Source organism: Seriola aureovittata, chromosome 12 (assembly GCF_021018895.1).
Source record: "Seriola aureovittata isolate HTS-2021-v1 ecotype China chromosome 12, ASM2101889v1, whole genome shotgun sequence".
Taxonomy (NCBI): Eukaryota; Metazoa; Chordata; class Actinopteri; order Carangiformes; family Carangidae; genus Seriola; species Seriola aureovittata.
This window is the reverse complement of record NC_079375.1, coordinates 3248232-3777544: the sequence shown is the minus strand read 5'-3', so window position 1 is coordinate 3777544 and position 529313 is coordinate 3248232. Positions and strand designations below refer to the sequence as shown.

General features: G+C 40.0%; 19 protein-coding genes and 17 non-coding genes across 55 annotated transcripts; 25 read left to right on the top strand and 11 right to left on the bottom strand.

Annotated features, from left to right (window-relative positions):
• Positions 1–2752: 2752 nt before the first annotated feature.
• Positions 2753–5370, top strand: LOC130178248 (tripartite motif-containing protein 16-like). Its single transcript, XM_056390316.1, has 2 exons — positions 2753–4833; positions 5124–5370. The coding sequence occupies exon 1, from the start codon at positions 2766–2768 to the stop codon at positions 4446–4448; it is 1683 nt and encodes a 560-aa protein (XP_056246291.1). The 5' UTR covers positions 2753–2765; the 3' UTR covers positions 4449–4833; positions 5124–5370.
• Positions 5371–5614: 244 nt separating this feature from the next.
• On the top strand, positions 5615–39365 carry zmynd11 (zinc finger, MYND-type containing 11). Of its 3 annotated transcripts, XM_056390313.1 has the most exons (16): positions 5616–5826; positions 10289–10424; positions 13888–14047; positions 15780–15803; positions 22730–22891; positions 24252–24329; positions 25630–25722; positions 26885–26972; positions 27252–27307; positions 27452–27529; positions 28141–28259; positions 28560–28908; positions 30007–30081; positions 32273–32551; positions 32633–32818; positions 34458–39365. In XM_056390313.1, exons 2-16 carry the CDS (start codon positions 10294–10296, stop codon positions 34578–34580), a joined length of 2001 nt encoding a protein of 666 aa, XP_056246288.1. In that variant the 5' UTR covers positions 5616–5826; positions 10289–10293; the 3' UTR covers positions 34581–39365. The 3 variants fall into 3 exon arrangements, with proteins under 3 accessions (XP_056246289.1, XP_056246288.1, XP_056246290.1); XM_056390314.1 differs by lacking the exon at positions 15780–15803 and having other exon boundaries at positions 5615–5826; XM_056390315.1 differs by lacking the exon at positions 10289–10424 and having other exon boundaries at positions 5621–5826.
• Positions 39366–56258: 16893 nt separating this feature from the next.
• Positions 56259–260525, bottom strand: LOC130178837 (disco-interacting protein 2 homolog C). 11 transcript variants are annotated; one of them, XM_056391367.1, is made up of 39 exons: positions 260300–260525; positions 153268–153339; positions 143486–143596; positions 140067–140192; positions 133030–133371; positions 118275–118415; positions 114635–114754; positions 111890–112087; positions 103313–103404; positions 98442–98552; positions 95271–95394; positions 92907–93016; positions 91138–91240; positions 90882–90946; positions 90567–90660; positions 90127–90246; positions 88826–88940; positions 88046–88096; positions 87171–87310; positions 86513–86649; positions 86216–86424; positions 85939–86053; positions 84649–84850; positions 84224–84333; positions 76880–76960; positions 76344–76467; positions 74768–74889; positions 73105–73216; positions 71921–72030; positions 68089–68219; positions 67267–67435; positions 66999–67169; positions 64832–64861; positions 62777–62838; positions 60627–60684; positions 60452–60526; positions 59753–59927; positions 58884–59007; positions 56259–58476 (listed from the first exon to the last, which is right to left on the bottom strand). In XM_056391367.1, the coding sequence occupies exons 1-39, from the start codon at positions 260376–260378 to the stop codon at positions 58224–58226; spliced, it is 4884 nt and encodes a 1627-aa protein (XP_056247342.1). In that variant the 5' UTR covers positions 260379–260525; the 3' UTR covers positions 56259–58223. The 11 variants fall into 11 exon arrangements, with proteins under 11 accessions (XP_056247342.1, XP_056247347.1, XP_056247340.1 ...); XM_056391365.1 differs by having other exon boundaries at positions 56260–58476; positions 118275–118436; XM_056391366.1 differs by having other exon boundaries at positions 56260–58476; positions 84233–84333; positions 118275–118436.
• On the bottom strand, positions 148084–149766 carry LOC130178838 (tripartite motif-containing protein 16-like). Its single transcript, XM_056391377.1, has one exon. It carries the CDS (start codon positions 149764–149766, stop codon positions 148099–148101), a length of 1668 nt encoding a protein of 555 aa, XP_056247352.1. The 3' UTR covers positions 148084–148098.
• A 3079-nt stretch (positions 260526–263604) lies between the features above and the next one.
• On the top strand, positions 263605–266855 carry LOC130178336 (tripartite motif-containing protein 16-like). Its single transcript, XM_056390451.1, has one exon. It carries the CDS (start codon positions 263756–263758, stop codon positions 265340–265342), a length of 1587 nt encoding a protein of 528 aa, XP_056246426.1. The 5' UTR covers positions 263605–263755; the 3' UTR covers positions 265343–266855.
• A 9661-nt stretch (positions 266856–276516) lies between these two features.
• LOC130178454 (la-related protein 4B-like) lies at positions 276517–315239 on the bottom strand. Of its 3 annotated transcripts, none has more exons than XM_056390696.1 (17): positions 314677–315239; positions 309935–310068; positions 298965–299118; positions 295322–295495; positions 294007–294085; positions 291871–292007; positions 291246–291349; positions 289395–289505; positions 288586–288639; positions 287241–287447; positions 286818–286924; positions 286352–286615; positions 284966–285011; positions 284478–284648; positions 283587–283777; positions 280718–280829; positions 276517–279211 (listed from the first exon to the last, which is right to left on the bottom strand). In XM_056390696.1, the coding sequence occupies exons 2-17, from the start codon at positions 310013–310015 to the stop codon at positions 278876–278878; spliced, it is 2328 nt and encodes a 775-aa protein (XP_056246671.1). In that variant the 5' UTR covers positions 310016–310068; positions 314677–315239; the 3' UTR covers positions 276517–278875. The 3 variants fall into 3 exon arrangements, with proteins under 3 accessions (XP_056246671.1, XP_056246672.1, XP_056246673.1); XM_056390697.1 differs by having other exon boundaries at positions 284966–284990; positions 314677–315238; XM_056390698.1 differs by lacking the exon at positions 295322–295495 and having other exon boundaries at positions 314677–315238.
• Positions 315240–318399: 3160 nt separating this feature from the next.
• gtpbp4 (GTP binding protein 4) lies at positions 318400–328709 on the top strand. Its single transcript, XM_056392247.1, has 17 exons — positions 318400–318500; positions 319522–319692; positions 319829–319932; positions 320163–320299; positions 320548–320648; positions 320865–320957; positions 321495–321686; positions 322687–322752; positions 322850–322939; positions 323047–323157; positions 324072–324149; positions 324665–324716; positions 324820–324920; positions 325745–325942; positions 326904–326969; positions 327538–327681; positions 327984–328709. Exons 1-17 carry the CDS (start codon positions 318453–318455, stop codon positions 328134–328136), a joined length of 1905 nt encoding a protein of 634 aa, XP_056248222.1. The 5' UTR covers positions 318400–318452; the 3' UTR covers positions 328137–328709.
• A 542-nt stretch (positions 328710–329251) lies between these two features.
• Positions 329252–353342, top strand: LOC130178510 (WD repeat-containing protein 37). 2 transcript variants are annotated; one of them, XM_056390825.1, is made up of 14 exons: positions 329252–329415; positions 331087–331254; positions 338016–338112; positions 338779–338874; positions 338991–339055; positions 342543–342678; positions 343113–343184; positions 343435–343479; positions 344112–344188; positions 344312–344552; positions 345301–345442; positions 345778–345912; positions 346245–346359; positions 347357–353342. In XM_056390825.1, exons 2-14 carry the CDS (start codon positions 331117–331119, stop codon positions 347486–347488), a joined length of 1491 nt encoding a protein of 496 aa, XP_056246800.1. In that variant the 5' UTR covers positions 329252–329415; positions 331087–331116; the 3' UTR covers positions 347489–353342. The 2 variants fall into 2 exon arrangements, with proteins under 2 accessions (XP_056246800.1, XP_056246801.1); XM_056390826.1 differs by having other exon boundaries at positions 329253–329415; positions 344315–344552.
• Positions 351411–396823, bottom strand: LOC130178511 (double-stranded RNA-specific editase B2-like). Its single transcript, XM_056390827.1, has 10 exons — positions 396750–396823; positions 372097–372183; positions 370567–371516; positions 364643–364760; positions 363045–363213; positions 361519–361667; positions 359537–359690; positions 358741–358922; positions 358053–358234; positions 351411–355464 (listed from the first exon to the last, which is right to left on the bottom strand). The coding sequence occupies exons 1-10, from the start codon at positions 396817–396819 to the stop codon at positions 355288–355290; spliced, it is 2238 nt and encodes a 745-aa protein (XP_056246802.1). The 5' UTR covers positions 396820–396823; the 3' UTR covers positions 351411–355287.
• trnas-uga (transfer RNA serine (anticodon UGA)) lies at positions 376705–376786 on the bottom strand. The gene has a single exon. It is a non-coding gene; the product is annotated as a tRNA-Ser (tRNA).
• Positions 378990–379071, top strand: trnas-uga (transfer RNA serine (anticodon UGA)). The gene has a single exon. It is a non-coding gene; the product is annotated as a tRNA-Ser (tRNA).
• On the top strand, positions 379768–379849 carry trnas-uga (transfer RNA serine (anticodon UGA)). Its single transcript has one exon. It is a non-coding gene; the product is annotated as a tRNA-Ser (tRNA).
• trnas-cga (transfer RNA serine (anticodon CGA)) lies at positions 380424–380505 on the top strand. Its single transcript has one exon. It is a non-coding gene; the product is annotated as a tRNA-Ser (tRNA).
• trnas-uga (transfer RNA serine (anticodon UGA)) lies at positions 380811–380892 on the top strand. Its single transcript has one exon. It is a non-coding gene; the product is annotated as a tRNA-Ser (tRNA).
• Positions 381648–381729, top strand: trnas-cga (transfer RNA serine (anticodon CGA)). Its single transcript has one exon. It is a non-coding gene; the product is annotated as a tRNA-Ser (tRNA).
• trnas-uga (transfer RNA serine (anticodon UGA)) lies at positions 382436–382517 on the top strand. The gene has a single exon. It is a non-coding gene; the product is annotated as a tRNA-Ser (tRNA).
• trnas-uga (transfer RNA serine (anticodon UGA)) lies at positions 382826–382907 on the top strand. The gene has a single exon. It is a non-coding gene; the product is annotated as a tRNA-Ser (tRNA).
• Positions 383668–383749, top strand: trnas-uga (transfer RNA serine (anticodon UGA)). Its single transcript has one exon. It is a non-coding gene; the product is annotated as a tRNA-Ser (tRNA).
• On the top strand, positions 384059–384140 carry trnas-uga (transfer RNA serine (anticodon UGA)). The gene has a single exon. It is a non-coding gene; the product is annotated as a tRNA-Ser (tRNA).
• trnas-uga (transfer RNA serine (anticodon UGA)) lies at positions 384556–384637 on the top strand. The gene has a single exon. It is a non-coding gene; the product is annotated as a tRNA-Ser (tRNA).
• trnas-uga (transfer RNA serine (anticodon UGA)) lies at positions 384947–385029 on the top strand. The gene has a single exon. It is a non-coding gene; the product is annotated as a tRNA-Ser (tRNA).
• On the top strand, positions 385434–385515 carry trnas-uga (transfer RNA serine (anticodon UGA)). The gene has a single exon. It is a non-coding gene; the product is annotated as a tRNA-Ser (tRNA).
• trnas-uga (transfer RNA serine (anticodon UGA)) lies at positions 385824–385905 on the top strand. Its single transcript has one exon. It is a non-coding gene; the product is annotated as a tRNA-Ser (tRNA).
• Positions 386577–386658, top strand: trnas-uga (transfer RNA serine (anticodon UGA)). The gene has a single exon. It is a non-coding gene; the product is annotated as a tRNA-Ser (tRNA).
• trnas-uga (transfer RNA serine (anticodon UGA)) lies at positions 387060–387141 on the top strand. The gene has a single exon. It is a non-coding gene; the product is annotated as a tRNA-Ser (tRNA).
• On the bottom strand, positions 387669–387750 carry trnas-uga (transfer RNA serine (anticodon UGA)). The gene has a single exon. It is a non-coding gene; the product is annotated as a tRNA-Ser (tRNA).
• An 11149-nt stretch (positions 396824–407972) lies between the features above and the next one.
• LOC130179511 (tripartite motif-containing protein 16-like) lies at positions 407973–410830 on the top strand. The gene has a single exon (XM_056392542.1). It carries the CDS (start codon positions 408011–408013, stop codon positions 409670–409672), a length of 1662 nt encoding a protein of 553 aa, XP_056248517.1. The 5' UTR covers positions 407973–408010; the 3' UTR covers positions 409673–410830.
• A 616-nt stretch (positions 410831–411446) lies between these two features.
• Positions 411447–414183, top strand: LOC130178518 (tripartite motif-containing protein 16-like). Its single transcript, XM_056390840.1, has one exon. It carries the CDS (start codon positions 411455–411457, stop codon positions 413129–413131), a length of 1677 nt encoding a protein of 558 aa, XP_056246815.1. The 5' UTR covers positions 411447–411454; the 3' UTR covers positions 413132–414183.
• A 984-nt stretch (positions 414184–415167) lies between these two features.
• LOC130178517 (solute carrier organic anion transporter family member 5A1-like) lies at positions 415168–450819 on the top strand. 3 transcript variants are annotated; one of them, XM_056390839.1, is made up of 11 exons: positions 415168–416087; positions 416263–416364; positions 416461–417246; positions 429867–429999; positions 431416–431633; positions 432858–433022; positions 437976–438174; positions 441688–441847; positions 442058–442302; positions 443198–443262; positions 444094–450819. In XM_056390839.1, exons 2-11 carry the CDS (start codon positions 416286–416288, stop codon positions 444612–444614), a joined length of 2571 nt encoding a protein of 856 aa, XP_056246814.1. In that variant the 5' UTR covers positions 415168–416087; positions 416263–416285; the 3' UTR covers positions 444615–450819. The 3 variants fall into 3 exon arrangements, with proteins under 3 accessions (XP_056246814.1, XP_056246812.1, XP_056246813.1); XM_056390837.1 differs by having other exon boundaries at positions 416263–417246; XM_056390838.1 differs by having other exon boundaries at positions 415168–416364.
• A 695-nt stretch (positions 450820–451514) lies between these two features.
• Positions 451515–466162, bottom strand: stard3nl (STARD3 N-terminal like). 2 transcript variants are annotated; one of them, XM_056392397.1, is made up of 9 exons: positions 466026–466162; positions 461088–461396; positions 457687–457764; positions 457338–457415; positions 456641–456694; positions 455572–455689; positions 454109–454207; positions 452444–452518; positions 451515–452355 (listed from the first exon to the last, which is right to left on the bottom strand). In XM_056392397.1, the coding sequence occupies exons 2-8, from the start codon at positions 461289–461291 to the stop codon at positions 452454–452456; spliced, it is 696 nt and encodes a 231-aa protein (XP_056248372.1). In that variant the 5' UTR covers positions 461292–461396; positions 466026–466162; the 3' UTR covers positions 451515–452355; positions 452444–452453. The 2 variants fall into 2 exon arrangements, with proteins under 2 accessions (XP_056248372.1, XP_056248373.1); XM_056392398.1 differs by having other exon boundaries at positions 452451–452518.
• Positions 466163–467146: 984 nt separating this feature from the next.
• Positions 467147–469475, bottom strand: LOC130179422 (tripartite motif-containing protein 16-like). Its single transcript, XM_056392382.1, has one exon. The coding sequence runs from the start codon at positions 469465–469467 to the stop codon at positions 467791–467793; it is 1677 nt and encodes a 558-aa protein (XP_056248357.1). The 5' UTR covers positions 469468–469475; the 3' UTR covers positions 467147–467790.
• Positions 469476–470194: 719 nt separating this feature from the next.
• Positions 470195–476061, bottom strand: LOC130178499 (tripartite motif-containing protein 16-like). The gene has a single exon (XM_056390808.1). The coding sequence runs from the start codon at positions 473308–473310 to the stop codon at positions 471649–471651; it is 1662 nt and encodes a 553-aa protein (XP_056246783.1). The 5' UTR covers positions 473311–476061; the 3' UTR covers positions 470195–471648.
• A 702-nt stretch (positions 476062–476763) lies between these two features.
• On the bottom strand, positions 476764–480657 carry epdr1 (ependymin related 1). The gene is made up of 3 exons (XM_056390811.1): positions 480341–480657; positions 479101–479309; positions 476764–477936 (listed from the first exon to the last, which is right to left on the bottom strand). Exons 1-3 carry the CDS (start codon positions 480568–480570, stop codon positions 477743–477745), a joined length of 633 nt encoding a protein of 210 aa, XP_056246786.1. The 5' UTR covers positions 480571–480657; the 3' UTR covers positions 476764–477742.
• A 429-nt stretch (positions 480658–481086) lies between these two features.
• Positions 481087–487040, top strand: nol7 (nucleolar protein 7). The gene is made up of 8 exons (XM_056390810.1): positions 481087–481298; positions 481800–481860; positions 482547–482602; positions 482704–482729; positions 482837–482921; positions 483930–484054; positions 484976–485053; positions 486423–487040. Exons 1-8 carry the CDS (start codon positions 481114–481116, stop codon positions 486494–486496), a joined length of 690 nt encoding a protein of 229 aa, XP_056246785.1. The 5' UTR covers positions 481087–481113; the 3' UTR covers positions 486497–487040.
• Positions 487041–487368: 328 nt separating this feature from the next.
• On the top strand, positions 487369–498043 carry LOC130178500 (tolloid-like protein 2). The gene is made up of 10 exons (XM_056390809.1): positions 487369–487519; positions 487609–487747; positions 488870–489044; positions 490637–490818; positions 492294–492527; positions 494061–494213; positions 495105–495279; positions 496010–496191; positions 497064–497297; positions 497553–498043. Exons 2-10 carry the CDS (start codon positions 487681–487683, stop codon positions 497729–497731), a joined length of 1581 nt encoding a protein of 526 aa, XP_056246784.1. The 5' UTR covers positions 487369–487519; positions 487609–487680; the 3' UTR covers positions 497732–498043.
• An 852-nt stretch (positions 498044–498895) lies between these two features.
• ranbp9 (RAN binding protein 9) lies at positions 498896–528270 on the bottom strand. 2 transcript variants are annotated; one of them, XM_056391798.1, is made up of 14 exons: positions 527515–528270; positions 523684–523795; positions 521524–521576; positions 518512–518679; positions 517246–517268; positions 513683–513867; positions 510025–510137; positions 508791–508899; positions 507975–508129; positions 507286–507439; positions 506086–506207; positions 505680–505834; positions 504202–504313; positions 498896–503187 (listed from the first exon to the last, which is right to left on the bottom strand). In XM_056391798.1, the coding sequence occupies exons 1-14, from the start codon at positions 527729–527731 to the stop codon at positions 503057–503059; spliced, it is 1809 nt and encodes a 602-aa protein (XP_056247773.1). In that variant the 5' UTR covers positions 527732–528270; the 3' UTR covers positions 498896–503056. The 2 variants fall into 2 exon arrangements, with proteins under 2 accessions (XP_056247773.1, XP_056247774.1); XM_056391799.1 differs by having other exon boundaries at positions 505680–505831; positions 527515–528268.
• Between the last annotated feature and the right edge of the window lie 1043 nt (positions 528271–529313).

Here is a 529313-nt window from a genome sequence, read left to right as displayed (position 1 = left end):
CAGGGTGTGACTCCTGTGAACAAACTGACACAGTGTGATATTACATATATTTACATGTAATGTCTTTACTGATGTCGTTTAAAGCTGCCAAAGGCTGAGTGAAGTTTTTACTCGTCTTCCTGCAGTGAACATCACAGCAGGTGAACAACTGAAATCTGAAACTGATGCACAACACAAGAGGGCGCCTTCATCCACCTGACCAGGGATGTAGTGAAGGTTAAAGCTCCTCAGCTCACTTTGTCTAAAGTTTTTAGTGATCATGATTTTAGGTTGAGAAGTTTTATGATAAAAATGTCTGATGTAATACATCATGGTTAGTGCTGTGAAACCTTTATTTAGCCTGGCAAGACATTAAGAACAAATTCTTATTTACAATGACAGCCTAGCAAAAGGCAAGAGCCTTCAGGTATTCATCTTTTAAATCAAATAAAATCCAAAAATTGTTGCTTTTCTTTTATTTACTAAAAAATGTTACGAGGAAACTGATACATTTTTTGTACGTATTTGTTTAATGAGAATATAGTCTGCCCTTATAATAAAGCCAATAATCAACCGTATGAAATTTTGAATAGTATTCTGGTTTATTCTTCAATAGCATTTGATTGTTCTTCCAGTTACATGAGTTGGGTTCACTGCAGAGTGTTTGTGTAGTTTGAAACAGTTGTTTCACTCTCTATGCTTTTCTATTAAAAATGTATTGACATTAATAAGTAAAACTTAAACTTTACAAATATGATGATATTGTAACCTCTCAAGTGTGATGTGTGGGAGAAAAATGTATTGGTTGTAGATATAAATGGTATCTGTTTTTAAAAATTTTACATGTAATATTGTGTTCATTGTATTGTGTATTGATGCTAACTTTAACCATATAACCTCATACCCAATGTGTCATATCATGTATGTTTTTAGATGCCTCAACTAGCCCGGCTGAGAAAAGGGTCTGTGAGTGTGTAAATAGAAAAACCTTTAGGGACACAGGAAACTAAGTAGAAGTCGAACAACACTGGGGGGATACTAAATCTGATTTCTTAAATCATGGCTAGACATTGACAGGCAAATGTTCATCCAATCACACTCACACACTTTGATATCCTTAGTTGGTAGGTACGAGATAGGAATATGTTATCACCTATAATAATATAATCAAAATGAAAAATCATGAGTATATTACGAGTATTATGAGACTGTGATTTTCATGGACAGGATCTCAAGGCGCAGCCGAGGTGAGGAGTGTGTCTGCTTTGGGAACCTCAGAATTACATATTTGCTTTTTGCAGATGATGTGATTCTGTTGGCCTCATCAGAGCGTGACCTCCAGCATTCACTGGGACGGTTTGCAGCTGAGTGCGACGCGGCAGGGATGAGCGTCAATACCTCCAAGTCTGAGGCCATGGTTCTCAGCCGGAAAAAGGTGGACTGCTCCCTCTAGGTTGGTGGTGAGTTACTGCCCAAAGTGAAGGAGCTCAAGTATCTAGGGGTCTTGTTCATGAGTGTGGGTAAGATGGAGCGGGAGATTGACAGGTGGGTTGGTGTCAACAGCAATGCGGGCGTTGTACCGGACCGTTGTGGTGAAGAGGGATGCTGTGCCAGAAGCCAAAGTTCTCGATTTACCAGTTGGTCTTCGTTCCAACCCTCACCTATGGTCATGAGCTCTGGATAGTGACCGAAAGATCGCGGATACAAGCAGACGAAATGGGTTTCCTGCGTAGGGGTGGCTTTGCTCAGCTTTAGAGATAGGGTAAGGAGCTTGGACATCATGGTTCAGGCATCTGATAAGGATGCCTCCTGAGCGCCTCCCTTTGGAGGGCGTGTGTGACTGGGAGAAGACCCCGGAGTAGAACTCGCTGGATGGATTATATATCCCATCTGGCCTGGGTATAACTCGGGATCCCCCAAGAGTAACTGGAAAGCGTTGCCGGAGAGAGGGATGTTTGGGGCCTCCTGCTTAGCCTGTTGCCACCGCGACGCGACCCCAGATAAGCGGAAGACAATAGATGAATACTCATAATACACAGTGTGTATAGAAAAGAAGAAAATCATTTGTGCATGTATAAATTCCAAAATTACAGCTATGTGACAGTTGATGACTAAGCATAGGCTATGTGACATATGGGGGTTTCATCTATGGCAACAGGTGATCTCGGTGTTGGTGTAAGCTGAGGCCTAAAGCCTCAGATGCCAGAGGGCATCAAGGTCTTCTGTTGATGGCTAAACAATGGCCCCATGAACAGCAAAGTTTGGTTAAGTTTGTTTGAATTAGTTAAAACTAAGTTATGCAATGTAGTGGCTCTCTTGAGATATTTTAAGTGCACCAGGATGAGCGAAGTTGTGAAAACATAATAGCCTGCTATGACGCCTTATTATTAATAACATGTATAAAACTGTTAATTTTCTAGGATCCATTCAGTCATTTCTGTCTCCAAACTGAATTACATAGTCTAACGATCTGGTGTATTCATGTCCCATGGGATTCACAGTTGCAACAAGTATCAAATCGCTCCTCTTCCTGGACTGAATGTAAGCCTGATAACCCTCCCTCTTCTTCCTGCCCTCAAACACAGTGAGCTCCACTCTGTCCATATTTCCTTGTTCCCTCCCCTTCAGATCTACAGTTTGAAGATGGGTGGAACCAACATGTGGTGAAGTGCAAGAGCTGACAGGCCCCGTTCACTGCAGAGGCACATGTTGTTCAGATCAGAGCTCAAACTAGATTCATTTCTACAGAATTGAAACTCAGACAGTCGTTGACAGTGAGAGGTGAAATGGCGCAGAAAGGAGTTCAGCTGGACCAGGAATCCATCTCTTGTTCGATCTGTCTGGATCTACTGAAGGATCCGGTGACTATTCCCTGTGGACACAGCTACTGCATCAGCTGTATTAGAAGCTTCTGGAATGAAGAGGATCAGAAGAAAATCCACAGCTGCCCTCAGTGTAGGCAGACCTTCACACTGAGACCTGTCCTGATGAAAAGCACCATGTTAGCAGATTTAGTGGAGAAGCTGAAGAAGACTGGACTCCAAGCTGCTCCTGCTGATCACTGCTATGCTGGACCTGAAGATGTGGCCTGTGATTTCTGCACTGGGAGAAAACTGAAAGCCTTCAAGTCTTGTCTGATTTGTTTGGTCTCCTACTGTGAGAAACATCTGCAGCCTCATTATGATATAACCCAATTAAAGAAACACAAGCTGGTGGAGCCCTCCAAGAAGCTCCAGGAGAACATCTGCTCTCGTCATGAGGAGGTGATGACAATGTTCTGTCGCACTGATCAGCAGTGTATCTGTTATGTCTGCTCTGTGGATGAACATAAAGGCCACGACACAGTCTCAGCTGCAGCAGAAAGGACTGAGAGGCAGAGAGAGCTCCAGCTGAGTCGATGCAAAGTACTGCACAGAATCAAAGTCAGAGAGAACAATGTGAAGGTGCTTCAACTGGAGGTGAAAGCTATCAATGGCTCTGCTGATGAAGCAGTGGAGGACAGTGAGAAGATCTTCACTGAGCTGATCCGTCTCATGGAGAAAAGAAGCTCTGATGTGAAGCAGCAGATCAGATCCCAGCAGAACACTCAACTGAGTCGCATCAAAGAGCTTCAGGAGAAGCTGGAGCAGGAGATCACTGAGCTGAAGAGGAAAGACGCTGAGCTGAAGCAGCTCTCACACACAGAGGATCACACCCAGTTTCTACACAACTACCCCTCACAGTCACTCAGTGAATCTACAGACTCAACCAGCATCAATATCCGTCCTTTTAGGTACTTTGAGGGTGTGACAGCAGCTGTGTCACAGCTCAGAGATAAACTACAGGACATTCTGAGAGACACATGGACAAACATCTCACTGACAGTGACTGAAGCGGGGCTTTTATTGTCACAACCAGAGCCCACAACCAGATATGAATTCTCAAATTATTCACAGGAAATCACACTGGATCCAAACACAGCACGCACATATCTGTTATTATCTGAGGGAAACAGAAAAGCAACATTAGTGAGTCAACAACAGTCTTATTCTAGTCACCCAGACAGATTCACTTCATGGTCTCAGGTCCTGAGTAGAGAGAGTCTGACTGGATGTTGTTACTGGGAGGTGGAGTGGAGAGGAGGAGTTTTTGTAGCAGTCTCATACAAGAATATCAGCAGAGCAGGGAGCTCGGATGAATGTAGATTTGGACGCAATGATAAATCTTGGGTGTTAAGTTGTTACGAAGACAGTTATACATTTTTGTACAACAATATCAGCACTCCAGTCTCAGGTCCTCAGTCCTCCAGAGTAGGAGTGTACCTGGATCACAGTGCAGGTGTTCTGTCCTTCTACAGCGTCTCTGAAACCATGACTCTCCTCCACAGAGTCCAGACCACATTCACTCAGCCTCTCTATGCTGGACTTTGGTTTAATTATTGTGGTGACACAGCTGAGATCTGTAACCCCAAACAGACAAAGGTCATTTAAGGTGCATTTGGTTAAAATCTGTCTGTATTTTAATTCACCAATTCATTTTGACTCCATCATTGTTGCTAAAAGCTCATTGCTGTCGTGTTTCTGCACTGCACAGAGATCACCTGTCAATCAAACATTATGGGTGGTACTTTGACCTCTTCTCATCTATTGTTGTGTTGATGTTTGAGTTTCTTTAGGTGGAGCTGGAGCCATGGAGGATATCACTGCTCAGGATGATTTTTCTTTCCCTAAACTGACATTTCTCCAGATGAAAATATAAACTTCTCTGTGCTCTGAATGTTTGTTGAATATTTGTGTTGATGTATTTGTATGTTGTTGTTTCTCTTCCACTGCATGGGCCTTAACAGAGAAATCACCAGACCTTCCTTTATCACAGGTATTTTGTTGTCTCTGTTTAAATAAGGAAAACTATAATTTTACATTTATGCTCTTGTCAGTCTAAATATTGTTGTTGTTCAAACTATCTTACAAATAAGGTTCTATGAGGTGTTATAAAATGTAATTATCATAAGTATCAACAAGGAGATCATTCATTATTTTCTTTTCCATATCTGAGATTCGGCTTAAACTAACTGTGTGGAGGACTTGAATTTGTTCATGAAATCACTGAATAAAGCTATTTTTCCTCAAAAATAAATCAGATATTTTCTTCTGTCTTCATTCCAGGATCTGATTCAAAGCTGATGGGGAAGATATGAAACGAATATGAGAGTACAACTGAGGCAGTTTTCCTCCTGAAACAACGCAAAGTACAGTGTTCATGTTCAGAGCAGAAGGACATCTGTTAGTCAGTCTCTGTCCTTTCTTCACTAAAACAGTTTTTATCACGGAGAAATTACGGTTTTCTTTGACGTTTTGCTTTAAAGATGGAAAAATGTTTGTATCACTGAATGAACAATGAAAAAAAGTTTAGTATCACAGAAAACGGATTGCTGAACTGGTTTCTTTCTGGGTGTTAGGGGAAATAATGAAAATGGCATTGTGGAGGTTTTCCTCAGGGGTCCCCTTGGTGGCTATGGTGGCTGTGCACAGTGGTACTCCCTACATGAGCAACAAATAGACTTTGACGTGTAAAATCGACGGACTGCCCCTTTAATATCCCGGTTGATGAGTCCCCGGTGTAGGGTGCAGTAAGTTGAATTCCACCACTAGAGTTCTCCCTGTGGCTCAGCAGCCCCGCTCGTCTCCGCTCTGTTGGCGCTGTCTGTGTTTACCTCCCAGCGCAGCGCTGCTGTACTGTGGCCAGCTGCTGCACACAAGCCACCATCCGCAGCCTCAACTAGCCCGAAAAATACTAATGTAAGCTGCCTCGCGTTCAATCCTTCGCGGATTTTCTGCAGCGCTGTGGGTTTGTGGCACTATAGCAGAGGTAAGTTTGATTTATTCTGGTGAAAATCGCACAGGCTCAATGACAACCCCTAGTGCGGCTAGTTAGCCAGCAACTACAGGCGCTAGCACCGTTAGCTTAGCCTCTCCTATCCCGTGATGGAGGACTGTGAACATGGCGCCCTCCAAAACAAACGAGCAGGTAGGCTAGTTAGCTGAGAGCGTTTCGGTATTTTGTGGCGGCGGATAACGCTTCCCATGTACTATAGATACAACTATGTTGTCGTTGTGACTGTGAATCTTGTCCATGTTCGGTGACAAGTTGGCTAGGTTTACCAGTCAGTCAGCTAATGTTAGCTACGTAACAGTTTACTAGTAGCATCGCTAACAAAAATTAACCCACCACGATAGCCTGCTTCCTAGCCAACCATTAATTTTACGTGCTTATTCTGGGTTTTATGTTATCATTGAGACTATATACAATATGAATTGGCTAATTTAACGTATGTAGAAAAAGTTAAATGGCCCCTTTGTCTTGACAAGCTTTGGTTTGGACGTTAGTTAGCCTGCTAGCAGCTAAATCGAGCTTCTTGAATGGCAGTGCCCGTGGCCTTCCACGACTGTCTCTTTGTTGCCACAAGACACAAGTTATGTTTAGCATGTTATTTAAATAAAAGATTTGTTGTGAAGGTTTTTGTCGCAGTGTGACATCGCGGTATCTTTTTCTAGAACATCATATCTCATCATATCCGTGTTAACCTGGTTGCTGTTAGCGGGCTAACGGTGAATGGCTGAGTGTAATGCTGATATCCTCTAACCTGTCTGACTGTCAGAGTTGGTTTAATGGGCATTATAACCAGTGGGTATGAATATCGATATGGAGTAATATTAGGAGGAGCTTACAGGTTTTCTAAAGAGGCAACAACAGCGCCGTGTAGTCTCTTTGTTTATCCTGGGAGCCATCAAGCCCACTCAGCCTGTCTTCTAATTGGCCTCCCGTGTCGCACACCTTGCCTAATTGATTGGGGAGCACGTCGGCGTGCAGAAACGGTCGCCCTGTCATCATGTAGGGTGAGCTCTCCGGGGACAGAGGTGCAGATTGGAAGCAGAGAGTCAGGCAGAGGTGACTGTGTTGTGTACATGCCAGCTCAGCAGACACATGGATGTAGGAGAGAGAGCCTGGTTGGCCGAGCTGGCTTGGCATGGTGGCACAGGTGGCCCTCGTTCACACCTTCTACACTTGATACACAGTAGTGGAGCTCACATTACTCACTGTCACATTACTGCTCTATTCTCCTTTTTGTTCTACTTGCTGCAAAGTCTGCGAAACTACCTGTTATTCATTTCCAAGTTGGGTTTCCACTCTCTGAACCAAGAGTCCTGTGATGTTTAGAGGCAAGATGAGTGAAAAATGTTTTTTCACCTAAACTCCGAGTTCATAATCTGCACCCAAATGTAAAAATAATATTTACATGCTGCTTGAAAGAAAACAGCAAATATTTTTAGTGTTTTCTTGTTAAGTGATCCTCCTATTAACAGCAATGCTACAATTTATTCTTTTTGAACACTGTAAAACCTTTAATTTCCGATTATCAATTGTTTGTTGTGTCTGAAAATTATTTTCAGACACAACAAAGTAAAAAAAAAAAAAAAAATTCTTAATTGTTGTAATTACTACCATTTATGTTTCTGTATTGTTTCTCTCTGATTTGTGTCCATTTCCAGCACTTTATTTCAGCTGGTAAAATTATGACAGTAAGACATCTTTGTTAGTATAGCAATTAAAAAGAAAAAAAAAATCTAAAACATTGATTAACCACAATGAGATGAATCCAGATCCAGAGCTTTATGTGAGCTTGACTTGTAAAGCTAATATCATACACATCTGGCTGATATATGTGTACTGCCCAAGCTCAGATCTCTCTATGCCAGTCTGAAACAAAAGAAAAATAACAACATCAACATCTGAACTTAAAAAAACCTCCACTCTGACCATGACCACTACTTCTCTAGACAACATGTTTTGCTTGTTTGTTGTGACTGACCACATGATTTCTGTTGTTTTTAGCTTCATCTGTATTTATTCTGAGGTAATTGGGGTTCATCCTAAACCACCGTTCATACTCTCATGAGAAACGTGTGAAGATGAACATCCTCTCTCGACATCTGTCACAGCCTCCTCTACCACAAAGTGCACTAAAGCCAAGCATATTCCTTCGTATAAAAATGCTTTGAGCATTACTATGGTTAGTGTTTGGCTGCAATTTATGAAAGTGACATCTTAAGTTTCACGGATGGTTAAGAGGAGAACCGCATAAAATTGGATTTTGGGATATTCAGGGAAGGCCAGGCATGTGCACCAGAGTGAAGAGGCAGACCAGTATTATTCAGAACCTTTGAAGGTCTTTTAAGAGTTTTCCTTGTCAATTTTTCTCTGGCATTTTCTGAGCTTCCTTCACCAGCACAGAGTTTGTTGTCCACATGGCAAGAAGGGAAATTGTCCTCCAAATGACAACGAGGCATTTTCATTGACATCTAATCAATGCTTTGGAGGAATATGGTTTACATATATTGATTTTAAATAAATGGCGTATGGGCATGAGAGACTTTCAGCAGAATTGTAGATTCATTTTGTGTGCAGGAAAAAGGTGTTTGTAGCTTTAGTTGGATATCATAGGACGTGAGGACTGATAGTCAAGGACACAAAAAAAACATTTCCTGGACTTGTTACTGAATCAAAGCCACTTCCCAAGAACTTATTCAAAGCATGTAAAGATATTGTGACTGAACAATTCACATTGGCACAAATCTCTCAAACATGCTTTTACTGAGCAGTCTGCTTATGTTCCTGGGAAAAACATAGGAACAGCAATAAAAACAAAATACACTAAGGAGGGAAAAATGGCGGGAAAAAGGAAGTACAGAGCTTAGATTTATCCCCTGTATATCTTTCACTTTTCTCACATTTGTATTATACTGTACAATATTTAAAAAGTGGAAAATGTAGATTAGTTGCTAAAGGGGCTGCCAAATTCTGTCAAATTGAGAGAGCTTGTGTTTTTAAAGCATAAACACCTTTCTCCAAATGTAAGGTAGTAAGTTGTCCAGTGACATTTTAATGGTTGGGACAGTAGTTTTCTTCCAGTATGTGTTATTTTTTCTGTAATGAGGGAATATGAAAACAAGTTTTCCTGTTGATTCAGATGAGTTGAAGATTTAGTTAAGGCCACAAATTACGTGGGTGTTTTCTCTCTGAAGTTCTTTGTAGTAACCCATTCTTGGCAAGTCTGGACCAATACTCTTAATTGTATTGACTAACATTTAAACAACAGAGCAGCATCAGATAGTTCTAAAGACACCTGGTTTGTTACTCACAGCATTTCCTTATTACTTGTTTTCATGGCTAAATGTAGCTGTTATATAACATGGCGGATATACTGCATGCAGTATGATTATAGGGTGTTTTTAACTTATGATGATCACTCATCCATTGTCAGGTGACTTAATCACCCACCTGACCATGCATAATGGTCAGTAACGTCTTTAGAGATGGTCACATGTGATTCTCCTGGTCATTGTTATACCTCTCGGTCTAACAGTTTCCTGTGAAGCTGCTCTGCACTACCTAAATGCATTGTTTCCCTGCTGACCTGATGATTAGTTTGTCTAATATCAGCTGAGCGTGAATTAAAAATGTAACTTCAGCAGATGTTTGCTAGAGGGATGTACTGATACAACATGCTCTGTTTTGAGTGACTACACCTCTGTGGCTAAACCTGTACAGGAAATGAGACAATTCTGTGGGAGTTTATATAGGCATATGATATTATTATATTATTATAAGGCAGTGAATTTGTTTGTAAAAAATTTAAGGCCATTCAATTTTATTTTATTATGGATTTAACCAGCTTTTGGCAGATTAACCAAAAAGTTAACTTGAAATACTGAGCGTATTTGATTCTCTCTTGCTGTCTATTAACTTACTTCAAGCCCAACATGAGAGTATAACAAAGACATGGGTCTACTTTCATTTTGTGATATATTGGGGTATTTCTTCTTTCTAAATAAATAACAAGCACATTTTCTGTAAATTCTGACAATAAACTTTATATTTATATATTATATACTTTTTTATAAGATACAATATCCAAGTCTTCAAGGAGTATTTGATGGGGAAAAAAAATCTTTTTTATTTCATGTGACATTATTATGACCAGTTACTGTGGCATGAGGAACATAGGTTTGATTATTTAGTGTGATTGTAGCATATGTAAGACTTATTTTATAATCTTATACTAAAGCTATTACTACAGCTGTCATTATCACTATAAATGCTATCACTGGCATTCATTTATTAACAGTTCTGCTACTATTAAGAGGGTGGCTCCTTATGAGGCTGTTTCTTTGTATTGATATAACAACTCAAGTATAGTGAAACCTACTTCTCATTCACATAGAAAAACAAATAGAGCTGCTGATTTATATATTCCCTTTGTTTCCCACAGTTGTGATGAATAAGGAAATCATGTCACGTGTGGTGAAGAAGAGGCAGGCAGACCCCAAGGTGGTCCAGTATGTGTGGGCGGCCATTGAGGTCATCCGCAACCAGAAACAAATCGCAAATATGGACAGGATCTCCAAGTAAGTTCAGCCGAAAATAAGACGGAGATGAGAATATACATATTTAATGATATATCTTAAAGGATACTTTAAAGGGTTAGTTCACCTTATTTCAACTGCTGTAATTATTTTTAAATAGCTCTCCCCAGAGTCTTATTTAACCAGCCCAGTACATTTGAGGTGAATAGGGTTTTGTTTATGGTGCTCAGCAGTGAAAAAGTTGAAACTTGAAAAAGTCAACGGTCATGTGTCCTAGTAACAACATCCATGTTACTTTGTGTAATGCATAGATGTCACTGTGAACACTTTTCATAGGGACTGCTTTCTTCATTTTTGTTGTACAGCATCAAGCGACAGGAAGGGTGGATAATAGCTGTGGAGTTGAAGTTGGGGAGGGGAGTGGGGTCTTTATCCTTGTAACAAAGTTTACACAAAGCCTGTTTCTGAGCCTCTGTGTTGGCCAGTTTCTGGTTTGGTATGTTTATGTGTCCTTAAGCAGCTGCCTCTTCACCGGGTTTCAGGTGATTCAAATAGCATGGTGATGACCTGAGGGGGAGAGAATGGCTTCACACATAAACATGCCATTACTTGAACTGACTGTATATAGACATAGTGGGTTACTTTAATCATTCCCCTGGTTTATTATGTTTTTATGGAGATCTTTGAAGAACAACTTTATAAAATGACAGAAAGTAGTTAGTTCAGTTATCAAAATGGTTGCAGATGTGATTCATTCTCTAACTCTAACTAACTCTTAGTGTGTTTGCTCTGGGTGAAAATGGGTTGCTGATGGGTGTCATCATGACAGAGGCCCGTGTTCAATCATCAGTAATGTTGCTTTGGGCTTATTGAACTGTGTACATATGGGTTGTTCATCTTTGTTTTTAATTTGATTGCATTTTCATTCTCTCTGCCTAAAAAGCTTGATCAGTTGCCTGTGGTGACTTTGATCTAAGGCTCCGAGTTTCAGTAAATTAATTTCTCTTCCAGACGTCAGGGACCAATGCAAACTATCCCTCTCAGAGTTCGAGGTGACTTTTTTTTGAATTGCTATTTTATGTCCAAAACCCAAATATACTTAACTTTCAGTGACAGAAAACAGTGACAAACAGCAAAATCCTCACATTTTAAAGGGTGGAACAACTATTTACTTGGAGGTTTTGCTTGTTGAACAACTCAAGTGATTAATGGATTGTGAGAATCATTGCTTATTTATTTACTGATGATTAATTACCAATTAATTCCACTTGGCATTGTTGTGAGGTGATTTTGATTTTGGTGTCATGTGAATCCAGTGTTTATTGGCTCAGGCTGTGAAGGCACGGCTTGGATGTTCTGTTGAGTCCTATCTGCACTCAAGGCCACACCAGACATCGATCAATAGCTAGACTGACAGCTGTTGGAGTTCTGACATTCTCCAACCGATATTCACTCATTGCCATTCTTGTGGTGAAGCCAGCCGTCATATATTAGACCCCCTCTTTACAAACAACGTTGAGATGTAGAATCTGCAGCTGGGTTGGGCTCATGATGGCTTTAACCATCAGGATTTTATCTGTGGAGAAGATCTTTCATTGTTCACTACACACACCTACAAAAATTGTTGACAGCTCGTCAGCAGCAGACCTCACCGTTCAGTTGCTGCTTTCAGTCGGTGGATGGAGCAGAGACTAAATGAAACACTTACCACATCTCATACAGCAAGTTGGCGAGCACCTTGGGAGCTGGCCGCTCGCCAAATGAAAACTGACGGCAAGAGGCTGTTGTCATGGCAACAGCAAGCAGCGGCATGCATTCGGATAGCCCTCCCGTCCACAACACCTCCATCCTATCCAGTCCCACTGTAGCTGAATTTCACCAAATGGGCTTTGCGGCTAAGAGGGAGGATGAGTTAGGCTCTTTGGAAACAGAGGAGACTGAAGTCAGTGAGGCAGAGGCAAATAATTAACCACCTCCTCTCTCTGAGGGAAACGTGATCTTCTCGTTCGGCGTTGTGACAGCAACAGCAGTCACACTGCTTAAAACTAGTTAGTTAATTGTTAAAGAAGCTAATTGCTATAAGATCTATTGTTGTAAGATAAACAGGCGACCTGTGCAGATGGAGACAAGAAACACAACAAACCTTTTCCACTATGTGAAAAGGTATTTTCCCACCGAGAACTCTGGGAAATCATGATTGACTTTTTATATTATCTTTTGACATTTACTGACAAAACAATTATTAATTATTCAAGAGGAAAATAATTGATTCAGTTCCAGTCCTGCTTAATTGCAATAAAATGCTGGTAAATGCTTATTTTTATATATATATATATATTGAATAGTATAACTTATTTTATTTTCGAGCTTGTAAACTAAGAGGAAACCAGACTGAAGCTAGGTGTTCTTAAATTCTGTCACCTTATCAGAATTGGATACTAATAAGTAAAGTTGAGTTTTTTTCCTCTCGGAAAAAAATGTGTTTAACTGTATAGCTTGAACAAATTGGTGGTGTTACCTTTGGTTGCTGAAATTGTTTTTCTGCAGTGTTTGCATTTGACTTCTTTGTGTTCGGTGTCGTCTTCACTGAAGCTCAAATGACGGACACAGTGTTCTTTTTAGGTAGAAGCTGCTCAGGTTGAGGCTCAGTGTTTTTGCTTTTGTCGTCCATATCACCAGCGTTTTTGAACATGGACTAGCGTTAGTTGGACGGGGCCGAGGCACTTGACTGAACAAGAAGTTTTCTTAAACGCGACATCTCATGAAGGCACACATTGGGGAAAGTATTAACCAAATTAACGGTCAAGATTAAGTTGGTGAGAGGTTCCAAATGTTGGCTCTTGGGTTAATTCCCCAGCCCAACCTCATGGACATGCTGTCGGCCTCTCCTTTGTAGCTCAGGAGTAAATACCGACTGTCACCTGACTCCCCACTGACACGGTCTGTTCACTGGCTGTCTGCCACAGTAGAGGGTACATGACCTTGCTTCGTGAAGGTCACTGCCAGTCAGCAGGCAGCTGCAGGAATCAACTGAGCCATTATTTGAATCACATTTGCTCCTACACTGGATGATGTAGGTGCATGAGAGGAGATTAAAAAAAAAACTTAAACACACGGTCTCTCATTGTAATTTCAAACACCACATGTATCTGTAGTCTGTTTTCTGGGGAGCATGAATATAATTTATGGAGCAGTGGGGTGTTGTTGATGCAATATTACAAATCTGAGAAGCAAGTAATTTTTAGATCATCGAAAATATGCATGCTGTTTGACTGATCGTGATTTCTACAGTTGAAGCTGGTTTCAAGGATCTAAAGGGCTTTAGTGTCACCTTACTTGCAAACAACCATTCAAACCTTCAGTTTTATGATAGCCACACTAATACAAGCGGTGGGTCCCCGCCAAGGTCTGCCTCGACTGTAGATTGGGATTTGAAATGTCAGCGTTTGGCTAGCATAGAAAAAATGGCACATTGCTCAGAGACTTTCCTCTCTCACCTGCCCAGGTACCTGAGTCGTGTGTTTGGCATGCACCCTAAGGAGACTGCCAGACAGCTGAGCCTGGCCGTAAAGGACGGCCTGGTGGTGGAGACCCTGACGGTTGGCTGCAAGGGCTCTAAAGCCGGCATAGAACAGGAAGGATACTGGCTGCCCGGGGATGAGATGGTAAGTCCAGTGACAATTTATTAGGTTATCAACACAGGCAGCAGTCAACACTGAATCCCTGTGTGTGTTTGTCCAAGTATAACAGTAGAATTCTGTTGGTGCCCATGTTCACATTGCAAGCAAAATCTTTTAAGAAATTACTGGAAGTCCTGCGTTGACCTAAAGAGCTGAATGTTTATGGCAACCATTACATGACAAAACTCTTTGCCATCAACACCACTATTGGCCAATAGGGTGAATAGTTCTCAGCTGATGGGACTCTATTTTATGATATAGTTCTAGCTGTCAATTGCAAAATGAACAACACTTATAATTCTAGTTTGACAGTTCTCCCAAACATTTATTAGAAAGATTGGAAATTGAATCAATGGATTCAATTTCTGTTTGGTTTAGTTTCCTGATTTCTGAGTTTCCAGATTACTACTTCAATTTAGAAGTGAGATACATGTCAGAAATAAATGTACAAATACTGTAAGTGTTGTCTATAAAAGGGTATGTTATACACATAGTCATTCTTAGAATAAAACATCCCAAAAAACAAATGATTTATGTCAAAATAAATAAATAATTGAATAGATAGATAAAAGGAATCCAACTTTCTGTGGCTGAAAGTAGTCGTAACATATGCACTGATGAAGTTACGATAGGTTTCTTAATGGAAACTACAACATGGATTCTGTCAGGATGTAGCCACCCATCTGTCAAGTTGCTTGCAGTGTGAACACAGTGTTAACAGAGTCACAGCACACAGACTTTACATGGAGCAAACATTACTGTTGTACCATCTACAAAGATGATGAAAATCCTCACCTAATAAATAAGAGCCAAACAGCAGAGATAGAAAAGTTTAAGAAAACAATATCAAGGCATTTTGTTCAAATTGTGGACTTTGTTTACAATTGTTTAATAATTGTTTAATCTGTGCATATAAAAATGTGTCCCCAATTTGTCTATTATCTTTTAGCCCTCTGTTGTGCAGCATTGTGTTAGTAATGCTTTTCTCTTTTCATGTTTACTTCTTGTTTTTATTTCCATCTTATTTCCCTTAGTTGTAAGGAACAGTTCACAGTGTAGAGATGCTTTGACTTGTCTCTTCCAGAGTAGCACTGCACTGAGCTTGTCATTTCACAGTATATTAGCACTACCTGGGGAGAATCCTCCTGTCTTTTGCCATCTGTAATGCAAAGAGCACCTTATGGATTACTCTGCAAGTGCGAGTGGCATTAATATGTATTTGGTGGGTGCCTTAATCCCAGTGCTTTTTACACCAGGGCACCAACACCCCAGCTGTATTAGTGTTATGCTTTACCCATTAAACTACAGGAGATAAAATGCAGTAAGAACAGAAATGACTGATGTCAATTGTTTGAGAAGAATAATGTGGTGAGAGATTAAGCCTCTTTTTGTTAGGTCTAAGGTGAACTACTCAGGTGCTTAAAACAACAGTTTTGACTTGCACATACTCATGCACAAAACATGTACCAGTTCATACTAATTCTAGGTATATTTGCAAATAAAATCCTTGCATTAAAAGATATTATGATTTGAAGGCCAGAAAAGGAGTCAAAGAAGCTTGCTAGATAGCTTGTAGCTGGTCCCTATGTACTGTGTGGTGTCATCGCACAAAAAGGTGTTGGTCTCTCAGGACAAAACACCTGTTAACCAGCGGAGCTCAGGTCATTTTGGCAGCAGGACTTTTAAACACTACTCTCTGAATCACTTGCAATCACAGGAGCCGAAAGCCGAGGGGAGCAAGGTAAGGGCTGCATTGTTATTTTCAAATTCAGGGTTTGTTCCTCATTTGATCCCTTCACACAAACACACCCCCCCCCCCTCCTCTCAACTAACATCATTCTGTGAGAAATCGGTTCTGCCACATGCAGTGCAGTCAGACTGAATCTGAATCTTTTTATGCAGGCTGCAGAAAAAACTAAACAGCATACAGTATGTTCTGGTTAGTGTAAAAAGTTGTGGGCTGTATAAGATGAAACGGTAAGGCTTCTCTGCCAGTGGTGAGAGACTGTCTTCTTTGCACTATGTAATGCCTCTCACTGCACTTAAATAAAATTACACACAAGGCTAAAAATGTATCAGGTTTCCATTTGCAGATGACTCTGCATGCCGGCCTACAGTCTAGTAGTAACCACACTGCCAGAAGCTACTTGCTGTCACTCAGTTATGCTGTAAAAAGCTTCATGAAAGTCCTTTGCAGCGCTGTGTCTACGTGGCCAAATTTCTTGCGGAAGTGATCAGTGATCTTGATGAAAGTATGTGCTTGCTACTTATCTACAGATGTGCTGTTGCTTGATTTAAACAAAAAAAAACAAAAAACCCCAAAAGTCTTCACCTGGTACAGCTCAAAGCCGTATCCAGTCCTTGGCATTTAAACAACCAACCAGAGTCAAATAGCAACTGTAAATCATAGCTGTAACAGTAATCAGTGTGCTTAACTGAATCACATTTTACTGTGAGATAACAAGCAATACTAGCATAGTTGCAGGTTGGTAGCAAGCATCTGTGCCTTCGTAGTATTTTGGTCTTGGTAGTTGTAGTTCTCCTCAGAAGGGGTGTGTTCTACTGTGGTCTTAACTTCTGTCTGGCATGCTTATTTTCTTTTTTTCTTCATTTATGATTAATGAAAGAGGGTGGAGGCGGGTGGGAGGATAGTCGTAGTTTGTGTGGTCGTGCTCTTTAGTTTTCTCCATGCCTGCTGCTAGTAACACAGTCGACTTTTTTTTTTATTATTTTCTCTCCAGGTCACTCAGTCACTCAGTGGACAGACTTAGAGGTTGAATGTGAGAAGCAGTTGCTAGATGGAGGCCTGTCCTTCCTCCACAGGTGCCTGGATTCAATCCAGCTGGCATGTGCTGTGTCCTTGACCTAGGGAATATTTAATCCTCAAACAGATAACTGTGGCATTTGCCCACCAATTGTAACATTTTAAAATAGCACTGCCAAATTCTTGAAAACAAGTTTTAAATGCACTGCCTCAAGTCAGATTGGATTAATTCCAGGCTTGCCCAAACTGATTCTTATCTGTGAAATTATACCCTAAATTTCCTGCGGTATTTATGGGGTATTTTTTATTTTTTATTTATTTATTTATTTTTATAAAACAATTGGATTCTTGTCAATAACTTGAAAGTTTGGTGGTTAAACTAATTTAAATCTGCACACTTGTGATGCATGATAATGAACATGATATGTATTGACGCACTTTGCCCAGAGAGCAAAAACACACATTATTTCATTTACTAACCTATTAATTTGACAATGTTCAGTGAACTTCCTTGTGTAAACGTTGTATTCATATTTTACACCTTCCTCAGTAATTTTATTTTGTTTTTAAAACTTTGTTGATTCCTCTACAAGCTTTGAAATGGAATATCACCTTGCAGGAGTTTGTCTTAAATGTGTGAAAGTACTGTAAGCAACACTGTTCAGCGCAGGGTTTCCCATAGAGTTTCATAGTGGAGCTGGGCTGCTTCACCACCTCCACTAACATCGTAAACAATTTATACACTTAAAATATAAAATATTAACCTTTTGGGGAAGAAAAAGAGAGGCTTTAAGAGACCCTTTAAATGGCGGTGGACAATATGACGATATGAGACAGTATAAATTTACGTACTCAGGTATTTTGCCATTCACTTTTTAAAAAGAGGTGCCTACTCATTTAACATCGTAGGCAATGTTAACTTCTTTATGACATATAAATTGACATTTAATATTTAATTTGCTGAATAAGCCAAAAGAAACATTAAGGTATTCAGTTAATTTTTCAAGAAAGTTTATCATAGAATCTTTTGATTTACAATTACTTAGATTAAAATAAAAGATTTTATCTTTATTGCCCACCGCTACAAGTGATATGTAGCTCTTAACAGTGCTCACACAAGCATGTAATACAGCAGAAAAGATCTGTGTATATATAGGAAATAATCACATAATTACCAACACCCTTTTAATTCTGCTTATTGTGGCAGCATTTCTCTCAGTGCTTCAGTAATGTCTTTCTAAGCCACAAAGTGATATGGCTTACTTTGTGTGACATCAACCAACCAAAAAGTAATGTCCAAAAAGATAGCAGTTTTAGGAAGTGGATGAAATCTGTATAAACTTTGGTAAAACTTGCAAAATAACATACTTATTTACAATGCAGTGTCCAGCTTATTTGAATTTTGAGAAGATGTCAGGCTACAAGTGAAGCAGTTTATTTCTAAAAGAGGCGGGAGGTGGAGATCAACCCCAGGGTTGTTTTGTGTATGTCATTAGAAGGCGCGGCTCTCTGACGTGTCCCAGCTTGACACTGTCGGTGCAGAGTTGTTAACCAGAGTTGGAAAGCAGTGGGAGACGGCAGAAGGAAGCCAACTCCTCCTCCATCACCATCCAGGTCCTTGCTTTTGTTGGAAGCTTTTAGTCAGGGCACATTTCTACCTTCAGGAAGGCGCAGAGATATTTCACGGATGTTTAGGGATAGTCTTTAATATAAAACCCCAAGGTAGATTTTCCTGCTTCTGTAATATTTAAAATAAATTTATATTTAAAACCAAAGCAAGAAAAAAAAAAAATTGTTGCTTTGGTTTTTGCAGATGAATTTGAAAGCTTCAGTCTTTCTGACTAATCTGGTGATAGTATCTGTTGTGCTTGGGTCTTATTCTATCCATGTGCTTGTTGAAACCACAGACACAGTGTCCTTGGCTCAGAGAGCTCTAGCCTTTTGAAGTCAGGCACTTGTTTTTCAGACAGTCCAACAATAGTGGAGTGGCTCTTGACACTCGACAGAACACAAGTACCATCTCTGTATTGTCAAGTGTTTGTGTGGGTGAAGAGTCTATACGCTCTAAAAAGTAGAAGTCCTTGGAGGAATCTCTGGACAGGCTTTAATGTAGAGCCATGGAAAATGTTCCTCCCTCACTTCTGTTCATTTGGGTATATGTGAACACAACTGTTACACTTAACTCAAACTCTTTGTTCCCTAATGGGATTGGGGATGTGAACCGACCATGATCACTCCTACATACCTAGTGGTACTTTGCATTGCAGGCATGTAATGCAAACACAGGATGTGAATTATGGGTTAAGGCCGAGTTTTGTTAGCACATTAGCTAGCAACTCTCCAGCTACTAATTGGAGTATGGTCAGTGCTTTTCTGATGACCTGGCAGAAGACCATTGCATTTAAATTCAGGGCTGTTCTTACAAATTTATGTATAAACCAAGGAATGAAAGCCTAATTTTTGGTTACCTGGGGAAAAAAATGTGTTCTGCTGATGAAGCACCGTTTGTCTGAAATAAAATACTAACAAATGGCATTATGAAAATATGTAAGATATGTTTGAGAAGATTTATTGAGTTTATTTTCAACTGCAAAATGTCCCATTAACTCTATATCCTGGCTACACATTATTAGTATTGATTTAAATAAAACAAAACAAAAAACACACATCTGTCAGGTTATACTTTGAACACAAAGTTTGAAAGAATTTTTGACATTGTTGGACTGCCTGACTGTTTCGAAGATAGAGAGCCAACATATTTTTCAGGTTTCAGTTTTATTTTGCCCTTGAATGCATCTGGATTATTTTTTACAACAGGTGTTCTTGACAGCGACCGCACTGACTAAAAGACAAGAGTCTTATCTAGTGCTACATGAGGCTTTAAACTGATAAAATAAATATTTTTTAAAGACTTTTCTGCATTTTTATGCCTTTATTGTAGAATTGACAGTAGAGAGATGACAAGCAATGAGGAGGACTGAGAAACTGACTTGACCCAAGAACATTACAGAGGACACCGTGTTGCTGGCATTATTGATTAATCTGTAGATAATTTTTTTGGTTAATCTTTCAATCATTAAGTCTATAAAATGCCAGAAAATTGTTTAAAGAAATGCACATCACAGCTTGACTGAGAGACACATGAAATCTTCAAATTGCTTGTGTAGATATTCAATAACTCATAAATTTGAGAAGCTGAAGGCAGAGCATATGTTGGCATTTTTTGCTTGATAAATAACTTAAACAATTATTGAAAATTGTTGCTTAAATTTCTGTCCATTTGACAAATCAATTAATTGATTATATTTGTCCGTGCTACTGTCACGAGGGTGTTAAAATGTAGCGTAGTATTTGATTTTGGTGATGGATCTGACAGTTGTAGATTATCTGTTAAAAGGTCCTCCAGTAAACCCCTGCATTTCAGAGTGTAGAGTGCTTCCTGGCAGGCCCTGCTTCAGATCAGGTTCTTTGTTGTTGCAGCGACACTGGCAGCGTGAATGTCAGAGCTATCCTTACTCCTTTTGTTCTTATGACTATTTATGGTTGTGTTGGGGCTCGTTTCACCCCTACACTTCCGACGGAACCACTCTGGTCCAAGTCTGTTTAAAACTGCATGTGTTTTTTTTGACAGAGGAAGGCCTCTCTGCTGTAGTGCACATTCTTGTTGTAGTCTTCTGTTTAAAGACTTATCAGGGTTATTTAGGAAAATACATTGCTGGTAAGATTATCTTCTATGATTCCTCAGGCTCAAACCCAAACTACAGCACATAAACATATGGAGAAAAGATCAAGAAAGAGACTGAAGTGCTGCTCTTTTCTTGCTTTTATTGAACGGCACTCGGTCATGATTCTCCTGCTGTTCCCTACTGAGTCAGTCCAGACTGTGAGTGGGAGGAGTTGGACTCTTGACAGGTTGATGAGGAGTTGAATTTTTAGTGGTTCATACTCGCCATCTCTGTGCCCTTCACTTGAACCCTTTAATGAAAATGAGTGTAAGACAGGACGACTGCAACCTTTATGTGTGTTAGGATAAAAAAAAAAAAAAGGCAATGACCTTTCAGCCACAAACACAAATGCTTGATATGGACATTTAATTATCACAACATGAGGGCAGGTTATTTTTAAAATTAACATTGTTAAAGGCCAGCCAGGGCTGAGTATTGCTTGAAATTTTTTACAATAATACAAAATACAATACCTGAGTTTTGGTAGCTTAGGGAAACTTTTGACAGTTCTTTTTGAAATATAAAAATATTTATTTTAAAGTTACTTAAAGGTCCCATATAGTATAAAGGTAGATGTCCACGTGTATATAAAAAAGATTATAAAGCAGGTCTAGGTTCTATATTAATACTGTGAAAGTATCAAAGCCTCAGTCCACAGAGAAATGCACACAGCCTGTATTCAGAAACTGAGCCTTAAAATCAGTTGTTAGGACTTTCTGTAATTTTGTGATGTCACAAGAAAGCAGTCACCGCTCTCAGCCATGCCCCAAGACCCGCCCACCTGGACCCACCATCCAACCTTGCGGGATTTGGTTTTTCTGAGTGTTCACCTGAAATCTGCCTTATTTTTATTGAATCACTCAGGAAACAGAAACTCACTGACCTGTTGTTACTAGAGCTCCAGAGAGAAGCCTGAGAGAGGAGATGTAAAACTACACTGAGATGGTTCTTGGTTCTTAAAACCACAAATATATCTTCTTTTGGATCAACACTCCAAATAAAACACAGGAGAAGTGTCAATTCTCAATTGTTAAATGTTGTGCATTTGTACAAACTCTTTGCCTCCATATAATCGTCTGAAATTCTACAATTTTTGATTTAAAATCAGGAACAATCTGATTAACGAAAAAGAAAGCAAGATCATGAATCTGACCAGGTATTCACTGCCAGTGTTTTTGACAGATTTCAACACTTGGTGCTTCAGATACATTTGTAGTCTGTACTAAAAAGTATTGAGGTTTGATACCGTGGGGCTTTTTGTTTTTGCTCTTGGTGCCCAGCAGCTAGACAGGAAAAAAGAGACTCCACAAGAACCGAAAAGCTGCTCAACATTATCATTTGATTTTTTTTTTCTTCACATCCACTTTCCACTCAGATCTTTTTAGCTGCTTCATGATTGGAATTAGTGACCTTTTGGCACAATGCTCTGAACTCCATGCTGTCACCACCTGCTGTCACTGAGGCCAGTGCATCTAAATTAGCTTCACTGACTGCTGTTACACTTGGTATATTTCCACTTTCACAAATGGATATTTTCATTTTTTGAGGTGTGTGTGTGTGTGTGTGTGTGTGTGTGTGTGTGTGTGTGTGTGTGTGTGTGTGTGGGTGTGGAATCACAATGAAATAGTAAGTTGAAGTAGAATGAGAGTATCCCTAGATATAATAATCATGCTGTCAGATTCAGTCATCTGAGCTGGAATTTATTCTTTTGAAACTTGGTAATTAAAAGGAAGGAAGTTTATCATTTTTTTTTATTTCCATTGGAATCTAACAAGGGAGTTCCTGTCTCCTTTGTAGCTCATCTATAAGTCATCAAGCATCACAATCACAACAGCCACACACAAATTGAAAACAAATTCATACTCAGAAAAATTAAGCCCAGATCAGTCAGGAGGAACCTCATTTACAAGCTGGATACGACTCATGATGTAAATGTTAAGAATTTCAATGTTCCTTCATTCACCGGAGTTGATGGTTTGCAGTGTGGGATCAAACCCGACACCTTCAGTGGTGAAATGGTCTCTGGAACATCCTCTGACACACTCATCACATATCTGTAAATCATGAGTGCTAGGTTTCATCAAGAATGGAGAAAAATCATTTCCTCCCCTGCTGTAGTTGGCGGGTTGGAGGGGGGGGTCACCCAAACTTGTGCTCTGCTATGTCTTCCCCCTGCAGGACTGGGAGGCGGAGAGTCACGACTGGTATTGTTTCGAGTGTCACCTACCGGGGGACGTCCTCACGTGCGACAACTGCTTCCGGGTCTACCATCTCAAGTGTCTGTCGGAGGAGTGCAAGCCCAGAGACGGAGGGTCGCACTGGCAGTGTGTTGTCTGCAGGGTAGGTGGTGTATACACTCTTAAATGGCTATTATGTCTATTTTTTAATGACTAATGAACATTGTTTTGAAAAGGAAAGACTTCTTTGTTAATTAAAGCAAAGGGCCATTCGAGGATTCAAAAGGTTTTAGGGTTTAGGTTTCTGAGAGTATGGGTGGAGGTTAGGCAATTTAAACCCAAGCTGGTATCTTGAAGTGTATCATAAGTTGATGTTATTTTTTTTACACGATATATCAGTAAACTCTTCAGTGGAAGTTCTTCAAATTTGGCACAAACATTCACCTGGACTGAAGAACAAACTGATTTTGGGGGTGAAAGGTCAAAGGTCTAGGTCACAGTGACGAACACGATTTTGGCCATGTGAGCACAATATTTCGAGAACTCCTCAAGGGAATTTCTTTGGCACAAATGTTCACTTGGACACATTGACTGGATTTTGGTGGTCAAAGATCTACTGTAGGTCAGTGTGACCTCACAATACACTTAGCAATAACTCAAGACTTCACACAGTAATTATGACAACATTTCACACAAATGATTAATATTTTATATGACTCTGGATTGACAGGGATGTAACCCGAAAATAGTCTGAGTGGCGGAGGCAGAGTACTGTAAGGTGACTTACACAGACTACTGTAAAAAAAAATATTTGGTGCGGAAATGAGATAATAAGGTTTTTGCACAACTTGACAGGCAATTGCTGCGATTTCAGTTAGTTAGTGTCATAGGGGAGGCTTCAGTACTATTGTGCATATGAGTGTATTGAGTGGATTTAAGAGGTTGTTTCTTTTTTATATAAGTTGATGTTATAAAATATAAACATCTTTTGTGATATTTGAAACTTCAGCCTAACAGTCTTTTCTTTGTCAGACTTTGGATTTAGTCACTTTGGATAGAAAATGTGCCTCTGCAAATCATAATCCTCCCTTTCATCCTTCCACGCTGCCTCTACAGTAATACTTTATCCGTCTGACGTCTTCGTTATGCTCATATGTAATAACGCTCCTGTAATAATCCAGTCCAAAAAAAAAAGTGGTTTCTCCAGCTGAAATGTTTCTGTTTCTTGTATTTATTTATCCAAATAAAGGCTCCTGTCACTTTCATGAGGTTTTAGAAATCATTTCTCTGCAGAAACAGGCTAACTATCTGTTGGTTTTACTGTAATACCAGCAGATGCCTAATTATTTTTCTGTCCTCAACCAGCCCTGTCTCCACTTCTGTGTTCTCGCCGTTATGAATTAATATTAAATATAAGTGTGTGTTGGAGAATTTGGGTTACACAAATCAAAAAAACAGAAGTTGCTGCTGTTCTAAACTCCCTCTCTCCTCTCTCCACATCATCCTTCCCTTCCTTCCTGCAGGGCAGTAAAAAGAAGAACCTGAACAAACAGGAGATGTGTAAATACCTGCGTTTCATCGTCCAACGTATGAAGGAGAGGGTGAGAACAACTGTATATTTATTTCTACCTGTTATTGCTGCTGTTGTCCACCTTCAACTCATCAAACCTCCTCCCTGTGAGAACACAGCAGACTGTTGTTGTCCAATATAACAAGCCAAAGTAGTCTAGAGAAACAACTTACTCTAGTCTGACTGTTAACATTTTCATTAGGGTTTGGATGTCATTTAGATTCCATCAGTTATGATTTTAATTCTTTTTGTCAGTTCCTCCTCTTGTCATATTACATGAAAAAAGAATTTAAAGATTCACAAGGTGAATGTTCACTTTTTTTGAGTTTTTGTTTTATTGATATCACAACTATCAGCAAAAAGTTCTTCATTATTCTTACACTGCATGAAGTTGTTAGAGAGTCAGTGATTCCATGAAGTGATTACAAATTGCTGCATCACTTAGCCGTGCTTTTGAGAAGTAATGTGTGATGTGACGCTTAACTAAACACTGTCTTCACACGGCTTAAAAGCTACAGTTACCACCACAAGTTTGTTTACCTTGTGTCATGTTCACCCCATCGGCTTAGCTGTCAAACATGGCAGCCCGCCCACTCTCAGAGGCTGCAGGAGCCATTCTGAAGTAACTCGACAAACATGTTTTTACTCCTGTAAAATCATTTCTAAAAATATAGAAAAATACATTTGAAACCCAGTGTGACATGACCACAGTCTGTGGTCTGTGGTTGACGCCTCTGCTGTCCCACTTGTACAATTACCCACACTAACCCTCACTCCTCTCTCAAGAAGAAATATCCCCTTCATTCTCCTACGTCACCACCCTTACCCTCCTGTCTCACTCTCTCTTCCTTTGCTCCCTTACCTCAAGTGATAAATAATGACATGACTCTTCCACCTTTCTTGTTCTCTCATCCCTCATCTGTTCATCCCACTGTTCCCTATGAAATTAGTATCAAATCTCATCATTTACCCTCCATCTCTGCTTCATTAACCCTCTCACACATCTGTCCTCCATTCTATGAAGTGGTGTTAAATCAGTATCCCTCCTCTGTACGGCTGCAACTAAAGATTATTTTCATTATCAGTTAGTCTGGAGATTTTTTTCTTAATTAATGGATCTCTGTGTATCAAATGTCAAAAAAAATATCACCATCACAACTTTGTGACGTCTTCAGATGACTTCATTTGTTGACCAACAGTCCAAAACCCCAAAATATTTCATTTGCTGTCGTATATGACAAATCCTCACATGTTAAAGGTTGAGCCTGCTTTAATTTTCCTTTGATCGATTAATCAGCCAATAATTGCAGCTGTACTCCTCTACATTGCAGGCAGTGGATCTGAACAAGAAAGGCAAAGACATTAAACACCCTATGTACAAACGGCTGATCCACACTGCGCTGGACGTCTCCAACATCCAAGAGGTAACAGTCAAGCCCAGTGTCACGCTGTGTAACTCCTGTTCTTATTTAAAATCCTAACATTTTTCTGTTTTTATATATATATATATTTTTTTTTTTTTTTTTTTTTTTTTTTTTTGTCAGTTTTTTACATTTTCTCACCCATACAGAAGATTGAAACATCCCCTCACACCCACAAGCAAAAATGAAAAAGTACAAGAGGGGCAGATTTAAACAAAACAACAAATAAGAGAGATGGACTGAAAACAGACACTGACCCTGAGCTCTGTTTGTGTTTGCTGAAGAGATACTATCTGTGATTAGAAGATTTGAGGTAGTGAAAGTCGAGTGAACAGTGTGGGGCTTCTACTCTATTCAATCCTTCCCTCCTGCAGAGCTAACACTTGCTAACAGCTGTCTGCAGATGTTAGCCTGATGTCCGGTCAACACAACCAGATGAGTTAGTGAGCAGACTTGCAGACCTGTCTGTGCTCAAAGTGATCATTAAAGTGGATCTCTGCATTTTATGTGTGTGTGTTCTTCATGTGTAGCTGCATGAGACGTATTTATTACGCTGATGCCTTTGTTAGCAGTGCAGGTCTTTTTATTATTATTGCTAAACTGCTTTTGCAAATGTTTCACCTTTTTAAGTCGTCAAGTCAGTCAAAAGCAAGGTCAAAGAATTATGATGAATTATTCTGTCCTGGAAGATAAGGCAACGTTTCATTTGCATTCCTCATTTGTACATCAGTAATTCAAGTAAATGCTAAACCACACTTACTGTCATACTGTCTGTTCTTGATGATACGTCAGTTTCAATATAACATCGTCCACCTTGGCTCATTGTATAATTAATTACCACAATTGCAACACTTGATTTAAAAAAAAAAAAAAAAAAAAAAGGTGTGTGTCTGTGTATTAGACAGTGTGTTAGTTTAGGCAGGATGCTGCTGTTTTGGCCACTGTTGCATCACCCAGCCTCTGCTAGACACACTGGATCTCTGCCCAGATGTGTGTATGTGTTAGTGTTAATACACACACACCCCTCTCCTGGACCTCTCGCATTTCGGCCTGTGAATAGACCTCTTTGTACCTTCTCTCGCTCTCTCTCTCTCCCTCTCTCTCTCTCCCTCTCTCTCTCTCTCTCTCTGACCAACATTCTTGCTCTCCATCGATCTCTTCTCAGAACCTGTCTGAAGGAAAGTATAAGACCTTTGAGGAGTTTAAAGCAGACGCTCAGCTGATCGTTCACAACACTGCCATCTTGTACGGAGGTGAGTCAAATTTTTACAGGTTTTACTGTGTTGTGCTGAGTTGTTTCCTCTTTCATTTCACCTAGAAAACAAGATGAAAATGCGTCACCACCAGAGCATTACTCATCTAAACATGTAGTGAATACTAAAAATATTCATTCAAATGCTGTTTGTAAACTGCAGCACCTGCTGAATATGATTCCACAAGTAGCCCAGGAGCAAAGCATATGAATATTGTCACTTTCAAATAAAGAGTTTGTTTCTTTCTTGCTGAGCAATGTTTGTTCTTGTGTGTTGCAGTTCACAGTGACCAGGCAGAGATCGCACGGTTGCTCTTCAGCGACACATGCCATGAGGTACCGTCGTTTTATTCTTTCTCTCACACACTGTAGTTTGTAGGTTCAGAGCTTATTGTTTCAGAAGTTCTCAACGGTTCTTGTAACTTTTTTCTTTCCTCCCTCCCTCTTCTCTCCCTCATTCCTCCTCTCCTCTTCTTCCAGTTGAACGAGTTGTTGTTGTGTAAGAACTGTTTCTACCTGTCGAACGCCCGGCCTGACAATTGGTTCTGTTACCCCTGTGTGAGTACAACCAAACCCAGTGTACCAGGCCCAACCAAACTTTATTTCTCAATAGAGGCGGCAACATGCTGTTGTTTTTGTTGTTCTTGTTGTTTTTCTTTATCAGTAGAATCATTACATTATCGGCGGCAGTTGTAAGATGCAATTCTAGTGTTGTTTTTGTTGATTGGAGTTCCACTCCCGCTTAAATCCATTTGATTTAGTGAAACAAGTAGTTGTTTACCACACCAGTGGAGTTTTACTTCACTTTTGTCTCGAGTCAGATGTCAGGTCTTACAACCCAATATCCCAGTTAGTTTGACATAAACAAACAAGCTGTGGGAAACTGCTACAGACATTTAAAAACTTTTTTATGCCAATTTTTAGACTAAAATCATTGATGAAACAAGACAAAATAATGTACAGACCATCAAACAGTATACACACAAATTCTTGCAAATTCATGCAGACTACTGAAAAAAACTAGGCAGGTTGTCCTGTGATATAAACTGTAACTTTAGAATAAAAGGCATCCCACCACAAAAGAAACTCTGATTGTGCTTGTTAGAAATATTCCAATAGGTTGTATCTTCAGTCTAATATGTTTCTTTTTGCGTCTGTTAACTTGGCAGAGCCCGAGCCATGACCTGGTGTGGGCAAAGATGAAAGGTTTTGGTTACTGGCCTGCCAAAGTCCTTCAGAGGGAGGACAACCAGGTGGACGTGCGCTTCTTTGGACACCAGCATCAGAGGTTAGAGCAGCTGGACGACATCACAAAAACAGCACGCAGTATCGCTTTTCTGATTGAGTGGTTCAACAGCAGGAGTCTGTTTTTTTTTTATCTATGTGAACTCTTTTTTTTTTTTTTTTTATAATTTAGTGCACATTAATTTAAAGCACCTAAAGTAGGACTGTTACTGTCCTCACATCTCTATCAGCCATTTTAAATTCATCAGGTCTTATTTGGAAACAGCTAATATGCTCAGATGTATAAATATAACATTAAAATGGTAAATCTCGAGCACTGTTTTTTTCTCCTCGTCTCCTCCAGAGCGTGGATCCCCGCAGACAACATCCAGGACATCAAGGTGAGTGTCCAGCAGCTGCAGGTGAAGCGCAGCAACGGCTGGAAGAAGGCGTGCGAGGAGCTCGAGGTCTACCAGCGTTTCCTGAGGGAGGGACGCTTCTGGAAAACAAAGATGGAGGAAAGCAGCCAGCCGCACCAGCACCACCAACAGAGCCAGAGCCAGAGCCAGACCCAGAGCCAGAGCCAGCGGCAGCAGCAGCAGCAGCAGCAGCAGCAGGAGCAGGAGGAGGGCAGCGTTAGGACGGACAGACTGGAGAGGACAGACGAGGCCGAGTCCAGCATCTCCTCTACCAGCAATGAGCAGGTCCGACATGTAAGTAGAGTCTTAACAGGTCTTCACATGTGGTGGAAACGCAAACACAAGTTTACACAAGTTGTAGCAGCCTTGAGGTTTGTATATGTGCTGACTGTTAGTTAGTGAATCATGGCAAAAGAACTAAATTGAGTTCCTGAGATCCTAAAATGGGTCCTGAGCCCCAGCTGAAGTTCCTGCAGCGGAAATGGTTTATACCCAAGTGAACACAATAAGCGTTTGATGGACCTGTTAAAAAGCTACTGGCCACCCCATCCTCTCAGGTCATCTGGTATTAATCAAAGATTTCTTGCTCCTGGCTGCTGGATCAGCCTTCAAATTATTGCTGACAAACTTAGTCGTGTTGTCATCTGTCGTCTTGTTTTTGTTGCTGCGCCTTCACTGTGCCTGTCACAGTAAATTTCTGCAGAGGAGACAAACAGCGTTATTTTTTGAGTCTGGTTAACACCAGTCTTAACTTCCTCTGAGGTTTCCACGGCGATTGTTCGTCTCTATCGGATCTCTAATATAAACGTGGTGCTGCTGCAAACTCACACTAAAAACACTAACACCAAAGCAGCAGGTAGTTTTCTGTGAAACAAAGTTAGGGCTGTTTTTAAAAAAACATTTCTGTAATGCACTAACAAAAAAAAAACGTTAAAGTTAAACTTTACACTGGTAGAGCATAAACTCAGATAGTGTAGATATAAATAGATCAAACAGTGCCACCTGGTGACTGAACCGCCACATTGTTCATTCAGTATTCACTGGTAACATTATACGCAGCAATGCAGATTAATAGAGGGAAGAAAACTAGACTAGTTTTTGTGGTTGTGACCTTAACACTCAAATTATAAAACTAGGTGTGATTAAGGATCTTTGATTAACATTGATAAGAGCAATGTGACACATTTTTATCTGAGCAGCAATTTATTTATTCTTTCGTTTTTAGCATTTAAGAGAAATTGCTTTTTATAAATGTCTCTACAACACTTGACTTCACTTCTCTGTCTGTGTTTTGATAGAACCAGAGAGCCGGCTGGAACACTATGATGTTCAACATTTTACATAAATACCATTTTACCATTTCATATGAACTTGTTTTTTTTCCCCCTCCAGCTCAAAGGCAGCCAGGAGCCCAAGGCAAAGAAAAGCCGTCGGACTCAGATGGTTGAGCCCAAAGAGGAAGTCAGTGTAAGTTTGTTTGTCAGCAGTCAGACTGTAGCTACACAGAAAGTAGTTGTTCGTAGTAGGATGAATTTCTAGTGGAGCCACACATGTCTATATTATTACATTTACTATGAATCTGCAATATGCAAACTGAGCAAATTACAGCATTTTGTTGATTTTTGCTCAACAGCTAGCAAGCTGCAAGGTCAAACAGACTTTTTGAAATTTCATTTCATTTCATTTATTTATTTATTTGAAAAGGACAGTGCACATTAATTAACCTCTCTGTAAATATGCCAGTGTTAGCCAACAGGCTAATTTTCAACTGCAGTCCTCTGGCAGGATGTCTAAAAACCACATATTGACCAGATGTTCATCAGTCAGATTAATAAATAACACATATTAAAAAGATACATAAAATAGATATAAAAACAACATATATCAAACAACAACAAGTTAGCATAATACCATTTAAGAGTGTTCACATGTCTGACTGCTTAAGAGCCAGTCCTTAACATCGTGGCTAAATTTAAAATAGGAAGTGCAATTTCTTAGCTCTGCTGGTGTGTTCCATAACTTAGAGGCTCTCACAGAGAAACATAACTGACCAAAAGTAGTCGACCTATGAGGGACTACACCGTCACCTCTTAAAGCCGATCTTGTGGTTCTATTATTAGATGTTTTCTTTTGTATGAATGTACAGAGTGGTGGGGAGCCTTGCCATTCAAAATCGTAAAGAGCAGACAAGCATAAGCATATTTTAGCATATTATCCCAGCTAAGTAAGCTATACTTTTCAAGGATGTTACAATGATGGTATAATTTGTGTTTTCTGTCTAAGACTTTAAGGGCTTGTTTGTAAATAGAATGAATTGGTTTCAGTATTGAGTTATTCACTTGGCTCCAGCTTGTCATACAGGTGGGGGATGATCATAGCATTTAAATAGATTTTAGCAACATATGTTGTTAGACAGTTTCTCATATATTCAAAATTAGCTAAATTATATTTAGTTACTTGCATTACTTTTCTCACTTGATGTTTAAAAGATAGTGTTGATGTTTAAGTTCATGAAATACAAAATAACAGTGCATAACAAAATAGTGCTGCCCAAACTTTACATACAACCGTGTATGGTATAAGTAAGAAGAAGGATTTTTACTGATGTTACAGATACGTATCAAAAAAAAAAAAATTGTATTTTATGTTAAATATGTTTTAAGTAGGGCTGCACATTTAATCAAAATATTATCGAAATCACAATATGGCCAAGCACAATATCCAAATTGCAGAAGCTGCAATTTTTTTTTTTTGATGAAGGTAAAGTGTGTCACAATAACAGACCATAAACGAAGCGTTGTGGTGCTACAGAGATGCAGGGAACATCTTTGTTGCAACAAAAATCACATCATTTTTAGGTTGGTTTTTTTTAAAGGGAAAATGAAATGTAAAAATGACCATACCAACTAATATCATGACTCATATCACAATATCTGCCTAAATAATTGTGTAGCAGGACTGGCTGCCACTGAGAGTTCCCTCAGCACACACACACTGACCAGACAATTGACATTAACAATTATGTTTTTATTGTGAGGACTGAACACACACACTTTCATCTTAGACTTCTCTTAAACTTGTCTTTGTTTGCCGAGCCCTTTTGGCGCACGCACTCCGTCTCTCTTATGTTGTTTCTCATGGCTCGCTGTGGCTGCCGTTGGCCCTGTGTGTCTCGTGTGCCAGTCCTCTTTGGTCCAGCACGCTACTGCATTAAAAAAGAATAGACCCATTACCTCACCTGGCACTGCTCTCATCAGCCCTCTCCACACCCCTCTCTCTCCTGCAGCTGTGTGCCGACCATGCCCATCTCCACAAATCGCAATATGATTTATTTTTTTCATATTGTTCAGCCCTAGTTTTACATTCATTTGATTGTAATCTGATTAAAAAAAAAAAAAAAAATAGACCGTGTAAGATATTGAACTTCAAGATCCAGTGTCAGTTGGACTAGTCTGGACAAGTCTCGGTTTCTTCAGAGCATTTGTGATGATTACTATTTAATATAACTTTAAAGCCTTTGCAACAGAATTAGTTGTAGATTGTTACATAAGGTACAAAAGTGTTTTATTTCCTCACCTTTCTCAGACACATGAAAGTTTTTTCTTGTGTGGCTTCATAAAAACGTCCATGTTCCCTCCTCTCCTCTCCTGTCCATCAGGACCCGGAGCCGGAGATGGAGGCGGTGAGCTCCAGCCAGGAGATTCCTGTGTCCTCGGCACCGCAGCAGCCTGAGAAGCTGTCGGTGTCTACGCAGACCAAGAAGGCCAATGGAGGGTCGCCGCGCACGCTGCACCGCGGCACCCAGACCAACAGTGACGGTGCCTGCCAGAACATGTGCCACGAGAAGTACACCAAGGTCTTCAACGACGTCAAGGAGATGATGAAGGCCGACAACAAGAGGGAGACGGAGAGGGTCGTCAGAGAAGCTCTGGAGAAGGTTTGTGTTTGTCTTAAAGAAAATATCTTACTTCACTGTCTGGATCTTTGATAAGGAACCCTCCTGTCTCTGTGCCTGCAGCTCCGTGCTGAGATGGAGGAGGAGAAGCGTCAGGCAGTGAGTAAGGCGGTGGCCGGAGCTCAGGCCGAGATGGAGAGGAAGTGTAAGCAGGTGAAGGAGAAGTGTAAAGAGGAGCTGGTGGAGGAGGTGAAGAAGCTCGTGGCCCAAAACAAACAGCTCATCTCCCAGACCAAGAAGAAGCAGTGGGTGAGTTCTGCATCAGTCTCTTTTTCCTCTATAACAGCTGAGGAATATTTCACTAAAGACCCAAGTACATTTTACATGTTTCCTTTATAAAAACTGATCTTTGCAGAGAAGGTGAAACATTTCTACAGCTCTTCCCCTGAATATTGAATATTAGTTGATAAAATCCTGAACAGGTTTTTTTTTTTAAACCTTAATATTGAAATCAACATCGGCCTTTGAAATCTGTCTCTTAAGGATTATAACTTAAAATTGGACATTAAACATTTAGTGTATTTAGTTTTAACTCAGTTTAAAACTCAGTCATAAAGGTACCACTAGCTTGAATAAACTTGATATTAATAGTCTTGGATCCACCGAAAAAAATGTTTATCAAGTGTTTTGTTCCTCTAGATGTTTAGATTTCCTTGCGTAATACAGCTGCATAGGAAACACTTTGCCTAAACTACTTGCCAACAAAGCCCAAAACATTCTGTCAAAATGCCTCAGGTGGCTTTCAGTTTGTCAGTCCGTCCCATTCTCATTAACATGAAATCTCACAGACACCTTGCGGAAATTTCTTCTAATTTGCAACAAACATTCACTTGGGCTCAAAGATGAACTGACTAGAATCTGGTGGTCAAAGGTCAAAGTCACTTTGACCCCATAAAACATGTTTTTGGCTGTAACTCACAAATTCATGCACTAATTATGAAACAATTAGACACAAATGTCTATAAAGATTAAATTAAGTGATGACATTTTATATTCAAAAGGTCAAAGGTCAACCAAACTGACATCACAACAAAAACACCTCTGGCTATTATTCAATACTTTGACTCAGTAAGAGGAGATTGTGACCATATTTTCTGCAACTTGGCTGGTTGGAGAAGGATACAACCATGAGGGGGTAATTCTAGTATTTGGTAGTTTTGCTTACATCACTAGTACTAATTATCATTAAGTCAAATGGCTGGCTGATGTTAGTTTGTGCAAGTCTGCAGTTGAAACAGATCAAGTATTTTAAATTAGTTCATCAGGATATTTTCAATTTTTGAAACAGCTTAGAAATATAACAGGCAGATTTATATAGACTATTTCAGTGCAAAAATGTTCTTTGATCTCATGTTGTTCTCTCTTTGTAATATCAGTCTATGTGGTGTTAATTTTCTCTGCCCAAATTTCAGTTTGTCTGATTTTATTTCTGCTGCTGTAACTTAAAAAAAAAAAAAAAAAAAAAAAAAGAATTATATCCTCGTGGTTGTCTGCCTCTGCCAATCAAACTACTCCCAGGTGACATCTAGGGCTGCCATTAACAACTATGTGTGTGTGTGTGTGTGTGTGTGTGTGTGTGTGTGTGTGTGATATAAAATATGAACCATTTGTGCCAAATTATGTCATAATTGCTGTGTGAAGTCTTAATTAATGGTTAAAAAGTGTTTTGTGAGGTCACCTTGACCTTAAGTCCTCAAAATCTATCAAATCATCCTTGAGTCCAAGTGAATATTTGTGCAAAATTTTAAAAGGACGGACAACCCAAAAACAATATGGCTCCGGTTCTAGCTGTCGCCCGCGCAGAGGCCGGAAACCTCTTTGTTTTAGTGTTTTGTGTTTTCCCAGCTGCAGTCTTGTAACAGAAGTCTTGGCCTTGTGCTGTTTTCAGTGTTATAACTGTGAGGAGGAGGCCATGTACCACTGCTGCTGGAACACCTCGTACTGCTCCATCAAGTGTCAGCAGGAGCACTGGCACGCCGACCACAAACGAACCTGCCGCAGGAAGAGATGAACAAGCCCTGCCCTCTCTGACCCCTACACAGCACGCCATTGGCTCTTGCCCTCTCCTACGCCTGTCAGTCAGTGTCTACAACACACACACACATAAACACAAACACATACATGCCCCTCTCTCCTACTTCTCTACTTGCCTTCCTGAAAACTTTGTGGACCCGACGTTTTTCTGCGTGAAAAGAGCGAATTGTTCTTTTTTTAATTTAATGTACCCATTGTATTGATTTTTCTTTCTATATTTTGTTTATTTTGTCTCTGAATCATGAACAGATTGCGTGAGAGCATTTGCTCGAATGCAAAATTAAGGTATGATTTTGTGTGTGTGTTTCTTTCGCCTTTTTTTTTTCTTTACTGAAGTGCTAATTTTGAACTTGTCAGAGAATGTTATTTAAGTGTGTAGTAACAGATGAGCATTAACTGAATACATTTTATTACCTGAATTTTTTAAAGACTCACTTTTCTTACTGTAAATGCAACAAATACACACAGTCGATCTTATGAGGAAAAAAAAGAAAAAAAAAAAAGTGAAAACATGCCGTAAGTACTATCGCTGCGTTGAACTCGCTCTGCTTTCATAGAGAAAACTTATTTAAAAAAAACCACAAAAAACTGCAGAAGATATTGGATTGTGGTGATGTGGCTCACAGATGTTGATGTATTTTGTTTTTTTTCTTGAATCTATTGAGGTGCATAGCACCTTTTTATCATTTCTACCTAAAATCTTATCATCCTCAAGTCACTTATTGGGAACAGGGTCACGAACTCGGCCTTAAAAGACGCCGACAAAATAAATCTTCCATGTATTATTATTATTGTTGTTATGATTAATATTATTATGCACATTTTTTAAATAGACAAATTTTTATGAATCCGATATTAAAAAAAAAAAAAAAGTTTTTGGTTCTAAATTGGGGAAATGTAAGCAATCTTTCCTGAGCTGGATCTTAGAGAGGTTCCATGATTTGACAGTTTTTTTTTTTGTTTGTTTGTTTGTTTTTTTTTAACATTTCATTTTCTTAACCACCCAAATGCTTGTAATATTGCCAAAAAAGACATTTTGTTGAACCTACCTAGATCTGGTGAGTCCTCCCTTCCCCTGCTTTCCTACAACCTTAAAAAAAAAAAACGATGAATATTTTTCAGAGCGTCGTCAGTGTCATTTTTCTAGTGATGTACACTTGAAATTCGTCCTCTTTTCTTTCCTTTCTTTTCTTTTTTTTTTTTTTTTTTTTTAAACCTAAAGTGACTAGCTATGAGACTCTTTCACTGCTTATGCTATAGTTGGTGGTCAGTGCCTGTTTTTCTTTTTCCTTTCTCATCCTCTTAACTCCCAGTGAGGCTACATGCATGTTGATAGTTTCATAGTTTGTCTTTTTTCACTCATTACGGTAAAATAAAAAAAATAAAAAAGAGAAGACCAGAAGCTCCTGGTGTCTAATAAGCAGTGACAACGGATGGACCAATATAAAACATTATGCAAATGTGAATGATCAAATGAATCTTTTCTAGAGTTTTCCCTGCGCTGGATGTCGCGTGTCGATTGTGTAAACATATGGTGCTTGGAATTTTTTTTCTTTTTCCAATCTGGCAATAAAATTGCCAGTTTTTGATTTTCTTTGAGAATTGTGACACTTTTAAAGTTTGTTGACTGTTTCCTCAGTTATGAAGACTGACTGAACGGAGGAAAATGATTCAGTTACTCTGTACAGACGCGCTGTTGTTGTTTTTTTTGGTTGTTTTTTTTTTTATCATCGGTTTGTGCTTCTGTTAACATGGGGAAAAAAATACCGTAAATTTTCACATAGTGGGCAGGACCTTTATTCACCTCAGCTGAAGAGAGAACCAGACTTTTTATTTCTTATACTCCAGATTTGATCGTGTTTTAACTGTAAATGAAACCTCAGTTCTCAGTTAAGGTGGTATCCTTACGCCGTGTGCCGACTCCTCACCACATGCCACATCATGAGCTAGATATTGATGTTTGTGGTAGATGTTTTCCGCAGTTGAAGTGACTCTTTCATTGTGTACCAACAGGAAATGCAACACATGAGCACAAAGACTTCAAAATGCCAAATGAAAACTTCACAAATTTTAATACTTTTTTGTTTTTTATGTTATCTTTATGTAGCTAGCATGGTCCCAGTTACACACAACATACTAACTGAACACAGTGTGTAGAATATGATAATGTTAGCATACTGTTTCTGCAGTTATCGGCACACTTGCAGCTTCCACTTAAAAAGAAACGGATTCAGGAAAATGAGTTTTCTATCTTGTTCTTTCTCACTCTTCCATTTTCTTTGCATTGCATTGTGGGAGAATAGTGTCCATCAACTGCACATTGAAATGTTTTGTTTTATTTTGTTTTTTTTACTTAATTTGGTCACTTTTCCCAAAACCTGCTTGGAGCTTGTGTGCAGTGTGAAACTGGGAGAAACTTTGCTGCTGTGATTGACTGAACATTGATTGTACTTTGCATGTCGGGACAGTAATCAGATTAGGTCTGAAAGGAAAGTTCCCAGATACCGGTGTTAAATTTTCAGATTGCTTGTTTCCCCAAAGGTGTATCCAGTTTGCAATGAGATTAAACGGTGAAAATGATTCGATTAATTAATTTGTGTGATTCTGCTAACTGAAGTACTAATTATATAAAATTAATTCAACTTATTTCACATTAGTTGCAGGTTGTTAAGCTAAACAAATTAAATGAAGATTGTTCACCTGTTAACGTTTTAATAAAGGACATTAAATCTAACCTCTTCATTTCTTCACTTTTCCAGTGTGAAAACACTAAAAACTCAAAACCTGCTTTGAATTAGTTAGTGTGAGAAACTTGGATTCAGCCATAATCTATTCCCTTTACCTGGAAGGCTTTTATTGTGAAATATGTGCGGTAATGTTGAGTTTCATTGACAGCAGCTTTAAGGATGAGGATGGTGTTATTCTATATTTTGTTTTTTTGTAAAAAAAAATCCCTTTAAAAAAGACCCAAACCAGCAGTGTGTTACTCAGCTCCAAGCACAATCATATAGTGAATGTCGGGGACTATTTTTAGCAGCGCATTAATTCACATTTGGTGCTCTAGTGAGTCTTTCTGGAAGGAGGACAGTGTATGTGGGGTTGAGTTTAAATAAACTACATCGTGGTGATGAAGGGACATGTCACCTGTTGTAACACGGTGTCTCACTGGTGGGTTTTAATAGTGTTTGGAAACACTGGAGCTCTGTGGCCCAGAGGAATCAGATTCATCAGGCTGTAGATACTCACGATACTTGTTGGTTTTGGTCTTCTCATGGGATTTGATGACGATAAGAAAAGTGTAGAATATAACAAATAAGTGTAGAAGATGACAAACAATGTGATTGTTATTATCTGAGAACATGTCCACTATTGGGGAATTTACGGTAACTGTTGTTCCGGACTTCATCTCTCTGTTTTGAAACCTGTTTTAAGTGTATCACTTTAAAATGTAACATGTTACTGTACAGTTGAGCCGCTGTGTGACGTCTCTACTCTCACTCAGTGCGCTGCAGGTTATGATTTTATGTTTCTTCATGTTGTCTCTCAGTTTTCCTCTGCAGGCTTTAAGGTCAAACATGGTGTCTTTTTTTTTTTTTTTATTATTTTCATCATCATCATCATTATCATTGCACTACATGTAAATAAAATGTCCTGTCAATATCTCCTCCATATTATATGTACATTGTAAATGAATTCACAAATATTTGATTTCAGCTGTTTTCACTCTATGTTCACAGCGACCTGGATGACTGTTAGTTCTAGTTTTGTACAATGTACAACCGTTATCATATGAACCCCCGGCTTCTGTTGTTGCCACAATGATCTGAGCAGTGTGTCATTTTAAGCATGTGTGTGTTTCAGGTTTGATTATTTTTCATTTTTTACTTTGAACTCCCTGAACCACACTGCACCTTAAATGTATCCCAGTATTTCAGCGTGTTGTTTTTTTAACATACTGTTGAAAACCAACCAATAAATGCATGTTCTTCCAAACCGAGACACGTGTTGAAGGTGACACGTTTTTTGTTACGTACATGTGACCTGTGAGGCCTCTGCTTTTCTCTTTCTCTCTTTCTCTCTCTGACGGTTTTTATATTCGTCCATCCAGCCGTAAAAGGTTTCAGTGTGAAAACTTCTTCTTTCTTTTCCCCCTGTGGACAAAAAAAAAAATTGATGTCATTCCAGTTTGTATCTCTGGTTTTTAACTGCATGAGTAAAGGTGTGTGTATCTACGGCTCCCTTTCTTCTTTTTTTTCCTTTCTTTTTTTTTTTAACTCCCCCTTGTGTAAAGAAGACATATTTGCACTCCTTCAGAGAAATGCAATATGACAATGATGTTTTTTTTTGTTTTTTTTTATTTCCTGGAAGTTCAGTCGAGCTAAATCACGTCTCTGAAGAGGTCAGCTTGAAAAACTGAGTGAATTGATTTTTGTGTTGTCATCCAGAACTAGACTTTCCACTGTTCTTATTCCTGAGTATTACAAGTACATGATACTGTGCGGGATACTAGTTGAAAACTAGTTGGGTTTTAATGTACTTTTAACTGGAATAAATCCAGTTTAAAGTTTCCTTTGTCCTCACTTCCTGTTGGTCATTTTCTTCTGTTCTGTCCATATGTAAACTATTAATCGTGGCTTAACATTTTCTATGCTCTCAACTTTTTTGTTTTCTGTTTTTTTTTGTTTTTTTATGCTTTAGCTAGCAATATGTATATAAATATATTCTATGTGCTAACATGGAGGAAATAAATGTATCAACAATTTCCTGTGTTTCCATTTTTTGTTGTTTTTGTTGTAAAACTGAATAAGAAAATAATTCATTTGGTCTTCCTGAAAAAGCTGAAATGTTTTCTGTTCATATTCTGATTTAACCGATACTGTGCTATAGTCACCTTTTTAAACGGTTTCTTCAGCCAAATATACAACACATTTTCTTAACTTGTTTGATATCTATACATGCAGATAGTTTTGGTTTTATTTGTGGAGGTGTTGTGGTTTCTGTCTTTGGGATGTTTGGATGAATGTAATTGTGTTGATTTCCTTTATTTTAACAGGAAGTCCCACTGAGTTTAAAGGAACTATTTGTAAGTTTTGCTATCGCTACATAGTCAACGTTAGCATTAGCAGCTGTTTACTTACTAGTCTAGAAGAAACGTTACGAGCTATCTCCAGAGGTGGAAAGCGACACCACTGTTGATTCTCAAGTTAGCGTGCTAACCAGCTAGCCACAGCCAGTCTGCCTGTCTTTACACTTTCTGATACCGAGTCATTGAAGAAGTAGTGCTGTTCGGAGGGCGTATTATAACCTTTTGTCTTGTAAACACAACGATGGCCTAAGACTTGTAAGTCAACAGCTGTTGATGCTAACGTTGGTTTTGTAGCAATAGCAAAACTTGCAAATGGCTCAGACACACCACACATTAAAATATAGCAAAAAACAAAAATACCACGTAGACGACATAACAGCAATTTGAAGTCGATGGCCTCTCAAGAAAAACTGTCATGGTGCTAAAGTGCATTGTCTCTTTCCAGAATTGATGCTTCAGTTACTCTGGATGATGAATAAGTGGAACTGTTTTCTGTCGAAGAAATACAGTAGTTGAAAACTGTTAACGTTAAAACTGTTCACAGCTGTAACCAGGAGACTGTTTCTTTTCTGGAAAGACTATTGAAGTTTTTAAATCTCAGAGACAGAAATATCAAAAACTTTGACGAAGAAAAAGCAAAACCAGTGTTCAGCAGCTACATATCCCATCATCACTTCTTAGCTATTATGGGTGCTGCCAAAGCCTCATGGGAGTTGTAGTTGTTAAATGCTTATAATCTTTTTTTTTTTTAGTGATGAGTATATTAATGAATACTGAAAAAATAGTTTGCAATTCTCTTAAATGCGATTTTGATCCTATTGAAGAAGATAACATTAACATAAGTCCGACATTATTCTGTATTTTTCTTATTGTCAACAAATCCTGTGAAACCGACAGTGAATGGATCCGACCATCAGGTACTGTGTGGCAGAGAGGAATAAGCTTTGGATACACACAGTTTTTATATGCCAGACCTCCTCTGCCACTGGTCTTTGAATATGAAATCAAAAAGTATTTACAGTTCAAAAAAGGGTTTCTTAGGCAGTTTAATAATTTATTAAACGATGCTAACTGACTATTAATGTCAAAATATTTCATTTACCATCATATGAAAAAGAAAAGCAGCAAACTGTTTGCCTGATAATTGATTGACAGATTTATTTTTTCTCGATCAACCAATCAATTGATAATTTATTTCATTGGTTTTTAGTACGTATAGTGCGTTTTTAAATTTCTTTTTCACTGTACAGACATTATAGACTCTAAATCAGTTACTGAAATAGTTTCACAGACAAAGACATGAGGTAATCATTTCATCTCTGAATTAAAAAATGTCATCTAAATTTTAACACGTAACACTGCATTTCTAAGCACTTCATAAGCATTGAACAAATGGTTTATATATGTAGGTAGGTATGTATGTAGGTATGTGTATAAAGGTATGTGTGTATGTATGCTATGTAGGTATGTATGTATTCAAGTATGTACAGTGCCTATAAAAAGTATTCACCCCCTTGGATGTTTCCCCCTTTTATTGATTTTATAAATGGAATCATGGTCAATACAATTTGGCTTTTTTGACAAGAATTTACAAAAAAAACTATTTAATGTCAAAGTGTAAACAGATTTCTACAAAGTAATGTCAATTAATTAAAAATATATAATGTAAAATAAGTGATTGCATAAATACTCACCCCCTTTAAAGTGACTGACCTAATTCAACAGAGGTCCAGCCAATTGGTTCTAATAGTCTCACAATTAGTGAAATGGAGATCACCTGAGTGCAGTGAATGTGTCTCAAGTGGTTGTAGTATAAAGACACCTGTGTCTGGAAGGTCCAGTCACTGGTTAATCAGCGTTCCTGGCTACAATTACACCATGAACAAAACAACACTCCAAGAAACTGCGAGAAAAGGTAACTAGAAAATTCCAGGGAAATTTTGAGTGCCACGGGGGCTACTGCCGGGACGAGTACATGATTTATTTCGTTTTTATGAACTTCTATGCCTTTATATACTATGATGTTTTTATGAGATTTTATGCCATACTGTAGTATGACATTTTTTGACATTTTTGTGCCTTACTATACTGTGACTTTTTTTTTTTAATTAAATGCCACTCTTCTCGCCATACTATATGTTGATGTTTTTTGGTATTTTTATGCCTTATTATACTATGATGTTTTGTGCCTTACAATATTATAACGTCTTTTGGCATTTTTATGCCTTGCTATACTGTGACGAAGAAAAAGCAAAACCAGTGTTCAGCAGCTACATATCCCATCATCACTTCTTAGCTATTATGGGTGCTGTCAAAGCCTCATGGGAGTTGTAGTTGTTAAATGCTTATAATCTTTTTTTTTTTTTAGTGATGAGTATATTAATGAATACGGAAAAAATAGTTTGCAATTCTCTTAAATGCGATTTTGATCCCATTGAAGAAGATAACATTAACATAAGTCCGACATTATTCTGTATTTTTCTTATTGTCAACAAATCCTGTGAAACCGACAGTGAATGGATCCGACCATCAGGTACTGTGTGGCAGAGAGGAATAAGCTTTGGATACACACAGTTTTTATATGCCAGACCTCCTCTGCCACTGGTCTTTGAATATGAAATCAAAAAGCATTTACAGTTCAAAAAAGGGTTTCTTAGGCAGTTTAATCATTTATTAAACGGTGCTAACTGACTATTAATGTCAAAAATATTTCATTTACCATCATATGAATAAGAAAAGCAGCAAACTGTTTGCCTGATAATTGATTGACAGATTTATTTTTTCTCGATCAACCAATCAATTGATAATTTATTTCATTGGTTTTTAGTACATATAGTGCGTTTTTAAATTTCTTTTTCCCTGTACAGACATTATAGACTCTAAATCAGTTACTGAAATAGTTTCACAGACAAAGACATGAGGTAATCATTTCATCTCTGAATTAAAAAATGTCATCTAAATTTTAACACGTAACACTGCATTTCTAAGCACTTCATAAGCATTGAACAAATGGTGTATATATGTAGGTGGGTATGTATGTAGGTATGTGTATAAAGGTATGTGTGTATGTATGCTATGTAGGTATGTATGTATTCAAGTATGTACAGTGCCTATAAAAAGTATTCACCCCCTTGGATGTTTCCCCCTTTTATTGATTTTATAAATGGAATCATGGTCAATAAAATGTGGCTTTTTTGACAAGAATTTACAAAAAAAAACTATTTAATGTCAAAGTGTAAACAGACTTCTACAAAGTAATGTCAATTAATTAAAAATATATAATGTAAAATAAGTGATTGCATAAATACTCACCCCCTTTAAAGTGACTGACCTAATTCAACAGAGGTCCAGCCAATTGGTGCTAATAGTCTCACAATTAGTGAAATGGAGATCACCTGAGTGCAGTGAATGTGTCTCAAGTGGTTGTAGTATAAAGACACCTGTGTCTGGAAGGTCCAGTCACTGGTTAATCAGCGTTCCTGGCTACAATTACACCATGAACAAAACAACACTCCAAGAAACTGCGAGAAAAGGTAACTAGAAAATTCCAGGGAAATTTTGAGTGCCACGAGGGCTACTGCCGGGACGAGTACATGATTTATTTTGTTTTTATGAACTTCTATGCCTTTATATACTATGATGTTTTTATGAGATTTTATGCCATACTGTAGTATGACATTTTTTGACATTTTTATGCCTTACTATACTGTGACTTTTTTTAAAATTAAATGCCACTCTTCTCACCATACTATATGTTGATGTTTTTTGGTATTTTTATGCCTTAGTATACTATGATGTTTTGTGCCTTACAATATTATGACGTCTTTTGACATTTTTATGCCTTGCTATACTGTGACGTTTTTTGAAATTTTATGCCATACTATACTGTGATGTTTTTTTACATTTTCACACAATACAGTATGATGACGTTAGTACGCGATTAAGTTTTTTGGCATTTTTATATGCCTTACTATACTTTGACGTTTTATGCCTTACTATACTATGATGTTTTCATGACGTTCTATGCCTAATGGACAATAACCTTTTATGATATATCATGGATTAGTATGCTAAGATATTCTTAATATGTTGCTATACCATGAGCTTGTCATGCAGCAACATCGTGGTACAATGGTTAGGATTGTTGCTTCACAATGAGAAGGTCATGGGTTCAAACCCTAGTTTGGGGCTTTACTGTCTTATGACGTTTTTTGACATTTTCACGCAATAGTACACAATGAAGTTTTTTGGCAATTTTATGCCTTATTATACTATGATGTTTTTTTGAAATTTTATGCCATACAATACTGTGACGTTTTTTGACATTTTTATGCTCTACTATAATATGACTTTTTTTGGCATTTGTTTGCCTTACAATACTGTGACGTTTTGTGCCTGACTATACTATGACGTTTTTTGCCATTTTTATGCCTTATTATACTATGATGTTTTTTGAAATTTTATGCCATACTATACTATGACGTTTTTTGCCATTTTTATGCTCTACTAGAATATGTATTTTTTTGTCATTTTTATACCTTACTATACTGTGACGTTTTGTGCCTGACTATACTATGACGTTTTTTGCCATTTTTATGCCTTATTATATTATGACGTCTTTTGAAATTTTATGCCATACTATACTATGACGTTTTTTGAAATTTTATGCCATACTATACTATGACGTTTTTTTAAAATTTTATGCCATACTATACTATGATGTTTTTTGACATTTTCACGCAATAGTACAAAATGAAGTTTTTTGGCATTTTTATGCCTTACTATACTGTGACGTTTTATACCATACTATACTATGACGTTTTTTGCCATTTTTATGACTTAATATACTATGACATTTTTTGAAATTTTATGCCATACTATACTATGTCGTTTTTTGAAATTTTATGCCATACTATGATGTTTTTTGCCATTTTTATGACTCAATATACTATGACATTTTTTGAAATTTTATGCCATACTATACTATGACGTTTTTTGACATTTTTATGCCCTACTATAACATGACTTTTTTTGGCATTTGTTTGCCTTACTATACTGTGACGTTTTGTGCCTGACTATACTATGACGTTTTTTGCCATTTTTATGCCTTATTATACTATGATGTTTTTTTGAAATTTTATGTCATACTATACTATGACGTTTTTTGAAATTTTATGCCATACTATACTATGACGTTTTTTGCCATTTATATGTCTTACCATACAATTATGTTTTCATGACATTTTATGCCTAATGGACAATCTTTTGTGATATATCATGGAGTAGTATGCTAAAATATCCTTGATATCATGCTATACCATGAGCTTGTGATGTAGAAGTATTGTGGTACAATGGTCAGGACTACAGCCTAACACTGACAAGGTCATGGGTTCAATCCCTGTTTTGGGGCTTTACTGTCCTATGATGCTTTTTGGCATTTTTATGCCTTACTATACTATGACGTTTTTTGAAATTTTATGCCATACTATACTATGACGTTTTTTGACATTTTCACGCAATAGTACACAATGAAGTTTTTTGGCAATTTTATGCCTTATTATACTATGATGTTTTTTTGAAATTTTATGCCATACAATACTGTGACGTTTTTTGACATTTTTATGCTCTACTATAATATGACTTTTTTTGGCATTTGTTTGCCTTACTATACTGTGACGTTTTGTGCCTGACTATACTATGACTTTTTTTGCTATTTTTATGCCTTATTATACTATGACGTTTTTTGCCATTTTTATGCCTTATTATACTATGACGTTTTTTGCCATTTATATGTCTTACCATACAATTATGTTTTCATGACATTTTATGCCTAATGGACAATCTTTTGTGATATATCATGGATTAGTATGCTAAAATATCCTTGATATCATGCTATACCATGAGCTTGTGATGTAGAAGTATTGTGGTACAATGGTCGGGACTACTGCCTAACACTGACAAGGTCATGGGTTCAATCCCTGTTTTGGGGCGTTACTGTCCTATGATGCTTTTTGGCATTTTTATGCCTTACTATACTATGACGTTTTTTGAAATTTTATGCCATACTATACTATGACGTTTTTTGCCATTTTTATGCTCTACTATAATATGACTTTTTTTGGCATTTGTTTGCCTTACTATACTGTGACGTTTTGTGCCTGACTATACTATGACGTTTTTTGCCATTTTTATGCCTTATTATAGTATGACGTTTTTTGCCATTTTTATGCCTTACTATACTATGACGTTTTTTTGACATTTTCACGCAATAGTAGAAAATGATGTTTTTTGGCATTTTGATGCCTTACTATACTGTGACGTTTTATGCCATACTTATACTATGATGTTTTTGGCATTTTTATGCCTTAATATACTATGACATTTTTTGAAATTTTATGCCATACTATACTATGACGTTTTTTGACATTTTCACGCAATAGTACACAATGAAGTTTTTTGGCATTTTTATGCCTTACTATACTGTGACGTTTTATACCATACTATACTATGACGTTTTTTGCCATTTTTATGACTTAATATACTATGACATTTTTTGAAATTTTATGCCATACTATACTATGACGTTTTTTGAAATTTTATGCCATACTATGATGTTTTTTGCCATTTTTATGACTTAATATACTATGACATTTTTTGAAATTTTATGCCATACTATACTATGACGTTTTTTGACATTTTTATGCCTTATTATACTATGATGTTTTTTGAAATTTGATGCCATACTATACTATGACGTTTTTTGCCATTTTTATACTCTACTAGAATATGACTTTTTTTGGGCATTTTTATGCCTCACTATACTGTGACGTTTTGTGCCTGACTTTACTATGACGTTTTTTGCCATTTTTATGCCTTATTATACTAAGACGTTTTTTGAAATTTTATGCCATACTATACTATGACGTTTTTTGCCATTTATATGTCTTACCATACAATTATGTTTTCATGACATTTTATGCCTAATGGACAATCTTTTGTGATATATCATGGATTAGTATGCTAAAATATCCTTGATATCATGCTATACCATGAGCTTGTGATGTAGAAGTATTGTGGTACAATGGTCAGGACTACAGCCTAACACTGACAAGGTCATGGGTTCAATCCCTGTTTGGGGGCTTTACTGTCCTATGATGCTTTTTGGCATTTTTATGCCTTACTATACTATGACGTTTTTTGAAATTTTATGCCATACTATACTATGACGTTTTTTGCCATTTTTATGCTCTACTATAATATGTATTTTTTTCGGCATTTGTTTGCCTTACTATACTGTGACGTTTTGTGCCTGAATATACTATGACGTTTTTTGCCATTTTTATGCCTTATTATATTGTGACGTCTTTTTAAATTTTATGCCATACTATACTATGACGTTTTTTGACATTTTCACGCAATAGTACACAATGAAGTTTTTTGGCATTTTTATGCCTTACTATATTATGACGTCTTTTTAAATTTTATGCCATACTATACTATGACGTTTTTTGAAATTTTATGCCATACTATACTATGACGTTTTTTGAAATTTTATGCCATACTATACTATGACGTTTTTTGACATTTTCACGCAATAGTACACAATGAAGTTTTTTGGCATTTTTATGCCTTACTATTCTGTGACGTTTTATACCATACTATACTATGACGTTTTTTGCCATTTTTATGACTTAATATACTATGACATTTTTTGAAATTTTATGCCATACTATACTATGACGTTTTTTGCCATTTATATGTCTTACCATACAATTATGTTTTCATGACATTTTATGCCTAATGGACAATCTTTTGTGATATATCATGGATTAGTATGCTAAAATATCCTTGATATCATGCTATACCATGAGCTTGTGATGTAGAAGTATTGTGGTACAATGGTCAGGACTACAGCCTAACACTGACAAGGTCATGGGTTCAATCCCTGTTTTGGGGCTTTACTGTCCTATGATGCTTTTTGGCATTTTTATGCCTTACTATACTATGACGTTTTTTGAAATTTTATGCCATACTATACTATGACGTTTTTTGCCATTTTTATGCTCTACTATAATATGTATTTTTTTCGGCATTTGTTTGCCTTACTATACTGTGACGTTTTGTGCCTGAATATACTATGACGTTTTTTGCCATTTTTATGCCTTATTATATTATGACGTCTTTTTAAATTTTATGCCATACTATACTATGACGTTTTTTGAAATTTTATGCCATACTATACTATGACGTTTTTTAGAAATTTTATGCCATACTATACTATGATGTTTTTTGACATTTTCACGCAATAGTACAAAATGAAGTTTTTTGGCATTTTTATGCCTTACTGTACTGTGACGTTTTATGCCATACTATACTATGATGTTTTTTGCCATTTTTATGACTTAATATACTATGACATTTTTTGAAATTTTATGCCATACTATACTATGACGTTTTTTGACATTTTATGCTCTACTATAACATGACTTTTTTTGGCATTTGTTTGCCTTACTATACTGTGACGTTTTGTGCCTGACTATACTATGACGTTTTTTGCCATTTTTATGCCTTATTATACTATGATGTTTTTTGAAATTTTATGCCATACTATACTATGACGTTTTTTGCCATTTTTATGCTCTACTAGAATATGTATTTTTTTGGCATTTTTATACCTTACTATACTGTGACGTTTTGTGCCTGACTATACTATGACGTTTTTTGCCATTTTTATGCCTTATTATATTATGACGTCTTTTGAAATTTTATGCCATACTATACTATGACGTTTTTTGAAATTCTATGCCATACTATACTATGACGTTTTTTTTAAATTTTATGCCATACTATACTATGACGTTTTTTGACATTTTCACACAATAGTACACAATGAAGTTTTTTGGCATTTTTATGCCTTACTATTCTGTGACGTTTTATACCATACTATACTATGACGTTTTTTGCCATTTTTATGACTTAATATACTATGACATTTTTTGAAATTTTATGCCATACTATACTATGACCTTTTTTGCCATTTTTATGACTTAATATACTATGACGTTTTTTGAAATTTTATGCCATACTATGATGTTTTTTGCCATTTTTATGACTTAATATACTATGACATTTTTTGAAATTTTATGCCATACTATACTATGACGTTTTTTGACATTTATATGTCTTACCATACAATTATGTTTTCATGACATTTTATGCCTAATGGACAATCTTTTGTGATATATCATGGATTAGTATGCTAAAATATCCTTGATATCATGCTATACCATGAGCTTGTGATGTAGAAGTATTGTGGTACAATGGTCAGGACTACAGCCTAACACTGACAAGGTCATGGGTTCAATCCCTGTTTTGGGGCTTTACTGTCCTATGATGCTTTTTGGCATTTTTATGCCTTACTATACTATGACGTTTTTTGAAATTTTATGCCATACTATACTATGACGTTTTTTGCCATTTTTATGCTCTACTATAATATGTATTTTTTTCGGCATTTGTTTGCCTTACTATACTGTGACGTTTTGTGCCTGAATATACTATGACGTTTTTTGCCATTTTTATGCCTTATTATATTATGACGTCTTTTTAAATTTTATGCCATACTATACTATGACGTTTTTTGAAATTTTATGCCATACTATACTATGACGTTTTTTAGAAATTTTATGCCATACTATACTATGATGTTTTTTGACATTTTCACGCAATAGTACAAAATGAAGTTTTTTGGCATTTTTATGCCTTACTGTACTGTGACGTTTTATGCCATACTATACTATGATGTTTTTTGCCATTTTTATGACTTAATATACTATGACGTTTTTTGAAATTTTATGCCATACTATACTATGACGTTTTTTGACATTTTATGCTCTACTATAACATGACTTTTTTTGGCATTTGTTTGCCTTACTATACTGTGACGTTTTGTGCCTGACTATACTATGACGTTTTTTGCCATTTTTATGCCTTATTATACTATGATGTTTTTTGAAATTTTATGCCATACTATACTATGACGTTTTTTGCCATTTTTATGCTCTACTAGAATATGTATTTTTTTGGCATTTTTATACCTTACTATACTGTGACGTTTTGTGCCTGACTATACTATGACGTTTTTTGCCATTTTTATGCCTTATTATATTATGACGTCTTTTGAAATTTTATGCCATACTATACTATGACGTTTTTTGAAATTCTATGCCATACTATACTATGACGTTTTTTGCCATTTTTATGACTTAATATACTATGACATTTTTTGAAATTTTATGCCATACTATACTATGACGTTTTTTGCCATTTATATGTCTTACCATACAATTATGTTTTCATGACATTTTATGCCTAATGGACAATCTTTTGTGATATATCATGGATTAGTATGCTAAAATATCCTTGATATCATGCTATACCATGAGCTTGTGATGTAGAAGTATTGTGGTACAATGGTCAGGACTACAGCCTAACACTGACAAGGTCATGGGTTCAATCCCTGTTTTGGGGCTTTACTGTCCTATGATGCTTTTTGGCATTTTTATGCCTTACTATACTATGACGTTTTTTGAAATTTTATGCCATACTATACTATGACGTTTTTTGCCATTTTTATGCTCTACTATAATATGTATTTTTTTCGGCATTTGTTTGCCTTACTATACTGTGACGTTTTGTGCCTGAATATACTATGACGTTTTTTGCCATTTTTATGCCTTATTATATTATGACGTCTTTTTAAATTTTATGCCATACTATACTATGACGTTTTTTGAAATTTTATGCCATACTATACTATGACGTTTTTTAGAAATTTTTATGCCATACTATACTATGATGTTTTTTGACATTTTCACGCAATAGTACAAAATGAAGTTTTTTGGCATTTTTATGCCTTACTGTACTGTGACGTTTTATGCCATACTATACTATGATGTTTTTTTGCCATTTTTATGACTTAATATACTATGACATTTTTTGAAATTTTATGCCATACTATACTATGACGTTTTTTGACATTTTTATGCTCTACTATAACATGACTTTTTTTGGCATTTGTTTGCCTTACTATACTGTGACGTTTTGTGCCTGACTATACTATGACGTTTTTTGCCATTTTTATGCCTTATTATACTATGATGTTTTTTTGAAATTTTATGCCATACTATACTATGACGTTTTTTGCCATTTTTATGCTCTACTAGAATATGTATTTTTTTGGCATTTTTATACCTTACTATACTGTGACGTTTTGTGCCTGACTATACTATGACGTTTTTTGCCATTTTTATGCCTTATTATATTATGACGTCTTTTGAAATTTTATGCCATACTATACTATGACGTTTTTTGAAATTCTATGCCATACTATACTATGACGTTTTTTGCCATTTTTATGACTTAATATACTATGACATTTTTTGAAATTTTATGCCATACTATACTATGACGTTTTTTGCCATTTATATGTCTTACCATACAATTATGTTTTCATGACATTTTATGCCTAATGGACAATCTTTTGTGATATATCATGGATTAGTATGCTAAAATATCCTTGATATCATGCTATACCATGAGCTTGTGATGTAGAAGTATTGTGGTACAATGGTCAGGACTACAGCCTAACACTGACAAGGTCATGGGTTCAATCCCTGTTTTGGGGCTTTACTGTCCTATGATGCTTTTTGGCATTTTTATGCCTTACTATACTATGACGTTTTTTGAAATTTTATGCCATACTATACTATGACGTTTTTTGCCATTTTTATGCTCTACTATAATATGTATTTTTTTCGGCATTTGTTTGCCTTACTATACTGTGACGTTTTGTGCCTGAATATACTATGACGTTTTTTGCCATTTTTATGCCTTATTATATTATGACGTCTTTTTAAATTTTATGCCATACTATACTATGACGTTTTTTGAAATTTTATGCCATACTATACTATGACGTTTTTTAGAAATTTTATGCCATACTATACTATGATGTTTTTTGACATTTTCACGCAATAGTACAAAATGAAGTTTTTTGGCATTTTTATGCCTTACTGTACTGTGACGTTTTATGCCATACTATACTATGATGTTTTTTTGCCATTTTTATGACTTAATATACTATGACATTTTTTGAAATTTTATGCCATACTATACTATGACGTTTTTTGACATTTTTATGCTCTACTATAACATGACTTTTTTTGGCATTTGTTTGCCTTACTATACTGTGACGTTTTGTGCCTGACTATACTATGACGTTTTTTGCCATTTTTATGCCTTATTATACTATGATGTTTTTTGAAATTTTATGCCATACTATACTATGACGTTTTTTGCCATTTTTATGCTCTACTAGAATATGTATTTTTTTGGCATTTTTATACCTTACTATACTGTGACGTTTTGTGCCTGACTATACTATGACGTTTTTTGCCATTTTTATGCCTTATTATATTATGACGTCTTTTGAAATTTTATGCCATACTATACTATGACGTTTTTTGAAATTCTATGCCATACTATACTATGACGTTTTTTGCCATTTTTATGCTCTACTATAATATGTATTTTTTTCGGCATTTGTTTGCCTTACTATACTGTGACGTTTTGTGCCTGACTATACTATGACGTTTTTTGCCATTTTTATGCCTTATTATACTATGACGTTTTTTTAAATTTTATGCCATACTATACTATGACTTTTTTTGAAATTTTATGCCATACTATACTATGACGTTTTATGCCTTATTATACTATGATGTTTTTTTGAAATTTTATGCCATACAATACTGTGACGTTTTTTGACATTTTTATGCTCTACTATAATATGACTTTTTTTGCCATTTTTATGCCTTACTATACTGTGACGTTTTGTGCCTGACTATACTATGACGTTTTTTGCCATTTTTATGCCATACTATACTATGACGTTTTTTGAAATTTTATGCCATACTATACTATGACGTTTTTGCCATTTTTATGCCTTATTATACTATGATGTTTTTTTGAAATTTTATGCCATACTATACTATGACGTTTTTTGACATTTTTATGCTTTACTATAATATGACTTTTTTTGGCATTTGTTTGCCTTACTATACTGTGACGTTTTGTGCCTGACTATACTATGACGTTTTTTGGTAATTTTTATGCCTTAGTATACTATGACATTTTTTGAAATTTTATGCCATACTATACTATGACTTTTTTTGCCATTTTTATGCCTTATTATACTATGACGTTTTTTGAAATTTTATACTATACTATGATGTTTTTCCATCCATACCTTCAGCTGTAACACAGCCAAAATGATCAGCAAATCAAAAAAGAAAAGTAAAGAAAATGTCCAAAAAATGAAAGAGGGACCCCTGAGGGTTAATAAATCCCATAAACGACTATTTAAATTACCACTATTATGTTTTTTTATGTGCTAAATTTAACATTACTGGGCAAGAGAGCAACGCGACTAGAAGTTACAGCGAGAGAGGGCTAGTAGCTTCTCCTCAGTCTCAGCGGAGACCGTCACAACTTCATTCACTATTTTAACAAAACAAAACAAAAAGCAACGAAGGAAGCAGTAAATGGACTTACATATTTAAGACCTAACTAAATGTAATTTAAGACCTAACATGCGGCTAATGTAAAGCTAGCAGAGCTTGGAGAGTTGGTTATCTGGTTGCTAGGCGCACGCAGGCACGCACACAGGTCAGAAGCTGCCGTTGCCATGGCAATGTGAAAATCTGCCCAGAATTTGGCTTCTACATGGCTTCAAACAACTGCAAATTATGAGAAAACCGTTACTTCTTTTCATAAACCGAAAAGACCGTGCCATACACTGAAGTCAATAGTTTCTACAGTCTCTATTTTATTCAGAAATTCCTTAAAATGAGTGCGTAAGCTCAGTGTGAAGACAGAGAGAGATTCTTTTGAAAAAAAAAGACGATTACATTAGGTGTCAATGAGAGTGAGACCGGTATTGCTGCCGGACTCTGCACCCCCGTTTAAATTTTGTGCAGACCCTGTCTGTCAAAGTTTTATGAATCCCAACAACTATGTCTACATTTTCAGAAAGAATTATTTGTCTCCTTTTTACGGTTTGGCCGCGAGCTCGAGTTAAAAATAAAAATAAAGGTTATTTTTTACTGCTTTACGCACTCTAGCCAACTGACGCTTTCACTCTAACTTTGAAGAAAAAGTGATTTGCACTCCTCCTTTGAGTGCTCACAGTGTGAAAAGTTTACATGTTATGTAAAAACAGTTCTGTCTTTTTGAGAGAGCAGAAGTTTTCCTCCGTTTTATAGTTTGAATCACATTTCTACGTGCAGGTATGAGAGAGCTGGGTGACTCAGAAAAAAGGTGCAATTTTGTAGAAAAAAGGTGGGTTTCTAAAGAAAATTCCAATGCATTTCTAATGCATTATTTATTCCCAGTTTTTTGGGAATAACTTTGGGAAAAGTTGGAATTTTAACACCAAAAGTCATAGCACCCCTTTCGGGATCAAGACGCACGTTTTGATGTATATATTACCGGGGTTTTCTCAAAGCTGCGGGACGGGTTACGTGCCGAAATTTGGCGGAAGAATAATAAACCCGAAACAGAATATTAATAGATGCTTCGGGGCTCTGCCCTCCTCTCAGCTATTCTAGCTGTAGAGGAGTGCCTCGGAGCTGAGCACCCGTGGCACTAATTAAAAAGTCACGGGATGGATACAAAACCATTTCAAAGTCGCTGAACATCCCCTGGAGTTCAGGTAAATCCATCATTAAGAAAGACGTGTAAATCTGCCTAGAGCAGGCCGTTCCTCACAAACTGAGTGACCGTGCAAGAAGGAAACTAGTGAGGGAGGCCACCAAGACACCTATGACTACTCTGAAGGAGTTAAAGGCTTCAGCAGCTGACATGGGAGAGACTGCATATAACAACTGTTGCCCAGCTTTCACTAGTCAAAGCTTTATGGGAGAGTGGCAAAGAGAAAGACACTTTTGAAGAAAGCTCATATTAAATCTCGACTAGAGTTCGGCTAAACTAAAGGCTTGTAAAGGTAGCGGGTAAAATGAATGCAGCAAAATATAGGGAAATCCTGGAGGACAATCTGATTCAGTCTGCAAGGGAACTACGACTTGGGAGAAGATTTATTTTCCAGCAAGACAATGACCTGAAGCATACAGCAAAAGCTACAGAGAGGTGGTTTAAAGACAAGGTGAATGTTCTGGAGTGGCACAGTCAAAGCCCAGACCTCAGTCCAGTAGAGAATATGTAGGAATGTGTGTGTGTAGGTAGGTATGTATTCATGTATGTATATGTGTATGTTATGTATGTTTGTACAGTACAATAGCAGCAGGTAGGACTCACCAAAATGAAACGGTGTAATGTTTGTCAAACCTGTTTTAGTAATAAAATTTCCCCAAACTTGCAAAATATAAACAAACAGCAAACAAGACAGTCTTTTTTTTTATTGTCAAAATTGTTGAAATATTTATTTAATTGAAAGACAAGTATGTCAACTCAAATAAGACATTTTTAAAACCTTAAAAAAAAAAAACATACAAGGGGACGTAACATTTTGCTGATAAGAGAAACAAACGGTGAAGAAAGTGCTTTTTCTTAAAAAAAAAAAAAAAAATCCTCATGTTGAAACTAGAACATTCTCAGAAGCATCAACCTCGAATCACGTCTTACAGACTGAAGGTTGTGTTCCTCCTCTGACCTTCAACCTCTCCGCTGCTCTGTAATGAGGTTAAAGGGTCTCAGGTTAAAATGCCTTCAGCCTTCTGCTTCCTGTTTCAGTCTTTATTCCTGTCGTGACATCACTGTAATGAGCCCTGATTGATCTGTCCATGTAAAAAATATGAGGGACCTCTGACTCTTTGATATTTACAATAGTGGCGGCCGCTCGCCTACCTGCCATGTCGGGGGCACTCGAAGGTCTTGATGAGGATTCACCTTTTCCCAGCCGGAGGTGGTTCAAAACAAAAACATAGTCCAGTGCTGCCGTCGGTCTGTGTGAACTGAGGACTCTCATCCCAGAGAAACTAGAAGTGGCTGTTTTGGCTATTTACCACGTTATTTATGACATTTTTAAAGACCAGTTTATTCTTTAATAAACACGACATATGAGGAGTTCTGATCCTCACAGATTTAGAGAGAAACACCAACTACAGTTTCAACAAACTTGACATGTACAGTATAGTGTATTTGTTGTTACAGGGCAATGTTGTAAGTCCCCCTGGTCTCCACTGGAGGTCAGCAAATGTCCTCAGCCAGTTAATGTGTTTTTGTAAGGTTACAGAGCTTTGGTTAATGATCCCTTTCAATAGTCATGTGCCTTTAGTTTTCCAAATGCAGTAAGTCATATGTTTGAAAAATGCGATCTGTTCCTCAAAATTAATGTCTGCCCTCAAATATATATATATATATCTATATATATATATCTATATATATATATATATATATCTATATATATATAGATATATATATATATATATATATATATATCTATATATATATATATATATATATATATATCTATATATATATATATATATAGATATATATATATATCTATATATATATATATAGATTGTGGCTGTTAAACAACATGGTGTCATTGAATTTGAAATAAGAGTTTAAAATGTTTAAACCTGGAATTTGTGACTTGAATCTGCAAATCATGTCTCATCTGAGCCTGTGTTATAATTATAATTACTTAGTTATACTGCAGCGCAGAGTTAAGGCTGAGGTGGAAAAGTTGGTGCTTTAATTAACAGAAATATAATAACGGCTGATGAAAACAGATATTTCAAACATTAATATTCTCGCTAACGTCCTGTACAACCCTTAAACTTATAAGGTGCCCATTGTGTGTATCCTTCCTCATAAAACATTTGCAAAGTATTTTAAATCGTGCATTTACCAACTAGCAGTCGTCTTCACTGTGGGTCTCTGCGCAAAATGTGGACCCACTCAAAAACATTGCTCCGTAAAAGCAGGTTCTTTATAAACAAAAGCTCTGATATTACGGATGTTGTCACTTTTATAAAACTCAAATCATCAAAAATCTATAATTTAAAAAAAATAATTAATTTCTAGCTGGGTGAGACAAAGTCTTACCACAATAAAGAGCAGAGGGAGCAAATAATGTAATTTTATGTTTATTAATATGTAAATAAAAATCAACTGAGGGAATTGAATAAAAATATTGAGGGAATAATTTATAAATTAAAGGCACAAATGACATTTTTTTTAGGGATGATTTATCAAAACGTCTTTGCTAATGTTTATGGAGGATGAGCTTCAAAACTTTTACAGATTTAATCTGATAAAAGTTGATGTTTTGGTTCAGAACTCTTCATGTTTCAGTAGGAATGAAACTCTTCAGTTCATCTAACAAATTTCTTTTTGACTGACGTCAACGTCTCAGACCGACACGCAGATAAAAAGCATCACGTGTGAAACTGCTTCTGTCCGGGATGAATCCTTTAACTCATCTTTTCATATAATTTTTAATCATATATTTCTATTTTCCTTAATATGCTTGTTGTGACTCTGTTTCACTCATGATAATACAATGCGTTTTTGTTTTTTTTATATTAGCAAATATTCAAGAGCAAAACATTCTTGAACGTCTCGTCATATACTTCTAAAAGAGAAACAAAATAAATTAAATCAGTTTCTTTTTGTACATACTTACATGATATGAATTTATGTATTGTTCCGCTTCTGTCGAAGCGTTTGTACGGAAAAATAAACGGAGTTAAAGGCTGCAGCTGTTAGTTTGTGAAAGTTAGCACACTGCTTTCCCGCTGAAATGGGACGGACACTTCAGGAAATAATGTTGAATTAAAAAAAAAAACACTTACGCTTACAAAACAAAAGAAAAAACAATAAACAAGCTGACATGAAACAAATGGTTAGTACCTCATCGTAAAATCTAAGGGCAGCTGCGATCCGCCCCCCTCAGACCCCGCCCTCGTATCAAAACATATCTCACACTTTGTAATGGTTGATATCGTAAAAACATAAAATATCATTTTTGCCATAGTTTGTTTTGTTTATGTGTAAATATCCTTTTCAAAAAAATAGCCTAAACTTTTCAGAGGACATGTTAAAAACAAACAAACAAAAAAAACTTAATGGGAAAATATAGAATGAGCCAAATGTAGTTTTAAAAGCCAGAATCTTTGCTACGGTAACGATTGTCCTTTTCTGCCTCACGATTGCCTCTTGTCAGTAAACAGTCGGCACAGATGGGGGGGACTACTTTCTTGCCCTGGAAGGAGGTGGCCGCACTTCCTCTCAGGCTGAGTACAAACTGAAACCACGGCCTGAATGCTAATGTTAACCTAAATATAACCACTTGAGTTTTGCCTGAGAGACAAATTTCAGGGCAAAAAAGTCATGAATTCCTCCCGCTATGCCAGGAACTCCGCCTCAGACTCCGGGTGTTCTTTTTCAGGCCTCAGGAGCAGACAGCCTCAATAATCCTTCATCCACCGGGGGGAGGGGGGCTGGCTACATGTTGTAAGCCACATAGATGGGGTCCAGCTGGTCGGCCAGGAAGCCGTCACGCAGGTGCATGCGCTGCTTCTCGCCGCGGGAGTTGATGGGGATGACGCCGATGTCGACCACCACCACTACGCCCACGATCAGGTAGTGCTCCTCCAGCACCACGTTGGTGACCAGGGGGACCAGGTCCAGGGCCTCCTGCTCCGAGCCGTCCAGCTCCACCACCACCACCAGCAGGTTGGTCCACGTGAACACGGCGCTGGAGGCACAGAAGAAGAAACCACGGACATGGGAATGTCTTTTTTTGAATACATTTTTTTACAGCAGCTTCTTTTGATGCACCAAACGCACATACAATCAATCATGTAATAGGTATGGTTATGGTAATTGCTGGAATCTGCAATTAACAATTATTTTCGTTATCAATTAATCTGAACGTCACAACTTTTCAAAACCAAAGGTGACGTCTTCAGATGTTTTGTTTTGTTCGAACAAATGTCTAAAAAGTTGATCTTATAATGAAAGATTATGAAGAAGAGAGAAGCTGGCATCAAAAAATGTTTGATAAAAAATGAAAAATGTTTAATCAATTATGAAAATAGCTGCACACATTAATGATTAATCAACTAATTAACTTGTGTTGCCGATGTCCGTCGTGTTCCTCACCACTCTGTGATGCTCTTGTGCGTCCTGATGACGGACGTCTCGATGTCAATGGGGTGGTAACGCATCCCTCTCAGCTCCATGGCCTCTTCCAGAGCACCGACCACGTACAGGGCGTCATGACGCTCTACACACACACACACACACACACACACACACACACACACACACACACACACACACACACACACACACACACACACACACACACACACACACACATACAAACACACACACACACACAAAATTCCACTTTGAATTGAGAATAAAAGAAACTCATAAATCATTTAAAATGACAGAATACTTGTATCTGTATTGTGTGTAGGTTTTTGCCAGCATATATCTGTCTGTCCTCTGATCTCCGGCTTCTTTAGACCTTCACAGGCGACTGACCCACAGTTTAAGTTTGTATGTTCTACAACCTCAGACGTGTTAATTCATTAATTTGGTTGGAAAATTCTCACTGTCAGTAAATGATGTAGTGACCAAAGGGCTTATCCCTCCACAGGTTCAAGTTATTTTCTCAGTGATCATAAAATACAGTCATGAGATACATTTCCTTGTATTTGCTGCAGCCAAAAATATGATTTCAGATTCCAGTTACTCATTTTATACCAATATCCCACGACAGTTTGAATTCCAAAATTGAAACAACATTACACTGAGTCAGATCTGTTTGTCAAATAGGAACATCTTCACCAGCAGTGTTTAGAGCATCATGGGTAATGCTGTAATGGATCCCTTCAAGCATTTCAAACCAGCCCTGAAGCTGTTTAACCCTCCTCTCTGCCATATGAAACCATTAGAGGTCAGCTTCAGCCCCGTCAGTCACACACTGACAGTATTCGAGCAGCCGGCCGCCACGCCCTCACCTCCGCTGGCGTCTGTGAGTTCGGTCCTGCGAAGGAAGCCCAGGTATCCGGTCCGAGCCCAGATGGTCTGTGTGTCCCCGAAGCTGAGTCTGGAGTTGAAGTGGTCCGACTGCAACGCCTCGTCTCCGTAGACGGTGAAGTAGCCGCTGGCGTTGTGGCCGCTGTGCACCCAGATCTACAAACACAGACCACGTGGAGCCACAGTTAGATAGCCACTGTGTGAAAATGGGAATCTGACTCTTATAAAAAGAACAAGGTCTAAGGAGACAGTGAAACTACTGCTGCAACAGCTGATTACATTTTCAATGAATCAATGAGTTGTTTATGTCTATAAAGAAAAAGTCAAATTGTTTTCCTGTTGCTTGTTTCGTTTAGTTTCTAATGAGTCACAGGAACATTGGAGAAGCAGAACAGCAGCTTAAAGTGATTAATGAATAATTAAATGATTTAAAATGTAAAATTCTGTCAAGTAACTAATCCAGCAAATAATATGAATTATTGTCTCAATTTGCCTACTGTAAGAAATTTGCTTATAAATGTATGTTTTTATTTTCTAAATATTGGAAACAAACTAGTGTTGATAACTCTGTGGTCCAACCAGTATTTAAATGAATCTGAATTTCCCACTTCACTGTTACAGTTTTCTGTCTTTATCTTGACTTGGGTAAAAAGTGATTTGTGCTTCAAGCTCAGACAAACCTCTCCCAGATGTGACTCTCCCATTGGTCCCTTGGTCTCTGGGTTGGCGATGATGATTCGGACCCCGGGTAAAATCTGTTCAAAAAGAAAAGAGCACAGTGAAAACATCTGCATCAGCATTTCAAATATTTCAACACTTCACCCAAACACACACACGAAAAAAAAAAAGCCTCACCTTCCCAGACTCCATCAGTGGAAGGCTGTGTGGTGACCCCCTCTCTACTAGTCGGACCCTGTGGAGCAAAAAAAAAGTTCGAGCATTAGAGAAAAAGAAGAAAATATTCAATAAAAATGTAGAAAATATAAAACACAAAATATATAAATACATATTTTATTTATAAATAATATATGTAAAATATAAATATAATATCAACAAGTCATTTTATGTTTTTATTTCTTTTCTTTTTTTACTTTTCAGAAATGTATTTATCTAAATGAAATATATTTATATTTGATTATTTTATTATTGTTATTTTATTTATTTTTCCTCTGGTTAAAAAAGGACAAATAACTGTCCTTCCTCCTCTGAATAAAGTATTTAACATATCACAGTCTGTAGTTTTGGAGGATTTGATTTCTACATTAAAGACTGTCGACCCGCTGCAGGGAACAAACCTGAGGCATTTCAGAGTGGAGTCTCTGTTGTACATTCGATTTGCAAATACATAATTTGAGATGAAATAACAAAGGCCACTGGGGAATAACAGTAATTATACTTTTTGTTTTGACCACTACAGTTAAAATAAAATTATTGATCCCCGAAGGAGAAAGCGACAGAAGTGGTTCGTCAGATTAGAAACAAGAAAGTCTGAGCGTCTCTGGCATGAGAGCAGATGTGCTTAAATCAGCAGTGATTACATGTAATCATGAGCGCTGACAGTTATATTTATACACAGCAGGACTGAGCAGCCTCGCCGCTTCATGCACTCCGACTTCTCTGGAGGGAAATGACAGCGGAGCGGTCGCAGACACCAGCTGAGCTACGTAATGATCAGCTGGAACAGAGAGCTGAAGTTTCCCTCGACACTCTGGGAAACTTTCGGGGCTGGTTTCAGCTCCTGACATGGTTAAATTTACATTTTACAGTTTGGGCTGTGAGCTGGCGTCTGGCTGAGCTGAGGTAGGCCTCAACATTGTTCCTTTAATCCCACCGGACCACCCTGTCAGGAGATATTTGAATACATTTTAGTTCAGCTTGTTATCCAGGAGATGCTGACCATCTCTCCCGCCTGCAAACCGACATGAATACTGACGCTGAGCTCCGGTTGGTTCATGGAGTCAGACTTCTCAAAAATAAATTCTGGAGAATCCTGAATTGCTTTTTGTGGTGTCACCCAGCATGAAATGTGACTCATACTGGGTTTGATGGGCTTTTAAAGTGCATCTTCCTCAGACTGGAGGTGTTTTAGAGGAGGAGAGGGTGACAGCCGCGGCGTCAAGCTGACATGACTGAAATCGTCACATTGTATTGGAGAAACTTTCAGCGTCTCATTATATTCTAACCTTTTACTATCAGGGCAGAGTGACGGTTCTCAGCTGCAGATCAAGTTTCGCATTACAATAAGAATCTTGAGCATTTATTTATTCTCCACAAACACAACTCCCCACTGACGCTGCCCGGCAGACGACAGGAACAGAATATACTTAAAGTCTGGGTGTGAGAAACAACCGACTCCTTGTGGGATGAAAATTCACATGAGAACAAATGGAGATCTTTTTACTGAGCCAAAAACAATCATTTCATAAATGTCAGCTGATGATGCAAAAACACAAAAGGAATCTCACAACTAAAGCAATATGGAGAAATGTTCCAATAACAATGAAGTAAACTGAGTATGTGGTTTGGTTTAAACTGAACTTTTCTTTCTTTCTCTGGAAATCAGCAGCTGCTAATAAACACAACTCAGATGACCAAACCCAAACAGCTGCCTGTGTTTTTCTCTACACTTAAAACTAAATTACATAACCCAACTGTGGATGTTCCCTTGAGATTATTAGGAAATGATGGAGTTTTAAAAATCCATTTTCGCTGCTTCACTTGAACTACAACCACTTTATTTTTTGATTTTTACATTGCACATGTACAGAACAGCAGAACAACTACATTGCATTGTATATTGTTATATACAGTATTTCTATTTTATCTCATTTATTTTAGATTCTGTTTCTATTCTTACTTTAGTTCTTATTACATTTTTCCCCTTGCGTTGCTATTCTTTTGTGCTATTGTGTCAAATTTGAATTTCCTCTTCAGGGGATCAATAAAGGTGCACCTTACCTTATCAATACGGTACCTTTAAGACAGTCCTGCTTTGTTCAACTCACCTGTCGTGCCGCAGCGCTCTCATATCAACGTACACGGTCGTGGGGTCGGGTCCTGAGGTTCCCTGAGAAACGCCAACAACAACAGAGTTATACACTGCAGGGGTCACGCAGCAACGTGTTTCTATGCATCTACTACCATTACACAACTGCGTGACAAGACACGTCTACCGCTACAACCACTACAGCTACGTCTACTCCTACCAGGCTGCAGAGGATGCTGCTGCTCGTGCATTAGTGCTCACAGAGACAAGCTTTCCCTTCACAGCAGACGGAAAAGCTTTGGGGTTTGAGAGTGAAGACGGGAGCCCAAAACTCCTCCACAACATTCATCACAAAACGGTGGAGAGGACAGTGTGGGAGCGACAACAGTGGTGGATGATTTATGGAGGAAATCAGCAAAAAGAAAAAAACGGATTCAAAATTTGTTAAAAAGAAGATACCGCAACAGTGACAGAAGCAAACCAACACACTTTCTGAAACTGACGTGCAAATGATAAAAACTGTTGTTTAGAGGAAAGAAAAGAGGGAAGAGTGAAACTAAACCAGGGGAAAGAAAGATGGAAGAGCGGGGTGATGATGACGTAGTTTACATCCTGGTACATAAAAGCTCTTTAGTGGCAAAGCTCGACACATCTGCCCTGGAAAAATACACACACACGTGACAGATATCGTCTAAATCTCTTCATTAGTTATAAGCTGAACGTTTGATTGTGAGTGAGAGTGAAAATTTTGAAGAAAAATGAAGAGAGAGAAAAGGGAAGAGATGAAGACCCCCCCCCCCAGTTTCCGACCTCTCTCTTCCTCCACCATCCCCCCCTCCTCTTCTCTCTCAGAGGTGATTCGGGATAAAAACAACAAGAGCCCACCACCCACCGGACACACAGCAGCAGCATGCTGGGAGTCAGAAGCCCACACACCCAGAGCACAGAACGGCAGGTGTAGCGCTACACGTGCTACAGCAGACCCTGGATCAGTAAGTGTCCGAAATGGATTTAATGACTTTTCTTGGAAAATCTGGTCTGGTCTGGTAAGATGGAGGAGAAGCTTTGTCCCAACTCAGAGGCTGGATCCTCCAAAGTTCGCATTTCTGGACATAATCTTTTGTAGCATGATGATAAAAGAGGCTAATGATTATTTTCATTATCAATTTCTCTGTCATAGTTTTTGACATCTTGAAATCGATCTGTCTGAGTAACAGGCCAAAGACTAAAGTGTGGAACCAAGAGTTTGGCTCTTTTGCTTTTATTTCTGTCGATCAACTCAATCAGTTGACGAATCCAGACAGAGATGAAATGATGAAAGACTGAGCTGCTGCAGAGAGTGAAACCCTGAGTTGAAGGTGAAATCCAAGATGTGAAACACAAGGAATCATCAGATGAAGCCTTAGTTTAAAAAAAATAAAAATAAAAAATAAAAAATACTGCGTTTACAGTTCAATATTCTCCTGTTTTCTGAAACTATCTAAACCAGTGGTTCCCAACCTTTTCCAGCTCATGGCCCATTTGACACTTGAAAATCTCAAAAGATGTTGGTGGCTCACATCCGACCCTGTAACAATATGGAGGCCAAATAATGGCACAGAGCACATAGTCACCATCTGTCTCCATTTTGATTATTTGGTTTTTAATTTCTCCTGTTTTTGCCATGGATGTAATCTTATAGCACATTATCAGACTGAGATAAAGACAAGTATAAGATGTGCTTTGGTGACAACAACATAAAATCATTTTGTTTTCACAGTGATAGGAACTTTTATGTTGTTGTCTAAATATGAATGATAAATATGTAGTTTTTAAATATCATTGTATTTTAAAACATTTAAAAACATTATATATTATCACATCTTTTCAACAACACTGTAGCCATGTGTTTGGCAAATGATTCGTCGGCCCACTCGCAATGCCTTTGCGGCCCACCAGTGGGTCCCGGCCCACAGGTTGGGAACCACTGCTCTAAACCTCAAGCTAAAGCCAGCTGATGAGTGATGTGCTGACAAGAAGAGGGTGTGGTGGTGGTGGTGGTGGTTGGGCGCGGGGGTTGATGGTGGTTCCCTACCTGGTCGGCAAGCTTTCCCAGCCTGTGAGGCTACAGCAGCAAAGAGGAATGGAGGAGGAGGAGGAGGAGGAAAGTAAAGGGGGAAGAGGAGGGAGGAAGGGGGGAGGGACGGAGGGAGGGAGGGAGGAAGGAAGGAAGGAAGGAGGGAGGGTGGAGACAAAACCAAGTATGAGACATGTGGGCGGGGTTATGCATAAAACAAGGAAGGGAGAGGGAGGAAAGAACATCAAGATGGGAAACTCAAAGAAACAAAACAAGCATCAAGAACGTAAAGATGTTTCAGCCAAATGTTAGTTTGGTCATTAACAGCAGCTGGAGGGTGATTGGTTAATTCAGAATACTGCCTGTATTAGTGTCTTTACAGCATCAAGGTATACTGACTGACTTATTTCAAGTTATGAGTCATGCGGTTCAAACTGCTGCTCAACAAACTGATGGATAAATGATTGTTTATGTTAAAAGTGTAATAATAACTGTAATAATATTTCAACATTTCTTCATAGTGACTTTCATTTTCACCGTATCTCATCATTCCTGTCTACAAAATAGTCAGCAATATGTAAATTTAATAGAAAGTCAGACAATAACTTTAATTGGATCCTCTGGAGCGAATGAAAAATAATCCTTTTATTCCTATTCAAACTTTTCTTTGGGTTTAGCAGAAAGAAGAAAAGTCTGTAACTTGGGGAATAACCTCATTTGATCCAGTGATGGCTGAAAATCAAAGCTGAAATGTAAAAGCAATGATCAGCTTGAAATGGACGGATGAAACTGAACCTGAGAGACATACAGAGAGAAGGCTGGATGTCTCAGAAACCTGTTTGTCTGGATGAGAGACAGTTAGACAACAAAAACGATGGTGGCTTTTTCTAACTGTTGAGGCTGTTATTTCTCTGCGTGACTGAAAACCACACATCTGCAAAAGGCTTATCTGTAAATTCTTGCATCAACATCAGTTTTTTTTTTTTTCTACTTCAGAGACAGTAATCAACAAGTTTCAGGTGCTCAGCTGTTGTTAGAATCATTCAGCTGATTAACAAGGCAAGAACAACCAGAACTTCAGCAGTGATGGGCGAACCGGCAGACTCCAAACTGTAGAGTGTGAATACCAACTTCAAAGTTGTATCTGTGAATCTTAGAAAAAAGGGAGAGACGAGGCCACTGTCCCCGAACGCACCAACTTATCAGTGAACTCACCATTCTCTACATGTTCTCTAAGTGTTTACCTTGTTTCTGTCAGATGAGAAACAGAAATGCAACCAGCCCCAGAACAACACAAACACCGAAACTGAGCGGCTTAAAAAGATACAACAACTTCTTTTGTGGAAAAATCTTGATGGATGTCATACCCACAGTCAGATGAAGATTAAAAAATATGTAAAAAAATAAAATAAAATCTAAATCACTTTCATCTCTGTGTGTCCAATACAGAGATAGGCCCAGGATGTGTTCAGAGTAGCTTAGCACAAAGACTGGAAGAGGGAGGAAACTGTTAGCTTCCATCAAAATGAAACAATCACACATTCATGGGTTTTTAGAATTACTGATTTTACGAAAATACAAAACAAATTATAAATAATACAAACAAATTATTAACTAATATAACTAATTATAGTACAACGAGCAACACTGTGCTGTGTGCCGACGAAAAGCTAGTGGTTTCCTCCACTTCGTATTTGTACAAAGTAAAACTCAACACATCATGGACATAGAGAGTCTGTCATGTGTTCATCTGACTCTGGATAGGAGAGGAACACCTGCTTGTGCCTTGGAGACAAAGAGGATGCACAGGTGTAAACACAATCACTGACTCAGCTTGTTGTCATTTATAAGCTCATCTCCAGTTAAGTGGAGTTTCTGTTCTCTTTACCCGAGTATAACAGAGCTAATAGGCTTTTACTGGAATTTACCTTCGAGATCATTAGACACTTATTAAAATAAAAATCCCTGCTAACAAAAAGCTCATCCTCAGCTAATCTATAAACAAACAACAAAAAAAACAGATCAGCCCTGAACAATCAGCTGATTTATCGCTCATCATAAAGAATAAAAGCAGCTGGTTTGTCAAAGGTGAACGCACAGTTTCGACATCAAACCTCCAGCCAAGACATGTCCTCAGTCTCTGCGGGAAAGTGAAATGGAAGCAGAGAAAACCAGGAGCACTGACCTGCAGGCAGATCGCCAGGTTGACCCTGCAGCCGAAGGAAGTGCTGACAGCTCGAGGGTGGAGCCCCAGGTCCTTGAAGAGTTTGGAGAAGGACTGCGTCAGGGCTATCCTGGGACGCTCCTCTGCTACAACCACACAGGTCCTCACCCGAGACAAGTCCAAGCCTCGAGCCTAAAGGAGGGCGGAGAATGAGAAGCTGTCAGATAACATTTTCAGAGAGTTTACTGTTAGGTAAAACCATTATATGTACAGCAACCACCACCTTTACCTTGAGTGAGTCGGTCTGCAGGCCCAGGCCTTTGGTGCAGAGCTCCATGACGCTGTAGGAGCAGAAAGTGTCGCGGACTTTGTACTGACTGACAGCGGACAGCCACAGAGCCGGGTTCACCTCCAGCTCGGACGGAGGGATCAGGATGGACTGGTGACCTGAGTACACACTGCAGAGAGAAACCACACGAGCAGACTGAGTGTGGGAACCCAACACTTACACCCCAGATGTCGGGATTCCATCAAGCACCTGAATGCACCAACAAGAGACGGCGTTTTTAAAACTGCATCATCAAGTGACGACAACTGAACTTAAGAGTTTGAAAGATGGAAATCAACTAATATATTGCAGATGCTGTTCCCAAGGTGAAGAATCGATGTCTGTTTGTGAAGTACGAGCTAAACCAACACTACAGCTTTGATCCTTTTTAGAGACTAATTATATCATTACATTAGATGTTGTATTGACACCTTGTGGACAAGGTCTGTGTGACTTTCAGTGTAACTAACTGATGTTAATCTACAATATGTGGTATTTCTGTTATTCTAGAAGCCACAAACACACCTATTGTAAACCTGTACAGCCTTCTATCAAAGTACAAGAAGCATCTTCTCAACATCAACATCATTTCAACAGGTGTCAAACACCATCACAGGATGAACATGTGAAGGGGCTCATTCAAGCTCAAAGAAGTTCTTTAAGATGTTGGATTCTGACACTGTTGCTTTGCATTAATTCTGTGTGTTTGTGCGTGTGTGTGTTTATGGGTGTGTGTGTGTATGTGTGTGTGTGTGTGTTTGTGTGTGTGTGTGTGTGTCTGACCTGCAAAGGCACCAGAGGACGAAGCCCAGGCCACAGTACGGGTCCAGACAGATGGCGACCTCTCTGGACGGGTAAAGCTCACACTGCAGCTTGATGGAGCGGCAGAAGGCACTGGTGGCTGTGTGAGACATCTGCAGCACATGTGCACACACACACACACACACACACACACACACACACACACACACAGAAAAAGGTAAAGTCATAATTTGCTCCTTTTTCCACTGCAACTTCTACGAACAAATGGTTATGTGTCAAGAAACTGGTCATTGGAAACGTGGGAATCTTCTCATTGGTCAGTTCACTTTTTTGATGTTTCTGTTTCTTTTCGAGCACAAATGAGAAACAGACCGTGCATTTTCTTCAGACTCACACACACAAAGAAAACATGAAGGATGAACTCCAACCCTCCTGCCCTGGTGGAGCTCAAAATGATTAATTAACCAGAAATATTAAACACAGAGCTGGGATTAGCATAACAAAACTTCTGACGTGACGGGCCGTCCGGTCACAGTATAGTGACCGGATGAATCGACCGCCTTGTTTCTCCTCTTTGTGTTTCGGCAGCGGCGCCGCCCGTTGTAGCGTTAATATTCCAGCACTGACTGATCTGCTCATTAAGCTCAGTGATTAAACATAATGGACAGGTAATTTAGCAGCACATGAGAAAATACACTGGCATTGTTTCCTCCTCCCCTGCTTTTCCCGTGCTGCTGATTAGTGGGTATTTCTTTCTTTGGTGTTCATTAATGAGACTTTTGTGGTGTTTGTGATGCTAGATGACGTGATCAACAGTCGATGATGGTGTGAATATTGTCAAAAGAAATATTTTGTGACATATACAGACTTCAATATAATGACCAGTGATGGAGCACTTGCTTAACAAACATATCTCAGATCAGTCACCTGTTAGCATGTTCAAATAATAAATAGTCAGACTTCAACTAGATGTGTAAATTCATCTGTTGCGCAAATCAGTTTAGTCCTTGACTATCTTAATCCTAACTGTGGCACAATGAATTCTGGGCAAATTAAGATTTCTTTCAAAATAAACAAAATTGCCAACCGAGGAACTGCATTCAGCCGCTCAGCTCTGTTTACCTCAGCAGAAAATGTTTGTCTTTTTGAAGAATTCTTTACTTCAGTCAAGAGTGAAACATTGAAAAGAAAAATGTGATTTGGAGAAAAAATTCCTGGATGTCGCTAAAAACGCTTTCCCTTCTCTTTGCTCTCTCCATTACAATGTAACCAAACCACAAATTATAAGACAAGTTTTCCTGTTTTTTGTTGTTGGGTGATACTGGTCAGTGCAGGTGTCATTGAATGTTACCATGGTAACATTGGTTTTAGGCCTGAGTTAGCTTGAGGGTAAAGTATCTAATGTTTCTGGCTTAAAATTAGTCAGTCTTTAACAGTCTTACTTGCATCAGACAAATCTAAGAGCAAAATTAAGACTGGACCAAAACTACAGACCAGTCTGAAATATCTTTGTGAAACAGGCTCCACAACTTAGGTAGTTGGTACAAATACAACTGAAACTCAACAATTCCTGGTTCCCTGGATCCCACAGCAGAAAAACAGAAAACAACAAACGCTGTTGCCCACTGGGTGCTAACACACATGCACCTGCACCACGCACAAGCACGCACATCCATAAAATCATTGTACAGCACTAGTTTACACTTACTAACAAGGTGACAGACCCATGGTGAGTAAACATTAATTTAAAAAGACATTGTTATATTTTGACAGACTTAACGGTGATGACTGTAGCCTGCTAATGCTAATGTTGTGAACTCCCAGCTAACTTTATGAGCTGTTGCTACGGTAGCCAAAACAAGCTAGCGTTCGCCTAAACAACCTACTAATAGCTTTAGCCACTGTAAACATTTTGTGTGGACCGTTGTTACAACAGTCGCAGATCACAAACAATAACAGTATCATTTCAGGACAGGAACATATTGAGGACATGTTGTTGTTAATATAATGTTAACAACTGAAACAAACTCAGCCTGAACTCGGTGTGCAGATGATGAAGTCTGTCTTTAAGCAGCTTAGATACGTTCAAGGTGTTTCCTCCTGTTGCAACGTTACTAGCTCTGGTCGTCTCTAACGATCCGTGTCAAATACTCAACAGTCGTGGTGAGTGTTCTCTTTCCACCGCCGACTTTTTGCTGCACCTGCACTGTTGCTTCCAGTGTTGTTATTTTACTGAGCCTGTCTTTGTTTGACTTCAGACTAGATGCTTGTCAGTAGGTTCTGACCGATTGGATGAGAGGCAATCAGCACTGGGGCTTTTAACTACATGTATCACTCTGCTTTCTATTAACCATTCATTTGTGTTACATTAACGGTCGTTATCTATCTTAGATTGTGACAAACTTTGCATGGCAAAGATGAATATATTTCGAGAAATAACATTTGAATTAAATTTTCTATTTTCAGTTTTATTATCTGGGAGCAGATGAATCTTCTCTATCTGCTCTCTGTGAGCGTCTATTAGCAGATTGCTGAGAAACAAAAGAAGCTTCAAAATGAATGGATCTGAGAGCAGGAGCAAGTTAAAGAGAAGCTTCAGTGGATTCAACACACACACACACACACACACACACACACACACACACACGCTCTTGCACTAAATGAATAGTGGCAGAGAAACAATGAGCCGAGTACAGGATCCAGGTTTGTTTTACTGCAGGAGGAATCAATAGCTGCTTTAATCTTTGAAAATGTCACCACCATCTATTTCCACACCTTCAGCACTCAGACTCTCAGCCTCCACCGCTCAGCTTACACTGTTGAATAAAGCGTTTGACCGGATAAACGCAGAAACACGTCGGTGCTTGTGATGATGAAGATGCAATTACAGTGATGCAGTGTTGAGATGTTGACCTTTAATCAGTGTTTATGGTCAAAATCAGACCAATGCAGAACCAATAACTATCCAATCAGTGTCAATTTACAACGTCATTGTTCAGCAACTGCTTCTGCGGCCAAAAAAAATTAAGTTTTGTATGAGGATCAACCTAAAAAGAGAGTTTATCCTCTGTCCACTAATCCAAGACATTTTGATAACTAAATGAGCTACTTTTGTTGTGTAATTTGTAGTTTGTTACCAAGTGAAACCAAATGCAAACAAACTTGAAACTAGTAATGGATTGTGTTAGTGTTAATACTGGATACAGGTGCCTAAAGAAAAACTGAGACTTTTGCTTGCTGTAATCCTTCCGACGCTTCCTACTGGCCATTAAAAGAGTGATGAAAGACAAAATTCATTATATTCCAAAATATATCTCACGCTATTATGAGACTTCTGCGTTACAAAAAATCAAGTGAACATCTTCCAAAGTTGCAGCATTTTTAGCACACAGTCCCTCCACTCAGCTCAACAAGTGTATGGAAACACAAAGACAGAATTTTCCACTAACTAGTAACAGTAACTCTGGAAGATATCTGCTTGATTTGACTTATTCAGGCTGCTTAAGCCTCATGTCAGATAAATTTAGGGATAAACACGAAACCGACGACTGCTGATTTTGTGGTTTGTGAATGCAGTTCTCACACAGACTTGAAAAGCTGTAAATCTATCCTTTAAGTGTCAGAAAAAGGATATTTTGACCTGATGAAAAGTCAAAGGATCAGCAAAGTCTTTAAGATTATTCCTCCTGGGACCATGGACTCACTCACCGACCGACACCTGCATTTTTTTCAAAGCTGCGCAGCTGATGTGGCTAAAAATGTGCTGAGAAAAACTGAGATGTCATGTGTAAGGGCCAGCGTTTGTGTGTGTGTGTGTGTGTGTGTGTGTGTGTGTGTGTGTGTGTGTGTGCACCTTGACTCCAGCGAGCATGCCGGTGGTGGAGACACTGAAGTCCAGGTAGGCCAGGGTGTCGGGGTTGGACGGTTTATACAACAGAGGAGGTTTCTTCTTTGGCAAATCATCTAAAAGAGAAAATCAACAGCATCACATCACTGCTGCTTCAATATACAGAACAGAACACGGTCATGATATCAGCACAGTGTTGTTTCCATTCATTCAGCATAGTACTTAAAAAAAACTTAATTAATTTAATTTATTTAATTCATTTTTTCTGAATATTTTCAATGTTTGTCTCAATTTTGTGTTCTCACTGGGACATTTCTGCACTGATCACCTGTCAATTAACCAACGTGAGCTTCATTAGTTTCATCAGTTTGATCAGTTTCTGTAAGTGTCACAAACGAACGAGATATAAACGATGCTATTTGCCTTCATTTTGACAAAACTTTGTAGAAACAGTACAGCAACATGACAAAGTTTTTGTAGAGTTCATGTATATGCCTAGCTTTGTGAGAAACTGTGTATGTAATCATCGAGGGGGATCCAAGTTTAAGTGACCACAACAAAATCTGCGTTTTGGCACCTCAGAAACATACCTAGTGTATGGGTCTAGGGTCGGAGACCTTGTGTCTAAAACTAAGAACAGAGAGCATGTTACTCCAGTTCTCAGGTCGTCGCTCTAGCTTCCAGTCAGATACAGAGCTCAATTCAAAGTTTTTACTTTTTGTCTACAAGTCACTAAATGGTCTGGGCCCTGAATATATTCCTGAAAAGTTTGATGTGTTTGAGGCCAATAGGTCTCTGAAATCTGCAGGAGCTGGTCGGTAAGTGGAGCCGAGAGTAAAAACTAAACAGGCTGGAACCAGCTCCCAATGGATCAAATCTGCCTGAACCAAAACTGGCTTTAAACAGAAGCTAAAACCTGCTCTGCTCTCTTCTGCCTTCATTTAATCTTTAAACTTGCACTTTAACGAGATATTATTTATTTTATACTCTGTGTTTTTACACTGTTTTCTTATTACACTTTTTACTTCTATTCTTATGTTTCTTTTATTTCTCTTAAGCACATTGAAAGACCTCTGTACATGATAATGTGCTATACAAATAAATGTGCATTGCTTTGCCTTGCCTATGTGTTTCTGTGTGTGTGTGTGTGTGTGTGTGTGTGGTGTGTGTGTGTGTGTGTGTGTGTGTACCTGTGTCCATGACGGGGGGCCAGGTCCGGACGTCCACAGCGGCCGACGCCTCCTTCGACCTCAGCAGCTTAGAGATGAGCTGCGTGGTCATCACACACACTGAGCGGCTCACCTGCAGCACACAACAACACAAGACAAATTGATCAAATGCATCAGCGGTGACCATCGACTGAAACACCACATTAAATCACATCATATGACGTGTTATCCAACAGTGTGGAAAAGCGAGCATCATTTTAAACTCCCGGTGAGATTTACAGCAGCGCTGACCTCACACATCGACTCCTGCCAGCTCCTGCACAAAGACCAACGAGGCTCGTCGTGATTCACAACTCGCGTTCATTCATTCTGCTCATTTTTCCAGACTGCTGGCTTTTTCCCCCCGGTTTCTGGGAGCTGTCGACTCCTGTGCCCCCTTCACTCTGTCTTCCTTAGGTGTTCTAAGCTGAACACAGCGGTCTCCTGCGTGCAGTGATTTCACAGCCCTGTGGCTGGTTTTGCAAAAACCACTGTTTGGCAAAGAGCGTTGGATAGGAGGGACTCAGCCCCGCATGTTGGTCTGGAGTCTCTGGGACATACAGGCTGTGAAAGGTAGACTGATGAGGATAAACTGAAGTGGAGAGCCAGTATACTTTACTCAAAACTGACTTTCCACTCATTTGAATATTTGAATGATCAAGCGCATATTTCTATCCTCAGGTTGCACAAACTTTCCAGAGTCAGTGAAAGAAAATGTTAATAGATTTCAATCATCTGTTAAGAAATTCTTGTTCTCTCTTTGCACACATAATTTCTTTCTCTTAATCAATTTCTCAATGGAGATTTTTTCCACATTTCCTGATGGAAACTGTTGATGCAGTGGAGTCAGATTCTTTAACATGCAATTCATATTTGCAATAACTTTTCTTTTTTTTTTGCATTGAAAGACAAGTGAAAGCTTCCAGTTTATTACGCTGCTGAAAATAATCAGGAAACTTCTTCTAATAATTTTGTCCTTTAATTCTAAAAAACAGTTGTAATGCAACATCATAGTTTACAATCTCAGTGTGAGGAAGATGGTGACTAATTATGGGTAAAATCATAATAGGACAACCTGAAGTTTCGTTTTTAAAGGTCCCATATAGTCTAAAGGCAGATATCCATGTGTTGTTTGATTATAGATCAGGTCTAGGTTCTATATTAATACTGTGAAAGTATCAAAGCCTCAGTCCACAGAGAAATGCACACAGCCTGTATTCAGAAACTGAGCCTTGAAACCAGCCGTCAGGACTTCTGTAACTTTGTGATTTTTTGACTTTGTGCCTCTCCCGCCTGAACCCACCATCCAACCTTGCAGGATGGATTACCTGAAATCTGCTCTATTTTTATTAAATCACTCAGAAAACAGTCAGCAGTCAGAAGAGAGGCTCAGAGCCTCCTCTCTTCTGATTGGCTTACCGACCTGTTGTTACTAGAGCTCCAGAGAGAATCCTGAGAGAGGAGATGTAAAACTACACCGAGATGGTTTTTGGTTCTTAAAACCACAGATATATCTTCTTATGGATCAACACTTCAAATAAAATAATTGTAAAATATTGACCTTTAATGGTAACTCTGATTGTTACTGATGTTACTGCTGTCAGAACAACAGGATTAATAGGGCAGATACATGACAGTGTTTTACCTCTACGATCATCTTGACAGTGGGCAGCGTGGTGGCGATGTTCTGCAGGTGAGGCGGTCGCACTGTGATCGGCACGCAGCCAGCGTAAAGGCAGCCGTAAAACGCCACGATGAGGTCGATACCTGAAGGGAGGTACAAGAAGGGAAGAAGATTTAAAGATGGGGGAGAGGGAGAGGAGGAGAAATAAAGGTAACAAGATCAAAGAAAGAAGGAGGGGAGAGAAGAAAGAAGAGAAAGAGAGAAACACAGGAAAGGGAGATTGGAGGGGAGATGAGGGATGAGGATGAGGAGAAATGGGAGGAAGAGAAATGAGGACAAGGGAGGAGGTGGAGGAATGGTGAAGAGAAAAAGGAAAAAGAGGGAGGAAAGAAAGAGAAGGAAAGATAAAAGGAGAAAAGAGAGGATTTGGAGAAAAAAAAAGGTCACACACAGACACACTGAAAGAGGCGAGCAGGTTATATTGAGCGGTGGACTCTGGAGGCGATTAATTGAATGCTGCTTTAAGACAATCTCCCCGTGTCAGAGAATTTGTCCTGCATGGCTGCGTCTGTCCCGCTGTGATGGACGCACAGCTCTGTGTCTCTGACAGAAATTACAATTCTTTCCATTCTCCTTAATTTTCTCCCCGGCACTATCCCTCCCTCTCTCTCTACCTTCGATCTGACAGAACTCTCTGAACTTCTTTGTCGTGTCCTTCCTCATTTGAAAACATCCAGAGTTTGTCCGTGTTTACACGTCAGCACATCATTACAAAGTTCTGCCATATTTAGTATAAACTAAAACTAAACCTGTTAATACTGACCATATACTACAGTACAAAAGCATCATGAGGTCCAACACTGATGTGGGTGATAAGGTCTGGACTGCAGCAGGCGTTCAATGGGTTTCAAGTCAGCGATCTGTGCAGGCCAGTCAAGTCAGTCAATTTTTATTTGTATAGCGCCAATTCACAACATATGTTATCTCAAGGCACCTTTCAAATAGAGCAGGTGTAGACCTTCTCTTTATAGTATTATTTACAGAGACCCAACAATTCCCACCAAGAGCAGCACTAGGCCACAGTGGCAAGGAAAGACTTCCTCTTAAGAGGCAGAAACCTTGAGCAGAACTGGACTCAGGGTGGGCGGGGCCATCTGCCTCCACCGGTTGGGTTGGGAGGGAGAGAGACAGTCAAGTCCTTCCACACCAAACTGGGAAGACCATTTCTTTATGGTGCTGGCTTTTGTGCACGAAGGCAATGTCATGTTGAAACAAAAAAGGGGTTCTCCAAACTGTTTAGTTACAAAGCTGGAAGAACACTACAGTTGTAACGCCCAGATTCTCTTTAAAAGGATCTAAGGGACAAAAATCAGACCGTATGTACCATTGAGTTCAAAACCAGTTTCCAAAGCCAGTTTACTGCTTTGTGAAAATTTCCCTAGAAGCTTTTATTTTGAAACATTAATGAATTTCATCAGGGAGTTTTTTTTTCTCTCCATTCTGATTCTTAAGTCATTTCTTCCACCGTCACTGCAAACACAAACTGTAAATCACAGTTTAACTTCCCGCTTCACCCTGATCTGCAGTCAGTGTTTACCTGGGGGGTAGACCAGTGCGACGTGGTCTCCGTCCTGCAGGTGGCCCCGTTCAGCCAGCATGGCGGCGATTTTCTCTGCTCTCTTATGCAGCTGGACACAAGTCAGAGAGCTGGCTATCGTACCCTGGACGAGGTCACACACACGCACACACACACACACACACACACACACACACACACACAAATGACTGACACGTTCAATCAGCAGATGTCATGTCATATTTTCCGTTGCAGCATCTCGGTGCTGAGCAGCTGTAAACAAACCAGTGGATCATATTGACATTATGCAAACTAACGTACCCGTCATGCAGAGCCAGCTCACACACAATCTCACACACAAACTGCATCATGACAGTGATTTCTATTCTTCTTCGTACCTGTTGTACTAAACAACATTCCTCCACACAAACAAACAATTTAATAAATATCCCATAAATCACTTTTATCTCTTTCGTTCTGTCATTTTCTTTCACAAGCGTTCAGTCATCTCACACGTCCTGTTTAAGGTGTGTGTGCGTCTGTCGTGGGGGTCTTACTCTGGAGTTGAGCAGTGTGTACAGGACATGGTCTGGGGTGGTCTGGGCTCTCCACTGCAACACCTCAGACAGGAAGAGGAACTGGAAGACACAAGCAACAATACAGAAACAGTCAGACTGGGTGACGACACACAAAACACACACATTAACAAATAAATACACACACACACACACACACACACACACACACACACACACACACACACACACACAGCAGCAACTATTACATATAGGTATATTATGTTATTTATCTTATGTCAAGTTAAGTTTAGATGTATTTATCTAAAATTATTATCTTCAGACCCACATCATGAATCTTCTTGACATGATGAGTGGAATAAATGTCCTGCTGAGCTTTCAATAAACTCCTCTAATTAAGTTTGTAAGGAAACTTTGTATGTGGGTTAAAACTCCTCAAAAAAGCCCCTTTTCCTCTAGTTTAGGGAAAAATAACGTCTTTTTATACATATTAAGATAATTCAGGGTAGTTTCAGGATTTATTGGCTAATTAGCAAATGTTAGCATGCTAAAATGCTAATCTATAGTGAGCATAAACATACCTGCTTAACATCGGCTTGTTAGCATTGTGATTGTGAGCATGTAAGCATGCTAACACCAGGAATATTAAGAGTGAACATTGATGAAGCATGCTGATATGATGATATTTAATGAAATATAATACAATTATAATGACATTTCTTGCACTTGATGGGGACGAGAGAGAGAGAGAGAAAGCGAGAGAGAGAGAGAGAGAGAGAGAGAGAGAGAGAGAGAGAGAGAGAGAGAGATGAATTAATGAATGGAAGCAGGAGAGACAGGTAAGGTAACGTACACGTTTCATACTTTACAACAGCAGCAGAGACAAGAAGAGGGAAATGGAAATTTGAGATGGGAGGGGAGAACAAATCAAGAGAGAGAGAGTTTGTTTCTGGCCTCATGAATTTTTCAAGACTTGCCGCTGAGCAGTGAATTGCAGGGAGTGTAATTCATGCTTCTTACGTTTTGTTCTGCCAGAGAAAGTCAGTTTTATTTGTGTGTGCGTGTGTGTATGTGTCTGTTCATGCTGCCAGCGTTCACGTTGCCATCTATGACAGATGAGATTTCAGCTTTCAGAGTCTTAACCCACCGACCGCAAAGCAAATGGACCTCTGCTCAGTGCCGTCACGTCTGGGAGGACTCGGGGTGCGCCTGATTTGTACTGCAAATCTCACAGGCTGACAGGAGATTGGGGTTTGACTACAGCAACCGTTTGGACTTGTGCAAAAATAATTAAATTGAAGTATCCGTGTTCAGATTTCAACCACAGGACTTCCTGTGCCTTTCTGCTTTCGAGTCAAAAAACATCTGAATTACAGGCGAATTACAGCAGAAAATTAATGAAAGCTTAAACAAAATGATAAATATGAATGAAAAATGCCATCAGTCCATCCCTTGTCGAAAATCTTAATAGAAAAGATAGAAAACAATGCATTTTTCATTAACTCTAGAAATTTCACAGATAAAAAAATATGTATATATTTTTTCTTTTAGCTCCGGTTTGATCTCCCCCTCAGCTTCTGAGGGAAATATCGGGCTTGTTGAATACTTAGGCTACGTCCACACTACTACTTTTCATTTGAAAATGGTGTTTTCAAACGAAAACGATCTCCGTCCAGACTATCACACCCGAAAACATACGCATACCTGAGCGATCACAAACACCGGGCATGTGCGATCTGGTGTAAACAGGAAGCAGATTGTCTACTCTGCAGTTGATTAGTTGCAAAAATCGTATGAGCGAAGAACAGCAAAGACAGTTGTAGCGTTAAAATGCAGAGTTTAACTGAACAACAGCTGCTAGCAAAGACAACAAGGTCAGTAACACTTGTAATAAATTATATATGTTGTGGTCAACACTGGTTGTCGAGGCTGATGAGACCCAATCAGGAGAGAGTAGATAGTGTAGGTGGAATATTTGAAAGGTCAAAACAAAAATACATTAAAGACTAAAAGGTTTCATGGATCTGAAATTTATCTTGTCATTTGATCAATTGTTAATACAAAAATATTGATAAAGTGCAGCTTTAAGTGGTGGTACAATATTTCGGGTCAGTCCCCTCCACATACAGAACGAAGTCTAAAGAACACAAATGTGCATGTTATGTGTGATCGACTGTGAGGTTGTGGAAAAACTGTGTGTTTTACATGAGTTGTCACAAAGACAAACGTCTCTGATTGTCAATTCAAGTGATTCTGTTGCACAGGAACTCTTTAAATGGTGCTCGTAACCTACAGCTGGAAAAACATCACTCAACCCCTCGCCATCCAAAGTTTCCTGTTTCACCCTTTAAAATCGCGTGGTCGACCCTCGGAGTTCGGCTGACGAAACGCCCTCTCATCTACTCACCCCCGGCTTCATGCATCACAAATCTCTGAGAGGGGAGAAAAAAAGGATTCAAACGAAGGTTTTTTCGCCCTCGATGAAAACATCACTCAGCTGCTTGTCGGCTCGACTCTGAGCTTTCATAAAACTTTCATTAAAGCAAATGAAAGTCTGCTTCCTTTCCAGCTCCCTCGGTTTCCTGCCTCATATATTAACATAACTGCTTAACTAGTGTTTGGTGAAAGCTCTCTTCCTATTACAGCTCCATGACTGCACATGTACTGTATGAACCAACAATGTCAGAGCGTCCGCAGCACAACCAGTCACAGAGGATCTTCACATGATGCACAATCTTCCTGATAAATCATGACAATCACAAACAGACCATGAAACTAAAATACTGAAAAAACTTTAAACGTCACAAGTGTTAAATCAGTAACAACTTTCAACATCTTTGGTCTTTAGTCATCTCTCACTTTGAAACAAATATCATAACTGACAGGTGTTTTTTAAAGTTGTGATGCCACCTGGGACCTGGGATCTTCTAGGTTTAATTAAATCTGGTTACATAATGACATTGCCTTGTCAATCAAGGCCTATATCCTTTATCATCTTGGAAATTGAGAAGCAAATTGTTTCAAATTTAGGCCAAAAATGCATCTGATGAAGATGGAGAGAGGAGGTGGAAACACAGCAGGGTGTCCCTCCATCTAACCAACAGGTTATATTTACTTTATGTAAATATCCAATTTACTCAATTTACAAAAAACAAACACATTTCAGCTGAATTTCTGAAATACTGAAAAACTAAAATGCCATGAAGTGATTGTCCTGAAGCATGAACTACATTAAAGTACATGAAGATATTTGTTTTATATAAGATATACTTTCCTCAAGCGCTTTATTTAAGTACAAGAGGTACTTGTAATTTGAGTACTTCAGTTTTACTCTATACTTATTTTCCACCATTCCACCAACCATTAAATTTTTCAATTCAACTGTATTTGTATAGTGCCACATCATGACATACATTATCTCAAGGCACTTTACAGAGTACAGTCACGACCTGAGAACATTGTAGAGAGAAACCCGACAGTTACTTGTAACAGAGCAGCTTGGTTTCAGGTTTCAGTTTCAGATTCCAGGCATCAAAAACAATCACATTTAAGTTGGTAAAATTGTGTTTTATGTGAGAGATGCTGTGACCCTCAGTTAAACCTGCAGAGCTTGACTGAAGCCTGAGATAAAATAAACTGGAACCTGCCTGTAGATAAAACCCATGTTATCTCTATGAGAGAGGACTGGCATGCTAAACACCAGCACAAAGAGCCTCTGTTTGCAGCAAGTGTGTGTGTGTGTGTGTGTGTGTGTGTGTGTGCGTATGTGTGTGTGTGTGTGTGTGTGTGTGCGCTTTTGCTAAAGTCCAGGCAGTAGATAGAAATCTGGTCTCATATAGTAGAATCGTGTCAGTTTGCTGGTGCTAACACACTGGAGTCGTACTGGTTTGTCATTATCAGACGGGATCCCAACACATTGGCAACCTGGCAGACGCACAACTCCACGTCACTTAAACTTACATAAATCAAACAGCTAACAGCAGCATCTATTGAACCATATGGACTATATGAAGCTATAAATCTGACAGTGAACCACAGGGAGCTTATTTAATCACATGAGTCTTCACCTCTACAAGCTCCCTGAGCTCAGAAAGAACATATTTTCATTCTGCTGCTGCTGCTGCTGCATGGTAGATTTCACCTCTGCAGTTTGTTCAGAAACTGATATCAGTGGATCATTTTTGGGGAAATCTGATATTTCAAATCTGATATTTCACTCTTGGAAAACTCCTGTTTTCCAAGAGTGAAGAAGCTCAGGTAGGTGAGTGGAAATGAGGTCCGTCTCAATGACTAGTTCAGTTAGTCTGCTGACTGTAAAACACGGTTGTAATAATATAAAATATGTCTTCATAGGTGAAGTTAGAATAATGTATATCAACAAAGACTTAAAATGTCCTTACATTTGCTAACAACTCTATTATAAACCATTTTTAAATATCTATATTCTGATTACACAGAATCTACCAAGACTTGTACTTTAAAGGTCTGAATATCTATGTAAGAAGATATATTTGTGGTTTTAAGAACCAAAAACCATCTCAGTGTAGTTTTACATCTCCTCTCTCAGGATTCTCTCTGGAGCTCTAGTAACAACAGGTCAGTGAGCCAATCAGAGGAGATGAGGCTCTGATCCTCTCTTTTTGTGACATCACAAAGTCCTGACAGCTGGTTTTAAGACTCAGTTTCTGAATACAGGCTGTGTGCATTTCTCTGTGGACTGAGGCTTTGATACTTTCACAGTATTAATATAGAACCTAGACCTGCTTTATAATCAAACAACACATGGACATCTACCTTTAGACTGTATTGAGCTTTAAAGTGACTTTATCTTATGAAAAATACAATTTCAACATCACTGTCTGACCTGTTAAAAGTGTCTTGGACAGTACTTTCTTAAAGTTAGTGACCTCACATGAACCTTTGCATGCACTCACTCTCTTAGACATCATTAATCTGTCATTGTTTCCAGCTTGTGATTTCCTACACACACGTTTTCGTGGCTCCATTACGTTCTGATTTATATTAATCTGTGTGTTTGTGTGTGGAAAGCAGGACTCCAGACTGCTGAGGCTGATCTGGCCCCAGTGTAACAGAGTCAAGTCAACCTTCCACTTGGACAAATATCAGAAGAAGAATCTGAGAAGACATTTAACGTAAATCACATTTCACTCTATGAGATTACGCTGACACACCGCACACACACACAGACACACACACACACGTTTCAACAAACAAAGGAACAACTGCAGGAGCAACAGCCTGAGGAGCAGGAGGAGCTCATTCACACAGAGGGCTTGGTTTTCAGAGGGATGGAGGTGGAGGTTCCTCAGAAATGTGACGGATGGATGAAGAGACAGATGAAGGTTAACTTAATGGATATGTTGATATATATGTGTCAAACACATAGTATGCTCAGCTCCTGTTCTTCCCTTAAACCTGATTAGCATTCAGCAGACTTGGATTCAAGCTCCAGCATTTTCATACAAAATCCCCACATCACAAATTTCATTTTGAATGGCGGTTACACGTTTAACTCGCTGAAAAATCACAGTGTCAGTGAAATTAAAGCAAATTCATAAACTCGTCCTGCAGGAGAGCGGCGCCTCTTTATCGCCTGCTGAGCTAAAGTTACCAAAGTCTATTAAACCTTTACTTCAACAAAGAGGAGCGAACATGTCGCTCTGCACAAAGGAATCCAGTCTGAGCTAATTGTCACCGATATGATCATCCTGTTTGAAGCCTCAGGACTATTATTTTCTGTTCAGTGTGAATTTTGAAAACGGCAGAGCAGAGGTTGTCAAAATGTGATTAGCAGCTACTTCAATTCCAGTCTGGGTACAATCTTCAGCTTTGTGCTCTATATTTAAGAGAGCTATTTGTAAGTTTTGCTATTGCTATATAGCCAACGTTAGCATTAATAGCTCTTTACTTACCAGTCTTGATGCTAGCTTCAGCCATCTTGTTTACGAGACAAGAGGTTATCATACGTCCTCTGAGCAACTACTTCTTCAGGGCAGACTGGACGCTACAGTGACTCGGTATCGGAAAATGCTGGAGCCAGCAGGTTAGCATGCTAACTTCAGTAGAAGAAAAGAAGTGATAGAAATAGAAAAAAAAAAAGGGGGTTGTTTTCCACCACTGAAGACGGCTCTTAGTGAGTAAAGGAATGAAGTTTGATGCTGAACTCACGTTTCTTCTAGACTGGTAAGTAAACAGCTGCTATAATAGCAAAACTTACAAATATCGCCTTTAACATGTCACCAGGGCTGTAGCTACAACTGGATCAGACAAACAGACAACAGGGGGAGTCATCGTGCCCCAAAAATCTGAGGATGCTTGTGCAGTTTAAGTGGAAAGATTTTGAAAACAGCTTCTTCATTTACATCCAAACCAAAAACACGACTGGCAGCATGTTATGACTCTGGATGATGATGATGATGATGGTGGTGCAGGCTTGCTGCAGCCCCCCCAGCATGCTGTGGCAGAGGTGGTGGTTATTATTTGGGGCCTGTCTCTTGGCATTAGAGTGTACAGAGTGTGAGTGCAGCTGCCAGACAGCCGCTGTAACTGACGACGTTTTCAGCCCGAGAGATGAGAAGAAAATCAGTTCTGTCAGTAACACACTCCGCCTGTTGCTCTCCATCACTCCTGGTCTCACTCTTGGTCGTCTGCTTTCTTAAATTATTCTCTGTTGTTTTCTCTCTCTTCTGTGTTTTTCTCTTTATTTATCATTTTCTCCTCATGTCTGTTTTTTCTGCGCCTGTGACCTCTTTCTTTTCCTCCTGTTTTATTCACTTTTTAAAGACATGAACAGTGTTCAGCGTTCCTGAGATATTGCATTCACAAGGGCAAAACCACCAGGTCACCATGACCTTAACCTTTGACCTTTGACTACCAAAATCTAATCAGTTCATCATCGAGTCCAAGTGAATGTTTCCAGCTCAAGTCGTTGAGAGATGTCAAGTTCACAAGACTGGGACAGACGGACAACCCAAAAACATAATGCAACAAAAAGGCAACTTTGCATCTTGAACGCAACAGATTTCTATAAATTGTTGGAGTTTTTCACTCTGACCTTTAAATAGGGCTTCAGCTTGAACTTCCAGTTAAAAGACGATGACTTAAAGGAACAGACAGCGCTGCTAAAAAATGACACTGTGATGTGATGAATGCTATAAATAACAAATAATTAACTGCGGGTCAATTAATTGACGAGAAAAGAGCCAAAAAAATGAGTGTCACATGAAGAAATGGAGCCAAATGCGTCATTATTTGTACGTGTGTGTGTGTGTGTGTGTGTGTTGATGTTTATGATGATGATGAAAGATGATGATGAAAACCAGCAGACCCCCCTCTCACACACACCTTCCTTGCCTGGTCATTGTCTTCGATTTGACCCAGATCCCTGCCGCTGGCCTGAGCGATCCTCTTCCCCGACACCAGGTTCCCCACCATGACGGACGCAGGACCGATCTCTGAGGAAGAGGAGGGAGCAGAGGCGAGATGAAGACGAGTGATGTGAGAGCAGATGGCATCATTCATTCGTGTGTGATCACGTGACAAAGCATCTTTTGTTTTATAAAAACACAACGTTGACGGTGCAGCCACACACATCCATGTGTTTCTGATAAAATCAAACTTTCTATCACTTTTTATTTTATTAAATTCTATTAAACCTCTATCCATCGAACATCATTTTTAATTCGTCTTCAACCAAACCCTACGTAAGCCGACGCTTTGGCTCCAGAAAATGAAATTAAACTCCGCCATGTTCATACGTCTTTGCACACCTGGCTGTTTCTGCCGGGGCTTGGGCAGGTTGGTGACGCAGGTGTGCGGACACATGAGCACGTTGCAGGGGTGCAGCGCCCCCTCCAGGAAGAGCTGCTTGGTCTCGGACAGGTGGATGCCACCCAGGGGAGTCTTGGGCAGAGTGTTGGAGGGCACCAGAGCCAGGCAGTACACCCCCACCTGGTGGATACCGTCTATCGCCTGCAAGGTTTAGGAAAGGTGTTAGAAACATTTTTTTTATTCTGTACTTCCTTTCACGATTTCATGATGTAACTCCTGTTGGATAAGTGAGAGGTATTTGAGATGGCTTTTATTTTTCTGATTATTCACTGTTTCCCAGAAGCGACAGTTGTTTTTCCAGGAGTTTAAAATGTTCATTTCACAGTATCTAAACGCTGACTGTGTCTATGACCAGACGAGCTAAATGAAAAACACAGACAGGCAGAATATGTGTGATGGTAAAGGAATAAAGAGATTTGGTTTTATTGCAGCCGTAAAAATGCAGACGACTTTTATAGTTTCACCACAGTCTCCACACCGGCTTAGAGAGAGCTGCAGTTTGGACCGAGATTTTATCTGCACAGCATGAATGTACAGCTTAGTATTATATACTGGATGGGAGTGTGAGTATGTGTGAGTGTGTGTGTGTGTGTGTGTGTGTGTGTGTGTGTGTGTGTGTGTGTGTGTGTGTGTGTGAGAGAGAGTGTTGGTAAGTCTGACAGAGTGAAAGAGACAGAAATGTGGTGTGAAAGAGTGTGTGTGAGCTGTTTTCTCTGGTTTGTATGTGTCTGTCTGGTGTGTGTGTGTGCGTGTGTGTGTGTGTGTGTGTGTGGCAGTTTTCCGGAGCTGGTTGGTGCAAAAAGGAGAAGTCAATAATTTCTTATTGTCAACAAATCTCATGAAAACCTCAAAACCTCCCACGTATTCATCCGTCTCTTAATACTTTCTGACTTCTGCTGTCACAGTCTCAAATCACACTGGCTCATACTGAAGATGTAAATCTTTAAAAAACATGAAGTTTCTTTTTTGTCTTCATAAAACAACTGGTTAATGTAGTTTTTTATCAAACAAACAGGAGGAAACAGTGCGTTAGTCAGGGACTTTTTTCAGTGGTGGGTTAGTTAACGTTTGGTTTTTTGGTGAGAATTTGAGGCAGCAGGACAGTGTGTGTGCAACTGAGTCAAAATAAACTTCGGTGTGTGAAGTTTGTGTGATGGTGACGGAGGTGATGGCGATGGCGACTGCTCAGTGCAGCAGTGAGGCTCACTGATGCGTTTGTAATAGTTCACCTGCAGGACTCGGCTCATCCACTGGAAGCTGTCCTCCTCGGTGGAGTCCGGGCGCTGCTCGGCCACCACCACGATCCTCTCATCATGAAGCACCGTGATGGAGAACACTGCTATCCTGCAACACACACACACAGACACACAGACACACAGACACACACACACACACACACACACACTGTGTCAGCATAAGTCACGGCTAGACTGAATGATGAAGTAAGAATATTTCAGCCACAAGATGGACACGACACTGATGGAGTCTGAAGCAGCAAACACGTACCTGCCCCTGTAGACAAACTTCATGGGCTCCACAGCAAGCGCCGTGGCAACGATGTCGTCAGCGTTATGCCGACGCCCCCCGACCACCATCAGACCGTCCATCTTCCCCGCCACAAAGATCAGACCCGCAGGTCCGATGAAACCCAGCAGGCCGGTCCTGGTGAAGGGGAACTCGCTGACGGGAGCCCCGCTGTTGGACATGGGGAAGACCTGTGAGGAGGAGGCACAGTCCAGCTTCAGTGAGACTTCAACGACAGGAAGGTGAGAAGTTCATCAACAAAAGCATTCACATGCTCACCTCAAAGGTGTTCTTGGTCATGCCAGCCAGGCCGTAATAGGAGGTTCCCGTGGCGACAGAGCAAACACACAACTCTCCGATCTCATCGGTTTTACAGAGCAGAGGGACGCCCTCTGGCTTCACCACGCACATCACAGCTACAGACGCAGAGAGATGAAAGATGTAAACGTGGTACAATCAGTGATAGAGACAAGTCAGATGAGACGGATGAGCAGCCGTCAAAAAACTATTCTTTTAAAGTTCAAAAGTCAATAACAAAGAAAAAAACACTCACACACACAAGTTTAGGGGATTGTGTGTGAGTGTGGTACGAAAGAATTTAAAAAGAAAGGAGAAAAAAAGAAGGAACAAAACAAAGGAGAAAAGTTTGGAGCAGGTTGAGCGAATTCTTTGTGGCGGGAAGCTGAAACAAAGATGTTCTCTTCAATGATAGTCAACACTTCTGAGATTTCTTTGAGGATTTTACCCAACAGACATTAAGTTTTAATCTACAGAGTAACAAATAACTCCAGCTATCAGATAAATAATCAAAAACCATTGTCTACCTGCAAATGTAGAAAGTTTCCTGGAAGCTTAAAAGCTCTATAAACTACACTTGAGTGGTGATTTCTCTCTGTGAGAGTCTCTGGGATCAGGATCAGGATCAGGTGTGTCTCACCTCCGGGCATCACAGAGCCGACATCCTGCAGCGTGAGGACCGACAGCTTCTCCTCGGAGTCCACCCGGATCACACCGTGACTCAGACCCTGCATGGACAACACGCCGCGACCAGGAGGGGTGCTGCCCTCCTCCACCGGCCTGTGAAAAGTCAGGACAGAAATCACAATTTGTTTTGTAAAATGAGAAAATTTGGGAAAGTGATGATATTTTCTGACAGAGGGCAACTTTAGAAAGTCAATATTTTTGGAAAGTGAAGAGAAATTGTGGGTATTTTTGATGTTTTTGAAAATCAGAAACATTTCTGAAGATTTTTTGAATGAACTCAAATTAGGTCAGTATTTTTGGAAAGTGAGAACAATTTGGAAAAGTGAGAACAAATTGTGGAGGAAGACATTTTTGTAAAATAATATATTTGGATGGACATTTTTTGAAAGCAGTTTGAGTGAAGAGAAAATTGAGAGTTGAGTGTGGACAATTTCAGGACATTTTTTTGGAAGTAAGGACAGTTTTGGAAAGGGAAAACATTTTTACAAACATTTATTGTAAAGAGAGGACAAATCTGGAACCTGCGGACATTTTTGAAAGGCAAGAACATTTCTAAAAAGTCAGGAAATATTTTGGTGAAGTGACGACATCTTTAGAAAGCAAGGACAAATTGGAAAGTGAAGACATTTTTAGAAAGAGAGGACACTTTTCAAAAGAGAAGGCGACTTTAGAAAGTAGAAAAGTTTTGGAAAGCTAGGATATTTTTGGAAAGTTTTGCAAGGTGAGGGTATTTTTGACCCGTTGTCATCAGGCTGTTTGAAGGTTAATTAGGTTGAAGTCAGGATCACACTGCTGTATGTCAGTGAGGCTCCTCACAAGTGAACGTACCGTTGTGTGTGAGTGGGTGTGTCCTGTTCTGTGACTTTTGAAGCTGCTCCTCTGAAAATAAAGTGAGTTCATTACTGTCACACCCACTTAGATAAAGTGCTATTTATTTGCATGTGTGTGGCACAAACACACACACACACATACACACACACACACACGCACACGCACACACACACACACACACACTTGAAAGAGAGACACACACACATGAACTTTTACAGTGTTGTAATTAAGATCATGAGGCCGACATGTGACTGACAGCTGCCCTGGTTTATGGAGTTTACATGTTGAACTACAGTGTAGATGATGAAAGAGGATTATAGGTTGTGAGTTCTGTTGTTCAACAGCCACAAACCTGTAAAGTCGGGACTTTGAATGAGTTACAATAAGAGCGGGATGTCGTGGAAGGAGGATAATAGCCACTAAAACAGCTTCTTATTTACTGAAGAAATAAATCTGTATTATGTAAAATCACAGGGAAAAAAAACCCTGTAAGTGTTTGGAGCCATAGAATAAGTGTTTTATATTTAATGGGTTTAAAATTTGAGGATGTGACAACTTCATTATATTTTTTAAAAATTAAAAAAAAAACTGCAGAAAATCTGACACTTAGCCGACTAAACAGAAATAATTTGAGACTTTTCCTTCTATATGTTCCTGAGGACACATTTTTCTCTTTTCCAGTCTAGACCCACATGTTTTTAAAAAAGACACACACATGTGGAAAAACTACCCCTGGCACATGTGTGTATGCGTGTCTGTGTGTGTGAGTGTGTGTACCTCCTTATAGCTACAGTGAGAGCCTCAGGGGAGCTGGCGCAGGGACAGATGACCTCCGGCCTCAAACCTTTAGTCTGGAAGACGTTGAGGAAGGCGTCACAGGACGAAATCGACCCTGAGCGAGACAGTCAAAACCTCAGTGCCTTTGTCATTCAGCAAACAGCAGCTCATTACAGCTGCTCTTGTCGTTTTAATTGTAACGCTGTAGTTTCCACTGGGGATCACATCCTACAGTGTTTTTACACTTTCTGTTGCTCAGCTGCCAGAATCCAGAGAGGACTTGGTAAAAATGTTGATGTAGTCATTAGGATCGCCTCAGTTACTGCCGTGCACTCTCTGAAGTAAGCTTTACAAACATCGTGAAAGACTAATGGACTTTTTCCCCCCTGGGTTTCGCCTCTCAGGCTGTTTACAGTCTTACTGCAACAACAACATGTTTTGTGGATTTCAAAAAAGAAATGTTGCTTAACGTGAAAAAATGACAAAAACCTAAAAATACAATAAAATTCAGTAAGATAAGGAAGTGAGGGACGGTGCTGCATTTAGTGAAAATGCAAATACAAGAATAGACTGTTAGTTCCAGGGCAAAATATACGTTACTGCATTAACAGTGAAGCTGTTTATGGTATTTCTAGTTCTGTTGTTCAACTTCCATTATGATGAAAAACACAATATCCATTACAATGTACTGGTCGGTCCATATTCATGGTTCCCAGCGGAGGAACCCTTTAGCTTTAACCCTCTGAGGTCGACGGATGTTTCTATTAATATCTTTGTGATAATACAGGATAGAAATGTGGTTTGAATGTCGTTGAAATCTGTTGACTCTCCACGTTTCATATTCTTGCAAGATTGCACATGACTCAAAGCCAGAGCTAGAAGGCCTCGAAGCAGGCCTCTAAAGTTTGTTAAAGCAGAGTGACAGACAACGCTTCGACTCAATCTAATTTTTAGGCATTTATTATACATTATCTCATATTTCACTCATATATTGAACTATTTTTTATGAAGCTAAGACTTTGGTAAACCCATTTCAACTCATCCACATCAGTAAAAGTTTGTTTTCACAAGAGATTTGGAGAATTTAAAAAACTAGGCTTCAGCAGTGCAAAGGGTTGGAAAAAGGCCTCATTACAGAACGAGCTGAAATAGTTCTGAAAATTGTGACATAAACAACTTTTAAAAGATGAATTTAAGAAAAAATGTAGAAATTGAGAAAATACCCTCAGACCTCAGAGGGTTGATGACTTCATTAGCTTTACTACACAGCAAAGCTACGTCTTTAGAGAGTGTGTTCTTACAGGGGTTTGAACCGTCAGCCACAACCAGCATGCGCAGGGAGCTCAGGTTGATGTCTCGCTGGTCCCGATGGGCCACCAGAGCCCAGTGCATGTCCCGCGATTTCACACACGCCACTTTGGCTACACACACACACACACACACACACACACACACACACACACACACACACACACACACACACACACACACACACACACACACACACAAAAACCATCATATCACATACAGTGTTTACACACATTACGTTACTGTAAATCACAAAATCAGACTTTCTTAACATAACCAACCATTAAAAAATTATGCAACAGTGTGTAGGACAGAAACTCACATCTCAAAGTTAATATGGAAATGGTTCATTGATATTAACTTTATCCATGTTTCACAGGTTCTTCTGAAGCACTAACTAGTACTTTGTACCAGACCAGGGTGGATATTTTACCTTTGTACTGGCAGACTTTCTGGATCCAGGACAGAGGGTTGACCTTCATGAGGGCGTAGGGAATACTGATGACATGCATCATATTCATCACACTCTGACAGACACAGAGAGAGAGAGAGACAGAGAGAGAGAGAGAGAGAGAGAGAGAGAGAGAGAGAGAGAGAGAGAGAGAGAGAGAGGAGTTGTTTTTTTAAAGCATTAAGTTAAGAATGGAATATGAATAACTGGCGTTTGCATAAAAGTTGAATTTCCTTATTATGCATTATTTAAATTGATTAATCAACACTGTTCTGATTAAGGTGGGTTTCTCCTTACAGTCAGGACGGCGTGCCACAGTCCGACATCCTTCTTGAAGTCTAATACATTCACTATGGTCTCAGCTGGAGGGCGAGACAGAGACATTAACATTAACGCCTTATTCAGTGAGACAGGACATTATTTTAAATACAGTTGTACAGTTTAATTGACTCATTGCTATTATAAGCAGTACTCTACACCATCTGAGGTGAGAGGAACTACAAACTGAATAAAATGAGGTGTAAATGTATTTGTGTGTGTGTGTGTGTGTTACCTTCTGTGTATGAGCAGGACTGTGTGAGGGCCTGACAGTGTGTGAGCATGGATATCCTCATCACCGTCACGCCGAGAACGCTGCCGTCCTTACAGGTTTTATACTGGACAAAGACACAGACGCAGACAGAGAGAGGTGTTCTTACTGTGAGACTTTACGGATTATTACTGAAACATTGCTAAGACACCGTTGACTGCAGTTGACAAGGAGACCGCAAAATATTCTGCTAATATAGATATAGTATGAGTAATTTACACTGCTAATGAAATTTTAAAAACATCCCATAAGAAACTTTACTATTATACCCACTATAGTTTACAACAGTACACAACAGATAGATAGATAGATAGATGCACCATGGTACCTTTAAAAGAACAGTATACTATGTTATATATATATATATACACATATATATATATATAGTCATGGCAGACTGGACGCTACAGTGACTCAGTATCGGAAAGTGAGAAGATGGGCCAGCAGGACTGGAGCTAGCTGGTTAGCTTAGTTAGAAGAAAGGTGATAGAAAATAGAAGCAAAACATGAGTTAACATTGGTGTTGCATTCCATTACTGTAGACAGCTCTTGGCAACGTTTCATTTAGACTGGTAGATAAACAGCTATAAGCCAGGCAACTTTCATTATGGTGTTTTCATATGATACATTTCACAACAGAAATCTTTTGTATATCTGCAGGGTTGTTTGGCTCTTGCACATAAAGGTGAGGCACTTACAAATCTTCCTCATCATTTGACCTTTTATTAGCCAATTAGCAACAGTCCACCAAAGAACAACACATGAAATACAATGACAGCGAGTCCGTTGCCTCTGACTCCTGTTTTGTTTACCAGTGTAGGTTATAAAACAATACAGTACATCTTGAGACACTGTGATACTAATATTAATATATTTTTGAGGGCTAAATCAGCTGTAGAAGTATTGACTGCTGGATTTAAGCTTCTTTTTTACTCAGTTTCCAAAACCAGAATGATGTCTGAGTGCTGTGGAGTCGACAGTAATCAATGACATTCTTTCCAAAATAAGATCTCCTCTCTCTGAAAAGTCTGGCACCTATCTGACAAAACAACTGCTGGCATGAAAATGAAGCTATTAAAGTTATAAAAAACTGAGACATTATCTTTCAAATAAATGTTAAAGAAGCCACAGGAATAAGATGCACAGTAATTTCATCTGTCTCGACTGTCTGAGTCGCAGCTTCTGTTAAAAACTAAAGGTCGGGGCGTCATGTGCAGAGGCTACAGTCCTCGCTGCAGTCGGCCCCGGCTCGAGTCCTGCATCGGACGGGCCCTTACTGCATGTCATTCCCCCTCTCTCTGCCTCCCCATTTCCTGTCTCTCTCTACTATCCTGTCCAATAAAGGCACAAAAGCCCAAGAAAATAAAATTTAAAAAAAACTAAAGGTCGATCGTTTTTTCAATCATCCCTCTTCTTTCATCATTTTTCCTCTCGGCCTTTTTCAATCGGTGGCGCAATCAAGGAGACATTTCACCTTGCTGCCGGTGCAATTAAGGCCCCAGCTGCGCGAGGGGTCGTTAAGTGAATTCAAATCAATCAGACGGGATGATAGCATTGACCGGCAGTCGGCAGAGAAGCAGCGGTTCTAATTCAAAAGACATGTAACACCATTGATTTCCATTCATAAGACGGTAATGACCGAAACTCCACGAGTGGAAATGTTTTAGTGCCCCCGAGTAGACACGCTTCAGTGTTGGTATCAGTGTGTGTGTGTGTGTGTGTATGTGTGTTACCTCGATGTAGGCAGTGTCTTGGTTGGCGTCCTTGATATGTGGGAACCAGTCCCGGGGCGGTTTGGAGAGGTGTTTGGACTCTGCGACGAACCACAGCACCTTGGGCCAGCCTGGACACACAAGGACACAAAACAAACCTCCACTTAAGTCTCCAATGTATGAAAAGATGTCTTGGTGAGAGGATTATGGGTAAGAAAACTAATGTTTGGGAAGGCCTGTCTTCAGTTGTTTTGGGAATGTTGGCGACATTTTTATTGTAACATTTATATCTTGATTTAGCTGTTGAACCTCCTTTAGACTGGATTGGGACTGGAACCAGATTTTGGATCAGTACTAGGACTGGTTCTGGATTTTGACACCTCCAGTTTTCTTTACTTTTTAATTTTTTTTTTAATTGATTTTTACTGATCTCCCTCTTGCTGGTGACACCGCCTTTGATCTATTTGCACAACTACTAAGACACTTGTATTTCTGATTTACTGTTGCCTTATAGGACTTGCATGTTTTATTTTTGCTGTCTTGTGTAAAGCACTTTGTAATGTGGGTTTAGAAAGGTGCTCCGCCCATGTTGTGATGGTCAAGGATTCCAATGACACCATATACGACACCATAACCTGCTCAGATGAAGTGTCTCACAGTGTGATTGTATCCCAGAACCTAAGCGAGACTTTATAACGTCCTGTCTGTTGCATACAAGCTTAATCGTTTTGTTAATCAACCCTGACAACACAGTGGCTGTAGGGAGTAGAACAATATTCCATACGACCTTAAAAACTTAGCTTAAAACTTCAAAAACACAGTGATTGTTTTGTTGCTGTTGTTGAACCTGTTCTTCACTGTGCAGCCTTTCTTGCAGCCACATTTTCAGAGCTGAAGGGGGAACTTGTTTGCCTGTGGAACAGTTGACCACAGTGATCTCCAATCGCTTTGGGTCCATCCAACCCCAGTCTGTTGGAGGTGGCATATTTGACTTTTGACAGAGCCATGAAGGCCTATGCTGCCATGTCATCGGCATCCCAGGTATCCCATGTTGTATCCCTGCCCCTGGCTGCAAATGCAGATACTGTGTCACAGCCAGTTGATGGTTTGGAGACACAGGAAGGGCCTCAGAACTGTCAGGACCCAGAGACGTGTCAATCTCACTCTCATGGACCTGAAGTGGCATCCACACCCTCCTCCGTTTAATTTAATCTCAGATATTTTAAGCATATCAGTGAAAAATATATCATATATATCTGTATCTGTATTATCTGGTCAAGGAGAGCATCATGTTGAGCGTCTACATGCATAGATTTTACTCCCACTGTCACAAAGACAGAGTTTCATCATTAGGATGACGTGCTGCTCAGCGCTGAGTGTTTATATGGCAGAAGATGAGCGAATGTAAAAACCCTGAGTATGTGAGAGCTGTTATGTCTGAATTAATGCTGATGTTCCTGCCAGGCAGCGAGACAGAAGAAACAATCAGCCATGTGAATGAGATGAGTTTAAAGCCTGCTGATCAATAAGAGGAGCACTCCACCTTAATGAGCCACACACACACGCACACGCACACGCACACGCACACGCACACACACACACACACACACACACACACACACACACACCACACACACACACACACTCCTAAATCCATGCTGAGTGAGGAGCAGTAAATCTGGCGGCATCACGTTGCTATTTATACATCCATTACTGAAAAGCAAACAGTCGTTATTAATCACTAGGAGATTCTCTCTCTCTCTCTATTCACTGCTAATGTCTCTCTATCCTCGATCATGCATCTCCTTCCATCCGTTCTCTTTCTCTCCTCCGTCTTGTCAGTAGTTTCTCTATCGATTTGCATTACTGCTTCACTGACTCTCTCTCTCTCTCTCTCTATGTCTCTCTATCATCCTGTCATCCATCACCCAGCCAGCTGTCTGCTGCCATCAGTCTTTCCATTCATCCCACACGGGAGAGACACGGGAAAGCGGCACCGAAACAAGAGAAGCACGGCCATACTCTGACCTCTGACCTCTGTATGAGTGGTTGTGTGTGTTCACATCAGTGTATTGTCACATGTGTGTTGTCAGCTCATTATATATTACTGCCTTGTAACTGCACTATAACAATATTTCCAGTCCATTTATATTTAATTCAATTTTATTATAACAGATTTTTTTTCTACTTTACTGTGTTTTAAAATACACTTCCTCACGTTTCTGTAAGAAAAGCACTTCTTGTTGACAGACTTGGGTGTGTGTGTGTGTGTGTGTGTGTGTGTGTGTGTGTGTGTGTGTGTGTGTGTGTGTAGCCACAGATAAACTGCTGGTATGTGCACAGGTGTGATGACAGGATGTATGTGTGCGTTTATTTATGTGAGACCTTTGAACTGTGGGATCTCTCCGGTGGGACTCTTGGGTAACCCTTTGTGGCAGGCGTCGCTGGTCAGAGCCACCGTCACTCCACAGCTCCCCAGCAGGAATCCAATCTGCTGACTGCCGGCATCCTGGAGAGAGACAGACGGATCAAACGTGATTAAACAGCTGGGTTGGGTTTGTAGTTAATCAATACGTGTTTCTGGGTCCTGCTTAGCTCCTCTGTTCTCTACAGGTGCAAAGTGGGAGGTGTTAGATTGGGTTTCCAGGGTTCTGGGTGTAAGCTTCAACACTGAGATTGACATGAAACTCTCTTGCTTGAATCATCCACACGACGATTTCTCTGTGGACTGAGGATTTGATACTTTTACAGTATTAATATAGAACCTAGACCTGCTTTATAATCAAACAGCACATGGACATCTGCCTTTATACTATATGGAGCTTTAATACAATTGGATTTTGCTTAAATCATTGAAACCTTCCCAGTGGAATTGTTAAATTTAGTTTGTAGAAATGGATTTCTCTTCCTGTGGGACGTCATCTGTGACTGAATGATGTTCAAACTAAAGCTCCAGGAGTCGGTCAGAAATGTACAGAGACCTAAGCAGGAAGTTCTATTTCTACCAGATTCATATTGTAACTAACACAAATAAAAGTTTCACTCAGTGAGCTGTAAACACTCACCACTCAACGTAGGAGTAGGCAGCTCTGTCCATTTAGTAACTGCATCATTTGATAATAATCTGCCAGATATTTTATGTGTTCTGCTCTCTAACATTAACATGCTGCTCTTCTCCAACTCAATATGAGCTTTCCATGATTTATTGTGTTTACAATCAGATGAAAACACGTCATTTTAATCTAAAATTTCTCTTTGGTATTGGGGATGATTTAAAAGGTGATTTTATTAGTTTATTATTGGGCTAGCTGATGATGTAACAGCAGAGCTCAGTAAGAATGGTTTTGGCAAATATGTCTATTACACATAACCCTTGGTCTTACTGTATTTTACTTGTGATATTTCAACATGTACCAGGTTCTAAAGGATCTTGTAGAGATATTATTTGGCTGAAGTTGCACAGAGACAGGTAAAAGGTGAAATTATACGGACCACCACTCGACTATAAAGGCAGACTAGTTTATAGTATAACTGTTGCAGAAACCCAAATAACTGGGGTGTAAGTAAAGAGATAAAGCCTTAAATATGCCTGAACAATGATATAACAGCAGATGATACATGAGATAGAACTTTGTTCAAAATGAAGTTATTTTAAACTTCAGAATATCCAGAAAATTGTCGAAATGAATGTGCATTTCCATGTGTTGGTGCATCAAGAGGAAACAGCTGGTGGAGCTAATTATCGAGTTGGTGCCATTAAACCACTGCAGAAGAAGAGAGCGCAACGACACAACAAAATAATAAAAGAGCTAAAAATCCTCAAACAAAAGAAAACAATGTGGAAAATGTGACATTTCTGTTCATGTACTGTATGAATTTTAGGAAGGTCACAGTCTCCTCATTGCTCCACACAGATGTGATGTTTTCATCTGGAGCAACTTTTCATCTCTTCAGTGGACGTTTAAGTCACATGCTTCGTGCACGTCATGGTTTATTTCTCCCATTCATTTATTTATTTATGTACTTTTCTATTGTTTTATTTAGACATGTATCTGTTTTTGTTATTTGTTGTTTTTTGTACATTTATTTTAGAGAAAAGTAAAAAGATTGAAAAGAAAATGAATTAAAAAAACGTTTTCTTAAGGTTGAAATCCACAGCGTCAAACTCAGACCTCCACTGACCCTGAGACACACGTCAGCCGTCCTGAGGACACGACAGCGCCCGGCGACAATCCATCCAAACTGTGACTCAGACAGATCCACAGCAGCAACAACAGACATTTGGTTGTGATTACGCCTCAGCAGAGCTCAGTGTGTTCTGTGCTGCGCCGTGACTCACGTCTTTAATACAATCCCCACAAACTGAGAATTAGCTTCACTGACTGGTGTGAATTAGCGCTGCGAGACTCTGCTGCATGTCCTCCTTTCAACTCACTAACACTGTTTGACATGAAGAAGAAGAAGAAAGAGAAGAAGAAGAAACTCCTCTGACCACTTGAGGGCCGACTGTTTCTCAATCACCTGAAAACACACAAGCTCTCCATCACTGTCTGTTTCCATCAGCTGCACTCTATCAGCAGCGTGCTGCTGCTGCTTCTCAGCCAGAACTCAGGGTTTATATATATAGAAATATATTCCTTCAAACACTGAAGAAATCAACATATAATTCTCAAAACTACAAACCATCAAAAACCACTGATCAAAAATCGACCCAACAGGATAATCTGACAACACAAAGTTTCTTCTCTGAGAACTACAACTTGTTTCTTTTAGATAATCGTGGAAGTAAAAGAAGATTATATGGCTGGTTGATCATTTTTAATACCAAAATGATGAAGTAAAATCATTAGTTGCCCACTCATTCAATCAGGAGTTTCTTTTATGCTATTGATTGTATTATTAGAAATGAATGTGAAGAAGTTCACTGTTCTCCTCATCCTGTTTATACTTAAAGACGAAGAGCTGCACACGGTTCGGATCTTTACGTGACTTTCCAGGTTTCTTGTGTCTGAGGATATCTATATGAGTAGTAGACACGTGTATGTATATCTCGTGGGTGTTTGTGATCGGATGTAATCATCAGTTGATATGTATCTTGACCAATCTGTGTTCATTCCTTTGTCCTTTGTTCTTGCTCTATACAAAGTTCAGCCTGACTGGAATGATCTGATCCTCTCTTCTGACATTACATATATATGGTCATTTGTATATAAGTCAGTGTTGACTTTTTCAATATCCGACCAAGACCGTGCCCAAAGTTTAACCGAGGGCTTATGTCGTCATGGTAACAGTTTATCAGATTGACAGGTTTTGTCTCATGGGGCTTAAGAATGTTGCAAAACACCTTCTACATAAAGTCAAAATGTTCTGTTTAATGTCCATGTAATGTCACCATCCTTCTTTTTTGATAGATTTAAAACTGATAAACATCATCCAATAAACAGCTGCCATTTTCATTTACATCGAATTTACATAAGAATCACTACTGAGTCGAGTTAGTATTGAACTAAACTGATCAAGTCCTAGTTGAGGTTGTGCACCCTGAAGAACACTTACCTTCCTGGTCAGTGGGACCTCTATCGGCACAGGGACGACCTCAGCCAGCAGGCAGCCGTAGAAGGCCGTCATGAAGGCAGCGGGGTCGTTGTTCGGGAAGACCAGCGCCACCTACAGGCAGAAGGAGACGGACATATCATTGTATATTGTATATCATTTTTTATGAGGTGGATGTGCAGGTGAGGTCAGAAAGCCATCTAGGGCGATTATTAAAACCTCACCTCAATGTAAAAAATTTACAAAATGAAAAAAAAGAAGAAGAAAAAATTTATAATAATAAAATAAGAATAAAAATGAGAAAAAGAAACAAGTCAAAAGAAACAGTAATAACATAATATATGCAGTGGAAGGGATACAAATATTTAAATTAATCCATCAACCAGATATACAAAGAAAATGAAACACAAGAACAAAAACACAGAGTGCTTATTAATGCTTCTTTTAATTTTCATTTATTTATTTATTTAAAACCTGCCTACCTCAGTTTAATATGTTAGCATATCATCACCCGTAATATCCCACAGAGAAATACTGGTAATGTGTGATGAGGTGCAGGTCTGGGTGGCAGGTAGATGATTTATGTTTACATGGATGACATCAGAGCCGATCTGCTCATCACTACTGTGGAGATGATTGTTTAACTACAGAATGAGCGGGAAAGGCCAAAGAGTCAGGAAAAAGAAAAAAAAAAAAAGAATTATATGGAAAATGTGCTCGCAGCATGTTCTTTGTGTGTGTTACTCCGAAAGATGTTCGCTGATATGAACTGACGCCACAGAGCCAGAAATTCATCCATGCAGATAATGGGTCTTATCAGAAAAGAATAAAAGCTGAATCTTTCAGGGGGCATCTGGTCAGCCCCTCTCTCTCTCTCTCTCTCTCTCTCTCTCTCTCTCTAACCTAAGCCACTCCTCCTGCCTTTCCTTCCTCTGTTTTCTTTTTCTAATTCCTCGACTCTCTGCTATGCTTTCCTCTCTACCTGTCAACCTGTGAGGCATCACTCTTTTTCTCTCCTCCATTTCATTCTCTCTCTCTCTCTCTCTCAGTTCATTTCTCTCCAGTTTAAACGGTTAAAAGTCACAATAACAATACTCCTCTGGCTCCGGCTGTCGGTGCAGAGGAATAAAAACTTTCATGTAAGGGAGTACTTTCTGCAGAAGCTCAGAAGTTGCAAAACTCCATGATACCCACAGAATCAGGTGATGCTGGCAGAGCTCACTCAAGTAAAAACAGAGGCCCTAGCATTTTAATTTCTACTGATGTAAGAACTCATCCTGTACATTTATCTGTACTCTCCTTGTAGTTGACTCATCTGACGATCATATCTACACCATGAAACCACCCGGGAAACATATTATCTGCCATCTTTCACACAGCACACGAACACAACAACCAGCTCCAGTGTGCTTCTGTATCGCCACAGCAGCAGACCATTTAACTCCGGCTCCGCCATGTTGGATCCAGTTCGGCTCCAGTTGCTGCTTGTGATGATAACGGTGAATCCCAGCTTAAGTGCTGCTTAATAGCTTCCATATACTGGACGAGACTGGATGTGTGTGTGTGTGTGTGTGTGTCTATGTGTGTGTGGCATGGGGTTGAAGCTATAAGCTAAGTGCACCTGAGTGAATGAGAGTGATGTCATGACCCTTTACCAGGACTAATGTTGACATGTGCAGGTCTCATTGGAGACGTTCAGGTTTCAGCTGCAGATGATGCCAGAGAGAGCGGAGGGGAGGAGCACGACGCTCTGTGCCACCGCGCTCAGCCTGACATTATTCACATTTCTAGACAATACCATTTTGATATCATCCTGTTGACTGGATGATAATATATGAAGCTTACACTGCTGTATGGACGCCATACCCCAATGTTGTGGTGGTATATTTTATTATATGCAGAAGGAACAGACATTTTCAGTCACAGAAAAGGAAACAGAAATAAGTTGGAAAACACTGACTATGCAGTTATTGTAGAAAAGAATAAAACGTTTTGCTAAAACACATTGTAAATAGTGTTTCCACTGCAAGTATTATTTTTTAAATCAATTTTTTTATTTGTTTTTTTTTTTGAGAATACAATTTTATTAACAGATTCATACCTACAGATAAAATAACCAGAGAGAAACATTGCTATGGATTTACTGTGGGGTTATAGTTCCTGCCTCTGGAACATGTCACTTTCCCCCATTTATTTTATACCAGTGTTTCCCAACCTGTGGGCCAGAGTCCACTGGTGGGCCGGAGAGGTATTGCAAATGGGCCGGCAAATCATTTGCAAAACAGTAAGTTACAATTTTGGTGAAAGATGAATATATATATGACTATATATATATATATATATATATATACATATAAAACATAAATAATGTTTTAAATGTTTTTTAAAAAAAAATTTCCTGGAATTGAGGCTGTGATGACACAATGATAGGAACTTTTATGTTGTTGCTGCTGGACCACATCATACACTTGTTTTCTATCTCAGTCTGACTGCATGCTAAAAGTTTACATCCATGGCAAAGACTGGAGCATCAAAGTGGATAGCTGGTTAGCAACAGGAAGAGTTAAAGGGAAAGAGAGTCCAAAGACAGAGAGCGAACAACAAGTGATCTCTCCTCCGTCAAACAAAAATAGAAAAACTGAGCATTCCCTGCTTTCAGTTCAATCCTGAATGTGTGTGCTCCGAGTCATGGTTTGGCCTCTGTCTTGTTACGGGGGTCAGATGTGGGCTGTAAACATTTTCAAATGGGCCATGAGTTGGAAAAAGTTGGAAACCACCGTTTTATACACAAATAAAACAATTAAACAAACGTTCAGTCTTCTACCTTGCAAACATTTTTGGTTCTCAAAGTCAAATCACATCCACAAAACCACGTCTGACTCTTCCCCGGACTCATTTCCCGAAACTGGTGTGAGCTTGTTTTACCACGGAATTACTAACGCTCTGATGTACGTTCATAAAATAAAAACTCCTGTATCATTTCTCAGTGTAATTAACTCCCCTCAGCTTTCTAAACACTCTCAGTAAAACTCATTTCTGTAATCACCCTGGAAGACACATTTGTCTGTCGAAATACACAACCAGGCTGTAATTTCTCTGCGTGTGCAACTTATTAAAGCTCCAGTAAAACTGTGAAAAAGACCAGTTTTTAAATTCACACTGAGGGGGAAGAATAAAGGACTCGTACAGTAGTTAAAACACACACCCTTCCGGCTGAGATACATAAAACACACTCACACACACACACACATACATACACACACATACACACACACTGGCCCGTGCCAGTCTGGACTTAGCCTCCAGTCGAGCGGGAAATTGAGCTTAAAATAAAGATGAAAGAGGGACAAGACGAAGGGGAACAGAGACAGTGGGGGTGTCACACAGCAGCAGTCGCATGTGGGACCGTTACTGAACCCTTTTCCATTTCAGCATCATCATCTCTTCACGTGTGGAGTGCCGGGGTAAAGAGGCCTTGAGTCTGATGTGATGATTGTACTGACAGAGAAGGAAGGACGGACAACACACGTCCATTTTTTTAAAGCGCTGAGTGACGGCCATGTGTCGGTCGCCAAGGATTCCTGGCCGGAACCCAGAAAAACCTTGAGAGGTGACGTTGAGAAACTGCTCGTCCCAGCTGCTCTGACTGTGTCAGAGAGTTTTTGGGCTCTGCTCTGTTAAATCCAGTTAAAACACAAACACTTTTGCATTCCACCTCTAGTGGCTTCCAGCCACGCAGACAGTTTTGACAGATCTGAGATTCCTACGTCCACCCCAATATAACAAGAAGAACAACTGAAACTGGAATTCTGTCTCTGTGATGACTGTAGATGCAGTTTTTAGCACTGATGATCATCCACAGTAATAATACCGACATATATAGGTACCACTTTACAATAAGACTACCCTTATAAAGGATTTATAAATGGTTTATAATTAGGTTATTCATTCGGTTGTTAACACTCAAACAAACGATTATAAACTAGTTATAACACAGTTTTTATACATTGATGCAGGCTCACTATTTGGCAAGATCAAGTTAATGTTTACTACTCAATAATCTTACTAATGAGTTTCTTCCATTTTTAACTGGTAACGCATTAATAAATGATGATAAATTTTACACTTTACAATAAGGCGCCTTTTACCAGGTATAAATGGTAGTAACCCATTAGTAAGATTAATGAGTAGTAATCATTAACTTGATGTATATTTATGATTTATAAAGTGTTTACAATCAAATGAATGACCTAATTATAAACCATTTATAAATCCTTTATAAGGGTCGTCTTATTGTAAAGTGGCACCCATATATATAATGTAGCTACATCCGCACTGTTCTATAAACACGTGACCGTATATAAATCAACTTGGAAAATATCAACTATTTCTTTGATCACTGTGAAAAACGTCTTGCCACCATCACAACAGGTGCATGACGTCTGAAAGTGATGTCAGCAGGACAGATCCCTACACACTTCTACTGATTGGTTGGGGTACAACAGAAGCACTGCTCCTCTTTCCAAACACAAACTGGATCATTTGAACTCAATGTCAGGCAGTTCAGGCCGATTAACAGATTATAGCAAAGAATAAGGCCTCAAAATCATCCAGACAAGCTGGTCAAGATGACCCTCCTCTCTGAAACCAGGTTTCAGAGTTTTGAGTTTTTCAAGTCAAAAAGACTTGAATGGCCTTACTTCTGAGTCTAAAGTCAAGACAAATCTTTATTTCATCAGATGTCAGACCAGCCAAGTAACACGTCTGTCGAGTAAGACCCTCACACCTCATGTTATCATATCATGCCAACTCTTGACTTTTCTTTTTGACTCTTGTGAATCTGTCAGTATCAGAGTTTTTTTTTTTTTACTCACCCGGTCACCAGGCCTGACAAGTGGTTCCTGTTTGGTTCCCAGTTTGTGCAGCAGGTTGTAGGCCACCTTCACACTCCTGGACCACAGTTTGCCTGCAGGTAGATAAACAGCATTATTACACACTGTAATACATACAGGCAGGAAACCTGAGGTTTGAAATGACTACATCCCAGATGTTTTTTATGAAAAACATAATGAAAGGATCAAAGGGTGAAATGTCGAGCAATTCATTTTGTGCCCTGTAAAAACATAAAACAGCTTTTCTAACAATAATGAAACAGAACAAAGGATGACATCATGAGTCCCCATATGCAAGAAATCACTGCACTGACATGAACGTTCATATTTCACCTTACAAGTGGACTGGTATGGATATAATCATACAGATTTGATAACACTGCACAAACCAAGCCCCCTCATGACTGTAACTGGACCCACATAATCCACATCGGTATATAATTACACAGATAAAGGGTTTCACTATATTGACAAATGTATTTGGTTATTATTAGGAAATGTGAACCAAAGTTTTACCTCTTTTGAACAAGAAACAACTCAAAAACAGGAAGCAGCTGAAGAAATGTTTTCACTTTACAGAAGGTGTATAATAACCGTTGCTTTAAATGTCTCCCTGTACATAATATTATCAAATCTTTCCCATCAGTTTCATTTTCCCTGCAGGGAGAAATCAGCTCTGTTCATTAATGAAGTAACACAACAATAGAATCAATTTCCACCCTTTGCCCCCCCCCCCCCCGCCTAATTCTGACTGACAGATGCAGATATTATGCATGAGCAACCCGGTGTGACTTCTTCATTGTTTTTCACGCTAAATGAGGTTTTTCTGATGTTTGTCAAACCTAATGAATTGAAGAAAAGGAGAGCTCGTGGATCCCAGGAGGAAAATGAAATGTTAGGAGAAAAAGTAAATTGCAAACAAAGGCAGAGCGACAGTGATTCGGTGACAGTAGGTGCGACTGCAGTTCATGAAAAAAATGATTGAATGAATGAATTCAGAGGTAAGAGACACAAAAAACATATAGAGGGGATTTTGGCATGTAGACTTTATTAGGCTTGCCAGGAGAGATTAGAAACCAATAGCTGCCTAAAATCTGCCTAGCGACTGCTTACAGGCTTTGACGTGGCGTTTGGTGGAAAAGTCAGTCATAGTAACTGAAACAAGCCATAATGATCAGTCATTTGCTTACATGCTTTAACAAAACATGCATTCAAATGTGCAGAGAAAGAATATTTTGTGATATAGATAAAAAAATATAATGATTTCTGCAAATACACAGCGCGTCCAGAAAAATGATTATAAAGACATCCTTGGAAAAGTTATTTCAAAACAATCAGGTGAAAGTATTACAAGTATTACAACTAGTACAACTATTCATCTTCATGTTTAAAGTGTATGTGTCCATTTTTCCAGATGGTGGGAATAAAAACACTTTGTAAGTTGTTATGGTTCACACCAGAGTCTGTGCAGCCACGTGCTGCTGACTTCTGCCTGATTCACTAAAACCTGCTGCCAGAGTGGTGAGTAAGGCAATAACAAAATGCAGACATGTATCCGGAGCATCTGGTCCCGCCCACGGTCGGTCCTAGCAGAGCAACACATCAACTGAGTTACATGTTAAATGCTAACTTTATTTATTACATATGGGGGATATTTACTCCTTTCCTCACCACAAACACAAAGCCAGAAGGTTGAGCCATTAAAATAAGAATTAAATAGAAATGAAGAACTGAGCAGGAGATCAGAGTAAATTATATTCAGACGCAAGTTTATAGTTTCCTGGCATGACATTTCCATACATTTGTTGAGTAGTGATTGGATCATGTCACAAACAGGTGCTCTGTTGTTTCTACATTCATATGGGTCTGCTGAGGTGAAACTACAGTGGTGCATCACTTTAAATGTTGCTGCAGCAAGGAATTGTGGGACGGCATTATCTCCTTTCCTTTCATAAAGGAAGCTCCAGTGTTTCCTACGCCTATCATATAGAGGATTCGACCAGCTCTCATCATGCCTGCTGCTGCTTAGATAACTCAGTTAGGAACCTTCCTAAGCAAAAACGACTTTCTGACCACAGCCTGGGCAGAACTAAGGCCGAACTAAGGCAGAACTAAGGCCGAACTAAGGCAGAACTAAGGCCGAACTAAGGCAGAACTAAGGCAGAACTAAGGCAGAACTAACTAACTAATAACATGCGTTATCTTGGTTCCATTATTTTTTGACTTGTGGCTCTTAAAAGCAAGTCATGACTTCCTGCTGTAGGTTGTGTATGTCTATGAGTAATTGTGGCATTTGAATAGATTTTAGTGAGACATCATCATTAATCATCTTATGATCCCTCATATTTTTAGGGATATAGCTATAACTTCAGGAAACACAGACTGCCTGACGGTCAACAGACTGATATCCATGGACTTCATCTTTTATGTGTAGGAGTGAGATGTACAGCAGTGACCCTGAAGCAATTTTAGGATGAAATAAGTTTGAGACGCCTGGTTCAAGGGCTCTTCAGCAGTAATGGCGGGCACACTGCAAGTGACAAGCAGCCGTCCTCCAGCTGGAAAACATGCTCGTCATCCTTCTTCAACAATCAGAGGAAGAGGATCCCTGCTGTCGTTTCTCTCCAGCTGAACTGTGTCCAAATCACAGAGCTGCAGCTCCAGATGTAATCAGGAGTGTGTCTGTGCAGATCTGGGGTCTGTTTTTTTTTTTTTTTTTTTTGGATGACGTTACTTTACCCGTGAAAGATTCACCCAGCAGGCTTTCTGTCCTCTGAAACCACGAAGAGAGGAAAAAGAGCACTGCCTAATCGTGTAGTTTAATTTAATGAAAGCGATATTCTGTTCTGAAATGAGATATTCTCCATTTGAGAGCAGCAGCTACTCTCACAAAATGACTCCAAGGACTAAACAGAGATCAAAACAGGTTCTTTGTGAGCAACAGTCGGTCACATACTGAGCACCTGATAACACGTCTCTGTGCTGAAGTAAAATTTTTGAAACATTTCAGATTACAGATATTTAGAAATAGGTTGTTTGGAGTCAGTTTGGTTTTGGGGCATGAAGCATCTTCAACCTTTGAGTCAAACTAATAAACAATTAGATCTGATAATCACCAGTGATGTTTAGCAATTAATTGCTTGCACCTATTTTTGTAGTATTTGGTCTATCCTAATGTACACTACTATATTACAATGTATTAAATCACAATGTAGCGTATAGTATTGTATCATGTAGTGTCATGGTATTAAATATTGTTTTATATATTGTATAGTACTATATCATATCATATTGTATGTATTGTTTCAAGTGGTAAAACCGAAGACTGTAAATAAAGATGAAGCTCAGAGTGAGCTGCGCCACCGTCGCCATCTTGGCGGTGCCTGACTCTGCCCCTAACTCCCAGCTAATCCAAAAGAGGTGGAGCTGAGACTTCGGTGCATGCCGGTTAGTGGCAAGCATAAGCTCACCCACCTGTCACTCAAAGAGGCAACACCTTCAATTATGTATAACTTAAAGCCTTAATAAAATGTAAACAGTTATATAGTTATATAAACAAGTCATGAAGGAGGAAATTAGCTCTAGAGACCAAAACAGTTTTTTGTACCAGGCTGTAAACATGTTTATTTCTGCTGTAAAGTTGGACATTTTAACATGCGAGTCTGTGGGGACTGACTCACTGTTGGAGCCAGACTCTAGTGGCCATTAGAGGAACTGCAGTTTTTGGCTTCATTTTTCAGCCTTGCTGGTTGCTGCTTGGGTAAAACACATACTCACGTTGGTTTTTCTTCAGTTTTAAAGGTATAATCTCTGCCTGTGACTCTATAGTAGTAAACAGTAACGTGGAAATGATGGTGGCTGGGGACAGATGTGAACTTGTGAGCTGGCTCTTGTGAGGTGTAAACTTGCTCGACCCTGGCGGTTTTTCGTTTCTAAAACAGGATTTGTAGTTTACAGGAAACACAAAAACAAAAGCAGACACACACCCGGATAATCAAAGAAAGAGAAAACACAACACACAGAACGTTGATCACTTTGTGTGTGCTCCACATGCTGTACACAAATCCAAGCAACTTTATCGATACCGTGATTTGTTGGGAGACAACACAGGCCGTGCTGTTTACAGAAGATCAAAGATCCCAGAGAAACTCTTCACTCGCTTGATTTTTTATTTTTTTTCCCCAAAACACAAATTTATTTCTCTCCTGCCAATTATGTGGGGTTATCTGCAGTGCAGCGTGCTGAGGGATGAGTTTAAGGACAGCGGGAGAATTCGGTATCATGAATTCTCTCTGTTCTCCGAGGGGCGGAGGACGACTCGACAGGAAGAAACAAAACAAGTTTGTCCTTGTCGGCCGACATCAAAGGGACGACACCACAGGAATGAAAGATAAAGGAAGATGGAGATGAGATTCAGACTCAGCACCCCCCACACACACACACAAACACACACATACACACACATACACACACACAAACACACACAGTCTCACCGTGTCGTTGTCTCTCTGGTGGAGGACTCCTGGGTGCTAGCTGAGGACATTTCACAGTCTGCTGAGCGCTCGTATTGCCTCATCATCATCTCCACACAAATCAGATTGTTTCACACACACACACACACACACACGCACGCGCTCCCGCACGCATACACACATGCAAACACACACACACACACACACACACATTGTATGCCTATTTGGAGAAAGGCGAGGCTGCTGCTCCAAGCTGCTGTCTATTCACTATTTATCCTTTGGGTTAACGATTGTGTGTGTATGTGTGTGTGTGTGTGTGTGTGTGTGTATGTGTGTGTGTGTGTGTGTGTGTGTGTGTGTGGGGGTGTGTGTGTGGGGGGGGGGCAGAGAGGGGTAATTAGCTAAATACTTTACAAATACTGCATTTCAAAGAGACTTTCTGCTTGGTGAAGCTGCCGCTGGTTGTGATCTGCGTGTGAAAAGTGCTCGGCAACAGTTTTTGTGAAATCAGCCCGTTCACTCAGATTTTACATTCGACGAGATAAAAAAGAATCTTAGTCAACTTTCTTCACTTCTTACATTCTTTTATACCTCCTTTTCTCTCATTCTCCCTTGCTTAAGTTTTAATTTTAGCTTTCCCCTATTTTTTATTGTCCATCTTTACGCTTTTCTTGTTTCCTTTTATTTCCTTCTTCCCTTTTTTCTTTATATTCTCTATCATTCCCTTACTTCTTTATTTCCCTCTTTTTCTTTTTGTCTTTCTTTTCTAACATTCACCTCCCTAACTTCTTTTCTCAGTGCATGATTTCTCAGTCGCCTTTTCTGGCCTTTATGGTTTCCGTCTAGCTTTTTTCTTTTGTGTTTTCCTTCTTCTTTTGCAGTCTTCTTTGTTATTCTTCTTTGCTTTTTTATTTTATTCCTTTCGCCTCCACTCTTTTCCCTTTTTTCTTCCCTACTTTCTAAAATTTCTCTTCTTCTTCAGCTGATTTAATACAGTGTTTTTTCTACTCTTCTTCTGTGACCGGAGCCAGCTCCAACTGGTTGATGAAAACTGGGAAATACAGCTGAGAGGAAAATCTACTCTTCTTCACTGTGAACAAAGACTTTTCTTTGTAATGAAGTATTTTTCTCTGTCATTCTGTAGTTTAAAGTACAAGATGTGAGTGCTTCTTCCACTTTGTTTGTTTGCTCGCCTGTGGGATGTACTCTATGTGAAGGGATGGGTCTGGAGTCCTCTCGGTATCACTTCATTCTCTCCGCTGTACAGCAGGGAGGTCCGACTCTAAATTCAACCCGAGAGAGGCAGCTCTGTTCAGAGCAGCTAAATCTCTTTACGCCCTGCGGACCAGAAGCCATTTTCTTTGCTGCCGTTCGGGAGATGGATAACTGGGATCTGCAGCCTTCAGCCGCAGGACAAGGGGTCGGACGTGGATTTAAATGGTGGCACTGAACCCGGGATGAGGACGTGATGTGATTCAGCTGCAGTCAATGTGTTTAGGGAGCTGAGCTGGGATGATAGGACTGCTGCAGGCGTGGCGGTTGATGTGCGTTTTGTATGATTTCATATCACTTTTTTATCATGGTGTGTTTGTCTTCTCACTTCTCACTTATTTTCATCTGTTTACTTTCTATTCTGATTGATCTACGGCTTAAAGGGGTTTACATTTTTTTGTTAGAGAAACTAACCAAGGTGGTGCCTTAATCTACAAGTCTTTCAAGTACTTGCAAGTATTTTCATTTCACCCTTCAAACTGGATGTTACTTTCAACTCTTTTGAGGCTCCTGGATTAAAATCCATCAGCTTTAAATGACCTTGTTCAGGACAACACCTTGTGGTTCTGTATAGACCACCTGGGCCTTTACACCTCATCACCTGGCCCAGGTCCGCACTTTACTAATAGTTCTTATTGAGGAAGTGCATGAGCAGACTATGGTGGATGAAGGCTTTGTTCGACAGCTCCAAAGCCACAAGCGCGAGCCATAGTTAGCTTTTATTATGAGGCAACCTCTAGCGGCTGTAGTAATCATGACATGAGCAAAGGAGGAAGTCAGGTGACGTTGTTCTGTAGCAGTGAAGTCTGAGTACTGAGGTTGGATTGACAAAACATTGGACTTTAAGAGAGAGACTGCTCTTGTTTCCTGTTTCGATCTGATGTTGTCAACGTTGTTTCCGCATTACTGTAACCATGACAACGAATTTCCTCTTTAACCTTAACAGAATACTTATTTTAACCCAAACCATGATCGCTTTTGCTAAACCTAACCAAGTTGTTTTTGAGCCTAAACACAAGCAAACCTTTACCACAGCACATCATAAAACGGTTCATTATTTATTTTTAAACAGTGATTTTTTAACACTGCAGTGGTTAGCGCTGTCGCCTCACAGCAAGAAGGTTCCGGGTTTGAGTCCCAGCTCGGCCGTGGGATCTTTCTGTGTGGAGTTTGCATGTTCTCCCCGTGCAAGTGTGGGTTCTCTCCGGGTACTCCGGCTTCCTCCCACAGTCCAAAGACATGCAAATGGGGACTAGGCTAATTGGATACTCTAAATTGACCATAGGTGTGGCTGTGAGTGTGAATGGTTGTCTGTCTCTATGTGTTTGCCCTGCGATGGACTGGCGACCTGTACCCCGCCTCTCACTCGAAAAGATGCTGGGATAGGCTCCAGCCCCCCCCCGCGACCCTACTAGAGGATAAGCGGTAGAAAATGGATGGATGGATGGATTTTTTAACATTTTATCTGTGGTGTACCTCCTGCCACCATAAGGGGTTGTATTTGAGTGTCAGGGACAAACAGCCTATACTTGAGTGAGAGCAAACTAAGATTAAAATGAAAGCATCTAAATTCATTGCCCATGTTATTGAAGCCAAAACTTCTATCAAGTAAATGACAAAAACCTAAAGTAAGGAGCGAAATCCTCCAGTCCTGTCGCAACAAAAGTTTTCAGAGTGTCACCTGCAGAGACTGAGCTGTGAGTCGCTCAGGATATATTCTTCAAGTAAATAATTCATTTACAAACATATTCTGAGAATCTGGTCCTTTGGGATAATAAAGTTTCCTTCTCTCTCCAGCAGAGCAGCTTTTCTTGAAAGCATCTTTTTCACACTTTGCAAATGTGCTTAGCGCTCTGTCTGGCTGCCATTAGTGGAATTATGCTCACGCAGCGGGTGTTAAACATTGTTTGGTGCTTCAGTTAATCAGCTTGGGGAAGCCACCATATGTGCACAGAAATGGGATGCAATTCAGACAAAACCCCCGCTGTATTCATATTGTACAAAAGCAATTTTTACTACTGGTTGGTATGTTATGGCAATATATTGAGAAGTGGTTGACTCTGATTGATTTAAGCTTCAGAAAAGTGATGTGAGTGTGTGTGTACAGTGTGTGTGCTGGAAGCATTTATTATTGATGGTTGGTCACAGATCACAACCATCAGGCTTAGATTCACATTTCGGACCCATAATATTTTCATATTAGAGACTAATTATCAACCACAGCCCCAATTTCTCTACCAATTAGCCAGCCAAGAAAAATTTATGAAGACATGATGTAATTTTTCATCACAAACTCTTCATCTTCACACATTCACACCCTCACACACACACACATACACAAAACAACTCAAAAAATGTCAAATACAGAAAGCTGGGATTGAACATCTGGTCAGATTTCTGGTCTTGTTTGCACTCTGTGATAAGATAGTTCAGAATCTCAATCAAAATGTAGACAATGTTAATAAGGCTAAGTTCTTGTAAAGCTGATTGTGTTCAGGCATTCAACATGTGGGACATTTGGCTTCTTTCGTCAGGCAATAAAATGAGTTTTTACAGAAAAACGTGGTTATATTTGTCCAAAAAGTCTTGTTTTCCTGTTGGTATCCAAACTATGGCATCATATTGGAACTTTTCAAATATTTGGCATTAGGCAGTACTGTCACCATTAATCTGGGAGTTTACATTTAAAAAGAGAAGGAATTACAAAATTACAACTCACTTATTTCACACAAAAGCCCCAAAGCTATTGAGACAAGGCACTCCCTCCCCGTGTGGTTTCCCGACCCCATCAGCGTTAAACCGAGGCTCTGCTTACCGTAAGTCAGCACGTAGAGCGGCTTGCCGTTGGTGTCCATGGTGGTGAGACAGGGGGCCTTCGGGGAGATGGTGCCCCACCTCTGCAGGGCCGCCTCCAGAGACGGGGGCCAGTTGGTTACTACACCCAGCTGCTCGCCCCGCATGACCACCATCTGGGCCCCCTCGGCCTTGGGCTGGTTGGGGTCTGGCTGCTGGACTGGAGGCCAGGAGAAGATGGAAGAAGGGGAGTGGGTGGGAGAAAGATCAGATATTAAATTTGCTTATGATTTGAAACACAATTTTATGCATTTTTCTTATTGTCAACAAATCCAATGAAAAGACCAAAACCAAAAATAAGTGAATCCTTTGGGGACGTGTTGTCTGTGTATTCAGAGCCTGATATATCTTATTCTCCTGTGTCAGTGCGCCATTTTCTCCAAACACTATGAAAAACACATTGATGGGCCTACTGTTGCCCTCGGCGACAGATCCTTTTATATAGAATATGTAAAATATCTTGGCGTCTGGTTTGACAGTAATCTAAGTTTTGAGCAGCACACCACAAAACCTGTACAATATTGATGACAGAAACTATTTTACACACTTTTATCTGATCACGTCTGGATTACTGTAACAGTCTTTTTACTTGTCTTACCCAAAAACCTATTGATTGTCTCCAGACTGTACAGAATTCTGCTGCCAGGCTTTTTTAGGGCCCCAACATGATTTCCACAACAGGTCGGCGGAATCTGTGATCTCCTTTAAGACCCTTCTTACACCGTGCTTTTAACAGAGAGCTTTTCCTGGTTTTAACTTCCCTTCAAGTGTTTTATTTCTCTCAGTACTGTTTTTTATGCTCCTGATTGTTTTAATTGTTCTATCTGTTCTCTTTGCTTTGAAATCCATTGATTGTATTGATTCTATTTTATTTCTGCTATTGTTAAGCACTTTGTTTTTGAAAAGTGCTCTATAAATAAAGACTATTATTAAAATAGCACAGAATATAGACTTATCTTGCAATCTGTTGAGTAGTGACAGAAAATATTAAAAGTAACTTGCTTTTTTAAGTCTTCCTTTTACTTTAAATAAAGCCTTTTTATACATGCAGACTGGCTTATGATTTTTTATAGCAAAATCCTGATGTAATACATCTAACAGCCATTTAAATGAATAATTCTTCTACAAATTTAAAAAGGTACAGAGCGATGTTTCAAAGGTGATGTATAAAAGAGGAATTATTCATCTAGCAGCTCAACTGTAGGCTCCTCAGAAACCCAATATCATGATGATAATACAATGTTTTTTAAATGAAATGATCATCCTCTGATTATGAGTTAACGTTTGATTTGATTGAAGAGCATGTGCGTGAGGAATGATGCAACACGTTCATCACCGCTGTATCACAGAGAACGATCACAGGAAGGACATGAAGCCAAAACACCATGTTAATGCGTCTTAATGTCACACCGAACCAAACAGAGTCTTTCCAACATTTGCTATTCACGTTTAAATTATGAATTCACTTCTGGCTCTCGCAGCAGCTTTTGACATTGAAAAGAAAAGGAAATATTTATCAGTTAGAATTAGTTTTGTCACAACAGACATCAGGAGACGGGGGTTTTGGCGACGGTGATTTGTCCTTGTGGATAATTTTTCAGCAACATTTTAATATTTACCTGAAGTTATCAACATGAGAAGAAAGACATTAAAAAGGCTCCATTCCCACTGGGGCCTTCCTGGCCTTCCTTGTGTGTATATTTGCGGTTATTTCAACTATCAGCAAGGCCACAATTACTATTAATGTCCTTACTTGCAAATTATAATCAATTATAATTAAATTCTTTTTTGTGCTCTGTTGTATGCTATTCTTTAGTTAGAGTTATGAGTGTTGTTGTGGCCCTTTAACCACTTCCCTGCTGCCAAACAGTCACTAAACAGCTAGTAATAACCTCCTCGCGGTTGTATCCCTCCACCAACCAGCCAAGCTGCAGGAAATAAGGTCACAATCTCCTCTTCCTGAGTTACAGTCATGTCACAGTGAAGTTAACCTTTGACCATTTGGATATAAAATGTCATCACTTCATCATCTATTAGACATTTGTGTTAAATTGTGTCATAATTAGTAAATTAATTTGGGAGTTATGGCCGAAAATGTGTTTTGGTGAGGTCACATGACCTTGACCTTTGACCTTCGACCACCACATACTGAACAGTTCATCCTTGAGTCCAAGTGAATGTGCGAGATGTAATGAAATTCCCTCTGGGTGTCACATTGCATTCACAAAAATGTGAGGTCATTGTGACCTTGACCTTTGACCTTTACTCACCTGAATCTAATTAGTTAATCTTTGAGTCCAAGTGAATGTTTGTGGCAAATCTGAAGAAACTCCCTCGAGGTGGTCTTGAGATATCACATTCAAGAGGCCAAAACATGTTTTGTGAGGTCACAAGCGACCTTGACCTTTGACCACATAAATCTAATCAGTTCAACCTTGAGTCCAAGTGGACATTTGTGAGAAAATTTGAAGAAATCCCCTCAAACCATTACTGAGATATTGTGTTCACGAGGACGGACGGACAACCCGGCCCTGGCTGTCGCCGGCGCGGAGGCATAAACATATGACGTAGCATGAAACAAAATGTAAAACACAAGGAAGTAAAATAAAAATTAAATACATAAAAAAGACGGATGAGAAAACTTTAAAAAGGTTTACCAGGCCTAAGCTCAAACATGTTTTAGAAGGAAAGAGAGTGAGGTAGTTACCCTCCAGCAGCTCTTCAAAGTCGTCCACAAAAAACTCTCTTAGCGGCGGCCGTTTGGGTCTCTTCAGGGTGTTGACCAGCTGCTGGATTTTGGCTGAAACTCTGCTGCTGACGGGAACACCTGCAGAGGAGGAACACACACAAAAACACACACTTTAATATAAATCCCAAAACTAATTGTGCTTTCACAGGTGCACAAGTGAAGTAGCCGTCGCTTTCGCATTCCACCCAGCAACACGCTGAGTGCATCCCCCGAGCCTTGAATCCACATTGGAGCGGCACGCTTCAACAGAGCTGCTGCTAAACGTGACAGTCACTGATGGGGTAGAGGGGAAAAAGGCATGTGAGATGAAGGATGGGTACAGATTGCTCTTTCAATGTAACAGAGTGAGGCGCTTTAAGACGAACAGGTGGGATGAGAGTGTAGGTGCTGACATCTGGATGTAAACAGATGTTTTGGCATACAGACATGAGTGCTGACAACATTACAATGAAGAACGTAAAGTCCTGTGCAGAGGCAGGTCATGTACGCCTGGTGTGCAAACTTTCCTTGAAAATGTTTTTTTTTTTTCTGTCATCATCATTTTTCTGGTTTTGTATCTTAGAATAAAGTAAAAGAAACGAAATAATGTTTATCCTGTTTTCTCCACTACAATACCTTGATATAAACTCTGTGGCTTGTGTAAGGGAGAGCACAAATAAATACTTGCAGACACACTGCACATAGAGTACATGTCAATTTGCAATCATGAAAATACAACTCGATACAAAGCAAAAAAAAAAAGGACAGGATATAATTCCTTTAGGTGTGAAAGAAAACATCTTTTCAACAAAACCAAGAATTCAAGCCGGCCAGGAATTTCGTCATTTTAGGGGCGAGGTCATTTGGCCTTCGATGTCACAGAAACTTTTATGGCACAAATGCTTTTGAGTGATTTGATGTCTACAAATAAATAACTTGACTTTCTGATAAGAAAAAACAAGAAGATGACACAAATGAAAATTACAAATGAATCCCTTTTTGTATAAATAAAAATGACATATTTTAAGATGCAGCCCATTATCATGTGTCAATTAAGCTACATCATGTTATCATGTTTCAATTTACCAGAATCTATAAATAGCCATGTGTAATGTTAATGGATTTGCTTTCAGAAAACCTCATCACTTTCAGCAGATTAATGTAATGGCCAAGGCCAACGTGGTTGCCATGAAATTCAAGTTGACCGTGAAAATGTTTGTTTTTCAGTGCTGGACGGTTTCACGTCTGTCTGAAGGAGTTAACGCTGAAGGCAAAGTGAATTATACTCATAGTATTTGCATAAATTTGACCTCTAGTATATATTGCAGCCTGTTTTTATGCAATGTACCATTTGTATAGATGTATTTTATTGTCTGTTTATGAATCAGATTTTTTTTGGGGGGGAAAAATTTACATGACATGTCTTTGCCTCCTTCGTTGCTGCCCAGGGCTGAAACCTCATCCGCTCACATCTGCATTTACTTCACTTGCAATTGTCCACACCACAAAAAATTGGCTTTGCATTCAGACTGAACACATTTTAGCATCAAACACTGTCACATTCAGGGTCAGACAGGGCAATAAAATGTGTCGAAACAAAAAGTCTATGCTCAAACAGCACTGTCCTGCGAAACAAAAACAAACCATCAACAAGGAGGTGAGACTTTAGCTTTATAAAAAATATTCCAGTAGTTTTGGTTTAAATGATAAGAAATCTTCAGGAAGTATTTGATTATACATTGGAAATGTTTGATAATGTTTTATAGGACAGTAATAGCAGTAAAATGTCTCCAAACACCAGATAAATAGGGGGAAAAAATCCTCACAAAAAGGTTAATGTGTTAAGATGTATAATCCAGTGCAGGGAACAAACAGAGGGCAACAGACTTAAGTGAAATCTCTGCTCCCACACAATGAATCAAAAGTTAAATCCTCAAAAATCCAAAGACAAATAGTTTATGATACAACTCGGTTTGACTAAAGCTCATCTCTGAAAACAAAAAAGCGTGAGAGCCATTGTAAGCTTGACAATAAAAAGATTCAGACTCTCTGATGAAATCCTCTCAGCGCTTTGAAAGAGAGCCTCAGCTTTGTCGCGTCTCTTTCAGCCAAACATCCCGATAAGCTTCCATCTGTAAACTCTGGCGCCCGATCTGTCGAGCCACTTCGCTGTGAGCTGCGTTCAACACCTCCGTCCACGGCTGCATCAGCCAGACCGTAGCTTCGGATGAATGACTTCGGTCTCGGAAACTATGAACCAGGAGTCTGCAGAAACATCTGGATTCGTATTTTCTGATGCTAAAAAGCATTTTAAACATGTGCTGATGTTAAAAGAGCTGGCTGATGCAACTCTGAATGATGATAATTTAGTCGACAAATGGAGGTGTCAGATTCTGCTGCTATGATTTGTTGTTCTGTTCAGACCTTAATGGATCGTTCTGCAAGAGTGACAAACCAGACTGTGATGGAAAAACTGCTCCCTGCAGAGCTTCATTGATGATTGTTCTGAACTTTTTCTCTTTTCATTATGAAAAAGTAAACTCGAATAAAAACTATTTCATATTTGGAAACAATATAATGGGTTTCACAGGCAATTTCAAATAAAGATAAAATATGTACAAAACCTGGAAACATTAAAAAAGAAGAAAAAAAAGACATACAATAAATAAATAACAAATAGGATATAAAAAAATAAACTGTCAAAGACGAAGTCATTAATTGTATGTAGGAGAAGACGTTTCTTATAAAAGTTCAGGAAACCCCCCCCCCCCCAAAAAAAGACCGGACTTTTGATGACTTAAGTTTTCCAAAGAAAGGACACTAAACATGGATGTGCCAGAGTGTCCTAATCGAATTCAACCATCAGCAAAAAGCTGGTATACATTCAGTGACTCATGATCTTGTAATACAAACACAACACCATTGTCAAGCATTTTCTTGAGAAGTCCTCCAGTTGCTCATAAGGTCACACTCGCATGAAGGAAAAAAACTGTTTAGAAAATCAAGCTTCCAGAAAATAAACAATGTGGCAATTTAGTTAGAAAGTCTTTGAAGAACTGATATGCAGAATCACATTCATAGTTCCATGTGAAGATATACACGCAATACATCAGAAAGATTTTGATCTCGAATACAATATCATACAGATTTCAATAGACATTGACGCAAAATTTCAGAACATCCAAAAGGCAGGAGTCGCCTGTTGAACGCTGGAACGAGTATGGCTGTACATGAACCTGTCTATTTCAAGTGGGCAAAAGCCTTTTTTATATCAAATCTTCCCAACAGCTGATGATTACACTTAATGTTGCATGAAAATCTGCTTAAAAGAGTTCAATGTTGTGCTCTTACAAAACGTACCTGCCTCCTAGATTTTTTATGAACTGCTCATATCTGTGTTTGTCTCATAAAATCTGTAAATGAGTTTTCATGGGCAAACTCTAAATAAACTCAGCTCCGTTTTATATTGATTTTCCCTTTAATAGGTGCTTCAGTTCATAAACACAGGACTTTTTACCTTGAAAAGCTGGAACTATGCTTGCTCATCATTTACTTATTGTTGTTGTTATCATTTTTTCCTAACTCCTCTCCACAGACGGTACTCCCCGCCCTGACTCACCGTCTCCGGTCTCCATCAGCTCGGCGTTGCCGTACTTGGGCGTCTGTCTCTGGGCCGCGGTGCCGGCGCCCGGGGCTCTCTCCACCTGGATCCCATCGGTGGCGGTGGTGTTGGCGGTGTTGTTGGTGTAACCGGTGACATCTGGAGGGGCAGAGTGGTTCTCTGGGATGTGAGAAAACGGGGGGGATCGAGGAGGGAGGGAAGGTCTGGTTAGTACCCCCACACCCCCACACATTCTGCTGTTAAAACATTTTTAATGGGGATTCTTACAACCAAGACGAGATACATGACAGTGATTGGGGTTAATTATGTTGTTAGTTCAAATAGACATCCCACTGCTATAGTACAAGAGGATAATAAGGATTTTTACACACCAGTTAGCTTAGAACACAGAGAACAGGAACATTATCAGAAGAAGATTTAAGTGTTCTTGCTCACGCTGGAAACTGCAGCTGCAGGGTAATAATTACTTGCTTCTGAAATCTCGTTTGGCAGCTACAATTAAAGTTGAAGCACTGTAAGTAGCTGAAGTGTATGCGCTGAATTGTGAGGAAGTTTCAGCTGAACTGCAACTGGTGAAATTAGCTGAAGTGTCTTCTGAAGTGCAAGTAATGAAAAAAGTTGAGGTGTCTGTCGAAGCGACTCTTCTGTAGGAAATGTTGCAGGTAAATTGTAAAATGCCGTACAGGCTGAGGGTTGTGTTACACTTTGTAACTTCAGAAACAAAAGTGAGGCAACAACGGATCAAAACTTAACAGAAACAATGTCCTGCACCCAAAGCTAAAATGAAGTAAAATCCTGTAGACATTATTATTTATCCTCAGACTAAATAACAAATGTTTCTCTCCAATGGACAGGAAGTTATTCAGCTAAAGCACACTGCGAAGAGTTAGCACAAGAGAATTAAAATCCCTGATTAGTATCTGTGGTTGGACGATCTAACACGAACTTCCTGCAAAGAAATGTTCAGCGTCAATGAGAAGCAGTACCACAACTCCCTCCAGAATCCTGCCATCAGTTCCTCACTGATTAACTTGTGTCTACAAAAAAATCCCAATCATCTCAAACTACCCATCATCACATACTGTGACGCCTGCCTCTCTATGAAGAAAAAAAAAACCCTGACTCAATTTCCTTCGACACCCACACCTCAACATTCATTTTTAGGTCATTTCACCCTATTTTGTGCTACGTTTAGAATGTGTTTCAGCCTATCTGGTGCGCCTGATGTTTCAAAGCTCCCACCATGACTCAAATACTTCACATTTACCTCTTTCATGAGGCTCGGCTGCTGTTCAACATCAAACGGTATTTACTGTTCTGCCCGAGGGATTCTTTACTTTGAGTGGTCGGAGCATGAAATGATGCAGGGGGGAGGATGTGTGGTGAATCTAAATAGTGATGCGTGTAGGTTCAGCCTGTGTGTCGTTTACTGTCCCTTTGTGTTCGCTCACTCATTTTATTCAACTCAACTTTATCCTTATGAGGGCTATGTTTGCATAATGTTCGTTTTTACGACTGTTTTCAAAAATGTTCAAAAAAGGGCTTTATGTGATGGAGGCATAGAGAACAGATGCTCAATATTTTGCTACAATTAGCATTCAGTCAAGTCTTAACTGGAATAACTCACTCCCACCTTTACTCTTAAAAGTGCAAATTCTGAAAGTGGAATTATGTTGTCGTAAATGAAAGAAGGAACAACAACAAAATGAAGGAACGTAGGCAAGTATCTCTACCGAATGATAGTGGCAATGGTGGCGGACCAACTGACGTACCTCCACAATGGCTCATATCTGAGATGAAGAAATGAATAGAGAGGATTGAGTACATGACCTTTGCCCTGAAAAGTCATGTTTAAAGGCACTATTTGTAAGCTTTGCTGTTGCTTTATTGCTAATGTTAGCATTAAGAGCTGTTTACTTACCAGTCTAGAAGAAACATTGGGAGTTCAACATCAAATTTCATTCATTTACTCACCAACAGCTGTTTCCAGGTTTGGAAAGCAACCCTCTTGTTTTTCTATTTCTATCACATCTACTGAAGTTGGCATGCTAACCTGCTAGCCCTGGCCAAGTTGGACTGTCTTGTCACTTTCCGATACTGAGTCACTGTAGTGTCCAGTCTGTTTTCAGGACATATTATAACCTCTTGTGTTGTAATCGCAACGATGGCTGAAGCTCTTGGCTAGACTGGTAAGTAAACAAAGGATAATGCTAACGCTAGTTTTGTAGCAATAGCAAAATTTACAGATTGCTCCCTTATCAAGAAGTAAACAGTAGTTGACAAAAAATGGTCAAATTACTTTCTTGAGTTCTAAGGTCTCGCCATTCTGAAAAACATTTGGTTGCAAACTCAAAACTGTTTGCAACCAAAAATTTCCCAACAAAATATTGAAAGCACATCATGGGTGTGTCTAAATGATCTTTTCTATGAAACCAATTTGATTTAAAGGTACCATGAGTGTCTCACTCAGAGGCACATCAGCTGGGTGGGAGTTTGAAATCACTTATTCCAATAGGACAACAGGACAACTGCCTAATATGACATATGCATGATCCAGTAATCAACTACAGTTACCAATGGCATGATAGAGAAAGGCTAATCAAAGATAAGATGTACCTCATTACATGGCTGTGTATAAATATGTATACACTATGATATACACATCATCTTCAGGTTCTTCCAACATGAGAAGAAACTAGGGATATTCAACATAAACAAGATAAAACCAGTTAACTTATGCCAGAAAAAGTCGACATTTCACCAAAAACTTTTTCATTTGACTCCACTGAAAATCACAATTGGAGGATGTACCTCTTTTCTTTAGTTCTAAAAGACCCTCAGAAAAATGGACAGGGAGAGAGGTTGCCAATTGATTTAATCCTGAACTCTCTGCCTCCTTTATTTATTCCCTCTCAGCTTCCCACATGGAGCTCCGCAGCCTCAGTCAAGGACCAGAAGATAAAAGGGATCAAACTACTTCAGCCCACCGCCCTTCACAGCATGAAGGTTCTCTCAGTGGAAAGGCAGCAGAGGAAGTTACAGCTGAGGGGTCTTATTCAGATATGCTGCTCATGTACACAAAGAAACCACTCTGTCATCAGTCCATAATTAAATCCATTGATGATTATTCCTTTAAAACCAAGCTATTTGGTATGCTATGACTCAAAATGGTATATTGCCTGCTTTTTTAAAATGCTGACTAGAAGTTCAAGTATAAATTTCTCGTTTTGAAATAAAACTATGAATTTTCTTTAATCTGTTGGCATCTAGTTCTCCATTTTGAACACAGGTATTTTCATAATTTGAAGGCCATTCATTAAAGGATGTTGATTAAGTCTGTGGAGTTTCAGTTACTTGACCATTAACCACCAAGTCATTTTATGTCACTGGTTGTCAGCTATAACTTCTGTAATGTTTCACTTGCCAGAATTAACCTGTGAATTAAATATATTTTATTTCCTTGGGTTTTCCGTAATATGAACCTAATATTTCTTCTGTTTATTCCCAACAGAAGGGAAAAGTGAACTTCAACACCTCTTGGTCATTTTTCCAGGGAAAGAACTACAAGTCATAGCAAGTGACTTGAAATAGCAAATAGAAAAATATTAGATATTTGAAAATAAAAATGCCTGAGGAGGTTTTGGTGTATTATCTTATTTCTTTTTTCATGTTCATGTTTGTTCTTTATTGTGGTCAACTTTAGTTTTTCCAAATCAAATGTAAAAGCCTCATATCATGTTAAGTTTTGGATTTTAATAAACAGAATCTTTCAGGATTGTTATATTTTGGTTGTTATATATAATATTTAAACAGGGTATCAATAAATCTTCATATGGTATCATAAACACAATACATAACATGGTTGAAGTATGTAGAATCGTGAGTATAACATCCATATGTGGAAGTTGGGAATTAACCTGCTGCTCTATCAGCCTCCATTCTTCTGGTTTTAGTCTTTCTACCAGATGTTGAAGTAGACTTCAGGGATTTACTCCCATTTAGCTATGAGACCTTTAGTGAGGTCCAACACTGATGTTGGGGATGAGGTCTGGCTCACAGTCGCTGTTCCAGTTCATCCCAGAGGTGTTGCAGAGGGGGTTGATATCTGGACTCTCAAGTGCTCAAAGAGCTGGTTTTGTGCATGTTGAAAAAGGAAAGGGTTCTTCCCCAAACTGAGGGAACTGAGGGGCAAAACTGAAACCAGCGGTAAAACAATACAGTATTGAATGCTTTCATCTCTTGCTCGTAGTATTCATCACTGCTGCTGTTATAATACGTACTTAATTGTACTTCTCAGTCATACAAACAGAGCTTTGCTGCACACAAACTTCCAGTGACAGAACAAAGATGTATTTTCACTCTGATCTCTCAGTCTCCCTTCTTACTTAATATTTCATCATCGCTTGTTCTCTCAGGGAGAGCGTGAGCTTCTATATGGACAGTTAGATAGCTATAACATATACACCATACATACTTTATACCGTATATTTAGGCATTTATTTACTCTTTGGGGCAAAATTCGCATGATAAAAATACTAAAATTCAACTTACTAGATTTAAACTAGTTGTATTGCCTCATTGGAAAATAGAAACTTAATCTAACTTAGTGTCTCAGTTCTCTAATTTCTTCTACTTCCTGTCATCTATGCACTCCATTTTTCATCTTGACAGTTCTATGACATCTATGAGAGGCCTGCTTTCACGCCAAACGCAAAAAAATACCGACAACTTTTTGATGCACTGAGATGCTCTTGGAAAAGTTGGTTCTCTTCCATTGATTCATGCCAATAAACCTGGCAAAAATTAAACTGAGCGTGATTGGAAAGCTTGAGAAAAACGAAAGATACATAGTGAGAGAAAAACAGAGTGAGATGATTCCCTGCAAAAGCACCGAGCCAAAGCCAGCGAGACCAAACAGAATTCTTTATCCAGACATGGACTGCATATCAATACTGCAGCGCACAGCACAGGCATGTTAATTACTGTAGCACGCTGTACATTCTGTCTCTGCAACATCTGGGCTGTCTGTTTGAGCTACACTGAAATAGACATGCTCTGTCTGAAGTCCTGTGTTGTTTATCTATGTGGGGAGGTGTGTTTGTGTGCACGCCTGTTTGTCCTTCTTCTGGACTAGTTGTGTGTTTGTGAGTGAGAGAGAGAGTTCATGCACGCGCCTCCTGTGACCTCATCAAAATGCATTTATGATGATGTGTGACAGGGAGGAATATCAGCGCTGGCTGAGGAGGATGATGATGAATACCTCCTTCACTGCTGGAATACCAATCAAGGCAGGCTGAGGGAGCTGATTCATGGACGCCTCCCACTATGGGTCAAGGAGGGTTTAAAGGTGGTTTGATGGTTAAAGATACTAAGGTTCAAAGGTCATATGTTCGAACCATGTTACTTTTTCTGACAAACGACTTCTTGCACTTGCACTTGTACGAATAATCATGGCATTGGTGATTTATTGAAATAATAGTGCATTCCATAAGAAGGAAGTAGTGTGACATAGCACCATAAAAAGTTGCAAGGATAAGGTTGGGGGTGAAAATGGCCTTGAAAAGTCAGATGTCAATCACAGGACTCATGATTTGAGGATAACATTCTGCTTCGAGCTGTCTAAGGAGTTACCTGTCAATCTGCATAGCTTCATGGCTGCACCCTGTCATGGTAACCACAGACCAGACAAAATAGAGCTACAAGATAAAAACACATCATTACAGGTGTGGAAGCAGCCAATAGTTTCCATAACTTAACCAGACCCTCAACTATGACAGATCAGAAAACACTCACGAGTCATTTCTGAAACAGTCCTTAAACCTTTAAATGTTTGGGATCGACTTATTTCATTGAAAACTTCACACTTTGCATTGTGGTACTCCATTGATTGTGGATGTTACAGTTAATATAATGCATATCCACAAACACAGGCTGCTGTCTCCCTAGGGTAGAAATAAGAGCATCACAGCCTTTTGAAAATGGTCCAATGATGCTGCATCACTGACTGTGTCTCCACTTTTTTTTTTAGTCATTTCATTCATATTTTTAATGTAGGGCTTCAAACTGTGAGTCAGGAAATGTGCCCATACCCCAGTAAAATAACACTGGCTGCTGTCGCAATGTCCCAGCAGTTGTTCCATTATTCACCGTCTGTGGAGCAGCTCCAGGATTTGTCTGTAGATGACATCACCACTACAGTCTGTTCCTGAGCAGCTGAGCTTCAATAGACGATTCAACCGAAACTCAGCTGTTTCCTACCCAGGTAGCTGGTGAGCTGCCATCTTTGTTTTGATTGGGAAACAGAAGTCTAACATGGGGAATTGATAATAAAAAAAAAATAAAAAAAAGTTTTATCATTCAGCCAACCCCATGTCCGTGTATTCACAGCAGCAGGGTCAGTGGGATGTGGTTGGGTGGATGGTAGAGTTGTGCAAAATGTATTTGCGGTTGCAGTTTAGTTGTGGAGATACATAATTTTGAGGAGACAATGTTGCAGATGGAATATTTTTTCATGTAGATGGTTAGACAAGAAGGTGACCTGCTACCTCTGTGAGCCAAATGTATACTATTACATGAAAGGCACAAACAGGGGCTAGGACTCTGACATGACTTTGCCTTCCAATCTTTGGATTGTCTTGTTGTTGAGAAAGCAATACAAATAAACGTACCTCGTCTCCCCTTTAATTCAGACTTTACCCAGCAACCGAACGAGTCAAGAAGTAGTATCACAAGAAACCTGTTGAGTAACATCCAGGGACTTTTGGTTGCACCAAAACTGCTGAACTGTTATTCTACAGAGACCACTGAGTTTTCCCCCTGGAAGATATACAGCAATGACAGGAGGCTAAGCTACAGCGCAATCCTAAATGATCCCCTCCAGACGGCAGCCTTAATTACATTGAACATGGGAACGCTTCCATAGCGGTGTTAATGGATTCAGGATTTATATTTTTTTCTGGCAATGATGAATAGCTGATTAAAGGTTTGGTATTAAGCCTTTTTATTTTTTATTTTTAAAGTGAATGCTCATTGTTCCCAGCAGCATGGGTCACTGTGTTTTCTCAAGCAATCTAAAAGAAATGGGAGGGAGCCACTTCAATAAATGAGAGCATCAGCTGCTGATTTTTCACATGCCAGACATGGAGCTGTGCCAAAGCATCAAGTTGGCTAATGGAGTCTTGGGGTTGTAGCTACCTCTTAAAATATAGAACAAATATTACTTGATGAGTCCATGTTATTCAATTTTTCTTTAAGTCTGGCTGATAATAAGAACCTTTCTTCACCAGACAAAAAGCAGCAGTTAAAGTCTTTGATAGAGTATTTGTGATTGCAGGCAGCAGATTGTAAGAATGCTGCATAAAACAAAAGACTGACACAAAACTAAAAAGAGGAAGCAGGCAGACAGCCTACATTCCACTACCATCTGCTTTCTGGCTTAGATGAAAAGCCATTTTGAAAGCAGATTGACTCTGGTTGAGCAAACAACTAAAAACATGCTGCATAATTAGCCAAATCAATACACAACACCAAACAGAGTAACCTTGACTACAGGGACGACTCATTCAGACAAGCTGCTATCTAGCCTCCTTAAAAGCATTGCTGATTTTCCTCATCAACAATTTGCACTCTGAAAAAGCTGTTTTCATGCATCTACAACAACGCTCAATGCTATTCCAAGCAAGGTTAGCATTGACATTATGCTTTCTGAACTTTCACAACATGGCTAAGCACAAATTTAATTAGCAGGGAACAACCAACTTGAACAGCAAGCGTATGACGGAGAGATGATCCACTGAAAATGATGAGGGACGAATACGACATCCCTGCCTCGCGCCAAGGGATGGCAGCAGACTGACCCTGCTTCTCTGCTCTCCGCCAAGCCATGCTCCGACCTCAAACTTACCAAAGCGTCGTGGCCCAGACTTTCCATTCTCTACCATAGCAGTTGGCACTGCCCTCCTCCTCCTCCTCCTGGGGGAGAGGTGGGTTAAAAGGCCTGCATGTGAGGAACAAGAAGGGGAGTCAAGTCGTGGGTCAGTGAGGAGGACTGACGCACTTTTTTTTTCCCACAACACAGTCATCAAAGCTGAATCGTACTTTAAACATGCTTCATTTCTTTGAAATTGGGTACTATGAAAATTCACCATGATGTAGAAGAACATCTGTAAATGTGTTTTCTAAAAAGAGCAGGAAACTCTGGTGAATTTGCAACTAAACAGGTGTCCATTGTTGGTTAGCTTTTAGAAATGCCATTAATTGTTGTTGACTGATTTATTTTAGTAGGTATTTAAATAGTCTGGCCGTGTTTCATCACAAGAAAAGTCTAAACAGAGAGCTCAGCGCTCACCTTGCTGTTACCTATGATGTCTGATTTCATTGGTCCAGTTAGTGCTGAGAGTGAACGACTTCCTCAAGTTTGTGCAAGCTGAAACATGTAAACTTGACCAGAACTGGAACTGGTTTGATTGATTTCTTATTGGGTCAAAAGCTCTGCAAAATATATCTCAGACAGTCCTCTGTTGGCTTTACTCAGTGTGTTTGTTTGTGTATTGCTACATGCTGCATTAATGTCTTATTGTTTGGGTGTTTGAGGTCATCTGCATTTTTTCAGCAGTAACTTTATTTACATCGTACTGGGAGACCACAGCATCCCGGCATCGGGACTTTTGTGAGGGAAGTTGATGTTTTGTGTAACTTCAAATGCTTTGCACAGCACATCATGTGTATACCTTCATACTGATATGGAAAAAACAGCATTACTGCATCAAGTTTCCTGTGCCTCTAAACATATTAAATTAAGCACAGGTCATAAATCTGAAGATTTCAACTGTGAAGATTTATTTTACTTTATTTCACCTGAGTTGAGTTTTTACACATTCACTTGCAGGGACATAATATAATAACATGTGGTGATATGTTGTGATATGTCCCCTCCATGAAGTGCCACCTTTGTGGTGGAGGGGTTTGTGTGTCTCAGGGATCCTGGGAGCTGTGCTGTCAGGGGTATTAGCCCCTGATAGGGTCTCCCAAGGAAAATTGGTATCATGGGAAGAGGCTTGACTAAGAGCAATTCAATAACCACTGGATAAAAGGCAATCTTCAAGTCTGCGTCACCTCGACCGGAGTACGGAAACATGGGCACCCTCTTGGAACCAGATATGGGAGGAGAGCTCACCAGCGTCTGGTGACTGGGCCTGTGCCGGTAGGGCACAGTCTGAAAAACATTACATGGAGCCACCTCCCTATGGGCCCAGCACTTGCACGGACAGGCATCAGGTTGGGGTTGGGGTTGCAAGCCGGGCGGCAGGCCGGGTCGGGGGCCTGTGCGTACCGATCCCTGGCTTTGCAGACTGGCTGTAGGTATGCGGAATGTGACCTCTCTGGTGGGGAAGGAGCTGGAGTTGGTGCGGGAGATAAAGCAGTGCCAGCTTGATATAGTTGGGCTCATAGGGCCACGTAGAATCTGTATTTGTTCTCATGATGTTGAGAACTGTGTCTATTTTAGAGCTAAGAGCTTGAGAGTAACAATATTTCAACTTTCATCAAAACAGCACCACATGCCTCTAAAGGCTTTTCAATAATCACACAGCAACAGCAGCAGCAGCACAAACAAGCACTTAGTGCTGTTATCTGTTCAGAAAAAAAATACCCAGTGACACAAACACAGTGTGAAGCTAAACTCAACCAAGAGTCGACCATAACAACCAGATTGTCTACAGAGATCCTGTAAAAGGGATCTGCAACCTGGAGGAAAATGTGGAGGGATGAAAGGAGTGACAACAAATTGGAGGAGATATGGGAGGAACAAAAAGTTATCTGCACATGCAGGCAGAGCGGCTCTGATAAGAGCTGACTGAAAAACGAGGCTGGAATGAGGGTGTACGGAAAACAATCTCCCTTAAGTATTTACATGCACACACTGAAAACACTGGAGACCTGGACCGCTGTGGCCTTGAACAAGGGAATGAGAAACAGAGCTGCAACCCACACTGAGTATCACTCTGTGATGAACATGAACTCATTAAAACAAAAAAAGAAAGAGCTCATTGAACTGAAAAATGCACAAGAACATGATATCAGCTGTGAACAGCAGACCCGCACCGAGGACGGAGTGAAAGTCATCAACCAGCAGTCAGTGAACAGCTTGAGAAAGATCAAGGAGGACATTCACGTCTGATGCCACCTGTTATCACATGACCAAACTTCCACACTTATACTCAGATCAGGCTCTGCGATATCCTCGTTTTTGAGATGTCCCCGTGTCCGACTAGGTGACCATAGCATCATGAATCTTCGCAGAGCTTTGGCCAAGTGACATGGGGGAGTACACACTGGACCTGGACCAGTTTTCATCCATCTGTTGACCATTTTTAATTTAATTTGGAAATGGCAGAAATTCAAAAATGAGTCAAATATCATAAAAGGTTTGGCTAAGGTCGGAAAGTTTGATAAAAAGTGACACAGTTGAATGGAGACAGATTTAATTATGACATAAAAAATTATTTCTTAATTTACACCCTTCACACAAACACTTATTATCCTTTATCTATGACACGCTGGCTGGTGTAAGACACGCCCTTCTTGACAAAAATGCTTGGGAGCAAGATTTAAACCTTCCCCAGTCAGACGACATGTGGGATTCAATTTTGAAGCTTGTTAATTCAACATCGCTCTGACATTGCCCGGCATTGTTTGTTACAGTTTAAAGTGGTGCATAGGGCCCATGTACCAAAGCCAAACTTTCTCGTATATACCCAGATGTGAATCCCTGTTGCGATAAATGTAAAAGAGGTGAAGCCCCCCTCATTCACATGATGTGGACTTGTCCTAGTCTGGGAAAATACTGGAAGGATGTTTTCCACAGCCCATTTCTCATCCTCAATTTTGACTTTGACCCAACTCCCTGGTCGCCCTTTTTTGGCGTTATGGGAGAAAATTAAGCACGCTGGACTCCAAACAAACGCCACATGCTGTCTTTTGCCTCTCTTTCAGGTCAGAGTGCAGTATTACTTAGATTGAGGGACCCTGCCCCGCCCACCCATGCTCAATGGCTGAGGGACATTATGTCCCGTTTAAGTCTTGAAAAGGTCCGCTACTCAGTCTATAACTCAAACAAAAAGTTCCTGTAGATATGGGGACCCTTTCTAAAATACTTTCAAAATCTTCAGTCAAATTAAGGATGGATTTATATATTTATTTTCTGTCAGTTGATTTTTGTCAGTAATGCGGACTATATGGACTATAGTAGGTTATCTATTTATAAATCCCTCCTTTGTTATTGATTTATTTCCTCCATCTCAGTGTAGTTTTACATCTCCTCTCTCAGGCTTCTCTCTGGAGCTCTAGTAACAACAGGTCGTCAGAATCAGAAGAGAGGAGGCTCTGAGCCTCTCCTCTGATTGGGTGACTTTTCTGAGTGATCCAATAAAAAGAGATTTCAGGTAAACACTCAGAGAAACCAAATCCTACAAGGTTGGATGTTGGGTCCAGGTGGGCGGGGCTTGGGGCATCGCTGAGAGCAATGACTGCTTTGTTGTGACATCACAAAGTTACAGGAAGTCCTGACGGCTGGTTTTAAGGCTCAGTCTCTGAATACAGGCTGTGTGCATTTCTCTGTGGACTGAGGCTTTGATACTTTCACAGTATTAATATAGAACCTAGACCTGCTTTATAATCAAACTACACATGCATATCTACCTTTAGACTATATGGACCTATAAGATACAGAGGAATAAAAAATGCCAAATGGCAAATAAAGATACTTTTAACTTGTCGTCTATTTCCTGCTGAAAAGATTTCCCTCCTGTCATCTTCACCATCTTTCTGACTTCACTCTTTCAACCTGACTGAGTGCTGCTCTGCGGCTTTCAGCAGCTGCTCCCTCTGTAAACATCTCTCTGACTTTGCTAATTCCAGACTGCAGGGGAACGGTGACACAGGAAATCAGTGGAAATGGGGCCCAAACAAACAAACGAGCGAACCAGTCAGCGTGCAGAGAACCTTTCCCTGTCACACCCGAGCGGTGACGGAGCTCGATGCTGGCTGGGTGGAGCTGGCGGGGGCTTTCTCTCTCTCTCTCACTCTCTCTCTATCGCTCTCTCTCTCTATCTCTCTCTCTCGCTCTCTCTCTGTGCGTCTGCCCATGCGTTATCTTCAGAGCTGGAACCCAACGGTGCCAGCATGAAAACAAACCTGTCACCGCCTGAGCGTTTAGTCACGACGCTACCTGAGCAGACAGTGTGAGGAGAGGCGCAGACAGGATTGTGTGGCAGCAGTAGGCCACTGTTTCACTTTCATGTGTCTACTGTATGTTTCAAACATGGGTGGAAGCAGCCGGAGAAGAACCTCCACCCTGCTGTAGTTCTGGTGCCATGTGCCGCCCTTAGTTAGGGATTCACAATCTGTCCTTTGATTAGGACGTTTTTATGTTTCTTTTTAAATCCTCTGGGTGATATAAATCATTAAAAAAGGAAAAGATTTAAGATAAATGTCCTCTGAAAACATCATCAATAATTGTCCAGAAAACGTTGCTTCATTTACAGATTTACCGACAGAGAGCACCATCAGTAATACGTAGTAGTGCCCCTCACATGACCATGTTAGGAAGTGATGGGGAAGTGACCTGGGCAAGGTACTAAATAATGACACTTCCTCTCTGTGTGTTAGCCACAGTCTGATGCAGCTTAAGACTGTTTTAACTAGACCACTCTGCAGGCCACATACTGTATGTGTTGGTCTAGCCCTGACCTTAAATGTTTACACACATACATATCAAAGAACTTAACCAGTCCTGTGTGTGCTTTATTTGAATTTGTGCCAGAAGCCTGCTCTATTAAAATCAAGGCCTCAAATGGTTATAGCATTTACCTCCTTCCTCCCTCCCCCCCCCCCTCCCTCCCTCCCTCCCTCCACCACTCGATGGCAAAAATGAATGAAACTCCCAAAAAATCGGCTCTGTTGAGATACGTTCTTTGAAAAAGGAAAGAAAGTATAAAAACCGCAGAAGGTGTTGTTTTTAAAAACATCCAAAGATTTGAGCAGCGGCAAAACTTGAAGTTTTGTAAAACTGAAGCAGAGACAATAAACACAGACTAACGGTACGTGCACAAGGATACGACCCTCCACCTAAACACACTCTGCCAACCAACATCCCCAGTTCACACTATTAAACTTCAAAGACTGAGCAGTAAGCCCACCCACCTATTACTACACACACACACACACACACACACACACACACACACACACAAACAATTCTCACTGTGGTTCTCTCAGCCAAACTCACAGTTTTATTAGAAACCTCTCAACAGCCAACTAACTTCACCTACAGCTAAGAATAAACTCAAGGACAGTTGCTTTATTTGAAGAGCAAATCAGACGGGCTTTGAAGTTCAGCTGTAGTTTTTTGGCCTTGCTGTTCCCAGACTGGGGATCAGGGACCTAGACAGGGTCTTCTTTAATTAATTGGATTGTTTATTGTTCAGATCTTAAGAAGCCAAAAGCAGAAGAAATAAATAGAAGAAATATTGTTCTAATAGGAGATTTTCTCTGTGTCACAAAGACTTTATCAGTTGGTGGTTTCTCAGTTGAGGGGTAAAACAGTATATTATCAATACACTTATCTAAGGGTGACCTGATGGCTGAATGGTTAGGGCGCTTACCACATGGGATCAAACGCCCTGTGCAGCGAGTCCCCGGTTTGACTCCCAGCCGACCAGACTGTTTACTACGTGTCATTCTCCTACTGTCTCCCTGCGTTTCCTGTCTGTCTCTACTGTCTCTATCAAATAAAGGCATGAAACGGCCAAAAATGACTTAATATACTTATTTATGATTTACCAGTGCCTGGACTTTGCTAAAGATGTCTGGATGTGGCTAAGGACTTCTGTAGTGTGTCTACACTTGGCTTTGTTTCACTGGAATCAGCTAATGGTCCCTGGCTTTTGTTATAAAAGTTTGTGTTTTGCTAAAGGTGTTTGGATCTGTGGACTTTGCTAAGAGTGTCTTGATTTTTCTGAAGTCTGATCATGATTTAAAATGAGTCAGGAGTTTTGTTGGTCTGTGTTTTCACCTCTTTGCTTAAAGAGTCTTTAGTTTGCTGTAGATGTCTGTATTCAGATTAGTCTGAAGGTGTCAGGATTAGCTCCAGGATTAGAGACATTCAGGCTACGTCCACACTAATACATTTTCATTTTAAAACAGCGTTTTCAAACAAAAACGATCTCCGTCCAGACGAGCGTTTTAGCTCCATATCAGAAACGACTTCTGTTATCGCACCTGAAAACACGCATGAGCAATCACGTACCCTGGGCACCCGTGAGACAGGAAGCAGATCGTCTACTCTGCAGTTGATTAGTTGCAAAAAATACCACGAACGAAGAACAGCAAAGAAAACTGCAGTGTTAAAATGCAGAATTTAACTGAACAACAGCTGCTAGCAAAGACAACGGGGTCAGTAACACTAGTCATTTATTATCTATGTTGTATTCACCATTGGTAGTCGAGGCTGATGAGACCCAATCAGGAAGTGACCGTGGGTGTCTACGTCATTGTTTCCAAAGTCTCAATTTTCACCTGTCCAGACTACAACACAACGCCGGAGATCTTAAACTAAAACTAGGCCAGTATTATTTCTAAAAGTGTGGACGGGAGGTGAAAACGAAGCAAGAGAGATGCGTTTTAAAACAAAAACATGGTAGTGTGGACGTAGCCTCAGACTGTTATGTCACACACCTCAGTCCAGACCTCTTACCTGTCTTGTGATGGTGGTGGTGGTGGTGATGGTGGTGACGGAGGTGGTGGTGGGCGGAGATGTGGACATGTTGTGCCAGGACATCAGCCAGCCTGCCGCCGGCCGCCCCGCTGCCCCCGCTGCGCGTGGAGGAAGAGGAGGACGAGGCCGTGGAGGAGGTGGTGGTCGTGGTGGAGGAGGTGCCGTGGATGGCGCGGCTGATCCAGTGCTCCATGCTGATGCTCCCCTCTCGGCTGGACGAGGTGCCTCCACCGCCTCCTCCTCCGTCTTCTTCTTCGCCATCGCCTCCTCCTCCTTCATCGGCGTCGCCCTGACCCTCACCCTCCGAGCCGGAAGAGGTGTCTGGAAAAAAAAAAAGACGATGGATATGAAAGAAGAGAAGAGATAAAAACTGCAGACTTTCTGTACAAGGCTGAAAGATTTAATCAAACCATAGAATCGGACCTTTGATCCCGTCCTGATACTGCTGTACACAATATGTTATATTTAGAGACAAACAGGAAGACAGAGTCTGTGTATGTCCCAGTCTGTTGTCTGTAGCCTGGAAAGGTTTCAGCTCCCATCTGTTTAGAGTCGCCGCAGGGGAGGACTGAAGTAAAGTTTGGTGTGTGTGTGTGTGTGTGTGTGTGTGTGTGTGTGTGTGTGTGTGTGTGTGTGTGTGTGTGTGTGTGTGTGTGTGTGTGTGCGTGCGCCTGTGAGTATATGGGTTTGGATTTGTGAGTGCATATTTTGCATGCGATTTCCATAATGCCCACGGCATTATGAGAGTGATAGTGGTGATATGAATAACAACAGAAGCTGACCCAGTTCTCACACCCACACACACACACACACAAACAACCAGGTACTGTAAGTGTGTGTTCACATTGTTGTTACCTCTTTGGGACCTTGTCAGGACCAGTGGTTCTCATGGGGAACAAAGCCCCAAAGTCCTACTGAGGCAAAACGTCCTGGTTGAGGCTGGTGTTGGCCACAATGAATGGAAGTCAATGGAGGTCTTAAGAAGGATTGCTGCGAATACTGTGTGTTTGTATGTGTGTATCCCTCACAGGGAAATGGCAGACACCCAGGAAAGACCAATCATCCGAACAAAGACGACAAAAAGAAGCAGGTCCTCAAACTTAAACCACCATGTAGGTTACGTGTCCCAGTCCTCAGATACTTGTGGGTTGGGTTAAAAAAAAAAAGTGCTACTACTAAAACTCATGGTAAGTAACTTCTGCCTCTTGGGGTCTCTCAATCAAAACTATAACAAAAGACAGTGTTGGGTGACGTTGTGAAGTAGCGTGGGATCATGGGAGTTGTTGTGTTCAACACCATTGCCGTCAGCTTCTCCTGGTTTGGATTCCTCCAGTGTCGGTGGTTCAGGAGGTTTTACCAGCAGCTGAATTATCCTCAGAGGTGTTCTCCTCTCCATAACAAACAAATTAGTGTTTCACCAACGTTGTACGGCGGACACAAGACGCCAGGGAAGGACTGGGAGCTGTGATTACTGCTAACCTTTGTTTAGATTTTTCTTTGAACCAGGCGTTCAGCAGGTTTTTACCAGAAGCTGAATTATCCTCAGAGGTGTTCTCCTCTCCATAACAAACAGACCAGGGGATTAAAACCAGTAGAAACACTGAATAAAGCAGTTTCACATTAAAAATAAGTGATTCACCAATGCTCTTTGGCGGACACAGGACAGGACGTCTCCAGCAGCTGGGAGCTGAGCTGTCCAACATTTCCTCAGCTTGTTTCTCTGGTAACTCCAGATCCAGACGTCCAATGACTAAAATCCTTCATCTGGTTCAAATATAGCGTTGAAAACCACCAAGGTGTAAAAGAATAAATCTTAAAAATGTGACGTGTGAAAAGTCCATTTTGACACTTCTGGCAGCCGGACAGTTTGGGACAGAAACCAGCCGTGACCATATTAAAATCATGTATTTCTCTAGGTTTGAAAATCACTGGAAACATTTGGGATAATGTAAGTACATAAATTTTTTGACATTTTAATGTGGAAACGTTACATATTATAATTTGGTTAAGGTTAGAGGACCTCATTGTAACAATAATAAACATGCAGTTAAGGTTATACACATAAACACTTCAATCCCTGCCTACCAATGCAAAACTCTGCACTTTTTTTTCCAAACCAAATGCCAGGTGATGTAAAGTTCAACAACTTTTGCTAAAGTTAATTCTTAGAACGAAGATTGTTTCCTTGTTTGGTCACTGTTACGTTAAAAAGGTGACATTTCCACTTCGTCACGGATTACAGCTGACATTTGCGCTTTAAAATGCCACGGGACTAGCCGTGGTCTCGACATGTTAAGTCCCATGGTGCTTTGCTGACATGCTTGATTGGCAAATCTGTGTCTCGTTATCAGCGGGGACCCCCACAGGGACTTCCAGGGACAAAACACAAACATGTTGACGAAAAAAATATGACGCTGCCAGGCAACACGGGAATCACACACACAAACACACAGAGAGGAAAAGTGAGAGTGAGCCGCTGACGCACAGCAGACCTTCAAAAAGCTGAAATTTATTTACCGATGTGTTGAGAAATTGAGAAAAGCCAATGTGAGCACATCAGAGTCGGCTTGTCATCTCTGCACGATACGGCACGCTGCTCGGCAACACGCGACTCTGCTGTCCTCGAATGAACCTCACTGCCTGGCAGAAAGCCGTGTGTGTGTGTGTGTGTGTGTGTGTGTGTGTGTGTGTGTGTATGTGTATGACTACTTTTACCCCTCCCTCGGGACATGTGCTTTCTAAATTTGCATGAAGGATTGTGTGTATTTCTGTGACTCCTCGTAGCTTGTTTACCTTGCCTTGTGTGAAATTAAAAAGACTCATAGGCCATGTGAATGTTCTGCACATGAGTGTGTGGACAGACACTGACACTGTGTGTGTTCACTGTGCACAGAGAAGCTGAATATGCAGGCGTGTTTTCGTATGAGGAAAATGTGTTTGTCAATGTTTCTCAACGATTTATGTTTGTGACTGTTAATTGTTGCAACCATGTGTGTCTAAAAATGTGTGTGTGTTACATTTGTCAGCTACATTTACGCATATAGGTTGTAATCTTAGCATTGCCAAGTACTGGGTGTACAAGGGGTTGACAAAATAACAGAGACACAAAAGACTGTCCAACAAGCCTTTAGCTTTCAATTTGTTAAAATATAAAGGAGATATTCTTTATTTTTCTTATTTCAAACAAATCCCATGAAAACCTACCAGGAAGTTGTGTGTGTGTATCTGCACCCTCACACATCAGTTGTTGTGCTGAGTGACATGTTCCCTCATCACAATGAACAAACACTGTGGTTTATTTAGATTCATTCCCACACCCACACACACACACACACACACACACACACACACACACACACACACACACACACACACACACACACACACACACACACACACACACACACACACACACATCGTCCTGCCGCCCCAAATCCTCACTACAGCATGAAATATGGATTAATCCGCTGCTGAAAATAGAAACTGCTACAAACTACAGTGTCCAGGTGCTGTAGGAAATTACTGAACCTTTTTCTTTTTTAATGAAACTATGTTTTAAAGAATTTTTTTTTAAGATTTATATGTTCAGCAGTGAAACATAAATCAGAGCTGCAGGCAGGGCTGGAAAGTCATAAAGTTCTGAAAGAAGAGACTCATATGTTTTTGGTTAAGGTGTGTTTATGGGATCTGATGACAATAAGATATATATAGAAGAACATTTACAATTCATCATTTTTATTAGCAACTATAATGAATAATTATTCCAATTAAAAACAGAATAAAATGTTACCTATCTCTGTCTAGTTTTGGTGAAGAAGAAGTTTGAGTAACTGTGAATATGAAGGTGTGATCATCACGCTGTGTATGTACAGTCTGCTTTAACTGATCTAATAAAACACTCCCCACATTTATCCGTTAGCTGCTGTATGGTTCATCTTTGTGTTGTTAGTCTAACTCACGCCTCGTTCCCTGAAGCTCTGTGAAGCTCGGCCCTGCACAGAGATAATGGCCTCATTATCACCCTCATTAAATGACACCAGTTCCATGAAGACATGGATGACTGGCACGCATGTTACAGGGATGGAATCAACTGTGTGTCCAGTGACATCCATATTGTGCATTTACGTATAAGCAGTATTCATCAGAAAGGTGAAGCAGGTATCGAACCCGTGACCTCAACACTCCTAGTTTCAAAAATGCAAATACATCAATATGGAGTGAAGAAACAAGGCGTTTTTTTTTTTTTGGGTGGGTGGGTGGGGGGGGGGGGGGGGGGGGGTTGTGGACATGTGCATACATGCTAACTGACAGCAGTGATGCTAGGCCAGGAGAAAATAAAAGCCCAAGGCCAAACAGAGTCCAAAACTCAAAACTAATCCATATTTATTACGGCTCAGAAGTTTCTCTGCAGGGTTTCTGTCCTTCAACCAAACCTTCCAACTAAAACCTGCATCTACAACTCCTATAAATATATAGCAGTAATAGTTGTGCAAGTATATCATAATGCATCCTCTCACAACACATCATTATTATATTATTATTATCAATCATTTGTTTACTGAATATATTAACCTCTTGAGTTACTTTCTGCAGCTTCTGCCCTGTTTAAAGCCTTTCTGTCTTTCATGGTGAAGACACAGACAGGATTACAAAATCATATTAGCATATTGTTTGTCATGAGATTTATTAATATTATAATTATCATTGTTGTTGTTTTTTATTATTTTCATTACATTCTCCCTATGATTATATTTATATTACATCATTAATGTCCATTATAACCCCCCATCACAAAAGACAGATACATAACACAGATACATACAACTACATAACTGAAAACTACAAATCTAACCAGGTAATGATAGTGACAGTTAAACACAGCACCAAGATGTTGTAAGAATTTTTTAGAAAGTGTTTGTTTGCAGTCGTCCTACGGGGATCCCATGAAACAAGTTTAAATGTGTCTGTCCATTTGAAACTCTGCTATTCCTGATGTTAGTGTTGAGTTTAACACAGCAGGCACCATAAAGATAAATTAATTCAAACTGTTCAGTGCAAAATAGTATCCACAGTAAATAATATGATATAACGTCATCATACTGTGTGATGAAAAAAAAGTGTATAATGGTTTTAAGAGACTACATAAAATAGTTTTATTCACTTTCTGAGGATTAGAAAAATGTTTCTATACTCACGTCACTCTGAGGCAATGTACGCCATAAAAGATGTTCATTAAGTATTTAGAGATAAAACTGCAGCACACGGAATCCACTTCTCATTTTATGTCACAGTCTTCACAGCCGTATAAGCCCCTCGCAATAAAGTAAAAAAGTCTGCAGTAAAGCCGATATCCCAGCTCATCAGCACACGGAGTCAACGGAGTTTGTTATCGGTGTTAGAATGAATAATGGCTGTGGCTTTGTGTCAATGAACATTTCTGACGTCCCTGACCAAACTGATGAGACAAATCACAGGCAAAAACATAATCTGCTTATAATACCAAAGCAGTGACTGTAGCATGTGATGACCAGCTATTTGAAGTTGGCCGACAGGGCGGAGCGCTCATCAATCTCCATGGTTTCACCGAGGGGACTGTCCTTTCATTCGGTGGAGGGCCCGTCCCATTCAATCATCGACTAACGTCACTGACACAAGCAGGACGTCAATACTGCAGCTACACCATCTATGATCGACTCCATATTCACACTAACTCTTCCTTTTTTCTCTTTTATGGTTAAATGTCTTTTAAAAATTCAACAGCCATTAAAATTTAAAATGAAAATGCTCCTAAAACAACAATGCAGATGTTTCCAGCTGCCTGTCAGGCTCGCTGAATGACTTTCTTACTGACTGACTGACTGACTGACATGAATGTCAAACAGGTCAGATGTGACGGACTGACTGTCAATGTAATGTGACAGTTACAAGTCTTTCCCAGAGGATACGCTCTACACATGTCGGAGAAACTCTATAGCTGTCAAAACAAATAAGCTTCAAGAGCATGAAACACAGAATAAATATGATAAATAATGAACATTTTGTAATAATGAATCCTAACGACCAAACAGATGTTCCCTCTGCTGCCACCAACTGGTTAAAACTTGAGCTTGTCCAACACTTTAATTCCTAACAGGACCCCTCACTGTATGTTCACACCGAAAGCAGCAATTAGAGCGACAATGTGCCCAGGAGTCATTTTCATTTTCTAAGTGAGCCGCCATCTCGTGGCGGCGAGCAGCAGCATGCCCAGGAAAATAAATCTGTAACTTTAACGTTGCTAATTGAAAAGATTTCATGTGGTTAACTTACACCCTACTTGTAGTCAGCTGGCACAAAGATAGCGGTTGACATGTCTGTTTGCTTTAAATACAGAAGGACCAAACATTCCAAACGAACTCGCTGGCTGTCTATTTCATCCACATCAGAGCGCCGACGAACTTCAGCAGCATCCATGACGGGGCAGCCGCTTTTGGAGACTAGCTGTCAGCTTCAGCTAAAACTTACACTTACTTATGAACACGCTCGAATTCAAAAACATTGCATGCTTATTGTTAGCATGTTAGCTAGCCATTCATGAGATTTCAGCTTAAACATAGCCGAGCCTAACACAGTGCAGCTACACTGATAAAGTTGAGTCGGTTCTGCACCATACAGAGTGTTATCTTTAGCTAAATGAAATATTAGAAACTTTTTTAAGCACATTTATCCAGCACTCTGTTGTCGAACCATCCAAACATGTTGTTTCTGGTGAGCATTGCAGCCTCATGAGGCCGTTTCCACAGCTCCACTCTTTAGTCTTGTTGAGTATCTAGAATTAGCACTGAACAATTTTTGGCATTGTACTGAAACATCTGCTGAACACCTGCTGTGGCAGAGGTTCAGTCGCAGTGTTGTTATATGATGCAAAAATGTGATGAAGTATTTATCAGCTAATTTTAACTTAAATTAACTTAATTTGGGGTGTGTGGCACAAAATAGTAAAAACAGAGTGTGTGAGTGTGTAGTTTGGTCTTTACCTGGTGGTGTGTAGGCATCCATGGAGGTCTGGACCACCAGCGAACGCCGCTTCGAAGGCATAGGCACGGCCATCTTCCTCTCTTTGTGCTTGGCCAGGGCCGCCTGCACGGCCTCTGTGTGCACATCTGGAGACAAACATAAGTTAGGTTTTAGAATTTCAGGATAAGATTCATCTTTCAGAGCCTTTTGATTCACAGTGGCACCAAAAATGATCCAACAACCAAAACCAATTTCTACTGATAGAGGCTGAAAACTACAGTATCATGACCAACTACATCCTTTTATTTTTTTAGTTTGCTTAAATATTCATTTTTAAAGTGCTGTAGTAACTTGAATGGTAACTAGAGGGAGGGTAGGTTTACCTGAGGAAATGGTCAATATCAATATAACGTCTCCCTGATATTTAGCACATCCTTTAATGATGGTCTGATTAAATACAATGGACAGAAATGAAAATCATCTGGCTCTAAAGCACAGGACGAGTGATTAGTTCATTAAAGAAACTCCTTCTGTCTCTTCTTTCATATCACAGATGTGGATATTTCTTCAAACCATCAGTGGTGGAAAGTAACAAAGTACATTTACTCAAGTACAATACTATATATTGCTACTTTATTTCAGAGGAAATTATTGTACATGTTACCCCTGTAGTTATCCAATATTTCACAAAATAGATTTGAAATTGGTTCTAATGATCCATATAGATTCAGTAGCAGAACTTTTTTTCATCTTTTCAACTCACACAATCATCTCAGGACCTCTCAGATTCACTTGTGAGCCTTCGAAGAACCACTGGACTAAACTATCAGAACTGTAAAGTTAAAACCTGCAGCAGCTACAGGATAAAATGCTGCTTAAACATTCATATATTAGTTTTAACAAACTAATATAATAATCTTTCTAGTCACAGGGGGCGTTTTGCCTTTATGACACATTTAGCTGATAATACGTCTATATATCTACTTCTGACTGCAGGACTTCTATTTGTACTGGAATATTTTGACACTGTGTAATTCTTCCATTAAACATAGCTGAATAAATAACTAAGAAAAGAAACTGACTTTTCAGGCACTAACAATGGTGGTGGCCTCCAGTCAAAACACTGTGCAGGGGTATTAAGTAATAAAGAACTGAGACCCAGTCCGACAAGCCAGAGCACCGGCTCGGAGGGACGGAGTAGGAAAACAGCAGCAGGACTACCAGCTGGCCTCTGTGTTTGTGCTGCAGTGTTCTTGTTACAATGAGCACCGTGTTCCCATTTCTTCACATTCAGTTTACGTACACAAACATTCCCAGCTCGACAGCAGCTCCCATGAGGCCCTGTGGTTTCCGAGCAGATTAAGTCCAGGGGAGTGTCGGTGAGGACCTTTTTTTTGTAAATGAGTGTTTTGTAGGAGCGAGATAAAGCGCCGCGATACAGCCACAGCTCGGTTTGTTTGAAGGGCGTCCATTGGAAGGAAAACACGCAGCGCCCGACGATGTGGAGGCGGCCGGCTGTCGGCCCGGTAATGACACGAGTAAGACATTTGTCAGAACGAAATGGGCTCACAGATGTACGTTTGTTTGGCTTGTGCGTGCTTATGTAGGAGAAACGGAGGTAATCTAAATCTCAAGTGCACGTTTATTGTCGTGTGGCTGAGTGAGTGTTTGTGTGTGTGGTGTTTAAAGGTGCTTGCATAGCTTTTCTTTTTTTCAGTTTTAATGGGTTAAAAGGTTTTTGTGGGATTTATTTTCTGTGAAACTCAAACAAACCCAAACCCTCCAGCAGCCGGTCCACGGACTCAAACCTTCAGATTGCAGCTTGTTTCTGTTCTTATTGAACTACTGCTTTTCTTTACTGTTAACCCTAAATGTCTCCACAACAAAATCTTACAGATTAATTTTGAATGAGATGCCACTGAAAAGAAGTGGAAATCCTTAGTTAATCCTATATTAATCTTTAGTTGACAACAGATGGAGCAAAATCAAACAATGGATGTTGCGAGAGCCGCGACAGATTTAACAAAAGCTTTTTCCACTGATCTTTGCCAAACGCTGGGTTTGCTGCAGCTCACTGCACACAAGGACTGAGAATATCAACCAGGGCACCACCACATGCCACAATATCCCAAAAAACAGTGGGGGTTCAGGGTAGAGGTCTTCACAGACCTGCAGTAAAAAAAACAAAAACATCAGGTAATATTATATTTAAAACTACAATTACAGCCTCATGGTTTTATCCCTCCGCCAACCAGCCAAGTTGCAGTATGGTCACAACCTCTCCTTCCTGAGTTACTGTGTTGAATAATAGGCAGAAGTGTTTTTGCAGAACATTATGATGTAACAGTGAAGTTGACCTTTGACCTTTTGGATATAAAACATCCTCACTTCATTTTATCCTTATAGCCATTTGAGTTTAATTGTGTCATAATTAGTGAATGAATTTGTGAGTTATGGCCGAAAATGTGTTTTGTGAGGTCACAGTGACCTTTGACCTTCGATGAACAGATTCTAATCAGTTCATCTTTGAGTCCAAGTGAATGTTTGTGCCAAAATTTGAAGAATTCCCCTCAAGGCGTTACTGAGATATCACGTTCACAAGAATGGGATGGACGTCTGTCGCCGGCGCGGAGGCATAAAAAAACAGACTGAAAGTCCAGAAGAGACCAGAGGATCCTGATAGTGGTGGATCTGAACCTCCTTGTTGGCAAGGAACGCCTCCCCTGCACTTCATAGATCACAGCCTCCCTTTTTCTTGTGATGATTATGATGAACCATATGTTTTAGAGATGATAGCAAAGCCACATGGATCCACTCAGGTATTTGACATATTGACACTACACAGACTCAAAACCCACAGCAAAAGAATGGGACCCTCCAGAGGCCAAGTTCTATTTAGTTTCAGTTCATAGTACCCGAGTGAACCATTAAGACAAGATCTGCCCTTTAAGCTAATTAATACACATAAAGTATTTCTATTTCCATGCTTATCTACATATAAGACATGGGTGATATGAATATGACCGCCGTGTATTAAAGTATTAGAGAGTTATAGTGGTAATAAAAGCTGATTTCCTTATTGATATGTAAATTTATGCAGCAGACTTCCAAATTCTAATCACACCATCACCTTTACTGGAAGAATTTATGAAGTCAAATTAAAAAACTCTATCATGTGCTGCTTAAGATGTCAGACAAAACCCACTATGCAAATGAAGTGATTAATGAAGATAATTAACACAGTGATTAGCAAATATTTCGATGCCAGTAGGTGAGGTCACTTCTGCTCTATGTTGATGCAGTTCAAAATCTGTTTCATCTGGTCTGTGTGAGATGGAAGTTTAAGACGCAGATGCACCCACAAAAAGACAAAATGTTCCACAGAGGCGTTGTGACGGCGGGAGATGAAAAGCGAAGCGGTGTCAACACTGCGTCTTACCTGATCTGTAGCGTTCGTCTCTGGAGCCAGAGGACCGCCGGCGGTGGTAGCGGGAGGACGAGGACGGGGTGACGGGTGTTCTCCTCTCCTGGCCCATGGACGGATCCATTCCTGAAACAGAAAGGGTTCAGATTGTAGCCTGAATTCATTTCCAGTCTAAAAGCTAGAACCCTACAAGCTTTGTCCTTTTGTATTTTCTAACATTTCCTTGTGTATTTTGTAATTTTCTTTAATATATACATACTTGTATGTCAATCATAAATAAGATGCTCCTCATCACTCCAGAACTTGGAAATCATCACGATTTCAAGTTTTCATCAGTATCAAAGTAACACACTGATAGTTGGCCATACAGCCATGGGTGCACTACAAAGAGGAACTGCTATTAGCTAATTCAGCATATTCCTCATGGTGCCTAATTGTAAAAAAAATTGACTCAGCAAAAAATCTGGAACATGTACCAAACAGAGTCACCACAAACCAGCCAAGACACATGCAAACACACCCTGTGTAGGAAATCACACTTCCTTCAAGAAAGTTCTCTTCCTTCAGGGAAATTCTGAAAAAAACAGATTTTTCAGTTGCTGTTTGTTTGTTTATTTGTTTTACAGTTTAACAAATAATAAAGATCATACTAATCAAAATGATACCTGTTAACATAAAGTTAAATTCAAAGTACAAAATCCTTTTGAAAATTCTCAGTTCAACTTTATTTATCCCTGTAAGCACAGGGGTCACCACCCAGATCCCAGATATTCACATAGATGGAAGAAAAGGAAAGAGATAGAGCTACTGAGACACACACAGACTCACAGAGAACAACAACAACAACAAAAAACCTCCCTACACTCCAATCAATAAGTCTGATGATAATAACCACCCTGTTACTGACAGCTACGACCACTCCAGAGCTGCTGATCTATGAGCATCCATCTCAGCTTCACACATCCAGCCTCGTATGTCTTCATTAGAGCTCTCAGCGTGGCTCGGAGTATCACTGCTGCTGCTGCTCGGGAGAAAAGCTAAAAGTTGATTAGCCGACCATATAACGACTACCAGCCGGCAGAGGAATATATGAGAGGAGTGGGAAATACCTCGCCTCTGTGTTTTCCTCTCGGGAGTCTGGATGGATGGATCCCCCCCCCCCCCCGACTCTTCTCTCTCCTTTCCCTTTATTTAGTTTCAGTTCATACCAGCACACTCGATTCATACTCTTTATTGTGTGGGTGAGGTTTGTAACATAGCAACTGATGGGAATTCACAAGGTAGCATAACAGAATATAACTTATAATAAATACATATCTACACAAGGAAGTAGGTGACATTCAATAAATAAATCATCCAACATTATCTTCATTCCCCAGTTACACTCCGTCCATCTTGTATTCTCAACGACAGACACTTCAAACACGGCACAGACTCACACACAGGAACACAGTGAAGCTTTAAAGGAAATCAATGCGGGACTCTCATTCATTCCTTTTCTATCAACCACTGCCAATACAGAGACGCTAAGTCCAATAAATAACTGAGGCGGATGAAGACGACACCCATGAGACCCACCAACAGCACCTCAACTACCCTGCAAAGTGACATCCTCAGATTGTAAGATCCCAAGTGTTTTGCTGCACTGCCACCACTTGCTTGGTTTAGACTGGATGCCATGTTTAACATAAATAAGAAGCTACTGTACTGTGATGGCAAAAAAAAAAACAAATAAGAGAAAAAAATACTTTAAAAGTACAAAATGATCAACCATAGGATACGGCACTGGACTAGAACACAAAGGATATGTACAAAATGCTAAATAGAATGTATACATAAGAAAAAAGGATATTGCAAATAAGTAATCTAACATATATAAATGTAATATACAGTCCAAGATATAAAAGCATGTGCTCATATTTTCATATTACATTCATCCAAACTAAGAGGTTATTGATACATTCAATTTATAGATCAGATAGATGAAAAGAAGTAAATTAATCTAAACACTCCTGCACATTGGTACATATACTTATTTATTTATATCTATCAATTTTTCCACTGTGTACTTGTGGAGTTTCTGTGTATTTTTGTCTTTTGTATTTCATTGTATTTTATTGTATTTTAATTCAGCTGCTATGCCAGTTTAATTTCCCTCTGGGGATTAATAAAGTCATCTATGTATCTAAATGTGTATGAAGGGAAATAACAGTTGACATTTGCATGATGAGTAATGGAAGATCTTTCTTTTCTTTTTTTTTTTAAGTCTCCCAATTCTGTAAAAGTGTTCCCAACAGTGTAAATATCTTAGAAACATGAAACATTAAAGTTGATTTATTTTTTTACTTTACAGACTCTCGGCTGTTCTTGGTGTATAACTGACGGTTTGTGGTGTAGTTTCCAGATCAAAGGCAGTGAAGGAAAGCTAACAAAGGTCTGAATTAATCATAAAAAAAGAAAATCACGCTACATGACTCTCAGCCTGTTCTGAATATGAGATGAACTGTGTAGCAATGTTCTCAGAGGGAAGGTACATAAATGCCGAAGAATGTGTTAAGAGAGTGGTTGATCTCATTTGGGTTACACCAGTGGGATTCGCTTCAAACCAGGATGTAGTCCTAGCCCCTCTTACTACAAACAAACAAGAGTTGTGAATATTACAGCACTTGGACTGACGACTAACTCCTTCATTAGACAGGTGTGCCAATGGAACATCTGAACTGTGGAACCAAAACAATTCTTTTACCAATATCTTACTTTGAATAATGTGAATCATATTTTTCATTTCAAGTGTACATACAAGAACTTTGGCTGAATAAAGTATTATTTGAAATAATATGCAAATAAACAGTTGAGTTTCTCTGGTGGTCACCCAAAGATCAGGGCAGTATTAGTTTGAAACTTAACCTCGTTTGTCAGAAATGTGGAGAGTCGGCTAAAAACATAATGGAAAATTTAATGTGGAAAGGTAGCTGCCAAGTGAGAGTGTAGTCATAATTATGTTTTACTCACTCCATAAAATTTGCAGGGTCGGACAGATGAACACCTCACCTTTGTGAAACCGCCTTTTCATTGCCCAAATATTGATGAAAATGCCAACACTCCTGTTTCACCAAACATGGATGTTTTATATTTTTAGTGTTTTATGACATAAACTTGGCTTTTGTCCATTTTGCCCTTCTCATTACAAATGAACTGCGCCACAATTTGCTTCCGATATACACTCAGTTGTCAGTTTCTTGGGTACACTCAGTGCACTTGGGTACACTCAGTGCAGTCTAATACAGTAATAAATCCTCTCTTTGTGCGTTGATTGAATGAGGGTTAGGCTAAATGGCCAAAGCAACTCTCTGTTTAATGCAATACAGTTCAATAGCAGCACAAACTGCAGCCTCACAAAGCTGAATCAACACCTCTCTAAAACAGTTTTAACAAAAACTGAACCTTATAACCTCCATGAAGGAGGATTTGTTGAAAAACTAGGCCAAATAGGCATATTTGTTAAGACTACTCACAAAACATCCCTATTGGACAAAACCAAGGTCAACATCTACCAACAGTCGTTTCTATCAACACCAGATTATGTTTGTTATACATTTAAAACAGTCCCCAGACAAGTTTGTTTGTCATTACTGACAGGATACAGGCAAAAATGTGAGCAGCAACATTCTTGTAATGACATAGATGTTACACATATTTCATTTGCTTTTCCTGTTAGAGAACAGTGAAGTCATGAGTGTTTATGCCAACTCGATAAATGTTCAATCACTGTGTCAGATTCTGATGTGCGCTGCCAATGACAATCAAACCAGAAAATGCGGATATTCAACTAACAAGACAATGCTCAAAAATTCCATAAAGTTGGACTCAAAAGTCAGTGAGTTATTCAGGTTAGTCTAAGTGTGGATGACGTATGGGTCCAAACTGGGTTTCAAACTATTCCCTGGAAATGCGTCTTTCATTTGGTACTAAAACAGAAGTTCGAGTGGAACAGCGCCATTGCCAATTAATTAACTCCTATTTACTGCTTGTGCCAGCTAGTATTTTAGTCAGGGCACAGCAGGTCAGCAACAAGTGAATAAAATGAAGCTTGTAATTTCAAGGAATTTCCTATAATGAGGACCAAGTTTCATCATTCTCTTTCAGGAAACACCTTGAAAATTATTCAGAGCAGACCCACAAAATAAAGTGTTACTCATGTAGTGTCACCCCTGAAACAGCGGGGAGGTAACAAAGAAAGAGAGGTTTAAGGTTATCTGTTTGTGAAACATAATATATTTATATCTATTTCAAACTGAAGTATGTCCCTTACCCTTCACTGTTTTGAGGGGTTGTGGTGACTAGTTACCACGTGGTATAAGGTTTTACAGACCAAAGAAATACAGAAAATTCATAAAATATCATAAATATCATACTATTTACCTCCCCAGTATTAGGAGTGGTGAGACCTCTATCAATAGCTATATCATAAATTTCCAAAGCACTTTTTCTTACATGGTTTAGTTTTCATACATAGTAACGGAGGTTTCTGTCATCATAAATTTTTCACAATACTGCCTATTCTTTGACTGACAGGAGACCAAAGCAAAAAACGCTTCATACCCAAAGGGATCTTCAGTAACTCCTGTCTATTTGAGCTTACAAACCTCAGCTGAGGCTCCTTCTGAAAGCCAAAGTCCAGCATAGAGAGGCTGAGTGAATGTGGTCTGGACTCTGTGGAGGAGAGTCATGGTTTCAGAGACGCTGTAGAAGGACAGAACACCTGCTCTGTGATCCAGGTACACTCCTACTCTGGAGGACAACGTGGCTTGGATCGGAATTTTTATGTTGCTATGCCTGAATTCATAACTATTTTTGAAACAATCTAATGCCCAAGACTTGTCATTTTGTCCAAAGACACATTCACTGAATTCCCCTGCTCTGCTGATATTCTTGTATGCGACTGCTACTAAAACTCCTCTCCCACTCCTCTCCACCTCCCAGTAGCAACATCCAGTTAGACTCTCTCTACTCAGGACCTGCCAGGAATATGCAAACCTTTCTGGATGAAGAAAATATTTCTGTTCTTCTCTCACGTATGCTACCTCTCTTTTTCCCTTCGATATTGACAGATGTGTATTTGCTGTGTTTGGATCCAGTGTAATTTGACATGCATGTTTTAAGAAGTCAGCTCTGGTCCTGGGCTCTGGTTGTGACAGTGAAACATCCACTTCAGTCACTGTCAGTGAGATGTTTGTCCATGTGTCTCTCAGAATGTCCTGTAGTTTATCTCTGAGCTGTGACACAGCTGCTGTCACGTCCTCAAAGTATCTCAGAGGACGGATATTGATGCTGGATGAGTCTGTAGATTCACTGAGTCGTGACAGTGAGGGGTAGTTGTGTAGAAACTGGGTGTGATCCTCTGTGTGTGAGAGCTGCTTCAGCTCAGCGTCTTTCCTCTTCAGCTCAGTGATCTCCTGCTCCAGCTTCTCCTGAAGCTCTTTGACTCGACTCACTTCAGTTTCCTGCTGGGATCTGATCTGCTGCTTCACATCAGAGCTTCTTTTCTCCATGAGACGGATCAGCTCAGTGAAGATCTTCTCACTGTCCCCCACTGCTTCATCAGCAGAGCCATTGATGGCCTCCACCTCCTGTTGAAGCACCTTCATATCTTTGTCTCTGTCCTGGATTCTCTGCTGGATTTGTTGTCGACTCAGCTGGAGCTCTCTCTGCCTCTCAGTCCTTTCTGCTGCAGCTGAGACTGTGTCGTGGCCTTTATGTTCATCCACAGAGCAGAGATAACAGATACACTGCTGATCAGTGCGGCAGAACATCTTCATCACCTCATCATGACGAGAGCAGATGTTCTCCTGGAGCTTCTTGGAGGGCTCCACCAGCTTGTGTTTTTCAAATGTAGGTGATTGAAAATGAGGTTGGAGGTGTTGCTCACAGTAAGAGACCAGACACATCAAACAGGATTTGACAGCTTTCAGTTTTCTCCCAGTGCAGAAATCACAGGCCACATCTTCAGGTCCAGCATAGCAGTGATCAGCAGGAGCAGCTTGGAGTCCAGTCTTCTTCAGCTCCTCCACTACACATGCTATCATTGGATTTTTTACCAAGGCAGGCCTCGGTATGAAGGTCTGCCTACAGTGAGGACAGTTGAACATCCCCCTACGATTCTGTTCATCAAAGTGGTCCTTGATGCAGGTCATGCAGTAGCTGTGACCACAAGGAACAGTCACTGGATCATTGAGTAGATCCAGACAGATTAAGCAGCAGAAATTTGCTCGATCAAGTTGAATCCCTTGTGCCATGTTACTTTACTTTTGTCTGATTAAAAAGTGATAAATGACTGTGGGAGCTTGACTTTATTTGAACACATTAGAGGGGGAGGGCTTTGCAGGCTTTGCTTCATTCCAGAATGAGGAGTGGCTCTGAAGAGGAAGGTTGTACTCGGTTTGAGTAAAGTCTGATCAAACAGGTTTGCCGCATTATGGTAATAGTCAGACCAATGGTATGAGTGATTATAGAAAATGAATCATACTGAATCAGATGGTTAAATGGAGGTGTGTACCGAAAAAAGGTTAGGTTATGGGTTAGACACAATTAGTTTGTGGTTCGGTGTAGGTAATATCATAGTAAGTATCAGCAAGTCAGTGGCAAATGCCATAACCACAGGGAATGTTGTATCTATGTTCTCAGCAGTACAACTACTGCTAACTAACTGTAAGAACACGTGAATCCAACCAACATACCCTGTATGGAGAAAACTATGCCAGAGAACTCCATTAAGACACTTTTCTCCTGAGTGGTTGTGGATTGGGAAATGATGAACTTTGCTTTGCGTCATTGCTATAGGGAATGGAAATGAATTAAATGCCACTGATATTTGGGAACCACACTGCAAACTGAAGTCTCTGCTGACAGTGAGAAGCAGGATGATGGCTTTCTCAAATGGGTTGAACGTGGGTTGAACAGACCATAGGCATGTCAGCTGTCTGAAAAGGGGGTAACACTCTGTGTGTTCTGTTGGGTAAACTGTCAGAATATGAAGTCTACTGGTCCTTGTATAAATGGAACAAAAGCTCATGTCCACATTTCTTGGTAATTAGTCACCCATGGTCTCGGTGTTGGACTCCAGGGAGGTTGCACTTTTCCAACAATTCTGTTTCAGATTTGATTGTCTCATGCCAAAGTAAGGGTAAGATGAAGATGGCGCATTATCCATATGTTAGAGTGACAAAGTTTGTTTGCTTCAGGAGGTGTCTAGACCCATCCTTGGAGACAGCATCAGTATCTCAGATACCCATGGGCAGATCAGAATAGAGTTGCTCCTCCTTCAAGTTTAATGGATCAATGGGGATCAAGAAAACCCCTGGACAACTCCCTGATGAGGTATTGTGGACACATCCAACAAGTAAAGACTCTAGGGCAGAACCAAACCATGATGGAGGGATTATACCCCCTCTGGTCAAGCCAACCGTAAGGACCTACAAAGATAAGGTGGGGGAAGTGCCTGTGATGATGTGTGGATTGACTTTACATCACTAATGCCCAGGTCTAACAGGGGGAGAAATTATTTCATCTCTACTGCAATCAAATTACTAGATGCCAATAATAAAAATTGGTGGATGACGATGGTGATGTTGTTTCAGCCCTCGATGATTGGCTTAGATGATGATGGCTTGATGTACTCTACTTTCTCAAGTTATTACTGTAAGAATTTTGCTTAATGTAAGTGTCTGTGGTGAGTTTTAGCAATTGTTTTATATGCTTTGTGCATTTTATTGCATACTTTATTGGAAAAGTAAAAAGTCAAAACCCAAAGGTTTTTAAAACCTTCCTACAAAATCTATGGGTGACTTTACCATCGCTAAACCTAAGTTCTTCTTGTCTATGACTAAAAACTGTACGTTATGTAGTTTACTTATGTAAAGTATTTTCACTTCCTTTTTGGCTGATGTTGAGAGGACAGCGTGCTGGATCTCATGATATCAAATTTCTTTCTGAGTAAACTAAGCCTCATCTTTAATGTGAAACCGTGTAAATCTGAGTAACTGAGGGAAATCCACTCCACTGAACACTGTAAATGATTTAATCAAACTATATCAGCCTGACTGTGCACTGAGCAGAGCAGATTAACAGGTCTTAGAGCTAAATCATATCACAGGGAAGGGAATGTGTCGCCGGTGGGTGTGCGTGTGTGTGTTTGACAGGGAGAAAGGGAGTATTGTGTTGTAAGTGTAAGGGGGTCTGAAAATGAGAAAAAGGGGGGTATTGTGTGCATTTATATGCACAAATGTGTGTTACGGGTGCATGGGAATAAAAAATTGATTTGCAGGACTGAAAAACGAATAAGAACTGTTGGGTGAGGATGTTACAGCTCAGTGTGTGTGTGTGTGTGTGTGTGTGTGTGTGCGCATTGCGGGGTATGTGTGTCATCCGGTCCCCCATAGCGAACTGGGGACGACCCCCCACTGGGCTTAGATGTGAATACCACACATTTTCTTCATCCCACACCCCTCATTCCTTCCCATAATGCACTTCCTGACATTCCCCCACCCTAAGGGGACGCACACACATGCACGCACGCACGCACACACACACACACACACACACACACACACACACACACACACACACACACACACCAGTATGTTCCAGTAACAGCTTTGGCAGTGCCAGTGTGTCTGCTGCTCTCCAGTGACGCTCCAGTCCCATCCTCAGCAGTCAGTCAGTCAGTTGCGGTGTGTTGCCCGCTCCCCTCAACAAGTCTTACTGTAAAATGGACTTTTAGATCATTTGCGGTTGGACTGAATCACATCCATCTGTGTTGTATTACCAAAAACTACTCAGCTGGTGAGGATTTATTAAATGTGCAAGGATCAGAATGCTTTAGGAAGAAAACCAAACCCTGACAGGGCATATTGTGAGTACGGAGGAGAAAAACATCTGATTAAATAACTGGGTTTTCTTGTAACATTGCAGTTTCAAACCCTGCAGCCCTCCTAAGACCACAACAGTACCTGCTTCATATTTCTCTCTGTGTAAAACCAGCAGTTTCATTTCCAAATTGTTCATAGCTTTGGCCTTTTGGCAAAGTCAAAAAGTCTTTTCACTGTGTGTTAAATATCCTGGACAAAGTGTCCACGGGAAGAAAAGAAATAATGCTCTCCAAAGAGGAAAAAAGAAAGAGTTGGATTTCATGTACAAAAAACCACCTTAATTCCACTCTTTCACTCCTTCAAGGACAGTCAGAGTGTAAAATAGTCCCGTTCAGAAGAGGACAAACAGTTGAAACTGAGAGAATAGACTTCGACAGATTCACGGTGGAAAACTTGTTGCTGCTTTGTTGTAAGAAGGTCAGCACCTCATCCATGTCGATCACCATCACCAAACATAAGTTACTTTCCAGTACTTTTTAAGTGTGAGCAGTCGAACAACAAGAACAGTCGCCCTGGTCAATGTTACGACAGAAATAATAGTGTGTAATATGCCAAAATAGTTAAGAGTAAAAACAGTCTTTTAATTTTTTAAACCTTTAATGTGCATATAATTCTTTTCTCACTGTATCTATTCTTTGTATGTTGTTGTTTCAATTTGCAACCTTTTCACATCATCTGTTTGCCTTGATCTTATCTTGATCATATCTATCACAAGAAGTGATATTTCATATATGTAGGTAAAACCAGAAAGCTTTCTTCTCATTTATTTGCTATAATTTTGTATATTTCTAAAAGGTGCTGTGATTACACACGTCAGCTCAGTGCTTCATGAGCTGGCATTTAATGAAAGCGCAGAAAAGTCAGTTTTACCTGGTGCTTGAGGGAAATAGGCTCCAATCAGCTTGGATCGCTTCTTCTCATAGCCCTTCTGTGTGATATCACCTGCCACAGAAAGACAGAGAGAAAGCCACATTAACTTTCCACATTTTATTTTATATTTATTTATCTATTTTTTATAACTATATATTATTAACCAACATATGTAACATTAAATACAATAATATAATTATGTATCACTAAAATAAACAGCATAAAATACAACAATAATATCGATAATATTGATAATATCGTGATATACGGGCTGGACTGTATGGAGATATCACCCCGGCTTAACTAAATTGTGCGTATGCCGCTGAAAGTCCAAGACAACACAACACAGTGAGAAGGAGAAAGCTGTTTGACTTATCACATTCTGCCTCGTCATTCTTTCCACTCAACCAAGACCAGATGGTGCAGTGTGTGTGCGTAAGTGTGAAGCTAAAAGTTTTGCAGGTGCACTTAATTCACCATTCACGGCGTGACGAACCACCTCAAAACTTGCTGACCGATCTCCCCGAGGGAAGTGATAAATCAAGGCTATACATGAAGTGTCATCAGCAGATTTCCAAGCAGCACAAAGCACATCTGAATCCAATAGCTCTTTTATAAATGATTGTTGGCGTTGCGTTTTAACCCCCGGGGAACACCAGACGGGTGGAGTTCATTTCCAAAGAAAGTTTTGAGAGGAGAGAGAGAGACAGAGAGAGAGACGGGATCTGAATGTGTTTAACCCCACCCATCTCAAACTCCACGTGATAGAAAACAAAGACTACAAGTCCCTGACAGATACTTCCTGGGTGACATAATGCAGCAATTTTAGAAGCAGAAAGCAAAGGAGAGAGGCATCATGGGAATTGGAGTTTTAAATGCCTACAGAAGCACCAGAGACATTTTCCTTGACAGCGAATGAACAGAGAAAAAAATGTTAAAAAGTAATGAAGGGTTGAGTGTGAAAGCAGAGGACAGGCAGACAGCGGGGGGACGTGGGTAATGCAGTTTGTAATGTGTTGAGTGGCGGTGATGGGTTTGTCTGTGAAGATTAACAATCAATACCTGTCTGTCAAACTGGTAATGAGATTGGAGGGATTGAGCGGGGGGGTTGGGGGTTAGATAGGGGTGGGGGGCAGTCAATGGGGAACAAGCTTTAATAAACATGAGTGTATTAGATGGAAATACTCTGGAACTGTTTGTTTGTGTGTTTTCCCGTCTTACTGAGGAGGAGGAGGCAAGAAACAAAGGAGGACAAAGAAGGTGAGGAAACAACTCATTCCTACAATATTACAATGCTAGTCTCATCTCATCATACTTGTGTGTTTCATTGATTTATGTCTGTCTCGTGTTGGTGGTTAAAAATATGAGAGCCTCAGTATCTTGGTTAAGTCTGGACATTTGGAATCAGCCTGAGAGGAGGGAAGGAGGGAGGAGGAGGAGGGAGGGAGGGAGGGAGGGGACAAGAAACAGGAAGAGGAAAACTTTTTTTTTTAAAAATGACGATGATGAATAAATCGACTTTCTTCGCTCTTTGATGCCTTTTAAATGTGATAATTATTTAATAATAATAATAATAATTATTATTATTATTATTATACAATTATTTTGTCTACCTCCTACACTTGTGTCAAACACAGCCATGCTTCCTTATCATGCATAAACTTTTTGCTCACGTTACAATTTAATCACAGCATTTCATTTCATTTTATTTGAATGTCCATGTTCCACGCTGCACTTGTTATGGGGAACTGCGCTTCAGTTTGGTGTATTCGTCTATAATCGGACCACTCTGGTGCCCTAGGTGTGTATTGTTCTATGAATAGAATAAAAGCAAACCACTTAAATGCCCAAATCTTAACAGTAAATATCATGCAGCCTAAATGTGAGTTCTCACACAGTCAGTTTTTGTGAAGATGACGACTGATGAAGAATTCATGGATTTCTATGAGTCGAGGATGAAGTAAAAGATAAATTCAGAGAAAATCAGAGTGAAGAGCATCGCCTGACTCGAGCTGTGGGAGTTGCGTGAAACGGACCAGAGTGACGCTAAATCTGCAGCGGATTTGTCGAACACGGAAAAAGCTGTTTGCGCGGCTGACTTGACAAATCCTTCTTAAACACACAAACATGTGACTAACTGGCTCGGATCAAGAATCCAACTGTGGGCACAGACGTCATCGGTGACAATGTCAGCAATGTGTGTGTGTGTGTGTGTGTGTGTGTGTGTGTGTGTGTGTGTGTGTGTGTGTGTGTGTGTTTGTGTCTCCAGTAGCGTGAAGATGAGGCACATGGCAATAATTAGCATCTCTGGTAGGGGATCTAAGTTCCCTGCAGAGAGAAAGAGAAACTGGCAAAAGCTTCGGTTTGAAAAGACAAAAAAAGAGACTTCTAGGGAAGTGGAGACACATGGGACAGAGAGAGGGAGATACTGACTTGTTGCTGTGAGACACACACACACACACACACACACAGACACACACACAGACAGACACACAGACACAGACACAGACACACACACACACACACACACACACACACACACACACACACACACACACACACACACACACACACACACACACACACATACACACACACACACAGTGACCAACCATCTTGACTTAATTGGGATTATCCGGAAAGAAGAGTCAGAGAGAAATGAAAGTGTCAGTCAGAGAGCTGATTCAGTTAGGTACTGTAACAGTTCAGTGTTAGCAATCTCCATCCAATCTCCTCCACTGAGACAGGCAGTCAGTTAGCCTGCCAGTCAAACAGTCACTCAGTGAGACAGGCAGCCAATCAGCCGGTCAGGAGCCAATATATGGAGGATAAATACTGTTAAATGAGAGCTGCATTTTTTTTTTTTTTTTTAAAGTTGGCCAGCCTGACACATCTGTATCTGTATCTGTTACATGATGACTTGATGTGATGATTGAGCATCATTTCTATCGGTTATGATCGCAATGTATTCATCAAATTAATCATGGTGATACTGGAAAACATTTACCTCGTCACAACAAAGTCCAACCGTTGAAGAAACACAATCAAGTCATGTGATCAGACAAGTTGTTAACAAACCAAAAGTGTAACAGGATTATCTGAACCACCGGTTCCCAACCGGGGACTCAAACCACATAAAGGGGTCCCAAAAGAAATCTGAGGGTTCAACCGAAGACGAGAGGTACGAGAAATTTTTTTAAGTTTCTGCAGGTCTCTAGAAATCCATTAAATTAAACAATCCGGGAAGAAAACGGCTGACAGCTGGCTCAAAACTCTTGTTATAAGAAGTCACAAACCGAATTTGCTCCATTTTGAGGGACCAGAAGAATCAGTAACATAAACCACTGAAATTGGAGGTAAAGCTGAAAGTGAGGGCACCCAAAATACTGCTCAAAATCAGAGGCTTCTTAGTTAATCTAGCATTCATTTATTTCCCATTAACTGATTAATCATTTAGTCTCCAGAACATCATCAATGCGTAACAAATTCACAGAGCTCGAGGTTACATCTTCAGATTACTTGTTTTGCTCAACACCAAAAGGTTTTTCTGATGACAGCTCTACAATAAGGGAAACTGTGCGTGTACTATCTATGGTACAGACAGGTGTTAAAAGTAGAAACAGGAGGCTCATTTACAACCTGATCAACTGACTGCTCTTGTTTCTTGACCTGTCTGACTTCTTTTGAGCTAAATCAACATGTTTCCATATCTCAGAAATTGATTTGGTGAGCACAATGTGTGGACAAGTACTACGAGAATAAGGTACCATTAATTTAACCTCTTACGAGGGGGAAAAAAAAAAAAAATCCTCCTTCCTACTTAGACCAAGGGCAGGAATGAAGAGGCAGTTGATGAGGATAGAGGGATGAGGATCTTTAAATAGCGACAGAGGAAGGGAGGATGACTCAGACTCTGCTGCAAACTCTTTCCCCTCCGTCTGACTGTCTGTCTCTTTCAGTAGAAAGAACTGTGCTCTGGATGACGTTGCCACAAGCCATTAGAGGTGAGCTGGTGTGACACTGTTCCTCCAAACACACGTTTCATATCAACGTCAGAAGAAACCTTTGACTTAAAACTCCCTGAATCACCAGCACCAAGTTAAAATGCTTGTCAGTTTGACGCAGAGAGAAAGAAAGTGTATCTGAATTATTCTTGGTAAGAAATCTAAACCACCATAAAACATGAGCTACAGAGGTCGACGTTTCGGAGAATCAGGTCTGAAAAAAAATAAGATACGCTTGATTATCTCACCAGCTTAAACTGCCAACATGCGTCTCCAGTCCAGGTGTTCAGTACATGCACAAATTACATGAACTACACTGAATCACCATTTTCACTGATCCAATCTGTAGCTTTTGCAAGCAGGAGCTCCCTGCACTGGCGAGTCAGAGCTTCCTCATCAGCTCGGCTCTGACTCGTTAAAGCAGATTAAAGGCAGCGAAAAGCCACAGTAACAAAAAAAAAAAGAGATGTCTCTGTCCAAAATAACAGGCCATTATACTTATGTACAGTGTTTGTGTCGGCTAGTCCTGCCCTGGACTGAACATAACAGCTTGGACGAGCAACAGACTGAATGTACGGCGATGCGTTCACTTCACATTGTACCAGGCTGTAAACATGTTTATTTCTGCTGTAAAGTTGGACATTTTAACATGGGAGTCAATGGGGATTGACTCACTGTTGGAGCCAGACTCTAGTGGTCATTAGAGGAACTGCAGTTCTTGGTTTTTCTGTGTTGGGCAAGATACTGAACCCATAACCGGCTTCAATATGTCCTCGGTGTGTGACAGAATGTGTGAGTGAATGGGTGAATATCTCTTGTAAAAAATTATTATATATTGTAAATGCAGTCAATTTTTTTTACTTGCCCCTCACAGGTCGGTGGGGGAAAGTAAAAATCTAGGAATCAAAACTTGCCTGTATCACCTTTAAACCAAATCCAAGCAAAGTGAGAGCAAAATAAATGTCATAAAACAAAGTCAAGACAAAGTAACAGCAGTAAATTAAAATAAAAACAATGAGGACCAAACAGCTCACAATGCTCAGAGACGATGAGCACCATGTAAGGTACGTCTCCAGCTACAGTCCTGCCTTCGTCTCCGAGTGCAGTGCCTTCGGTTGTTATGAAATATGCAGCCTGATGACAGCTGTATACCCTCACTATAAGCTGCCTATGAATTATTGACTGTCTGATGTATATATATTGCAGGCTGCGCCCTCCCTGACTCCCCGCGGTGACGTCAGGTTTGCCCGCTCTTGACCTCGACCTTGAAGTCAAGCACTGCGGAGAGTCGGCATATAAATCCATCCTCGTGCTGCGGGCGCTCCACGAGTCACTGATGATATAATGACTGACAAATTATGTAATAACACACAGGGTTCAAATGTCCATCTGAATAACAAGAGCATGATAAAATCGAACACTAAGCTCAGGTTTTTGAGGAATGATTACTTCCTATTGGGAGCAAATGTTTTTATGAGAAATCAATTGCAGTATATGGCCAAAAGTAAGTGGATACCTCTATCTTTCATCTGTTTTTTTGTGGCTTTCATCTGGCCTCTTACTTCCAAGCATAAACGGATATTTGACAATGTCTCTGTGCACAAATCCAGCTCCATAAAGAAGCAGTTCCCCCAGATTCAGAGTCCTGACCTCATCTCCATCTGCCAGACCTTATCCTCCAACATCAGTAAACATAAAGCTCTTGTGTCTGTGAATGGGAGTAATTCCCTGCAGCAGGTTCAACATCTGGTGGACAGCCTGAAACCAGAGGAGCTTCTGCTATTGTATAGGTGGCCACACAACGCACAGGTCAAACTGACTCTGCGTTCAAATGTGGCCTCAGAGCACGAGTCTGCTCTGCTAAATCCCCTTCCCACCGAGAGTGAATGTGTATGGACAGAAGCAGCAGGGCTGAGCCTCAATGACCATATACAGTATAAGGGAGAGAGAGAGAGGGAAAGAGGGAGAGATTGCCAAGGGACAAGAGTGATATAGCAAACAACCATTACAAAAAGAGAGAGAGAGAGAGAGAGAGAGAGAGAGAGAGAGAGAGAGAGAGAGAGAAGGGGGAAAAGACACAAAAACAAAGAGGAAAAAGCAGAAAGAAAAAGGAAGGAGAGCAGAGGAAAGAGTGACATTGATAAAAAAAAAAGAGCTGAAAGAGAGAAAGATAAAGGAGACAGAGAGAAGAGTGTTGCATCTATCCAGCACCTAAAAAGGAAACAGTAGATTTTATTGTTTCCACACTGCAACACTAGAGAGAAAGAAAGAGAAAGAAGTGAGAGCATAAAAGAGGAGTGTTGGTGAGGGGAAAGAGCTGAGCAGAGACAGAGACTGCAGTAGAAAGAGAAAAAGACAAAGACTGGGAAAAAGAGGGAGAAAACGGAAGAGAGAAAGAGGTCTCGGCCATGTGACCCAGAGCCAGTGGAAACTAAACATACCGAGCAAGCATACCATAACATACCTCTCTCTCTCTCTTTGTTTCTCTCTCTCTTTACATGACGCAGGAGAAACAGGAGTATGAGTATGAAACAAAGGCACAATAATGACAACAGTAGACAGCAGCCATGCTAGCAGTTCTGTGAAGCTAGGTGCTCTGAGCTGAATGCTAACATCAGCATGCTAACACGCTCACAATGCTAATATTTACATACATAGATTTGGTATGTCTGAGGTTACCATGGTCACCGTGTTAGTTGAGCATGTTAGCATGCTGATGTTTGCTAATGAGCCTCAAACATGTCAGATGAGGCTTAGTTTTGCAGGTATTTAATCATAGAACAAATCAAAGTTTGACTTGATGATGGTGCCAGAGGGAAAGTCAGAGGGACCCCAAAGTTTTATGAGGTATGAATGTTAAGTTCAAATGTAATGGTAATCCATCCAATGACTGTCAAGACAATTCATTCAAAGTCAGAGATGTGAATGTGATTTATCATCTGGAGACCACAAATCTCAGCACAAAAATGAATCCAGTGTTTGTAAAGATATTCAACTACCTACCAAACACAAAATTATTAAAATGAATGAAATAATCGAAACCCCAAACTATAAATTTCTCTGTTCTAAAGCTAGCAGTTTACAGTATCTGCAAGTTTACTGGTTCAAATCCCTCATAGGGAAAGGGATCACAGACTGTATATAAAGAGTCTGTGATGTCTGTGCCTCTGTAATGTCACACACAGATTTGTGAAGAGCAGTTTTGAAACTCAAGAGTGAGCTGCTCCGCTATTGCCATCTTGGCAGTGCCTGACTCCGCCCCTAACTCACGGCTAATTCATAAACAGACAAAGAGGCGGGGCGTGTGTGGAGCAGAGACTGTGGTGCATACCAGTTTGTGGCAAGGATACACCCACCTGTCAGTCAAAGCAGCGCGCCTTCTTTAAGCCTTAATAAAATGTAAATTAGACTAACTGGTTGCTAAAATGTTACCAGGATGTAAACATGCTTATTTCTGCTATAGAGGTGGACATTTAAACATGGGAGTCTATGGGAATTGACTCACTGTTGGAGCCAGCCTCTAGTGGTCATTTGAGAAACTGCAGTTCAGTTTTTGGCAATTGAGTGTTGACTTCTTCTTTCAGTCACTTGAAGCGATCAGACATCGGCGCCATGAATACTTTAAACAAAGCACCTAAAGAGCTGAAATGTGAGCCAGTGGAGCCACTGACTGTGTTCAAGCACATTTTCTATGACCACATTAAAAACCCAGACAAGGAGAAAAGTGTTTCTACACTTGGATTTATCAGTGAAGAGAAAACACAGTAAAAGCTGAAATAAATGGGGCTTTTGGGAAATGTGGTTCTACTTTGGATAACACACCTCACACTCATGGTGTGAAATTAAGACTCCTGACTGTCTCAAATTGACCATTATTATAACAGCACATGTTATAAATACATCCTGTTCTATCATTTATATTTTCAGGACTTTAAGCTTTAGTTGCTGAAAATTTGAAACATAGCAACTCATTTTATTTTTGACTGTTTGGTCAGATTTGACTACATTAAAAAAAGTGTTTAAGCAGCTGTTAAAAGTTCAACACATACTCTAAGGTTTTTTTAATTAAATCTAAGGTTTCTACCAACTGTGGAGAGTTAAGCTCTGATTCCTTAATCAAATTCAGTAATTAGTAAAAAAGTATGTGGGCTATGATTTCTAACATATACTCAGATAAGATAATGGAGACACACTAACACACACACACACACACTTGCATCTGTAAAAACACAAATTAGCACACAGTTGAGCCAAGAGGAAACGCCCACAGACTCCCCTGGGAATGAGGGCAAAAACACACACACACACACACACACACACACACACACACACACACACACACACACACACGAGTGACTGCAGGTACTGTATGAATTCGGAGGCAGCAGGTGTTTACAGTAGCAACACGCTGAGTCAGGAGTGAAACCAACCTCCACAGGTAAAAACAAACACAACACACACACACACACACACACACACATACACACATACACACAGAGGAAGGAGCTCACATGGAGGCACATCAAGCATGTTTGTCACTACACACTGAACTTTGCATTTCATGGTTTTGGATTTCACTGGCGTCAGGTGAAAACACAGCTCCAGTGTTTTACCTTCACTCAGGATGAAACTCAGCTGCTCCTCTCTGACTCCTGACCGCAGGACAGTTTTACAGCCCTGACATCTTCCCTGAACAACAACACTGTGAGAGGCTTCTGGCCTCTTCTCCCTCACTTGATGTTTAGCAGTGTCACTTCTTTTCCTTTCCCAATAAACATTTCCAACTGTAGACAAAAACTACGACCACAAATGCTAACGCTAACACCGTCTCCCCTCGGAGCAATAAACAACTTACACAAGTCTGGAAAGCAGCGCACCCTCCTCAGGTTTGTCATAAAATTTGAGAAAAGAGCATGTAACCGTTTTTCCCCATACACTACATACCAATTATAAATGTATGATTTGAGCTGGATTTCAAGTTGAAAATGATTTACAGTCATCCTGTGCAACTGCTGGAAAAACAGAGCTAACTGTGCTGGCTGTAGTTCCAGTCAAACCATTACATGCACAGTGAGAAGGTCTGGGTGGAAAGTCCCTGTCACAGTTCACGTTCAGCCGCGTGGAGCGACGGAGGGAATGAATCTGTCGGTCAACACGTGGCTTCATTATCGCGGTCGGTTCATTTAAGTGCAGACTGAGTTCATGCAGGTCGTCAGACTGAAACATGTCAGTCAGTAATTAATGATCAACCCAATCAACACCAAATCTACTACTACTACTGTCACTACAACTGATACTGCTAGAACCAGTATTATACCTCCAGTTCGCAGTATTCCTACAAGCGCAACTGTTTTTATATTACCTCAGTTGTTGCTGTTACTACCATTGATCCAACTAGTGCCGCTACTGTTGCTATCATTACTAATACCAGTGTTATAAGAAGAACTCAGACCATAAATATTAGAATCAAATGATATGTATTACTGTATATTATATCATTGTTTTATGATTATTGATGCATTAGCATGTAAACATCACTTTGATGCTGCAGCTGGAGCAACTGTACTGCTAGTATACGTCCAAACCTTCGTAGAGCAGGCATCACAAAGTACCTTACAATTAAAAAACAGAAGCATCAAACACAGAGACAGATGCACAACACGGGATGTGAAGTCTGAACGTCGTCATATTGAATGATCTCCATTTGTTGGCCATGTGAAAAAAGCACGGTTAGCATCAGCATTGACTGAGCAAGCAGCCGGTCACTGTTTCCATGAAAGGATATGTGTTTCTGAATGTGCAGGGCGAACACAACGTGTCGTGGGTTTTTAGCTTTTACGTGTAATTCAGCTAAAAAAACAGCTACAATCATGTTGCCTATTTTTCAGGTTTCACAACCAACTTCCAATCATTAATCTGCACGGTTTATGCTACGTTAGCAAGAAGGTAACTTAGATGGATGGTAGAGATGATGATGATGATGATGATGGGAAAGATTCCCGTGTTAGTAACCTCGGAGTTTTGTGTGAGGATTAAAATACTGTGCATGAACAGCATAACACCAGATCTGTGCCCAGTCACATGCAGAAGATCAGAGTTTCAGAGTAGTAATTATTATGACTTAAAAGTCTATCAGTTGAAAACTCATAATTACAATAATTCCGACATGACGTGAACATGATACCAGCATGACACCACGTCTGCTCCGATTGGCCGGCAGCGCCTCTTAAAAAACTCAAATAGTGAAAACTAGTTCCAGTCAGTGGTGTTCTGTTTTTCTAAATCGTATTTGAGGTTTAGTAAACTGCGGGTAACCATGACAACCAAGCTTAAGATTCATGCTAGATGACCACAGAAGGACTTTTATAAAAATGGGTGATGCCTTTTTTTTCTTAAGTGAGCAGAGGAAACATGAGTTGTCGCTCTCTATGGTGTTCTACTGTAGAAAATAATGGACCCTCTGAGGGAAACACCTGTTCTCAACCAATCCACTGGTTCTTTGTTTTGTTTTATCAGCACAAAGCTTTGTGCATTATAACTTACATGCAATATAATCTTTGTTTATCTTGAAGTAAACCACGGCATATAACTCACTGTTTGACTCTAATGGCCACAGAACCAGGGTCAGCAGCAACGCAACACACAACGCCTGCACTACTGTGAATGATATTACCCTCAGTAAGCTGTGGTGCTGGTGATGTGTTCAGGGACAACTCTCATCATCTTTATAAGTTTTCTACTATTCAAACACAAAACAGAGAAACCAGACAACTGTGGAGCATTTCTCCAATTAGGCTAATTAGATCACAAAAGTCAGCTCTCACACACACACACACACACACACACACACACACACACACACACACACACACACTCACTCACACACACACACACACACACACACACACAATATGTTCCCTCTTCTACTCACCGAGCATAACGCAAACAGGCAGCAGGAACAAGAAAGTGACACAGCAGTCAAACTCAGCCTCATGCTCCTCTCAGACGAGCCTCCGTCCTCCTCTCTGGTCCTCCCCACCGCTCAGTGTGTGAAAACACTGGTTGCTTATTCCCCACTGGCGGCACACACACACTTAGACACACACACAAGCTCGCAATTACAACGCACACACAGAGACAAGCAGCTTATTGGCTCCAAATAGGAGCAGGTCGACCTCCTCTACACAGACAAAGGGGCTGAAGGTGTCTACTGACATTTAGCTACTGATGCTGCCTTTGTTGTTAACACACACACACACACACACACACACACACACACACTGCAGCAGTGGATTGGCTGGCAATTACTTCAACATTTACTTTCCATTTTTAGTCTAGGAAGGAGTGTGTGTGAACAAATACTCAACCCGCCCCCCCCTCGCTCTGTCTCCTCTCAGTTTGTATGGTCCAGCCTGCCTGCCCAAACACGCTGCCCTGTGACATCAGCGAAACAAACAAATTGGTTTGTTTGTCGGCCGACTTCACAGTGATGTGTGAGAGAGGACAGACACAGACAGACACACACACACACACACACACACACACACACACACACACACACACACACACACACACACACACACACACTTCCCTCCAAGGTTTATCCTCACGTCCCCAGCCACCAATCCTTTGGGAAGACCCACTCCCATGTCTAGTGGTTACTATGGTGATGACTACCAATGATGTCTCAATTAATATTGAGATAATTATCTGAGTGTCTATATCTTAATAATATTTTAAGGGAAACATAAAATCGTACTTTAAGGAAAATCCTAACAGGTTTTGTGGAACCAGCCCCAGGTATCAGACACACACACACACACACACACACACACACACACACACACACACACACACACACACCCTGCTCAAGCTGATCTTACTAAAACAAATCCTCCAGAGTGATTTCATTTCCTGCAGTTAAAGCAAACACACACACACACACACACACAGAGTGATACAAATTTTTTTTTTTGACTCACAACGCCAAGTTTCAACAAACTGACCTACATGTCCGAGGAAAGTCCCCCACACCCCCCACCCACGTCTTGTGATAAGAGTGGGATGGTCGTGGTCACGGGGCCAGTTTTATCCAGCAGATCGCCGCGGCAACGTCACGTGTCTGTTACATTACGACATGGTTCAGATTATAAACACATCTCTGCAGCTCTGTGATCCGACCTACGACATGCATTAAGAGACGTTTAATGCTCTCTGGAATTTCTATGGATTTTATTGTAAGGCGTTATTATTTTAAAGATGGAGTAGGCGATTCTAATCCCTTTTTTTTTTCTTCTCTCTTTTAAATCAAATTCTGTGAAAATCTCCTCGCCTTTCACCAGCTGGCCCAACTGAGTGTGTACACCATTTATCAACATTTTCATCCATTTCTCAGGAATTAATGTCTGGATCTTATGACTCACTATCTTTTATGGTAAATAAATAATTTAACTTCTTTTTTCTTTTATTTTTCTGTTATAAGAGACGTGTAGGATTGTTTGGCCTTGGCGGAGGTATGTCCTTTACTGAGTGCTGTTCTTGTTAATAGCATGCATTTATTGTTGGAATTTATTGACAGTAAGAAACATATTGAATATCACCAACACAAACTATAAAACTACAACATGTGGTGTAAACATACTGAGTTTAGGGTTGTGTGTTTGTGTGTACATCCTGTAACCAGTGGAAATTTGCCGACTGAAATGATCCTCAAAATAGAAAAGGAAAACCTGTGTGTGTGTGTGTGTGTGTGTGTGTGTGTGTGTGTGTGTGTGTGTGTGTGTGTGTGTGTGTGTGCCCGCGCAACGGACCAGGATCCTGCAGCCAGTAAAAATTTGCCTACAGAAGAGATTCCCAAAATAGAACAGGATAACCTTTGATACTCAATACTGCTGAGGTCCCATCATGCCAAAACACACACACACACACACACACACATGAAGCTTGCACCTGTGCCCCAGGTGGAGCTGGCTGTCAGATGATATTTACCTTGAGGGTGGAGACGGTGACAGTTAGACTCCTGACAAACACGTAAATCACACAAACAGACTTGCTCTCTTTTACAACTGTACCTGTCTGTCTCATGATTGTTTGTCTATAGGAATATTACCATAACAGTAAAAAAAAAAGAAAAAAAAAAAAAAAAAAAAAAGACACTACTTGCTCACCTGTCTCCAGCTGACCTTGACCTCTGACCTCCCGGTGGAGGGGATGAGAGTCAGGTAGCAACTATAAACGTCTCCTTCTAGGATCTAAAAGTGTTGGTTTGTCCGTCTGTTACGACGGAGTATTAGAGCAACATTGAGAAGAAAAAATTATCTGAAATGACAAGAATAAAGTCGTAATATTACAGGATAAAGTCGTTATTTTGAGAATAAAATCATAATTTTACAATTTCAATTTCGAGATATTTTATATTTAAATCATGTTGGGAACCGTGCTGAGAGGCCAGAAGACCTCCAGTTCACCCTCTGCTGAACCCATCATGGAGTTTAAACAGAAACCTCCTCAGTCACACTCGCTCAGCTGCTAATGGGCCGTATATGTACATGTCACTGTGGGTCTACTGGAAGAATTACAGGAAGCTGTTCTGAGGACCAGAGGAATGAAGGAACAAAAAAAAAACCTGGGCAGAGGTTCGGATGGATGGAAGAAAAACATGCTGGGTCCTGTGGTGTCGACTGGTGGATGTCTATAGATATTTAAGACATTTATAAATGACCTTTAACCTCTATATACAGACCTTCTTATCAAAGCTGGACAGTGACTACCATGGACTATCTGATGAATATTCAACAGTCTAAAACTGCAAGGTACTTTAATGTAAAAACAATGAATTTAATGTCCCATATAGTATAAAGGTAGATGTCCATGTGTGGTTTGATTATAAATCAGGTCTAGGTTCTGTATTAATACTGTGAAAGTATCAAAGCCTCAGTCCACAGAGAAATGCACACAGCCTGTATTCAGAACCTGAGCCTTAAAACCAGCCGTCAGAACTTTGTGATGTCACAACAAAGCAGTCACCAGGTCCCGCCCACCTGGACCCATCATCCAACCTTGCACGATTTGTGTGCGAGTGTTTGCCTGAAATCTGCTATATTTCTATTGGATCATTTAGAAAACAGTCAGTCAATCAGAGGGTTAGGGCTAGAGAGGCTCAGAGCCTCCTCTCTTCTGATTGGCTCGCCGACCTATTGTTACTAGAGCTCCAGAGAGAAGCCTGAGAGAGGAGATGTAAAACTACAATGAGATGGTTTATGGTTCTTAAAACTACAAATATATCTTCTTATGGATCAACACTTCAAATAAAACACAGAGGAAGAGGAAAAAATGGAGCTTTTACATGTAGATGTAGCAGATTTAAAGACATATTTAAGTGCTTATTAATGCATTTGTCGACTGTATCTTCTTCTGTGGTGTTTTCAAACATGGATAATGAACAGTTTGGTTTGCACATGTTTGTACATGAGTATAAACAGTTAATTAATGCTTAATAATACATGGTAAAATTGTTAAATTCAGACTATTGCTATCTTGTATTGCAACAGTCCACAGAGAGGTCAGAGGTCAGTAACACAGCATCACCCTCTGATGCTTCAGCAGGGCAGACATTGGTTAACTGAAATCCAGCTCACCGAGATAAAAGAGGATCTCTAACCCGCCTCTTCCACCGTGCTGCCCTCTCTGCCTTTAGCCAAAGTAATGACAAATAATCTCCAAATCCATCATCAACCATCTATCTACACTGAAGAAAGAAACCACTTGAAGCTGTTTAGGTGCAAAAAAAAAAAAAAAAGAAAAAGATTACAGATAAAACCCGTTATGAGCTGGCATGTGAGAAGGCTTGCTCCCCCATTGCAGCAAAGACCCAACGGAGATCACTTCAGTGCAGACCACTGCCTGTCGATAACCTACAAAGTGCTGCGTTATCAGGGGAGCCTGGCGCATTTCACATGCCCTCAAACAAAAGCTGCTTTAGAGAAAATGAAAATGGGGGTTTAATGCCCTGTAGGACTATTGGGTTTAATACGGTGTGTGTGTGTGTGTGTGTGTGTGTGTGTGTGGAAGCCTTATCAAACCCTGCTAAAAGCTACTTAGAGGGAACCCACAGGAGCGACCACACAGACTGAAAATAGACGTACGCTTCCCAAAATTCACAACGTGTGAATAGGAGCCCACGCGCCCTCGTCTGGGTCGGTCAGGAGGAAGACAAGGCCGCCTCGAAGACGGAAAAGCTGCGTTTGATATGCTTTACATAATGGTGCCAAGAATTCTGACTGTGTAAACAGTTGTTATCTCTGCAACAAAAAGATATTCCTCTGAAACTTGGCAGACGGACACATTGGCTGTGAATCTTGGGTCTAGTGATCTAGATTTGGGATTTCCATCATACAGCAAAACCATAAGGTGGTCACCTGTCATCACATGACCATGCTTAGGTCAGATGATAGGATATCTGTATGACAAGTGGGGAAACCTTAACCACTGGGAAAGACCGCGAGGTGCAGTTGAAAGCAGTAATGCAACATGACAGCTGCTGAAAACCCTCAGAGCAGAGGACCGCAGGTAAAAACAGGAGACGACAGCGAGGCACAGTGTGTTTATCTCATAAGACCATTGAAATATTCATCTGTCACATGCTAAAATGCACTGTGATCGTAGTGTGATGACCCCTGCGGTCCTCTGGGGTTTGTTTCTTTTACTAATCTGTGTCTCTTTGTCTGCAGGTAGCTGATTGGTACATCTGGAACACCTGTGGCGCCCGCTGTGTTTAAGTGTATGTAAATCCTGGCTGCCAACAAATCTCTCTCTGCTCCTCACACCACGTTTTGGGTTTGGTTATGTTGTCTTAGTTTGCACACAGAGAAGCCTCCAGTCCACACTCAGTTACTGCAGCACAGCAGCTCAGGCTTATTTAGCTTGAAAGCAGTGACATGAGTGGATAAGCATTGTGTTCCAAATAAAGAAAATGGCGTTCATTCATATTTGAATCTGCAGTTATTGAAGCTGGAATCCGTTCATGCTGTCGACACAATTCACCACAACCATTCAGGTCGGGTTTCTCAACCCTCTGATGCGACGCATAGGAGTGTCTCCTGATATAGGGCCCCTACGGCGCCAGGCGTACCGAAGCCTCGGTTGTCACGGTTACAATAATAACAGTCATGGCTTGATTCGGTTTCGGAAAAGATGGTGATTCGGGTTAAAGTAAGTACTTCCTCGACATTAGATGATCTTTGTTGTCATGGTTACAATATAAATAGCTAGTTTCACATGGGAATCGAACACCGCTCTCCTGTGTCATATTCCTCCATCCACCACAACCTCCTCCAACAAAATGTGACTACGGGTCAAAATAACCTGCTGCACAGACGACCTATGGACAGTCTCAAAAGTTCCTACCTAACGATGGGTGAGCAGGTGATGGGTCATTTTAAAACTGACACCAGGACAGAAACTACAAAGTCTAAAAATAAACTGTTGAGGCAGGAGTGATGTGTTTGGGTGCGACATCAGTGTTGGCAGAGGTTTGTTTGCTCGTCAGTGCCTGAGCGATTGGCCTTGAGGTGAAAGACTGAAGAGACTTTGACAGAGGAAGTGAAAAGCCCCCCCCCCCACAAAAAAAAGAAATCTTTGAGTAAAACACTTGAAATCCTGATTGCTTTGGCAGATGTTAAGTTGGCTCACAGACAACTGTTGTACTGGGCAGCTCTCCACATGTGTGTGATCTATACTGTAGCATAAATGTTTAGCAGATGCTTTCCAAGAATAAATCAAGACCGATCACCATGAAGAATAAAAACCTTTTTATTTATTTATTTTTTTTACAATTCTACCAACGCAGAAAAAAAAACTATTAAAACCACCAACAGGTACCAACCACCTACATCATCCATCTTTGCTTCCACAGTCAAAAGAAAAGGCTTCCTCCTTAATTCAATTACATCCGCCAGCTGCGATGTGGAGAAAAGGAGGAGGAGGAGGAAGAGGAGGAGGAAGTGGTAACCCGGACTTTGGCTCTCAGTGTAGCTGACTGTGATCTCAGGGGGGAACAGAGTGGCTGAGCAGCTGTGTTAGCCAGGAAATGTACAACACACAGCACAGAGCAGTGCAGTGCAGCAGCTACAGCAGCTACAGCAACTGTCCCTCAGTGAGTAGATACTATGATGCCAAAGACCTGACCTGTTCAACTCCACAGACACGTCATATGTTGAAAATTTCTGAATATGTTAAGCTGTTATATGTGTCCAAAATTATGGGCCCAAGCTGCAACAGTAGCACGAACATAAAAGTTTACGTCAAGGTTCACTCTGTCTCCATCTGCCTCTGTTTGTCCTGTGACCAATCTTGAATCCATGTGGGTTCAGATACAGTATTCACTGCTGACAAACAGACTCCAGACCAGGGGCAACGGAATGGATGCTACCTGAACCTGAGGTGAATGAATATCATTTGGACACAGCTGGATCCAGGTTCTGGTTTTCCTTTCTTCAAACATGCTGCCTGTGAACATAAGTGCAGTGCTGCTGGAGCACAATGGAGTGTCACTCCGATGTGATGAAACAGAATATATATATATATATATATATATATATATACACATTTTAAGTACTTGAAGATCCAAGCATGACTAAATATATGTCATATGGCATATGTCATTCAAGAAAGCTAATAAAAACTAGAATCACCTCCTCATGGTCGTCTGCTTCCGCCACTCAGACTAGTTCAGGTTACATCCCTGTTTATCCAGAGTCATGTAAAATATGAACTATTTCTGTGAAATTTTGTCATAATTGCTGTGTGAAGTCTTGAGTAACAGCTAAAAAGTGTTTTGTGAGGTCACCATGGCCTTGACCTTTGACCATCAAAATCTAACCAGTTCGTCCTTGAGTTCAAGTGAACGTTTGTTCCAAATTAGAAGGGATTCCCTTGTGGACTTCTGGAGATATTGCATTCAAAAGGCCAAAATCATGATTTGTGAGGTCACCATGAGCTTGACCTTTGACCTTAAGCTACCAAATTCAGTTCGTCCTTGAGTCCAGGTGAACGCTTTTACCAAAATCTGTACCAAATATAACAAAATTCCCTCAAGGTGTTACTGAGGTATCTTCACAAGGACAAAACTGTGCTTTGTGAGGTCACCACGCCATTGACCTTTGACACCAAAATCTAATCAGTTCATCTTTGAGTCCAAGTGAATGTTTGTGCCAAATTTGAAGAAGTTCCGTCAAGGCGTTACGGATATATCGCTTCCCCGAGAATGGGATGGACGGACAACCAAAAAACATTATGCCTCTGGCTCTGACTGTCACCAGCGTGGAAACATAACAAATAGAGTCAAGTTGTCATAATGACATTAAGGGGTATTGATTGATTCACAACTTTAACTCATGCATTGATTAACACACAAGAAACGATTCCTCCTTAAAAGTTGCAGGTAGCTGCCTCTGAGAGGCACAGAACTAGCCATCGTTAACTGGTAAGGATGAAAAGGCAGCAAAATATGCTTTTATTCATCCCTCACTCTTCTGACTGTTTCTTTATCTGTGATGCATTTACAAAGAAACATGACAAAGAAAAAGCTGAGCTCCCCCTGCTTTCAGTTCAGTCCTGAATGTTCATTACCATTACAAGAAGAAGTGCTCTGATTATGCTTCATTCAGCCTCCGTATTGTTGCAACACTTTTTAAGATTTTCAAGTGGGCCATGAGCTGGAAAAGGTTGGGAACTGTTCTAAGGAGTTCATTATTATATGATTTCTAATTGGACTATCATTGGCAGACCACTGGAAATGGTGAATTCCACTGATTCCTGCAACATGTGTCCTCTGATTTCATTGAGTCATGACTGATGAGAAGAAGAAGAAAGAGGAGCTATTTTTGATATAAAATGTGCCAATCAGCTGGTAGAAAAGAAAAGCTCCAAGTTCAAATATTTCGAGCCGGCCAGAAGACCTGAGCGGGGAAAGACACTACTTAGACTCTCAGCAGCTACCGTCCCTTCACAGTCTTTTAACAATAAACACAACCTCATTTGCTCCAGTAGAGAAGCTCAATAGCCACCAGGAGAAAAAAAAAAAGAAAAAAAGAAAAAGAAAAGGTCTCATGCGAGGTCTGGAGCAGGGCGTTGCTGTAAAAGAACATGTGTGCTCAGTTAGCTTCCTCTGGATAAATAAAGATTCAACAAGTACAGGTTAAGCTGATCTAAAGCCGTGTAGAGTGAGGGTTGTGCTGATGGTTAGAAAAATGAGCTTGTGAGACGACGGTTGCCAGTTTTCCTCTCAGTCCTCGATCATACCGCTGGTCTGGTTTAGAGAAACATCACTGCTCCCCAAAAACCTCTGTGGCACTGATCTTAATTCCAGCAGATTATAAACAACACGCACACACACACACACACACACACACACACACACACACACACACACACTCACACTCACATTTACATACAGACAAGTGCATAATCCGGTTGCTGTGTACAACCATCACAGAGTATTAGGCTTTCACACCCAGATCTCAGATCTCCCCAAGGCTCATGGGAAATAAAAAGTACTTCAAGCCAGAGATCACTGGGCCAATGCTATACGCTGCTCACTGCTGCCAAATGGCATTCTGGGTAGTAATGTGAGCCATGAGGATTTGTCACTTTTCAGTCTGAGCTTTCAGAGGAGGCGCTTGTGTTTGTTAAAAATTAAAAGGCGGAAAACTTGCGAGTCTGCCCAATAGACAACAGAGATACTGAGATACTAGATCCCAACAATAAAGAGAAAGGTAAAGCTGTCGATTGTGCTTGATTGGATGTTTTTCACACCACATGACCAACCGATTTAAAGCTTCGTTGATTGACCTGCAAAATCACCAAATCTGCTCTTTCTCAACCTAAGTTGCCAAAACTTTTTCTCGCATTTTGCTCCGGTGGACAGATGGAGCCTCTGGGAACGTCAACCAGTGCACCCTTCAACCCTCCAGGACCTAACAACTAGTGATGACTCTCTCTCTCTCTCTCTTTCTCTCTCTCTCCCTCCCTCTCTGAAATATACCGGCCCTCTCTCGCCTGGCACGTTGAGAGCAGCGGAGGTATTTCCACGTGCTGCCGAGAGTCAGCTGCAGCGCTGCTTGGCAAGGCACTCGCGTTCCCCCCGGTGCTCCACCCAGCAGCCCTGACCGAGAGGAAATACCAACATGTGCTGCTAAAACAATGTGGTTTTAATCTGAGAGGAGTGCGGGCCTTTAAAACTCCGGCTCAGTTTCACCCTCAGTCCTTTTTCTTTCTTTTTTTTTTTTTCTAGCTCTGCTTTGTACAAGAAAACACTTTCCCTCCTGAGGTTTAGTCAATCCTCCTATCTTTTTTTCTTCTCTTTCTTTCTCGACTCTCCCCCTGCCACCTCAGCTCTTCCGATCGTCACCACACGACTGTCGCTAATGGACTCCCACACGGCGAGACGCGTTGGAAGAGCGCTGAAATGTGGGAACACAGAAACTCCCTCAACCTTAATGCCTCGCTATTCACACTCCAGGCCTCAGCCCAAATCAAACACGCCTCGCAAACATTAATACCAGACCACCAGAAAAGAAGAAAGCCGTGGCGTCAGGCTCAGAGCGCAGTACAACGCCGGCTGGGGGGGGGAACAAAGCGGAAGAATGATTAAAAAAAAAAACACAACTGAAGGACACGTTACGACATCTCCTCCCGTCAGTTTTGAGGCCGTTTGTGTGGAATAATTGGGGCGGCGAGGGCATCGCACTGACCTGAATGACTTGACGAGGAAAAACGTGAACTTCAGTTTAAAAGGCGAGAGTTTCGTTTTCCACTCTTCGCCGCAGGATAACGGGCGAGGGTGGCGGCGGAGTTCATTTTTAAGGGCTGATGGAGAAGAAGCAGTCAAGGTGGAAGGCTTCTTCTTCCTTTCTTTTTCTCACAATATCACCTTCCATAAACAGAAATCACATGACGCCGAGAGCAGCGGTGAAATACATACCTCCGACTCCCACACATTTCCCCTCAACGACTCAACCTACAGTGTATCCCACTTAATGCCGGGGCTATAAAAGAAATATACTCTCATTTCCTACAGTTCAGAGCAGATTTAAAGCTGTGCGGTAGCAGAAATACTCCCAGTTCCTGATGTGACCACACTGCAGAAGCTACTGGTTTTCTCAAAATGATGTTTGAACATTGGGCGGCCGTGTGAGCCGATACTGAATAAGACACAAGATCAAAAAATACGATTTTGTAACGAGGGAAAGTGGCTGTCAAACTGCTCTCGATCAGGAAAGCTGCAGGAAGTTGAGTCGTCTCTTTGGATGTTGATTTTCATCTCAGCATCTGAACCAGGGTTCGGCAAGTACGTCAAACGTTAAGTTAAGAAACTGATTGATAAAAAATTCTTTGCTTTATTACCGTTCACATGTGTGGCCCAGTCACATATAAGTATCACCTAAGTTTGACTGCACATAAAGATGGACATAGCCTCTGTGACGTCACCCACAGGTGTCTGAAGAGCGGTTTTAAAGCTCAGAGTGAGCTGCTCCGCCGTCAAGCATACGCTCACCCACCTGTCACTCAAAGCAGCCACGCCCTCAATTATGCAGAACTCGAGGTCTTAATAAAATGTAAACAGGTGAGTTATATAAACAGTTGTCATGAAGGAGGAAATTAGCATTAGAGACCAAAACATTTTTTTATACCGGGTTGTAAACATGTTGATTTCTGCTGTAAAGTTGGACATTTTAACATGGAAGTCTGTGGGGATTTACTCACTGTTGGAGCCAGATTCTAGTGGTCATTGGAGGACGTGCAAATTTTTGTTACTCCTGTGTTGGCTTCATATTCCAGCCTCGGAGGTTGATGCTTGGTATGGATAAAAGTAGGCTATAGTAAGCAGGCAGGGGTAGATCCTCTATTTGGACATTGTAGCTGCCTGTAGGTCTAATGTATCGAACCTCACTACATATTTGCCACTGATGGAGATATGTTCTTCACGTGGCGTATGGAAAAGTGCAAAAGCCAAACTCAACAAACTTGGAGTTTAACTGGAATTTTGCCAAATCAAAACGGGTATTTTATTTAGACAGGTTCCTTGTGAGGCTGAGTCTTTCTACATCCAGTTGGAAATTGTTGCATGTCATCTCACCATGAGATAACAGTCAAAATAAAGCTATGATATAGTTAGTTAGTTAGTTAGTTAGTTAGTTAGTTAGGGAAATTCTTTGTCGTATAACTGTACATCATCTGTACTGAATCTGAAGAATCTGCACTAGTATTGAGAAATTTCAAAAAGCACCAAAAAGAAAGAGGATACGAAATGAGTTCAAAGACAGAAATCTAATCTTAAACTGAACTGGAACTTAGTTCCACATTTGATCCATTAAAGAAACGTGGAAACAGAAATGTTTTCATGTTAGGATTATCAGTACAGAGTGGAACTTTAAACTGTTTCAATCTGTGCTATTTTGAACAAAATTACCTGTTAAATTATAAAGAAACCTTTGCTCAGGTGAATCATGTCGACACCAACCAGGATGGAAACTTACTAATGGGAGTAAAGTCTTTGCTCTTGTTCTTCTGCTTTAACAAGCAACTAAAATGAGACAGAAAAATGTGAACCAGACGTAAACAACAGGCTCTGTTTGGAGTGAGTAAATTAATTATTTGGTTATTTGGTATTTTGATATTTTACAGTGCAGATTATTTGTATCCTGTTGTTGCCTGATTGCCACGGTTGATTTTGTTTATCCCTACTCTTCATTATTACATGTGTGTTTTTGTTGCCGTGCTGCAACAAGCAGTTGCTCATCTGGATCAAATTAGGAGAAATGCTTCAAATAGTTAAGCATAGCTTGGATTTTTCAGGAGTTAAGGCACGAAAAGAGGTACAAAATTTAACTCCACGTCTCTCCTTCTCCCTGTAATTTTGCTGCAACAACAACAACAGCTCAAGCCGGACGTCATCCTGCAATCCTGAATTCCTGGATCCTGGTCATTAAATACTGGGAGGCCAGGAGCCTTCAATGTTAGACTTAGTTCTACCAGCAAGTTTTTGACACGCACGCACACGCACGTGCGCGCAGGCAGGCATGCACGCACGCACGCACACACACACACACACACACACACACACACACACACACACACACACACACACACACACACACACACACACACACACACACACAGCTGGTGCTTAACCACCTCTGGTGACCCCAATCGGTCCAACTGTACAGATTGAGTTTCCACAGCATCTGTGCTGGCCACATGTGTGTATCTAACATGGCTAATATGGCTAATCCCCTGGCCCACGGACACACACATGTACACACACACACACACACACACACACACACACACACACACACACACACACACACACACACACACACACACACACACACACACACACACACAAACCTATTCAGACTATGAGTGGTTGTATCTGCAGTGGTGGGTGGATATCAACAAACCAAATCCCTATTTGACCTGCTAACAGAGCAGCTGGCGACTGCACTATACTCATCTGACAACATACCCAAACTGTGAGGTATTTTAAACAACAGCAGGGTTTCACTGCAGTTGTACATTTAACTGAGACCATCACCAGCCTTGGTTAATGTACTGTAACACCCATAAACACATACAACTCTCTTATTGGTCCTGTGATGACAATATCTACTGTGAGAACGTTACAATGTTCTGTGTGTGAATGACAATTACTCGCACATCGAGACTGTCCTGAAAAAACGAGCCCATAGGTCGTCTGTGCAGCAGGTTATTATGTCCCATAGTTAGGTTTTGTTGCTAGGCAACATGTAGTGGTCGTAGTAATTATGACAGGAGCGAAGAGAATAGTGCGGGGACGTAGTATGAAGAGAAACAAAGTCCATGTCAGGAGGAGGTGGTGGTGGAGGAATACGACACAGGAGCGTTGTTTGATTCCCATGTGGAAGTAGAAGTTTATGTTAATTTCTATTGTGACCGTGACCATGACCGTTTATCATTGTAACCATGACAGATCTGCTAATGTTGAGGAGGGACTTATTTTAACCCAAATCACGATCTTGTTCCTAAACCGAACCAAGCCATGACTGTTATTATAGTAACCATGGTGACAACGGGTACGCCCCTCTCTGCACTGTCTGCATCTTTATTATTGTAACCATGAAAACCAAGGTCCGGAGACACACCTATGGGTCGTATCAGAGGGTTGAAAAAATGACCTATATGGTTGTTCAGGTTGGAGGAGTGATGCTGAAACTAGTTGAAAGCAGTTGATTAATTGATTAGTTTATCAAACAGCAAATTAATAAACAGATTATGATCTATCAGACAACAATAAACAGTCAAAAACAATGCAGAGTTATGTAGACTGAATATATTTGGGTTTTTAAGCATTGTTCTGAAGTGTCTGAATACTTGGGTTTAAGAAAACTGTGATGAACATTTTTCCCTATTTTCTGACATTTTATAGATTAAAACATTGATCAGTTCAAGAGGTCACTGCTAATGAGCATAATGGTTAATGGCACTTAATAAACCTGACAAAAATGGCTAAATTAAAAGGTGCAGCAGATAATATTTCCTCTTTCTTTAAAGTCACGCATTTCCCATGAACTCTGTCACCTCGTGAAAGAGGAGCTCACTACTTGACCTGCTGCTCTGTTTGGTGTGATCTATTACAGCCGATAGCAGCCAAACCAGGCAGCCCAATGAATGCTGGGATATGCTTCAATCCAAACCTTGTATAGAAAACTCTTCTGGTTTTCCCAGATTTCCCTCCAAATCTGACCCCACTGGCTCAAAATCTAAAACCTGTTTTTTTTTTTTTACCTTGATAGTCTCACTTGTCCAGACACTGACATGATGCTCACAGCACCTTCGGGTGAACACTGTTCCTCAGCCTTGATGTAACACTGTTTACTCTCTGACCAGTAAAGCACTCTACAGTGAACTGAACTGAACTGAACTCTGTAAATGAACAGTTTGCCTCTTTCTAAACATTTTGCTTTCCCAGCAGCAGACAGACAGACAGACAGACACTCTGTCTCCACCTCGCCTCTCATTTACATTTAGATGAGCCCATTAAGATCCATAAACCACCAAATAAACCCTCTGCCTTGCAGGATTTCCACCACCTTTTCATTCGTCACAGTCTTTTTCTTTTTTTTTTTTTAAAGGCGAATAAGTCCAGACAGATGATTTGGGGATTTGGTGCGGGGGAGGGAAATGAGCAGCAAAGAGAAAAGTGGATGGGAGGAAGTGCATTGTCAAGAAAGACAACTCTTTCCTCTTCCTCCACTTTCAGCTCTCCTCCTTCCTCTCCATCTCCTCCTCCTCCTCCTCTTCCTTTCCCATTAGCAGCTGTGTTTTCAAGAAGCAGCAGCTGGAATCCCACCTCCACCAGCACCAGCCTTCAGCTCTGTGTCTTCATGTGATTAAGGCTGAACAGAACTAATAATGTGCTAATTAAAATGGACACAGAACAAAGAGAGATGGAAATAAACCTACAGTAAACGTGTGCTAACGTCAGTAGAACTAAAGACGTGATAGAGACAGGAGTTAACATTGCTGTTGCTCTCCACCTCAGGAGACAGCTGTTCATGAGTAAAGGAATGAAGTTCTTCCAGACTGTAAACAGCTGTTGATGCTAACATTAACTATGTAGAAATAGAAAAACTTACAAACAGCTCCTATAACAGGCTACATAGTTTGTTACAATTTTTTTGCAGCATATGAGGTTTCATATAACAATAATATCTTGTATTCTATAATAATACTATTGTATACATTCAACACCAATTCTACTGAGGTTTTGTGGATCTCCTCACCAACAGCTCAGCCTATTGTCTTCACATTACAGTATATAAAACTTCTGTGTCCTGCACTTTTTGCCACCAGCAGGAAACACATTGTGCATATGTAAGATACAAGTACATGAGAGTGCACCGTATGTGTGGTGCTTTATGAAAACAATCACACACGTTCGATAATGGATATTCTGCCGTCAGTGTCGGTACCGCCACATCTGTCAATCTCACAAATACTTCAGTGGGATCCGTCACTACGCTTGTTGTCGACCAATGACAACTACAATATCTATAATCTGATTGCATATCCTCTCCTGACAGTGCATTTCATTGATGGAGTAGACTGAGTGTTGCAACAGGAAACTGAAGTTGTTGGGTGGCTTCCTCTTTATCAAAGAAGAAAAGATGTGACCGACAGTGTTTAAAATTCAGGAAACAAAAAGCAGAAATCATGTTCTGCTTTACATGTGAATTCAAATTTTAGGGAAATCTTCACCTCATGACTGTTTGATGTCTTTTAGAATAGACAATACAGTCAGTTTAACCATCATTGTATCACACCAAGGACTTGAACGACCTACGTTTTAAAAGTACCATCATTCATTTTAATTCACTTGACATATTGACATAAGTGTACTCTGTATCAATAAATGCCAGCATCAGTTATCAAACCACTTGACTTTCTATGGGAACACTTACTCTCAGGGATTGATTAGCACTGTATATACAGAAAACATCCATCATGGGGGCTGTAAGCCACTTTCCTGAAGGACCAGGTAAAGCAGTTTGGTTTAAAGGTGGGAAACCTGGTGGGGTGAAAAGGCACCTTTGGCTTTACCTAGAGTTGTATTTCACGTGGCTCTGAAGGATGGAAGACATTTTTTAAATATTACTAATTCATATCCAGACTGAATAACTAACAACCTCCCTTCCCAAAAGTTAAAGTTAAAACTGCCCAAGAGAAAAACCTTTAATCACGTTGTGTCTTCGGCAAAATAAACGTCAGATTTGCTTATCAATGTGTTGGTTTGTATGTAAGTATTCACAACCGGGAGATGATTAAAAACACTAATTTAATCCGCCAGAAACAAACTCCACAACATCGCATCCTACATTTCAGCTCAAACAAATTAACCTCACACAAACGTCTCTTTATATCAAAAGAAAACCGAGAGCAAAGAGGAATCCTGCTCAGAATTTACCCAAAATCAACAAGGGCTAGAGAAAAGTGCCGTAAAGGTGAGTTGTAAGTACTGGCTTCCTCACAGCGAGCAAACAAGCGCTGGTTTGATGGAGGAGAAAGGGTGAAAAACCTGAAGCAGACCCCAGACGTAAAAGGCCACAAGCCTCAGGCAGAAATTGAAACCTGAAAGGACAGTGGGAGGCGAGCAGAAATACTCTGATCCCGCGTAACAAACTGACTGACTGAGAGGAAGGTTTCTTGGTAGATTTCTATACTAAAGTTTTGTTGCGATGAATACTTAATTCGGCAATAATCCTGCCTAACTATAAGAGGCAACAGGCATCAGCAGAGTCCTAGATCTACAAAATCAACTGTAAAACCAAGAAATGTAGTAGAGCTATGAAATAACTTTATGCTGTTTTACCTAACCATTTCAGTAAAGTATTTTCCCAAAGCAAATTTTTGGCCAATGAAGGACATGAAAGCTTGATAACAGGATGGTTTACTGGAAAATACTGCCAGCTGAAACACAACCAAACCAACGCAAAAAAATTCAAACAAACAAACTTGGGGCTGGAAGTTTGAAACCGTACGTCATCTCGTCTGAATTCTTCTCTTCTGAATCTGGTCTCTTGTTTCGTCTCTTGTTCTTATCTACATATTTCTCCTCCCTACATCCTGTCATTAAAATAAAAAATAACGCCACTGCGCCAAAGAAAGGCTCTCTGGTTTCATATTTGTTGACCGGAGTTCGGCAGCACAACTCTGTACCAGGAATGTGACGGAAACCAATCGACAGGTTTTTGCCGGTCGCCTCAAACTGGTGCTGTGCAGCAAAACATTGGTCAGTCCCATAGAAATATATTCATATGTCTTGTAACCCATAAAATGGTTCACAAGTTGTAGAGTATTTTCAGCTGGAATAATGACTAAGCCATAAATCAAATATTAATAATGTCTTGTGCGACTGATATCGTTTATTATCATGTGTCACATTATAACATTGTTAATACTGATGCTTCAGTGTGAAAGCAGCGTTCTAATGTAGCTGCTCAAGGTGGAGCTGATTTCATATAGTTAGTAGTTTAGTCCAGTGGTTCCCAAACTAGGGGTCGGGCCACCCCAAAGGGTCACCGGATAAATGTGAGGGGTCTTAAACTGATCAATGGGAGAGGAAAGAAGAGAATACAAAGATTTCTATGACAAGGGGCCTCAACTGCTGTTGTTTGCTGCCATGTTATTTTCATTACCAGATTGCAATGAATCTTGGGATAGATTGGCCACAAAAGATTCCTTTGTTGCCAAGGAAAAGAAGTCCGCATTTGAAGGAGCTTTCGAAATGGGACAGCCAGTTGTGTAATGAACTACTTAAAGTAAAGGCAAAATATTTGCCAAGGAAATGAGTAGAAGCAAAAAGGAACATCAAATAGCAACACTACAAGTGCAAGTACCTCAAACTTTTTCTCGTGTACCATCGTACGATATGTGACAGACACCGATCAACAGGTGGTTCCTCAGAAAAAACATTCACAACTATAACAAAATCTATATCTACTATGACTATCAGCAATCAGAGTTCTTTCATTTTCTACTGTCATTTAAAAGCCTTGTATGTGATCCATGAGGAAGAGGAGGGGAACAGAGGAGGGGAGGGGGAGGAGAGGGGGAGGAGGACTGTCTCAGATTTCATTACATTCTCTACATGAGTAAAATGCCTGGGAGGCTCCTGCTTGCTTCCTTCCCTACTCCCTGCTGAGTGTATGTGTGTGTGTGTGTGTGTGTGTGTGTGTGTGTGTGTGTGTGTGTGTGTGCGTGTGTGTGTGCATGCGTGCGTACATGTGTGCGTGCGTGCGTGCCTGCGTGTGTGCGTGCGTGTGTGTATTTGACTGCATGCACACACACAGTATTTTTCTTACCCTCCCTCTCTCCCTCTCTCTATCTGTCAAGATTTTGGGTTTCTAAAATGGATTTATCCCACAGGGTCGCTTGGGGCTGCTCCCATGAGCCTCTGCTGCACCAAAGATGGAGGGAAGCAGTGAGAAATAAAAAGAGAAGAGAGAGAGAGAGAGAGAGAGAGAGGGAGGGAGCGAGGGAGTGGCCCTGCAACACGTTTGGCAGATATTTACAGTAATTTATTTCTGGGTTTTTTTTCATGATAAACTGCTGCTATATTCAGGATCTTTTGGCAGCTTGGCTCATGTAACATTCATGCCAATAAACACTAATGAATTGAATTCAATTGAGAGGGGAGGCGGCGAGTGATGCAGCAGAAGATAACCATGCACGCACACGCGTGCGTGCGCACACACACACACACACACACACACACACACACACACACACACACACACACACACACACACACACACACACACACACACACACACACACACACACACACACACAAATGCACACAGGATGAGTCGCACACCGTGACGCCTACACCTTAACAACTTGCCTCACAGCAGCTGGTCCATTTCATGCTCAGACGAAAATCAGACCGATCGATCGAGGCAAGAGGAAGAGAGAGGGAGAGAGAGACGTAAAGCAGCAGTCATGATTTGTGATGCATTTACCACGGCAACATGTTCCAGCCTCATCTACCAACCCCAGACACCACACTGATGAGCCGCGGCTGCAAACTGCTGCTTCCATCTGCGAGGCAAAAAGCTACAAACTGCAAACACACACTCAGCTGCAGAAGAAGAGGCGTCGTCACTGCTGCATCAACAGGTGGTGTTTGGACTCCCCTCCGTCAGACTGACGCTTCACATAACAGTCGACGCACTCTGCAGCTGCGATGCTGCACTGCGCTCCTCTATTAGATTTTTGTTATTCAGGTGAGGGGGAGAAAATCCTGTGCTGGAGGACAGAAGATTGATTTGGAGAATATGAGCTTCTGTTTGGAGATTCAGTCAAAAGCATCCCTATCAGTTTCTGAGACTGTAACTTCTTAACAAAAAGCATCGGTCCTCACCGGAAAACAACACAATTGGTTCTTCAAGGCCTTTTGTAAAGATTTACATAACAACAGAATACGTGACGATTTTTCTCTGTAAAAAGTCTTAGAGAAGCGTCCGACACTGTAGACGTCTGTTCATGTCTTGCCTCCTACAAACAATCAACACTGGTTTCTTTTAACCATGACTACAATCTTTTCTTAGACAAGTAATTTTAGTTGCCTGAACTAAAAGTAATAGTTTGACATTTTGAGAAATAAGCATCTCTTCGTTTTCTTGCTGAGAATAGGAGATGATCGACACCACTCTTGTGGTGTCCATACAGTTAATATGATAAGCTTAGCTTATCTTAAACACTGGAAACAAGGGGAAACAGTTTGGAAAGTTTTGAACATATTAAAAATCTAAGTGAGAGCATACAAATATCACATTTGAGGTAAACACTCAGAGAAACCAAATCCTGCAAGGTTGGATGGTGGGTCCAGGTGGGCGGGGCTTGGGGCATGGCTGAGAGCGGTGACTGCTTTGTTGTAACATCACAAAGTTACAGGAAGTCCTGACGGCTGGTTTTAAAGCTCAGTTTCTGAATACAGGCTGTGTGCATTTCTCTGTGGACTGAGGCTTTGATACTTTTACAGTATTAATATAGAACCTAGACCTGATCTATAATCAAACAACACATGGACATCTGCCTTTATACTGTATGGGACCTTTAAACAAAAGACCCAACATGTTGTGCATGCATCTGCTTTAGTTTTGCTGTGGGCTTCATACAGAGCTAGGCTAGCTGCCCCCCCTTTTATTTCCAGTCTTTATGCTAAGCTCACGCTTCATATTCACAGGTATATTTTCCATCTTCACTACTGAGGTGTAACAGTCAGTGTCATGGTGTATTTTCCATCTTCACCACTGAGGTGTAACAGTCAGTGTCATGGTGTTGGTCAAACAGTATAATCCTGCCAAGAGGGAAACCAGATCAGAAAACACTCTTACTGGTTGTTTTTGGAAGATTAAAGGTCATGAGTCATGATGGATTTTTTGAGTAGGTTTTGTGTGTTAAAAGTCGTAGGTGGGTAGATAATGCACTACAGACCCATTTTTATGGGTCCGAACATCTGCCAAACTGCATATATCAGTGTCTCCATGACATTTTTACCATAGGGCCAAGTCATTTCAGCCTTCTACAGGTGCCGAACGTTAGAGTGGTAAAGGTGTCACTGTTTAGTTTCATTCATCCAGGTTTTGACTTAGATTTTTGCCTCCACCTCAGTACAGCAGAGGAGAGTCAAAATCTGTTTTTGGTACTTTAAACTTTTCGTTTTTCCTTCCATAAACAATGTTGTTGTAACTTTGGAAAATACACAGACATCCCTGTCAGCAGTTTTCACTGGAACTACATTCTACACAAGAAATATTCCCTATACAGTAAAAAACCTCTGACGGTGAGATTTCTTCATTCTACTGAATGATAAATAAGCCTGGACGATATATCAGACAGCAGATATCGTATCGGTCTATATTATGGCTGATAAGTAACATGATATCACAGTAAAGAAATGTCAAACTAGCTTTACCAACTGTTTCCATTACATAGTGTGTCAGTATGTATCTTGGTCATCAGTCTGGGTCTTAAAAATCCAGTATCAGTCAAGAATACAACCTCATCCTCAGACTGTCTCTGGAAAGACACAACGCAGCTGAGCTTCAGTGGACACCACACAAATCAAATTCCATTTTCTTCTAATGTGTTTAGAAGCTGTCAGAAGTTGTAGCAGCAGGTATCTCCAAACCAAAACTATTTGTTGCATGGTCACAAAATACTTATTTTTTTCACTTGTTCAAAAAGCTAAAATGAGGGCTGTGCAGCTGGGCATGTTTCTCCACAGGAGAAGAGGCTGTTGCTTCTTATCAAATGTAGCAGAACCGGTTCAAAGTCTGTCCACATTTGAATAAAACTGGAAAAATATGTGGTGAAGACAGTTTAGAAGAAAAGTCATTATTTAATTTTCTTTGTCCCAAGCTTTCCAATCGTCTACCCCCCTGTGCTTCACCATGTTACTGCAGTTAAACTGAGAATCAGCTGAGTCATGTGTTGTCTGAGTGACAGATCAAAACTAATGTGGGTTACCGTTAGGTGAGATGGATCAACTGTTGAACGCTGTTGTAACGGGACACTGGGGTTTATCTATTCAGCCTGCAGGCGTGACAGGACACGACCCGAACGGCACGGGTTTACCTAGAAAACCGACACGACGACACGCCGGACTGAACACATCTGATTTATAAACTGATATGAATACTGTGATGTTATTTAGAACTGCCACTCCTACAAATGAAACCACCACTTCTACCAAAATGACCATCATCATCACTAGCACTGCTGCAAATACTGAAGTCAGGGTTATTTATCAAATCCACAATCATAGCCTTGTCTCAGAAAGCTTCACAACCTGGAATACAAACATCTGTCTTTAAACAGCCAATTCAAATAAAGATAATGATCAGAAGTACCTGCAAACAGTGCTGCAACACAAGGCTGCAATTAATGATTACTTTTATGGATTCATTCATTTATTAATATGTTTAAAATAAACAACATTACCAAAAAAAACGTATGAATGATGAAAGGCAGTAATTGATTGTAAAAGCACCATATATTACTATTAAACATTCAATATTGTTATTATTATTGTTATTATCTTGCCAGCACCAAAAAGCAGCACAAACTGCTTCACAGAAAGGAAAAAACAACAGAAAGAAGAAAAAGTAGAGAGAGTGAGACAAGACAATACATAACAACATGGACATAAACACGCTGAAGTTATAAGATAAGGAAAAGAAAAACAAGACTGAGACTCTGAGGTCATGCTACTACCTGCACCACAGCTACTACAGTTACCACTCCCTCTACTGAACACACACAAACTAATGGAGGAGGAGGGAAGGTTCATTGTCAGTGATATAATAAACACATCAAGCTGAATGTAAATGGAGTAGAAAGAGACTGAACTTCAACCCAGTTTCTCACTACAGCTCACGGTTCACTGCTCAGCACTGAGATAACTTGACGTGAAAAATACACCACTGCACCACTGCTGTAAACTGAAACAAATCTTAGTTTAAAAAAAGCTCATATGGTTGGTTTCCAAAGGCAATAGCAAATATGGCATTAGGCTTGCAATGATAACCAAAATTTAAAGGTCCCATATAGTCTAAAGGTAGATGTCCATGTGTAGTGTGATTATAGATCAGGTCTAGATTCTATATTAATACTGTGAAAGTATCAAAGCCTCAGTCCACAGAGAAATGCACACAGCCTGTATTCAGAAACTGAGCCTTAAAACCAGCCGTCAGGACTTCCTGTAACTTTGTGATGTCACAACAAAGCAGTCATCACTCTCAGTAACGCCCCAACCCCCACCCACCTGGACCCACCATCCAACCTTGCAGGATTTGGTTTCTCTGAGTGTTTACCTGAAATCTGCTATATTTTTATTACAAACAGTCATCTCACTGACCTGTTGTTACTAGAGCTCCAGAGAGAAGCCTGAGAGAGGAGATGTAAAACTACATTGAGATGGCTTTTGGTTCTTAAAACCACAAATATATCTTCTTATGGATCAACACTAAAACCACAGGAAAAGTCTCAAATATGGACCTTTAATATCTCGATAGAGTCATGCCCAAATATCGAGATATACGATATTATAGTGGTATTTTTTCATATGTTACATATACATATCAGCAACCAGAGTTCTTTCATATTAAAAACATATAATATTTCCGTCTCTCTGATGAAGGTTTAAAAATATCGTAAATGATGGGAAATTCATAATATTAGATATATTATCAAATAATAGCTCATAGCCTACACTGCATTAGTTTGGCAGACAAAATCTGAGGTGTCGTCTAGTTACATAACCCTAGTCATTTCATATGTGTTTCTTTCTGAGTGTGAAGACTAAAGAAATCTGTTGTTATGTGAGGTGTTACGTGGCCTCACATGTTTTCAGCTTTGGAGGAATGAGGACCCAGGTGTGTGTTTATGTTTCTGTGTGTGTGAACATATGTGTGAAAACAGGATGTTGGAAAAAGGCAGAGGGGAACTGAGAAGCCGACCCAGTCAGGACACAGACATCCTGATGAGAAACCACACACAGACACACACACATTCAAACATACACACACTCATGCTAAGACAAACATACACACACTTGAGGTGACGACATGTTAACACGGAGACACACATACTGTTACAGCACGACCACAGGGGGGAAGAGAAACCAAGACCACAGCCCGCCTCCCTGTCACTTAACGTTAACAATAGGCCTACAATTCCCATAATCCCATAGGAAAACAGACAATGCTGCGCAACAGAGCAGTCTCTCACTTTACACCAAAGCACCATAAAAACCTTTTTTTGACAACCTGTGGTTCAGACTGTAACAACAGCATCAAATTAACATCAACCACCTACTATTTACTTTTTTAGATTTAGACAGACAGACACACACACACACACACACACACACACACACACACACACACCCTCATCACAATAGTTCCTTTCTCCCTCTCTCTGTTTTTGTCTCTATCAGATTTCTGCTGCTCTGGCTTCACATTTCCTATTGTTGCTCTGGTTTGTTGATAAATGTCTTTGGTCTTAAATTGCTTCATGTTCATGGTTTGTAATTTTCTATGTTTTTATACGTTCTGCTGTACAATCAAATATAAAAATAAAATGAACAAAAGTAAAAGTAAAAGAAAGAAAACATGCGGAAATATGTATTCGTCGGGCACTTATATCAGAGTCGCCTACTGAGTTCAAATGAGTTTCAAGTCAATAGTTCATTTAGAGATGTTGCTTGTCTCTTAACATTATCAGTTATTTCTAAACTCTTAGTTCTTGAAATAAAGAAAAACATCCACTTGAGGCAGCAACATCTTTTAAACTTCAGGAAGCTGATTTATTCACTTCGACCTACGTGCTGCAAACTCAACTCAATCATTTTATTTCTTTAAGATAACATTTCATTTATTATCATGTCAACGTTGCTGCGCATTATAACATTTAAGGTCACTTGAAAAAGCTGATCACTTGTGATTTTTTTTTTTAAAACCAACAAAAATTTGAAACTCAACAACAAATTTTGTGCAGAGGGCAGCAGCTACAGCCGAGGAGCCTGTGACCTGAGTCGACAGGAAGTCTGCAGTCCATAAAGAGTTTAACCTCCATTAAAACAGTTAGGGGTGAGAGAGAGAGAGAGAGAGAGAGAGAGAGAGAGAGAGAGAGAGAGAGAGAGAGAGAGAGGGAAGGGGTTATTACTGCAAACACAGAAATCAGAAAAGTTTTACATGAGTGAGTTTTGTCTGATGTAATAAAGAACAGTGGAGCAAACTCATCACTTTGAACATTCATTTCACTATCTAAGATGATGTTTACATATATTTTACATGTTGCAATATTCCTTTAAACATACTGCCCAGCTCTAGCTTCTACTACCATTACTTAGGGCTGAACAACCAATCGAAATATTATTGAAATCACAATAAATTGGAGTTGCAACAAGGTAATGTAATAATATTACCTTATAATAAGGTAATGTCTCAACAAACTATTATATAGAAAAGAACCACATGGTGCTACAGAGACACCCCTATAAATCATATTCTCAGGATGTAAGAGAACATGCTTGTTTTGAACCCCGGCATAAATCACATAATCATCATAATTTTTATATTTTATTTTGTGAAAATGAAATGAAAAAAGATCCACTAACTCATATCACAAAATCTATTTTAAGAGCCACAAACAAAAAAGGTCAGGGATAACTGGTTTCATCTTTAACAATATATCATGTTTTATAAGCTTATCATATGTTTTTATGTAAAATTTGAACTTGAAAACTAAGAACTAGCTACAGCTGTTAAAAAGTAAAACACACTATATCTCAAAGGCTCAGTTTCTGAATACAGGCTGTGTGCATTTCTCTGTGGACTGAGGCTTTGATACTTTCACAGTATTAATATAGAACCTAGACCTAATTTATAATCAAACAACACATGGACACCTGCCTTTAGACTATATGGAGCTTTAGGTTCAGACCTGAGTAAATGTACTAATGTCTGCACAGTTGGTGCATCAGGAGAACAAACACAGACTGAAAAAACACAACTACAGCTACAACTACTACAAACACATTTAAAATCAGTTAACAGCGCAAATGCACACAAGACATACAGTACCGTACACACATACGGATGAGTGCTCATACATGTTTACCCCAGCACACGCACAGTATCCCCTCTCCCATTTAGCAGGGGCCAGGAGGCTAAAAGAGCTGAGACAGAGAGATCCCAGTGGAGCGCAGCCTGAACAACACTCCATCATTCCACTCTGCCAACAGAAAAAAAACTTCACCTCACTATCTCACCACTTCATCTGCAGCCCAACACACCCACAGCTGCACAGAGAGCAGCGCACCGTGCACTGTGGTGTGCGTTACATGGACCAACGATGGTGACCTGGTGCAGAGGTGCAGAGAAGATAGGCGTGGGAAATTCATGTGGAGTGACGGCAGCGTGACGGGGCAGCCTCCTCCACAGTGAGTGTGTTCGAGTGTAGTCAAGTGTTTAGCTGCAGAAACAGATGCAGTCTTAGATGGACTTCAGATTAAATCATTCTTGACATTAACAGGAAGAGTCATGAACTTTTCTTTCATCCCTCTTCGAGGCTGCCGCACTCATATTTTGTGTCTTTTTTCACACACGTGTTTATAGTCAGATTTGTTGTGATCAAAAACCAAAGTAACCAGTTTATGTGCATGTACGTACATGGCAGCTAGCCAATGCATGTGTTAGACGTTGCTCTGCAGCTGCAATGACCTCTCAGTGTTATATTGACTCACTAAGCCTCAGCAAAGCAAACTTCCGTTACAGGAAAATAATGTTTTGGATTGAATTTAACTGCATCTGATTGGAGCATGCTCCCCCGTCTGTCTGCTCCCATGAAACCACGTCAATTCCAAACATTTATTTGTGCTGGAGGAAGAGCAAAGAGTGGTATTATCAGTTATTCAAAAGCAGGCTGTTTGGCAGTATGACACAGGCAGCAGTGGCAGTGGCAGTGTTCCCTGCCCTCTCAGCATTTCTGAAACTGGACCTAAAGGGGTATGACCCCCCCCACACACACACACACCTCCCAAGACAATGGGAGACACACAGCAGTGTGTGGAGCCACATCAGCAGCTCCAGTCAGTGTTTGACGCAGGGCCCGAGGCGAATGGAGCAAACTGTGGCAGAGGAGGTAACACCAGGAGCAATGACAGAGGAAGAAAACTGTCTGAACTGTGCTGCTATAATAATCCCTGTGTCACATTACATCTATCCATTACACTCCGCCCGATCCATACAGTGGTCAAACATGGGAACAGACGTGGTCGTTATACTAAGACAACACATCACATGCTAACAGTCGAGGAGAAAGAAGAATCATCTTTACTCCATTTATCGCAGTCTGTTTAAATAAATACCTGAATACCAACACACTGCTGTAACTATGTGCGCAAAGAAGCCTGAGTGCACATAATAAACATATGTGAGTGATGGCCTGATGCGATAGTAACAAGACAAGGCAGAGGTGAAGAACAGTACAATGCAAAGCGAGGTGGCATTTCCTCTTGTGAGTCTGTTGAATCGTTGCGCTCATACCATGGCTGCCTGCCAAAGGAAAACAAAGCCAGCTGTGTTCAACTCATAATCCATCAGGTAACACTGGGTCAAGCCGAAATACTGTGTTTTTAAAAATACATAATTATCAACACTGTCCCTGAGAAATGACATGTATATAGAACTGATTTGCAAATGTAGGAAATGTAATGAAAGCAGGCCTGTTCTCAACCTGAGAAAATTACTATTTCACTTCTTATTTTCACTTGAACTAAAATGAAGTCACTAAAATCTGGGATATCTGATAAATTAAAGTACATAAACTAATCCGTATCATACTGTCTGTCTGTAATGGCTTGTATAATCTACTCTACTCTGTTCTAGATTCTACTCTACTCCTTATGTTTTGCACTTAATCTAAGAGACAGGCATCATTTACAAACCAAGATCCAAACTGAAGTGCTTCAGCACAAACCCTGCCTGACACAGGTGTTGACAATATTCACTCCCTAACACAATCTGAGCCTCCTGACACGTCAATGCCAGTTTGACAAACCAGACTGCAGCCCAGCCAAGAGCATCACACATCAGCAGTGAGATCCAAACGTCGGATGTTTTTAGCGATCAGTGGGTGTTTTTGTGCAGTGATGCCAAAAACTAAAGGTAGAAGTGTTTGGAGGGAGTTTGATGAGAGGTGATCCTGTGAAGTATGAGTCTCAGCAGGAATTAAAATGAGTACAAACTCTCAGTCTCTATCCAGTGTCCTAATCTACATTTATATCTTAACAACCTATTTACTCCTTCTGCTCGTCCTCATCGACTCTCATTAAACTCTCTCATTTAGCCGTTACACGAGTGGTTCATTCAGCGAGAACAACACCTTGGCAGCTCCGTCTTGTAAAGTGAGTCATGTTTTATAGAACAGGAAGTGGCTCTGTTTAGTAATCTGAATACTGATTTTGTCCTGAAATGACTGAAAAGGTTCTATATTAATACTGTGAAAGTATCAAAGCCTCAGTCCACAGAGAAATGCACACAGCCTTTATTCAGAAACTGAGCCTTAAAACCAGCCGTCAGGACTTCTGGAACTTTGTGATGTCACAACAAAGCAGTTACCACTCTCAGCCATGCTCCAAGCTCCGGCCACCTGGACCCACCATCCAACCTTGCAGGATTTAGTTACTCTGAGTGTTTACATGAAACCTGCTACATTTTTATTGGATCACTCAGAAAACAGTCAGCCAATCAATGATAATAACAAGTAAATGAATGGCAATTATATATTTTATATTTATTCTATTTTTTATTTTTATACGTATTTACAATATTAATATTAATTTTAATATTAGTATTATACACATAATAATAGTTAATAATGATAACAAATATTACAGAAAGTCCTTTACTATGAAAATGCATATAACTGAAAAGCATTAGAATAAGTTGTAAATTTGTAGGTCACCATTAAGTCATTATCTGGTACCACAGATACTCCATATTAACCTCTGTAGGCCCATTAGAGTTTCAGCCATGCCAGGAGGGTTAACTATCCTGCAAATAAAAAAGATCAATAAGCCAATAAGTGGGTTTATTGTAAAATAAATCACTGGTTCTTAAATCTCAACCTTTTTTTTTCTCCTTCAGCTGCAGCAGTGTGACACAGCAAAAAGCAGCAGAGAGATAAACCTGCTGCATTATAATGACTGGTTCTGTGTGTGTGTGTGTGTGTGTGTGTGTGTGTGTGTGTGTGTGTGTGTGTGTGTGTGTGTGTGTGTGTGTGTGTGTGTGTGTGTGTGTGTGTGTGTAGGTGGATGGGTGAGGAGGGGGATTAGCCTTCATAGCTGTCGTTAGCAGCTAGATCTGTCCATCTAAAGCCATCCTCCATCAGGAGGGAGTGAAGCAGAACAGAAAATCAATTTACAATGGCCCCCGCAAGGTCACCTGCCGGCAGCCGCACTAAGACAACACCTGAAGGTTGAACCCCACTGCAGGAATGACATGCCTTGTTAGCATAAATGAATGTTCTGTGTGCTGGTCATGAGTAGGTGGTTTGAGCTTGTGTTTAGGCAAAAGAGATTAAACCTTGTAGCAACCTGATAAAACATTCAGCCATTAAATCGAATCATGGCCCAGATTTGGGCCAAGGTCAGTTAGTTTGGAAACTGACAGGAAAAGCCATGATTTCTACAAAATAAAGTTCAGATCATTAAAGGGGCTATTTGTAAGTTTTCTCTCCATCGAATGTGGTTTCGTGCAGGGAGCGAGTGGTGGTGATTGTCTCTTGGCATCTTGAGTATAATTTAAAGAAAATGTTGATATTTTGTCCTTAGGTTTTTGTTCTCTTGTTCTCGTTTAATATATTATATGAATCTCAAAGTTAAGGCTCTCCAAGGTTAATAATAAACGTAGCTTGTTCTCAAGCTCTGAAAAAGGAGCAGAATTTATCCCTGAAAAGTTCATATATAAGATGCTTCTTGCTAGAGTTAACATGTGACCTCAGGAGTGATGTTGCTCCTGAAAGTATTGGCTCTCCAAGCTAAAAATGTTAGCCTAGCTTATCTGTTTCAAAGCTAAAGGGCAACGGCTGCTTATTCGGGGTCCAGATAAGATGCCCCCGGCGTGCTGTGGAGGAGCGGGCCAGAGGTGGAGGTGTTATCGTGGGAGGAGGACGACTCCTTCAACAGGGACTTGCGCCTCTCCTCTGCTAGCTGCTAGCGCTCCGTCACACCAGATGAGATTACCAAGCATCGCAGCAATGAAGCCAATAGAGATAACATAGAGCGCTTGAGAGGAAGGGGGAGAAGCTGGGAGGCAAAACAAATAATACACTACATGACCAAATGTATGCGGACAGCTGAGCATTACAAAATCATGGGCATTAACCTGCTGCTCTGTCAGCCTCCACTCTTCTGGTTGCAGTCTGTGAACCAGATGTTGAACCTGCTGCAGGGATTTACTCCCATTCAACCACAAGAACTTTAGTGGGGATTAACATTGATGTTGGGTGATGAGGTCTAGCTCACAGTTGGTGTTCCAGTTGATCTCAAAGGTACAGACCAGTCAGTCATCACCTAAAATATGATTGTATCTTGGATCTGAGGGACTTAGCCCAAACCAAGAAAAATTGCTCCAAACCAAAAGTAAACAAAAGTATGTGGGCAGGTGTGTCCACATACATCTGGCCATATAGCGGAAAATAAAGAAAAGATACAGCATGAAGGAATACTAGATACAGAGTTCAAACTTTCACTGACCTGATCTGTATGTTAAAGACTTAAACGTCTAAAGCAAAACGTTCATGTTATTTAAATACAAAAACTGATCCAGGTTGATATGGAGTTAACAAATTAATGTTTCGCTTCTAGTCTTAGGAATATAAAACCATCCTGGGATTTAAAAAGCACGATGCAGCAAAAAATGAGCTCTACAATAAACAATGCACTAGCACTTTATGGAGTTTAGAAAGTTTATAGCCCAAGGGCAGATAACAACCTTGCCGTTAACGGTCTCCCTGCACTTGTTGTCATGTTGAACTAATGTTGATCATAACAGCAACGACAACATTAACCGCTCCACTGAAAGATGGATGGATAAACACGTAGATGGAGGAGTCGGTTGTATTCCCTCTGTGTTGTCAGTAGGTGTTCCTCTGAAGAACATTGTCATGACAGACTGACAGAGGAACTTGTGGTATGCTGATAACGCAGCGCTCTGCTTGCTACTGTAAAACACTGGGCGCAGATACCCCCATGTCATCCACCAATAGCAACAGCTGTGGCCGTTCTCCTGACCACAGCTCGGCCTTAATTTGAAAGGATTGAAAAAAAGTCTCTGCTTTCTTATAATTCCTTTTTCTACAATCAGGGGCAGAAAACACATCGATGCATAGTTTGAAATGAAGCCCAAAGCAGTGGGCTGTTTATTAACACTGCTGACGGAACCGAGATGCAGCAGATCACTGGAAAACAGAGTGATTTTAACCAGATTTCACCAGGTCTGAACCTCTATCAAATCAAGCATTAAATACAAAAATGGAGTTATATTTGAAATGCTCAACAAATGAAGAGTGATTTTAACCAGATTTCACCAGGTCTGAACCTCTATCAAATCAAGCATTAAATACAAAAATGGAGTTATATTTGAAATGCTCAACAAATGAATGGCAAACTAGAAGCACTCAGAGAGTGCAGACCTCCACCAAGACCAATGTCACAGAACAAACAGCAGACCTCAGAGAAAATAAGTTCAAATTCGGTAAATGATCCAGATCTGCCCCAAAATTGAATGGGTTCGTCCCTGGACCACGCCCCCACCCCTCCACCAAGTTTGGTGGAAATCGGTAGTATTTTGCATAATCCTGCTAAGAAACCAACAAACCAACAAACACACATGGGTGAAGACAGGACCTCCTTGAGTCTGGTCAACAGATAATTAAAGTGATAAGAAAATAAAAAATGACTATATGGATCACTCAGAAAACTATGACATTTGAAGTAAAAAACTTTTTTTGACTTTTCTCCAAATTTTGCTGTCTACTAGAGAAATACAGGATACCTTAATTTCTTCAGGCCTCTAAAAACCCTTTCAATCAACCACATGAGCTAATGGTTCGCAATTTTTCAAAGCCAGTTACAATCATTTGGAAGTTAACATCCTTGTAAAGTTCTCAGTGATACGTTGCCTAAAGTGCCACTTACTTGTTCTTCCACTTGTAACAACCATGTTCATGGCTGTGTATAGGCGAGTCCTTGTTTGTGCTGGTGGAGCACGAGATACGAACGACACAAACGTGTAGCGCCACCTGCCGTCACAAACCTCATGAATCTTCAAAAGATTTGAATACCTCACAGGTGGTCTCAAGTTTACATAGGTAGTCCTCATTACAAGAAACATATCATTAGAGCGAATTAAGGTTTAACAACCTCCATGGTGAAACTAAACCACTGCAGCAGGAAGCGAGAACAGGATACATCAAAGAACAACTTGCAAAACTGACCGGACACAGATCAAGCACTCCTCAAGGTTTTTCACAGCTCTTTTGTCATACCTTGACGAACGCGCAGTATATCTGTCAATGTGTAGCATGTGGACAACTTCAGCTCCTCCTAGCTCTTTCCTGCACCGCCAGCGTCTCCGTCAGAGTGTCCAACCCAGACAGCCAGCCAGCCTTTTCATCTCCATCAATCTTTCATGCCGTCTAAAACACCACTAACACTGGTTGGAACAAATCCCGTTGACAGACCCTTCCCCTCCTCCTGCTGCTGGGGAAACGGGTTCATCTCCACACCGGGGACCTCTCGCCTTTCTCTCTTTCTCTCTCTTTGTTTCAACCTCTCTGTCTGGCTTTCTGACAGCCTGACCTACTGTGTGTTTCCTGCTCTGTCTTCTGTGTCTCTACCTTTATGCTGCTGTCTCTTTCATCCTTTATTTGATCTCCGGAGAATTCCCTTCTCTCTGCTTCTCCGTCTGACCTCAATATCTGACAGATACTGTCCACGCCCAGCCAGACCACACACAGGAGGAACTGCAGGGCACACACACACACACACACACACACACACACACACACACAACATACTGTAGGAGCACTCAAGCACTTGTTGTTTTCTTTCACACATATATACAAAATTAAAATAAAAAGTGACAGAGATTAATCCCCCTTTCTTTTTTTTTTTTTTTTTTAAATAAGACATTATGACCTGAAAATATTCTTCTTCTTTTGTCAAATCAATGTGGTCACATCTAATCACAACATCATCAGCTATGATGCCTCGTTTGCTGGTGAGTAGCTCTTAGTTACTGGCATGATGTTGCAGCTAAAGCTTTTATAGAATTCAATATGGAAAATCTTTTCTCTTAAGTGTTGCCGGTTTTCTTTTACTGGTGAGTTTTACTTCATTCATACATTTTTAAACTCTCTGCTATTTGTGGTGTCAAAGTCACTATATCTGAAAAATCAACAGTTTTCCCATTAAGCATGTAGCTGGCCACCAACATCGTTTGACCTTGATGTTTGGTTGAATGTTGGTTGAGACGTTGAGTGACCAAAATTCAACGTCAATTTGATGTGGAATACTGACAATGGCTGACGTTGGCATTTTGTTGGTTTGAGTTGTGTGGTTAAGTAACCAGAATCCAACACCATCTTGCGTAAAAGAAACACGGACAATACAAGCAAAACCTAACGTTTGCTAAACGTCACAATATCAGTTAGCCAAAGTTGGATTTTGATGTCAACCAAAATATACCAACCAAAATCTAAGGTCTGTCGGCCGTTAAGAGTCCAACGGCTTACATTAATGGTTGTTGCCTGCTGGGTACAAAAGTAAAATATGCTTGTTTTTCTTACTTTATTTTAGTTGCTTCTAGTTATTACGTTGCAAGACCTTTTTTTCCAGTGTTTTATGAACCAAGCTCCAGAGGCAGGATCCTGTCGTTTCTCCCATCATCATAGAAATGAAATCTTTCAACAAAACCTTCCTCTGTGTATCGTTAATATTTCCAATTAAACTGCCCTCACTGAATTAACTGTATATCAAGCTTATTCTTTTACAATAGTCTTACGTAAATCTGGATGATATACTTCGAATTGTATTAAAAGTTCCTCACGAGTAAACTTAGCAAAACCTTTTAAAATACACCGTCCCACTCGAGAGATGCTTTGGCCTTGTTAGAGCTACTTTAGGTGTGTTTTGATCTCCACACATCCTTGACAAATCATACATTATTTGAAAGTTCAGAGTCTCTTGATTCTCTCTGTGCGAAGCATATCACTGCAGCAGCTGTTGATGCAGAATTGGTTCAGACTTTTGGCCATGGTTGCAAAGTGTTTTCCATACAACAACAGGTGCTCCAGAATACCTTGTGTTCCCTTTTTTTATGCCCAAAAAAATAGATGAAAGAAACTAATATTTCTACCATGTTTGTGCCTCTGTAACTTTGGTTACGTATCTCCTATAGTCCTTTTGATGTTTTAGTCGTAAAATTTAGATAGTTGCCTTTCAAAGGAGATCCGTGTTATGACATCAAAAGGGTACAAAGTACAGTAACCTTTTTATTTTGGGTACAACCGAGAAATAGTGCAAAGTCTGATCACTCTTTATGATGTTACTTTGTCATATTTCCAAATTCTCATAACCCAAACATGACCCCAAAAGACAGAAGTGCAGTTCAGGAAGTCCATGGTTCTGAAATCAGGTGTTAGTTGAAATAAGTCAACCTGAACAACACACACACACACACACACACACACACACACACACACACACACACACACACACACACACACACACACACACACACACACACACACACACACACACACACCTTTAAGAGTCTTATCTGTGACTGTCAGTTAGTGAATGTGTGAAGAGAGGAGAGTGTGCGAGGCTGGAGCTGCTGCATGTCCATGTATATGTGTTTTTTCCTATTTGCTCTCATGCACTCTGAATAACAGCCTTTATTACTGGAGCATGTTTTCTACTGTAATTACACTGATGCAGCTAGTACGGCACACAGATAAACAAACACACACACACACACACACACACACACACACACACACACACGTTATCTCTCCATTATTACTTTTATCTCAAATTTAACATTTAACGTGAAGTAAAAGATAACAAAATCAGCCTTGACAAATCAGTCAACAGAAATTCAATTAAAACTGTGATGAAAATTCTATTGAAATTTGTAAATATGTAATTATTTAACACCCTGTTACTCACTCAATGCAGAGCATGCTGCAGGCTCCATAGCAAATCAGTGGGAAATGCTCATGTTTATTCACAAACTACATCTCACATAATCCCCCTGTTTACAGCACATATACTAATAGTTACAGTCAACAAGCTGTTGATATATTAATCTAATGATTTCATGTCTTTACCTCCAGAATGAGCCAGTAACCAGTGCGTTGTTAAAGGTCTCTCTGTCAGCTCGTCGTCTCTCTCCCTTCCTGACCTCCAGACTGTCTGAAGTGCTGCTGTCTCAACCCGAGTGTCTGGCCTCAAGTCCTCAGACACAGACTGTGTCACTAGAAAGATGCTCCCGAGACACGCGGTCGCTCTGTCTTCATAATTCAGGTGTATGAATTAGATGTGTTGCATTATTTAACCATGGCACAGTTGCAGTGACCTGTATCCCCCGCTGATCCAAATCTGTCACTTCACCTCCGCTCAGGGTGACAGGGCCCCTCTGGCTGCACAGACACACACACACACACACACGTACACGCACACACACACACAAACACACAGATATGTGCATACTACCCAAGCAGATATGCGTCTCCCTGCTCACACACATTCACACAGGAAGAAGGACCATATATGATATTATATATAATATATGCACATATTAAATGCACTCTCAGAGACATGTACAATGATCACACACACACACACACACACACACACACACACACACACACACACACACACACAGTGCTTTCTAGGACACTATTCCACCTCCTGGCAGGCTACTTTAAAAAGCACCATTAAAACTTTAACATTAAAACCTCAGCTGACCTGAGCTCAGTGTTTGACATTTAACTAGACTGGGTCAAACCCTGGTGTATGGTTGGACTGTGCATGGTCCATGTGCAAAGTTAAGGAAGTAATGGAAACAACTAATTTTAATGGAAAGTAATGAAAACCACTTGAAAAGTGGCTAAATATTGCTTGATGATGTAATACACCAAAGAGCAAGGGCATGGCTGAGAACAGTGACTGCTTTGTTGTGACATCACAAAGTCACAGAAGTCCTGACGGCTGGTTTTAAGGCTCAGTTTCTGAATACAGGCTGTGTGCATTTCTCTGTGGACTGAGGCTTTGATACTTTCACAGTATTAATACAGAACCTAGACCTGCTTTATAATCAAACAACACATGGTCATCTACCTTTATACTATATGGAGCTTTTAAAAGCAGGTGTAGTGAGTAATAATAAGTCTGTTATGTAAATCTGACCAAAGAGACTCTCCCACAGTTCACTCGAGGATACTGTTTGCAGGCTGTGGATCTCAGTTTCCATTAAAAGATGTTTCTAACCTTTTCTCTTTTTCTTTTTTTTTTGGCGTTTCCTGTGTTTACATTGGCTAACAGATCACTTTTCCCCCTCACTTGCTCTCGTCTACTTTTTTTTATGTCCTTTGACATTCCTTCATCTCCTATTTTTATCTCTCCATTTGATCTCCCTCCCTTTAATTCTTTCTTCCTACATTTAACACTTTTTCTTTACCTCGTTCTCTTTCCTGTTGCAGTCTTTATCCTCCCTTTTTCCCCTTTTTTTTCTTATCAGTCCCCCCCTTGTTCTATCCTCTCCCTTCAGTGTGTGTCCATTTATGGGCAGCGTGCTCGGAGCTAAAGCTCCTTCAGGCAGACCAGCACTGGGTCAACATTTCTCAGGGTTTAAGGTGGAATCAGGACTCTTGCTGGAGAGCAACAGGTTTGATCCTCACAACAGATTCATTCTGTCAAAATGTCTTCAAACAAAGCAACAGATGGGTAACAAATCACCTGTTCATAGGTAAAAGAGGGAAGTGAGAGAAACTAAGCGGGAATACAATACATTTTTGCAAATAAGAAATATATGTTATATATAATATATATTCAGTATATATGGGTGTGGTAACCAGTTTTAAACATGCTACCTGAAGAAAAATGGACCAGGACTAAAACCTCGTCAATCTAAATAAAACTGTGGCTCAGAGTCAGTGTGCAGGCATTAGCTTTCGTCAGCGGAACATATGGCATCTTGGGTGTCAGTGACAGTGAGGAGACGTGTTGTTTACATCACACAATAAATTATGCAAAGTTTTTTTCCACAAACATATGTTTCCAATGTGTGTGTGTGTGTGTGTTTGTGTGTGATATGAGGGCCTTGGGGACGTTTCTGATATGTTTCCCGACATGAACACTGGAGAATCAAGACCTGTTATTATCCCTGTATGGATATGCAGCAGGGCTGTATGTGAGACTCAAGTTTCATAAATCTGTTCAGCAGAATTTCTGCATCAACAATTTATCAGTAATTTGTTTATTTTGCAAACATTAGCGTTTCCATTTGAGCCATTCAGCAGACACAACCACCTCCTCACTGAGGCACATCCTGCTCTGCAGTACATCTCTCAACTGTCACCAGCACTACAAACCACTCTACTTCCACCACTACATCCTTATCTCAAAATCAATAGTTTAGTCTTGACCTTCAAAACAGTAGTTGAGAAAACCACAAGGTACATTCAGTGGCTGTTCTAGAGCTTTCGAACTTCTGACACAATCTTATTCTAACTTCATCTGTGTGCCAGAAAAACCAAAACAACAAGCTAAAAGACCCTTAAGTTGGAGTTTGGAGAAAAATTTTCCATATGTTTTTCAACTTCAAGCAGCCTCTTTTACATTACAGACACTGTCCTTCTGTAGAAAACAAGCCACTAAGTCGTCTGTGCAGCAGATTATTATGACCGAAAGTTACGTTTTGTTGCTAGGCGACATCTAGTGGTCGTAGTAATTATGACAGGAGCAAAGAGAAAAGTGCGGTGAGGTAGTATAAAGAGAGATGAAGTCCACGTCAGGAGGAGGTTGTGGTGGATGGATAGGACAACAAAATGCAGGAATATGACACAGGAGAGCGGTGTTCGATTCCCATGTGAAAGTAGCTGTTTATATTGTAACCATGACAACAAAGATCGAATGTTGAGGAAGAATTTATTTTAATCCAAATCATGATCTTTTCCTAAACCTCACCAGGCAGCTTTAGGGCCTAATCCTTACCAAACCATTATAGTAACCATGGCGATAAAGGCAGGTATGCTACTTTCGGTAGAGTACACATGTGTATTATTGTAACCATGACAACCAAGGTCCAATATATTTCAGGAGATACTCCTATGAGTCGTATCAGACGGTAGAAAAAAAAGGTTGGAGGACTTGTTGCTTTTACATGACACAAAGTAATTTCATCCGTTGTTAATATGAAAATATTGACGAGTGCAACTTTAATTTCTTAATTTATATCTTCCTTCCTGGATCTCTGTCTTTGACCTGTTTTCATGCTGCTCTCACGAGTGAACTTCCCCCCTGAGGACGAACAAAAACTTATCATTCCTTCCTTTATTTCCTTTAATCAGCTGCAGCACTTGTCCGTCTTCCTTCCTCCAACCACCACCACACTAATGCCATCAGTGCAGCTCAAAGGGGAAGCTGAATACACAAGGACCAGTTGTAATTAAGTCTAGTGTCTCGGGGCTCCTCTCACCTGCTGCCTCGCTAAGCACTGCTGACACTCACTGAGGCTGACCAATACTTCATTACGGCTTAAGTGAAGAGGAATCAATAGCAGCTAGCAGAGCAGTCAGGTCTGTACGGCCTCCGTCTGGCTTCTCTGTCAGCCATCAATCACACACAAAAGCAAAAAAGAGAGAGAGACAGAAGATCCGGAGGAAGAAAAAAAAAAAAAGCTGAACGGCAAAGTTTCCCAGTGAAGAGTGAGGAAGTGCTGAAGAGTGCTGATAGGAGCGATGTGCAGCTGGCAGCTTTTGTGATGACACCAACAAAAGTGGAGTTTCATTGCAAGACGAGAGAAAGAGATGTGAGAAAAGTGACGCTGAGCGTTTTATGTGGCAGAGATAACGTCATAAATCTCTATCAGACATCAAAATGTCGGCAAAGTTGAGGTAGTAGGAGCCGTGAAGACTGCACACCATTTAAAAAAAAAGTCTGCAAAAGCAGTGATAGCAAAGACGTAATGTCTACTCAGGCTAGAACTAACAATTATTTTCTTATTGACAAGTCTTCACCGTCTATCACATTTCACTTGAGTCACATTTTTGAGGCCTGAAGAGAAAAAACTATCTGGTTTTTCACAACAAAAACAAAGACTGGAGATAAGAATTCAAATTTCTGTCACAGAACTTTTTTTTGTAATCTATCCCATAATGCATCTCATAAACCCCTGAGATCTATCCTGTGATGCATAGAAGGGATCATGAGACTTAATGAGACTCAATCATCTGATTGTTTCAGCTCTAATTTCTACATAAAATATAAAGAACAAGAGTCTTTTCATCCAGAGTTTACTGTTGAAGAAATCCACACTCAAAAACTGAAGTGGATATTTGTCTTCGCTGTCATATATAAGCCCACGCAAACACTGATCTCATTTTGAAAGAGTGACATCACTGAGTCAACAGACCATATATGACTCTTCAAAGAGGAGAAGGGCAAACAGCAGCCGTGCACCTGGTTCTGCTATTGTACTGAGAACAGCCAGCTCAGTTTATAGCTTCATTTCTTATCCTGGTTCTAAGTTAAACAGTGAGCACCAACCTGTGAAATTTGAATTTTCTCATGAGGAAACTGGGTCACTGAAGCAGCTGCACTACGCTACCAACACTTCCAGCACAAAATGAAGCATAATGATAGAAGGATGGTGCTACTGTAGTGTGAGCCAACAGAAAATGGCAATGGAGAGATGATTAAACAAAAAGTCACACTATCTACAGCACCTTTACACCTGCAAACTAACTCAGTGTAACTCTATCTAATGTATTGACCCTGAATTTAAAACTGAACCCCATAGAGATGCTAAGTAAACTCTGGTAATGTTAAAGGTCATAGATTATGACGCTGTATTCAACTTCAACTTTAAATTCATTTTATTATATTAAAGTACAAATGGCTCCAAATGTTGAATGGATAAATCTCTAACAGTCTCAACACAGACTGAGCCTCATTTGAAAAGAGTGCTTGTGGCGGGCTCCAGTATTATATTGCATCAGGTTGTACAGGTGTTCATCATACTGTGACCACTGCTGAGAAACTCAGTTTTATTCCCATAGTATGAAAAACAGTACCAAGTATCAAATCAATGAATGTTCAGTCATAGGATTTGTTTCCCTCCTAAACTAAGGTAGTGAAAGTATTATTTGGAATCAATACTGAAAGTCAGACATGGTTTTGGTAACCCTACATGTACAGTAAAATAATGTAATATACTATAGTGATTGTAAGCTGAACTATGATGCCATGTCTCACATTCTATGCAAAAAACTGCAAATATATCTTTTCCAGTATGGATGCCGATCAGCTGATTTTTGTCAAATATACATGATGGGAAGATGGGAATTAATGCTTGTAGTCATCGATCACCTTAGAACCGATCACCTGTGGTTAATACTTTGGTGTCTGCGGCTGAGAGAAGCACTGTGTGCTGTGTAGTGTAGTCCCGCCTCCCTCCTTGTTCACTGCCACAGCATGCGACAGGCCACTAAAACAAAACAGCATGTCAGCTGTGTGGACTTTTTACAAAGTGTGTGAGACTGATAGAACATACGCCATCTGCGATGCATGCCAAAAATGATCAGCATCGGCCGATCTCACTCATGGATTACATTAGCAAAAAGCTTGTTGGTGGTTGTCTTTTCTTTAATTCAACACATATCCTTGACATTTAAACATCTTCTTTAACAGAGATCTGGCAAAGAAGACGAAATAAAACACCAGTGCAACAATAAACACAGACAACAAAACTGTCCCACACTGCACAAAACAGTATGAATTTTCAAAAACTATCGAAAACAATTAGAAACAAGGAGCTAGGTTGCTGCGTTCTTAGTCTTTTTTGAACTGGCCTGAATAGAGCGTCTATTGGTTCAGGTTTAGAAGCACATATAATTGACACAGGTGAAAAGGAACCAGTCCAAGCAGGGATTTATATATACAGATCAGTGGGTTAAGTTGTGATAAACCACAAAGCGTAGTAATACTCTATATACTGTCTATTGTTAGGCTCTTCCGATATCTGTTGAAAAGTAAATACTGTACTGACCTCATCAGATTAACAGGCCACATCACCACTGTAAAACAACGAGTAAGTCCTTTAGTACAGCCCCATTACAGGAAGTGGACCCCTCCCTGTCCATTGTCAGCAGGATAATGACTCTCTTCACCGACGACGCCATCCTCTCACACAGTGATTTTCTCTATTAAAAGGCTGCGGTCGTGAATCAACTGAAGGACGATGCAGAAGACAATGAGTGACTTTGTTTCCCAAAGAGAGTTTACCTTGTGCTTCCTGGTCCTGGTGTTGTAGGACAGGTGAGCACTGTGACTCCACCCTCCACAGAGAGGAAAGTAGGACATCATTGGACAGGCTGGAGGTGAGGTAAAGGTAGATAACAGGTGGGTGTGGATTAACATTTAACAAAACAGTTCCCGAAGGAAGTGTGGAAGCTCCTGTGAGCCAGGAAGTACTGATGGATGAGACAATTCAGTGTGTTTAACTGTAGTGTGTGCATGCTCAGATTTTCCTCCTGTATATGCTTTAGTCCAGTAAACTTATCGTGGGTGGACAGAGGAAAAAGAAAGAGAGTAGGTTAGAATGTATTTGTCTTTGCACAGAGGAGTTCATTTATAACCATTTCACTGGGTTCAGAGTGGCACCCCTGGTATTAACCTGCACTCTCTGCACTCCTGCAACAGTACATCTTCAATAATATTTCCACCAGACTCTGGGAAAATGATCCCAGACAATAGTCCAGACTCCCTAGGTATAAATGAAACACACAGCTACAAGAACGACTGAAATAAAAACAACTTTTCACTGGACAGGTGCTGAGGAAATCATCAGTTCTAAAAGTCAGAGTAATATCAAAAAGCACTGGTACAGCTTGGAAAATAAATGAGGCTAGTTTCCAAATATCAAATTCCTCATTTTCAATCGAGTGAGCAGCTCCCAGAGCCTCCGAACTCATCCGGCTGAGATGTGAAGTAATATGACCTCTTCACTTTCCAACATAATTACCTGAGCTGACACTGAGGCCTCACAGTTTTTTATGTGAACGAGGCCCTGCCACGCTTAAACCATTTTAATCCAGATTAATGCCTTGTCGGGGCTTTTTCTCCACGACGGTCATTCGCAGTGATGGAAATCCTATTAATACAATAGCTTGGTTGAGCCGTGAAATTGTGGTCAAAGACTTGTTCTAAAATAGCTTATTCAGAGTCCTTTCAATGGTTTCATCAGTTTGGTTATCCCGAAATATTTATTTGGACTAATGGATTACTGGTCACTTGGTGCATGTCTTGCACTGTTTCCCTGTGCTGTAATTGAGCTCCTGTTGCCATTTGAACTACTCAAAATGAATGCTTTATTTGGAGATAATGACCTCACCACTGGAAAGATTTAATGCAATAATTTACTACTAAGTATTTTAGTGACAGACTGGTTAACTGAATATGACATGAAACCTAAAGACAGCTGTGGATAAAATCCTTTATAATGATAGATGTAGTTGTATATCACAGTAACAGTATATATCAAAACAGAGTACTTAAAAAAAATAAATAAATGAAAGAAAATTAATAAATAAAATATTTCGAGGCTCAGAGCCTCCTCTCTTCTAATTGGCTGACTGACCTGTTGTTACTAGAGCTCCAGAGAGAAGCCTGAGAGAGGAGATGTAAAACTACACTGAGATGGTTTTTGGTTCTTAAAACCACAAAAATATCTTCTTATAGACATCTGCTGCTAGGTAGTCACTACCTTTGGGGTTGATGTGAGCATGGACACTTAACCATACACCTAACCTGTTATAAAAGAAAAACAGTGAGCTACAAGAGGCTAAAATGCTGCAGAGCTGCTGTTAATTCTATGTGGGTTTGTCACTACAACGGCTCCTTTTCCTTTACAATAAGTGAATTGATAAAAATAAAAAAATATTGGCTCATGATGGTTTAAAGAACTTCATTAGAACAGGTTTGTTCATCATTATTTTGACTTGTTGAAGTTCAGTTCACTTTCCAGAGTGGTAGCAGTAGCAGTTAAGTCAGTTTCATGCTGTTACATAACAGGCAGGGGAGACTCTCAAAACAGGCTGTAAACCAGCTGTCCAAAAATGGCTTCCCTGTGATGGGAGAAAAGAAGAAGCATACTTGGCACTATAATGCATCAGTCCAAAGATAGCCCTGTGGCGGCTTCCTTGGAATCCACTTGGATTTCATTGCTGTTGGGATTCTGTAAGAGCATTCAGAAAGGGAGAAACCAGAAAAATCAGAATCAAATAAAAGCACATAGGCTCGTCACTGTGACATTGTTGACACGGTGATGCTCAGCGGCGGCTGAATAATTGCTCTCCGTGGAGATTAATGGCCATTAAACATCCCTACAAGCGATGCCACATCAATCACGGCACCAACTGAGGCAGCATTAATTAAAAATACGAATTTGAAATAAATTATCACTGTTCTGGGTCACAGCGTAACCCATATAGTGCACACTGTGGCCACCAGAGAGGGAATTAGTGCTCAGTTAATTATGATACACTGATATGCATGTTTCCTGTGGGGTGGGAGGGGTGGGGGAGATCAACAAAGTGCACAAGGACTGTAGTGAAATATCCCTGGAGGTCTATGGAGCTCTACATGGTTATCTTAAATGGCCAACAATGTTCTGGTGTCAGCAACAAATGTACTTATTAACTACATATTTCCCAGCTATTTACACTCTGGTAATTTGTTTTTTAACCCTTATTTCACCAGGCAGCAGACAAACTGTGTGTGTGTTTGTTGAATGTGTATGTGAATGGATATTGTCTTGTCGGTATGACAACTTCTGTACAACATAATTAAAAGTCATAGCAAATATGAATATGGTGGTAAAGATACATTTTTCCATGACCATAAACATGACAAACCACATATTAAAAAATCACCACCTCACTGTGAAAACTACCTACAAAACTGGCTACTAGCTACAAAAAAACAGTCCCTTTCTAAACGTGACGTACAGTGTGTCTGGGTTTTTTTTTTTTTTATGGAATTTTTCCAAAGCTTTAGATGGAACAGAGGAAATTTCATTACACCCACTGCATTGGGGCAGAGGCAGAAATCTAAGAAGGATATCTGTTTTTGTAATTTGGGTTGACAGACCCTTTAACCCGTGGGTTCAGCTGTTAGATTTCTAAGAGTTCTGTTTTCTGACTGTTTATGTCTGCATTATTCTTAAGTGTCTTTTTGTATGTTGTTGTTGAATGATTTGCTCTGTACTTCTAATTTCCTCCTTCATGACATCTCTACAGGGCTGAATTTTAATATAATTTACCTGTTTAAATATTATTAAGGCTTAAAGTTATGCATAACTGAGGGTATGTTGCTTTGTCTTGGCTCCACACACGCCCCTCCTCTTTGCTGAGAGTTAGGGAGTCAGGCACTGCCAGGATGGCGATGGTGGAGCAGCTCACTCTGAGCTTTAAAACCACTCTTCAGAAAACTATGGGTGATGTCACGGAGGCTACGTCCATCTTTACTTACAGTCTATGTTTTTGACAGACAGACAAATTAAATATGTGGGATTTCAATGTACACTTTTACATCTCATAATCAGGGTCGTCTAATATTCAGGCCAATACAGTGGATTTCCTCTCAGTGCAATTACACAATCTGCAATCGAGTATATTACACAACAACTCAATCTGTAAAAAATGTATCTGTAAATGATCTCTATTCATAATTATGGCTATGATGCAAATGTGGTAAAACTGCAATTGACACATTGTAGATGAAACAAGCTAACCTAGCAACAGTACTAAAGTAATAGACTCACAATGTAACACAACTGCTCCATTCAAGCAGAATATCTACTGTTGTGATGATGTCACTGTCTCTTCATTAAATCTTTTTTTTAAGGAAATAAGGAATGAAAAAACAAAGCCTCATTTTCAAGCAGAAAGCACACACACTGTTGCAGGCTGCACACACACACACACACACACACACACACACACACACACACACACACACACACACACACACAGATTAAGCCTCACCATGCCAATGGACAACTGGTCCTCTCTGCAGCACACACATGGTCGGGTGCAGAAAGAGAAGCATGTCAGCAGAAGGCCTGAACCTGAGTGTCATTTCATGTCGAACACAGTCCACCATGTTTTGAACCAGATCCTACTCGACTGAACTGGCACCAGAAAAAGAAATATGGAACTGGTCCTTGTTCACTTAGAGCAAAAGACAAAGCTGATAAAGTTGTGGGTGTGATCATTTTAACTTTGATGGAGATATCAGGACATACAGGATACTATTCATTTAAGTATCTGTAACTTGACCACCAGAGTTATCCAGGCTTCCTGAGCTACAGCAGCTCTAACTTTATGTTGTGCTTCTGCCCAATGTTTCAGCCTCTCAAGCAGAGTTTCTGTCCAGTATTCACTTCAAAAAATAGAATAATCTCTAAATATTTATTTCTTTTAAGTGAGTGACTATCTTGTTTTTGGACTGAAACCGAGTGTGTGTTACTCAGGTCTTGGCTGTGAGTTGTGTTGCTCCCCGAGGCTGCTAGGAGAACAGAGAGCCGGCTCTGAAGAGTCGCTGAGTCACATGTTTCAGTCTTTGCCAGCATCCAGAGGATCGCCAGAACCCTGCAGCTACACACTGTGTCGGTCCCAAGAACAGTCAGGAGTCCTGTCCCATGAATCCACCGAGAGTGTGTGTGTGTGTGTGTGATCCCTTAGTGAGTGCTTGTTATTTTGGAAATCACAGCTCGGTATCCCAGCTGAAGAGGTCCACTGACTCTCCTGGCTCGACCTACCGATTAATTCATGAACATGTGGTGTGATCGGCCAGCCAGTAAACCAGTCTGTCAGTAAACCACTTAAGCAGCCAAACGGTTAAAGTGTCAACAGAGAAGCAAAGCAGGCGAAGTAGGCAGACCTATTTTAGGTTCATAAGGTTCCTTAAGTAGTTGTGGTTTATTTTCCTCAAAGATGATGTTAGCTACAAGTGGAGCTTCGATAAACAGAAAACTCTCCTGGTTCAACCATCAGTATAAAAATTAACAACTGGTTCAGAAATCTTGTGTACATATAAACTTAAAGAGAGAAGTCAGCTAGGACTTCAAGCACTGCTACACTAATAAAAGCGAGTTAATGCTAAAAATGATTTAACTTTATATTCTGGGGCAATTTTTGGTGAAATCAGCAACTATGATTCATAATCTGTGAATTTTCCCTTGATTGTTTTGATTCATGCCTCTTGATGGTGTCTTTGCAACAGCAGTTCTCGCTGAGGATCATGGGTACCAGAGTATTTAGAACCATTAACTGAAGTAGCAAATTTTGTCGAGATATACAAGCTCTATCGCCACTAAGTGCTGTACTTCTGTATGCCGCAGCTTCTTTTGCTACTCTCTCCATCAGCCATTCATTCAGTAGAACGTGATTTGATAGTTGATTTTCTTACTCATCTCTCTGAACATTATTTTCTTCCTGTCCGGCCATCACAGTCCATCAGAGTTGATGTTGATATTTTCCTCTGAGACGCTTTCAGTGGAGGGGCAGGTTTTTCTTGGAGGTTTTTGCCCTGGGTTTTGCCTCTCAGGTTACATATGGGCTTCCCTTTTCTTACAGGTAAAGGTTGTTGGGGTGCAATGAAGCCTGAAATGAACATTAGCAGACACTACTTCAGGCTGAAAACAAAGCAGATGCTACAATTGAACGTCTCTCAAAGGTTAGGCAGTAAAGCACAGTGGTCTTTGTGGTATCAGGTGTCTATGAAGGTAAATATTGCAGGTTCTTGTTCTTGTTATGCTACATTATTATAGAAAGCAAAATAACCAATTTTATTATAAATGTTATAAGTGGATATTTTTTTGTACTTCTGAAACCACAACTGATCCCTTGACAACGTCGCTTGGTCCTTCAGTGATCAAGTAATCAATCAAGACGTCAGCACGGCAATCAGTAAACCAGATCAATAACCAATCAATAAAAAAGCTTTAGTCAAATTTCAGGAAACTGTCCAACCTGACCATACACTATGATGCTTGTTGCTATGGATACCGATTAATTTAATCACAGTTAATGACAGATTTTAGTCACACACACACACGTTTCTCTGGAGCCTTTTTTCAGCTACAGGTGTCCACGGTTAATCTGTTAACATTTAACCCTTTACTCTCCAGGTGAGAACATGTATCGACAAAACACATTCTTCTTCAGGTCTTTTGCCTTGGTGTAAAAGTACTAAACAACTAGTTAGTAAACCAGTCAATCAGACTGGTTTAAACAAAAGTAAGGTAGCTATCTTAGATAGACACTGAAGCGCGCACACACACACACACACACACACACACACACACACACACCTTTCTTTCTCTCTCTCTCTGTATAGTGCTGAGTCGAAGTGTGTGTGCAGATATCAGAGAGGAATGCCTCGGCCATGTGGGATTACTGTGTCACCCTGACACTTCTATTAATAACACAGCATTTAGCCTTTGTGTGTGAGTGTTGGTGTGTATGTGGTTCTGCACAAAACAAGTGGACCAGAAACAGATCTACAAAATATGATTACTGGACTTTCTGAGAATGTCGTCTCCTCCTCCTTCAATGACTAACGCCCATGTGCCACTGAGCAAGGCATCAAACCCCAAACAGCACTGCTGCAAAGCGGCAGCCTCACTGGAAGGAGTTTATTTCTGTCTAAACACACATATAAACAACATGCCTGAGGCGTGGGAGTCGAGGTGTGTGTGTCTTTGAATGATTATGTATAATTGAAGAGCTGAGTGTGTGTGTGTATCTCAGCATACAGATTCTTTCCCCCCGACAGACTGCGTCCCTGACCAACAACTGCAATGTCACCACACACACACACACACACACACACACACACACAACACACACACACACACACACACACACACACACACACACACACACACACACACACACACACACACACACACACACACAGAGAGAGAGAGAGAGAGAGAGAGAGAGAGAGAGAGAGGAAAAAGCTATGTGATCTGATTCACCTCTGCTAATGTGCTGCAAAGTCAGACACACAGAGAAGAGACTGCATTGAAACTAAAAGTTTGCAGGTTCAATTCCCACTACAGCTGGTATGTCTCTGAGCTTGACTCTTGCCCTTGAGCAAGGTTTTTAACCCATTAAGTACCTGCCCTGAAGATATGATGGAGTAAGGAATGAAGCAGAAGAAAGGTACAGTAGAGGAAGCAGGGAGAAGACAGGAAAAGAAAGGCTGGAGGTTTGAAAGAAGGACAGTATATAGGAGGGGTGTAAGGTAAGAAGGGAGCATTAAAGGACACAAATGAGGGTGAAAGGAAAGAAATCTGATCATAGAAAGTGATGAGAAGATAAAAAGGAATGATGGGAAGATGGGAAGGGAAGAAAGAAGCAAGAAAGAAGGCAAATTAGAGGGAGGAAGATGAGACGGGAGCATTAAAAGAGGATGTAAAGATAAGAGAAGGGGGAAAAAGAGGGAGATTAGATGGGAGGAAGGATGGTAAAATGACAAGGAAGAAAGACATGCAGATTAGAGTGAAGAGAAGGAGGATGGACGCATTAAAGGATGAGAAGGAAGGAAGGAAGATGAGAGGAAGAAGAGGAAAGAAAGCAGAGTGAGAGGAAGGAGAAAGAAGGACAGATGGAAGGAAGTGAGGAAGGATGGAAAGGCGGCATGGAGGGATAGGAGGAAGAAAGACAAGAAAGGATGATGTAATGAGGCAAGAAAGCGAGGTAAGATGAATACAATGTATGAAAGAAAGAAGGAGAGAAGGAAACTGAAAGGAAAAATGAAGGGAGAAAGGAAAGACAGAAGAACACGAGGAAAGATGGACAGTAGTGAAAAGAAATAGGGGAGGAAGGATGAAGAAAGAAGAAGGATTGAAAGGCAGCAAAAGGAGATGATGGAATCTTATTTTTCATTTATCTATCCAATTTTTCAGTCATCCATCCAAGTCCATCTCTTCAATTCATCCATTTATTTAATTACATTTCCTGTTTTCCTTCCTTGTTCCCTTCCTTCCTTCCCTCATCTCCTCGCAGGGTCAACCAGGTCGCTCTGCCACAGCACATGATCATTACGGCTCTGTAACAGCAGCAGCCCTCTTCATGCCAAAATGTCACATCTGATTATCCTGCATTGCCTTTAACGTGGCATCATAGCCTCACACACACACACACACACACACACACACACACACACACACACACACAGCCTGACATTTCCAGTATCAGCTGAGCTGGTGGAGAGCAGCCATGAACAAGGGGAAAGACTGGGCTGTTGCAGTAGTGTGAGAGATCATTAATTAATAATGAAGATAATTAGGAAAGCGTGAAGAGGAGTGTTGTATGAGCCACAGAGGAGGCAAAAAATAAAAACTGTAATTAGCTAATGTGTCATCACATCGCTATGAATTCTGCTAATAACCAAACAGAGTGATTTGTCAACATACAGTATAGATAAGTATGCAGCTGTTTGACTGGAGGGTTGCTGGTTTGAATTCCTGAAGCAGAATAATAAAGCTGAATAATCAATAAAAATAAATATTGTCTATTGTTTATTTTTTATTATTTTCTTATACAAAATTTCATTAAAATATTTTTTGTAAATATGTTATTCTAAACTATTTGTTATATTAAAATTTTATAAATATAAATATTTTATCTTATTCTATTATTTTAGAATTTTTTAATATTAAATATTTAATCAATATTTTTCTTAAATATTCGTTATAATTTTTTATAATAAAATATTTTTGAAATGTAAAATATATGTAAATGTAATATTTCAATATTTCAATAATAAAAAAATATATTTTATAATTAAATATATATTATAAATATTTTATTCTGTAATATTTATTTTATTCTTAATATTTTTTTTCAATGATAAAAGCTGAACATTTTTATTGATATATTTAATTTTGTTTTGTTGTATATTCATATTTTAGAAATCCTCGTACTCCTTTAATTCCAATGAAATTGCTTCTCATTAGCTGATTTTTATTTCTCTTTCTTTATGTAACAACCATGAGGACACTGTTTAAACAGAGGATGCATGACACACATTGCATCATGTTAGCGTACCCTTGAGCAAAGCAATTAACCTCCATTAAGCAGAGAAACAAGCTAACTGCTCACTTCTATTGTTGCCATTAAAAATAAAATATAATAATCTAATGAAGCTACAGAGTGAAAATCCATAATTCCAGTCATCTACTGCAGGACTGATTTACATGTGTGTTTTCTGGGCAGTTAGCCAGCGCTCTTACCCAGATTGACTGGAAATAAATGAGGCTGGAAGGGTTTAGTGTATCGAGGATTGAACCTGTGACCCTTCCCTTTTGCAGTCCAGCTCCTTTAAGCTCAGAGCAATCCCACCATCCAAAACTGGCTTGGTGGAAGAAGCTGGATGTATCACTGCACATGTGAAATGAAATCAGTGCTTACTTACATCCCAGTGAAAGGGATTTACACAGAAAACGTCTTAAAGACAGCGTCTGTCAAATGTCGCTCGACATACCTTCACCCTGAAGCTACGTATTCACGCAACCAGAAGTCAAAACAGAGCTGTCGGTGTCGGCAGATGGTAGAATACTTTTCCAGGTGCACTTTCGTATTTCTGTCACCTGCAGGAACGTCCTCTCACTTTCACTGTCACCTTGTTAGCTGGGAGTGAAGGTGATAGCAGGATTTCTGTGTGAAACGCTGCTGCTGCTGTTTAAAGGTAGTTCCTGTCAAATGAGGGAGACGAATGGAAAAGAGAGGGGCCAGTGTAAATAATGGAAATGATGGTTGAAGCTGAAGTGGTACAAAGATTCCGCTGAAATGAAAAGGGTGTTGGTTTCACATTGATATCTGTTATGAAGTGGACTTAAGGTGATTAAAATGGTATTTTACTCAAGTTTTAATATTATGTCATTTCCGACTAAGACGACAAATTCATCAAAGACAGGACAAAAACATTAGCTGTTCTTAAAAATTAACGTTTTATTAATTTGGAGTCGTCAGCCTCATTTGTAAAAACAAATGCAAATTCAGAAATAATTAAATTAATTGATTTCATTGCAATTAGGTAGAAAGTATTGTAATAAAATTTTTCCAGGCTTCATTTTGAGAGAGATTTTAAAGACTATTTGTTTGCTTCACTGAGTTTAACAGGAGAACTGTGGATCAGTATCACATAACATTATTATGACCTTCAGCACCTGTAGTGTTGCTCTTAATTCCACCTGAAATCTGCAGCTCTGATCATCCCCAGTGCATCCCCAGTACTTAGGGTCTGTAGAAACAGCTGCAGGCACATCTGTCTGACCAGCTAATAAGAAAGGGGACGGTCAATAACGCTGCTAAAGAACTTGATGTTAATTTGTCACTCTTGTTCTTTTTTTTTCTTTAGTATCAGGTTTATTAATTGGTCAACTTACTGTCATAAACACATATTTGACGTTTGTTTGTCATTTTAACCATTGAAGCGGCATGGCTCTAGAGATGGCAAATGTCCTGGCCAAGATACGCAGCAACAACCATCTGTTACAGTGCAACAGACCACATGAAATATGCCACAAGTTCACAATGAAACAAAAACGAGATCATGAAAATGATCAGATCCTACACACAACCTGAAGACGCACCTTAACGACAAAGTCAGAACAGTCTAAAACGTTCAATATAACAAATGAGACTCATCTAAATAAACTATCAAAAAGCACAAAACGTTAGATTCTGAGAAGCCACAGAGCTTGGACTGGTTTCAGAAACAGACAAAAGACAAGCAGCCTGACAGACGAGCAGTTTTGGTAAACACTCGGGACAAAGGCTCATCCAGCAGACAGGACGAGCGCCGATTGGAAAATCGCTCCTAATTGTCAAATTGAATCAAGAGCTAACAAACCGTATTATGAGGTTAAACACCTCGACAGCTCCGGTTAAACTCAGTTTGAGAAAGCACAGTCAGGGTTTGTCTGCTTGTTTAAAGTTATTTATTTAAGAGCTGTTCCTCCTCATGGGAGGGTTACCAGATCAGCTGGGGATAAAATGCCATGATGCTGGTACATTATGAGTGGACTGGATAAACTGGCTGCTGCAGCAGTGAGTGTGTTTAGTGTGTCAAAGATCACACAGGTCAGCTGGAGGGTCAAGTCTCAGGAGCCAGAGTCTAAGTTCAAAAAAAAAAATAAAAAAAGAAGAGCTGAAGTGTACAGCTGAAGGAGGTGAGACTCGGGTCATGTTCACACACACCCGACTTTCTGAACATGAAACCCAATACAAACCTGAATGAACCATATTTCATTCATCCTCTAATAGTATTAAAAACAGGGAGATGCAGCAATGCTTCGTTTGTTAATTGACGCTCTCCAACACACCATATTTAACACACAGGGGTGTAACAGGTCGTCTATACAAGGCATATGGAGGTCGTGAGAAGCAGCGCAGCGGCGGCTACCATGGCAGCTAAATAAACCTCTGACAGGTGGTCACACTCGTCTCTTTCTCTCTCTGTTTCCTTAAGAGTAAACCGCTCCCTCATCTTCCTCAGCACTTCCAGAAATACTTTCAAATGCTCCTAAACAGCATAACCGTGTCACTTCTGCCTGAACTGGAATTTTCTTAAGCGATTTGAATAAACCAGGAAAACCAAACAAAGCATATGAAAAGCACATGGACAACAGGGACACACTGCTTATGGACATGAAGTCAAGCTAGAGAGAACCTGGATTGAACTAATCACTAAACTGTAAATTGGCTGGTGGATTATTATCTGTTTAAAAGCCAAAAATGAGAGAGACTCTCAAGACCCACGTATTGTAGATTACAAGTCACAAAAGTCCTGATACTGATAGACATTCAATGTTCCAACAGCATTGAAATAACTATAGTAACTATAGTCAACTATACAGTGAAATATACAGACTGAAACACTGTTGAAATACTGGTTATGTTGCCAAGATATCTACCAAAAACTGAGCCATCTAGATGTAACTTGCATCGACAAATCATTTGTATTTAACCAATCAGTGATAGTTGGCACTGCAGGCTGCAAAAGCTCCTCTCTGATGGGAACAGGAACTACACAACAAGCAAAACTGCCAAGGATCTTAAAGGTTGCATACAGTATAAAGGTAGATGTCTATGTGTTCTTTGATTATAAAGTAGGTCAAGGTTCTATTAATACTGTGAAAGTACAACGACATCAGCGCCATAAAGGTGGATTATGAAGGTTGTGATTCATAGCTGTGAATCCAAGCAGATTTTTCAAAGCCACATTTATATATTTTCTGTGCACTGTCCCTCTACAAGCACCTGTGGCCACTATAGTCTCCCCAAAGTCCCTAAACCAGATCAACAGACTCCCGCTCTGCTCCCAACAGACGAAGAGGACAAAATAGCCGAGAGCCGCCGCTCAAATATTTGGGTTGGACACATTTGAAAACCGTGTTTTATTCAATATGATGTGGGAACAGGGTGTTTGAATGTGTCGAGAGGCTGTATTGTTGTAGACACCACGCATGCACACACACACACACACACACACACACACACACACACACACACACAATATAACACAGTAGCCTGTTTCACGTGGTTTCAGCCAGACACCCCGAACAAACACATTAAATATGAATCAATATACAAAGGAACAGGAACAGTGGCCCAGTTACATTAATGAAACCAACTCTGTGTGTGTGTGTGTGTGTGTGTGTGTGTGTGTGTGTGTGTGTGTGTGTGTGTGTTGTTTTTTCTACAGGAGAGGTGTGTATGAGTGTGGTCATGGTGACCTTCAAGCACAGCTGAAGGTCTGACAGCCTGCGCTTCTGTTCATGTAACTGGAATGCATGACTGAATGCCATCCACTGCAGTGTGTGTGTGTATGTGTGTGCGTGTCCGTGTGTGTCTGTGTGTGTGTTTAGGTGTCTCTTTAGCAGAATCAGCCATCAAACTGTCATTCACAGTCAGAACAGGAGACGCCTGTTTGCATGTTTCTCAGTACATGAAGTTCAAAGTCCGTCTGTGTGTGTGTGTGTGTGTGTGTGTGTGTGTGTGTGTGTGTGTGTGTGTGTCTCTATACTGCAGTTCTGTATGCGATACACACTCTCACTAAGAGAATACAGAGAACTGTATTCACCCACCCACCCACTCACACACACTCCAGCTGTTGCCGGCCTTGTGATCTCATCTCGTCCTCCGTCTTTTAGCTAATCATCCTCCAAAACACAAAGAAAGACAAAAGACTGCTGGTTTTTTTTCCAACAGTTGGTTTTGAACTTTACAGTCAAAGTGCCCTTTAGCAACGCACTGAAATGACCTATTGCACCATGGAAACTTGAGAGTAGCTCAACAGTTCAGAGCTCAGTTTGAATTATGAGGAAGTAAAACACGCTAACTTTGGCATGCTACCAATTAGCCTTGGAATGACATCCATATTGGATGATTCTGAGGTGTCAACAAACAGCACCGGTACAGGAAGTTGCATCTCCTCCCCACCTCTACGCGGAGAGTAAAGGTAGGCCCAAGCGGCAAGACCGCAGTTCCTCTAATGACCACTACAGGCTGGTTCCAACAGTGAGTCATCCCCATAGACTCCCATGTTAAAATGTCCAACTTTACAGCAGGAATAAATATGTTTACAGCCTGGTACAAAAACAGCTTTGGTCTCTACAGCTAATTTCCTGCTTCATGACAACTGTACAGGCGGAAATCACCCATTTGAATTTTATTAAGGCTTAAAGTTCTGCATAATTGAGGGCATGGCCTCTTTGAGTGACAGGTGGGTGAGCGTATGCTTGCCACAAACCGGCATGCACCGAAGTCTCAGCTCCACGTTATCATATATGTAATATAATAATATCATATATGTAAAGTCCAAGTTAAATTAAATTCTAATAATGTTGCTAATGACACTGTTTCTAATCCACAGGAAACTCCAGGTGTTTACTTTTGACTTTTACTTCCAATCGAGGAGCCTTTGAGTGAAGCATGCTGAGGGCCAGGTATACTAGTGGAGCTGCTCAGTGTTGACCGGTCGAGGACAGAACAGGAATAACTGAGTGCTCACTCAACTTCTCTTGGATAAATCAAGGCTCAAAAATGGACAGTTTACATGTAATTTCTCCATCAATCAATTCAATCCAGCACAAAAGAGGCTGAGCATTCTGTTTCATCCTGCCGTCTCACTACAGCACATTTTTATTCATAACCGCCCTGGCATTCAGCCCGAACAGACGACGATAGAATTACACCGCTCAGAAGAGGACAATTACACTACATGAATAAATGCGAAGCGCCGCCGAGCTCGACCATTCAAAGCTTTTTTTCCCCGCTGCCGAAAGGTCGTCCATCTCGGCAACTGAAATCAGACTCTCAAGGGCCAGACCGGAATGATGTGTGATAATGCAGAAACAAAGGAAGAGGGCTGGAAATAGCCTTAGCAGAGAGAAAAGACGGACAGAAGGAGGATGACAGACAATATTTATAATGTCATCAGGAATGAGCTGAGACAAAATAATTTCTGCGGCTAACAGAAAAACATGAGACGACTTAACAAGCCAAATACAATCAGAGTACATTTATCCATCTCCCTTCTGCTCATGCTAATGTTGCTAACATGTCATTCAAGTTCTTCCAATCCACCTCACAAACAGTTCTGCAGCTACAGGAAGTCACCAGAGTAAGAGACTGTCCTACTGTAAAAAATGAGCCCATAAGTCGTCAGTGCAGCAGGTTATTATGACCCATAGTTACATTTTGTTGCTAGGCGACATCTAGTGGTCGTAGTAATTATGGCAGGAGCAAAGGGAAAAGTGGGATGACGTAGTATAAAGAGAGACAAAGTCCATGTCAGGAGGAGGTTGTGGTGGATGGATGAATATGACACAGGAGAGCGGTGTCCGATTCCCATGTGAAAGCAGCACTTTATGTTGTAACCATGACAACAAAGACCATCTAATGTTGAGGAAGTACATATTTTAACCCAAATCATGCTTTCCGAAACCTAACCAAGCCATGACTGTTATTATAGTAACCATGGCGACGAAGGTAGCTACACCTGCTGCCTTATAAACTTAAATGTGGCAACTACCATTTTGTGTTTTTCCTTTTAAAGTGTTTAATTTGTTTGTAGTTTTCTATCCATGGTTTTATCACATAACGTGCTGTAAAACTACACATAATCATCACCTTTCTTCGTTGTTTCCATACGCTGATGGAAACCATGTGATACTGTTGAAAGATTTGGGAAAACCGCAACTGAATGGATCTATTAATCGTGACTGTCAAACTAATATTTTGCTACGAATCAAACAACAGATACTGTGCTAGCATCTAAACACATCCAGCTCCTCCTCTGAGTGAGCACACGCTACCAGCCAATGAAGACAGTGTGATAGTGTGATGAAAAAGTATTAAGTGGACCTTAAGTTGGGAAAGTTTTGTCAAAAGGTGAATATATTGACAGAGATAATAAAATCTCTGATTTTGTATACCTTAACAGTGTAGAGCTGATTAATTCAACACGAATGACTGAGTGTCAGCTGCAACACAGAAAGTTTTGATTACAGGGTAACACATTGATAATTTAACACTGTGATGACACAGATGACAGTGACAACAGTTTCAAATGCAGGACTGCTTCCTCTTTCTCTAAAGACCTGAAGGTCTATTTCCAGCTCTGACGGAGAGATGCTCATAAAGAAAGAAAGGAGACTCCATCACTCGCTCATTCCTTCTACTTTTTATGAGCAGTGCCCAGGCTCCCACGCATCCCACAATTCCTTGTGGCTGTGTCGGCACACAAACACACACAAACACACACAAACACACACAAACACACACACTGGAGCCTTTTTGTACCGACTGTCGGAGGCCCGGGCGCGCACATTCATGCAAACACACACACACACACACACACACACACACACACACACACACACACACACACACACACACACACACACAGATGTTAGCCCCCGCCTGAAGCAGGGCATCTGTCACTGGTCATCAGAAAAAGAGAGAGCATTCCTCCTCTCGGAACACACACACACACACACACACACACACACCACACACACACACACACACACACACACACACACACAGTGTACAAAAATATACAAAATCATGCATTTGCAGTTGCTCATACATTCTTTGTTTCGCTGTTATGCACAAACTCAGCCGAGCAAACTAACAACTATATCCACATGCCCTGTATCCTAAAACAGAAAACCCCCTCTCTGTGTGTGTATCTCTCTCTCTCACACACACAGACACACACACACACATGCACAAACTCATGCAGCAGGTAGAAAATCTAAAACAGCCTCAATGACAAATGTTGTTTTTTGTTATGCTGGGAGGGAACGAAAGAAGAAACAGAAAGACAAATGAAGGAAAATCTCCACTGCAGTTAAACTGACTTCTCAGGCTCCTGAATGAAATCCAAGACCTCACCATCCACTACGTGCCAAGGACAAAAAACAACAACATGACAGTGAATAGAACTTGTTGTTTTTTCTGAATGTCTTGAAAAATACACAGATATGAGTCATTGTAGTTTGTTTCTGTGACCTGTAGCCTCGTTTTTTTAAAAATAACATATCCCTTGGTTTTCTGACAGGATAAGACAATCCGTGCTCTGTGTGTGTGCCTGCACCTGTTCATGTGGCTGCAAGCTGAAAGTGCCAGTGTTCCTGCGCAGATTAAAGCACCACGATGGTTTCAAACAAGAGAACACAACAAGACTGCAGTGAAATCAAGACTCACTTCTTTCTTACATTTCAGACCTCTCGACTCTCAGCACGGAAAACGTTCCATGATTCATTTACACTGAAGCGTTTCATGCTTACACTAGCTAATTCATTTATGACCCTTAAACTGATGGAATAACTCGATGATAAGCATGATTTGTGTCTCCTTTGTCCTCGTTCAACCTCCCAGATGTTAGAACATGTTGTTGGCTTGAAGCTTCAGGGAGTTTCCGACATATTTCCACCTCTGTCTGCAGGAGGAAGTGACCTGTACGACACCTCACAGCCAGACACACAGAACGTGTTCATTCCTTTATCTGTTTCCTTTACTATGAAAAAAAAGACACAAAAGTCTGCGTACACAGTGTGGGATGAAACCCTTTTGTGCGTCTGTTAAACACAGCCTGTATTAACAACAGCCTTTGAATAACATATGTTGTGATGGAAAGAGAAGAACAAATCTTTATACAATTTAAACAACTGTAAACTGATGTGCGAGCTCAAGTAAACGTACTGTTGTTTAACAAAGAATCAACTTAAATAAAAGACTGATTCTAGTTGGAAAAGACTATAATATAATATTACTGCACTTCCTTTTCATTTTAGACAAAAAGGCCTAAATAAACCAATAACACTTTAACAAGGTGGATTAATGTTTGGTTAATATTAACTAACCCTCTTTTATTTTACTTTAGGTAGTTTGCTACAGTAGCCAACCAACTTGCTAATGCTAATGCTAATAGATTATATGCAGCTACTGGCCATCCTCCTCAGAGAAAGGCTTAAGAATATTTATTTGGCAGTAAATGAACAAAAATTCTTCAATTTTAAGAACAATCTTCTCTTTATTTGAACAAATTTTCATGCCAAAAGTTTATCCACAACATCTGAACTACTTTATTTGGAAGTAAAATCTTAAAGTGATGTTCCTATAATCTCTCAGTGCACAAGAAGTTGGGGTGATGTGAAGCGATGGATGTTTATAACAGATATAATTTTACAGTTGTACTTCATTTCTTTCTGCCAAATAAGTTTCTCTAACCTAAACGTTTGTTTACAACCTGTCTGACTTCTTTTTGGGGAATTTCACCTTATTCCTCTCACCTTAGGTTCGATTTTTTTTCCAGAGATATATACAGTATAGCCTGTATAGATTTTTGTTTAATTTGCAGTTTTGCACAGCCTGCCCTGCTGCATTCCGATATCACGATATTTGAGCTGGACTATACCGAGATATTACATTTTGGATATCGCCCCAGCCCTTAGATGTTGACAACTAACACATGAGCACAATGTTTTGAAACCAACAGCTATGACCAGAACCACGCTGTAAGAAATCAGAACATATCCACTCTTAGTGTTTTGCTTTGCAGCTGAAGAAACTCCAAAGTTACAGCGAGCAGAGTAACTGTAACGCATTTCTTCCACCCTCAGGAAATAATTCCTCACTTTCTTTGTCCTTGGTGAAACAAAAGCAGCTTTGTACATCTTCTGTTGCCCACACAAAGTTTCTTTTTATCACAGCGGAACAGCAAAAGTTCAGTAGCCTACAATGATCAAGAGATTCAGGAACTGCTGGACTGAGACAGACCCAGAATAAAGTCCTGAGGATTAACTCTGTCACACATACACTCTGTTTTTATCTTGAAAAGCTCGTTCAGACTCTAGCTACAGCTACACACACTCCTCTATCCGAGGGGTAAACACCATGTGTGTGTGAGGCAGAGACAAAGTGTGTGTGTCTGTGTGCGACTGCAAAGGAATGTGTGTGTGTTTGGAGGGAAGAGTCTAGAGCACATGACTGCATTCCTGACAGAGAGAGGGAGGAAGGAGAGGAGCGAGAGAAGAGAAAGAGAGGTGAGGGAGGGAGAAAGGAAAGGAAAGGAGGAGGGAACAGAGAGGTAGAGAAGAAATAATTAGGGACAAAGGAGAAAAGACAGGAAGGATGGAAGAAGAGGAACAGGAGAAGAGGGAAAAGAAGAAGACAGGTGAGAGAAGAAGGGAAGGAAGGGATAGAATGAAGAGAAGGTGGGAGATGAGAAGAGGAAGGACGAAAGAAAAGAAAGAGAAGGAGGGAGGAAGGAAGGAAAGAGGGAAGACAAAGGAAGAAGCAAGGAAGAGAGGGACAGAAAAGGGACAAAAAAGGAGAGGATGAAAGACAGAGTGGAGGAACAGCTGCAGGAGGAGAGGGGGAGGTAAAGTAAAACAGAGTAAGAGCAGAAAGAAGAAAAGAGAAGAAGAGGAGAGGGGAGGGAAAGGGTGAGAAAAAAGAAAGAAAGACAGAAAAAAAGAAAGAAAGAAAGAAAGAAAGAAAGAAAGAAAGAAAGAAAGAAAGAATATTAAAAACAGGCACAATGGATACAGAGGGAAAGTTATGAGGGATAACAGGCGAAGAAAGGAGAAGAATACAGAGGAAACGACAAAAGAGAAGAAAGAAAACATGGAGGGAGGAAGCACAAACAGGGAGAGAGAAATAAAAGAGGAGGATGGGGAGAGAGATGGATGGGAGGAAACAGAGGATGAAAGACAGGAAAGAGGAGAGAAAAGAAGGAAGTGAAGAGGGAGGAGTGGAAAGATGGAGCAAAAACAGAAGGGGAAATCAAAAAAGACAGGAAAGAAAGGACTATGGGTCAAATGGACTACATTACCCAGAATACACTGCACACGTCCCTCCAGCTTAAAAACATAAAAAATAAAAAACCTCAGCCAAGTTTCTTTGGACCTGAACTTTAACTTTCCATGAAAATGAAGGAAAACAAACTCTGAAGCAGCAGGTGTGCTGAATGAAAATAAATGACCATCTCCATGGCAACCAACCACAGACTTGGCATTTATATTTATCAGCTTCATTTCAGGACAGTTTTAGTGAAATTATATTAGAACTGCAACAATTGGTCAGTCAGCTACTTTGATAATCAGTTAGGTCAGTTGATAATCAATAGATTATGGCCATTTTTAAGCAAATTTGTCAAAACAGTCTCAAATGAGAATCTGCTGCCTGACATTATCACACAACATCTATTTTTGTATATTACTATATAAACGATTACTTAATTAATGAATTGATTATATTAACCTGCTGGTAGACATACCACTTTTTTCAGATAACACTAAACTTCGCTCACATTAAGGGGCGGTTAAGAGGAGGTAGAGCGGGTCGTCCACTAATTAGATGGTCGGAGGTTCGATCCCCGGCTCCTCCAGGCCGCATGTTGAAGTATTCTTTGGCAAGATACTGAACCCCACATTGCCCCTGATGGCTGTTCCATCAGTGTATGAATGTGTGAGTGAATGGGTGGATGTGGCAAGTATTGTAAAGCGCTTTGAGCGGTCAGTAAGACTAGAAAAGCGCTATATAAGTGCAAGTCCATTTACCATTATCAGGAGAAACTATTTCCCAGAGAGGCAACATTTAGTTGAAATATTAAAATACAGACAAAAACTCTGTCCTGAAATGTCAAAGCTATGAATGTGGGTTTCTGCAGGAGACAGAACCATGTCAGGTTTCTTATCTGGTTGGTGTTTCATCAGGGAGGTGGATCCCTGCAGACGTCCCGCTGGATCTTAATCAACCACCTGTTGACAGGGAATTTAAAGAGCTTTCTTTTCCCTGCCGCCTGCAGAGACTCACATAAAGTCTTCTTCACTTAATCAAGCCGTTCTCGTCTGCATTTAAACCTCAACTGAGATTACGAGTTTGTAAATATTTGTGACAGAACAGCAAAAAGTAAACATCATGGACGCACAGCTCACATACAATATGGGAGTATTTGGCATGTATTGCAGCAGAGTGGAACTTTGTGTGTGTTTTAATGTTTTCTGTCTCAGTTTCTCACGACCAGCTTTTGGTTTCTGCAAGAAAGTTTCTGAAAAGCTGACATGTTCCTCCCTGTGTTTAATCCGCCAAGAGGAGTCTGGGGGATCTTAATCAACCACCCGTTGTTGGAGAATTTCAAACAGGCTGTTGCAGCTGACGGAGGAGCTGGAGATCACATGGCTGCACAGGGCCTGCAGTTCAAACCGTGTCACGGTCTGCTTGCTGACGTTAGCAGGTGAAACATGAATTTAAAAAGAAAAAGGAATAGGTTTGTGACTGAAGTATGCACGACGCAGAGAGACACTGATGTAATATCATGTTAAAGGCAAAGAACACTTAAAAATGAGACATATTATCAAATCTGTCAAGAAAATCTACAAAATATTCTGAAAACAAATCAGTTTGTTTGATTCTTGTCAAATTATCAAATAACAATGAAAGAAGTAAAAAATATTATCAAAATTATATGGGATAAAGTACAGATCCTCAAAATGAGTCATGGCAGCCAGATACCCATGGGGGGGTATACAATCATTACAAGCTATTAATGAGCAGGTCTGCCCATCTTCCCTGTAGGGACGTAACCTCTGACCTCAACAAAAGGGGATCATGGGAACTGGAGTCCCAGAGTGGCTATATAGAAGCCCCAGGGAGCTGTTAACGGGGTGGGGGGGTTCAACAAGAGGTTAGCCTGGTAGCCTGCAGAGCGAGCATGACAGTCATAAGATGTGTGTGCGTGAGTGAGTGTGCTGAGTGAACAGAGTGTGACTGGAGCAAATGCAGAACGAGAAATTAGAAAGACAAGTCTTTTCTTTACTTGTTAAACTCATGACTCAGAACATGAGGACTTCTTTCATCTTTATCTCACTGATCAGCTCTGACCAAAATCTCCTCACTTGTTTGGAGATACTGACTTCATGTCTGTGTGCGGTCGTGTACAACAGATGAGACAATTGAGACAATTGAGACAAAAAAAAAACTAATCAAAAATACAGAAGCACACAGTTAAATTTATGAAAATCAGGACGTCAACATCTGATAATTACAGGATTCAGGTCTCATACAAGGTTAAAAGAAAATGTCTGACAATCACGAGCACAGATCTTGTAATTATGAGATATTTATTTTTCTTACACATGAGATAGTTTTATCGTAAAACTGATATTTCCTGCGTTCATGAGATAGTTTCCTCATATTTATGACGCTTTAAAAAGATAATGTTGCCAAACATAAGGCTGGGTGATATGACTTCAACTTGGTCAAAATGTGGTAAAAAGTTTTCACCGTTATATGACAAAAAATCTCTGCGGGGAACAAAAGCCCCTCACATCACAACACCCAGCTCTATTATTTGGAAATGATGGAGGTTTTCAAAACAGACGCTGCAGTGTTCATGATGTGGCATCACATCTTTACCTCAGTTATTCTCATTCCCGACAGAGACGGTTGCTAGGCAGCGTCACAGAGCCAGTTTATGCTCGTGTGAGTAGATTAAAACGTAATCCAGTTGTACTGACAGTGAAGTGACTCAAATGCACACGTTCTGTAAAACAAACTGTAAGATGGGTGTATGTGAGTGTGTGAGTGTATTCTGTCAGAGTGTGTGTTGGGACTGGTAAGCAGCCTGTCGTGTTTTCAGTGTTTCAAACAGCCAACACACATTTGTGGGTTTGGGTGCTGTTCAAAAATTCATCAGAAGAAAAATTAGCACAGTAAAGCCGGAGCTTGACCGAGTTTCCCCCTCCAACCCAGAGGCGAACCAGCGAGCTGTGACGCTCTGAACAAACACGACCGAGTACAAATAACGGTGGAAATATCTGTGTTGAACGGCGAGAAAGTGTGAAGACTGCAATATTCTATAAGCAGCGTCCCTGACGTTAATTCAGACTTTATGATTTTTATGTTTTTGCCTCCTCAGCAGCAGGACTGCGCAGTTCAATGACACAATCCACTACTCTGTACAAGTCGGGAAACTCAAAAAGTGATTCGTGTCATCTTTTTGAAAATCTTGGGCTGAAACTAACAATTATTAGTGAAAAACGTCCATTAAAACTTCCCACAGCTCAAGATGACATCCTAAATCATGAGACTTATCTGTCCATCAGTCCAAAACTCTCAAAGGTATTTTATAAACTACCATGTCTCGTGAAGAAAAGCTGCAAATTCTCACATTTGAGAAGCTTAAACCAGCAAACGTGTTTCATTTTTTCCTTGAAAATTGGCTGAAATCAGAAATGACTTATCAATCAACTAATCAACTACCTCCTGCAGCTCTAGAAACACTAGACTGACTATATGACACTGTAACATTCACAGTACAGCCCACATTGATGATGTTTTTCAACCTGTGGTTCAGGGCTACTCCAAGGGTCATAATCTGATGGGGTCCAATAAACATTTCTGCAACAGAAATATATCAGGTTTCTAAAATATTCAAATAAAATAGGAACAACACCCTTTTGATGATCAAGTCACAGAATAGACAAATGCTACTAGTGATAGAGGATTGAGAGTAGACATTGCTTTGTTTTAAAGGATTATAAATTCAAAAAAAAAAATTCAAAAACACCTCTGGGAAACAGCAGTGCCATAACTGATGACATATTCAAATCCAAAATTCTCTAAGACTTTGTAACTCTAAGTCTCTAAAGGCTGCACCACCGCAGCATATTATCTTTTACAATACGTTCCTGTAGTTCAGCTTGAGCTGTTTCATGTCTTCAGACGATCTTGAATTTCCTCTGTATTATAAAGTTCTGGGGAGACTGAACAAAACCCAGCTGATTAACTTCAGTTTGTTCTGATGACGTTTAAATCCTGAAATCTGCAAATGCAGCGTTCAAAGCTAAACTTTAACATTTCTATATATTCCATGTTTATCAGTTAGAGAAAACAGTTTATATATATTCATTGTTTGATGTACAACTGAGGTACAATCCAGGCCACAATTCAGTATTTTTTAAGTATTTTTTGTGTATAAATCTATCAGTATTTAATGATACATGATTAACTGCCCTTTTGAGTGCATTTGTGGATTCATAATTGTGTATATAATTGTTTCCTCTGTGGTAATTTGCCTAAACGTTCATCAACACGGACAACAAAACCCAACAAATAATTTGCACTGGTCACTGCTACTGGGAGCAAAGCCTTCTGGGAGATTTACCGGCTAATTGTGGAGCTTACTGGTTTTTCCAGTAACAAGCAACACTATTATTACTTCTCTCACCTAACTTATTTCCCAAACTGTCTCAATATCTTTCCTGTCTCCATTTGTCACCTTGATTTCCTCCCTCCTGCAGTCTGCTTTCACTTATTTTCTCCAGACTTCCATATGATCGAGCAGAAAAACTATATTAAAGACCAAGTCAAGGCTGCGTGTATACTTTCTAACTGCAATCAGAAAGCATCACAGTGCAGACTTGAAATGTGTGTTAAGCTGGTAGCAGGGGAACAACACAAAACTGGCAGATATTGTTCTTTATCTGAGGTGATTATTAGATTGTCATGAAAATAATCCAATATTCTCCCTCATCAGTGTGATTTAATATTCTCTCATCTTCAAGTAAACAAATATTTTTGTCCTGAAAAGACAAAAAAATACACATACATTGTTTTAAAGTTGACTTAAGGAGAAGAACGTTAGTAAGTTTTGTTGCAGCCACATAAGAGACTGTGAGGATGTAATTTTCATCACACAACAGAAAATAAACTTGCTCGATGGAAGCAAAAGGTTTATCCTATGTACGGTGGCCATTTAAGGGTTTGTATGTCAGACTTGGCTCAACTTTTATCAATCTGAACCTGTGGATTCCAACACGTTTTGGTTCGTGACCTCTTGAAATGAAGCTGTATCTATTTGTCACACATCATCCCAAGTTGTGACTTAAAGCTCCATATTTCCCTTTTATTTGAAGTGTTGATCCATATGAAGATATATTTGTGGTTTTAAGAACCAAAACCCATCTCAATGTAGTTTTACGTCTCCTCTCAGCCAATCGGAAGAGAGGAGGTTCTCTTCTGAGACGGGCGGGCGGGGCTTGAAAACAAAAAAAAAGTCTGGGAACGTCTGTACCACCATTCACAAACAATACATCAAAGAACTGTTGAGATATTTCACTCTAAACTAACACGGTCATCACTACAACCACGTCACCACTGTGGCTGAAAACAACAGGAGCCTCTGATTTCCCACCTCAATTACATCAACAGAAAAGCTGTTAGAGATAATGGTTTTCACCTGGATTCACCTCACCAATAAAGTTTACAAATTCGGTAATTATCCCTGCACACTTAGAGAGTGAAATCGAGGCCGTATCACCCACCGCCGCTGAGCTGTTGTGTAACGGCAGTTTAATCCACAGCGCTCTTGGAGATCAGCTGGTCTGAGTCAGGCATCATCTCTGGACTGCGTCCAACAGAAGCACTAACTGGGTTTCTAGACCAAGACTTTGGCACACTGCTGCCCAGATCTGCCAAGAGCCAATCCCACCACACTCAGTTCACTGTAATCGCTCCATTATGCAATCTCCTCTTTCATTAGCAATGACTTTCTCCTTTGTCCTCCTTTTTCTTATGAGTAACTTTTTACTCTATTTTTGTAAATAGATTGTGCACGAGTGCGTGTGCAGCCCGTTCACCTAACCTAACGAGGGCTGAGAGGGGAAATGTTCTGGTGGTTGAGGGGAAGGTGAGGGTACTGGGAGGTGAGGGAGAAAACCAGCGAGGTTTCCTCTGTGTGGAAATGTCACCTCAGTGACCCCTGTCGACCTCCAGCACCTTGCTGTCTGGACCTGGGGCGACCCGAGGTGACGTGTCACTGAGCTGAGACCGTGATGACAAGAGTCCAGTGAGGGTGTGTGGAGAATCTCCTCTCTCTCTCTCTCTCTGTGTCTCTGTATCACTGTATAGCTGTTTAGACTTTTTTTTGTAATATATAAAATATTTGAAAAAAACTCGCCTCTTTCAGCTCTTAATCAATTCAAACATACATTTTAAAATGATAAGGACATTTAGTTTTAATTTTCTTTTGTTTTATTTTCACCAAATAGCAACTTAGAGTAAGGGCTGGGTATCATGCAATTTTTTAGAATAATATTTATTTTCAAAATCGGTACTGACACAAATATCAATTCTTAATACTACTTTTTTCAATACCAATTTTATCAAATCTCTTTACACACTCAAACGTATTTGTGTAAATAAACAGCCAATCGCCGGTATTAATAGACGTTGGTCCAGGATTGCTGCATGCTGATTGTCTCACTGTCACTGATGAGATTTAATCATTTACTCCTAAGGTATCAAATGACAAGGCATTTTTCAATCCTCAACAATATAAAGTATCGAAGTTCGGTACCCAGCCCTACTTAGGGTCAACAGTTACCAGCTACCAACCTTTTGACTTGTAACTGCAACGCCCCACTAGATGCATGAGATGCATCACCTTAAAATTTCATCATAACCTTGGTAAACATGAATAAATATATATATGAAAGACTTCTGAAATTCAGAAATCTATAATCCAATACTTTAATGAGGCTCCCATCAGCTGGACAAAGGCTGAGGTTCTGGTCATAACTCACACTTTGACTGAAGATAAACTCTTATAGAATTAAGATAATTATAATTAAAATGTGCTATTTCCTTGAGCTTTTCAAATATAATGGACACTCTCCCTCCCCCCTTCACACAGTTCAGGTTAAAATGTAGGTCAGCGCCCACATGCCTCGACCAACGCTGTGTCTGCCTTTATGATCATGATGGAAACGGAGGGTAAAGGGGTGAGAGCGGTGGTGAGGTATGGTGAGGGTGTGTAGGAGGTTGTAAGCAAACCTGCCACTAACCTCCTGGGGGACACCCACGCACCAACGTGCCACGTTTGCAACATTTCAACCCACGCCCACTCTCTTCTCCCATGTGCCCTCGCCTCTGTTCGCCCGGTGCCCCCAAAACCAGGGTTGGGACAGAAGGGCAGAACATACGGACCTCTCTGAGCCTGCAGCTGAGAGAGAAGGATTATGGGAGGTGTCTGCGCATGAACCACAAAGAGAGGGAAAAAAAAAAGGGGGGGGGGGGGTGACAGGATCTTGGCAAGTTTGTCTGTAGACTAGAGGAACAATAAGATTAATTCCGTGGAGAAAGGAGCTGAGTTTGGACAGTTCAGTCCAATCTTCAGTAGATGCAGATTTCTAAAATTATAATTTGGAAATCTTATAAATGTTGCTGCTTCCTTGGGGAAAAAAAAATAAATAAAGGCTGTAATGCAATAATAAAAACTGGTTTTAACTGAAGGAACTGGCCACAAATTGACGCCCAAACAGGCCTCACCATTACAGCAGCTGATGCTGTGTTTTTTTTCCCGTGGCCTGGCAACGACGACAACATACAGTAAGGCTGGTGATGACCTAATTCACAAGCCAACCTCCATCCCTAAAGGGCAAAGCTTACAGTAGGCAGAACAATAAGAAGCATACACAGTCCACAGCCGCATGTCTAATGGGGCTGGCAGCAAAATGTCACACAATGTGGGACTCATGACTGACCCGAGTGTCGACCGAAGTCACTGCAATCATCGCTCCTCACGCTGCTGATGGATTATGAGATGTTCAACAACAGTTAGACCTTCAGAAGGTCACAGGTTTAACTCCAGGTATACTGGAATACTGTCATGAACTGTCAACCAAGAGCCTGACTGAGGGATGACTTTTTCCATTTGTTGAATTTATGTGAGCATTTCTATCCATTCTGACACCCATGGACATGTGTTTTACAAACAGGTTTTTCTTTGTCAAATTTTCCCCAAAAGTACGAGATTTTAGCTCATACTCTTCAAATGAAAACTGAATTCTGTACTCCGGTTTCTTTGCGTATGTCTTCCCAAAAGACGCTTGAACTCTGGGGAGAACCAGGTGGTATGACTACAATGGATGTGAGTTTTTCCACTGAAACATTTTGGAGTTCATGATGAAAATTTAACTTGCTGGACTGGTGATTGCATAGAGGTAGTTGCAATGAGTTACAATTAAATGCAAGATTTTTTTTTTTATCAAAACAATAAATATCTCAGATTGTCTGACTGCTTGTGATCTCCTTCATAGTAATGTTGAAGCTCCATCTGGTCTAAGCAAGGAAGACTCAAATGAGATACATAATAAGTATAAGGAAAAGCTATTTTCCTTTGTGAAGGCGATAAGTCTGATCCCTGCAACAGCCAAAATGTCCCATGCTCAACAGAAATATTTTCCCATCATGTGAATAATGACCATAGTCTCTGCAAAGGCAGGCATCAGGTAACGCACCACAAAAAAGTCTTGTGGTGTGGATGCTTACGTATACAATCTGTGTATCTGACACGGACAGAGTCCGAGGTTGCGTCCTGCCTCCTACCAAAGGTCAGTGCCAGTTTCTTTATCAATAAAGACGTAATCCAAACCACGGAGGGGGCAGAAACCTTTATACAACTTGATTTAGAGAACTCGTTGCATCAAAAATTTCACCCATTGATTAAGTCTTATTAAGCAAGACCCTGAATCTCTTCCTCACTCCAAGCTGAAATGTGCAGACCATCGAAGGTACCAATGTCTTATAGGACCTTACAGTTAGAGTCAAACTGTAACCACTAAATTAAACCTGCTTCCCAGACATAACAGTGATATTGCGTAATTCTCCAAAACCCAGTATTACACAGAATAATAATGTGTCATATTGGCCTAAAACCGCACCCCTTTCCCAACAGCTTGAGAAAAAGACTTTATGATGTTAGGGAAGTAGTAGCAGTTTTCTAAAGATACAATTAACCACTGAATCCTCTTCTTTTCATATAAGTGAAACATGAAACAAAGTCATTGACACATGTTAGTGTAGGTATGCGCCCTGAAACAATAAACAGCAGTTCTTAATCACTGGATGAGTCCTTCGGTCAAATGCCTCAAAATCAAAGTCAGTTATTTCCCCCAGGGTTTTTTCTAGATGTCACTGGGGCAGCTGACACCTTGATACTAATACATTATAGATTTTTACATGGCATATCAGTAACATATGGTACAAGGGCAACAGGAAGTCACATTCTGTACCAAAGGGACAGTGTGGGACATACAGCAGAGTGCACATGATTCGATGACGGCCCTGACTTCCATCCAATGCCACAGCGACCATCTGCTCAGGAGTATTTTCCACGATGGCTGAAAGGAGGGAGGGGCAGAAGACGGGAGCAATGAGGTTTCACTACTTAAAACAAGACGAAGCACTTTCGCAGACGCTCAAAAGTGAAGTGATTCTGCCATCTGGATCACATGCTGACCTCAAGGCAATAAAGCGAAGCAGAGAGCCACAGCCTGCTGCGTCAGGAACATTAAATATTTAGCAAAAAGTGGCTGGATCGAGATGTGATTTTTTATTTTTTATTTTAAATCGCATGGCGATGGAGATGAAGATAAAGGGGTACAGGGGTTAAAAATAATTAGAGCTCAGATTTCTAAATCTCTTGACAGTCCAGAAAAAGAAAGGACCAAAAGAAGGAGAAAAAAGGAGGGATTTCCATCCTTGAGAAATCTGAGGAAACAAAGTGAGAAAGGAAAAAATCTCCATCCCACAGCTGCTGGTTTTGAATAGAGACGGAATAAAAAGATAAAGGACTATAAGAGTCACAGGGGGTTAATGAATGAGAGGAAGAGAGAGAAAAAGATGTGGGAAGAGAGCGAGGAATAGGGAATAGGAAATGCTGAGAAAGGATAGAGGTGTAATTGAGATGTTGAGGATAGGTATATCTATATTCAAGCCCAGCAGAGAGAGCGACAGACCCATTACTGACCTCTGTAAAGGTCAACAATCGACATCTCTCTTTATCTGCCTTTGATGCAAAACTACTGAGTTTAATTCTAATCAAACAGAGGCTTACTTATTAGCAAGAGACCAATCTTAAAGCTTTATCTTTAGCTAATCACCAAAACTCCTAATTACGTTTCAAAAGAGTGAGTTTGCAGGCAGTAACCACAAGAGTGGAGCCTTTTATACGTCCAACTGGGGAAAGAACAATTCAAACACATTTGGGGTTGGAGCCAGTGCAAGGAACAGATGGAGTTCTCTTACCCTCGATCAAAATGAACATGAGTGATGCTATTTTTGGAGAAAAAAAATGAAATTACATCATCTCTGTTATAATTTCCCTGCAGTTTATAGAGAGAAAACTGAGCATTTAACCGAAAAAAAAAAAAGTTATTCAATTCAGTGGGTACTGAACTTAAGGACTTCCTTAACACTAAAGACGTCAAGCAGGTTAGACTGATTCCAGCAAGAGAATCTGTGCACACATCTCAATGACTTCTGATTATCAGCCTATACTCAAAGGTCCACCTGCTGGCTTTTTCTGAGCTTTCACACCGGAAACAGACTAGACAGAAGAAGAGTTACGAACTACCCAAAAAATACAACCACCTGTTATCACATGACCAGAGTTTTATAATTATGTCACCTGATGACACCTGACCTAGCTTTTTTTTTTGTCTTGACGTCAACTCGTTGACATATATAAATGTTGATTGCCCATTACTCTAGTTGTCAGGCCTGGGTCTTCCACAGAACTCAGACTTCAATATAAGTAAAAAATAAAAAACCTAACCACCTTGTAATGTATCTTTATCTAGAAACTTTTTCTCTGAATAAACTTTATTATCATTATGATAATTAGCAACAGCATTGTCAGTCATTGCACTTAAATTCTGCACACCATGAAACACTTCATACATGATTTAATATAGCAGTGCGAAACCACACACTGTGACTGGTGCTGTAATAAAACTTTCTACATTACTATAAACTGTATATGTCAAGTGCACTTCATGACTACATTGGTTCTTCAAACAGTAAAAAGAAGAAGCATTATACACTATGTCTTCATCCCAAAACTTCTTTGAGCAGGTGCATGGTTTTTGTCCAGCATTACGTTCACCACACAAGCTTCCTCCTCTGAAGCGTGTGACCGGACTGCTAGCAGGTTAATCCTCTCATAGCTGACTGGCAGCTCAGTACATCCTGGATTTACACAAATGCCTCCTGTGTGCTGTGTGTGTACATACACCTTCCTAAATCTCACTGCGTTTCCATAATGTGAATGTGATGAAATGAAATGAATGAAAACAAATTGCAAAAACTAAAGTTGCAATACACAGTATATTTATCCACAAGATATTATGCTGCAAAAGGTATTTCAGGTGATAAAACACTATCTGGCACATATTGGGCCTGAGAATGTGATTTAATAGCTAGTTATTAACACAGCAGTTAAAAGTCTTTTCATAGTGTTAACAAGTGGTTACTATCCAAGTCCTAAGTGTACATGAACCCTGATGCACTATTTTCATGTCTGAGTAAAACTTCACAAAACCACCTTGAAAAATTTGCAAATTTAATTTCGCCTTGCACTGTGCAAACAATACACGCACCGTGAACCGCTGTCTGCAGCCAGCTATGAATTGTTAGTGTTTTCTGCTGAATTCAGCACAAAGTTTTTGTTGCTCGCTACTTTTTGCACCTCTCCGTCACCATGTCTTTCCTTCTTGCTTCAGGCTGTTCTCTAGCATCCTTCCTCCTAGCCTCTGTAGAACCTGGTGCATATGTACACAAACATAGAACTCCAATGCTGCATAGCATCAATTCCAAGCCCTCCTGAAAGATTTGACTTAACTGCAAAGCCTCTATGGGTACAAATGAGAATATCCTGAATGTAGTGGTAAAAATAGCCTCCAACAAAATGCTGGGAATGACAAACATGTAAGCGGCTCTATCAGAAAATGTTTACAATGTGAGGGAAGGCATATAAACAGTATGTGGGGGCTCCAGTGTCCTCAGTGTGTTTGTAAAGTGTTTATATGTTTTCTGTCTCGGCCGCAGCCCAAACCAAAGTGACCTAAGGTTTCACAAACCCATTCTCACAGACCCGAGAATCCACCTTTGACTTGAAGACCTCGAGGCTGCTTCAGGTTTCAGTATACAGCGGCCTGTCCTATTTTTGTCTGCCTCTGTTTCTGTCTACCTCTTTATTAGCCTGGTATGTCTGACTTCCATCCTGTCTGTTCAAATTTGTTCAGTTCAACTTATTTTACATTTCAGGAAGGAAAACAAGCTTCCAAAGAATTGGATTTAGAATAAAGGTCTTTTAACGTTATTTTAACGACTGAGATTATATGTGATGACCTCTCCTTAAGTGTCCCCTATAATGACCTCTGATTCATCACGAGGACACTCATTTCGTTTCATCTAAAAACAAATCTGATTACGTGTTTGACTCTGTGGGAGAAACATGTTGACAAGATGCTAAATTGCCATCAATTTCCTACATGTAATGACATTTTGCATGGTGTTTACCGCATTTCTAAGTTGTTTAAAAGGTACATTTCACCACATTGAGAGATGTTATTTCGTTATCCAGCTCTTATTAGATTACCACTTGCAGAGCCAGACTGAGATAAAAGCAAACTGAGCTGCAAATTACAGCTTGTTGCTGTCAGACAAAAGGAAAATGCACAGACTAATGCGTACTTGGCATTAAACCAGCAGAGGCCAACCATTTTGTCGAAAGTGATCAGTTATATATGTAGAACTGTTAATGGGTTAGGGTTAGTGGAGTGTTTAGTCGGGATTAAAACCTGTCTCTCCGTCGCCCATGGTTGACAACCTATCAAGGTGTGCTCAGACAGATAGACAGCCAAACAGCCAAAATACTAAAGCTGCATAGCTGCGAGCGTATGAACTATCTAAGGAACTTTTGTCTTTTCTGTAAAGTTTCTTTTTCTGGAGTCTTGAAGCCTGGGTTTAATGGGAATTCTTCTACCAATCACAATCATCTTCAGCTCTTTTGGATTCATCTTTGTCTTGACCTGTGTCCCTGTGGTAAATATGTCTGTTTGTGTTCTGCCTGAACATGCCACACATGTAAATTTCACCTAACAGAGCATTCTATTCTTCCGCTTCAAAGTAAAGTTTAATTAATAATCAATAAAACACGCACTTGCTCAATTCCATACTTTGTCTGGTAATGTTAGCTAATGTTAACAAAATTTAGCCAGATATTGCCTCTACTGACCAGTGCTGAAATGATTTGATTAAATAATTAGCTGATACTATTTTTATAGTCAATTAGTGATTTTTAATTCATATTTTAAGAAAGAATGACCAAATTCTCCAGTTTCAACTACACATGTTTATATTTTGTTGTTTCTTTACTCCTCTGTGACTGTGATCGTCCTGATCTTTGGGTATTGAACTGTTGGTCGGACAACACAAGACATTTGAAGATGATTGAGAAAATAATCAACAGATGACTGTTTTACTCCAACTATCCTGTATTTCCCACTGTAGCCACAGTTCAGCAAAGTATAGGGCATAGTTAGTTTTGCTTTAAGGCAGTGGTTCCCAACAAAATCTCAAGAATGTTGGTGGCCCACATCTGACCCCTTAACAATACAGAGGCCAAATGATATGTTCTCACAGCACTTTTTATTTTAATGAAAATAATCAAACATTCAGGACTGAACTAAAAGCAGGGGAAGCTCAATTTTTCTTTTTAGTTTGATGGAAGAGAGAGATCACTTGTGGATTCACCGTCTGTCTTCTGGTTCTTTTTCATTTTAATTCTTCCTGTTCCTAACCAGCAATCCATATTGATTCTTCAGTTGGATGTAATCTTTTAGTGTATGGTCAAAGAACAACATAAATGTCCCTGTCATCAGCTTCAAGTTGGGAACCACTGCTTTAAGGCTACGTCCACACGACTTACGTTTTCCTTTTAAAATGCATCTCTTTTGCTGCGTTTTCACCTCCAGTCCACACTACTCTGAAAACTCGGACTTTTGGAAACACTGCTGGACCTGTTTTAGTTTAAAAACTTCAGTGTTGTGTTGTAGCCTGGACGGGTGAAAAAAGAGACCTTTGGAAACAATGAAATAGAGACCCACAGTCGCTTCCTGATTGGGTCTTATCCTATTATTTACTTATCATCTATATCATGTTACATTTTCCTGTTTACTGGATTTCACCAGTTATTAGTAATATATAGTATATATAGTTTTTTTTTTAGTTTTTTTTTTAAAAAGACAGATTGTCTAATTCCACAGGAGCTCCAGCTCTGATCAGCCGATAAAAGCATTGCCTCATACTAATGAACAACTACCTCTGTATGCACCACATACACTCACATTTTCATTTGTACCTGGCCAACCAAAATATACACACACACACACACACACACACACACACACACACACACACACACACACACACACACACACACACACACACACACAAACACACAAACACACACACACACACACACACACACACACACACACACACACACTTCTTCCCTCCAGCCTCTCTGTTGTGCACAGACTGTTTTGTCTGGGAGATAAAATAAAAAACCTGGAGCTGGGCTGAACAACATGTTAATATCCCTGAAGCAGAGAGTGGGAGTGATTATCTGGATGAGACGCTATCAGACAGAAACACGACCGCTGTAGTGAGATAAAATAAAAACACAAACACACACACACACACACACACACACACACACACCACACACACACACACACACACAAAGCCCCCACCGCTCACACTCAGCCAACCACTTAGATAACACTGACAACACTGGCCCAAAACAGACTCTCATTACTGGAGCGACGCCATGATGAGGCCGGAGCATGGCAGAGCATCCTCGAACATAAAGATCACAGGTTTGATCCCTGCAACAGTTGAACGGTGCTTAACAGAGACACTGGACCTCCTCCTCCTGCTCACTCCATCGTAAATATCTCGAGATTAAAGAGTCAGCCAAATGTCAGATGCTCTGTTTGGTAGATGTGCCAGAGAAACAAAAAAATGAGGCTTGTGGTTTTGCAATGTTATGGATGTTTGGAAATAATAAACTGTATTGTTGCACATGGCATTTTATTATAGACATGTCATGTTTGTGCTAAGCTAAGCTAAACCCAACTCCAAGCTACGATACTTACTTAAATGTCCCATATAGTATAATGGTCCATGTGTTGTTTGATTAAAGATCAGGTCTAGGCTCTGTATTAATACTGTGAAAGTATCAAAGCGTCAGTCCACAGAGAAATGCACACAGCCTGTATTCAGAAACTGAGCCTTAAAACCGTCAGGACTTCTGGAACTTTGTGAGCCATGTACCAAGCCCCGCCCACCTGGACCCACCATCCAACCTTGCAGGATTTGGTTATTCTGAGTGTTTACCTGAAATCTGCTATATTTTTATTCCATTACTCAGAAAGCAGTCAGCCAATCAGAAGAGAGGCTCAGAGGCTCAGAGCCTCCTCTCTTCTGATTGGCTCACTGACCTGTTGTTCCTAGAGCTCCAGAGAGAAGCCTGAGAGAGGAGATGTAAAACTACATTGAGATGTTTTTTTGGTTCTTAAAACCACAAATATATCTTCTTATGGATCAACACTTATATAATAATAAAACACAGGAAAAGTGTAAAATATGGACCTTTTATGAGATAAAACTGATATTCTAGACAGTCTATAAGTAAACAAGCTTATCCCTCATTTTAGCCTTTAGCTAAATCAGTTTTACTTCCTAAATCGTCAACATTAAAAGCCTCCAGTAATAAGTAAGTCAAAGGTCTAAGCCTCATATCTGTGATGACAGATGCAGTGGTACATTGCTGTAACCACAGACTGATCAGCTGGATCCCTGCAGAGCTTTTCTTAGCATGACATAATACTTTAGAGTTCCCGGCCCTCATCATGTTTAAAGTAGGCCACTGTTGTGTAACTTTAAAAGCATGTCTGTTATTGGCTCAGCCCAGTCAAAATCACTGTCACATAACAATGTGAGGTAATATTTGCCATTTTGGAGGACACTTCTACTCAACTCTTCCTACACTATTCTCAAAGTAGGGATAAAGTCTCCAAACCTGGACAACATGTACAGTACACCAGGTGTTAATAAGCCCTTTCAGAGTCTCATTATTGACTCCCCCAGTTGCCTGGTTATGTGAGAAAACAAACCAAAGGGCCCTGTGTAACATAAGACAACGTTCGCCCTCTTCCCAAAATCGTACAATGGCTCATTTGAAGCAGCAGAGAAAAGTCAGATTGTTGAGGATTACACAATGCCGTCCGAGTGAGGGGGAGGTCATTTGATGCTATTGATGAGCAAATTGGGGGCGCGCGGGCGAGCTCTGGTTCGGGAAAGGGAATATGGAAAACCTTTTTTGTTTTTAGCCTGAAAGGAGCAAATGATGAAATCCCCGTCCTTCCTCTGTGCAGAGAGAGAAAATCAGCTCAGATGTGAAGCGGAACATCCAAAGCTTTTGCCTCTGAGCGTCTGCAAAGGGAGGGAGGACGTCTGCGAATCATCCATCTCCATCATGACCCAGTTAGCTGGACTTCGATAATCACTTCAACGCTTACCAGGGAAGACACTGACACCCCTCCCACACACACACACACACACACACACACACACACACACACACACACACACAAACACACTCCCTCTCTTCTGTGCATTTAAACAGGCCATGTGCACACTAACAGATGACGTGGGTCAAAAAGGTTTCTCCGCCTTTTTTAAGGGTCAAAAGCTGCAGTGCTCAGAGCAGAATGACTATCACTCAATGCACTTATGAGCTTTCTATTCACACAAGTGCAGCAGATCTAATGTTTCCCTCCATGTTATACATAAGCAAAGATTTAATTGTATAGCACTTTTTAAAACAAGACGTATAAAATGCACAAGGATATGGAAGCCTAACTATGCCAGAAAAAAAAAATGGACGACAGCAGGAATAATAAAAAAGAAAATAATCATGGGAAGCCCAACGTAAGACATACAAAGTAGTTATTAATTGATTTGTTGATTAGATGGATAGAAAATTAATCGCACACAATTTTTGTAGATTGACAGACAAGAAAAATGCTAAATGTTTGAGTATTTCCTTCTCTTCTCTGTTTTATATCACTGTAAAAGAAAAATCTTTTGGACTGTAGGTCGGATAAAACAAACAAGACTAAGACGATGTTACACTGGGCTTTTGCAACATGTGAGGGTCACTTTTCACTATTTGTTGAAACAATTAATTGATTAATCAAAGAAAACATAAATTAGTGATTAATTAATTAATCATTAGTATTAGTATTAGTATCATCATTAGTAGTTGTAGCCTTAAATTAACCTTAAATAAACCTTAAATTGCATTCTTTTTAAATTTTACTTCCTCCATTTATTTAAAAGTCAAAATATTAATTAATTTAGGTCCCATAATTGTGACTTTGAAGTTAGTGAAGTTAATCCACCTATACCCTTATCAATAAAATAAATAACGCCGAAGAAAGTGAAGGGATATGTGAGTTTTGAGAATGCACAAAAAGTACCATTATCATGTTCACGCCTACTTTAATCACAGAGTCATTTCTAACCAGGAGTTTAATGTGAAACGTGTGAAAGGAATAATGTTTTAAAACCCAGTCTTGTTTATGTGTTTTACACTATTAAGCAGTGAAACATTTTAACAGCAGATTGAGGTTCAGTGTTTTTCACTTTGACAGGACAAACCTCTGCTGATGGACGTGTTCACTATTGCAGGGGTTGAACTTTTGGCCTTTCAGTTACGAGACATTTTTCCACCACCCCCCCAACTTTCCCCACACAGGACTGCTACTGTTCTTTTGAGATTTAAGATGAATTGTAAACTAGTGGCTTCTCCCTCATGAGCAGTTGGTGCAAAGTCATTTTCATGACTCCATAATCATCCAGAGACTGTTTCTCTTTGTTCATGTCGGTGTTGATTACACAAAGATAAATCCGCCCCCTGGTCATGGAGCCCAGCCAACAGCATAAAAATGCAAATTAGGTTCATTCTCTGTTCAAAAACCATCAACGGTAAAAAAAAAAAGAAAAAAAGAAAATAGTGGCTGGGTTTCTGTGCACAGTGAGATTTCAAGATTACAACCCTGAAATGACAATGACACAAAGACGGGGGGGAGAGGGAAGACACTGCATCAAATGATCAATATGTGAGATCAAAACATACAAACACAACAAGTGCTAACAGCCTCTCGTCATAAACTGAGGCACTGAAGTATAACTATTCTCTTGAAAACGTGAAAAAGGTCAATTATTTCCGACCGTGAAGCATTTATCTGTTGCTTTACATTCATGTGACGTGAACTCTGCAATTTTGCACGGTCAGCCATCTGGTGTTGGGCAGGTAGTGTGAGTTTATCAGACCTTCCTGAAAGCAGCTACCTATGATTTTATATTACGGTGTTCGTCAGAGCCAAAGAGCCAAAACCATAAAATCAATGCGAAGCTGAAGAACCAAAGCACTGGACTAAAAGAGGCTAAAACTAGTTGGTGTAAATACTCTGTGGCTTTAGCACTACAAGCTGAACTTTCATATTATAAAGAGTGATTTAATTCAGGGTAATAGAAAAATATTGCCTATTACAGCTTTAATTTATCCACGTAGTACCACCTGTCAAGCATGCAAGTAGCCAATTGCTGCAATGAGTTTAGTACCAGCTAGTTAGTCTTCAGCGACTCTAACAGTCAGAGCTCCACTGATTCTTTTTAAGGGCAAGCACTTTCAATGTTTGAAGGATCTTTTTAAAAATCTGATGATGATATATCATTCAATATTAATTTTTTATATATACTCAAGTAATAAGGCATTGTTGTCAGGGTTCCCTAAAATCCCTCAAACCTTTTTCTCCAAAACAGAGAGATGTTACATCAATACAACGACACTAAGACAATAAAGATGACTATCTGATAAAAGTATATTTTGAACAATAATGTATAATGGAAATGAAATTATTATAAATAATAATGATACGATGCTATTTCAACAAAAAATACAGTATACCCTGAGGGCATCACGGTGCTCTAGATGTCACATACCACTTAACCACAACGTGCGCCTTTCCCTTCTCAGATTTTCCATCTGACTCTCTACTATCCCAAATAATAAAGGCCCAAAACATCCATCCATCCATCCATCCATCCATCCATCCATCCATCCATTTAGCACTAACCCAGGGTCTGGTAGCAGGGGCAGTAGGTTTAGCAAGGCAGCTCCAACATCTCTCTCCTCAGCAATGTTTTCCAGCTTCCCCTGAGGGATCAAAACACATTCCGAACAACACAAAAAAAAACTAAACTCCGCATCTTACAATCACCAATCTGCCAACGTCACCATCATGCCACTACTGTGTCTGCCATAAGCCCACAATATCAGTCCACTCAATATGTTATTCAGGCACCACAAGGAAATGAACCTCTCACCCTGTTAGTGCCACACCAACATTCTCACCAGTTGTGTGCGATCAGCACCTGACCGCCTCAGAAGGAAGTCACCACACACTGTCGGGGGGGGGGGGGTTTCTATTTGTCATGTTATTTACACATGTAAAAGACACCATCTGGAGTACTGTAAACCTCCAACGCCCACACTTGGCTGCGCTCCAGACTCCCAACAGCCAGGTCCAGGGGTCGGATCCCATCATTTAGAGGGGAAGCGACATGGTTTGTATACAAAGAGGAAGGCGGAGGTCGGAGTTCTCCAGCGGTTCCTCCTCTGTCAGTTTGAGAGGAGGCTGCCAAAGGCTCTCTCCCTGATGCATGCAGACTCTAGTCCGAGCCAAGTCTCTCCCGTCTCCAGGACAAGTTGGAGGCTGGACTTTTTTGGGCAGCTGTGATGGCACCGGACCGTTTGAAGCCACAGCTCACACAGGGGAACGTACAGTTAGGAGATTTCCTGTAAACCAGCTACCAGCGTTCAACTCCAGGTTCATGCCGCGCTTCTCTGCTTTATTGAATCAGTATGAAAGCATAAGTTTGGCTGTGATTGTGGTCTCCTGTCAGAATGTTTGGCGAGTTAAGTGTTAAGAGTTTAAGGAGGGAGAGGTGGCAATGTTATATTCAGCTTCTTGTCGGTCTGCCAACATGGTGGCATGTGCGTCGTAGCTACTCAAACTTGCCATTGCCACGATAGTCACAGTGCAGATCACTTCAGCTGTTTTAGGATCAGTCTCTGAGCCTTTATCCAGTTCAAGCAGCTTTGGAAACAAATGGCACTGTTATTGTTTTTTTTTTCTGTTTTTGCAGATTCTAAGCATCGCCTGACCTGCTCCAATAGTCCTCTTATGCACAGCGTGTGAATGTGGTCTTGTTTTGGACGGGGCTCAGTGAAACGTCTTCCACGTTGTACTGCAACTAATCTGCCAGGCAGCTTTTCCTGGCAGGCTGTTTGGACGTGTGTCGCTCTAAAGTTTATCACCCCGACATACCGAGAGACAAACAAGCAGCCAAACCTCCAACTGGCTGGTCGTCGGCTCCAGCAGGCCGTGGCATTGTTAACGTTCACAGCACAATGCTTCTCTTATCCGTCCTCTCTTCTCTTTTTTTTTTTTTTTCTCTCTGGTCGGTTAAAGCCAACGACGTTCTAATCTCCAAAGTGGTTTGAACCAGTTTGCAGAATGTCTTCAAGGATGAGGGCAATTTTAGGCAGATTCCAGGGATAAGAGGAAGAGAGAGTTTTTTTTTAAATGTAGTGAAACAGATGGAATTCATCACTTGTACTCTCTCTGTGCAGACCAGGCTGCCTCCTTCTCTGACCCACAGGGCTGAGTGTTAAAAACTATCTTTAGGAGTGTAAGATTTGCTTGATCTTTGCACTGTGGCAGCAGGTTCTCTAGAGACCTCTGCCATATGGATTTGTCAGTGCATTAAAGGCGCAATAAGTTAGGATTTTACAAGCCATTAGCTCAACAACCACAATATATGTATCTACACTCGGGGTTCTGATCAATATCAGTGACCAGGGCAGTTTTTAGGTTGGCATCAAGTCTCAAATCTTCAATCTTTACCAGTTAACACGCCTAAAACATCAATATTCCAGGATCTTCCACTGCATTTTGCCTGAAGACCACCATTAAAGACCATTACAATTAACATTTAGCTAGATTAACATTAACAACTGAGCAAATGACTAGGTGTGATATGAAAGGGGTCACTCATAAACTGTGTCCCAATTCAGGGGCCAGATCCTTCTGTGGACGTGGTCTGCGAAGGTGTCGCTCTTCGTAGCTGCCGTAGACCAGGAACAGAAATGGCACGGTGTGGTCTACAGAGGATTTTCGCTGGGCATCACCAGCTGTGCCCGCCCTACAACACACAACTTTTTCTTTCAAAAACTTGGGGTTTTAAGGCCCTTGGTTTTAACAGTTGTACGGTTAGCTGTTGAACTGAGCTGAAGCCAATACTTACATTTAAAAGTGTAATCCTCAGGCGCTCTGTCTGTGTTATTTGCTTTCAATACTGGTGTGCAATGAATCTTGGGATAGGTTGGGCCATGAAGGATCCACCCGTTGGATCTGTTAGGACGCATTTCTCTTCCGCATTTAAAGGAGCCTTCGAAATGGGACAGTTTAGTCGAGCCCCTATGACGCAATCAGTCCTCAAATGCAGCCTCTGAAGGATGCAACCCCTGAATTTGGACACAGCTTCAGTGTCAATTATCACCAGCGCTGCAGTTCCCCCTGGGCTTAAGAAACAATTTAACATCTTTCAACTCGTTCTGGTTTTACGAGCCGCAATTTTATTTCTTTGGTTCACTTTCGACTCTCCAATCAAGTTTGTTCACAGCTGTTTTCAGCAAACAAGATGCTTTCTGACAAATAAACCAGCTGAACACTGTGGAACACGTAGCAGCTAAAGAGCCAGACATTTTTCTCAGGAGTTGGTGGAAACCAAAACGGAGTTTAAAGAGTGGATATCAGGTGTGTTCAATGCTAGGTCTAACTGACACTTTGTTTTATTTTTTTGTTCAGGGGAGTTTACCAGTTTGCACTCAAGATTTTAATGGTTCTGCTTTAGTGCAGGTGAAATGGAAAGTTGTTATTTTCATGGCTTAAGTCCGACTCAAGTAGGACGTGTGAGTCAAGTAGTCACACATTTTTCACCTTCTCAGTAATGGAGGATGAAGGTGCAGTGGTCCAGGTGCTGTGCTCCAGACCTGCTGATGCGTCTCTAAAAGCATGTACATTTAACAACTGTTGTTGTAGGAACCGTTTACATAAGGAAAGCAGACAGTGTGTCAGCATCCTGGATACAGACCTGACTCTGTTTATTTATCTCACTAACAGCATAAAGCAACAAAACACCATTCCTCAGACCACAGGGAACAAGCTCTCCTGCTATGACCAAACCTGTTTTCATACTACAACTGTATCAAAGACTTTTTCTTCTCTATATTAGCTGCACTGCAAAGAATGCCGGCTGGCAGTGTGTGAGTCACAGGTCAGCAGTGAGAGGAACAGGACTGAGGAGAGTCCACAGGACAGAGAGGAACGAAGCCACAGTGTTTGCATTAAAATGCTGGGACAAGCCACTGTGCAGGTGCAATAGAAACCTCTGAGGTGTTTAAGATACAAAGAAATAAAACAAGAGAAATCAAAGGAAGCTCAACACGGACACATAGCAGTAAGATACATAAATAACAAGTGAATTAAACCAAAGTGCAGCGTCGGTGCTGTTGCCAAGGCCGAAAAACAAAACTGGAATCCATCGGCCCTCGGCCAAACACATCAATCACACGGGGGCTCCGTATCTCGTTCCTCTGCAGTGAATCTAATAAAGCTGCACTATTTAAACGGATTAAGTGCCTCATTGTCCGACTCAGGCTGACTACTGTCTGTGCAGACAAAAGCCCTAAAGCCCGACTTGGGCAAAGTTCAGCAGCCAGCCACCCTCCCCTCCCCCCCTCCCCTCTCCTGGTGGAGGAACTATGTTACCCTTGGGATCATTAATTGTGAGTATTGTTCTCCGAGGAGCTCCAGACACAACAGTTGGCTTAAATATGATGAGTAACTGATCTGGGAGGAAGTCTTGGACCCAAAATTAAAACCAAACCTAAGTAGTTTTTAGCATAAAGGTGGTTTTTAAGCATCAGAACAAGCAGCATCTGGCTGCAGGAGCTGGTGGTAATTACCCTCCATCAGCAACATTGAAAGGAAAATATTCATCACAGCGTCCGGGCCGGTTGGGGGTTAGTGGGATCAGGGGGTCACAGAGTCAAAGCTGAAAGCGTAAACGAACAGCGAGCGCAGGCAGGATGGAGAGCAGAGGAAACACATCATCTGAGGCAAATATTTGTGGCGTGTGTTTGAGAAAAAAAAGAAAAAAAAAAAAAAAGGGAGTGTTTCCCTATCAGTTTCATTTATTTTCCCAGTAAGAGGGCAGAGGAGTTGTTGCTTTGTTTTTTATTGTTCCCTTCACCCCACGAGACCTCACTCTCTGAACGGCGGCCCCCCTCGCAGCACGCCGGCTTCGACTACAGCCGGGAAGTGGCAAAGAGGCAAAAAAAAACAGACAGGAGAGGCCTGAAAGTGCCTGTCTGAGTAGCTTAATGATGCAATCTGGCAGAAACACCCCCCCTACTCTCGCCCCTGCTGCCTCCCCTCCCCTCCCTCCCCCTCCTGCCCGCCCGCTCCAGCGATGACATCACCTCCCTGAGAAGCAGCATGGCAGAGAACAGTTGCACGGCTGCATGCGGTCGTTGGAGATTTTTTCCGACAGCAGTTACATTATTTCAAGCTGTCACACCAGCAACAGAGCGAATTGTTTCCAAGATTAGTGACTTCATATGTTGTAATTCCCTAATTTTAGTGGAAGGTGAATGAAAATCCAGTAATTAAAGCTGCATGTGAAGCCTGTTTGCCCACATTTGTGCATATGCAATAGATTTGAACTTTCTTTTTCATGATGTAGATTCACATGTGGAAAAAACATAAAGGCTTAGCTTTGTTACGAGCAGAATGCATCTAATTACACAGACATTTCTGAAGCCATTTGCTTGTAGTCTTGGTTGTGGGCCTCATGATTGATCATAAACGACCCATATTTAATTTACGCCCACATGACACTGTTAAAAAATCTCCAACGTTTCAAGTAATGTTTGTCTAAATAGTTCATTTTCCTAAAAAAAAGTGAACAAATCTGCAAATGCACTAAGATCAGTTTAACTTTTCCTATGAAAAACGTTGTGTTTCATGTATTTACTAGAAATTAGTGTCAGTAGATGCATTTCCATTAATCTGCTTAATGTGCAATTTGAAATTGTGAACTGAAAAATGAGTTATGAAAAGTTATGGACACGTGAAAAAAAAAATGTACACACTCGCAAGAGGTGGTTTTTCAGACTATTCGACAAAGCAATATTTCGCAAAGTTGAAATGGAGATATTGTTTTCACAATTGTGATTTGTCGACAAAAAAAACATATATATATATATTTTGTGCAAAACTGTAATGGAAACCCGGCTTGTACCTTGAAGCAACACACAATAAGGCAGGCTGCACTTGAATATAAAAAGTTACCTTTGTGATTCACGAAACAAGTTTATTTGTATCAGTAATGGGTTGAAATAATCACGTTTTTAGTTTAATCAGATTTCTAGGTGGTAAGTAATTACTTCATTGAAGGTTTCTGCAGCTGTGTGTATTAAATGTATTCAAAAACAAAGAAAGCATGAAGTTCTGAAATCTGCAGCCCCGCAGTGATGCATTCACAAGTTGCTATATAGGACAGATGGGGAGTTACGAGCTTTAAACTGTCCTTGTTGTGGCACAGAGTGAACTCTCCAGTTTATTCTGACAAAATTAACCCTGCATGGCCTTTCACAGCCAAACTCATCAGGCCTGGAGTCTGGGCGATGCCGGTCAGAGAGGCCGCGGGTTTCTCCATCAAATAAGAACAGTGCAGGAATTATTAGCAATTTATTTCCTGCAAAAGTTCAGATTCATTCATTGATAAGCAGATTAGAAAATGTGAACTTGGGCTTCAGAAAACAGTTTTGTTTTTGGACCGCTAACAATTAGTCAAGAAAATAATCACTAGAGTAATCAATGATGAAATACTCGTTATTTGCAGCCTTAATTTCTGAAAAATCTTTATTTGGGTATTGAGTGTTGTGTGACCCCACTGCTAACCATGTGTTCAGCACAACAAACTGTAGATATGCATATGACATTCTATCCAGAAACCCCTTTTCTGAACTCCTGCACAATGGCCAAAAACCAGCTGCCAACAAATGCATGCGTGAAAAATCTTTAAAAAAAACCCCTCCAAATAAACACTCACAACTCGTACAATCACCGCAGTCTGTTACTGTAAACTCAATTCATTAATAGTTGTTTCTGGAGGAAAATGCAAACTCCTTTACACTGCTGCTTTCAGAGGCCAATTAGGTGATTGAGGGGCTTTTGCATCCGAAGCTGCCGTGCTCTAAAACCAGCCTCTGAAATCTGACATTGATCGGACTGACACAGGACGCTGAGCAGATGAAAATGCTGATTGGTGGTGGTGCTGGGGGGGGGGGGGTCTTGTGATTGCTCTAATGGCAGATGGAGCAGTTGAAGCCCATTACACAGAGCATCCAAAGGGGTTTTTCCAAATTGCCTGAGCAAGCACAACTGCCACCTCCGTTCAGATCACAAAGGGGAGACAGATAAACACTGAGGGTTTGTGTCTAATCCCAGAGATGTTCAAAAAAATCAGCATTTTATCAAGTTATTTCTCTTTAGAATTGAGTCCTAAAAATTTTATTTTCTTAAAACAAGTGAAGGAAAACTGCAACAGCTTGGATCAGCCATTACCGCTGAACTTAAAGGTGTTTGAGTTCTGCCCAGCACCTTCCCTGCTTGGCTGAGCACATTAAACTGGGAAGATGAATTCACTACTTATTCAAACTCTGTGCTCAACAACAAACAAAACAAATCACCTGATGGTGACTTCCATATAAAACCACAGCTAATTTTCTTTTTGCCCGAGAGCTGCTCCTGCCCTCGCAGTCGGCTTTCCAACTGGACTTCAACCTGTCCTCCGTCTGCCTGCTGACGACTGACGACCCAAAGCAGAGGGAAACAAACACCCCTGTTCGCCCCGCTGACATTTCCAGCCCTCAGATTTGTTGTGCTGCGAGGCTGACAGGGAGGGCAGATGAATATTTATGCTGCTGCCTCCTGCGAGAGAAGCCACCCGGCTCTCAGAGAGGATGACAGCTGATGACAAACATGTGGACTGACTGCCATGGAAAGGCCTGGGAGGTGGGGTCCTGAGAGTTGCGCCACGCTGCTTATAACTCAATCTCATGTTGTGTTTATACTTAAATTCCCTGTTTTGAAGCTGCATTAATCCAGGGAAGGTTTATGTTTGCCACCTAGCTAAAAATATAACAGTTCAACTACAAATTAACTTCGTCAAGGTTAAAATGTTCAGGTTTAGAAAGGAGTCGATTCAACTTTATGAAAATTTTGAGGAATAGAAACAGGTGTTTCAATTATTTTGACCATCCCATTTAAATTTAAGGCTTAAAGCTCCATTTTGTCCTCTTCTTCTGCGTTTTATTTGAAATGTTGATCCATAAGAAAATATATTTGTGGTTGTGTGACACTGACGTCTTCTACATCATTTACTAGTCTTTTCTTAAATACTTCAACATGACCTTAATAAGTGGTTTCCACTAAAAATCAGCTTCAAGCCAATCAGAAGAGAGGAGGCTCTGAGCCTGTCTTCTGATTGGCTGACTGTTTGCTGAGTGATTGAATAGAAATCTAGCAGATTTCAGGTAAACACTCAAGGTTGGACAATGGGTCCAGGTGGGCGGGGCTTGGGGCATGGCTGACGGGACCTTTAACAACAGAAACATCTATGTGCATAATTCAATACAGTTCAACAGCAGCACAAACTACATCCTCCAGAATGATCACACAGCTGAATCAACACCTCTTGGTGGTTAGAACTGTCGCCTCACAGGAAGAAGGTTCTGGGTTGGAACCTGCTGTTAATTGGCGACTCTAAATTGCCAGTAGCTCTGTGGCAGACTGGCGACCTGTCCAGGGTGTACCCCTCGCCCCCATGTCAGCTGGGATTGGCTACAGCACAAGCAGCTCTCTCAGTGGCCTTGTCCATTAACAACACATCCCTGTCTGGTTGAAATTACGTTTCTACACAACTAAACTGCAACAGCTGACACTTTCTGTAGGAAAGATACGGTAACCACTTGCTGGATTATGATCAGAGGCAACATATTGTAGCGCTACATCTGTGATTTAGGCAACAAAAGAATGATGGTGGTTTAGGTTAAATGTAAACCAGACCAGGATCTTTCCTCAGCCTCAACCAAGTGCTGATGCAGTTAGGTTTCCTACACAACATATTTGCCGCTGCAGTTTAGTTGTACGGAGCCATAATTTTTAGAAGGAAGGGTTGGATACAGAGGAAGAGGCCACTCGGGGACGCGGAAAAGAGCTGCAGCAGGATGATTTGCATTCAACTGAAAAAAAGTGTTTGTGGATAAAGATGGCACTGGCGCTCTGGGGGATCCATACAGCTGCTGTTTGGTAAAGAAAACGTCTCTTTAATTTAGTTTTTCTTCCCTGAGTGGAAAGTTTTACATGCTGTTCTGTGTTCTGAGTGAGTTTTATGACCCTAAGGGCTTTTGAAACCCTGTTTAAAAAAAACAAGAAAAGGAAGCTTCAGTGAGAAAACTATTTTTCTCTTTCCTTAGTGAACAAACTTTGGTGCCCAGAGGATACTCTCACCCCTCCACAGCTGTAAGTGTGGTGTAAGTGTTTGTTCAGCTCCGGAGTCAGATCATCTCAGGCTGATGTCATGATGTGTTGTTCACCTCAGCCAGCTTCCCTTAACAACAGCCGTGTTCACAATAAAGCGACAATTTCAGCTGATATCTCTCCAGCGGGAGTCGAGCGAGGACAGCGGTCAGATTTACGTCGAGTGACTGCACGTCTGGAGTCCTGAATCACTGTTCATGTTGCTCCAGGGAGCCAACAGTGAGACCAAATATGAATTTATGGCCGAGCTGTGTGACAGAAGCTTTGTGCCACTAAAGCAGAACAAGCCTCTCTCTCTCTCCATCCCCACAGGTCGTAATCTCTCAGGTAGGAGGGGGAGAAAATAACTCCATCTCTATGGCAACTGCTGGTCTAAAGGTGAGACGTTACGACGCAGGAGAAGACACAACAAACCACAGCCTGCAGACGTAACCTGACATTTATCCTAAATCTATTCAAGTACAACATATGTTTTCACCCTGCAGTGATGGCAGATTGATCTTTTAATATAGCATTGAATTACTTTGAGGAAAAAAAAGGTTCTCAAAGGCATAAAAAAAAAAAAAAACAGCAGAGAAGTCTGGTGCAGAGAGGAAAGTATTGATTTATTAACCTGTGGCTAATATATAAATGAAATTAATTAGAGATGTTCCAGTACCATTTTTTCCTTCTTAATACTGATTCAAATACCTGAACTTGTAGTACCAATCCGATACCATTACGTTAAAAATGATTTATTTTAGGAAGTATCAGAGGCTTTTCTGATACTGCCATTGGTTTCAGAAAAAATGTATGTTAAGATTTCAAAATAAACAGTGAAGAGAAATCTGCAGGATGGCTTTACAGCACACAACAAGAAGAGTTTCTGTTGAGAAAAACTACAATTACTCTGCCAACCAGTTACATTCATGTCTGCCCAGACTTATGTAATATATGTAGTGAAGACTTTGAGGGAATTTAATAAAACGTATTAAGTGTATTTTCATTTCTAATTTAATTTTCTAATCAGTTCATCAACTGAGATATCGTGTTCACGAGAAAATACAGATGGACGGACGACCTGAAAACATAACGCCACTGCACAGCTGTAGCCAGCGTGAACGCATAAAACACTAAAACAAGAGAAAAGCAGACAGAAACTTACTGGCTTTTCCAACAGCTTTCAAGCAATGTTCACGGCAGTCAACAATGAGCTCAATACAACGAACTGAACCAACTAAAACAACTCAGAACTTGAGCTCCTGGTTCTTTCCAGGAAACTTATCAGAAGTTATAAGGATATGACAGTAAAACCTGTAACAAAAAACAAAATCAGTAATTCTCATCATGATCTCTGTTTGTACTGATGCTCAGTGTCAACTCTGTTTAAACTGGGTTTCAAAGTTGAGCTTGTTCATTTTACTACAGTAAAGTAAGAAAACTAACAACATATAGCGTGTATTAAAGCTGGGCTGCATTACATAACACAGTATGATGACATTGTGCTCTCCGAGCTAACTGCAAAGATCTGAGCTCATTGCAGTGTGAACACAACTACGGCAAGTATAGTGGGCCAGTAATAATCTGATATTTTTCCCATATTTTTTTCTCTCTTCCAGGTGTCAACGTGGAGAGAGCACCATGTGACTGAGAGAAATGACTAATGACAAAACTTTGAGAACTAAAACCCCGAGCTGAGTAAGGACCTAAAATTAAAGTGGCAAACTTGAGGAAGCAAGTCCTCCACGGAGAGACAGAAAGACTCTCAGCTGGTTTCTCTCTGCAGAGATCTGGACTCTGCCCAAAACATCAGTCACCGCTGATGAAACACACTGACACGCTTTCTGTTTATATCACAGAGTCACAGGCAATCATCTAGTATTCATTCACAGTCAGTGTCACTAATAAGATAAGACTGTGTGTGTGTGTGTGTGTGTGTGTGTGTGTGTGTGTGTGTGTGTGTGTGTGTGTGTGTTAAGATAACCATATCCTCAGCCTGATACGTTACAGAATCTGTTACATGCTCCTATCCAAAGGTCACTCCGGCCGCACCCAGCTGCAGTCGCCTGGCGACCAATAAAAACCTCGAAAACAGCCACAGCAGGCGTCACCACCTGTTCAAAAATGGCTGTGACACCTGTCTTTTTACCTGATTTTGCATTTTTGTTTGTTTTGATAACGAGCTGAATTTGATCACACATCTGCACTTTCAAAGCAGCTGATTAACTGCCATGGAAACAGACTAATTTGTTTGATAATTACTGAGGTAGGCCAAAGCGCTGCAAATATTAGTCAATTAATCTATTAGTCGATCAGAAGCCACCAACTTGACAATCAATTTGTTAAATAGAACTATTGTTTTATATATGTTAAATGGCTCCAGGTTTTTCTTGGCCATATGCTACAGTAAATCAAATATTTGGGGTTTTTGAAGAAGTCATGTAAAGGTCCATATAGTATAAAGGTAGATGTCCATGTGTTGTTTGATTATAGATCAGGTCTAGGTTCTATATTAATACTGTGAAAGTATCAAAGCCTCAGTCCACAGAGAAATGTACACAGCCTGTATTCAGAAACTGAGCCTTAAAACCAGCCGTCAGGACTTCTGGAACTTTGTGATGTCACAACAAAGCAGTCACCACTCTCAGCCACACCCCAAGCCCCATCTACCTAGTCAAGAAAACAATTGGCATGTTAATTGATCATGAAAAAATATATTAGATGGAGCCCTTGTGCTATTTAAGGCATTAAATGTCACATACAAAATAGTTTTTCTTTGGCTAAGTGCAGTCAATGACATCAGACACAAAAAAAGTGTATTATGTGCCATTTTCTGATGGAAGTTTCTGTTGGATATTAGTTCTATTTCTCTCTCAACAAACTCATCCTGTGAACGTATGAATTTAAGTGAAGCTGTTGCATTAGCAGACAGAGAAAAAATATATATAAGACATCAGTTTTTAGCCCATAACTTGTAAGTGATTCAGTGAAATGTCAGTTGCTGAATACATTAAACGGTGAAGCAGGAGGCTTAGTGAGTTTGGCCTTTTATTACCAGTGAGAAATCCCACAGTTCAGTTCAGCCTGTTAGAGGGGAAAATCTTCGTCTGCATTTCAGCGAGAGTAAATGAAAAATTAATAAGGTTGTTTCAGAAGAATCACAATGAAGGGGAACAGTGTTTCTGACTTCTACATTAGTTTTCTGCTGCACAAGAAAACAGGAAATGCAAAAGTCAAAGGTCACAGTCAGTCTCAAAGAACTGCATGTAAATGATCTACACCTGTAGCGCTCGAAAGATTAGACAATCATGTCGGAAATATTTTGGCAGATATTGAGATTGCAGTACAAGTGATGATTTCAGTTGGAATGGTAATTGTTGCATTTGATTTTCACTGAAAAAACATAAAAATTATGATGATGCGAGTTTTGTTGGGGCTTGTACCACTCAGACATTGATTGAAAACCATGATAGAAAATTAGTACGGCTAAGTTTCCCAAAAGCCTCCCGGAGCACAGATCAGTTGGAAAGCAGGTGAACTGAGACCACCGATGTTTGGCGAGATCCTTAAAGCTGCTCGAGCTTGGATTCACATTTGCAGCTATTCTCAGACTCAGAGCAAAATACAGTGTCTGCCGGCCAGAACAAGGCCGATAAATCATACATGGGAGCCGGAGTCCTTTTTCAAACAGACTCTGGGGCTCTGCTGTAATTATCAGAAATGAAACAGTGGAGAGCAGGAGGTTCCTGCTTTGCCATAAGATCTTTCAGGAAAGAAAGAAAAGAGAGAGAGGGAGAGCTTAAAAATAACAGACTGATAGAGTCTCACAGAGGAATATCATCAAGACCATATGTGAGCGAAGGAGGAGAGAACGAAATCCAGTGGTTCAACATCAACCCAAGCTTGCAAAAGAGTTTGACTTTGCGATACGATGAAACAACTGAACTTTTTACACACACCTGTTTTAGCCTGAACCCGCCCATGTCACGTGTCAAAAACTGCGTTTAAACACCGTTTTGTTGCCACCACACAAATCACATTTCTGCACTGTTCTCGATGTGAAAATTTCACCGCAGGACAGCAAACCAACATTCAAAGTAAGACGACTGAGAGAAAATGAGCATCGGTGCTTTTCATCCCTCACAGCATCACTTTGCTAATGAAACAATCAGCCTTCATCCTCCTGCTGAAGCAACTTTTAATGTGATTACAATGACGATAGTGATGCACATGCTGAATGTGCAGGCTGCCAGGAAATTCTTTTATTGTGGTGAATGCTCTTTTAATTTCCAGGAACATCCATTACTGGAAAAACCCTTTAAGTCCAAATCTCAACTATTTGACTTTTTCTCTCTTTTACAAAAAAACACAATTGGCTCGCATCCCTAATTGATTAAACAAGATTTACTTTACAAGCCAGCACACTTTAGAGAGAAATTAATAAATGATCCAGCAGCGTATTTTAAGTATGAAATGGATCAATAATGATGAAAAAATAAACTCTTAAAATGTGGGACTCATTGTTCATCGCTGGAGTCGTCCAGCCAAGAAGTGATGCTACCTGCCTCCAGTGAAAGTGCTACTTACAACCCGCCCACTCTGTTTGATTGATAGGTGGTCTGTGGGAGGTACAACAAAGTACAGTCACGTTTCAAAGATAAAAAAAGGAAACAAATCAAAATTTACAACAAAAATGCAGCAGATACAGCTGGTCAGGCGGGGTCAGCTTGATGTGTGTTTCTGTGTGTGTGTGTGTGTGTGTGTGTGTGTCTGTGTGTGTGTGTGTGTGTGTGTGTGTGTGTGTCTGTGTGTGTGTCTGTGTGTGTGAGTGTGTGTGTGTGTGTGCGTGTGTGCGTGTGTAATCTGCAGTGTGTTGAGGTGGACAGCTTGTTATCTGGGGCTGAACTGCAGAGCTTAATATTGAGCCAGGAGCCAGATTAGTTCAGGGCATCCTGTCAGTCTGCAGCTGCAATAGGAGTGGACGGCAGCGAGTGTCCTTCCACTACTGCGAGGAAACCATGCAAGTTTTTTTAGACCTCGAGAGCGAGGACAGACGTGTTTTCAGGTTTAAGGTTAGACTCAGGTTGAGGTTAGCGGCGCGGGAATGCTTCTTTATCAAGAGAAATAAGAGATGTGTATTAACCACATTGCGAGGAGTCAAAAAAACACTTCCCACAAAGTTCACCACTAGTTTTAGTCTCAAGATTTGGCTTGAGATGTCAAAATACGATGGCCTGGATGTTGTCAATCCACAAAACACGTATGATAAAATGATCCCTGAAGGCTTAATGAGAGTCTCAGCAGCATCTTGACACATGTTCTTGTGGGTTGACATGCATCGATATTCTGTCAGTGTGTGGGGTTAAATAGGGCACATTGGGTGTTGACATCCATTTTGCAACCAGTGTGTGCTGCCCAGTATGTACTGGACTGCAGCTGGTGTGGAGTTATATGCTGAGTTAGATACTGCCTGGATGTATCAATATTCACAGACATGTTGCGTACAGCAGTGTAAGCAAAATAATAAACAATAATAATAAAAACTGACTCTGTATCCACAGCCATTGGCCACATACTTTACATTATCAGGGATCAGCCATCAATATTTCCTGATTGCAACTGATTTGTGTCGGTGCTGAAACATCAACAAGTCAATTAATCAATCAGTTCATCAACAATACTTTTCATTATTGATTCATCTATCATTTCTGCAACCTGAGGATCTGCAGTGTTTTCAGATACGCTCAAGATGATTACATTTACTCAGACTAAAGGTTTCTGATACTTAAAACCCTGACGGCAAACGTCACACCGTCACGTGACCGACAGCTGGATGCTACGAATGTCACACCTGTGCTGAGGGTTGTCTGAAAGGCATTGTGGGAAATGTAGGCACTCACTAACCTAAGTAGAAACAGAGAGGGAAGAAAAAGTTCCTTCCTTATTTACTACCATTAAGGTGCTCTTGAGCAAGGCACTCAACCCCCAACTGCTTCAGTGGAGCTGCTCCTCAGCAGCCACATATTTTCCAATTTATCATTATTACTTTGTTGTGGTGTTTACGTGATCGTGCGCCACAGTTTGTTTGTTTGTTTGAATCCTCAGTGGACGTCTCCTGCTCCATCATCCCTCCCCCTGTGACATGAAACTGCAATTTTAAACCCAACATGTGCTCCGCCACGAGGATGTTTCAGCATCTCAACCCTTGAACCGTCAGGGAAGTGAGCCATGAGGGAAAACAGGAGTTTAATGCCTTGCTCAAAGGGCAGTTCAACAGGACACGCGGTCCCTGTGGCGCTGTAGCGGCACCTGACTGTTGATAATGTCATTTCTGCCACCGCCCCCGCTGAAGGAGGAGAGGGATGATGCGTGGAAAATTGAAAAATTAGGTCAAAGTCTGCGGGATGCGGGAAAGCTTTGCACTGGCTGCCGCCGTGCATTTACACCCTCAGCTAAGCATGTAAATAATGCAACGGGGCATCTGACCCCATTTCCCTCAGACGCACTTGTTTACATTAGAGCAACTCTAAGCTGGCAAGCTACATAAAAAAAAATGTGTGTCACCTTTTTCCCATCCCTCCCCCCTCCTCTACGTCACTGCATATCTCAGCTTTTGAAACCTGCATTTGCAGCAGCAGCAGCAGTGGAAACATTAAAATGCGATGTGTGCATTTGCAGTCAGCTGTTAAAAATCGCTTCCCCTCTTTCTCTCCCTCTCTCTCTCTCCATCTCTGTGCTTTTCCACGTCTTTCTCCATACATGGCTGAGCCCCGCGAAGCCTCCAGACTGCATGAGAAACAGGGAAAACACTAAGCTCGCAGGCAGCTGAAATATGACACTATGATACTCTCCAGGCTGAGAGTGAGTCTGCAGCAATGTGACATATCAATCTGAAAAAGAAGAGGAAGAAGAGGAAGGAGGAGGAGGAGGGGAGTTAATGAGAAAATCAATACCAAGGCTGCATTTCAGCATATATGCTCTGGTGTTATGGAAAAAAAGAAAAAGCTGGAATATAATGGAAATCATTCATCCCCCCTGAAAAAGCAGCCAGGCTGCAGTGTGTCATGTGAAAACTGTGTCTTTTAACAGCTGCTTAGTCTCTGCTCATAATCTAAGCAGCATGCAGGGCTCTGCTGAACGGGATTTTCCAAAATGACAGTGAGGACAACAACAACTTCTTACTGACAAACCCAAAGATAAACCTCTGTAGTATTCCCATGATATCCCCACTGGGGGCTATAACGTCTCTCTGGTGCTCAATGGAGACCTTTAAGTGCACTTTACGCTGGTGATTATCTGTTCTGACATCTAATAATAGAAAGATTAGTCAAATAATCAACAGAAAATGTACCAGTTAATCATAAAAGAGGCCAAATATTCACAGGTTCCTGTTTCTTAAATGCAAGGATTTGCTGTTTTTCTCTGTTTATACCACTGTAAACTGAGTATGTTGGGGTTTGGGACTGCTGGTTGCACAAAACAATACATATGAGTAACACTTTATTATTTTCTTCTCTGTTTAGTATCATTGTAAACTGAATATTTTGGGTTTGTAATGTGAAAAAGCAGATTGAAGATGTTAAACTGAGCTCCCTGCACATTATGGGCATTTTCTTTACTACTTTTAACACTTAATGGAGTAAAGATCAATCAAGTCATCAGAAAAAATAGTCAATAGATTAATCAATAATGTAAATAATCAACAACTGCAGCCCTAATGGCATCACTACAACTCTATTGTGGAGTTTTCTTGCACTTCTGGTTAGATGATTAGCTGCATTTCGTTGCCCCAGTACTTGAACTCTGTGCAATGACAAAGTTGAATCTAATCTAATAGCAGTGATTTAAGGGTTAATATGGTACTTTATGCCATTTTCTCTTATAATATAACTATGATGCCTCGTGCTAAGTAATGACTTTATATGATTTGTGTCTTTGTGATATTTCTGTTATATTCCTGGAGGATTTTGAGGAACTGTGTGGTGCTAAATTGTGCTGTTTAATTGTATTTTTCATCTCGTTTTCATGGCATATTTGTGCAGTAAGGACTTATGATAACGTGAGAATATCATAAGAATACTACAGTCTCACCACAGCATGCCAAGTCTGTTTCCACCTCAGTACCACACCACCGAAACACCACATCCTCTGCATCCAAATCACAGCCTGATAAACCAGAGCAGTCACTATGGCAGCGTGTGTGCGTGCGTTTAATAAATGTGGACTTGAACTTGTGGCAGCTCAACACTTTTCCTCCTCGCAGCTCAAACTCAGAACCGGTTCGTCCTCTCAGCAAGGACCGAACAGCAGCGACTCAAACGCCCACCAAGAGCAGCAGCAGCAGCGCCGGGCACAGCCGGGTAGAGCCGCCGAGCTCCGCGGTGAAATTCAAGTACTCACCCTCCGACAACTCCAGCTCCAGCTCGGCCAGTTTAGCCCTCACCTCCGCAGGAAGCGGCACCGGGTCCCGGTCCGCCATTCCGCCTTTAGAAACCGACTTAAATCTCTGTTTTCCGGCTCTTTCTCCCTCTTTTCTCTCTTCAGGCTTCTCCTCGAACCCCCAAAAAATCCAAAGTCAGTCAGAGTGCGTCTCTGAGTGTCGCTGTCTGTGCGGCAGCGGCGCTGTTCGTCCGCCGCAAACCTGAGTCAAGATAGCCAAGACATGGCGCTTCTTCTTCCGGTACTTGCATTTTCAAAATAAGAGCGTTTTGTGTAACGCTTTTCGTAACAGTACTTAAACAATTCCAGTTTCTTTAAATTTAGATTTAGATGTTTGTATTTATAAGTTTTGATTAATAAACAACTTAAATTTTTAATAATTTATAAAAATTGTTCACGCTCAAGTGGGGGTCAATAAGGACCCAGCAATAAATGTGTGTCCTGGGGCCCCCTACGAGGTTAATTACCCCAAAACTGCCTTCTCATAGTAAGTCAAAATTATGACATTTTCAGTCAAAAATTATATCTGATCAAAAAAAATTAAATTAAAAAATTAGCTACTACTACTGTGCAAAAATAACAAAATATTGACAAAATTTTGAATTTAAGACTTTTGATGAATCAAAATTATGATATTTTGATCCATTATCTCATCATTAATCTTAAAAAGTGCAATTTTTGATTTTTTTTTTCATGGTTTTGACATTATATTTTGATTTACATGCCCAAATCCCAAGTTGAGTCATTGTGGAAGTCCATTCTCACAATAAAAAGATGAAAAGTTACTGATAAATATAAACACAGTCAAATATATTAAATAGTGGCTCAAAAATTACAAGAGAGTAAATTGAAATTAATCAAAATTCTGATATTTTAAGTCAAAATCTTGGTAATACTGAGCAAAAATAATGAAAATAAAAAGTCTAGATGTATTTTTTCATGGTTCTGGATTTTATATTTTGATTCATGTTAAGCTATGTGTTTTTTTCTCTTTTTTATATACACATAAAATATTATAAAGTTGTGTAATTTCCAAAGTACAAATACAAATAAATCAAAAACCTTAGAAACAGCCAGTTAAACCTTACACTGAAGCTTTGCAGCATCAACTTTTTGGTTTCTATCTTCTATATCTCTAGAGACAGATACATTTAACATTAATGATCTGACTAGCAGATTATTAAAAAAAAAAAAAAATCAACTACTTTGTAGCTGTGGCGCAGACTCCATTACTTTCCATTTTTCCTCACCAAACTGCTTTTGTGCTTTTATTTTGGAGGCAAAATCATCCATCTTCCTTTCTGATGCCTGTTAATTGTGTTGTATTGATTCTGCTCGCAGGTAGAATTGACTGCAGTTCACTGCAGGTGACTTAGGACAGTTTGAAAACATCAGTAATAACTGTAATAATGACTGCGCATTCAGGACTCACATATTTGTTTTTTGTTGTTTTTTTGTTTTGAGGAGAAAATAAAAACAGATTATTAGAAAACTGATAAAATAACCATCAGAGGGCGCCATATCTATCTATCTATCTATCTATGTGCGTGAATGTGCACATATGGCCAAAAGTATGCGGACACCACTGGCCGCATACTTTTGTGTACTCTGTTCAGGGTCTCAGGATTGGTCTGGGCCTTTAGTTCCAATGAAGAAATATCTAAATGCTACAGTACATAATGATAAATCAATGCGTTTCCAATTTTGTGTCAAAAGTGTAAAATGACAAAAAAATAAATAAATGCAAGCACCTTTAATTCTCAAACAGAAGGTGATCAGTCATGGTGGGTTATTTTATGGACACAAACTGTGAAGCTTTGTACAAAACATCTGCACACTGACTATAAGCCACAGAATTCATTCAAAAAGACAATGTTTTGATATTAAAATGGTCAGAATGCTGTGACTGTCAATCAAGAAGGTAGATCTCAAAGAGTGAGGGGCTACACTTGTTGCCCACAGCCACACTGTATTGCATATTTTCCAGTTCCACAGACTGTGCACAGACAGACTGTGCTCCGAGGTGACTCTTATTCTGCGGGGTCAGACATTTTTCAAAATAAAACTTTTCAACAAGTTTATATTTTCTTTGCACATTTGTTTCATTACGTCAGGTGGGAGCAGAAGAAAGAAAAATCAAATAAACAAACAAAAGAAAAGATATTCTTGATCTTTGAAGTTTGTAGTTATGTTCTTTGAAATTTTGGGAAATAATGGCGAGAGTCAGAGATTTAGATTGACGCCACTCTCACTCCTGTGTGCTGACTGAATATGAGGCTGCAGCCAGCAGCTGGTTAGCTTAGCTTAGCATAAAGACTGGAAGAAGGGGGAAACAGCTAGCGTGGCTCTACCCAAAGGTAACAAAACCTGCCTGTTAACTGTTGCATCTAAAAGTTCACAAATTAAAACATTATGTGTGTATTGATTATTGGAAAAATATTCCATTTTGATGTGGGGACAAAGGAAAATGTGACTTCTGTAGATTTTTGGATATTTATCAGGCATCGTATTCCTCTACAGGTCAGAATTTAATGTGTATTACTTTTTTTTAATTACTTTTTTATTATTATAATAATAATTATTAATATATTGTTTATTCAAAAAGTGTGGCTAATGTCTCAAAATCAACATGTGATGTAGGATATCATCATCATCATCTTCTATTTTTTCAAAGCATTTTCATTAAATTTTTGTTAGCCATCAACACCAACATCAGTGACTGTCTGCACTGTCCTGTGTGAACACACTGCCATCTTGTGGCTCTTCACTCTCATCAGGACCAGCTGACACCTGAGGCTGAAGATCTGATTTTTTAATGTGGTGCAACTTATGACAAGATACTGATGTTCATGATGTTTTACAAATGTAGTTAAGGTAAACTGACATAACATCTGGTTGTGTCACGTTTTACTGCACAGCACATGTAACCAGGCTTTAAAACAGATGCAGTTCTTAGCAACATCATCTCTTTCGTGTTAAATCTCCTATAAAGTTGTTCTTGCCACTTTATTTTTCTATATTTTACTTTTGGTCATCTTTTTTATGATATTTTGTCAAGTCTACTGAGACACTGAGACTTTGCATGTCAAACAAGCTCCAAGTGACTTTTGTATCTTACTTGGGTCATAATTCTTACTGCATGTTGTAAAAGACAGATAACACACCCTGCCTATAACAAACAGCTCCTCTTTGTTAAATATAGTAAAGACTGAAAACATTGCCTTGTTTCTAGCTTCAACACTCATCAAGCTCCACCCTGTCACATATTTATGGGTGTAGACAACATGTGGTGAACTGTAGGAGATGATAAGTCTCACTCACTGCAGCAAGTGAACAAGTGCGGACAGAGCAGAGCACCGACATTGTTTCTGTTTCAGAGAAAGTGAAACTATTTGACAGTGACTCTCAGGAGGTGACATGGCGCAGCAAGGAAATCAGCTGGACCAAGAGAGATTCTGCTGTTTGATCTGTCTGGATCTACTGAAGGATCCGGTGACTATTCCCTGTGGACACAGCTACTGCATCAACTGTGTTAAAACCCACTGGGATAAAGAGGATGAGAAGAAAATCCACAGCTGCCCTCAGTATAGGAAGACCTTCATACCAAGACCTGTCCTGGTGAAAAGCACCATGTTAGCAGTTTTACTGGAGGAGCTGAAGAAGACTGGACTCCAAGCTGCTCCTGCTGATCACTGCTATGCTGGACCTGAAGATGTGGCCTGTGATGTCTGCACTGGGAGAAAACTGAAAGCTGTCAAATCCTGTCTACTTTGTCTGGCCTCTTACTGTGAGAAACACCTGCAGCCTCATTATGATGTAGCTCGTTTAAAGAAACACAAGCTGGTGGAGCCCTCCAAGAAGCTCCAGGAGAACATCTGCTCTCGTCATGATGAGGTGATGAAGATGTTCTGCCGCACTGATCAGCAGTGTATCTGTTATCTCTGCTCTGTGGATGAACATAAAGGCCACGACACAGTCTCAGCTGCAGCAGAAAGGACTGAGAGGCAGAGAGAGCTCCAGCTGAGTCGACAACAAATCCAGCAGAGAATCAAGGACAGTGAGAAGATCTTCACTGAGCTGATCCGTCTCATGGAGAAAAGAAGCTCTGATGTGAAGCAGCAGATCAGATCCCAGCAGAAAACTGAAGTGAGTCGAGTCAAAGAGCTTCAGGAGAAGCTGGAGCAGGAGATCACTGAGCTGAAGAGGAAAGACGCTGAGCTGAAGCAGCTCTCACACACAGAGGATCACAACCAGTTTCTACACAACTACCCCTCACTGTCACGACTCAGTGAATCTACAGACTCATCCAGCATCAATATCCGTCCTCTGAGCTACTTTGAGGACGTGACAGCAGCTGTGTCACAGCTCAGAGAGAAACTACAGGACATTCTGAGAGACACATGGACAAACATCTCACTGACAGTGACTGAAGTGGATGTTTTACTGTCACAATCAGAGCCCAGGACCAGAGCTGGATTCTTAAAATATTCACAGGAAATCACACTGGATCCAAACACAGCAAATACATATCTGTTATTATCTGAGGGCAGAAAAGCAACAGTAATGATTCAACAACAGTCTTATTCTAGTCATGCAGACAGGTTCACTTCATGTGAGCAGGTCCTGAGTAAAGAGACTCTGACTGGACGTTGTTACTGGGAGGTGGAGTGGAGAGGAGGCAAGGTTTCTGTAGCAGTTGCATACAAGAATATCAGCAGAGCAGGGAACTCGGATGAATGTTTATTTGGACGCAATGACACATCGTGGGCGTTAGATTGTAACCAAAACAGTTATACATTGTGGTACAACAATGACAACACTCCAGTCTCAGGTCCTCAGTCCTCCAGAGTAGGAGTGTACCTGGATCACAGAGCAGGTGTTCTGTCCTTCTACAGCGTCTCTGAAACCATGACTCTCCTCCACAGAGTCCAGACCACATTCACTCAGCCTCTCTATGCTGGACTTTGGGTTTATGACACAGCTGAGTTGTGTGAACTCAAATAGACAAAGGTCATTTAAGGTGCAGTTGGTTCAAATCTGTGTTTCAGTTCATCATTTTATTTTGTCTCCATCATTGTTGCTAAAAGCTCATTGCTGTCGTGTTTCTGCACTGCACAGAGATCACCTGTCAATCAAACATTATGGGTGGTACTTTGACCTCTTCTCATTTATTGTTGTGTTGATGTTTGAGTTTCTTTAGGTGGAGCTGGAGCCATGGAGGATATCACTGCTCAGGATGATTTTTCTTTACCTAAACTGACATTTCTCCACATGAAAATATAAACTTCTCTGTGCTCTGAATGTTTGTTGAATATTTGTGTTGATGTATTTGTATGTTGTTGTTTCTCTTCCACTGCATGGGCCTTAACAGAGAAATCACCAGACCTTCCTTTATCACAGATATTTTGTTCTCACTTGAAGAATTAAATCTATAATTACATTTACATTTATGTGTTTGTCAGATCGAATGTTGTTGTTGTTCAAATCAACTTACAAATAAGGTCGATGAGGTTTTATAAAACTGTAATTATCATGATAATAATCAATGAGGAGATGATTCATTATTTTTTTTCCATATCTGAGATTCAGGTGAAACAAACTGATTGTGTGGATGAAGTGAGAGAGGAGTCATTTAACAGACTTTACTGATTCAGTGTGTGAACAAACTGAAGCTTCACATCATGAATAAAACTGTTTTTCCATCCAATTGACTAAAACAAATACTTAGTTGTCTTTTATCTTTCCCATGTGACCTGAATGCAGCATCAGTGTTACAGGGTGTGACTCCTGTGAACAAACTGACACAGTGTGATATTAAATATATTTAAATGTGTCTTTACTGATGTTGTTTAAAGCTGCCAAAGGCTGAGTGAAGTTTTTACTCGTCTTCCTGCAGTGAACATCACAGCAGGTGAACAACTGAAATCTGAAACTGATGCACAACACAAGAGGGCGCCTTCATCCACCTGACCAGGGATGTAGTGAAGGTTAAAGCTCCTCAGCTCACTTTTTTCACATGTTTCAGACCATGTCTTTAGAAATCATATAAAACATTTCCCTTTGTAGTCTAGAAAATTACTCATCAAGACCCATATGCTATTATGTTTACTGGGAGATTAAAAAAATTAAAGTGTGATATGATGATATGGTATTAAAGGAGGCAGAGATCAGCTTTGGGCAAATTCAACCCCTGTAATATATAAATATATATATATAAAGCAGAATTATCCTGCAATGGAACATTTCAACATTTAAACTTTATAAATTAGCAGGTAAATTAATATTCACATAATATATTCGACTGGAAATGGTTTGTGGAACACACTTGTTTATACCTGAGAGTTGTCTGTATATGAAAGAAAGGGACTTGTGTGTGTATGTATGATGTCACCTACTGTCTCCATTCAAAGTCTGTAATGTTTGTGATCAATGAAAGAACCTTGGGATGGATGGGCTGCTGTTGTTTAGATTCATTCTTCTCCACTTTGGTTCCCTTGTCTGGATTTATCTTGAAAAGGCTCCTGTTAAGACAGAAGGACACTTGACTGTAGCTACAAATAATCATAGTGATCATCACTAGTCCTGCGGATGATCCAGACATTAACTGACTTATACATGAGATACAGCTTGAAATCAAATCTGATTGATCTTGAATGGACTTTTCATCAGCTGTTATAGTCATATCTGTACATTACAAGTGTTGGTTTGAGAAATCACACGTGGCTCAGAGTCCACTCTTTGGTTTAAGATAGAATGAGGTTTAATATTTACACTTCAGGTCTTACCTCAGAGTTGCTCCCAGTTGTGGTGGATCACTGATGGTCTGGTCCACAGATACCGTGAAGAGTCTAGCTGTCAGGGGAGAACTCCCTACGGTCCACAACAGAGGAAAGAGTCACATTTAAAGTTAAAAGATCAGTCTAACATGATGACTGTGAAATAAACCACAATGAGGAACGACTGTTGACATAATCTATCTTTGACACAATAACAAGAAAACATTCCCATCCATTTAACATTCATATTCAAGTTTGACCTTAATTTTACACTCGATGTGTAAAAATGTACTTAATGAACTTTTCAAAATTGTACTTAATGCTTTTGAAATTATTGTTTGTGTATTTAGTTTTACTGGTGGTCACATGGTCAATTATTCAGTCAGTGAATGGTGGCAGCTGCTTTAGTTTCCAGTTTAAACAGCCATATGTATCCAGTCTCATTGTCTTGGAAGGTAGGTCTTCTTCCTTACTTGCTCTGGATGCCTGTCTTTTTAGGTAAAGAGAGGTTTCCCCTCCTCATCAGGTAGTCAGCTCCGCTCTGCAGTTGCTTGGTAACAGTCATAACCACTACCTACAACTTGATCTTCAATCACATCTCTGAATGACAGAGGAGAAGTAGAAACAATCTTCCATCTCAGATGTTTCCTCTCTGGTGTAGGGCAGATGGTTAGGATCTCTCCTACAATCAGTTGAGTCAGTTCACGTCTTTCACGTCCTGTTGGCTGCTCTTTGTTTTCCAGCTTCCTGATAATCTCTGATGGTATTTTACTGCAGAGGATCTCAAAGCTGAAGAGGCAGCTGTTGTTGTCCACCTGAGTGTGTCTGTGAGGAGTTGGTGGTGGCTTCGAGCTTGAGGTAAACGGTGGAGAGCTGGAGTTGTCTGCAGAGAACTCACCTGGAGAGGACACACAAACATATACAAATAATGATTCAAGACATTTGTGCATTCACTATTTTCTTTAAACATAATTAAAACATAATTTTTTTTACAGCGGTGTCGATAAAGATTGGTTCAGTTTTTTTCCCTCTATATTAACATCAGCTGTACCAGATGTAGCTCTTATCGTGCAACTCATAAACCTCTGTTGTTTTCAAAACCATGATAGACCTGGTCACAGAGCTCAGTTAAATGGTTGATCATGTGACTGGTTTGATGCTACACTTGGTTTATGAGGAGAATGAACTCTGCTGATATATTATCAAAGTAAAAGCAATAAAAGCAAAGATCTACTAGCTACCAAGAAAGGTTTTTAATAGGAGGGGAAGAAGTCTACTTCCCTAGTGATGTGGATTAGTAGACAAAGAAGAACTTGACCTCTGACCTTAATACATGGCAATAACCCTCAACTGACACCCCACAGTTCATATTCATCAGACAGGGTCCCAGGATAATTAAATAAGTTCATGAAAACAGTTGTCGCTTAATATTTCCACCCAAACAATCTATAATTTTAAGAATTTAATGTCTCCAATTCTTTTCACTTTTATTGAAACCACATTATGATTCTGTGCAGTGTTAATATAGATCCATCACATATAGAAGTTATTCAGTCCTGCATAAAACACTGAGTGTCACAGATCTGCTGAAGGTAGCTTCAGAGCTGAAAAACCCACTTTGAGATATTTTGACTGTTTATTTTCCCAAGAAGGATCATTTTAATTTACTTGAAACTTTTCCATGGGGAAGTGTTAATGTTCACTGAGTACATATAAAAAGATATAAGACATATAAAGATGTTATATCACTCCTTTATAAAACTACATTCAGTGGTTGACTTCAAGGTCCATGTCTGTGTGATTCCCATTGATCCTGTTCTTCATTGGGTTCAGTTACAGCTTGTAATGGTTTGGTTTGTTTCATACTGGATGATGTCACCTTGTTCTGTGTCTGGACAAAATATTAATCTTGGTTCCTGAGCTCAAAACTCATGTTATTCTGTAATTTTAAGCTTTTATGAACTAATTTGTAACATCATCATCATCATCACCATCATCACCAGCTGGTACCATTAACCTGCTGGAGGAAGGACGCAGCAGCGGATTGCTGTTGTTGTTGTTGTTGTTGTTGTTGTTGTTAAGACACAAGAGAGGCAGTGATCTGAATCCTTATCCTCATAAGTTCTGGGATCAAAGTTTACTAAAAATTCATAACATGAAGCTCTGTTTTTTATTCTTCTGAAAAAAGTTTGCAAAATATTAACAATATTACCTGCCCAGCTATTGTGAGCTGAATGGGATAACTCAAAGTGAAAAAATAAATCTGATCAGAATTTGCTGTGACCCCACCCTCTCCCTTTACAACAGCACCAGTTCTCCTCAGTACAACTACAGTGTTTCAGGTACTGTACTTCAGGTAGGTTGTCTCAGACCAGATCTCTGAGGGGGTCAGACCATCTGCTACAGGACACCCAATTCTTCTTGACTCTGAGGATCGTTCTTTATGACTCTGTTTGAACTTGTCCTGCAGCAGAATTAATTCAGGACCAATCGGATGTCTCTTGATGGTTCTGCGTGATGAAGAATCTAAACCTTCGCAAAAGGACTGTACATCAAGATTATACTAACTTCACAATTTCTACTTATTATATCATCTCGTGTCAAGCATTTAAAGTGATAGTTCTTGTTATTTGACGTGGCTTGTGTGAGGTACTTATCTATAGTCAGTTTCTACCTGCAGTAGATTGGTATAAGCGGGCTCCTAGCTTGAAAGGCAGCGGGAGAACCGGCACAGAAGCTGGGCGATATACTGCTGTGGACAGGGACAGCAAAATAACACGTATTTTTGCCACCTAGAAACATTCTCACCGAAAAACAATCAAGTATCAGTTTAAGCGTACGCTATATTTTGAGTATTTTCACCTCTGTATTTAGCCGTTCATTAGCCCTTTCCTTTGGAGCTACATTTTTCGGCCGTTGACCACCGTATTACTACGCACAAGTATTATTCTGCAAATGAGTTCTTTGAGTCAGACCGTAGACAGAGCTAAGCGTAGGCCATACAGTCTATGGTGTAGGTGCACTTGTGCGTAGGAATACGGGAGTTCAACGGCCGAAAATTGTAGTTCCAAAGGAAGGGCTGTTTAACGGCAAACAAATAGTGTTGTAGTTTATATATGTAATATATATATTAAATATGGTAGGTGTTAATTTCAAAAATATATATAAACTTTTAAACTAGGCCAAATAAGAAAAAAAAATTTAAACATTTTTCAAAGGACTGCTGTTTAAAAAAAAAAAAAGAAAAGTGAAAAAAAGACAGTGAATCTTCAACAGTGCCTAAATCTTTATTTTTCAGTAAGCTACATTTTTTTTCTCCAAATTAGACAGTTTTACATCATGACACAAGAGTAACTTAAATTATCTATAGCTGACATGTACGCTTGATTCCAGTCTCGATGGAAGAAAAGACGCCCCCCCCCCCAAAAAAAACAAGAAAAAAAAATCAAAAGAAAACTGAAAAGCCCTCTTGAACGCAACCTCCATTCCACATCTGTTAAAGGTGTCGTTAGGCAAAATTATCTGTCCAAACCCCAACACAGTGGAGTCATCGATTGTCCACAGCTGTTAGCGTAGCATGGTACGAGTGTTAATGAGTTAAACCACAGTGAGCTGATAAAGAGATCGAGTCTTGTTCCAGTCAGTTGGTGTGCATTCGTTATAATAAATCCAAAAAAGAAAAAAAAACCAACCACAAGGGGGTCCATTTTAATGACAAGATGCAACCCTTGAGGAAAAAAAACAAAAACAAAACAATGGCACTGTCAAAACGGGCGAACAGGAAGGAGGAGACTGAGAGCTGAGGCGACTGACAGGCTGATATGAAGTGTGGCGCTCCATGAAGGAGTCCAGGAGGAGGAGGAGCTCCTTTAAAAACGCCACAGCTGAGCGTTTGTGTTAATGCCGGCGGGACAGCAGGTGGCGTGCAGAACTTGCGGCCGTCTTAAACCGCTAAAAAATGAGAGATCCCTTCGAAAGCGGTACCGTCCAGGTCTGAGGTACCGAAGCTTCAGAAAGAGTCACCTTTGCATCGGTCTGGATTTGTGGGTGGTACGTTTATTTATTCCACACATGCACACATTCACAGTTCAGGGATGCTCAAGTTTGTAAAGTCAGCGTCCGTGTTTCCGTCTCAAAGTTCGACCTCGACAGGGAATCGACCGCCAAGTCGCAACGCACGAAAACCCGCTCCTACAGTCAGTGGTGTCACATTGTAGTTTTCTCCATATGTGAGAAGTCTTTGATGGACTTTCAGTTCCCTGAAAATCACATCTTAAAAAAACAAAAACAAAACAAAAACACACACAAACAAAAGTAAAAGCCCGAGATGGCAAGCGCTCAGCTATGTACAGGTTAAACTGCCCGGTCAAGACAAAAACAACAGTTGTATAATGGCACAGTTATTGGTTTTCTTTGCCACATCAAAATGCAGTCCACATGTGATCAAATGGTTTAAACAGACATCTCAATCTGCGCATGTTAGTCATGTATGTGCCAGAAAACAAGCTCTGAAACACATAAAACAAAAAAAAACGATAAAACAAAACATCTGTGATTCCAGTTGAGCCTCTGCTTCTGTCCCCAGCTCCAAAACAACTAAACAACAACAACAACAACAACAACAACAAAAGGTCCAAAAGCAAAATTATTTGTACATTTATTTCTCAGGGGAGGAAAGCTGATGAACTTGAACAAGAAACCTCAAAACAGATAAATCAGAAGGAATAAAGTCAATGACACAAACAGCGCTGATCTGATGTCTCGTTTGGTACCGACATCGACACTCAGGTGGGAAACTTTAGGCTCAACCTGCCTCCATGACATCGAAACTGAAAAGATTTCAATTTCACTTTGTTTCCCAAAAAGTGTCTTTTATTTTTGTTTGTTTTACCAATGCAGAGGCCGGGACTCATTGTCGCCTCGCAGGTGGCTACCAATCTTTTCCCACCGAGAGCGTCATGTCCTGTACAAACTGCGATGTGCTTCATTTTGATTTCGTCCACAGGCACCACACATCAGATCGCCTCGAAGCACAGCTTGTCTGAAGACAGGAAACAAAGCTGGGACATGTCCATCAGCCATCACTCTTTTTAGCTGACGACAGAGGATAACTCGTGATATAGAAAAGCTGAAGTCCTGATTCGATTCGGTTCCACTAACTTTCGGTTTTCTTTCTTTTCTTTATTTTTTGAGGGTTTCTTTTATTGGTAAGCTGCTGTGGTCTTCTGTCCATATTCTAAGAGAAACAAACAATGACAAGTGAAGAACCTGTCCACACATCATCAGACCCAGTCCACAACACGGTCGACAAGCAGAACCGAATACAGGAAGAATACCAACACTGGCAGCAGTCGATCCAATCAGACTGAATGTAACTGCGTCGAATCAGGGTGTTTGGTTTCAGATACGAGGAACCAAGAACCTGAACACCATCTTAACAAACTCTAAATTTACTAGCATTCAGCAACTATATTTCCCATGAGTCTTGGCCATTGATATACTATCAAAATTGCACAAGTAAACCTGTACATCGAACTTCAAAACCTTTAGGAAAAGGGTCCATAGCAAAAACTGTTTCACGCCAAAAGCTGACTTCCAACATCTGGTCGGATTTGGACTCATGTTTGATAGAAAAGTTTCTAATGTCAAATAAGAATGTGCTAATTTTGTTCCATGAAAACAAACATGTTACGTCATCAAAAAAAAAACAAAAAAACACAAACATTTGTATTTGTTAAAGACTGAAAGGAGGACTAAAGGACAGGGCTCTGTTTAAAGTTCAAATATACACCTACCAAGATCTGTAAAGCTCACTCTTTGTCTACTTCATCATGCACAAACAGAAAGGTCAAAATCTGATTTGTGACTTTACAGGAAGCTACATAATATTTTAATAGATAATTTCTTAGCAAACTACAGCTGGGTGCAGTGACGGCTTCTCAAATCTTCATTAGTGAGATTCAGAAGTGTGTTGTTTGAACTTTGGACAGAGCCATGCTAGCTGTCCCATCTGCTTTCAGTCTGTATGCTAAGCTAGGCTAATTGCCTCCTGGCTCCACGTTCTACCATCCAGTACAGTAGCAGATTCACAGTCAGCTTCAAATATGGACAGAAAGCAGCAAAGCGAGAAAGAAAATCACATCTTTCAGAAAAACTGAACCCTCGGTAAGAAAAACGAAGTTAGAGGACATCTGAACCAGAGGCCCGACTTCTGCCGTCTATTTTCCGGATATTAAAAACTGTCTAACATTAGATATTGTCTAGTCATGCTTCACACAATGCAATGCAGTTTGATTATACACTGTGGAGTTGCATATGTATGGACATGTCGTAACTGTGACGGTATATGGATGTTGAGTATTAGTGTCATGGTCTACATTTCTATGGGAAAACCTTAATATTTTCAACACCTTTACTGTAGTTTTTAATTGAATTCTATTCATTGACTTTGTATTGTAACAGTAGTATTTAACAGAGGGAAAAACACACCTGGCATTAGAGGACTGACACTCTGACATGTAGTGCTTTATCTTGCAAAATAGTTTCAGTATTCAAACTTCTGCAGATCCGTGTGATCCCTCTGGAAAATACCAGGATTATATAATATATAATAGTTTCCTGCAGAACAGGCCAGAGCTGCAAAGAGGAGGCTGGTGGACACGCAGCTTTGTAAAGTTCATTAATTAAGATGCTCACCAGTTCCACAGGCTCTTTCCAATGCGTGCACAGTGAAGGGTGGGTTGGGGCTAGGGTCACACACCTGTACAGCCAGGTGTGACTGACCACACATTAGGTAGGAAAAATGGAATGAAAGACAAAAAGTACAAAAAAAAAAAAAAAAAAAAAGTACAATCAGACAACTTGCCCACGCTTCAGAGTGGAGCAGAATTCAAACTCTGCACACCCTAACTAAAAAAGAAAAAGAAAAGAAAAGTTAAAGAAAAATATTTTCAAAAGCACAACATTACGTTTTTTTTTTTTTTATATCCTACATCCAGCTCAATAGCGACATTAATAGTTCAACAAGATCAATATATTTTTATAATCATTTTAAGGTACCTCTTATATTTTTCTGAGTATTTACAACTGTACAAGCAAAGCACACACTTCAAAGTGCACATATTTAATACAGTATTGACTAGTTTTGCATTTACAAGGTTTATATTTTTCCCCAAAAAAAACAAAGAAAGAAAAAAAGAAACTAAAACTATTTAACAACAAAAAAGGAAACAAAATGATTTTTTCGTACATTTTACAAAAACAAAAAAAAAAAGCAAAAAGAAAGACAATGCTGCTGCAGATTTGTACTCTCTCTCTCTCTCTCTCTCTCTCTGTGTAAGACTTGTGACGTCTAGTACGACTAAATATTTTCCACATGTCACGCTTCATTAACATTTTGGGGATTTTTTTTTTGAAAAGAAATAAACTATGCTTGTCTTGTATAAAAGTTAAGGCAAAGTCATTTTTCAAGTTTAAATAAAATTCAAGTTTCTCAAACACTGGATGGAAATTTTTTTTTTTTTTACATTTTGCGTGTATATATAGAGACCTCGAAGCATCTCTATTTTTTTTTTCTTCTCCCTAAAAAGAAAACCTAACTATATTTCTCATGGAATAAACAGCACTGGTTTATAAGTAAGTGGATATGGTGCATTTTCATCTTTTACCATTTCCACCGATGAGAAAAAAAAAAAAAAGTACAATCAGACAACTTGCCCACGCTTCAGAGTGGAGCAGAATTCAAACTCTGCACACCCTAACTAAAAAAGAAAAAGAAAAGAAAAGTTAAAGAAAAATATTTTCAAAAGCACAACATTACGTTTTTTTTTTTTTTATATCCTACATCCAGCTCAATAGCGACATTAATAGTTCAACAAGATCAATATATTTTTATAATCATTTTAAGGTACCTCTTATATTTTTCTGAGTATTTACAACTGTACAAGCAAAGCACACACTTCAAAGTGCACATATTTAATACAGTATTGACTAGTTTTGCATTTACAAGGTTTATATTTTTCCCCAAAAAAAACAAAGAAAGAAAAAAAGAAACTAAAACTATTTAACAACAAAAAAGGAAACAAAATGATTTTTTCGTACATTTTACAAAAACAAAAAAAAAAAGCAAAAAGAAAGACAATGCTGCTGCAGATTTGTACTCTCTCTCTCTCTCTCTCTCTCTCTCTGTGTAAGACTTGTGACGTCTAGTACGACTAAATATTTTCCACATGTCACGCTTCATTAACATTTTGGGGATTTTTTTTTTGAAAAGAAATAAACTATGCTTGTCTTGTATAAAAGTTAAGGCAAAGTCATTTTTCAAGTTTAAATAAAATTCAAGTTTCTCAAACACTGGATGGAAATTTTTTTTTTTTTTTACATTTTGCGTGTATATATAGAGACCTCGAAGCATCTCTATTTTTTTTTTCTTCTCCCTAAAAAGAAAACCTAACTATATTTCTCATGGAATAAACAGCACTGGTTTATAAGTAAGTGGATATGGTGCATTTTCATCTTTTACCATTTCCACCGATGAGAAAAAAAAAAAAGAAAATAATAAATCAACCCATCCAAGTGCATCTCAGTCCTTCAAAGAAAAAAAATATATTTTTAGCAAACTCAAGATTTAGCGTCCAAATCAAAAGCAGCTTTGAGCGGGAGTACAGGCTTTTTAATGAAGCTTTCCCTTCTCCAGATGGGCTCCTGTTTTCTCTTAGTGGGATTACCCAGAATGCTTCTTGTTGCAGGAAGACTTTGGCGAGACATGTGAGGTCCCACGTCGTGTAGGTTTGTTTCCCCCCTAAACAGATACCGTGTATAGTACAGTGGTTTTTATTTCTTTTTCAAGGGTTTTGCATCTGAGGTGACAACTTTAAAAGATTAACCTGAGCACACGGGTGATGAGCAGGGAGGGATACTTTATCACTTTGCTGTCATTTCAAAACTTGTACACCAATAATTTTTAAGCATGTCGTCAGCTGATTACATTTTTAATACAGTAAAACATCCAAGACTTGGTTGGTTATCTGCCGAAGGGGCTGCTACAGTAAACAGACGTACCAACCAAAGCAGAAGTTCAACAAGCTCGGACCAAGTTCGTCAACTTCCCTCCCTGAATTTGCGTTCTCGCTACTTCACTCTGATGTAGGAATCGAAAACCGCCAGCTCTCATCCAAAACTTTGCTCAATTATTTCAGGTTAAATTATTATTTAACCTGAATCTAGTGTTTACCTCTCCACCCTGGAACCACGCTGTGTGGGCTCACGGGGAGTAAAGGTGAAGTAAAAGGTTGTTTTCCTTTACTCTGTGCTTTAAATTTAACTCCTGTCAGCTGCAGTTTATCCAAGAAAACAGGAGTGAAGTAGCAAGAAAGGCGGTGTGCTTTGGTCAATCTTCTCCAATTTCTTTTTTTTTTTTTTTTTTTTTTTTAAAGAAATGGTTTTAAACTGAGGACAAATCAAAGTGTGCAAACTCGAAGGAGGAGAAACCACCGAGAGCACGCCGACTGAAGAACAGACAAAATAAAGAAAACAGACAAACAACCCTAGTGGTAAAGACTCGATGTCGAGGAAGAACATCATCACCCCGAGGATGGACGTGCCTGCTGTAAACCTACCTGCTCTCGTCTGCCATTTTTAAAGGATGTTTGGGTCATCACTGTCCAATATGAGCCCCCCAATGGGACTCCCAACCAACTACGTTCCAAAAAACCACCCCCTCTCATCATATACCTTCATTGGTTAAGTTTCACAAAAAATACTCAACAGTCTCACTTTCCATAGTCATCACTTTATCAGTCAAAACTCTCGATACAAAACCGGAGGCCAGAATCCAAACCTGTGCGAGAACCAAATCCTTCAGCAGAAATAAAAAGTTAAAATTAGCATAAGTAACAAGCCGACAACACCCGTCCTGTACCACGACAGTGTGTTCAACAGGAATCCACAAGGCAGAACGACAAAAACAAAAACAAAAGGCTTCAGCGACTGTGTCTACAGAGAAGGTGTCACAGGGTCCTTGAGTTTATTTGCTCCTGGAAAACTGAATTTGCATCATGTTTCATTCCTTGACTTTCAGGATCAATTCCCTTTTTTTTCTCTTTCTTTTTTTTTTGCTTCATCTAATAACATTTTGCTTGGAAGTCTGAGAAAACGCTAAAAGTGCAAATAAAGTTCTGCAGATGTAAATCAAGTATTTCTACATACAGTATCGGATGAGTTGTAGCAACAGATTCCAGGATTTGACGTCTAGCACCGTATCTATCAGAAAGAACTGGAGACATGCCACTGATGTGAACGAGAAACACCCCACAACAACTCTCCACTCATGCCCTTTTTTTTTTTTTTGGTGCATTTCAGGCAGGAACAAGTCGGCCTACACCTCCTCCTTCTAACAGTTAGTCACCCGTCACAGTGGTTATACTGACGAGGGTTTACTGCTTATCTCAACTGCAGCTAGTGTTAATTTCCTCCTCGCCTCCAGAGCGAACCAATCTGCTTCAGACGAGGTCGGTCGGACTAAAAACTTGCCCTGTGTTTTCCTTGGACAGTATGTGCCTGCTGATACGTTTTATTCCACAGTTTTTTAACAGGAAACGAGGAGAGATAAGAGAGCGCTGCAGCTGTGAGAGCCTGCTTTGCTTAGCTTTTCCCAAGAATAAAATTCAATGCAAAGAAAATGTTGATTTCTTTACACATTTCCAAGAGTGACTGGAAAAACCTATCTTAACCCACTCCCAGACGTTTCCAGCGAACAAATAAATTTCGGCCAACAAGAGGCGCCTTGATTCCTAATTTGTCTTTAAACAAAGTTTTGGTTGCAGACGTCCAAATGCCTTTCCTGTGTGACGCTTAAAAAAACAGCATTGGTGTCACATTGGTTGTTAGACACAAGCTATGCAACACAACTAGCTGGTTAGCGGTGTTAGCAAACGGTAAAAACAACACAACAGCAGAGGGAAGTGATGTTTTACGTGGCGGCGTTTACCAGCAGGAACTGTACCGACAGTCGACAACAGTCTGCAAACAAAGCTGAAAACATTTTCAATAAACAATCGCCATCTAGTGTAAATAAATCTGGAGGAAAGAAAAAAAAAACAAAAAAAAAAACACTGAGTTGATGTAAACAAAAGAATCCCGAGTCTTGTTGTGATGAGATTTAGATGTTAAGTTGCATATGGATGTGAATATGTATTTTTTTTAAAAACCACATCTTCCAATTACGAGCCATAATTAAGCTACATAAAGTTGTGCCACTCCACATGCAAATAAACCCCTCACTTTGAGAGCCAAACAAGGTGGAGTCTGTTGTACGCACTCTTTCCCATCATCCACTGGGGTGGCTTCCAACAATGACCTGCTGCTTCGCACACAAGACTACTTTAATCCCACAAGGCCATTTGGACAGAATGAATAAACTTCAGTGTTGTCTGTGCCAACTGACAGGCTGACACAACTACGTAATGCAAAAAGAGAAAAGGAGAAATGAAACTGTAATTTTAAAATAAAATTAAAAAAACAAAAAACAAAAAGCAAATAAATAGAATAAAAAGAATGAAACGGTGCTCTACATGCACAGTAAAGTGCTTTTTGTCTGCAAGCCCTGATCAAGAAAAGAAGGCGTCCTCTATGCTTGTTTGTGACTGGTGATTCTGGGATATAAGTATTGAGTAGCCCTGACTTATATTTCCTTTTTTAAACGCATCTGTGGAGCATAGTGGGAAGGGGGCTGGAGGACTCGGGGAAGGGGCAGGGAGTCTCCCTACTGTGGGGACTTGGGCGGGGTGTGGTGGGGATCTTTGCTCTGGGTTTTCCCTGGGTGTGGGGGCGGGGAGGCCCACCGCCCGCCCGGCCTTCTGGCCTCCCTCGGGGGTCTGCCCGGAGTGACGGCCGCCGAGCCGGGTTTGGAGGAGGGGGGGTATGTCTCTCTGGCTTTGGCCTCCGCTGCAGGGGTGGAGGCATCGGGGCACTTCCTCTCCTCGCCTGCGGAGGGGGCAGCGCAGGCTGGCTTGGCTTCCTTGGGGGTCGGCGGTTGCTGTAATGTCGGGGCATCCTTCACCCGCTGGCAGATCTCAGCGTAGGAGGGCTTCCTCAGCTCCTGACAGGAAACAACAACAGAGTCGTAAAATATTCTGCACCCTCACAATGCTCGTCTACTGGGCTCAACACGTTCACTATTTCTGCTGCACACCTGGACATGTCAGCTATAAAAATGGGTTTTAAGAAGTGATTTGAAAGAAGTCACTAACTCTGCCTTCTCTTGGGCAAGTCATTCCAAAGTCAAGGCGTCCTGATGGCAAAAGCGTGGCCACCTTTAGATTTAAGCCTCAACTTTGGAACAACCAGAAGGGACCTGCCCAAGGATTTGACAACTCGACAATTATGTTAATTAGCTTGGGACTAAAAAGTGATCAGTAAAATCTTGAAATCACTTCTAAAACAGACAGGGAGCCAATGGAGGGAAGCTAGGATCGGGGTGATGTGATGTCATCTGTTAAAAGCAGCAAGAAGTCAAGCTGCTGCATTTTGGTTCATCCCAGAGGATGGACTTACAGTCGTCCAGTCATGAGAAACTTAAAGTTTGATTCTGGAGATGGTTCTTATTTGGAGGAAGCACAACACCTTCATCTATAAATATAGCAAGGCTGGCAATTTTTCAGCCGGATGCCTGTTTCAATATTTTAGGTTTTATTAAAAAAAAAATTTTTTAAATTGCTAACGATATATTGGCTGAAACTTTTTTTTAAAAAGATATTTGACAAGGATCCGTTAGATTCAGTCACTGAAGAGACCAGACCAAGATATGTACTGAGCTGAAAAACAAGCTTGTTTCACTTCAAAAATGAAGATGAATGAAGAATGAAAACACACAGAGTAGCATAGACTGAAAATGAAATGAATCTAATAAAAGCCTTTATAAAGCATTGTGACAATCAGCAAGATGTAGCAGTGCAAGCAAATACTAAGGCTGAGACTAATGAAAACCCTTTTTAAAACCTAAAAACATGGCGGTTTTCTTGTTTGTGGAAGGTTGTGCTTTGACCCACACTTGGTGTGTAGATAGTATTTAATTTGTTGTATCCTGCATCATGTTTCACCATATCTTAAAAAGCCCTCTGGAGATTTCTGTTCACACCTGCAGATTTGTGCAGTCTCAGTCTTATCTCTATCATTGTGTTTCATCAGCTGCAGCTTTTCAAACTTTGCTTGTGTTTTTGCTGCAATGTTAAAAACCAAAGCTGAGGGGAGTTGTTTTTTTTGTTTGTTTTTTTTATCTTATTGGCAGAAGAAAATGGGAGCAGGATAAAGTGCAATTCACAGAAACTTTCCTTGCAGTTGTTGCATTTACATCTTTCGGACTGATGCCCGTCTGTTTTGAAAACACATTTTTTCCCAGGAGGTGTGAGTAATTGACTCGTCTGTAATCAAAATCAATACGAGACGCTGCAGAATTAAGGCAAGATTCATTTACCCCTGTTTTTGTTCATGCTGAGATCGATTCATCTTTGATTGAGATGTTTGAGAGGGGGTGGGCATTAAAAAGGGATTTGGTGAGGAGACTGAGGAAAAAAAAAATAAGGAAAAAGCAGGAATAGATACTGACTGTGGCAGCACCGTTGACTTGCACCGATTTGCTTGCAGTGGACAGAGTGCCAGGGACTCGCTCCACGGACAACTGCACCTCCTTTGGCTTCACCTCCGCCACCTTCACCTCCCTGAAAGAAACACAAACAGCGGACATGGTCGTTAAAATAAGCTGTGAAGAGGCTTGTGAGAGCTACAGCTACATGCACATGTCAAAGGCCAGATGAAGATCTATGGTAGAATGCAACACTGCTCGGTTAAAATTGCCAGAAACTATAAGCCATGTGTGAGGATCTTTAGTTTGATTTTTGATCCTGAAGACTGTGGAAGTTTTTTTTTTTTTTGGATGTGCTAATCTCAAACAGGAAATCTGTCTGCCAGAGCAGTAACATGTGTGAAACCATCCATGCAAGCACAGAAAAGCAAGAGAATCAAAAGAAGTCTGTTGCAACTGCTGTGCAATTAATCAATTTTATTTTCGATTACGATTTTGGCATCCAATAATTGTAATCATGCTCAGAAACCTTTAACTTATATAGTGTATAACAGGAATAACTACATAGACACAGCGCTTTTTGTTTTGAAATAATTTTTCTATTTTTTCCAAAGTCAATGAGAAATCGAGAATTATCGTGATCTCAATATTGGTCAAAATAATCGTGATTATGATTTTTGCCATAATCGAGCAGCCCTAGTTCCTATAAGGGCACCACATGCCAAATATGATGCTCAGTAATGACTGCTGCAGAAGGGGTAGTCTATCTCAGGCTGTGTGTGGGAACTAGGGCTGAAAAATTAATCGAAATATTATCGAAATATTCAATATGATCAAGTTCAATGCGATTTCCAAATCACAGGAGCTGCAATTTTTTTGATAAAGGTCAAAAGTCTAACAACAGATCATAAATGAAGCGTTGTGGTGCTACATGCTAGTTTGGTGTTATCATTTTTATATTTTTTCCAATGAAAATGAAATGAAAAATAATCACAATATGATTTTTTTTTTTTTTTTTTATCCTTCAGCCCTGGTGGGGACAGATTTTTTTTTTCTGCTGCGTTATGATACTCAAAGCAACAACCATCACCCTGCACATGCAGCTACAACAGAGAAGGCTCATGCTTCACTCTTGTTTTGCTTGCAGCTATTTCTAAATTCTGGCCATGTCAGCGTAACTACCCGCAAACCAGACGCTGTCCACTGCTTCCTCCTCTACTGCCAACCTGCATTTCACTCCACATATTCTCAGAGCATGTAACATGAATAAAACCTCTGAATCACCTCGACAGTTCAGTGTGATCAGCACTTCGGTTGACAACAGCCACACAGCAGAGACTCTCGGCGGTGCGTTAGGAATCATTATTAAACAGTGACCAGGACACAAAGCTCTGTAGGTGCACTGTAGTAGAGTAGTGCACCTGGGCAGAGGCCATTTACTTCCACTAGAAGTGTTCATGAAAAAGCACCAGTAATAAGCTGAGTATTTTTCATAACAAGAAATTATCAAGAAATCGACACAAACTTCAACTTGGAGTTGGAGAAGTGACTGAGGTGCAGCCCTAATTTCCTCATAAGTCACTGGTGTGTTGTGACCTTTTACAGTTTGTGCTCAGGTGATAAAACTATTTAAAAATTCTGTCATGTATGGATTATGAATCCAGGCTGTTAGACAGTGTATCTTTAAATGTCATCGACTACTACGCTTGTCTGAAAATTTGCTACGTGGCTGCTTTTTATGGATGTAACTAACAATTATTTCACAGTCTCAATTAATTGATTGATTGTTTTGACCATGAAACGTCCGTTTCAAAAAATAGTTTTCCAGAGCCCAAGATGGTGCCCTCAAAAGATTTCATCTTGTTCTCTGGCGTCATGGATTGGCAATCTGTCTTTAAAGAGGAGGAATTCTCTCTGGTCCAGTCAGGTGACTGGTGAGTCACAACATCACCTAGCATCCCTGGTCACAGGACAGTTGCAGTAGATAGCTGGCTCCATTGTAAATGACGACTCGCAACCTTTGAACCGTGAATTTCAGTTTCTTCCAGCTGGTCGAAGGTTCATATAGTCCCCAAAATGCAGAACAAAACGACAGAAAGAGCTTTGTTCCAGCAGCTATCACTCATATGAATGAGTTGTAGTAAAACTGCATAATTTAATTTATTTTTATTTACCTTGTGCACATGGTGGTGTCTGTGCTGTGTGTTAAATGTGCATGTGTAAGATCGATGACTCTTTTTTACTGCAAACAAAATTTACCTACAGGAACAAATAAAGTTACCTAACCTAAATGTCTTGTTTTGTCTGATCAACAGCATAAAAATCCAAAGAAGTGCAGTTTTCAATGATACAGAAAAAACATAAAATATTCAAATATGAGAAGCTGCAACCAGCAAATATTTGAATATTTACTGAAAACAGGTGAGTGTAAATGATTCATTTCCTGGTGATCGTTTCAGCTCTACTGTTATCCGTTATCTGTAATGACCGTCTGTGAAGCTCTCATGAAATTGGCACTTGACCGTCCTGAAGAACAGCATCTCTCTACCACTGATGTCAGGCTCTGCCAGTGGGTAGAAGTCCAAGTGATAAAAGTCAGAAATGTTTCAACAGGCGTGCCTTCCTAAAACCTCTCATAAAATTAAACTTCCTTCCTCTCTCTGTGACTAATAGTCCATTATTTTTCCACTTGTGGAAAACAAATACTACGTCCCATGATTGAAGTGATGACAATATTTCAGCACACCTTTAATGTGCTGTAAATTCAAAATGTTATCTTGCCACTTTTTCAAAAGTCAAATGCAGAATTAAAAAACAAACTCTGCCTCCCTACAGCCGTCAACAAAAAGCTTCATCTCAGATTCAACATGTGAGGCTTCAGTGTGGTTCTTACGCTGCTGGCAGGGAGGGAGCGGGACTGTGTGGTGGGCCGGCGGCTGGGGTCAGTGTGGGGGCTGAAGCCGGGGTTGGGGTGGTCGGCGAGGGCTGGAAGCTTGTAGGCATCGGGGAGGAGGAGGACCGAAGTGGCTCTTTGGGGCCTGCCGGAGAGAGAGCTCCTCCAGTACTGGACTCAGCACTTACATTCTGTGATGACCACACACACACACACACACACACACACACACACACACACACACACACACACACACACACACACACACACACACAAAGAGGAAGAGATGAAAGTGAAGCAAGTTGTTTCTAGTTTACCCTTCTACTCTACATGAACATTAAAGGAACAGCTCTTAATCCTGAATTTGAAGGTTGGAGTCACCTTCAGGTGATAACCTCATTAGCTACACGTGGTTACTCCTTCAAGAACTAGGAAAAAAACCTTTCAGAGATTTCAGCTATGGATGCCCCCATCACGTTTTTTTGCCACCGATTCCGATCATCTATGAGTGAGATCGGCCGATACCAATCAACTTTGGCATGTATTGCAGTTGCCGTACGTTCTATCAGTCTCACACACTTTGTAAAAGTTCCACAAGGCCGACATGTTTTGTTTTGGTTGTTTTGGCCTGTCACATGCTGCGCATTGAACAAGGAGGGAGGCGGGACTACACTACATAGCACACAGTGCTTTTCTCAGCCGCAGACACCAGAGTATTAACCACAGGTGATCAGTGACTAGAGGCATTTATTCACATCCACCCATCCCTAATTTTTCATTTTAACACAGATTTGTGACTAGTTTTTTAAGGTTACTCACTGATAAGCAAGGGCGATTCTAAAGGAGCTAGGAAAAGGAAAGGAAATATACTAAGTGCATAACAGTTCTTACCCGTTCCTTGGTGGTTCCAACAACTACACTGCTGGCCAGCCGGTTGTCGAACACGTCGTCAGTCTTGAGCTGGCCAGCTGCTCCGGGTAGGGGGGGGAAGCTGGAGAGGCCCAGCTCGAAGCTCGGAGACGGGGGTTTGGGAGGAGGCGGCGGCGACTGAGGTGTCACTCTCTGCGTGACGGCAACAAGCACACAGTCAGCACAAAACTCAGGAGAGCAGGGAGACAAACAACCTTGCAACACATACACAAAGTCAAACTACTGTACGAGCAACAATGAGGAGGTGATAATAGCTTTTACCTCAGCGTGAGGAGAACAGTAAAGAACAACGACACTACGATGCATAATTACAAGTTTAATCCTGCTTTCATTGGCTCCTTTACATCAGTCTCTCTATGAAAATTAAAGCTAAATTCAAACCAAGGCTAAATTACTTTAAGATCAAAATAAAATTAGAATGACAAGGACACACACAAAAACATACTTACTGTAAACTTTTCGTCCCTCTTTTTCCTAGAAGCAGAAACATTTTTCCTTTAAGAAAGAGAACATCTCAATTTACAAACATCCACTCTACCTGAAACAACGACCTAACCTGACAAAGTAAATCATGACTCTACATACACCACATTCACCACAAGTTAAGAGCATTCACATGATTAAACGGCCTCATGCCTCGGACTGAGGCGAACGTCCACACTGCTACGGTTTCATTTTGAAAACAAAAAACCATCGGAAATAATCTCCATCCATGCATGCCTGTTTACACCAGCATGCACGAGTCTGTGTGAACAGGAAGCTGTTTGTCTACTCTGCAGTTGATTAGTTGCACAAAATACTACAAACAAGGAACAGCAAAGACAGCTGTAGCTTTAAAATGCAGAAATCAACTGCACAACAGCTGCTAACAAAAATAACAAGGTCAGTAACGCTTGTATCTCATTATTCATGTTACTCTCACCACTGGCAGTCGAGGCTGATGAGAGGCAACCAGGGAGTGACCATGGGCCTTTACACCATCATTTCCAAAGGTCTCCGTTTTTGAACCCCAACTAAAACGGGGCTCGCAGCGTTTCTGAAAGTCTAAGTTTTAGGCACTCGAAAACTCCAGAATAGTATGGACGGGAGTGGTAAACGTAGGAAAAGAGATGAGTTTTAAAATGAAAATGTAGTAGTATGGACGTAACCTGAAGCAGCTCTATTGCTGAATTCGGAGGAGCAGCAAAACTTTATTAATGATGAAGGTACTATGTAAATTGTGTAGTTGTATCCTCAGGTGAGGAAACTGCTGTTTGCTGTTGTACAATGTTAACAACATTTCCTATTCATTTTTATTAGCAACTTTCCCCCTGATCTACATTTGAACCATTTGCCAAATGAAAAGATGTCACCACCCTGATCAACCTCAATCGATTCATCACGTCTGCAGTAGTTTTGTAAGACAAAAAATTGAGAAATGGGAAGATATGGAACAGAGAAAATAAAAGTCAACACGACTCTTCTAGTTACTAAATGTTTCATTAACTTCTTGAGTGTATCCAAAACTTGCATTTTCTTGACACTTGGGTTGAAGAAACAAACCTTGAGTATCAGCACAGTTTAGATATAAAGCTGTTTTCATTACTTCAGTGAAACTAAAGCCTTTTGTGCAATAGTTTACAAGCTGAAAGCCAATTTGTACTGACAGTGTGGGTAAAAAGGAAGTTTAACAATCATTTACAAGTTCTTAATTCTAGGCCTTACTGCTCTAATTTCTATGACAGATTTTCAAAACTTTCCAGAGACGCGTAATCAAGACAGCATGGCACCGTTGCTGTGCCACAGCAGTGTTTAATGGCACATTGTAGTGCTTAAGCATTGAAATGGTGTCGTACCTTCCTCGACCGACGCCCAGGGAGTAGTCGGTGGTTGTGGGCTCAGTCACCCGCCCCGTGCCGACGGTGTCCCTACGAGGGAAGGCCGCGGTGGAGGGTAACCTAGTTCTGGGCTGGCTGGTGGGGAGTCGTGTCGGCGGGCTGCTGCGAACCCCGTTGAGCCTCTCGCTGGGGAAGCTGGGAAAGAGGCCCGGGCTGTCCAGGAGCCCCGTACTGCGGTCCGCTGTGGGGATGGTTGGCCTCAAGTGAGGTTTACTGTGATTCCTGCAGGTGAAACAGGTGAAATGCTTTCAGTCAACAAGTGCAATGGGAGGAATGACTCTAAGCAAGAGAGATTTGGCAACTTTACTCATGTTTCTCTTTGTTTTCTCATTTCTGTTAAAACAGATGAACTTTAATGTTTTTCCTGCTTTTTTCTGGATTACACATCTCTGTGTCACATGTCTGAGAAGTCACAGATACGAACCTGTTCCTGGGCGAGTAGTGTCTGACAGTGAGGGGCGACGTCGCTGGTTTGAAACTGTGTGATGTGGTAAATCCGTTGATGAATTGGTTGTTGTGAAATGGGGCAACCTGGGAAAGAGAAAACAGATTCATTAGTCGATTTTCAGGAACAAAGGGGACTTCATTGTTTTTGCACCTAATGCTTCTAATTGATATATGTACTTTATTTTTTAAATCTGTTTAGAAGAAGTAACTGGTCTCAAATTTTAAACCTGAACCAGAATTTGTCAAACAACCACTAAATTAAAGAAACAATCATCACAAAGTTTGACAAACTTTAAGACTATAAAAGAGCAGTTCACAAAAGGACACTGCAGATTTCATTGTTTACAAGATTCAACTGCAGTTTATGTCTACAAATTTAAATCTACCAGCGGACTCTCACCAGTGTGGGGTCGATGAAGCTGTGTGTGGCCGACCAGGCCTGTGGCGTGATGAGGCTGTATAAGGGGAACTGCTGCTGGGGGCTGTAAACCGGCGGGATGTAGTAGGACGTGTAGCGCTGCTGGGCGTATGGGTTCACCTCCACTGGCCGGTAACCGTTCTTTGGCATGAAAGTGTTGATAGCGATTGCCTTCGCCTTTATCCTCGCCTGGTAGAAAGAGAGTGGGGGGGGGTCAAATGTTTGGTTTTAGCAGGAAGAAGAAATCACATTTACCTGACATTTTTACTTTATTTTTTCTTTAAAGAAAAATCTGAATGTTATTTTCTTTTGTGCAAAATTGTGATGGATTTTTACTGTCATCTTGCATTTCAGTCCAAATTTTCGCCTATAGCAGTTTGATAAATACATCTTCCTCCCTTGGTCCACATCCTTGTTATTAAATATGTATTTGAGCCACTAATTTACTGCTAATCACTTAGTGGAGACTGTCAAAGGTTCATCAATGTTTTGACTTAAATTTAAGCAAAAGTTTTGGCAGTAAAGTACTGGTAGACGGCCATACGAGTCCCATATAAAATTCAGTTTAGTACAGCATGTGTTAAGTGTCTCAGCCAGTGTAACTTGGAAATAGAAGTTAGTTTTGAGCTCTATAACCGAGCAGTAAATGAAAGAAGGAATAAAATCTTTACATTTAAGTGTCCATGGCTGAACATAAAAGACGCAGAATATAAAAGCAGTTCTGCAGAGCCAAGGCTTTTCTCCTGTGGTGTTACTGGGGATTTTCATACATTAGTGGAACGACTCAAAAGTGTGATGTCATGTAACCTCTAAATGAACCTCTTAAGAGAAAAACCTGTGATTTGTGAGTTCTCAGCCCCAAAACCTTGATGCCAGCTTCTTGGTGACACTGATTAATTATTCATAAGGTTCTTCACTGAAGGGAAATTCTACATTTAAGACTTTGTTCAGGAACTGATGTGCCTGAATTTGACTTAAAGCGCAAAACCTGATTGTGATATAGTCCTATAATCACAAAAAATCAAATAAAAGCGTCGGCCACAGACAGGTGCATGGCAGAACTGGTGAAATAAATAAAAAGAAGAGAGAGTCTTAGAAGGGCTGATCCGTGTCTTGAGGTTGCACAAATAAGCGACAGAGAAATTAACATGAATGCTGTATCTCATGTACAGACAAACAGTATGGTTGATACAAACAATAATGGTATACTGTATGTATGTCTAGTAAATATTTTGTCGATGTAAAATTTAAAAGATCAACTCTAAAACACGTTTTTTCAGTTTGTCCTGCATTAATCAGTCAGTGTGTGTACGTCCATGCAACCCACCTTAATTGGCTTCCCTTGGAAGGTCTTCACCTCCTCACGCAGATACTGATATGCCTTCATCAAATGGAAGAGCACAGCACACGTAACAATTAGATTTCAATTATTTAACATTCAAGCACTAGATGACTCTTCAAGTTTATTTCTCTCATCTATTTATTAAAGCCTCAAAGATCATTGAGGTTTTCCTCATTTGCATTTTTGACGTGTGTGTGTGTGTGTGTGTGTGTGTGTGTGTGTGTGTGTGTATGTGTGTGTGTATGTATGTATATATGTATGTATGTATATATATATATATATATATATATATATATATATATATATATATATATATATATATATATAGCAACACCTCACCTCTTCCAATCCTGTCTGTTCTCTATATATTATAACCATTTTTTGACAGATCAGGATTATTTAGTGTAGTGGTTCTCAAACTTTTTCACACCAAGGACACAGATTAGATCACTAACCCACAACTGATAAGACTTTTGCATTTAGATGTTTTATTACAGGAAGTGTGCTGGAACCCCATGAACAAAATAGTCATAAATTCTGTCACTGTTTAACTTATGGATGGAATTATAGTGAAAATAAATTATTCTCCTTTTTTGCTGGGAACCCCCCACTTTGACAACCACCGATTTAGTGTATTACTAACAGCACAATCAAAGTTGGAAAATGCTGGAAAACCAAAACATACAGTTCTTCAGTAGGGAAAGATTTTTGTAAGAAAAAAGATTGAGGCAAGATAAGAAATGGGTAGAGACAGATAGTGATAAAAATTAATAAAATGTTAACTTTGTTGTTACCTGCTGTGCATCTGCTTCTGATTCAAAGGTGATGAACCAGTTGTCGTTGTAGGCAAATTCACAGTTGATGAACTTGGGTAAGTTGTCCCCTTTAAAAAGAGCCTCGACCTCCTGTAGCAAGAGGAGAGGAGGTTATCGCATTGAGTTTGTTTTATTTGCGACACAAATTAAAGTTAAACCTGACAAATTAAGTATCGACTCATACAGAATAAAGTATCATCTCCATCACTTTGACTTAAAACAGTTAAAATCTTTCCTTATTTTTCATTTTGTGAGAGAGCAAATGATCCAAGTGATTTAACTGCTTATGTGTTAAATATTAAAGCTTGTGTAAGACTTTAGGAGTGAGGAATCCAATAACAAATAAACTATAATTTTATAGTTTTGCAGGTCTAGAAAGTAAAAACATTTGCTACAGGACAGAAGCTAACACTGACTTTTCATGTGATGTTATCTCACCACACCTAATAAACATCTGTGTCAAAACAAAAAAAGTGACAACTCAAACCACAACTGCTCTGGAAACATATCGCCAAGATGCAGCCATGCGGTTAAAGTGAGTTGTATTTTAATAAGCTTGGTTGCTCCATGAACTCATTTATCTAGCAAGAAGAAACTTCATGTCTGAGTCATGTTGTAAATAACTCAGTCGACTCCAAATAGTTCATGTGGCTGACAAATTCAAGTATGTGCCAGATACTGTTATTGGTGCACAGTATGTAAATAAATAAATATTAATAAAGTCGGCTGTGGCCTCATCACTGATTCTAAATAAAGCTGTCAGACTCAACTGCCAGGCTTTTATTTTGAAGATCACGCAGTACGAACATGAAGTTAGCAACCTCTATGGAAAGGAAACGCTCAAATAAACAAGCATTGTATTTTTGTTTCTTTAATACTAAAATGATGAGATTGTTGTTGTTGTTGTTGTGCGCCTACTGCAAACCTGATAATGCCCTGCTGTGGTAACCCACTTCAAGCCTGAGTCAGTCGAAGTCAAAGTGTTTTGTCATGCTGAGGCAGATAAGTGTGCTACTGATATCACGAGCATTCAGCAAATATTCTGCAGCCACTGCTCGACTGCTCAGGATTTTTTGGCGCCATGAAAAAAGAGACTGAGTAACATTAACCACTTTCTAAACTGACTTTGATGTCTGAATGTGTTGTCATGTGTTATCCAACTGATTCTATCATACAGACTGAGACACCAATTAACTGGTTTCAATGTTCCTACAATAATGGAAGGTACTGATATTAACTAAATATGGTAAATGGTAAACTGCCTTTTCTCACTCTCACTGCTTTTTCTACCACACACACACTCACTCGACTCTGTATTTGCACTATGGCAACGAGACAATCATTAATCGTTTGATAAAGATGTTGGTCAGTTGTTTGACTCTCCCAGGTCTGATTATTCCATGGATATTAACACATGAGCATAACTTGTGTCATACATGGGTGAACAGTACAGGGTTCAGCATGTTGCCCCACATGCGCACTGGAAGAGACGGCAATCGAACCACGACCTTCCTATGAGTAGACCACCCGCTCTCATCAATAATAAAAAGTTCTCTTAATTATGTTTTTGAATTCAGTAATCATTAAACTGCATATGAGGGTGCTTTAAAACCTGAGAATAAACGTGAATAAAAGACTTACCAAGAAATGTGAATTGACCATGAAGGCTAATTATTTTTGGTACCTTCAGTCCACAGTTCTGCTTATGTGCATGACTCAGGGAATAATCAGACACCATGGCTTTGCTGACTCATGCTGGAGAGCTGCTGGTCGAGTCAAACAACTGACCAACGTCTTGTAGAAAATAAAGCGTCGTGCGCATCCACCAACCTCTATGGGCGTGCTCTCAGGAACCTCTCTGAGGATCACGATGCAGCGGTTCTGATTGGGTCGCACCTTCTCCCCCTTCTCATCCACCTGGACCAATGGCAGAGCTGGAAGAAGCCAGATAATAACAATTAACAAAAAAAAAAAGCCCTGAAGACATCCTCATTTCTGTTATAGAGTGAAGCATTCACAGGAATCACTCCTTAAATGTCTCTTAAACTACAAACTGTTAATGAGTGTTAACCTTAGATGCCTTAAAGTTAGTTTGTTTACAGTATCTCATCCAATTTCATATATAAAATCTTGACACCGCACACATCACTGAGCCATAAACTAAAAGTGCAGTTTGCAGCCAGGAAGGATTAATTTAAGTGGCAGTAAATTTAGTATGTGTATAAATCAAAGACAAGCAGGTGGGGTTCTGCTGGATGCACTTTAACAACCTCTCCTGGGAAATCAACCACAGTCATAAGCTGATAAAAATTCACTGTGCCTGGTAAGTTTGTCTTGTCCTACAGACTCTTTAGCATCAAAGTCATGCTTTTTAGTAATGAAATCATGAAGTGGCTGATAAACAGTCACAACTGAATCAAATTCTGACTGGCTCTTGCTCGACACATTAACTCACATCGTAAAATGTCCACGATCAGCTCCACGTCGGTGCTGAGCTTTTTGACATGGTCCAGGTTGGCCACCGTCACAATTGGCACGTATTGGTCACTGTCCATCTGGGAGATGAGGTACATGTCACTGGCCAGATTCTCCCTGCGAGACAAAAGAGGAGGGAGTGGTGGTTGGTGATACTTCAGATAACAGATCAGATAACAAGAGGCGCCCTTGTGACCATGTGGTGGTAAAATCCAACTTTTATTTACTCAGATAACGTTGAATGCACTTGTGTGATTACCAAACAGAGTCACACCTGTCCTCACCTGACAGAGGCCACATTAAACTACAATCTAGATCTAATGAACAATCATCCACAGCTGCTGCACTCTCAGCTGATTTACTTATGCAACTGTGAGCTAAACGGTTTTTCTGAAAGGAAATGCAGCAGTGGGTGTTTCTCTGACATCGCTGCCCTTGTGTGGTTTTTTTGGTTTTGTTACTCCTACTGCAGGTTTGACAGTAAACTACACTCGGTGACATTTCCAAGTTTATAAACAAGAGGAAGAAAGAAAGCAGCTAAACCACCACCACCCAGAGGCGTTCAACAGCATGAAATAAGGCTTCCACTCAGACCACGCCTGACGCCCACAGGTTGGGATGGGGAGTGGAGTTTGGGGGTACTGGCAGCACAAACTTCTAATTACTGACAGATGTATTATCATTATTATTGGTTTATTTGTTTATTAGTTTCTCAATCAATTGTAAAAAATAAAATAACAGAAGGTACTTTTTTCAAAATCCCAAACCGATGTAAAATTAAAGCAAATTAAATTGCTTTTTGTGTCTGAACAAAACTCCAAAACATAAAAGTATTTAGTTTACTGTCATATAAGAAAAAAAGCCAGAAAATCCTCATTTGTCATATTTGCTTAGTTAAGGGTTAATTAGCTGCCTCCATCTCTTCAGAATAATACAGATTATGGCACTTTGAGGTTTAGTTTCCTAACAACCAAACTTATGAAACACAGCTCATGAAATGACCAGTTTACAGTGTAGCAGGGGGTTTGAGCTCCATCTCCCATTTGTTTTATGGAATAAATATCAAAGGGCAGCATCATCTCCTCTAACAAACTTTATAATTCACTGATATATGTAATTGGAATTTATATGACTTATTATAATTTTATTTTTACTATTTTCTTTCTCTTCTCTATTTTTTTCTTGTTGTTTGTTCCTATTTTGCAATTGTTTTATCAATTGCAATTTATTTTTTTAGATTTTTGTTTTTTGATCTGCAATTTTTATTTCACTTTGCATGCTTGTAGATGGAGCTGGGATATACTAGCACAGTTCACTTACTACATTATGTTTTGTTGCTCCAGTAATATCCAATTTTGTGTTGTTACTTTCCTTCCTTTATGCAATTAATAACTGATCACAAAAAAAGGAATAGATGGAAATAAACTGACTGGGTGTTAACATGATCGATGTTTAAGTCTTTATGTCTAAAGTCAAATTTGGACCCTGAGACTAGACCAGTTGGGAACCACTGCTGTAACAAGACTTTACGCTGGGTTTCTCTGTGCATCTTCACGTACGGTCCACACAGTCATACACTCTGAGCCTTATGCAGACGCAGGCCCTTGAAGATGGCACATGAACAACTGTGGACCACTGTGGACCCTTGAGGCTACGCTGACACAGAGAAGCATAATTTGAGCCCAACAGAAATGCAGCATTTCGCTGCTGATGACAACCAGGATCAATAGTAAAACCAGAGAGTGGATTCCCCTGAGTCAGTCTTTCTTTTCTGGTCTTTAATGATCACTTAAGAGCAGCCATTTCTTCTTACTGCGGCTCAATTTAAGTGCTTTTCTCCATTAACAAGTGTGAAACAGCTGCTGAGCAATGGCAGAAATGGATGAGACTGAGATTTTAGCATGGTTAGCTTGTTGATGTTGTCCATTAAAGGAAATTTCTGTGAGGTTCAGTAGAATATCTTTTTCCCTTCCTTTCTTCCTGTGTCACATTGTAGGGAAAATGCTTATTTTAATGCTTACTACTCATGCAGACCTAGTCATAGCCATGTCAAAATGCACCTTGTATCTCACTGTGATGTAACTGTGATGGAGTAAAATATTCTAGGTAAACTCACCGAGAAAGACAGAACTCCAGGGTCTTCTTCAGGTGCTCCCTCAAGCCCTCCTGGGGATTCTCAGGCTGGGGATCACTGCCTGTTGACAAACAAGGGGAATTATCTTTGTAAATTAAAGCACAATTGAACTAATCCCCGAACCTGGGAGCAAAACATTGTTCAGGCCGATGAAATGTGAGGTTGAGTGAATAAAATAAAACTGAAACTGAAGCAGGATGTGGGTCGGAAGGAGCAGAGATGCTGAGCAAACACACATTACTTAAATAAATAAGTATGAGAAAAAAATGCTTTACTCGTATTTATATTGCATTATGCTTGTTAGTAGTTCAACAAATCTTCAAGGGAAAGTTGACTATAAAATAGGTTTCCATAGGTTTGGAAATAAATCAATCAATGGGGAGACAATCTTGGAAATCAATCCTGGGGCTTTAAAGTGGATAAAAACATTAAATATTAGACGAATTTAGGCATCTTCTCTTCTTCTCCACCATACTAGTTGAATCTGTTGAAATTCACTTGCCAGCCTCCACAGACAATCAGAGCTCGGGTTAATCTGCAGATCCCCTGGAGTTGATTATTAGAGGAGTAGAACCAACCTGAGACACATACATGTGAAGTGTTTTATAATATTTCTCAAAGCACTAGCCTTCGCTTCAGCATTGTTGTTGTTTATGTTGACTTTCCTGTCAGGCGGACGGGCATAGATCGATGAAACTTTATAAATAAAGCATAAAACAACAAATAGCTGTTCAGCAGTCACTGTACAACTCCACACAGTAAACTCTGCCTCTTGAGGCCGAGCACGGCATTTAACAACCTGAAGCAAAATTTACTACAATCACTAAGATTTAAAAAGTAAAATTAAAAGATAATATTGCATCACTCTGAGGAGTTTCACTACTCAGTAACTTTAACTGATTATTCATTTAACCATCAGAATCAACCATTCATCTAGTCGACCAGAACAAGCTGATAGTCTGTCACAGCACAGACCACTTTGACAACCAATAATTACTCAACTGCTTAATTTAGTTGCACTTCTAAATCACACCTGCCTGTTTCCCTAACAGTAAACGAACCATGTTTAAAGTAGAAAAACAGGAAGAAACGCAGGAAAAAATATCCTGTTTATTTTACTGAAAACCTAAACAACTGGATTTAACCACTGTCATCGACGGCCAAGACCCTCCAAGCACTACAGCAGGTCACATCACTAATTAGGTTGTCGGTGCCTGCTTTAGGGGGCCACGCACGCATTGATCTGCAACCAGCCCACAACCTGCTCTTACAAACAACCAATCACTAACCAGCCCACCTGTGTGCCCAGGCTGCCCAGGCTCCGGGTATTCTGTATAGGCTGGCTCGGCGCACTCCAGGGCGACAGAGGCCACGGGGGCCGGCTCGGCCAGCATTACTGGTACTGGTGGAGGCTCATCTGGGTCGGTTAGTAGGGGCTCCTTGTAAGCCTTGTCTTCACTGGCTTCATAGCCTGTGACAATTAACAAGGGAAGGTATAATAATTATTAAAAGGTGTGAGGGTAGGGAATTTCACTAGCCATTTAAGCTGAAAGTGGTGCCTTTTAAAAGGACAAAGTGCCTCATATCTGAGCCCCGTCTCTAATTACCAAAGATAAACCTGTTGTCAATTTATCTACGGCCTCTGGCCGACATGTATGTGTGTTTGTCCCTTTTTTCTACTTTGTCTACAAGATGTTAGGACCAATGAGTTTGTTCTAAGCGTCTCTGTAGATAGACAAGACATCGTCTGCAAAAACAAGTAAAGGTTCGGTAAAAAAAACAAAACACTGATGACCAGTAGGATTACCTTTACTATAATGGCTGAAATGATAAATTCATACAAGCTATGATCACAAATATGCTGCTCTGTTAGTAAAATAAAAAACTGAAATATTGTTTTTATTTAACTAATAATTGCATAAATGTATTTTTATTTTTTTCAAGATTAAGCTACTGTCAATGAAACTCAACACTTCCTGCCACATGTTTCACATTAAAAGTCTACCAAAAAAGGAGGTAATTATATTCTTTTAGCTACTTGAAGGTGTTTAATGTGAAACATCTGTGAGGAAAGTTTTGGATTTCACTGCTAGTAGCTTAACAACATAAAAAAAACAGTTGAAGTGACTAGAAATGAACAACTGTGTTGTGGTGAATATGACATGACCAGGTTGTTATAGAATAGACATGATATTGATGGAGGAAGTGTTGAGTTTGCAGCTAAAGGCACCAACAGCATATGAAAACATGAACAGATCTGAAAACAGGGAAATGTCTCAGTGAAACATGATAAACTTTACTTATAAAACAGGGAAAATTAAAAATAAAACTTACCAGGGGCCGGTTGCACAAAAGAACAAGTTAAGATTTTCCTTAAAGTCTGAGTTATGGTTTCCTTAACATAAATACAGTTACACAAAATACCCATAAGTTTTCTCCTTAAGGTTTCCTTACAATTATTAGGTAAGTACTTAAGGTTTTCTCCTTATCTTAGATTTAAATTTCAGGAATCACTTAAACCTTATAGCAACCAAACTTCATCGTGGTGAAGTTCCCGTCAGAACAACAGTAGGATGAGATAGTGACGCCTTCTTTAATGTTACCTGCTTCCCAAAAGTTATAACAGGTATTACAAGTGCTAATGGCACCAAATCAATAATCTCCATGGAAACAGTACAATTTTACTGCTGTAAAATCTCTTTCATTGCTGTTAATAACTTAACTTTTTTTCCTTAACTAAGAGACCTTTTAAGCGATTCTGTGCAACACCCCTTAAGTAACTCCCTCAGCTAAGGAGAAATTAAACCTTAAGTGTCATACTTTAGTATAAAACCTAAGGTGTTTTGTGCAACCGGCCCCTGCTCTGCAAATGTCTTTGTGGCGTCCAAGCTACATGTCCAGTCATACTTTCACTAACCCTAACCCATTCAACATTTACTCTAAACATTACAGACAACTTTTCATGTGTTGTAGAGAAAATTACCTAAATTGTCCACAATGTAGCATCGCTTTCTAAAGAGCAATACAAATAAGGACTACAAAGTAATAAAACTGACATTTAATTGGGCCTATACATTTAAAGCCTGTTCACCAGACACAGATTATGACTAATCCTAAAAGAGGGGGGCATTTAAGGAAGAAATTGCAATGTGAAACTGAATGTCATCTACATACAACATAGTGCTTATATTATTTTCCTTTCAATTAATTAAATATTTAATTTACTGACTAGACTTTTAAAGATTCTGGTAAAAGATTCCAGGTGGCTGTGAACTGAGAGCACTGGAAGTTAGGATTAAGATAACTCCCCTCTACATAAGTCAGATAACCATCCAGAAAATAGTTTTTTGTAAAAATGTATTAAAAATGCTGAATATTTAACCAAGTGAGTAGTCTAATTAGGAGACAATTTAATAAATATCTCCAAAACTGTATGGTCTTTTTGAAAGTCAAAAGTTTCAAATGGAAGTTTCAAAGTCGTTTGCACATGGATGGAACTGACATTATGATGCAAGGAGCTTCGATTTCAAATGTGTGAATTAAATCCATAACTCCTTCATGGTGCTGAGCAGTAAACACTCATCTTAATAACACCTTACACACTGATAGATAAAAATAAAACTCCATCGACAGTCTGTAGTGGTGGAAAAAGGCCACTACATGAATGGTTCAACTATATAACGTCACCAATGTTCTGCAATAAATTTTCATAAATGCCCTCGCAGACGGAGAAGACGAAACAGGCCGGGACGTCAATCAGAGTCAAATGCAGACTAATCAATAATTTCTGTTTCGCCACCATATCCGTGTTGCCTCTGTATCGGCTATACTTGGCTAGGCACATTAAAGTGAGTAATTATGGTCATTTGTGTAGAGGGAATGGTGACTGTGGTTGGAATATTCATAGCTCATACTAAATTGAGTATGAATGATTAAAGAGGTGTCTTGGCATGAAGAGAAAAGTGACAAGAATAGACAAAGGCGGGCTGCGAAGCAAAATTAGGGTTTTTGAGTCCAACTGTTTTTTTTTTTGGGGGGGGGGGTGTTTCAGCAAGCCAACATTAGTTGTCGCTACTGGATTATAACAGATATATTTAATTTGGTATATATGTTGGCAGATGAGCAAAAAATTGGCTGCATGCTAACACTTTACTCCGCTTAACGCCTCAACTCCATATGACCCTTCAACTTCAAATGACCCATCTATTCTGTACAGTCTGGAAATTAAAAAGAACAAATTAACTACCTGCAGTTTTTAAGTCTAACTGCCACTTCGACTCCTTTCAGTATCTTAACTTACACCAACACCACAACTTCTTAACTACAACTGCCACTCCTTACGTGCTTCAACCACGCCTGTTGCTCTCATACCACTATAACTCTTCAGAATTAACTTTATTTCAACACTTTAACTCCTTTCAGTGCATACACTCCACCTGACCCTTAAGTGTCTCATATCCAACTGACAGTGTAATTACCTTCAGTATTTCAAATCCAACAGACAGCTCTACTCATTTTAGTAATTCAACTACAGTTCACACTTCAGTTCCTTTTAGTACTACAAATTTGACTGACATTGGAACTCCTTTCAGTGTTTCAGCTACCACTGACACTGCAACTTCTTGAAGTTCTTAGACTTCCTTTTCAAGTGTTTAAATACATTATCTTAATCAAATGTGATGGCATATAGTATATTTTGCACATCTACAAATTGGAATTGCAATACATGAGTTATAGGGTGTATCTTAACACTTCAGCTCCTTTCAGTTCCTACACTACACTACACCACTTATGATTTGGCACTATACAAATAAAATAAAACTGAATTCACTTAGTACTTTTATATGGATTTACATTGAGTTTAATTTGCTATAAAGGCAAAAAAACTTTGAAAGTATATAACTGGTCGACATATTTTGTATCCCAAATGGTTGGCTGACCTTCTGGGCCGGGGTCGGCCGAACTATCGCAGCCTTCCTTCCATGGCTGCAGGGCAGCAGTTGTGGTGTCTGCACTCCCGCTGGGGTCCAGGCTAAACATGTGGTTGGCCCATGCTTTCGCATTGGGGTTGAGGTCTGAAACCTTGGCGGATTCCTGTGAATGGAACACATAATCTGGTCAGAGATGAAAATTTAAGATGAGTATATCTGTACTTCAAAAGGAAGTTATAGTAAAAACAGAAGCAACAGATATTCATCAACTCATTGTACTTTAGTCATTAATGTTATTCTGAAATAAAATTCTCAAATTATTCATAGACGTTTGTTCATTACTAGTAATTATATTACTGAAAGGTGAAATATTAATTCACAAATTCTCATACTGAACATTTCAACCTGTCAGTGCATTAAAAAAAAACATTACCATACAAATCATGAGGAAAATACTCAAGAGCTAGGCTAACATCAAGTAACAAGACAAAGAGCACAGACACAAAAACAACAGATTGTGTATAAAAACAAGATTGTCGCTGACTGAAGACATTAAGTTTAGCATTCTACTTTAATTATTTGAGCGTCTGATGGACCTAGTACAGTTAAAACACAGATAAAACAGGTTATATTCAAGTCTATGATGCTTTTATATTTTGCCACTAACAAAAATGACAGTTTCATATTTAGACATAAATTCATAGTGACTGTAGAAGTTATTCTGAAATGTTATTACTCCCACATATTGTTTTTAAGCAATAAAACAAGGTTTTAAATTATTTTTTAGTTAAACTTTGTCATTTCAGCAAACATCCTAAAAAAAAGTAATGTCCTTCATAACAATTTTATAAATGAAATACATTTTGCTTAAAAATAGCATTTGCTTATTTGACAATACAGCCTGTTAAAATTGGTGACAAAGTGTTTGCAGATGAGCCAAGAAACCAGATAGTAGCATGATGTGACATATCTTAACAGCAGAGAAACTTCTCGCAGAACCACACTTAAATGACAGTTTTGTGACAGACACCATCTCCAGGGAAAAACTGTTATTGCAAAATCTTCTACAACAAAACTTAAAGTTTAAATTGTCAACCTAAATAAATTTCCTCTCTGCCAAGAAAACTGTCAAATATAGGGGAGAAATGACATCTGAATAACAGTTTCACTTTAAATGAATCATTGCAGGAGTACATGAGGTTACTGTTTATCACTGTTTTAATCACTTTATGGTTTTTTACTGAACAAAACCGGGCACTGTTCCCACGGACTGAGCAGCAGAAATTTGTAACCAGGTTGAATGGGAAGACTTATTTTACCTAATCATCATGATTCACAAATTTGATTGAATCTTCTGACACTCATCAATCATGTCATACAACTCAAGCCTCATCTGCCAACGAGACTCTTCAGTCCAACAACATCTGACATGAGCTGAGATACTGGTACAATCTGACAGGGGCCAGGCCCACACAGCCCTGCTGCCAGCTGGACATACTCACAGGATCAAAGCAGCAGTTCAGCATGCATGTCTCACAGGCTAACAGACTGTAACCCAGAGCCGTAGTCAGAGCCAGAGTTTCATTGAAGTCCTGAGGCATAGCGGGCCAGGCGCTTCCTGTTGGTGCTGGTATCAGACTCCACTGCATCCAATCCATGATTAACACACATAAACAGAGACTAAATATTTCCACAGGCAGACAGAGGAAGACTCCGGAGCAACATTGTACACCTTACGCCATTAGCCTAGCTCCTTCAAGTGAAGCCCCCACCACCACAACTCTAAGTCATCCCCATCAAATCACAGCCACGCTCTGTCTGGCCCCTCCGAGCCGAGCTGCTGGGTTGATTCAACAAATCTGATGACAGCACTGAGGCTCAGCCGCCCTGGTGGGCTAGGCTGACGTTGCACAAGCTGACTGGCTGTCTCGCTCCTGTTAAGCATCCGTCTCTGCTTTTGCTTTGTCGTTGTTGCACTGAGTCATTCTCCGGCAAAACACTGGAGCTGTAGAGGGAGCATTGAGTTGCACACCTGAGCTCAAGCGCAGCCTGCTCCAGTGATCCACGTGTTAAATTAACCCTGAGGCATCGCTCAAATTAAAATCAACCCTCTTGGGCCTTGGTTTTAATACATTATTGTGCTAACGAGCCGAGTTGCTGAGAAAAAACCTGCTTCTTATTCAAGAAGCAGCAAGTTGAAAGAAAAAGAATCAGTAGCAGAAACCAACGAAAACAGATTAAAGGAAGGAGAGTTAAGGAACGAGGAAAGAGAAAGACAAGCCTGACTTGATACAAGATTGCCAGCAAGAGACAGCGTTCCTGGGTCGTATTTCACAAATGCTGCACTACAAGATCATTCGGGATGTGTCTGGCCAGACAGACACACACCCCCGCCTGTGCTAATAATCCAGCCTTGCACTAATGTAAAACTCCCACTCCTGTCCGAGCTGGCTGCCATAGAAACTGTGGCTGACATCAACGGATGTGTACGTTGTGGGCACCGCTTGACCTTTCAAAATTTTAAAATGTTCCCTTCCTTCACAGAGGAGGGAAAGGTTAGCTGCTTCCCTGATTGAGGGTGTATTTTGGGAGGAGACGAGAGGATGTGATTCATCATGGACCGTGGACAGAGACGAGTTATTGTTGGTGTCACCGGAGGGCAGCCGGCGTAGCGCTGGGTTTTATTGCTGTGCCTCTCTGATGGAGGCAAGTTCGCAGCGGCAGACAGAAAAACAGAGACGGCAGACGTGGAAGAGTCCTTCAGGGGAGAAAACAAAAACAGCTGAATTTGGACTTATCTGTCTGTCTGCAGACCTGAGGCTCATCCTCCCTCTCTGACAGCTACAGAGGTGGAGGAGACAGTGGGCCAGGCAAAGAGGAGCGCTGAGCACTCAAGAGTCAAATTCATCACTACTATCACATTAACTACTGTAAAATGCTTCATCCTGACCAACCATTACTACACAGCTGGGTTGATATGACAGCAGCAGAACAAATTCAAGGTAATGAAGCATTTCCAATTCAGTTTTCACCATGTACGATAGCATTTAAACCTAGTGTTTCATTTTGGTGATGTATTCAGAGCTTCAAAGTTTGCGCTTGCACAGGACTAATCAACGCTGTAGGCAGAATTCAGAGTGGGGATGTGAGATCTTTCTACTTAGCTCGCTACCGATCTACCATCCTGAAAAAAAGCAATGGGAAAAATGGCCACAAAATCAGCAGCCGTCATTTTTTAGATTGAAGCTACACATTGTTGAAAGTCAATGTGCAGAAACAATGTAAGTTAACTTCTTGTAACTACTACAACTTTGAGATTGACTAAAGATGACATCAGCGAGACAGATTCATCCCTCACCACCGACTGGGTACAGCAGGAGGAAAACAAACTAACCCTCCTTTGCCAAATAAAAATCGCCTAACACGAACACAAGATCAGGCTGAATGAATGAAGTGCAATTCAATCAGTTATCAGGCTCCTGGAGCTGGGTGATGATTTATTGTTCATCAACTTTCTGTAGAATCATATTGTGATATGTTATCCTCTTACAATATTCAGATGTTTTAATTAATGTTTATAGAGAAATTGTAAAATGTGTTTTTCGTTTTAAATCCTGATTAGTTTTGTATGTTATAATCAATTAAAGTTAAAAGGTCCCATATAGTATAAAAGGTAGATGACCATGTGTTGTTTGATTATAAAGCAGGTCTAGGTTCTATATTAATACTGTGAAAGTATCAAAGCCTCAGTCCACAGAGAAATACACACAGCCTGTATTCAGAAACTGAGCCTTAAAACCAGCCATCAGGACGTCTGGAAATTTGTGATGTCACAACAAAGCAGTCACCACTCTCAGCCATGCCCCAAGCCCCACCCACCCGGACCCACCATCCAAGCTTGCAGGATTTGGTTTCTCTGAGTGTGTACCTGAATCTGCTATATTTTTATTGGATCACTCAGAAAACAGTCAGCCAATCAGAAGACAGACTCAGAGTCTCCTCTCTTCTGGTTGGCTCACCAACCAGTTGTTACTACAGCTCCAGAGAGAAGCCTGGGAGAGGAGATGTAAAACTACATTGACATGGTTGTTGGTTCTTATGGATCAACACAGAAAACACTGGAAAAGAAGAAAATATGGACCTTTAAAACAGTTCCCTTTACTAGACACCTCTTAGTGTGTTAGCACATATGTTCAGTAATGTTTCACATTTTTAAGATAAAAACCTATAACCTATAATAAACTTAGCCGTAGGGACCTAGTCTGACTCCCAAATCTGCAAATCTTTCACACAATCTGTGCAATAAATGATTAAATTAATGTGTTATGTGAAGTTGCAAATAGTAAAGTTGCAATAATTAGTCAAATTGCTAAATATCAGTCTGATATAAGCAGCTGCAAGGACAGAAGCTGAATTATTTTTAAGTGAACAACCAACATCTTTTGAGTATTTAAGTCACCTCTTGTTACTTAACAGTAGGACCACTGAAATGAATGAAACTCAGCATTTAGTTTCTGCCCCCCCCCCTTAATTTTAATTACTCCAATCACAAACAACTCAGTTTTAAGCCTAAAGATGCCCTTTAAGTAAACTGTGGCTCGGCTGTCACAGCAACATTCCCACGAGATGAGGATCTGATCCCAGTTGGAGTCCATTCTTTTCAGCTTTTGTCCGGAACTGATTTGATTTTACACACTGGCCTATAAATAGTTCATGTTCAATTTCTGGTCTGTTTCTAACACATATGTGCAAGGCATATGGTGTATCACTCGGTCTCTATCTGTGTATGCATGTGTGTGAATAAGGGATGAAGTGGAAAACACAAGGGTTCAGTAGCACCACATGGCTTGTGTTATTATGGCACCAGTTTGATTTGGGGCTAAATTACATCTTAATTACTAAGTTGAAAGAAGTAGATTTCTATACATAAAATTAAATTAACTGAATTATTACTATTAAAACATGATTTTAGTATTCCTATTTTAAAGTGATCTTAGTTAAATGAAATATTTTAATATCCCCAAGTTATATGCTCCATAACAGTTGTGCAATGTTAATCATTTTCTACAGTGATGCAGAATAAGTGTGCAGCCTTAGCAACAGGCTCTTTTATCTAAATCCTGAGCAAATAATTATAATTTTTAGGTGGTATGAAATTCAAATCTACTTTCTGTGGTCCCGACACAGTTTCCAGAAGTTGCACATTTTGGAAGTTTTCTTAACAGGATGAAAGACTTGCCCGTGTTCAGTGAGAAGTATACTGGCAGCATGTGAAGTAACTAGTCCATAAACAAATAAAATGTACATGTTCAGAGATGACCTGGACTGAACTACAACTTCTGCACAGAGCATTTTATGACTTTTTTTAAAACGGAAACTGACTTTGCTCAGGGACCTTGACGTCCTGAACTGTGTTTTCAACCCTTGAGGCAGTATTTTGGTTCCTTGACCGCTTTTCCCACCACTAATCCCAGCTTGTAATGAGACCTACAGCCTGAGGCATTAGCCCACTGGACTCCATCAGGGGAAGAGTTTCCCCTTCCTTCTCTCTGCCAATCTTCTTTCCAATCTCGAGCATGTGTAAATGAGAGCGGAAAAACACAGCAGGCTCTTTCCATTTCCTAATTTTGGAGCTCTCAGGAAAAATAACTTTTTCTTCACCCGAAGGCCATCCGCTTACTTCTTACCCATTTCCTCGTTTCACATTCTTTCCTATTTGAAGTGATTTGATTGAAACCCATCAGGGAAACATGACGACACATCCCAGAGGTTGCCTTTCGACAGACACAGGTTCACTTTCTCAATTCAATTCCCTGGGTTTCCTCTGTATTGCAGCAGCAGCAGCAGCCATGCTTCACTAGACTGAGGGAATTACAAACTCTGCTAGAGAAAGCATTAAGTTTAAGTGACAGTAAGACAAAAAAGATTTTACTCTAAAAAACACAAAGATGTGCGATCTCTGATCCAAGGAAGAATAATTTAAGGCGCTGGAGCCTGCACTGGAAACACAAGTGAGACCAAAACAGGGAGTGATCTGGAATCTGAATGCTGCCCTCCTCAAGTCACAGTGCCCATGCCAAATACTGCTAAAGAAAAAACTAATTTTCAATCAAAACCAAAAGCTTTATGACGCCACCAGCCACCACGCCAGAGCAGTGGTAGAAACACTGTTCAGGGAGATGGTGTGACACAGTTGGGGGAGGAGTAAGAAACTTCTGTTTTTAATTTAGATGAGAGAGCTCCTACAATTCACCACCCACCTTTAATGTTGATTCTTAGGGAAAAAACAGACATCGTATCAGCAGCTGGTTAGTTGGCTGGTCGAGTGGGCACAGCCCAGAATTTACCAGTATTTGGCTGGAGGCGTGTATAACGTCCTACCCTGGTCACACCGCATTTAGCCCTGACAGTCTTTGCAGAAAGTGTCACATGTGTTACCATCAATCAAACCTGCAGGCCTGTGTAGCACCCTTGGAAAATCATAAGATACATAGACTGCAAATGAATTTGTGGAGTCTGCAGGGATGGCATGCAGGATTACACACACAGGGAGCTGTGTAAGAGGAAAACACACGGGCAAAATCACTTTAGCATGAACAGTGCTACCCTCTAGCAGCACACTTTGAAACCTCAGATGTTTTTGCTTCATTTCTACCTCCTGATTGTACAGGCTTTTGTCACAGTCGCTACACCTCTGAGCCAGACATTCCCTATTCTCTTTCTAAGAACTCAAATACCATTATTTGGTATGCACCGTGATTCTTTACACATTCTAGGAGTTTTTATGAAGCGCACATTGACAATTTGAAAAAGCTGTCAGTGGCTTTTTGGGCTAAAAGTGTTCACTTTTTCATGAATATGAGCCATAACAAGTCATGCTGCATTAGCTACAACCCCTATTAAGTTACAACAAGCATTTTTTAAATATAACATCTAAGCATATTTATGTTAATGTTAATCCATTTGTTGGTTGTCTGGTTATGCACTGTATTATATTTTCTTATTCTCATAGATAAACACCCATGCACAGATTGTGTAATATGTCAATTTATGTATTTCCAGTGCAGACACAACAGTGCAAAACGACAATAACATTTTTTGGGAGATAACCCAAGTCGTCACTCACCACTTTGGCTGAAAACACTGAGACAATAACATATGAATGAGTCCCATTAAATTCAGTCAAATCTTGATTCCTGTTTACCACCATACACTCTCTGTGGACACAAGGTAATCGAATCAAAGTAGATGATGGTTATATATCAAACAGGTTTCTGACTGACATCGCCTGCTAACAACACACACCCACTACATCCGTTTCTCTGCAGTCCTGATCATAAGATAACATGCCTATTTTTTTGCATGTAAGTCTCAACAGGTAAGAGGAAACCAATAACGGAGAATGAATATATTAAGAAAAAAATTGCAACCGCTGATTACCTAGTTCTCTGGGCATTTGCCACTTCCAAGCTCATGTTTACCACATGCCCTACTGTGAGTGAGTGAAAGAGTGAGAGAGTTAGAGTGAGTGAGAGAGCGAGAGCGAGAGAGAGAGAGGAAGATGAAGTCTAATTCTAATCATGTCTTCACACAGTACGCAAAACACTGCACAAAGAAGAGTCATTCAACAAGTCAGGTAACAAGATCCAGCAACACTGTACTGTTGAGTGAATTATTTTAGCCTGTTAAAAAATTGGGAGCTTCATTTATATATTAGCTGCCCAGAAAGTAAATGTCAGACAGTTCCTCCGCCCCTCGTCTTCTATCAAAACCTGCTTATGCAGACTCCATTTACACCACTTCAGCTTCTGAGGAGAGATTACTGATTGCCACTTTTACACAGCTCGTTCAAGGCGCGAATGTTGCACCTTTATTCTGCCTCTGTACAAAAGGTACAATCACAGAATGCAGGGCATTGTTCTGCCTTTATGCAGCACACAAGGTAGTCACAGAAACGAATCAAAGTCTGTGTAAAAGGTACGTGCACGGCATGGAGGGACAGATGCCGACAATGTCTGGTTTAGTGTAAACAAGCAAAAGAAGCATATTGAAGAGTCTTCTTTACGGCAATACAGCGGGATTTCTGTGCAACAAGATATTGTTTGGTTTGCTTGATGGATGATGGCAGGCAGAGCACTAAACTATCGGCTCGGAGTGAACACGGGTCCTGATGCAACCTTTCTAAAAATACTTTCCAAAATATGAGTTACAGCTACTCTGCTGGATGTTTCCTCTCTGTTACTATGATGAAAACTATTGACTTGGCTTTAAGTAATAGCAAATACCTGATTAGCACCTGCGGCGACCTTTTGCAAATCCAGACACGCCAATCACAAACAGAGAAGATGCTTCATGTGTTTCACTTTCATTCTCAGTCACTAAATGACCTGAGCAGTGGTGGGAAGATTCAAGTACATTTCAGGTACTACCATTATCTTGCCTCCCCGACACCCAAAAAACCAAAGGAAAAAAAGAGAGCGAGTTTTTGTTTATTATGGTGACTGTATTACAAAATTAAAAGGGACACTCAACTAAAATCATGATTCTACCTCTTTTCACTCAACTGGCAATGTACTGTAAGAGCAGGGTTTCCGCCACTCTGGTCCAAGGCCGGGCTTAAGTTGAGCCCCCGCTAGGTATTGGGGAACTTGGGGGACTAAGTTAGAAATGTAGATATAATGATTGAAAAGCTCACCAGAAATAACATAATAAAGTATCAAAGCTCTCAGTCCACAGAGAAAAGCACACAGCCTGTATTCAGAAACTGAACCTTAAAACCAGCTGTCAGGACTTCTGTAACTTTGCGATGTCACAACAAAGCAGTCACCGCTCTCAGCCACGCCCCAAGCTCCGCCCACCTCGACCCACCATCCAACCTTGCAGGATTTGGTTTCTCTGAGTGTTTACCTGAAATCTGCTATATTTTTAATAGATCACTCAGAACACAGTCAGCCAATCAGAGGAGAAACTCATGGCATCCTCTCTTCTGATTGGTTCACTGACCTGTTGTTACTAGAGCTCCAGAGAGAAGCCTGAGAGGAGATGTAAAACTACATTGAGATGGTTTTTGGTTCTTAAAACCACAAATATATCTTCTAATGGATCAGAACTTAAAAAAAAAAAAAAAAAAAACACAGTAAAGTGTAAAATATGGGACCTTTAAAATGCTTCATTGACCTCATCCTCAGTATTGCCATTAGAACAAGAACAGCCACCACCGCAGAAACAGAAATAACCTATTTTGGAATCGAACGTAGATTTTCGACAAACACAACAGACTTTATAAAAGAAGGGATAGATGAAAGGTCTGTCAACACCATGATGGAGCCGACAAAACATATCAACAACATCCACGCCCAGGCTAAGATAGTGTGATAATAGTAACTAAACGTCTCATTTTTCAGTCCAAACACACTTTCTGACAAGGCCTCATTTAAGCTCCAGTTTGTTTAGTGGGCATTGCGTGACAATGTTACGTCACATCTCATGAAGGCATGGAAATCAACATCAGCTGCTGCTCTGCTGCACCCAAGATGCACCTCACTCGTTTTCAGTCCTGGGCCTTCACGCTCCAACAAGGAACAAAATGTCACACCTATGATCAATAGGACCAGTACAGGCTCATGAAAAGAGAGAAATAAAAAAACAGGTCATGGTTATTTAGTTACAAGGGTTGCCTTTTTCTCTGTGTCCTGTTTCCTTACTTCTCTATTATACATAATCAGTGTGTGAAATCAACCCCAGTCAAAAGCAGGCTGTGGCTGTTACGGTGCCGTCTATGACTTGGAGGTCTTCTTCTAAAAACACGAAGGTGGTTGGCACATGATTGTCAGACTCTCTGGCCACTCAAGCTGATCAACTACATAAAAAATTTTCAATTCAATTCAAACATATTACAGCCACGTTAATATCTGTTGCATCTACCGTGCCATGGTACAGGCCTGTCATGCTGATGGTGATGTAGGACCTGAAACTTAAATTTGTATTCCACCAAACTGAGGAGGTTCCAACGCAACAGATGTAACATGCAAAATGTAAACAAAACCAGAAGCAGAAGAGTTTCATTCTTAAAATTCATACACCGTTTGAATAGAAAGTTAGATCTGACAATGACAAAACACTCAGTCCTGACATAAAATTAAAATGGTTGAGGGTTAAAAAAACAATACAGCTAAAAGCTTATTTGCATTGTGATCCTCGTTAAATATGAGAGAGGGGACATTGAGAAAATCTTCAACTTTGGTAAGACAGGTTAAAACAGGCAAAACAAACCTACTACTGTACTAGTTAGTTACTCATTGAAATGCTGAAGTTACTGGTAACTACGGCCGAGTTTGCTGACATTTGGATGTATGTGCTTAAAAATACTGGCCACTTAACATCTGCTGCAGCCACACAGCAAGCATGAGTATGTAGTGCCAAATATCAAACCAAATAGTATGTTCAAGTCCATTTCACTGTTAAACTCCGTAATTCAGTTTTGGTATGAGCATCAACTGCGTGCCTATGAACTTAATGTAATGCAAGTAATCCACTGTATGTCTGTGTATACAAGCTTAACCGAACAATGGGAAATTTGTTTTAAAGGGAAAGAAAATGAGTTTGTAAAAACAAATAAACATATGAGCCCGTAAGAACAAATACTTATATTGCAACCAAGTCCTACATTTCCTCCACGACTTTACAGAAATTTAACCGTAGAGCTGCTGCATGATAGCATAGAGGAGTATACCACATCACGCAAATTAATCATGATTAATTCAGAAAATAATTTATGAAGTTTGTGCTCCACAAACAACTATAATATTATTCTTATGTATGTGTATGGTTCTTTAATCTGTCACTTTTAGAAATAAAAGACAAAGTCAAATATAATTTGAATTTTAGCTTTAGAACCTTTTACATTTGTCATGATATTTCACACATTTCTAATAAACTTCCAAAAACAGGATCAACATGTCTGTGTATGTAAAACTCACCAAATGAGAGTTCTCTTTTGCCTCTTGTACTTGCTGCACCTGTGGTTCAGCTACAACTTTCGTGTCCTGGTCAGAAGTCATGAGCCGTCTGCTTCTTGGCTCCTCAGGGAGAAGTCTCTGCGTCACCAAGTAAGCTATGGGGGACCAGAGGAGACAAACAAGTTTGGGTGTTTATCACATAACTGCAGCGTAATATGAGTTGTAACATGTGTAAGATGAAAAGTGTCTGATAATGACTTTGTACACAGAATAATGTATGGTGCAGATGTAGATATTCAATTCAAAACCTGCTCATTCTCATACAGCAGATTTGTTTTTAACCTTGTACGGTTAAGGCATTTTGGTTCATTTTTACCAAGTTTATTTGCAATATGTCTTTGTTTAGCACCTTTTAAACTGTCCTTACACAACACACGTCCTTTTTTCAACACAAACTAAGCGTTAAGTCTGACTACTTCATTAATTTAACAAAGTATAAAGCTGTGACAAACCCAAAAATGCAAGAAAATTTACATGCCTTTAAAACTGTACAAATCTTCTGTGATAAGACACTAAATATATTATTATAGAACTGTTTTGTGTATTGTTTGACAATATACACATACATACAGCAGGAAAATGTAAGAAATGAAACTATAACAGTCAATTTACATGAAGGGTGATTTAATTCGAACTGGTTTTGTATCTATACTGCAATGGATGAAAGCCCCACATCAGCACCATCAACTGGTTTTCTCAGGTTGTTGCTACATGACATAAATGTAACTATAAAACCTCTACCTGTTTATACAAACCAGTAAGTGCAGGTAATGATTTGAGATTCTGACAGAGGTGACAAATACATTTACTCATTGGTCAGCCAAATGCTGGGTATTAGTCAATCAGCAACTGTTGGAAGTTTCCTTAGAATTCGTTGCTCTTTCAAAATGATTTGGTGTGAACAAGCAGTGCTGTGAACGTGACGCCTTTGTCTCTAGATTAACTGACTTTTCAGCCACATTTAGCAACTTTTTTTTTTTTTTTTTTTAAACCACCTAGCATAATCTAGCAACTGTTTGGACAAACCATTGCTACTTTCCATAAACTTTCTCTCTGAGTGATCATTTTACAGTAAATATAACCAAAATCACAGCTCAGCGTTTGCCTTTAACTGATGTGTTTGTTGATTTTGTCAGACAAGTTTATGGTTATAAAATCAGGATTTTAGCAGCAGCTTGGAAGCGACTGCTGGTTAACATGTAGTCTTAATGGGCTGCGTTTAAGTCACTGTTTCAAACTTGTTCAATTGTCTAACAACAGAAACAGAAAAACATGGCAATGAGAACAGCTTTAATGTGAACTCAGCTGCATTAAAATACTGTATATGTGAGCACAGAGTAGGAGAGAAGCACAGAGATAAAGGGCTCAAATCAGCTGACACTAGGCAGGATGCTAATAGCCTACGATCCTGTCCAGCCATATACTATTCTTATTTAATGGAAAAATGCAATTTTCAGCCTCTTAAATGTAAAGATTTCCTGCTTTTCCCTGTTTTATATCAGATTGAACTATCTTTGGGGTTTGGGCTGTTGGTGAGACAAAGCAAGACATTTGAGGAAATTTTCTGACATTTTATAAACTGAATGTTTAATAGAGATAATAACTGACAGATGAACTGATAATGAAAATAATAATTAGCTGCAGCCCTACTCTCTACAGTGACATTTTTCTGCACTGGTGTGTGGATCAGGTTTTCACCATCATTATTTCATCCCCAAGGATGCAGTTTCAGCACCAGCAGTCCCACTGGTTGGTTACTTCCACTACATCTGACCTCAACGTTACACATTTACAGAGAAAGAAGGGGAGGAGGGGGACACTACCCAGTCCAAACATCACTGGAAACACCTTCGTTACTGTCCTGTTGGAGCGGTTTGTAAAGCAGTGATAATCCACCCCAACAATCGGGTGCCTGTTTCTGACACAGGCCCTCGCTGTGTTTGCATACAAAGCAGAAAAAGAATGGCATGGCTGTAAAGCTGGTGACCTTTGATCCACATACTGATTCCCATACATGGCGTGTGTGTGTGTGTGTGTGTGTGTGGTTGTGTGTGTGTGTGTGTGTGTGTGTGTGTGTGTTTGTTGCCACTGTGATGAATGGGGCTAAACACAACTCTCCATCAATTCTACCCAGTTATCAAAACAGCTGTTGTGTGATAAACTGCTCCGAACAGTAGACTCAAAACCTGTTTGCTGTTTGTGTGTTTTTTCAGCCACACCCATGGCACAGCGAATAACATGAATACCAGGCTTAAGTGACATTAAATTACAGCAACCACATCAGTGCTGCAACTAACAATTATTTTCAATGCTGATTCATCTGCCAATTAGTTTTTTGATTTACAAATTTTTCGCTGAGCTGAACATAACATCCTAAAATACTTTTTGTTTGACAAAAAGCCCCATAACTCCCAAATGTTCAGTTTACAGAATGATGAAGAAGAGCAGCAAATCTTCTCTTTTGGGAGGCTAAAATATTCAAAATAAATAAACACAAATAATCTATTATTTTTGTTTGAAAAAAGACAAACCATCAATTATCAAAAAAGCAACTATTTGTCATTCAACAGCCACTTTTTCAAAATAAAAAAAAAACAAATTCTAACTGAGCAGCTGATCCAAACTTCTTCCTACAGCTCTTTCTCTGCTGCAAAGCCTGACACCTTGCCTTGTGTTTTGGAAACTGTAACGCTACTGTCATGTACAAGAACAATCAGGTGTAATCTCGATGGTCACTTTCCATTTTTTTTTAACTTCAAGTGGGATTAAATCCTGCTAAATGAGAAAGAAAATCCTACAACCATTTATATGATATGACTTTTGTACTTATAACTAACTGAAAATGGCCAAACTCATTCCCTTTGATTTAAAAGGCCAATATTTTGGAGACCAATGACTTAAACCAGTGTACAACATTATTACATTACAGGTGGGCAATAAATTGGTCTTAATAAATATAACAGGACATAAAAAATTGCCACAATAACAATGATGAACTGATGAGCAATATCTGATAAATTTATATTGTTGTGCGTTTGGGTTAACCCTCATCTGCACAATCAACCTATTAGACTACAGCAATAATGTTACATAGCTGACGAGTGGAGGGGAAAAACAAAGCAAAACAAACAACAAACAAAACATACAATGCTGAAACTTAAAAATTAGAGTCAAACATCTGCACAAGATAAGGAAACTGGACATTGCAAGATGTGTAGGCAACCTGTGCTGATGAAGACAGGACACACAACAAAAATGTTCCTCTGTTTGAAAAGGTTATGTTACAATCCGATGGCTTGTGAATAAGCATCTTGTGGTAACGTTACTTCAAACCGCAATAAAAGTTTTTAGTCATTACACCATGTGATGAGAGCTCAGAAAGTACATGTTTTAGTAGAGAAGAATTTTTATCTTATGTGGTACATTAAACTAAATACGTGTCAGTAGCAGTGTACAATAGCCAAATGCTATTTACATAAAAGCACTGGTGTAATTGTCTTGTTGAGGCATAAATGTTTCACCATGTTGGTTGTTGATTAAGAAGTAAATTATAATTTAGAACCATAACAAACCTTTAATTTCCGTATTTAGGTTTCAATCCCAAGCTAAATAGATCCCTTGAAAAGGTGCCCTGTAGAGTATCCTTGATGTCTAACAAACATGTTGAGTGTATATCCTTCCTCATTAATTTTATTAAATGTCAATATCAATCAAGATGGAAAAAAACGTGATCATATTTTGGCCCAGCCCTACATTAGATTCTTACAAGACTGTAGTTGTTAAACTGAGACAACACCTTTCACAAACACATAGTCTAATTTGCTGCATGGTAAGTGTTGAAAAAAAAGTGTACTGTAAGTTAAGTTTGTGTAATACAGGGTCATACATGACTCCTGACAAGGTTTGCAATGCAGTTTAACCCGGTACGTCCCATAAAAAGGCTGACCCCGGTCACAGTACATGCCATTTCCGCTACACATGCCCCGAGTCGATCATAACGTCTAGACAAGGACTGAACCAAAACACACGCCTTGTTTCCACCCCTGCATAATCACGAGAAGTGATTTACAACCCAAATGCTACTCTGTTGTTCCAAAATAACCCCGAGGTTCAACCCCACCGGTGAAAAAAGCAACAGTGGGCCAGCGAGTTTATTTTTAGTGGTGGGTAACCGATGGTGGAGGCTGGTCATCAAGCATATTGCAAGTCTATGTGGGAGGGTTGAACCAGTGTTTATCGCCATTTCGACCAGCTATGGCAGTCTGTTTGGATCCACTTTACCAGTCAAACACTGCAACTTCTACTAAAGACGCAATGCAGGCGTATTTAGTAGCTGACACAGCCGAGGAAGACTGCAGCTCACACATGCCATGCCCATGCCAAGGGCCATATGTGGGCTCACTGAGAGCGAAGTATAGTAGCTAATAAATCAGCAGTAAAGGGGAGCCGCAGACACAGCATTACGTTGTGTTACAAAGTTGTCATGGGCTAGAAAGTAGCAGCCATGTCTGGTTAGCTGGCTTGCAGCAGCATCCAGTGAAAGATGGCGACCTCCGGCGTGATTTCGCGGATTCCCCAACCCCCCTCCTTCCCCTTAACGTTTTCAATCATGCTAATATTAAGTTAGCAAGATAGCTAGCCGAACCTGGCTTCACAGCGCAGCGACATGAAAGCGTCTATTCGTGTGTTTGTTGCTTACTCACCTGTCACCTCTCACTGCGGTGCAATGCAAATACTTTGGTGGCGGCAGTGGCAGCTGGTGGTGGCGCTGGACTGAGGCCTTGAACTGGCTTCCAGGCTAAATACGCAGGGTATTAGCTAGCAGGCTATATCGAGCACGCTAGCTAGGAACAACCGGCTTACCGCTTTAAACCTCACCGCAAATAGTCTTCAGATTTGAGTGGAAACAACTACAGCCAGTTGCAGCGCGATGACAAAAACTCGCCCCCCAAAAAATGTTTGCAAAGAAAAAAAAACAAAACGGGCTCCCCCCGACCAGCACTGCAAGCTAGCTAAGACTTAGCTAGGTGGCTAGCTAGCTAGCTTGCCTATCAACTTTGTGCAGTCGGGCTCGATAAATCTGGCGCCTGGGATTTCAAAACGAAGTCCTCACGGTCGGCAGCAGGCTATATGGGAGGGGGGAGTCAAAAAAGCAAACCAAGAAGCCCTGGCTGAAACCGAGGAATAAACGTTGCTTGCCCCAAAGGTTCCGATCGATCAAACACTCGTTAGCGCTAAAGACGAGAGGAGGTTTCGGAATGGAGAAGTCGCCGTTTCCTTTCCCTTTCGTGTGCAGCACAAAGATCGTCTATAGCTTGGTGATGAATCACTCAAGAAAAAAATAAATAAATAATACCTTTCATACAGGTTAGTGCCATTCACTCAGCAAAATATACTTTTGTTAATATTCTAAATATGTATATTTACTTCATGTTATAGTGTACAATTTAATTTTTCATAATTTCCTTTTGTTTTCATGGCTAAATAAATGTTCAGATGTTCAACTTTGTACACGACTTGATGAATATGGCCAAAAATGAATGGCAAAAAATTCTGCTCAGGGCAGAAAAGAAGTGATGAAGAGAAATAATGTATATAAACATAAATTAATTTTTCAAGACATTCAGGTGCACCAGAAATCATTTCTGTTTTACTATATACAGTAGGCTACTTCTGTTTACAGCTGGATTCATGTGACTGCTATGAGCATATAGGCCTATGTTTGACAGCCCTTTGCAAATTGCCATTAGGTTTCAATGAACAATGACTTAAATTATATATAAGTGTAATGATATGTAAAATGATAGTTGGAAATGTGATGGAATTGTTCTTTCTTTGGGTCTTTAGTTAAGAGTTATAAGTAGGTCCTAAAAACAGTAATTTACTGTCTGTCTCCAGGTAGCCAAACTATATCAGTCCCCAACGGCAGTTGCCATAGCGATCAAGGTTGTAATGATATCATGGACTGAGAATCCAGTTTAAGGGGGGTCTACACAAGAACCCTTCAGCTCAGAGACAAACTGTCTTCCCTTGAGATTCCTTATACAGCGTGATTTAGGTGAAGCTAATTAATTGTGTCCCATGAGATTTTCATCACAGTAAACAGATTTAAGCATTTTAAGTGTTTAAATATTTTGAAACAACTATAACTTGTTATGTGAAGCATCTATAACTAGTGTATAATTTTGTAAGTGGGCCTTGAGTTATGATTTTGTTTTGTTTCTATTCTTTTGGTAAAACTACTATTTTTGTGGTCGAGAGTGAAACCTCAAGCTCATGAGTTTTGAGTTTGAACACAAAAAGTTTTAAACCCTCCTGTGAGTGATTTTTACATGTGAACAAACATCTATTAATTGTTTTATAATACATTAGCTATAAGGATTTGTTAATTTCTGTAATTATATATAATTGAATATTATTACATCTCGATTATACCGTTTTATCAACATGGATGGATTATGAGACAATTGGCCCCTGGGCAATTACATAAATGGCCCCGCATCCCTCCACATGAGACATAAAGCAACTACACTTTGTAGAAGTTTTGTGTATTTGTGGTTGTTTTGAATTTTTTGTGGTCATTCTTTTTCTTTTGTGGTAGTTTTACCTCTCCTTATAATCAATTTGAACAAAATTTTATATCTTATTTTGGTCATTTTGCATCTTATAGTCTCTTTGTTGCTGTTTTACTTCTGCCTGTGTTTTTTTTTTTGCATCTTTGTTGTTGTTTAACATTTTACATCTCATTGTTTGTCATTTGTTCATTTTGCATCTCTTTCTGGTCATCATGTGTCTCTTTTTGACCATGTCTCTTTTGTCTATTTTCTTTTTATTGTTGTTTTGTGTATGTCTTCAGTGAAAATTGTACTGATGAGGTCCCATGCCCTGTAGACATGTTTGGTAATCCATCCATGATCATCAGTCATTCATTAACTGTTTATAGCTACACCAGTTACTAATGCTACACAGGAGGCATATATTAAAAATCATAAATGTCCGTATAACTGTGTTATTCAAAAGAAGTGTTTATAACTTGCTTATAAAAATGGGCTGGATGCAGGAGAAGTAAAGACGCACTGCTGTCAGCTCAGCGGAGTGAGACCTCGTCCTGTTTTTTCTCTCTCTGGTGCAGCACTGAACCTGGAGCTGTCACATAGGGCCCGAGCTCCCGCCCATTCTCCCCCTCCCCCTCTCTCGCACTCACAGCGGGCAGTCCTGATTGGTCGAGACTGGTAGTGGGCGCACGCGGACCCACTCGTGATCAGGAGGAGTGGGTGTGGCCTAGAGAAATCGGCGCCCGCTGATTGGCTGTTTCTTCACCACCGCTGATCACAACAAATATGGAACAGGGTTTTTTGTTTTTGTTTTTTTTATGTTTCTTGTCTTGTTAAGTTGTTTTTTTGTTGAGTTTTGTTTACTTGTTGTTTTTATTTGTTTTTTAACAACAGTATTCAGGAAGTATAACAAAAAATCCTGGCAACAATTACTCTGAGTAAAACAACAAAAATACACTGGAAAATTATAATAAAGACAATGAATAATCATGGTAACTAAAGAAGAGAAAAAAGAAAAAACGTTAGAGATGTGATTTGATGCTGTCAAGAAAAACTATAATCTGGTGTTACTATTTCTATTGTATACTTCTTCTTCTTCTTTCAATTTCTACTACTCTGGGCAAACTACTGTACCTTTTACTTCATTATATTTACCAGACAGCTATAGTTAGACAAATAAATACTCACCTGAAATATTCTAAAAATAAACACAAATGTTTGCATCAGAATTTTTTTTCCTCTTTCCTCTCCCATTAATCATCTCACAAGCCCTCAGATAGGTTGGGAGCCACAGAAGTAAACTAATAAAGCAGTTAAAACTATCTGCATCTTTTTTCAGTTCATCTCCATTAATTTAAAATTCAATTGCGTAAAACAAAATCAAAGAACTGGTGTTTATGTAATACATATTTACAGGTCATGTTGTTCTGTTACTGGGGAAGTCCTCTGCAAGGAAAAAAAAAATGTTAAAATGTTAAAAACATTGTTGTTTGACCTTATTATACAGATAGAAAAATACAGTATAAAGAGAGAAATTGTTTGAATTCTTTAAATTGCTACATCTTTGTCTGATTTCACATCTTTTTTCACATCTGGACCACATCAAACCATGTCCAGATAAAAAAAACACTTCACTTACACTTGTGGAAGCAGGACTAGATTATTCCAGACGGGCTAAAGAGTCTTTAAACACAGTTTCGGATTTGTGAAACCGTTATTCTGTGTGTGAAAATGCAATTCTTTTTTCACATCTAGACCACATCAGACCATGGCCAGAAAAAAAAACTCCCTTGCCCGATCTGGACTCCAGGGGGCGATGTGCAGAAAACTTCGCTTAAGTGATTTTTACGTCATTTCCGGGTGAAACGGAACCCCGAGCTTTCCTTTCCCCGTGCCGTCAGCGGACCTCAACGTGTCGCGACAAAATGGCACTTTATAATTTCAAGAAGATTATGGTGGTTCCCACCGCCAAGGTGAGTTTTTTTCGTGTGTATTGTGTTTTAAACCGCTGTTGTTTTTCTTGCTTCGTTATCCCGCTTTGAGAAGCAGTAGAAAATAGGAAAAAACATGGTGTGATTCTGTTGGGGCGGAAAACACGTGTTGTGCTGGTGTACAGAGACAGCAGCAGGTTTCCGTCCCAAATATGTCAGTCTACTTTAAGCAATTAAAACTTTCCATATTGGAAAAACAGAGAGAAACCAGCTAACTGTATTTTGAGTCTGTCAAGTCTTCCTGCGTGAACAAATAAGGCAACAAAAAGGCTTTTCTTCTGACAATGTTGACAAGTTGAAGTTTAAGACTCCCGTTTTTCCTGTAATGACACATGATTATTACATGCGGAGTAAATGTCACACATCTAGCAGCACACATTAAACCAAACTGTAGACTCGTGTTTTTCACTTGTTACTCCCAACAGTGTAAGTCAGTCAGTCCATTTAAATACCGTGTTGCGTTGGGAACCAAGCCATAAAATGCAGACTCTATCTCACGAAGAAGAGCTGCTATCTGTATCACTAATATGCTGAATTGACACGAAGACATTGGTCATTTTTTTGACAGAATATTAAATGTTGTTATAAGGTTTTTCTGTTGTCCTTTACAAGCCATTGTGTATTAAAATGAAAGATGTGTTAATGAAAGATTGGCAGTCCTTTCTAAAAAGACAGTTTACATGAGACTTTTCTGGGGGAAAAGATGAGAAATGTTCTATAGTAGTTCCAGTGAGTGTTGCAGTATTGATAAACAACAAGTTCCAGTAACAAGACAGTAAAGTTTGCAGTGATTCAAAGACTTAATCAAGTATTATTACTTAAGGCGAAAGAAGTTCAATTGTCGACAGTCAAGGAAAAACTATATTAGAGATGATGCAAATAGATTAAAGTTGCACAAACATATTTAGGATAAAAAAAAAAAAATAGAATCCAAAGGTTGCTGAAAATATAAAAAGGCTATACAGTTATTTATCTGACATGCTTACTCTTCCTCTCCCTGCAGGATTTCATCGACATCACTTTATCCAAAACGCAAAGGAAGACACCCACAGTGGTACACAAGCATTACCAGATCCACCGTATCCGACACTTCTACATGCGAAAGGTGAAGTTTACCCAGCAGAACTATCATGACCGCCTCACCCAGATCCTCACCGACTTCCCCAAGCTCGACGTAAGTCAGAATACTTTGTAACATCTCAAACATCATTTTAAATAACTATTATAAAACTGAACTCATTGAAGATTGAACTTTTTTATAGATGAACACATTTTTGTCTAAATCAGCTTGTGAAATTTTGTCTCCTCAGGACATCCATCCATTCTACGCCGATCTGATGAACGTGCTGTACGACAAAGACCATTACAAACTTGCCTTAGGACAGATCAACATCGCCAAGAATCTCATTGATAAGTACGTTTGTGTATAATCTCACGCTTAATGCCCTGCATAGTGTTTTTTTACTGCTGTGGTTGACAGTTCAAACCTGACAAGACAGCTGGTTGTCAGAGTTGGTTAATATTTACTACAACAAGTCACACATACATAAATACACGAAGATCCAGACGTTATCAGTCATCAGGCTTGTACCAGCTTTAAGAGTCAAAGCGGTGAACAAACAATTGTTGTTTTTAACCCTCCAGTGTTGCCAAAGACTATGTGCGTCTGATGAAATATGGAGATTCTCTGTATCGGTGTAAACAGCTGAAGAGAGCCGCTCTGGGTCGCATGTGCACCATCCTGAAAAGGCAGAAGTCAAGTCTGGAGTATCTGGAACAAGGTGAGGGGAACACTCTCATTACAGAGGCCTTAGCAGAAAATAAAGATATTGTATCTTGGATCGATTGATTTTTACTTATAGGATTCATTCTGGTCATATTTGAACAGACTGAATACCACAGTCTTTAGCAATCATCCGAAATAGCTCTTTTTTGATGTTGTTCTATTCTTCTCAGCTCTGTGGTTTTTATAAACCTGCTTTAATACTTTGTAAAAATAACTAATGCCTCCATTGTTGGTCTTCCACAGTGCGTCAGCATCTGTCCCGTTTGCCAACCATCGACCCCAACACGAGGACCCTGCTTCTGTGCGGGTACCCCAACGTCGGCAAGTCCAGTTTCATCAACAAGGTAAATGGCGCCTAATGACCTATTATTAGTGTGTGACAGCTGTGTGTGAGGGTGATACGATAACACTGGGGATGCCTATGTTTTGTCACGTAGAGGTGTTTTTTGACCCTGTAAGATCATGATGGGAATCCTGTCATAGGGTGTTTCAGCCCCACGGTTGTCCCTTTTTTTGGGGGGGGAAATAATTAACATGGTGTAAATGGTTGTGTTTCTCAGGTGACCAGAGCAGATGTTGACGTCCAGCCGTACGCTTTCACCACCAAGTCTCTGTTTGTGGGTCACATGGACTACAGGTACCTCCGCTGGCAGGTAAGACACTGCAGCTCGTAGCGTTACACATCACTCATGTTTCACTGGAGTCATTGTCTCGTCCACTAACACGTTCTCCTGCGTCAGGTGTATCTTTTGTGTTACAACAAACAGCTTGAGCTCTATGTATGTGAAGAACAGAGCGCAGGCAAGACGTATTTGGACAATTTAAATGTGTGGAAAAAGGGAGCAAAAACAAAAGTGCTGCATGTATATTGTTGTTTGGTGTATGATTAGTATGTTTTTCTCACTATTTCAAGTGAAAATCTTAAACAGTGGTGTACTGTGTAGGGCCACTTATGTTTTCCCTGTTCATGGTTTCATTTGTACTTAAAAAAAAAAAAATTCTGCTGCTAAAACTTTTCAGCCTTTATTTTCTTTTTAGATCCTAAAATAGATTCACCTGCTTTAAATTCTATTATAAAGGTGTTTAGCTTGCAGAAAAGTGCAGACAGTTTTCCTTATTATTCCACACTATGATCCTGTTAGCCTGGGCATTCTCCAGTAACTTGTGTGTGTGTGTGTGTGTGTCTGCAGGTGGTGGACACCCCTGGTATCCTGGACCACCCCCTGGAGGAAAGGAATACCATAGAGATGCAGGCCATCACGGCTCTGGCCCACCTGCGAGCGGCCGTTCTTTACGTCATGGACGTTTCTGAGCAGTGTGGTCACACTCTGCAGGAGCAGCTGGAGCTGTTTAACAGCATCCGGCCACTGTTCGCCAACAAGGTCAGAGAGTAAATACATTTAACCTGTTTAGCACAGCTGCAAGTGGCAGCCTGAGGTAACTGTTGGAATTACTGTCGGAAGTAGAAGGGGCTTCATTACTCTACAATCATGTGTTATGTCAGAAAATGGCTTGTACTCAGATTTATTCCTCTTCATGATATGGTGGGAAGTGTGTGTGTGAAGCATTTAATCTCTTTGTGAATGTTTTGTGTTCAGATTTTATCACATCCTCAAACTATTACAAAACGAAACTATCTTTTAGATTTCATCAATTCTAAATTTGAAGTTATCATTACTGTTTTTTTTAGTAGATTAAAAGAAAAAGGAACCACATTGTGACCACAGAAACATGCAAATACCTTTTTTCTCTTGCCATGCATAAGTTAAATGTTTGAAATGTTTGATGGGCAGCGTTTGGATCAGTATAATCGGTTATTAGTTAATCCAATTTATACTGAGCTGCAGCAAATGCTTTATTTTAGGCAAACTTCCTCCTGTCATGAAACTATTTTCACTGGTTGTATTTTTTTGTATCGTTCACTGTCTTTTATGAATCCTTTCTGCATTTTATCATTTGAGCCAAAGCCTTGGTGGGTGTGTAACAGCTGATATAGGTAGAAGCTGCAGCCAGTTTAAAGTTCACCTTGAGGAATTGAAAGTAACTTTTCACGACAAATTCTCGGCTGTTGAAAATTTGGAAAATGTTGGTGCGTCAAGGTGATCAAATGAACTTGGACAACATTTGTAATCTAATCAGGGACCTTTGTTGTGAGTTCTCTCTCTCTCTCTCTCTCTCTCTCTCTCTCTCTCTCTCTCTCTCACATATCATAACATATCATATCAAACCTAGAACTAACAACGTGATACCAACAGTGGCTCAGTTAGTGAAAAGTATCCAGTATATTTAGGACACCGTATAGTATAAGAAAGTGACTGATTTCACAGTGCGACATGAAGTCGTTTAATAGTTTAAGTAATGCTGGCGTCTTGCTCCCTGCAGCCTCTCATCATTGTGGCCAACAAATGTGACGTAAAGAAGATCACCGAGCTGCCCGAGGAGAATCAGGTGAGTGATTCACAGTTCCGACTCGACGGTAATGACTGCACACTGTCAGTAACGTCATGGCTTCATCTTTGGCGGTTTGTCTTTTTGCTGTGGTTAGAAAATCTTTGCAGACCTCTCTACCGAGGGAATCCCCGTGATCGAGACCAGCACCCTGACCGAGGAGGGAGTCATGCAGGTCAAAACTGAGGTGAGGCGCAGAGAGGATCAGGCTCGCCCGGGCGTGGAGGAACAAAGTATTGTATTCAGCTGTGAGTGAGCGTGTTGTGATTCACCGTTCCTGTGTGTGTGTGTCAGGCCTGTGACCGGCTCCTCGCACATCGTGTCGACAACAAGATGAAGGGCAAGAAGGTCCATGATGTTCTCAACCGGCTCCACCTTGCCATGCCCGCCAAGAGGGACGAGAAGGTAAATATAGTCACCGACTCGGGCGACTCGATCATGGCAAAAATCATAATCACCATAATTGAGATCACGATTATTAGTCATTGACTTTGGAAACAACACACATTCATTGAACTTTAAAAAATAAAAACAAAAAAAGAGCATAAAATTAAAAAAACAGATTTCAAAACAAAAAGCATTGTGTCTAGTTGTTTTTCTGTTATCCACGATATAACTTAAAGATGTCTGAGCAGGGAACTGCAGACAACCAGGACATGTCCTCTCCAAACTTTATATAGAAAGTGTCCGAACCGGCAAACTGCTCAAGATGACGCACTCATACGTATGGTGATGGTTATCGTTAAGATTTTAATGGTACTACTACTTTTATCGATCCGGTACTTTGACAGTACTCCTATTATTTTGTAATAAATGAAGAACAGAATTAACATTGCTTTATTTCCTCATATGTACTCAATTAACATTCTTGAATAACAAACTTCAACAGCACTGAACAAATCACTCTTATGTTTTGTGATAGAAATGTAATGAGTTTAAGAACAGCTGATGTTAACTGAACAACAGCTGAGCAAAGACAACAAGGGCAGCAACGCTTCTCATTCGTTTTTCACGTTGCTTTCAGGCCTGGTAGTCGAGACTGATGAGACCCGGTCAGGGAGCGACCGCGGGTGTCCACGTCATTGTTTCCAAAGGTCTCTGTTTTAGGCATTAAAGTCATGAGTAGTGTGGACACCAGGTGTAAATGTAGCAAAAGAGATGCGTTTGAAAACTAAACTGTGGATGCAGCTTCAGTGAGTTTGGCAAATTGACTGCATCTGCTCATTTCACCTGTTTTGTTTTTTGTTTTTTTTCTTCAGCTGTTTTCTGATATTTATTAAGTCTGATTTTTCTATTTTTCTTTCCTTCGCCTCCTCCAGGAGAGGCCTCCGTTCATCCCAGAGGGAGCCTTGATGCGCAAGAAAGCGATGGAGGTGGACGCACCCAAACGCAAACTGGTATGTACGGTGTTACCGGAGGTCAAAAAGTCTCTGAACTGGCAAACTGGTGTGAAGGACAGTAACTAAGTGCATTTAATCAAGTACTGTAGTTAAGTACATTTCTTGAGGTAATATTGTGCCTTTTTTCTTCACTGCATTGTTTTAAAGTTTAGTTACTTTTGTAGGTTCAGATTATTTATACAAAACATAAGCAATAACTTCTGATGTATTATGATAGATTAAATTACGCAGCAGTGTATAAAGTACTTCAATTCCACCTCATAATTACCAGCTGCAACATCAAAGTGATGGTGTATTTGAATGCATCTCTGCACTATACAATAATATAGTATATACAGTATAATTCCAAAATGAGCCGTTCTGCATTTGGTACTTTACACATACATTCACATACAAATGCTGTTGTACTTTATTATGAATGAATGAGTCTGTAACAGAGTATTGCTGCATTGTGGTATTTCTGCTCTCACATATAAATTTCACAATAAAACATTTCACCGTTCCCCTCACAGGAAAGAGACCGTGAGATGGAGCTTGGCGATGACTACATCCTAGACTTGCAGAGTAAGAAGCATCTTTATTTCAACAATCAAGCTGCTTCCGTGAATTTGTGGAAAGTACATATTTGTGTCTGCATCGCTGATGTTGTTTCATTTGTATTTTAAAGAATACTGGGATCTGATGAATGAGGATGAGAAGCAGGACAAGATCCCTGAGGTCTGGGAGGGCCACAATATCGCAGATTACATTGATCCTGAAATCATGAAGGTGAGTCTCTGCACTCTCTCTTGGTGGATTGTAATTACCACAAAATATATTGATATAGTCTGCAGTGACTAAATATTCCTGGCTGTGGTGGCAGTTTGCTGACGGATCCTCTTATCCAGCTCATGTTAGAAATTTACAAAACTACATTTTAGTAATTTGATTTTAGTTCTCTACATATTTTATCTGAGCCATTGTGAGTTTGTTTAGTATGTTTTCTAACCTTATATATGGGTAAATTAATTTACACATTGAACAAATGCATTCCCCGAAAATGTGTTGACCGCTGTGCTCTTCATACATGGGATTAAATTCTGTTAGTTACTCCGAAACTGAACCCGCACTGAACTACATGAATTAACTTTTACGTGTGTTGCTCTCAACAAAAAGATTTATTAAAACAGGACAAATTGGCTTCTTGCAAAGAATTAAAATAATTGCTGCTGAAACTTTATCCTTTGTCTCCTGGTTGCCAATGTTTGTGCTGATCATATTTATTGTGTAATGGTTTTACAGTGATCTTATTTATAGATTGATGTTTTTAGACTGTCCATCAAGTGCCAGTATTTTGATCTTTATGGTTTCTTTATGGTAATTTCATTAATGCTTTTACAGATTAATTTTGTTAACTCTGATCTTGTGACATTTATCTGTGTGAAACTCCCTTTAGATCTTGGTCCTAAGTTTTTATTCTCAGTAAGTCTTACCTGGTTAAATAAAGATTAAAGAACTAAAGAGACCTAGCGTCCTCAGTTTCCCTGAAGAGTCAAGCAGAGAAATGGAAAGGATTTATTTTTCTGTCTTCTGTTTTTCCTCTTCACTCACAGAAACTGGAGGACCTGGAGAAGGAGGAGGAACTGAAGGAGCGAGCCGGAGAGTACGACTCGGATGACGAGAGCGAAGACGAAGAGATGCAGGAGATCCGTGTCCTGGCCAAACAGATCCGCGAGAAGAAGCAGCTCATGGTCGCAGAGTCAAAAGAGAAGGACGTGCACGGGCCGCGCATGCCCAGGACCACCACCAAGGTGAGAGGGGACGGTACAAACCCTAGCTCCTTTCAGCGCATGCACATCAGAGCTCGATTTACAGTAGTGAATTGGAAAATGATATCTGATATTTTGATACGATATGCTCAGCGTAAATAGATTTTTTAAAAATTGTTTTGTTTGAGTTTGGAAAACCTTAATATATCGAAGAAAAACCTGGAACCTTGAATCCTGGAGTGCTCCCATATTACAATTTTTTTCACCAAGGCAGCGAAATAACTGACTAACTTCTCATTATTTGGACTAATTTCACATGATCCTACCCAGGTAAATAAAATGAATTAAATATTATGATTACAGGTGATCCCAGGTGCTCTCTAAAGAGCACGAATGGTGATTGGAACTGCACTTATAGAAGCTCTGTGTGCCCCGATGTAAGACGATTAAATCAGCAGTTGTGTTTGTAATGAAATTTAAAGGAAAACTGTGCACTAGTTAATTTGATTTATGCCATGACAGATTTTGGTGCAACATCAGAGAAATAATTGAATGAAATTTTGACACAATCCTCTTGGCATTTTAATTTGAAAATCCCCTTAAAATTGTCTTTTACAAGTGCAGATTTCTACTCCATGTATCCCATAATGCCTCTATTTTTTTTTGGGGGGGGGGGGGGGGGGCTTTTTATGCCTTTATTGCACAGTAGAGAGAGACAGGAAATGGGGAGGCAGAGAGAGGGGGAATGACATGCAGTAAAGGGCCGTCCGATGCGGGATTCGAACCGGGGCCGACATGGGGCGCCTGCTCAACCCACTGCGCCACTCAACGCCCTATTTTAACCATTTTTCTAGGTGGTGTCGCCATTTTTGTTCACCCCCTTGTCTGGACTGTTTTGGTGCTTTTGTTTGACTATATTACTTGTTTGCCTTTTGTAACATGAGCTTACATTTGACTTAAATTCAACTCTAACCATCACTGTGTTTTTGTGTGATATTTACAGGTTGAAAGAAAGACGCTGGAGAAGGAGATGGGCGACCTTGGTCTGGACATGAATGACAAGGATGATGTAAGTTTTAGATAAAACCCTGCAGGATGCATTGACTCTATAATATGATATAATTGAATTAATCATGTGGACTATTTGCTGTTTCATAACGTAATTAATGTGAAAAAATTACAGACAGTCTAGAATTTAAAGTACTCTCAGTAGAGCTATTTAAAAACCTAAAACACTGGAGAAAAATAACAAGAATGTGAAGTTTTTGAAAATGTGTGTTGCCTTAAAGGTTTTTAGTAATAAGTTATAACTTATCACTTAAACTTCTGTGTTACCGTTCTTTGTCCTTGGATCAAAACTGTTAAAATTTTTTTAATTTTTCAGTTGCTTCATCAGGATTTTCTGACATCTCAAGAATGTGGCTGAATCACGAGGCCTTTCATGTTTTTAAGATTTTTGCCCAATGTCATTTTTGACGTCATATCTCAAGAAAAAAAAAATGACAGAAATGGATCTTTTGCCAAACAAAACCTTGAAAGTCTTGAAGAAGTCTTTGTGGGTCTCTAAAAGCTGCAGTGCACAGGAACATGCGCAGAAGCACTGAAGCTCATGTGTGTTTTTTCCTCTTGTGTTTCAGAGCCACTATGCACAACAGGCCCGACGGTCCCGCAGCGTTGCTAAGAAACGTAAGCGTGAAGCTTCAGCCCCTCCGACCTCCAAAACCCGCAGCCAGAGCGCCTCCCGTCCTCCTCGAGACCAGTCTGGTTTACGGGATCCAAAGGTATGAGACAATGTCTTTACTTAGTTTTTATTTGAATTGGTTGCTTAGTCATTTGGGTTTATGAATTTTTTCTTTTTTGCAGAAGGCATTGTATACAATTTCTTATTAGGAGTTTTTAAATGTCAGTTCTTTCACAGTTAAATAGAAGATTAACCCACAAGTTAGTTGATTTGGGACTGTTTAATGTGCATTTTTAGCAATGTGGTGTAAAGTGTAAAACCTAATTAATTAAAGAAATTCCTGTTTCTGAAAGGTAATTAGACGAGAACTCATGTACGTGTCTATTTTTGTTTGTTCCTCAGATGGCAAAGAAGGCAAAGAAAATGATGAAGAACTCCCAGAAAGGCATGAACCGCCAGTGCAGGAAGGGAGAGTCAGACAGACACGTGTTTGACCTCAAACCCAAACATCTCCTGGCTGGGAAGAGGAAGTCTGGCACCACCGACCGCAGATAAAACTGCTTTTTTCTGGACTGTTGAGACCTTTACACTCTTTGGGGAAGAGTGTCTTTAGTATTTGTGTATTCATTCTATACATTTTCCCCAGAAGCAAAAAAGAACATGAAATATCTTTCCTTTTTAACTGAGAGGCTGCTGGGAAAATGCACCAACACATTTAAATGATTAGTAATTATAATAATAGAATGCCTTTTGTTTGTCAGCTCTCTAAGCTTTTCCTCACAGAATTAATCTTGCAAAACTGTGAAGATCTATATGGAAAAACAGAGACTCAAAAACAATGATGGTGTTAATGTGTTTTTTTCACTGCAGTTGTCACGATCAAACATGGACCCTGATTAACAGTTAATATGTGAAATATTATTCAGTTGTTAAACTGATTTTGTATACAATTTCACAGGTTTTCTCTTGGCAGTAGCGGTTAAGTCGAATTTTATGCCTTACAGTTTATATGTGGCTCAGGAAATGCTGGGTTTACTTCGGATAGAGTGATGATGCTTCTTGTACAAGTGTCCTCTTGAGAAATATTCATTAACAGAGGAGCCAAATAAATGTACACGTGATCTAAAAGCTGCAGTCAGGTTCTTATTTTTCCTACATATAGTGTGCTTTTATCTTGAAAAACCAAGGTCGTGTCTGGAATTGACCTTGCTTTGTGCTTAATTTTACCTTTACTGTACCTGTATTGAGTTGCAAAGATTGAAACTTTTTATTTTAGATTTTCTTCGATTCTGCTAAAATACGAGTTGGCATCTTATATGAGCCGTAAATATCAATTCTTTAATCAGGCATGTATTTTATACACTTAGAAACTACTGTAGTAATGATAAAACGGCATGTCCAGATAAACTAAGCTTATGTGCGATTAAAAACCTCAAAAACATTTTTTAAAATTCATTCGTTATTTGAAGCCCATTTTGTTTTTGCTTTTTTTATATACCGAATATACAGGAAAATGTAATATTTTTTAAAGTTAATTGTTAAAAGTGCCGGTATGTGTTAACCGAGAAAACTAACACACTTTAAGTGAGTGCTGAATGCAGTGTTTGGTCTGAGTCGATATCGATAAAAGCCGTTTTAGGCTTTTACTGCGAAAAACCTCGTGCCGGAATTGGCTTCGTTATCTGTTTCTCACGTAGCGGAGCTCGTCAACTGTCAACACGGATTCTGGACTAAACCAGCCCATCTTTTCTTTTCGTACGTCGAAGAAAATGTTAGAAAGGGCAACATTTCCCACAGTAAACCGGAATAAAACCCTGTATTTGTAGACTTTCTGGTAAGTTGGGAGTTAATGTTTGGGCAGGTTGTCTTACATTTAGCCTATTAGCACGCTCGGTACCATCAGCTAACGGGCTGTTACGGTTAGCTTCGCTTAGCTTTTATGTTGGACATCGCGCCGTAACAAAGCTAACATTGTCTAGACTTTCTAACGTTGACGCTGTTATTCAGTCGTGGCATTGTATTCTTTCTTAATTTTTCTTTTACGTATTTTTCCTCCATATGTTTTGCAATACAATGTAGCTTAACGGTTTTTCTTTCAGTGACAGTCTGCAAGAGGAACTAACTACCAGCCCGGGTGGCTGACAGCTAAACAAGGCTGTTAACCTGTTCAATTCAGTCAAGAGATGGACTAACGCACAAAATAAGCAATAATATCTTTAATGTTAACGGGCGAAAAAAACGAAAGACCCCCCTGCTTTGTTTATGAGTCCAGAGACCGTCTTATGTCAGGTCAAGGACAAATATAACGCACTGGTTTCATATGTGACAGCTGGAGCCAGGCTTATGTTGTCATTACTGTGATATGAGCACCCACAACAATGACTCCCTCATCCTGACTCACAGATAGGGCAGTCCTGTGTGTCACTGTAAGTGTGCTTTTTGAAGAAAGTAATATGTCCTCCCAAAAGACTGAGATTTACATTCATTTCAACATTCGTCATTACGCTTAAATATATAGTAATGGATTATGACAAAGCTGAGAACCTGCAGGCTTCTTGCAGTCACAGAGGTGTTGAAATACCATGTAAGATTTTTTTAATCGTTATAAATCATGATAAACAAGTTAGTTGGCCACATTAACACTGTAAAGTAAATACTAAGTTACAGTTCTCCCTGAATGATTTTTGAGATCTATTGATGAAATAAATCAATTATGGTAACTTGAAATGTCACTTATCAAGCAAAACTGCCAAATATTTGATGGTTCCACCTATTCAAATGTGAGGTTTAGATGATGAATCTAATAGTGGATTAGTGGAGAAACAATTTCTTTCTAAAGTCTTTTTTTTAATCAGAAGTGCCAAAAATTGGTTGTAGCGTCTCAAATTGGAAAATTTGCTGGTTTTCTATAATGGTCAATTAGTAGATATTAAAAATAAATTTTTTTTTGCAGCCTCACTTAAATATTTAAATGCCTGATTTTGAACAATAACTAGATTTTGCGAAGTGATTTTGTTGCCCTACAACTAAGCAGATAAGATATCAGAAAATGGGCTCTTCTGAATATTGTAATAATATTTTCTCCATATTGCACAGCCCTTATTAGAGCATATCTGTTTTATACAAAAAAAACTGGTATGCAGAGAATTTTCTGTTTTTAGAAAGAGGAAAAAAAGGTTCTGTTATCATTGCACACTTCTCAGTTTCCGTCTCACTAATTCCTCTTGTTACACCTTCAGGTACCCACGGGGTTTGTTGAGCCTGCACAACAACACTCTGTTTCACACTCATTCACTTTGTCATTTCACACGTCCCCACATGTACACTGCCAGATACAACCACTGCCAAGTACAGGACTGTCATCTCATGTTTTCCAATTAGCATGTTGTTGACTGAAGGACCCACATCCAGACCTCTCCAATCCACCACCCACCAACACACACGCACCAGAATTTGTTCTCTTGACCCTTGGGTCACCTTCTTCTCTATGATTTTGCACTTTCAGACTGTGGTTACATCAGGTTTGGAAGGAGGGATGCCGGTGGAGAGTGGGAGCAGCGCTGCCGCCCGCCAGGCCAAGCAGAAAAGGAAGTCCCACAGCCTTTCCATCCGCAGGACCAACAGCACGGAGCAGGAGAGATCTGGCCTGCAGAGAGACATGCTGGAGGGACAGGTGATGATTTGTTAATTTACATAATGACAATGAACAAATATAATATAAGAAAAGTGCTTAGAAAGTGTTTAAATAGTCAGAGTTTCTGGTTAACCATTGCAAGATCCCCACCCTGTATTTCCAGCTGCTCCTCTGGAAGTGTCACACTGCACTCCTCCCCTGTCTGTCATCATTAGCTTGCTGTCCTGCTGTTGCGGTCAGCACTCGTAAGCACTCTGGTTATAAGCCTAAGCCAATTAGGTTTTAATGCACCCATTTAGAGGGCACATAACGGTTTATATTGTTGCTGGATTAACCGTGCCACAATTACCGCACGACTGCTGTAAGGTTATTTTGACACGGGTTAAAACGGATGGATTCAAAACAGGCATAGGCATTTGCACTTCGCTCAGGTGGATTAGTGAGAGCACTGGTGCCCCTTCCTGGTTCTCAGTTTTTCCTGGGTTTCACTGGCTAGCCAATAAGGAACTGAATTACCAGCAGTTAATTATCTGGAAAGATGATAAACGTGGGAAAAGGTGACAAAAAGCTTGAGATAAGTGGCTACTTTACAGTTAGATGCAAACTCATTCTCTCTCTGCTGTGAGATAGCTTGTTATACTTTTACCTGCAAATGTGTTAGACTTCTCAGTTGTAACTCAACCATGAAAAACTGATTGTTTCACCCAGCGTTTAATAATTGGAATTTAGCTCATTAAAGAGATGCAGAGGTGCAGGGATGTAGTGTTATAGTTTGAAAGGCAGTGATTTGATCGAGCTCTAAATTACTAGATGTTCCAATACAGCACAGTTTTTCATTAGAGCCAGGCATCTTTCAAACTCCACATCAGCGTACACTGTCTAACCCTGATTACATGCTATGACATCCTCAGGGTTATTTTTTCAGACTTAACAAAAAACCCTACAGAGCTACAGAAGATGTTATACAACTGTGTTCACAGACTGAAGAGTACTGCTTGTGTTGGAGCAAACTGAGCTTCATGTGTAAAAATTGGTGGCGTGCGCGTTCATTGTCATAAGCTCCAGCAGAGAGAGAGGCTGCATGGTTTGCTGTGTCATGATAACTGGAGATTAAGTAGTAAATATAGATAGGTGTGGATGAATGTTGTGAGCCTGAGTACATGATATCATAGTGTGCCCAGTTTTTTGTTTGTGTTTTGACATCAGTCAAAATTTAGATACCGACTAATACATTTTATTGCTACTCAGATGTTTTAATGTTTCTTGTTCTTCTTTCTTGTTTTGTTGGTTTTTGTGAGCTAATCGTGAAAACTTTCATCTCAGTGATTTATAGTTGAAATGACCAATGAAATGTAAATTTTAACATGCTAAAAGGACTGTGGCTTGAGTCACAGTGTAGAGTCAAACCTCTACACACTTATAACAGTTTCAACAACTTAAGTTTATTATTAAACATGTCAAATATAGTTTAATTACATCTTGTCCATCAATGCAGAGTCTGCCTAATAGCCACAATCTGAACCCATATAAATCAGCATTATTTTAGTTTTGTTTTGTTTGGGACCAGCACTATACACATGAATGTCCCTGACTGACTGACTGACCGAGTGATGAAGTTACTCCATTGCTCAACCAAATAACATGTGATTGAGTGATTGAGTTTCCCCATTGGTCGTGGCTCTTTCTAAAGGATTTAGCGTGAATAAGCAGTGTTGCCAACTTAGCACCTCATTTAGTTAGTTGGTTAGATGACAGACAGACAGACAGACAGATTGATGGTTAGATAGATATTTTATTCATCCCCAAGGGGAAATTCAATCAATAGTTGCTAGATTAACTGACTCTTCAGACCCCTTTGGATACGTTTTATTTCTAAAAAGCACATATAGTGATCTTTTTAGTAAATTTTAGTAAATATAGCTGAAATAACAGCACAGCTTTCTTAAAATTATGTCTTTGGTGATTTTCTTCAGAAGACGTTGTGATTATAAAATCAGGATTTTAGCAGCGGCAGAGCAGCAGCTAAATATCAAAAAGTCTGCTGTGAAAAAGGCCTATTAAGACATGAAACAAATTTGCTTTTGTACTGATTTCCCCTGTTACACCTGTGGCAGGTAGATATCTTCCAAAAATAGTTAAGTATGAAATAATAAACTTTATTATGAATATTTTAAATGCTGCTACTAATAACGAGTCTCTGTCTTGATGATTAGAGGAAGCTCTGTAATGTCAACTCTTTAGTTTATTGATAACTTGTGAACACACTTGGCTTCTCTAAATGAATATAAGTGGTTTAATATTGCTGCCTCCCCAGTATTTAAGGCTCCCTGAAAGTGGAAACTGTGTTTTTGATGTACAATATAAATAAGTATGCAGTCCCTGTGAGAGGAGCATAAGAGTTGTTCTGGACTTCAGCTAGTTGAAAGTAGCAGTTTGCGGCTGAAACGCTGGACAAACAGTGTAATCCCATCCTCATGACTTTTTGTTTTTTCACTCTGGTCCCTTTTGGTCCCAGTCCTCTGATAATCTGGAATCCTTCATGAGAATGGAGGTAAGTTTAAGGTGTTTGCCCCTGTGTGTTTCAGACAGTCGTGTATTAGCTTTTAGAGCTAGCTGTAGTCGTGTAGGTTTGGTGTAGTTTATGTTTGATTAGTATTTAGAGGAGGTGTTGTTGTGTGGTGGATCCTCTCCCCCTAAAATGTGGTATTCTAGATATCCCAGCAGCATGTATGGTTCAGTCACACCTACAGTAGGTTTTATGTTGCTAAAGTGGAAGACTAGACTTGACTGTATTTTGTATTTGGTCCAGTTACATTCATATTGCCCAGTTAGTAAAACATCAGGGCTTGTTACCGATGGTCACATGACTGAAAAATAGGCTGCTCACTGGATGGTTTAGTAAGCTATTGACCTGAGATTTTAATGGTCAGAGAGAGATAGTGGAAATAAATGTTCAGTTCTGTAAATTTGAACATGAAACTCTTACCTATACTGTTTGATGTAATTCTAGATTTATGATTTCTTTAATCACTCATGGTTTCATGGTATATTCCTTCTTCAGGTGCATTTCCATCCACATGTTTTCAGTGCATTTTTTATTTGCGCATAAAAACCTCAATGGAAATATTGAAAAAGAAAAGTAATAGTTGACATTTTACAAAAAAGATTTCACATGTTGTTGAAGTGGAGAAGTTGTTTTTATTAAAAAAAGAGAAAAGTGCAATGGAAACAGACTTAGCAAATAAATCTTGACATACATGAAGCATGTGACTTAAAGGCCCTTACAAGCTTTCACTGAGAAGAAGAAAAAAGGCAACAGACGAATTAAACAAACCATATTTTGATCATGTTTTCTATCGTTTCGGCTTTGACTGGTGCTCTGTCAGTTCTCTCATTTTGTCTTCTTTAACAGTTTCATCAACCTGGAGAATTGCCACCACCAAATATTTATCTCAAAGTTCCCAACTCCTAATATTTGCGGACACATTAGTGGATGGAACGGCTCATTAATTCACATTTAATTTTGCCGATTTCCTGTTGATGAAAACTTGATTACTGATGCTTATAACAGTTATAAGGATATTCTGGTAATTGTGCCATTATTGTAGAGATTTTGGAAACTCAGGGAAATCAACACAATTGCTCATCGTGTCAGGAAGTGGATCTGCCCTTACATGTAGTTCACTATTACAGCTACAGAGACTTCCAGGAGACTGCTGTCTGTTTGATTTTGGTTGGACATAAACACAAATGTCTGAGAGGAGTTCATGTTCTCTCAATCTCTACATTGGAAGTGAGCAAAATTTTGTCCTCACAATGCACAAAAATATGAAAATAATTGAATGGAATTTAATAAACAAGAAGAAAGAGCTGAATTTGAGCATCAGTCTCGAGTGTATTTTGCCCCCACTTGATTTTCTTATGCAAAGATCCCTTGCATTGGGCTATCATACGTCTCAATCTTTCATTTTCTGGTGTCTCATTTCATTTGATTCGGTCTTTATTACTCTCACATGCCTAAATGAACTTGAAAGAATCAAATAAGCAAATGCTCCACACATGTTTATTGTCCTCGTAGCATCTGCTCTACAAGGCTTCATATAACATGCATATGTCTTGTACATTTCCCCCCGTGCAGCAGCCTGCAGCCATTCTTCTCAGCCACTCCTTTTCTTCTGTGTAGTCATTCCGATGTGTCTACTGTGGCACAAGCCTTTCTGCTGCTAACATCAGCCTGTGAATGCTAACAGCACTCTGATTTCTTTAGAAAATATAGCTGTGAGCGGCAGGAGTGCATCATGCAGCGTGCACTGCACTCAGGTACAAAGAGGGCTCCACTCACTGAGCAGTTTCATGATGATTGGACAAAAAAAAAGCCTTTGAGGAGACTTCCTGTTTGTGCCTTTGCTTAGTATTCTTTCACAGCCAGTCTGCAATAGATGATTTGTTTGTGACAACTGCAGCAGTGGGAAGAAGTATGTGAACCTCTTGAATGACGTGGTTTTCTGTGTTAATTGTAGTTATTACTCCACGCCGGTGACAGCCAGAGACGGAGACATATTGTTTTCAGGTTGTCCATTGTATCCGTGTGTCCCATTGTCGTGGACAAAATATTTTAGTAACACCTTGATGGAACTTCTTCAAATTTGGCAAAAACATTCACTTGGACTTGAAGATGAACTGATTAGATTTTGGTGGTCAAAGTTAAAAGGTCAAGGTCAATGTGCTTGAGCTAATAACACACAAACCTTTTGTGTCTTTATTGAACTTAACCATTTAACATTCACAGTGCTGGTAGAAAAAAAGCTTGTGAACCCTCGGATTCAATACCTTCCTTTGGCAGCAATAACCTCAAGCAATGAGACTGATTGAGAGACTGACTCTCACCTGATCAGACCTGCACTGTGTTCTGGACAAATTTGTCAAATTTTTGGACCATTCTTCCTTATAGAACTGCTTTGGTTCAGACATATTCTCAGGATGTCTGGTGCGAGTGGCTCTCTTCAGCTCATTCCACAGCATCTCTACTGTGGGTTAAGGTCTGGACTCTGACTGGGCCACTCCAGAAGGTGTTTTTTCTTTGTTTGAAGTCATCCTGTTGTAGATTTACTTTGATGTTTATTGTCAGTGCCCCTGCTCTGTTGGAGGGTCCTGCTGTGCTCCCCTGTTTGATACATTTAGACACACAGGAATATATTAGGGCCCTTAATTAACTCAATATCTGATGTAATTGTACTGTGTGAAGGCTTTCATATACTGATCTGACTCTCATCTCCATAATATTGTTTAACTGCATAGTTATGTTTTATTTTAGACACTGGGTTTTTTTTATTTAGCAAATTGAGACTTAATTTGGGGATTTAAAGGTTTTTTGTGCATCTGCTTTTTGAGACAGGATGAAAGTCATGATACTGAAGTGACTCAACAATGATTTATTGACATAAATAGTTTTCTTTCTCTTAGACTTCTAAGCAGATAAGCATTTGGTACAGCTGTGCACTTATGTGCTTTGTCTGTCACTTTTCTCAACTTTTTTTTTCTTTTTCTACTTCATATGTCTGCTCTGTGTTTCAGCATCAACCTACTTATCATTAAAGGGGACCTATTGTGCTTTTCTGAGTTTTTCCTTACTTAGAGTGTGTTATATAGGTTTTTGTCCATGTAAATGGTCTTTAGAGTCACATGGATCAAAGTTTACATCAAAGGGAGAAACTCTGTCAGGGTAAAAACCCAATTTTCTCCTTTGTATGAAATGCCTCATTGGGGTTCAGACATTACTTCCTAGTCCTACTGACGTCAATACACTTTGGTGCTGCCCACCTGCAAACTTGGCACAACCTCAGACAAAGTACCGCACATAACTACTTAAACTGAAGAGTTTTCATTCGTTTTGTAGCCATGCTGAAAAGACAGTGTTCTTAGTTTCCTGCAGAAATCTGCTTCATTTTTCCACGGTTCTCCACCGCTCCAAACACCCTAGTGTGAGCCCGCACTTCAAGGAGGACTGCTTCAGAATCCACGCACAGTTAGACGTTTCATTTTCGCAACAGTTATTTCTCTAATTCACACTTGATGTGGCCAAACAGGGGACTCAGCCTCACAGCCTGTCAGTGTGCATTGTTATTGTGGATGTTAACCTTGTTACCGCGACCCAATCGCGACCTGATCATGTTAGTAAGAAGCAGCATACTAAAAATGTAAATGTTTAAACGTTTGTCAGTGTTGACATGCTGTACCTCGTTAGCGCAGATACATTTAAAAACTATGCCCACTAATGTTAAATTCATTCAGTTTTACATCGTAAACCAGCAGGAGGTGAAGCTGTGGAGTCTCCCTACCTGTCGACCGTCTGTCAGTTCCTTCATTTATATTCCTTTAGTCCGGAAATGTCCGCACATAAAAAAATCAAAAGGGTTTCTTATAAAAAATATTCCAAGTTATGAATATTGTCATCCGAAGTTTGATTACACAAGACGTGCAAAACTTGTCGTTGCCATGGTAGTTGCCAGCAAGCTGGCCAATCAGAGCGCACTGGGCTCAAAGAGCTCTAACAGAGCATTTCAGACAGAGGGTGAAGGGAGTACAGTATAAAATGTACAGAGGAAGAAAACTAATGTCTTGTCAGAACATTAAAGCATGTAAATCTTTTTTAGTTGAAACCGTCGACAAGAATGAAATGATGAACACTAAAAATGTCCATAATAGGTCCTCTTTAATACGATGTGCACATACACGCCTCACACACCTTTCGTCAATGCTAATTCCAGGGTGTTTAATGTTACCCTATTGTCTCCCTGCAGGACTCCAAACTGCCTCTGTCTCTGAGGAGCAATCTGCTGGACCTGTTCAGCCAAATCGAGAGGGAGTTTGAAAACCTCTACATAGAAAACCTGGAATGTGAGTCATCAGGAACAGAGAAAGTATTTCTTTGCTTTTAACTGTTATCCCCCCAAAAAAACATGAGATAACTGATAGAGAGTAGAGGTAGAAGCTTTTCATTACAAGTAAATCATCCACGTGCAGCTGCAACTGCAACAAACTCTTGCTGAGGGGGGCCTAAAATTATTTTTTCCACCCAGATTTAATCAGCTAATCTGGGTGTCAAGATTCAAGTTCTTATTTGCAACCTTTAGGCTACATGATATCTGCTCTTTAGGGCTGCAAATGCAATTTTTTAAACAATAATTTATGGTACTTCTTATCCTGACAATTTATACAATGTTCAAGGAAGAAATAGTTCAGATTATATCATTAAAGAGCATTTCCAAACGAGTCTTTATTTAAACTTGAAAACCATTGAGGGTAAAGCCCTCATTTACAATGATGTCGACTAGATAAAAGAACATCAACAGACATATTTACAATTAATAAATTATGTAATGACAATAAAAAGGGTAACAGCAGAAAAGATTAGAGTTAAAGAATTAAACGGTCAGAGATTAAGAATCTAAAATAACCAATGGCAGCAGTGACGACAGGGAAATCCATGCTATGTTTAATAAAACTGCACAGTGACACATTGATGTTGTCAGTGTTTTTAACATGAACCTGTTTGACTCTCAGTACGCAGAGAGATCGAAACACTGAACGATCGTTTGGCTGCAGAGGGGCAGACTTTCGAAGGGGCAGATTTAGCCAAAGGAGCACTTAAAACAAAAGGTGAGTCACACTCCATGTTCATCTACATTTAAATTTTAAGTGTATTCTTTTGAATAACATGCATATAGTCAAATATATACATTATTTTGAAATGCTTTAATTTACTGCACCCACAGCAAGTCATAGCACAAGTCAGCTGTCACAGAAACTAAAGACGACCTACAAGGCTTCCACAAGCAAGGTAAATCTTTTACTCTTTGTTTTTTACCTTTTGAAAGAAAAAGAAATGTTGGTACATATTAACATACTGTATATTCACATATATGTAATCTATACGTATTATAGATTGAAGTCTACTTGTGTATACACTAACACAACAGTCCTGCAATAAATCCTACCTGTGTAGATTCAACTTGAACAGAAAATGTTGATTTATTTAATTGAGTTTTATATAGAACACAAAAATCAGAAAATTGGTAAATTGGCTCAATTGTTTTGTAGCTTGTCAGTGTGAAATGACTCATGAATGTTAAAGAAAAGAACTGCTGTCTTTCTTTCACCTTTTTGCTCATAGCCACGTTCAAATTCTTGCCATGCCAGAGTAGGTGGATCCCGCAACTTCAGCGTAACCAGTTGGGAGTTGTGGGGTGGAGATTCATGGGTAACTTGTTGATTTCTCCCCCTTGTGTGCCAATATGCATGAACAGCCCAGCCAGGGGGTCGACAGTCCCTCCCCAAGAGACTTGGTCATTCAAATGTAGGAGTTTTAGCTTTTCTGTGTGAGATAAAATACAATATTATTATCTCACTAACAGGCTTTTTTTCAGTTGCACCTCTTCAGTTTGGATTTAACTCATTGTTGGCATTCACATAATGGTACACTCTGGAGACATCTTTAACATGAAGCAGTTGTCACCTCAAAATCCTTTTTTGCCTTGATTAACAGAACAGTCAAGGTGGAGGAGCATTTGTTGGCTGCTTTAGATCATTTCCCAATCAGGCAGAGTGTGTGGTCTGCTCAAGAGTGCTCAGCCATATCAGATTTGGCTTTTTTTTAGCCTTTTAAGATTAACACTGTCAGATTTGAGTGCTTAACACCTTATTTACTTGTATCAATTATCTATCTACTTAGATATAGTGACTTTAAAGAGTCATTTCACTCAAATGACAAAAAAACCCAAAACAAATAAAAACATTTCTTCAGTAGTCTTATCCAGCCATGTGAATACAATAAATTTTGGTTTTATTTGCTCAGAGTTTGAGATTCAGTCGGGACCAGGCTCTGAGCTTCAGCACATTAAATTCGAAATACAGTAATGGATTATAGTACATTAAAGGTCCTGTATTTTATACAGTGAGATGTATGTCTTTGTTTATAAAGCAGGTCTAGGTTCTATATTGATACTGTGAAAGTATTGAAGTGCTCAGTCCACAGAGAAATGCACACAGCCTGTATTAGGAAACTGAGCCTTAAAACCAGCCGTCAGGACTTCTGGAACTTTGTGATGTCACAACAAAACAGTCTCCAGAGAGAATCCTGAGAGAGGAGATGTAAAACTACATTGAGATGGTTTTTGGTTCTTAAAACCACAAATATATCTTCTTATGGATCAACACTTCAAATAAAACAGAGGAGAAGAGGAAAAAATTGATCTTTTAAGTGCACAGTCTGAGCTTTAATGGGAGTACGAGAAGATACAAAACATCTGGTGATGTCTTTGGTGGAAGACTTTAGGCAGCCATTGAGTGCAAAGGATTTATTGTAAAATATTAAGTATGACAATTTTATTTAACTTCATGTGTATCTTATTTTTGAACCCCTTAAACTTGGGCACTATATGTTACAGGGGTTGTATCTCCTCCACAGTTCTCTCTATGTTAACATAAACTTGCTAAAATTTAAGCTGAGTCTCATTTTCCTTTTAGTTATCCTTTGAGTTCTGCCCAAGATACAGTAAGCACAGAGAGGAACATTTTACAGTTGAAATATGCACCAGTACCAATACAGTATATATATATATATATATATAATATATATATATATATATATATATATATATATATATATATATATATATATATATATATATATATATATATATATATATATAAGCAAATCATCAGCTCATATATTGATTTAGCTGTAGTTAACTTTTGTTTCCATAACTAAAAAACATTGACCTATTAACTGATTCCCTGACAGTAAAACTGGTTGTAAAACAAGCAGAATATTGATGTGGCTGTAGCCTACTGCACACTGAAGCTGCAAACTGTAGAGCATTAACTGCATTAGAGTTGCTGTTCAGCCAAATTACTTGTAGCTTATTTTGCGGTGCTTCACGATTTCCTTAAACCTCCCAGTCCCCGTTGCTGCTTTGTAAAATGTAACACATTGAAATCATTGTTACATTTTAACAAATTATATGACAAACTAATTGGGATGTAAATGAAAGAAAAAAAACAAGCATATAACATAGAAATCAATCACTTGATCCGCTGTGCTGCTTGCTAACAGTCAGCAATCACTGGTTCCCACTTTGCTTAGCAATGGTACTTCATATCTTCGGTGTAAGTTTTTATTTTGATTATAATTCATTGATTTAATATCTTTTTTTAACAGATAAAAATGTGAACGTGTGAATGTGTGTAGCGAGAGATTGATTTTTCAGAGGAGTGATGCCGTTCTCTCTGCTCTCCTGCTTCCTTTCAGTTGGAACTTATTTAGTGGTCTGTGCCCAAAACGAACCAAGAGTCCAGTTTGTATCATCCCCATCTTTAATGTAAACACCTTGACCAAACGTTGATACACGACTGATAATAATTAATATTTCGTTGTTTTTTTTTTACCATAACTCAATATTCTTTGCCGCCTCTTCCCCCTCTAGATTTTTCTTTCTTTCACACGGTTTTGCATTTACAATAATCCCGGTATGATAAAGATAATACATAAAGATAATACAGTGCTGATACTTAATGCGTCTGCATTGTGTTGATACCAGATCTGGGTTGATGTGTCAGCGGTGGTGTTTGTTTTGAAGAACATGGAGCATCAGATTGGTGGCGTTTATGATGAACCCCGCCAGTGTTGTGCTCAGAGAAGCTTGAAACAAATGCCAATGCAGATATTTTGGTAAAAACCTCTTGAACCCAGGACTGATATGAATAATGCTGTTGTCAAACAAAGCTTCTTAGCCCTGGCATACTACAAGGACCCTGCTGAGCTGCTCCTCAGTGATCCTCAGTTCTGCTGACCTGCTTCCTTTCTCCCTCAGACCAGGGTTTCTACACAGCTTTTGAGAAGTCTGGAAAATTTAAAATCATCATTTCCAGGCCTTAAAATGTTTGGGAAATGAATAAAAAGTCTGGGAAAAATCTGTATTTTGCTGTATTAGACATAAGGTGATTCATCTAAATTCATGCTGCTATAACAAAGCTAAAAATGGCGTACCAGGGATGCCTTAAAAATTTTATAGATTGGAGTTAAAGTTTATTGATCTGATGGATTTGGACATGTAGCATGTCAGGAAGGTGATAGTTTGTAAGAAGAGGCTTTAATTATCTCAATGATGACCAGTGTCCAAGTGACTTTTAAGTAAATGTGGGAAAGATGAATGTCTTCAGATCTAGAGGACGCCATTTTGAGATGTTAAATGTGTAGGAACCCTGTGAGGGACGCAGCTGTGATTTCCAGGTGTCGTGTGTTAACTTGAGTTTGGTGTCGACATCAGATTGTGTCCAGTTTCAAAGCGACCACGTCCAGAGCCGTGTGCCAGCTGGTCAGGGAGTATGTCGGCCACAGGGACGGCATCTGGGACCTCAGCGTCACCAGGACACAGCCTGTGGTGCTGGGAACCGCATCTGCAGGTAATTAACTCCTTTTCTGTCTCACACTGGATCTTTTATTTTCTCCCCAAATGTCTCTTTTTGTTTCCCATGAACTATGCTTCCCATTCAGTCTTTTCCCTCAATATTTGTTTTGTTTTCTTCTGTTATCTTTTGCTTAATCGTTTGTTTTCTGTCTCTAAATGCTAATCAGTTTCTTATTTGACAGCTGTTTGCTGGAGGATGATATGTGTCTTTTTCTTCTTTAATCTGATGTCACTGGTTTCTTCTCTGTCTCTTTCTGCTTTTGCTGAATCAGCAAAGTTGAAAGTCTCTAATTTATTGTCTAATCTAAATCTTTTTTTTGACAATGAATGACAAATGAAAATATATCATTGATTTATAACACATCAGGCATGTAATGCTAAAATTAAACTTTGTCCTTCTTCTTTTGCATCCACAATGTATTCCAACAGACCACACTGCGATGCTATGGAGCATTGAAACTGGGAAGTGCCTCCTCAAATATTTGGGCCATCAAGGATCAGGTAAAGTGATTGATGTCCAGTAAATTCATAAGAATAGATGTAATATAGTTTGTTAGTCTGCAGTATTTTAAAAATGCCTTTTTATAAATGTGCAAATATCTTCAAAATATCTGAATATATTTCCTTTTAATTCAAAAAGCTAATTTGAAATGTGAATCAGAAAGTCAAAGACCAGGTTTTGTAAACGAAAGTATATGACATGTTGTCCGTCATGACGTAACATAATACATCTATCTCTCCATCTCCACAGTCAACTCCATCAAGTTCCACCCCACTGAACAGATGGCTCTCACAGGTGATGATCTAAAGCTAAAAACATCCTTAAAATAAAATTGTAGGTGGCTGGGGCGTCGCGTAGCGCAGTGGGTTACGCAGGCGTCCCATATATAGAGGCTACAGTCCTCGCTGCAGCTGGCCTCTGGTTCGACTCCCGCATCGGACGGCCCTTTCCTGCGTGTCATTCCCCCTCTCTCTGCCTCCCCATTTCCTGTCTCTCTACTGTCCTGTCCATTAAAGGCACAAAAAGCACAAAAAAAAAATTGTAGGTGGCTGCAGCCACATCAGTTGTTTTCTGCACATTCATTTACTGCAGCAGGGAAAACGTCCTTATATCAACTTTGACATTTCCAAATAAGAGTTATGCAGAGCTGGAAAACCTCCAGGTGTCAATTCTGAAATAGGCGTAAAATAAGTTTAAAAAATATTTTTAGTTTTTAAAAATACTTTTTTATTATTGTTATTTGGGTATTTTAGTTTTCTGTTAGTTTAAACCACAAAGTAGAATTGCAGACACAAACAGATACTAAGTATCTTCACACACTTACACACTATCCTGAACTGATCCATAGTAGGAGACATAGTTTTCAGTGGCATTTTTAGGAAGGGTCATTGACTCTAACAGTCTCTTTGCTCTTTCTCTCCCCTCAGCCTCTGGAGACCAGACAGCTCACATCTGGAGATACATGGTGCAGCTGCCGACTCCACAGCCTGTTGCTGACATGAGTGTAAGCATCTCCAGCCTGTTTAAATGTGTTACTGTGCTCCTGGCTGAGGCGCTGATATCTTTGTGAGTTGTTGAGACGTTTGTTTTTGTAGCCTAACTCCTTCATATGTGCCTTCTGCGACAGCAGCAGACGCCCTGCGAAGACGACGTGGACTTTTCAGATAAAGATGAGGCCGATGGCGAAGTCGATGGTCCAAACGACTGTCCCTCTGTTCGCATAGCAACCACTACACTGCGCAGCCATCAGGGTGTGGTGATTGCTGCTGACTGGCTGGTGGGAGGCAAACAGGTGGTGACAGCATCCTGGGATCGAGCCGCCAACCTTTACGACGTAGAGACCTCAGAGCTGGTCCACTCACTTACTGGTAGGACGAAAGGAATATTACACTAACACTGTGTTTATTATTAACCTTTTTACTCAAATAACATGTATGTAGTGTGTTCAGACAACCTGGCTCTGCCCAGTTTGAAAAAATATGCCTACCATCATCTCTAAAGCTTATTTACATGTTGTATGTTTGTTTGTTCATTTCACATGAACATAAATGTGTTCGAGCCAACTACAGTTTATTAATCTTCGCTGTACTGTACCTTTGGGTGGGGAGCTCAAGTTTTGGTCTCTGGTACCACAGGCTCAGTTGTACAAGCTGTAAGAGCCTCATTGAGGCAACTGCAGGGAAAACATTCAAAACACGTATTATCATTATTATTCTGTGTGTTTTTAACAGTTACAGTATCTTATATCCAAACTCCTTTTCACCTTGACAAAAGTAGGATTTTAATGGACAAGTGAGCTAATGCAGCTATTTGACATCTAAAATGTGTTCTTCTAAAATTCCCTTTACACAGTCTCTTACTTTCAGAGTGGAATTAGATTGAAGCAAGAGGATGTGTTTTTTTTCAGTGTTTTGGCAATAATGACACATGACTCTTTACAAGGAAGTCAAATGTCAACCTCTGACTTGCATCGAACTGGGAGGGAGTCAGTGTCATGCTCAAGGGCACTTCAACAATGGGGTTGTGCTTCCTAACAAGTCATCCTTGAACCTGGGGTCACTGTGGAACACACCACCCTGCTGCCATGATAAAAAAAGTGTGCGTGTGTGTTTTCAGGCCATGACCAGGAACTCACCCACTGCTGCACACACCCCACACAGCGTCTGGTGGTCACCTCGTCCAGAGACACCACCTTCAGACTGTGGGACTTCAGAGACCCATCCATCCACTCTGTCAACGTGTTCCAGGGACACACTGAGTCAGTCTCACACCCACCCACGCACACACACACACACACACACACACACACACACACACACACACACACACACACACACACACAGATGTCCTTCATGTCTGTCTTATACATCCAGGCTTTGCCAAATAGAAATATCTGGGCAAAACTATTGATAAAATAGCTGAAACAAAACAAAACAAAAACGTTGACAGATGAATGTATCGATAGATTCAGCAGAATTCTGCTGAAGTTCAACTAAAGTTAATTCCAGCATCTTTTTAGAGTAATGATGTAAATATAAAGGTGTTGGCAGCAGCTTTGGAACATGTCAGCCTGTATTCTCTTGTCCCCTGCAGCACGGTGACGTCCGCTGTGTTCACGGTGGGAGACAACGTGGTGTCTGGGAGCGATGATCGAACCGTCAAAGTGTGGGACCTGAAGAACATGAGGTCGCCCATAGCAACCATCCGCACAGACTCTGCTGTCAACAGGTCTGTGAGCTGTGAACCCGCAGATAGATGAGTGACAGGCACTGATATCACAAGCGAACAGGCCCGTGCAGTTCATTGTTTATGATTTCACACAGTTAATGAACCTGGAATATTTAATGATAAGATACAACTACACTGCTCCTCTAACTCCTCATTACTGGTTTTGAATATTTGTGATCACAGCACAAATTTGTGATCACAGCACAAATATAATGTTTTTGTTGTCCCTTTGAGTGTGTGCATTATTTTGGTCATAATTCATCTTGTATATGTTACCTGAAGTGAAATCTAACCTCCTGTATTCTGTAATTTCCTGCTGTTCGTTCCTTCAGGATCAGCGTGTCGGTGAACCAGAGAATCATTGCTCTTCCTCACGACAATCGGCAGGTCCGGCTGTTCGACATGTCCGGGGTGCGACTGGCTCGACTCCCACGAAGCAACAGACAGGTCAGTCACTGGCCCCTCACAGCTTCCATACACATCCCCTCTTGTTTTGAGGTATCTCACAGTCCAGAAAAAATACATGAAGTTTCATGAGTAAATTCTGCAACTATATGTTATTATAAAGTATGAGATTCATATTAATTTGAGGCTTTACTCTTTTCACTCACATTGATACAGTAGCAAAACTCAGACAAAAGCTTTCTACTGTCCGCTGTCTAATAACATAAAAACTAAAATATTAGTAGTAATAGTCAAGTGTTGTCCACCACGACTGATGATGTAGCTTGTTACATTTTTTTTCATTTATATGTAGAAAGGTTTTACAGTTCACATGTTGAGATTTAAGTCTTAGAACATGTGATAGGAATCTTTCTTATTAGAATAAAATCCTCCGATACCACTTTACATTAAGACTACCCTTATAAAGGATTTATGAATGGTTTATAACTTTTTTTATTAATTAGCTTGTTAACAGCTTATAAATCATTTATAAGCTTTTATAACAAATTAGATAAAAAGGGTAGGAAGTCATTAGTAAGATTAATTGATAATAAGCTTTAACTTGATCTTGCCAAATAGTGAGCCTGCATCACTGTATAAGAACTGTGTTATAAGTTTTTTTTTTTAATTGTTGTTTTTAGGTTTAATGGCTAAAAAAATTGTCAGAAATCAAATACAGCAGTGGAGCTTCCTGATGTCGATGCAACTATAACATCCCCAGTTTAAAGTAAATTGAATCACTGACCTTCCAATAAGTGGACAACCCACTCTACCTCCTGAGCCACAGCCACTCATGGTCCAGCCAGGGATTTTTGTGGCAAAATAAAGACAAAAAATGTTAGATAATAAAATTTTGTAGTTGCAGAAACTTGTATTAGTTACATTAAATAATTCAGATTTTGTATATCATTGTTAATTTATTCTCTTGTTGGTCACAGAACTCCTTGCATGTCCTTGTTGTCAGTGTTTAACAGTTGCTGTGTTGTTTGTCATGGTTCAGGGTCACCGGCGCATGGTGTGCTGCTCAGCCTGGTGTGAAGACAACATCTCCTGCAACCTGTTCACCTGCGGCTTTGACAGACAGGCCATCGGCTGGAACATCAACATCCCCGCCCTGCTTCAGGAGAAATGACCTCCACCTCCTCCTGCTACTACTGTAACCTGACAGTGACACTCCACCCAGGGTTTCTGTTCAGAGTGTCAGACACCATCACCTGTAGGCTGAAAAGGTGGCTGTAAAAAGTGTAGTTTCGCCCTTCTTTTTATCTGTGAAAGCTTGTAACACTGATATAATTTGAGCCACGACTCAACAAAGGATAAAATCATTTTTAACATCCGTCTTTGGAGCCTACATGAGGTCAGTATTTGATACTCAAAGCTCCCTTAGGGCTAGGGCGGGAAAAGGACTTGCTCTGTCCACTGAATCTGCCACACTCTTTAAATCACCACCGCCAAAATATACACAACACGTGTGTGTTTTTGCATGGAAACAGTTCCTCGCTAAAAAAACAAAAAACACAAACCTGCATACCACTTATGAAAAAAAAAAAGCACAGAAAGGTTCCTCTTTGTTGAAAACTAAAAAGCAGAACATTATACTAATGCGGAAGAGTTAGATAAGTGAGGCGCTGCACATGTCTGCTTAGTGCTGAGTTAAGCTTCAATACAGCAAATCTAATCTTCAAGTAAGGACCAGGATGGCAGTCTTGCTTTAAAGAAGAAAAACCACTAGTTTTATATATTAGTTTTTTGTGATGAGTCCATTTCAGAAGTTAATCTGTGATAACTTGTCGTCATTTACCTTCTGCTTTATTGAAATCTCCTGATTTCCATGATGCTGCTGGTCCAGGTGGCTGCATTGTATTCTAGTCTCTTTTTTTAAATTTTTTTATTAGTCCCTGTTCAACAGTAGATTTCTTCAAGTGTGATTGGACGTTGAACGTTAATGCAAATGGCACTTCAAGAAAGAAGCTCTCACTTTTATGCCATGCTATGATGCTAAAATCTTCTTTTTGCCACTGATCTCGAAGCATCTATAAGGTGATAAGGTGGATTTTTCCTTCTTACTTTCACTTTTTTTGTGTGGCACCTGAGATTCTTGGCTTAATATCTATAATACACATAATACTATAAATAACTGGTCAGATGACGGATGATCACATTTTGGAATGAAACTGTCCTTTTGTTTGTCGCAGCTCAGTGTAAGGATATTTCTGTGTGAGCAAGTAATGCAGCTTTAAGAAGAAAAAAAAAAAACCAATAGCTGTTACAATTTCTCTTGTTGCTCTTTTGGGAAAAAAAAGGTTGAGTGGAGAAATTAGCTAACAGCCAGATGCTGGTGGATGTTGGCTGCTGACTAGTAAGATTGTTCGTCACATACAACAAAAGGGATTTCATGGTCTTGTTCTGTACAGAAAAAAATCGAAGTGGCTGATAATGGAGCTGCAATCGTCTGTTTTCTTTTCTTCTGATGACCTGTGAAATGTGTGGAAAACATCTCCTGTGCTGACAGGGATTCTGTGTTTTCACTAGAAAGATTTCTCCTCAGTGTGGATACACCCATGCTGGTGGGGCTGAAAATAGTACTGCCACACTACATGTCACAATCCTGGATGGCTGTCAGACTGAACCTGAACACCGAGATACTCAGGCATTCATTAAATTTGATATGGAAACATTGAGGAAAATGCGCCTGGTGGGCCTAAAGTAACTAAAAACATAGTGACTTCCATTTAACTCAGATATGTATGATAACTATTAAATTGTTTCTATACTGCATTTATAAAGAAAACCCAAAATGCAGCTCATCACTTCTATGATCAGATTTCCAGAACTTCCTGTTTACAGCAAAATTCAAATCACAGATAACTGTTTGTGATTAATTATAATTAATAGATGAATTCAAGGTAATTAAAGTTCAACTTGATGTATTTTCTTTGCATTTGAGCCAAAGATAGCAAAAGTAAATTGAATAGCTGCTCCAAACTTTTATCTACTCGATACCAATATTAAAATAGATTAATGCTATTGTAATAAAGCTTCCAGCCACCAGCTGATAAGTGACGGAGATGCTGCCTTTATTTTAAATAATCTTCCATAAAACATATTGTGAATGTGTTAGTGATCAAAACGTTTGGTTTCTGTCTGATAACCACCGGGCATCATGACACACAGTGTGACGGTCCTGTGTCAGGGCTCACTACTGTCAGATGACTGAAACTTCCTGTTTGCTGGTCAGTGTTGTCTCCACTGTGGACGAGCAAGCAAATCCACTGAAGCTCTGAGCCGCTGAATTTAAAGTCACTCCAGCGTGGAGCTGCACAGTGTAGGTGTGGGCTTTTCTCACTGCACTGACGGTGTTGCTCTCTCTTCAGTGTGGTGTTATAAATACATTGGTCACGTACGTCGGCTCCTTCTCCTTTGTGGAGGCTTTAGTGTTTCAGGTGTGGGCCCCAGTGGTTAGGTTTCTCTCTCAAATCATCTTTAACGGGATCTGACTGTTTCTGTTTCTGTAAAGCCACAAAGAGCCACTGTGTGTCTACTACACAGAAGAAACAGTCAGCTCTGTGGACAGTTGAATGATTGGAGGCTGATAAATGTGTAGACATACAGCGCTCAGCATTGTGCTGTCTAAGATTGGTGTGCAGGGTTCTGTGTTTCTGTAATCACTCTGTATGTGCACACTTTAAATCTTTAGTCTCTGAGAAAAAAAAAAACCTGTTCAGAGGCTTGTTAAACAGAAAAATAATACCTATAATATATCTTTAACTTTGAAGGACTAAATAGACTCTAGCAGCCTTTCCCACCTGCAGGACCTTTTCCACAAGCCAAGGAACCTTTTTGGGAACTTCACCTGTTATTTGTCTAAATTAATTTCCTGGGCTGAAGTTCCTGGTCGGAAAAGAGTCCATGCCTCAAGTCGTAGTAGTTCCTGGAGTCAAACACAAGCCTCAAGGGTACTCCAACCTTTTAGAGTATTTAGCATAACAAAATTTAAAGTTATACATATTAGGGCCATTGAGTGATGTTAAAATTATTTAGTCAGCTTCTTGACTCAAGACAAACAAAAGAAAAGCAAGTGAGAGTGAGAAAAGCAAAATTGTATTTGCTAATTATGCGCTTAAACAGAAATAAATAACACCAGACATTTAGCTAATTGTTGCTACTGCTCATGTCTGTTGGGCAGCAGTAACTATAAAGAAAAAAAAGGTGTTTTTCTGTTATTTGTGAAAATTATTTCTCAAACAAAGCCATAATTTTCTAATCAATCATCAAGGGATTTTCTTTTTTAGTTCCTTAGTTTAGTTTCTGGTTCTCCTTCATTCCTGCGACTACGTTGCTTGAAAGAGGTTGTAGGGAGTTTGATCGATTGGTCACTTTATGCAGTGGCACCATAATCAGATATTAACCCATTAGCCTAAATCAGCTCAGTTACAATGGATGGTGAGAATAATTCTAAAAGGGCAGAAAATGAGAACTTACAGCTGCTACATGTAAATTTGAATGTCTTGTTAAATACACACTAAATTCTATAATGGTGCACTTTAAGCAAAATGTTTGTTTACACAGGAAGTGAGAATAAGTCCCCTTTGTTATCATCCTGTTCTCAAACCAGTTTTCAAGTAGATCATCTCTTTCATCCACAAATCCTAAAATTTATGGCATAAAATTAATTTGAATTAAAGCTCTAAAAGTAGCTTCAATGTACCGTGTCTATCAACAGCCCACACAGGGATAATTCTTGGTCTGACATGACCACTGGACCAAACTTTCACTGAGTTTGTAGAGTCCTGTCAGAGTATAAGGAGTTATTATGGAGCGATTTTAGCAGATGTGTAGAGAATAAGATGGGTCTGCTGTGTTCTGTGGAGAGATGCAGATTGTTTTATACACATTGCACAAATAAAATATGATTTCTGTCAACACAAAAAAAGGGATTAATTCAAATCTGGCGTCATATTTGTTATACAGGAAGTGATGATGAAACATTTCCTCTGATGCCCCGCCTAGCTGTTGTACCAGGACTTGAGATGATTGTAAAAAAAAAAAAAAGGAAAAAAAAAGAAGGCTTTTTTCTAGTTTATCGCAGTGCCCTTTAGTCATTACTGTTGAAACACTGTTGTGGGGATTCTGTAAGTGTCATATTTGTTATGGTACTTTAAAACAAGTCAAATCCCTGATGAGTGTTGTGATGCATTCGCTTACACCTTCTTTCGCTTCACCACTCCCACAAAAACACTCCAGCCAAAGCTGCATTCAAGTGAATGGGAGAGGCTGTAACAATGTGTGTATGTGTGTGTGTGTGTGTTTGAGAGTATTTTACCATGTTACCAGAACAAGGTCTGTGTGTATGTGTGTGTGTATGTGTGTTTGAGAGTATTTTGCCATGTTACCAGAACAAAGTCTGTGTGTGTGTGTTGATACAAATCGATGTCTAAAATCGTGTTTAATGTAATACCAGGCAGTTCGTGATTCGACTGCAGCACAGCTGTCGTACTGCTGTTGTACTTTAACGTGTGTTTTCGACAGGGCTCATTAGTTACCACAGTGACGCGATGAACAAGCACAGTTCATTTCAAATCGATGTTTTTTTGTGAGTCTAGCTTTAGACCTGTGGAGCGTTTAGCTGGTTTGTAACAGCACTGTTCATCGACATGACAAAAATTTGTCTCTTCAGTGGGTAAAAAAACATATTTTGATGGATACCTTCAGTTTCAGTGTTTGTTTATTTGGTAACACTTAACAGCTGCCTTTTGAAATGTATTTCTAACAATGGAAAAGCCTCATTAATACCATGTTTGTTAGCAGCTGTAAAACAGCATAATTTTCAATAAACTAAAGTGCTTACAGTACTTGTCAAAAGGCACATGTAAAGTGTAAACCTCCTAATACCTTTTAAACATAACATTTGTACTATATAAATTGTAATATATGAAAGAAAGCAGCCAATTGGGCTGCACAGCGTATTTTAGCTGCAGCAGTTTTATTATTAGCCTTTATAACTTGATGACATGATCCTGCATTTCTTTTTTTTATTTTATGTAAATCCATTTTATTGCTTCATGGGTGAAGATGTCAGTTCATCTGTAAAGGTTTTACATTCACGAAAGACTGAGTTAGTTTTATCATTTTAACCAGGGATGGTCTTAGTTTCTTAGTGGAACCAACAAGTTTTGCATTGGGTTAATTTAAAAATGATCACTTTACAGCTGCAGACTAAACTTTCCCAAAAGCAGTATAATAATATTGTAACTTACGTTTTAAAAAGTTGTTATATTAGTTGTTAAGGTGTGAATTTTGATATACTGTATTTTTCACTGTAGGAATACCTTTTTTTTCTGGCTACCTGCAGCTGTTCTGGATAAAAGTCCTTAAAAGGGCATGGGCTTTAATTTCCTCTTTAAAAAAAAAAAAGTCTGTATTACTAGTATTTTAGCAGAGACCACTGATGTTGTTTCCCCTCCTGCAAAAGAAGTCATCCTTGCTTTAAATGATAAAACATTTTGTTTGCGTGAAGAAAATAAAAGGTGTGTTTTTGTGTGCGTGAGTGAGTGAATGTTTGATCTGTTGTTCATCCAATATCGTTTTATTCCTGACAGTTTAAGCAAGTTTCACTGCATTTTCTACCAGCACTGAGCAACTCTGTTACCATGTTCATAATTCACAGATTTTAACTGAATGTTCAGTCATACTCTTCATGCTCTCAATCCCAGTAAAACCAGATCACATGATCACTAAGCATCGGCCATCTCAAATCTGCCGTCTTGAAGCCTTGTATAACTGTGGCTCTGTGGTGTGAACAGTGTTACGTGTGATCGAAGTGGTTGATGTAGAACAACAAACACCACAGCGCAGTTCTCAGAAAAGAAAAAAAAAAGATGAAAACCTGTTGGATCGACTTGACCGCGGTTTTGTGGATTATAGCTGTGTACTGAGGAACAAGCATCTGCTTGTGAAATCAAAATAAACCATTTGTGCTGTTTGAATGTTTTCTAGTTGAGTGGTTTTTGAGTGTATGTGAATGACGCCCATATTCTTCTATAGGTAGTTATTTTACCTCAGTATCTGATGTCATGCAGGATAAACAAACACAAAAACTAACACAAATAAGTTTATTTATTTGCAGTGATAAAAATAGTCATGACCAATATAAACTACATACATTCTGCATACCTAATAATAAAAGTTTACATAGCATTTAACAACACTGGCCTTACATAGAAATATTCTTTTACATTCCTTACCTCAAAACTTTTCTAGAAATAAACATTGACAAAAAATAGAACACAATAACAGCCTTTGGGATATTTGTGAATAACTTAAGCCTTTAAAGAAATAAAAGAAAAAACATCTAGATGAAAAAATTTAAGAGAAAACAAATAATTAAAAAAACTATATGTAATGCACACAATCTTCCTCTAGGTGGCGGCATGTCTTCACACTCCTGAGTTTGATATACACTGGCCCTTTACAACACTGTTCAAAATGAATGAGTGTGAAAAAACTTGAAATAACATGATAACATACAGTTACATCAAATATAGATTACTGAAATAACAGAGGACACATTTTCTAAAAGAAAACTAACACAAAAAAACAAAGAATAAAATTAAAATGTGACTTTCAGTTCAGTAGAAAAGGAAACCAGGAGCTGATGTTACTAAAAAAGATTTTGCTTTGCAGTCATCAGGTATCTTGTATTTATCACATTATAGTGGATATGACTGTTCACAAAGTCTCATTGTGAGGACTGGACCAAAACTGAACTGGTCCCCCCAAGGTAAAAGACTTGGTTTTAAGATTAGGATAAGTAGGTCACCGAGGAATTGAAAGTCAGTGCAATGTCCAGCTATATGACAAAAACTATTTTTGTGTGTGTGTGTGTGTGTGTGTGTGTGTGTGTGTGTGTGTGTGTGTGTGTGTGTGTGTGTGTGTGTGTGTGCGCGCGTGTGCGCGCGCGCTACTGTATTGTAGTGTTTCAGAGGACCAATATGGGCTTGGACCTTATGAGGTCTGTTCTCACTGCTACAAAGTGTTAAAACTGGGTTTAAGATCATTTTAGAGTTACGCAATGGAGTGTCCTCAGAAGTGTGTAAATATAAACTTTGAACATGTAAGATGTCCAACTGAATCATTGAGTGAATGCTCTTCATATTTGGCCAGCAAAAATGACCCTTGACCCTTCATTCACATTAATTACAACAAATCAGGAGTATCTTCTAGTGTCTATTTCCTGTCGGATTATGCAACATTCATGCCATGTTTGCAAAAAGAAAATTTTATAAAAAATATTTGTAAATACTGACTTTGGGCCATATTTACCACCAAAAGTTGCCTTGTAGTCACACCGGAGTATTTGAAATTATTTTATTCAGCTTTTTTTTAACAAGCTTTTTTTATTTTGTTACATATTTCTAGGGATATTTCTATCAACAAATGAAACATAACCGTGTATGGCTCCCCTTTTGATTAACTAATTAATCTGATTTGAGTGTTTGCAGCCATTTTGCCACCATCTCTTTTACACTTTGCATTTACACATCCAGCTCCAAAGTGTGGCTGTTTCTTTCCAAGTTTTCAAGTTAAATTTTACTCAAACACTGCATATTGCTTAGTTAAACTTAAAAATATCTTCAGTGTTACACCAGTGAGCCAGGTAGCTAGCTAAGTGGTTACAGCGACAAGGTTGTTAAGGTTTAAGCTAGCCAGACAAGCTAGCTTTAGCCTCCAAAGCTGCAGCGTTTAGGCTATTTAAGCTAGCATTACACGCTAAGAAGTCTACTCCAGTTTTTGCCTAAATTTGATTTGCTTTTGTGTATGCTTTGTGCTCATTTGCATAATAATTATTCTTTGTACTTCATCCACATATACTCACAAAGAAAAAACACGAGCTTCCCTCGTTACTCCATACTCAGCCTTTAGCACAGTTTTTCACACACTGACGTTTAAGTGATCCAGCTGTGGAGGTTTTCTGAGCCACGTTCCCAGACCTCCAACCTGCAGAGCTCCAGTAAACTGCTGCAGCGCCCTCTGGTAGCATCCAGCAGCTATTTTGGAGCCACAGTATGTCCCTGTCACGGCTCCTGCGTCCGATATCTGGCCATTCAACTGAAAAAGAAAGACAGAAACATGATTTAATGAATTGGGATTTGTGGATTTTAAGTACATATTGTACAGTGGAAGGGTTCATGTTGAGTTCTCAGCTAAAAATAACACTTCCATCTGTTGTGCTGTTCAGCCTCATCAGAATGGCACCTGTTCCCTGAAAATGGGTATTTTACACAGCAGACATTATGACTTGTCACTGCAGGTGAAGCCCAGGTGTAACTAATATCATTCACGACCAGTCCCTTCGGTTCAGGTTTCCCTGTAAGCCGTGCCGGTCATTCAACAGCAAAGACCGAGAGTTGACCTCTGAATCGTGGATAGTGTTGTCAGTGACATCTGTGTTTGTCAAGTGAGATTGTCAGTAATTAGAAAGAGCTATTAGGCCAGACTGCAGAGTGAAATGAAAATGGTTGGCAAACTTTTGACACTAGAAAGCTGCTTTCACATTCATGTGCTGAAGTTTAAGAGTGTATCAGTTTTAATCAATCACGATCAAATATGCAACTTGCATAAATGTGTAAACTTAAAACCTCCAGAACACGTACACTGAGTCATGGTGTGTTCAACAGTTAAACTTTGGGGGGAGAAAATACATGAAAAACTTCTTGTTTTGATGAAGATGGAGTAGATGTAATTTGAAGAATTACTAATGAGGAAGTTGATCCTTTCATGGAAAAACTGCATCAAACACAGATTATTATTCCAAACAGAATATTTGTACGTGTTAAAACATTAAGGATCTTTGGTTTCCATCTCTACTGTACAGTCCGTCTTTCATGTGTCCCTTTAACTCTTCTTCAAGTCACTGATTCTCTCAAACACAGATTATTATTACAAACAGAATATTTTTATGTGTTAAAACATTAAGGATCTTTGGTTTCCATCTCTACTGTACAGTCCGTCTTTCATGTTTCCCTTTAACTCTACTTCAATCACTGATTCTCTCAAACACAGTAAGGGAGGCCAGGGATGGTTGTAATATAGGTCAGTTGTATTACTTCCAATTTCTCCAATCAGGAACAAGTTAGGAATCATCTGATTCACTCTGTATCTGCTCGATTTAGTCCTTATTCCACCTGTGAGGAAGTAGCTCCCTAAATCTATGTTTTCAGTGCTAATGTTTTAGCTGTTAGCTGTAAATTAAGCTAGTTCGTGGCAAGAGTCTGGGTTAGGTAACAACAATACACTTACACTGACACACACACTCAAATGTTCAATTGTTAAAGCTGGTGAACATTTCACATTTTGTTTAGTTTTATAATCATGTTCAAGTGTCTTATTATTACTATGACTGACAGTAACTACACACACACACACACACACACACACACACACACACACACACTAAACCAGACATTTTTTGTTTGTGTTGCAGAAATAACACTTACACCATTTAATAGCAGACATGTGTAACTAGTTTGTATTAAATTTTGAACGCACTGACACAGACTGAAATGTCAAAAATGTGTCAACCATCCCCGGTCTCGCCTACCGCTGTCAATTCATTGTTTCTCTGTCCCTCATCCAGTCTTTTCAGCTCTGTCTTTATCTCCCCCTGTGCACAACATTTATAGCTCTTTCTCAAAATGCTTTGTGTCCTCTCTTCCATGTGATATTAAGAGCAGCTTCTCTTACAATGATTTCAGCTGCTTCTGTAAATAATTACGACTCTGTCTGCCGTCATCAAACTTTAAACCCAGGCCGGTTGTGCCTGGCACAACTCTCTCAGCATACATATTTTAATCTCACAGTGGAAATCAAACCTCTCTTTTAAAAGCATTGTTATAATGTGGCAGAGCTTGAACCCGATGTGGCATTTTTAATAAATTGCTGCCATGTGCTAATGAATCAGCTGGTAGACCCAAGCCGCTAACTCAACTTGTTTGTTCATCTTTTACTGGTGTAGAGTAATGACTGCTAATGCTTCATAGTCTTCATGAGCCTTCCACCCTGTTTTCTTTCAAATTAAAAAATCAAACTGTACATAAGAGTTCCCTCCTCCCGGTTGTAACCCTCCATGAACCAGCCAAGTTGCAGGAATTATCATCTCAACCTCCCCTTCCTGAGTTACAGCACTGAATGGCCAGAAGTGATTTTGCTGAACATTATGATGTCACAGTGAAGTTGACTTTTGACCATTTGGATATATTTTTTCCTTACAGACATTTTAGTTAAATTGTGTAATAATTAGTGAATGAATTTGTGAGTTATTACCAAAACATGTTTTGTGAGGTCACAGTGTGTCAGAAGGGATGAAATCCTCTCTGGGTGTTCCTGATATATTGCATGCACAAAGAACGGTTGTCATCACGACTGTGACCTTTGACCGCCAAAATCTAATCAGTTCATTTTTGAGTCTTAGTGAATGTTTGTGCCAAATTTGAGGAAGGGGTTACTGAGATATCACGTCCACAAGAATGGGATGGACAACCTGAAAACAATATGTCTCTGGGTCTGACTGTCGCAGGCGTGGTGGAATAAAAATAGAAAAAAAAGCATGCAGCAGCAGAGAGACCCCCCTCTCTGCCCCTCCTGACATGAAGCTGCTCTAGGTTCAGTGTTTTCCTCATTCAGCGTCTCTGACCCACCTGCTGCTGCAGCCTCTGCCAGCGGGCAAACAGGGAGCTCCTGCAGAGCTGTGACGGCGTCCCAGAGTCCCTTCTCCTTCCTGTGGAGGTGCTGATCTCCTCCAGGCCTCCATCACCGCAGCTCCAGTTTACGCTGACGTTTGGGGCCTTCCCCGCAGGCCGAACCTCGTTGCTGCTCAGACCTGACAGAGAAAAACCACAGGTAAGGCTTTAGAATGCATAGACAAATGAATAATTTCTCCATTGATTAGACAGAACACTAGTCGACTAGTTTCAAAGTAAGACTAACTAACCCTCCTCCACTCAGACTAGTTTCAGATTACATCCCTGTTTATCCAGAGTCATATAAAATATGAACCATTTGTGTGAAATTTTGTCATAATTGCTGTGTAGTCTTGAGTAATTGCTAAAAAGTGTTTTGTGAGGTCACCATGATCTTGACATTTGACCTTTGAACCCCAAAATCTATACTGTCCATGAGAAAAGGATGGACGAATGGGCAACTGGAAAACAATATGCCTCCGGCACGGAGGCACAAAAACACAGTCACTCAAATGAAGAGGAACTCATCACTTCCTGTGTAACAGCGTCGACCTGCCAGATTGTGAGTGTGCAGAACAACACGTACTGTATCACTGAGAAAGATCAATATTGTATAAGCGTGTCAATCGGGCGGTTTAAGACATACAGCTGAGCAGCACCCGCCGGCGGCGGTAGGGGAGGGGCAGGTGCTTGACGGGTGCGAGGCGGCGTGTCAAGGCTCTGCCCAGGTGACCCGTGTGGCTCAACGTCCCCACCGTGAGGCTGTGCAGGTAAACCGGCTCCACCAGGTGAGACAGGAGTGCCCCCTGGAGTCCCACGACGCTCCACCTGTTGAGACAAACAATTAAAAAGAAAATACACTCTGGGCAGAGTCATGATGGCAGTTTGACGGCTGTGAAGATTTTCACTTGGGGACGATTAAAGTTTGACCAGTGTTCAACTGTCTAGAACGCAGCAAGATGCTCCTCTGCTGCCTGAACCCAGTGAACACATCATGAACACCACCTGCAAATTCCCTGAAATAGACCGGCTGGATGAGAGAGCACCAAGATGACGTGACACAATCAGCTTCTCCTGCATGTTTGTTAGTCTAATGAAGAAGTGAGCTCCACTGTATCTGTGGTCCTGCACCTCACCTAGTAGTGTAGACAACTACTTCTCTGTTTAGCTTGAGGTGTTTCCCAAAATAGTTTTGTGTGTTTTCTGATTGACTGAATAACAGCAGATATTTGTCACAGGTAAAACCAGAAATGGCAGATTTGTAGCTGCAGTGTGAACAGAGCTATGTAGAAATATTAACATGTATTACAGGATACCAACAGTTTATTCCAACTTGGGTTTGATTTTCCATTACAAGTCCCCATTTTTACAATGGGATAAACAAACTGAAAACAAATGTATTAAATATCAGGAAACAGCTTCCAGGACTGAGTCACACTCACTTTGCCATTTTGTCGGTGCAGGACATGGTGACCAGAGGTTTACCCGGTGACACGCCGTCCCATTTCTGATTGGCTCTCCGTGCCGTGACCGGCAGCGTCCCCTCGCCTCCGTTCACCTTCACTCTCAGGTGACAGCGAAACCTCCTGCTGGGGTCTGACGGAGGAGGAGTCAGGTTAGGGTCTAACACTCAACACTTTACTTTCATGTCCAGGATTTTCATTTTGTAGCCTGATTCAGTAACATTTTCTATTACAGGTGTAATTGTGTAGTAATTTTGTGGTAATGTGAAGTAAAATCAGAATAATGCCAAGTTGTAGTTGTATAATTACTGGGAATTACTGTAAAATATTGGGTTATGGAGTAAAATTAAAGCAGAATGAAGAGGGCCGGTTGGTAGTTATATGGGAATTGTTATAATAAAAATACAACCCACATACAGGGTAAGACAGGAGAGTTGTTTCTGTATAGACTACCATTAATATTGATAGCATTAATATCTCTTATTGCATTGTGTAACACCAAGTCTCATATTTTAACTGTCAACATTGTTGTCGTCCAAAATAACTGCAGCAGCCAGTTTGCGCCACACAGCAAAGTACTTTTACTCTATAATTACCCAATATTTTTACAGTAATTATGTCACAACGGTCCCCAGGCCTTAGTGATTACCTGCCTTCTCCCTAATGTGTTTCACCTGTGTCTCGTTATTCCCAACAGTATTTACGCCCTGTGTGTCCCTTTGCACTTTGCCAGTTTGTTTTCTTCCCCAGTGAGTTACTTACCAGCGTTTACCTGACTGCCCTTCGGAGCGAGACCGTTTCTGTTACCTGTTTCCTGAGATCTGCCTGTTCCCTGTCGGTATCGCTGCCTTCTTCTGCCTGTCTGTGATCAAGACAAGATCAATAAACTGCCTTATTGTTAACTGCCTCTCTGGTCGTGCTTTTGGGTTCAACCTTTGTGTCCTGAGCCTGACAAATTATACAACTTCCACTTGGCATTATTCGGAATTTACTTGACTGTTATCTCTTGGTAATTTCTACACGTTACTACATAATTAACAGCCTGTACATTAAAGGGTCACCCCTGATTCCAGGCCTTTGAATCAATGTCCATGTTTCTGATTTTTTTTCATTGATTCAAACAGTGATATTGTGTCTGTGTTCATGAACAACCAAGCCAGCAAGAGCTTTGTGGAGGAGGGGGGGGGGGGAGAGAGACTGAAAACATCCACAAAAATGGCGACAAAGGTGGGTAACGCAGTGCGCAGAGAAACAGAAGACAGAGAAAGTCAACTTCAAGTAATCATAGTATGAGGTGGTGGCTAGACTCCCACGGTGCGGCTTAATTAGCTCGTTAAGGAACAGCCAATCAGGCAAGTAGACTAATCACCTGTGCCTGTGTTTTCTGCTCAGCCTGGAGAGTGTGAGAGTGGGGTTAGTGTCCTGTGGGAGAGTGACGAGCTTGGTTCTCATCTTGTTCTCGTACATATCAAGCGTGCAGCCAAGGGTTGTTGTTGTTTTTCATTAGCACAACAAATAATAATTATTATCAAGTATTTCCATTTGAGTTTAACAATTTTATCAGGTTGGAAATACGAGAGCAAGTGGCTGTGAACTGTTGCAGAACATTTGAGCCTTTCCAGCATCAAGCTTCAACTTATCTGCTGAAGATGTGTCATCTACAAGGAGGAGGAACAAAGACGGAGCTGCTTAATGGAGCCAGAAGTTCTGGTATTTATTAATTAATGAGTTTTATGGTGGAGTTTCCGTTTATAAATAAATGAAACTCCTCAGGGTCAGTGGGTTTGTGCAGTCACCAAGAACGTCAGCAGAACAATAGATTGTTAAAGACGTACAGTATGTATCTACAGCAAAGTGCATAATGGTAATAAATACTAAAAAGCAAAGACGGAAATGTGACAGGAAACCATGAGAGCCGGTAACATCATTACCGCCATGATCTAAATGTGTTTTTCTCTCACATGCGGCTGTGGTCTCGTAGGGGCAGTTGAGTCGAGCGTCTCCGCACGGTGACGAGCTGACGTACATGTGGAAGAGGACGCCGTCCCGCAGCTGTAACCCGCCTTTATTTGCTACAAAGATCGATGGTTCCCCACCGTCTGCTGACTTACTTCAGAGAGGAGAGAGAAATAAGAGGAAGAGTCATTCAACATGAAAGAAAAAAAAAAACAACCTCTAACTGAAGACTGACGGCATGAACTGAAAACAAGTTGGATGAAATTCTACTGATCCCTGTGGTGTAACTAATAATAATTACTGACAAGCTTATCAACGCTGGAAGATAAAGTTCACTATTAGGACCATAAGATTTCAAAGTTAGATATTTAGTTCCATGCAACACTGAATATTTGTGACTAAATCAAAGTTAGAGTTAGAAAAACACCCTCAGTTATAAATTAATGAGAGTTTAATAGTCAAAAAATCGGCTTGGTGCACGGAAATACCTGACATAACCGTTTCCCATAAGAGCCCCACCCACTTTAAAACACATACAAAAACCATGAAGTGGAATAATACAGTACAGTGGCAGATAACAAGTGCTGAGCTGTACAGCTCCATTGTTTGCAGAGACTATTAAAAACACATCAGTGAGCCTCGCTGTTTCACTGGGTGACGTGTTTCTTCATCACCATGACGCACACACACTGTAGTTTATTTTGACTCGGTCCCACACACATGCACACACACACACCAAAACACACCAAATATGGATTAATCCACAGCTGAAAATAGTCCCCAACAAATGCACCATTTCCTCCAGTTTGAGTGACGTTTGCCAAAAACGACAGTGAAAAGCTGTTTTGGGGAAATTACTGAGACTATTTTAAAAAGGTAAACTATATATTTGTGATGTGTTTTTAAAGATGTACTTCTTCAGTAAGAACCAGTGGGGAGGAGCTATGTGCAGCAGCAGGGTAGAGAGGTCAGAGAGCACTGAGAGATGGACTGAGGCTACGTCCACACAGCTATGTTTTTAATTCTAAAATGCATCTCTTTTGCTACGTTTTCACCTCCCGTCCACACAACTCCTGACTTTTCAAGCACTGAAAACAGAGACCTTTGGAAACGCTGCTGGACCTGTTTTAGTTTAAAAACTCTGCACCTTTGAAAACGATGATGTAGACCCGCACAGTCGCTCCCTGATCACCTCTCATCAGCCTTGACTACCAGTGGTAGTCACATGATAATAAAATACAATCGTTCTTTGCTGTTGCTTGTTTGTAGTATATTTGCAACTAATCAACTGCAGTCGACAATCTACTTCCTGTTTACACTGGCTCGCACATGCCCAGTGTACATGACTGCTCGGGTAGGTGTGTGTTTTCAGGTGTGTGAGTCTGGACAGAGATCGTTTTCTTTTGAAAATGAAAACGTAGTCGTGTGGACGTAGTATGACACACTGCTGCTTCTGTTTTTATTGTTAGATTTGTGGACAATAGGAGAAAGAAAAGGCAACAAAGACGAACATAAATATTATAGTTTGTACCAGAGCAGCAGCTCCAGCTGAGTGTACAGGAATCGAACCAGCGCCCTTCTGCTGACGACTTCAGCGTGGCAGTCGCTGAGCGTCGAGTCGCGGTCGGTCACATGGTCCAGGTCCAGACACTTAGTCCCCGTGGCCAGAGACACGACCTGGGCTGATCGGAGGTCAAACCCTGGAGGACAGATAAGAGAGAGAGAGGATAGTTAGAGCTGTAGGAACAGAAGAGAGGAACCACAGCTCAGATCTTTGGTGACTCACTGAGCAAGTGATTTACCGTCTGATGGAACAAGACATTCAACATGATACAGTTCAAACAAGACGCCTCATCTGACTCTCACAACGAGAAAACAGGACGTCTCCTCTGTGCTCGCGCCCCGCCCCCGCCTCAGCGTCCCGTCACAGCCACATTAACAGGCTGAGAAGGGCTGATGAAAAGTGTATGACTGAACAATCACTGCACCGCCTCAAAAAAAAAAAACAGGCTGTTGTGTTGCAATCTGGCCTCATCAAAGATTCGCAGGATGGTAAAGATGACTGCCTCCCTTCAAGATCCACGGGGTAATCTGAGGTAACTCGTTTCTTTGAGTGACGGTGACACCCTCTCGTGTAAGAGGGACTCAGACGCTTCTCTTCTGCCTGCTTTAAATGATGAGCTCAGACAAGTCCACGCTCTTAAAGTGATAATCCAGTGCTGCTGCTGCTGCTGCTGCCGCCGTGTTTCTTCACTTTGCAGACACCATGGGGGAAAGAAAAGGACTGTAGCATCCTTTTCTTTGGATTTCTGCTCATACAGTGAAGTTCAGAAAGTGTTCAGACCCCTTCACTTTTTGCTCACTTCATTTTGCTGTAGATTTAATTTAAAACGGATAAAATTGCCTTCATACTTTCTTATTTACAGCCCAACCTATCCCAAGATTCATTGCGTACCGGTAATGAAAATAATATGGCAGTGAACAAAACCAATAGAGAGCGCGAGGATTACACCTTTAAATGTAAATAATGGGTTTCAGCTCAGTTCAACAGCTAACGGTTCAACTGTTAAAACCAACGGCCTTAAAACCTCAAGTTTTTGTGAGAAAATGTTACATGTTGTCAAGGTTGCTAGGTGATACAACAGTAAAGGCAAAAATCCTCCAACCTAGGTCAGAACGTGTCATTTTGCATCGGGCTACAATGGATACAAAGGGCCATACCTTCGTACAATACGTCCTCTGAAGGATGCGGTCCCTGAATTGGACACAGTTTACATGTCGGGATAAAAACCAGAATAGGAAGTCCCAGGAGCTCACTGTGGTTAACTGTGGCGTGGTATAGATCAGGGCAAGGGTCTAAAACCGTTTCTAAAGCTTTGAGTGTTGCCAGGAGCACAGTGGCCTCAGTAAGTGTGAAATGGCAGAAGTTTGGAACCACCACCGGTTCTTCCTAGAGAGGGAGGAGAGGCATTGGTCAGGGAGGTGACCAAGAACCAAGAGCATGAGGAGAAAGATTCTCTGGTCTGATGAGGCAAACCTGAACCATGTGGGCACAACTCCAAACGCTACTGCACTGCTCATCACCTGGATAACAGTGAGAGTCTGGACCGTCGTGTCTCCACCACTCACCTCTGGTCATTACGATCCCTGCCAGGACCTTGTGACGGGCGTGCGAGGTAGAGAAACAGCTGTCTGTCAGCTCCGTGTATTTCTCTCTCACCAGGTGGAAGATTGACTCGGCGAAGAACTGCAGAAGAAGAAATGGAAGGTACGATTATGAAGCTGAAGATGCATAATGAACATGTCCGCTTTCTTTCTGTCTTTCTCTTCTTACCAGACTTTTCTGCAGATGTATTTATTACTATTCTGATCAGGTTGGGATTATTTCGGCCGAAGGTTTTTCAAAGTCTGACACTGAAAGATAATTATCTTAATTACAGACAATTATCACTGGATTCATTTGATACTGTAGAAAACTTAAAAACATAATGATTCTCAGGCAGGTTCTGGAGTTTTAAGGAAAGCCTGCAGGAGCTATGTGTCCTGCACCTTCTCTTTGTCTCTGTCCCTCAACTCATCAAGGAACCTTCTGGTCCCTGTCATTCCCCACCTGTCCACCAGATGCCCTCGTAGTGTCTCCCGCCTTTCCCAGTCTCCTTCCGCTGCACCTGTTGCTCATTCTCTTATAATCAAGTCACACCTGTCCTGTGCCAGCTCCTACAATATTTGCTTTACCTGCCATTGTGGTCCAGCTGTTGTCACCTGTTGTGGCCCATGCTTGCTGCCTGTTTCTGTAACCCTCAGACCTGCTTCTGCCCACGTGTCATTTTAAACCTTTAATTCAACCTGCTCCGTCTGAGTTGTCTTCCTTGTTTTTAAATTTCTGAACTCGCATACACAATCAAATAATATATAGTAATATAATAATATATTTATTATTATAATGAAACATTATAATAAAACTTTTCTTAACAAAGTGCTTTTTATGGAAAACAAACCAAGATAATTAACATGTTTAACAGTGTTCAAGATTTTATACCAAAAATAAATCAAATAAAAAATGTTAATAAATAATTTATCATTCATAATTCGTTCTCTACTCACACAATACTCATAATTGTCGATGTTCCTAACAAGTTGGCTGGACAAACTTCAGTTCAACCTATATTTAAACCTGCGGACACTGTGACTCCTGCTGTCTTATTTTCCTCAGACGACAGCCGATGAAAACACACCGATGAAAACGTTCAAACAAAGTCTGCAGGGAGGCACCAAGAGCTGAGATATCGCCTGGACCACGAGCCCCGACTCTGACAGTCTGTCAATGATGGCCGAGAGTTTTTCTCCCTATAAACTCCCCCAGTCTGCGGAGGAAGAGGTGTTGCACTCCTGCTTGTCAAAATATGCCTAATTATATTTTTTAGAGCAATGTCACTCTCTTGGCAGACATCAGGAAGTTACAGGTATAGTTTCCGTATGCAGCAGGGTTCAGGTAAATGTCAGGAGGAGCATCAAAACACAACAACTGTGTGGGGTTTTAATAGGAGGAGGATCTTCTTCTACTTCTGACGAGATGATATAAAAATATCAGCTGTGCCGAATGTTCTGGTATTAAACATGACTGCTGAATATGTGAGAGAAAATAAAACCGATCGGCCCATCAATCTCTTCCCTCAGTTTGGAGGAAGCAGATGAAATATTTGAGAGTCTGGATTGAGCTCAGTAGTGGCTGCAAATAATTAATGTTTGATAAATTAATACGAGACCGGTGGGTAAACTAGACTTCCACTGATTGTCTGAACTTTAAACAACTCATACATGATCATCACCATCAGAAAAAAATCATAAAACTTATTTGGATGTCATGTTTTTAATGTAGCTTTAATGACCTGAGGAATAAACAAAGATAATTTCATGAGATTTATGACACTATGTTTTTGTGGTCCGCTGTAGGTTAATGAGTAGTAGTAATAGTGCAGTATTCCAAATCTATTGTGTGCCACTTAAAGGATAATAGATACATTTATTGATCATAAAACCCAAATCAAACATGTTAGTCCATCTCATAAAGCTTGTAATTCCCCCTGTGTCTGTGGGTTTGAGCTCCGAGCTTTTTGGTTCCTAGTGAAAATGCACATCTTTCAAAAACTGGTCACAAATATGCTGTTTTCAAACATTGTATAAAAATACTGGAAACTGTAGTTTTTAGAAAATGTCACTCAAGTTGTTAAGCTAAGCTAACCAGCTCCTCACTGTTACATTTAATGGACAGATATGACAGTGGTATCAATCTTCCTGGTATATTTCCCAAACTTCCCCAATCTATTCGTGTAACTGCACATGCAGTAAAAAAAAAAAAGATTTGTGTGAGCTGTTATGATTTGGGGAACTTTTTGTAGGGCAGTTTCAGGTGGACTGCAGTTTTTGGTGTGACAGGTTCAGGTGCGTCCAGGTGATCAAAAACAACAGCCGAGTTAGTGACTGTAGTTTGACCTGCTTTGTAGTTGAGCTACTTTAAAATCCTTAGAGCCCCAATGCTGCAATTTCTGTTATAAATCTGAGTCACTCTGAACACACAGACACAATACACATATTTTTAGATTCAATGTGACTTAAACTTTCCAATGATGTCATTATATTGCAAATAAACGTCCATAAATCTGGTGAGATCACAGAAAACAGCCGCTCCCTATACTGTAACTCCAGAACTTGCCTGAGAATCACCAGCTTTTTAGTTTAACTTTTAGTAAAGTAAAATAATTCATTGAAAGCTGTCAGTACATCCAATAGTACACATGTAAACAGGAACTAGCAAATTCGGCGTATTTAATCCTCAAAAATTTAAACAAATAATTAAAAAAACATTGGTAATGTTGTAGCCCATGGCAACACTCACATCTCTTCCTGTAATTGAAGGTTGACTTTTAACGTTCAAATCATTTAATTTTACTGATATTACTGCACAAAATACAATATGCACAAAAAGCCCTTCCTCTGAATGGTCAGAAGTCGGGTTCTAAGTTCTGATTGGACGACTTTTTGCCAGTCACGTCTGGAAACACTGCAGCAAATAAACACAGTTAGTGACCAGCTGGTGAACACAGTGGAGCATTTAGCAGCTAAAAAGACCAAACAGAGCTAAAAGAGAATGAATACTGTACTTTACACTGTCCTATACTATCTTATGCTACTGTACTGTGTTCTGGCCAAAAATCAATGAATGCACCTTTTATTTGGTTTCTCATTAGCTTACTCAAAATGTTTGCACATTGTTCACCCTATATTATTTAGCTTAAGCATTTTGTTAACCATGTCTTCATGTAAAAACAGGGCTGTATCCAGTATTTTAGTAATATTAAAGCCAGGAGACTAAATCCTCTCAGCACATCCCCACCCACCAGAGACATTTATGACTAGGCATTAATATTTTTTTAAAAGTTTCACATTCTTTTATCTATAAATTGGATCTACCTACATTATGTTTCAGATCAAACCCATATGCAAATGTAATATGTGTAGGCTACATATATCGAATTTCCAAATATGAAATATATATATAATATAATAATATATATGTAAAAATTATATGAAATTGGAACAATTATATATCATATATAATTGTTTTAATACACTATAAATAATATCAAATAAATAGTATAGAAATCAAATATATAGTGTTAATTATAATAATATATATAAAATCACATCACAGATATTTTAAATACATGTAGATATACAAATTTTACTATGGGCATTTCATACATGTTATGAACTTATATACATCCTCTGGATATATGAAGATATATGTGATAATAATATATCTTCTTATAGGTGACATATATGGTGAAATCATTCTTCATATAGGGAAACATATGTTGTGTAATTACAACTGTATGAGAAAAGACTTTTTTCAGGAATGTAGTTTTGGTGGAAAATCTAATTACTTGATTTTAGATTTCTGCCTAAAAACTGTCAAATTTATAAAAACATGAGAATTAGCATATATAATGAAATATGTGTGTAATCGTAGAATTGAAACCCTTCATCACTTACCACGCCAGACTTTTTGATGTATTACCCAGACATGACCTCAGTGACGTCTTGCTTTTTTGCGGTCCTTATTTTGTAGGAGCATGCAGTTGATTTTTTATTTTTTTTGAGTGAAACTATCTGCTCAATGTTTTCTGGATGACAGTGGCACAAGGTCGTGTGTAATGAGTGTGTTAAACAATTATCTGTCAGATTATTATGCTCTTCACACCGCCTTCCCGCTCTACCTCAATCTCCTTGGTCTGCTGCCGCTCCTCCTTCATCCCTAATGTGGTGTAATAATGTTCATTAATGCGTCACGCCGCCTGACAGACAGTTCATATTGAAGGGTGTGTGTGTGTGTGTGTGTGTGTGTGTGTGTGTGTGTGTGTGTGTGCGCTAAATGATGAGTTGGAGGGGCTGTGAAAAAAAATCGTCTTCTAGAAAAAGAGGAGGAGGAAAGCTTCTGCAAATTGTTCACTTATTAAGTTTTGGTGTGTCAGCCTGCAGCGGCGTAAAATCACCTTTTTGTTCAAATTCCGAGCATCGAAAACCAAAATGTTACTGTTGCCTCTTCCTGTCTACAGATTCTCTCTTCAAAATGACCCCAGGGTTTAATAAAGTATCTACACGTCTATCTTTCAAATATTCCTTTGCATATTTGAATGACGGCGTGGCTCTGCATTAGCCATGTTCAGTGCCCCCCTTCAGCTCCGTGGAGCTGATCTCAGGAGACAAATCTTCTTGTATTCATAAAGCACGACAGCGAAAGACGTCAAGGACAATTCTCAGAGGCCTCAGATACATAATGAAGTTGTTTAGATGCTACAGACGAGCATACAGGACACCATCCAGCTCTCAGGCCTCAGGACATGATGGTCATGCTGATGTGCGGCACACTCCATTTGGCAGCATACGGCACACCTCAGACCCATTTATCCAGATCATTTAGAAGACTGGTGAAAGCTGAAGAGATGAGGGACAAATTCAGTGTCACTGCTTGAAGCTGACTCATGGTCTTTCCAAGTGAAGGGAAACACGTGAAGGACACCAACTGACACACTGGACCTGGAGTAAATGTACTTTTATGTCACATTTCAGAGTCACCTCTATTTATGTCCTGTAAAACCCTGATCAGACATTTTTGTGGAAAAAAACCTACTTCTGCAGTGCAGTTTTTTACTGTTTACAGCTTTTTCTGTGTAAGTTACACACAATTTTACATACAAGAAAAGAGGCAGCTTTTTTAAAATAATGCTCAGAAATTATTGAAAAACCTGCCAAGAGCTGCAAGAGATGCTCAGTGAACATGTATAAACGACAGCTGAAAACTTTTAATTCATTCTCTCACATTTTACTATTCTTACTGGTTTCTGATATTATTTTCATTTACATATTTTATCATCTACTGTATTTCTATTGTCTGTTTTCATTGACCTTCAATCTACCCTTATTTTAGTATGCTATTTGATTTTTTTTTATTGTGAAGCACTTTGAGCTACATCTCTTGTATGACAAGTGCTCTATAAATAAAGTTTATTATTATTGTTTTGAATATTTCTTGATATACTAAATGATTTGAACCCTTCAGGACTCAAAAGAAAATAAAACTATTTATTTTCTCCATTTTGCATATTGCAAACTAACAGTGGTCAAGTAAGGGCCATTTTAAAGGTATCACAAGCAGTATTTGGGAAATTATTCCATCCTTAACTATGCAAAGCCAAAAAAAGAATATTTGAAATCAAAAGAAATGTGTTGAAACGGGACTGCACAGTGGGATGGTCTACACCCAGAGCTACAGCTTGCAAAGGTTTGGTAAACTCAGTTCTTTCAAACTCCACCCAAACATGTAAAGTTGGTGGAGTTACCCTTCAAGGACCAGAAGGTTGTGGCTCCTGCTCTATGCAAGAGGCAGGAAACTGAGTTGACCACAGAGCCACTATACCCTGACAATCTGCTGATGTCAAATGCAGTGTGGTTCATATACTGTGTGTCGATTACAGAAAGAAAGTCCTACTCACCTGAGGTAGCTGATTTTTGGCTCTGCTGCCCTGGAGGCCCATGACCTTCCTCTCCGGTCCTAGACTCATGTTGTAAAGAGACTGCAGGGCGGCTGCTGCTGCTTGTGCCTTTGCCAGTCTTTTACTATGACCGCACCCTTCAAACACCCTGCCCTCCACCCTTACCACCATTACAAAATTCCTCATCACTCTGCCATGAACTCTTTCCGCCAGGCACATATACCTGAGTCCTGGTCGCAGCTCATTGAGCAGTGCCACTGGGCTGAGGTGCTCTAAAAGTGATGTGCTGAGGGCTCGTCTTTTTGGATTTGTCGAGGAGACCAAGTCCAGTGTGAGTGGAACAAGTCGTTTGTAGTTGTAAATGCTGGAGAAAACCTCCTTCTTTGCTGTGTTACAGTGCAGGAGATCACAGTTCTCACACAGCGATGGCTCTAACCCTTTGAGGAATACATCAGGGATGTCCAGTTTATCTGCTGTAAAATCCATAGGTGTGCTGGTGAAGTTCCCCATAACAGCGTGAACCTGGGACGCATTTGGGAACTGGATGAATGACCGGAGAGCCAGCTCTGCAGCCCTCATCTTAGCCTGCTTCTTTGTAGGTCCTCGACCCTCAAATCGGAGACCGTTGACCTCCACACCTACAGAAAACACCGGAGCGTGCAGAGGACCAGTCTTTGAGACGATCTCATACCGCAGCCCAGGTCGTAACTCGTTCAGCTGCACCAGCGCGTTCTTCTGAGTAACAGCCCAGGTCGCTCTTTTACAGGTCAAGTGGCTTTGGTAGAGCAGCCGGTCCTTTCCATCCACCAACGGCTGCTTCCTCTTCAGGGCTTTGGGTCCGTGTCTGGGGAAAGTTGTGCAAAAAGTTGATGGATGATATTTTCGTAGTAAGTCGCAGTCCACCTGGATTATATCATCCTGATTCTCTTTCACCTCCAAACTGCTCGTACCTGATGACAGATCAAAATGTAATCATAGTGCATTTTGTTAGTTTGGTCAAACATTTTCACATGGACATGGAAGGTTTACCATCTGGGCATGTGCATGGGGCCCTTGAGTGATGTAATGATTTCTTTAGGCCAGTAGAACTATGTGAAAAATTAGTTTATTCATAAGGGAGTAGGCCAACATGTAAGTAACAAGACTAACACCACTTCCAAACATACAGCAAGCAAGCAAACCCTCGGATGGAGCGTTAAATATTGTCCAGATACACTACAAGCGATGTAGCGCAAAGAGGAGATGTGATGGTTTTTTGAGCCACTTGTGATTTGTCCCTCTGAAAATAAATATAATTTAAAACTATTTTTTAATCATCTAATGATTTGTACACGTTACATTTGATATTTTCCCACCATAATAATCAATATACTGCAATTGGAACATACTGTAATACATTAGGTCACTTGGCCCTGTGCTGCCCTGGTCATGGTAATCTGTCCATGGCAGCAGAACATAAAAACTTCAGTTTTACTGGCAGAAAAAAACAACTACATTTTTTTTTAAAGTGCAGGAAGGAAAAAGCTTTACTTGAATTGTCTGCATCTTCAGCTGATGACGCTCCAGTATCCCAGTGTCTTATGGGACTGATGAGGGTTGATAACACGTTGCCTCGCTCTGAAAAACAAAATCACAAATGCATGAAATGATTGAGCATTTTCTCCACAGCATGACGCAACGCCATATAGTGTCATAAAGGGAAAGATACAGATTTTCACCACCGTGTACTTACACTAAATAAAACAGCTCGTCTCTCAGACTTTTGCGTTCCGTAAATGAGCCCAATTACTGTCATGTTCCCAAATGCCTACACTGCACGGTTTTATATTCACTCCCACCCATGGAAGTAATGAAATGGACTGAGGTAAACACATTTATGGCGATAGTGCAAACGTAACGTGCGAGGCTGGGAGGCCCATTAAAGTTCCCACTAAAAGATTGGAGCGAAAAACAAACAGACATTCAGCTTAGAGCCAGCCGGGGTAATTGAAAGGTGTTGGTGATAAGGACCGAGGTTTTCAGACAGGAAGCATCGAGGGGCTTAAACTGAACGAGGAGCTTTGTCTTATTAACCCGGTCACACAGTTTTTGAATCAAGCGCAATCGTTTTTCATTTGATTTCAGCAGATTTGGTGAGGGGGTTCAAGGGTTTCGCAAAAACCAGTGTTCTTGGTGTGATTGTTTTTTTTCTTCAGATATATAAAAAAATATCGCACCGTTTTATACTGGGACAATAATGGCATTTTGTTGCACATGACCATGCTTCTCCAAATTTTGGGTTTTTCATCTTTACCTATGTCCTCTTTCCACTCCCATCACTGTTCTTTGGAAAGGTGATGTTGCTTTGGTTTGATTTTATAATAATTTGAGGCTTTTCAAAATAAAATGAGCTTAAAGGATGCTGGTGGAAAATATTATTTTGTTTAATTGACAAACATAATTAAGGTGACTGATAATTGATTATGACCAGAACAAACAAACACAGTTGATTTTCATTAAAAATGTGACATTACTAACATATACTTCATTCTATTTAACGTAGGGATTTTAAAACGCTGGTCTCAGAGGAACTTGGGTTGGTTTGACCAGGAAAAATACACAAGATTATTACATTATCCTGTAATTTTCCTATCACAGAAATAATAACTGCTTTATCTTGGTATTTATCTTGGTAATCCATTCCAAAATAGTCGTTAATGATTATGAGATTTTTTGAAACTCCCAAATATAAATTTGAATCAAAAATCTAATATTGGTCGCGCTGTAATAACTGTTAAGATTCAAGAACCTCGTCATGCTAAAACAAAACATGTCACTACATCAGATTAGGAGACCATGGTGTCTGAGATTATTGCCCATGTTAGAATCAACTCTTCACCTCTTGCACAGAGAGATACAAAAGGAGGGAACAGAGAAAAACTTCCACAATCAGAAATGTTAACACGACCATTGTGTATGAAGCGTCACAGAGGCAAATATTCTTCTGATATGTTTGTCTTTCCTTTGGGACCGGATGAGGCATCCTAGACACAGAATAGGTTTATTTTTGTTCACTGGATCAGGCCATGATCGGGCCGATGTCTCGGCCGGATCAGTCTGTTCTTTCCGGTTTTCGAAAGGTGACGTGTCTTTTTTCTGTCGTGAGCTTTATGTGTGTGCATATGTCGTCAAGGAAAAAGGTACGTTTTGTGTTCTATGAGACTCGCAACCACTGCGTCCTTAAAGGATAGGACCAGACTTTTTATCAGTATGACAAAAATCCAGTGTTTGTCTGGTGTAAAATTTCACTCTGAAGTTTAGAGGAAAATCTACATGAATGAATCTTGAACTAGAAGAGTGCAACTTTGGACTTCATCCATTTGATTTTGCTACCTATTGTTTAAATCGTGCTAAAAACCCTAAAGTATATTCACACACTCTTCATGTGCAGAGCTTTCCTCCCTTCTCCAGACTCAGCAACTTACTTATTATATTTTCCATATCTTTTGAGTTTGGGATTTGGCTTCAGGAAACTCGAGCACTGTAACTGATCACCTGCTGATCCTGAAACCAGTGACCCCATTTTATCTCCATTTAGATTTATCTGGTGCCCTGCCACCATTTAACAGCGGTTGTTTAGCAGTGCATGTGGGTCAGTATACACACACACACACACACACACACACACACACACACACACACACACACACAAATAAACCAGTGGCAATTATATTTGATATCTACTGTATATAAAGTATTAATGCCTGCCTGCTGAAAGTGTAAATGTTATGAATCAACATTAAAACAATGCACAATGTCAAGACACTTCATTATTCATTGTTATGGCCATAATTATCCATATGTGCTGGTGTACCATAGCTGCAGTTGTTTGTTGTTCTGTAGCTGTTTGGGTTAAAATAATTCATTTTTATTTTACCTTCAGACAAAACTATTCGTTTAAATTTCAATATTACCAAGATTACAAGCAGCATGAAACTATAAAATACATAAATCATTTGAAATTAGGGAAAAATTGATTCTGCGCTAGTCGACAAATTGTAATAAATTTTGCTCAAAGTCACTCTAACTGAAGAAAAATCTTATTAATATCAATAACTCGTTTTACTTCTAAAACAATCGCTATAACTTAAATATGCATGTTTTTTTTTTAGAGGTTTCTGACTTCCTGGTGGATGATTTTAGTGCCCGTTTGGCCCGTTTTTACCCACGGTGACTGGCGATTCTGGAGGGCACTGCAATGCAAACTAAAAGTCATTAGAATAATGAAGAGTGCAGACTAAACTGTTCTGCATTAACCTTGCACCTTGCAGTTATATTAGGCGTGTGATGCCATTAAGTGGTGGGCTGATATGAGCGGGAGCTGTGAGATGGGATGTGAATGTAATGATGTGAGTCTGGAGCTTCTGAAGGCAGCGGCAGGTGCATGTTGGAGGTGTTTTAATGACCTGCATCATCACAGCTAATGGGGCCATTTATTTTAGGAACGAAAAAGATAATAACTGTGTTTGTCTTTGGGTTACATCGGCTAAGCCCTCGCACCTTCGCACACTTTCCGTCATTTTCACTTTTCCATTCTTCTGTCACTCGATTTCCCCTCACTCGTAGACACGCAACCGCACACACACACACACACACACACACACACACACTTTCTCTCTCTCCCTCAAGTAGCACTTCATTAACTCACACCCATTTGTGAAATGCAGTATTACACTCTGCACTTGATTTAACTAGAGGTTACCCGGGTTGCAACATGACAAATTGTTTGCTTAATCTACCTGTAATCTCCATCACAAGCAAATCTGCAAAATGGGTTTGTGCAGCAATTTAGAAAAGGAAGTTGCAGCTGCTGATTTGCAACACAGGTAGGTAGATATGAGGTTCTCTGGTTCAGAAATATTCGAAAATCTAAGTGTTTAGTCCAAGTCATTAGTGAAAAGCAGTGGTTAAGCAGTATCAACGTCTGGCTTGTGGTGGTTCTTGTGCTCCTCATCAACTCATGTCAAAAACATGAGTCAGAAAGTTGACCTTATAATAAAGTGTGGAAAATCTAGTTCATGTGATACTACTGTCACATGAAGTAGAAACAAATATCTTCCATGTATTTGGACATAAACACTGAAATTCATCTGCAATCGATTGGCTTTAAATATAAGTAAGTTGAATAAGTTGAAACTCCCTCAAGGTGACTAACACACCACAGAATCCCAAAAATAAAATCTGAGAATATGACCTGAGTGTCCTCAATCCCTGCTGGCCATCAACGTTGCAGGTTGTGATGTCAGGTGACCAAAATTCAACGTCATGACAGTGTGATAACCTACATAATATGTAAACCCCAAGAGGCGGGAATAGTTATGATTTTCACAAATATTTGTATTTAGTTTATTTGCACAGACCTCACAGTAAAATATTACACAAAAATATACTATAAATGCATTTCAACAAGTCATTACACATACTACATAGATACATAGAACAGACCAAAAATGTGAATATTTAAGTAATATATGACATTTTCATGTTATGTGCATAACTGTCCACAAGTCAAATTAAGAAGAGTTTCCTCTGGCCGCACAGAGAGACCCTGTTGACACATTAATGTAACGTGTAAATGACGAGGGAATGAACTGTATCCCATCATATCAGCAGGAGCCGCTTTATAGGTGGTTTGGTTGGTTGTCGTTTGATGTTCAATTATTTGGGGTGATGATGTCTGATTAATTGCTTGAACGATCAACCATCTGGCTCTTGGACTTGGACTTCTGGCAGGTAATAAATTTTGGTGGGCTGTCTGCAGTTTGAGCAGCTCCAGACTCTGATTTCCCTCGTGGCTGCTGTCCAGAGATCTGCTATGAACTGAGATTGTTTTAATGTTACTTGAGCATTATTTTAGACTGTAAAACTCTTGAGACTGAGCTGTGACATAAATCTTGGCACGGAGAAGAGACCACGCTGTCTGCATCTTGCCGCTTCATATTATTTTGAGTCCAACCAAGTGTTGAGCGTTAATGCTCATTGATCCATGATCCATGTTCTGGCCACGAAGTTGAAAATTCTAGTGTGAGTTACCACAACATATAAGATGGGCTTCTTTAAAGCTTTAGCACTTGGTTCATTTGTGCTGAACATAGACATCGCTGTGAGCAGGGTTTGAACCTGCGCGGGGAGACCCCATTGGATTTCAAGTCCAACGCCTTAACCACTCGGCCATCACAGCTGCAGAGAGGAGCTTGTCTGCAAACTCCAAAACTCCAAGTGGATGTAACTTTGAGCAGGGGGCGCAACTTAAAGTTGTTAAAATCACAAAGAACTACATGACATGTTGAAACCAGATGCTGTTGGCAAGATGGCAGATTGTGTGATGACGGGGAACCCCTGGGTCTGCCACGGGGTCTCCTGCTGGTTAGACATGCTCAAAACACCTCACCAAGGAGGAGTCTGGAAGGCATCCTGCACAGATGCATGAACCATGTCAACGGGCTCCTTGGATGCAGAGGAGCAGCGGCACAGTGGGTGTATATCTAAGAATTGCAGGCATCTTACAATGTGCATCTCTTTTATGTGAATGATTGAAGGTCCAGTAGAGGGAACTGTTAAAGTCATTCATCGCTGTGAGCAGAACTTAAACCTGTGCAGGGAGTCCAACACCTTAACCAGTCACATCACAGCTGCCACCTGTAACACACAGAACCATCTTGTACTTCAGAGGAACTATTCATTTCAGTTTCAACCTGCATTTCTCACTTTACTCTTTTATCGTGTCTAGTAAAGGTGTCAGTGACAGCTGACAGTGCAAAAATAAATAAATAAAAAAAGTTTAAAAAGCATTAATACTTTGCAGAACAGTCACTTGGAGCCAAAACACAGCAATTCTCTGGACGGTGTGAGAACGGAGACAAAAGAGCCGTGCAGGAATGAGAACAGGAAGCTTGCGTCGCTTCATATTATTACAGTGCTTGTGTTTATCAAACCTTAGAAGCAGAGTTTCTCCATCCAGCCACTGTTAATGAACCTTATTTAATAGAATAATGAAATTAGGCATGGCAGGGGGGAAGCGAAAAAAGCACCCGCTCGCTGTCCGGTGTGTGTGTGTGGTCTGACAGCTGTGGATAATCTCATTTGCTAAGCGTAATTAATGGCAAGCGGGTTTCATTTACTTGTAATGTGCACTGTCTTTCCTCAAGGGCAAAGAAATATGGAAACTTTTTGTAATAATTTCTCTATCGAATGCCTCGTTATTGGTAATGATATTTGTAATCATGGAAGTTTGGGTTAATATTTCCTCACTGGATATGATTACCAAAACCTTTCTTACTTATTACTTATATTCACATAGTACCCTGGTGATTTTATGAGCCTGGAAAGAGTGAGGTGTTTATCTTTATTCATTTCTGCAACACAATGAACTTACAGGTATTGCTATAGAAAATAACCCACAACAAGACTTGGGTGGCTTACCCTACTCAAGCTTAACCAAGAAAACAACTGTGATGGCAGAGTGGTTAAGACACTAGAAATCCGACAGGGACTCCCATCACAGGTTGAAACCCTGCTCACAGTGACATTGAATATTTAATGCAAACTGTAGAGAAAGCCTTCCCGAAGCTTCCTGGGAAGGACATCATGCAACAAAGATCCTTGTGGCTTGCATCAGTAAAAGCCTTCCTGCACATCCTCTTTTTAGAGCATCTGAGCAATCCTTTAATTGAGTTTGGTTCTTTTGAGTATAAGGTTGCTGTCATTCCTGTTCAGTTTGATTTTCTTGGCCCACACTGTGCACATGGATGTGGGCTGAGACCCACATATTCAAGTCTGTCTAGTTTTTTCGGTCCTCACGAGAGTTCAGTTGACAGCTTTCATATGAGACAAAACCAATCAACAGGTTAGGTTTGAAAGCACATTAGAGAAAATTGTCTTTTATAAGACAACCCCAAGAAAGCCAGGTGTGACTCTAATGACTGTCACCTGACAACCAGGTGGACTAACGATCCACATTTGACCTGAAAGACGCTTAAGGTGTGAACGAGCTGTCAGAGTTGAAATGGCTGAGACTTTCCACCAATGAATCAAACTGCAGAAGCCTTTTGAATGAGAAGAGAATTATCTTTAAGAATGCCTTTGAGTTAGCACCTCTACATGTAGAAATCGTAATTATACAACTGTTTTGTAGCTGTGATGGCCAAAGGTTAAGGCGTCCATGCCCTAATGAGAGACTTTCCACAACACCTGAGCGCAAGGCCACATTTGGATTATTATAACTAGTGGAGCACAAGTAAGATTTTTGATTTAAGCGCCTGACGAGCAGTTTCGAGTTCAGTACTCTATTACTTTGAGATCACACTGATAGAACTTTGTTGAAAAAATGTGTGTACTTGGCTATTTTATCTATTGCATTGTATTGTATTGTGTTGCCGTTAGAAGCTGTGATGGCCGAGAGGTTAAGGCGTTGGACTTGAAATCCAATGGGGTCTCCCCGTGCAGGTTCGAACCCTGCTCACAGCGAAAACTGTGCACCATGTATATGTTTTCTAACAGAAGTTCTACATCAAAACTATGGTAATGTTATAAGGATGTTCAATTTCTGTCACATATGAGTATATTTTTTCAATCAAAACATCTGAAATTGCCAAAGCATACATAGTGACACTACAATAACAGTAAAGACTCAACAGAAAGGAGACAACGATCAAATACAGAACAGTACTAAAAATAAATATTGAATTGTAAAACAGCGATTGAAATGGCCAAAAGGTTAAGGCGTTGGACTTGACATCCAATGGGGATTCCCTCGGCACGTTCAGCTCCTGCTCCTCCTGTCATTCTGTGCGGCTGTTTAATTCCCAACCAAGAGTTGTATTTATCATGTAATGACAGATACCTACTGAAACAACATGCCAAGAGAAGCTGGGATGGCCGAGACGTTAAGGCATTGGACTTGTGTACTTGTTTTCTAACAGAAGAAGTTCTAAAACAAAACTGTTACACTATGATAAGACTCTTCAAGTTCTGTCACATGTGTACTTTTTTTCAAACATCAGAATGCCTGAAATTGCCAAAATATTATTACTTGACACTGGACAATAACAGTAAGGCCTGAAGAGAAGGAAGACATAGACACAGAATACAGAAATAAATCAATTCACTTCACTTCAAATGCAGAAAAGTATTAAAAAATAGATATAAAATCTGCAAAAAGAGGTTGTGATGGCAGAGTGGTCAAGGTGTTGGACTTGAAATCCAATGGGGTTTCCCCGCGCAGGTTCAAACCCTGTTCACAGTGATCATAGACGCTACATACTTTCTATAACTGGATGTTGTTAAGTCTCTATTACAAAGACCAGCCATGGTTTGAGACTAGAGACTTGCAACTAACTTGCACTTTTCAACTGCTGAAATAACTGAATATGAAAATGTTTGATTGGAAATCAAGGTGCTTTGGTCACTGTTGTAGTTACTTATTATGACACCCTCTATCATCTTGTATGGCTGTTTAAATACACAACTAAATCTAACTCCCAGTAATCAAAATATAGACACCATAATACTTAGTACTTAAGCCAAGGTCTCCGACTGTAGAGGTCCCCAACCCTCAGGTTGTGGACAGATACAGGACTGCGACATATTCGTTACCAAGCTGCACAGAAAGGACAAATTATTTACTTTATTATTTTTTATAATATATATATATTTTTACAGTTTAAATCTATTTGTCTGCTGTCTTCCCATACATTTTACACAACAATGCGCTCATTAAGCTAATAGTGAATTGTTATCTTCTTGTAATAATAGCAAATTATTGTGATTTGATTTAGCATGTAACGACAGATACCTACTGAAACAACATAACAACAGAAGCTGTGATGGCCGAGAGGTTAAGGCGTTGGACTCGAAATCCAATGGGGTCTCCCCGCGCAGGTTCAAACCCTGCTCACAGCGATCATAAACTCTACATATTCTCTCTAACTAAATGGTGTTAAGTCTCTGTTACAAAGTCCAGCCATGGTTTCAGACTAGAGACTTGTGACCAACTTGCATCTCTTAGATGCTGAAATAACTGAATATCAAGATGTTTGATAGGAAATCAAAGTTATTTCGTCACTGTTGTAGTTCTTATTATGACATCCTCTATCATCTTGTCTGGCAGTTTAAATACACAACTAAGGAATAGAAATGCCCCATCCAATAGATTTCTCAGTGCTGGAAATATCTTTTGGCATATTTGAAACATCTGGGCTACAGACGCTGTGATGGCCGAGAGGTTAAGGCGTTGGACTTGAAATCCAATGGGGTCTCCCCGCGCAGGTTCAAGTCCTGCTCACAGCGATGTGATGCTTTAACAGTCATACAGAGTAAAATCTTCAGTGTACTTCAAAGAAAGAGCTTAATGGATTGTTTAAATGAAGATTTCTGAAAGTCATTTTGAAGATTGGACTGGCAGTGCCTGACTATTCCTAATTCCCAAGTAATCAAAAAATGGAGACCATAATACTTAGTACTTAAGCCAAGGTCTCCTACTGTAGAGGTCCGCAACCCCTAGGGTGTGGACCGGTACAGGGCCGTGACATATTCATCACCGGGCCGCATGGAAAGGACAAATTATTAACTTCATTAGTTTTTATAATATATATAAATATATTGAGGTTTTATCTATTTGTCTGCTGTCTTCCTGTATCTTTTACACAACAATGCGCTGGTTAAGCTAATAGTGAATTGTTATCTTCTTTTAATAATAGCAAATTATCGTGATTTGATTTAGCACCTGTAGATGTAGAAAATCATAACTGTGCCTTTCTTTTGTTGCTCACAGCGATCAAAGATACACAGTTCACAGAGGACCCTTTCTATAGCTCCAGGTGGTGTTAAGTCTCTACTAGAAAACTCACTCATGCTAAAATAATATGTTGTTGGATTGGAAATCAAAGTGGTTTGGTCACTGTTGTAGTTTCCAATTATGACAGCCTCTGTCATTTGGTATGGCTGTTTAATTTCCCAACCAAGGAATATATTTTCATCATGTAATGACAGATAGCTACTGAAAAGATCTGTCTTGGGATATTTGAAACATCTTGCCAACAGCAGCTGTGATGGCCGAGAGGTTAAGGCGTTGGACTCGAAATCCAATGGGGTTTCCCCGCGCAGGTTCAAACCCTGCTCACAGCGATGACTGTGCACCATGTGTTTTATTTCTAACAGAAGAAGTTCTAAAACAAAACTGTTACACTGTGATAAGACTCCAATTTCTGTCACATATGTGGACTTTTTTTCTAACAATCAGAACAAATTGCCGAAACATAAATAGTTGACACTGGACAACAACAATAAAGCTTGAAGACAAGGAAGACATTGATACAGAAGACAGAAGTAAATCAATAAACTTCAAATACAGAAAAGTATTAAAAAATTGATATAAAATCTTTAAACAGCACCTGTGATGGCCCGCGCAGGTTCAAGTCCTGCTCACAGCAATGAGTGCTTCAAAGAAAGATGGTTTCTGAGAGTGGTTTTGAAGCTCAGAGTGGCAGTGCCTGACTCCGCCTAACTCCCAGGTAATCCAAAAATAGATGTACTTAAACCAAGGTCTCCTACTGTAGAGGTCCCCAACCCCCAGGGTGTGGACCGGTACAGGCCATGACATATTAATTACCGGGCTGCCCGGAAAGGACGAATTATTTAGTTTATTAGTTTTTATAATCTATATATTTTACAGTTTTTATCTATTTGTCTGCTGTCTTCCTGCATCTTTTACACAACGATGCGCTGGTTAAGCTAATAGTGAATTGTTATGGTCTCGTAATAATAGCAAATTAATGTGAATGGATTTAGCACCTCTAGATGTAGAAAATCATAACTGTGCCTTTCTTTTGTAGCTGTGATGGCCGAGAGGTTAAGGCGTTGGACTTGAAATCCAATGGGGTTTCCCCACGCAGGTTCAAACCCTGCTCACAGTGATCATAGACGCTACATGCTTTCTATAACTCTAAGTGGTATTAAGGCTCTATTACAAAATCCAGCCATGGTTTGAGACTAGAGACTTGCAACTAACTTGCATCTTTCAGATGCTGAGATAACTGAATATGAAGATGTTTGATTGGAAATCAAGTTGGTTTGGTCACTGTTGTAGGTTCTTATTATGACACCCTCTATCATCTCGTGTGGCTGTTTAAGTACACAACCAAGGAATAGAAGTCCCCCATCAAATAGATTTCTCAGTGCTGGAAATATGTCTTGGCATATTTGAAACATCTTGGCGACAGAAGCTGTGATGGCCGAGAGGTTAAGGCGTTGGACTTGAAATCCAATGGGGTCTCCCCGCGCAGGTTCAAGTCCTGCTCACAGCGATGAGTGCTTCAAAGAAAGATGGTTTCTGAGAGTGGTTTTGAAGCTCAGAGTGGCAGTGCCCGACTCTGCCTAACTCCCAGGTAATCCAAAAATAGATGTACTTAAACCAAGTTCTCCTACTATAGAGGTCCACAACCCCCAGGGTGTGCACCGGCACCGGGCTGCGACATATTAATTACTGGGCTGCATGGAAAGGAGAAAATTATTTACATTATTAGTTTTTTATAATCTATATATTTTACAGTTTTTATCTATTTGTCTGCTGTCCTCCTGCATCTTTTACACAACAATGTGCTGGTTAAGCTAATAGTGAATTGTTATGGTCTCGTAATAATAGGTTAAGGCGTTGAACTTGAAATGCAATGGGGTTTCCCCGCGCAGGTTCAAACCCTGCTCACAGCGATCAAAGATACACAGTTCACAGAGGACCCTTTCTGTAACTCCAGGTGGTGTTAAGTGTCTACTACAAAACTCAATCATGATATAATAGTATGTTGTTGGATTGGAAATCAAAGTGGTTTGGTCCCTGTTGTAGTTTCCAATTATGTTAGCCTCTAACATTTGATATGGCTGTTTAATTTCCAAACCAAGGAATATATTTTCATCATGTAATGACAGATAGCTACTGAAAAGATCTGTCTTAGCATATTTGAAACATCTTGTCAACAGCATTTGGCAAGGAATAGAAGTCCCCCATCAAATAGGTTTCTCAGTGCTGGAAATATGTCTTGGTATATTTGAAACATCTTGGCTACAGAAGCTGTGATGGCCGAGAGTTTAAGGCGTTGGAATTGAAATCCAATGGGGTTTCCCCGCGCAGGTTCAAATCCTGCTCACAGCGATCATAGAGGCTACATGCTTTCTATAACTCTTAAGTGGTATTAAGGCTCTATTACAAAATCCAGCCATGGTTTGAGACTAGAGACTTGTGACCAACTTGCATCTTTCAGATGCTGAGATAACTGAATATGAAGATGTTTGATTGGAAATCAAAGTGGTTTGGTCACTATTGTAGGTTCTTATTATGACACCCTCTATCATCTCGTGTGGCTGTTTAAATACACAACCAAGGAATAGAAATGCCCCATCAAATAGATTTCTCAGTGCTGGAAATATGTCTTGGCATATTTGAAACATCTTGGCTACCGAAGCTGTGATGGCCGAGAGGTTAAGGCGTTGGACTTGAAATCCAATGGGGTCTCCCCGCGCAGGTTCAAGTCCTGCTCACAGCGATGAGTGCTTCAAAGAAAGATGGTTTCTGAGAGTGTTTTTGAAGCTCAGAGTGGCAGTGCCTGACTCCGCCTAACTCCCAGGTAATCCAAAAATTGACGCCATAATACTTAGTACTTAAACCAAGGTCTCCTACTGTAGAGGTCCCCAACCTCCAGGGTGTGGACCGGTACAGGGCCGTGACATATTAATTACCGGGCTCCACGGAAAGGACGATTTATTTAGTTTATTAGTTTTTATAATCTATATATTTTACAGTTTTTATCTATTTGTCTACTGTCTTCCTGTATCTTTTACACAACGATGCGCTGGTTAAGCTAATAGTGAATTGTTATGGTCTCATAATAATAGCAAATTAATGTGAATGGATTTAGCACCTCTAGATGTAGAAAATCATAACTGTGCCTTCCTTTTGTAGCTGTGATGGCCGAGAGTTTAAGGCGTTGGAATTGAAATCCAATGGGGTTTCCCCGCGCAGGTTCAAATCCTGCTCACAGCGATCATAGAGGCTACATGCTTTCTATAACTCTTAAGTGGTATTAAGGCTCTATTACAAAATCCAGCCATGGTTTGAGACTAGAGACTTGTGACCAACTTGCATCTTTCAGATGCTGAGATAACTGAATATGAAGATGTTTGATTGGAAATCAAAGTGGTTTGGTCACTATTGTAGGTTCTTATTATGACACCCTCTATCATCTCGTGTGGCTGTTTAAATACACAACCAAGGAATAGAAATGCCCCATCAAATAGATTTCTCAGTGCTGGAAATATGTCTTGGCATATTTGAAACATCTTGGCTACAGAAGCTGTGATGGCCGAGAGGTTAAGGCGTTGGACTTGAAATCCAATGGGGTCTTCCCCGCGCAGGTTCAAGTCCTGCTCACAGCGATGAGTGCTTCAAAGAAAGATGGTTTCTGAGAGTGTTTTTGAAGCTCAGAGTGGCAGTGCCTGACTCCGCCTTACTCCCAGGTAATCCAAAAATTGACGCCATAATACTTAGTACTTAAACCAAGGTCTCCTACTGTAGAGGTCCCCAACCTCCAGGGTGTGGGCCGTGACATATTAATTACCGGGCTCCACGGAAAGGACGATTTATTTAGTTTATTAGTTTTTATAATCTATATATTTTACAGTTTTTATCTATTTGTCTACTGTCTTCCTGTATCTTTTACACAACAATGCGCTGGTTAAGCTAATAGTGAATTGTTATGGTCTCGTAATAATAGCAAATTAATGTGAATGGATTTAGCACCTCTAGATGTAGAAAATCATAACTGTGCCTTCCTTTTGTAGCTGTGATGGCCGAGAGGTTAAGGCGTTGGACTTGAAATCCAATGGGGTTTCCCCACGCAGGTTCAAACCCTGCTCACAGCGGTCATAGACGCTACATGCTTTCTATAACTCTAAGTGGTATTAAGGCTCTATTACAAAATCCAGCCATGGTTTGAGACTAGAGACTTGCAACTAACTTGCATCTTTCAGATGCTGAGATAACTGAATATGAAGATGTTTGATTGGAAATCAAAGTGGTTTGGTCACTGTTGTAGGTTCTTATTATGAGACCCTCTCTCATCTCGTGTGGCTGTTTAAGTACACAACCAAGGAATAGAAGTCCCCCATCAAATAGATTTCTCAGTGCTGGAAATATGTATTGGCATATTTGAAACATCTTGGCTACAGAAGCTGTGATGGCCGAGAGGTTAAGGCGTTGGACTTGAAATCCAATGGGGTCTCCCCGCGCAGGTTCAAGTCCTGCTCACAGCGATGAGTGCTTCAAAGAAAGATGGTTTCTGAAGGTGTTTTTGAAGCTCAGAGTGGCAGTGCCTGACTCCGCCTAACTCCCAGGTAATCCAAAAATAGATGTACTTAAACCAAGTTCTCCTACTGTAGAGGTCCACAACCCCCAGGGTGTGGACCGGTACAGGGCCATGACATATGAATTACCAGGCTGCATGGAAAGGATGAATTTTTTACATTGTTAGTTATTTATAATCTATATATTTTACAGTTTTTATCTATTTGTCTGCTGTCCTCCTGCATCTTTTACACAACAATGTGCTGGTTAAGCTAATAGTGAATTGTTATGGTCTCGTAATAATAGGTTAAGGCGTTGAACTTGAAATGCAATGGGGTTTCCCCGCGCGGGTTCAAACCCTGCTCACAGCGATCAAAGATACACAGTTCACAGAGGACCCTTTCTGTAACTCCAGGTGGTGTTAAGTGTCTACTACAAAACTCAATCATGATATAATAGTATGTTGTTGGATTGGAAATCAAAGTGGTTTGGTCCCTGTTGTAGTTTCCAATTATGTTAGCCTCCATCCTTTGGTATGGCTGTTTAATTTCCCAACCAAGGAATATATTTTCATCATGTAATGACAGATAGCTACTGAAAAGATCTGTCTTGGCATATTTGAAACATCTTGCCAACAGCAGCTGTGATGGCCGAGAGGTTAAGGCGTTGGACTTGAAATCCAATGGGGTTTCCCCGCGCAGGTTCAAACCCTGCTCACAGCGATATAACACTTTAACAACTATACAGATTTTTTCTTCAGTGTGCTTCAAAGAAAGAGCCGAATGAAGATTTCTGAAAGTGGTTTTGAAGCTCAGAGTGGCAATGCCTGACTCCCCCTAACTCCCATGTAATCATAAAATAGACACCATAATACTTAAGCCAAGGTCTCCTACTTGACAGATACAGGGCCGCACTGAAAGGTCGAATTATTTACTTTATAAGCTTTTAAATATATACATTTTACATTTTCTATCTATTTGTCTGTTTAATTCCAGTATCTTTTACACAACAATGCGTTGGTTAAGCTAATAGTTAATTGTTATGGTTTTGTAATAATAGCAAATTATTGTGATTTGCTTTAACACCTCTAGATGTAGAAAATCATAACTGTGCTCTTTTTGTAGCTGTGATGGCCGAGAGGTTAAGGCGTTGGCCTTGAAATCCAATGGGGTTTCCCCACGCAGGTTCGAACCCTGCTCACAGCGATGACTGTGCACAATGTATTTGTTTTCTAACAGAAGAAGTTCTAAAAACAAAACTGTTACACTGTGGTAAGACTCTTCAATTTCTGTCACATGTCTACTTTTTTTCAAACAATCAGACCTGATCAAACCTGAAATTTCCGAAACATTAAAGTAACAACAGCAAAGTGTGAAAAGAAGGAACACATAGATACAGAATACAGAAAAGTACTAAAAATAGATTATTATAATTATCAAGTGGCAGCTGTGATGGCCGAGTGGTTATAGCACAATGTCAGACTTTATATATGTATAACTATATATGTATAACTATATAGTTATACAGATCACCCACAGGTTTCTGAAGAATAGTTTTGGAGCTCAGAGTGTGCTGCTCCACCGTTGCCATCTCTGCAGTACCTGACTCCACCTAACTAATCTAAAAAAGGGCAGGGGAGGAGACTAATACTGTGCCTATTATGGTTTCTTTGAAGCAGGCTGTGGATACTGGTCTGGAGGTTTTAACCTATATCAGTGTTAAAGTATCACATCGCTGTGAGCAGGGTTTGAACCTGCGCGGGGAGACCGCATAGGATTTCAAGTCCAACGCCTTAACCACTCGGCCATCACAGCTCACATCGACCAAATCCATATCTTTCTGATTTCTAGAAATCTTTCATGGTATGTTTTTCATCACGTAACAATGGATATCTACTGAAATCCTAAAAATCATAGAATTATAGTTCAGTGGTTTGATAGGAACAGCAGCCAACAAATAAGCCTACCATAGACTTTCTGACTTCATTTAAGTACATCTATACCAACACAAAGGAAATTACATCTAGTGGGGTTTCTTTGTCTAGGTTCAAATCATGTGTTGTTCTTTATGAGATATATCTGAAGTTGTTTACACTAAATTCCTCCTCCAGTGCAATAATGCTGGGTTTATATAAAAGGAAGCATACAGAAAAACTTATGCAATGCAACAGATTTTATATATACAGTCATCCTGCTAAAGGCTAAAGCTTATTTGCAGAATCCTGTCCCTGGTAAGGTTTTGAAATCTACGTTAAAACAGACAAACAAATGAGTTGATGAAACTGAATCAGGATAAAAAACTCCACGACAAATTAAATATGTTTGAATGTATCACACTAACGCTTTGACAAAGCTATTTTGAGATTTTTCACAAATCATGAAATCATGAAAACTGAGCCTCCACTGACTTTAATGTAAACGCTGTGCAGATCTGAGTTACATATCTGGCAACCTGTAAAAGTTTGTGCTTAAATGTTGAAAACATTCAACTTAACTTTTTCAGCTTTAACTATGTTATGTGCCTCTTTCTTCCCAAAAGTTTCTGGCATAACATAATCTCCACTGAAGCCTGAAGTGCACATTAACAATTTTACCTCAAGCAACTTTGCCTTGTGTTTTTTTTTTTTTGTCCCACAGTTATTTGTGTTAAAACTAATATAACACTGAAGACTAGTAGTTACAGAGAGATGAAGATTTCATGATCTTCTATTTCTTAGGATTTGTTTTTATTGTTCTTTCTGGCTTCCTGAGAGAACGTGATGACCAAAGACTGCCACACATTGAATGTAGGATTGGATTTTCTAAAAAAAATCCTCCTTAAAATCCTGTTGATGTTCATTTTGGAGTCAAGGAAAAGTCTGCGTGGTGGAGCTGACCTAATTCCTTGCTGCAAGAAGATGTGCTAAAGTAAAAAAGTTGAATAAATCAACTGTTTCTCAGCTCACAAAGGATCTGAAGAAAATGTGGTCTTTAGTTTCCTAACTCAACATAATAAAGCAAAACCTTCCCTCTGATTCTTTTAATCTTTCGTCTCTGAGAAAATGTGCTCTGATAACGCTGCACTTGGAGCTTTGATCAGCTCTCTGTAGGTGAGTGGGTGGGGTGAGAGAGCAAACCGCTGACGGCACATTCAAGTTAGATGATGAACACGTAAACATATGCACATAATGGGTACTGTTCACACCCTTACACACACACACACACACACACACACACACATACACACACACACACACACACACACATACTCAAAGTTACAGAAAAAAAATAGTGATTAAGACCCCAAAGTGAATGAAAATAACAACACAGCATGCTTATGATTCACAGGGTTGGGGATAAAACTTGCATCTCTGCCACTAGGAGACACCAAAGTCAGAAAGTTTTCAAATCCTGCAGCAGCTTTAACCGTCATCTTATTAACCCAAGTAGTTTTATTTGCTTAAACTTAAAGATGCATTAATTGATTGCCTATTTACACATCCAGCAGACACAGAGCAAGGGGTTTATTTAAAGCTCAATATTTTCCTCTTCTGTGTTTTATTTGAAATGATGATCCATAAAAAGATATAAAAACCATCTTAATGTAGTTTTACATCTCCTCTCTCAGGCTTCTCTCTGGAGTTCTAGTAACAACAGGTCTGTCAGCAAAGGAAGCTCTGAGCCTCTCTTCTAATTGACTGACTGTTTTCTGAGTGATCCAATATAAATCTAGCAAATTTCAGGTAAACACTCAGAGAAACCAAATCCTGCAAGGTTGGATGGTGGGTCTGGGTGGGCGGGGCGGGGCGGGGCTGAGAGTATTGACTGCTTTGTTGTCATCACAAAGGCTCTGTTCCTACCTGGTATTAAGAGCGGGTGATCCGATCACAAGTAGTCAGCTCTAAGTTCAGGTGTGAACCCACCCAAGATGCATTGAGGATGCATCTGAGATCGGATCACTCAGACCACATTCAGTGATTTGGTCGACATGTGGCCACATTCTTTTAGCAGTGTGAACGCAAATGTGTCCTGAGCCACACTGAAGGACCAGCTACTCTACTGACGTTCTCTGACACAGTCTGATTAGTCCCAACACAGCTTCATAATGAACGGAAAATGTTTTACTATTTCGAATGGATCAAACCTTATTTCACTGTAAGAGCCGTGCGCAGCGCATTCATTTCCTCAACCCTCCATGCTCCGCTTGCTCTCTGTCTCGCTCTCTCTCTCTCACTCACACACACACAACACACAGAAGCCCATTGACAACGGACCCGTCTGTCGATTGGCTGAAAACAACAACGCATACGTGTTTATTTGCATATAAAGTGGGGAAGTGAGATCTGATCACAAGTGGTCAATCGAGACGCATGTGGAGCGGCATTTTAAAGTCAGGTGTGAACTGACGAACTGAGAGCTGACCACTTGTGATCGGATCACTGATGACGCATGTTAATACCGGGTCTGAACAGGGCCAAAGTTCCAGAAGTCCTGACGGCTGGTTTTAAGGCTCAGTTTCTGAATACAGGCTGTGTGCATTTCTCTGTGGACCGAGGCTTTGATACTTTCACAGTATTAATATAGAACCTAGACCTGATCTATAATCAAACAACACACGGACATCTACCTTTAGACTGTATGGGACCTTTAAGTATTAGAGTTTGGAGGGCCCACTCTAATCACCAGGGTCATTAGTTTGAAACAGACCCTTGACACAAACATGGAAATGGAGTTAGAGTGGGGAGGGGCTGGATTGGAATTGGGCCATAGTGTACACAAAATAATAATAAGAAGTTATACCAGGTAACTGTCTGTGTAAATAGGCTGCTTACACCCACTATAACAACTTCATTAGGTGATAACATGTCAAAAATAATGAATGCAGCTTTAAAAGATTCCACATGCACATTAATTCCTTGGCTCCAAATCTTCCTTCCTTTTTTGTGAGTTTATTTTTCGGTGATTTGTTTTGTGTTCATAATAAACTGATGTGACAGACTACATTTAAGTTTCCATTCATTGTGCTCTGGCTGTTAAGAGGGATTTAGAAGCATTTAAAATCAAGTTTCTTTAATTAACCAGGTGTTAGTAAAAAGAAAACAGTAGAATCTGAATTAAGTCAGTAACTAGGCTTAAAACTTACACTGATAGTTATAGTCTGTGTGTGCAGAAATCATCAGTTAATCATGAGCCGGCAACTGGGTGATTAGAAAACTGCATTCAAGCACATTTGCAAGTATATGCTCCATTTACATACTTTGATTCATTTATTGTCTTTTTCTGTAATTGTTGCACCTGAGTGTTTGTTATTTCACCACAGATCTATGTCAAACATCATTTTCTTTCCTGCGTGGAGAGAACAGACTACAAAGCCTTTCTCAGTCTAAGCCTAAATTTAGTTCAGTGCATCAGCTCATCAAATCACACTCAAGCAACAAAGCCAGCCAAAGCTAAACGTCTGCTTTCAAATCAACAGGCTGATGATCGTTATTTGGAAATGAGTGATGAAATTATTGCCTGAAACATATGGTAATGTGCAATGAAACTGCAACGAGAGATAATAAGGATGACAGCAATAATCTATGGCAGGCTGTTGACTGCTGAAAATGGCCTTGTTTCAACTTTTAATGCCCTCGCCTGCTGCTTTACTGTCACTTTATCAGTTTGAAAGATTGGGTTTCATTTGTCTCTGACTGTGGACTCTATCTGTTGTTATTGTTACCTCCACTGAGGAGGTTCTGTTTTCACCTGTGTCAGTTTATTTATCAACAGGATTATGCAAAAAGTACCCAGCCGATTTACGCCTAGCTTGGTGGCAGGATGGCGCACGGGCCAGGGAACAACCCATTCAATTTTGGCGCAGATCTGGATCATTTACTAAGAAGTTGAATTTTTTTCTCTGAAGTCTGGTGCGTGTTGTTTGACGTTCTGGGTAAAGCTATATTAGCCTGCCACTTGTGACAAGAAGAACTGAGATACTGTATGTATTTATCTAAAAGTGGCAATACTAGTATGTCACAAGACTTGTCACAGTGCCCTGAGCTGAATGCTAGCTTTAGCATTCTATCATGCTCACAATGAATAACTTTAAGAAGATGCATCTCATAGTTGGTGAAACATTTCACCTGGCCCATCCCCCATCCCTCCACCAACCATCCACAGAGCCATGTCACCAGTGTAGCTAATAATATTCTCACCCAAAAAATGTATGAATTAAAACATGTAGATTTTACTTTTGCTAGAAATTAAACACCAAAATGAGTGTTTGCTGATGTGAGAACCAGGCCCTTGTCATGTAATGTAATGTAGAGTCCCTTGCTGTGTGTGTGACCATACTCATATGGGTTTGTTTAGTACTTGGATCTCTCACTGTGATCACGCAGGCCAAAACAAATGTAATAAAAGGACCATTAAATAGAATTTAGTGCCATTTTCCCCAAAACATCTCAGACTAACCCAGACATAAAAAAAGACCCTTAATGTCCAAACAGATTATCGTGGTCGTCTGTCCATTCTGTATCTTTAGAAAAGCAGCTGTTTAAACAACTTTTAGAAAAAGTCAGAATTTTCTTTCCTGCGTGGAGAGAACAGAACAGGACTCTAGTTTAACTCACTGTATCCATGCCAACATACTTCCTGTTTACATCTCACAAAGCATTATGGGAACTGTTATTAAACTCAGAGCATCCTCCAAGTATAAAATCCAGCAATTAGGTTAGCTATCCAACCAATCAGAGAGCTTGTCACATCCCATGGCCAAATTGTTGAGCCTGGTTTCACCAGCACTGGCTCAGAGTTTCACAGAAAGGCTAACTGACTAAGCTAATCAATTAGCTAATAGGAAAAGGAAAAGCAGCTGGAAAAAGGAAATAAGAATTGAGGAAGAAATCCGGGAATGTATTCCCATTTTTGAAATGTCTTTTCAAATTCTATTATTTATTCATGAATTAATAAATGTATCTATAAATGGTTTATTTAATGAGAGTTTTATGCAGTTTTTGTAAATCAATTTTTAAATCTGAAGTGTTTAATGATGGATTAATCGTTCATTTATAAAGAAATTTTTACAATTCCTATTTTTAATGCCTGTTAAAATATGAAATTAAGGAAATGCTTGATTACTTTTCCTGTGACATCCCTGGTCCTCCATAATATTCAGCCCCAGTGTGGATTGAAGCTCAAACCTTGTCCGTGTTAGCAGCAGTTCCCCTCACACTGAGCTTCAGAAGAAATGGGACCCCTAACCCGTGCAGAGTTAGTACCACACTTTACCCGCTGAGCATCGCTGCAATTAAGTTAAATGGGCACACAAACCATATTGCTAATGTTTTCATGAAGCCAGAGCCCCAGAGAAGTGTGGAGATTGCCGAATCCATCAGTGAAATTGCACACTGACATGCCCCACTAAGTTTGACTGCACGATGGAGCTCACTTATCCAAAATGCATCCAATATACAGATATGTCCAAACGCGTGACACGTCATCAGAAAACTACTGACAGACTCATCACAGACAGCAGCTGTCTGTTCCATGCTGCAGAATCATAATCCTCGCTAAAAGCAGGACAATCAAATCATTTCTCTGAATAGACTTTACAGCCAACAAATGACAGTTTGTTAATTTGACTGGAAAGCCAGCAGAAGGGGATTTTATAGCAAAATGGTCATTTATTTTTACTGAAAAACCCACAAACAACTTCATCCTTTCATCTGTGCACAGAGGGAAAAAAATCCTTATTAACAGCATAATTTCATTATGTACTCAATAGACTGTCCAATAATTCCTTAGAGGGAGAGAGAATTTGAGTTTTCTGTAACAAAGGAACTAAGATAAGGTTTCTCACTATTTAGATCTAGAAAGTTCTTGATTTGGATTTGTTTCTATTTCAACCTCAGTCAGCGTTTTCCAAGTGAGCAGCAGTATTTCTACAACTTTTTTTCAATATATATTAAGACCTACTTCACACTGAAACATAGTCATTGAAATGTTGTTGTATTTAACATAGACAACTAGAAAACTTTCAATTTTCAACCAAATTTAACCCCATTTTACATTGCTGCGTAACTTAGCGTTCTGCTACCTCAGTCATTTTCTCGTATAAAGCTTCCGACTCAGGTTGAGTTATTTTCCAGTGTAAATTATTAAGAATTTTCTTTCTGTCTCGGACTGCGCAAATTATCTGTATCCATGCATGTTATATTTTGCAATATCCAGAGAGGCGATGCAAAGAGAAATGATCAAATCAATGCTCATGCACTTTTACTCATATTTGACCTTTACTTTGCTTAACTTTACTTTCATCATAACCAATATCATTCTACTGCTGAACCTTTTCCCTTGATTATTGAACCCTTTTGGCAAATTTTGGGAAATACCTACTTATTTTCACATCTTTTCCAAGCCTTAGATGAGAAGATCAATAACAAACTCTAGCTTAGCCAAGCCTAGTTTAGCACAAAGACTGCGAGCAGGGGGGCGGGAGAATAATAATAATCTGTACACAAACAGAAAAACTGGAGTCATGACTAGTTTCTTGATCAGGTTAGACGTTTTCCCCATGTTTCCAGTATTTATGCTAAGCTAGGCAATTCACCATCCAGCTCCAGTTGTGTATTTAACGCACAGACATGAGAATAACAGCAATTTTCGCATCTCCTCTCAGAGGTTGATCGGCAAAGGGATTATTTAAGTATATTTTCCAAAATATTGAACTGTTCCTTTAAGGTAACTGTTGCTGGAGGGTTGCATAAAGGAAATGATCTCACACTAATGGAGGATCTCTAAGGCCCAATACGAGATGAAATAATTAAATTAAATTGAATATCTTAATGTAACTTGACAGAAAAAACTCAAACGCGTCTTTTTTTCTCGTTATTTCTGCACAAATAATTGAATAATTGCTTTCATGCAGGTGGAGTTAAAACTCAACCTCCCAAAGCAAAAGAAAAACTTGAACATTGTTGTTTTACTGTTGGATAAATAGGGAGTATACAGCACTCACACAGAACTGCATTGTAAACATGTCGCCTTCTGTTTCTAAAATGACAGCTGGTGTGAAAGTAGCGCTCGTCGCCAGATACAGTGGGAGCATTAGCTAAGTGCATCCTCGCCCTAAAATAGTGGGATTTAAGGAGCGATGTGGAGTAATGATTTTCTGGGAGCATTTATTTTTGTTCAGAGAGGATACGCTCTTACTCCGGCGTTGATGCACAAAAAAAAAAAAAAAAAGGCCAATGGGTCATTAATGAAAGTAGAATAGGCTTAGCGCACTTTGAATAACCATTGGACTTAATATAAAAGCCATCACAGAGTAATCTGCCGCATTTACTCAGGATTAGCATGTGGAGAACAATGCCAGTTTAATCCTAAAATGCTGACCTGTTGCCCAGACGACTGTAATTATGATTGCCAGCGGTCGCATCATTACATTTATGCACATAAGTAATACAGAGTAAATAGAGAGGGACGCGTACTGTGTTTTCAGACTTTTGTTCCACCACTTGAGCCTCTGATCTACTCGTGTTGCTTTGTCTGAACACAGTGTGTGAAATATGAGCCCATACAAATCTACACGGACATTATTGTGACTTTCCTCCAGAAGCATCAACCAGGGGCTTTGAGGATAAGACCAACATTTATCTCTGGGTGCAAGGAAGATTCCTTTATGGTTGCTTTCGCTTCATATGAATACCTGAGTTAAATATATTTTAATTCTGTTACCTTAGTTTTATGTTATTATAGTATAGTAGTCACTGCTTGTTGAATATTACAATTGCACTACTGCTGCCTGAGGTTTCTCCCATTGTTATCCATTGCAGCAGCAGGAATCTGCAGTGTCAGCCACTTTGGTACAGACTGAAATATCTGACATTTAAGGACATTTGTGTTTATGTCGTGTAATAACTCTGGTTATTTTAACTAAACCTTCTGACCATAATCAGGTCAATACTACAGTTTGTCCAGTAGTTGCTTTATCATTAAATACCTGCCAAACAAATGATAAAATTCATTAATACAAGGATTGAACGTGTCATATGAATTTATTTCTCCCAGTACTTATTTTAATACCTGGCATATCTGAAAATTATGGCAATACTAGATATCATTGACTGACATGGCATTGAAAACTGATCAGATAGCAGACACCAATGAGTCCAACAAAACCTAAACGACCATATTGGTTGTTTGTTCCTGTCCCTCTGATACGACTCATTGGAGCATTTCCTGAAGTAGCTGTAGATACGCCACAGATAAAAAGTTTACAATCACTGGTGAATACTGAATGACTAAACCTTTCGTGATGTGACAATGCTATGGTAAAGGTTTGTTTGGTTATAGACACAAAAACAATTTGGTTTAGAGAAAGAGCACGGTTTGGATTAAAACAATCAATCTGTTGTTAAGGTTAGAGGACGTTCGTCATCATGGTTACAATATAAATAAACAAGTGTATTAAAGTTACTATTAACACACTATAAAAATTACTTCAAGACGATTGCACTAATTTCTTTAAACTCATTTCCTGAACGCACTGAATAAATATTGTTAAGTTACTTTGAAAAGAATAATAAATCATGAGCCAAATCAATTTTTGTGATGTAATATAATGTAGTCGAAACTTAATGTCACAGCAAAACTAAGACTGTTTAAGAATATTATAGTTCCATTATTTAAAAAATGCCATAAAGTACAAAAAAGTCTCAGAGGATTATTTAATGTGAACCATCTTTAAAAAACAATATGATAAGAAAGTCACTGTAAACCCTCCACATTAACATGAGAATTGGTGTTGCATTCCCCACATAAACTTCACCAGACACGCCTGTTTTACTAACCTTTGCCTTTACACCTCCTCCTCCTCTTCCTCTTGGACTTTCCTTTCATATCGTGGTCTGACCTCTCCATGTTTCTGCTGCAGGTCCCATGCACCAGAGCCATTCAGGAGAAATGTTTTTTTATTATTATTATTTTAATTCTGTTAATATTTTTCCAGGAGTAGTTTGTCCTCTACTGCTTCTTCTCTTCTGTCTGTCTGAAACCAACGCTCAGGGAGGATTCAGAGTGCAGCTCTGCAGCGGGAAGCCCAGTACAGTGACTGACTTCTCCCCCTGCTGCCGGCTTTAGGAGGCAGGCGGCTGTTACGGCTGTGACATCATGAGGAGGGGAAGAGCTCTGGTTGAGGCTGTGATTCAGCATCACTGAGAGAAAGTCGCTGAGTTTTTGTGGCATCGGCCGGTAGTAACAGATTAACCACTGAATCATGCTGAGATGCTGGATTATTTAATTTTAAAGTGCTTTAATCATGTCTGGAGGTTACTGGTGGAGAAAGAGAGCAGCAAGTTTTAAAGTGAGACTCTGTCTTTAACAAAAAGTAAATTCTTTGGCATGAAAATCAAAAATTTGATTTCCATGAAACAAGACCAATGTACCAAACCTAGTATTATTATTTTTGTCTTGGCTGTTGAATCCTACCCAAGAGACCAGATGTACTTACAATTATTTCCAGACACATCCTAATTGCTTTCTTTCATTTATCAGCTCCTTTGATGAATTACATAATTCATCAGTACGGTCACTTGTTAGCTTGTTATCTCAATTTTGTCATCGTTTGCCATGGCAGACATTTTATGTTTGAGTTAATGTTTGGATTTTGTCACTTCCTGTTTTATTTTTTTAGTGGTTTCCTTGTGTCTCGATGTTTGTAATTCCTGTCTTTATCCTGTTTCCCTGTTCGGTGATTGTCTGCCCCGCCCTAACTGTCAAGTTTGTGGTTAAGCTAGGCCAAAATGCAGCCGAAAACACAAGGGAGTAGGTGGAAAGAAATTATTTTAATATCAGAAAAGTGACTACTTACAAAACACACAAGGAACATGAACAGGAACCAAAAGCACTAATAAATCACAGGGGATAACAACATCAGTCCGAAGACAATTGCAGAAGAACCGACTCAGACAAAGGGAAGCACAGAGACTATATAGACAGCTCCTCCAGTGGAACAGGAAGGAAAGTAATCGGGCAAGGGAAGGAGCCTGGGACCACAGGGGCAGAGCAGGAGAGCATCCACTGATGCTCAGGGGCAAATCGGGGCAACTCAGGGGGACCGCCCGAAGGCCTGTTCAGTGGGGCAACCCGGAGGTCGGGCAAACAGACGGAGAAGTTCTGGAGGCCGACGGTGAAGACTGGGTCTCTCGGGAGGTTGAGCAGAAGGATGGCGGCGAAGACGGGGTCTCTCTGGATGGCGACCAGGAGGACGGCGTCGCAGGCGGAGCCCCTCTAGAGGATGACCAGGAGTTGACTGGGTTGGTGACTGGGGAACAGGAACAGGCGTCGGCCGGACCGCAGACTGGACATGAGGTGCAGGTGTCAGCCAGACCACTGACTGGGAACCAGAATCTGGAGTCAGCTGGACCGCCGATAGGAAAACAGGAGCTGAAGTTAGCTGGGCTGCCAAACACGAGTAGCAGGTGTAATGTCGACCGGGACCCCCAACGCTGGAACTGGTGCTGCCTCAGCCAGGGCCCACGATGCAGCAACAGATGAGACGCTGCCCAGCACCACCAACTCAGGAACAAGGGAGATGTCAGCTGGGACCCCTGACACAACAGCTGATGCGAGAGCTAGTATGGTCGACTCAGGAAAGGACAGCAAAGGCTCTGGATAGCTAGGCAGCTGAAGACGATGTTCACCTTTTGGATAACTGACTAACTGCCTGTTGCTCTGAGCCATCCCTGTTGCTAGTCATTCAGTCAGTGCAAAGCTATCAACTACATTTTATCACACAACTGCTGTGGGTTCACATGTTTTCAGTCCTTTTACAACGTGACCATTTAGGAGCGCAGCAACAGCAGGCGTACCTGAACTTCATTGTCATGATAACAATAATTAACACGTGGTTAACCTTGTGGAACGGTGTGGTTAAGTTTAGGTACTTGGTTTGGTTTAGGGTTAGAGTTTGGGTAAAAATAAGCACTTCTTTAAAGTTCCCATAAAGGCAGATGTCCATGTGTTGTTTGATTATAGATCAGGTCTAGGTTCTATATTAATACTGTGAAAGTATCAAAGCCTCAGTCCACTGAGAAATGCACACAGCCTGTATTCAGAAACTGAGCCTTAAAACCAGCCGTCAGGACTTCTGGAACTTTGTGATGTCACAACAAAGCAGTCACTGCTCTCAGCCATGCCCCAAGCCCCGCCCACCTGGACCCACCATCCAGCCTTGCAGGATTTGGTTGCTCTGAGTATTTTTATTCCATCACTCATGTGGTGAATGTGTTATGAGCAAATGAGAAAAATTAATTCAGAAAAAATCATGGTATGGCTAATACTTGATCTTCTTGATATGTTTAATCCACAAAATAAATAAATAATCATCTACATTCAGCACCAACCACACATATATATGTGTACCATATTCTATGCCGTTCATAGGGCAGTTATAAATACTGCATCCATGCAGTGATTTGCTACTTTTACACACTTACAGATGTATTAGACATTAAAGCACTGAAATGTAGATTAGAAAGATGCTCCTGCTGAGATGTTTCTGCAGCAGCAGGACACAAACCAAGTTTCTCTCCATGCATCAACACTTTTATCTTCTTTGTCTCTTCTGCCTTCAGTCTGCAGGCTCTGAAACCAACACGACATTTACTGTGCCATAGTTGAATGAAAAAGCTTATGTTAGCTTTTTGTTGTAAATGTCTGAATGGATTGTTTTGCATTGTGACATGAATTTTCCAAGCCACAATAAAATCAAACTACAACACAGAAAACAACATGAGGCGGTGCAGGGGAGCTTTTTGATTTTTCAGATGCTAAAATGAAAAATAATTAACTGTTTGAACCTTTTACCATGTTTTTCATTTATGACATAAATACATCCATAAATACGAAAATACAAATGTTTATTCAAGTGAGTCATCAAATTAGGCCTAGGGTGGTGGCCTCATGGTTAAAGCCCTAACAGGTAACTTCTTTTTTTTTCCACAAGTGTTTTTGTCGAAAACATTATTTGAAGATACGGCAGCCATACCCATAATACATAAACATGTTTTCCTCATTTCTTTCCTTTTTTACCCACCCACTCAAAGCTGCAGCTGGGTGATTACTCCCCCACAAGATAATGATAATGTAAGAGAAATTGAATTAGAAGAAGAATAACGAAATAAACCATAAGATGCCATAACAGTTGAATAACACATGCTTGTCAGCCAGAACTCCACCCAGTAGTATTCAGCAGTTATAATCATATATAATTTTACATGTAATTTGTTTTAATACATTTACATATATAGATTAAATATATATAGTCAAAATATATGGTCGCAACATGTTATATAAAAATTCATCATATAGATATTTATAATATATGTAAATTTTACATCATATATATGTTATAAACATATATCTTCATATATCCAGAGGATGTATATGTATATGTGATAATAATATATCCCCTTATATGTGAAATATATAGCAACATTATTCTTGATATAAGGACATATATGTCATATATTACATTTCTGTATGTGAGTTATCAATGTCCCATCAGACATGAAATCCTCCAGGGAAGAAGAGGCAGAAGGTGGATTTGGACTCTTCCAGAGGTGAATACACCTTAAAAAGCCACAATCTCTCCCTTTTTTTTATGCATACGCAAATATAATATATGTAGGTTACATATATTGAATTTCCATATATAAGGGTTAGGGTTAGGGTTAGTTAGGTTAGGTTAGTTTTTTATTTCATATGTACAGATATGAAAAATATATATATGAAACCTATTAGAAATTGGAACAATTTCATGTATTGACATACAGTCTAGATCTAGTCTGTGTAAATATTTATGTATGTTTGCTTATATTGTAGACAGATGTTACATTAACATAACCATTTTGTGAAATTAGACATGTTTAAAATAATAAGAAATGTGCAAGAAATTTGCATAAATGAAGTAGATATATAATGTTGACAAATGTTAACACATCATTTTTACATAGAAAAAATATCCCATAAATGCATCACATAGATATTTTGAATATATGCACATATACAAATTTTACTATTGGCATTTCATATATGTTATGAACTTATATCTTCATATATCCAGATGATGGATATATGTGATAATAATATATCCCCTTATAGGTGACACATATGGCAACATCACTCTTCATATATAAGGACATGTGTGTCATATATTACATTTGTGTATGGGGAGAACAGATGAAGCCACACCCAAAAAATATCATTCAGGACAATATTTAGAAGTTTAGAAGAATTGTACTAAAACACAACCAAAAACTCTGTTATCTTTGGTCAAGTGGGTGTGATTTACTGTAGCAGGAGTTCACCTATCACATGTGTCATCTGCTTTTACAACCAGCTTGCTGAGTCAGCGTTTTGTCAATCAGACAAGCACATGAAGAGGTACAGTAAACTTCATTGCGAATTTCTTCCCAACACTCCACTAAAGTCTGATTCGAGCTCTACATCCCACCTGTGCCTCGTCAAAGTCTCAGAGGTCTATACAAGATCATAATATGTTTATATCTTATTAAGAGATTTGGGGGGGGGGTTTCCTCTAGCAAGGAATTGCCCCAGGGCCCTGTGACAGGTTAACCAGCCGAGCTTCTTGATGCCGTGATGAAAGAAACTCAGATAAAGTTAATCTAAGTAAAAGCCAAAGAGAGATTTAATTGACCAGAAAGTATGAAGTCACTTAAGGAAAACAACAAATCCTGACAGTGTTATTGCTCTTTCTACACGTTGCCTGTGGAGGTCACAATATTGTCTTTATTTCTTTTTGACTAAATCAGTCTCTAACTGCGGGGATCCATCACAGCAGACTTAAGATGTGTCGACAAAATTTCTTTAAAACCCTCAGAACTTGCTTTTAAATCCAGGAGAGATCCTAAAGTTTCCGAAGAAACCAAATATTTCAGGCTTAAATTTGGGGGAAATGTGTCTAAAATGATGAAGATGACATGTAGAATATTTGATGAAATAATAAAAAACGTGAAGTCTTGGGTTTGAATATTTCACTCAGCATAAGCATCATATACCGTTGCTTCAATGAAGAGCTGGGACAAGTTTATACAGATTAAATAATGTATGTGATTCTGTGGGATAAGATGATTTTAACAACCTTAAAGCTACTTCGTGGGAAAAAGACGAGAGAAAACGGATTTTATGTGATGAGAACATCAATAATAAACCACAGAATACAACAAAGAAACAAGAGAAGGATTTTTAAAAAACTTTTTTTTAACAGACATTTTTATACCAGACCTTCTGCTCTAATTTGAACTATTCACCGTTTTGCATCATAATGCCCGCTTTGCATAATCTTCCCCACTTCTTCCCACTTCACCTTTACTTCCAATTAACAGCAGCTGTTTAATCCCTGCCAATCACCTTCTTCAAACTGATCATCTGAGTGCATTACATCTAAGCTAAAATTCTAATCGTACCCTCTGCTTTGCTTCCCGACATCATTTTATTGTCGCTATCATCACATTTCATCACTTCACTCCTCATCTTTGGCCTTTGGTGGGTTTCTGTCCTCTTGGTTTGCAGGTTTCCGGTGCCTGACTCTCTCTTCAGAGGATTAGCGAGATGATGTACCTCTTTGTTTATCTCCACGGCTGCGCTGAAGGTTGTGTGCTGTGGGGATTGTGTCAAGCCTCTGGGATTCACATTTCTTGTAGTATTTCACCTCACTGACGCCCGAAAGCTGTTGCTTTCTTGTATGATTATCCACACTGTCTTACCACGTGCCCTCAATAATCGTGTGCTGTAAGTAAATCCGAGCACAGCAGAGGGAAAGGAGGAATGAAGTGAAGGCAACTGTAACTCTCCCTCATTTATCTGACTTTCCTTTGGAGGATTATTCTAATCTGTAGCCGGAGAAGTGTCAGGGATTTGGCTTAAAATCAGGTACATGCAAGTACAGGAGTGCAGCATTTGTAAAGTGACTAAATGAAAATAAAGGTACACTTGAAACTGGGAGGCCGGAATTTCCCGGTTCCCAGTCGGAAATCTTCAACTGGAACGCTCACTGAAGCCAGATTTCTGACTCACTCACGCCAACCTCAAAATCCAAGATGGCTGCTCTGCACATCAACAGGAATCTATTCTTTATTAGCACTTCTGCCTTTTTCTGTCTCATTAAATCATCAATCTCGCCCTACACACAGTACTGTTCAATCTATCTGTGGACATACTGCTGCGCTGTATGTATGTGCAAAATACTGCATAATGCATTATTATCAACTGGTATTGCTAACAATAACAACAACAAGCAAGCAACAACAATAACAAGCTTCTGACTTGGTGTAATGGAACGCGGTCAACTCATTCCCAGCTCCGACATCCGACTTCTTCAGTAAATGAATGCAGCGTTATCGCAATGTTGGCATAGGTCAGTCAGTCACTCTACCACTTGGGTCAAAGCCAGGTAAAGCATATATATATATATATATATATTTTTTTTTTTGTCAAGAGTTAGATGAAAAGAATGAAACCAGTCACTAACACTAAATATAGAGCCAGTTGGTGATTAGCTTAGCATAAGATATTTTTTATATGTATGTGAAACAGTAAGCATATTGCTTATTTAAGTTGTGGTTTAAGTCTGAGTTAAATGCTATTATCAGTTGTTTACTGTGTTTAACCAGGATCTGAGTAGAATTTTACAGGCAACACGATTGCATAAACAATCAATGGAAAGACATGATTTTGATGTGAATTTGCTCATGGCAGCACAACGTGAGTTAGAAATAATAACAATAATATTTATGGATCTATATCAGAAACCTACAGAGACCTCACTTCGCTTCCCGTCTGGACTCTCTTGTAGGACAAGCGACTGCAGCATTTTCTTATAGTTTTGTCATCACCATAAAACAACCTAATTTCTACATTCTCGTTTATGTACAGATTTAAGAAATTAGATATTATTACATATTATTGTGTAAATGTATCTTACCTTGTAAAATTCTTCCACGTAAGATCCCAGAGGCCGGTAACTAGTAGATGTCCTGCTTCATTAATAATGCCGAGAACATAATCTAGAATATTCTGAATCCGCCCCTGGCCAAAATAAAAAGACAACATTATTTGATTATTCCGTGTATTTTTTATTTATATGTCACAGCTTCATTAGAAGTTTATCTCTGCTCTAATTAGCTGCAGCATAAGCTTTACCCTTCAGGCTGTAAGACCAGAGGCATAGCAACGAATGTGGTTCCTACATTTTAATACCCCGGAAGCACTCGTTTTAAAAGAATGTTTCATTTTGTTTGTTTCAAATTGATCAACTTTTTCTGGAGTCTCAAGGCTCCAAGTAACTCAAGTGAAACAGAGAAAGGACAAAAACTCTGATAATTCAACTAAATTAAATGCTGATTTGCTAAAAAAAAAGAGCTAGAAACAACATTACAGAGAGTATACATGCTGCAGAGACGAACCTGCAGCTTTCTGATGTGTTCATCCATGTGATAGAAACAAGATATTATGGCAGCAAAAATGATAACATGTCTGACATCTCCTCCTGCTGTTTCCAAACATCAAAACTGTTAAGGTGAGATGAAGTAGATGTGGGACTTTAGCATCATGCAGACACAACAGAGAGGCTATTGCAGCGTCTGATGAAAAACAGATAGATTGTACTGTATTTCAGCCTGTGGCTAAGATCCCACAGGGCAGGGAGAATGAAGTGCTCCCCAAAAATGAGCTCGACAACCCAGCAAATAGGACACAGCAGCTTCCCTGTGTGCTCCTCAGGCCAAACATTATACTGTACATTAGATCCATCTCAGTGTTCCTGTGTAAAGAGCTGCTGCTGCAGCCCGTAGCTACGCTCTCTCCAGCGTCTTCAGTCAGGTTTGGTGGCAAGGACGACTTGGCTGCATGTACGGGAAAAATGACGACATATCTTTGTGTCATCTGGACATTTTGTCATATTACAGAATTTGCATATTCATGTTTCCCTCTCTTCTCTCTCTTCAATTCTTTTTTCTTCTTATCCCACGCTTCTTTTGCCTGATTTTATTTTATGTGTTTCCAACATGTTGTCCCTTGTTCGATTTATAATTTGTGGAGAGCATTGCATTTTTTTATGCATGTAATGTAGTATATAAATAATGTTTTATTATTAATTTATTTAATCTGCTTCAATATAGCATCTTAGCTAATGTTTTCCTGATGGAGTATGTTTTTGTAATGAGATAATCCTGCATGATGCAGGAGTAAAACACTTGTCCTCTATTTAAATTACTCATGCTTCAGTTATTGGTTGTGCATTCCAGCTAAAATATGTGGCTTTGGTCATTGGTAGGAAGCCGGTGAGGGATCATGTTCTTGTTGCTGCATTGTGAACTCCTACTGGATGGTGGATTAGGTCTGGGGCGGGTGGTAGCATGAACCTCACTTGCATTTTGTGTATTGTTTACCTGCTTTGCCCGATTATCTTTGTAAGAACTGTGGGTCAGAATGAGCTGTTTAATGACAGATGCCCACACAGTCTGACACAATTACAGGAATGGTTCTATGCTAGCAGATGAATATGTCATTCTGTTGGTTGTACAGACATTCATGTGAATGATTCTTAACGAGGATGCTTTTGATTCTTTTGAGCTGTGAAAAAACCACAGAAAACTGGTCACCTTAGTGTGTTGTGGGTGTTCGGTATCAACATATTTGTGACTTCTGAAAAAATGTAACTTAGCAAAATATCCTCGTTATCTTAAGAATAAGATGTAGGCTAATCTGGTCCCAATTTTGTTTCCTTCCTCAAGCCATGACCATTATTATAGTAACCATTGCAACGAAGGTAGGTACGCATCTTCCAGTACAGTCCGCTTAACCATATCATTGTAACCATGACAACCAAGGTCTGGTACACCTGCTGCTGTAGGGGTGGTTTTTCAGGAGACACTCCTATGGGTCATATCATAGGGTTGGAAAAAAACGACTTATATGGTTGTTCAGGTTGGAGGACTAGTTCTTACAATAACAGATAACAGTGCTGAACAATATCTTCTTTTTATGATAATGCGTATCATTAAAAACAGGAGCAACAGTTTGTAGTTTCTTTTCTAGCTTCTTTTTTCTTTCCACTTGATGTTCCTTCCTTCTTTCATTGCATCCTTGACACTTCCGTGACTAGACATTGAATAAATATACATAACTTCTTCCTTTCCTTCTCTCCCTCCCTCCCTACCTTTGCCTGTTGGCTTCCTCCCTTCCAGTCACCTACATTGTTACTGTATGTGTGTGTGTGTGTGTGTGTGTGTGTGTGTGTGTGTGTGTGGCTGTGTGTGTAAATGGGGTGCGTTAGTTTTATTGTTTTTGAGAGCGGCACCGTGAAGTCAGCCACCCTGGTCATGCTTGAGTGATGTGGCGGAGAGTTTCATTATGCTGTGAAATAACGATCATACCATGATTAAGGTGATTAGATTTCATGAATATTTGAAAGGCGAACCAAATTGCTGATTAAATATTTACTGGTGGTTTCCTTTCTGACAGACTGGGAGATCATATCACATTTCCCAAATGGCTTACTGTACTGTACTGGAGAGTCTTCATGTGTTAGCACTACACTCCAATATCATATAACTGTATGTTAATCAGGTGAACGACTGTCAATTTTAATGAAGTTTATTTTTAGTTATGCAGCTGCGAGGTGTGTGAATCATATCTGTGTGTTCAGACTTGACTGAGTTATGAGTCAGAGATAGAGTACGAATTGTGAAGCAGATTGTGGCGACTGGGTAAGTTTTTTAATTAATCTCTGTAGCTCAAAATTGTGCTCAAGTACAGAACTTAGTCACTTTCTACCACATAAAGTAACTAATTTACCATAGAATTTACTGAGGTTGTTATATTATTTGTTAAAAACCAGTTACCTGTTTGACTGTTTGTGTCATGTCAGTTAAGTTGCTGTGTTAAACTTAACAAGCACCTGAAAGCTGTGTTATGGGAAACACGAACCACTGGCGGCACCAAGTGGCAGCAAGAGGTAACTGTGGGGTTCACAGGCTTCAATATAATATATATATATATATATATATATATATATATATATATATATATATATATAGAGAGAGAGAGAGAGAGAGAGAGAGAGAGAGAGAGGGAGAGAGAGAGTCATGGATATATATATATACAGTATATATATATATATATATATATATATATATATATATACTGTGGTGGTCACACCTGCCGATTATGTTGGAAATCACCAAAAAATGACATAATACAACTATTTCTGGTATCACTGAACTACCAAACTAACTGCGTCTCCTTCCTCACCCTTCTTTTTCATTAGATAAGTTACACTCCATGTTACAAATGCCAGTTTCCATGGCCAGTGACAGGTACAGCTATAGGCCAAGTCATTATGTCTGAGAAGGAGCTCCACACCCTGCACTTATAATTTAATGAAGGACTTCATACAATTGAAATCAGAAGTTTACCTACACTTAGGTTGAAGTTATTGAAATTCATTTTTTAACCACTCAACACATTTCATATTATCAAACTACAGTTTTGGCAGTTTTGTAGGGGCATCTAGTTTGTGCATGACACAAGCATTTTTTCCAACAATTGTTTACTGACAGAATGTTTCACTTTTAATTCACTATACTACAATTCCAGTAGGTCAGAGGTTTACATACACTACGTTGACTATGCCTTGAAACTGCAAATGATGTCAGTTTAGAAGCTTCAGACATTTATTATCTAAAAGTCGAGGTGATCACTGTTTTAAATATGAAATAAGCTGGACTGTAAAAAGAAAGGTTAAACACACAGTATCAAAATCCTCCTCTTCCTGGAATAAAACAAAGCCTGATACCCCTCCCTCTTCTTCCTGCTCTCAAACACAGCCAGCTCCACTCTGTCCATATATTTCCTTGTTCCCTCCCCTTCAGATCTACAGTTTGAAGATGGGTGGAACCAACATGTGGTGAAGTGCAAGAGCTGACAGGCCCCGTTCACTGCAGAGGCACATGTTGTTTAGATCAGAGCTCAAACTACTTTCAGTTCTGAGGAAGTGAAACTCAGACAGTCGTTGACACAGAGAGGTGAAATGGCGCAGAAAGGAGTTCAGCTGGACGAGGAAACAATTTGCTGTTCAATCTGTCTGGATCTACTGAATGATCCAGCGACTATTCCCTGTGGACACAGCTACTGCATCAACTGTATTAAAACCCACTGGGATGAAGAGGATGAGAAGAAAATCTACAGCTGCCCTCAGTGTAGGCAGACCTTCACACCGAGGCCTGTTCTGGTGAAAAACACCATGTTTGCAGTTTTAGTGGAGGAGCTGAAGAAGACTGGACTCCAAGCTGCTCCTGCTGATCACTGCTATGCTGGACCTGAAGATGTGGCCTGTGATTTCTGCACTGGGAGAAAACTGAAAGCTGTCAAGTCCTGTTTGATGTGTCTGGTCTCTTACTGTGAGCAACACCTGCAGCCTCACTATGAAGCAGCTCCGTTAAAGAAACACAAGCTGGTGGAGCCCTCCAAGAAGCTCCAGGAGAACATCTGCTCTCATCATGATGAGGTGATGAAGATGTTCTGCCGCACTGATCAGCAGTGTATCTGTTATCTCTGCTCTGTGGATGAACATAAAGGCCACGACACAGTCTCAGCTGCAGCAGAAAGGACTGAGAGGCAGAGAGAGCTCCAGCTGAGTCGACAACAAATCCAGCAGAGAATCCAGGACAGAGAGAAAGATGTGAAGGTGCTTCAACAGGAGGTGGAGGCCATCAATGGCTCTGCTGATAAAGCAGTGGAGGACAGTGAGAAGATCTTCACTGAGCTGATCCGTCTCATGGAGAAAAGAAGCTCTGATGTGAAGCAGCAGATCAGATCCCAGCAGGAAACTGAAGTGAGTCGAGTCAAAGAGCTTCAGGAGAAGCTGGAGCAGGAGATCACTGAGCTGAAGAGGAAAGACGCTGAGCTGATGCAGCTCTCACACACAGAGGATCACAACCAGTTTCTACAAAATTACTTTTTGCTTACATGTCTCAGTGAAACTGTATACCTTCCCAAAATCCAGCCTTTTTTTCTGCAGCACTTCAATGGAGTGAAAAAGGCTGTTTCAAAGATTAAAGATAAACTACAGGGCATCCTGTGCGAGGAGTGGACAAACATCTCACGGACAGTGACTGAAGTGGATGTTTTACTGTCAAAAGAGCCCACGAAGAGAGCTGAATTTTTAACATACTCACGTCAAATCACACTGGATCCAAACACAGTAAACACACGTCTGTCATTATCTAAAGGGAACACAAAAATAACATCCCAAACAATAGAACAAAGTTATCCTACTCATCCAGACAGATGTACGGACAGGCATCAGGTCTTGAGTAAACAGAGTCTGATTGGACGTTGTTACTGGGAGGTGGAAAAAGGCATTGGGGGAGTTTCAGTAGTTGTTACATACAAAGACAATGACACTGTGAAGGAAAAATTTGGATGTAATGACAAATCTTGGGCCTTAGATTTTTTCAAATGTCGTTACGAATTCAGACATAACAATATCACAACTTCAGTCTCAGGTCCTCAGTCCTCCAGAGTAGGAGTGTACCTGGATCACAGTGCAGGTGTTCTGTCCTTCTACAGCGTCTCTGAAACCATGACTCTCCTCCACAGAGTCCAGACCACATTCACTCAGCCTCTCTATGCTGGTTTTCATCTCTATGGTCCCGTTGGAAACACTGTTGAGCTGTGTGGACTTGAGTAGACAAGAGTTACTTGTTTGTCAACATTTGTATTTCTCAGTGAAAGAGTGGTTGGCATTATGAAAACTTGTTTTTGTTATGCTGTTCTGCCCTTCACTGCTAATGCTAACTACACAGGTATTCTTAAATTGTTGCAACACAATTATTATAATTTTGAATCTAAAATATGAAGTATGCTCCAGTAAAGGCTTATTTAGGTTTGAGGTCAGTACTCGTGTAAATATACTTTCTACACATTAATGTTTATTGGTTATTGCTGATGATCATTAGTCCGGTGACAATATGGATTCCATTTAAATTTAATCTTCTGTCCTGCTCTTTATTTGTCAGATATTTGATGATATTGACTTCTCCACCAGAGGGTGCTCTTTACATATTCCTCCACCATATACTGCTTTTTTTTCTGTCAGTAAGTAGAGTAAACTGCATTGCCAAAACTATGTGGACACCCTTCTCCAGCATCTCTTGTGTTTTTTTAGTTTGGGGCTTATTCCCAGTTTGAGCCTCTTAGTTCTAACAAAAAGAAATCTTGATGCTGCAGCACATTGATACTCAGACAGTGGTGTTCTTCCAGCTTTGTAGCTAAACAGCTCGGAATGACATATATGGATGAAAAGGCATTTTCAGATGTCTACATACTCTTGTTCATGTTGTGTATATATGTATTAAACACTTTTCATAAAGATTAGATTTATTTATAAAATCTTTTGAGTTGCTGATGAATTTCTTTTACATATCTTTCTGACACTGTGAACTGTCAGAGATGCAAATATATTCACCTTATATCATCAACATCTTCTCATCTGCTACTGATGTAACAGATAAGATATCACATGTTTGTCTCTTATTAATTGACATTACTTTTGTTGTCCAATGTGATGAATTAATGAATGTATGTATATATTTATTTTACCGTGACTATTCCCTATGGACTTAGCGAAAGAGAAGATGAAGAGAACTTTATCACGTTTTTCTCTTATTGATTAATATTACTTTTGTCGGCCAATGTGATGAATTAATGAATTTATGCCTTTTCATTTATACACAGATTATGCATATGATGATAGTTCTTATTATCCTTTGTTTGAGTTGTACATTTGGATACATTTGGTACATTGGATGCTTTTCATGCTGTGTGAAATAAAAATATTCTCAGTAGAGTTTGATGTAGAAATCCAAAAATAGATCAATTATTGCAAAAAAGGAAGGAAATACTTAAAGTACTTCATCAAACAGACATAACTATATTTAAACATATAATTGCTACTACAACAGTGATTTCTCAATATTTCATCTATTGTATTTGATTCATTAAAACCAATAAAAACTTTAATGAAATTGCATTTAGGAGAACAGAGAAGCTGATTCTGAAAAAATGAAAAGACAACTAATAATGTCCTTACTAAACCCGGAGATCTCAAAAAGAGTTTATTATCTAAAAGTCGAGGTGATCACTGTTTTAAATAAGGAATAAGCTGGACTGTAAAAAGAAAGGTTAAACACACAGTATCAAAATGCTCCTCTTCCTGGAATAAAACAAAGTCTGATAACCCTCCCTCTTCTTCCTGCTCTCAAACACAGTGAGCTCCACTCTGTCCATATATTTCCTTGTTCCCTCCCCTTCAGATCTACAGTTTGAAGATGGGTGGAACCAACATGTGGTGAAGTGCAAGAGCTGACAGGCCCCGTTCACTGCAGAGGCACATGTTGTTCAAATCAGAGCTCAAACTAGTTTCAGTTCTGAGAAAGTGAAACTCAGACAGTCGTTGACAGTGAGAGGTGAAATGGCGCAGAAAGGAGTTCAGCTGGACCGGGAGACCTTCTCTTGTTCGATCTGTCTGGATCTACTGAAGGATCCGGTGACGATTCCCTGTGGACACAGCTACTGCATGAACTGTATTAAAAGCTTCTGGGATGAAGAGGATGAGAAGAAATTCCACAGCTGTCCTCAGTGTAGGCAGACCTTCACACTGAGGCCTGTCCTGGTGAAAAGCACCATGTTAGCAGTTTTAGTGGAGGAGCTGAAGAAGACTGGACTCCAAGCTGCTCCTGCTGATCACTGCTATGCTGGACCTGAAGATGTGGCCTGTGATTTCTGCACTGGGAGAAAACTGAAAGCTGTCAAGTCCTGTCTGGTTTGTCTGGTCTCTTACTGTGAGAAACATCTCCAGCCTCATTTTGATTCACCTTCATTTGAAAAACACAAGCTGGTGGAGCCCTCCAAGAAGCTCCAGGAGAACATCTGCTCTCGTCATGATGAGGTGATGAAGATGTTCTGCCGCACTGATCAGCAGTGTATCTGTTATCTCTGCTCTGTGGATGAACATAAAGGCCACGACACAGTCTCAGCTGCAGCAGAAAGGACTGAGAGGCAGAGAGAGCTCCAGCTGAGTCGACAACAAATCCAGCAGAGAATCCAGGACAGAGAGAAAGATGTGAAGGTGCTTCTACAGGAGGTGGAGGCCATCAATGGCTCTGCTGATAAAGCAGTGGAGGACAGTGAGAAGATCTTCACTGAGCTGATCCATCTCATGGAGAAAAGAAGCTCTGATGTGAAGCAGCAGATCAGATCCCAGCAGGAAACTGAAGTGAGTCGAGTCAAAGAGCTTCAGGAGAAGTTGGAGCAGGAGATCACTGAGCTGAAGAGGAAAGACGCTGAGCTGAAGCAGCTCTCACACACAGAGGATCACACCCAGTTTCTACACAACTACCCCTCACAGTCACGACTCAGTGAATCTACAGACTCATCCAGCATCAATATCCGTCCTCTGAGCTACTTTGAGGATGTGACAGCAGCTGTGTCACAGCTCAGAGATAAACTACAGGACATTCTGAGAGACACATGGACAAACATCTCACTGACAGTGACTGAAGTGGATGTTTCACTGTCACAACCAGAGCCCAGGACCAGAGCTGACTTCTTAAAATATTCACAGGAAATCACACTGGATCCAAACACAGCACACACAAATCTGTTATTATCTGAGGGAAACAGAAAAGCAGTATTTATAAGTCAACATCAGTCTTATTCTCAACACCGAGACAGATTCAACTTAAACTCTCAGGTTCTGAGTAGAGAAAGTCTGACTGGACGTTGTTACTGGGAGGTGGAATGGAGAGGCGTAAGAGCTTATATAGCAGTCGCATACAAGAATATCAGCAGGAAAGGGAGCTCGGATGAATGTGGATTTGGACAAAATGACAAATCTTGGGAGTTAAGTTGTTACAGAAACAGTTATACATTTTGCTACAACAAAATCTACTCTTCAGTCTCAGGTCCTCAGTCTTTTAGAGTAGGAGTTTACCTGGATCACAGTGCAGGTGTTCTGTCCTTCTACAGCGTCTCTAAAACCATGACTCTCCTCCACAGAGTCCAGACCACATTCACTCAGCCTCTCTATGCTGGACTTGGGCTCAACTTGTTTGATGGAGACACTGCAAAGTTCTGTAATCCCAATTAGACAGAGACTGTGTCTGAAATCACTCACTACTCCCTATATAGTCCACTATATAGTGATTTTGCCATTTTGTAGTGCAGTCTGAATGTATAGTGAGAATTATTAAACCCTATATAGTGGACTCATAGTATCCCATAATGCATCGTGCAAAGTAGAGTAAAACTGATGGTTACTAACCAAACAATATATACCATCATGCATGGCGCTCGTGTTGAAAGAAAGAAAAATGGTGCAGAGAAAATTAACTGAGTAGTGTCTGAAAGTGTTTATTCATTTTAACGATGAGCTCACTGTATAGTCCTCTACATAGAACTCCCTGGATACTGAGTAGGAAGGAGTCAATGAGTTAGTGATTATGGACACAACCAAAGTTCATTTAAGGTTCCATTGGTCAGTGATTCTTTAAACAAGATATTAAACAATAATATAGCACCAAAAAACTATTTTGTACAGATACTGGGGTAATGGTGTCCTCAGCAGAGAACTAAGTCATATCCCCTCTGCATGTGTTGTAATCGGAGTTTCTCTTTGCTTTGGAGTCCCTCCTCCCCACATCTATAAACAAACATGGACTGATGGAAGAAGTCAAAGAAGATGTCATCTTTAGTATCAAATCTCACATTCCCCTGTTTACAACCTTAAAACTCATTTGAATATTTGTAAACTGGAAACTCTTCTCTTCAATCTTTTCCATGTGACCTGAATGCAGCATCAGTGTTACAGGGTGTGATTGCTGTGAACAAACTGATACAGTGTGATATTGCATACATTTTAATCCCTCTTTACTGATGTTGTTTTAGGCTAAGTTTTTACTCATCTTCCTGCAGTTAACATCACAGCAGGTGAACTGAAATCTGAAAACTTCATGTACAACACAAGAGGGCGCTTTCATCCTGCAGACCAGGGATTAGTGGATGTGTGTGTGTGTGTGTGTGTGTGTGTGTGCGTGTGCGCGCGTGTGTGTGCATGTGTATGTGATAAGGTTGGTTTCTTATTGATGCTTTTATGTGAAGAATTGTCTTGACACTGATCAATAAAACTTAATGAATACTGAAGTGTGATTCCTGTTGTTGCAAATGTGCAGGTGTAGCTCAGTGAGTGAATTGCTTTATTTTATGTTGTTAAACATTCACAATACATAACTGCTGCTTTTGCTTATAGTGTAGGGTCAAAATATATTTCTATTCTGCAGCTACTTTATGAAACGTCGAGACCTCTCAGGTGGTCTGGATCATGCTTGCTTACTGTCTTAACGTCAAAACAATAATATTGAGCAGCTGATGTCAGTTTTTTTGCGCCACATATTTGAATCAAAGTACCAGAAAACCTGACTGTAAGTATAATTCTGGCTTTAACTGAATTCATTTAGGGGCTACATATTATATTGTATACCTCACTGCATTGTAACTTTTTATTGCACTTTACTAATTTGTATGTCTTATTTCATACTTAAATTACATGTATGTATTTTTACACGTACCATCAAATCCAAAAAAAAAAAAGAAAAAAGAAAAACAACAAAAATCCTAACTCTACACGCTATGCTTTTATTCTGAAAGCAAAACCTGTTTCCGGTATTGCCTTAACTAACCCCTTGCGCTTTGATGTAGCTCACGAAAAGATGTTTTGCAGGTGGGATTTTTTGTATAAACGCGGCTTTTGTCCGACTTTAACTGCCAGGCCCCTCGGAGACTGTTTTGTATGACGGATACGGAGGTGTAATGCCAGGCCGTCTCTTCAGAGTTTCGGGTGGTGAAGCGCAGTGTCGCCATTGTTGTTGTCTTATGTTTAGCCGCTAGCTGTAGGGCTAGCTGGGACGATAGTCGTGTAGTAAATACACTCTGTGGTAGTAAATGAGGACTTGTGTTTGTCCTTTTCAGAGTAAAATCCTAAATTGATGGCTAGACGCAAAACTCAATTCAATGAGACAGTAGTTACCAGATATTTAGACAAATTGTAACATTTCAGACGTAGTATATAAAACATTTTTTCTGACTGGTACATTTTGACAATACTTTCTTAGCTAATTGCTTGTGAATAATAAACAAATGCTGTTAATTTATCCCTCATTTGCGCTACCAAGCTGATGTTGGATAGCTAAAACCGTAAAATGGTTTGCTAATGGAAACTGAAATTTAGCCCGTTTGATTTAGTGTTATCGTATATTACTCATGCCGAATTCATTATGAAGCATACATAACGAATATTGTGTTCTTTTCTTTTAATTTTTTTTAAGGCAATGTCACTGTGTTTTACTACACATTAAGTGATTTGTGGATACGTTTCAGTGCTATTGGATTGCATGTTAAATTGTACGCCTTTATTGTGAAGTGCACTTCTCCTGTTTCCGTGTTAAGGTCCTGAGCTTGGAAACAACTGAGAGGAGCACTGCGGTGTTTCGGAGAAGCATTGTTAGCAGAGCAGTTCGTCGCCAGACTCCTCGGACTTCTGTCGTTGCCCACTCGTTTTCCTCGACGGCTCCTCTCCTTTCCTGATTTTTATTTATTCCCATACACACCTCAAGGGACTCGCACAGAAATATAATCACTAAATGACAGCCTCTCTCCCCCGCAGAGACAGCTGGTGCGGTGATAACATCGGATGCGGGTGGAGGGGGGGATGCCCTTGACTTGGGAAGGAAGAGTTAGGAGAAGGGGAGCATCATCATTTAATGTAGTGACACTGTGTGATCTTCATTGGCAGGGGCGCCAGGGATGCGTCGCAGGCTCTGCAAGTTGATTTCATCCCTGCCAGACGAGGAGCAGCAGCAGCAGCGTCCTGCTGAGACTGGAAATGCTGTGCATCTGCAGGGAGCCCTGGCCCTGGAGCTCCGCTGGTCAAGCTGAAGAGGCCTGAGCGGTCTCCACCTCCGGATTAGATGGTGGCAGAAGGCAAGTGTGCATGACAAGATAAACAAACCCAGAGGCTGTACTGCCTGCGCTGCAGATAAGCAAAAGCTGTGAGTCTACTTTGAGTTTGGTTGTCATATTTGCTTTTTCTGGGCCTCTTTAGGCACCACAGACTCTATTTGTGGGAGTAGATGTACCTATTAATAATAAATGTAATGGGCAGCAGCCCCTGAACTGTAAATGTAGGCTTGAAACTGGGCTGGTTTATTTTTCTAACCCCTAAAGAAAGGTGGGTTTGACTGAACATAATGGCTGACCACGAAGAAGCAGAGTTGTCTGAGTCGCTTCAGAAAGAGGACGGGTTCTCCAGTGAGCTAGAGGAACCAGGTACAAACTTCAAATCTAAAAGTATGCCTATTTTAAATGACGCAGCACCTCAAAAGGAAACCTTACTGGCTAGTTCTGTGCGAATGTCCATAACAGTGGAAGAGAGCGCAGAATTCATCCAGCTCCCGGCCAAAACCGAGTCCTTCGAGGCAGAGTCCCCAACCAGGACAAACTACCTACCCAAGCCAGGGAAGTCGGCGCTCAACAGGCCGAGCTCGTACATGGAGAACACGGAGATCCGTAGGAGTAAAAACATTGCAAGGAGGAAGCCCCCGGGGTTTTTTGCTTCCAGGCTAGCACAGATTCGCCTGCCCAGTAGGAAGTACCTGGGCATTATCTTACAGGACTCGCGCTGCTTCCTTTTCTGCATGTGCTACCTGACATTCATCCAGTCGCTCATGGTGTCGGGCTACCTCAGCAGCGTCATCACCACTATAGAGAAGAGGTACAGCCTGAGGAGCTCTGAGTCAGGCCTCCTCGTCAGCTGTTTCGACATCGGGAGCCTCCTGGTGGTCGTCTTCATCAGCTACTTTGGCGGACGGGGTCAGAGGCCTCGCTGGCTGGCGGTAGGTGGGGTTTTCATTGCCGTGGGTGCCGCCCTCTTCTCCTTACCTCACTTCATCTCCCCGGCGTACCAGATCAAGGAGGTCAACTCATCTTCCGGCAATGAGGGCCTGTGCATGAACAGCAACGCCAGTGGCAGGGACCGCGTCGACATCACTTCCTGTCCCAGAGACCAGGAGGGCAACGAGCACAACCTGTACGTGGCGCTGTTCATCATCGCTCAGATCCTGGTAGGCATGGGATCCACGCCCATCTACACGCTGGGACCCACCTACCTGGATGACAACGTCAAGAAGGAGAACGCCTCACTGTATCTAGGTAAGAGTTTGTAGGTATGGGTGAGGAGTTTCGTTCCAGCTAACCTTTATGGCAGCTGGTCTTACCAATTAGGTTTCATATAATCAGTGAAATTATCTGTGCAGTGATTGGTTTGAATGAAAACCTGCAGGTGTTTGAGCTGCACTTATATTTGTTGTCTTCATATGATCTGTAATCATGTTAGGATCAGTTGACATTCACATCCAGCATAATGCAGCACCTGAAAATGCTTCTTGCTCTTCCAATAAATCCAGTAGAAATTAGGACACAAATGAGCCCCCGATCCCCCAAATACAGTGTTCAAATTGGGAATAGCAGATGAATATGGTTCCTCAAGTTTGGAAGGCCCTGCAGAGTAAAACTAAATCTGGGCTGATGTTCATATTCAGACATTTCTTCAGGTATACTCTAAAGAAGAAGAGAGGGGTTGAGTCACAGTTAGCTAAATGTAAGAAATTCAGGCTTAATTCAGGATTAACCATTTGACTTTTAGTTTTAAGGCCTGAGTTGCTTGTATTTGGGCTGTGAGACAAACTAAAAACAAACTAAAAAACCCATTTCACGCAAGAAGCAACTAGTTTCTACAGTGTTTCAGACTGAAGACAATCAACACAACGACCGACCAGGCCCCTGTTTCCAAAAGCAACTTAAGGCTACGATGATCTTTGTCTCGTTCTAAATCTATGTGCTAAGATCATCTTGCTTAAGTTATAGTTTCAGTCAAACAGTTAAAACAAAGGTTTTTGACATTAAACTGTCTCAAATGACATGATCATGATTAATGTTGACATTTGTCCAGAATTCAGTTGTAAATATCAAACTCATTTAATATAACTGTGACACCTAAGACGTCCGAGGTCCAACACATCACGGGCCAAGACTCTGTGATGATCAGCCATATTGTACAGACTCATGACTTTCACCATTGAGTTGTGAATTATGACAGTTTAGAAGAGGTTTTCAATATCAATGAATATTGCCCAACAGCCCAAAACTCGACAACATTACATTTTCCCTCATAAAGAAAAGCAGCAAGTTCTCATATGTTGAGATGCTTGATGATAAATCATATGAATCATTCACCAGAATTGTTGCTGAAACTAAAACCAGTGACACTGAGTTTCTGTTATGGCCACATTTGCCACCGCCACCACCTGCATGTCAGATTTGCTCCAGAAAGTTCTGTGGCCAAATTGACTATGTGACCTTGAAACTATACCCCCCCCCCCCCCCCCCTTCACATGCTTCCCCAGAAGTTCTCGCCCCAGTAGCCTCAAACAAGGTAAAGCCGAATTAAACTAACAAATGAGAGCTGTGTTATGAAAGAGAGTAGGGGAAGCGGAGGGAAGGACTTATGTGCATTCCTGTTGTTGGAGAGTGGGGCAGTAAAAGTGCCACTGAGGATCAGCTTTGGTCAAAGCCCTTAGTTTTTCGTTCTTTTTAATAGAACTACAGGGGAGCTTTGCTCAGTGCAGCAGCTGGTTGGTGGCACCATGTCACCTGCAAAGAGACTGGAGAGTGAAATGTAATTGGACACTTAACAGGCTGTAGTATAGAGAAATACAAAATGCATGAGTCTATTGGTCTTAATTTCAATGCCAAAAAGAAATAATAAGCAAAACAAAACATAACATTTCCTCATAAACAGTACACTGCATGGCCAAAAGTGTGTGGACGCTGAAACATCACACCCGTATGCGATCGTCGAGGCTGTCAAAACAAGATATGCAGTAGTGCTGGAAAGTGAAATTAAAAAAAGTTAAGGAAGCACAGTGGTAAAGTTGATCCCAGACACTTATCAAATGATGTTGAGTATTTGGTTGTGGAGTCAGTGGACCCCTGAAAAATGGATGAGTGTCAGAATTTGACTGTTGGTTGGACAAAACAAGCAACTTGAAGACATTACATTGAACTATGAGAAATGATGTTGATCAGTGTTCATCATTTTCTGACATGTAATAGATCAAACAATGTGATTTTCCTTCAATACAATTTTTAGCATATGGTGAAGTTTGGAGAAACTTTAAAATTGAAAATCATTTGAATGACTCTTGCCTTTAGCAAAACCAATCTGGCTGTTGTAACTTCATCTGCTCCACCAGCCACTTTGGCACAGAACCAAAAAGTGTTTGTCTGACGACACCCACTTGACCAGTAAACTTTGGCATTCAGTTGCTTTTGTGGCTGCTGAATGAAAACGTTTGTGTCCAGTATACGGCAAGCAACGGCAGGACAGAGCAGAGCAGAGCGTCCCAGTCAACAGGAGCAGATTCTGTTTGGCTGCAGAAACATGTCGGTGTAGTCGGTTGGTTTAATAGCAGCTGACAGCTTCTCCAGCCACTGGAATGAGGAACCGGTCCGTTTTTTTTTTGTTGTTTTTAATCCAGTCCATTATGAAAAACACAAAGCAGGAAAGTTCAGCCAGTTTTACACTGGTAAATATTGTGTCTCACTTACTATTATTTTCCAAAGTAAGCAGCTTTCATTTGGAGTACTTATTTTTTGACAATATTCACAGCTGAAATTCTCTTTTTATCTTTTCATAATGTCATGTTTTAGCATGTAAATGGAGGTTTGTGGTAACCAGCTCTAATCCTGGATATCAAATGTCAGAAATCAAAGTACCCTTGACGTCCTCTTGCTGCTAACACAAGGCTCATTTCCATCCTCCTGTTTTTATGAACATTTTTAATTTGAAAAAAAAAAAGAAAACACTTGAGTGGAAACAATAGAAATTCGATAATAAGGTTAAAACACTGCAAGCAATGGAAAGAGACTTGGCGAATAAATCCTAATACCAACTGAACAGATAAGAACTGAAGAGATAAAAAAATTGCGTGTGAAAAAAACCATCAGATGTGTGTTGACTGATATGGAGGAGATAACATTCCCCTAATTTTTTTTTTTAAAGTGCTACACCAGGTAATTTGGAGCATTAATTTGTAGATTTGAGACGCCCCCTCGCTTTCGCCTGAGTTGAATTCTCCAGTCCAATACAAATACAACAAAGGGCTGACTGTGCAAAGATAGGCCTCTTACACTACTTAGCCTACTTAGGTTATTATGTTAGTGGCAAAACATGAGATGAGCGGAGACAGATGATGCTGTAAGTAAATCTGCGGCCATATTGAGGACTAAGCTGGAATGCCATCTAAGATAGACCACCGCTGTATTCATTTAGCCCGCCGCTTTATCTCTGCAGTCACTTTAAAAAAACAACAAAAAAAAAAGAACACACATTGATCGAGGGCTTACAGAAGCAAAGGGGGCATGTCCTGGCACAGGGCCGTGGTAAGCGCAAACAAAAATCAATCAGTACCATTTGTCTTGTGATCCCTCGTCAGATCAAAGGTGTCTTTTGGTTTCTCTCGGCTGTTAATGGAGATAAAAAGTCGATAGGGAGGGAGATTTAAACTTGAGTTTGTAGTGAATGTTAAGTTGGATGGCCATGACCAGTGGGAATGGGGTAAGCCCAGCAGTAACACAATGCAACATCTTTTTTAAGGCTCCTGCCCCGCCTTGAAGGAGCGTCTCACTGGGACAATTGGATTTATTGCTGGTAATTTTTTATTAAAAGGAGGAATCCAACTGATGACAAGTTCACATGACACAAGAGCTTTGGAGTTACTTGGTGTTTCTAATACTGCTATTAGTCATGGTAACCAGTGTTACTATTTCAGTACTACTGATATAAGCCTTACTGCTACTGATACATTACAGTCTTGTCCAGTATAATGCTTTTGAAGAAGATTTTTAAAGTTTCTCTCCAGATGTGTTTGTAACTATGTCAAAATCCTCTGCTATGATTGATATTTTGTTTAATGTGGTTTTCCCACATTAAAAAGTGAAAAAAATTGGAAATCTGGGTCTGAAGCTCCTCTATTCTTACTTCCTCATTGAGAACTCTGGATCAGGCCTTGCTCCAGGTGGACAGGTGAAAGAGCAGAGAGCATCAAGATGGTTAGAGGAGGAAACATCAGAGAGACTCAGCCACATGTTTGAGCCTCAGTCAGACCCAGACTCAGATGAGGAGTCTGTTGAGGCCAGAAACAGAGACTAGCAGATGGATCAGAACAGTTAGCGCAGTTAGCATCTTTTATTTGTTTATGTTGTTTGTTAGCTTGTAACTGGCAGTAGCTGGCACAGTGTTAATGGTTGTGCTAATGCTAACTCTCTCTCTCTCTGTTCTGACAAGGTTTAAAGTTTATTTACCCCCGCCCCCCGTCCCCACAAGTCGACAGGATTGGTTCCTTAGGTTTGTGACGTATGAAACCCTGGCTGTCTGAATCTGTTTTTATGACACTGTCATTGGTTCACTGCATTTCAAGGTGGAAACACTCAGTCATGGGGTTGACTATTTCGTTGATTATTTCGCTCACGATGTCTTGTATTATATAAAACATCATATGGACGTTAACAATTTTCATCAGAGGGGGTCTTTAATGACAAAATGGGTTAAACATTATGGTAATATCTTGTTTCAGAGTACTGGGGATCTCACAGCTTAAGTTCAGTCAGCTGCGTATTCGAGCTGGAGATGGTGGACTGGCTAGGGCCTAAAACTTCAAAGACCATGCATTGTGTTAGAAGTTTACACTAATCTTCAAATCAGTCCCAAAACACTCATAGCTCCAGTGTAAGAAGGATAAACTGAACAAAACCTAATCCATCATCTATGTTTCGAACTAAAGGAAACTTTGGCAGAGAGGGGAGCAACAAGGAGCTGATATTTACCAAGTGAGAAGAGAAGGTCCTGAAACAGAGCCAGTACTTCATCATTACCACACCGTTTTGTGCCAGTATGGGTGCAGTGCACTTGCTGTCTGCGGTACAATAAACATTCTGGTCCATTTTGGCCCTCTTTTGCATTAACCTACATATGAGATCATGCCCAAAGGCGCAACAGACATCCATTAGAATAATTCAGCACAATATTGCTTTGTAACCCCAATAAGAGATGCTCTGTTTGGCTCCCATGCGAGGCAGCGGGCCACGCTGCAACCACTTGAAATTTTAATGTGCCAGCTCAGAGACACAATATGGTCCTCAGCGGGTTTAACAGGGCTGCCGTGTTTCGACATGTTCGTCATGTTACAGCTCTGTGCATGTGAGGTCAGACCTGTGGAGAGTTGCTTCTATTATGCTATTATAATGATAGTAATAAGAGATGAGTTGTTGTCTAATTGGATGGTATGGTAGATGGTTGGTGGTAGATTCAGACATCTTGACGTGCGCTTGAGTTTGTAAACCAGTTTTCTATTTTGATCATATTTTTTTTTATTCTTCTACTGTTTTGTCTTGCAATGGGAGTCAAATATTGTGCCCAAGAGTCAATTTAATTATACACTTTGGAATAAACACCATCAACCAAACAACCATGAAACACGGGTTTTATGATATTTTCTGGATAAGATATAAAGTCATGTCTACAAGCTGAGTTTCCTGTTTACTCCTAGAGATTAATCATGTTTTTAAAAGACATGCTATCAAAGCAAGAATAGTTTATATGTATAGATACTTCAACAAGACATGAAGGCATAAAGGGAATATATAACTTATTGGCCTTATAATAACTTCTAATTCCTTAAAATAATGCAGCCTGAGATCATCTTAAACTCCTTCAGTGCACTGATTAAATCCATAAAATTGTATTTGAAAAAGCTAGTTTGTATAAAAAGTTAGCTTCCTGCCTGTTTTTGTCTCTACTATGGCATCATTGAAGCGCTGCTAGAAACATGGGCAGGTAAAGGCTTGTAAATGATGAGTAAAAGAAGGAATGTATTACTTTTCCTCACCACTGTGCCTCTTTTTGGCCCTTTATGTATTCTTGGTATCAAGCTTTACTGGTGGGTCAGGTTTTGGTTTGACCAGTGGATATAAAAGCTGAGAGACTGACCTAAAAGTCTAAACCAGAAAACCAAGACTGGGATGTACAGAAACCAGCTGGTGTGCTTAAACAGACACTGCGGTCTGTTTGACCGCTGTTTCATCTCGCATGTCTGTGCCTCTCGGCCCACTTTGTTGTAGGAAATTAACATCTACTTTTATGCTCTAATTTGCTTAAATTTGACAGGTTGTAAGGGACATCTCTCAGCAGGGTCGTTTGATTAAACCTTTAACCTGCCGTATCACTAAGGAACCTCACACTTCTCTCTAACGGGGGGTCCAAAAAACTTCACCAGTCGACAAATGTTTCAAATGTAGGTTGTACAGCCAACAAAACTTTATTTAAATTTTTCTGACATTCAAAAAGGCCAATGATCACTGCCTGAACTTTTCCTAGAGCAAGAGGAACCAGGGACTAAATTTAATTCCTGGCTCAGAAAAAGTCAGTGTTATAGGGAAGTAGTTTCAGCCCAAGGATTAGCCCAGGGATTAGGAGACTGAAGGGCTTAATGGCACTGAACATTTAAGTGTTTGTTGATGTTAAAATGTTTTTTAAGTTATGTTATCAACTTCATAAGTGGTCTTAAAGGAGAGAGAGAGAGGGAGATAAAGAGAGAAGGAACAGCGATAGAGAAGTCTATCGAGTTCAGAAGCTAAAAACATTTTCACATTTTATTCTACGACGTAAAATGCGTCAGTAAATGCCCCAGTCCTGATTTCTGTAAGCATTTACGTCTCTTAAAATAGTCCAGTTGCTAACAAGTGTCTAAATGAGACTACAGAAGTTAACGTTAACCGTTAAACTTTAAAACCGATCTACTTTGTAAGAGGAGAGGCTTTTGTTGAAGAGGTCAGAACTAAATCTAACGACAAGATGAAGTTTAGTGGTGGTGACGTTGAAGTCATGTGCCTGTGGTGTAGTTGGTTTATAGCGTAACATTAGTTTTTTACTTCTGGTCATTGTATTTAGGCGTAGTAGTGCAGGCATAAACTACAGTACACATTTACAGGGGAATTCCGGTTTACCCGTCATGGTTACTACGTTTCAGTACAATGTCTCCTCTGTGACTCTTGAAAAAAAAAAAAAGAACCCATTACTTGAGGGCTGCATATTTTTAGTGTAAAGAGTTTGAAGGCCATGTCATTTAGAAGACAGAGGCTCTAATGAAGAAAAAGGGCTTTATGGGAAGAGTGGGAGGTTAACAGATAGTCTTAGGGACTAAAAGTCAGAATATCCCGCCTCTGACTATAATCTTTCCCTTGTGAGTCCCCTCTTTTATGGAACTGTGATACTAAACCTCTGGAGAATCCTGTTAATCACTCAGTGGTTTTAGCAGTTGAAACCAGCAGTCGCCATGAGCAGCAGGTCGACAGTGACTCCTATCAACACAGACCCGCTGAGGATCATGAAAATACTCTGAGGTAAAAAAGTGCAGGAAGCCTGAGCACTGATTTCATGGAGGCAGGGTGTCTGATGTTGGTGCTGGCAGCTCGCTGGGAAGTTGTAATGAGACAGTGCTTTGTCAGCAGGTTGCCATGACATCGCTCACATCCCATAACATTTCATTGTGTGGTCGAACGCTGCCCCCTCCCCTTTCCATCTCGCTGCAGTCCGGCCTGACCTGGCTTCAGCTCTGTCTGTGTCAGTCTGTCCCCCCCTGAACACTACGTCACATGGCTCCTCGCTCAGCATTTACTGCTGCCGTATCTGGTGCGACCAAAAAAAAAACACTGCAGCTTCAGTTTTGTCGTCTTTATAAAGCTGTATGTTACAGATAAACCCATCCATCAACCGGCAAAGCTCTAATGAAACCACGACTAAAACTCCAGTTCTGATTTATGATTTTGATTTACGCTAAACGCATTGAAAGCTTACAAGTTTTTTACTTGTTGATTGAGGAATTGAGAAAATTAGGTTTTACATTTATTAACAGTGTTTTGCCAGCGGTGACTGTCGCACAGCTTCCCCTCTGATTTACAGCTGCCATCGATCTCTTTTACGGCCGTGTTGTGGTGCGTGTCGCTGGCCCAGCAGGTCCACACTCATGTAATCAGGGTTGTAAGGAGCCAGACTACAGTTAGTGATGCAGTAGAGGCCTCTGTGTACTCTCATTATGTGTGTGACGGTGATACAACACCTTGGCAGCACTAGAGTGCTCATAACCACTGCAAGGAACCCTGCTGAGTCCCATTATGACATACTAGAGTATTATTACACTGTAGTCGGCAGTTACCAGCACATTATCATAATAGAAAGGGGCCTCTCAGTTGTGTGCAAGGATAAAAAGGAAGAAAAGTGCAAAATGGAAGATGGATTATTAACTACCTGCTCACTACGAGAGCTGGTATTGCAGCCAGTAAAACATGACTCACAGCACAGTTCAGATAAACCAGATCTGACCAGATCAGACTGCTTGGCTGCATCTACCTTTTATTTAACAGGCACACTGTGTAACTTTCAGCGCACTGGATGACACCTATTTTTTTGTGTATTTTAAAATGGTCGCTTGATAAGTTCTGCTGTGACTCGACAAAAATCACGTCATTCATGTGTCTGAGATGTCACAGGGGACGTCAGAGATTCTACACTTTGCATGGAGGTGTCATGAGGTTGCACAAATCACCTTATACTTTCTTAAGGTTTAATTTAGCTGAAGGAGTTACTTAAGGGTTTTGCACATAACTTTTTTCCTTAACTAAGGAAACCTTTTAAAAAGATTTAAGTTATTAAGTTATTTACAGCAGTGAAAGAGATTTTACAGCGGTAAAATTCTACTGTTTCCATGGAGACTGTTGATTTGCTGCCATTAGCACTTGTGATAGGCCTGCCTATTATCACCTCACCATGGTGAACTTGGGTTGCTAGGGTCTTCTGTGCAACAATTTAACTGATTTTAAGTGATTACTGAAGTATAAGACTAAGATAAGGAGAGAATCTAAAATGCTTCAGTGAACATTTTTTGCAGTTGGTAACATTGACCTAAAAAGAGCTCAGGAGAGAGATCTCCAGTTTTTACGTTTTGCATATTTCTAGTCATAGTTCTGCATCACACACCCTGTTTGTGAGTTTCATGGAAAAGAAACTAGAGGATCGGACTGGAACAGGCGTGAGGCTGGGGATTGGTGGTTTTACTGGATAAAGATGCTGAGGAAGTCATGGCCTGCTACCAATAAACAGGCAAAATTATGAGGGGTTAAAGTTAATATATTAGTTGATTAAAAGTCGAAGTTGTGAAAATGCTTGTGAAATTTAAAACCGATTGGATGAAACAGGAACCAATGTTTTATCATGTTTCCCGTCTTACATTCATCATCCAGCTTTCACAACACATTTGCCATTTATCATAACTGGAAAAAAAGTGACCAAATGGGTCTTCAAAAGCCTTTTTTATTAAAAGAAACCAAACTTCTCCAGTGTTAAATGTTGTGTTAACAAAAGCCGTTGATTAACTTAACCTAATAAAATACTATAATTCAGCACCCACAGCCCAAAGAAGTAAAGAAAGTCCTTTTATTACCGAGTTATTGGCCCAGATTACTTACTGTAGTCATTTCACATCTCTTTCACAACCCTCTTTAATATAACTCCATGAAGGTAGTTTATGGAAATTTACTTCACATTTTCAATTGTAGAAATTTCTCCATCTCGATGTCTTTAGTTTTTTTTTTCTCACTTTCTCTCTGGCTACTCATATCTCAGCGGTGCCTGGTCGCCGGCCTTACCACCAGCAGCCTGGTCGTCTCTTATCCCTCTGCTGATAGTCTGCATCACATTGCGTAACACGGCAGCCTGCCAGCCGAGGGTTTTTCCCTCTTCTCCGGCTAGATAAGGGATTATCCACGATGCTGCAGGGTCCCCTTGGAAAATCCAAGCCCTCAATCCCATCCCTATACTTTATCATCCCAGGCTCTGGCCAACCCAGTCGGATGATGTAATAGTGGAGTGGAGAGATGGACAATATGCTCCTGTGAAGATGCCCGGCAGATGAGTAACTGCAGTGCTCGTGCTGCCGCTGGCATTTCTGGAATACCTCTGACTTTTATGGGGACAGGGAGCTGAAAATGAGATTTTCTCTGAGGGGTCAGGTTTTTGAGGAATATTCGGGAGTTAGGCACGCTGACTGTTCATGCATTAATGCTCTTCAGTATGGACAAAGTTTTACGTCATGTGCAATGCTGACTTTATTAGACAATTGACAGAATATGAATCAACAGCAATTTTGATAATAAATGTATTTTTCAAGTCATTTATCAGATTGGCAATCGTTCTCTGGTTCCATTTTCCCATGTGAAAATTTGTAGTTTAAATATCATTGTGACTTTAGTATTGTGAAATAGTGATGAGATTTTTTCTCTTTCTTCCTGTTACACTTCATAAATAATTTGAGCTTAATTGGAAAAATCAGCTTTACAGTTAAATGGGCAATGAAAATCATCGATGTTTTGCTTGGAATGAAGATCCAAAGCAAATTGGAGTGAAAATAAACAAAAAAACTGTTGTTTTATCTGTATTGCATAATGGTAGGAGGACATGGATTATTAAAATTCTTTGTATGTGATGCGATTTTTCATACATTCTGTCTATCATACTATGTTCTTACAACTTTAAACAATGACATTTAAAACATTCAACATATCTTTAAAAAATAATGTCACGTTCCTCTGGATTCTTGACAGATTTTTAATGTCAGTTTTTATTGGAACTATTTCTGCTGAAGGAAGCCTCTGAAAACAGTTCATTTACAGTAGAGAGAGAAACCATTAAGACCTGCAATAACAAGTTGATTAACTGCTTACCCAACTGAAAATTAACCAGACACATTATCTAATTGAGAAACTTCTTTACTTTTTTTTTTTCAGCAAAATTGCCAAACGTTGGCAGATTAGGCATCTAATAAGTGAGGATTTGCTGATTTTCTCTGTCATTTTATTGTAAAACTGAGTATATTCAGATTTTGGACTCAGACTCTATTCTGACATTTTATAGACCAAATGATGAACAGATTAATTGCAAAAATAATTAGATTAGCAGATTATCTGATAATGAAAATAATTGTTAGTTGCAGCCTCACTTTCGATCATGGTCTTTATTCTTTGCTGTGGTTCCCCACTCGCCTTCACAAAGTAGTTCCTGTAAAATAAAAATAAACAGCACATTTGAAAACTGCACATTATAGATGCAAAAAAAGGAAAAAAAAAAACAGATACATGTCAGAAAATAAGTGAAGTGATTGTTCAAATGTGAAAGTAAAAAATATTTGTACCTAGGAAGCAAAAGCAAACTGTATAAACTAAGTAAAATTCTGTAAACTTCATTAGTCTTAGTGACTGTGTGCGTGAAGTTCACACTACACGGCAGTTTTTGGAAATCGCAGAGAAAAGATTTCAGTTGTGTTCCCACAGTCAGCCATGATAGCTGTTGATGCATCACTGGCAGGTTGTGGTTTTATTTTGAAAAGTACAACACTGGTGATGAAAGTTCGACATGAGGCGTCTACTGCTGACATGAACCCAGAGCTCCCAGTGAGTTCCCAGGACTCTGACAGTTAGATAACGTTCACTCTGGTCCAGGGCCTGACCAACCTTGGAATTTTTTAAGTCACACCACCTTTCAACTCTAGCCAAGGAATTTAAGATGTTAATTCCCTCTAATTGGAGAAATCTTATTTTCAGCCCCAAGCAGGCCCCTTATGGTCATATGATCTGCACACATGACCCACACACATGGCCTTTTGTCCCCCACTCTTAATGCTAGATTAGTTTTGAAGTGTTACATAAGGGTTAAAGTTAGGCAAATGTCACTGCGTTTGGATAATTGAATGAGAAGTTGACATATAGTAGTTCTCCTATAGCAGATGTTGCTAAAATCATGTACATAGGACTCAGAGAGGGTAGTGATCAGGATGACACAGTTGTCTTAAAATGGTAAGCAGTTGTGTAAGAAACAGTTAGCATCCAGCTGAAACATGGAAAATGACCACTGGGAAACAGACAGTAGAAAAATTGATATATGGAAGAAAAAGTAAGGAAACAGTTTTCTAAAACTGTCAATTTTAGATCTTAAAGGGGCCAAAGCAGCTTCTCTGGCAGGTACCCAGCTGTTATTTTAAGTCTATCCTAAGTAATCAAGTGTCAATTTATCATAAAAAAAAAATTAGATTAAAGTTTTGATTAAAACCTGCAGTGGTTTTGTTCCATTATTAGAACATCCTTCTGATTATTAAATTATTGGTATCAAGCCAATGTCTCTCTCTGTATCTTTGTGCAGGTAACATTATTAAAATTAAAAGAAATTTTTGACATTGAATGAAATTTGTTTCTAATGTGAAGAGGGTTGCTCATAGTCCAGATCACAGAAAAATATCACAAACTCTGCAGCTGTACAAAGGTTGTTAACCTGTTGTAGCTCACAGCTTTGGTTTTATGGGGCATTCACTGTATGGTCCAGTCTCATCAGCCATGTTTCCAGCAGTTAAGTAGGTGGAGACCAAACCACGGCTAAAAGTAGCAGGGATACTGGACTTATATTCATCAAACACAACTCCACTGAGGTGATAATGGTGCTTAGCCTCTGCTGGATGTGGAAGAAGGGAATTGTTTAACTCAGTTTAACTTAGAAAAACTGCTGACATTGTGTCTGTCTACTTGTTTTGATGTTCGTAGTTGCCAAAAATGGATTCTTGCAGCTTTAAAGTTTGAGCACTGTTCTTATCTCCTTTTTCTCTTCTTGTCAGCCATCATGTATGTGATGGGAGCACTGGGCCCAGCAGCGGGTTACCTGCTGGGAGGAGTCCTCATTGGCTTTTATGTGGACCCCAAGACTGTTGTCAACATTGACCAGAGCGACCCCCGCTTCATCGGCAACTGGTGAGAAATATCTTCTTTTTTTTTTTTTAATCGGAGCCACTGTAGTACCTGAATTTTAGTGATAATCCCAAAACTATCTTTCCAGTACAGAAGTTTGGATATATAAATATTATATTACTGTAAAATTTGTCCCATCGTCAGTAAATCCTATGAAAAGACCAAAAATCAGCTCCATTGTTTCCAAAAACTATTTACAACACATCAGTGAGCCACAGTGTTGCCCTGGGTGACATCATCCTTCATTGTTCCTTCGTGGACGTGTAGTTTATTTTGACACAAATACTGACTACAGCACCAAATATGGATTGATCCGCCACTGAAAATAGTCTCAAAACAAATGCACTGTTTCTTCTCATAAGTAAAGTTTGTTAATAACTACAGAAACCAGATACTTTAGGAGCCTTTAAAAAAAAAAAAAAACAATTAAACTATATATTTGTGAAGTGTGAAAGATTAATGATTTAAGTTGGAACCAGTGGTTTGAAGCTGAGAGATGGGCAGAAATGATTGTAAAATCAATGAGATTTGTTGCCAGCCTTATCTTTTAAGAAAATATTACCAGTCTGTTCAATGCATCACTAAATAAAATATTGTGTAAAGTTTGAAAAGTTCACTGATTTTTTTTCACTGTTTGATTGATGAAGCTACAGACACATTACGGTCAGAACTGAGGCTGGAATTAAAGGCCTAATTGAAGCTAATTTGAGATTAAAATGTTTTCATTTATTCAGTATTAAAAGTGCCATTTTCCTATTGTGTACTCTATCTGTAATGATGTAGCTCCAGTGGTTGACATCTCATAACATGAACAGACACATTACCTTCCCCAAAAATTAGTTAAAGACAGATTATGCTTTGTTTCTGCTCATTTCTGTGTTAAAAGTCTGATTATTGAAGTTGGTTTCACCATGCATGAGAGAGAATCAACCACATCTAAAATTATACTGTGGGAGGGACATTTTACAAATCAAGAATCTACCAAAAATGCAGCATCACTTTGAACGCATTAGATGCATGTGTGCTCTTTAGGTCACATTTTTGTGCACATCTTACATCTATCTGTAAATCTGTTGGTGTGTGAGAGATGCAGTTAGTCATCTATTTGCAGATCTCAGTGATGCAGTCTTCTAACCGACAACATAACCTGTGAATCACCAGCCAACAGCTGCAGGCTTCCCACATGAATTATAGGTGATGGTAGCGGGAAGAGGATGGATGAGTGTACCAGTGATTATTATTGATTTATTTATTTATGTGCACACTAATGAGGCAAAGAGATAAAATAATACCAAGTCCAAACTGACTTTTTGACGGCGTGGACTAACCTGAGGTCACCTCTTGATGACACTTTGATGAAACCTTACTTAATTTCCTGTATTTTGAATATTTCATTTCAATCCCCTCTCGTCCGTCCAGGTGGAGCGGGTTCCTGCTGTGTGCCGTGGCCATGCTGCTGGTCATCTTCCCCATGTTCACCTTCCCCAAGAAGCTGCCGCCCCGACATAAGAAGAAGAAGAGGAGGAAAAAGCTGAGCCTGGACGACCTGTCTAGTGACGACGACGTCCTCAAGGAGAAGACCAACAACAAGAACCAGACGGTCACCTCCTCCATGGGCTTTGGCAAGGACATTAAAGGTACCAGCAAACACTGCAACGTATCGGGAAAAGGCTGCTGATGTCACTAATGATGAGGTCAGACATAAATGGAGTGTTTCTCAGAGTTGTGAGTTGGTTCTATCCTTAAAGATCAGACACGTTTGATGTTAAAATACGAGTCAAGCTGGTCAACATCTATGATTACGGTTTACGGTCACGTTCTGACAACATCCCCGCCCTGCTCTCAGCTGTGATACCATGCTTCTGATTTGGGTCATAGGTAAATGTTGAACAAAACGTTTAGAAACTCTCTGATGTGAACTGGTTAATTTATTAATTAGTCAGTTGACAGAAGATTAATTGCAAGCTATTTTTGATAGGCAATTAATTGTTTTGGGTCTTTTTTTTTTTTTTTTTTTAAATTGCCAAAATTTGCTTCTTTTTTCTAGTTGTCTACAATAAACTGAAAATGTAACTGAATATTTTTGGACTGTTGGTCCGACATTTTTCACTGTTTTCTAACATTTTATAGACCAAATGATTAATAATTATGAAATGATTGATCTGTAATCAGTAATGAATATACAGTAATGAGTGCTCATTCTGTACTTATCAGTGAATACAGTGGACCCTTGCTCCTGAATAGCAGCAAGAATTTAAAGGAGATAATACAAAGGCAACAAGTAGAGCCTGATCCTTCCTTTGTTTTACGTAAAGTATTTGCAAGTTTTTGCTATTGCTACATAGCTAACGTTAGCATGAACAGCTATTTACTTACCAGTCTAGAAGAAACATTGTGGGTTCAGCATCAAACATCTTTCCTTTACTCACCAATTGTCTACAGAGGTGGATCTATTTCTATCACTTCTTTTCCTCTCATGAAGATAGCATGCTAACCAGCTATCCCCGTTCCAGTCGGCCCGTCTCGCCAGTTTCCGATACCATGTCACTGTAGCGTTCAGTCCGCCCTGAAGAAGCAGCGCTGCTTAGAGGATGTATTATAACCTCTTGTATTGTAGATGCAACAATGACTGAAACACTTGGACATGTAAGTAAACGGTTGAAAATGCTAACGTTGGCTATGTAGCAATAGCAGAACTTAAAAATAGCTCCTTCAAGTACTTTACAAGGTGACCTTGCACCGTTCGATTAATCAGGACATCAAGCCAGGACAGAGGGAACTGTTAAGAACTGATAAATTCTTTACAACAAACAAAAATTCAACCACACCTTTGTCCACCCCCCATCTTTCCTTTCTTTCAGACCTGCCCAAAGCAGCAGTGAGGATCCTCAGCAATGTGACCTTCTTGTTCGTTAGCCTGTCCTACACGGCAGAAAGCGCCATCGTCACCGCTTTCATCACCTTCATCCCCAAATTCATTGAGTCTCAGTTTGGCATCCCGGCTTCCAATGCCAGCATCTACACCGGTGAGATGAATTACACAACACTTTCTTTTAAAGCAGCAAAAACACATTTTGCCAAGTAAGCTCATGATTTGATCAAATGTCTGATCCAATCTGATGTCTTTATTCTGATGTCTGGATGTCTCCACCAATCATGAGTCCTACATTTACGGCCCTCATTAAATCAAAAGCAGGATTTGTTTCTCATGAAACCATACCTTCTCCCCTCCTCTGCCTTCTCTTCTGAGCTCCCATGTAATATTTCTACAGCAGCACAGACAGGATGCAGACAGACCAGAGTATCCACACAACACCCAGGACTTTAATTTCTGTCTGTTCAGCGTTGCTCTGCCAGTTTTATCTGAGAGCAGAGCAGGAGAGGCTGTCTGCCCATCACTGCGAGCCAACACACATTAATAATGAAGACACTGCTGGTCTTCAAATGAAGGGGGCACCTGGGACACTGAGCTAGAGCACTGAGTGCATTACACACACATTTGGAAACACACACACACACACACACACACACTAAAACGCTCTACATACACTCACAATTACGTGCTGAAACACATGGATGCTTAAACAGGCATATAGGCTAATATATTACTGGCAATTCAATGCATGTAGCTTGCTAAATTTTACATATAGAACTCTTTAGCCCCTTTTCCACCGATCAAAAAACGCACTAAGACTCTCTAACATCTAGCTTGTCTCAGCAATGGAAAAGGGAACAATTGCCATTTACACCCAGGTCAAATGACGTTGCAGTACACGCAGGTATTTATCGGCTACAGATCCGATAGGCAGTGATGTAAATACAACACTTGGGTGAATGTCTTCTGTAGACAGACACAGATCTGTCACCAGCATGGTGCTGTTAGCCCCGAAATAATTAAAAAAAAATACACAATCACTGATCGAAGCGTCTCACATGGAAGCTCCGACACTGACAGGAGCTCCAACCCGGAGATCTGACAAGACAGATCCGTTTTAGCAGTTCGCACGCCGGCTAGCAGCTCACTCTCTCTCCACTGCGTCTGTGTGTGTGTGCTGTATGCATGTGATGACATCGCTCCTTGCAGTTGTGTGTGTCCTCAGTCCAAACAGAAAGGTAAACTTGACTAGCAGTGGAACATGACAATGTTATTTTACGTTATCCGCACATTTATAATTTAAATATGGGGATAACACACATTTTCAGACAGTTTCCCCTGGAAGGCCTTTACTACGTTGCACTCCCAATCCAACCGTGAAAAGGTGTGTGTGTGTGTGTGGGGGGAGGGGACTTCTAAAACTATCTGACCGTACTGCCCTACAAAGGCAGAGTGCGGTATAGACAAGTAGAAGTAGTGAAGGTGTGTGTAGTTGCTGGGTTTTGCCATTGCTGGTCAGCATATGACAAACAGTTCAGACAGATTGGCAGCTTAAGCCTGACACACTGAGGCTACGTCCACACGTACTACGATCTCCATCCACACTAACACACATGAAAACGCAGAGTATGTCCCAAGATGGCCACCGTACAGAGGATTAACCTTTTGATTTGGATCACAACACGACCTCTCTTCAGACACCACCCATGATTTTGTTGGTAGAGCTGAATATGGTATTCTTCTTAAATGGTCAAGAACACTACGGCAGCGCAATGCTATACATCACCATTTAAAAAGAGGCGTCTGGAGAGAATTATTAATCTGTGAACAACCAGGAACATATTCATATTTGTAAAATGATCATCGTCTCAGACATCTGAGACCTGTTGTTTTTACATTAGAGACACCAGAGGTGTATGACAGCCTTACAGAGCCTCATTAAAGAATAGGTAACATCTTTGTTGACACAGTCGAGCTCATCTGTGTGTCACAGATGTTAAACGGCCCCACCTCAGAGGAGTGCAGCATCGTGTCACAGAAACCTTCAGTCCTTCAGGAGCATATCTTAAGGCGACAGAGCCGCTCAGAGCCTGATAAGCTGAGAGGACTGTGGCGCTCTGCTCTGACCTGATGACATTTTCTGGTGATGGTGGTTTATTTTGGTATACTGCAGCTGCTGATAGCGAAAAGCATTTCCACATTAGGAAGTTTACTTTTCTCTGTTGGTGGACACATTTGCAGTTGGTAATATCATCCATGACATAACATTTTCAACTAGAGCTTATAGCTTCCATTTGAAAAAGACGCTGTCATCCAGACTTTAGACGGCAAGCAAAAGCTTCTTTTTGTTTCTCGTTTTTGGCTGTTTGTCCTCAGAATTAATTTTTCAAGAGTCTAATTACAAAATAAGGCCTTTGATAAAAAAAAAAAAGATTTTGATTGCTGGTGTCAAAAGTGCAGCACGGCATTAGTCACATGTGGAGGTGCTGTGAGTCATCTGAACTTTCAACACAAAAAGTTCTGTATTTGGTAGCTGGATTTTAAAAATGTTATAATGCTGAAACTTCCATTTCTATTGTTTTTATATTGTTGTCCAAACAAATTTCATCTTGGAGGACTTTTGTTATCAGAAATGTTTTCGTGTGTTTACAGTTACATAACTGTCTCATCTGTAGGTGGAGTGGGCTGGTGGAGCCTCTGATTAAAACTGCCACTCGCACATATTTTCATACTATGCCAACCTCTTGTGAGTGAAATCAAATCATTCCTTTGGGAACCTGCTCATGGATTGTCTCTGTGGAGTGTGACTGTGATTTGGTGGCTGAGTGGGTAGAGCAAAGCATTAGCACCCACCCACCTGTGCCAGGGTTTGTGGTTCTATTCCCTCTGCAGATAAATCCTTCTGTGTCCCAGCTTTGTTTCGAGTCTCGTCCCATTGTTTAGAATTTGTCCTGGATTATGTACCAATACCAGGAGGCCATGCTCAGTGTTTCTGCATAATTTTCAGTTAATGAAAGGGAGATGAGAGGTCTGACGGTGCATCTGTCTCTTCAGATTTTCATCTGTTTTGCCCGGACAGGCTTTTCCTGGAAAGACAGATTTGTTGCTGCCCATTTAGCCAAGGACTTCCTAAATTTATTTTAGGCCAAATTTCCCTGAACTACAAAAGCTGTTCCATTGGCTTCATCTTTTCTTACAGAGACAGAATTCTCAAGCTCAGGCAAGGATTTGCACAGAGGGAAATTGTCTTACTTGGCAGTGTATTAGTAACGTCAGTGAACTCCACACCAGATTGATAATGGACGAAAACAGAAAGCTGCACAACATTATCTAAGACCTACTGAAAAGGCACCGACTCTGCCTGGGTTAGAGGCTTCGCTCCCTTCGGGGGCCACCCACACTGAAAAAGTGTGCTGTCATGGTAATGCACGGCTACCCGGAGGCGGCTGTTGTTGTGATTGCTGCATTTTCTTTAGGATTTGTCTTGTCATCGAAGACAGATTGAAAGCTGCAAAGACCGCAATTACTCAATTTATAGCTGATTCAACTTTTACAAGTAGAGGTTGAATAAACTCGTTGAAAGAATAACAAATAACTTGCCTCTCTTACTATATATATTACAAATATATATATGTAGCTGTTTAGTCCCTTGCAGTTAAACACCAGGTAAATTCTAAGAGCTCTTAAAGGCCCTAAAAACCTCAGTTTCTCAATCAGCTTGTAACTATGATCGTTGGGGTCCTCACCACATGAACACACAAATTGACAAATTTAACAGTTTTGCTTCTTTCACTTGAGAGACTTCTGTCTTCCTGTATGTCTGTGCCCTTCTTGCTGGTTTTAAATGGACAGAGCTCATTTGGACAGTACTTGAGTCAAATTCTAATGACATGACATGATGTCTAATGATGTCAAATCACACTTACCCCGATGAAGCAGATTAGCTTAGTTAAGTGTTTTCTCCAACTTTAACTTTTATTGTCCTTACACGCAAATGCAAGAAGGAAGAAATTTGGAAATTCTAGCAGAATTTCAAATGGTATGTATTCCAAGTTTAAGATCTTTCTTGGAGAAGACCTGAGGGCCAAAGCATCATCCGTACATATGGAGCCAGAGCGTGGGACCATCTTTTCCTGCTCATAAGTCTGTTAACCAGTGATCAGCACCTCATTACATCCCTTTGTGTGTGATATTTCTCCCATTATGTATTCCAAACACACCAAACTAGTCAAACTGACCTATGCAATGTCATAACATCTAGAATATTACGTTTACATTTACATTTACTCATTTAGCAGAAGCTTTCAGATAAAGATCAGGTAAAGAAGTGAACTGAAAGAGCATTGTAAGTGTTAATCAGGCATGTTTTGGTGTTAGAGGCGTTAGGAAAGGATGTTGCTCTCGGAAGAAATTGGTCTTCAAGAAATTCTTGAAGATAGACAGGGACGCTCCTGCTCTGATAGCGTTCGGTAGCTTGTTCCACCATCAGAGAACAACAGACCTTGTGTGCAGGGATGGCAATGCCAGACCACATCCCTTGGAGGAATGTCGCTATTAGATTGTTTGCTGCTAGTCAGACAGTGTGCGGGATTTGCCACGGATTTGAATATCTCACAAATAGGTTTTAAGGATAAGATACAGAATACACAATAGACTAGTGTCATAGCTATTGAAGGAAACACATTTTGTCTTTTAAAGTTCAGTTAATGGATTTTATGTTAGCATCACCTGCATATTTTCACACTCAAAAGACATATCTTTGATTTGGAGTGGAGTGTGTATCCACCTGGTGAATGTAATATCCCATATTCACCCTCCTTTTGGCTATGGTTTGGTCTCCAACAACTCCTGAGAAAAGTGTCTGGCTGTGTAGCTGCTAGATGTTTGACTGTCTTCACCAGCTTGTCTCTAACGTTGTCTGTGACATTAATATAGAAGATAATAATCAGTGGAGTTTTGAGAGGGACATACTGTAAAACTATTTAACTAGGTTGGAGAACTAGCTAGCTGCCCTCAGTGTAAGATGATTTGATATAAATGAAAGCATTCTATGGATTAGCGAGTTCTCTGAATTCTTAATAATAAGCCTTTGTCCTCCCTCCAGGCGTAATTATCGTACCCAGTGCCGGCGTCGGCATCGTCCTGGGCGGCTACATCATCAAGAAGCTGAAGCTGGGAGCTCGCGAGTCGGCCAAGCTGGCCATGATCTGCAGCGGAGTCTCACTGCTCTGCTTCTCCACACTGTTCATCGTGGGCTGTGAGAGCATCAACCTCGGAGGAATCAACATCCCCTACACCACCGGGTGAGGAGCCATGAGGGGGAGGGGTAGAAACTGGGAGGGTTCACTTCAGGGAAATGGTGGGTTGTCATGCATCACTGCTGACGAGGAAGAACTGCTACACGGCAGCCTTGAGGATGCACTGTTCAGTGTCTTATCTGAATTGAAAATTTACACAGGGTGTCGGTGTGTGATTTTTATTGTGCGGGACAGAGCGAGGCAACCAATCACACTCAGAGGATAAAGGAGAGAAGGGAAAGAAAGAAGAAAAAACAGACACAAGAAAGAGAGAAACAGATGGACAGTAAAGGAGGAGTTTAAAAAAACGCTCAAAGAGAAAAAAAACAGAGGTCAGAGAAATAGCTTTGGTGACCATTGTCATCTCACCACATATCTGTTTCTCCTTTGTCTTATTCTTTGTGAGTGCTGTAACCTGTCCTCTCTAAAACCCCAAAACAAACGGGACATCTGCCCCAACTCATTAATATCCTGGATACAGCTGGGTGTCTGGGTTCTCATGTGTGTTGTTAGTCCATCCATCCATCCATTTTCTGCCACTAATCCAGGGTGGGGTCATCAAGCAAGGTGGCCCAGATGCCTCTCCCCAGCAACGTTTTCCAGCCTCTCCTGGGGGATCCTGAGGCGTTCCCAGGCCAGATGAGATCTATAATCTCTCTGATGTGTTGTTGGCATGCAGCAAGGTCTGGGGCTGAAAAATGAAGCCGACACTGAAGTGCAGTTCCTCTAATGACCACTAGAATCTGGCTCCAACAGTGAGTCAATCCCCATAGACTCCCATGTTAAAATGTCCAACTTTACAGCAGAAATGTTTACAGCCTGGTACAAGAAGCGGTTTAAGTCTCTAGAGCTAATTTCCTTCTTCATGACAACTGTATAACTCACCTGTTTACATTTTATTAAGGCTTAAAGTTATGTGTAACTGAGGGCGTGGCCATTTTGAGTGACAGGTTGGTGAGCGTATCCTTGCCACAAACCACCATGCACCGAAGTCTCAGCTCCACATGCGCCCCTCCTCTTTGCCCATTTTTGGATTAGCCAGGAGTTAGGCGGAATCAGGTACTGCCAAGATGGCGACAGTGGGCAGGTCACTCTGAGCTTCTAAATCGCTGTTCAGAACCCTGTGGGTGACATCACAGAGGCTACAACCATCTTTATTTACAGTCTATGGCTGTCGGTGACCCCGGTGGTCCCATACCAGTTGGATATGCTGCAAGACTTTTGAGCCTGTCTCACATACACCTTCCTCCTGCTGTCTGTAATCCTTAGAGCATCAAATGTGGATTAATCCACCAGTGAAAATAGTCCCCAATGAATGCAGTTTAAGTAACATTTACTTACTAAAAAGAAAACAAAGACACTTTATTTAATGAGCTGTTTTTTTTTTAAACATTTTTGTCTTCAGTAGGAACCAGTGGGCTTTGAGCTGAGAGCCACAGAAAGGGTTAATGGATTTTACACATTGTTGGTTTTGTTTTCCTCTTTCACTGACAATAACAAAAATATAGAAAAATGCCAGCCTTATCCTCTAACATAACTTGGCTAGCTTTCTAAAAAAAAAAAAGCAACTGTAAAGCAAACAAAAAGGCAAATAAGTACAATAACAGAATCACTGACTTGGCATTAATATTTAGAAGCAGCTTTCAACATGGTTGACCATTATCATCCACTACAGTCTACTGATTCTAGGTGACAGCCAGACGCCACGTTGCACTGGGTCTTGTCAGGGCTAATACAAATAAAAGAAGATCTCAAATTTTGTTGCTTGCACATACACTTGTACCAATCTGTTATTGTTGATCTTTTTTTTGGGCACATATTTATGACGTCTAAAGATTTTCCTGCTTTAGCCATTTTTGAAACACGTCCTTTGGGGTCTGTATTCTCAGATCTACTCGTAATCCCAAACAGGGTTTTTGGAAGATTTTTGTTTAAATCAGAGACAGCCGTTTCATGGCTGCAGCTTGGCCTTTGTCGTATTAAATCATTTCCCGGCACTGACAAAGTCAGTGGTAGTTTTTATCGACCCATCTGTGGCCGACGTCAGGGAGGAAGCGAGTGTTCAGATCAGTGCAGGATAACAGACAGCGAGCCAGTAAATGGAGGCGTTTTCTTTTGGACGGAGAGTCCCTGAGAGCGATTACATGGCAACGATGGAAAATGTCCAAGGACAGCTTGGAGGAGAGGACCCTTGGCTGACTGCCCTCTCTTTTTCTCTGTTGTGCTTCTCCCTCTGGTCTTTTTGATTTTACCCTGTCTGTCTGTCTGTCCGTCCGTCTCGCTATGCTGTCTTCATCTTCGGTACTGTTTCTAAATTCCCTTTTTTTTGTTATTTTCTCTTTATTTCATTATCTCTCGTTTTTCCTCTTTCTCATCCCTCGTCCATCGCTCTCTCTTCTTCCTTATCTTTTCATTTCTTCATGCCCTCCTCTCGCCTTTCTTTCTTTTTTTACCTTCATTGTCCTCCCCATCTCTCATCTTTGTCACTCACTTCCTCCTTGTCTCTCATCTTTCCTTCTGTTTTCTCCATCTTGTTTCCGCACATCTCTCTTCATTATTGTCCTTTTCCTTCTGTCCTTCTTCATCCATCATCTTATTTTCTCTTTCTCCCTTGTCTTCTATCTTCTCGTTTTCCCTCCCTCCTTACTTTTTTTTGCTGATTTTTCAGTGTCCATTAAGCACTTTTACTAAGTCAATATCAGTTAAAGTCGCTGCTTGTTCTCCGGTTCATTAATGTTTTTTTTTAGCCATGCTGTGAGTGTCATTTGGCTCCAGTGATGGCGGTATTGGATGCTTGGTCGTCTGTTTGTGCATTTTGAAGTATTTGAAAAATCTAAACAACCATAGATTGGCATGAAATTTAATGCAGACATTTCACAGCAGCATAAAAAAAAAAACTAGTGGCCAAATTCCTTCCAGCCTGAGCTGTCATTGTAGATCATTGGTAACAAAGCATGTTATAGGGCAGGGGTCGTGTGCAGTTGATTTCCAGGTTTTGTAGTGTTGGAGTTGCACAGTAAAGAAAATATTCTGATTTATTTCTAATAATTATTTCATATCTTTACACTCACATCACACAGATACCACAGTATTTATCGTTTTCTGCTTTATTTCTGAGCAATTTTCACAATTTCAACTCTGTGAGACAAATCATTGTTTGTTTGGTTAGGTTTTCATGGCTGATGGCTCAAAATACTACATTACCCACAAGCCTCAGCCGGTTATGGAGAAAATCCATCCAAAACTGACCCAGAATCTGAAATTGAACTGATTTTAAACTGCTGAATGTTTTATCAGGTTTCTACAAACTGTTATCTTTAGCTTCAGCTTCATAGTTGAAGGTGGACCTGAGATTTTATTGATGACCACACTCAACTATAAACAGTCTGATTATTCAGCAAATATCCCCAACTAAGACTTAATCTTTGCCACTAGTGATCTTGCAAACAATAAAAGTAAGTGAGTTTTGAAATGCAAAATCTAAACTGCTGATTTTCTCGTCCTGTTTTCTCTCTGCAGACCGACTCTCACCATGACCCAGAGGAACCTGACAGGAGGTTGTAATGTGAACTGCGGCTGTAAAATCCACGAGTACGCTCCGGTCTGCGGCTCCGATGGCATTACATACTTTAACCCCTGCTTGGCCGGCTGCAGCAGTGTGGCCAATGATAGCTCCGGGGTAAGTGCCAGGGATAAATGACATACATTATTCAAATTTAGGATACTGTCACTTAAGTCAACTAAAATTTAAAGTGCAGAGGCCGATAGAAGCTGCTAGTCTTCTTGATGATTATCTCACTTGCTTACAGTGGTGAATTAATGGCCTGAATAATATCACATTGAAGTCAAAGTCTCTAAAACTCCATACACATATCCCTCTGTGCTCCAGATCCGTAACTACTCAGACTGCGCCTGCGTCCAGAGTCGGCAGGTCATCACGCCGTCGTCCAGCGGTCAGGGCAGCAACCAACTCCAGCTGGTCATTGTCAAGACCTATCTGAACGAGAATGGCTACGCCGTGTCAGGGAAGTGCGACCGCACCTGCAGCACCCTCATCCCCTTCCTAATCTTCCTCTTCATCGTCACACTCATCACTGCCTGTGCCCAGCCCTCCGCCATCATCGTCACCCTCAGGTACGACCGTCTAAAGATCAGCTGGTTCTCTGTTTTTCAAGAGGATCCGTAAATGAGGGATTCTCATCAGGAACAATCACAGACTGATTATGATTGTTTTTCAGCAGGATGTCCTCCATAAAAAATCTTTAATTTCCCAAAACAAACCTTAACACTATTTTAATTTATCTGAACATTGGAATTTAAAGTCAGATTTTCAACATAAACATTTTTACTTCTATTTTTTGTCCAAATGAGTTGATCTTTAGCAGAAAAGTCATATTCATAAAATCACAACACAATTCTTACCTCTTCATTTACCCCTTTATATTTCACTGGTTTTCAGCTGAAAACCGAACACTGTTTATAGAAAGAAATCAATTGAAAACTGAATATTTAGTCTTGAGTGTTGAGTATTTTTGTGATTAAGTTCATATTTTAAGAAGAATTTAACAACTTTCCTGAAAATAGTCCATGTGTTGCTTATAGCCCTTTACTTTCACTTTTCACCAAAGTCCAAAAAATGAAAATGAGAGGATGGAATGGAAATAAGAGCTTTAAATTTAGATTTTTGATCTCTGCAAACATCCTGAGGTCTTGTCATGAAGCCACTGACTTTAGCAGAGCTGGAAAAATAAACCTGGAGTTATCATTAACGTAGGACCCAGATTATATGTACAAACAACTAATTTTAAAGTGTTTCTTTGCAACTGTTTCACTTTGAATGTTAACCTCAAATAGACAAGTTGATAGTCTGTCTGTGGAGGTTGAGATAACACACATCTTCTCTTGCCCCAACTTTGGCATAATAACAAAACCATGTTATTTTTTATTTGGTAAATCCTGTGCATCTGGCTGTCCCTGTAGTTGGAAACAGCCAGTAACAGATCCTCTGTTTGGTTGTCTTGTTCTGCAGGTCTGTAGCGGAGCAGGAGAGACCGTTCGCTCTGGGAATGCAGTTTGTTCTCCTCAGGACTCTCGGTGAGTAGAATCACCTCAGGACAAAAATGGTGACAGAGGATTTCAGTGTCCGATATTTTCACTGGGTTCTGTTTGACATGGAGAAAAAAAAGTCTTGATTAAAAGGGAGAATAGCTGAGAAGATCGGTGTCAATCTTTTTAAAAACCTGTATCAGCATAGGCGTACCAGAGGAAGACGAGCGTCAGCTAAACGCACTGGCTGTAAATAAATGCACCACACGTCCTGTAACTGCTGACCGATGGGCTGATTGAGCGTTAGGAAATGAGATTTTGTCTTTTTAATGCCTCAACATCACTGTTCTCTCGAATCAGGAGTGAGGAGATCAATTGGGTTCGATATTTAGGGGACTTCCAGAAAGCTGCTGTCAAGACGGGTTACAGACTTGCTGTGGAGCGTTTGAAAGACGTGGTTTTGAAAGATGCTGGAGTTTTGCATTATGGGAATTGGATCCAGCATTTGAGCTTATTTCTGCAGTGTTGATCCTTATTTTCCAACAACTTTATTGATGTGCAATGCTGAGTCACTGGAGTCTTTTCTCACGGAGATGATTTAGATTTCCTCAGTTTGGTCAAATTCTGTCGGAATTTTAATTTTCCTGTTTCTCTCACTGTCCTTCTTTTTTTCACTCTTTTTCTCCACTGTTCTTTTTTATTTTCCCCTTTACTTAATCCTCTCTTATTTCCTTCCCCTCCCTCTTGTCTTTCCTCACTCTATTTCTTTCCACTTTCTCCTTTTTATTCACTTTTTTGTTGTTTCTCTCTTTCTTCCTCTGTCATGTTTTCTCTCTTCCTCTCTTCTCTCTCTGTCTTTTCCCTCTTTTCTCCACTCAGCCTACATCCCGACACCCATTTACTTTGGCGCCGTCATCGACACCACCTGCATGTTGTGGCAGCAGGACTGCGGCGTCCACGGCTCCTGCTGGGAGTACGACGTCACCTCCTTGCGCTTTGTCTACTTCGGCCTCGCAGCCAGCCTCAAGTTCCTCGGCTTCCTCTTCATCTTCCTCACCTGGTACTCCATCAAGTACAAGGAGGAGCGGGTGGAGCGCTGGCTCAAGCGCCACCTGTCGCCCGTCGACACCGTGGGCAGCCTCGTCTGCCACCCGGGTGGCCACAAGGGCCACGCCCGCACCCGCTCCTGCCCCGTCAACATCCCACGAAGCGACCCCAACACACTGCCTGCTAACGCTCCGCCACGCGCCGGCGCCCTCAACCGTGGCGTCAGCACCCAGAGTTGCCCTGGCAACGAGCTAAAAGCAATAACTCCAACCCCTCCAGGTGTGCCATCACCCGCAGCGACAACCGCCCCCGCGCCGGCCCAGTCGCTGGAACATGTTTCGGTGCGAGTCTGAGTTTTAGACACGGCGGGCGATGAGGCAGGTCTCACTGACATCTCTTTTATTCTGAAATCTAGCCAGTCGTCAGGTGGAGGTCCTGCTGTCATCTCAAAACTCTTATGGCTAGTAAAACGCTCAGAACAGCTTCTCAATTTTGCCTGCACCACCAAAACCATTAACTGGAGAGTCCGGATTTATTCTCAACCTCCAGATGACAGGTGGGGTGATGAAAAGTCGAACTCATGTGGGGACCGCCCGGACCTGGAGACCCTTCTCTGACACCAGAAATCTGCTTGGTTGGTGAAAATGTTGAAAGCGGGCCAGGTGTTTTCTTTGTTACCCACCAGCCACTGCAGCAAGCGGACAAAGGCTTTGCTTCCCTCGCTCGGGACAGTGGAGAGTTCATCGCTCATAAACCCCAACTCCCTCCCCCCACCCACTCTCACACACACACACACACACACACACACACACACACACACACACACACACCCTCGGCAATACGTGCCTTCTGTCACCACGGTCCTCACATGTATATTACATGTACAAACACACCCACACTGGACGTCTCTCAGACTGTGGTCACCCTGTAGGAACGAGACTGATCTGAACAGATACCTCAGCTTCACCGGTCCTCCCGCTTCCCCCCTTTCACTTCTCGTCTGTATGCTTCTTCTTCATTTGTGTTTTTTATTTCTGCCCCCTCATGTCATTCAATTTTTTTCTCCGGACACCGCATATCAGAAAAAAAAAAAAAAAAAAAAAACCCCTATGGAAATGTGATACACTGCAAGTGTTAAGAACTGGAAACCGATGGCATGGTGCTATGTAAAAAAAAAAAAAAAACAATGTTTAGCGTCCATTTTTTGTTATATTTGGTTTTTTTTTTGGTTTTTTTTTTGTCTTTTTTTTTAAGAGTTAAAACATTTGAAAAGAACCCAAGTGGACAACAGGTCACTGGGCTAAGCAGCTTGGCATGCACAGAATGCATTCCTGTCCGATGCAAGGCCTTTTGTTGCTCCCCTGACACAATGACACGTAGTATTACTGCTGGAAGTCGGATTGTTTGGCTTTTGCCAGCTACATACAATGCATCCATATATCCGAGCTGTTCCCTCACCCGCCCTCCTGACTGGCACCCTGATAAGTGGTTTAACCTGAAAAGAACAGGATCGGCATTTTCCTCCTGACCACATTCCTGGCTGGACGCGTCGCTGGGATCCTCCACACGGCTGGAAGAAAAAAAAAAAAAACCATGCTTGGAGAAGTCTTTTTGAGGTTGGACTTGGAAAGCGCACTGCCTGTATTTGAATGAAAGATACAGCCAATCATGTACCAACAGCAACACCAACATCTGTACTAAACATGTAGGACGACAAGTAGTCGACCGTCATGTAGAGGTCATAGTGTAGTCGTCTGTTCTCCACAAATGAAAGCTGCTGGTGAGTTTTGAGAAGAATCCTGGATAGAAAGTTAGTTTCTGGTCCCGCGTCCAGATGTACTACCAATGATTTATGGGTAATGACCTTCTTGCCTGAAAGAATAAGATGTGCCGTTTTCTTCACCACATGCCAGGCCAGACAAAGTGTGGAAAGTAAAAAGAAGGCAACAGTTTTCAAGTTTATTAAAATCACAGGGAAAGGCTACTGATCACTGCAGCTAATGATTGTTTTTTTTTAAATCTATAAATCTACTGATTATGCTTTAAAATTAAACAGTTAATTGTTTGATTAAAAAAACAAAAAAAAAAAACATTTTTTTTAAGTCAAAAACAGTGAAAAATGCCCGTCACAATTTCCCTGAGCCTGAGGTGACACCTTCAAATGCATTTTTTGTTCAGAGAAAAGCAGCAATTCTTTGCATTTGAGACACTGAAAGTGTTAAATGTTTAGTGTTTTTGTTTGTTAAATGAGTTTAATAGATTATCAAAAATGTTATTGATTATGTTTATGTCTGTTTACTTATATTTTTAAAACTAGATTGCCCCCAGGCAAGTCATTGTTTTGACAGTTTAGGCCGAGGAGTTGAAGAAATTCTTGCTGCAGTCGTTTCACAAAGTCATAACTGCACTATAAAAAAACTCTGTCGTATCAAGTCATTTTTTGTCTGTTATTGTTAGTCGTCTTAGAAACTAATGAACAAACTTTTGACAGAACAATCTCACCCCAAACTTCATTTCGTTGTGCGTCCTGGAGCTTTCCATCATATCAGATGGTCTTCCTCAGCAGGTGAATGCACAGTTGCCACAGAGGTGTCGACATGGTTAAAAGTTCTATTTTATCCGAACTCTTAAAGGATCCCACCACAAGATACATTTAGTAACTTGTGCTTAAGTGATCAGAAAAAAGGACATTTAAATAAAACCAATTCCATGAGAACTGGGCAGCATCTGTTGTTGAAGATCATGTGCTATGATCAAAAGCTCCACAACAGTCACTAAATGGAGCCTGGAGGAGACATTGTTTAGTCAGTTGCTGTTTCCGATAAATTATATTTGTGAAGTAAAAAAAAAAAAAAAAAACTAAGAAAATTGTTGATTTGTTGAAATGATCTCACCTTTGAGACTCAATAACAGACAAAAACTTACTTAGATGTTTTTTAAGCAGTGGAGAAACATCACATTAGATATGAAAACCAAAATCCTTTAATTTAGTCAATTTTCAATGAGTGTCTGACATTTCAAAGAGGAATAATGAACCTAAAGAAAACAGGGAGAAATTCCTTTTTATTTTATGTTTGAGTAGTTAAAATTCAACCACATTTAAATCTTATTCTAAAATTAGTTGGTACAATAGTGAAAGTTTGATATTTAGCGGACTATGGAAACAAAGAAATGATAATGTAATAATTAGAATTTTATAAGAAACTAATAATTGTGAAATTGAAATACCAATATTTTACTTTGAAAACCATCTGTTTGAATTTACGTGGTTTGATTTTATTTTTCTGGTTCACAAAAAAAAAGAAAAAAAATGAGGTGTCTGGGGTTTCTTATAGTCAAATAGTTGAATTTGTCTTTGTTGGATCACATGACTAACTGGCCCCAATGTTCACGTTTGAATTTTTTTGAATGTTGAATTGGGGCTTCTGAATGTCACCAATTTATTCTGAGCAACCAGATTTTTTGAAAGTTGAATTTGCTTGATTTTATTAGATTAGTGTCTTGAATATTCAACATGTTGATATTTTTAGAAATCCTTTTGTGTTTTTGAAACTGCTCCTCTTCAAATAATTATACGGAACACATAAATTCAGACAAATGATTTTCAAAGTGAAATATTTCAGGGATGTAAATTAATTATTCACTAATGATTCACAGTCAAATTATCACTCAATCACACGAGCCAAATTTTGATGGCGATAGTTGATTCCACTGTTTGATTACTCTGTAAAATGAGGTGACGTTTTAAATGGTTGGGGTAACACAGTATTCATTTAAAGCAGTATTACCACTCATTTCCTAAAGAGCAGCCTCCTCGCTCACGATGGTCCGTGTTACAGAAATGTGAATCATCATATTTGTTACAGATTTCCCGTTGCACTGTTTTTTTTTTTTGTTTTTGTTTTTTTTTTGTCTCTTTTCTTGTTTATCCTGAATCTTCAGACCTCAGTGAAGACAGTGTTCAGGTCTGTGGTGCTGCCTGTGGAGGTTCAGTGTATACACATGCAACATGCAGTCGGGTTAGTCGCTGTCCTCTGAGGACACCTGCTGGTCACATGTGGAACAGCATGTAGAGAAACGAAGGCAAAACAAAAACACGAGAACAACCAAAACAGTTTGTTTATCAGGAAAAATCAAGTGTGGATAGTGAGGTGTGTGTCTCATGTAATCAGTATTTTTACATTTGAGAGCAGTTTTCTTCACATGTAGAGAAGCTGAACCAGTGAAAACTGGGTAATAAAGTAATCATTCAGGTCCAGTAGATCAACACTTAAACATTTCCAAAATCCTTTTTTTTTTTTCTCAATTTAAAGTAGTTTTTAACCTGTTTAATTTGCTGCAACCAAACAAAAATATGATAAAACTTAATTAATCTTCCCTATTTTGCATTTCTAAGCAAAATACAAATATTTAATTAATAGTTTATAGCACATTTATAAGCAGGTGTAAGGACAGTAGTTTAGTATTTGTAGTTTTCGTCAACAATTGTAACTTCTCCTCTGAAGATATTTTATATTAGAGAATAACTAAAAGCATTTGATGCCATTGTTGATATCTGACAGTTTCAGCGATACTGACCGACTCGCTCAAAAAGTATAAAGAGGTTTTTATGTCGGTACACAAAAGGAAATAAAAACAACGCCTTGCTTGTCATGCCGCTGTGACTCGAAATCAAAAGGTCCATTTACATCTATCCTAATTTTATGTACTATTGCTTTTTAATTTTACATACAATCGTAAAATACAGTAAATCTTTCTCGTTGCAGCAAGTTCATTGTTTTTCATATTTGTGGGATAAATGAGTGTTTGAGGATTTTGGAAATGTCTTCAGAACAGCGTTGAGGTTTTTCAATCATAATTTAGAGGTTAACTGTGGCTCACATCTCTTTGGAAATGTAAAAACAACGATAACATGAGAGACACAAACTGGAGCTGATTTCTTTTCCTTTTTTTCTTTCTTTTTGATGACTTTCAAGGCTCCAGTCATAAAATGATAAATAAAAATCTAAATTTTGGTGCACAGATGTATATTAGAGCTCACGTTTTGTGCAAAAAGATGATTTTCTTTTTTTTTTTTTTTTTTTTTTTTTTTTGCAGTATCTAGATAAACTTTTAAGATCGGGGAGGGGTTGGACAATAATGATACACAGCAGTGAAGAAAAGTCTGAGGGACACAAAGAAACTACTTTTCAATAAACAATGACGGGGTGGGGTGGGGTGGGGGTTCGGGGGGGTGTAGTCGGGGATCATCGTACGCCTGAACAAATAGCAGCGAAGAAGAAAACTTGACGCATGGTTTCAGTACTCAACACAGTAGAGACAGTAGACTTAGAGTAGACACATTAAACGACATTCCATTTTCATGTAAAGCCAGAACAACAACAACATACAAATCACAACTAACTCCTAACTGTGTCGGTCCGTGTTGTGTTAGTGAAGCACCGAGATAAATAACTCATCCACCTACTGTGCGTTCTGTTTCTCTGTGCCTACACTTCACATTTTCAAAACTGCTGTTTCCGTTTGTTTACGTGATGCGTAAACTGTTGAGCCGGTGTTGCCGTGTCAACCCAGAAACAATGAGGATGAAACGTTGAGGCCGTCTTTCCCATCCCTTCTTTGTAAATCTTAAAAATGTAGATCAGGGTTATACTTGTTTTTCCTTTAAAAACAACAGCTGCTGTAACACTTTTGATGAGTTCACTTTTTCTTAAATTTGATTTAGTGAAAATACAGTTTTCTCTTGGGCGTAGTTTACTAAAAATAACAGTATTAATAGTGTTGTTCTATATTTTTCTTTTTCTTTCTTCAACAAATCCCAGTCCAAAAGAAACAGTTTGTAGTTTGTCTCTGACTTCTCTCCTCTGTCTGGCTCCAAACATTCTCCTGCAGATGTAAATCTTTAAAAACAGTTCAAAAATATATAGTTTCACTTAAAAAAAAAAAAAAAAAAAAGGCAAATTTATGTCCTAAAACAACTGGACACAAGTTTTTAACAAGCGAGTAAAAACTGCATTTGTTGGGGACTACTTCCAGTGGTGGATTAATCCACATCTGCTGTTTCAGTGAGTGTTTGGTGCGGCAGGCAGCAGCAGGTATAAGATGCAGGTGGTCTCAGCGTTTCGTCCTCATGTTGTTGACTTTCTCTGACGTTTCTGTTGGTTTCCGTGCCGACACCAGCTCCAGGATTTTACCGCATCACTACCGTTTATCCTCCTCTGCTCGTCTCACATCCTCTTTTGGAGAGAAGGAGGCAGTTTACCTCCATGTTGTCGTTTCATGTAGTAATGTGGCATCATTTCCAGACTGTGATTACACACAAAGACTGAATCTGTATGAGCTCCTTCAGACAGATGTAGGTTGGTTTACTATCCTCTTTTTTTTCTTTTTTTTTATTATTACTATTGTATTTATTTCAAAAGGACAGTGTTTTTGACTGAAAGACCACAATAAATAGAGGCAACATGTAGATTTGTGGACACAATGTTTACAAATGCCTTGGATACTTGACTTTGGTCAATAAAAATGTGAAAAAATAATAAAACAGTATTACAGAAACTGTTGGTTTGTGGATTTCATTCTGTGTGCAAATGTCACGTTTGGTTTTTATGCAATGGTAAAGTTGACGTGTTGCTGGTGGTTTAAAATGGTTTCTTCTTTATGGAAACAAACTATTAACGTAATATTTTGAATCTGAACAAGTGAATTTCTAACCGCTGAACCACTACCAAATATTTAAGGTTGAAATAAAGACATGAATAAATAGGGACCAAATACAGAGCCTTAAACATTTTTATCTAATTAGTAGTTGTAATTTATTTAATGTATTCTTTTAGATCAACAAATAATCTGCTTTTCCAAAAAGTTTTCCAAAAGTTTTAAGTAATTCTTACTTAATTCCAGGAGTTTTTATTCAAAATTATCCTGAAATGTGGTGTCATAAAATACAACTAGCATCTAAAAAAATAAAAACATACTTTGGAAAAGGGAAGTTTTGAGATAAATACAGCAGGACATAAATGGAAATAAATTTAACTTTTATTTTGAAAAGTAGCATAAATAACATTTAATAATACTAAGCTGAAAAATATGAGGTCCCCCCCAATTATGTAGTAATTATTTATTATATTTCCAATTTATTACATTTTGGACACTTTGGGCCCCAGTAGTTAAGGAGAATACTGATGCCATGAACAACAAAAAAAAGCTGAATACTGGAATCAAAAGTAAAATGACAAAAAAGGACAAACACACTGAGTTTCACATTTTAATCATTCTATTTTACAGACAAGCTTTTTGGTAAAAACAAAACCACTGGGCTTGCAAGGCATGCATGAAGATATGTACACTTTTTTTTTTTTTTTTTAATTTCCACTCACATCGGCAGCTTTTGAGAGCAGTTTACAGCTCCTCCAGCTCAGTATCCCCAACATTCAGGTGTAAACGCTGCAGATCTTTATAATATTGTTCCATGCAGGTTGTTTCAGTGTTTTTTCGAGAGCAGGAAGTCTGAAAAATCACTGAATACATTTCTAAGTCGTTTTAACTAAGTAAATTGTAAATATTTCGTCTCATTTGCTACAAACATGGTCCATAAACTCAATACTGGCCGAGAAATCCTTCTTTTCTATGCAGTCTATGGAGCGAGCTTATTTTCCTTTACAGTGACTTCAAACCCAAGCAAGTGAAAATGATCAACAAATTAAAAAAGTAAACATGACATCGGAAATATAAGACATGATTACCTCAGAAGAAATAAATGGTTTGTTTGATACTGAAACTGATCTAAAATATATTGATTTAATCTTTTTTAAAAACCAAATTCTTCTTGGGGCATCGGGGAGCTACAGACACAAAGTGCAAAACAAAAGTCCTAAAAAAATAACCACAAGTCATGACACTGAAGTAGCTTTTAAAGCAGCAGGTTTCCAATCTGTGTACATGCAGAAGGCTGTTATCAGAAACTGAAGTGCATTCGTGGGGTGCGAGTTTACAAAAACTTCTTTTTAGATGAATAAAAACTAAAATGGCAGAATGTGTAAGGCAGAATTTTCCCTCAGTAGCACAACAGGAGCAGGAGAACAAGGAGAGATCCTGAGGAGAGGAAAAAATGGCAATACATGAATGGAGGTTTTGGGCAAGCATCAACCTCAAGGAACATACAGGAAATGTTAGAACATACCTGTTACCTGTTAAATCACCTGCTGAATGAGCCCTTTTTCTGGATCATGTTTATCATCCAGATCCTCATCAGAGTCTGAAAACAAGACAGAAACAAATCAGTGTGAAGATAAAACAGCCAATTCAAAAACAATATGAGCAGGGGCCTTAAAGGAATCATTTGACGTTTTGGGAAATACGTTTATTCACTTTCTTGCCAGGAGATAGACGAGGATCGATACCGCTCGTGTGTGCGTTAAGTATCAGGAGGCCATTAGCCAGTTTAGCTTAGCATAAAGACTGGACTCAGGGGGATACAGCTAACCTGGCCCTGTCCAAAAGGAACAATGTTTTTTAATGTTACATTAGCTATTTATAAAAAAAAAAAAGTGTCGCCTGTCGTTTTTGTAGTCTACTCCATAAATCTGTTTTCTCCAAGAACCTCTGAACGCAGCAGGTCAAGCAGATACATTTTTTGGTTTTGTTTGGGCAGTGGAGGATACCGTTCAACTAACCCGGAGCTACACTGTGTGATTCTGCAGGTTGTTGAATAAGACTTTGCATTACAACAGTAATGAGTTAGTTTGTCGTTATAGTTTTGTTTTAATTTGTCACCTTAAGATGTAATTTATTTTGTCCCAGTTCTCATTTACTTTTTTACTTTTTTCATCACAGTTAAAAATGAATTGGCATCCCAAACTGAATTGAAGAACTGACAATTTTAATTGTACGTAATATTATAAGTTTGACACTTGATTGTAGTGTTTCCTTCAAAAGAACAGGTTTTACAAATGAATGAAATGATCTGAGCGACATAAAGCAGCATAAAGTCTGCAGCAGGCTTCAGTTAAACCAGTCATAACACAGACTTTGACTGTGGCTTAGATAGAACAAATAGTCAGACTTCAGATAGACCGAGTCTGAATTCATCTGTTGCACAAAGCACTTTAGTTCTTGACTATCTCAAGCTGGACTGTGTTACAATGAATTCTGGGTAAATTAAGACTTAAAAAAAAGAAGAAAAAAAAAAAGAAAGGCCAACAGAGGAACCACATCCAACCACTGAGCTCCGTTTACCCTCAGCAGGACATGTTTGTTTACTGGAAGAATTCAACGGTTACAAGGACGTTTTACTTTAGAAACTCAGCGAAGAGTTCAACTAAAATATACGTACAATAACAAATCATGAGCCTTTTTTTCCTGTTTTTTTGTTGTTGGGTGCTACTGGTCAGCGCAGGTGTCATTATTTGTTACCATGGTACCACGGTCCGTGCTTATTTTTGTGAAACAGTCTGACTTGTGTTAGACTGTTTCACAAAAATAAGACTGGACCAACACGACAGACCAGTCAAACATGTAACAAATCCCCTGGTCTGCAGAACCTCAGAAACAGTGACCTCTACTGGAGCTCAGGTGGTTTCTACAGGACACAGCAATGAGGTTCAGATTAAACCACAGGGGCAGTTTAAACTGCAGCTGCTGAGGAGAAATTGGGTTTGACCCGGACGACAGTCTTAAACCTTGAACCACAGCTAAACTGAAGACAAATCAACAGCCCCACTGAGCCTGCATTACAGCAGCCACGCTTCCCATCATCAAACCGGGTTCATGGATCATCAGGAAACAGGTTGAGGTAAGTCTGAGATATTTTGGATTGTTTTTCTGGGTTCAGGGTGAGTAAACAGACCTGCCACAGACTCTGGTGGAGAGTAGAACTGTCCGTCAGATAAAGGACCCGGACACATGAGTGGAGCTCGCTCTGTGGCGTCCATGAAGGACTGATACCCTGAAACACAAACAGGAAGACACATGAGGGGACTGTGACAGCAGAGTGAGCACACGGTCTTAATACTGGTAGACGTAGTAATAACAGTAGGCCTAGTAGAAGTTGCAGAATACTCGTTACATTAAAAGATGTAACAGTAATGATTTAATTATAAAATTGTACCAATATCAATACTAATAGTGGCAGCAGTACTAGTGATATAGTGATAATAGTCATGCTAGTAGTAGTGGTAGTAACCCTGGTACTATCACAAGGAATAACCACAGTATTACAGTAGTAGCGGTACTAGTAATACAAGTGATAGTAGCAGTAATAGTCATGATACTAGTAGTAGTGGTGATCTTAATATCAACAGCAGAATTGTTATTGTTGGTTGCAGTATTAGTAGCAGTAGTAATGAGGCTGAGGCTATAAGCAGTAGCAGTAGTAGTGGTCACAGTGGTCATAGTACTAATGCAGTAGCAGAGTTATATTAGAGTAACTTTACTGAATTGAATGCTTTTACTTGGAGTGAGTATTTTTACATGGATGTATTGGTACTTTTACTGGAGTAAATATTCTGAATACTTCTTCGGCCACAGAATAATAGTGTTAATAGTTATAATATTAGCCAGGGGTGGACAGTAACAAAGTACATTTACTTAAGTACTGTACTTAAATATATTTTTGAGTATCTGTACTTTACTTAAGTGTAGTGGAGTAACAGTCATAAGTTTCCAAAACAATAATAGTGAACAGACAAATATTGTACTTTTGCCTCCACGACATTTCTATGAAGTACTCTCACTCTGAAGCAGTAGAATGAATTTGAACTTGGCAGTGTCCATGCTTGAAATTTTAGAAATAAAGAAAGATTCTTCTCTTTTAAATGTTTGCTGTGTTTACCACGACCAGACTTCATCACTGCCTAAATTAAAAAAATAAGGAAACTCCAATGGCTCCTTTTGTTGATTCAGCTGTGTTTTTATGGCCATTTCTATCAGCTCTGTAGCAGATTACACAAGCTGTTATTGTATAATATGCTGTATGTATTGTTCTACAGTCAGCAGGTTGTTTCAGTCATCAGGTTCTGTAAATGTGGAACAATACTACTACTAACAATACTACATTGACATAAAAAAACTGTACTTTTGAATAATTTCGTATTCTTAAAATTATGTTCTCCAGTACTTTAACTCAAGTGAAGATGTGACTGAACAACTCTCACTGGTATTGGAGTCATATCTGACCAGGAGGATCTGTAGTCTGACTCAAGTGACGGAGCTGTGGACTTTGTATTAGCAGTAATGTTAGCAGTAGCATTAGTAACAGTGCTAACAGTTATAATAGTGGATATGGTATTAGTGAAGAGCTGAGTGACTCACTGTTTTCGTCCTCGGCCTCCTGAGGCAGAACCTTGAAGTCTAGCAGCCATGTTTCTATCCACGCCAACACAAAGGAGATGATGGGCAGCAGGTACCCAAAGGCCCCCTGAGACAGCAGCTACACACACACACACACACACACACACACACACACACACACACACACACACACCACACACACACACACACACACACACACACACACACACACACACACACACACACACACACACACAGATAGAGAATGACTTCAGTTTTCAGTACACTGACTGTAGTACCTCATCTGATTAAAAAAAAGAAAAAAACACAAAGACCTGATAAAGATTTTATTTTATGTAAAACCACTTTGTGTTTTTGGTCTTATTTGGGATTTTTAGCCTGAATATCTAATCCTACACTCACAGCTTTGTAGACTGCTGCTAAATAAACTCAACATAGAAAAATTTGAAGCAACCGGGTTGATAAACTGGGGCCTGCATGTTTACAGACAAAGACAATGTTTGGAAATGAATATGAATCATTGTTATTACACAGACTACGTAAAAACATATTAAAAAATGGGGGTTATGCATCAACATTTATATATTCCTTTTGTTTACCAGAAAGTCATTCATAGATAAAGAAATGAACTCCGCTGACAAAAATAATCCTATTACACTCATTTGTTATTTGTGTCAATTATATCTAATAATAATAACAACAATAATAATGATGATTAACTAAAGGCAACTCAACACAAAGTGGTTTACATGAAAGTTAAAATAAGATAAGATAAAACATAAGATAATGTGATGAAAACATTTAAAAGGGCACAAAAACATTTTCATCATGTTTATAAATAATTATCATAAAATTAGTAAAAGTAATTAAGCATCAAGCTGATAAACTAATGTTAGATTATAACTACAACCAGTGATAAGCGGTTCTGACAATGACCAGCAGGTGGAGTAATGAGTGAGCAGTGGCCTGCTGATGGCGCTGACCTTTTGACCTCTGAGCTGGAACACCACTAATGAAACTGTTGCATAAACTGAAAAGAAATGTGTCCTTACAGTCAGATTAAACTTACCTTTGATAAAATGACTTTAACGATGAGGAAAGCACAGCTGACCGCAGTGGTGATCTGCACAGACAGAGACGCCATTACACTCAACCAGGAAACAGAAGGGTGTTACAAATAATTGTTTTCTCATCATAGAAAAATGTTTCCTCAACAACTGACTATCTGTGACTGAAAAATACAGGGGGTGGACAAAATAACAGACCTTACACCTTACAACACAATAAAGACCCCCTGCATGAGTCAGTTTATTTTAAATCTCTTCTTAAAACTGAGAAAAACTTAAAAGGTTTATATTGATTTTTACTGATCGCCCTCTTGCTCTTCCTTTGGTCTATTTGCACCAAGACACTTTACTTTGTATTTCTGATTGCTTGTTTGAATTACGACCTGCATGTTTTATTTTGTTGCCTTGTGTAGAGCACTTTGCAACGTGGGTTTAGAAGAAGTGAAAAGTGCTTTATCAAGAATTATGATCATTATTATGTTTAATTTCAGTTTCTTTAAATAAAATTTAGTTCTTTTTATGAAGCAGAGAAAATAGTGCCTGAGCCATCTCACATCCAAAACTCTGAATAGGAAAAATCGCATTTGTTCCATCTTCCATTAAGACTGAAAAGCAGCAGTGAAATGCTGTTATTGCTGGAACTTATACCTGCTGGTACAAATAAAGAAACACTGTCATATGATGGCAGGAAAAACTTACCGCGATGGCCCACCAGTGACGAAGCTTACAGACGGCGTACGCCAAGATGAGAGCGGCAAACCTGAAAACAGCCAGCAGCTGAGGGAGGAGAGGAAGAAAAGACATGGAAGAAGCATAGAACAGAAAATGTGAAGAAGTAAAGGGGTGAAGAAAAAAAGAGAATAAAATGTAACAACAAATATAGGATAAAAAAAAAAAACAGAAGAAATGGAGAAAGCAAGGAAAGAAACACAAGAAGGAATTGGAATAGGTTATGGGAAACCAAAGGAGAAAAAAAAGGTATGAACAAAGTTGAACATTTAAACATGTTTTTGTGTAAACTAATTATGAAAAAAATTGAAAATCTTACAAAGATGTCGAAGAAAGAAGCGTGGTAGTCGTAGTGCAGGACTTCTTTATCCAGCTGCTGCTGAATGCCGCCGTTCACCTGTCGCACAAACACAAACTACTGATCAATACAAAACTCCCTGGAAACGTTCATCTTCTCATTTTTACTCACACTGGTGATCACTATTATTCACAGCCTCTAAAAATGAAAAAGATTTGGTAGAAAAAAAATATTTGTTTATGTTGTGTTAATAAATGAATATTGGCCAATATATCGTCAATTAGATTTGGAATTTTGAAGGAACAGTTTATGTGTATGTTTTACACTCTGCTCGTGAGCGGATTAAACAAACTAAATGTCAATTAGTGAGGTAGTTGAGAGCTGCTGATGGGCGGGTAATACAGAACAGCTGTGTTTTGAGGGGTTGCATTTATACATTCCTACATGTAGTTCATGTTGTTTGTTCATTCCTTTTAATTCATTAGGAATAACACTGACTTTTTAAAGTGTTTTAGGATTGTATGAGGGCAGATGACATCATTTCCATCGGTTTGTATTTACTCAGTTACAACAAACAAACTTGTATCTACAGCAGATTTATGAAAAATCATGTTGATTTTCTGACTGCTATTTGCTTTCCACTGATATAAAATAACTTCATCAACTGAAGGAATGTTGAAGTCCGACTCAGCCCAAACACTGGACTGAAAATGAGAACTAATCCCTGTTTGACTGGATTCAGTTCACTCAGCTGCCTCGTCAGTCCCGGTGGTATCATCAGTATGACTGGAATCAAATATCTGGCTAAAAGTGCCACTTGTTGTGGAAACTGTTTAGGTGACTAAACCCAGCTTTGGAATTTCCCTCCACAATGATTTACGTGTTACTTGTCGATGAAGTTTTATTACAGACAGATGCTGTTTGTCCTCAGCAGCTTCTCAAACTGTCTCTACAACTACAGGTGTATATTCACACAACTACACAAATACCTACTTTTAATATAATGTTCAGTTGGGTTGGTGGGCCCAACACTCAAATATACATCAGCAGACTTAATATCAGTTAATTTGACAATTACTTTTAGATTAAAATAGTGAGAAAAAAGGCCACAGAAATTTCCAAGACATCTATATCTATGTAAATATCTAAGATATGATGTTATATTGTATTTGGATCAAGTAGATAAGGTGATAAATAAGTAGGCTACAGCTGTTATTTCAATCAGTCACACACATTTTAATCAGCATTGAACATCTTTTCAGAGTTTTTAATTTAACCAGTGTATATATGGGGATGTTGACTAAACCTATGTAGCCCAGGACACGTCAACTCCTGCTGCTACTCCTCCAAAGCTGACCAGAGGAATAACTTTTACTTGGCAAGTGAAATGCTGGTAGATCCAGAGCTGTTGCATTGTTTTCTAAGCCTGGGCTCAGGTCAGAACAGAGCTATGTTAACAACCAGACTGCTTATATTTAGTGTTACAGAGAGGAAGGAAGGAAAACTTCTTGAAAGGCAGGAAACCTCTGAGTCAACATCTACTTCATCTACATCTACGTGCGAGTTCCAGACAAACCTCAGACGTCAGTAAAACCAGGTTTAAAGCCGCACACTGAATAAAAACTTGAGTGTCATGAATGTGAGTCACTGGACTGTCCTCTCAAATAAAGTTATACAAAAAAGTGTGAGGGTGAGGCCGGCCGCCCGCCCCCCCCCCCCTCCTGTGTACACAAAAGCTATTTCAGTGCTCGAGGTTGACTTTGCTGAATCTGGAGCATTCTGGGAATGTGTGCCACGGTACAAATCACTTCCTCATTCAGGGTGCAAAGTTTTACAGCAGCGTGACCTCGATTCACTTCTCCAGCAGCACCTGACCCGTTTCTGTTCAGCTTTGACACATTTCATACAAAAACAAAAAAACACACTGGACCGTAAACGCATCAGTGTGCGTACAGTTGTAGATATATTACAAGCGTACTTATCTGTGTTATGAGTGTTACGTAAAATACAATCAACTGATGATGAACAAGGGTCAGCTGAAGTCATCACCTGACACTGGTGATGTTAATGTTTGGTTAATGTTTGGTTAACGCAACATATCAAATAGAATAAAAAACGTTCAAATGCACAATACATTTCTCCCTTGATACAAGAATCCCAGCGGCTGAATTAAAACAAAACTACTGTGAACTGATGCCAAAAGCCTGAAGACTGAAAGTTTGGGTTTTGTCTTTACTCTATTTTTAGTCTGTGAACATAGAGCTGAGTGTTTGCAACAAACTTTCAACAAGTTATTATAATCTCTGCACAAGAATTAAAAATATCTAAAGAGGTATCTCTTTGGAGAATTCAGGGAGTCTGTTTTTATCCACTAAATGTACAGACACTGTGGCAGGATGCTATGGTGGCTAATTAGCACATCTGCAGCAAAACAATATACAATACACTTATTTTTGTTTTGCACTGAAACGTCCTTTTGCTTTTAGCTTCGCCACTTTGGTCCAGACTGAAATGTCTCAACAAACATTTGATGGATTGCCTTGACATTCGCTGGAGACATTCAACTAATACTAATGCTGTGTCTCAGTTCACGTACTATTGTATACATTATTTCTAATTCATTTTTTGATTCCTTTTCTATTCTGACTTTATTTCTTATGACTTATGAGAATCCCTTGTGCCGCTCTGTCAATTTGAATTTCCTCTGCAGGGGATCAATAAAGGTACATCTTATCTGATCTTATATCATCTCACTCACACTTGCTATTTTGGGTGAATAAGCTCATTCACAGTGAAAAGTTTGGCAACATGCAGTGCACTGTAAGTACCTGGATTGTGCACTTAAAATGCATCTGCGTTGATGGCGGCCTAATTTGCATGAAGCATGACACAAGCGGCACACACAGGAAAGTAAAACACAAATTTTGAAGTCAAGTGAGCAGAGCAGCAGGAGGGCGACCATCGCCAGGTCACCTGTTGCGATCGTCATTTCCGTCGAGCGCACAACAGCGTTTTGATTTTCAACGCTTCCCTGTTGAAACTGACGCACTATGCCACCGAGTATTCTGTATACACAGTTTACTACGTGTGAGGGTACTGCCTGAAGTGCCCCGATTTGAGACACAGCATAAGACGCTGGTGATCGCCTGACTTTTCCTCTCGAGGCTGACGTTTGTGGCGTCCAGTGAAATATCTCTACTCTCATTGGAGGGGCGGCCAAAACATTATAGTATCCAGTAATTTGTTTTAATGACACTCCCATCATCATCAGGACAAGATTGAAGATGGAGGGGAGAGTCAGAGATCCGGTTTTTAAAAATCACAAATGAAACGTTGCGTCTCCCCCTGAAAACTCTCATTAATCTCTGAAACATTCATTCAGTGTCTGACTCACATCCACAACACAAACAGCCAGGTCTTACATTGAGCTCTATGATCCAGAGCAAGGTGATGAACAAGAGGTCAAAGGTGACGAAGAGGCAGAAGGTCCTCCTCACGTCAGAGATGCACTTCTTCTCCACGGCTTCGTACGACTCCACCCTCGCGCAGATGGGCGTGGTGTTGATAGAGCCCAACCCTCTGCCGGTCAGCCGTGAATCGGCGCTGCTGCTGCATCGGCTGTCCATCGCCGGCCACGCCCACTGTGGGCAAGGCTGCACGCCCCCCGCTCGCCCACTGGTTAACGCTGGGAACGTGGACTCACTCAGTAGAGGTAAACTGCATCACTGCATCTGCAGGGAGGGAGAAGCAAAAGGTCATAAAACAATGTTACTCTCACAAGGAGCAAACAATGCATTTGGTGGGGACTACTTTTTGCAGCGGATCGCTGAATAACTGAAACGATACATTTTTAAAGCAAAAAGAGCGGGAACCAGAAGACATGTTTCAGTGGAAATATTACATGAATGGACAGTCGGGGGAAGTGAAGCTGCTTATCATGCAGGGGTGATTTGAGAAGTTCTGACCTTTGACCTCAAACACGAGACTCAACGTGAACTTTAATCCTTTAACATGTATGTTACTCTTCTCTTTACTGTTGGGCAGGATTAACGTTAAAGTACCTGAAGTTACCGTTTCAAACTAACTTTCATGTTTCAAATGCTTCACTGGAAATAAATCGTATATCTATATATATTGCTTTCAGGAACTGTGTAAAATGATTGGTACATGACGCAGCCATTTTCTGGGTGCTATGACTTTGGGCCTTGACCTCCATATAACTGTTGTTGTTCACAATGTTTTAGGAAGTGAAGCCAGAACTGTAAGTCGCTCTGATATAGACCAACTGAAAAGACACTCTGCCGGAACCAAACTGTGTCTGTTTTAAAGCAGCATTAAGTGACGTTAAATTCGTCTCCGACCCTCTGGTGGTAGCAGTTTATAATTGATCAAGGCACCGAACTGAAAACAGAACAATTCTGTATGAAAAGGAAAACATCAAGCAAAGAAAACTGTCAACTCTCACAAGTCACATCATGCGCTGTCATTTCCCCTGAAACTAAATCCTTCACCACTTGCAGCTTCCTCTTCACATGTCACAGAGCTTTTATAGCTGCACCAGACTAAATGTGTAAACTGATTTAACCCTTCGATGCTTTTGGGCAGTTTTTTCTTTTCGGGAAATATTTTTTTATGAACAAAATGTTTCAGCATTTCAAGTTATTCACATTGAAAATGCAGCTGTAGCTGGAGGGCTGCTGTAATGCGTCCACTCGCAGTATTCTGTAGTGGAAACTGAAATCAGTTCTCGTCTAGTCCTGATGAGAGCTGGTACTCGAATACCAGTCGACAACAATATTCCTAATATCTATATCTATCTATAAGAGCCACTCACCTGCATTCATCTGCAATGTGACACATCTACTCATAAGAGCATAATCATATTGGAAAACACATTATAATAAAGGAATTTCCATCATAGATTAAAAACAGAAATAGGTAATTTGGGGTTAAAATGGTTCTATTGTTCTGTTTTTAGTGATTGTTTCTTATCCTATGCTTTTAAAATGGCAAATAATAATCAGGGAGTTAAAATAATTATTGTCTGAATTCAAATTATGAAGACACCTGCAAAAAAAAAAAAAAAAAAAGATTGAAATTCATAAAAGGTCATAAAATTAAAAACCAAACAAAGATATATATTTGCTCCTTTTCACCCATCTACCTTTAATACTACATTATAATTATTATTATGATAGTTGAAGAAGTTTTCAATACTTTAATGCACTGAAAAGTCATCAACATTGCTGGAGTCTGTTGTTCTTTATACAATCAGATTCTGGGTGAGACAGAAACAGAGATATCTGTGTCTGAGAAAGCAACACACTAAGAGGACGAGAGTTACAACTCAAAGGAGATTCCAGGGGACACTAAAACCTCATGTTCAAAGGTCCTGATACAAGAAACAAGTGCCGGGAAATGTAAATTGTTTCCTGTTTCTGTGGTTGATAAAAAAAGTTTCTGTCACAAACAAATTCTGAATTGGAGTCAATACTAAGCTAATTCCTTTACTGGTGCAGGGATGCCAGTTTTACAGAAGTGAAACAGAAGTGGATCAGAATTGGCAAACACTCGATATTAAAAGGACTCGGGTCGGGGCAAGAAACCTACATCATGACATCCCTAATTTGAATCATTTCTATCTGTGTGTTTAGATTCTTTTCAGACTTAATCAGGCTGTTTTCAAGTTTTAAATGAATCTTAGTGGTCTACTGGTCACAGGATTTTTACAGATTAGTGGATTTCACTGAAACTTTGGTGCAACTGTTTCTCCGGTATAATCTGGATGAATGCAGGAGAAGCTCTTTAAGTCTTGTGCTTCTTTAAGACCAAAGCATATTTTTAATCACATTACTACGATACCAGCTCTGTGACAAATCATTTCTTAAACATAACTAACAGCTCGTTCCTTATTATAAGACATTATAATAACTGCTGATTAATTAAAGCTGAATTAAAAGATTTTTTTCTTTTTTTGATGGAGCTCACAGACACACAACTCAAAAAACACAGGGTAACATTAATTCATCTGGAGTGGTGACGTTGTTCAGTCTGATATTCACTCTACTTTCAGCTCTGTTTTGGTCACCACCAACTCCTAAAAGAATATAAATGTTTCTTGAGCTGCTAAATGCTCCTCTATGTTCATAGCTGGTCTCTTACTTTGTCGGAATATTTGACACTTTTCTGATGTTTTATTTTAAGTGTTAATCCATAAGATATATTTGTGGTTTTAAGAACCAGAAACCATTTCAACACAGTTTTACATCTCCTCTCAGAGCCTGTTAGCCTCTCTTCTGATTGGCTTCATATATATATATATATATATATATATATATATATATATATGAAGGATATGAAGGATATGAAGGAAGTATATATATATATATATATATATATATATATATACACACACACACACACACACACATATATATTATCTGATTAAATATAAGAATTTAATAACAATAACAAATAAGACAAAAAATTGCTGAAAGTAACATTTATTGAACATTGCTGTTTGCATTGTCTGCAATAGATCTGCACTCTTTAGTGCACTTATGTTAAATTTAAAAAAAAAAAAAAAGTTAACCTAAATGTCCACAGGTAAACTTGTAAAAAAGTAAAATAAATAAAGTTTTAGTACACTTGAGAGAATAAAAAATAAACTTACATAAATAAAAAAATAAATAAACAATATCAATATTGTACAGAGTAGCAGCATCTCTTCTCCCCAGTTAAACTAAGTTACTCAGTAGTCCCAGGTTATGAGCTGCAAGTTTCTCAGCATTTTCCCCAGTGAGCCTTTTCTTCTCATCAATGGTCCCAATCTCACTGACTACTACGAACAAAGTCTCTGTCTATGGTGTCGGCATTAATTTTTTGTTTAATCGGCCGATGCTGATTATGAAAAAAATGCCGTTGATCGGCTCGATTAATCGGTCGACCGCTACTTGTCATAATTTGATTTATGGTTAATATAAAGTGGGTCATTAAGGAGAGAAAGACACAAACACAATTATAGCTGTCAATTAATGAATTAGTCGACCGATATAAAATTAATCAGCAACTATTTTGACAATGAATTGTTCGTTACAGTAAATGTTTTGTGCAAAAATTGTGAAATAATAAAAAAATTACGGCTCCATTCGGTAAAATGAGAAGATTTGCTGCTTTTCTTTGTCACACATCATTGTGAGCTAAATATTTTTGGGTTGTTGGTTGACCAAAGCAAGATATTTAAGATGTGACCTTTGGCTCTGCAAAAATGTGATGGGTATTTTTTGACAATATCTGTCATGTTTCAGAAACTAAACTTAACATAAACAGGAGTTAGTCAGTTAAACATAAAATATGATGGTAAACAATGTAATTATGGTAGGGTGACGAGGACTGATCCTAAATTGGTACAGGGTCCAATGCAAAGCAAATAAATGCAAAACACTGACAGCTTCCTGATTTCCAAATGTGAGGACTGCTTTTCTGTGTCTTTCATGATAGTAAATAAAATATCTTTGGGTTTTCAAGTGGTGGTCAGACAACCCAGCAGTCTGTAGACACGACTTTGTGCTCTAAGATATTGTGATGGACAATTTTTCCATATTTTTGACCAAAGGAAAAATATAAGAAAATATTTGTCAGACAGATGAGAAGAGAAAATAAATCACTAGTTGCAGTGCTAGATGGGATGGAGAAGTCAAATCCAGCAGATCAAATAAGTGGACTGGGTTCATCCTAGAGTCTAGACACACCTGCAACCAACAGGTAACAGGAAGCACAGGTAATGTTATGATCATATAAAGGGCAGATGCATAAGGAGGTTTCTTAAGTCAATGTCAGAGCCCGAACCAGGTTAGGAGTCAAACTCGGACACAACAGAGTACTTATGACCACACTCCCTGTTCACAAGGCCTGATATATGGTCCAAACCCCTGCTGATACCGCACAAAAAAACCAAAAAACATGTAATCGTATCATCTCATCAAATGTCACAGAGATGAACCACTTAAAAATGAAAACTGCACTACTTGACATTACTGGTGCAAATGTGCAGCTGGACACGGAAACACAGAGAAACTGCCTGAGGCGAAGACAGAAGGAGGCCAAACAGCTACAATAACAATACCAGCGCAAATTCCTCAGCAGCAACACACCTGAGCTGCTTTACCTGATGCACGAGCAAATGCCGAGCGGGAGACGATGAAATAAAATGAAGCAAATCATCCCGGTGCATCTGTAACGCCGTCCAAGGATGCCATGACACAGAGGTGTTTACAGCATCGTCCAGCTCGTTTGACAACTGGTTAGCTAGTTAGCTTAAAATCGTGAGTTTAAACCGTCGTTTTAAAACGTCTCCTTACCTCTCAAACTGACTCCTTCTGGCGGTTTAAATGTTCTGAAACAGCCCTTGGATGTTTTCAGTCAACCTCAACCTGAAAGCTGCAGCAGAGTCATCTGTTTCCCCTTCGTCTGCTCGAACCGGAAGGAGCTAGGCTGCATGTTAAAGAAAAAACAGACGCGAGGGATCCTGGGATATGAAGTCTGTAGATTACAGTTGACGTTACGTCCCCCCCTAGTGGTCTTGTTGGGTATCAGCAGCTTTTCCTTTGGTCAAAATTGTCTCAACTTCTATTTGGACGTACAGTACAATAGTTTTGGGCAGAAAATGTAAAGTAAGGATACTTTAAAGAATAATGTCATGAACAGTGTTTATATCATTAACTATTTACACATTCATGTTTATGGTTAACTATTTTCATATTTATGTTTATACAATTGTTATTTACTTATTTACAAATATAAATATTTACACGTGCATCTTTAAAAACAGTTACAGTAACCTACTGATTCAATCTCTTATCTACCTTAGTCTAAGTCCTCCTCAGCTCTGATTGGTTAGTTTAGCAACATATGATTTAGAGACAGAAAGTGTTGTGGTTGTGAACATGGAAAGGACCAGATTAACCTGATAGGGGTATCTGCAGGGGCAAAATTTTGGCTGTTTGGCCCATGTAATTTAATTGAATACCACTTTATTTTCCTAACATGTGAGCACCAAATATTCTAATGCAGGGTCCATCTTGGTACATATTGTATTTTAGTGTTAATGTGGAAAAATTTAATATCCAAGCACCAATTAAAGCACATTGAGTCTGGGGATTTTGGGGCCCCTGTAGGCCACTGTGCATTTATAAAGATATTGTTATGAATTAATCCAAGACACAGTAATCATTAACAGTCATTAAGATTTAAAAATACCATCAATGTAAATATTCAAAAGAATCTATAGAGACCTGATAGCAGTTTCTCATATGGAAAAGATTAAGATTAAATTAAACAAAAACTATCATATACCTCCATGGATTTACACTGTATATTGGATATATACAGTATTTTATGGTGTTATACTCTCATATTCATTTCACATTTTATCCATCTCATCCATCATGGAATAAAGACAGAAGAAAATATTTTATTTATTTTTTAAGAAAAACTGCTTTATTCACTTCACTCCATCTACACAATCAGTTTGTTTCACCTGAATCTCAGAGATGGAAAATAAAATAATGAATCATCTCCTCATTGATTATTATCATGATAATTACAGTTTTATAAAACCTCATGCACCTTATTTGTAAGTCAATTTGAACAATGACAACATTTAATCTAACAAACACCGATGTAAATATAATTATAGATTTCTTTCTTTACAAAGTGAGAACAAAATATCTGTGATAAAGGAAGGTCAGGTGATTTCTCTCTTAATGCCCATGCAGTGGAAGAGAAACAACAACATACAAATACATCAACACAAATATTCAACAAACATTCAGAGCACAGAGAAGTTTATATTTTCATGTGGAGAAATGTCAGTTTAGGTAAAGAAAAATCATCCTGAGCAGTGATATCCTCCATGGCTCCAGCTCCACCTAAAGAAACTCAAACATCAACACAACAATAAATGAGAAGAGGTCAAAGTACCAACCATAATGTTTGATTGACAGGTGATCTCTGTGCAGTGCAGAAACACGACAGCAATGAGCTTTTAGCAACAATGATGGAGACAAAATAAAATTATGAACTGAAACACAGATTTGAACCAACTGCACCTTAAATGACCTTTGTCTATTTGAGTTTACACAACTCAGCTGTGTCTCCACTATACCAAGGAAGCCAAAGCCCAGCATAGAGAGGCTGAGTGAATGTGGTCTGGACTCTGTGGAGGAGAGTCATGGTTTCAGAGACGCTGTAGAAGGACAAAACACCTGCTCTGTGATCCAGGTACACTCCTACTCTGGAGGACTGAGGACCTGAGACTGGAGTTTCAAGATTGTTGTGAGAAAATAAATAATGTTTTTTGTCACAACTCAATGCCCAAGATTTTTCATTGAGGCCAAATCCACATTCATTTGAGCTCCCTACTCTACTGATATTTTTGTATGCAACTGCTATTTCAACTCCTTCTCCTCTCCACTTCACCTCCCAGTAACAACGTCCAGTCAGACTCTCTCTACTCAGAACCTGGCACCACCTAATGAATCTGTCTGGGTGACTAGAATACGACTCTTCTTCTTTTATTAATGTTGCTTTTCTGTTTCCCTCAGATAATAACAGACGTATGTTTGCTGTGTTTGGATCCAGTGTGATTTCCTGTGAATATTTTAAGAAGTCAGCTCTGGTCCTGGGCTCTGGTTGTGACAGTGAAACATCCACTTCAGTCACTGTCAGTGAGATGTTTGTCCATGTGTCTCTCAGAATGTCCTGTAGTTTATCTCTGAGCTGTGACACAGCTGCTGTCACGTCCTCAAAGTATCTCAGAGGACGGATATTGATGCTGGATGAGTCTGTAGATTCACTGAGTCGTGACAGTGAGGGGTAGTTGTGTAGAAACTGGGTGTGATCCTCTGTGTGTGAGAGCTGCATCAGCTCAGCGTCTTTCCTCTTCAGCTCAGTGATCTCCTGCTCCAGCTTCTCCTGAAGCTCTTTGACTCGACTCACTTCAGTTTTCTGCTGGGATCTGATCTGCTGCTTCACATCAGAGCTTCTTTTCTCCATGAGACGGATCAGCTCAGTGAAGATCTCCTCACTGTCCTCCACTGCTTTATCAGCAGAGCCATTGATGGCCTCCACCTCCTGTTGAAGCACCTTCACATCTTTCTCTCTGTCCTGGATTCTCTGCTGGATTTGTTGTCGACTCAGCTGGAGCTCTCTCTGCCTCTCAGTCCTTTCTGCTGCAGCTGAGACTGTGTCGTGGCCTTTATGTTCATCCACAGGGCAGAGATAACAGATACACTGCTGATCAGTGCGGCAGAACATCTTCATCACCTCATCATGACGAGAGCAGATGTTCTCCTGGAGCTTCTTGGAGGGCTCCACCAGCTTGTGTTTCTTTAATGGAGCTACATCGTAATGAGGCTGCAGGTGTTTCTCACAGTAAGAGGCCAGACACATCAGACAAGACTTGACAGCTTTCAGTTTTCTCCCAGTGCAGAAATCACAGGCCACATCTTCAGGTCCAGCATAGCAGTGATCAGCAGGAGCAGCTTGGAGTCCAGTCTTCTTCAGCTCCTCCACTAAATGTGCTAACATGGTGTTTTTCACCAGGACAGGCCTCGGTGTGAAGGTCTTCCTACACTGAGGGCAGCTGTAGATTTTCTTTCCATCCTCTTTATCCCAGTGGGTTTTAATACAGCTGATGCAGTAGCTGTGTCCACAGGGAATAGTCACCGGATCCTTCAGTAGATCCAGACAGATTGAACAAGAGAAGGTCTCCCGGTCCAGCTGAACTCCTTTCTGCGCCATTTCACCTCTCAGTGTCAACGACTGTCTGACTTTCACTTCCTCAGAACTGAAACTAGTTTGAGCTCTGATCTAAACAACATGTGCCTCTGCAGTGAACGGGGCCTGTCAGCTCTTGCATTTCACCACATGTTGGTTCCACCCATCTGCAAACTGTAGATCTGAAGGGGAGGGAACAAGGAAATACATGAACAGAGTGGAGCTCACTGTGTTTGAGAGCAGGAAGAAGAGGGAGGGTTATCAGGCTTTGTCTTGCTTGTTTTTTTTTTGGAAAACACAAATCACCTCAACCCTCAGGTGATAAACTCTTCTTTGGGCCTCTGAGTTTAGAGATGTTTCTCAATCAGTAATTTTTTTTTCTTGTATGTTCAATATTGTTTAAATGTTTAATAGATCAGAATAATTCAAACACAGTGGATGAAAAACAGTAGTCAATCGATTTCTCAAAATTTTGAATTGTTTGATAAAGTACTTAAAGTATGTATTTTCTTAATAAAAGTGGTTAAATTCAACATTTAGTTTTGAGTAAAGGTTGTACATTCTGGGAATCCCAGAGGACATGAATGCATCATTTCATTTGACTCTGGAGTTCAGCTGGAGACTGAAATGACTGAATGAATCCTGAATGAAAGGTTTTTATAAATCTGATTTACTGATTAATAATATCCTCTCTTTTCCAAGTGAACCAACAGACATCACTACTGAGGGGTATATCATATGAATAAAGTTGAACTTTTACTGATCAATGTCAATACAATTATTAATACAAAGGTTTCAATGGTGAAACAACCTTTTCACATGATCCAAACACACTGTAATGAACCTCAATTTAAGTAACTGGAAGAACAATCTAACACTAGTGAAGTATAAACCAGAACACTAATAAAAATGTCACATATAGGTGGTTACTGGCTCTATGGTAAGAGTATAGTCTCAATAAAAAAACACAAACTAAATAAGATTAATCAGCTTCCTGTAACATTTTCTAATAAATAAAAGAAATGCAACAATTTCTTCATTTTAGACTAACTTAAAAGATGAATTCCTGATGACTTACAGCAGTTTCACAGCACTAACCATGATGTATCACATAAGACATTTTTATTATAAATCTTCTCAGCCTAAAATCATGGTTTTCACTACAAATTAAAAAAAAACTGAGCAGAGGAGCTTTAACCTTCACTACATCCCTGGTCAGGTGGATGAAGGCGCCCTCTTGTGTTGTGCATCAGTTTCAGATTTCAGTTGTTCACCTGCTGTGATGTTCACTGCAGGAAGACGAGTAAAAACTTCACTCAGCCTTTGGCAGCTATAAACAACATCAGTAAAGACACATGTAAATATATGTAATATCACACTGTGTCAGTTTGTTCACAGGAGTCACACCCTGTAACACTGATGCTGCATTCAGGTCACATGGGAAAGATGGAAGACAAGAAAGTATTTGATTTAATCAAGTGGATGGAAAAACAGTTTTATTCATGATGTGAAACTTCAGTTTGTTCACACACTGAATCAGTAAAGTCTGTTAAATGACTCTTGTTCAGTGATTTCATGAACAGATTCACTTCATCCACACAATCAGTTTGTTTCACCTGAATCTCAGATATGGAAAATAAAATAATGAATCATCTCCTCAGTGATTATTATCATGATAATCACAGTTTTATAAAACCTCATCGAGATTATTTGTAAGTTGATTTGAACAACAACAACATTCAATCTGACAATCACATAAATGTAAATGTAATTATAAATTTAATTCTTTACAAAGTGAGAACAAAATATCTGTGATAAAGGAAGGTCTGGTGATTTCTCTGTTAAGGCCCATGCAGTGGAAGAGAAACAACAACATACAAATACATCAACACAAATATTCAACAAACATTCAGAGCACAGAGAAGTTTATATTTTCATGTGGAGAAATGTCAGTTTAGGTAAAGAAAAATCATCCTGAGCAGTGATATCCTCCATGGCTCCAGCTCCACCTAAAGAAACTCAAACATCAACACAACAATAAATGAGAAGAGGTCAAAGTACCACCCATAATGTTTGATTGACAGGTGATCTGTGTGGAGTGCAGAAACACGACAGCAATGAGCTTTTAGCAACAATGATGGAGACAAAATCAACTGATGAATTAAAACACAGATTTGAACCAACTGCACCTTAAATGACCTTTGTCTATTTGAGTTTACACAACTCAGCTGTGTCATAAACCCAAAGTCCAGCATAGAGAGGCTGAGTGAATGTGGTCTGGACTCTGTGGAGGAGAGTCATGGTTTCAGAGACGCTGTAGAAGGACAAAACACCTGCTCTGTGATCCAGGTACACTCCTACTCTGGAGGACTGAGGACCTGAGACTGGAGTGCTGATATTGTTGTAGCAAAATGTATAACTGTTTTGGTTACAATCTAACGCCCAAGATATTTCATTGTGTCCAAACACACATTCCTTCCTGCTCCCTGCTGTGCTGATACTCTTGTATGCGACTGCTACAAAAACTCTTCCTCTCCTCTCCACCTCCCAGTAACAACATCCAGTCAGACTCTCTCTACTCAGGACCTGCCACCATGTAGTGAATCTGTCTGGGTGACTAGAATAAGACTGTTGTTGACTCATTCCTGTTGCTTTTCTGTTTCCCTCAGATAATACCAGACGTGTGTGTGCTGTGTTTGGATCCAGTGTGATTTCATGTGAATATTTTAAAAATCCAGCTCTGGTCCTGGGCTCTGTTTGTGACAGTAAAACATCCACTTCAGTCACTGTCAGTGAGATGTTTGTCCATGTGTCTCTCAGAATGTCCTGTAGTTTATCTCTGAGCTGTGACACAGCTGCTGTCACATCCTCAAAGTATCTCAGAGGACGGATATTGATGCTGGATGAGTCTGTAGATTCACTGAGTCGTGACAGTGAGGGGTAGTTGTGTAGAAACTGGTTGTGATCCTCTGTGTGTGAGAGCTGCTTCAGCTCAGCGTCTTTCCTCTTCAGCTCAGTGATCTCCTGCTCCAGCTTCTCCTGAAGCTGTTTGACTCGTTTCACTTCAGTTTTCTGCTGGGATCTGATCTGCTGCTTCACATCAGAGCTTCTTTTCTTGATGAGACGGATCAGCTCAGTGAAGATCTTCTCAGTGTTCTTTACTGCTTTATCAGCAGAGCCATTGATGGCCTTCACCTCCTGTTGAAGCACCTTCACATCTTTGTCTCTGTCCTGGATTCTCTGCTGGATTTGTTGTCGACTCAGCTGGAGCTCTCTCTGCCTCTCAGTCCTTTCTGCTGCAGCTGAGACTGTGTCGTGGCCTTTATGTTCATCCACAGAGCAGAGATAACAGATACACTGCTGATCAGTGCGGCAGAACATCTTCATCACCTCATCATGACGAGAGCAGATGTTCTCCTGGAGCTTCTTGGAGGGCTCCACCAGCTTGTGTTTCTTTAATGGGGCTACATCATAATGAGGCTGCAGGTGTTTCTCACAGTAAGAAGCCAGACACATCAGACAAGACTTGACAGCTTTCAGTTTTCTCCCAGTGCAAAAATCACAGGCCACATCTTCAGGTCCAGCATAGCAGTGATCAGCAGGAGCAGCTTGGAGTCCAGTCTTCTTCAGCTCCTCCACTAAAACTGCTAACATGGTGTTTTTCACCAGGACAGGCCTCGGTGTGAAGGTCTGCCTACACTGAGGGCAGCTGTAGATTTTCTTTCCATCCTCTTTATCCCAGTGGGTTTTAATACAGCTGATGCAGTAGCTGTGTCCACAGGGAATCGTCACCGGATCCTTCAGTAGATCCAGACAGACGGAACAAGAGAAGGTCTCCTGGTCCAGCTGAACTCCTTTCTGCGCCATTTCACCTCTCAGTGTCAACGACTGTCTGACTTTCACTTTCTCAGAACTGAAAGTAGTTTGAGCTCTGATCTGAACAACATGTGCCTCTGCAGTGAACGGGGCCTGTCAGCTCTTGCACTTCAACACATGTTGGTTCCACCAATCTTCAAACTGTAGATCTGAAGGGGAGGGAACAAGGAAATACATGAACAGAGTGGAGCTGGCTGTGTTTGAGAGCAGGAAGAAGAGGGAGGGTTATCAGGCTTTGTCTCATTCCAGGTAGAGGAGCAGTTTGATACTGTGTTTAACCCTTTACTTACAGTCTGGCTTATTTGTCTATGTGATAAACATTATTTGGGGATGAAGTGTGAACACCACAATTTAGAATTCGCTCTCGTTGAAAGGGGGCACTATTCCTCAGAGAGGACAACAATTAATTATTTCATTGATTAATGTGATCAATCTCATATCAGAAGCCTGACTTCTCAATTAAATTGATCTCCAGTCTCTACTTTAGAAGAACACAACAGGACAACAACAGGGTGTAAATAAATAAGTTTATTAACTAAACTACTATCTACAAAGTAAATGTAATGTTTAATAATCAGCAGTGTGATGAGTTGGCAATAGTGGGAGAGAATAAGTTATGGCTATACACTATGGCTATACAGCTAGTGATCACTATGTCTACAAATAAAATTTGATGATTAAATATTTCTATATTTCGACATCAACCAGTCATGAGCAGGATGTTAAGACCGGCCTACTGTGAGTTGCACCGTAGCCAGAGACCCTTGACGCGGGATCTAGGTGGATTCTCCTGGAAGCCGTGTCCCGTTATCACGATGACGGATTCTGCCGGTTTCTCAGCGGTTCAGCGCTGGTGGAGTTTGCCAGGACTAGAATAGATCCTGCGGATGCGCTAGAATGCATCTTCAGTGATGTAACCTGGGTTCATCGGGTGTTTCGGGTCTGTTCGAACATCATACACCCTCGTCCAGGCGACCCGACCAGGGGTGATCAGTCCCCGGCCTGCATCCCAGCAGCAATTAGCCACTTGGCTTCCCTTTTCAGCCAGAGCCACCTAGTAGCTCTCTCTGCAGCATCAACGGTTGATTTGATGGCCCTCTTCTTAGTCTGACTCATGATCCCAAGCTTGGTGAGGAGTCTGCATAATGACCGGCCTGCAAATCCTTGACATCCCACCTCAATAGGCTCACAGTGGGTTGTCCATCCATAGCTCCTGCACTGCTCTGTCAACTCCTGGTATCCATGCGCTCCTCCCAGGGTACAGTGAGCTCTACCATGATCACCTTCTTGGTGCAGTTGGAGAAGATGACCATGTCCGGACGCAGTGTGGTTGGGGCGCTGCTTAACCAGATCCACTCTCAGCTCTTAGTTGGCTGCTGAGGCTAGGAGGCCAGTCGCTGACTTATGCTGTGGGGGTTGTCTCTCTCCTGCCTTGATGAAGTTGGTGGTCTTTGGGCGGCGTTGTCAGTTGGTGGTTATGGCTGAGGCTACCACCTCTGCTAGTGCTTTGAGCCTTTCTGTCTCGAGCACTCTTGATTATTAGACAGAGACAAATGTCTAATCTCACCTCTCTCACCTAGTGGTTTGTCCTCTCTCTCATTTAAGAGTGGAAATAAGCTTCTATATATTTACCTTATTAGTATATAAATATGAGTGATCTTAAAATCACCTCGCTGAACGTTAAAGGTTTAAATCATGTCATCAAGCGCCAAAAGATTCTCACTCTTTTTAAGAAGGAGAAATGCCATATTGCCTTTTTACAGGAGACCCACCTGACTGATCTGGAACATATTAAGGTGCATAGGAATTTGGTTGGGCAGGTTTTTCATTCCTCTTTTAAATACCATAGCCGAGGTGTGGCTATTCTTTTACATCGCAGCCTTCCTTTTACATTGGATAGAGCAATAAGTGACAAAGAAGGCCTCTATGTGCTTATTTCTGGATACCTCTTTGGAGAACACATTTTACTGGGTTGCATCTATGCCCCTAGTACATATGAATCTGCTTTTTTTCATAAATTGTTGGCAGACATATCTGATTTTTCTTCCTCTTACATTCTAATAGGTGGTGACTTTAACTGTATATCTAACCCCACTGTCGACCAGTGTCCCTCTAGGCCTTTTTCTTCTCGTAAAAGCCTTAAACTAGCTGATTTTGCTCAGATTTAAACTTGCATGATGCACCTAGCCTTCTCAAGAATCGATTTCCTATTATCCTGAATACTTTTAGATAGACTTAAAGACTGTACCATAGGAAGTCAGACTGTATCTGACCATGCCCCTATTAGTGTGACCATCTCTCATCCATACAAAGAACCTAAACAAGTTATCTCTGAGAACAAATCTCCTGAAGTGAGACCTACAACGTTATATGGGAGGCAGCAAAGGCCTACCTTGGTGGTGCTATCATATCTTAAACTTCAGCACAAAAGAAAAAGGCCCTCAAAACCCAAATGGAGTTGGAGAAGAAAATTAAGGAGTTGGAGGGAGAATTTAAAAACTCCCCTTCCAAGTTCATTGGGAAACAGTTAGATGCTACACGTTCTGCATTAAACCAATTACAAGGAAAAGATTCTTTGATAAAATAAAATGACCAAATCTCTCAGATGACCAAAACAGGGACTTAAGCAAAACAATTATGTAGAAAGAGGTTCTGGAAACTATTTCAGGTACTTAAAGGGGGGGGAAGCAGCAAGACACTATGGGTTCTGCCCTAAATTTTATAAAATATTTGGGAAAACTTTAGTAGGCCCCCCTGACAGATGACAGACTCTTTTGTACATGTCTTATTCTGAAAAAGGGCAAACCCTCTGCTCCCACAGGTCTATCAGTCTTATTCAGAGGCTTTGCCCTTAGGTGGCTTCAGTGACTTCAGCACATTGGTGAATTTTCCTTTCAAATGGTCCACAGCTGGCTTCATGTACCTGGGTCTAAAAATCTCTCCAGATGTACAAAATTTATGGAAACTCAACTTTGCCCCTGTACTTACTACAGTGAAACAACATCTGATTAGGTTGCATGATCTCCCGCTCACATTTTTCGGGCGTATCAGTCTGATAAAGATGAATGTTCTCCCTTGACTTCTATACCCTTTACAAATATTGCCACCACATATCCCCAAAAGAATTAATAAGGACTCGGAGAGATCCCTCTCAAAATTTATCTGGCACGGTAAGCAACCAAGACTAAGGTTTAGTTCTCTACAGTTGCCTAAAGACAAAGGTGGTTTAGCAGTACCCAATATGAATAATTATTTTGTCTACACTTGATGTACACTTCACTTTTGTTCAAAATTGACCAACAGACATCACACTTTAGCAGATACATTGTCATCATACCAGTAATGTTTTTGATGAATACGCCAAATTTTTTAAACGTCGCAAGTCATTCCTGGTTTTATAATATCACTCTGTTAATAGTATTTTTGAAATAAAAAGACAAGCAATAATTTTTCTTCACTTTCTTTCTCTTAAAAGATGAAATCCTAATAATTTACAGCAGTTTCGCAGCAGTAACCATCATGTTTTATACCTGGCTTTTGTTACAGATCTTATCTTATTTGTCTGAGCTATCATGACATGTTGGAAATGAGTTTCTACCCCCCTGCTGTGTGCAAACCTGTCTATTACACCTCAAACAGATCATTGCACGTCTGAGAAAATATGTCTGAATCTCAAATACAATACAAAGCATAACAGCTGTGATTTTAACTTCATATCTTTTCATGTTTATGAGGCACTTCACGTCTTTGAAGGAATATTTGGATAATCAAATGGCCTGTCCTGAGCTAAGAAATTAGCCAACGTTCGTCAGCATGTAGTCACAATGGTTCACTGAAACCCAAGAGTTGGCTGTAAGCTAGCTTGGTAGATTGAAGATTATCATTAGTGAAATAACATCACTAAAAGTTACTTTTTTATCATGAAAGTAATCATTTAGTAATCATAACCAGTTGGTACAACTATCTGTGAGCTAGCTTGTTAGATTGCAGTTAGCAGGAATCACTGAACCTGACAACAATGTTTGCAAATTAGCAGCAAATTAACAAACAAATCTATAAAAGGCTGTGTCCGAAATCACTTCCTTCTTTACTATGTAATGCAATTAATTTACCCTGTGCAATTTTATTTTAGTGTCCAAATTCTAAGGTGAGAAAGTAGAGTCCATGGTATATACATTACTCCATGCAAACAATCCGACGTGCCAGATTTTACAGTTGCAAACGTTAACAGTCGGGCGACATTATGCCTGTAAGTGATGACACAGTGATAATGGTTTGTAGTTTTGTGAAATTTACTGCTCACTACAGCATAAACTATTGTGTATCTACAGGGAGTAGTGAATCGGGATCGAAGGGGTGATTTCAGACTCAGCCTGAAAATGCTGTTAAGGATCTAAGGTCAAAGTTGAGGACTGGCGGGGCCTCAGCAGTCAGACTCGGCCATCCTCTCAGGCCGGGCTGATTGACAGGTGCTGGGTGGGGTGAAGACGTCTGGGTCACTGATGCCCAGCTGGAGGTTGAAGAAGCGGGTGGAGGTGGTGACGCTGCTGTTCCTGGTGTACGTCTCCTGCACTGGGTAGCAGTCCTTCAGGGTGTAAACACCCACCCAGGTCTCATCTGGTGGAGGGAGGGAGCAGACATTATGGCAGCTCAGAGCTGGAGGTTTTATTCCAACAACAGCTGCTCTTATAATCAGTTCAAATTTGGCATGAAAGAAGGAAACCTTGCTGGAATGTTTGTTTTATTGTGAAGGAGCAGCAGGAAGTATTGAATATAGACCAACACTGGTTTATCAAAAATGGATCAAATGGCAATTAAAGGGCATATTCAACAAACTTACACCCATATTTCTTACTTCTACTTAGTATCATCTACTCATAGAGCAGGTTTAGTTTCTTTTGTGTAAGTTTTGAGACTTAAAATTACTTTCTTCATTAAATAAATCCATATGAAAACTGTTTGCAGCATGTTCATAGCGCTTTTGATGCTGTGAAAAAGTAAAATATCATTCACCTCCATGGTATTGAGATAGGGGCAGAGATACAATGGGACAGATATCTTAAAATTAGAACAGGTGGAGCCAAAACAATCTGTATAGCTAGATACCATTTGAGGTCAGTGGGATTTTTTCCCGACTCTTTCAATTACAGATTGACTAATATAAAAGAGACTCAACCAAAACTTGAAGACTAGTACATTTGGAAACCATCACAACATGCCAAACTTTGTTCAGGATTTAGAGTTTCTTCAGATGGGGTTTGCAACTGTAACTCTAAATCGACTCAGATGTTTCTCTATCTGTTCGAGTTTTACCTAGAAATGGTTTCTGTTGGCAGGTTGTAGCCCAGGAGAAAATCCAAAGTAACTCAGGCACTGAAAGTCACTTGAAGTTTCTCACTTTCTAAATTTAGATCACAGCCACCATCTATTGGCTGTTACTGGTACTACATCGACAGGAACTAAAGGACAATATTATTCCACATGCTTGTATAATATTAAGTATGAAGACATGGGCAATATGTTCAGCCAAATGAAAATTAAACATTTATGGCACCAGGCAGCGCTACAGTTAGATAAATGGAGATTAATACCTGTAGACACTGCTCTACATGCAGTACTTTGGACACCACCAGCACTTATCCAACAGGTTATTTCTAAAGTGCTGAAGAAGCACTAGTTCCAAATCTCTGCAATCTCTGTCTTGACGTGTTCTCTGTATTTTATGAAAAAGGCAGCATTGTACTGAACAGCCACATGTGTCGTGTTAAAAACCCGACTCACGCTGACGGGCCGGCTTCCTGTCTGACCACTCCTGAACCTCCACGTTGTCCCCAGGGCCTCCGATGAAGTACTGGTCCTCGAAGGTGGAGTTGTTGGGGATGTCAAAGGGATCCCAGGCCTCCGTCAACGCGATCTTTGAGCAGTCTTTGGTCTTCTGGTCAATCTGGAACATCACCATGCTCTGGTACAGGTAGATGTACTCAAAAAACCTGAAGCAAGGTGAGACAAAGAGGTGAAAGGCTTTTTTCGGGTAGAGTTTTTTCTTATCCAAATCGAGGGTGTCGTATGCTGTTTGTATTGTAAAGACAAACGAACTGAGAAAAATAACATGTTGACACCAGGATTCAGTTCACAGCTGCATTAGCTTATTTTTTTCTGGCTCCTTGGGGTCAACAGGTGATAACACATCATCTGACATTGATTCACCTCCAGCTGTTAAATCGTAATTATTTCAGTTTAATCATGTATATTATTTTCAAAAAGATGTCTTTAAAAGGTGCCTTATTAGAAAATGCTGTCTTTATCATTATTGTTAACATTTATTTGATAAAATTTATTATTTTAATGTGTATATATGCTTTATTTGAATGTATTTTTGTGTTATTTCCTTTATTATTTTTTATAAATTTATACTTTTTATATGATGAATCTTAATATATCAGTATTAAGAATATTAAGAACTATTTCCGTGCTACCAGATTGTTATAAAGCCAGTATCAACTTTCCTTTACAAAAATCATGAACACAACCAGAGATTTTACAAAACCTGGCAACTCAAAGTTTGTTGTTATTACTGGCTTATTAACTGATTTATAAAGCTTTAGTAACATTTCACATTTAAACATCAATAAAGCCTTACTAATGAACTCTTAATAAAAATGTTATGTCTGTCGAGCTAGTATTGTGATCATTTATTACATGTAATGTATTTTTTATTGTTTGTGTTTTGTATTTGTATGTTTATTTAAATAATTTTTTTGGTATTCCATCCATGTATTTTGGTGCCTTTTATGCAGTTCAATTTACTGTATTTACTGGGGGGAGGGGTTAGAAGGGTGGGAGATATTTTCTGAATATTATCACTGTGTCACAATACCACAATACTGTGGTACTCAAATAAAGATAATGTTGAGAAATGTATATCACTGCAGGATAATACATTATTATTACTTTACGATATATTTGAATGCGTGCAAAAGGCTGATATTAAAATAAATCGTTTAAGGAGAGAGGATCTTACTTCTGACACGGGGTGTGTTTTTTGTGCTGTTGCAGGATTCGGATCCTCTGGTTCAGGCCGTCGTAGGAAACGGCTGCACGGTTGTTCCTCCCGGTGCTGTGGTCGTACAGCACCCACCTGCCCTCCCACTGCAGCGGGGCGAGGCAGGGCCCGGCCGCCTTAGTGGTATTCAGCCTGGGGAGGCCGAGAACTGATGCCCCGGCCAGAAACACGAACAACAGACGGTGCATGACGACAGGAGAGTCCCGTTAGCTAGTCCCGTAGTTGTTATCGCTGACAGCGGTCTGCACCTGCGGCCCACAAGCTCTCTAGAATTAGCTGAAGGTTTTCCGGATGTGCCTTTCAAAATAAAAGAACAGATTAAATGGAACTGCAGGATTTTATTAGTCATATAATATTTTTTTTATATTATTTTATTTTGTTCCACTTAATATAGGTATTTGATATTTCTATGCACTTTTTAAATCTCTAGAAATGTTGGTGCTGACAAAAATGCTAAATAAATGTCTTGATGGCTTGCTTTGGTGCTACCATTTCAAAATAAGAGACCCCATTTTAAAAAGATCAAAATAAAAGCCAAGTCAATATAAATGTAGCAAATGACAAATATATTAAACTTACGGTATTAATAAGTCAAAAGTTAAAATAAATTGCTTTAATTTAGAAATAAAAACATTTAAATTACTTGATATTATTTGATTGTGATCCTCCTCTCCGCCACTAGAGGGCAGATGTTCCCAGCGGTCCCCGTCTTTTGACGTCACACAACCAACATGGCGAAGAAACAACGTGGGAAAACAACTTCACAGTCAAAGACGGCGAATAACGAAAAACAGGAAGAAAATTTCACTTTAATGCTCGAGTCCAGTGACGATGAAGCGCCCGAAGAGGTGACATTTGAAGACTCGAAGGCTCAGGCTCTACGGAGCATGAAACGGGCGCTGGACACAGCCAGGAGGTAGCTAACAACCGGCTAACTAGCTCATGTCAACGGGGAGACCGTTAAACTAAATTACATCCAAAACAAATTAGTTTACTGTGTTTTCATGCTAATGGGTAGAATAAATGCACAACAATGACCTATCCATGACATATTCTGATTTCTTTGGGGGAAATTTTCATGTCGGCCGGGAGAATGAGCAGCTGGTTATTTAACAAAGTGTATGGAATTGTTTCTCAATGCAACAAAACTAGCACGGTACGTACGTCTGAGACGGCAGAAAAGCCGAGGGATTTTTGTAATGCGGCTCTGTTGTTGGTCTGTTTTTTTTTTTGCCGATATGGACAGTGTCTCCCAACAATTCAGAATACCGGTAACACCGAATTTAAAGGTTGTTTAAAGCAGTACCTGTCCAGACATAAAACCATAATAATAAATGTTAAACATTAAACCAGTAATACAGCTATTTTTGGTATCATTTCATGTGTTTGGGTCAACGATGTATGTTCATGTTTGCAGGGAAAAAGAGCTGCTGAAGGAGAAGAGGAGGAAAAGGCAGGAGCTGTTCCAGGAACAGAAGGTCTGTGTGTGTTTTGATAAAAAAAATCTCAAAAACAAACCTTATTAACCGTTTTAATATCCCTGTGTAGGTTTGGCGTTTGTGCTTTTATTTATTGCAGCCATAAACATGCTGTGTCAGTCTAAATGTGACATTTAGTCTTTGAATAAGCTGTTTTTATTCCTCTACATCTGCCCCACACATACAGTACAGTGTAATTCTCATACCAACGAGATACATGGTTCTGCTGTAATTTAAAAAGCAGTGGAAGGCAGTGTTGGACGGTGAGTCCACTTTGGTTCAGACTGAAATAGCTCAGCAACTATCAGACGGATTAGCATGAAATTTTGTGCAGACATTCATGGTCCCCAGAGGATTTCCTCTTGTCCTGAATCTCTTTGGGTTTTGGACTAGAAAACAGGAAATGTTTGGAGTTTGTAGCTTATTAAAATCACAGGAACAATAATTTGATTATCAAAACAACAAATTATAAAAATAAATTATAAATAGATTAATTGTTGCAGCTCAACTTTGGTTTATGACCAAATACCTGCAAAACCAGTGACATTAGGTACAGCCTCATGTTTTTGTCTTGTCCTTTATATTGTTGATGTGTTTGCTGAATCATGGTCAGAAGCGATTTCATGTACTTTTCCTTTTAAATAAAGCTTTTGTGTGATCTTTCTTCATTCTTCTGATTCCCACAGAAAAGAAAACTCTTACCGGACGACCTGTTGGAAGAAATTGACTCAGCTTCTTCAAAGTAAGTTTATTGACCTGCCTCATTCTTCAGCTCTTTGATTTTATGCATTTCTTTACACCCGTTGCTGCTCAGTGAACATTTACATCTTCTTTATTTTCCAGGAAACAGAAACAGTCTGAAGATGAAGGTGAAGAAGCTTCCCATCCTTCTGACATATTTTAAACATTTAGCTGACACTCTCAGATCAGTATGACCTACTTTATCCTTTCTCCCAATTCAACCTGCTCTCACCAGCTGAAGAGGAGCGTCAGGAAGATGATGAGGAAGAGAGCAGGAAGAAGAAAAAGAAGAGGAGTGGGAAATTGGTACATGCTCGAAAGTATGTAAATACACCTTTTTAAAGGAGCTTTGCTATTGCTACATAGCTAACTTTAGCATTTACTGACCAGACTGGAAGAAACATTGCAAGTTCAGCATCAGGCTTCATTCATTTACTTGCTAAGGGCTGTCTCCAGAAGTGGAAAGCAATGCCAATGTTATCTCTTTACGTCTCCTACTGGAGTTAGCATTCTAATCAGCTAACCCCAGCCTGTCTCGTCACTTTCAGATAGCGACTCTCTGTAGCTGCCAAGACGTAGCGCTTCTCAGAGGACGTATCGTAACCTCTTGTCTTGTAAATGCAACGATGGCCAAAGCTCCTGTCAAGCGACAATCACCACCACCTGCTCCCACTGAGAAACCATGTTCAGCAACAGAGAAAGCTTACAAATAACCCCTTTTGATTATTGTTTTGTCAGCAATTCAATTGTAATTAATCACCAAGCATGCACTGGCTGCTTGTCCTGAAATCTAACCATCAAAGTAGTTGAACAAAATAATCTCAACTCAAGGTCCAATCAGAATTTCATTTCACTTCATCCACAGATTAATCCTGTGAGATGCATTACAGCATTTTTATGCAGGTTCATTATCAGCAGTTAAATGATAATACAGAAGTGTGATAGTCTGACTCTTGGTGTCCAGAATCTCAAAGCCAGCTCTTTAAAAAAAGTGGCTTTCCCAGTTTGGTGTGGAAGAACTTAACTGGCCTGCACATGAGCACTGACCTCATCCCCTTCCAATGCTGACTGGGATCCAGACCTCATCACCCAGCGTCGGTGTCACACCTCACCGAAGCTGTTGTGTTTGAATAGGAGCAGGTTCCAAAATCTACCAGAAGATTGAAGTTTGTTACAGCAGCAGGTTAAATCCCATAGTTTTTAGACTAACATGTATGTGTGTGCAATGTTGTAGTGTCCACATACTTATTTCCATATGGTGTATTGGGATAACTGATATGGATACTGGCCAATGAATTAATGAAACTGGACTCCTTCCTGTTTGTCAGCCTGAAGGGAAACTACACGGTGGCGACGGTGAAGGAGGAACGAGCGTCGGCGTCCTTCCAGCAGCAGGCGGCCAAGGATTTCATCCAGTCCAGACTGTACGGACCAGGAAGCTGCAGGACCACAAGTAAGAAGGCAGCGTTCACACTGCATGGAGTTTCGCCAGCAGACACCTACTGTAAAAAAAACAATTTAGAGCCAATATGTACCGTCAAGTGATCACATGATTAATCACCTACAGATCCAGACTGACACTAGATCTGCCGTATTTACAAAAAAATCCAATTACAATTTATTCAGTTGTATATTATTCTGCAAGAACTTGCAGTATATGATTTTTAAAAAGTTAATTTTATTATTGTGTTATCTAATATATCGTCACCTTCCTAAAATAATGGCCTAAGTCATGTTTTGACAAAAATGTTTTTTTTGCCTAAATCACCCCCTCATGATGCTGGCCACCTCTGGTAAAATCGCCTGAATCCTCAGTTGAGGGGAACATGCAATTCTACCCCCGGTTGTATAATGGCCTATGTCAAAAGTGTGACTCTTTTGTTGAGTTTTTTGTGTTTCCTGAAAAACCTGAAAAAATGACTTAGGCCATTATTTTAAGAGGGTGTCGATATTTATTATGTATTAAGAGGGTTTAAATAAAAAGAAATTGTCTGAATGGAAACAAAATCCTCCTACGAGATGTCCTGCTGTTGTCACAAATCACATAATAAAGAGAATTTAGTTCCACACTGAGAAGTACAGAAAGTAAAGATGTTTAGACAGTGTTTGTAAATCACATCAATGTCAGTTTTATTTAAAAAAAAGAAAAACAACTCTGCAAGCTACACTCTGTGGCAGTAGTCTGTAAAGACGATGATCTGTCTCAATTTGAGTTTTGCTACAGCCACGTCCCGACTCGTCTCACTGAAGGTATCCACTCTCCGGGGATTCCTGTCCTAGACGACGGCGGCGACATTCACAGCTTTCAGTCTCGACTTTCAGTCCAGCCGTCTTTACCCGAAGGTGTTCACACTTCACGTCCTTCTGCTTTCAGGTAACGAGCTGCTCTCCCTCCAGAACAAGAAGGGCAGGAACAAAAGTGCAGCCGTGCAGTTTGTCAAGAAAGACTGGGGTAAGTTGAGGAGAATGAACTGAGATAGTTAAACAGTTGTTACTGAATATTTATTGTGAGTACGCGAAAGAAAAAAATCTGCATTTAGAAAATCTAAACCTGAGCTGCCTTCATACTAATTTAAATAGGTTTTGAGTGTGTTGTTTATTTACACTGGAGAAGTTGTTAAAATCCTCTCATTGGTTAGATGTGTCTGGGGCGTGAGCGAGAGACTCAACAGAGGAAGAAGGTCCTGAATAAAGTCCAAATATTAAAAAACTAGTTCAGGTAGGACCCTGATTCGTTATCTGGCAGCAGCTGTTGATTTCTCTGGCTTTCAGCTCAGACTTTGCAGAGGACACCTTGTTGGGTCAGATCCAGGTCAGATCAGAACACCGCTCCAGAATTAGTTTGCGATACAACCAAGTCCTCTTCCTCTGAAGGGTGTCCTGTGCACAACTGATGTGTTCAGATCCGCTCAAACAGATCGTTCCAAGAGGGGAAACAATAACAGTTTGTGAATGCAACTAAAAGATGCCTGATTCTTATGCCTCTGCGCCAGCGAGAGCCAGAGCTGGACGCATGTTGTTTTCGGGTAGTCCAACCGTCCGTCCCATTCTCGGGGACGCGATATCTCAGTAACGCCTTGAGGGATTTTCTTCAAATTTGGCAGAAATGTTCACTTGGACTCAAGGATGAACTAATTCGATTTTGCTTGTAAAAGATCAAAGTTCAAGATCATGGTGATCTCACATTCTTGTGAATTCAATATATCAGGAACGCCCAGAGGGAATGTCATTCTGACACACTGTGACCTCACAAAACACCCAACCGGTGGAGGCAGATGGCCCCGCCCACCCTAAGTCCAGTTCTGCTCGAGGTTTCTGCCTCTTAAGAGGAAGCCTTTCCTTGCCACTGTGGCCTAGTGCTGCTCTTGGTGGGAATTGTTGGGTCTCTGTCAATAATACTATAAAGATGCTTTATTTGAAAGGTGCCTTGAGATAATTTCTGTCGTGAATTGGCATTATAAAAATAAAAATTGACTTGACTTGACGTTTTTGGCCATAAATCACAAATTAATTCACTGATTATGACTGTTGGTGTAAACCTCTGTCCAACAATGCAAAGCCCAAAGACAATAAATAGAGAAGCTACTCGCAGCTGCAGAATATTTAAATTATGGATGGGGTGAGTTTCAGGAAGATATTGGAAGTTTAATCTTACTATATCTTAAAAATCTTAATATAGTTTATACTGTATACAGTTTGTATGGAAATGGAATTTGGACACAGCTTTGATTTCATGACACCGCCATAAAAGGGGGGAAATGACATGAGTCCTGTTCAGACAGTGATGTTGCTCAGTCTCTAATCTCTCTCCGATCTTCCAGCCTGTAAGGAAAAAGCCAAAGCAGAGAAGCTGAAGAAGAGGTGGGTCCACAAGCAGCAGATTCCCTCCTGCTGACCGGGCGTCTCCCCGCAGACCTCCACTGCAGCGGCAGCACGTTGGATTTTTAATGGACAACAAACACGGCCGACCGTCAGGAACACAGAGGAAGAGGTTGTTTAAATTTAGGCCGGGACACTGACTGAATGTGGGAACAGAAGCGGCCTCAGTCCCCTGGTTTATCACCAGGACTCAGACAAAAGCTGTGCAGGCGCAAACAGATGGGGGAGTGAGATTACACCAAAATAAAAGTCCTCTGTTGTCATAGCCAGAGGCTCCTCTTCGTCCTTATAAACTGGGAAGTTTCCTCGCATCAACTCTTTGCTGAGTTTCTTAAACAGCAGAACATGTGGAGATACAGTTGTTCAGGGTTTGTCTCATGATTTTTTATCTATGATGATGACATTTACTTCACACAGTTAATTGCTGAGATGTAAGAATCAGATGACCTGTTCCCTTTTTTTCTGTTCACCAACTGTATTGATAAATGCTTGTTGTTATATCTGTATCTTTAAATATGTTTAAAAAAAACAAAATAAAGGCTTGAGTGTACACACACATACACACACTAGCTTTACTGCTTCAAATGATCAAAATAGTCAGCGGCCAAGGGGAAAACAAATCACACAAAATAGTCAGTAAAATCTCTAAACAAAATGTTGCATTTTTTAACTTTTGTTTTGCAGAAATTAAAGATTAATTTCTTAAAGGAAACAAAAAAGGGCAGTCACATATTTATACATTAACATGGTTCTGCAGGTGGCTGAATATTTTTGGCAAAACAAATGATATAAAAGGATTGATGAACGTATGGTCAGTGGGACAAACTACAACATGCAGCTCATCTGAGATGGAATGACAACATTTTGGCACGGATCAGAGGTGGCGTCACGCCGGCTATAGGACAATGTCCGCTCCTTGTGCGTCGGGAGCGCACAGACTGGCGCACAGGTGCCAATTTGCTTCAGCCTCTCGTGGCGGTTGGTCGCTGCTAGTTGCGCGAAAAGGAGTCTGAAGCTGCGGGTGAAGAAAAGAGCTAAAGTAAGGAGTGGAGATCTGGAGGATTTTTCTCTTGATTCTTCGTCCTTTTTTCTGCATTATTATTATTATTATTATTGTATTTTTTTCAGGAGCTGCAAGTTGTTGACGCGGGAATCTGGGCTGAAGCACTCAGGAAGTTGGAGACTTTGTACAATCTAACGATGGCGCGAAGAGGACTGCTATTGCTTCTCTTCAGCCAACTCTTCTTGGAGGCCTTAGCTGCGATTGGTAGGTGTTGACTGATGACATGTGGCAGCCTTTTTGCACCTTTGTTATATCTCACCTGTTATACCTTGACTTTCTCTTGGAGATCACGTCTGCAGGGATTTAAGCCAGACAATGTAAATGTTATGTTATCATCATGTAAAATAAAGAACTAAGAATATGGGGACAAGAATAAGGATTTATGAAGGCATTTCATTCAGACCAAAAATATTTCCAAAGTACCTTTCAATCACTACAAACTGACTCACAATAAGTCCTGATGTTAAGATTTGCTTATTACATAGAAATATTGCACATTTTTCACACTTCAGCCAGTCAAAGATGCATTATGAGCTTTAGCACATGTTGCTACTGAAGCTTTGATCAATTGAACAAATTATTGAGAAAATTAAATCTGATCATCCTGCCTGTTTGCTTTCCATAGCCTATATGAAATTATATACTGTTTATATGAAACATTCATGTACAAATTGAATATGAAACCTATTAGAAATTGAAATAATTTCATATATTGATATATATATCTAGCCTATACAAATATATACGATTATGTATGTCTACATATGTCTACAATATAAATTATATATGTGTGTTTGTATGTTTATATTGTAGAAATATGTTTTATAAATATATATCCATCCCAGTATATGTTGATATTGATATAACAGTGGAGTTAAAAAGTCTGAGACACTTTCCCAGAATGTGATTTAGATATGTTTTTGAAATTAATAAGAAAAAATGATTTTTTGTGTTGTGTTGTTTTAGTAAACTTGCATGAATAAATTAAATATATAATGTTAACATGTTAACACATAACTTTTACATAGAGCACATATATGTTGTACATATAATATTTATCACAAATATTTGTAATATATAAACATACACAAATTTTTACTATGGGCCTTCCATATGTGCTATAAATGTATATCCTCATATAGCCACAGGATGAATATATGTGACAATAATATATCCTGTTATAGGTGACATATATGGCAACATCACTCCTCATATAGGGACATATACTGTATGTGATATATTACATTTCTGTATGGGCAGTGATGATCTGAAAAGTTTCTCTCCACTAAGTGACTGAACAACTTTCCGCCTCTTCTTATGCTGCAGATACCTGTGGGGATAATATAACGTTGAACTCTGCAGCCTTCTTTGTCACCCCTGGCTTTCCCATGGTATACCTGCCCTCCCAGCAATGTGTGTGGGTAATAACCGCCCCTGAGCCGGATCAGAAGATCCTCCTCAACTTCAATTCTATTTTTCATCTGGAGGGCAAGGACTGCAAGTAAGAGCTCGCTCTCTCCCCTCCACAGTCATGAGTAGATAGTGCCTGGATAAAAAGGGTTACAAGTCATAAAGGTTTGGAGGCTTGATCTAGTGTGAAATCCAGAACTGAAAGACCGTTTGCCTCGCTACCTTTGGTGTCTGTGGTCTGAGACCAGTGTAACAAACCATTTAGATCTGAAGTCACCTTGCATCTCACACACATATAACATGTGAAGCCTCCACAGACTCAGTGATTCAGTCAGATCCAGCGCAGTACAGAGAAAGGAGGGAACAAACACACTTAGGACGTTTTTACACCTAAAGTTGGTTTGCCCTGGTCCGATTCAGCTGATGAGTTTGTAAAATTGTACTGTGTATTTCCCCTTGGTTCGGTTCGCTTTCACATGGAATTCGAATTCAAATGAACTAAAATGCATCATTTACAAACCATGTGAAAATGTTCACTACTCTTATTAGTCAGATTATCTGGCTAGAGCAGGAAAGTAAGCACAGGAAGAAGGTTACAGGAACTGTCGAGCTCAAACTAGTGAGTTCACCTGCTAGTGGAGTCGGATCGAGTTTAGAACCCCTCCAGCGTTCGTTTGGGACCGGACTGAGACCACCTCCACAGACAGTTCCTGCTGCGACTGTTTTGGTCCACATCCAAGTGTTTCACACCTGCCCAAACGAATCGTACCAAGGGGGAAAACGAACCAGGGTTCGGTTTAACTGGACTAAAAAGCACTGGTCTGAAAGCATCCTTACATATATGCTCATATAAAGTAAAAACACCCACTTCTGAGTTACCCTTTGCACTTAAAAATGCACTTTGACTAGTGAGCACACTACAGAAATCATCCAGGATTTAATATGTGACAGGCAAGAAGTAAGAGTCACAAAGCTTCATTTAGAGGTATATATAAATGTCATCAGCATAAAAATGATAAGACACATCATGATTCCTTGAGTAACACCCCATCTTAACTCAGCAGCTGGAGAAATGGAGTTATCTGAGGCAACTGAGAAAGTTCTGTTTGAGAGGTAAGAGTGTAAAGGATTTAGGGCTGTGCTCACCTACCCATGTTTCTAGTCAATGTAGGAGGATACTATGATCGACTGTGTCAATGACGTACTTAAATCTAAAAGAACTAAAAGCAAGTAGTACCTTTGTCAGCAGCCAACAGTAAGTCATTGGTATTCTTAACAAGAGCTGCTTCTCTGTGATGTTGCACTCTGAAACCTGACTGGAAACTATTTCAAATATTATTTTTGTTCATAAAAGATGTCAATTGAAATGAGTTTTCTTTCTCAATAACCTTAGATGAAAAAAAGACAATTAATTACTTAAGGATAGAGGGTCCCGATTGGGCTTCTTTAGTAGGGGATGAACAACAGCGCATGTTTAAAACGGTCTGGGAAAGAGCCAGAGGCCAAATAACTGCTAAAAATTACAAAAATAACAGGGCTAGAAGTAACCTAACAGTTTCATAAAACATTGTAGAAGGAACAAACAGCAGTGCTAAACAATCCACTGGGCCAGGTTAACGTAAAAATCAGTTATACTTTGCAACAACACAAACCTAAACTCGTATCTCCTTTCTGCTCCTACAGGCACGACTATGTGGAGGTTTACAACGGCGGCGACGAGCTTTCGCCCTTGTTGGGAAGGTATTGTGGGTCGGTTGCACCACGCCCGTTCATCACCAGCGGCAACCAGGTCCTCATCAAGTTTATCTCTGATGATGAGAACGAGGGGGCAGGATTCGCTGTTCACTTCAAGGTCTTCAAGCCAGGTGTGTAGTGGTCTGTGGTCTGCAGGTGGAAACTTATAAGTTTTCATTATCACATGAAATTATGATGCAGTTCTATCATGCTGGTAATAACAACTAGTGGTGCGCAGATCGATACTGAAATATCAATACTTCTGATTCCAAACGTTTCTGTTCTAGGATCGATTCTCACATTAAAAGATTGATACCTCAACTAAATAATTTGGGGTAAATGTCACAATAGAAAGTAACAACGCTATCACCGGAATCTAGTCTAAATAATACCCGGTTGATCGGAACTACTTCTCCTATGGCTCTATAAATACATGGGCCATTGAACAGAGTTTTGACATTTATGGTGGCCGTCGTGTGTGGAACTTCTTCAGACAAAAAATGTGAATCCGGAATATTTTGTAAAAAGGTTGAGGCAAGCGTTTTCAAGGGAGCCTGATTCAGATGCTGAAGTGTCAATTAACATGCAACTTTTAAGTTGATTGGTCCGTACGACATCTTCTTTTGATCTTTTGAAAGTGCTAAATGGTGCACTGAATGTATTTTTTCTTTATTATTAAAGAATAAAAGAGTAGTCTGATCGAAATCCATCTTGTTTGAAATGGTTATGCTTACTTATCATTTCCCTTCTCAGAACATATTAAGCTTTTGTACAAAGTATCGGTATCGGCGATATCAGCTTGGGTATTACTTGGTATCAGATCGGAAAGGAAATCAGTGGTATTGCATATCACTGATAACAACGTGTTTGACTACGGTCATTTTATGTTTTTACCACTTGTTTCATGTCTCAGTAAGGTTATGTGATGTTCTCAGCTTTCTCTTGTATTTTTACTTTGGTATATTTGGTTTTACCACAGAAGAATAAAGAGGCAAGCTATAATAAAGTGGAATGATACTTTAAACTTCACAAAATACCCCAAAAGCAAAAGAAATTCTGTTTTCTTGGTTGCTTGACAAAACTAATACCCTAAACTAACATTTCATATGTTTCCACATTCAGGCGCCAAGGTGTCCAAGGTTGTCCAAACAGCCTGGGCTAACCTGAGCTGACCCGGCACACCCACTGTTTGGCTCGAAGCCTTTCTAACAGCCTTTCTACATTTGTATTTGCTCTTCCCTCTAGGGTCCACTTGAGTAACTGCCAAAATGGCAAGATGCCTGTGATTACTCAGAATGGGGTCCAATCAGATGTAAAGGGAACTTGCAATATCCATGCCAGTTTTAGACGCCCAGAAGGGTCATAAACTGATAATATTTCAGTTTATATGTGCATTTCCATGTATATATATTGGGTTTTGCTACAGGAGGTACAAAAGTTTCTTAAGATGATATTTTGCCACATTTAAAATTCAAAATCATGACAGTAGTAGTAATATGACAACAGGTGATCACCCCCTACCGCTCTCTAACCCCTGATAGCTCACACCTCTGTCTAAACACATCTTGACAATTTAAACACTCATCAGTTTCTTCTCCCCTCATAGTTCCAGATTGTTCCAGAAACTTCACTGATCCCCAGGGCGTCATCACAACACCAGACTTCCCAAAGAATTACCCCAACAACCTCGACTGCACTCTCATGATTTTAGCCCCCCAGCAGAAGTCGGAGATTGAATTGGAGTTCAGCAGCTTCAGCATGGAGCCCCACAGCTTCCATACAGACCCCGACAAATCCTGCAAATACGACTGGCTGGAGATCTGGGACGGCCTTCCTGCAGGTGAGGAGAGGATCTGGATGAGGTTGAGATCGATGAGAAACATGGATGAAATGTTGATGGAAATCTGAGACGGTAGAAAAAGAGCAAGGACTCTGTTGAAGGCTTTTCAGGACATTGAGAGAACTACAGTTCCTCTGTAGTTGGGGCATTTGCTTGACCAGGTAGCCTTCTTTCCAATCTGCTGGTTCTTATTCTTTCTACCAGATCTACAGAGATGGCCAGTTCTTCGCTCTTCAGATGTGTGAGGGCATTTTTTTAATTTCCAGGTTGGTGGGAACAGTTTATGGGCAAGTGCATTGAATGTCCGGAAGGTTGGATTGTGTCGGTCTGTTCAGGAGTTGTTCAAAATGCTCTGCCCATCTCTACTGCTGTTGCTCTGGTGCAGCTGATCTTTCCTGTTGCTGCTTCTGCTTCTTTTGCCAGGCTGTCGATTTGTTGTTTTTTCTTGTCGTTTGCGCTTTTCTTTACCTTTCTGTTGACCATATCTCCCTTAGTAATTGCTAGTATCCACTTTTTCTGTTTGCGTTTCTTTAGTTCAATCACTTCCTGATATGTTCCTGTGATGGTCTCTCTTTTATTTCACTATTCGTCTTCCATGTTGTCTTCCTCTTCGTTGCTCTGTTCTTGCAATCCTTGGGATCTCTTCTTCAGATTGAGCATGGACTCCTCCCTTTTCTGTGTCTTTCAAAAGGTAGGAGTTGAAGTTCTCTTTGATGCTGCTTCCATTCAGTCCTTCCTCAGCTTCAGCATGGCGACTAGTAGGTGGTGATGTGATGCCATCTGATTAAGAAGTGGTCTACCTGGTTCTCAGTCAAACCATCCAGTGATACCAAGGTCCCCTTATGGATCCTCTTGTGTTGAAAGATGACTAGGTTGATCAGGGAACAGGTGTCTGCGAATACCTCTCCATTCTTATTCATCTCTCCTAAACCTTACTTGCCCATCACTTCTTCACAGACTGTGTTGTCTCTTCTGATCTTTGCATTGAAATCCCCATGAGAATACTGATGTTTGGATAATACTGAGTCTTCTGCCTCAAAGGTATGACATCACTCATGAGAGGTGAGAGTTGACAGATTGGAGCTGACAGGATCAGCTGCTCACTCTGATTGTTTGATGCCTTTTCATCAGAGCAGATTAAAGTTTTGGGCTTCCAATCTAAAATGGACACTTTTAGACATGAGTTTTATGTAGATGGAATATAACAGATTAAAAACAAGTCTGTGATTGTGTGTTTTTGTTTCAGTCATGAAGCCTTTACCAGGACAGTGAGGGCAGGGAAGGACAATGAGAATAATACGAGCAGTCTGCAGTGGATGAGTGATGAAGCTAACGCTCTCCATTTTTCCACCTCCCCTGCTTCATCTCTCGTTGCCTTTGTCTCTCTATCACCCTTTTCTCCCCTCTTCTTTTACTTTCACTCCCTCTCACTTCATCTCTCTTCATTGTTCCTCTCCTTCTTATTCATTTCCTTCTTCCTTCCCTTTTGGATCTCTCCTCCTTTGTCTCTCTTACCCTCCTTTCATTCCTCAGTGGGTTCCCACATTGGCAAATACTGTGGCTCGTCCTCCCCGGGCCGAGTGATCTCCCAAAGTGGCATCCTGTCCATGATCGTCATCACTGACAACCAGCTCACCAAAGAGGGATTCTCCGCCAACTACACCATCCACGACAGAAGCCCTAAGTGTGAGCAGCTGCATTAGTGATGAGAAATAAAAGGAGATGGGGGGGTGTGATGTGGCATCAGGAAGGACCAGTGTTCATTTCCTGGATATTTGTGTTGTTAAGTATAATGATACTGGTACAGATCATAAAATGCCTCATCCACTGCTGATTACCCGGATAAGTATTGGAATGTTTAAATTAATTCAGCCTCAATTTAAGTGTCCTTAAGCATGACACTGAATCCCTTCCAGCTCTAAAGGTGCAGGGTCCAGTTGCACAAAACACCTTACATTAAGATTTTCCTTGAAGTCTGACTTAAGGATTCTGTAAAAACAAAAATGGTTGCTCAAAACACCCTTAGGTTTTCTCCATATGGTTTTACTTAGAAAATGTTCGCTTAAGTATTTAAGGTTTTCTCCTTATCTTAGTCTTAAACTTAAGGAGTCACTAAAAGTCAGTTAAACCGTTGCACAAAAGACCTTAGTGACCAAAGTAAGGAAAAAACTAAAGGTACCTCTGACTCTAACTGTAACATGACTGAATTTATGGCGATAAATCAAGTAAATGAAGCGTGGGAGAACCCACCCTTAACAATGAGGAATTGATTCTACATCACCGTCTAGAGTCTAGTCTAGAGTCTAGATGGTCGGACTAATTATAAACTGATTACAGGTCAACTGACTACAGGAATTTGTATCAGATTGTATCTGATACAAATTCCTAGAATGTGACTTATGATTATAATATGTAAGAGTCAGTGCTTTTTTTATGTCATCATAATTTTTGCTCTAGTGCTGGATGTTTGGATTTATCATGATGAAAGTCTAAGTTTCCTCACTCTGTCCCTACTGATGCTCTCAAGTCTTGAAAAAATGTGCCACCAACAACTTTCTGCCTTTTCTTGTGCTACAGATACCTGCGGATATAATGTACAAATAGTCTCCGGAAGCTATTTGGCCACCCAGGGCTTTCCCATTGAGTACCCGCCCTCCCAGCATTGTGTGTGGGTGCTAACTGCCCCTGAGCCGGATCATAAGATCATTGTCACCTTCAATTCTCATTTTTATCTGGAGGGCAAGGACTGCAAGTAAGAGCTCTCTCCTCACTCTCTCCCCTCCACTGTTGGTTTGAATGTATTAATGTATATTTTTGTATTTTTATTTTGTATTTTTTAGCTTTTTTTCTTTAAATTTAAGACTTTTTTGGGCGGGCTATGCCATATCAAATGGACAGGGTTTGGGACATGGTCCTCTTTATACAACCCTTTAACTGAACTTCTCCAGGCTTTGAACAAAACATGGTGGCACCTATGTCCCCTATTGGACATTCCTCACCAGGCTGGAACAATGACTGGGCTGAAGCCACATGACCGAGGGCCCAACCCACATTTGAAGTAGCCTCATAGGCACACGATTGGCTGTCTTGTATTTTTTTTGTTCCATACCTACGTTATTTAAATGTCCCCTGTGATGTGTTCTCTGATGACCCCGCTGAAGGCCACAAGTCAAAAAACATCGGTCAAATGAAGTTCTCCTGTTCACTACTGGATCACAGGTCATAAAGGTTGCCTGCTTACCTTTGGGATCTGCGGTCTGGGCAATGTCAAATCCATTCAGTTTTTAATTATATGGTGCCAACTGAAGTTATCTCAAGGCACTTGTCATGTAGAGCAGGTCCACACTGTAATCTTTGTAATAAAAGCACTTGGCGACAGCCGCAAGGAAGCATGTTTTCTCATGTTCAACACACTTACATATATGCATACGTCCTTTGCAACCACACAGACCTAAACTCGTATATCTCCTCCGCTCCTACAGGCACGACTATGTGGAGGTTTACGACGGCGGCGATGAACTTTCGCCCTTGTTTGGAAGGTATTGTGGGGAGGTTGCACCTTCCCCGATAATGACCAGCGGCAACCAGGTCCTCATCAAGTTTATCTCTGACGATGAGGTACAGGAGGCGGGATTCTCTGTTGTCTACGAACTCTTCAAGCCAGGTGTGTAGTGGTCTGTGGTCTGCAGGTAGTCACACGAAGGTATGATGCAATGTTTTCAGCAGCTGGTGGAATCATGCCAGGAGCCACAATCCCCTTCTACAATTTACAGCCATTAGGAAAGCACTTGCAAATACACAAATGTGCTGCAAATTCAGAAAACATCATCAAACACACACAAACACACATGCTGCAAAGGAAAGGCTTTTCTCTCTCTCTCGATGAACCTGGTTGGGACACACTTGTTGTTTAATGCGTCCCAGCCGGGTTCATCCCCCTTTACCGTCCCCAGGAAACACATACATTGTGTTGCAAGTATTTGCAGCACTTGTCAAATTGATGATGTTTTCTTAAGTTTGCGTTTTGTGTATTTGCATGCGTTTTTGTTTAAAAAGTTTTGAATTAAGATGCAAGTTATAATAAAGTGGAATGATCCGTTAAAGTGCACAAATACCCTAGAGTGACTTTTCCGAGAATAGGAAAAGTGTTGCAAAATTGTCCAACCTTGGACGTCCCACGCTTGTATTTGGTCTTCCCTCTTGGATCCACTTCAGTTGCCGCCAAAATGGCACGTTGCCTTTGATCACTCATCAGTTTCTATGAATGAAAAGGGGACACGCGTGTATTCCTCTGTTTGGTGTTCGCACCCTGGAGCGCCGTGACAGGATCGCAGGATCCAGGAGTAACAATCCCCAGGTGGCGTTATGTTGAAAAGTCCTGTTTTGAACCATTAAAAAAAATGAATCCTTTTGTACCGACATGAAGAGTGAGGTAATAAAACGAGCTGTACCGCTCTCTAACCCCTGATAGCTCACACCTCTGTACAAACACGTCTTGACACTTTAAAAACTCATCAGTCTCTTCTCCCCTCATAGGTCCAAAATGTTCCAGAAACTTCACGGATCCACAGGGCGTTATCACAACACCGAACTTCCCCAAGAAGTACCCAGACAACATGAACTGCACTTTCATGATCTTCGCCCCCCAGGAGAAGTCGGAGATCGTGTTGGAGTTCAGCAGCTTCGAGATGGAGCTGGACTTCCAACAAAAAGACCCCAACAACCCCTGCACATACGACTGGCTGGAGATCTGGGACGGCCTCCCTGCAGGTGAGGAGACGATCTGGATCAGGTTGAGGTCAATGAGATGTCAACAAATGTTGATTGAAATCTGGGAGCGTAGAACAAGAGCGCAACCTGACTAGTGAAGGAAACATTTCTAGTCCAGAAAGTGCAAAACAATCTAATAATCAAAAATAAACAATCAGTCTGCAGTTGATGAGTGATGAAGCCAACGTTCTTTCTTCACCTTCCCTTTTGAATCTCTCCTCCTTTGTCCCTCTTACCCTCCTCTTTATCCCTCAGTTGGTTCCCACATTGGCAGATACTGTGGCTGGACCCCCCCGGACCAAGTGATCGCCCAGAGTGGCATCCTGTCCATGATCGTCATCACTGACAAGGCTATCAACAGACAGGGATTCTCCGCCAACTACACCATCCGCGAGAGGAGCCCCCCCCCCTCGGGAGGGGAGCAGCTGGACTAGCTATGAGAAGTGAAGGTGGTGTTTTTACAGGGAGGAGTACTGGCGAGTACTGTTGTACCAGTGTGCAGGGGGGGGAACTTCCCTGATGAAGATGAGCAGCTCAGCTAATGAGGTGTTTTCCTAGCAACCGCTGTAGAGATAACTAACAGTTTAGAATTAGACCAATCAGAAAACCCTGTGTGACTGTTGACCAGTCGGTTATATTGGATCCCTCTAGGAGAAGCATGGTGTAAGAGGGATAAAAGAATATATCCATCCTGTTCCTTTACATGTCAGATTTGTACTTTGTAGAATAAAAATTGCTTGACTCCATATTGAATTTCCTGTCCTCCTTTGATTTGGTTCCTATGATCGCAGGAGGGAATGTTTGTTCAGATTTGTTGAAGAACCGAGGACATCAGAAGAAAATTCACAAGTGATTGAATTAGTGGTTTGCTGATTAACTCGGCTTCAACCTACAGTAAGTGTTCATCTCACATCTCTCAACGCCATGTCACAGGCCACTGAAATCTATAATGTGTTCCTGATTGGGAACCACTGGCCAAAAAAAAAAAAAAAAAAATTAAATCAGGCAAAAACTCTCCATTTAAAGTCATTTAAAAATGTTTGTTGTCTGACCAATATTATTTTATCAGATATATTACTACTGAAATATAAAGAGAGAGTGACAAAAAGATGCAGTAACTAGAACTAGAAACTGTTGCAGTTAATGTGTTATACCTGCAGTGATAGATTTTTAAAGACATCACCTTGAGGAAACTAGTGATGGACTTTTTTCATATATCTTTCATATATTCTTATATTACAGACTGACAGACTAATCAATATTGAACACATTGGTTCATTGTAGTCCTATATTATCTAGGTTTAATGGGTTATTTCAAGGAAAGGAAGGGGGGGGTTAAAAGGTTCAGATATGACATCATCATCAGTTAGTACTGTGTTTTAAGGTCGACTTTGTTAAAGGCTTCACATGTGGGTTAGTGTGTTCAGAATGGGGGGTAAAAAATATTTTGCAGGATTATCTTCGGAGTACACGTCATTCAGGATTAAAGTGAACTCTGTAGAGCCTCAGCTGCTCACTGGAAGCAGGACTTAAACTGGTTTCACAGGCAGAGGGAAGACTTCAGCTCCAGGCCTCATGCAGCATCCAGACAAGTTCGATCATCATTTGTCATTTTTAATATAAATCTTTTCACCCTCACACAAATTGCACATTTTTTTTTCTCCAAATGGACACACAGTCAGCAGTGGACAACTTACTGGTTGACATCTTCCTTATACACCGTGAACTGGCTAAAAGAAGGAGAAACAAAAAGAATAAAATAAGAGACATCTAACTCGATCTTACCACCACTTTACTATGGCATGCATAGGTTTCAGACCTTACTCAGAAAGAGACAACAGACACACTTTGTCTAAGAAATTTTCTAAACGATGCCGTGACTGCTTGCAATCCTGGAAAAAAAAAAACAAAACAACAAAACAAACAAAAAAAAAAAAGAAAAAAAGCAAGAAACCAACCAAGGAACAGAAAAGCTCTGATCCACCGTGAGGAGAAATGTCAACTCTGGACCCCTGGGAAAAACGAAAGGAAAAAGATGGAGGTCGTGTCTAGCAAAGGTTTCGGCGTTCCTGTTTCTCTGCAAGTGGCGAGCACAAACACACAGGCTTCAAACACAGCTGCGAAGGAATCTTCCTAAAGTATTTGGTTCTTTATTTTTGTAAGTGTGGCAGCCACAGTGCAGTTGACAAATACTTTTTTTTTTTTTCATGGTTTTTCCTTTTTGTATTCGCCCCATCGATGCTTTGAGCACGAAGAGGCCGGAAAAGGATCTGGTAAACAGGAAAATAAAAACAAAAATAAATAAAACCTGGTGGATAGAGGAAAGATGATGGGTGGACATGGATAGCTGGAGACAGGTGGACATGGGGGCTTTTCATACCTAGATGCTATTTCAGTAGAAATCTCTATTTCAGTAGAAATAGCATCTAGGTCTGCTATTTTAAATATTTGCTATTTTAAGCATTTAGAAAAATTGAGAAAATTATAGCTTGATAGCAAAACACTATCAGGGAAAACTGGGACTGAGCCACTGTGGGGTTGATGTTAAGAATCAGATCAACTGAAAACAAAACAAGCAACTATCCAACATTAAAATTGAACTGAAATTAAAATTCTTATTTTTCAAAGACATGAGTAGACATCTCCTTGGTGTTTGATTTGACTTGAGTATTTATTTGGTCAAAACTGTTATAACTAAAAAGAAATAATTAGGGTTTTAATTATTATTATTTTTTTTTTATTCTTTTGCAATGATAGTGCCACCTAGTGAATTTTTGGAAGCCACTGTTGATGTTAGCATCAGTAATTTGACTTATCCAACATCAGTGTAGGCGGGCACTAAGTGTAGTTCCCAGTATTGCTTCAGTTAACCAGCTGGGGAGGCCGAGGTGGCTGCTGCGACACCCTGATGTACCGTGAAGACAAACAAGAGTGCTGCAGGATTTATTTCCATATATGCAGCAGCTAAGACCGCTGATAAAAAAAAAAAAAAAAAAAAAGCTCATGGTTGCCAGACACGTTTTCGAGGACCTGAGTTTGGTGCACAGAAAACAGAAACAGCAAGTGGCGGAGCAGTGATGGAAAGCCGATACACCTGACTGAACCTGAGCCGATCAAATTAACTGTCCGATCTGATTTGAATGACAACTGGTTTACAGCTTCCCATGAAAAAAAGAAATCACTATTAAGGGTTGCCATGGGAACCACTAGCTTAGTCCCATCCCCTACAAAACTTTAACTCTGTGTCATCATTCAAGTTATGCAATAACATACTTAGAGCTGTGGGTAGAAAATTCACAGCAATAATTGGTCTTGTATCTGCAGCACTAAGTGTGCAGGGGCTGCTGATGATTCAGCAGCTGTTACAACAACATGTGGGAGAAGTAACATCTAGTGGGGATCAAACCAGGCTGACTAGGCTTGCTAGCTTCCACTTTCTGAGGGGAATACAAACTTCACAGCACAATGAATCCTCCCAAACACTGAATGTTACAAAGGGACAAACAGTTTGAATTGCTAACCACTGATAACCAACACTATTCTGACTTGTTGACAAAGGAAGAAAACGTCTTGTATCAAGGTTTGGAGATTATAAGACTGCAATGTTATTATTTCTGCTTTTAGTTTTCTGTCCATCCACTAAGTGGCTTGAAGCTTAAACATAAATGTCAAACCCCCCCCCCCCCCCCCCCCCCCAAAAAAAACAACAACTTTTAATCCCTTTTGAAAAACCAAGAAAATGTATCAGCTTTCAACTGAGAAGAATTTAAATTTCAGTTCAACTTTAAAATCAAACACAGAGCTTGTTTAGAGGCCGCCTTCACAGCAGCTCAGTTGTTGTGGTCTGAAAAACCTACGACTGCACAGCTAAAAAAAAAAAAAACAACAAAAAAAACTCTGTTGTGGGTTAAGGATTAGCAGAGACAATGATACGAAAATAAAGATTAACAATATTTGCATCGGGGGTTATGTGTGTGGGTGGGGGGTTAACAAGTAAAGTGGGGTCAGAGATCATCACAAGGTTCCAATACAAGGTTTCAATTTCAGAAATTCCAGACTTTGTCCAGAAGTATTTGAAGAGTCATTTTGATAAATTTAGCAAGGCTGCAGTAAAAAGAGCGATTACTTCACAGCACGTAGGGAAACAACGTGGGAAATTAAAGCGTCTTAGGACCTAAGAGTCGTTCTGTTGGAAGTGGTCAAATATATCAGATTCCCACCTGCACAGGAACCCTGAGTCAACAAAAGGGGAAACAGAAAAACTGTGGACTAGGAACAACCAGCACGTTTCAGGGGTCACTGATGTCAGTACAAAGCATTAAAGGATTGTTTTTTTTTGTTTTTTTTTTTCAAAAATTTCCTGTCATTTGATAACTAAATATCTCGCTCTATTGATATAATTAAATTTTGTTAAAGTCATATATAAACGTTAACATGTACACACGCTCGTCACTGGGAATCGGTGGAATCGGGACCTTTATTATAATAAGTTGGTGGAACTTGCTCTTGCTGGCGCTCAACAAATATACTGTGAATGCAAGTAACAATAATTAATATAATGATAATTAGAATAATAACAATAATAATAATAATAATCATCGTCTGCACCATGCCTTGTAAACCTGGAGAAACTAAAAACAAAACAAGAGCCAGGTAACCACGCCTCCTCAGCCCCCCCCACCCCCCACCCCTACCCACACTTCACCCATGAAAAACAAGAAACAAAAACGAAAGATTAAAAACAGGGAACATTGAGACGAGACTGTAGATTCTCTCTGGCTTCTTCAAAGTCTCGAGTCCACATGCGTCACATAAATGTCCGCCGATGTCCTGAAGTCAGTGGAGGGTGGAGGGAGGGGGAGGCGGAGGTGGAGGGGTGGGGGGTTGGTGCAGGGGGGTGAAGGGGTGGTAGGCCGTCTGTAACAGAGCCTTGCGTTGGCTGCAGGTGGAGCGCTCAGCAAGCCTCTCTGGAGGTGGACTTTTTGAATCCTGTTTTCAGTATCAGCGCGCCTCTGTGTTCGCTTGTTTGCGTGTGTTACATGTGTGTGCGCGTTTACCTGGTAGGCCAGGTTTACAGGGACCACGTTAAAGGGTGGTCGGCCATGGCGGTCACTCGTCTCTTCTTTTTTGTTGTTGTTGTTGTTGTTGTTGTTGTTGTTTCTTCCTTATTTTTCCATTTATGTTTGACCAGGGATATTTGCCAGTTCTGTCTGCCCTGGTTTTAATGCCCCCAGGTATACGGGGGCGGGGTATCTGTGCCGAGTCCACTTGAGTTTGGCTCTCCCGAGTATTTTCAAGTTGGCTACTCTTGGCTGCCGTCCCCACTGTCAGTCAGAATGATGTTGATGCAGCCTTGGAGGGCTGGGGGGGGGGGGGGGGGGGGGGGGGGGGGTCAGGGAGGCCAACCAAGGTGGAGGCGTGATTTCATATTTATGATGGAAAGGGAGGTGGTGGTGGTGTGTGTGTGTGTGTGTGTGTGTGTGTGTGTGTGTGTGTGTGTGTGTTTGCCTGTGTTTTAAATGTAAGTGGTGTGTGTTGGCACTCTAAAGATCTGCCCAGAAACATCTCCTGGTCCTCGTGGTGTTTGTGCTGGTAAAAGCAGAACAAGAAGCGAGTGAGATGGTTCACGTTCTACTACTTGTTATCGTGCAGAGGAGCGTCTCCTCAGCTAATATGACTACACTGATGGAGGAGGTGGAGGGAGAATTGTCTGGACAGGTCCTCAGAGTCAGTGTGTGTGTGAGTGTGTGTGCACTGGGCTAGTGCAAGTAATCGTCCACAGAGGCGAAGGCGCAGGAGCCACTGCCAGTCCGTGCCATGATGGCAAGGCACTGGGCGGCCTGACCTACGGCCTGGGCCAGGGGGGGCTGCTTAGGCAGGTTGTGAGTCTCTGGAGAGGAAGAAAAGGAACAATAATGTCAGGGGTGAGGAGGTGGCAGTACGCTTCAACTTTCCACTGCTTGATGGGAAGGCGAAACTTTGGATGACATTATTGGTTATAGCAACTGGTGTAGTGGCTGGTCTGGGATCATCTTACTCAGTCACCAACATGCTGTGTTCAACAGAGCAGAACTAAAAACTCCCAAGGAGCAATGCAACAAGTATTCTAAAGTTAGGACAACTGAAATACACAATGTAATAATTAATTAATTACATGTCTTAGTTTATGTGAGTTAACACAATTATTAACAGACTGAAAAAAAAAAAAAAAAAAAAAGATTAAGCCTATTCAATAGACTAAACAGTGCAAATAGTCTAACAAATAAAAGGCAAAATGTCTCAGAACATTAACTCAGTTGCATTATGAAAACTAAAAGGTCAACACGGCCGACATGTTTTGGTGGCCTGTCCCATGCTGTGGCAGTGAACAAGGAGGGAGGCGGGACTACACTACACAGCACACAGTGCTTCTCTCAGCCGCACACACCAGAGTATTAACCACAGGTGATTAGTTTTGAGATGATCTGTGACTAGGAGCATTAATTTCCATTTACCAACCATGTATTTTTGATGAAAACTGGCCAATAATGACAGGCAACCGATCAACCAGGGCATCCCTAATGAGAAAGCACTGTTTTTTGTAATCACCTCTTCTTTCATCCAGCCACTCAGCTGTTACTACTCTCTCTGTATACAGTCCTCTGTCCTGCACATGCCTACTTGTAAAAATTCAATTTGAAACTCACTTACCCATGGACACGCCTAGGTTTGCGGTTTGATCGTATTTTATTGAATACAAATCTAGAGTCAAAGCCACTTATAAAATCCAAGCTTCTATCATTTGCTTCTTTTAAAAAAGGCCTGAAAGGCTGAAGTCTTCTCTCTGATGATCTTATATGTTCAAGGTAACTCTGTCATCAAATTTAAACATATTAAAGACAGACAACATGCACAGCTGACCTACCTAATATTGCACTGTTGAGAGTGGAGCAGACCGGCTCTCTCTGAATGGCGTCCAGCTGGTAGCCAACTGGGCTGTTCCAGGGGTCTGAGTAGGCCAGCAGGCTGAATGCATCCTGCAGCAGGAGACAGTGACAGCAGCAGATACCGATCACACCACAGCACACTGCCTCATTTCCTCCTCCACACGTGTTCTTACACTATGGTGCATCATCAGTCCATCAATGATGTGGAGTTCTTCTTAAAGCCTTTCACTCTTAAAGCTCACCTTTTTTCAAAGACTGGACAGAGCCAGACCAGCTGTTTCTCCATGTTTGCAAAGGTAACAAAGTCCTCCGACCAGCACCTTGAGATCTCACTGATTAAGACATTATATCTTTTTTGTTCAATTCATTCAAATACCGAAATGTGAAAATAACAATTAGCTTTTTTGTGGTGAGTTATGTACCAAACCATTTCATGGGCGGGACCAGTAACTCCCTGGTTGCTTGGCAACTGAGCCTGGTGGTTAAAATCTGGGGATGTGGAGATTGTAAGAAGTGGCCCTTCTTTAGGCAAAAAGATGGATAAAAAAAGAGAGGAAATGGTTTCTGTTTTTTTATCTTAACCCGTTTGACGGATGTCAGATATCTCAGCTTCAGTTTTCATTTTTTATTCTAGCTCTTGAAAATCCCCTAGCTATATATAAGATACAATCCTAAATACATACTACAATTAACTCCAGGAGTACTAATACCACTAATAATAGGTTTCCCAAAATGCTTTTCAACAACTCTACAGATTCACAGCTTGCTGTGAAGCCATCAGCCTGTTAATGGTTTTCTTCTGCCCCCTAGCAGGTCAAGTTTTCATAATGCAGTTACTGCCTATGTTATTGGACTTAATGACTTTAAGTTTAAACTCATTTTCTTTCTGTAATTGCTGCTGAAAATGTCATTTAACAATCATTTGTTCCAAACCTCAGCTCAGGTTCCTACAAGTGAATTGTGTTCAGAATGAGAATCATTTTGGGCTCAGTGTTATGGCTGGGACTGGGTATGATAAGTAAAGTAAATAGTAAAGGCCTGATAAATGCTGCTGGATTGCTTAACATATTTTTATTGGACTATTTATTATTCTATTAATCACATTTCATTCCTATTTTCCTAGTTTTAATTTACACACCTTTTTTATCGATCAGTTGTTGGTCTTAATTATTTCATTTTCTTAATGGGTTTTACTTCAAACGTGTTATGTTTTATTTTTTTGTTTTTTTTTGTATGTGATGTTTTATCTTTACACTCTCCACAGTTTTTGTTGTTGCAACTTCCTTGATAACTCATGCTTTGAGCAGCACACTGGAATGAAATGTTCTATATAAATAAAGTTTTGCTTGTTTAACACAAACAGAGTTACAGAGTCTTTATCTACAGGAGAAAAAACAGTACAATTAAACATGTTTACGCAGCATGGGTCATATATGCTTAGCGACGTCTGTGTTACCTTGAGCATCTTCTTGTTAGCAGAGTTCTTGCCACACTCGCGGCGGAGGTGTTCGCTCATGCTCTGGAGCTCCCTGCCGAAATGGATCATTCTCTCGATGGCCGCCTGGCTCCCGCCACACAGCTGCCTCTTGGACTGAGCAGACTCCACCTCTGCTGAGCCACAGCCAGGTCGACAGGCAAAAAAGGCATTTTTTTGTTTTGTTTTTAAAAAAAAATACAATGTAGGCTGAATGTGATGGTGCATTTACAGTACAGGTATTTAGCTGGAGTGATAATAAAGAGACTTACAATGACAGCAAGCGTAAAATAAGCCTCACAAACTGGTCCAAAGTCACTTTTACACACACACACACACACACACACACACACACACACACACACACACACACACACACACTACCCACCCATGTCTGCGTCACAGTCGTCGGGCTCAGCGGTGTGTTTAGAGCTGCCGTTGAGGAAACCATTCGAAGACGATTCTGTCACTCCGTTGGTGAAGTGGTCGACCTCCATATCCACATCGTTACTGAGGAAAAAGACAGAAACTCAGCGTGTGTGACAGTTCACAGGAAGGATTTACTCTTCAGCCACATAATATCTCTGAAAATAAAAGCGCTGAGAATCATCTGATGTGAAATACTTGCTAGCAACTAACATGTTGGAGCTCACACTCACTATTTCTTGAGAACAGCTGACACCATTTAAAAAATTACTATCATCCTGTGTGAAGAGTGTTTTGTACAAGAGGTTCACTTTTCTGATTTTAATGCGACTGGTGTAATGAATGTGACTAAATGACACACACATGAGTTCCCTGGTTTACAGGATACCACATTATCTGGGCAAGAACAAGTCTTGTGTAGGTGTTAAGCCCAGCATCACTGATGGGTGAGCTCTGTTGCATCTGTAACCACACCCACACCCAACAGTGAGGTCACGGTGTACTAACACACCCTGGAGTTCACACTTCTACATCCCTGCGACAAGGTGGAGTCAATAAACCACTGGAGTTCAGCTGCTGTTTTTTTATTTTATCTTAGACAGGAGTGGAGCTTAGATCTAAATCTGAATATTTACTTTACAATGGCAGAGAAATAAAGATGAAGAATAATTGAATACACACTAGATGTTTTAGCTTTGTGGATTTATGACTCTCTCTTTGTGTTTCTGTGACAGCCACATAATTATTTGTCCTACAGATTGGTTACTGAATGTCAAGCAGGCGGGGTTTATTTAATATGAGCCCGTCAGCGGAAGAGGCCACAAAAGACAAGAGTGAGAGGAAGAGGAGGGAGGAAACAGAAATTTAACAAAATGAACTTCAACCCTGAAGTATTTAAATTCAGTTTTTGTCTGCTTTTATATGTTAGTTTGTTAGGCTGAGAGCTCGGCGGCAGGTTGGTCACACAGTTTTTATGCGTTTTATTATCTACCCTTTCCAATGCATTCCTACTGTTCACTCCAGTCACTGCTCTTTACCAGAAGCAAGTGAAGAAAAGTTCATTTAGTCATCTACTTAGACAACCAGACACAGGAGCATAAATTCAGCTTTATAAGCAAATGAAATGAAATGCAGATTGTGTTAGCGAGGTTTTCCTCGGTACCTGGTTATGGGCTGTTGACTGCGGCTCCCGTTGATGCTGATGTCAGACGCTGGGAGGGTGGAGCCAGAGCCTGGGGGGCAGGGCTTGTGACTGTGAGGAGAGGAGCTGTGGCTCTTATTAGACGTCACACCATTACAGCAGTTGCTGTCAAACCCTAAAAACAACAAGAGAGATAGAAATCTTACAAGTGTGTTACGTGATAGACATGGCTCTGCAAACACTGACGAGTCCTCTAACCAATAAATGATAGATGATTTTCTTTAACATTTGTGGTTCAACAAGGTAATAATTGCTGTTAGAGGCAGCTCTGTGTCAGTGGAGGTGTGTTCAGCCAGAAAGTGAAGCATCCTCACATGAGTTTGATCACTGGACCGTTTGTGTCAATATACAGGCTGTAAAGATGTTAGCTGTAAGCTAACAACAGACCTACCAACAGTGTCTACTGTACATTTATATTACAGCTTCATAAAGTCACTCACAGTATGAGTTTTCAACTTGCACACAGTAACATTAACATTGCCTTTCTGCTTGCAGAACTGTCGATCCAGATACTGTTGGTGTTTGTATGTGTTTTCATGTGACTATAATCAGCATATTTTTCAGAACAGAAACTGAAGCCGTAAAAAGGTAATTGTCATTATCACTGGATATAAATTGGAGACGACGTCGCAGGCACAGCTGGACTGTACCTGTGAGGTAGGGCTGGGAGCTGCTGGCTTTGTGGCTGGGGCTGCTGAAGGGCCGGGGGGAGCCGGGGTAAATGTCCTGAGACTTTGGGCTGCGACCTCCCAGACACCTCACCTCACTGTCTGTCCCATTCACCATCTCTATGAACTGTCTCACCCTGAGGAGGGAGGAAAAAAACAGAAGCCATAATCAAGCAAGGAAAGATTAAAAGGCAGAAAGAAGACAGGAAGGAGGAAAAGCAAAGAGTGGAGATATACAGACAAAATGAAGCAAAGATGGGATGAAAACGAGTACACAGAAACAAGCAAAGATGGAGAGAACAACAAAAGGGAAGAAAAGAAAGAAGGAGAGGGTTTAACAAGAGAAAAAGAGAACAGAAGATGAAATAATGGAATAGAAAGTATGACATAATGGAGGGGAAAACAACACAACAACAAATCACTAAATGAGAATGATAAGATCCTTCCATTAGTGATTCAAATAAGTCATCAACATTTTCCAAAACATGTCCCGTAGTAAAACTTCATCTTCTTTCATCTAAAACAATAAACAACATACAGATCACATTTGGACGTTCTCCACCTATTCTGACTTTAAAATGAAAAACTACACCTTCAACAATAATTATTGTCTTTAATATCATCTTCATTAAATACTACCCAACATTTATCAGGCTCAATAAAGGGTTCCACCAGAGGTTGGACAAACAGCTGTTAGCAACAAAAGCAACAAGTAAGAATCTTCCAATCACCCAATGTGCAATTCTTTTGAATCAATCAACTGGGAAAAGAAACATTGAAATGCAGGCTTGGTCTTACTTGAGCATGAAGAGAAGGTCTGGGTTCCTCTCCAGGAGGTTGGGGTAGAGTTGCTGGGTGGTCTCGATGGCCTCGCCCATTCTACCTGACAACACCAGCTTCTGGATCTCTGCAAACCAACAGTGAACATGTTCACATGATATAATATGGCCACCATGCTTCTCAGTGACGATGTTGTTTGTTTGACACCATCCTTATGTTTTGTTAATAAATATATATATATACATATATATATTAGAGAGAGAGAGAGAGAGAGAGAGAGGAGAGAGAGAGAGAGAGAGAGAGAGAGAGAGAGAGAGAAAATATATATAAAAAAATATATAAGATTCAAAGTGTCCATTTTCTGACTCATTGCTATATGAACATTGCTACAAAAATAGCCCAGTCACACTGCAGTTACGATAGTGGGGATTTTAAAAATTTTAATTAAGCATTTTATAGAATTGGTCACTTCATAATGAAATCACATTTGTAAAGATTTTCTTCATCATCCGTTTCTATTTTGGTGATAATTTCCACTGTCATCAAGCATCTGCCCATAGTGTTACTGACCTTTACACCAAAGATGGTGCAAGAAGAAAGAAATAAGCTGTGTCCTAATTAAACACATATTAATAACCTGACATATTATTTGGAAAGAATTGCCTTGATGGAAATGTTGGAAATATTTTATCATTGAAAACATAGTTACATTTAACACTTTAGTGTTTGATAATACAACAGCATGATGATGCAAGTTCATTCTGGAAAAAAGGGAGAGTTAAGAATGAATAGTTATTTTATATTTTTGTTCGATAAACATCAATAATTGTTGTAGAGATTGTAGTTTTATTATGTTCGATAAAAGTGTATTTTCCTCAATCTTGAGATACCTCATACATAAGCTAGACAGACATTTCCCCTGTTCATTACTGTGCACAAATGTACTGTATGTACTGCTTAAAGCTCAAGGGCCCCTCTGGTTCCTGCAGATACATAGAAACTTCCCAGCAGGGCATGCGTTGCGGGCACCTCCAATGCTACAACTCCATCCTAACAGAAACACCGAAGTGTACTTCATTTTTACTTTAATATTTCAAAAGTAATTCCCTGTTTTGCCTATAACTTGTGGCGACCATACATTCTTTTACTTCTATGAACATCAGACATACTTGCACATGAATTTCAGAATCGGATTTTAAATGTTGAGAAAACTCCTAGTTCCTAACACCAAACATGCCAACACAGGACTCACTCTGTCGGTTTTTGATGGAGGCCAGCTCCTCGTGTACGGCCTGGTCGGTGGATTTGGCAAAGGCTTCAGCCGTGGCACAATAGCTGTGGTGCACCAGGTAGGAAGCCACCATTCTGACACGACAAAAAACACAAGCGAAAAACAAAACGCTCCGATTAAACACAGCGAACAGGAGAAATCACACAGGCATGCGTACGGCAACAAGAAAAAGTAAGTGAAGCCTTTGGATTTAGCTCCTTTTATGTCTAAATTTGTCCTAAAATACGGTTGCATCTTCATGCAAGTTACAATTACAAACAATCATCATCTATTTTTAACTGATAACACACCAATTAATGTTGAATGATGTTTTCAGCATGGATAAGAAAAAGCTTGTGAACCCCTCAGCTAACAGCATCAACAAAGGTAACTGGAATCAGATGTTATCAAACCTGCAGTCTAATTAATGAAACGGGATTTGAGGTGTGGGTTAGAGCTCAAACATTAAGTTTAATTCCTCCTGAATGTTGTACGGGTCTGATCGGCAGCTACTGGCAGAGCTGGTTTGAGGTTACTGCTTCCAAAGGAGGTTCAACCAGTTATTAAATCACAGGCTTCACTTACCTTTTCCACCAGCACAGTGAAAGTTTAATGGGCGTGTTCAGTAAAGACACAAAAGATTATAACTGTTTATATGATATTAGCTTAGGGACACTGTGTTTGTCTACATTTGTGACTTACATGAAGATGAGATCACATTTTATGACCAATTAATGCAGAAAACCAGGTCATTTCAAAGGCTTCACACAGTTTCCTGACAATGCAGATAAAGCTGATGGGTTTTAGTTTCTGTGTTACATCAGTATCTAGATAACTACTGTATATGGGGCCTGTCCTTCTGTTGGGACATGCTTATTACACACTGATGAAGTAATGTTATTCACAGAAATGTCCACTTGTAAATTTCTTGTGGAGACTTGAGCTAAAATGGGTTTTTTTCTGGTTTACTTCCATTCACAACTAAACTAGAAAACTACAAATCAAACATTCAATATGATGTGGTGATTCGAGTCCGACTGAAACAAGCAGAAACAATATTTAACCAGGCTTTAGACTAAAACACTGCAATGGTCTTGTTTTTGTAGTTTTCTTGTTCAGTTATAACATAGTACTCACCAAGTTATTTTGGAAACGCGAGCAGTGAGAGGATCGGACAGGACGTAAACAAGCTAACCGTTTATCCAGATCATCTAAACCACTTAAGTTTGAGATAAAACTGAAAATGAGTGCATGTGAAATGTCAGTAATCCTTTACTGCATGGGCAAACTGTGTGCACACAACTACTGTAAGTACAGATGGTCAAAGTTGAAGCAGGAAGTCAGTTTGTAAACTGCTTCACAATGGACAGTTTGGGTAATAATTATGTAGGAAGGCCTTTGTTTTATGTGCATGGCTCAACTGTTGGCCGATTCCCAGTTTGTTTGATCATCGGACTGGTCGCATTTCTTGACTCGTTTGACTTCTCTTTAGTGTTAGGATTTAAATCTGTGAGTACAACATTATTATTACAATTACAAATACAAATCATCACCAAATCCATGAAAGTAAGTTGTAGGGAACAGGAACTATCCTTTAAGTGTGTGTGTGTGTGTGTGTGTGTGTGTGTGTGTGTGAGAAAACCGACTAACTGTTTTATGTGTTGAGTTCTGATCGGGCAGATGAGAGGGGGATGAACTGCTGGCAGCAGTGAAATCATCAAGTTACTGTTTCTGTAGGAAGACAATAACACTTCCCATCCACCAATCTGACCTGATCTTAAAAACTTCCTGTTTTCAATTCCAGGCCGTGAAGCGACTTTTCCGGCTAAAGGCAATGACTCCACTCCACTCCACCCCAACACACCCCACCCTCATCAACCCCAATCCCCATCAAATGGAGATTAAATCCATTCTGGACAAGTAATCATAGCAACAGAGTGCTAATCCCATCAGGGCATGGCATGAAGAGAAACTGAGTCCCACAGCTTTTACTTCAGGATCATGGCTCCTGCTCTCTGATGGGGAAGTGGTCCCTCTGGGCCTTGATCCTCATCTTGTCAGTAGTAATTTCCTGTCACCTACAGAATCCAATACTTCCACTAGTCTCAGTGTTCAGTTTGAACTAATATATGACCTGATAATGAAGCAAAAATAAGAGCTGACCTGACTTGACATACACTTAATGCAAAACTCGGTGCACCCTAACTGCTGAATTTAATTAATGTTCAACTTATTTTAGATTACACCTTGCATTCGGAGATCATTTCCAACAAGAGTAGAACTTGAACACTGAAAACAAAAAGAGTGACGAAGTATACGACAACAATTTTCATCAGTAAATAAAAACTAAAACATAATGTGTCAAACAAACTGAACTTAACACTGTTTTAAGTTTCACTCAGTAGAAAGCATGCTGTTGAATCACATACTGTATGCTTCTGATTTGTGTGATTTGTGAAGTTTATCCTCTGCTGCCCAAAAATATCTCATCTTCAGTTCATTGAGCTGCTTGACTGGTTGCACTAACAAGCAGCATGCTCCATGTGAGTGCAGTTATCTCTCTGCCAGTAAAAAATAAGCTAATGTTTACATTATCAAGCGCTGTGAATGTGGATGCAACATTAACATTACTTTCTCCTGTTTATTTCAGCAGGAATGACTAAAGAGTTTGCAATGAAAGCTGAATTTACTGAGGAGGGTGAGTCTGTTGTATTACTGCAGAACAGAGTTACATGGACACTGTGTGTGAACTGTAACAGTCTGGTATGGACAGACTGGGTTAGCGGCTTAGCACATACAGTTAACCATGGTAAACTGTACACATTACAAACAACAGTTTTTAAAAGCACAAATATAAATGAGACTCTGGTTATGGTCCGGTTTGGGTTTACACTGACTGTTTACAAAAACCCAAGAGGAGTAAACCTGAAGTCACACAGACTCACAGGTAACTCACTGATTGGACAGTTTTGGTGATTGTCATTCTGCATCATCACTGACTGAAAGGTCAGTGATGCTGCAGGTCAGTCTGCACGTAAATGCTTCTGAGGATACAAACAGCAGTTTTAACTTCTTTTGACTGATCAGGGAAAATCCCTGCATGGTTACCCATTACCATGGTTACTAATGATTCACGTAAATATGCACTTGGCTATTATAAGATCGCTTCATGAACAGTTTAAAGGCAGCAAATTGATTTAATAGTAATTTAATTTTGGAAATCAAGCTAAAAAAATTCACATATCTAGTCTCAAAGAGTCCTGTGCTTTGTCCATTGTTTTTACACTACAAATGAACAGCACCAGAGTCCACATGGAAACGGACCAAGATCCTCCGTTTCAAGCCGACTCTGTCCCATTAACTGAGCAAACACGCCACAGTTTTTTGTAATTGCACCAAACAGGTTGTGTATGAAATCACCTTAAAATTCCAGAGAGAAAACTGGACTAAAATGCGTTTAGTTCCTCTTGACTAAAACTAGACTAAAAGTAACCATCAAAGAACAAAACTAAAATGCAGTTTTCAAAATCAAAATCAGTTGCCTAAATTGCTTTTATTCTAATCTAAACTCCATTATTCCATGATGAATGTGCATTGTGAAGAATTACAGAAGAATAATTCAGTTTCCCAATCCTCTTACTTCTGGATCATAGACTGCCACTCGCCCTCGCGTTCTCCGATGGGGAAGCGGTCGATCTGGGCCTGGATCTTTGTCCTCCACTCTCGCATGTAGTCCTCAATGTCAAACACAAAGGGGTGCTGGCCGAAGTTTGCGTCCACTACCTCCCCTGGAGTCTGAAGGCCCACGGTCGGGTACAAGTTGGGCTGCAGCAGAGAGAGAGAGATAGAGGAAAAGGGTTTGAGAATGTAATGTGAACAATAAATCAAAACAGGAAACAGTGAGAGGAAAAACAGGAAAACCCCAAATTCTCAGGAAATAAGCTACATTTACTATTATCTACAATTACCTCTTAAAACTTGATTTTACAAGCCAACAGAGATTATATAATAAAAACAGTGGTTGCAGCCTGACAGGCCATCTTTTCACAGGGGAGACGTGGTCCAAACTCGTTAAAGGGACAGTAAGTAAGATTTTTATTGCACAGATTGACTGTAATGCATCTATCAGGCTGATAGATGTACTGATTTGTTCATCAGAGGCAGTGACTCAGTGATTATATTGCAAGGTGCTGAGATTCCTGACTCTGAATCACTTTCTGTCCTTCTCTGTTCTCACGGTCTACGGGTTTATGGAACCCCAAATCACTACAACCTCCACACCACCAGATAAATGTTTCTTTCATGGATCAATACTGCATCACAAAAGCTACAGTGGGATCTCCGGTTTGGTTAGCAAAGCTGACACAGCACACATGCTACAGCTAAACCAATATTTAGCAAGGAAAGGGTAGTTTTAATTCGTCTCTCAACCTTCAGCAGCTCAGTGCTAATTAATGCAGAGAACATGCCGTTTAAAGAACAAAGCTGACATTACGCCATTATCCTGTTATTGTCAACAAATCCCACAAAATGACGAAAACCAACACTAGGTGTGTTTCCATTAACCTGCTTAATGCGCAAATTATGAACAGTTCATAATTTCTAATTTCATATAATTTCTAATTAAGAACTGTACTTTACTTGGGTGGGCAGTCCAGGTACATTAACGGCCGCCCAAGTATATCCGCTGACTCATTTTGACATTTTATTTGTATGTTTTTTAATCCATCAGAATGACACCATTCACGATCGATTACCTATTCTCCTCTCGCTCCCCTGTACTGTTTTGTTCTGCTAATGCGCAAAGACAAACAGAAAGAGAGAAAGAGGGAAATAAGGGAGACATGTTAGAAGACGCAGACACGGTGGATAGTGAACGGACAAGTCAGTTCTCAATTCCTGTCGCTGGTCACTGAAGCTGCTGGCACAGGAAATGAGACAGCTGAGGGAGAGGCAGAAGCAGCAGGTCCCAGTGTGGTAAGAAGAGGAATGTGTCATTGCATCTTTGTCAGTGAGGAATTTTAAATAAACACAAAAGTTGTGTTAACGTTGGTCACACCAAGTCACCACATCAATGACATCGTCATGTTTAATTGGAATGATATTGCGAGAGGAAAAAATCCAGCTTCATTCACATACCATAAGTATATCTAATCAATGGAGGATGTGGAAACACAGACCATTTGCATTTGTTTTTTCTGACTTTTCTTAAAAAAAAAAAAGAACAAAAAAAAAAAAAAACATGAAAAAACAAACCTTTTATTTGGCACAAAACTGCAATGGAAACCCAGCTAATGTGTTAGTCCGTCTCTCAGTAGTTTCTGATTTCCCAACTGCCACTGGTTCCTACTGAAGTTGTAAATCTTTAAAAAAAAAAAAAAAAAAAAAAAAAAAAAAAAAAAAAAAAACGGCTGACAAATATATAGTTTCAAGTTTACAAAAGGCTCAGTCATTTCGTAAAGCACATGGCCACTGTAGTGTAACATTACTCAAACAGGAGTAAATAATTCCTTTTGCTGGAGATGCGACTTGTTTAAGGGTTCTCCGTGCTAGTTGTTGGCATGTTGCATGTCCCTGCCAAAAGGTGAAGTACATGTCAATTTCTTGATTTGGAGAACAGCTGTTTCCTCTTTTTATTTTAAGTCCCTTACAACAGCTGTGATGAGGAGGAGGTGACTGACAAGAGGCATCCACCATGACGACTGTGTGTTTGACAGATTGTTCGTGGACTGGTACAAGTGCCCTGAAAGCATCACCAAAAGTTTTAAATCCTACTGTTTCACAATGTGGTTACAACAAAAGCTGATTATATGACGTAGCAGGGTAAGTTTGGAGTTAGAACAAGTCTTCAAAAAGAGATAGGACTGAGTCAAAGGGTTAATGAATTGGTTTCAATTGGTTGGGGAAGAAATTTGTCCCTATAAGAATAGTAGTACAAAGGTGTGAGTGTCTCTTAAAAGTTGCCTTTGTCATGGTCCAATAACCACAAAGGTCAGCTGTGCCGAGGTGACGCACTTCAGAGCACAACTCTGGATGAACATGAATGTCTGGCTCACAGCCAAGCCTGTATTGCTGCTCAATGGATTATTGTTGCGGCTAAGACTCTTATTTTCTTCTCCCTTGAAAACAGCCGGCCTCGTTCTCATTTGCAACCGAGCGAGAAGGGGGGAAAAACCACAAGAAACAAAAGGGTGTCCCTCACATTTCGATGCAGTTAATACATGCATGAATCCTATTAGAATCAATGTCCACTTTTTGTGGGAGCCGTTTACATAATGAAGCATGGGAGCTGATGGGGGTGAGACTCGCCTGATGATGAGCCACAACAACACAATGCAGCACAAGTGATGTCCTAAACAGGATTCAAAACGTTTTATTCAACTAGTATTTAAACGTTCAGTAACTTATTTTTTGGCTACTAAGTGGCAGCAGAAACCAGCTGTAAACCAGACTCTGACATTGCCTTTGGTTGAGATGATTTGGTAAACTCGTTAGCAGTTGCTTAAACACTCGTCCAGCAGACATGAAGCAACATAAGCATTAGGAGTCATGTTTCTGACAAGCTGATGACTGTTATCTCCGTTTTATCTTTTAAAGGCCTGAGAAAATTATTTAGCTCTTTAGCTGCTAAATGCTCCATCACGTTCACCAGCTAATCTCTAACTTTGTCTGGCTGCTGTTTTCTGCTGGATCGATAGTTGGGAGTGCGTTTATCAGACATTTTCTTCCAGAAAAAGCTGTTTGCTACAGCTGAAAACAAGGCAATGGAAGACACAAGAATAAATCAAAACCGTGAAACCAAAACAATGAGCTGAAAGATGTTATAAAAGCTCCCTGTAAGAGTGTGGGTTTGTCATGATGAGCGACCCCTTTTGCAAACAAGCAGATTAGTATTATTATGTGATTTAAGATAGTGTAGTACTTGACAATGTTAATTTCAGGCGAAATCTGCCCAAACTTGTTTCTCCCACTGTGCCCTCTTTTTTCCAGGGAACCACCAAATCTCTGATCCGCATCTGAAGCTCACAAATTTCCAGCCTCCGATCCATTTTGCAGTGTAAACATTTTGACTACAGTGGACATTCTGAAGGACATGAAGCATTTCTATAAATAGCCCCGCATCCTACAGCCCTGATTAATTATGGAAACTAGAAGAAAAAGATTTCATTACAACACAGAAGTGAACTGAATGTGGGTACTTACTGGTAGGTCTGTGAAGGCAATACCTGCAAAGGAAGAAGGAAAGTGTCAGCATGAAGGAGAGCAGTCTTTCCTACATCTGCACACACCAGTAGGACACAGTCACTGTGTTTACATGTACTGAGCTAATCTGGTTACCATCATCTTTCTGCAGAAACCTGTTTTTTTTAATTTCATGTAAATAAGAAAGACATTGGAAACACATTACCCAGGCATGTGTGGCAGAATTTGTACAGTACAGAAAAACAAACAAAAAAAAGATTATGACTCTAAGCAGTGTGGTCTCCCACTGGACCCTGAGGTGAGTTTAGTATGGAAGGGAGGGGTGTGATCAGTAACTAGCTCAGTGTAAATGTAGGTTTTACAGTAACTATGTTAATGTGGAGTATAAACAAATTCTCAGATTTCCTGTCCACATTGTTTTCCATGAGAGCGTGAGGGTCCTGAATTTTTGGCAGGAAATTGCACTTAATTTGTTGCTTATAGTGGGGTACACATTTAGTCACCCTTTTTGTACAAAAAAATGAATGATGTAACAAATTAGAATTACCACCTCGTGGTTGTCTGTCTGCGCCAATCTAGTGGACTAGTTTCAGGTAACATCCCTGTTTATCCAGAATCATTTGAAATATTAACCAATTTGTGTGAGGTCTTGAGTAATGGCTAAAAAGTGTTTTGTGAGGCCACACTAACCATGACCTTTCATCTTTAGCTATCAAAGTCTAATCAAGTCATCCTTGGGTCCAATGAACATTTGCACAACACTAGAAGAGATTCCCTTGAGGAGTTCTGGAGATATTGCATTCACAAGGCAAAAATCATGTTTTGTGAGGTCACCATGACCTTGACCTTTGACCACCAAAATCTAATCAGTTTATCCTTGAATCCAAGTGAATTTTTGTGACAAATTTGAGGAAGTTCCTTCTAGGCGTTGCTGAGATATCATGTCAATGAGAATGGGACGCTGTCTCTGGCGTGGAGGCATGAAAATAAAAAGAACCTAACTCCTGCACACTGTCTTGCTTGCGGCTGGCTGATTGAATCAGTTGTGCAGTATTTACACTCAGGAAATAAGTAAGACATAAACCAGCAGGAAGTGCGCCGTGTACATCGGGTTTTTCCTGTTTACATAGGTTGTGATGGCCTCATGTGTCCATAGTAGTAAATACCAAATCATTATAATTGTGTACCGACAATACTTTCCCACAGGTAACATACACAGACCTATACAATAGCATATCAGTTAAAAATGGTTTCTGAGCTCCATACCTAGGCTGTGGCCATTCTTTGTGTAGAAGCAGGTGTTGTTGATGAGGTTAACGCAGCAGCCAATCACGTCGCCTGTTGTAAACGTGGGTCCGTAGGGTTGCCCAGTGCCGGACGAGCAAAAGGAGTGGCCGTCGTCTCCGTGGTAACCATATGAGTGCTTATCCCAACCTGAAGGATGTGAATGCAAAAGTGTTCAAATATGAGTGCTATGCAGGCAGCGAAAAGATGGTTGAACCTGACATGACATTCAAACAACACAGAGGCCTCGCAAAGAAATTAGGGATGACACACTGAAGTCAAATACAGGATGCAACCGCAGCAACATGGACACAATTTGTCCCTTGCAAACATGATGCATAAGAGCAAAAGCTATGAAACGAAATGTGAGGATGACCTGAGTGCTGTAACCAAGTCTACTGCAAAAGTAATTCAAATGTAAATGTATGATTTGACAAAATGCTAATGTAGAGTTTCAACTAATCTGCACTGTCTCCCTAAGAAAAATATCAACCACGCACTGACAAAGACGACGGAGTGTTACACTGGAAACAAGGTAATCAAACTCCAGAAATCCTGTTTTAACCACAGATTGTGTGTCTGTGGTTTTGTGGGGAAATATTTACAGCAGTGCAAACAAACCAAGTCAGAAATTCATGCTATGCTTTTTAAAAAAACTTAACCAGTCCAGAAAGTAGAAGTTTAGTCTCATTATTCCAAAGCTTCAGTAAATACCCGTTTGTGTGAGGGTTGTCAAGCTGAACTGTTCGCACACCCTCACCCACAAAACCTTAAAATGAGGCTGCAGGGGTTCAATGCCTTGCTCAAGGACAGTGAAGAAGGATACATGACTGACTGCTGATGATGAGCACTGTATGGAAACTGAAACTGCAACATGACACTTCAGAAATCACGCTTTTCAGTCTGTGGGACAGCATGTTGTTTTCACTGTGGCTGCACAACGACACGGCTCATTCAGCTTCGCCACAAAGCTGGATACGAGCCCAGAATTTGGAGATTTTTAGCATTTTGACCTTCATTTCTTTCTTTGGCTGTTGACTCCCTCACCTACCAGACTGCAGATCAGTTTTGTTTCTCTACTCTTAACTTAACATGAGTAAATATCAGTTGTGACGAGCATAAAAACAGAAAAAAATCCAATAATTTTATGTGATGAACAAAAATGTGTTAAAATTAAAAAGCTCCAAAATACAAGTTCTGTAAAAGTTCAAGAGAATTAAACTGTGTGTGTGTGTGTTGAGCATTTGTCCGATCCTAGTTTCAGAGGGAGAGGGGAGGAAGCAGCAGCCTCTGCTGCAGCATGGACGGCCTCTTGCCTGTTTTAAATTTTACAAACCAAGTGGCAGGATCCTGTGAGTTACTGTTGAGCTGCTGTTGAGCTGCAGAATTAATCCTGCTGTTGCCACATTCATCACTGGAAGAAAGCACTCAACTCTGTAGCAGTCTGGCATCGGTTCCTCACAATTACTGAATTTTCATTAGCATCTATCCATCAGCTGGGACTCTGCAGTCTGCACAGGGCCTCTTATTATCTTTGTAAGGAGAGTCTGGAGCTCTTGGGTGGGTCCAGTTCTCAGATTGGTGAAGGGGTGCCGGGGCTCCTGTTTGGCCTGATAACCTCAGTGGACAGAGCTGAGCTGACGACTTCCAGCACTGTGTTGATGGCACCATGTCATGGCAAAGAGAACCAGTAGCAGCAGAAACTCTAGATACCAGTTTTAAAACTGTGCCCTCTTACATTTGTTTATGTTGCAGAGAATTGTTGAAGCATTTTCCCCGAAAATCAAATTAAACCATATAAATTAGATTATTAATAGATTACAAATAGCACGTGTAGTCATGGATGTATTAAGAACACACAGTCAAAGATAGGGTTTGTATAAAAGTTGCCGACTCTGCATATGATCAAAAAAGTATTTTAGATTTAGGACCATACACCAATTCTTCTCCAGCTGAGCCAGTTGAGAGCATGTGTGTTAGAGACTCACTCTGAGCAGACTGACTTCCTGCATACGTAAATGCAACGAAATTACAGCAGTTCCTTTTGTAACCACATCTGAACTTGTTTGTATTTTTGCATCCAATACATACGTTGATGTGAGATATTAACTAAAGAAAAAACATAGGGAAAACAACACTTCATACTTCCAAAATATTTAAACTGCCGTGCCATCTCAATTTTACTAATTTCCATGTTGTCTTTTCGTTCTGCACATTTCCCTGGAGTACAGAGTGCCATTAAAATTTTCTTTTAGGTGAATGCATCAGGAAGTCTTCCACACACTCTTACATACAGTCATTTGCCTGCACCAGAAATTCACAGTACACATCTGTGGAAATCATTTTTACCTCCAAAGAGGATGTTTCTCCAAAGATTTGTTTATTTGTCAGCAGGATTACACAAAAAGAACTGAACCTGGTGGAGGGATGGGGGGTGGGCCAGAGACAAACCCATAAAACTTTGGTGCAGATCTAGAACATTTACTATATAAATGTGATTTTTACTGGTGCATGTTGTTTGACATTGGTCTGTGATCTCTCAGTGTCCTGCTAGTTGTTTTCTTATTCATTATCTTTTGGCTTGTTTGTTTGTTTTTATAGTGTACCTATAGGCACATGGTAGGGGAGAGAACACCTTCCCTGAATGGAACTACCACATTCATTCATTTCCCTGACAACTCCAGGCTTGTCACACATGTAGAAATCCTGTATTTCAGCCTCTCCAACAATAGGAATAGATACATGCATAATCAGATAATTGACAAATAACACATTGAAATTAATGGTCTGTCATTCACAGTCACACCTACATCCAGTGCATTGAAGGCCAACCTCATTCTCGACTGGACAACAAGTTCACAGACAAAATGACACCCACACAAATGCAAAAGACTGCTAGTGTAATATAGAGTAGACACATACAGACAACAGACACACCCAAAGGCAGCAGTAATAGACACTGACATGAAACAAATACACAAAGTGTCATCTTACCAGGGAGTCTGTTCATGTTTACACCCTGAGCTGAAAGGCCAATGCCCATGTACCTGTGAAACAGACAGTTGAGTAAAAATGTAAAATCATGCATGACCGATAAACATCCTAAATACCTCACCATCTCCCATATCTGATTGTCTGCAGCCATGGTTACAGCCTGTGAGATTGTTATATTCAGTATGCATCTTGGGCTCACGAATGTCTGTACAGAATTTCATCAAAAGCTAACAATAGTTGTAGTTATTGTGCTAGCTAGAGCGGCAATGATTAGTCCATTGATCTAGTAGTTGACTGAAAGAAAATTAATTAGCAACTGTTTTAATTATTGATTTTTCAAGCAAAAATACCAAATATTTCATAGTTCCAGGTTCTCAAGTGTGAGGATTTGTTGCTTTTCTTCATCTAATGTGATTCTAAAATGAATATTTTGGGGTTTTGAACTGTTGGTCAGACAGAAGTAGACATTTAATGACATCATCTTGTGCTCCGGGATATTGTGTTGGCCATTTTTCACCATTTTCTTATGTTTTATTGTCCAATTGAATAATCAGTTAATTGATAAAATGATCAGAAGATTAAATGGATAATGAAAAAAAATCTTTAGTTGCAGCCCTTAGCAGAGATACAAGCATTTGTCTCAGGCTTGAAATATTGGACTGATAGACTGACTGAACCATCCCTGGTCCCAAACTGCTAGTTTATGTTTAAATATCCAATTAAACTTTTGAATCAAATAATGCTTAAATTCCTGTTTCCTAACAGGCACTACACAACAGAAATCCAACTAAATGTGGACAAGTTTTTGGATCATCAAAGTATTCAAACATCTCGGGGTCAAAGAGGATAAATTGGTTGAAAAGAACCAAGTCATGTGACTTTTGGCTGTTAAACTGTAAAGCGAGGCCCTTGAAGACAATTGAAGACTCAATTTCAGATTACAGATTGACCTCTAGCCTTATGAAGATTTAATCATGCTTTCACTTCATTAGACTTTTGGTGTTAAGCAGTTTCCTGATGTGAATATCTAAAAATCAAATTTTCTTTACAAGATATGTACTTCTAAGAATCTAAAGTATGAAGAGAAGGAGAGCAAGACTGTTATCTACTGTCAGCCATAATTTTTTCCTTTAGATTTCTTTTCTGATCTGCCACCAACAGATGAGATAATTAGGGCTTCCTACAACAGAAAAAAATAAACTGCTTTAGTTCTCCCCCTTGCCCCAGTTATCTGCACCAAACTAACTACAATACATACAAGTATAGCTACATATTGACTTGGTTAAAATCCTGATGCAAGTTTTTGCCTTAAACAACAAGCAGCTACAATAAGAGCCGCAGTGCTGGAGGACTACAGTGCATATAAATCCACATTAGATTAGTCAGTTGTTTAACCTTCAATTGTTACCAGTATTTTAAAGCTTTGACCAACTGTACACTTTGTGTAAAATGGTACATCATCTGATGTGAGCGGCTTATTAGTTATGATAGTTGAGTCTATAGGCAATCTAGTGGATAAACAATATCTAAAGCTAGTGGCCCCTCAAGACTGTAAAGTCTAAACAGTCCATCCATTTTTGCTGTTAGCATAGCTGTAGATTTGGCTAAGTGTTCATTAGCATTGGAGTAAAGCTCTACTGTGCTATGATCTCACTGCTTATGTCTTAATATTGGTTTATGAATATATAACAAGGAAACATGTTAACGTTCTTAGCGTGTAGCAATTAGCATGTTCGTAAGCATGCTAATGTGCATATAGATGGCATGTTACTATGCTAACATTTACCATGTAACATTTTAAGCTAATTTTATTATTTCAACCATGAAAACTGCAGCTGAATGAAATATTGTATGTTACTGGGGAAAAAAAAAAACAAACAACTAATTTCAGGTGGTAGTTTTACAGGAACAGTTTGGAACTGAATTGTTAGATAACTGAACTGTTCACCCGCTGCTGGTGATAATGAAAAGTCAGTGGCTCTACAGAACTCACTCAGATTCATCCAAACTTCAGAGTAATCAATCAAACAGCTGTTGAGATATTTTACTTTGGACCAGTGTTGGAGAAACCTTCAGGATGCTGCCATCCCTTGAGCCAAGCGGCTAACGTAGCTAAAGTGTTGAAATTAAACGTTTTGCTTTGTTGTTATAAGTGCTTACCCATCTCGGCCTTTACTGATGATCTTCACCTCAAAGTAGTAGACCCCGCAGGCAGCTGGGATGGGGTGGGTGGCCCGTACAGATGCTGCATCTTTAGGGGTTTTGCCATGACCTTAGGGTGAGGGTAAAACACAGACACCAGAACAAAAGGGTGTGGTTATTATAAATCATTCCATTATCATGAAGGGATAGAGATGCAGAATGTGAAGACAGCCAAAACATTTCTACAGCTACTTAGGCTGATGATGACCAGCAGTTTTGATTCACTTTCATTCAAAGCACAGTGCAGGATTGTTTGTAGACTGTCAGCACAAGTGGCGGTGGAGGAGATTAAACCACAAAATCCTGACAATGATGAAGCCAGCTCAAACCATGTGTTCAACAAGCAGAGAGCATACCGTTCCAGTAGTTTTCAATGTCAAAGTTTTAACCCATGAACGCTGACCATACCTGCCAGTTATTCCCCTACAGTGAAAGAATACTAGACTGAGCAGATAATGTCAAAGTTGCTGTCAAGTTGGATCAGAACAGAAGTGGCGCTTCTACAGAGAAACCATACCATAAATATTGTACAACCTAAATTGTGTACTAAAAAGAAAGAAAACAGCCTGAACACAAAAGTGCTTATACAAATATCTGTTCAGGTAAATGTGTACTAGTAGTATTTTGAGTACAATAATTGCCTAATTTACATTCTGCAAATGATTTATATATGGTCTGACAGATATTCCACATGAAACGAGGTGTTGCAAAGGGATGTGGAGAGGGACTTGCTTTTAAGTTTAAAAAAAATAAATAAATAAGAGGGAGAATTGCCTCTGTGATCCCAAAATATATAACGCAGTTTTACTAGATGAAATTTTTATGAATACGCTTGAGCACAAGATGGTTCAGTGGTTGTAAAATTATCACCTTAAATGCTCTGAATCTGAAACCTCCTGGGTTCTGGGCTGTGAAGCAGCTCGTGCTGCTAAGCTAACATAAGCTCAAGCAGCTACAATGCAGAGCTGTCAACAGCATCATTAGTTGGGTATCAAATGTTTCCACTGTCAGATGTTACTAAGCTGCAGTTTGTAGTGATTCCAATAAGTAAACAACTTGGTTGCTGTTATTAATAAGGTTTTAAATGTCATGATTATACTTGGAAATACTGAGTAATGTCAAGTTTCTTACTATAAAAGCTAAAGCTAAAGAGCTTAAACACACAGTTTTGACTGTCGTAAACAAGCTGTTTATTCAGAAGTTGGTTTGGAAAAGATCTCTCAACAACAAAGGAGTGCATTATTTTATCTAATTAGTTTTAATTTAGAAACAAGATATGTTTATGATAATATTAGATATAAACTTATCTCGTTTAATGCTATGTAGATCAAAACAAAAGGCTTGACTTAAATCTAGAAGAAATAATCACAATTTAAATCTCAAGTGAAATAAAAGAAAACCACAAAATCACAATCAGATATTTTTCTCAAATTGTTCAGCTGTAAGACAAGGCATTTCTTATTACATAGGTTGTATGAACTATAGCAGGTTAGCTGTCAAAAGTTGTTAAGACTTGACCATCTCACCAGAAGTCTGTTTCAAGGAGCAGGTTTAACTAGCGATCTGGGCGATATTGCTTAGGAATACCCAGGAGCCACTCAAATCTGGAAAATGGCCTTGAGTAGATGGACTTAAATAAAAGTTTTCACCTCCATTTTACATTTACTCATGCGACAAAATGGTTGCTTGAGGAATACACCATTATTGTGCTGAAAATGGGAAAAATATAATATTATGAACAGGGCCTGTATTCAAAAGTCAGGTTTCAAGAATATTATAATTTTCAAATTTTAATTAATATTTGTTGAGATTCATTTTTTAAAACCATAGAATCAATCATTTTCATCCATAAAATACCATAAAATAGGGGAAATTGCCAATCACAAACCAACCCTAACCCTTTTTGCTCACTAAAAGAATTAAATGATAATTAATAACCTAAATTGCTGGTGATTCATTTTGGTTTGACTTATTGCTCGACTATATGAAGGTAGGCGCATTACTGTGTTGTTTAATCTAATATTTTCATGCTTATTTCTACTTTTGGGGATAAAGTCTTCTGACATGCTTTAGCTGTTCAAAGATCTGACACAGTTGTGATGAGTATGTTAATTATATCATCATCATCTGACAAATATATGACATCATTGCAAATAATAATAATAATAATAATAATGATGCTATTTTCTAACACTGCATTGCTGCAGTTCTTGGGGCTATTCTCTATGTCTATCATCATTATCTATATTAAACTGATATTTTTCTCAGTTATTTTTTATTTAATTGTTTGTTTTATAAAAAGTGGGAATAGTGGGAAATCCTCATTGTGATTTCCCAAAGCAGCCAAGGACATGTTAAAATGTCTGGTATTGTCCAAGCAACACTTCTAAATCAAAGTTTTTCAGTTTATCATTATTATTATTTTTACAGAATTAGCAAAAACAGAGAATATTTGTATTTCTATACCTGAAACCAATTAATTGTTGAAATTGCCTCAAGCGATGAATCAATTATCCAAATAGTTGCAGATTACTCATTTCAGCTCTGGTACTTGTGATATGTGAACTTGAGTGACATTCAGTTTAAGTAACAAAATAACTGGTGGAAGATTGTGTTAATTGGGTTTTAGATGACAAAGCATTTAAGTGTTGATTATGTTAATTATAAACGTTAACATATCTATCTTGAACAACGTTTAATTTACTTCATTTTCAACCTATTATGTCCATGATTTAGATCCCATCCAGAGTGTACCAAAGTACTGGGACATTTGACATAGTAAAACATAGTTAATCACAGTCAGACTCAAATGTTCAGCTTGACTCTGCTGTGGAAATACAGCATTCAAAAAGAGTGACTTTTAAAGTGGTGATCTGTGTTTGCTCCCTGCTGGTGGTTCATGTAAAAGTTCCAATATGTGAATTCTAAAGTTACTCAACATATGCATACCTGTTGTAAGATATCCAGGTGGATTTGCAGTACAAATACAGAGCATTCTAGCTGTAACAAGGAAGAGTGTGTGTTGAGAGCCAGTCAGACTCAGAATAGTAGAACACACCCAGGAAGCACAGTTACAGCTTGTTTTTTTAAACATTAGCCTTTTCTTGTAGGCCTGCACCAAAACCCTCTTGATAGCTTTGCTAAGCAAATGGTCCAACCTGAATGTCAGACAAGACACTTAATATCTAACCCTTAGCAACACAGAACTATATATACCAATACTGTCATCAATAACTACTTCAGTGGAAGCTTGTCAATCCTTCAAAGTAACTTAAGCTAATCATGATATTTGACACTGTGTATTTCCTGTCATTTAATCACCTAATAATGCTACATTAGCCTACCAAGAGGCTCTCTAGTCCTATCCATTTTGGCTAACGCTAAACGGAATGATTATATGCCTCATAACGAGCCTAACCAGCAGATACATTATTTTAGATAGTACTTTGTTTGACAATGATTACATGTAAATTGTTACATTTCAAAAGACAGCATGACAGATGGTCCGCCTTGAAAGTATTCATGGTGACAGTTCATAGAGCTATAGACGGGAAAGCTAACGAGCTAGTAGGTCAGTTTTGGCTGTGGATACACCTCGCCAGCTGGTCGGGTTGCAAGATGTCCTCTGCCTTGTTGTTGATGAAGCTGCTAGCCTAGCCCACTTTGTTTTTAGCCACAACGGCAGCTGGCTTTGATCCGTTAACCGTCAAGCTAAGCTAACGTTAGCAACCTAGGCGTTAGCCTTGGGTAATAAAAGTGCTAAAATGAGCATACGTCTTTGTGTCATACCTTTATAGTGTACGCGGAGATTGTTCTGAGAGAGCCCGATGTAGCTAAACTTGTCCTTCGGGCTCCAGGACCGAGGAAGCGGAGTCTCGTTTTCATTAACGGCTGGATAGAGCCGTCGGAGTCGCTGGTTGAGCTCCTTTTCCTGCTCGTTCAGAGCTGCGTCTCCGTGGACAACAACCGACATGAGAAACCCACAGCCGGACGACTGTCCAGACATGGCTACGACACGAGTATTAGTGAAATGGCTTGTCAGCAACAAGCCAGAGCCACTTGTGTCAGTCAGTGTCAAGTTTGTTAAGGAGGAGGAGGTGGTGGTGGTGGGGGGTTTAGCAAAGCTAGCTAGCTAGCAGGCTGAGCTAACTGGCTTCGCTGTTCGTAGAGGCAGCCAGAGCTGGTTAGCCGAGTAGCTAACCTAGCTAACGCGTTCGGCTTGGCCAGCACAGGCAAAGCGATCGCTGGAATGGCTCAGGTTGACATTAGCTCACACAACGCCACTAGAAGAAGATGGTCTGCCGCACAGGATCTGAAGAAAGTGGGTAGAAGACAGAGGAGCGAGTCGTTGCTGGGAGCAAAGTAGGAACTAACGTTAGGCTAGACGGATCGACTAAGTCTGAGGAGCTCGGCTAGCCTCGATCTTTTGTTTGTTGTCGGAGCGTTATACGCGAATCTGATTGGCTGACAACGGCTCCACTCACTTCCTATGGGAATGTGAAGTATATACACAGAATGAGCAGTGGATGTGCAGCAGACAGGGCAACAACTCATCAATAGACTTACAAGGTAGGCACAGTCACTGACTCATCATCAACATCAGTATTCTGTATTCATCACTTCTTCTTAAGCAATATTATTTTATCATCACTCTGTCCTGTACATCTATTATGCTGCCTTTTCTTAATTTCTGATTTAAATTTTTTTTCTCTCTTGCTCTCTGTGTGCCCATTTATTCAGTGTACAATTAATTTACTGTATCTGTCTATCTGATATGTTTCACCAAGGGATTTTATTCTGATTTGATCTTTTTTTCCCCCATTTACAGTCATTTAAATCAACTGTTAAGACTTTTATCTTTTTCTGTTATCATCATCATCATCATCATCAATAGAGCTTGAATTGGAACGTACTTAAAGAGGTTTACCTTGTTATGTAAAATGTTGATACAATGACAACGATAAAAAAAACAATACATCCTCTTCTAGTTTACAGGCCTTAGATTAATGTGCTGGAGGATCACGGGGCAAAGTGGAGCTGTGGGCCTCTGTTGACCTCTTGGTTGCTCCCACTCTGATTGTATTGTATATTTATCCTGATGCCCTTTAAAGAGTATTCTAGACATTTAGCATTGCACCTCTGTAACACTGTCAGACTCACAATGGACAGTTGAAAAAAAAGTATTGAGATCAGTGCAGCAGAACCAGAAATATCGTCTTTTTTATTCCACACATTCTTCTTCCTTGTCCAAACCTGGCACCAGGCCCCTATAATAACATATATAGTGATGCTCCAGGACCTGTAAACAGACTTTGATGTGTAAAATCGACACAGCTCCCCTTTAGGTACCTATCAGGTACAGTGCACACAACAGGCCACACATGAGCCTCAGAGACCAACCTTATCCCCTAGAAATTCTTTGTTCATATGCAACTGATGTGCAACAGAAAATATGTTTTGAGGGAAAGATAAGGTGGAAACATTCTTTATGAACATATCTGCTGAGACGCATACTGAACATAAAGCTGGAAAATGTTTAATGACAACGTACTGTATTTTATTTGTTTTCGCTACAGTGTCTACTCATA

Coding starts and splice junctions, on each gene's coding strand:
- LOC130178248 (XM_056390316.1), top strand. CDS start 2,766: ATGGCGCAGAAAGGAGTTCAGCTGGACCAGGAATCCATCTCTTGTTCG.
- zmynd11 (XM_056390313.1), top strand. CDS start 10,294: ATGAATAAGGAAATCATGTCACGTGTGGTGAAGAAGAGGCAGGCAGAC. Junction 25,723..26,884: donor ACGTCTCCAACATCCAAGAG/GTAACAGTCAAG, acceptor ATCTCTTCTCAG/AACCTGTCTGAAGGAAAGTA. Junction 32,552..32,632: donor TCAGAGAAGCTCTGGAGAAG/GTTTGTGTTTGT, acceptor CTGTGCCTGCAG/CTCCGTGCTGAGATGGAGGA.
- LOC130178838 (XM_056391377.1), bottom strand. CDS start 149,766: ATGGCACAAGGGATTCAACTTGATCGAGCAAATTTCTGCTGCTTAATC.
- LOC130178837 (XM_056391365.1), bottom strand. CDS start 260,378: ATGGCGGACCGGGACCCGGTGCCGCTTCCTGCGGAGGTGAGGGCTAAA. Junction 114,755..118,274: donor GCTGATGGAGACCGGAGACG/GTGAGTCAGGGC, acceptor CCTCCTCTGCAG/GTGTTCCCGTCAGCAGCAGA. Junction 60,685..62,776: donor AGAGCGCTGCGGCACGACAG/GTGAGTTGAACA, acceptor TTTGCTCCACAG/GGTCCGACTAGTAGAGAGGG.
- LOC130178336 (XM_056390451.1), top strand. CDS start 263,756: ATGGCGCAGCAAGGAAATCAGCTGGACCAAGAGAGATTCTGCTGTTTG.
- LOC130178454 (XM_056390696.1), bottom strand. CDS start 310,015: ATGACTTCTGACCAGGACACGAAAGTTGTAGCTGAACCACAGGTGCAG. Junction 292,008..294,006: donor CTGGAGTTCTGTCTTTCTCG/GTGAGTTTACCT, acceptor TTTGTCTCGCAG/GGAGAATCTGGCCAGTGACA. Junction 284,649..284,965: donor AGAGGGACGAAAAGTTTACA/GTAAGTATGTTT, acceptor GCCGTCACGCAG/AGAGTGACACCTCAGTCGCC.
- gtpbp4 (XM_056392247.1), top strand. CDS start 318,453: ATGGCACTTTATAATTTCAAGAAGATTATGGTGGTTCCCACCGCCAAG. Junction 318,501..319,521: donor TGGTGGTTCCCACCGCCAAG/GTGAGTTTTTTT, acceptor CTCTCCCTGCAG/GATTTCATCGACATCACTTT. Junction 320,300..320,547: donor TCTGGAGTATCTGGAACAAG/GTGAGGGGAACA, acceptor GGTCTTCCACAG/TGCGTCAGCATCTGTCCCGT.
- LOC130178510 (XM_056390825.1), top strand. CDS start 331,117: ATGCCGGTGGAGAGTGGGAGCAGCGCTGCCGCCCGCCAGGCCAAGCAG. Junction 338,113..338,778: donor CTACATAGAAAACCTGGAAT/GTGAGTCATCAG, acceptor TTTGACTCTCAG/TACGCAGAGAGATCGAAACA. Junction 344,553..345,300: donor GCTGGTCCACTCACTTACTG/GTAGGACGAAAG, acceptor GTGTGTTTTCAG/GCCATGACCAGGAACTCACC.
- LOC130178511 (XM_056390827.1), bottom strand. CDS start 396,819: ATGGAGAGGTCAGACCACGATATGAAAGGAAAGTCCAAGAGGAAGAGG. Junction 371,517..372,096: donor TGAAGATGCAGACAATTCAA/GTAAAGCTTTTT, acceptor ATCTGTCATCAG/GTACGAGCAGTTTGGAGGTG. Junction 363,214..364,642: donor AGGGATCGTAATGACCAGAG/GTGAGTGGTGGA, acceptor TCTGTCCTCCAG/GGTTTGACCTCCGATCAGCC.
- LOC130179511 (XM_056392542.1), top strand. CDS start 408,011: ATGGCGCAGAAAGGAGTTCAGCTGGACGAGGAAACAATTTGCTGTTCA.
- LOC130178518 (XM_056390840.1), top strand. CDS start 411,455: ATGGCGCAGAAAGGAGTTCAGCTGGACCGGGAGACCTTCTCTTGTTCG.
- LOC130178517 (XM_056390837.1), top strand. CDS start 416,286: ATGGCTGACCACGAAGAAGCAGAGTTGTCTGAGTCGCTTCAGAAAGAG. Junction 417,247..429,866: donor GAACGCCTCACTGTATCTAG/GTAAGAGTTTGT, acceptor TCTTCTTGTCAG/CCATCATGTATGTGATGGGA. Junction 438,175..441,687: donor AACATCCCCTACACCACCGG/GTGAGGAGCCAT, acceptor TTCTCTCTGCAG/ACCGACTCTCACCATGACCC.
- stard3nl (XM_056392397.1), bottom strand. CDS start 461,291: ATGGACAGCCGATGCAGCAGCAGCGCCGATTCACGGCTGACCGGCAGA. Junction 457,416..457,686: donor CTTCTTTCTTCGACATCTTT/GTAAGATTTTCA, acceptor CTCCTCCCTCAG/CTGCTGGCTGTTTTCAGGTT. Junction 452,519..454,108: donor TCCACCAGAGTCTGTGGCAG/GTCTGTTTACTC, acceptor TCTTGTTTTCAG/ACTCTGATGAGGATCTGGAT.
- LOC130179422 (XM_056392382.1), bottom strand. CDS start 469,467: ATGGCGCAGAAAGGAGTTCAGCTGGACCGGGAGACCTTCTCTTGTTCA.
- LOC130178499 (XM_056390808.1), bottom strand. CDS start 473,310: ATGGCGCAGAAAGGAGTTCAGCTGGACCAGGAGACCTTCTCTTGTTCC.
- epdr1 (XM_056390811.1), bottom strand. CDS start 480,570: ATGCACCGTCTGTTGTTCGTGTTTCTGGCCGGGGCATCAGTTCTCGGC. Junction 479,310..480,340: donor AAACACACCCCGTGTCAGAA/GTAAGATCCTCT, acceptor ACCTTGCTTCAG/GTTTTTTGAGTACATCTACC. Junction 477,937..479,100: donor CAGGAAGCCGGCCCGTCAGC/GTGAGTCGGGTT, acceptor TCCCTCCACCAG/ATGAGACCTGGGTGGGTGTT.
- nol7 (XM_056390810.1), top strand. CDS start 481,114: ATGGCGAAGAAACAACGTGGGAAAACAACTTCACAGTCAAAGACGGCG. Junction 481,299..481,799: donor GCGCTGGACACAGCCAGGAG/GTAGCTAACAAC, acceptor TCATGTTTGCAG/GGAAAAAGAGCTGCTGAAGG. Junction 482,922..483,929: donor AAATTGGTACATGCTCGAAA/GTATGTAAATAC, acceptor CCTGTTTGTCAG/CCTGAAGGGAAACTACACGG.
- LOC130178500 (XM_056390809.1), top strand. CDS start 487,681: ATGGCGCGAAGAGGACTGCTATTGCTTCTCTTCAGCCAACTCTTCTTG. Junction 487,748..488,869: donor GGAGGCCTTAGCTGCGATTG/GTAGGTGTTGAC, acceptor CTTATGCTGCAG/ATACCTGTGGGGATAATATA. Junction 490,819..492,293: donor CTTCAAGGTCTTCAAGCCAG/GTGTGTAGTGGT, acceptor CTCCCCTCATAG/TTCCAGATTGTTCCAGAAAC.
- ranbp9 (XM_056391798.1), bottom strand. CDS start 527,731: ATGTCTGGACAGTCGTCCGGCTGTGGGTTTCTCATGTCGGTTGTTGTC. Junction 510,138..513,682: donor TGGCAGTCTATGATCCAGAA/GTAAGAGGATTG, acceptor TTGTCGTGTCAG/AATGGTGGCTTCCTACCTGG. Junction 503,188..504,201: donor TCTCAACAGTGCAATATTAG/GTAGGTCAGCTG, acceptor CTTCCTCTCCAG/AGACTCACAACCTGCCTAAG.